This window comes from Oryctolagus cuniculus, chromosome 2 (genome assembly GCF_964237555.1).
Source record: "Oryctolagus cuniculus chromosome 2, mOryCun1.1, whole genome shotgun sequence".
NCBI lineage: Eukaryota > Metazoa > Chordata > Mammalia > Lagomorpha > Leporidae > Oryctolagus > Oryctolagus cuniculus.
Window position 1 is genome coordinate 48683315 of NC_091433.1, and position 576716 is coordinate 49260030.

Below are 576716 nucleotides of genomic sequence, written 5' to 3' on the forward strand. Positions count from 1 at the left end.
AACACTGATATATTGTTACCAAAATCTAATTCCCATTCCCTACCAAAGCATTTGAAATCCTGTTTGAAGAATGCTTTCATATGAGTTATTTCTAAATTATGCAGTAATTTATAGTGCCAGATTTCTAAAATTCTGGCTATTGAAAGATTTTCTGAAATTTCATGTTAAGAACTTGATTTTTTAACTATTAAAAATGTCATTGAGGCAGACAAAACAAGTTAACGTTTAACCCAGAGAAAGCAAATTTTGTAATTTCCATTTTTTCTCTTAAAATTTTTAACCAGTTTTTGGGCTACATTTCAAAATAAAAACCCATTTCACCCTTTAAACCATCAAACATGCATGAACTTCAGTTTTCATAAGCTTCCACTAATTATATGAATTTATCTTTTGTAAAAAAACCAAAAACGAAAAAAAAAAAAAAACCTTGTTATCCAGATATACCACTCACTTCTACAGTGAGGCTTCTGTGTAAGTAAGTACTTACATGAAATCAAACACCAGACATACATTGTGGGTTCTAAAAACAATCCTTTTAGCACAACACTAACAGAACATTTACCATTTCAGGGGAGAACGGATTCGATAGAATGTTTTTTGAATGATGAAAAAATTAATTTGTTTCTATTTAAAAACAGGTTCAACTCAAATGATTTTATTTATCTGGAACGTAAGTAACAGCGAAATTGAACAAAGGAAGAGAAGCAAAAGGAAAGACTTTCAAGCATGGATGGTTACTTTCTTTTGCCAAGGGTCCCGCAGGAAATGTCCATTATTGCTCCAGTTCTCCACTATGTCCAACCCGTTCCAGGTCAGTGAGAGAGCTCTTTCCCTTCCCCTGGAGGAAGGTGCTTCTTCTGCAGCGCTTAGACTGAGCAGGAGCTTTAGTATTTGCAAGGGAGGACGTACAGAAGCTCTTCCTCCTCTTCTCAGGTAGATCAGAATGAGCAGTAGGGCTCTTGCTGTTTTCTCTACCTGAGCGGGAGGGCACTTGGCACCGGTTTCGCCTGGAGGATACAGTTTCTCTTCTGGGAGACATATCTTCAAACCCTCTGCTGTCAGATGTGCAGATTGTTCTCCTTTTGGTTTTTTGGGAAGTGAAAGGAAATGGAAGGGAAATCCATACAAGCCCTTCATTATCTGCATCTTTTTGTAGCCTTGTGCTGCGCCGCACTTTGACTTCACCATTTGTTCTATGAAAGCTTTGCTCTATGGCATCAGATAAATCTTCATAAAGTTTGGAATTCTCTAAGCTGATTCCTACAGGGCTGCCCGTGCTGTGGAAAGGTTTGTGACTTCTGCTTCCTTCTAAACGTAAATTCCGATCTTCAGAACAATACATAGAGCGCCTTCTCTGTTTCTTTTCGCTGCAAAATTTAACACTGCTATGTTCTGCGATTTCTATCCCCACATCCTCTCTTGGGCTTTTATATCCTTTTATGTTTTCAATTAAGGCATCTCCCAAATAATTATATTCATTTTGTGAGTCAGACATGAAATGATTGCACTGCGGCTTTCCCTCTGTGGCTACCAGGATGTCATCCTGTTTTTCACACTTTATTTCTTCTGAAATTTTAAAGACTTCACAAAGGCTTTCTTCATTTTGACCAGGAGCAGAAAGCTCATGGCACTTCAGGATAATATCAGGTTTGAGATTATCTGACACAACATGTTCTTTGGTCACAGAGGAACAAGAATTATGACTGTTTTCATTCTCATTCCCAGTATTTGATTCCATTTCATTTTCCAAATTATTTTCTGCTTTTGGAACATTTTTAATTTCACTAACATCCATAGTACTTGTATCAAATGATGAAGAACCTTTTATGTAAGAGCAGAATTCAGGCACATTACATTTATTAAAGCTTTGATTCATATGCAAATCTTCCGGGTTCTGAGGCAAAAGTCTCTTTCTTTTAACTGGATTTTTAGGAGGCTTCACTTCTTCAAGTTTACCATTTGAGTGGAAATCATCTATGGGCATGTAAATAAGTTTAAATCTAATTAAAAAAGTAACAATGAAAATAAACTTTAAATTCATTTAACAGGCTACCCTATAATCTATGTTTTAAAAGCTTTAAAAAAATCATAAGACCTACAAATGTTACACTGTACTTGTCTCCATCTATCACTGTCCTCCTTTAGTTCTTCCCCATGCACAAGAAAACAGGTATTCAATGCATGATTTAATAAAGCACACAACCTCAGACCATGACAATGAGAAGGTATCCTAGTCCTTCCTCCAGTCCATGGTACTTCCCACTCACTACAAGGTGCATTAGTGTGAGGCAGTCACATTTCCCATTTCCCTGAGAATGAATTATTGAAAAGGGGCAACATCGAGCTTCTGAAACTTTTCTAGCCATGTATTCCCTGAAAGAAAGAGAAAATCTGGAATTCCAGGGGATTTGAGAACTTAGTAAGTCACAGGGCAGGCCTGGACACTCAGCTCCCATGCTGAGTTTTAACAGTTAAAAAATTCCTACGAAGTGTACTGCATTCTCAATAAAGTCAGCTTGCTTCAGTTTTCTAAAACCCTGCTCCTTACTCCACAGACTTCAACAACCCTTCATCTTTCAGGAAGCTATGTATCATGTAGCTTTTTTGTGTCTATTTGGCATACCGTACTTGGAAAAACCATCATCAACATTTCCAAGATTCGTAAGTAACACAGTCTACTTGAGTTCAGGACTTATGAGTTCTAAATCTCAGTACCATCAGATGCTATCTCGTTATCTCAGATCATAATATTTTTAATTGGCCAATTTGATACAAAATATTTTTAAACAAAACCGAATTGAAAGATAAAAGAAGCTGAGCCAAAAGTCTAAAAAACAGTGTTTCATTTTGAATATATATTCATGATTAGGGTGCTTCAAAAAAAAATCACATCCTATAAAGTTAAGAGATTAATATAGGTCAGGGTCCACTAAATGTCAATCAATGCAGTAGGGCTCCTTATGTAGCCTCAAAAATTGGTATTTATGTATTTTTCATAAAATTCAACATACTAGAGAAAGAATATATGGGAGAAGGGGGAGAGGGAGAAAGAAAAAAACATTGTTTATAGATAAAGCTACTTCAGGTATTTTTGGAAAGAAATTATCTTATAGGATACAAGATGGAAAAATTATATGAGCAGTCATTAAAGATCTTTTGAAAAACTCCAGGAACTAAGACCTAGGAGTATAATGGAAACAGGTCTTAGTTTCCACCGTCAAGGAAGCTACAGCATGGGTGGGGAGGGGGATAGACAGAAAATAGATGATTGCAAAACCAAGTGATAAAGGTGTAATGCAAACAAAGAGAAGCAGCATTAGGCCAGACTAAAAATAGGTGGGGTGGCAGACCTCCTGTCCCAAGATACCCCACATGAAAAGTCAGGCAGGAGAAGAGTGTGAGCGTGTGTGAGTGTGTGTGTGTGTGTGTGTGTGACCATGGGAGGTGGTCGTTTATTTAAATCCTTGTTCTATACTGAATTTAAGAAGTATGCAGAAACACAGTCTATAGTGGCATATATTTATTCATCCACAAAAGCCTACAGATAATAAATCATGCACAGTATACTGCGAACAGAAGGCAGGCTATGACTGACAAAGGTAGCTATTTTTAAAGTAACTTTACATAGAATCAGCATACCAAATGGACATATTAATCCTCATTATTTTCAGCATGATGTACTTCATTCCATTTAAAACTTGGACATTACAAACCAAGAGTAACTCTAATCCATTTTTTATCCCATTATGATATCAACTGACTTGATTTTTGCTTATAAACAAAACTTTCAAGGTAATCAAGCTCAATTTATGAATATTATTTCTAGAAGATTCTTCATAGCGCCAACTTTAATTAACATCATGGGACAAGTTTTTGTTTGCTTTAAGAATCTTTGTTTTTTGTCCTTAACTCATCCTGTAAATCTATTACCAAGACATCACCTTGTTCAGTTTTAATGGTGGACTATACCACCAAATGGGATTCATTTTTAATAAAACTTTTTAAAAAAGGAACAGAATAACATAAATTGTTTCCCCTGAAGTTACACATAAAATCTTATGTTTCAGTTTTTCTAGAGAGGAGATGCGGAGATTCCATAAGAAAAGTCTAAACTGCTGACAAGTTACAAACTACTGCTTCCTTTCCTTAAAATTCTCATGGTAACAGTCCTTGGGTGTCCCATATCTCAAATGCTTGGAACCAGAAATACTTCATGTTTCAGATATTTCAAACATGGGGATATTTGCATAAACACAGTAGATATCTTGGGGATGAGACCCAGTCTAAACATTAAATTCATCCGTTTTATATGTAGCTTATAACTGTATACAATATTTTACATAATTTTGTGCATGAAACAAAGTTTCATGGTGTGAAATTTTCTACTTGTGGCTCAATGCTTCAGGGGCAGGTGTTTGGATTGGTGGTTAAGATATCTGTGTCTTCTATTGAAGTACTTGGGTTTGATACCTGGCTCCAGTTTTCTGCTAATGCAAACCCTGAGGGGCAGCTGATCCCAAGAGGCAACAGTGACAGCTTAAGTGATGGGGTTCCTGCCACCCATATGGGAGACCTGGACTGAATTCCCGATTCCCAGCTTTGGCCCTAGCCAAGGGTCCCTGTAGGCATTTGGGAATAAAGCACCAGATGGGGAGGATGGGAGAGTGTGCTTATGCTCTTTCTCTTTCTGTGGGTGTGTCTGTCTCTCTGCCTCTCAAATAAATAAAACAAACAAGAAAACGTTGTTTAGATTCGAGCTCAATCTGTATTACGAAATGTTGCTATTTTTTGTATGTATTCTTCACAGTGAATAGGAAAAAGAGAAAAAAGGAGTGATACAGCAGCAGTCATGTGAAGACGACTTAAAAATCTAAGAGGAAAGGATAGGATACCTGAACACATGCGCCAAGTGCTTGGAACTGAGGGTGTCATCTCAGAGACTTCGGGCAGCTCAGGAATCGGACTTAGGAGGGGCTTCTTAGAAGCAATGTCTCTTTCTCCATATAAAGATTTCTGAACTCCTTTCTTTCCCCTTCCTTTCTTCTTTCTGCAACTTTTTAAAACCTGAGAAAATGCATTAAAGCATCATGAGAAAGATAAAGTACCTTTGCAACTATGGTCTTTAATTTTTATAATATCTTTATTACTTTTCATACAATAATCTCTTTTTCCAAATATAATTTTTATAGAAAAACTTAAGCTCAGGTATTCCATTTAAAAATCTGGGCATTTAAACAAGGGTGAGAGAGAATAGGTAATTTAGACAAAATTGAATAAAATATGAAGGAAAGTTGATTAGAAATTTTATGGTGGCTTCCCACAAAGCATTTACCAAAATAACTGCTGGGTAAGTAAAAAAAAAAAAAAAAAAAAAAAAACCAACCAAAAACAGAAGCCGGTGTTGTGGCATAGCCGGTAAAACCACTGCCTGCAGTGACAGTATCCCATATCCCATATGGGCACCGGTTTGAGACCCGGCTGCTCCACTTCTGATACAGCTCTCTGCTATGGCCTGAGAAAGCAGTAGATGATGGCCCAAGTGCTTGGGACCATGCACCCGCGTGGGAGACCCGAAGAAATTCTCGGCTCCTGACTTCAGATCCGCATAGCTCCAGCTGTTCTGGCCAATTGGGGAGTGAATCAGTGGATGGAGGACCTCTCTCTCTCTCTCTCTGCCTCTCCTTCTCTCTGTGTGTAACTCTTTCAAATAAATAAATCTTTAAAAAAAAAAAAAACCTACAGATTAGATGCTGGAGAGCTGGCCAGACTTAAGACATGAAATATTTGTAATCAGGATGTCGACACAGTGATTCAAGATTAATCTAACCTCATACTAGAACGCTATTGGTGGACTATTTTCTGCTCATACATCTGGTGAAAAAAAAATAGGTGTATACATAAAAGACAAAGACAACACAAGACTCACTGAATGGATTCAAACAACATGAATCAATCAAGATTAAAAGGAATAAATCAAAATAAGATTTTATCAAGTACAAGTAGAAATGGAGAACAATGATTTGGCCTTAATCAATGGATAGTAGTACAATCAGCCTATTATATCCAAGGGTTCTGTACCCATGGATCACCCAACCACAGATCACGTACTCTGTAGCTAGGGCCACATTGTTATTTCTGTACTGAACACACACAGCCTTTTTTCTAACCATTATTCCCTAACAACACAGTATAACACTACTTACACAGCATTTACATTGTATTAAGTATTATAAGTCATCATGAGATAATTTAATGTATATGAAAGGATGTGCACAAGTTATCTGAGAGGTCTTCTGAAAGTAATAAATAAAACTGCATAGATTTCAAAAATTTTATATATCAAAACAAGCTTATCTTTCAATTCAATGTACCCATAAATTTTCTGAAGTACTCTCATATGTAAATACTATGCCAATTTATAACAGGGACTTGAACATCTGTGGATTTTTTAATCTCTGTTGGGGGGTGGGCCTTGGGACCAATCCTCTGTGGATAAAAATGGACGACAGCATTACATTCAATTATGAGTGCTATGGCAGCAACTGAGACATAATGTTCTATTTTTTTTTTTTTTTAATTTCAGAAGGAAAAGACTTCAGGGAAACTCAAACACAATGTTGAAACACTAGAAGGAAAGGCTATAATGATCAAAAGGAATCAAAAATAATAACACCTCAAAGAAATGGAATTAATAGATACATTAATTTCGGTTCAAAAAAAATCTGAAGTCCACATATAAGAGAGGTCTTTAAAATGTTGATGAATAATGAGTATTATATCCTTTTCATTTCACTTTTCACAAACATTCTGAAGTACCCTGGAGTTGAGCAGTAGTAGTTCAGTAATCTAGGTGTAGAATCTGACACCAAGATGAGATCTTTAAGGAGCTCCTGGTCTGATGGCAAACACAGACATACCATGATGGTAGTAACACATACACACCATGATAATCTGTGCAGACTGAGAAGATGGGTACCTGGTTTAAGGAAGGTTCTCAAGATAGGTTTCACTGAAATCTTAATGTCCAACTCAAACCTCAAACCAGAGAGAACTGTTCTAGCTGATTACTGAGCTGGGGCAGAAGGGCTTTTCAAAGGGTAAGAAATGCCACATGCATGAGCTCAAAGTGGGGGCAGCACAGTGCAACCAGGTGCTATAACGCAGCAGTTAAAGCTGCATATAGGAATGGCAGAAGCTAAGACAGTTGAAGGACCCTTGTATGTGATTAATCAAATGAGTACAATAAGGGTTCACTACAATGTGAGTTTTGAAATAACCACATTGGAGCCTACATTGAAGAAAGAACATTTGGGTGTCAGCATACAAAATGTTGGTGAAACTAATGGTGTGAAAGAGTAAATGAGATTCAATAATACAGAAATGGCAGGGAACTGGGTGTTCTTTGAGATATCTATAGAAATTCTCTAAAAACAAGACATTCCATGGAAAAACAATTTTAGAACTGTACAAGAATAATGTTCTGTTGATTTATAATATACATTTAACATTAAATCCTCTGAGAAGTTCTCAGAATAAATAATCTCTATATACATTAGGAACATACTGGGTTAAATAGGTTTCCATTAAATATATTTTTTCATGGAACATCTGTTGAATTCCATGGAACAGTTGGGGAAACACTGCCTCAGGGAATTGATGTGGAAGCCAAGAGAAAGAAAAATCTTAACTTGGGGTTCACAGATGAGCAGCAAAAGAGAAACATTTGACCTCTGGTGCTACACCCCTGGGATCCAAATCTAGACTATTCCACTTAACTGCTTTATAATCTTATGCCAAGTCACCTCAATTCTTTGAACCTTAATCGCCTGCTTGCAAAATCACAACAGCACATTTCGCATAAAGCTGTGATGAGTATAAAATGAATTAACCAACTGACCCACAGTACGAACAGTATGTTATTCCTATTACTTTGAGAACTGGTAGGGAGAAAAAAAGAAACGTTGTTAGTAGAAAAAAAACGTGTATTTTTATGGAATACAAAATGGTGTTGTGATAAATATATATTATGAAATAGTTAAGTCCAGCTAATTAATATCTAGCTTTTAATACAATGTAGTGCTAATATTATTGTAGATGCTATAGTTTAAATGAGGTTTTTTCCTCCAACATTCATGTGTACTTATAGAGTAACAAAGCCACACAGCCCAGAAATGGTTACACTGCTTTATGACTTGGAGCAGACAAAGGACAATTTAAGGTACTGCCCTCAAAGTGATCCCATTTACTCCAGAATCACTGCTATTTCTCATAAAGTCATGACAAAATGGTCATCTTTTATTCAAATAATTCAGACTTACTTAAATTCCTTTGAGAGATAACAGCTTTAAAGTTACTTTAAAAATACTTCATGTGTATGCCAACAAATTCCATTTTTCAGGGAAGGTTATGACACTTTCCTACTTCCCTCCTTATATACTACCTAGTATATATTTACTGGTTAGCTCCATCTCAGTTAACAAGGGGCACACATAGCTCTATTTTTTTTTACTTTCTTGAAGGGAAGATTTTACACACTCAAAAAGTAGACAGAATACTATACTGAATTCCATGTACTCATCAACCAATTCAAACGATTATTAACATGTATAAATCACGAATCATCTATTTACCCCAAATTATTTTAAGGCAAATCCTAGACATTCCGTACGAAAATCCTACTCTCTAAAAGATAAGGCTTTTATTTTTCTGATTAAAACTGTACAATTATGAGTTAACAATAAAGAGAAACTAGTACACTTAACAAACTGGATAGATCTCGAAAGAATTACGCTGAGTGAAAACAGTCCCAAAAGTTATAGTATATGCCTCCACTTTTACAACATTCTCTAAATGACAAACTTAAGGAAATGGAAGAGATGTATGGTTGCCAGGAGGTGAGGAAGCATTAGGGGTGGGAAGTGTATGTAGCCTAAGAAAGGTAACAGGAGAGCTTTGTGGCAATGGAAATATTTTTTAAGTTGACTACAGTTTTGCAAGTCACCACTCGGGGAAACTGGGTGAAGGGCACATGGGATTCTCTATACTATTTCTTATAAGAACATATGATCTCAAAATACAAAAACATCATAATGACACCAATTTTCCCTCATATATCCAAATTTCTCCAACTGGCTGGCCACTAAATGCCTCTACAACACTTCAGCTTAGAATCCCAGTAAGATCTCCACATATTCCATTTGGTTGTTGTATCTTGTCTCTTATTCTATGGATCCTCCTCTTCTCCTCTTGAAATCCACTCGATGAATAAACTGAGGTATCTGTCTTGACTATCATCATTATCTCTGCGCTCCTCTATCTCCTGTACATCCTAAAAACTAAACTACAACTAGCAGTTTGATTAGATTCCACTTTGACAAATCAAAATAACTTGCAAAATTTGTATAAATGACAAAATTACATGTTTTATGGTATACAGTGTGATACTACAATAGATGTATAAATTGCAATGTTTCAATCGAGCTAATCAACACGTCTATCACTTCATATACTTAGCATTTTTTGTGGTGAGAATACATCCTTTTAGTCACATTTTGCTCCATAGAGTTCCAGAATTTACTCATACTAACTTAAACCTTGTTCTCTTAACCAACACCTCCCCAACAACCTGCCAGCCCCTGGCGCCACAAAATTCTACTCTCTGCATCTCTGACATTGACTTTTTTAGATTCCACATTGAGATCATGCAGTATTTATCTTTCTGTGCCAGGCCGATTTCAATTAGTAGAATATCTAGGTTCATCCACGCTGTCACAAAAAATAGTACTTCCTCCTTCTTTATGGCTGAATAGTATTTCACATTGTATATACACATTTTCTTTAACCATTCATCCATCAGTGGAAACCTAGGTAATCTAAGTACTGTGAATAGAGCTACAAAAAGCATCAAAATGTAGATGTCTCTTTGGCATATTGATTTCATTTTGTTTGGAGATTATATCTATCTATCTATATCTATATATATAATCTATATGGAAGCAGGATCACATGGTAGTTGTATTTTTAATTTTTTGAAGAAACTTCAACCCTTCCCATAATGGCTGCATTAATTTATATTCCCCCTTTTTGGTACAAGAGCTCTTTTTTCACTATATCCTTCCCAGTACTAGTTTTTGTCTGTTTATATGAACCATTCTAACAGTTGTGAGGTGATAGCTCATGGTGGTTTCTTGGGATATTTTTACATACATTCAATATCCATTTGTATGTCTTTTGAGAAATGTCTATTGAGGTCCTTTTTCTTTTTAAAACTGGGTTACCTGTTTCCTTGCTACTGATTTGTCTGAGTCCTTTACCTATTTTGAATATTAACCCTTTGTCAGATGTATGGTTTGCTGTCTCTTCACTCTGTTCTCTGTTGTGTTTGCTGTCCCATTAATCTTTTATCAAATGTTTTAGAAGCTTTGAAGGATATTTCTTTTTATTAGCTGATACTTCTCTAAAAAACTTTTCTCTTAGCAACTGTTTACCTTAAACAGAGCTCAAACTTTATTTTCCAGTTTTCAGAAAAATGAACCAATCCCAGCAAGCTTCTAATGTGGCCATTATTCTTAAAACCTTTGAGAGGTAGGGATAAAGAGACAAAGGCAGAGAGAGCTACCTCCCACTGATTCACTCCCCAGATGCCTGTAACAGTTGGGGCTGGGTTGGGGTGAAACTGAGAACTTAATCCAGGTCTCCTGTGTGAGTGGCAGGCACTCAATCACTGCAACTTAACAGCATCTGCAGGATGCTGGAGTCTGGAGCCAGAGTTAGGACCTGTATTCAGATGTGGGACACAGGCATCTTAACAATTAGGCTAAACACATGCTACAGTCTTTTTTACTTTTAAAAATTATTATGAACTTAGGTGTTACTTTCTATTTCATGTCTGTGTTTCAATGCATTGCAAACATTATTTCCCATAGTAAAACTGTCTCATCTTTGGTCAGTGGAAGCTCCATCAAAATGGCTTTGGGTCCTTAACCATGACCCCAGTAATTTAGCTTCCTTCCTAGTCCTGTGATACAGAACCAGGCTTCCTTTATACATCTGCTGTTCCAAATCTCAAAGCAGCCATTTCACCAAGGGGCCTTGATCCCTTTTAATGCAAAAACAGCAATGCCGATCTTATGCCCAAACATACTCATTAATTCTAGGTCTTATCAATAAACAGAGCAGAAAAATTCTCTTAAATATCAAATAACATGGGTTCATACAGCTATTTCCAATTTAAATTCAGTCTTACAAATTTTTTTAAATGTAGATTTAAAATTTAATATTTTGCCTGGCAGTGAAAAGTCTTAATTATTAATGGTAGTAAAAAACTGCTTTTGCTTTATTCTAAATGAAATTCTAATTTGAATGTTTCATACTGTTTATGATGTCTTTGCAGTTCTTTTTTGTCAAGATTCATCCCACTACAACATATTGATTTCTAGGTTTGAAACAACCCTAGTGATGTTAAGCTATCAAATACAGTAAGATTTGCTTCATTTTATTTTCAGTTTTTAGGTAATGTTTCCTTTTTCCTACTTTTGATTTAATTTTGTTTCAGTCATTCAAAACACTTACTTGATTCCAAAATGAAAACCAAAAAGCTGAGGCTGGCGCTGTGGCGTAGCAGGCTAAGCCTCCACCTAAAGTGCTGGAATCCCATATGGGCTCCCATTTAAATCCTGGCTGCTCCTCTTCAGATCCAGCTCTCTGCTATAGGAAAACAGTAGAAGATGGCCCAAGTGCTTGGGCCCCTGCACCGGCATGGAAGACCCAGAAGAAGCACCTGGCTCCTGGCTTTGGATGGGCTCAGCTCCGACCACTGTGGCCACTTGGGGGGTGAACCAGTGGATGGAAGACCTTTCTGTCTGTCTCTCCCTCTCTGTCTGTAATGCTACATCTCAAATAAATAAATAAAATCTTTTAAAAAAAAAAAAACCTAAAGAGCTGTACATATGTAAGAAAGTCTAGCTTTCATGGCTTCCTCTGCCTCTTCTTTCTACATATAACCAAGTTTTATTTGTCCTTGGCTTATTCCTTCACTTTAAAAACATTAAAATGCTTTAATATGTGTGTAATATACATTATTTTTTTTATGTTCCCTATTTTCTCAAGACAAATGATACTACATTTAATTTCTTAGCTTACCTTAATAAAACATCAGACTACATAGTTTAAATATTTATTTTTTAATTATTGGAAAGGTAGGGCAACAGAGACAGACCTTCTATCCACTGCTTCATTCCACCAATGCCTACAATGGCCAGGACAGGGACAAGTTAAAGATAGGAGCCTGACTCAATCTGGGCTTCCCAAATGGAAGGCAAGGACCCAGGCATTAGGCATCATTTGCAAGGTATGCCTTAGTCAGATGCCAGAATTGCAGTGGAGGCAGGACCTATATCCAGGCATTCAGATATGGATCCAAGTGTCCCAAATGCCCACCCCAACATCAATTAAATTAATATGTCAATTAAAAATACACTGGAAAGCCTTAACAACAGACTTGATGAGGCAGAAGAAAGAATAACTGAGCTAGAAGATGAATCTTTGGAAATTTCTCAAACCAAAAAAATGAAAAAATTAGAAAAATTAAAAACAGTGTTGGAGATTTATAGGATACTATCAAACGACTCAAAATACAGGTCTCAGGAGTTCCTGAACACATGGAAAGAGAATGGATTAGTAGGCCTATTCAGTGAAATAATTACTGAAAACTTCCCTCATTTGGAGAAAGACAGGGACATCCAAGTAAAGGAAGCACATACAACTCCTAATAGACTTGACCAGAAAGGACCTTTACCACAACACACTGTGGTCAAACTCTCCACAGTAAACATAAAGAAAAGATTCCAAAGTATGCATGAGAGAAATGCCAGAATACTTTCAGAGGATCTCCAATTAGACTCACAGCTGACTTCTCATCAAAAATCCTACAGGCTAGAAGAGAATGAAGAAGGATATTCCAAGTCTTAACAGAAAACAACTGTCATCCTAGAATACTGTACCCTGCAAGGCTCTCACTTATGAATGAAGCTGAAATAAAAACCCTCCATAACAGAAATTGAATTTTCCACCACTTGTATAACCTTGCAAATGTGCTAAACACAGAAACAAAGATAGTCATCATTATGAAAGGATGTGAATGGAGAAAATCTCCCAGTAAAAGTACAATGGAACCCAAAAGCAAACAACAAGAATATTTACAGGAAAATGGAAGGGCCAAGTTGTCACTTATCAATAGTAACCTTGAAAGTAAATGGCCTAGGGGCTGGCGCTGTGGCACAGAGGGTAAAGCTGCAGCTTCCAGCACCAGCATCCCATATGCTGGTTTGAGTCTGGCTGTTCCACCTCCCATCCAGCTTTCTGCTGTGGGCTGGGAAAGCAATAGAAGATGGCCCAAGTCCTTGGGCCCCTGTACCTGCGTGGGAGACCTGGAAGAAGCTCCTGGTTCCTGGCTTTGGATTGGCACAGCTCTGGCTGTTGCAGCCAATTGGGAGTGAACTACTGGATGGAAGACCTCTCTCAGGACCAGCGCTGTGGCGTAGCAGGTAAAGCTGCCACTTGCAGTGCCATCATCCCACATGGGCACCGGTTTGAGTCCCGGCTGCTCCAGCTCTCCGATCCAGCTCTCTGCTATGGCCTGGGAAAGCAGTGGAAGATGGTCCAAGTCCTCGGGCCCCTGCACACATGTGGGAGACCAAGGAGAAGTTCCTGGCTTTGGATTGGCGCAGCTCCAGCCACTGTGGCCAACTAGGGATGGAACACCTCTCTCTCTGCCTCTCCTTCTAGCTCTGTATAACTCTTGACTTCAAATAAATGAATAAATCTTAAAAAAAAAATGACCTCTCTCTCTGCCTCTCCTTCTCTGTGTAACTCTCTCAAATAAATAAATAAATCTTAAAAAAAAGTAAATGGCCCTAAATTCTTCAAATAAAAGATACAATCTGGTTGAATGGATTAAAAACAAGACCCATTTATTTGCTGCCTACAAAAAACGCACCTCACCAAAGATACCTGCAGATGGGAAGTCAAAAGATGGAGAAAGATATTCCATGCTAATGGAAAGCAAAAAAGAGCTAGTGTAGCCATCTTAATATCAGACAAAATAGGCTTTAACATAAAAACTGTTAAAAGAGACAAAGAAGACCACTACATAATAATTAAGGGACCAATTCAACAGGAAAATGTGACTACAATAAATGTATATGCACCCAATTAGAGGCTGCCTGCCTATTCCAAATAAATGTTAATGGATCTAAAGGGAGACATAGACTCCAATACAATAGTAATAGGGGACTTCAACACCCCACTTTCATAAGTGGACGGATAAACTAGAGAGGAAGTGCACAAAGAAACAACAGAGCTAATCTACACTATGAACCAAATGGACCTGACATCTACAGAACTTTTCGCCCCGCATTTCCAGAATACACATTCTTTTCACCATTATGTGGAACTTTCTCTATGATAGACTATGTGCTAGGCCAGAAAGCAAGTCTCAGCAAATTCAAAAATATCAAAATCATACCATGTATCTTCTCTGACCACAACGGAATGAAGCTGTAAATCAAACACTCAAGAACACATGCAAACACATGGAGACCAAACAACATGCTCCTGAATGAATAGTGGATCATAGAAGAAACATTAGAAATCAAAAGGAAAAATAAAAAGATTTCTGGAAACAAATGAAGATGACAATACGGCATGTCAAAACATATGGGATACAGCTAAAGCAGCATTCAGAGGGAAGTTTATAACAACTGGTGCCTACATTAAGAAATTTAGAAAGACATCAAATAAGTGAGCAATCAATGCATCTCAAGGACTAGTACAGCCATTGTGGAAGACAGTATGGATACCTCAGAAAGCTGAAAACAGATATCCATATGACCCAGAAGTCTCACTCCTGGGATTTACCCAAAGGAAATGAAATCAGCATATGAAACAGTATCTATACACCCGTGTTTATTGTAGCTCAAATCACAACAGCTAAGATATGGAATCAGCCCAGATGTCTATAGCTAAGATATAGAATCAGTCCAGATGTCTATCAACATGATTTGCTTCTTTCACGTAGAGATAAGTATATCCTGGCATCTCTCTACAGCAGAATGCAGAAGCTTCTTTGCTACATTCTACAGTTGCATCATACGCTGTAGACACATCATAGTTGAATCAACAAGCCTCACATTGATGGGCAGTTTTTAATATTTTGCATTATAATGAGTGCTGTAGTAAATAATTTTGTACATATTCATTTTCATATTTTTTGTAAGTTTTTGGTATCCCAAAGAGTAAGTCTGAATATTCTTTTCATGTATTCAAGGGTCATTTTCATTTATTTGTGAACTTGTTGGTCTCTCATAAAGACTGCTCTATAGTTCTTTATTGTTTCTCAGTAATTTAGAAGCTCTTTAAGTACTGAAGATATTAATCCCCTAGGTTTGACATGAGTTGTAAGTACTTTTTCCAACAAAATTTCCAAATTTTGTTAAGATTTTTTTTCCCTCAAGCATGATATATGTGATTTGGTAAATTAATTTATCAATCTTTATCCTCTCTGTTTAAGTCATATTTTGGAAATACTCTCTATATCTAAGTTACAAGGAATTCTCTCAAGGAATCTAATAATTTAGTAATTCTAGATATCCTTGCTACCAAAGATATTGCTCATTTAAACTAAACCTTCTTATTTCATATTCATGTTAGTTCTGATTATTCTACTAGTTAACTTTGAACTTATATTTTTATTTTTCAACAAATGTTAAAATATTTATTGAATACTTAATTTGTAAGATGATAATTATGATAAAAGTCAGAATGTGTATGATGGTCAAACTCTGTTAGAAGAGTTGTTCATACATGCTTTAATTCATATTCACAACAAGCTTCTAACCAAAGCCCTATTACCATTGTCATTTTACAAAGAAATGGAGAAGTCAAGAATCTTGCTCAACTTTCATTCCATTGCAAAAAGTGAAGTCAGGAGTTAGAACCCAGGTAGCCTGGCTTGAGCTTATACGCTACCCACCATATTGTTTGCAATAATAACCTTGCCTGCAACTTTTGTAGTCTAATTCTGCTATTAGCTAGTCTCCTTTATTAGATTACCGTTTACACTGTTATACAAAACCCAGGTTGTTAAAGCTTTGTCTTTAGTGGAAAACAAATCACATTTCACATTACAACTGTAAGCACTTTTCATAATTTCTTTCCTTTTCCTATAGGAGATGATTCCTAGTACTGTATAATATGCCTGTCTCATATTCTATTACTGCTGGGAATCATACTAACTAAAGTTTGCTTAGTATTCAAAAACTTCTAGAGACATTTACTTGACAGGATTCCTTTTTTCTCCATAGGTGACATACCTACCATCTTTCCTCTAGCACATTTTTTCCTCCTGCCCAAATGTGGACTGGTTGCTCTACTGGGCAGGCTGAACAATGATAACCAGTAAGTTTTCTTGACTTGTTCTCCTGTATTGTTAGATACAAACTTGAATTCTCAAGTTTGCTTCTTAATTTTGATAATCTCTGTATTACCCAGAGAGGGGAAAATAACTGAGTTCTTTCCTATTTTTTCTTTCATATTTACTTGAATGTTGGTAGGGTATAGACTATTGAGCCGGGACTAGAATCGGCACCCATATGGGATGCCTTTTAAGCTTTTATATCCTATTGAATGTCAGGTTACTGCTGAACTTGGTGCCTCTGCGATTCTTGTTTCATTAAAGGAAATCTCCACTTTTCTCATTATCCTTTCATTCAATGCTGACATATTTAATGGCCTTTTTTCATTGTACCAAGCCATTCAGAGGGCTCTTTTAACTTGATGATTCCTTTCTTCAGTTCTGGGAAAACTCTTTTATTTTGAATAATTTGTTGCACTCTGTTTTCTCTTTTCTGGACTCATATGAAGTCTGTTATTGTCAGTCAATCTTTTTCTCTACCTTCTTGAAGGTTTTTCTAAACTTTATTTTCTACTCCAACTACTGAATGCTCCATTTTTCAATTATTTCTTTCCTGTATCTTTTTTTGTAATATCCTCTTCTTAGTTGTTTTTTAAAGATTTGTTTACTTATTTGAAAGTCGAATTACACAGAGATAGACGGAGAGGCAGAGAGAGAGAAAGGGAGGGAGAGAGGGAAATGGAGGGAGAGAGTCTCTCATCCACTGGTTCATTCCCCAATTGGATGCACAGCCAGAGCTGCGCCGATCCAAAATCAGGAGCTTCTTCTGGGTCTCCCACGCAAGTGCAGGGGCCCAAGGACTTGGGCCATCTTCTACTGCTTTCCCAGGCCGTAGCAGAGAGCTGGATCACAAGAGTAGCAGCCGGGACTAGAACCGGCACCCATAAGGGATGTCGGCACTGCAGGCAGCGGCTCTACCCTCTATGCCACAGCACCAGCCCCTCTTAGTTTTTAAGTCATTAATACTTGAGTTTTTTATTTTTTAACTCAATATTGGTCTTTTCAGATTATTATGTAAGAAAAGACTGGATAAAGACCATGCTGCTTTCTATCTCAGTCTCTTTCCTGCATGGAAAGTCTGCCTAGAAACACTGTATGAGACAGGACAGGGCATGCTGTCAAGTTTGGGACTTTGTAAATACCAGAATTAAAGAATCTTAGATGACAACATCTATTCTGAATACCAGGGACAAGAAGAGGGCAGTATGCCAACTGTTGTAAACCGTTTCATACACAGGACTTCAACGATCTGCTTCTCAGTACCACTTCTCACTCTCACCACTCGTGGTAACTGTCAGTTCTGGGCCCAAAGCCTCCTGGTATTCCCACTGACCGGCTGGATGCAGGCTACCCTCTAGCTACCTCCTAGCACATTCTGAGTTGTAAACCTTTTCATCACTTTTATCTGTCAACATGCTACCACCTGCTTTGCCCTCTAGAAATTCCCTGAAGGCTGTCATCTGTTGCATAATACCCTTCCTCATCCCCTTCCTCTTCTCACTGCTATTCTGAGTCTATTGCTTAGAATAGATTGCATTATTTCATAATACATAAATTGTATTATTTCTACAAGATTCAGGGTGGGGTTGGAGCAACTTAATGTTCAATCCTTACTGACTTTCTGGCAACTGATTTTGTATAAATAGGTGTGCATTATTTACGACAGTGACTTTTCTATTAGATTTATTTCATTAGAAGGCAGAGCTATAGAGAACACACACACCCCTATAGAGACTGATTTTCCATCCACTTATTCACTCTCCAAACAGCCACAAGGGCAAAGGCTGGGACAAGATGAAGCCAAAGTCCTTGGGCCCCTGCACCCACATGGGAGACCCAGAAGAAGCTCCTGGCTCCTGATCAGCGCAGCTCCAGCCATTATGGCCAATCTGGGGAGTGAACCAGAGGTTGAAGACCTCTTTGTCTCTCTGCCTCTCTGTAACTCTGCCTATCAAATAAATAAATAAACCTTTAAAAAAAAAAAAAAAAGAAAAGTGGAGTCAAGATGATGGCAGGACAGAAGGCAAATAAATGGAGTGAAGGTGCTAGACTGGATAACCACATGGCTGCCAGAGGCTGCAGTGGTTATGAGTGTTGAGACTGAGAGCTAGTTCCTAGCTTTTCTTAAATATGGTGAATGATCCTGTGACTGGAAGAGAAGTCCAACGAGTAACAGATGAATGGATGGTACACTCATCTCTAACAAGCCAGTGCCCATGCAGGCAATGTGTAGCCCTCATGGGTGGTAGAAAAGGAGAGTTCAAGGAGATGGTAGGTTCAGGGTTTCCACTATAATGCAGGAGATAACGAAGCTGCACACTCTGGAGGAACTAAAAGTACAAGGGACAGAATAAGGCCTCACTCAATGTATAGTGCCTTTAACAGAATATATATTACTCTAACCTGCAGTTACTTGTATTCTGTCATTGTTGCTAAGAGCAGGCAAAATTTGACCAACATGTGTAGGACAAATTGCACTGGATTCAGCCTGACCTAGGAGAACTGTCAAATGCCACCAAACTGAGTAATAGATCAATCTTTACCAGAGTATCTCTTTTACTCAAGAACAAGACTGAAGCCTGCCAAACATGGACTATGTAAAAATGGGTTGATGTACCATACTCAGTCACATGCCCAAGGACTAATGAAAACATCTGGGCAAAAATTTGCATCAACCCATAGTGTGTTGTTTCCAGGATCACAAACTTTAACCAAAAGTTAACTTATGTGATTTGGTAATTATTCTACTTCATTTACTGCCCATTAAAAAAATTTTAAGGGCAAAAATAATCAGGATTCTCAATAGAGTGAGATGTTAAAATAAAAAATAAGGGCTGGCACCGCAGCTCAATAGGCTAATCCTCTGCCTGTGGCGCTGGCACACCGGGTTCTAGTTCTGGTCGGGGCGCCGGATTCTGTCCCGGTTGCCCCTCTTGCAGTCCAGCTCGCTGCTGTGGCCCGGGAGTGCAGTGGAGGATGGCCCAAGTCCTTGGGCCCTGAACCCGCATGGGAGACCAGGAGAAGCACCTGGCTCCTGGCTTCGGTCAGCGCGGTGCGCTGGCCGTAGCAGCCATTGGAGGATGAACCAACTGGTAAAGGAAGACCTTTCTCTCTCTCTCTCTCTCTCACTGTCCACTCTGCCTGCCAAAAAAAATAAACAAAAAATAAAAGATAAAAAAAAGTGAATGAATTTTATATTAGTGCCTAGTATCTATTTGTACAACAAAAAGATGAAGTAGAGGCAAAAATGTCCCTCAGCTATAGAGAGTATGCATACAAACTTTTATGGCCCATTGCATTTTAGGAAAAGATGATTTTAACAATCTTGGTCCAGTGTTCACCAGAAAAAGTTTTGGTCCTGTATTTTCCTAATCATATGACCAAGAAATGCAGCACTTCTACCCTTTATATATCTTTATATACACTTACCCGGCTCTTTTTAGGAAGGGCTCTGCTTGTACATTTGGTTTCCTGAGACTTCCTCCTATTAATTTTCTTTTCTTTACAAGGTTGAGCTTCTGTATTAAGTAAGTTGCAAACATTCTCTTCTGCAAAACTGATCAACTGCTATAAAAAAAGTTAATGTAAGGATACTATAGGGCACAAATAGCAATATTTGAATGTGTAACTCTCACTTTTGTTTTTCTTTCCACAATGCTTCCCCTGTTTTACATCCAATTGCTTTGTAATTCATGACTTCCATTAAAAGCATCTTAATCAAAATTCAAGTGGCAAAAATGGTAATTTATCAATTTTTGATGTATCAAACATAGATCCAGAAGCATGCATATATATACACACACACATACACACACACATATATATATATATATATCTCAATTCTACTGGGATTATTGGGGGGAAAACTGTAATGTTAGATGGTCTAAGTTTGAATTCTGAATTTTTCATCCAATTGTATCAGCTAAACACTACCTGTAATTACATCCTGATCTAATCTACTTTCACTTCAATGAACTTTATAAAATTATACATTTTCCAAACAAATTTTTCTGATTACCTTCCACATTAACATATCTTGTTTTACTAAATTTTTCTTCTAACAGAATTAAGATCAAGTCAAAAACTAAACAAATTAGTTTTTAATGACACTGATCAAACAAATTTTACCCATTATCATTTGGGCATAAAACTGGAAAAATGTTTTAAAAGATTTAAAATCAAATGTGTGTGTTAAATACAAACACTCACCTTTCTTCTATTAGAAGTCCGTGTTGGTCTAACTTTACAGGAGGATATTTTCTCATGGTTATTTGAAGAACTAAAGGTATCAGTGCCTGATAAGCAACACACAAGTAAATTCAGGGTGGCTAACACAAAATTACAACATGCATCACCTTTGGGAACCATTAGACAGTCTTTTGGATATTGAATTTTCTTTTAATAACATATCTAAACATAAATAATTACCAAGAGGACTAAGTTTTACATCCAGTTTTTTTTTGGAAACTTTTACCATTACTGAACTCCCAGAAACTTTCACCAATCTCCATTGTGATTGCTTAATGTAATATCATGCTAAGATAATAGACTAAATCATATTACAATAAATGCACATATTTTCACTGACATTTATTCCAAAATACATCACGTACAATGAAATTGCAGCAAGGGCATAAATATAAGCATGAAAACACTTTATATAATTTCACAGAGTTTAGGAAAAATTTTAACGTATTGCTTTTAACAGTATAAATGAAAGGCAGCATAACATGTTTAAGGGCACAGACTTTGGGATGTGACAGAATCTGGTTCAAACTTTGGTTCTATTTTAACACATGGCTTGGATTTTATGCTAGTATAATCTTGGTTAGTATCAACAAAAAGTCATTAAAAAATTTGACCACAGCCAGCGTTGTGGCCCAGTGGCCTGGGCCACCTGCAATGCTGGATCCCATTATCAGAGCCTGGTTCGAGTCCTGGCTGCTCCATTTCTGATCCAGCTCCCTGCTGGTGTGTCTAGAAAGGCAGCAGAGCATGGCCCAGGTGCCTGGATCCCTGCCACCCATGTGGGAGACCTGGATTGGGTCCCTGGTTCCTGGATTTGGCCTGGCCCAGCCCCAACCGTCACAGCCATTTGGGGAGTGAACCAACGGATGCAAGATCTCTTTCTCTCTGTCTCTCCCTCTCTGTCACTCTGCCTTTTAAATAAATAAAATAAATCTTTAAACAAATGAAACAAAAAATTTTTACCAGGGAAGACACACAAATAAAGATCCCCATCCTAAATGCTCTTCCCATGGTATTCTGGGAAATCTGTTATTTTTTTATGATCATAAAAAAATTCAGAAACTTTGGGAAGTATGCATAGATGTGTCAAAAATGCCATATTAATGCTGTTAAGAAATCTGGATATTTAAGAATGACCCTTTCAATCCAGATCATTTCCATTGTGCAAACCATGAATAGGAGTTTACTGTTGACACTGAAAGCATTGAAGAGGCCAGCTCTTACAGCTTACAGCAGATTGAAAAATGGGGGTACCTAAGGAAGTTAAATATGGGTGATTATAAAGTACTGCACTGAGGCCGGCGCTGTGGCGCAGTGGATTAAAGCCCTGGCCTGAATTGCCAGCATACCATATGGGCGCTGGTTCTAGTCCTGGCTATTCCACTTCCGATCCAGCTCTCTGTTATGGCCTGGAAAAGCAGAAGATGGCCCAAGTCCTTGAGCCCCTGCACCCCACATGGGAGACCTGGAAGAAGCTCCTGGCTCCTGGCTTCAGATCGGCACAGCTCCGACCGTTAAGGCCATCTGGGGAGTGAACCAGAGGATGAAAGACCCCTCTCTCTGTCTCTACCTCTCTCTCTAACTCTACGTTCAAATAAATAAAATAAATCTTAAAAAAAATAAATAAAGTACAGCATTTGGAATGGGAAAGAAGGGATAAGTGACTCCTTATAAATTTTCTATACCATTGGGTTTGCAAAACTGAGTAAATTGCTCTAACAAATATAAAATTGCAAAACACAAAATAAAGTGATTTTCATGTACTCAAATATTAAAAATGACATTTATTTATAATTAAACAAAAGTTATTACCTGGAAGAGTCTCAGTGATTGAAGACTTAATAGGACTCCCAACCGCAAATGTTAAGTGTAATGGTTCTATGTTTTCCTAAACAAAGGAAAGAAAGAGGAGAAATCAGATATCCTTAAATATAATATGCCCCAAAGAAATATGATTAGGGCTCATTTTGACAGAAAGAGCTGTAATAGTTATAAAGACACGTAAATAAAGGCTTTTTTAAAAAGTCAAAGCAAAAAAAAGCTATCAAATATGGAAACACATAATAATATTTACCAATCTTTATAATGAAAATGTGTTTACTAAAACCATAATCCACCAAAATAAAAGTAAATATGAAGTGAAATCAGCCATAATGGTAAAAAATTTATTAATAAACAATTTAACATTGTAATAGTATTAAGGGAACTTCAGGGTAAAATGGCACTATAAACACAAATATCAAATCTTTCTAATATCATCACCATTAAGATATTAACTGCTAGGTTGACTTTTAATAGGTGAAACTTTTGAAAGAAATTCCTTTTGGGATCAGCGCTGTGGAGTGGTGGGTAAAGCTGCCGCCTGCAGTGCCAGCATCCCATATGGCCGCTGGTTCGAGTCCTAGCTGCTCCACTTTTGATCCAGCTCACTGCTATGGCCTGGGAAGAAACAGTAGAAGATGGCCCAAGTCCTTGGGCCCCTGCACCTGCATGGGAGACCCAGAAGAAGCTCCTGGCTCCTGGCTTTGGATCTGCCCAGCTCCAGCCATTGCGGCCTACTGGGGAGTAAACCAGCAGATGGAAGGCCTCTCTCTCTCTCTCTCTACCTTTCCTTCTTTCTCTGTATAGCTCTGACTTTCAAATAAATAAATAAATATTAAAAAACAAGAAATTTCTTTTATCACCAATTTGCTCAAAGAAATTTTTTTAAAACCAGAAATGGAAGCTACATTTTGTCTAATGTTTTTCAGATGATTGCATGGCTTTTTCTCTTAGACTAATGGTGAATTACACAGATTATTTTTCCCACATGTAACCAACTTTGTATTCCTCAGTTAAATCTCAAGTACTTATGATGTATTATCTTTTCATTTATGGTTGTCCTCTGGAGTTCTCTCTGTACAGCTCTCTCTTCTCCAGTACTTGGTCCTGGGAACTCTAGCATTCCGTCTTTCCAACTCTCAGAGATTACCAGGCTCTGCTGAGTTGCCCCTCCCTGTTTTTTGGTCTGGAAACTCAATCGGATTCACGGTCAGTCAGTAGACACTATCATAAGGCTCATGCCACTTGCTACCCTTCTCTCACAAATTCTATGTTGTGCTTCCCAATGGTCAATGTCTGGACACTGAACTTTCTCTGTTTCCTTTTGTTATTTCACTTAGAAGGAGAAATTAAGTCCCTAGTATGTACCTTGGCCAGAAGCAGAATATTCTTATTTCATAGTGCAAAACCAAGAGAGAGAATGAATAATTGTCCTGATATAAAATCAGGTAAGAATGATTAATCATCAAGTTCAAAGGGAAGAAATTAAAGTGCCCGATGAACTTGTAAAAAGAGTGTTTAAACCACTCCAAGAAACTAAATTGGTTCAAGTCAACTTTTTCTATTAGACTACTAAATGTTTTTCATCTAGGGGCCAGTGCTGTGGCGCAGTGGGTTAAAGCGCTGGCCTGAAGTGCTGGCATCCCATTTGGGTGCCAGTTCTAGTCCTGGCTGCTTCTCTTCCGATCCAGCTCTCTGCTATGGCCTGGGAAAGCAGCAGAAGATGGCCTAAGTCCTTGGGCCCCTGCACCCACATCGGAGACCCAGAAGAATCTCTTGGCTCCTGGTTTCGGATTGGTGCAGCTCTGGCAGTTGTAGCCATCTGGGGAGTAAACCAGCATATGAAAGACCTTTCTCTCTGTCTCTACCTCTCTCTGTAACTCTTGTCTTTCAAATAAATAAAATAAATCTTTGAAAAAAATAAATAAAAAATAAATGTTTTTCATCCAATACTCAGAGTTCCTAAAGTGTGGTAAAGTAAAAACATATGGCTTTGAGTCCATAATTGTCACATACCTTCTGGATGGTAATTTAGCAATTATACGTCAAAAAGTTCAAAAGCATTCATATGCTTTAATCTAATAATTCTAGTTTTAGAAATGTATTTTAGAAGAAAATGCAGTTTATATCTTGCTATTTCAATTCTAAAATAGTTCTTCTTTCACAACTTAAAGCCTCAAAAACCTAAGTACATCACACAGTTCACTCTGTTTCAGAGTTTAATTTTTAGCATTTTTTTCTTAGTGATACATAAAACAATGGCCTTATAGTCAACAGCATTTAGGCTCAATGAAATATGCTAACTGCAAGGACTCATGGAAGTAATTATTGTTCATCATAACAAAAAATTGGCAAACAGCTACAAGGAAAATAGATTAAACCATGGTTTGGGGCCATCGCCATTGTGTACTAGGTTAATCCTCTGCCTGCGGCGCCGGAATCCCATATGGGCACCGGATTCTGTCCCAGTTGCCCCTCTTCCAGTCCAGCTTTCTGCTGTGGCCTGGGAGGGCAGTGGAGGATGGCCCAAGTCCTTGGGCCCTGCACCCGCATGGGAGACCAGGAAGAAGCACCTGGCTCCTGGTTTTGGATCGGTGCAGTGCCAGCCGTGGTGGCCATTTGGGGAGTGAACCAACGGAAGGAAGACCTTTCTCTCTGTCTCTTTCTTTCACTGTCTGTAACTCTACCTGTCAAAATCATCAAAAAACAAACAAACAAACAAACAAAAAAAAACAAAAAAAACAACACCATGGTTTATCATTTAGTCTGTCAAATGACTTCAAAACATAATTACTGCTCATGGCAAAACAAGTGAGGTCTGTTGAAAATATAAATGTTTGTTGCATACTTTTCACTTACAAGATTCTCCCCCTTATCATCAAAGTTTGGTTGAGGTAACTGCTCCAGAACTGGTGACTGCTCAAGTATCAAGGGACTGATACTGCTTATATCCTTTTTGCGGACAGGTGTTCCTCCTTTACGCAATGGAGTATTTGCTGGCAAAGATTCATCAAACACTTCAGGGCTCAGATCCTCTCCAAAAGTAACTCTCTTCCTCTTCCTCATATTCAGAAAGGCTGGTGGTGCTTTATAATTTTGATCTTCTACAGATAATAAACAGAAATATATTTTTAAAAATTAAGCTCTACCACTTGTCTAAAAGGCAGATACCAGAATCATTTAAAACAACTGTATTCAGCTATAATCTGTATAACAAAAAACAGTTTATAAAGCAAATTCAAAATGGGAAAAATGAGCAAATCACTAATTAAAAAATGGTACTATATTATAATGTAAGATTTTGCATAAACATCTTTAAAGTTTATAAAATCAGCAAATAAATGTTTAATAAATTCCACCATTAAGTAAAAATGGATAGGACATGTCTGATGCACTCTGAAGAGATTCTATCCCTCTCACTTGTGTTTCATTCTCATGCAATTTCAATAGCATTAAGGCATCTACAGATCATTCTTTAAAAACTTCATATACAAAGAAAAGAAAAAAAAAAAAAAAAACTTCATATACACAGCAACTTTTATTAACAAGAAAATGATATGCCCAGGCAAAAGCTAAACATGAATTTCTTACCTGCTTTTTGTTCTTTGCAACAGTTTGCAAGATTTGGGATCAAGTTTGGAGTCCCATCATCACAGAGGTTGTCATGGTGTTCCTAAGCAAAACAAACACCAATGAATAATTTTATGTACATAAATATATATATATATGTATACATAGTCACTAAGAGTGGCAATTTTGAATTTTTCTGCCAAGAACATAAACTCTAGAAATGAAGACTTATTTTCATAATTTTCTGGCTTAAAACACTATGAATCAGTCACAAAGAAAAACTGGGTTGCCTAGAAATTACTTTAGCAAAGGTATTTCAGGCCAAAATTAAAGAACGGAAATGTATAATAGTAACTTAAATTCATTCCATCTTTGATCTAGCTAGTGAAGGTAGGGAAAATGAGAGTGGCTAGAATTATGGGGTACTATATGTGATAACTGATGAGACACAGAATAGTCTAAGGTATATAAATTCTTTTAAAAAAACTAAAAAGAATTCTTAAGAAAAAAACAAACATAAAAAGTATAATAGGGTGTTTTGTCTTTTAAAGATGGGAATTATGTCTTGTATAAGTGTTTAAATCTCCTGTCTACATTATTACATTTTTGAGAAACAAATAAGAAGGTCACATTTTTATTTCTGTGTTTACCCAAATGAAAATTAAAGAGAGGCAAGTTAGAAAGGAAGGCGTATTGTAAACCCTATATATATAGAAGAGGAAAGCCTAACAACAGGATGCAGGACTTTGGCAGGAAAGAGTCAAGTCTATGAACCGGATCAAAGTCTCATCTTAATCATTACCTTCTTGTCCAGCCTCAAGCTAAATCCCTGGACAGCACTTCTTGAGAGCTATACATTTTCCTTTCTTTTCTTTTTTGTTAAAATAAAGACTGATTTATTTATTTGAAAGTCAGAGTTACACAGAGAGAACACACAGAGAGATTTTCTATCTGCTGGTACACTTCTTAGATGGCTGCAAAGGCCAGGGCTGGGCCAGAGAGAAACCAGGAGCCAGGAGCTTCTTTCAGGTCTCTTATGTGGGTAGCAGGAGCCCAAGCACTTGGGCCATCTTCTGCTGCTTTCTCAGGCCTTTACCAGGGAGCTGGATGAGAAGTGCAGCAGCCAGGACATGAACCAGCACCCATTTTGGATGCTAAAATCAAAGGTGGTGTCTTAACCTGCTATACCACAATGCTGACCCCTCATTTACTTCAATACATTCATTCCAGCAACTGCTGTTGCTCTAAGTAACAGTCTTATCCCAAACAATCCTTTCTTTCTCTCTCAAGTCAGTTCATTTTCCTGACTAGGAAAATGCATATACCAATATTTTGAAATAAACTAAACAACAAAGTTGTTTACCTTTGGATTCATTTTTAACTAAAACCACAAAAGTTAGCAATCAACTAAAATTTTATCTGCCTATCAACTCTGGCCAGCTTAGTAAAAGGATCACTGGTTATAAACCTGATGCTAGTGGCAGGACTTAATGGTTGCAATGTCATATTGTGTGTGTGTGTGTGTGTGTGTGTGTGTGAGAGATAGTTAATAAATAAAACTGACACAAATCATTAAGATGTTAAATCTCTTATACAAACACAAGATATGAAAAAGCAGTGATATATGTAACAGAGAACCAAATCAGCTCTTTAACTTAAAAAATCATTAAAACATTTAAAATAGAAATTGAGGGGCAGATGTTGTAGCACAGAGGGCTAAGCTGCCATCCGGGACACCTACATTACATATTGGAGTGCCTGGGATCAAGTCCATGCTCCTCTGTTTCTGATCTGGCTTCTTGCTAATGTTCCCAGAAGACAACAAAGGATGGTCAGGTACTTGGGTTCTTGCCTCATGGCTTTGGTCTGGCCTAGCCCCAGCTGCTGCAGGCATTTGGGGAGTAAACCAGCACATGGAAGATCTCTTAACCTCTGTCTCTCTCTCTCTCTGTCATTCTGACTTTCGAATAAACAAATTAAAAAAAAAAAAGCAACTCATTATTAATTATCTATGTAGGTAGGAAGTAATCCAGTTCACTTTAGCTTTGAAAACAAATGTATAGGCAAATTTATGTTAAAAAGCTTATGGTTTGGAAAAAATATTTGTAGTTGATGCACTGTTGAGAATTTCATATTATATCCCATTTAATGCTGAAATTAGGGGCTGATGTTTTGGCACAGTAATTTTAACCTGTCACCTGTGATGCCAGCATCCCATATCAAAATGCTACTTCAAGCCCCAAATGTCCTGCTTCCAATCTAGCTCCCTGACAACGTGCCTAGGAAGGCAGCAGAAGATGGCCAAAGGACTTGGGCCATTGCCACCTACAAGAGAGACCAGAAAAAAAAAAAAAAAAAAGAGAGACCAGAAGGAGCTTCAGCCTGGCTCAGCCCCAGCTGTTGTGGCCATTTGTAGAGTGAAACAGTGGATAGAAGAAACAGTGGATAGTGTCACTGCCTTTCAAATAAATAATTTTTTTAAGTTGAAATTATTCTATAAGATAGAACAAACACTATCTTTTTATAGAAAAGGAAACCAGGACTTAAAAGTACTTTGTCCAGCTAAGTTGAGTCAGGATTGGAATTGAATCCAGGCACCCTGACTTCATAGCTTGCACAATCTGTCATGATTTTAACATCACCCTTCTCTGCATTCATTTAACAGCCTCTAAGCCTAAGTGGGACTAATACCTTTCCAGGAATACTACGGCTTATGAATCGCAGAACTGCCAACGGAAACTACACAACAAATGCCAGCCAGTTCTCATCATCTTCCTCTTTCCTCATATTAACTGAGTTTCAATGAACAAGCATGGCTGTAAGAGGTATTTTTAAGGCCAAATATTTTAGGTGAGAAGATAGGTAAAGTAAAAGACTGACAGATTAACTAATATAACTGAATAAAATTAATTATGCTTATATAGTTGATAATTATAATTAAGATCATGAACCCTTTGTAAACTATGGTCTTATATTAAATTCTACATACTGTGTAACCACACTTAAAAAAAAAAAAAAAAAAAAAAGAGGGGCCAGCACTGTGGCACACAGTTGGTTAAAGCCCTGGCCTGAAGTGACAGCATCCCATATGGGTACCGGCTGCTCCTCTTCCCATCCAGCTCTCTGCTCTGGCCTGGGATAGCAGTGGAAGATGGCCCACGTCCATGGAATCCTGCACCTGTGTAGGAGACCCGGAAGAAGCTCCTGGCTCCTGGCTTCGGATTGGCCCACTCCAGCCATTGTGGCCATCTGGGGAGTAAACCAGCAGATGGAAGACCTCTCTTCTCTTCTCTACCTCTCTCCGTAGGTCTTTCAAATAAATAAAACAAATCTTAAAAAAAAAGAAAAAAGAAAGAAACAAACTCCACACATCCCACACAGTGCTATAAATGAGAAAAGGAAAAATTTAGAGTGAGATATTTCCTCTTAAACTAGTATGAAATAATGACATTTCAGAGAGGTATCGCTTTGAATCACAATAAATTTTCAATCATTTTAGGAAATCTAACTCTCCTTACCTGTAAGCTCTCTAGAAATGGCTTAACAGAAGGTTTCTTCAGAACAGAACGAAGCACAAAGGTCTCAGTGGATGGGAAGTCCCTCTTGTAGGCAGGACAGGCTGGTGACCTGATGTCAGGGACTGTGCCTGAGTTCATTTCTGTCGTCAGTGTATCAAGATAAACAGCATCCTTCCACCCTTTACCCTCTACACAGTCAGCAATTTTGAGTCCTTCAAGATAAACATGTAAATGTGAGAGGCAGAAGATGTCTAAATCTGTATGCTCTAGATCAAAAATATCCATAGTTTATCTATTTGCAGATAGTAACATGCTCTTAAGAAATTTAAACCAAGGGGTAAACACTGTAGTGCAGTTGGTTAATCTACTACTTGGGACATCACATCCCACATTAGAGTACTAGTACGAGTCTCAGCTCTTCTGCTTCCAATCCAGCTTCCATTAATGTCCCTGGGAAGGCAAGAGATGATGGCCCAAGTACTTGGGCTCCTGTCACCCATGTGGGAAACCTGAATCATGTTCCCAGCTTCTCCTTGCTTTGGCCTGGCTCAGTCCTGGCTATTGCAGGCATTTGGGGAAAGAACCAGCAAATGGAAGTGCTCTCTATTCCTCTCTATATCTTCACCTTTCAACTAACTAAATAAATAAATCTAAAAAGGAAAAAAACAAAAAAAAAAACAAAAAAAACCTCAATCTTGGTAGATCCTGCTCAGGGAGTAACATCTGGCATTTCATTTGGAAATATTAAACAGAGAACTGGCAGTGGTCAGTTTTAATTCAAACCTACTAAGGGTAAGTTAAGTATGGAGTTTTGGTTACCATGGAAATCTGCATCAAAGAAGAAGAAATTCTCATGAATCAGCTATTATCCATTAATCTGCCTGAACATCTCTTACTTGCACAATAAAATTCTGTTGAGCACTGCCACATGAGCAACTTTACTGCTGAAGTCAGAAGCATTACTACACATAAGGGTGGTAGAAATGGGAAGAGGAGATGGTGAGATTACCAAACTAGTTCAGCCATATATGCAGTTCCTGCACCCAATGATTCTAGTCACATGTGGTCAAAAGTATTAGAAAAAATGGCATTCATACTGAACATGTGAAGATTTTCTTCTTGTTATTAGTCCCTAAACAATACTATATAACAACTTTACATGGCAGGTGTAAGTAACCAAGAGATTATTTAAGTATCTAGGAGCATGTGCGTAGGTTACTTAAGAGATTTGAGCATCTGTAGATTTTGGCATCCACAAGGGTCCTGGAACCAATAACCCAAGGATACTGAGAGAGGACAGGATCGAGACACTGAATAAGCCCCCACAACGATGCCATGTTTTCTTCCCCAAACTCTTCCTCATAAGACAGCACTAACCTGTGCTTCAGCAATTCCTTTAGCAAATACGTATGGGGCACTTAGGACACAATAGGTGGTCCTCAAGCTCCCCTAACCTTCAGCACAGACAATACAAAATCTAACTGAGAGGACTGGAAGGAAGGAGCTGTGGCCATAAAGGGTAGTCTGAGGGATCCTGGGATAAAACTACTTTGTGTCTTGACTGTAGTACAGTCATATGAATATATACACACGATAAAATTCCATGGGACGAAATATATGCATAAATAAGCACAATGTAAAACTGATGAAATCTGAAGACAAGCTGGTAGGCTGTACCAGTGTCAATTTCCTGGTTGTGACACTGTCACAATTAATCCAGTGAAACTGGATCTCTTTAGAACACTTCTTTAGATCACTTCGTACAACTGCATATGAATCTATATCTCAAAATAAAACTAACCAAGTGAGCCGTGGGTCACTTGGTTATTAATACTCCGCCTGCGGCGCCGGCATCCCATATGAGTGCCGGGTTCTAGTCCCGGTTGCTCCTCTTCCAGTCCAGCTCTCTGCTGTGGCCCTGGAGGGCAGTGGAGGATGGCCCAAGTGCTTGGGCCTCTGCACCGACATGGGAGACCAGGAGGAGGCACCTGGCTCCTGGCTTCGGATCGGCACAGCGCCGACAGTAACAGCCATTTGGGGAGTGAACCAGCAGAGGGAAAACCTTTCTCTCTGTCTCTCTCTCTTACTGTCTGTAACTCTAGCTGTCAAATAAATAAAAAAATTAATTTAAAAAATAAAAATAAAAAATTATTTCTTAGGTTTCTGGTTTCCCTTCTTCCCATATTGTTAGATTTTAAAAATAGAATAAATAAAAAGTTAAAGAAACAAATATACACAAGAACTAATACATGATGTTAAGGGAAATAATACAGAGGTAGAGGACAGGGATTAGATGGGAGGAGGCTATAACTGTTTTTGAATATTCAAGGACACCTTCTGATGTGTGAAAAACATGAGGAAGTGAGGCCTACAGAGATCTAGGGAAGAACTTTTCACTCAGAAAGCCAAGTGAAAATACCTTAAGTAGGAAAGTACCTGGTATAGCAGAGGCACAGCAAGGCCAGTGTGGCTGGGAGAGTGAACAAGGGAAACAGAGCTAAAAAAGCAGCTTGAGGTCAGGTGAGACCTAATAGAAATGGTATGGACCTTGGGTACTACTCCAAGTACAACGGAAAGCCAATGACCATTTTGAGAAGGGAGAAGACATAGTGTGGCATACATTAAAAGCAGCAGTGATAGCTCAAGCAGTTGGGTCCCTGCCACTTATGTGGGAAACCTGGACTATGTTTCTGCCTCTTGGCTTCAGCCCAGCCCCAGGCCTGGCTGTTGTGGGCATCTGGAGAAGGAAGCAACAGATAGCAGGTTTCCATCTGTCTGTTAGCCTCTGTCTCTCAAATAAAGTCTTTTTAAAAGGCCGTATTCTGTCTCCTGTGTAAAAGAATGTAAGAGGGGAGCAGGACAAGGGGGTAGCGGGTAAATCACTGATGATACACAGAAAAACCCAGGTTAGCAATGGTAATAGCCAGGGCCTCAGTGCCAGTAGTATAGGAAGTGAAAATTGGATACATGTCTGATATATTTGCAAGGCAAAAAAGAACCTTTTAATGCAATTCAAAGTTTAATTTGAAAAATAAAGGTGTCAAGATAATTCCAAGGTTTCTGACACATCAATTAGGGGAATTTATTTCTTCATTTACTGAGATGAAGAAAACAAAAGTGATTTAGCTGGTGAAGGAAAAAATAACCTAGAACTATTTAACTGGGGTGTTTATTAGACATTCAAGTGGAGATCTAAAAAAGTAGGTAAGTACTCATACAGATTGGGGAAGAGGCCACAGAAACATTTAAATTTCAAGTCAAGAACCCACAATCCTAGGGACAGTCAAGACAGAAAAAGGATCCAAGTATTGAACTTAGGAGGATTCAAACATTTAAAGGTATGCACAGAAGAGGAGGCACAAAGACAATATACAAAGACATGCAAAGAATGATGTCTTTAAGCCCAGTGAACTAAAGGGTATGGCTGTTATTCTGCCTATATCTGTCTACAATGCTGCCATGACCCCAGGAGAGGAATATATTGAGACCAAATGTGCTGAGGAACGTATTCAGTAGGTATGCAAACTAATGGGATAGCAATGAGGAGATAGCTGATCACCATGCCTATTTGGAACACAATCAAGAAGGAATGGGAGGAAAAGTTCTGACTGGACAGGAATAGGGGGTCAACAAAAAGTTTAAGACGAGACATTACAGTATATTTTACTTTAACGGGAAAAGTTAACAACTCAAAGACAGAGGACAACTCAGACAAGGTGCTTGAAGAGGGAGGGTCAGTAGGAATTGGCCCATAATGAAGGGGAAGGGTCCTGGAAAAGAACATCTCCACTGGAATAACAGGAAATGCAGATACAATTTTATAGAAACACAGCAGAAGCCCAAGACCTCTGCTTCTGACCTCTTTCATTTTCTCAGTAACAGAAGCCAGGAAGGCTGGTGTCATGGCTTAGCAGGCTGAGGCACTGCTTGCGACACCAGAATTACATACCAGAGCACCAGTTAGTCCCGGCTGCTCCACTTTTGATCCAGTGCCTTGCTAATACTTCAGGGAAAGCCCAAGAACTTGGGCCCATGTAACCCATGTAGGCAGAGTTCCTGGCTCTTGGCTTTGGCTTGGCCTAGCCTGGGCAGTGGTAGCCATTTGGGCAGTGAACCAGCAAATGAAAGATGTCTCTTTCTCTGCCCCTCTCTGTATCACTCTTGCCTTTCAAATAAATGAATAAATCTTAAAAAACAAACAAGCAAAAAAACCAGAATGAGCCAGGGACTACAAAAGAGCATCAGGGAACTTCATCTTGCCTTATTCCCGAGTAGAGTTGCCAGATTTAGCAAATAAAGATGCAGGAAAAATCCCAGTAAAATCTGAATTCTATCTAATTACTTATACATATGTACTCTGAAATAAAAAATGTTGCATGAGACATGCACTATAAAAAATTGTTTATAAGAACTAAATTACAATCACCTAAATATTAAAAAAAGAAAAACCCAGAGGGGGCAAGGGAAAAACAAGGTATGAAAGGTGAATTGATTAAGGAAGGTGCCAAGGTACCAAGAGCCCACTAGAGAAAAAACTGTGATGAAGCCAGCAGCTCATCAAATATTTAGCAGCTGTGGGCAGGTGCAGTTTAGGCAGAGATTTACTGGATGTGATTTCTGGTTAGATGGATCAAACGGAGGAAGAGGAGGAGGGGAAGGAGGAACCACAGGCATCACACAGGCTTCCTTTCCAAGCTCACCCCTTCAAGGACTTTCTATCTCATTTCACAGGATTTTTTATTCTTCCTAAAGGTGCACTAAGATATAATAAAATTCTGAGGGGCTATCAAGTAACCAGTTAGAAATAAAGAAGTCAACTCTAGTTGAAACAATGAGGCCCATCACTATGAATCATCTTCCAATCTGTCTTTCCCTGTCTTATCTCTTTGGGAACGGCTTAGTGTGGTGCGCAGGTTTTATGGCCTCATAATACACCACTTCAGACAGATGGAAGGAAAATACCAGAAGTAAACTGAGATCCTCAGGAAAGAATAAAGAGCATCAGAGACGGTCAGTATCTGGGTAAATATAACCAGGAGCTTTTTCCCTTCTTCAAGTTGTTTAAAGTTCATATGAGGACACTTTGAAAAGTTTGTAGAAAATGGCATTCGAAGATATTTATTTTGGTGTAAAATTTTGAAATTCATGCACATGTGAGGTCTTCAAAAAGTTCAAGGAAATGTACATAATGAAAAAACTATGCATGAGTTTCAAATTTTTCTTGCACCAAAAGAAACTTCTTTTAATTCCAATTTTTTTCCACAAATGTTTTTGAAGTCCCTTTATATGACTGTTTAAAGGAAACACAATAGTATCTTGTGGGGTTTATAGTAACATGTATGATACCTATAGTTTGAACAGTCATAAAAGGATTGCTGGAAAAGTAAGGCATAGTTTTCTAAAACATTTCTATTAGGGCAAGGGCTCCTAAAAGGCAGAGAACCATTAAGGTTTCCTCAAATTTCAGCATACAGTACACGTACACTAATCACAAATGTCTACCAAATGTGTAAGAGGCACAGGTACCAGGAAAAAATTAAATACTTGCCATGTGACGCCTTTGTGAGCTCTGAAAGGGGAACAGACCCTTCAGCTAAATATCCAGGCTCTGTTAAGCCAAGTTCAGACGACTTCTGGGAAAACATTTAAAGAAAAAAGTAGTATTACATTTTTTTACTTACAATATTACTGATACCTTTATGAAGATTTAAGTAAGCTTTATGGATTACCTGGAAATTTGGGGTTCAGTCACCCTTGTCATCTAGCATACTCAAAATATGCAGAAATTTAACAATGGAATATTCACCCTTAATTGTATCCTTAACATCTCACAAAACAAATTCCATCCCCTAGAAAAAGTTTAAAGGACACATTTTTGTTCTCTTATTGAAACCTATTAAGTTATGCCATCTGTTAGACTTTTTTAAAGAAGAAATTCTAGGCCGGCAGCAAGGCTCATTAGGCTAATCCTCCGCCTGCAGCGCCGGCACTCCGGGTTCTAGTCCCAGTTGGGGCGCCGGATACTGTTCCTGTTGCTCCTCTTCCAGGCCAGCTCTCTGCTGTGGCCCGGGAAGGCAGTGGAGGATGGCCCAAGTCCTTGGGCCCTGAAACCATATGGGAGACCAGGAGGAGGCACCTGGCTCCTGGCTTCCGATCAGTGCAGCGCGCTAGCTGCAACAGCCACTTGGGGGGGTGAACCAACGGAAAAAGGAAGACCTTTTTCTCTGTCTCTCTCACTAACTCTGCCTGTCAAAAAGAAAAAAAAAAAAAAAAAGAAATTCTAAAAATAAAGTTTTACGGAATTATCAAACAATGGCTAAGGATACAAGAAAATATTACTGGCCAGGGAGAAAATATTCATATTAATTCAGAAATTATTTTTAAATAGCGATGTAGATGCAAATAATTAAGCAAAGTTCTTATAAGATTATAGGTGACTCAAATATAAATAGAACGCACTGGACCCTCAAGGCTGTCTCACAACTATCAAACACTTACTATGCCAGTCCAAGTAAGATGAACAGGCCACATACTGGATCTAAGTGACAGAGACTTAGAGAAAAAGTTCCAACTATAATGGCAGTAGGCAGCTCCTTTCAGGAAAGAAATGAGAACCTATCATCTCCCACCAGAATTATGAGCAGGAAGCAGGAGAAGTCAATCATTAGATCAGCTTCCCTGCTCACATTGTTAAGATAACAGATCCTCATGGGTCTTATTTGTCACTTTAGTTAGTAAAATTCACATTGGTTCTTGTCTTTGGATAATCTTGACAGGCTTTGGTATAGGTATTTTTTAAGCTACAGAAGTCTCAAAAGCTATGTGAAAGAAACAAGCAGAGCAAAGGAGGAAGTGCTAGATGGTTACTATACCAGCCAGGGACAGCAAAAGGAAACCAAAGACTCCCAGATCTGAGGAGCACATAGCATATATAACCTCCATCCTATTTATCAGCAGAGATGACATAATCTGTTCCCAACAGACCAAAAGCTGCTTGAGGGCAGGACTGTGATGTATTCCCTGTTAAATCATCATCTTCTAGAACAGCTATAGGCAGAAGACCTCAGGACTCAATCTTTTTATTGACTTAGTAATCAAAAACAAGTTATTTATGAAAACACTTTCTAATAAGCAATAAACCTACCTACAACAATAAAACTTGTAGGAAACATACACAAACAGACATAAGTGTGCAATTTAAAATGCCAGTTACTATAAGCTAGAAAAAGGAACCAAAATTCAAGAAAGGCCCTGGCAATCTAAAAATTGCCTATACAGAAAACCTAAGCTTCATGTTCCTCCCTGCAAAGTAAATAAATTACCTTGGAGAAACCTGTAGAAGTTTCAATTGTGCATACTCTGCCTGTATCAATGTTGAAAATATGGAGAGCCATTACTCTGCCTTCGGCATCAGTTAGGTCTTCATCAGAGATACTCTGAGAGGATATTCTCCGACGCTTGGATGGTATCTCTGCAAGAAGCCCAGGCTGCTGACGTTCAATAATGTCTTCATCTACGGCAACACACACAACACCAAAAAAAAAATGACATAACATAGGCAAAATTTTCTTTTAGAGGATCATTTTAAAATTTTGTTAAGTTTGGGAAATCAAGTGTTAGTGTCTATTCAATGGAAATTCTAGCACATTTTTATTCAAAAAAATAAATTTAGCTGAAAGGCAGGAGAACATTACAACTAAAAGATAATAAATTATTACAAATGAATTTGTATTAGTGATATGGTATCTTTTAAATCCATGATGAAACCTTCTGTTTTGAACACTGTAAGGAATTTTTTTTTTGAGAGTGAGAGTAAGAGTGAAAGTGAGAGTGAGAGTGAGAGAGAGAGAGAAAGAGATCTTCCATCTGCTGGGTTACTCTCAAGATGGACACAACAGCCAGAGCTGGGCCAAGCCAAAACCAGGAGCTTCTTCTGGGTTCCCCACATGGGTGACAGGGGCCCAAGCACTTAGGTCATCTTCTGCTGTATTCCCAGGCCATTATCAGGGAAGTGGAGCAACCAGGACATGAACAGGTGCCTATAAGGGATGCCAAAGTTGAAGGCCACAGCTTTACCCACTATAACACAATGTTGGCTCCACGAATGTTCATTTTCTAATACTGTTCTGTTTTGATTGTGTATAATTTTGTAAAAAAAAAAACAAAAAAACAAAAAAACACACACACACATAAAAAATTGGCCTCAGTTCTTTCTTCTTACAAAAAAGGAATCTGCAGAATTATAACAATGACATAAAATACATTTAAAAATCCATACAAAAACTTAAAAGAGGTAAGCTACAAATTACACTTACAGATCAGAATATCTGAATGGGTCATGTACAGTAGAAATAGAAGAATAACATTTGTTGAGTAAACAATGCACAGCACACAAGGTGCTGAAATGCACTTCAAGAAGTTTCAAGATGTTAAAACAAAAACAAAAAAAAGATGTCAAAACAAAATCATTTAGAACCATAAAGTGTAAAACACCTTAAGAATGATTATGATTACAGTAAGGTCAGGATTTTGTGGAATTCTGACTAGAATGCTTTGTGATCAAAAAAAAAATTAAATGTGACTGAAAAATAACCAATCTAAAGTAAAGAATACGGCAGACTATTAAAAGATATCAGGCTGGAGACATTTCTAAACATGAGTGTTGGGTGTTTGGAATTCAGATAAATGCTTGCCAAATTTAGTGATTCTGTAAAAATAAAGGTTTGTCAACCCAAATTTGCCATATGCCCTAAGCTGAAACAACTAATTAGTTGATCTTATCAGAACTGAAAACTTAATTATGACCAGCTGAAAATGAAGCCTTAACAATGCCTGGTATCGATCAGGGCTCATGCTGTGGGGCAGCAGGTTAAAACCCTGGCCTGAAGCACTAACATCCCATTTGGGCACCAGTTCTAGTCCCGGCTGCCCCTCTTCCTATCCAGCTCTCTGCTATGGCCTGGGAAAGCAGTGGAAGATGGCCCGAGTCCTTGGGCCCCTGCACACATATGAGATACCTGGAAGAAGCTCCTGGCTCCGTACTGGCGTAGCTCCGGTTGTTATAGCCCTCTGGGGAGTGAACCAGCGGAAGGAAGACCTCTCTCTCTCTCTCTCTCTGAAACTCTACTTTCAAATAAATAAAATAAATCTTTAAAAAAAAAATCCCTGGTATCAGGTTTTTTAAGAGACATCAGAAATCCAGACTTTCTGTATGAAGGTTCTAATCCTGGTTGGGGCACCGGATTCTGTCCCGGTTGCTCCTCTTCCAGGTCAGCTCTCTGCTATGGCCCGGGAGTGCAATGGAGGATGGCCCAAGTTCTTGGGCCCTGCACTCGCATAGGAGACCAGGAGGAGGCACCTGGCTCCTGGCTTCGGATCAGCGTGGCGCAGTGCAGCGGGCTGGCCATAGCTGCCATTTGGAGGGTAAGCCAATGGAAGGAAGACCTTTCTCTCTCTCTCTGTCTAACTCTGCCTGTCAAAAAAAAAAAAAAAAAAAAAAAAAAAAAGGTCAGGTTCTATGATAAAATAAAACTGTGTTCTAAAAAGATGATTACTTTTACACTGTGGATACATCTTCTTTATATTGTGGAATCAAGTCTTTAAAAGCATAGAAGTCAAAATTGATGAATGATTCCTACTCACTCAGATTTGCTGTCTCCATCTCTCTCTGTGCCTCTGAGAAGTCTGGACAGGCAGCCATTTGCTCGTATTCCTTTATGGAGTGAAAAGCTGACTGGAAGGCAGATATTCGCTCTCGCAAGGAATTAACATTTCCATACAGTCCAGGGCTGCCCTATTGAAGTATAAACCAGAGCGTGTCATAAAGTTTCTATATTCTAGGTCTATAACCACTGAATCCACAACTACATGCACAAGGGCCTTTTGAAGGTCAGAAGTCATCAATGGAGGCAGCAAGGCTCTACTCCCTGGAATGAAGCATCTTCCATGTGAATAGCGGGCATGCTGTAATCATTGCAGTCTCCCTTCCATTCCTCCCACAGTGTTCAGCAAAACCTAAGCTAAGAGTAGTAGCAGTGTGCAGCAGAGGGCTGCGTGGCGACATGCTTGTGAACACCAATACTTCCAGACCCATGCATCACACGCAGAAGTCTGGCACTGGTACTAAATGTTTTAAAAAGGCATCCAGACAAAATGCATCCCAAATACACGGTGTATAAACAACTCTTAGAAGGATTCTCAGAGATTTAAAGGCTTTCATTGTTACTTTAGTATTCATTACCTGAGATACTCTCAGCAAAATAAATCTGAAAGGGAAAGAGATTCAGCTCAAAGATGTTTGAGGGAGACCAACCTGAGAGACTATTTGATGATACAAAGAAAGCAGTGAATACCAGAGATGGGGCCAGGAAGAAGGGAGAGGAGAAATCTACTTATCTAGGAATTTTCCCATGGGTTATGATGATAGTGCCCAGTGGGAGTCAACTGAGGGGCACTACTGTTGCACGTCAGCCTTGGCATACCTCCTTCTGTCCAAGCTGGTGTCTTCACACACCTCCAGGCCACACATGCCCTCTAGTCCAGGAGGTCAGAAGGAGACACTGAGGCTCCACACTAGTGCTGAGACCCACTCTCGCATTACTCTCCCCTGCTAAAACTGTCATGATTTCATGGGACCTGGAGAAGGTTCATGTCCTGGGGGTTGAAAAAAGCTATTCACCTAGACACTAAGTTATATGGTGACCACTCACAAGCTTTCTGGAAACCCTGCTAATGTGTCCAAGTCAAAGAAAGAAAAAAGGCTGGCGCCACGGCTCACTAGGCTAATCCTCCGCCTTGCGGCGCCGGCACACCGGGTTCTAGTCCCGGTCGGGGTGCCGGATTCTGTCCCGGTTGCCCCTCTTCCAGGCCAGCTCTCTGCTGTGGCCAGGGAGGGCAGTGGAGGATGGCCCAAGTGCTTGGGCCCTGCACCCCATGGGAGACCAGGATGAGTACCTGGCTCCTGCCATCGGATCAGCGCGGTGCGCCGGCCGCAGCGCGCCAGCCGCGGCGGCCATTGGAGGGTGAACCAATGGCAAAGAAAGACCTTTCTCTCTCTCTCTCACTGTCCACTCTGCCTATCAAAAAAAAAAAAAAAAAAAAAAAATTATGGCAGTCAGAAGGAAGTAGTGATTATACATCAAATAAGTTTACTATTCAGATTTTTTTCCTCTTACACCAATGGGCAATAGTAAAGTAAAAGTTACCTTTGAAGATATTGCATGAAGAAAAAGCAGTTAACATCTCGTAGCCATGTTTGATGGTGAACTGTTCACACCTTTGAGTCTATTCCCAGTTAAATTCACTCATAAAGTAAACCCTCTGTGACATAAGACCAGAACACTTTAAATTCAAATATGCTGATGATGTAAACCTTTATGATGCAAACAACACATAATATGCATAAAAGGCTTTTGCACAACTCATCTGGTTGAGACAAGGTTATCTTAGAGTTATACACTTTACCTTGAATTTTTTTTAAACTTATATTTGAACATGTTAGACTGTAGTAGGGCTAAGTATAACTCAGAACTCTTTGAAAGCTGTTTAAAACAAATTCTAAGTTTCTCCAGCCAAATTTATTTTTATTTTCTGCTGGAGAAAGAGAACAGTGGCGACATGATACATGGATGAAAAGTCCAAACGTACTGCTTTCTGGATGCTTTTGTCTAATGAATGGTGTCGGGCAGTTGCCAACACCCCTTCTACACACCAGAAACTGTTCTAGCAGCTCAGGATCCAGGAAGAAAACTACATTCTAGAGTGAAATTCTGGGAATACAGAGTTTCAGGTACAAGAGGTGCTACAGAGAAGATCAAGCATTGTTGTGACTAAGTGACTAAAAGTTATGACTTTTCAGTCAGAACAAAACTCCATCTGAAGTAACATATGAGTTGAAAAGGTAGTTTAAGGGAAGTGATCAGTGAGGGAGGGGGAACAAGAGCCAAGCCCCCCCCCCCCCCCCCCCCCAAAAAAAAAACCAGGGTGGTTGCTGGAAGAAGCCAGGCTGCCCAGTGAATGGAAACAGACCAGGAGATGGTGCCAGCACCAGACAGGACTCAACTCAGGGAGTGAATGTGAAGGCTTCAGGAAACAGTCTAATTCAAGCATATCAAGAAAATACAGGATAGTTCCAAGCAGCTAGTGATTAGCCAGATTTATACAAAATCCATCTCTCTGACATCTATGTGAAATGCTGGATGGATTAGAGAAAGGGAGAAGAGACCAATGATGAAAAAGCAGCTGGGAGTCTTGGCAATAATCACATGAAGGTACATGTAGCATGTAGCAGTGGAGCTGTGAGAGGTGAGAAATTACAGATAGGTTTTTGAAATGCAACCTAAAGTTGGTTGTGATTTAGATGAGGGATACAAGAAAGAAAAGAAGCAAGGAAGACTAATAGATATCTGGCCAACTGGATGATGATGACTTGGACTGAGGTGCGGAGGTGCTCTGAAAGAGCTGGCAGAGTGGAAATCTAGTTTGGATTTGGTCATATTTATGCTTGAAATGCTTATCACACACCCTCATGAAGATACTGAACAGACAACTGGCAACTAGATCTGGAGCTCTCAGGAGCTCTGGGCTGAAGACAAACATTTTGGAGCCATCAGTCTACAAATGACTGAAGCAAAGATGTGGGAGCAGAGAGGAACCCTGGGGACTCCAGCATTTTTTGACAGCAAAACTGAAGAAGGGGAAGAATTAGCAAATGAAAGAAGGACCGACCTGTGTGACACAGGAAAAAAGATCAGGTCCATGTGGGAAAAAAACAGCTGACAGGGGAAGTCAACAAACAAAACCTGACTTGCTAGAGCAAGCTGGAACTAACAGGAAACAAACTGACCTGCTACAGACCCCACAGCATCAGATACTTCTGAAATAAGGGTACGGGTAGGACTACAAACAGAAGAAAGGTTGAAACTGTGCCAAAGATCTTGAACCCTCTCGATTGCTCCACAAATAGTTTTGGAGAGAATATGGAGACACAAGACTCAAGAACTCCAAGAGCACAGAGGACAGAGGTGTCACATCTCCTCAATGAACAGTGATATTTCCATCCATATTTTCCTACTAACTGTCAGAGTCCTAGGGCTCAGGTATGTACCACCAAGAATTTTTCTTAGGGAAAACAGATCAGCCAAAGGGAAAAGCCCCCTAGATGCTGACATTTCGGAGTCCTGTCACAGACAATGTGGCTGGCTCTTTTGCCCTACATAGCACTCTACTAGTCAACAAATTCTGTTTGTGCACATGGAGTTCCCAAGTAGTTTTCCACAGTGTCTCTCTCTTACCTATCAACAGTCAAAGATCAGCAGGTATCTGAACACAACACAGTTCAAAAAATGAAATAAGCAGTGAAAAAGAACCCAAGAGATCAAGAAAAACAATTTTAAAATTATTATATCCCCAATAATCCACAACAGAAGACATATTATATCACTAAATGTTGTAATGTCACAATAGAACTTCCAGAATGAAAAAAACAAGGAATTAGGAGTTAAAATATTTGTTGAATGAAAGAATTATCAGGACTCAAATTTTGCAAACTAAATTACATTGGAGAATTGCCTTCAAAATTTTGATGGAAAAAATTTCAACCTAGATTTCTATTCCAACACAAAAGATAATCAGATGTGCTGGCAGATCAAACTTCAACAGATAAGCAGACTTTTGGTGCTGGCGTCATGGTGCAAGTGCTTACTGAGCGCTGTCTGTGACACCAGCATCCTATATGGGTACTGGTTCATGTTCTGACTACTCTACTTCCAAACCAGCTCCTGCTAATATGCATGGGAAAGCAGAAGATGGCCCAAGTGCTTCGGCCCCTACCACCCACATCAGAGACACAGATGAAGCTCCTGGCTTCAGTGTGGCCCAGCCCAGGCCATTCGGGTCATTTGGGGTGCAGCAAATGGAAGATCTCTCTAACTCTGCCTTTCAAATAAAATAAATCCTTGGGGAAAAAAAAAAAAAAAAGCCTGCAGCATTTCCAGAAAAAAATGAGGAACTAAATGAACAAAGATACAAGAACAAGAAAACAGGTGATTCAAATGGGACAATCTAAGGGAATTATTGGGGCTGTCACTGTGGTGTAGCAGGTAAAGCTGACGTCTGCAGTGCCAGCATCCCATCTGGGCATTGGTTCAAGTCCTGGCTGCTCCACTTCCAATCCAGCTCTCTGCTATGGCCTGGGAAAGCACTAGAAGATGGCTCAAGTTCTTGGGCCCCTGCACCTACACGGGAGACCCAAAAGAAGCTCCTGGTTTCTAATCAGCCTAGCTACGGTCATTGCGGCCAATTGGGGAGTGACCAGTGGATGGAAGACCTCTCTCTCTGCCTCTCCTTCTCTCTCTGTGTAACTCTATCAAATAAATAAATAAATCTTAAAAAAAAAAAAAAAAGGAATTACTGAGGATGAATTAAAAGAAGTCACAAAAGACATCTGTCTAGCAAGCTTTAACAGTGATCACGCTACACAGAAGTCTCCAAGAAAATGAACTGATAGGTTTACTGTGACTTCAAATTTTCAGGATGGGATTATATAATAAAAGACTAAACAAACAGAAAGAAGTACTCATTTACTAGGAAAAACAAAAGCTGTGCCAAAAAGGAAATCACAGCACAGCAACTAGCAGTTTGTGAAAAATATAGCGTGCTGCTGGCGCCGTGGCTCACTAGGCTAATCCTCCGCCTTTCGGCGCCGGCACACAGGGTTCTAGTTACGGGTCGGGGCGCCGGATTCTGTCCCGGTTGCCCCTCTTCCAGGCCAGCTCTCTGCTGTGGCCAGGGAGTGCAGTGGAGGATGGCCCAAGTACTTGGGCCCTGCACCCAATGGGAGACCAGGAGAAGTACCTGGCTCCTGCCATCGGATCAGCGCAGTGCGCCGGCCGCGGCGGCCATTGGAGGGTGAACCAACGGCAAAGGAAGACCTTTCTCTCTGTCTCTCTCTCTCTCTCTCACTGTCCACTCTGCCTGTCAAAAAATAAAAAAATTTAAAAAAAAAGAAAAATATAGCGTGCTAAATAATGCATACTGAACTCCGATTTAAACAAAAATTATAACTGTATTAGAAGGACGGGGAGTGGGGAAAGTGTTGGGACATGTATGGGTAGGAAACGTGAGGAAAAAAATCTATTTTTCATAGAAATAACAATAGCAAATCCAAAGCATACCATTCATGTCACAGGCATTGCTGGAAGCACATCTTATCTCTTAATCATTCTCATTAAAATCCTTGCTATTATTATCACCAAATAACTTGACAAAGTTCACAATTAATTCATAACAAAGCCAAGAATCAAACCCAAGCAATATTGTTCCAGATTCCATGTTCTTTTCTACTACAACAGCAGTTCTCATTTCTTTTTTTTTTTTTTTTTTTGACAGGCAGAGTTAGACAGTGAGAGAGAATAACAGAAAGGTCTTCCTTCCGTTGGTTCACCCCCCAAATGGCCGCTATGGCCGGCGTGTAGCGCCAATCCAAAGCCAGGAGACAGGTGCTTCCTCCTGGTCCCCTATGCGAGTGCAGGGGCTCAAGGACTTGGGCCATTCTCCACTGCCTTCCTGGGCCACAGCAGAGAGCTGGAATGGAAGAGGAGCAACCGGGACAGAATCCGGTGCCCCAACCCGGACTAGAACCCAGGGTGCCAGTGCTGCAGGCAGAGGATTAGCCAAGTGAGCCGCGGTGCTGGCTTTTTTTTTTTTGAAAAGTAGAAAGAAACAGAGATCTTCCCTAAATGCCAGCAATACCTGGGGCTAAGCCAAGCCCATGCCAGGAGCCAAGAACCCAATCCAAGTCTCCCACATAGGTGGCAGGGATCCAACTAAAGCCATCACCTGCTCCATGCCAGGTTGCACATCAGTAAGAAGTTGAAATCAAGAGAGAAATCCAGACCTTAATACAGCCACTCACACTCAGATAGGGAATGTAGGTATTTCAAGTAGCCTATTAACAGCTTGGTCCTTTTCCAATTTTTAAAAAAATATTTATTGTTTGAGAGGCAGAGTTAGAGAGACAGAGAGAGACAGAGACAGAGAAAGGTCTTCCATCCACTGGTTCACTCCCCCAAAAGGCCAGAAGGGCTAGAGCTGGGCTGATCCAAAGCCAGGAAATGGAGTTTCTTCAGGGTCTCCCATGCGGGTGCAGAGGCCCAAACATTTGGGCAATCTTTCACTGCTTTCCCAAGACATAATAAGCAGAGAGCTATATTGGAAGAGGAGCAGCCAGGACACGAACCCATATGGGATGCCGGTGCCACAGGAGGAAGCTTAGCCTACTAGGCCACAGTGCCAGCCCTGCCCCTTTTCTATTCTTAAAAATTGTGGACTCTGGACTCTTTGTTTATATTGGTTATATAGATCAAAAGTTCCTTAACAGCCTTTTCAGAGTAGTGGAAATCTATTAATACACACAGCTCAATGGCATCATTGCACAGCTAGTTAAGCTGCCAGCTGGGACACCTACATCCCTTACAGTGCCATTTGAGTCCAGTTACTCTGCTTCCAATCCAGCTCCTTGCTGACATGCCTCAGAAGTAGCAGATGATGGCCAAGTTCCTGCCTTCCACCTGGGAGACTTGAAAGGAGTTCCTGGCCTGGCCTAGCTCGGCTGTTGCAGGCATCTGAGGAATGAACAAGCAGATGGAAGACATATGTCACTCTGCCTTTCAAATAAATAAATCTTAAAAATTTTTTTCTTGGGAGCCAGCATTGTGGTGGAACAGGTAAAGCTGCCACCTATGATCCCATATGGGTGCCAGTTTGAGTCCCGGATGTTCCACTTCTGATCCAGCTCCCTGCTAATGTGCCTGGGAAGGCAACAAATAATAGCCCAAATTCATTAGGCCCCTGCACTCACATAGGAGACCCAGAAGATGATCCTGGCTCCTGACTTTGGTCTGGCCCAGCCCCAGCAGTTGCAGTCATTTGGAGAGTAAACAAGCAGAAGGAAGCTCTCTGTCTCTCAAATAAATAAATCTCAGAAATAAAATATTCTTAAAGGTTAGTTGCAAATGCCAAGTATGAATCCATGTCAATGAACTTTCATACTTGTACCTATGCATGATTTTGTAACAGTATGTGCTACTCATTTGGAAAATATTAGTTCAATGAATCATGAGGATCTTCCAAATGTTAACACATTTTATTCAGCAGTTTCAACATATCACATTCATGAATACACTTATCAATCAATCATCAAGTCTAACTGTGGGGCAGTTGTCAAGCTTATGTTTCCAAAACTCTGATTTTCTCTTAAAAAATAAAATTTTCACTAGTAAATATTTTAATTTTTGTGGCCAGATTCATGGTTCATTTTTTATAAAACAACCACACTTCCAAGTCTAATTGTGGATCAATTGTCCTTTCAAGTAAAAATTATGTTCCAGGAAGAGTGGTTTGTTTGGCCCATAGCTCAATCACACAAATGTTTTCCTCAAACGCCCATCATACATCTGTAGGCACCTATGGAGTGACTGATGCATACTTCCCATTTCATCCCATGTGATACTTAAGGGATGAAATTTAATAAAACTAGTAATCTGGGGCTGGTGCCATGGCTCACTTGGTTAATCCTCTGCCTGCGGCACCAGCATCCCATATGAGTGCCGGGTTCTAGTCCCAGTTGCTTCTCTTCCAGTCCAGCTCTCTGCTGTGGCCCGGGAAAGCAGTGGACGATGGCCCAAGTGCTTGGGCCCTGCACCAACATGGGAGACCAGGAGGAAGCACCTGGCTCCTGGCTTCAGATCGGCGCAGTGCCGGCTGAAGCGGCCATTTAGGGGGGTGAACCAACGAAAGGAAGAACTTTGTCTCTCTAACTCTGCCTGTCAAATAAAAAAATAAAAAATAAAAATAAAAATAAAAAAACTAGTAACCTTTAATATTTCATCAAAGACATATACTGAAATTGGCATTTCTGCTTCCTGTGAATGCCTAGCAATGACAAATTCAATGACAGCTTGGGGCCCATGCCTTCATTAATGCTGAGGCATCATCATTGGTTTTGCACACATCAATAAAAAAAGCCCAAAATCATTTTAGTACCATTACAAATATAGTTTAGACTTCAATGATGTCCTGATAAGGGACTCAGCGACCTCATGGGTTTTTTTGTGCATGGCAAACTTTGAGAATAGCTGTTTCAAAGTGGTTCTCACTTGAAACACACAAAAATGAAGTAGCAATAAAAGTAAATTATTTTAAAATAGGAAGGCCAATACCAAGAGTCAAAAGGGACTGTCTTCAAGACAGAAGCTGGGGGCATGTGTCTTTCACATAATAAACCTTATATTACTATTTAACATTTTCAACATGAGCATTATGTTGATAAAAAAAAAAACCTGGAGGAAATAAAAAAAGCAGTTTGCTTCTTCCACAATAGTGTCCCAAATGAATTTTGTCCTGTGAGACCCTTGTCTCAACACACCAATAATAACAGCTCTGAAAAAAAATCAGAAACTATTTTTAAAAGAAAAAAATTGAACACTGCTTTACCTCATTATAGAAAACAGACATTAACAAAGGAAAAAACTTACAAAATAAATTACAAAGTTCCTGCAAAACCCATTTCTATCCTGGTCTCAGAACTTAGAATGCTCAACATCATCATTTATGCAAAACACATATTCTCTGTAAGACACAGAGAAAACGTTCTCTCCTCAGATCTAAAACAGGTTCAGAAGAGCCTTGCATGAAAGCTTCATCACAGAGCAAAACATCTCTTCTTTCTCTAGAAAAACTCTTAGCAGAAATCAGAAGAAAATCCAACCTGAAAAGGGGAATCCTGTGCCAAAGGAGATTTCGCAGCATTCTTTAAACTCCGCTGCTGAGCAATGAAGCGGATTAGATGGTTTGTTTCGGGAGAGCCTCGGGCACCAACTGCAGAACGCCGTCTGGATTTCTTCAGGCAGGATGCTGACTTTCCTATGAGGAAACTCTCTCGTCAATCAGAACAAAACAGGCAATCACTAGTAATCATGTCCAATGCCCAGGATGGGCCAGCCTGACAGGGAAAAGACGGTAACCACCTGGTACACAAGGCTATATGGAGAACTATCGGCAAGGTAGTTCCCACATGATCTACTGGACAGAAGTCTTTGTGTTTTCCACTGATTTAGTCCACACTCAGAGAACACTGACTAACACATACACAGCATTTACTCAATAGCTGCTGCAAGAATACATGCATGTATCTTAACAAATAGCTATCATTTGTGTTCTTTCTGCACATGGAGGTGGCTAATGGGTAGCTACTGACGAAAAACTTCTAATTTTGAATGAGCTTTATTCCGAAGGCCTGAAAGAAGTTCATCTAGGCAAATGTATCTCCTATTCTTAATTCTTCAAGACAACCTTGATTCTCTTAGATACCTTTCTGCCCTTTAGTTCACCACCTTGAATTTTTGCCTTATGTCTAAACACAAAAGATGAATCCAGGGCCGGCGCTGTGGCATAGCAGGTAAAGCCGCCTCCTGTGGTGCCGGCATCCCACATGGGTGCTAGATCAAGTCCCAGCTGCTCCACTTCCGATCCAGCTCTCTGCTGTGGCCTGGGAAAGCAGTAGAAGATGGCCCATGTCCTTGGGCCCCTGCACCTGCGTGGGACACCTGGAGGACGCTCCTGGCTTTGGAACAGCTCAGCTCTGGTCATTAAGGCCATCTGGGGAATAACCAGCAGATAGAAGACCTCTCTCTGTCTCTGCCTCTTTCTCTCTGTAACTCTGCCTTTCAAATAAACAAATAAATCTTTTAAAAAAAAAAATGAATCCAGCTTTTGAAAGGTCTGAGAGTGAACTCTTGAGAAAATACAGAAGAGTGTGCCACTCCAGCCTCGTCTCAGTCATGTATCAACTGTTCTGGTGCCCTTACTCTCACGTCCCCAGCTTTCCCCCATTTTTAAATGCTGTTCTCTAATCCAATTCCTTTGCCCTATTTCTTACTTCTTCATCTGAGTCAGACTTCACAGGTGGATTTCATTTCTAAGGCTTGAAACAGCCTGGCCCCTGAGGTGGTACTCTGAATATGGTTTGTGAAGGGGGGCACACTCCAATCTTTCAGTATTATAGAATCTTAAAGGCTCTTCAAGGTCCTCTTACTTGCTACACATAAACATAAAACGTATTATGACACACATTATGCACCCTTTTGAGTTCGAAGTGTTAGATGAAAAAGTGGTTCCCACACACATCCTTTTCCAGAATGGGCATGGAACACAAACTCTGACCTGACCTGGGACATGATCACCCTGGATATCCTGGAACTCTGTTACCCTTGCTAGGCGAGACGAGCTATGCATGTGCAGAGGCTCCCTGAACAAGCAAGTGTGCACAATTCACACCCCTAAAACAGACAGTGCAGACAAATAAAACTGACCTGTACTAAAGTTATCTTAAAAGAAAAGCCTGGCAAGGGAATAAGGTTTCTTACCTGAAGAGTTCCTCACAAAGCTGTCAGGTGTAATTCCCAGCTGCTCTACAGTTACGGTGGAAAAATCCAAAGGTGTCTTAGAAGCATCAGGGGTGCAAAAATGAGGACTCACTTCTGCCACATGCTTCTGGGGCGTCCCAAACTTCCCAGCTTCCCACACGAAGGCGGCATTTTCTGAAACGAACACCATGTTGCAGGAGCAAAGCATCTTTAGGAACAGAAATATCTGAACTTTTACCTTTCACAAAGAAGCAACAGCTCTCCACCTACCAGCATTAGCAGGAGCAGACTCCTTGGCTTCAAGGTGCTCCTTGGCTTTCGAATCAGTTTCCATCTAATGGAAACAAACAAACAAAAAAACCTCCATTACTAAGTTAAATGTGCGTCAATCAAGAATTTAATCCAGACTGAACTTTAATACGATCTACACCGCCTTACAAATACATTATCAAGAGAGTACTTCGGGGGCTCCAATTAAAAAGTGTTAAGAAACTGCTGTTCAGGAAGAACAAAGCAGGTCAGTGTTCCACGGGCCACGGCATTTTCCACCTCAGGGAACACCCGAATCACCTGGCACCCCACTAGGGAGGCAGTCTTGAACGTGTCCAGAAATTCTAATCCTGCACGTCCGGACCGGAGCCCCCTCCCCAGAACCTGCAATTTAAAGAGCACCGCAGGCGACTCACAGCAGGCCGGAGGAGAACCAGTACCTCCAGGGGCAGAGGTCCAGCACGCTTAGAACCAGATCCGCGGAGCCGCCAGCGAAACCGGAACCGGGACACCTCCGACCCCTCTCGTCCACCACCTCAGCGTCCCCGGCAGCAGACCAGTGTCGCGGTGGCCGTGACTTTCCGACCCCGGCGCCTCGACCCGGAAGTGTCCGCACTGGCCAGCAGCCCAAGAGCTACTCTGGCCCCCGCGCGTTCCGGGCCCCGAAGCCAGCGGCGACTGCTGCACCCCTCAGCCGGCCCCGCCACCCTTCTGCCCGCGGCCAGATTCAAATCGCCGGGCCCGCCCCCTCCGGCCGGCGTTATCGAGAATCTCTACGCCGCTGCCCCTCCCGCACGTGTCCGCGTGCTCCCCGACTCGCTAGCCTCTCTCGCCGTCCCCAAGAACCGGCTAGCCGGGCTCAGAGAGAAATCACTTAGAGCCTCGGGCGACGCACTCATAGACAGACACCTTCGGGCAACCTGTGTCCACGGGGACTACTTTCTGTGAGAGCCCCGCGGAGGGACCTTTCGGTTAGGCTGCAACTCCGCCTCCCACCTTGCTATTGGATACTGCAAACTTTAAAAAGAATCATTTGACCAATCCCCACAGGACGACGGGCCGGTTCTTACCCAATTAGCCAATCCCGATAACAGCCGTTTCCTCGCTAGCTTGAAATGTGGGAAGGGTAGTGGAAGGGGGCGGTGCTTACTGATGTTTGGGTCCCTTCTAGAGCGCCACTCTTTTTCCTCAAACCCCGCCTTCTTATGCAGATAAGCGCTACCTAGATTTGGGTGTGCGCCTGCTCAGTCATGCTTAGAGCCGCCGCTCGACTCTAGCTTCGTCTCTGATTGGCTGAGTCCCCTTCCCGTCTACTCGCCTTCAGCTTTTCTTCCCTCCCTCCGTCCGAGTTGGGTTGGTCAGAACCCACCCATCCAGGGCCGCTCATTGGTTGCGTTCTGGTCGGAGACGGCGTTTGATTGGTGAAGCTCACGGTCCGTCTCGGCGCTGTGGGGGAAGGGCCCCAGGCAGGCTGAGGCGCCTAGGGGCGGGGTGGGAAGGAGGACCGGCCAACCCCGGGGTGTGGGACCCGGAGTGCTTGTGTGTGTGGTGTGTCCGCAAGAGAAGGAAGGTGGCGAAGGGAGGAGAACCCGAGTGGGTGGAGGGAGGGGAAGGGCGGGAGGAGAGGAAGGTGGGAGGAGGACAAGGTGGGAGGGTGGCGGCTCACTCAGGACCCGGCGGGGGCAGCGCGATGAGGCGGGTGACCCTGTTCCTTAACGGCAGCCCCAAGAATGGAAAGGTAAGCGGGTCTGGAGGAGGCGCGGCGGGCCCGCTGTGGGGGCGAGGGCGGCCGAGCCCTGGCCGGGGGCAGGGCACGGGGCTGAAGTTGGGCAGAGGGGCTGGAAGGTGGGAGGTTGGCGTGCGCCGGGGCGGGGGGCGCCGAGGAGGGCAGCGCCGGGTCCCCACGGCCGCTTCCGAGTCCCCGGGGCTTCTCTGCCCGAGCCTGCCCTGCAGCTCCTCGGCTGCCCTGGGCACCCGAGCCCGGGGTGTGGGTCCGAGAGGGTCGGGAGGGCGGGGGAGGGCCGCTGTCCCCCGAGCGCTCGGGCTGAGGGTCCTCTTCCCACCCCAAGACCCCGCGCCCCTTCCCCTGGCCGCAGACGGCGCCTCCGGCCCCCTTGGTGCTGAGTAATGGTTTGCTCGGGAAAGTGGTCCTGGTAACTCAGCCGCGTACGGCTGAGCAGGTAAAAGCAGTAAACTACCAGTGGATAAGTCACAGAGTCGTCCATCTCAGGTCGGATGGAGACTCTTTCAACTGAGACGTTTTCTTGATGATTTTCCTCCCTCTCTTTTAGGTGCCCCAATCCCCCAAGCCCCGCCGCTGCCAAACTTCTGTGCTCCTTTTATTATTTCGCCTTATTTTGGTTCCTTAGAGGACTGTGACAACAGAGCAAAATGGATTGACTTGACAGTAGCCTTTGCTGTGTTAGGCCTTTATTGAGGGTGTGGTGCTGAATATTGTTCCAGCGCTGGAGCAAGCCAAAATGAATCCTGTGCCTTCTCAGCCTCTTGCCCCACCCATGAAAGTTGTTCGGCTGCTTTGGAAAATTTTCACTGTGAAAGGCAGACATTTATTGTGTGGCTAAATGATACTCAGAAGCGCCTAAGCCTTTAGAGTCTAGATTGGCCTCATTGTAATATTTGCCACGGTATTCTGCTTGCTGCACATTCTGGAAAAGTTGTGAGTTTTTTTAAATACCAAAATTATCCGAGGGCATAAAAATGGTTTTCCAGCTACTCTGCAGTTTTGAGTAAACATGCTCTGAAAATTTGAACCACAGTGTTGATTGTTGGCTGTAATTCTGTGTTCTGGTCTTAGAGATTTAATACACAAAAGCAGAATTTGCATAATTTCAAGTTGTTGCATTTTCATGAGTACTACCTTAAACATATGCTTCACAAAGTTTATATTATTTCTGACCATTATTAATTTTTAATCTTTTTGAATTATCTAATCTTCATAATCTAAAAGTTATGTTGTTACTGGAAGAAAGAGTTAGTATGTCCAAAGTTACAGCCATAAAATGTTCTCCAAAACCTCTGATTGACCTTTTTATCTAACATCTTTGCTGAGTTATTACGTGAAAGACAAAGTGTTTGGAACTAGTCGTCAATATTTAACTGTGTTCCAAATCCCTGAATCCACTGAATTTTGTCATTAGGAACTGGCTGAGTTGGTCTTTCCATATTATTGTGAATATATATTTTTTAAAAATCTGCCTTAAAAAATTTGTCTTTTAAAAAGCTATCCTAGTTTTAACTAGGATAGATTTTTGGTTTTAAATTTTATTTTAAAAATATTTTGCTATAGAGTCTCAGAAAATTGGGAAAAGATTTTAAATAATTAAAAATAGACATTTTGTTGCAGAGATCATAAAAATCCAACTGGAGAATAGTAGTGTGCTTTAATATTTAAAAGAAACAATGCCATAGTCCTTACTACTTGATTCAGGAACATATTCTAAATCAGATTTGTGTTTTCTCTCAGTTGATTAAGAAGCAGTATTACATTTACTCTTACTTGCCAAAATTAGAGTACAAGTAATACATATCAGCTCGCATTTTTATTTATAAAAAATAGCCATATTTAGTCACGGACAAGAATGTTCACGTTTAGAACATACTGAAACAGAGGGCTACTTCAAAATAATTTGATTTCGCATCCACTAATTGGAATATGTGGGGTACTTACATTGTCTCCTTATTTACCGTAGTTTCTGTTTTTGCTTCCTGGTCAAATAAATTTTCCTCTCGTAGTTTGCTTAATAGTTGCCACACTCTGGGAGCGGGGAATCAGAGTTCTTTAAATCATATGCTCACGATGAATAAAGTGTACTTGCTGAATGTTTTTGATGTTGAAGAGAGGGCCATGCATTCTCTAAAACACTAGTTTTCCAAGAGACAGCATACCACAGGAGTGCAAGATGATCCATTAGAGTTGAGAAAGAAACATTATACCTTTATCCATATTTTTTACTTGAAAATGTTAAATATGAAAACTTAGTTTTTCTAATCTGGAGACAGAAGGCTTCAGCCACTAAACATGTCAGCCACTGTTTGTGAGAGAAGGGAGGGCCTTCACTTGTGAAAAGGTTCATAGTGAGTGGCCTCTTCACTGATTGGTTCATTTTGACATATTGTATTTAGAAGCTTATCATTAAGATTTTTATCATCCAGCTTTAACTAACTTAACCTTCACAAAAGTTCTGAGTGACTTTAAAAGAGTCCTTCAAAGAGAGTGCTGATTGAAGACAACAGTAATTCTCCCATCAAAAGTAAACAACAGCAAAATGGCAGAGCTACAGCTTCTACTAGGATGAACTATGAGATTAAAAAAAATCTTCTTGGATCTCAGAAGTGTGAAAGTGCCAAGTTGTAAAGAAGACTATTTAAAGTTATATTTAATAATTTCTGTTAGCCATTGACCTTTCCTTAAGTGTACAATGTTCTTTGAAGCAGTATCCAGTGATAGGATGAAGTTGTCCTAATTAGCAAGACATTTCAAAATATGTTACAACTGATAAAGAAAAATGACTTCAAATTTCTTTTTCTTGTTTCAACTTTTAAAAATGTTTAAAGTCAAGCTTATAGGAGTATTTCACAGAATCTCACCAAATTTAATGTTAAATATTTAGGGGATTCTCACTGGCCCATTCATAGTCCAAGTCTGTAAAAGCCCTCAAAATCAGCTGGGAAAACTTGGTTCTTTCCAACAGTGGCATATAGTTTTTAAATAAATATAGAAGTATTTGAACACATGCCTAAAAGTATTTTACAGATGGGATGGGTAGTCAAAAACATTTGAAGACTATAGTTGTACATTGAAATATTTTAATTTAAATTGTGTGTGTGTATTCTAATTATTCCGAATGAGTCAGTTGTGTGTATACTTTTCATCCCTTCTGTATATGGTTCACAATTCCCATTGTTCTTTTTTAAATATTCCCTGTAAGGGTTGGAATTAAGGAAACCTAAATAAAGACTAGGACATCTGAATGTTAGCGCAACTTCTGAGCTACCTGATGTCATTGTAAACTTTCTGTACATCTTGCACACAAATTGCTTTTTTAAACTTCAGATTACTCAAAAAGGAGCTGTACAAGTCGTAGATCTTTTAGGTCTTGCTCATTTATTCAACTAATATTTATCAAGCACCTTCTGAGTGTCAGGCACTATGCCAAATGTTTCAGACAAAGGAGGATAGGAAACATACTTGTTCTGTACTAATGATTGTCTTCTTGATCCATGAAATAACTTTTTTTCTAGCTTTGATAATTAGGTCAGAAATTGGTTGTGGGTATGAGGTATCCAGATTTGAACCCATTGCATTAAAGCAGTGGAGATTAAAACTTTACCGTTATATGTAAGTAATATAGGTTGATTGTATCAAATTTGGAAAACAATAAATTGAAAATAGTAAGTCAACCAGAACTTCATTATTCAAAGATGGCCGTTTGGAATAGGTTTTCAACTTTATATTAGTGAGACTCAGATATAACCAACTCTCACAAAACTGGTGTGGTCTACTTCAGATTCTGAAAGAAATGTAAATGTCATTCATAATTCCAGAAATAGTTGTTAAGGCCCTACTAGAAGCTAGATATTGTAACACAGAACCAAGTGTATCCTCCCATTGAAACTGGTAGCAGTTACTGTCTTGATTCAAAGTTTAGGGTAGTGGTGGGCTATGTACTTGAGCCTCATTAATCAACTTTACCAAGGGATAGTTGGTTATCTGTATTCCCAGAATTAATAACTTTTTACAAGTTAGAACTTTTTCATTGAACTTTTGGAGTTCAGGTAGGAAATCAGAAAATAATTGGTGAAATGATAATTGTGGTTGATATGTGTTAGGACTGATTTAAGTGACAATAAAAGGAACTCAGTTTATCTTGGCTGTGCTCCTTTGAAGCAGCCTACAAGGACACACCTATCATACTTTGATTGCTTTAAAAATAGTCCTTGCCAAAAAGTATCTGTAGAGTTATTCTATCATATGGTAAAACCTGACTTCAATGGGGAAGAAATGGAAGATGGCAACAACCTAATTATATAAAACACTTGATGGTTTGAATTGGACTCTTATCACTTTGTTACTGTGTTATTTCACGCGAAAGCATAAAAGAATTAAAATGTGTCTGTTCTTTGTATTTTGCTCTTTAGAACAGTGTTGTCCAATAGAACTTCTGTAATGATGGAAATATTTCACATCTGTACTGCTTAATATGGTAACCACTAGCCAATGTGGGATTGAACATTTGAAATATGGCCAATATAACTAATAAGTGCATTTTAACTTTTAATAAAATTTAAGCAGCTTCATGTAGCTAATGACATTCATGTTGGACAGTACAGTTTTAGAACATTGTCGTGGCCAGCATTTTCATTAGAAAACCAACCCATAGGAAAAACAAAGTAAATCTTATGGAAGTAGACGACAGTTTAATTTGATATACTTAAAAAAAAAAAACATAAAATCTTAAGCCATAATGTTTAAATATGGGAGCATATGTACATCAGCCTTGCATCAATTACATGGTAAGACCAGTAGATTTGAAAGAAACGCTGAGGGAGAAAGTTGTTAGGGCAAGGAGGGGATTATGTCAGGCGAAAGAAAACCAGTTAGAGGTAAACCAGAAACAGAGGTAAGGAAAAGGAGAACAATTTAGAAAGTTTTCAGTGTAATAGCAACTATAACAAGAACATTGACATTGGATAGGAAGAACTTCTTACCTCCCTTCCTAGCACTTTTCCCACTAGAAGTTTTGCATCTGCTGTGGGAATGTCTTCCTCCTTTGCATTTGTGCAGCTTCTCTCTGTTTACTCTTCATGGCTTTTTCCGTAGCACAACCAGATTGGCTGTAATAACACCTTGTTGTATTCTCCGTACTCCCAGGAATGTATATTCACAGTAACGGAGTTCCAGGCTCTTTCACATACATGAAAAATGATGGGAGACACATGGGACGTTTTTATTCAGGTTTCATTTATTTCTGGCATGCCTGCTGTGTGCAAGACACTATGCCAATTGCTTTGCATTTTTTTCATGGTAAAATAATAAAATTTACCATTTTAATCATTTTAAGTGTATAATTTATTTTTTATTTTTTGAAAGATTTATTTATTTGAAAGAGTTACAGAGAGAGGTAGAGACAGAGAGGTCTTCCATCCACTGCTTCACTCCCCAAATGGCCACAATGGCAAGAGCTGGGCTGACCTAAAGCCAGGGGCCAGGAGCTGCTTCCGGGTCTCCCACATGGGTGCCGGGCCCCAAGGACTTGGGCCATCATCCGCTGTTTTCCCAGGCGCATTAGCAGGGAGCTGGATCGGAAGTGCAGCAGCTGGGATTCGAACCAGCACCCATATGGAATACTGGCTCTCTACTGCACCACAGTGCCAGCCCCACATAAAATTTATTCACAATTTGTGTAACCATCACCACTGTTTACTTCCGGAATTTGCCACCATCCCAAGCAGAAACTACTAATTAAGCAGTAATTATCCATTCCTATCTTCACCCTGATATTCTCCTTTCTGTCCTTATGTATTTATCTATTTTAGATACCTTCATGTAAGTGGAATTATTTGTGTCTGGTTTGTTTCACTTAGCATGTTTTCAGTATGCATCCATGTTGTGGCATGGGTCAGAATTTCTTTTGTATTTATTTTTATTTTATTTATTTGAAAGGTAGAGACATACAGAGATTTCTGAACCACTGGTTCACTCCCCCAGATGTCTGCAGTAGCTCAGCCTGGGCCAGGTTGAAGCTGGGAGCCAGGAACTCAATCTAGGTCTCCCACATGGGTAGCAAGAACCCAATAACTTGAACCATCACCTGCTGCCTCCCAGGGTGCACATTGGCAGGAAACTGGAATTGAGAACAGAGCTGAGACCTAAATCCAGACACTCTGATAAGGGATGCAGGTATCCCAAGTCATGTCTTAACTGCTAGGCAAATCCCCGTCCCTCATTTTCTTTATTGGCAAGTAATAAAGTAATATTTGATTGTGTGTATAGATCACATTTTATCTGGTTTTCTGTTTATGAACACTTCTGTTGTGCTTTATTTTTTATAGTCCACCTAGCTCCCTTTAAATTATATTTGCCTTCAACTCTCCTTCAAGATGCCCCAACTTGCAAAGAGAGTGGAACCAATCCCGTTAGGGTGCTTGGGGTGGGGCCTTTGGTAGGTGATTGGATTGGATTGGATCATTAAGTTGGAGTCCCATGATCAAAACCTGGTGGCTTTATAAATAGAGACCACATAAACAGAGTGGCACACACTCCTGTCTATTGCCACGTGGCACTCTGTGCCACCTTGCAACTCTGCCACCTGCAAAGCCATCATGAGATAAGGCATCTAGAACTGTGAGTTAAAATAAAGCTTTTTCCATTTAAAGTTGATCTGCCTCATGTATTTCATCATAGTCATGACAAACACATCCTGTCACTGATGGACAGAGGACTAGCTGTCCTCACTCGTATGGCATCTGTACATAATGTTCTTGGGAAGTCAGCTGTTCATGTGTGGTGTGCAGCTGCTTACCTACGTTTTGTTCATAACTTTCAGAGGTCCTACCTGATTATGGGACAAGAGTACACCTCAACCACTGGGAATGCTTGGTTAACAATGTCTCAAGCACAAAATTCACTTACATACAGATGTTCATGTCTTGCTTAAGCAGTTGCGTATACCTTTTACATAATCTAGATTGTGTCTGACTCAAGCAGGGCAGATCAATTCATTGTCACCCAGTTGTTTGCTGTATTCAGAATGTTAGATGCTAAATTCCGGCTTTTAGAAAACAATAGAAGTAGTATATTGTAAATAAATGAAGTGGAAAGTTGATATCTTTTTATGATAGTTGGTGTAGTAAATTATAATAACACTAAATCATTCCTATCCCCAAAACGAATGCTTTCTGTAACAAAGGAATGATATAAGCATGACATAAACGAGTTTGTATGGCCTTAGTCACAGACACAAAGGTCTCAGGTACTTTCCTAAGCTTTCTTCATGCTTTAACGCATTTCATCCTGTTAATAGCCTTCTGCGGTAGATGATGCTGTTCTCTTTTTCTAGTTAAAGCAAGAGAAGCATAAAGAGTTGTTTGTCTCAGGTTGACAGCTAAAAAATTCAGCTGTCAGAATTGAGATTCCTGGGCAGGCCTGTCTGTCTGCAGAACAGGAATACTATTTAGCCTATCTTAAGATTGTATATTGTCGTCAGATATGATTTCCTATTCTCTAGTTTTAGATTTTTGCAATATTAGTCACTAAGTAAACATGTAAATCCTAGAAGAAAAAGGAACACTGTTAAGACTCTTAAAATCCCGTTTATAGAATAAAGTAATTTTTAGCCCTGTTTATAGTGTGATGGTTTATACATTATACTAATACATTATATAAGTTCAAATTAATCTGATGTGTTTACAGGTGGTTGCTGTATATGGAACTTTGTCTGATTTGCTTTCTGTGGCCAGCAGTAAACTCGGCATAAAAGCCACCAGTGTGTATAATGGGAAAGGTGGACTGATCGATGATATTGCTTTGATCAGGTAACCTTCGCCTTTTTATAAGCTGTCCACAGTGTACCCTCAGCTCCTTGGTGTTATGTTGTTTCCTTTAAACAGTAGTTTAATCACTATTAAGAAAACTGGATCTTGGCAAGTTATTGTCTAAATTTTATCTGTGGAATCTAAATACTTTTAAGTTAGGGTATATGGATAAAATAGAAAACCCTTAGTAATTCCAGTATCCTAGTAGTTTTTCTGCTTAGTTCATACATGGCTAAGAAGAATTTCTTTTTTGTAGCACTAGAAGACAGATCTGAACTTTTTAACATTTAAAGTCTAATTGACCGCTTGTATTTTTAACTGTTTCTTGTTAAATGCATTTCCTAGGGGTGCTTTGAATTTTATAACCATTATAGAGACCTAATGCAATAGAATTACGAGATACCACCAGTGATTCACCACAATGGCAGTTTGTTTTTGTTTTTTAAATATCCCAGGTAGATTTATCTCTTTAACATAACGGTGTAGTTTTCCTCACTTCAGCCTCACAGGGTCAGAGAGTTTTGAAGCAGGGAGTGACTTAAAGAAGACAACAATGGAAACACAAATTAAGTGCTAACTGCATCATTTATGTTGTCATTGCTTTGCTGAGTTATTTAATTGGCAAAGCATGGGATTTTTAAATTGATGGTGTGAAGATAATGATGCTCTAAATTACAGTTGTATTCAAAATTTCATCTCCATTTGATTCCAGGTCAGAATGACCTTTCCATATAGTATACTGCACTTGAAGTTAATCAGTTCTACTTCCTGCGTTTTACAAACAAGGACACTAGCATTTGAGAAGTGATGCCCCAGTCATACAGCTTAGTAATTGATTTTTGTTAATAAAAAGAAAAAGTTTAGTAGTACTCTAAAACAACTGGCATAGTGAACAGGTAGAAAATATTGTAAGCTGCATTTCAAATCCAAATAAATTAGGAGAATTTCTTAGTTCACCAACATTTATCTTCCAGCTTCTTTCAGTTCCTGTGAGTAATTGCTAACATCATTGAATTGTCTACATCAACCTAATTTTCTACTAAGAAAGCAGATTTTGCTTTTAAGGAAAACTCAATGTGTTCCTATGATGTCATATAGGAAATAAAAACTCCTACAACATACAAAGTCATAACTGAAAACTTATGAGCTTTAAAATGTCTACCTGCTTGATAGTTTCTGGTTCACAGTAGCTTCCCACTAATGGTGGGAAGGATTGGGGTCGGGGAAAAGGATATACTAATAATCCAGAATTGATAAGTTATGTGCAGTTACTTAGATTTGGTATGCAGTGGGTGTGTAGTGAATGAGCAGATTTGTAACAGAGTTACTTCACATTTTTTTCCCCTGCATTTAATATGAAATTTTATTTTTACTTCCAAAGCACACAAAAGCTAATGATTTGGGAGAGAACCACAATAATTTATTTAGGGAAAAAATGTTTAAATATAATCTTTAAAGAAAAACAGGAAAGTTAGCTCTGGCTTTAGTTATATCCTTTGAATGTAATACTTGCACCACTCAAGTTCTTCAATAAATAAGAAGGACAAATTAGCATAATTTGTATAGTGGGGTTTTTTTATGTCAAAATACTTTGATATGCAAGATCTTATTTGAATTTTAATCAGAGTTAATCAAAGCACTGGAAACTTAGCTTCCTTGTAGTACAGATTGATAGCAAAGCCTATCTTCTTTATAATTTTAAGGAATAGTTCCTGAGGTCAACAAATAACTAATGTGATTTCTAGATTTTGATGGTGGCTTTTTAAATCTTGATCTCCCCAGGGATGATGATGTTTTGTTTGTGTGTGAAGGAGAGCCATTTATTGGTAAGTGACTTCCTGAAAAGCCAATGTTATCTGCCAAAGTAAAAAAGAAATGGCAAAGATTTACATGGACTTATGAAGCTTAACATTTAAAATGCTCTTGTGGCTGTATTCAGATCTTTATACTCGCTGATTCTACATTGGGTTTGTGTGTTACAGTGCATTTTAAATTTAAAATTTAAAATATCATATTTTACTGTGGATACTTCCTCTTGTACATGCTTTTAAGAAGCTCTGGTTGAGTATATATTCCATATCTATGACATGATAGGGTAATTTTGATTTTAGAAACTATAACTGTTTTGAAGTTTTCTCTTTCATAGTAATTTTCAAAACTTCTAAGAATGGTATCACATATTTGTAAGTATTTATTATTTACCCAAATAGTGTTTGATAATCCTTTATAGTGTTCAAAATAAATCAGATTACTCCAGAATAGACTTAGCATCAACCACACCAGCAGGCAAACACACATACTACTATTTGACTTGGGAAATATCTTTAACAGTTGTGTATCTCCAAAATAAAAGCCTAAAGCTTAAATAAGGCAATTTTTTAAAAATGAGGGCTTGGTTTATTTAGTTTCATACAATCACACCTTCAATACTTGCTTAGATTTTTTTAAAGCATCCCAGTAATTGAATTTAGTGAATAGAGGTAGTTTTCAGAATCTTTGTTCATGTACATGCCAACTTAGGCAAAGTGCATGTTATTTCTTTCTCTTACCTAAACTGTGAGCAAAACCTTTTTCTTACCTTTTTTTATGCATCTCCCTAATAGTAGACAGTGGTCATGTAATTGGTTCATTACACACATACAAACTACAAAATAAAAATTATTTATTAAAATAATAAGGGGTTTTTATTTGTGTTTATGAACTCCTAGATTTAGAGATTTTGGTATGGTTTAATCCTCTACATTTATGGATTCTCAGATTGTCTCTTTGTTTTAGCCAACAGAAACCAATTGCTTTAAGTCCTTTAAACACACCACCTTAGTGTTTTATAGTTTCTTTTTTTTTTTAAAGATTTATTTTATTTATTTGAAAGAGAGAGTTACAAGTTACAGAGAGAGGTAGAGAGAAAGAGAGAGCTCTTCCATCCGCTGGTTCACTCCCCAGATGGCCGCCACGGTTGGAGCTGTGCAATCCAAAGCCAGGAGCCAGGAGCCAGGAGCTCCCTCCTGGTCTCCCACATGGGTGCAGGGACCCAAGGACTTGGGCCATCCTCCACTGCTATCTCAGGCCATAGCAGAGAGCTGGACTGGAAGAGGAGCAGCCAGGAACAGAACCGGTGCTCATATGGGATGCCGGCTCTTCAGGCCAGGACATTAACCCACTATGCTGTAGCATAGCCGGCCCCATATAGTTTCTTTATTATCTGGAATAACAAGGTTTTCATCTTAGCATTTTCCTGTATCAGGTCTAGATCAATATTTTTTACTAAAAGACTTGATTTCTTTAGTGTGGTCACAATCATTGCAAGACACAGGTGGGTGCTGGGTAGGCTCTTTGCCATTGGGTTCATAATTGTTACAGGACCCATCTAGTGACAGAAGTGGAAATATATAGCTAGCTAGAGATAAAATTGATTTATAATATAGTGTAGGCTATATGTAACATAAAATCTAGTTAGATAAAATATCTCATAGACTCATACTAATGCTTTTAGTTTATATTCAGTATTATAGGGTTTTTATTTAACTTATATCTAGTATCTGTGTCTCCTTCCTGCCATATCAGTAATCCTGATTTTGTGAGGGCAGGGAGAATGATAGAATTATAAGTACTCATTTACTTCATCTCACACAAAATAAAAAATAAAAGTGTGAGAGTAACAATCCCAACATTTTCAATCGCAATATAATTAATAAATACAGTTAAATTTTTTTGCCTATGTTCATTTCTCTTAAAAAAATCATCATATTGTTTCTACTGTATCAGAATAATAAACATTACATACTATACTCTTACCCTTAAAATCCTCATATATTTTTACTTTTTTAAGTATACAAGGGGTCTTTACAAAGTTCATGAAAAATGCACATCTATATTTTAATTTCATGTTCCACAAACTTTTTGAAGTGTTATATTTAATGCTTATCTCTTGTTATCTGTCTAAAACGTTTTTGATAGATTACTGCACGGTATAGCAGTGAGTGGCTTCTGTGGGATCATATCCAAGTTTAGCAAATTATAAACTTTAAATGTGTGTACTTTATTGTCTGTTAGTTATCCTAAGTGAAATCACTGAAAAACTCATCCCATTTTCTGTTTTTTTGAGTATCTTAAATATGAGACTATTCCAAAAAGTTCATAGAGAAATAAAATTAAAAGATACTTATTTCAGTCCAGTTTTGAAATTTTTACATATTTTTTTCATTTTATGCATTTTCCATGATTTTTTTTAACAGGCAGAGTTAGACAGAGAGAGAGAGAGAGAGAGAAAGGTCTTCCTTTCTCCGTTGGTTTACCCCCCCAAGTGGCCACCACGGCCGGTGCGTTGCAGCCAGCACACTGCACCGATCCAAAGCCAGGAGCCAGGTGCTTCCTCCTGGTCTCCCATGTGAGTGCAGGGCTCAAGGACCTGGGCCATCCTCCACTGCACTCCCGGGCCACAGCAGAGAGCTGGACTGGAAGAGGAGCAACCGGGACAGAATCCAGTGCCCCAACCAGGACTAGAACCCCGGGGTGCCGGCGCCGCAGGCAGAGGACTAGCCCAGTGAGCTGTGGCGCCAGCCTCCATGAAGGTTTTAACGTCTCCTTGTATATTACTGTTTTTTTATTCTGGCATGAAGTGTAGGCATCAAAAAATACGATTTTTTTTTAATTTTACTTATTTGAGAGGTAGAGTTACAGACAGAGAAGAGAGAGAGAGAGAAAGGTCTTCCATCCGCTAGTTCATTCCCCAGATGGCCGCAATGGCCAGAGCTGAGCCGATCTGAAGCCAGGAGCCACAAGCATCTTCCAGGTCTCCCATGTGGGTGCAGGCCCAAGCACTTGGGCCATCTTCAACTGCTTTCCCAGGCCATAGCAGAGCTGGATTGGGAGAGGAGCAACTGGAACTAGAACCAGCGCCCATATGAGATTCTGGCACTGTAGGTGGAGGCCTAGCCCACTGCGCTACAGCGCTGGCTCCATGATCTTTCTTAAATGACTGTTTTGCTTGGATCACCTAACGTTTTATCTCTTTCTTCAAAGTATAATGGTTTTAATAGAATATTTCTTCTTTTGGGTTGATTTTCTCTGATATATGGTGGGTTCTTTAATATATGGTGTTTCAATATGTATTTTTTAATTTCAATAATGTTTTCTTGAACTTAACATATTTATTTTGTCTCATTATTTTGTTTTTCTTGTTTCAGGATGTCCATTGTGGGCATATTGGATCTTCTACATTTGAAACCTTCTATTTCATTCTTTTCATCCTTTCCTCATTTCTTTTAGATTTTTTAAAACTTTTCTCTTTTTTCATTTTGTTTTTCTTTGTTCCATTCTCTTTTTTCTTAATCACTAGTCTTCATTATTGAATGTCTTCTCTTTTGTTTCTAATTCTGTCCTGAGTTCTCTCGCCTCATTTCTGAATTTTATAATTCTGATTTATACTGGTCTTTCATATTTTGCATTATTTACTTTTTTAGCATATTTTAGGATTCTAAATTATAGGTATCTATTTTGTATTTGTTTCTAAGAAGATTTTCATTGTTTCTAGGGATATAATTCTTCTTAGTATTTCTTATGCTGTAAAACCTTTTATATGTGACTTGACCTCAGTGCCTTCCTGTTTTTCAGTTGTACATGAAATTAATTTTCCTTGGCTTGAGAAGGAAAGATTTATTTGGGGATATTTTTTGTTTTCTGTGAAGTATTTAAAAATATAGGACTTACTTTATGTTATATTTTGGCCTCGTAAACCTTCTTTCATCTGGACTCTTTGGACTTTATTCTATTCAACTTATATTCTTTTCCTAGCATCTTGTCATCAGAATGGAACTTTGTCTTTTGAAAGGAGTTTTGTGGTTGGTTTTGAAAATTCATTTCCATCTCCTTTAGATCTTATTTAAACTAGTTACATCATCCATTTTGGATATAGGCATGTACCTTCCACTTTCAGCCTGCTGTTCTCAAATAGACATGTTGAACTGTGAAGTTAGTATGTATGGATTGCTTTTGAGTTCTCAGATTCATCACATACTCTATTGTTTCTATGCTTTTTCCTTCACAAACACTGATAGTGTGCTGTTCTTAAAGCTGTCAGTATTGGTGGGAATACTATGGATTTGAGTTTTTGCTCTCCAGTAGCTCTGGTACACTTTGATGTGCGAATTTAGTTTCAACAATGATGCCATTGCCATCTTTGCAGAATTCCAAATCTTAATGTGTTTACTATTTTCTACATGTTGTCTCTAGATCCTCAGACCGATTGTAAACCAGCTGAAGGATGGTTAGGATCCCACACAGACTGGCTAACATTAAATGTTGGAGGGCGGTACTTTACAACTACACGGTAGGTGCATGTATGTGTGTGTGTGTGAGAAAGAGTGTGTGTGTGTCTTACAGAGTCAGTAAAAGGAGTACTGTGCGTGTCCATTTGTTCTGTCTTGCAATTTGCTGATTTCTTTAAAAGATACTCAGATGCAGCTTAAGTGTAACATGTTATCTGAAGCCATTTTTAGAAAGTTTTTTGAAGAAAAGAATAGGACCTAGTTTACAGATCATTCCTGAGAAAGCATGAAGACCTGAATTTTATGTTTCAGAACATGCTTTTCAGATAGTGAATAATATATATGTATATATACACACGCAATGTAAATAAAAACTAAGAATCCTGAAATTTGTAGAAATTACAACTGTTCACATTAAAGAAATTTTAAAAAGTAAGTTTAGACAATCTAGAATATTGTGATGTACTAGCATACTAGAAGAACAGATTAGTAGTTAAAATAAAAGAAACTAAAATAATATTTAAGTCAAAGGAAGTACCAGATTGGAAAGGATCTTGATAAATGGCCTCTTACTGCACGTTTTTGTTTCCTAGCATCACTCCTACCAGGTGATAGCATGCATCTTGTTGAGAGAGCAGCTGAATTCGAGTATGCTCTTGAGTTAAATGTGTTTGTTTATAAAGACAAATGGAGAAATCAATTTTTTTCCCTGAATTCTTAGGAGCACTTTAGTGAATAAAGAACCTGACAGTATGCTGGCCCACATGTTCAAGGATAAAGGTGAGTGTAAGTCACTGTTTTCACATTTTATGTGGTCTGTTTGTACCCGTATTCATGACCTTTTGTACTTTTCAGTGATATCAATAATCTTTACAAGAGTAAAACTTGTTGGTATGTCATATAATTTATCTTCTATAAATTTCTAACTATATTTTTTGTTTGTGGGGGGCTTTCTTCATTATAATGGAAACACAGGTGTCTGGGGAAATAAGCAAGATCATAGAGGAGCTTTCTTAATTGACCGAAGTCCTGAGTACTTTGAACCTATTTTGAACTACTTGCGTCATGGGCAGCTCATTGTAAATGATGGTATTAATTTATTGGGTGAGTTTTCAATATAATTCACATTTTTATAAGTTTAAGGTTTTTATTTTATCTTCACTTAGAAATGTTTATTTTCACAGAGTGAAAGTATATCCTTTCCATTTTTAAAATTAACTTTTTCACATATATATGAGTATATACAGGTTTAGAAAGATATTAGCACAAGTATATATTGTCTTTAGAGAATATATATATATGTGTGTGTGTGTATAGTATCTATCTATGCATGTATTTGTGTGAGTATATATCTAACTCACAAGTTTTAATTTTAGATTTTATCACAAGGGGCTTTAGAATTTTTTTTAAGACTTGAATTGTGAATATGGGGTAACTTCCAGTTATGGGCCTTTCTATTATGTTCAGAAGCATAGCAGTCAAGAGAGAAAGCCAAACTTTGGAATTAGAGTCTGGGTTCTACAACTTACTAGAATATTGACTTGGTGAAATTGTTTCTAAGTCTTTTTTGAAAAATTAGTGTTAAAAATTTTCTGCGGACCAGTATTGTGGTGCAGTTGGTTAAACCACTGCTTGAGACCCAGCACCCCACATTGGAGTGCCAGTTCAAGTCCTGGCTATTCTGTTTCCAATCCAGCTCTCTGCTAATGCATTTGGGAAGGCATTTTGGGCAAGGACTTGGGTCCCTGCCACCCATGTAGAAGGCCAGGATGGAGTTTTGGGCTTTTCTGCCCAGCCCAGACCTGGCTAATGTGATCATTTGGGGAGTGAACCAGCGTATAGAAGTTCTTTCTTTGTCACTATGCCTTTCAAATACATGAATCCTTAAAAAATAAATAAATAAATAAAAATTCTGTCTTCTCTGCCTATGTCACAGACTTTTATGAGGACTTATGGAAAGACGTAGGCAAAAGCCCTTATAAAACAGTAGTTGCATATTAAAACTTACAGGCCTCCAAGGGTCTGGACTTGGTCTTATGTTAGTACTTGCAGTAGGGTGGAGAATGTGGCAGTCTTTAGGTAATATGCCTACTCAGCCTCTGCAACTTGTTGGCACATGAAAATGTAGACTTAGAGTGCCAGAGTGTTGATTTTAAAATAAAAGCTGGTTATCTATATAAAGTTTTCTGATTTTCAAAATACTGTTGCATGTTTTTGTTGCACATGTTGAGTACATCAGAATCAGCTGACTGCTAGCTTACAGTTTCTGTAATGAAATTAAAATACCCAGTCAACCTTTACATGTTCGAATATTAAACTGTGGATTCTTTTTTAAATGTTTGATTGAAATAAATGATATTATTTGACCTTTTCAGGCAGCTCTATAACTTTTCCTAACCAAATTATTTTTTCTTTATTTTTAAAAATTTTATTTACTTATTTATTTAAAAGGCAGAGAGAGAAACAGAAGCAGAAAGAAATCTTCCATCTAGTGGTTCACACCCATAATGCCCCCAATAGGAGTTCTAGGAGCCTAAAACTCAATCCCAGTCTTTCATGGAGGTAGCAGGGACCCAAGTACTTGAACCATCACCTGATATCTCCCAGGATGAGCATTATCCAGAAGCTGGGTCCAAAGCAAGGTACCCAAGACTTAAACCAGGCACTCTGAAATGGGAAAGTGGGCATCTCAACAGTACCTTAACTGCTGTACAAACACCTACCCTTTTTTCTTTAAAAAAATTTTTGCTACTGTTGCTTGAAATCTTTTATAGCCTGTTTTGTTATTTCAGTTTTTCTTCAGATATTATTATAAAAATAGTCTGATCTACTCTTGTTGTAATCTTTTTCTTTTTAGCACCTCTATGGCTCTGAGCACTTCTTTCTTCCTTCCTTCCTTCCTTCCTTCCTTCCTTCCTTCCTTCCTTCCTTCCTTCCTTCCTTCCCTCCCTCCCTTCCTTCCTTCCTGTCTTCCTTTCTTTCTGTCTTTCTGTCTTGATTTTATTTATTTGAGAGTAAACTTAACAGACAGTGAGAGGGAGAGACAGACAGGTCTTGCATCTGCTGGTTCACTCCCCAAATGGTCGCAATGGCCAGAGGGGCGCTGATCTGAAGCCAGGAGCCAGGTGCTTCTTCCAAGTCTCCCATACGGGTGCAGGGACCCAAGGACTTGAGCCATCTTATACTGCTTTCTCAGGCCATAGCAGAGAGCTGGATCTGAAGAGGAGCAGCTGGGACTAGAACTGGTGCCCGTATGTGATGCCAGCACCACAGGCAGAGGATTAATCTGTGCCACAGTAGTGGCCCTGCACAACTTCACTTTTATATGTCTTATAGGCGGCTTTATTCCACTCATTTTAATTCTCCCTTGTATTATGGATAGCATTTGTGTCCTCCAGGTCTAGAAAATAGCATCAGAAATCAATATCTCTGCTGTCTTAAACTTCATAACCTAAGCTATTACCAAGATCTCTTATTTTCCCTTTTGTATGCTTCTCAGGCATTTATTTTATTTTATTTAAGATTTATTTATTTATTTGATAGCCAGAATACACAGAGAGGAAAGGAAGAGAGAGAGAGAGAGGTCTTCCATCTGCTGGCTGCAATGGCCGGAGCTGTGCCGATCTGAAGCCAGGAGCCAGGAGCTTCTTCCGGGTCTTCCACACGGGTGCAGGGGACCAAGGACTTGGGCCATCTTCTACTGCTTTCCCAGGCCATAGCAGAGATCTGGATTGGAAGAGGAGCAGCTGGATGTTGAACCAGTGCCCATATGGGATGCCAGCGCTTCAGGCCATGGTGTTAACCTACTGTGCCACAGCACCGGCCCTGCCATGTCTGTTATATATTCAGTTATTCAGCAAGCAGAGTGAGCTTTCCACAGGATTCAATATATAAAGTGTTATTTTTAATTAATAGAATTTTCATCCAAACTCTGCTTTGCCTACAGGTTATCCCAAGTAATTATGTGCTTTAAAATAATCTACAATAATTTCTCTAAGACCAAAAAGAATGGAAAATCTGAGATTTAGGTCTCATTAGTACAATAGGAAGTACACTAAATAATACTTCTTTTCGTGAACTATCCTCTGTGTATTTTTTGTTTTGTTTTTTGTTTTTGTACTTTAAAATTTTCTAGAAGGTTTTAAAAAGGCTTAATTCTACATCTAGGATTATAAAAACATTTTTACCACATTCCAAAGAGATTCCACTTTATTTAGAAGAACTTGGGAAATTGAGAACAAGGCCCCCTAGAACTTTTTTTTTTTTTAGTGTATGAGAGAAAGGGACGGAGATAGCACATGTGCTCTCATCTGTTGTTTCACTACCCAAACGTTGATCATGGGTGTGACTGAGCTGAAGCCAGGGATTCAGTCTAGATCTCCCACATGAGTGCTAGGAACCCAACTATTTGAGACATCACTGGCTGCCTCCAAGGGTCTGCATTGGCAGGAAGCTGGAGTTGGGGGCTAGAGCTGAGGATTGAACCCAGGCAGTCATGTGTGGTGTGGGTTTCTTAACTGATTGGCCAAATGCCTGCCTCTAGAACTTGTTTTACCAGATACAGATGTCTTAGTGTTGTTGCCACTTCAGGAGAAATCCAGAGACTGAACCGTCATCAGGTGAACTGGGAAATATGCCAGAGTAGTTCCCTGAGTAGTATGCTGTTCATTGGATGACTGTTTTGTATTTTTTTTTTTAAGATTTATTTATTTACTTGAGAGGCAGATTTACTGACAGACGAGAGAGAGAGAGGTCCATCTGCTGGTTCATTCCCCAAATGGCCACAATGGCCGGAGCTGAGCTATTCAGGAGCCAGGAGTCAAGAGCTTCTTCCGGGTCTCCTACAAGGGTGTGAGGACCCAAACACTTGGGCCATCTTCCACTGCTTTCCCAGGCCATCGGCAGGGAGCTAGATTGGAAGTGGAGCAGCCAGGACTCAACTGGCACCCATATGGGATGCTTAACCTACTACCCTGTATGCCGCAGCACTGGCCATAGATGACTGTTGTTTTGCAGTTGGGTTATTGGAAGTAGAGTTGGTTTTCATAGAAATGATCGTATTTTTCTCAAATAACTACTGTGGTTTTCTATGTATGTAGGGACCCTTAGTAACTTAAAACTCTTTGAAGAGAGGAATTATGTCTCTTTCCATCTTTGTAATTCTTGAGTCCCTAATATTTTATTACATAATAGCAAATTGAGTGAGTCACTGAGGTTTTCATTTGAAAGAGAATGGATCCCAAATTTATTCCTATATACTATTATGATATTTATTCACAGATAGGAAAAAGTAAACATACCATTTCACCTAAAGAATATATGGTGGTTCTTTTTTATCAAGTTAAAAAAAGCAAACTGGCCGGCGCCATGGCTCAATAGGGTAATCCTCCGCCTTGCGGCGCCGGCACACCGGGTTCTAGTCCTGGTCCGGGCGCCGGATTCTGTCCCGGTTGCCCCTCTTCCAGGCCAGCCCTCTGCTATGGCCCGGGAATGCAGTGGAGGATGGCCCAAGTGCTTGGGCCCTGCACCCCATGGGAGACCAGAAGAAGCACCTGGCTCCCGCCTTCGGATCAGCATGGTGCGCCGCTGCAGCGCGCTGGCTGCGGCGGCCATTGGAGGGTGAACCAACGGCAAAGGAAGACCTTTCTCTCTGTCTCTCTCTCACTGTCCACTCTGCCTGTCAAAAAAAAAAAAAAAAAAAAAAAAAAAAACAAGGAAACTATAGATGAAATTCCTTTTATCATTTAGAAACATTTTAAACATATTCATTCTCTGAGAGGAAAAGTTTCTGAATTATACTTTTGGCTTTTGTTGGGAAGCCAGGTTAAAGTTTTATTCATTTCTATCATTTTCTGATTCAGTTAGTAATGATATTTGTGGCAAACTTAATCAGATTCGTTCCATTAAAAAACTGAATGAAATGTAAGGTTAAGAGAGCTAATCTTTTTTTATGATTAGTTCATGAAATGATAACACTAAATCAGTTGTCTTAGAAATATGTGATATTAAGACTTCTTTCCTATGGCCTATTTAAGATAATTGTCAATAATAATTTTGAAATATGGAAGATATTCTAATTTATTTTATATTTTTTCTTGTGTAGAGAAACCTGTAATAAATATTTATCAATAGTGTGTGTGTAAGGTATAAACATTAGTTATTTTCTTTCATATTGACTGGTAGCCTACTTGTTAAATTTCAATTCCATCATGAGAATTTAACATAAAATCTTTAATAAATATCACAATGAATAGTTTTCTGCAAAAGTCAAATCACTTTTGTTTTGATAGGTGTGTTAGAAGAAGCCAGATTCTTTGGTATTGATTCATTGATTGAACACCTAGAAGTGGCAATAAAGGTAAGGCTCTTTTGAACCAATATTACATTTATTGAACCAGTATTACGTTTGTTAATGGCCCACTAATTTCTTATATCTTTTTCAAGAATTCTCAACCACCAGAGGATCATTCACCAATATCCCGAAAGGAATTTGTCCGGTTTCTGCTAGCAACTCCTACCAAGTCAGAATTGCGTTGCCAGGTAATTGAAGCAGACTTTTACTTAAGTTATCTGTATCAGCACATTCATAAATAAAGTTTTATATTCTTCTAGGGATTGTGTTTTCTTTTTGCCTTATTTTCTTTATTCATGCAAGATACAATTTAATTATGGGTCATAGCTTTGATTTAGTCCTGAAATGATTAACCAAAAAGAGATGCAGTTGCTTTTTTTATTGCTTAATTGTGCTTTATGTAGCAGTTTTTGAGCAATGCGCGGAAATTGTGGCAATAAAAAAAGGCCAGTATTTGCAGAGTTGCTAGGTATGACTAGTAAGTGGCAGATACTTTCACTTTTGTGTATTAAAGCATTAAAGATTTAAAAAACCACTGTACCTGTGTTTTCTTAATAAAACTGTCTTGAATTATTAATAAAATAATTTGAGTATATTCAAGTTTACTAAAAATAATTTGAGTATATTCAAGTTTACTAAAATAATAAATACTTATCAGCAGGTATATGATTAACAGGGACCTCTCTTTAGAAACTTATGCACATATATGAAGTATAGTCCTGCCATAGTCTAATGTAAATATGAATAGGTTTACTAGAGGAACCAATAAAGATGCTTCATGTATCTAAATTCCATTTGATCATGTTTTGTAATAAACTCCAAGTGACTGAACTGCCAATTGCTTCTAAAAACTTGGTGGTTAACTATAGTAATTAAATTCAGTACAAGCAGATGGTTTAAACGTTATGACACTTTGTGCTTTTTAATTTCAGGGTTTAAACTTCAGTGGTGCTGATCTTTCACGTTTGGACCTTCGATACATTAACTTCAAAATGGCCAATTTAAGCCGCTGCAACCTTGCTCATGCAAATCTCTGTTGTGCAAATCTTGAACGAGCTGATCTTTCTGGATCAGTGCTTGACGTAAGATCATATTTGGTTACAAGAAAAATAAAATTTTGAAGATATTAAACAGTCTAACAGCAGGAATTATATCAGTCTTTTGGAGCTTTTAATTGAAAATAGATAATTTACCATGTTGGTAATAAAACTAGAGGCTCTAAAAATGAAATGGGCTGGTTTGACAATTTTGATGTCTTTTATTAAACATAGACCTGCCAGGTTTAGCAACTAATAGGAGATTACATCTTGAAATTAGAGTCAATCTTCTGAATATTATATACTTTATCAGAACTTGTATATTCTGTGAGTTGTAACAATAAGCTGAAAAGAAACTTTGAAGTCTTCTATTCAACCTTATTTCTAGTTTGAGAAAATGTTATCACCTAGAAGTATTTGGAAAAGATATTTTGAAGTAAACATGGGATGCATCCATCTGTGGAAGATAGCTTTTCAGTGTTGCTCTTCCTTTTTCTACATGTTCATCTAAATGTATGCAAATATAAATGTATATGTGTGTATGTATATTTATGTAACTACTTGTGTTAATTTAGGGTTAGAGGATAAATGTAGAATTCATAGCGAAACTATGAATTCCTTTCTTAATCTGTAAATCCATATATGCACATCTTTTCAATTAAGTACATTTAATATAGCATCCTCTTTTGATAGTAATTTATTTAATTATTACAGTTTTGGTTGTATTCCTTAGTTGAAACCTATTTTTCCATGAAGTTTTATATCAGAGTTAGTAATCTACTAATATACATTTTGATTACTGTAACTCTCCCTGTTCCCATGTAATGATGGATGAAGTGTCAAGTAGCACAAGAGGCCAGAAAACACAATGAAAGAAAAGGTTTAAAGGACTTAGTTGGGTTTTTTTTTTTTAAGATTTATTTTATTTATTTGAAAGGCAGTGTTACAGAGAAAGAGAGGGAAAGATAGAGATCTTCCATCTTCTGGTTCACTCCCCAAATGGCTACAATGGCCAGCGCTGGGTGAGGCCAAAGCCAAGAGCCAGGAGCTTCATCTGGGTCTCCCACATGGGTGCAGAGGCCCATGCACTTGGGCCATCTTCCACTGCTTTCCCAGGCACATTAACAGGGAGCTGGATCAGAAGCCGAGCAGCTAGGACTTGAACCCATACCCATATGGGATGCTGCCACTGCAGGCAGAGGCTTAACCTATTATGCTACCGCACCAGCCCCAGGACTTACTTTTTAAATAGTGAAACATTGAGAAGCAGCTTGGATTTTGTTAAGGACAAAAAGATAGTTTGGATCATTCAATGCTGATTTTGAGTTGTGTTTAGGTACAATATTACTGTGAACCTATGCCATAATTTTCTCTGTAATCTTGTACTCAGTACTTCTTCTGTCCATATTATATAACCAGTATGAAAGCCAAAGTATATATGTGTGTATGTATATATAAGTATTTGATAAACTGAAGTGTTATTTTATTATTAATGATAAAATGGCTCATGTTGAAAGTCATTGTCCAGAGTGTATAAACTGTATTCAGGCAAAACTAATTTCTAATTGCCGTTGACATTTGAAGATAGCTGCTGATTGCTGTGGTCACAAAATAAGACGTGTACTGAGCCTTCTGCTGATTAGTGTGCACCCGTTGGTCATGCTGCCTTTCTTGAACTGCTCACCCAGTTTGTGGAGTTACTTATTTCCCTCATTTCCATCAGAACCCTCCACTCTGCTATAAATGAGATGATGTCAGTTGCTATCACTGTTGAGCAGTCTCTGCCTGCGCCACATCATCTATTCTATCAATGTCCTTTAGAGTATTTCTTTTTTTTTTTTTTTTTTTTGACAGGCAGAGTGGATAGTGAGAGAGAGAGAGACAGAGAGAAAGGTCTTCCTTTGCCATTGGTTAACCCTCCAATGGCCGCCGCGGCCGGCGTGCTGCGGCCGGCGCACCGCGCTGATCCGATGGCAGGAGCCAGGTGCTTCTCCTGGTCTCCCATGGGGTGCAGGGCCCAAGCACTTGGGCCATCCTCCACTGCACTCCCTGGCTACAGCAGAGAGCTGGCCTGGAAGAGGGGCAACCAGGACAGAATCCGGCGCCCCAACCGGGACTAGAACCCGGTGTGCCGGCGCCGCAAGGCGGAGGATCAGCCTAGTGAGCCGCGGCGCCGGCCTAGAGTATTTCTTATTATGTGGTATGCCCTCCCATGTTGACTTTTGCTTGCTGCATAGAAGCTGGGATAATAATTTAGCTCTCTACTAGGTATTCCCAGTCCAATACTTATGGAATAGTAGAAATTGGCAGGGACTTAGAGGATGGAAATAGCTTACAGTGTGTTGAGAACTAGAATGGTTATTTAGTATGACCTTGTTGTTTCACTGAGAAACAAACCTAGAAACTTCTCCAGTGCCAAAAGGCTGCTTTTTTACAGAGTTGGAACTAGATTTAAAAGTATGTGTTTTGTTTTTCTCAAGACTTTTTTCATCTGGAAAATGTCAAACATATACAGAAATAGGATAGTATGATAAGTACCTCATCGCTCAGCTTCTGTCAGCACATAATCAATTTATTTGGTCTGTACCTTATCACAGTTATTTTAAAGCAACTCATTATTTCATTTGTAAATATTTTTATTTGTGTTTTGCAGATGAGGACCACTTAAAAAGCATAACCCTAATGCTATTGTCATAGTTAAAAAATATGGCTGCTTTCATCAAAATAGATTTCCGCTGTTGATATTGTGAGATGCCACAGTTCTTACCATTGCAGTGCTGACTCTGTGAGCCGAGTTCTGAAATCTTAGCCTTGAGGACCTACTTTACTACTTGATGAATACAGTTTAAAATTCTTTATAAGCTTGAAGATAGAAGACTTCACTGTGGTTGCTTATATATTTTTTCTTTATGAGATTCTGTAGAATAGTCCTCCTGAGTATAGAATGGTACCTACATAATTACCTTGAGAACTTTTGATAACATTTGCCATCTGTTTTATAGTACATAGAGAAGCAGAGACATTTGTTTGCATATATCAACTGCCTGTTTTGTTGTATTTTCAAATACAAAAAACCCAGTCATCCTTTAGTTATTTTGATCCTTCCAGGTCTTTATTATCTTATCTGTCTAGCCAGAACTTCTACACTACCTTGTGTTAAGGAACAGGCAAAGAAATGAGGGAGTATGAATTATCTGTAATTGAAATATTTTTTTCTCATCTCCCTTTTACTACAATTGACTGTAAGGAGGATGAAATTATACTTGTAAAACAAACACATTTCTTGATAGGTATTACTGTAACATGCCTTGATCGGCATTAGGATTTTAGACAAATATAGCTAGTGCTCATGTTGTGCCTTACAGTTGTTAAAAATCTTTCACATTCAGTTTCTTTTTTATTTATTTATTTTTTATAGAAAGCTTTTATTTAATAAGTATAAATTTCATAGGTACAACTTTGGGATTAGAGCAGTTCTTCTCCCCATACCCTCCCTCCCACACCCAAACTGTCCCACCTCCTACTCCCTCTCCAAATCCCATTCTTCATTAATATTCATTTTAATTATCTTTATATATAGAAGATCAACTCTGTACTAAGTAAAGATTTCAACAGTTTGCATCCACACAGACACACAAAGATAAAGTACTGTTTGAAAACTAGTTTTACCATTAATTGTCATAGTACATCTCATTAAGGACAGAGGTCCTACATGAGGAGCAAGTGCACAGTGACTTCTGTTGTTGATTTAACAATTGATACTCTTATTTACAACGTCAGTGATCACCCGAGGCTCTTGTCATGAGCTGCCAAGGCCATGAAAGCCTCTTGAGTCCACAAACAAACATTATTTATCACATTCAGTTTCTACTTTGATCATTACAGTTTGTAGAGAAGGCCTGGTCTGATGTTAACATCAACTTACTGTCTTGGCTAGCAGTTTGTAGAGTTCAGACATGATGGCATTAAGGCTTTGAAATAAATTAACAAATAATATTTAAATAAAATAATTTGAAACAAATACATATTTTCTACCTGTTTACTTTCTGTTCTGCATTATGCATGGTGATTTGGGTGTTTAAGATTGACAGTGTTGTATATTAATGGTTGGTATAGACAGTCCAAGGAGCAACTTCTTAGTCTTTCATAGCTAAATGATGCCTTTAATTGCTGGCATTAGTATTCTGACCTTTGAAATGAAGATGGTTGTAGCTCTTGGAACATCAAGAATTTCAGCAAAGTCCATATACCTAACAAGTGTATGCCTTCCTTATCCATACATTTTGACTATATTGTTATGCCCAAGGTTGTTTATAAAAATAGAAACAGTGATGTCATGGTTCTGACTCCCCCAGCTTCTTTATGTAAACACTTTATGTTCCATGTGAACTGGGCATGCTGTTAATTTGGCATTTGCTTCTTCTTCGAATAGTTCTTTAAAAGAGCTATTTCTTTAAAATATTTACAGTTCTTATTGGATTCAATTGTAAAAGTCTTTTGTTGTAAACAGAAAATAATTAATTGCAAATATATCCAATTGAATCCCCCTCTATTTTTTTGTAACTGTTTGAGCCTATGGGAAGAAAATTATGACCCTTAAAACTGGGACTTTTTTCTTTGCAGTGTGCAAATCTCCAGGGAGTTAAGATGCTCTGTTCTAATGCAGAAGGTGCATCCCTGAAACTGTGTAATTTTGAGGATCCTTCTGGTCTTAAAGCCAATTTAGAAGGTGAGATCCCGTCTGTAAATGTTCTTTCGTGAAATCAGACCATAAAATTAAAAGTTCAGCAAAATAATTATTCAGGGTAAAACAGGATAAGCTGTGGGAAAATAGATTTATTCTTTTGTCATATTTGATAGCCTGCAACAGGGTAAGATGCCTCCATTTGCTCTCATACACATGCTAATCAAACTTGAGCATTCAAGAAATAAAGCTTTGAATATTTAATAAGGCTTGAGTTGAAGAATTCAATTTCAACATCTTAAACTTTCAAGAAGAACAAATATCCTTGTACTGACCAAAAGGAAAAATTTCAGTTTGTACAAAGCCAGGGAGGGTTTTTTTTGGGTCATTTTTAAATTTAATATTTTGTTTATTAACTCATTATTGTGTTGTTGTATCTGTGAATTGGTCACTTTGTTTATACTTTGTGTATTTTGGAGACATAGTGCTTATCATGAATTTAGAGGGGCATATTATAAAAGTGCTAACTATCATAAGACAGTTTATTCCTCTCCTGAAAAGTATTGATGAAAACGTTCCAATTTATTGCATAAGCAAAGCACTCCCTAACATTGAACTCTGTGTTTGTACGTTAGTTAAGAGACTCAGATTTCCAGGAGTTAAAGGAGTCTTTGATCATTTACCTCCCTTAAGTCATCTTGCAATTCTGTTGAGTGCAGTTAAATTTTTTAAGTTAAAATCCTAAAATATGTTTGCTGTAGGTGCTAATCTGAAAGGTGTGGATATGGAAGGAAGTCAAATGACAGGAATTAACCTGAGAGTTGCTACTTTAAAAAACGCCAAGTTGAAGAACTGCAACCTCAGAGGAGCAACTCTGGCAGGAACTGACTTAGAGGTGAGTTCAGCAACATTTAAAGTTTTTGTTCATCTAGAATTACTGAGTATCTCATGCAAAATTTATTGAAATCATAATGAAGTTGGCTGGTAAAACTGCCAGATAACATGCCAAACAGCTGGAGGGCTGTTTTCCTTTCAATTGCATGTTTAAACAAATTGGAATTCCAGAGCAGTGTTCAGTTACTCAGATCACAGATGCAGTTCCAGATTTGATTTCCTGTCTCCTTTTCCTTGGTTCTTCCCCAAGTAGAGAAGTTTGATATTTTATTACTCTGATTTACTATATTTTTCATAATTTTTAATTTGAAACAAAATTAAACAGGCCAGATTATTTCCTGAACTACTTGAAACCTTTATGTATTTTCTTAGAAAGTGAGAGAGAGGGCCCGCGCTGCGGCTCACTAGGCTAATCCTCTGCTTGCGGCGCCGGCACACCGGGTTCTAGTCCCGGTCGGGGCGCCGGATTCTGTCCCGGTTGCCCCCCTTCCAGGCCAGCTCTCTGCTGTGGCCTGGGACCAGGATAAGCACCTGGCTCCTGCCATCGGATCAGCGCGTTGCGCTGGCCGCGGCGGCCACTGGAGGGTGAACCAACGGCAAAGAAGACCTTTCTCTCTGTCTCTCTCTCTCACTGTCCACTCTGCCTGTCCAAAAAAAAAAAAAAAAAAAGAGAGCGATATCATGCTATCTGCTAGTTCATTCCTCAAATGCCTGCAGTAGCCCAGGCTGGGCTGGGCCGAACTGGAAGCCCAGAACTCCATTTGGGCGGCAGAGATCCAAGTACCAGGGCCATCACCACTGCCTCTCAGAATATGCATTAGCATTAGTAGGCAGCTGGACTTGGCACCCAAGGCTTCTATCTGCTGGTTCACTCCCCAAATTCCCACAGCAGCCGGGGCTGGGCCATTCCGAAGTCAGGAGCCATGAAATCAGTCTGGGTCTTCCACATGAGGGGCAGGGACTCAAGCACTTGAGCCATCACTTGCTGCCTTCCAGGGTGCGAATTACTAGGAATGCTGGAATAGGAAGTGGAGCCAGGACTCAAGCTGAGGTATTCTGGTATGGAATGTGGGTGTCCCAAGCAGTAGCTTAATCTGCTGAGCCTTTTTTTAAGTGCAGAACCAAACTCCCACCCCTGTCCAGTCATCTTTTTAATAAGAATTATATTCTATATGTCTTCTTGATGTGTGAATGTAGCTAGCAGACTTGAAAGATGTTGATAGATCTATATCAACAGTGTCCAATAGCACTTTCTGCCATAAGGGACATATTCTATTCCTCTCCTGGTTGGCATGTTGGTTACTACCACATATAGTTATTGAGCTGTATTTCATTTTAAATAAGGCAAAAAGAACTAGCCTAAGGCTGATAGTATACTGCTATTATGAATGTAATTGTTTAGTTGTTTATTACTTGTTATTATACCTAAGGTCGTATTTTTTCCCTTGATTTCAGCTACCATGTATTCAATATGGTTAAGAAGCAAAAGTCTCTGTTCAGCTGACTGCAAAGATTGATAAAGTTGCTTGTTAAGGGGTAGCTGTTGACATTTGTCCTCTTAAAAGATTATACATAATCACTCTTCTTCAGCCATTACCACCACCATCCCTGGGGACTTCACCAGATTCTTCATCTCATCTTAATGCTGTGATTTGGAAAAAAATTAACAAATACCTCCTGTTTGTGTATTAGACTGTTGTGTCCCTTTGTCAAAACTCATTGATTCGTACACATAAATTTGGGATTAAACAACAGCAACAAAAAAAGGCAGTCCCTTGCTATAAAAATGTTAGGGGTAGGGAATAGAAAACTCTATTGTACAATTTAATTACTAGGTACATTTCCTTTCAATAGCTTTCCCCCTTGTCATGCCTTTTGTTCTTGTTCTTGTTCTTGGATTGTGGTAAAATTATTTAGATAATACTTAATTGCACCAATATCCACTCTGCATTTTAAATGCCTGATTCTAAAATACATGAACAGAAGGGACACACTTCATCTTTAATCTTTGCATTTGTGGCCATCTGCCCGAGCACCACCTTGGTTGACAAATTCCTGTGCTAATAGAAGAAAATCTGACTTTAGGGTATATGTCAGAAATTTTCCAGAAATTAACTGAGTTTCATTCTATCAGAATGTTGTCTTAATATCTCACAGACATAATTTTGAGAAGAAACAGGTAAGAATATAAGTCTTCATGCTAGTTATGTGAATATGTTTCTGTCTTATAGAATTGTGATCTGTCTGGGTGTGATCTTCAAGAAGCCAACTTGAGAGGCTCCAATGTGAAGGGAGCTATATTTGAAGAGATGCTGACACCACTACATATGTCACAAAGCGTCAGATGAGGATTTCAGGGGCTGGAGGAAGATGTCCTAGATGAAAGATGTTTTCCTTATCACTTTTCTTTCTGTACCCACTCAGTTGTCTAGAAGAGATAGCACTGTAAGGGAATTTTAAAACCATTTAGACAGTTATGCTTGTTCTCAACGGTGCATAAGGGAAAAAAATTACTCTTTTTTCCACATTCTGATTTTAACAGAAAAGCACTCATTTAATAGATGTAGGGAAATTAGATTGCATTGCTGCCTTTTGAGTGGGATAGGGAGAGTTGCCTGGTTGTATGACCAGGAATAATATCTATTATATTTGCTTTTAAATAGGCATGATGTGGAAATGCCATCTTGGTTTGAGATGCATTTGAGGATTTTAATTTATGAAAAGCACAACATATGCAATTATATTTATTGAATACCTAGATGCAGTATGGATATTTAAATTGTTAAATTTTATGAAAACTTTGAAAAGGTTGTTCAGGTTTATAAATAGCTTTAGTGATGCCTCCCTCTTTAAATACCTGTCACATCATATGAATATGGTGAGATCAGATTCCCTAAGGCTCTCTTTTCAGGTTCATTTTTATGATGTTTACTTTTAGAACAAAATAGTAGCTAATTTAAAGGAATATTCCATTCTTACTGGTTAAGACAGAGTGGAAGGAAAGATACCATTGTACATCATTAACATTCTGAAAGTATATTGGAACACCCCAGATGAAGGAAGAATTTACCAATAGCCTCAGCTTTTAAATAAGCATTCCTTAGAATTTCATTCTAGACAAGTTCCACTCAACACCAGACCAGGCAATTCTATTTACACTACTAGTCTAGTTTTTTTTCATGTACAATCAACAGAATCATAGGAAGAAGATACTTCAAAAACCAAAAAACCAAGGTGCATCATTAATATTCATTTAATTCAAATACAAAATAGACAGGATCAGCTTAGAAATATACTGCAATCAAGAATACTGCAGCCAAAGCTATAAAATATGAGTGAGTATTGCAGGGACACGTTTTAGAAGGCAAAAGGCTTAAGCCAGCATGGGGAATGCAGTATTCTTAACTATCAGTTACATAATAGCTGCCCCCAAAATTTAATAAGTAAAAATAAAGGCATTTGGCTGGTCCATGATATAATTCTAGTCACTCCAGTGAGCATCTGTGGTTCTTTTACTTATATTTTCTTATTTTTTGTTTGTTTTTAACAAATTTTAGTCCATTTTTCTTGAATCGTTCTCTCTGCAGCAACAGAGATTGGGACAGTCCTTGCCCATCAATAACCCTGTGTCCATAGGTCTAGCCCAGGAATAGGAATATAAGCTGTATCCAAATGGATTCTGAATTCTACAGACTCATCACCTTGAGGCAATGAATCATTTAAAACCACTTTTGTCTCCTTTGGGAGAATGACATATCTTCAGTATTTGCGTAGCTTATTCTTCTATATCTACATATGCAAAGCTTTCCTGAACAGTAAGGGTACATATGCATAGTGGGAGGAAATCAGACCTTTACAGGCGAAGGAAAGCAACTTTTAGAAATGAAATATTTTCTTTGCTTTATTATTTTTATCAAGACAGAGAAGTATTGTATTGAGAGATATCTATTTTCATAATCAGTATGTGCCTAAATTATATTTAAATCATTTCACTCAGTACTATATTTTCAATAATTATAGAATGTGTTATCCATTCATTTAAGGGTACCTCTGTAGACAAACCTAAAATTGCACAAGGAACTGAAAGATCTAAACACAGTATGCTTAGAAACTGCAGATTTTGGATCTAATGTATACTACATTAATAAACAATATGAAATGTTGAAAAGGAGTCTCTTCTCTTGCTTTTGAAAATCCACACTATTTCTCTTTTGCATACATTTCTACAATACGTGTTGACAGCTAGCTCTCAGGGTCTAAATGACTAAGGAAGTACAGCATAATATGTGTTATGGACTAGCCTCTTGGAAAGTGCTATGAAAGTCAATTCGTATCTTCAGACAGTATCTATCTGCCATTCTAAAGACATGAAGAAACTATTAATTCTCACAAAAGGAAAGACTGTCTTCTAGTATTTCATTTAATTTGTTTTTGTTACTCTTAAGCCGATGAACATTGCTAGTAGGTGTTATTAAGCTGGATAAAAACATTCCCCCAAGACATGTTTCACCTGACAGTTAAGAGAGAATCCGAAGGAAGGAGAATGCTATAAAATAATAAAACTTGCCTTAACCCTAGTGATGAAACATGTCCCTTCAGTGGTGGTTGGAGGGTGAGCTATAAAATTGAGATTATTTACATTGACAAATGAGATAATTTACATTGATACAATTCAGTACTCAAATAACTTTCTAAAGCAATATGTATTATGCTCTAATACAATTTAGTTCTTTCAACTATGATTTCAAGGAAATTGTAGTAGGAAATGTTATAAATTCATTATCCTGTGAAGGTTTCCATTATGAATCAAGACTTGGAATATTTTCTCCAGTTCATTTTATAAATCTGTTGTTTATACTGAAATCCAACCCCGAGTCAACTTTAAATCATCTTTAATGCAGGACTATCCAAGAATTGTATTAACTACCCAAAGAAGTATATTTTAAGTTAAAAGGTTCACTACTACAAAGAAAAGTGCTTACATTATTTTAGTTTAAATCACCTTATCCTAGAACCAATTCTCTGAAACCTTTTTATAACCTGATTAGACACATCAGCAGGAGTTAACCTTGGTTCTACCTGCTGAGATTTTACATTAGAGAGAAAAAAAAGACTCATTTGTCATTCTGCAACATCACAAAATCATTATTGTAATAATTTTGAGCTGATTTAATGTTGAAAGTGAAGCAGTTTTTCCTTTAAAGTCATTCTTTCAAATCTTGAAAAAAATATACCAATACAAAATCCAATTATTTAAACCCACTTTATTAAATTCTGCTCCTTGGTAAATTGAACATGGAATCATGAAAAGGTTCAGACTTAGTCACTAAGCATCAAAAACTCATTAATTTTAAAATGAGATGGTAACCTTAGTTGGTGCTATAGAGAGTAAGACAAAACAAATTTGGCTTTTGCTCATGTGGCCTAAGACTTAAAGAACATACAACATAGTGAATGAATTCATACGCTATTTTGTTGTGTTCATCTTAAAACTTTCAAAGCATGTTTTCAAAAATGTAATAGCAACCCACAGAAATAACCTTTAGGAAATTCAGTGCTGCCTACCCAGAGGTAAGTATCCACCTAACAGTAGAGTCCTAACCAACGGCCATATTTTCTGCATTAGCAAACTTAGAAGCACGTCTCTCACCAAACCAGAAATCAATTGGACAGTGTAATAATGTGCAAACATAATAAACTCTTGATCAAAAATAGTTTCTCAAGACCTATATAGTGAGATAATACTTGTTCATGTTAGAATGTAATTTAATATCCATCAGTGTTTAAGTAAGTCAAATAAACAATCATGTTTTATTTTTAAATTTCCTTCTATTTGCAATTACACTTTAGCATTTAACCCTTTCTTTACATTATCATAAGAGCTGAACAGCTTCCACAGGAGATAGTTGGGAAAAGCCAAGGGAGTTTATTGGCAAGACACCATTTCTCTTTGCCCTGAAATCCTCAAAATTTAATTATTCCAGAGGCCACTGTGCAATGCCTGATGGGTTTCCTTCCTACCTGAAGGGAAATTGCTGATCTGACCTCTAAAATGAACAAAATCTAGTTATATTTAAACCATTTGTGGCTCAGCTAATGTAACAGGCCATATAGTCAATAGAACATGAAGATTTAATTCTGCCACAGATAAAACATCTTTGATGAAAAAATAGAGGAAGCATTAGGCCTAATCTGGTTAAAACATACTTGCTCTCTCTTATTCAGTCACTGACTCTCATTCATTCATTCATTCAAACCTATGCAGACTAAATGCCAGAGGGTTAACAACAAAGTAAATTAGGATGACATCTTTGACTATTATGGATTACAACCCAAGACAATCTTGAATCCAAATGAAAGTAATAAAGAATAATGGTTCTGTGTCTTTAGTAAATGCTAGTATAAATAACATGTCCAAGATCATGCCACTTGGTGGGACATTTGTAAAAGTTGGATGACAATAGCCAGTTGGCGTGTAGTTACATTGAATGGGGGTGTTCTTACATGCCATGAACTATCATTTCTCGTTTTTGCGCTCACTGCTCTTAGCACAGCAGCTTGCACACTTTAACTCAGTAAGTATCTATGGTAATATGTTGAATTGCTGACCTAAGTTTGCTCTGTGTGGTTTTGCTTTTAGTATATTCTAATGACTGTGTTTTTTCTTAACCTTTTTTTGATACGTAAATCACTAATGGTTTTCAAGAACTCAAGGAAAGAACCTGCTGGATAGGAGATAGGGGAATTTTCAAACTCATAACATCTAATTTAGGATCCTATATGGATTTTATGTAGTGTCAAAAATCACTTATTTTTATTTATATATCAAATTTTTAAAACCAGAAGCAATTCTCTGATCATCTAGTTTAAATCTCTCCTTTTACAAATGAGGAATCTAAAGGCTGAGACTAACTCCAAAGCATCCTGACTCAATTTTTTCTGAATATATTTATTGCAGACTCTCCAAGTTTTTATGTGTACATTTTACTTCATTTAATCTAAGACATTTATTTTCCTTGAACTCTTGATAGGTCTGCAAGTTTCCTCAAGAGAATCCAACCAAGCTAGATTTTAATCTTTTTGAATTGTGGTCTCAGCTATAAAAGTTTTAGCTGAGGTTTTAATGGCCAGGCTTAAGTAAATTTAACAGATACACCAGCGGGTGTTCCAATTACATACACCATTAAAGGGTTTTATGTGCGGATTACAAAAATTACTATGAAAAAAAAACACAGCCCATGTGCAGTATAATTTATCAGCGGGAAAGATTTCAGTGTCCTGGAAAAGTTTCATATAAAAAGGAAGCTAGAAAAATAGGAAAGTCACAATACTCAACACACACAAAAGGAAGCGTGGAATCCCTTTGGCTCTTTACATCTAAACAGGTAAAAAAAAAATCTTTAAATTTCTCGCAGTTTTGTTTAAGATTATGAGCTATTGTGTGTCTGGAGGGCATTTTGCACTTCAAAGGCTGGTGTAGTGGTACCTAAAGGAGCCTTGTCCTTCACTGTTCTTGCCACCAGCCAAGAGACCCATCCTGTGGGGAATCCAATAACTCATTGACCAGTATTTGACTTTGTCTTGTCTTTAGCCTCTTCCCATCGAGTGAAAATTAATATGGAGAAACATTTGATTAGATAATTAGAGGCCCTGTTGGCTAGGGAGGCATCTGGTCTAGGCCTCACTGCTTTGAACAGAGTTGAGTCCTCTGTCTCTCACAGATGGTGCAGCCAGCGGTAATGCTTGGAAGACAAAGGATTGATAATCAGCAAAATGTCATTAAAACTACTGTATAGTCACTTAATGTCAAGCAACTTTATATTAGCCAGAGACACCTAGTAGAAGCTACTTCTCAGTGTAAATGGGCCAGTTTTATCTCAGGACTAACGGGGTTGAAAACCAGTCCACAATGTGGACATGGTAAGCATAAAAGGGAATTTGATAAGGAATGGATCATGGTGTTTGGATGATCAAGCAAACAGAAAAAATTACTTTAGCACTTAAAAACTTCCTGAAATATGAATTTAGAGTACAGACTGAATATCCCTTATCCAAAATGCCTGGGACCAGAAGTGTTTCAGATTTTGTGTGTTTTTGATGATGATGATGATGATGATGATTTTGGAAGATTTGCTTTACAAAACGAGGTATCTTGGGGATGGGAATGAAAACGAAATTCATTTATGTTTCACATACACCTCATACACACAGCCTGAAGGTTATATATAGTATCTTTAAAAAAAAAAAAAGATTTATTTATTTGAAAGAGTTACACAGAGAGAAGAGAGGCAGAGAGGCACAGAGAGAGAGAGAAGAGAGGTCTTCCATCTGCTGATTCACTCCCCATTTGGCCGCAACAGCTGGAGCTGCTCCGATCTGAAGCCAGGAGCAGGAGGAGATTCTTCCAGGTATCCCACGCTGGTGCAGGGGCCCAAGCAAATGGGTCGTCTTCTACTGCTTTCTCAGGCCATAGCAGAGAGCTGGATCGGAAGTGGAGCAGCTGGGACTCCAACTGGTGCCCGTATTGGATGCCGGCACTGCATGCAGCGGCTTTACCCACTAAGCCACAGCGCCGGCCCCTATATATAGAATCTTAAGTAATGTACATGAAACAAAGTTTCTTGAAGTATAATTTTCCACTTGTGGTATCATGTCAGCACTCAGAGTTTCAGATTTTGGAGCATTCTGGACTTTGGATTTTGAGATTAGAAATGCTCAACTTTAACCAATTTTGTCCACAATGGCTAGAGAACTCAGTAAGCAAACAGATGTCATTTCAGCATCTGTGTGTGAAAACCGCATAATTCCAGCTTTTATCTTCTCCAAGGTTAATGATAAAAATACTGTTCTTTTCACTAAAGAGGGTTTTATTTTCTACTCAACCCAGTCTGAGTCTATTTTGATTGTGCATTGCTGTTCCTTAGAATGGAGCTAATTCCCAAACTGCTTGCTGGGCTCATGCTGCTGACTTTATGCGTGGAAGGCTGCTCCAGCCAACACTGGTCCTACGGGTTGCGCCCTGGCGGAAAGAGAAATGCTGAAAATTTGATTGATTCTTTCCAAGAGGTAAGTTTCTCTTAGTTACAAAACAAGATGTGGCTTTTTGATTAAGTTGAACTGTAAGAAACATTCAGCATGAGCCCTAATGATTCTATCATGCTCCATCCTGGATATTCTAGGTGAGAGAAGATACTTAGAAACTAGAAGCCCTTTTTTACTTTCAATTCAGACAGGGACTAATGAAGCAAAGAGCAGGACAAGGTCCAAGATAATAAAGCAACAAGGGCAAGGATATGTTGCACTCTCAGTAGATGGAATGCCAAACATAACTACCAAAAAAAATGAGATGGAGCCAATATCTCAAGCAGAAGATAATTCTTTTGGATTTGGAAAGAAAATCCTAGAACTTCTGTATTAAAAAAAAAATCCAAAAGTTCATCTTTTCAAGTACCCATGGGACAGGCAATTCATGCAGTGGTTGGTGCTACTTGGGATGCTTGCATCCCATGTCAGAGTGCCTAGGCTCAATTCCTGGCTCCACCTCCAAGTCCAGCTTCCTGCTAATGCATATTCTGGGAGCAGGTTTCAGCCCAAGTGGTTTGGTCCCTGCCACACACGGATTGAGTTCCTACCTCCTGGCTTCAGCCTGGCCCAGCCCTGTCATGGAAATTTGGGAAGTGAACCAGCAATGAAAATTCTTTATCTGTCTCTCTGCCTTTCAATTTAAAAAAAAAAAAAGTACTAAATAACATATGTATGATATTGGGTCAGTAGTGCATTTTTGTAGTTTATACGTGTGTATCTTTATCAAGGGTGCGAACTCTGCCATTTCTTCTCACTGATAGGGGCATTCAAGTAAAGAAGTTGGACACTGGTAGACTTCAAGAGTTAGCAAACATAAGAGAACAATATAGAATAATAGGATCCCTCAAAAATGCATGGAAATTGGAATTGAAACATAATTTTATTTTGGTGCAAAAATTTTTTGAAATCCATATATACAAAGAGTTTTCAGAAAGTTCACGAGGAATGCATATTATGAAAAAAATTATGTGTGGACTTCAATTTTTTTCAACCAACTAAACTTATCTTTTACTTCCATTTTACCACAAGTATCTTGAAGTACTCTCTTAGTGGGAAACATGCTAGATTAATTACAGTACTAGCACCAGCGTTAACAAGGGTGGGGGACTAGGGGACTTGGGTTTTTTAACTGTAAAATGTGACTTCGCAGGGTTGGGTGAGAATTACACAGAAGATGCCATTTATGTTATCTGATTAATCCAAAAAATAACATAAGGCTGAGAATGGGAGACTTAGCTAGACAAAGGTAAAAGCATTTAATTTTGACTGGAAATAAACATCTCCTTTTAGAGAAATAAAGATAATTTAGTATTAAACTAAGAAGCTCCAGAATTTGAAGTCTCCTCTCCACAGATTATATGTGAAGCAGATCCCATTGAACTCTGACATATTTAGTAAAAGCCAGAAGATGAACACCAACCCTATTCTGTTTGTTAAGATTTATTTTATTTACTGGGTAGGCAGAGTGATAGATGGAGAGACAGAGATTTTCCATTCACTGATTTTACTCCCCAATTGACTGCAACAGTCAGGGGCTGAGCCAGGTGGAAGCAAGAAGCAAAGAATTCCATCCAGACCTCCCCCTTGGGTGACAGGGCCACCAAGTACTTGGACCATCATTTGCTTCCTTCCTGTGTGTATTAGCAAGGAGCTAGATCAGAAGTGGAGCAGCCAGGATTTGAACTTCCAGCTGTGCCACAACACCAGTCCCTTGTGCTTGTATTTTCTATGTGTGCACTGTCTCCTTATGAGACTCAGAGCACCTCACTCTCATCATGCCCAAGGAGAAACCATGGGCTCTTCTTCCTGTCCCCAGCCCTCCCGCATCACTGTGGAAAATGCCCGATGGCAAACTTGTCCCTTTCCAATCCCCATCTCAGTCCTGCAGCTTTCCTAGTCCCCCACTCTATTCCACAACCCCCTTGACCTCCCTCCTCAGGAAAATCTTTGGTGGGAATGAAAAAGTCATTTCATTTCTTCATCTCCATCCCTGAGAATCACACATTCTGTTTCTTCAGAGAGCCAAAGAGGTTGATCAGCTTGTAGAGCCCCAGCGCTTCGAATGCACCATCCTCCAGCCACGCTCCCCCCTCAGGGGCCTGAAAGAAGCTCTGGTGAGTGCAGGTGACCATGATATAAGGAGCTTTAGTGGTGGAGAGGCCTTGGATGTCCGCCTCCACATCCCCACAGGCTGCCTGCTGCCTTCCTGACAGCTGCGTACCTCCTGTGACCAGGCAGTCACTGTTTCATGCCTTTTCCTTTCTTAGTTAGAGGTTGAAACCCTCTATTTTCTAATGCTGGCTCCAGTCTTTGGGGTGCTCAACCAAATTTCTTCTCACATATACTCATCAAGCCCCATCAGTATATTACTCCAGGCTTAGCCACAGCCCTCTACCTGGTTCTGCAATTGTTCTTGGTGTTACACACTTTTCCCAAAACCTGGAAAAGGTACATATCAGAAATGGTGATTTTTTTTCCTTTGAAATAAACAAATTTCAAACTAGTAAATTTGTAATTCCAGAGCCGCAGGTTTTGTTTTCCAGTTTTATGGTAGGACTATATGGTCTTCAATTCCCACCAAAAATGAAAACCTAATAATCTCAGTTTTTTATGATGAAAGCATGAACAGAGTTGAATATAGAAACCGAGTCTTGAATTCAGTGGATGTTTTCTGAGCTTCTTGGTCCACTTATGTGTTACAGTCACAAGGCATTAAAGGCTAATTAACCATTACATCCGGAAGAAAGAAAGCCTGAATAAGTCATATATGAAGACGTTATAATTTTAATTTCTTCCAGTGGCTTTTTCTTTCATACCCACAGGACAGAGAAAAAAGTGAACAAACATCTTTATTTCTTTTCATTTTCTAATCTTGCTTATTGTATGACAAAAATAATAGCAAGCAATGAAATTTCCCACATGACATGAGGGAATCGAAGCAAAGTCTGGTTTAATATAAACTGATGATCAGATTTTTCTTTCATCTTCATATCTTATCCTTAAATTGTTAGTGTAGAGTTTATTTTAAGGAACTTAAAAAAGAGACAATCCGTCATATTTCTCTAGCACTTTCTAATCTAAAAAAATGAATAGGTCTGTTTCTCTCAATTTATATTTTAGCAAAAATGCAATGAAATTCCACCAGTAAAGTTAACTTTGATATGTTTTTACTCACATATTTTTTAGGATAGTCTGATTGAAGAGGAGACTGGACAGAGGAAGATTTAAGTCTACTGGGCCAAAAGGACAGACACATAATCCTGATACTGAAATTTGTGACCCTTGAAAAAATTGTGAGAATTTCAGAAATCCTTATACCAAGTTGCAAGTATTCATAATAAAGTGCTGTGTCGTGAGTAACATGATATAAATATTAAGTATTTTACTCAGAACTTTGGGGGAAAGGACATTATAATAAGCCCATTAAAGGGAACCATGCGTGTGTGTCTACAGGTTGCAGATGGTATTACAGAACACTCCCAAATCTGGCTGGAGGAAATGCTATAGAATCCCAAAACAGGGTCTGCTCGCCCAGCGTGTAGCAAGCCAAAAATGACACCAGAAGAAAAGAAAGCTGTAGCTTATTTGCAATGTGCAGAGCAAGGGGTCGGGCAACTAATGCTCAATCCGCAGACTTCTGGATAGATGAAAGAGAATGAATCCTACAGATTAAAGTAGAGGTTGAGCAGTGCACAATCAGCTGATGTGAAAATCTCTGGTTGGTCCACAGTGCTCATGGCCTTCCTTGGATTGGTCAGTGACAAGAGGGCAGAATGTTCTGAAGATGCTGTGATGGCAAAGTGGGCTCCAGCCTATCTATGGGTAGATTAGTTATTGCTTTATTTAAGTGGGCTTGAAGTTCCTGCGAAACATCTCTAAATAGTGTCTAGTGGTAGGATGTTAGCCAGGGAGAGAACTGGATTCTGAGTCTTGCAAATCTGTAGTGCTGCAGGGCCAACTTGACCCCTTGTAACACTACCTTAATGAGTTAATCCTAGTTAGCAGTTGACTTGCAATCATCACAGTGAAGACAGGGGAACTGCAAGTTAAGGAAGACTAGGGTCTGAATAACTCTACATCAAAGGCATAAGGGATGGTGGCTCAGTTTCAATGGGAAGAGAGATGAGATAACATCAAGCATCTACTGTTAACTAAAGCAATCTCATGACTCTCATCCACCCCTGCGGTCCACCCCCAAGGTGCAGAATGGCCACCTATTACCCCAGGCTTTACAAGGATGACTCAGCCATGGTTTCCATGGGATTGTAATCTAATCTTTGACCACAAAATTAAAGTGGAGCCATGGCTCAAGTTTCCTCTCACTTGGATAGATCCTTCTTTAGATTGAAAATCTACTGGGATTCAAGTGAGGCACAGGGAAAATACAGCCTTGCAGGGCTCCTACTCCAATGCCCCTTCTGATTTCACATGACCTACCTAAGTGGTGCACACTGAGGTTTGGGACTAGCATAGTGTCTTGTGTTGCTCTAACACAATACCCAACTGGTACTTTATATGGGAAAAAAGAGGTTTATTTTGACTCACTGTTTTGGAGGCTACAAAGTCCAAGCTCAGGAAGCCACACTGAAGAGGGCCTTAGGCTGTGTCCATAACACGGCAGATGGTATCGGTGAGAATCCATGACTGGTACATGCTGATGAGGTCAACTTTATGAGGTGGCCTCATTTCATAACAACTTGCTTTCACAGTACCTAATCTAGTCCCACAGGAACCAACTCACTCATTAATCCCTTTTGAGAGGGTGCTGCCTTGATGACTTAATTACCTCCCACCTCTAACAGGTTCTACTACCTCCCAGTACCAATACACTGGGGACCAAGATTCCAGCACTTGAATCTTTGGGGACTAAACCATATGGAAACCACAGCAGGGATCAAAAGTAGAGCGTTCACCTGCCTGTTTTTCTAGTCTTTCACTCACTCTAGAAATACAATAGAAGGCAGACAGTTGGAGACAGGACTCTTGTGTTCCCATGTCTTCTCGTCAAATAGCATTGCTATTATAAACCATAAAGACTAGTATCAGGCTTTGTACTTGATAGTGCACAAATATTCTCACTAACCACTGTAACAACCTGGGAAGTAGAAAGTGTCGTCTTTGCCTTAAAATGAAGAGACTGGGGGCTCTGAGAGGTTAAGAAATCTGCTCAGCAGTGTCTAGTTCCATGTTCACTGCTTCTGTATCACATTGTGATAAGAAGTCAATGAAACTGGACTTTGGAAGTTGGGTTGTTAGTTGGAGCTGAAACCTGATATTGGAGTTCACAATCAATTTACTTTAGTTGGAGTTGAAAGCAGATATTCAGGTTCACAATCAATTTACTTTTGTCACCTCGGACAGTGCCTGCACCCTACCATTGTTTTCTCTTTGAGAACAAGAGGCCTTGCAGTCAACAGCAGAGATTCCACAGGCTTATTGTTTCCCCAAGCATCTGCTTTTTTTTTTTTCTTTTTGACAGCCAGAGTGGACAGTGAGAGAGAGAGAGAGAGACAGAGAGAAAGGTCTTCCTTTTCCATTGGTTCACCTTCCAATGGCCGCTGCAGGTGGCACACTGCGGTCAGCGCACCACGCTGATCCGAAGGCAGGAGCCAGGTGCTTCTCCTGGTCTCCCATGGGATGCAGGGCCCAAGGACTTGGGCCATCCTCCACTGCACTCCCTGGCCACAGCAGAGAGCTGGCTTGGAAGAGGGGCAACGGGGACAGAATCCGGCACCCCGACCGGGACTAGAACCCGGTGTGCTGGTGCCGAAAAGCGGAGGATTAGCCTATTGAGCGGCGGCTGCATCTGCATTTTTAACTTGCATCTTTGCAACCTTTATGCACACAGACAGTGGACCAGTGTTGCTTTTAAAAAGCAATAGGGCCGGTGCTGTGGCTCAATAGGCTAATCCTCCACCTTGCGGTGCCGGCACACCGGGTTCTAGTCCCAGTCAGGGCGCCAGATTCTGTCCCGGTTGCCCCTCTTCCAGGCCAGCTCTCTGCTGTGGCCAGGGAGTGCAGTGGAGGATGGCCCAAGTGCTTGGGCCCTGCACCCCATGGGAAACCAGGAAAAGCACTTGGCTCCTGCCTTCCGATCAGTGTGATGCACCGGCCGCAGCGTGCTGGCCACGGCAGCCATTGGCAAAAGGAAGACCTTTCTCTCTGTCTTTCTCTCACTATCTGCCTGTCCAAAAAAAAAAAAAAAGGCAGCAATAGACTGAAGAAGTTGTGAAGCATGGGGACAGCTTAAGAGAAAACATCTTAGGCATGGGCCAGGTTTAAACAAGAACTTAAAATCCTACCACAACTGTAGGATGGCTCCTTCCAACCTGACCAGCAGGGATTTTACAAAGCATGCTGTACATATTCATTTTCTAAAGTTGTATTTCTTTTAAGGAAGAGGTTTCTCAACCTTGGACCAACATGGAATAATATAGGCAAATCTGAAAGAAATATGGATGTTGGGTCCCACTTCCCATCCTCAGAAATTCTGATGTAACTAGACTGGGGTGTAGCCTTCCCCCAGGTGACAACTAAGGTTCAACCAGTTTAAGAATCACATGCGTGACCAGCATTGTGGTGTAGCAGGTTAAGCTTCTGCCTGTGATGCTGGCATCCCATATGGGTGCTGGCTGGAAACTGGCCCAAGTGCTTGGGCTTCTGCACCCACGTGGGAGACCCAGAAGCAGCTCCAGGCTCCTGGCTTCGGCCTGGCCCAGCCCCAGCCATTGAGGCCATTTTGGGAGTGAACCAGTGGATGGATGCATGCGGGTGCTCTCTCTGTAACTCTGCCTTTCAAATAAAAAAAAAAATTAAATAATTTTTTAAAAAAAGAATAGCATCCTACCCTTACCATATAAGTTACTTGATACTCTTTTTTAACTTTCTCCTGTTATTCTGGCCTAATTATGCATAGTGAATTGTCACTCCCCCTCTTCGTGGAGGAACGACACAGGACCCTGCGCTGTTCTTTTGTCTGCTCGGCCCTTCCCGGGTTTGCTGCTGGTTCTTCCCGGGTTGGCTGCCATCCCTCCACCTCCGTGGAAGGGCGGTTCCCCCTGCCACTTTCCCCACTTCCACGGGGGAGCGGCACACCGCCGGCCGGCTCTCTCGGGGGCTGCACAGGTGTTCCTTCAGATAGATGTTCCTGGCATGTTGTCTCTCTCCTCCTTTATAGTCCTCTTCCACCAATCCCAACTCTGCTACCCACACGCCGAGTACGCTGCTCTCCTCCAATCAGGAGCAGGTCCTGCTGTTTATTGGTTGAACTGGAGGCAGCTGTGTAGAAGCTGTTTCCTCCTCTCCCAACGCCATATTGTGGGAGAGCAGATGCATAGAATAAGTCTTAATTCCAGTAACTTAGTCTAGTCCCAGTTGCTCCCAGTTGCTCCCCACAGTGAATGAATGAAGAAATATAACTTTTACAGGGACATGGATATTAAGTGAACTGCTACCACAAAGCTGCGAGCTTAGATGCCAAAGGGATGGATGGAAGGGTGAGAAGAACCAAATGGTTTGCATTTTTATTACTTCAGAGAAAGATAACTACAGGACCCCACAAGTACACGTTTCAACTAGCAGGGTCTATCATGAGAAAAGCCACGAGGACTCTGGGGATGATATGTCTCAAAAGAAGTGTCAGCAGGGAAGAACTACGAAGTTCAGGAAAGGTCTGATTTCATAAGTATAAAGGTAATAACAAACTAAACACACGATAAACTTCAAAACACATTTCTGTTTTTAATTTAAAAAATAAATAACAGCAAATCTGACAAAATTCTACTTCAATGCACACATCCTAACTACTCATATTTGAAACTGAATTAGTTACAGAATTGTGGCAAAGGAATTTGTGACAAAATCTGTATGAGCAACTCACAAGATTCAACTCGTGGATGAGTGTGGGTATGTGTACTGAAGAGAAGCTTTGGTCGGATCTGAAATCAGTCAGCCTGGAACCATTAATTGGAGGAAAAAGTATTTTTCCCTTTTGTAGATTAGTATGGATGATTCAACTCAGCCTATCCCAACAGAAACTTGCCTTTTCCAATTTAATTTCAAAAACAGACTTACAGCTGAATTAAAGTTTCCAAGAAAGTGATATCTGCCAATTTCCCAAATGATATGAGGGGAAGAAAGGGTGATTATTAAAATAAAGTCTACAGTGGAGTGGACCAGGGTGTGAAAGCTGAAGACTACCATGAAAATGACATTGTCTATACATTAGTATGGAGGATTATGGGAATTCATGTCAAGTTTTCAGTGTCTGCTGCATTATCACAGGCACTCATGAGTTTCAATGTACACACCTCTTTTGATCTTAATAGCCTGGTATAGCAGGGTCAAAGCACCAAGTTGGGATGAAAAATGCAGAGTCTAGTATTTGGATCTAAAAAGCCTTTACACAGAAATTTAGTTTTCTTCGGACACTAGTTTTTTATTCACTTAGAATGAAAGAAGTTGGGGCCCAAAGAGTTCTAAAGATCATGTGGCCTCAAATATATATTTTTTAGCAGATGAGGAAATTGAGGCTGGGGGAGGGACTGTAAACACAATCTTTATAGTCTTATGTTGATAGTGAGTTTTTTTCTCCCTTTCATTACACCTGAGAAGTGTGAGAAAGCAGGCACAATTTTGAACAGCCTTGCAAACACCTTTCTGGGTTTCTGGAAATAGTTCTCATGTTGGTATCTGGGAGATGGTGACTCAGGTGTCGAACAATATAAAAATTCTTCCATTTGCACACCTAAGATTTGTGCATTTAGCTGTAGGTCAGTTCCATCTCATTTTTAAAGTAAGACATCACTCCCATGATCTGGGAGTGCTTGAGGGAACAAACCCATCCAGCTTGGAAAGAGTTAACAAAGGTAGATTATTATCACAAGTCCTTATTTTTATATGTTGTTTTATCTTATGGATTTCAATGTGGCTACAGCTTTTCCTGGGTTTCCTTGGCAGGAGACCATGGCTACAATGCTGGAGAAAAGGGATTAAGGCCCAGCAGCCTTATTTAGGGTTTTGTTATCTAATATCTAATATCACTTATTTTCCAATCCTACCACACGTAGAGTCAACAGTCTTTGCATACTGGGGCTGTTTCCACTGAACAGGTTGAATTGCTTCATTCTCAGGGGCTAGTAACATATCTGATGTTCAGTAAGAACTTAGTATATGTTGAGTGAAACAATTCTTTAAACAGAAAAAAAAAAAAAAAAAAAAAAAAAAAAACAAAAAAAAAACCCTGGAAGCAAGACAAGTCACCAGTCAAGGAAGATAAAAATGATTAAACAACAACACACCAACCACAAACTAGAAACCGATATTCATAAAGGTTGTGGCAACTTAACTTTGGGGCTAATTTTACTATGTTCCAACACTCTAGATTTTCAGCAAGGAAAATAAAAACCAGTTGTTTCTCTTTTTTCCCCTGCTCCTCACCTCTTCTATATTTAATTTAATCATAAAGCATTTCTTTGACTTCGAGACAGACATGACTTTATGTCAAATGTAACTCTTTCACACCCAATAGCTTCCCTAGGAAATGGACTTTCTGATGGCCTCTGTTGTCTACCCTACTACGCTACAGATCCTGCTCAGGTCCTTTGTGTACAGGCAGGAGAAGGCTAGTATTTTCGTTACGGTGGTAAGGAAAATATGCTCAATTGAACAAGAGACAGTATCTGACCACTGATGGATCATGTGGATACATGGTGATAGGTCCCAGCCTCTGCTCAAAGACTCACTTCTCCTGTGGAAGCACAGCCTTGAGGTTTGGGGTTTCTTTCTGACTCAGATTCCCATCTTCCTATTTTAATGGCATCCTGAAAAGCAGAGCAAGGCGTCCAAAGCCCTCACGCCAGTCTGCGAGGTGACTTCGCCAAAGTTGCTCCAAGCTCCACGCGAGCCCCACATAACCATTCTGTTGCCTGTGCCCTTCCTCTGCAGACCTTGAGCTCTTTCCACTTATAACCCTCTTCAGTTCTTATTAATGCTTTGACTCTGTCATAGGTAATTATCCAAAAGATGGCATCTTTTGGAGAAGGCCTTTGTGTGCAGAGCTAACCCGCACTCACATTGCAAATAGCCTTGAATCAACAAAGGAAAGAATATCACTAATGCTTGTGCAGAATTCCAGATCCTGCTCAGGCCTCGAGGAGAAGAAAGGACCATCACTCCTTCACATATTCCATCTCATTTACACTTTATAACAATCCGTGTGGGAGGTATCATCCCCACTTTTGGAAGGTGAGAAAATGAAAGCTCAATTTCAAATACTTTGCAGGAGCCTGGAAAGTGAACAGATGCCATGACTGGGATATGATGAAACCGAAAGTCTTCAGGTCCAAAGCTTAGGCCTTTTCTATGTTATCACAGTGAAGGCTCCCATGGGTGGGGTAAAGAACAACCTTCTCCACAGTGCTTCTAGAACATGCATATGGATTTCTTGACTAGCGCACTGCACGTGTCTCAGAGGCTCTGCTTCCTCGATCCCTGTGATGAACCTGCATGTCTCTCCTACAAAGGGTAGTGGTGAACAAGGCACACAATCAAAGAGGCAAATGCAAATTCTCACACTTGAACTCTCTTTCCCTGCTCTCTCCCTTCCTTGCAAGGTCGTGAAAAGGCCCCAGGTGAGCTTCCCTCTATGTTGACCTTCAGGAGTCACAGTCGAAAGCTTTCTGCTTTGCCACAAATACCTCAGTAGTGCATAGAAGTACCTGGGACATTTCAAATATTATTCCAATGAGGAGTAGATATTAGTCTGTCAGCGCTGTCCTGAGGATCTAAGTGTTATCTGGGTGTAGCCTGTAGCATGCTGGATTGTTAGTAAGCATCTGTAGTACATCTTTCTGTGGGTAGCCTGTTTCATCACAATGAGGGGGTGGTTTGGATGGCCTTTAAGGCTCTTCCAGCTCACAACACTTGCACCTTCGTGTGGTTATCTGTGTGTGTAGTATTTGGTCATCTAAGTCACCCCATTTTTTCTTCTGAAAGGAGCACTGACATTAGTGCCATCAGCAAGTAATCAAATCAATTCCACCATGAAGAGGAATAAGTAAGACAAGGGAAATATTGCACTGTATTCTCCAGGGTAAAATCGGGTAGCAGACGGGGACCACTGAGTCATCCACATTGGTGCTGGGAAAGAAGCTGTTGAATCCAGGCTCTCAAGTCCATTGCAGCCAGTGATTAGAGTGCAGAAGACGGAACAGGACAAAAACCGTGTGTGCAAAAGGCAGCGTGTCAAAGGATCTGCAGTCTGAGGAGAGAATGCCATGCAGTGAGGATCACTAGCTGGGAGAACGGTGGCACTGCAGTGAGGGCAGTGGACCAGGAGGGGTGCTCTCCTGTGCCTCAAGTGGGTGGCGGTGGAGGGTGCTAGCTAGAGCTCAGGGCTCACGCATGAATCCTCATTTCCCAATGAGGAGACCCAATCGCATCTGAAAGGAGCCAATCTGCGTTAAACATGTTGTGTTCTCTTCCTCACAGGAGACATGGTAGACATTAGAAAGACAGGATTATCGTGGCCACTAAAATGTACTTGGTATCCTCCTCTTTCAAGATGCTAGATGGGACAGGTGTGTCCCGGTGAGGAAAGCAGCTGTCTCAAGCACAGCTCTTCAGAAGCAAGGCAAGAAATCCCTCCAGGGAGTAGATGACTGGAGCTGCTCCACTGCTTCCGGAGAAAGGGGTCCAGGCTTATTCAGCCCTGGTGTCTCTGCAGTAGATGCCGAAACTCAATCACGGTGAAAGAGAACTCTCCTTTGAAATGCACGGGACACGGCCAGTTCCGGAATCCCGAGTGGACTGGAGGGGATGTGGCCTGGCCTCACACCTATCAGAGGGGAGCTTTCGAAAGAATAAAACCAGCTGGACCTCATCCCACATTGGGAAAGGCAGTCGGCATGGAGTTCATGAAATGAGGACACAGTCTCCCTGCGGCCCATTCCCAGGCAGCATCTGTCCAAAGGCACTCGGAGTCTCAGAGAGAGGGCAAGACGCTCACTGGGATCCAGGCTCAGAGGAAAGGATGCCAGATTTCCGAGCTTTCGGAGGGGGCGGGGGTGGCGCTTTGGCTTCTCTTCGGACAGGCAATGGGGGAGCGATCTGGAGGGCAGACACACAAAATTAGAAATGAGGCTTAGCTTTGTTCCCAATCCTGCCTTCTCCTCCCCATTGCCTGCATTGTGCTCTAATTCTGAAGTGATCTCAGTCTATCTTGGCAGCCTTTGCAAGGTGCAAAGACAAAGGCGTCTGGTTTATCCTTGCTTGTTCCTCTTGAGCTAATCAGACACACACACGAAGTCACTGCTGTATCCCTGGCACTTGTGTCCCTGGCATTTATATTCAGAAGGCACTCAATAAATATTTGCTAAGTGAATAAGGAAACCTACCTGAGGCTTTTTCCAGAATGATGGTTTCCTCACTTAGAAGAAGGAAACTCTTGAAATGTGAACAGAGACTTACTTTTAATGTCACCCACCTGTACCCAGGGTAAGGTGCAGACAATGGTTCTGCCTTCAATCTTATGAAAAGGTTTCAAGAATGAACCAAGGATCAAACTTCAGTGATAAACTACGTGAGTAAACTTGTGGCCATGAAGACTGGAAAAAATGCAGTCTTCCCCAGAGTGGTGCTTCCTGACCACAGCTGTCAGCTGTGGTTTGCCTACCTCTGCAGAATTCCTCTGGCTGCTCTCATAGGGCTTGCTTTTGGGGGGAGGTGGAGGCGGGACAGGAGCAGTCACTATTCCATCTGTCTGCAAAGACGGGGAGCCTGGGACACAAAGATGAGGGCAGAGAGAACAATTTGTTAAGGAATCTCATACAAATACTGCTTTGTATCAGCCTGAACCATCTAACATCTAATCCACACTGCTAACACCATATGCAGAAGACCTCTCATCCCACATGACAGAAGTCACACCTTTCATTTTCCACAAGGCTAAACAAGCTTCACAAGCAGTTCGGAGGGGAATGTTCTGGTTTTTGTTTGGGGATTTTTTTTAACCACTAAGCTAAAGATGAGAACAGATTTTAGAACTTATGATATTGCTCTATTCTCTGATATATTCCACCGTGCTTAGGTAAATATCCACTCCTCCAAGAAACCCTATCTGATACCCACATTTCCCCCATGGATGGCAGGAACCCAATTGCTTGAACCATCACCACTACCTCCCAGGGTCTGCACTGGCAGGAAGCTGCAAGCCAGGGATGAAAACCAAGCACTCTGATGTGGGACAAGGCATTCTGACCAGTGTCTTAACAGCAAGGCCAAATGCCTACCCTCAGAAAATTATAATAAGTAACAGCAGTCCCAGGTTCCTTGCCAAACTGCAGCTTAATTGCCTTACACTACCACTGAATTGAACCACCCTTCTAGTCTCATTTTACATGGCAACTCTGAATAGAAATTGCTCAGTTTCAAAAAAAAGAAATACTCCATTCTGTAGCCAAAAGAACACCAGGGATCCAGGAACACTTACTTAGGGTCCTGGCAGCTTTAGGAGTGAGTGGAGGTGGGCTCAAGGGTGTTGACTGAGGAGGGGAAGAACCATGGAACGGGGTTAGCCGACTGTCCGTCAGCTGCAGACTCTTTGGCCTTTGTGCTTTCCTGGCTGGGCTCTAGTTGCAGGGGGAAAACAAGAGAAAAAGATTTCATGGTGAGGAAGGATGAGTTCCAGAGGACTCTGAACAGTCCTGTTTGCATAGCAGAGATCTGTGAAAGAACATAAATCCAGGAGTCACAGGTAGGCTTACCTCACTGCCACGCGCTAGGCACCAGGGCAGGGACACTACCTGGGAATCTCTGAACCACAGATTATGTTCTAGCTGGCCAGAGACTTAATTCCAACCACTGTTGGACTGTGTCCTTTATTTGGCAGTGAACAACTGTGATTATCAGGGAGAGTTGGTTTTGCCATACATAACAACTTGATGTGCCTTAGGGAAGAAAAGGAGCTTTATTTCCAAGTTAAAAGGAACGACCGTGTTGGGACTGACTCATGGAACATGGTGGTGAGAACCACAACTCCCAGCGTCAACCCACATGTTACAAGCTCTCCTGCCAATATTGACTGGGGGACTCAGCATTCTCAGGATGTGTTTTTCTTACCACAGTCTGTGATCTGACAGGAGCACAGGCTGCTGTGTCCCGAGACAAGCCACAGCCAGGATGCTCACGGGTGACTCACTACTATGAAGTGGATGCGGATGGAGCTGTGCCTGCAGACAGCGGGGGCTGGGGGAGGGGCCGCAAACCCTTTCTTCTTACCAGCAGATCAGGTTCTGGAGCTTTCTCTGCGATGACCTGGGACTTGCTCAGACTCCAGTCTTTCCTCTTGAACTTGCTGATCCGGTTCTCACTGTCCTCTCTGAGGGACAAATCTTCAACTCTGGCACCTGATGAGGCCCTGCGCTCCAAAAGTGGCTCCAGGACTGACCTATTAGCCAGAAACAAGGGCAAAAAGTCACGAAACACTGATCCATCGATGTTCAAAATTCGTTCCAAAAGGACCAGGGATTGTGACCCTTTAGCCCAATTCTGACCCATGACATCAGTCTCAAGTTCCAAATCTGAATTTTCAGTTGCCAACCAAACCACATCTCAAAAATATACAGAAAATAAATCATCAAATGACTGGAAAAAAGTATCAGTGAATATTTATCTGATCCCAGGAAGAAAACATCTTATTAAATAAACAGGCAAAGGCAGACTCCACAAGTCAAAGAGTAATAGGCCGCTTTATACAGTGAATAACAGTACACACTCTAGTCAGACAGCTGGCATTCAAATCCTACTATATTTACTTGGTGGTTCATCTTGTGCAAATAACCTTCTCGTGCCTCAGTTTTTTAATATGTAAAATGGGGTTAACAATAATATCTAGTTCACTGGTTTGTTGCAAAATGCTTAGAACAGTGTTTCGTATCTGTAAGCATGTGTTAAAATCTGTTCATTACAATGACAGATTTCCAAGCACCATAGTGATCACTGACCCATTCAAGAATCACGATTAGATGCTGTACATAGAGTTTGGGGAAGAGTTTGATGAGAAGCCACATAGACACAAAATATCTCCCCATAAATTACTTAATTTTTTAATTTTTTTATTTTTTGACAGGCAGAGTGGACAGTGAGAGAGAGACAGAGAGAAAGGTCTCTTCCTTTGCCGTTGGTTCACCCTCCAATGGCCGCCGTGGCTGGTGCACTGCGCTGATCTGATGGCAGGAGCCAGGTGCTTCTCCTGGTCTCCCATGGGGTGCAGGGCCCAAGGACTTGGGCCATCCTCCACTGCACTCCCTGGCCACAGCAGAGAGCTGGCCTGGAAGAGGGACAACCGGGACAGAATCCGGAACCCCGACTGGGACTAGAACCCGGGGTGCTGGTGCCACAAGGCGGAGGATTAGCCTGTTGAGCCGCAGCGCCAGCCCCATAAATTACTTATTAATTCCAAATGGAAAAATAGAAGCAACACTGAGAAGAAAACGGGCAAACTCTTAACCAAGTAATCAACTCATGTGACAAACACAGAACCAATGGTCAAAATGTACTTATGAAGATGATGCCTAAAAAACAGAACCTCACACAAAAATGCACAACTGTGCTCCCTTGCAGCTTAAGGAAAGGGCAGAGAAACCCAACTCAAGGGAGATTCTGTGAAATAACTGGCCCAGGATTCTCAAAAAGGTACAGGGTACCCTTGGAGCTGCTACTTGGGATACCGTACCCCATACTGGAGTGCCTGGGTTCCAATCCCAGCTCCATTTCCGATTTCAGCTTCCTACTAATGCACACGTTGTGAGGCAGCAGGTGATGCCTCAAGTGCTTGGGCCCCTTCTACTCATCAGGGAGACCTGGATTGCATTCCCAGCTTTTGGCTTCAGTCTGGCTCAGTCCTGGCATTTGGAAAATGAACCAGAGGATGTGGGATATCTTTCTGTTTTTCTGTCTCTCAAATAACAATGAAATTTATAAAGATTATGAAAGATAGGGCCAGTGCTACAGCATAGTGGGTAAAACTGCCGCTGCAGTGCTGCCATCCCACATGGGTGCCAGTTCAAGTACTGGCCGCTCCTCTTCTGATCCAGCTCTCTGCTGTGGCCTGGGAAAGCAGTGGGAGATGGTCCAAGTGCTTGGGCCCCTGTACCCAAGTGGGAGACCCAGAGGAAGCTCTTGGCTCCTGGCTTCAGATCAGCCCAGCTCTGGCCATTGTGGCCATTTGGGGAGTGAAGATGGAAGACCTTTCTCTCTCCCTCTTCTGTCTGTGACTCTGCCTCTAAAATAAATAAATAAATAAATCTTTTAAAAAATATGAAAGACAAAGGCTAAAGAAACTGTTCAAGATTCAAGAAGACTAGAGACCCAGCTAGATATAATATTTGCTTCTGGTTGGATCCTGTACCAAACATTCCTATAAAAGACACTGGAAACGCTTTTTCACTTTTAAAAAAATATTTATTTATTTAGTTGAAAGGCAGAAAGAAAGAGGAAGGGAAGATGGGAGGGAGAGAAGGAGAAAGATCTGCTATCTGTTGATTCACTTCCAAATGACTGCAATGGCTGGGGCTGGGCAAAGCCAAACCCAGGACCTAGAACTCCATCTGGGTCTCTCATGTGGGTGGCAGAGGCCCAAGCACTCAGGCCATCTTCTGTTGCCTTCTCAGTTTAAACACACTGAGCCTCAACACTAGCCCCATTACAAACACTGGAATTAATTAGAATAGGCATTCCAGTTTAAAGTAGTTCATTAACATAATGATTCCTGAAATTTTAACTGTACTATAAGGGTACTTACATAAGATAAAATACTGTCTTTACAGCATGATGTGCATATCCTACCCTTAACTGGTAGAGTAAGGTGGAGCTGGGGGAGGTTGGGAAGTGGGGTACGGAGGGAGCAGTATTGCTTATATCTGCTAAATTAGCATCTAACCACCCAGGTCTGATTAAATCATATTTGGCTCTATGAGAACAAAAGCTTGGAGGGATGCGAATGGCATTATGGCTCAGCAGGTTAAGTTACTGTGTGGGATGCTGGCAACACACACTAGAGTTCCAGTTGGAGTCCTGGCTGCTCTGCTTTTAATTCGGCTCCCTGCTAATGTGCCTGGGAAAGCAGCAGAGGATGACCTGAGTGCTTGGACTCCTACCATCCATATGGGACACCTGGATGGAGCTCCCGGCTCCTAGCTTCAGCCTGGCCTAGCCCTGGCCATTGAGACCATTTGGGAAACGAACCAGAGGATGGAAAATATCTCTCTCCTTTTTTCTCTCTCCTTCCTCTCTTTCTGACCCTCTACTTTTCAAAAGAATAAATAAAATAAAAAAGCTTGGAGAGGTAAATAGATGAAGGACAGAGGAGTTTTAGGCAGAGAAACTATTCTATATAGTGCCATTGTATGATTAAAAAAACCTCACAGAATGTACATCAAGAGTGAACCTGAATGTCAGTTAGGGACCTTGGGTGATAATGATGTGTCGATGTAGGTTCACTGACTGCAGCAAATGAACCACTCTAGTGTGGGATGCTGAGTGGTGGGAGCTGGGTATGTGGGATAGAGAGCAAGGGACTATGTGAACTTTCTGTACATTGTGCTCAATTCTTCTCTGAATATAAAGTTGCTCTAAAAAATTAAGTCTAAAAACAAATAAAAAGCTGAAGTAACTAACAGTTCCCATTATTTAAGAATTACAATTTTCTGTTCATCAGAAAGCATGATTAGTAAAATTAAAATATTTGATGTACATATTTTAGATGCAGGCAAATACCATGAACATGGAAGGAATTATACAGGTTAATAAAAAGAGTAGTCCTGGCTGGCGCTGTGGCTCACTTGGCTAATCCTCAGCCTGCGGTGCCGGCACCCCGGGTTTTAGTTCCAGTTAGGGCGCCAGGTACTAGTCCTGGTTGCTCCTCTTCCAGTCCAGCTCTCTGCTGTGGCCTGGGAAGGCAGCAGAGGATGGCCCAAGTGCTTGAGTCCCTGCACCCGCATGGGAGACTGGGAGGAAGCACCCGGCTCCTGGCTTCGGATTGGTGCAGCACCGGCCGTGGCGGCCATTAGGGGAGTGAACCAATGGAAGGAAGACCTTTCTCTCTGTCTCTCTCTCACTGTCTATAACTCTACCTGTCAAATGAAAAAAAAAGAGTAGTCCAATTTAGAAATATTGGTGAATGATATAAACAGGTACTTCACAGAAAACAAAAGTTCACTGCTTAAAAATGCTTAGTTTCATTGGTTATTAAATACATAAAAATTGAAACAAGAGGCTTCAAGGGGAATATGTAGGCAAAGACAATTTTATAATTTATTATGGCAATTTTAAAGTATATAGAAATAGGAAGCTACATATACATCACTTAGCTGATTATCACAATTGCAACTCATGGCCAATCTTGTTCCTCCTGTATACTTTATTATATCCATAATTATCTATACTCAATTACACATAATTATCATTTTGTGTGTGTATGTGTGCTGAGAATACTTAAGCTCTCCTCTCAGTAAATTTCAAGTATGCATTATAGCATTTTCTAAGTTATCATTTTCATTTTATTTGAAACGGGTGGGGAGAGACAAAGCCAGAGTGAGACAGAGAGAGATCTTCTATCTACAGGTTCACTTCCCAAATGCCTGTAACACCCAGAGCTGGGCCAGCTTAAAGTGAGGAGCCAAAAGCTCCATCTGGGTCTCCTCCCTCGGTGGCAGGGACCCACTACTTGAGCCATCATCTTCATTCTCAGGGTGTGTATTGGCAGGAACCTGGATCAGAAATGGAGGAATCAAGACTGAAAGCACGCACTCGACATGGGATGCAGGCACCCAAATACAGTCTTGACTGCTGTGCCAAATGCCTGCCCGTACACCCCACTGTTATTAACAACAGTCGTTATGCTGTACATTAGATTCCCGGAAGTATTCATCATGTAACTGAAAGGCTGTACTTTTTTGACCAACATCATTTATTTTTGTCTAAAAAATGTTTTCAGGTCCCTACTTTGCTGGTGCTCTAAGCATGGACTGATTTGACTTGCTAAGTTTGGCAGAGCAGTTAAGACGCTGGATGGAAAGCCCACGTTCAAATCCAGAGTGCCTGGATTTATGTCCCAGCTCTGCTCCTGATTCCAGCTTCCAGTTCATGCATTCCTTGGGAGACAGCATCTGACAGCTCAAATACTTGGGTCCCTGCCACCCAGTATAGAAGATCTAGATTGAGTTCCTAAATCCTGGTTGTCGGCTTTGCCTCGCACTGTTGTTGTAAGCATTTGAGGAGTAAACCAGCAGACGGAGGCTTTGTTAGTCTTTCTGCCTCTTAAAAAAATTTAAAATGATTTGTTTTTAAGTAATACATATTTCATCCATTTTTTAATAAGATTTATTTATTCGAAAGGCAGAGTTTCAGAGAAAGAGGGAGAGACAGAGAAGGAGCTCTTTCATCCACTGGTTCATGCCCCAAATAGCCACAATGGCTGGGGAAAAGGCCAGGGTGAAGCCAGGAGTCAGGAACTTCATCTGGGTCTCCCACATACGTGGAAGGGGCCCAAACACTTGGGCCATCTTCTGTCGCCCTTCCAGGCCTACTAGCAGTGGTCCGGATTGGAAGAGGAGCTCCTATGGAATACCAGCACCACGGGCTGTGGCTTAACCTGCTGTGCCACAATGCTGGCCCTTATAATGAACTTGTTGATTAACAGTTTAGAAATGACTCAGCTTAAATATCTTCCAGTTAGGCGGAAGATTAATTATTGCACATTTATATGATATAAGTATATTTCCATTAAAAACAGTAAAAACTTATAATAAAAGAATATATAGCAATATGGAAAATACTTAAAATAAAAAGACAAGGAGAAAAAGTATAAAACTGTATCTATGATATAAGTGGAATAATGCAAGGATATCTACACTAATGGAAAAGGGTAAAAAAAAAGAGTATATAAGTAATTTAGGAAATAATAAACATTTGATATCCAGGTAATTTGGGCAGGTAATTTCTATCATATAATTATTAAAATAAGGGATTAACTAAACTATAATGTGTTTTTCTCTGAGTGATGTTATAAATTGTTTTTATTTCGTAAGTTACTAATACTTTACTTTCTACATGTATATATATTAATTTTATAATTATCAAATAATGATTTAAAAATAATAGCTTTAGGGGCCTGCACTGTGGCACAGTGAGTTAATGCCCTGGCCTGAAGCGCCGGCATCCCATATGGGCGCTGGTTCTAGTCTGGCTGCTCCTCTTCCAATCCAGCTCTCTGCTGTGGCATGGGAAAGCAGTAGAAGAAGATGGCCCAAGTCCTTGGGCCCCTGCACCTGCGTGGGAGACCCGGAAGAAGCTCCTGACTCCTGGCTTCAGATTGGTGCAGCTCCAGCAGTTGCGGCCATTTGGGGTGTGAACCATCGGATGCAAGACCTCTCTCTCTCTCTGCCTCTCTTCTCTCTGTGTAACACTGACTTTCAAATAAATAAATAAATAAATCTTAAAAAAGTTTAATAAAAATAAAAATAATAGCTTTAGGTAGAAAGAACACACTATAAATTAACTGCTCTCAAATATTTTAAATTTGAACACAAGGAAAATTCTTCTATGTTTTTGGCAAGGTCAACTGAACAATAAAAAGCAATTAATCTTCCCAAACTTGGTCTATAAATTTAGCATAAACTCAATAAAAACAGCAATGGAATTTTGGAAAAGTTAATCCAAAACTGAGCAATGAGTTAAACTAGCCAGATGAATTCTGAAATGTAATATGAGAATTTGAAAAGATTTTAAATCTATAGCAATTAAAGCTGCATAGCGCTTGTGTATGGACAGGTAGATCAAAAAAAAAAAAAGGAGAAAGAGTCCATAGACATAAAAAATACAAAAATTTGATTTTTGACAAAACTCATATTTTATCTTAGTATAGAAAAGATGATTTTCTCACTAAATATTACAAGGAGAATTGGATAGCCTTTTAAGAATAAGAAAAAAAGAGCTGGCTATATGTTTCTATTAGAATGAATTCTAAGAACAACAGATTTAATTATGAACAGTGAAATTCTGGAAGTCAAAGAATAAAAACTAGTACTCTGTGTTTGTAGCTTCAGAGTGGGAAAGGACTTTAAGTGTGACATCACATTTAGTGGGTATAAAATATTTATTTATATGATTACAAAAAAATCAGCACAACTCAATACAAAAAAGTAGAAGCCAAAAATTAGTAGTTGAAAGACAAAGAGGAAACTGGGGGGAAATATTGCAACTCATTTTACAAAGGCCTGACAGCTCTACAGGAAAATGTACACAATATATTTGACTGTAGCACATAGAAATTAAAAATGTGAACAGCTTCAAAACAAAGGAAAGAGATGCTCAACTTCACATAAAACAAAAAAGGAAAATAAAACAAAATAAAAAAATCTATACAAGAAAACACTTGCCACCTATCAGAATGGCAAAAATTAAAACTGGCTACATAGTTTGGTGGCAAGGCTGTGGGTAACTGGAGACTCTTCCATGTTGCTGCAAGCAATGTAAATGTGTCATCTCTGTATACTGGTCTAGGATTCATTTTTCAAAACTGCAAATAGATATCCTTCACAGGGAATTATCACTTACTGCATTTTCCTTACATTGACAGAGCTGTATATGCACAAAACTTAGTTTAAGGTCATTCACTGCCACTCTGCAGTGACAAAAAATACTGAAACCAATTAATTGTTCCTAAGTGAGCCCTGGTGTATCAAGACAGAGACATATGCTGAGCTTTCCATGGCTAAAGAAAGCATAAGAGGAAGCTCTTTATGTGCCAAAACAGAATGATTCTGAAGATACAGTAAGTTACCAATGCAAAGCTAAGAGACTGGTATCGTGCATACAAAAAGGCTTGGAGAAGAATGTGTATTTTGGTGTCACTTGTGTGCCTGCAGGAGCTGCCAGAGGGTACTGAGAACCAGAAGGTCCCACCAGTTGTCACTGGGGAGAGGTGCGGGTGGCTGGGAGATAGGGATTGAAGAGCGATTCTTCATGATATACCCTCTTCTATCTTAGGAATTCCCTAGCATGTGATGATATTGGTTATTAACAAGGTAAACAGAAACATTCATAAAAACTGAGATGATGAAAAAACTAGGCAGTGACCACAAAGTAGTAGTTTGTAATAAGAAGAAAGCGAATACTGTTTTTTTTTGTGTTTTCTTGTTTTTTATTTTTAGTAGTTGTTATTATCACTATGTCAATTAAGATATTCTGCATAAGGAAGAAAACATGACCCAAAAGTTAATAACCCACATAATCTGAATTGTTTCTCTCACAGGCACGATGCACGTATGCCGATCAAGTCTATCTTTGGGGATCAAAGGCAGGTATTAGTAAGGTGTTCTTCCACCCTTCCCAGAGAACAAAGATCTTACCCATCAGACCCTGGTCTGGAAGGAGCATTATCAGATGAGTTTGAAGAGGTTGAAATCACAGAGGAAGCCACTGAGGTGATGGACAACCTCCGCAGGGTGGAAGACATGATGTAGGGGAGCACAATGGAGCCCGTGCGGCTCTGCTTCCGCTCGGTCAAGTTAGGAGGCTGAAACACACACAAAGTCCCATGGTTAGCTGGTCTGGAATTCAGCCTACATGAATCAGCACAGCCACCCTGTCTGTGGCTAACTCCTGCCCATATGGAGTGGCTGGCACCTTGTTCTGACCGGTTGGCACCTGTGCTGCCCCAGTTGTTAAGTTCTTCAAATACACTCATGTGCCATACACTGACATTTAGGTCAGACAGTGGTACCATAAGATTTTAATACGGCTGAAAATTTCCAATTGCCTAGAGACAGGTGACACTGTGACGTCCTAGTACAGCATGCTGAGGTGAACAAATCTACTGTACTTGCCAGCTGTATAAAAGTGTGACACATACAGTATGTACAGTACACAGTGCTTAAACAAAGCCTGCTATAAAACAGCATGCCATGGTGTGTGAGAAGAACGCAGTGCGGCAGGTGTTCACCCCACAAACATGTTTACCCATCATGTGCTTGCCAGGTCTCCTGACTGCACTAGAGCTTATGCTGAGTGACTGATCTTACCACCTAGCTTTGTGTGAGTACCCACTGCGATATTTACACTTTGATGAAACTGCCTAAAAACGTATTTCTCAGAACATGTCCCCACTGTTAAATGACACATGTCTGTACTTACATTCTTAATTATAGACACAAGTCAAACCTTGTGGCTAAGGTTAGGAGAAATTCATAATTTTCTGCCAGATATAGGAGGAAAAACTAAGATTTTTATGCCTTATCCACCAATAAGAAAGCAAAGCCTTCTATCTGCTGTTCCAGTTGAGCTACCTCCACCGTTCTGAAAAATGGAATATTGCCCTAAGAGAAAATAGACCTGAGGTTCAACTGGTTGAGTCTTAAGAAGTATAGGAACACTGATCTACATTTACATGAACTGCCACCAGTAGGATTTCCCCTCATATGTCACCAGATTAAGTTTACTTGCTAATACTAGCCTGGTTCTAATAATGACCAAGCTCAGTAGGTCTAAGGCAAGAATTTGTATGCAAAAGCAAATGTTTCCAAAACAAAACTATCAGCTAGAAGCCCGTAAGGAGGTAAATTCTTAGGAAGAAGCCAAGACAACACTTTGATAGCTAAAAAAGGAGGTCACAAAGATACTCGGGGGCAAGCATTTGATCTGTCAGTTAAGATACCACATACTGGTATCAGAGTGCCTGGCTTCAATGCGTGGCTCCTGATCCTGATTCCAGCTTCCTGCTAACATGTACCCAGGGAGCAGCAGTGATGGCTCAAGATGCCACTCCTTTAGTAGACCTGAACTGAACCGCCAGCTCTCAGCTTCAGCTTCGTGGAGCCCCAGCCTTGCAGGCATTTGGAGAGTGAATCAGTGAATGGGAGCATTCTCTTTCTCTGCTTCTCAAATTAAAAAAAAAAAAAAATTAAAAAGGTACTCTGGAAAAAATGTATTGGAGGTAGATATATGTGAATAAGTGAACATGAAAAGAAATGCAAAGCTTTGATTTCAGGGAAGAATTTGAAAACAAGGAGTTCAAGAATAAGTGTTAGAGCAAGAAACAAAGTACAGATATATGAAGCTGGAAGTAATCACGCAATCAACTGTTGGAACAAAAACATTAGCACCTCTCAGAAGCAAAAAGAAATTGGGAGACATGAGGAATGTGTTACACTGTCAAAAAATAATGAAATCATCTACTTGCATTGTAACCTGTAATTCCCAATTCTTTCTCCCCTTCAAAGGTGTGAAGATTGTCAACTTTTCATCAAAATAGATAATAATGCTGTGGAAAACTGTTAATACTAAGGCTAGACAGAATAGGAACAGCCAGTGGTTGGCTTTATGAAAGCCTCCACTTTCTAGAACAGTGATTCTCAAATGTTGTATCCACACCATCACCTGATCTTTTGTTAGAAAAGTAAACCCCGGGGGCTGGCATTGTGGCATAGCAGGTTAAAGTCCCAGCCTGAAGCACTGGCATCCCATATGGATGCTGGTTTGAGTCTGCGCTGCTCCTCTTCTGATCTAGCTCTCTGCTATGGCCTGGGAAAGCAGCAGAAGATGGCCCAAGTCCTTGGGCCCCTGCACCCATGTGGGAGACCCAGAAGAAGCTCCTGGCTCCTGGCTTCGGATCAGCTTGGCTCTGGCCGTTGTGGCCATTTGGGGAATGAACCAGCGGATGGAATACCTCTTTCTCTAACTCATTCAAATAAGTAGAATAAATCTTAGAAAAGAAAAGTAATCCCTGGGCCCCAACCCAGTTCCCAGAATAAGAAATTATGGGTAGATGGCCCAGTAAGCTGTTCCCACAGTCCTCTAGGTGTTCTGAGGACTCAGGTTTGAGAACCTCTATCCATCTAGCGCAAGGGTGGTTCAAGGCCATCAAAGAGCAGAACATGCTCCTTCATACCTGCTCCCAATATTTTCACACCATACGTACCTATTATGAATCATTTGACCTCTGAAAAACTGACCAAAGTCGTAAATAGTGAATGAGGCTAGAAAAAGCTTGACAGTTAGGCAGACAAAGCCTACCAGCGTTATAACTCCATAGAGCTTTTCCACTTTCTCCTTGAGTTCCCGGAAACAAGAAGACAACCGATCATGCAGTGGTTTGAGTTGCTCGGTCAACTTCTCCCCATGGATGCGGATCCCTTCTGTCAGCAGAGGCATCTGGAGAGAAGACACACAGATTAGGAAGACAGAGGATTCAAACTGGAGACTGGGTAGGGGGGGCGATGGACAGGTAAACAGGTAGACACAGCACTGTTGAATGAGAATGCACTTCTCTGTGCAGGGCTCGTGAACTGGATTTACTTTTGTCAACGAAGCAGAGAAACCCACACACCAAAGACACAAGAAAGCCCTACAGTGGGAACAGGCTGGCGGACAAGGCAAATCCAGCTCATCCTAGGACTGTGTTCATGGATGTGCAACTAACACGCTTAAGCCTTTGACTGACTTCATGGCTGCATTTTCTGTCCTCTGGAGTAGTAAGAGGAAAAAATGAGGCTATCCTCTCTCAGCTGGAAGCACAGGACAGAAAACCAATTTATGGATGTTAATTTCATTTCTAAAAAAGCCCTTATCAACACAAAATTTAACTGAATGTCATTCCTAAGTTGTTTTGCTAAACAAACGCACAGAAAAGTTGTCATTCCATAAGGTTAATAAAAAGTAATGGTGAGGTGGGCATTGCGGTACAGCAGGTTAAGTTGTCACCTGGGAGGCCTACATCCCATACCGGGGTGCCAGCTGGAGTCCTGGCTACTCCAATTCTGATCAAGCTCCTTGCTAATTTGCCTGGAAAAGCAGCAGATATGGCCCAAGTACATGGGTCCCTAACACCCACGTATGAGAACTGGATAGAGTTCCTGGTCCTGGCTTCACTCTGGCCCAGCCTCTGCTGCTATGGTCATTTGGGGAGTGAACCAGCAGATGGAAGCCCTCTCTCTCTCTCCCTCTCTCCGTCACTCTACTTTTCAAATAAATAAATCTAAAAAAAATGGTAAACCTGCCGGGTGAAACTGTAACCTGGTGGTTAAAATGCCAAGTTGGAAACTCACATTCCCGTGTCAAGAGTGCCTGGGGTCCACACCTGGCTCTGCTCCTGACTCCGGTTTCCTGCCAATGCAGACTTCTGAATGCAGCAGCAATGGCACAAGGAATTGAGTTGCTGCCACCCCTGTGGGAGACCTGGACTGAGTTCCTGGTTCTAAGGTTTAGCCCCAGCTGGACGCTGTTTCAGGCATATGGGGAGTAACCAGTGGATGGGAAGAACCTGTCTGGCTGTCTCTCTCTCTTTCCCCACTACTCCCTTTGTCTCTACAAATAATTTTTAAGAAGTCGTTAATAATTACTTTTTTAAAAAAGAGCCACCCTGAAAGTGGGCCTGTAGACTTCAGCCCCCAGGAATCTCCTGTAGCACACACTGTGCAGTGGGAAGCTGTCCGGTCTCACACCCTGCTTGCTGCATACCTGTATTGCTATCAGCCGTTTCAGCAACTCAATCTTCTCTTGGTCTTCAGGATGCTCCTGAGAGTATTTTTCTGTGAAAAAAGCCTAAAAGAAGTGGACATGGAAATTAGCAGCTAGAGCACATTCTGACCTGTGCATGTGACTCTAAGGGAGGGCGAGAGCCTGGAGAGAGGAAAAATGTCTTCTCTTCGGATAAATCTGCAAGGCCTAACCCAGAATTCACTTCTTCCCTACGACAGTCCTATCCCATAGTGGACGACTTTAAAAAGTACGTGGCATTCTGTGTTCTTTCTAGGATCAGGCATGAAAATTTCTTGCAGAAGTACATTCTCAACAATTACCACACACACACACACACACACACACACATACACATACACACACACACGATAATCATTATCAGCAATGTAAAATGCCATTCATTACACTAATTTTCTCAAAAAGTGAAGAAAAGGCTAACTGACAGCAACTATATGTTAATAATTAAATCAGTGGCTTGTGTTTAGTTTCCTGGTTAAGATGCCTGTGTCCTATATAGGAGTACCTGGGTTCAATTCCCTACTGCCGTTGCCAGCTCCTGACTCCAGCTTCCTGCTGATAAGCTGTGATGGGTTCCTCAAGTAATGGGCTCCTGCCATGCACACAGGAGACCTGGACTGAGGATACAGATCTAGCTCCGGTCCAGTTTATCCCTGACCAATGTGGGCATCTGGAGAGAGAACCAGTGGATGGGGGTTCTGCCTCTCTCAAGTAAATAAAATTATAAAAAGAAAAGGCGCAAAGTTAACAGGCAAGAGATATGGCTGACAGTTTTTCTGCTGTTCCACATAATACACTTGTATCATATTTCATTCCTCATATGAGGTACAGGTTAGTATCTGCACATTCTTATTAATCACCTATCCAAAAGGCAATTTTGAAAATATTAAATGCTAGTTCCCTTTATTATATGTATCATATTCATCAACAAACATTAACATCCCCCAGCTAAGTCTCTGTAGTAATTAATAATTATGATTTAATAATTTATTATGAAATATTAATATTATTTAGGATAATAAATGGTAAATTTATTAATTAATAATAAATACAACACAAACTTAAATTCCAAACACAGGCTTCACATAGGAGATAATTTTTTAAGACAGAATTCATTAGGAAAAAAATGGAAATATTCAGCCAACATTTCCCAGAGTCCAAAGTAGGAGTTCATGTTATCTCCCTGGACTTTAACCTTCATTTATTTTTCGGAAATAACCTTGAGATTTTATTGTCTTCATAATAAAACAATAGATGACGTACAGGACTGGATCACTTGGTTCTTTATTATATCTCCTCCTAGTTGAAAATTCTTATATCTCTTGGGAGCCAACAGACTCTGAGCTCTGTAGCTTTGGCACAGCCTGCTTTGCAGTTTTAGCCACTTTCTGGAAAATCAGCATGGCCTGCCTGCTTCCTGTCCTAACGCTGTGTTCCCCGGGGCATAGAGAGGACCCTGTCCCTTCTACAGTGTCACTAGGTAGGCTTCACCATACTTCCTAGAGAAGGTCTGGAAGGTTCTAGGGTATTGGGGGCATCCGCCATATGTGGGAGAGCACAACTGGCCCAGAAAGCTACCTCAGTTCTGATAGGGCTTTCGCAGCCCAACCTTCACAGTTTCCTGTCACCTTTCTCCTCTATTGCTATGAAAGCCAAAACCCCAGCACACAAAACCCACGAACTCCTGCAACTACAGGAGTATAAAAGTGAACCAGCCCGTTGTATAAGGCAAACAGAATACACGTATAGTGATCTATGGATTAGGGGCATTCTGTAAAAACTAATACTTGGAGAAATTACAAGAAAATCATTACCAGAAAACACATATGAAAAAGCATTCACTGAAAGCATTATGGTATTATGAAAGTACTACATTTTGAATCGGATTTTTGTATTGACTTCCAGTTAATAACGTAAGTTATTACTGAACACTAATGTGAGAAAACAGCATTTATCTCTGGTGCCGCATCTTTCTCAGCTGCCACAGAGTAGGACAAAGAAGGCGGAAAGGTCTGAGGAGAAACAAGAGGGAAGAAGAGACTGACGATGCAGCTGTGACCAGAGCATGGGTGGCACTGCCCCTGAGTCAGGCTTGAGTCGTCTGCTCCTCTCCACGCAGGCAGAAGGAGGTAAGAAGAAAGACAACACGGATGAAGCCTTGACCACATGCCAACCACCACCTCACATACACGATGTTCCTCCTTAATCCTCAAGTTGATTCCAAGAGTTAGTAGGTATTTTCCTCACTTTACAGATAACTGGAGCTCAAGGAGGTAAAGGCATGGTGCCCAAGAGTACACAGGGCAAGTGGGAAGTCAGGACTGCAAAGCCCCTGCTCGTGATGGGGCAGGGTACACAGATGGAGATGACAGCACCAGCGGGCTGAACACCACTCTTCCCATCCAGCTCCTTTCTTTCCTCCCACTTTTCAGGCTATGCCACAGGGGTTTCCTTGCCAAATATTTATTCATAGTCAAGAAGAGGATTCTGAACATACTTGGCCATGAAAATATGCCCTAACAATGAAGAATCTAGCCTCTAATAATTTTTTTAATATATCCTGAACACATGGCCTCCATTCTAAATGGTGCTGCATTCAAACCCCAAGCAGTGTGGTGAGTAGCGTGAGTAGTTCTTTCCTGCTTTTTCACAGAATAAGATATAACAGTTAGTCTAACTGATTTAAACTCAAAGCCAGAGCCATATTTTGTTCATAGACCTAAGGCACACCAGGTCAGGGTGGGGTTCCCAGAAGCTAATTCTATAGAGTCTGCCTTTCGCACAGAAGCAGCTCCACTGCCGCAGCATGCTGGGTTCTGGCGTCCAGCCCAGGTGTGAGGCACAGCAGAGAGGACAACAGTGCAGGGATCACAAATATATGGGGCTGATGTCCTTTAGCCAGGCTTTACGAGGCAGTGGCCTACTCCTGGCCCAGTTGCTAATGGTCTCTAGGAGGCCTGAGGTCTTGGACAAACTTCATTCATTTCCTTTGCTCATTCACTAAGAGGGGAGAGTCAAAACCTCTCAGAGAGGTAGGAAGTGAATTCACCAGCTGTTCCGTGGCACAGAGAACTCTGGACTCCTGCGGGGTTCTGGGACCCAGCGTACCTTTTCATAGTTGGAGTATCCCCCCATGACAGCTGGGTCCACGATGCCACTGAGCAGCATGGAGAGGGGGTGCACAGACAGCGACCGGTCCCAGGCATGCTGCTGAACACAGTTGCTGATCCTCTCGTTGGTCAGCTCCATGGTTTCTATGGCGTTTTCCAGGGGGCTGATTTCTTCCTGAGTGACAGAGGACATGAGAGAAGGACATCGTGTGAGCTCTGCGATGAAGATGCAAGAATGTTTAACTACATCTCCCACAACAGCTATAAAATATCCACAAATAGAAGAGTGAAGTTTTGATTGTCAATGCTATGTTTACCAGGGCAACACATTTTTGGTGTTGATTTGATGCAAAATAAGCTATTGAAAATCTCCTTAATAGGGGTGGGGAACCTTTTTTCTACCAAGGGCCATTTAATGTTTAAAACATCATTTGTAAGCCGGCACCACATCTCACTAGGCTAATCCTCCGCCTATGGCGCCGGCACCCCGGTTTCTAGTCCCAGTCGGGTCGCCGGATTCTGTCCCAGTCACTCTTCTTCCTGTCCAGCTCTCTGCTGTGGCCTGGGAGTGCAGTGGAGGATGGCCCAAGTCCTTGGGCCCTGCACCCGCATGGGAGACCAGGAGAAGCACCTGGCTCCTGGCTTTGAATCATTGCAGTGTGCCGGCCGCAGTGGCCATTGGGGGGGTGAACCAACGGAAAAGGAAGACCTTTCTCTCTCTCTCTCTCACTGTCCACTCTGTCCAAAAAAAAAAAAAAAAAAAAAAAAATCATTTGCAGAATAAACACAATTTTCAACTTAAACATTAACCTGCTATAGATTTGTTAATTTTGAGTTTGGCCTATAGTTGCCTTGGCAAGGCCAAATCAAATGATTTAGCAGGCCTGATACAGCCTGTGGACTGGATGTTCCCCATGTCAAATGATGACTTAAAAATCAGAGCTATGTTCATGATTAATCCTGTGACAAGTGTCTACAGAAAATTTGAGAAAAAAAAAAATGGGAGTCGCAGCAAGGACTATTTCTGAGACAGAGCTTTCTCGGAGATCTTTGAAAAGATCAGTGATGATAGAATAGCAGGATATGGGATCTGAGACATATCTGTATCACCAAAAATGCCCACTGGCAAAGTGTCTGATGCCCCCTCTCTGAGCAAAAGGCAAGTGACCCAGGAAACCATATGTTTATGCCACATGTAAGAATTCTGGGTGAAAATGACGTAAGATGTGACATGAATTCAGAGGGAGTACCTCCTATGGAAATGTGTTTGAAATCAGGTTTCAAGAAAAACCAGCCCCTGCTGTGGTATATCAGGTAAAGCCACCGCCTTCAGTGCCGGCATCCCATATGGGCGCTGGTTTGAGTCCTGGCTGCTCCACTTCTGATCCAGCTCTCTGCTATGGCCTGGGAAAGCAGTTTAAGATGTCCCAAGTCCTTGAGCCCCTGCACCCACGTGGGAGACCTGGACGAAGCTCCTGGTTACCGGCTCTTGGCTTTGGATTGGCGCAGCTCCAGCCGTTGTGGCCAACTGGAGAGTGAAACAGTGGATGGAAGACCTCTCTTTCTCTCACTGTAACTCTGACTTTCAAGTAAATAAACAGATCTTTAAAAAAGAAACAAAAAAGGCCCCTTTTTCATTTTGCCCCTCATCAGCTGGAAGGACCTCCCATTCTAGTCTTGATTTCAAAGTTCTCTGCCCAGAAAGCACATCCATACATGATGAAAAATGATTTAGCACTAGTGATAAGGGATATAAAAAAAACTTCAGACTCATTCAAGAAGTAGATCATGAACACCTAATTCATACTAAGTACCATATTATGCATCACAGTTACAAAAGTGATTGAGTACACAATCATGCCTCAGCACCTGTGGGGGATTGGTTTTAGGACCCCCTGCAGATACCAAAATCTATGATGTTCAAATCCCTTCAATAAAATGGTAGAGTATTTGTGTGCAACCCACACACATCTTCCCACATACATCATCTCTGGATAATATATAATACCTGGCAATTTAAATGCTATGTAAATGCTATGCCATTTAGAGGATAATGACAAGGAAAAATGTCTGAATGTGTTCAGCACAGATGCAACCTTCTTAGGCTTGCCTAGAGAGCACTGATCAATCTTTGGATGGGGAACCTGTGGCTGCAGAGGGCAGACACTAATTCATGGCAGGGAGGAGCCTATGTTTTCAGTGGGGCCTCAAGAGCCATAAACATGGGAGATATAGTATGGTGGGGGCAAGTGAAGGGCACCAACAGCATCCAGTTATCCTGCATGACCCAGAAAAGGCTCTGGGGAGAAGGTGGTGCCTCAACAGGATCTTGACAGGATTGAAGTAGGTTCATGAGTCGGAAGAGGACATTTCAGGTGCGAAAATGACCCAATGGCACAGAGGACTGGGATGGCAAGGAACAAGCAGCTAGTTCCTGAAGATTCTCTAGGAGATGAAGTGGAAGAGCCAAGTCCCAAAGGCTGGTACGTGTGTGCAAAGAAGTCTTAAGCCCTGGAAGGCCTTTAGCATGGAGAGGGTGGGTTTACAGAATGGAATGCATACTCTGGGGAGTAAGGAAAAGGGGCCTGAGAAGGCCAAGGCCAGGAGGCCAGTCAGGAGGCTCTTTCGTGTACCTGTACCAGAGATGAATGAGTGACCAGAAATAGGGCAGCAGGAGAACTAAAAATGAAACAGACAGAATAAATACGAAAAAGGTAAATTGAAAGATTTTGGGAGAGATGAAGAAGGAGGAGGCTCAGGTGCCTGGTGATGTGATTAGCTGAGAATCAAGAGAGAAAATGCTCTGGGATAGGAGCTGTGGTTGACAGGAAACTGCAAAGAGGCATTCCAGAAATGTTTGAGGGCACTGGTAGGATCCTGGGGGAGACAACACTCCTCTGGCCATCAAAGAGTCCATTCACTGTGAGTAACCTTTAGGGTTGCTGTTGTGATACCAGTTTGACAAAGGGGCTCTATTCCACAAGCAGGCCTTTGATTTCTCTGTTGAAAAGTGAAGTTGGCCAGAGGAGGCTGGCCAAACTGGTGCTAACTGTAGGGGGAGATTAACAAAGACCGTTATTATATCTGGAGATGGCAAGTTGTTTTTTTTTTTTTTTTTCCTTCTGAGTTCCCATCTGAAATGACTCACTGTTGAAATCTGTTTGACTTCGAACCACTTGAGAATCCCAGGAAAGGTATATGCAGTTGTATAGGTGGTGCGTTCAATCCACATGGTCTGGTGGCAGGAAGGAAAACAACAAACATTGGTCAGTTCGCAGGCAAAACAGCAAAACTCCGTGGTTAAGTGAGATTCCATCTCAAATGCATCCTAGTGAATGTGCCCCCTCTTCTCACAAAATTGAAGGATTCTGGGATGTCTGAGGCTGAACAGGATCATCCACTTGGGCTCTCCTACCCCACCAACTGGAACTCGGGTCCAGAGAAGTGTGACTTGCTGAAGGTCAGGTCAACAGCAGGCCTGGGAACACAGCTGGCTTCTAGATGCTCAGAGTAAGGTTTTCCACTAATAGCTGCTGTCCAGCTAATTAGAGGCTGAGACCTCCTTCCTGGGGGGTGACATTACTTCTGCAGTGGATGCTGGCTAGGTGGAAGACCTTTGGTTTGGAATGGGGTGGACTTACAGCAAATTCATTGTCCGGGTCCTTTTCTCCTTTCCAGAATGGCCGGGAATATCTGAATTGCTGAACTTCATTGGCTCTGTAGTAGCTGGGAAATGGCATAGCAACAATGCTGTATTTTCTCTTAGAACATGTACTCCTTGGTCTTGCTTCAAATGGGACACAGTCTGAGCAGTATCCACTAAGCTCTCTCTCAACCAACAGGGTGTCCACACCAGACTTGAGGTTATGCACAGTCTAAGTTGTATTTCACATCTTACTTTGAATTTATTTCACAGCTCACAGACTATAAACACCCACGTATAAGGTCTCATTTGTACAGTTGTACAACAGTCTATCGGACACATTACTATTCCAGCTTCTCAAAACAAGGGATCTTGCCCTTCCCTGCTTTTCCCTGCTGGGAACCAGCCACTCCTCAGTAACTTTTCTGAGTGGAAATAAGAGTGAGGGGGTTGGACATGCAGGAGTGAAATTCCTGATTTTCCAAGCCTAAAAACAAGGCCACAGTGTTCCTTTGAATTGCCGTTCTCTTATGTTACACTCAAAATAGAGTGGACAATAGTAGGTCTTCCAAAGTATACATGAATTCAAGTCTTTGGTTTTGATATACTCCAAATGAAGTGTGTGAGACATTATTATTGTGACTGCTATTATTTTAAGGACCACTTACTTTAAGATCTGCTCTGGAACTGGTTTATCCTTGTAGTTGGGAGGCAGGCTCATCACTGGCTTCACAGTGAAGCATTGCATGTCTGAGGAACTCATTAAGGAATGGAAAGGGAAAGGCTGGTCTGGGAAGGCATTTGTCCTGCTTTACAGCCAGAAATGGCATTGGCACCAATCATGCCTGTCACTCAAATGCCAGAACTGCACTGAAAATAGGATTCCTTGATGTATCTCTCCCTGAATTGGCTTTCTAAGTGATTAGCCTCAAGGCACTTCCTGTGGTCAGACACCTGGCAAACAGCCTTGCCACAGGAAAACAGGCATCAATGAGATACCAGGAAATGGGTGGTTTGAAATGGTTTTCAATAGCTTCTTTTGGGCAAGCATCGTTCTGAAATAGCCAGACTCCAAAGCCCACGCAGTAAGAGCTGCTTTTATCTTGGAGACCATCTGTTTATCGAGTAGCATGGCTGGGTGCTGCCCCAGGTGTTGTGAACATGTCATCTCTAATTACACAACAGTTCCACTAAAGTGGGTATTATTATCCTCCTTTTACACATGAAGAATCTGAGGATGAGAGGTTAAAATCCAAGATCACACAACTGGGAAGTGAAGCAGCCTTCAGAACCAGCTCATGCATAAGAGCTGTTTCTCTGATCTTAGGATCTGGCCTTAGAAATAGCTGCTGTCAGAAGCAGTCCACACAGCAGATTCACAGAATGACAATCGCTTTAAGTAACACTGTGATCTCAGAATCAGCCCTTAAGGCTTCCTAGTCTGGCTGAAAAGCCCATGAGAAAATTTCAGGCATGGAAAGCCAAGACACTGTGGCAAAAATGTTCTACACGAAGGATCTCTGTGAGTGAGACCCCAGCAGAAAGAAGTGGCCATCAAAGAAGGATGTACTTTTCTCTAAAGGGAGGAGAGAATTCCCACTTTGCTTATGGTCTTGTCCATATACTGACCAAGTTTGTGAACTCGAAAGGCTTCCATAGCCTAGGCAGCTCATGTCAAGAGTCGGGTGGCATCCCATATGGGTGCCGGATTCTAGTGTCGGTTGTTCCTCTTCTAGTCTAGCTCTCTGTTGTCGCCCGGGAGGGCAGTGGAGGATGGCCCAAGTGCTTAGGCTCCTGCACCTGCATGGGAGACCAGGAAGAAGCACCTGGCTCCTGGCTTCGGATCAGCACAGTGCTGGCTGTGGCAGCCATTTGGGGGGTAAATCAACGGAAAGAAGACCTTTCTCTCTGTCTATAACTCTACCTGTCAAATAAAAAAAAAGAGTCTTGGGTGGTCACTGACGTCGTACTTAAGAGTGTTAATTGTTAAATTAACAATAGGAGTCACTATGTACTAACTCCCCATGCAGGACCTCTGTCCTCAATGAGGTGTATTATGAGAGTTAACTGTAAAACTAGTTCTCAAACAGTTTTGTGTGTGTGTGCAAATTGTTGAAATCCTTACTTAGTATAGAGTTGGTTGAAAGTTAATTGAGGGCAGATATGGTGGGAAGAATCGCTATATTCTGAAATTTGTATTCCTCAAAAAATAAATTAAAAAAAAAAAAAAAACAGAAATAAATAGCTGCCCTCAGGCCATAATGGATAAAGCTGCTGCCAGTAATGCTGGCTTCCCATATGAGTGCCAGTTCATGTCCTGGCTGCTCCACTTTCAATTCAGCTCCCTGCTAATGGCCTGGGAAAAGCCATGGAAGATGGTCCAAGTGCTTGGGCCTCTGCTACCCATATGGGAGACCTGGAAGAAGCTCCTGCCTCCTGGCTTCAGCCTGGCTTAATCCTGGCTGTTGTGGCCATCTGGGGAGTGAGCCAGCAGATGGAAGATCTCTCTTTCTTTATAACTCTGCCTTTCAAATAAATAAATACAATTAAAAAAAAAAAACTAGCACTGGGGGGCTGGTGCTGTGGCATAGCAGGTAAAGCCACTTGCCTGCAGTGCCAGTATCTCATATGGGCACCAGTTCGAATCCTGACTGCTCCACTTCTGATCCAGCTCTCTGCTGTGGCCTGGGAAAGCAGTAGAGGATAGCCCAAGTCCTTGGGCTCCTGTACCCTTGTGGGAGACCCAGAGGACACTCCTGGCTCCTGGCTTCAGATCGGCACAGTTCTGGCCATTGCAGCTAGCTGGAAAGTAAACCAGTGGATGGAAGATCTCCCTCCCTCTCTCTCTCTGCTTCTTCTTCTCTCTGTGTAACTCTGACTTTCAAATAAATAAATATTAAAAAAAAACAGGACTTCAAAAAAGAAAATAGTTGCCCTCCTGCACTCCCTACCAGTGCAGACACTATTTTAAAATCTGTAACAGAATTCATGATTCAGAACAGAAGTCTATGTTCTCAAGCTCCCTAGTTTGGTTATAAAGGATAAAAAAAGCAGATACTTGCTAAGTGGTTCATATGCCCCATCCTACCTCAGAGTACCTGGATTCAAATTTGCCTCTGGCTCCTGACTCCAGACTCCCACTAAATGGGTACACCCTGAGATGCAGCAGGCGATGGCTCAAGTACTTATGTCCTCGCCATCCATTTGGGAGGGAGATCTGGACTGAGTTCCTAGCTTCCGATGTGAGCCTCAGTCCAGTCCTGGCTGTTGCAGGCATTTGGAGAGTTAGCAATAGAAGAGAGCCCTGTCTCTCTATCAAATAAACAATAAAAACATAAAAATATTTATCCTTTCACGTTCGACTTATTAGCTTTCCCCTTTAATTACTAAGGATATTAGGGTCCCTGAGATATACAGAGAATGGGAAAGGGACTCAGAATCATCAAATGGCTGTTCTGCGGACACAGGACCTCCGAGTATCTGCCTGCAGAGGAGTTGCAGCCCTTCGCTTCTCTGGCCCAGCTGGGGCTGTGCCACATGAAAGAGCCTCTGGGACACCTCCCTCATGGCAAGGATGCACTGCTTTGGGGAGGACTTGATGTCTTCCCCAGGGGGCGTGGTACTTGTCATCTTCTCAGCATTGGGAAACTGGGTCAGCAGTCTCAGGCTGAAGTCTTCTCGCCTTTCATACTCCTTCCCCCGGTAGATGAAGATCTTATTCTGTAGGACAGAGACAGCAAGGAAAATCGGTAAACATGAAGAGTAAGGGGCCATGGGGTCTGGGTATTAGGGAGACCACAGTTCAACCCACCATCAAGTGGCCACTGACTACCTCCTATTATATGCTGCCTTGGTTTGGATTTGATTTGAGCATGTAGTTCATGTGTGGGCATGTCCTCAACTGAGGTGGCATTGGGAGCTGGTAGCACCTTTAAGAGGCAGTCTCAATGGGAGTAATTAGGTCACTGGCCTTCAGAAGGAATTGATGCAGCTCCCCTGGGTCCCTGAGCAGTTCTCAAGAGAGGGATGTTACAAAAGAGCAGCCTGGTCCCTTCCTCCCACCCTTCTGGCTTCCTGTTGCACCATGCCATCTCTCCCTCCTCCACACCTGTCAGTGTGATGCCATATACCATAAGATCCTCACCAGAGCTGAGCTGATACATGTGCATGTCCTTGAACCTCCAGAACTGGGAACTAAATAAATTTTCTTTAAAAAGTAGCTATAGGCCGGCGCCGCGGCTCACTAGGCTAATCCTCCGCCTTGCGGCGCCGGCACACCGGGTTCTAGTCCCGGTCGGGGCGCCGGATTCTGTCCCGGTTGCCCCTCTTCCAGGCCAGCCCTCTGCTGTGGCCAGGGAGTGCAGTGGAGGATGGCCCAGGTGCTTGGGCCCTGCACCCCATGGGAGACCAGGAAAAGCACCTGGCTCCTGGTTCCTGCCATCGGATCAGCGCGGTGCGCCGGCCGCAGCGCGCCGGCCGCGGCGGCCATTGGAGGGTGAACCAACGGCAAAGGAAGACCTTTCTCTCTGTCTCTCTCTCTCACTGTCCACTCTGCCTGTCAAAAAAAAAAAAAAAAAAGTAGCTATAGTTATAGTTGTATTTTCTGTTATAGTAACAGAAAACAGACTAACACACTTGTCCAACAGCCATCATATCTGACAAGAGCTTGGGGTTCACTTGAGGAAGTTACAGACATAAAACAATTCTTAGCACAATGCTTCTTACAGTGTGGCCCAAGGACCACAGTCAGTCTGTAAACAGTCTGCATGGATCTGTCAGCAAATAAGACGCTTTCGTCCTGATGTGAATCTACCACGGCACTAGGCATGTTGTTTAACGTAGCTGGCATTCTTCACAGCAACACATTCTCAATGGGGGAAGGAAGAGTACAGGAATTCATAATCAGGTAGAATCTCCTTAAGTAGCTCATTAGGATCCAGTAACAGTTTATGGAGCAGCACTTTACATGGCACTGCCTCAGAGAACACCATGGCAGTGATCACACACCGATACCACTTCTGAGCTGGCAGACAACAGAGAACAAGAAAAACTCACAGCAGGCCCCAGTCACTCCTGCGTCTCATGGAACAAACTGCATTAAATACTGTTTTCTCCCTTCTCAATGGCAGATTTGTTCTCTTTAATATAATTGGATATTTTCCCCAAAGAAATTCCCCAGGCCTCAGGCTCGGAAGTCATTTCTCTCAGGGTTGCTGCCCATGCAAGTGCATACATAACTGAGTTTTAAAGGTTTCTTCTTATCTGATTGTCACCTCAGATGAGTAATTTACAGTGGCGGCCCACAGATGATTCATTTTTTAACCAAAGCTTCGGCCCATGTTGTCTTGCAAAATGTCTTTGAAAGTCTCTTATCCATTCATACAACAAATATTTATTGAACAAACAGTAGACATGCTAGACATTAGGGACACAGTGGTGACCTTCCTCCCACAAAGCTTTTCTTCTAATGGAGGGAAGAAGAAATAGACAAGTAAACAAATCAGTATATATGGTAACTTCAGACAGTACAAGTAGTGCAGGCTGAACAATGAATGCTGGCAGTGAACACTGCTAGATAGTTTGGAATAGATGATAACATTTTTCCAGTCACGGCAAGGATCTCTTTGAGTGGCTCATACACTACAAAATTGTATCACCCGTGAATTCAGGACTGTGTAGAAAAAGGAGTCAGAGTATAATAAAGCACTAGTCATATGACACAGACAATAACCATAAAGGGAATAAGAGAAACTGAAGGTCACGAAGAATTAACTCTGCTGTAAAGATGAATTCAAGGAAGATACGGGCCTTGGCTGGACCTAGATGATGAACAGGGTAAAGTGGGGTGGTAAGGAGATGAGGAAAGGACAACCAGGCATGCAAGTGAAAAGAAGGGTGAGCCTAGGGACAGAAAGTGCAGCGTTCAGGAAGAAGCAGCGTGCCTGGGCTGGTGGAAGGAGCCAGAATATGGAGGGTCTTGAAAGGGAGGCAGAGGTTTCAAAGACTTGGATCATCTGCTGGAAGTTCTGGAAAGAGGAGGCAACAAAAGGAAAGTAGTTTATAGACAACCAAATCTGACAGAGGAGCACATGCACACCTGCAGGCGCCGAGGACTGAGAGGGAGAGAAAAGGGGTGAATATTTTACCTGTAAGTTAAGATTCATCCTGGGACACCCGCACTCCATTATCAGAATACTCAAATTTGAGTCATGGCTCTGCTCCTAATTCTATCTCCCTGGTAATGTGCACCCTGGGAGTCAGCAGGGGATGGTTCAAGTACTTGGTTCCCTGCCACCCCGTGGGAGATCTGGATTAACTTTCTGGCTCGTGGCTGTTGTAGGCACTTAGAGACTGAACCAGTGGACAGCAGCACTCTCAAAACATATAAAGAGGGAGAAGAAGTAACAGGACTGAGTATCTGATTCTTTGGTGTTTAGCAAAGAACAAAGGAGCCAGGGGAGCCAATGACAATTCAAAGATTACTGGTCTTGGAGCAGGAAGAACACTGGAGCTCTTGGCAGAGGAGGAGAGCTGGTTGGGCTGGGGCAAGGGCTTAATATAATTTTATATATTCTAGTTTGGTGAAATAGTCGATAATATGAAAGAGCTTACGTTTCATTATGCATAACGGTTTTATATTTTAAGTACACTCTGACAACACATTAACATCTATAATCTATAGCTTATAAAGCAATCTTATATGCCATTTTTTTAATTCTAAAAATATGGGTAGCCCTGTGATGTGAGCCTTAATTCTCTAGCTCATACATCAGAAAACTTGAGATTTGGTGTTTATGTGATTTGGGCAAAATCACAGAATCACTCAGCAGGCAATTCAGTCTCCAATGCTTTCAACTTGAAAGTCAGGGTCCACGTTTTGACTGAATCACTACTGTCTCCTAGTTCACTTTCATTATTTCATGTGACACAAGGGCATAGGCAACAAGTAGGGCAGGCATCATTCTCATCTTGACTTGTAGCAAAGCTAAGACTAGAACATGCTTTAAGACTACCTCATAGACCTTCTCTTTTTTTTTATTGCATTCTTTCTCCCTAGGCCACCTCATTCACAACCATTGGCCTAACTCTGTGCCTACCTAAAACTCTGCTGTGAGTTCCAGATCCAGAAATCAGATGGTTGTTTCACATCTTCAGGATGCTCCAAATTCACATTGCTTATATCTAAAACCAAACTCCAACAAGCAATGTTCAAAGACCTTTGCAGTCTGATAGCCACAGACATCTGACCCTGTTCTGCTAAACCCCTCACTCACGCTTCTCCAACCTCATGCTTTGAAGCCTGCTGTTCTCACTGTCCAGGACTCTTGCTCACCTTCCTGACAGCTACAAGGCGCATTCTTTCACTGCTCTCAGGTTTCTCTCAAATGCCACCTTCTTATGGAAGTTTTTCTTATTCACTCTCCTTAAAATGGCAAGTCCACCCCCAGCATCTGTCTCTCTTCACCCTCACTGAATCCATCTCTCCATGAAACTTTCTGCTTTGGACTCTGCCCCTACACCCATACTTCCTCAATGAAAGGATTAATTCTCTTTCCTGTGACCCAGTCTTTTCTCAATCCTGCTGTCTGAGTGAATGGCTCAGGTGCCCTTCCAAGTATGCGTGCTAGAAACCTCGGGAAGAATTCTTGACACCTTCTTCCTCATCCACATGGTATATCAATCACCAAATCCTGATACGCCATCTCCACAATGAGAATCCCTCTACTCTAAAGCCACTACTACTCACCACCACCCAAAGCTCTCTAGTCCACCCTGTCACCTCCTTCCTCAACGTCTGCAATGGTCTCTTAGTGGCTAATGATCACCTCCCACTCATTCTCCATACCAAAGCTAGATGATGCTTTCTACACACAAAAACGTGCAACGAATGGCTCTCTACTGCTTCCAGGATACAGAAAAGACACTCTTCAATACCCAAAGCCCTGCACACTCTTCCCATAATTCCTGCCTCAGGCCCCAGCTGGTCCAGCTCCTTCTGTGCCCACTGCACTGGTTGTCTGTCATTCCTTGGCACTGCTATTCTCTCACCTGCTGTTTCTGCTGGCTAGAATGCTGTTCCCATCCTATTACCTCCTCAACTCCAGCTCACCTTTCGGAGGGTGACTCAAGGAGAATTTCCCAGGAAGTCTTTCCTGACTAGTTTCCAGAAAATTAAGGCATACTTTATTTACAGGAAAACGGACTCCTTTTTAGTATAAAATTCTACGAGCTTTGATAAGTGTAATGACGACCTCAATCAAGTTGCAGAATAGTCTAATCACCACCAGAATCTTCCCATAGCCTTCTGTAGCCTGTCCTTCCCATCACCCCCAGACAGGCACTGGTACATTTTCTGTCCCAGTGGGACATATTGCCTTGGCAAGACCGTCATATAAAGAAAACTGCAGTCTTTTATGTCTAACTTCTTTCCCCTGCAATAGCATATCTGAGATTCATCCATGCTGCTGTGTGTATCAGGAGCTCATTCCTTTTCCTTACTGAGTAGTATTCTACTAGATGGTTACACTAGAGTTTCTTTATTCTTTTACCAGTTAAAGGAAATCCAGTCTTTGTGATTATAAACATTCCTGTAAAATATTTGTAAAAAGATAGGTTTTCATTTCACTTGAGTGATACTCTCCAGTTACAGGCTCACAGCAGAGGAGATCTTTATTGGTTACAGTTTCAATTTTACATTCAGGGTGGGAGTCTGGTCCAGCAGTTAAGACACTCACAACCCATACTGGAGTGCTTGAGTTTCACGTCCGCCTCCAGCTGTCACTGATGCAAACCCTGGGAGTGGTAACAGCTCAAAGTAATTGGGTCCTTGCCACCCACGTAGGAGACCTGGATTGAATTCTCAGTTCCTGGCTTTGGCCTCCGTCCAGCCCTGGCCACCTCAAGCATTTGGGGAGTGAACAAACAGATGGGAGCCCTCCCTCTCTTGTTCTCTACTTATCAAATCAATTAACGAAAATTAAAAATATTCTTCTTTGTGAAAATGTTCACATTCCTTGTATGCTTATCTAATATATTCCCCATTAGGCTGAACAATTCATGAGGTAGGGACCATGTACGATTGCAAAGCCTCATGTGTGTGCCTGGCACAGAGTGGCCACTCAGTAAATACTTATTGAATGAACCACAAACTACCTTCTCTGTTAGCACTGTTAGGAATGCTTCCTTTGATTACTTTCCCTTTTTCATTAGAGGAAGGGAGACAGATAACACACATGTTTAAACAAAGCTCAGCTCTAAAAGAGGCTTCCCTTTGTAGGAAGTATGAGCTTCCGTTTTTTAAACTGTAAAAATACCACATTATAGATCATTTTCAGAAGAAAGACAAATGCTGCCTTTGTCACTATTGCAACAAAACCAGTATTAGTTTTGGGAAAACTCTTGTATTCTTCTTGGGATCTTTGTTTTCAAACTAGCTCTGGCTAGAAAGAAAATAAGCGACTAAACACATCACTCTATACTCTCCCCCAGCCTGACCGGCAGCAGCGGACCAGTGGAGGGGATGGTTCTGTTTTCGCTCTCTCATTCCACCTGGGGAAAGTCAGAGTACAAAAGATCTGCCAGAATACCAGTGGCTTCCGGGGGCGTGGGGTGAAGAGGCCGCGCTCAGGAAGTGGTTTGCCTCCCGACCTCCCACAGTGTGAACATAGGTCGGCAGCTGCTTGCACACTGCTGCCCATCTGGAACAGAACAGAGTCTCTACCCCGCTTCAGAGGACACGGCCCGGTGCCCTGGGCCCACCCCAGGCTTCTTACCCGAAGGAAAGATGGAAAGCCCTGTCCGTAGTATCCCACAGCAAAGTATTCGGGCTGAGGTCTCATTGCCTTAATGATGTTCTCATAAAACGAGGCTCTTTTTTTCTGGAAAACAAAACAAGACATTCCACTGGGAGGTTAGAAGGACACGGCTAGGGAAGGAAAAGATCAGACTATTTGCTTTGTTGTTTCCCACGTCACAGAGAAATGAAAGGTCTTTGGAAAGCATCTTCTGGGCTGGAGGGTTCTCCTGTGCTGGCTTGGAAGTGTAGGATGGGAGGTCCGGGAACGGGCCTGAGGCTGCGTGCACTCCCCTGTGAGCAGTGTGTGCATTCCCCTGGATGGGAGGCCGGCAGGATGGCTTTCAGCAGTTTCTCAAAGGCAGTTCAGGAGGCCCGGAAGGTTAAGGAGCACTTTCTGGGACTCAGAGTGGAGGCACATAAGAAAGAAGATAAAGAACTTCCACACTGGAACAAATGGTTTGGATTCAAGTCCTTAGCTCAACTGCCAAGTGTCCAGAACGTGGTGATGATGTTCTGTTTTAATATTTGCTCCATCCTCATCTTTAACTCTTTGCCAGCTCAGGCTCAGAGAGTTGGCCTCAAAGAAGGCAAAACAGTTAGACAGACCTAGGGGGCTTCGAAGGATGCTGCCCCCCGTAAGGTTGCCTCCATCACTCCTCTGTGCAGGTAAAGGTGTCAGAACAATGTTCCTGTTGATGGGAAAACGTATTAGACATTGCTAACATCTCAGTGTAATTCATTTTAGGAGATGAATAATAGATTTTTCATGTGTGATGACAGAGGCTGGTACAGTGCATCGGTTCATTTTTAACAAAGTAATCATGAAAAACAGTTCTTCAAATAAATTATCGCTCCATAATGACAATGAGTAGCCTGACCTCTTGTGATTCCTCTACCAAAAACTATCAAATGCAAGACTGTGTTTGCCTACCATGGAGCATTCAGAAGGCTACCACTGTTTTGTTTTTACTGTTTTTTTTTTTTTTTTAAACAGCTGAACTACACTTACACCCAGGCTTAATACACACATGCTCAAGGAAACATAAAAGTTGAGCAATCCAACAACATGAGGGAGAAGAAAGGCAGCAAAGAGAATCAGGATCTGGCAGAAGCATTTTACAGCTTACTAAGATGTATGCAATGGAACTCTTGGAAAAATCAAATAAGCCTTAAAGATGAGTAATTCCTCCATTTAGCAGGGCCTTGAGCACCTTAGTACAAATAATTTCTGATGAGCAGATTTCTGGAATATTCGGCCTCTGGACTATGTTCAGAGTAAGAGGCAGAGTAAGTGAGATGAGCCAGGAATATGGAAGCTGCACAGAATACAAGTGGCACCAGGAGGGACACTGTGTTTGGAGATCAGGAGGGAAACGAAGGCAAGCTGCACCCGACACTGTTATCTAAGGCTCAGGATTCTGTCACGCCTCCACAGTGCTGAGCCATGCTAAGGAGGGTCAGTGATCAAAGCTTTTGCATCACATGCTCACCAGGAGATTGCCAAGGCCCTCGTAGTCAAACACTTTGCTCTCGTACGTCTCAGCCAGCTCTTTGCTCAGTTTGATGGCCTTCTCCCACATCTTTAAAAAAAAAAAAAAAAAGCAGGATTAAAAGTGGAGGACAGAGCGGTCACTGACCCAGCTGCACAGGCTTCGGAGAGGCACGAGCACTGAGGAGGCAGTCAGGTGGGCCGAATGCTTGAAGATCCCCTGAAGAAAGGCTTCGTCCCTTGGATCAACTAAACCTTTTTCCCATGACATCATACCGATACTGCAGGAGGAGTGCCCTTTCTCTGAAATGCTTGAGACCGGAAGTGTTGCAGGTTTTGGAGTTTGTTGGATTTGAAATATCTGCATAGACTCTACCTGTTAAGCATCCCTAATTCAAAATGTTCCAATCCAGAACTTTAGGGCACCACGTGAGTGCTCAACAGCTTTGAATTTTGGAACACTTTGGATATCTTGGCTGCTTTGCCAGGAGGCATCTTCTGTAATTCTGTTTGCAAGAACATGGAAAACACCATGTGTCTCTCCCCCAAACAAAGCAATACAAAGCAATATTGTGCTAAAAGGCAAAGCACTAATGACAATTGAAAGTAGAGAGCAAACATTTTCAAAGCGTAGGTTCTGAGAGTATGAGTGTCTTGTGGGGGCAAAAGGAAGTTGGTGGGAAACTGTTTCATGTGTGTTTGTGTGTGTGTGTGTGTGTGTGTGTAGGTGAGTTTTTTGAAAGATGGAAAAGAGGCTAATGGTACTGCTGTGTGGGATTCAGCAAAGTTTTTTCAAGAAGGATGCTGATTTGCTAGTTCTACCTAAACTCTCTACTTAATGAAAGAGTTTTAGGAAACATCTCAGAGCATTAATGACCATGGAAGTTACAGCACACAGCCAAGTGTCTGAAGTTAACATTCCACATAGAGACTACTCAGTATTTTAATATTTCATGCAATGTATCCTAGATGGATCTCATTCACAACATGGCATCTGGTCATTTCTTGCTTCATTCTTGTAAACAGCTATGTTCGGTTGTTTCTGGATGTACAAATTCTGTGCAGCCTACAAATAATTATAAAAATTAAATATTTTAAAACCATCCTTTGCTAGATTTGCTCTCTATGGAACTTCACAGCCCGGATCACCGAAAAGATTCTGAACTGTGTCAAATGGAAATTATTTCAGATCAGCTAAGGATGCTGCAGGAAACCAGTCACCGGCATCAATGGGGCTAACTGAAACACCCTACCACACTCCCTCCTTTCTTTGCGAATGCTAACTTACAGAACAAGTAGGCAGATTATTTTGTCCAGTGGCTCTTGAAGTTTGGTCTATGGTCCCTAAAAGTCCCCAAGATCCTTTCAGGGGATGCATGAGGTCAAAGCTCTCTAGTCTTTCACCCTCACTCTCTCATGAACACACAGTGGAGTTCTCCAGAGGCTACATGATGTGTACGTGTATACAATGGAACGGAAGTAGAAACAGATACGAGAATCCTGCTGTTTCCTATTAACCCAGATATGAAGGCGATTTGTTAAAATAAGGCCACACATAGCATTAATTCTTTGACAAATACAGTAATTTTTCATAAATACATGTGACTTATGTTAATAGGTTATTGTTATTAAAAGAACAAACATATAGCTATTTAAAACTATTCTTCTTTAATTTCTAAGAGTACCAATCTCGATTGATACAACCCGTATCAACAAAAGCACTTTAGGTTCTTCAATAATTTTTAAAAGGGTAAAAAAGTCTGTGCAATCCACCTTTTTCTGGACCTCAACTTCTTCATATCTAAGACAGAGAGATGATCTACCTTTAGGAAGATTAAATTAGGAAAAAAGTTGGAAAGCATCTAAAATAGTAACTGGTACTAAGTGGAGTGTGGCAGCTTTTTTTTTTTTTTATCACAATGACTATTTGTTTTATTTATTAGTAATTTAAGTAATAGGTTTTACTGACAAAACAAATATAGTGGCAGGAATTGGAGTGCATAGGAACTTTTCAGGCATCTGAAACTGGCTGAATCTGGATCTTTTTTTGTTTGGGTAACGTAACGCATTCTTGTTTTTCTTCCTTAATCTCCTTCCCTCTCCCTGTCCTGTCCTTCTCTCTCTTTCTCTTTCCATTTTTAGTTTAAAAGGCCTTTTAGCTGGACGTAGTTTCTCCAGTTGACCTCAAATGCTGTGAACTCTTGGTCCAGTTCATATGCTTATTTTATCTTTTTGCCCCTGAAGGAATTCAGGTGTGACTTACAGCCTTTGTAGGTGTGGCCTGAGTATGTGATGTATGCCCTGAGTTCACCACCAGAATGCACAGAAACCAACAGTGCCAACTCCTGGCTTCCAGGAAAAATTAGCAGGAGACATTATTATTAAGGAGAATGGGGCTCTGGGATGCTCATTCTGTTCTTCATTGGAGTAAGTGTCCAAAAAAAAAAAAATCTTTATTGTCTTTCATATCTGAATTTATTTATTCATTTTTCTCTAAAATGAATAAAAATATCAGAATCCAAAGACATACAAGGGAGAAGTAGAGAGATAAATCATGAGTCACTGTGGTCTAATAAAGAATCTTTCTGGTCTTTGTCCTGAATTCCAGGGAGGGAGCTTCTAAAATCCTTGGAATTACCCCAGTGATAAAAATGTCTTTGGTTACTACTGGTGACCACCCCCTAAGACCACTCCTAAATCTATGGTAATGAAATTGCCCACGGTGGGCCCCTAGAGAGTCTTAGGCTAGGTGCTGGCCATGTCAGAAAGACCAACTGTGTAATTAGAGGGTTAGAGCTTTGAGCCACATAACGTCAGCCCGAACTCCAGGGAACAGGGCAGGGCTGGAGACTGAGCACAGACCAAGCACAATAGTCAATGACTCAATCATGTGTACATAATGAGGCTCCAATAAAAACTGCACACTGAGGCTGAGGTGAGCTTCCTGGTTGGCAAACATACCCATCTACTGGGAAGGTGATGTGCCCTGAACCCACAGCAAAGGACAGAAAAACCCTGTGTTTGGGATTCTTTCTAGTCCTTTCCCCATATACCTCTCCAATTGGCTGGTCTTGATTTGTTGCCCTTATAATAAAACTGTAGACATTAAGTACAGTTTATTATTGAGTTATGTTAGTTGTTCTAGCAAGTTATGAACCTGAACTTCCAAATTTACAGCCAGCTGGTTAGAAGTAGCGAGGGTCCAATGAGTTGTATTATGAGAGTTAACTGTAAAACTTGTTCTCAGTTTTGTTTGTGTGTGTGTGTGTGTATGTGTGCAAAATCTTGAAATCTTTACTTAGTATCGAGTTGGTCTTCTGTGTATAAAGTTAACTGAAAATGAATCTTAATGGAGAAGGGGACTGGAAATGGGAGAGGGAGGAGGAGGAGGAGTAGAGTGTGGGTGGGAGGGTGGGTATGGTGTGAAGGATCACTCTATTCTTCAAGTTGTACTTATAAAATTTGTATTCCTTAAGTAAAAGGTTCCTTTTGGGGAAAAAGAAGAAGTAGAGAGGGTCTGGGGACCCCAAAACTTGTGGCTGGTGACTGAGGTAAGTAAGGACAGTTGCTGGGGATGGTATCCTTAACCTGCCTAGTCTGCACAAACTTCAGGAGGTGAGCCTCAGAACTGCATTGCAACATCGCAATCATTTTCCTAGTTCCCCCAGGCCACTAGCAAACAATCCAACACTCACCTTGCCTTTGTCAAAATATGATATGATTTCTTGATAGAGCTTCTCTTTAAGCTCTTGTTGGGTATAAACATAGTAACTGTCCCTCTGAAGCAAATGGGGTACACAGGGCTTGTCAGACCACTAAAAAGAAACATGAACAACAAAAAAGATTCATGCAACAAATATTCAGCAAATAAAAAATGCCTTGGAAAATATCTACATATATAGATAACTCATTAATATTGTATTTATAAAATTTTTATTTATTTATTTATTTGACAGGTAGAGTTATAGACAGTGAGAGAGAGAGACAGAGAGAAAGGTCTTCCTTCCGTTGGTTCACTCCCTAAATGGCCGCCACGGCTGGCGCACTGCACCGATCCAAAGCCAGGAGCCAGGTGTCTCCTCCTGGTCTCCCATGTGGGTGCAGAGGCCCAAGCACTTGGGCCATCCTCCACTGCCCTCCTGGACCACAGCAGAGAGCTGGACTGGAAGAGGGGCAACCGGGACAGAATCCGGTGCCCCGACCGGGACTAGAATCTGGGGTGCCGGCGCCGCAGGCAGAGGATTAGCCTAGTGAGCATGGCGCCGGCTGCACACAAGGTTTATATGCAGAAGACTTGAACACACTACGGAAGAGCACAAAAGCAGAGGTGAAAAAAAGGGAGCACCATGCATGCTTCTGGCTAAGAAAATGAATGAACTTGCAAATTCCTTCTAAATTAAGTTTTAAATGTTATGATTCCAAAATACATATGGAAAGAAAAACAAAAAGGAATAGGTAAGAAAATCTGAAAAGGAAGACCTTTCTGTCTCTCTCTCTCACTGTTCACTCTGCCTGTCAAAAAAAAAAAAAAAATCAATGAGAAGTAACCACCAGATAATAAAACATATCAAAAAGAATTAGTAATTAAAACAGTATGGTGCTGCAACATGAACAGAGACCTTTATAAAAGCACATAAAAGTAGAAAGAGACTCCTCCACCAACATGGGGATTTAGTGCATGGTGAAGTAGGGGTCTCACATCAACGGGGAAAATATGGACTATATGTAACACGTGCCATCTCTATTGAGCAGCTACCTGTGGTAAATGCCACATCCACACCTTATACCTTGTATCAGGATAGAAGAGTTCATGTTCTGATCAGCACAAATGAGAAACCTACAGATAACAGACACTGATGTTTCTTCCAGATCATCCTCTGGTGAAATCCACAGTCAGTGAGCCTAACCTATTAACTCGAAACATTAAGTTATTTAGTGCCTCAATCTTTTTTATTTTTATTTATTTATTTATTTTTTTTTTGACAGGCAGGGTGGACAGTGAGAGAGACAGAGAGGAAGGTCTTCCTTTTCTGTTGGTTCACCCCCTAATGGCCGCTGTGGTTGGCGCACCGCGCTGATCCGAAGGCAGGAGCCAGGTGCTTATCCTGGTCTCCCATGGGGTGCAGGGCCCAAGCACTTGGGCCATCCTCCACTGCACTCCCTGGCCACAGCAGAGAGCTGGCCTGGAAGAGGGGCAACCGGGACAGAATCCGGCACCCCGACCGGGACTAGGACCCGGTGTGCCAGCGCCGCACGTGGAGGATTAGCCTAGTGAGCCACAGCACCGGCTTAGTGCCTCAATCTTAACTGTGGACTGTGAATTTCCTTTGGGACATGGCCAAGCAGGGGAATTCTAGCTTTAACTGGTAACTTAGAAAAGTGTATGTATATTGCTTTGGTGTAAAACAAAAAAAATTATTAAAAAAACTAAGTGCTAGAGAAAAGAATGGAGGCCAAGAGATCTAATAGGAGGCATCTGTAGGGTTCAAGGTGAGAGGCACTTACGGCTTGCACAAGGGAGACAAAGAATAGTGAGTAGGTCAAAGGCAGAGGGTCCACAATTCCTGCTCATAGAGAACATCAAAGATGACTGCAAGTTAACTGTCTGATCAGCTGAGAAGATGTTGGAACAAGCTAGTGATAAGGTTAAGACAGTGGAGGTAGAGATGGAGTAGGAAGGGGCATAAGAATGGGAAATACAGGTTTCTGTTATTGACATGTTAAGCTTGAGTTGTCTATCATGTGGGAGAAAAGCTTTTCCATAGATTCCAAGATAGGGGAGATGGTGAGGGCAAGAACTAATTCTTTGAGATTCATGATGTATAGCTATATCTTTGTCACAATAAAATCTTTAGGAAGAGAGTGAAAATAAGTAAGTACTTTGATGGTACTCTATTCACTTGCAACCCATTTCTCTGTACTTTCACAAATCTTTTCATATACTAATCAATGCATTTTTATTTCTTTAAAGGAGTGTCAATTATCAGAAGACTGTTTTACTCTGCTTCCTAAGGATTTTTAAATAAATAACTTTTTCCCAACCTTGATCTAAAACTGTCATTTAGAAGTTATAAAAATATTCTTGGATAACAGGTTAGCCCTTGAATGAAGTTCTGCCTGTGATATTCATGTAGCAGACAGAATTTAATGTAAAAGGTTAAAAAAATGCCCCGATCCATTTACCTGCAGGAGCTCAGCATGTAAGAGAAGTGTGTAGGCAGCTTCTGTGTAGTTCTCACAGTCCCGGTGCAAATCACGGAGCTTGTACAAATACCTGGCAAGAAGGGGAGGAAGGAGGCATTACGTCACCCCAAAGTTGATCTAGCACTAAGCTCATTCCACCATCAGACCCCAGCCTGCTCCCCTGACTATGCCCTCTCATTTCTGGACAAGAACACTTCCTTTCTCTCAAGCAAAGTTGGTCGATTCTTCTGTTTAACCCATTGTGCTGTTTCTTGCCTCTGTGAGTCTCCTATTGCATCTGTTATGATTTTTACATTTTCTTTAAGGCAGCGCTTTAAATCTTTTTTTTTTTCCTCTAGGTCTTAGATCCCTCTGGGAAACTAGAAAAAGCCATGGAATCTCTCTCCCAAGAACACACATGCAGTTTATACATAAGTTTGTTCCACATGCAGGGACTCAGGGGCCATGGCTCCTGGATAGGTGAATTCTCATGCCTGTCCCTGGAGCAGCCTCTCCTGACTCCCCCGCACCTTGACACAGTTCTGCCCATGCAGCGCTACATGTTGTCTTTTTTTCTGCATCTGTCCAAAGAGTCTATACTTTTGCAGCAAACAGGATATTGTGCACTTTTAGGAGTCTCTCAAAGCAGCAAGCATGTTAATGGGATATAGTATTTGTTGAAGAAGTTAATCACAAAGCCATGACATAAATGCCAGAAAGCAGGAGGTTTCCATCAGCGTACCTTATGTAGATATCCTCTCTCTTCTTTTCTTTATAAAAGTTCTGGAGAAAAAGGGTCACAAAATACCAAGGTAAATCAAGGGCTGATGTTGAGCTTGCCATGGGAAATGGCCCAAACACTGTAACCTTGTTTCAACAGTGTCACTTTTCTAAAGAGTTCATTGTCTTCCTTTAACCAACACCGCCACAAGAAAAGGAAGTGACAGGCTATAAAGAAGGTAAGTTGGAAAATGTTTTTAAGGACTGATGTAGACCCCCAGCTCATATTCAAGTGGCTAGACACACTATCATCTCAGGGAATCAGGGAGGTTCTTAGTTTCTTCTAAGCAGAGGGATGTGTAGCAACCTGAACCTCTGAGCTCTGCAGTCCCATTTAACATAACGCCCAGGGAGAGCGAGCCCCTCGAGCTGTGCCATCACAAGGACTGCATGTCCCGACTCTGTGCTTGATAATGTGATGTCTATCTGTTCCAACAATAAAACAGTCATACGTAAGGAAGACAGAAACAGGCTGAGGACGGCCTGCAGCAAAAGCGATGAGTTGAGAGCTTATGTCACACTTTCCAAGCCTGTTTCCAAATTTATCCTCAAGGCCAGTGGCTGCTGTTATGTCAGTCCACAGCTGAGTCAGCCCTTCCCATTCATCTCAGCAGGAGACACACACCACAAAGGTGACCCAGAGTGCCTCTGTGTCAGGGAGATTTCTAGAGCTCAGCTCTAAGGGCCGGGGTGGCCTGGCAGTGCCCTCTGGCCACGCCAGGGGCTTAGCACATACCAGCACATTCACAGTACAGCTCATGCGGTTCTCCTTGCTCTCGTCATGCATGATGATGGTTCTGTAGTCCAACAGATTCTCCAAGAGACTGCTGACCAGGAGGGCAAAGACTTCCCCAGAGCCGGAGAGGTATTTGTGTTTCCGGCAATGTTCCAAGAGCCTGGAGGGGTGGAAGCAGAGACAAGTGCTCACGTTTCATGCTGTCATCGCAGCGCCACTGGTGAGCAGGGACCCAGGACCTGGCAGCAGGCGGTGAAGACCCAGATGGCACAGGGTGTCAGTTAAGCTGACACACACCCTTCGTGGAGCCCCATCCTATCCACCACCTTAGGCTGTATCTCTTTGTTCAAATTCTATATTCTCTCAGGGCTTTTTGTAACTCCTACCGTCACTTAGTGTCCTGGCTTATGATGCTTTCTGAAGGTCAATCTGTGCTTTGTTTTTTTCAATCAATAGCACGGAAACAAAAACAAGGTCTCTGCATGTTAGTTGATGACTCTAATCAAGCTGTGTGAGACCATCTTTCCAATGTCTGATTCTCTCTATGTCGTGGCACCCAGGGCATTCTGTGGGCACTCTGGGAAGATCTGGAGTGAAGCCAGCCTCCAGGACACTGGTACACATCCAGCCATGTGGCTCTTAGAGATAAAGGCGCTATTTTCTAATAACACAGAGTTCTGAATAAGTAATCCAATGCTAAGCTTTTGGTCTAAATCCTCTTGCCTTGGACACATATAAAGCAAAATTCTGGGGCTTCTCTGATTAGACAATCAAAAGTTAATGTACACAAAGGGAGGGATAAGAAGAAAATGGGCTCAAAGAATCAGTCTTGGGCACTGGAGATTTGTGTGGTCGTGATTTTTGGAGTTATGGATCCAGGAAGGATGAAGAAAATAGAGTAAGATATTTTCATGAGTAATCAACTATAGGATTTAAGAAAATGAGTAGTTTATCATGTATAATATTGTATTTGTAGGTATAAATAACTTCTTTTAATTCCATATGAAATCAGAATTATAAAAGTTATAAGCTGTGAGATTTGGAAACTCAAATGGACAGAGCAAGATAAACAGGAGAAAACAATCACTAGAAGTCACATCCTTCAAAAAATTGGAAAGACTTCTAGTTCTTTAAAATTTAGACTATTGTTCAATTAATGCCATTTCTAATATCTAGTGTGATGGTTCCTTAGGAAGTCTCAAAAAAAAAAAAAAAAGTTGAGAGTTTCTGTTCTCAAGCTCAATCTAGTTCCTCAATCTCCCACAAAAAAGGCAAACAATAAAATGACTTAGGCAAATACTCAAAGGTGACACAATGGTTGATATTATACAAGTTGAGAGAAGACAAGAGATCAGTAATCTAGAGTAGTTACAACCCCAAATGAAGGGAACATTAGTAGGCAGTAACAGTAACAACAAAGACTACAACCAGCTGACATGCAGGAAGCATGGACTCTCTAACAGACACTTTGTTCACGTATCATCTAATTCCCACAACGTACAAAAAGCAAATACTATTCTTGTACATGGGAAAAAATGAGGTGTTGGATAGGCTGATCCATTTGTCCAGAGTCAAACTTCTAGTATATGGCAAAAACAGCATTGGAGGCTAACGCAAATAGCCAAACGTTTTTAACCACATGTACTCTCTCTCTGTGTGTGTGCAAAGGAGAATGGGGAGGGCAGCAAGAGGGTGAGGGGTGAGTGTGAAGGGGGATAGTGGCAGCACTGTGGGCAGAGATGAAGGAATGGAAACGCTGAGCCCAGGGGCAGGGGGAGGGGGCTTGGCAGGGATAGGGCAATGAAAAGACTGACTTGCCTGGGGATAGAACTACTTTGTTCTTAGAGGTCCTTTACAGGACATGTGGTATTTTAAATATAAACTGGACCTTGAAATGTTTTTCCTTTAAACTGTTGCTTTGAAGCCATAATTAGAGGTGCTAACACTTTGGTTGAAGCTCAGACACTCAGATACTGGGCAAAGTGCCACTGCTTTGTACACCTCCTCCTCTCTTCCCTCTGCTCAGCTCTCCAGGGCTGGCTGGACAGGAACACATGAGCATTTGACTCATGTCAGATAAACAATGTCAGCAGTGGAGGGTGTCAACTCCTTTAATCCCCTCTGAGGACCACTGGGGTAGGGCGGGTGGGGACTCTGAGACTATGGGTTCCCTCTGTCTCTGCTGTAGAAGTCCCGTCTTCATTTCTCCAGGACACCACCAACTTGAGGATTTGTTTCTGAAATACTCACAGTTTTTCCAGAAGAACCTTGTATTGTTCATCTCCTCTGCCCCCTTCTACCTCTTGGTCCAGCTTTGTGATCAACTCATTTTCAAACTGAAAGAAGAGCCACAATTTCACAGGACATTCTATCCTTAGAAGAGGACACAACAGCCAGCCAGCCAATCTTTGCAGTTCTGGCCCAGCCCCTTACTGAATCATGAACTGCGTCTAACATAGCTCTGGGCATCGCGCTTCCTGTCACTCATGAATAGTGCACAAAAGACCTAATAAGATGTTTGCAAGCAGACTCGATTACTTTGTCCTGGTCCTTTACATTAAAAAAAAAAATCAAAAACATTTTCTGTTACAACTATAAAAATAAAAATAACCTATTTATTGCCATTTTCTAGTTTATTTTTGATACATGTCTAAGTCTTGGCAGTGGGACCACTTTTGCCGTTTCATAGGTATAAAAATCTTTCTTCCAATATTAATATACTTTATAGATAAATTGAGACATAGAGAAACATCAGGCGAATTGAGTTCTCAGAACTACAGACTAACGGATTAGACTGCAATGCATTGTATCATTCCTTCAGTTTTACTACACAGGATAGGTTGTTTCCTCCTCAATTTACTGCATTAGTCTCTCAATTGTACTGTAACAAACAGAATAAAGTGAATGAGATCAACTTTTAATTACCCAGAGACAAAGTGCTGCTTTAGGAAAGACATGTAGTGGAAAGAACTCTTCCAATTCTGGGCTGGAATATCAGACCATATCTCTAACTGCTTTACAAAAGAAACACAGTGGTTAAGCCACTGCTCGAGATACCTACAACCTATTTGGGAGTGTCTGGGTTCAAGTCCTGACTTCCTTTCAATTCAAGCTTCCTGCTAATGTGGAGGCAGCTGATGAAGGTTCAAGTATTTCGGTCTCTGCCACCCACACGGGAGATGTGGATTGAGTTCCTGGCTCCTGGCTTCAGTATGGCCCAGCTCTTGCTATTGTGGGCATTTGGGGAATAAACTATTAGATCTCACTTCTATCTCGCATTCTCTGTCCTTTCAAATAAACAAAATCAATGAACTAGTTAAAGAAACTTTAAGTGAAATTCTAACAAAAAGAAAACATGAAAACGAATTTTCAGATCAGCTTTGATTGGTATTATCAGGTGGCTGCTTCCCACATAAGTAAGTGCTGATTCTCTGTGCATTGGTAAGATCCAGGCTCTCCCACTCCTTACCATATGGAAATTGCCATTTCCACTGAAATTGAACTCACACTGCATCATATCAAAGAAAATGGGGATGGTGGCTTTCCGGAGCTCTACTTCAGGGGTCAGAGTGACCTCCAGGATAGGACCCACCATGGATGGGATGAATTTGATTTTGTGGGGACCTGAAATGAAAGTAAATGAAGAAATTAAAAAATCATTCCACAGTATGTAATGCGCTACAGTCTTACTCCACGGGGCCCATAAGAAAAGAAAAAGTTTGGGGCCGGCACTGCAGTGTAGTGGGTAAAGCTGCCGCCTGCAGTGCTGGCATCCCATATGGGTTCTGGTTCAGGTCCCGGCTGCTCTACTTCTGATCCAGCTCTCTGCTATGGCCTGGGAAAGCAGTGGAGAATGGCCCAATTCTTTGGGCCCCTGTACCCACATGGGAGGCCTGGAGGAAGCTTCTGGCTTGGGTTCAGCCCAGCTCCAGCTGTTGTGGCCATTTGGGGAGTGAACCAGCAGATGGAAGACCTCTCTTTCTCTCTCTGCCTCTGCCTCTCTGTGACTCTGTCTTTAAAATAAATAAATAAATGTTTTTTTTTTTTTTAAATAAGGAAAAGGTTTACATGGATCCATCAGCTCCATTCAGGAGTAGTGAAATACAGTATCCTGATAATGTGTGGATGCTACAATAACAGACAATTCACGGTCAATGTCCCAGTGCAGATGAGGGTGTGAAACCCAAAAATCAACTTCTACTTCCATACACACATATCAATAAATAAAGCTCAAGGCCTTATGGATTAAATAAAAAGAGAATTCTTATACACAGCAGTTGTGCTTGGGCCTGTTCAAGGTCACACACTCACCCAGGTTATACCACATGTCCCGGATTCTAAAGCCGATTTCCTTTCTCATGTCCCCATATCTAGGAAGAAGATCATAAACCAAGAAGAGCGTTTGCAGTAGAAATGTACTGAATATATACAAAGATATGGAAGATAAAAATAGCCCATGTCCTTCTGGGTCACATTAAGGCAGGCTGTCTGCAAGAGGTGAGACCCATACCAACACAAGCCCCGAAAGAGAACTGAGTCATATGGGGACGGGGGAACTGAATGGCAGGAGGGGCCCAGTGCTGAAAAATAACTGAGAATATGAGATTAACAAACTTACTGAAGGAAGGGAGAGTGAGAAACACTCTGGTTGCTGTGAAGCCAAGAAGGAAACGGGCAAAACAAGAAGCACAAATGAAGGTGAAGGGTATGACTTCACGGTAAGGGCACTGACAGCTGACTTCATCCACTCCTATTCAGGTAACACATACCCGACCACTGTGCTCTTCAGGGCACTCACACTGGGCAGCCCTAGACCCAGCATTCTCAACAGAGGCAATCCTATCTCCAAAGTGACGAGACTGGCTTTAAGGGGTGGGGGAAGCTTACTGTTTTTATGTATGCAGTATAGACAGAGTGCATCAATGAACAACTAATCTATCTGTAGCATTAAAATTTCATGGAAGGTATGATTTGAAAAATAATGTCTTAAAAAGGCTCCTTATCAGAGCTGATAATGAGTTCTGCTGGTTCTAGAATGAGATTCTTGGGTGGAGGTGAATCAGAAACACCTGCAACTCTGCTAAGGCACGCATACATCTGAGGCCATCCCCACAACACAGAACTGGAAGTGGGGAGGGTGAAATGATTTTGAGTACATGTTCCCAGGGAGCTCTAACACATGCCTATGGCCCATCCTACCACCACCAGTCTACCTTATTCTACTCATGCTGATTGCCCTGAACATATTTTCTCCCCAAACTTCTACTTTGGAAATGCCTACAGAAACCCATTCCATTCCAACAAAAATATCCCAATTTAGTAATAGTATTAGAAATATATGTTGTCCAACTCTTGTACATAAGGAACAATAAATGATAACTACTATTGTTATTGATACTTCTGTTGATACACTTCTATTAAAAATAAGGGAAAGCTTGAAATAAAAGTTCATTCACATTTCTATAACCTTAATATAATTGGTTTTATTTCCTAAGTTTTATCTTTGCCCATATGCATACTGATGTTTAAAAATGTCTTCACAGTCATACTTTGCTGCATGACCAAAACTAGAAGCATTAACCCTACCTAGCCACTGACAGACTTGGCATTGGCTAACTTCCCAGGTTATACTTCAGTCTTTCAAAACAAAGTCACTAAGTAAATCTCAGTCCCTCAGCCAGTAACTCAGGTGTTTAGGGAGGGGCCAGAGGTACGGGAGTATTGAGGAACTTGCTTAGAACCGAACACAAGCTAGCAAGGGAAATGGAATTCAAGTTCTGAAGTTCTCTAAATGATACATCTCTCAAGTTGCTTTTTAAACTGCACAGTCTTTGAGTTTCCCAGCTTTCAGTTGACTCTGAAGCTGACCTGAGAGGAAAGCACTAAAGTGTCCATAAATCTCTCAGGACTCTTGCACATAATTCCATCTTGAATGCCAACCCAGGAGTCTGGAGGACATTTTTAGGTTATGCTGGAGTCTTGCCTCCTCTGCCAAAGGAGTTGGCTTTTTGTGAAGCATGAGTGAGGCACTATGCCTGTAATTGGGAGGAGCCACCAGCAGATGGCATGTGTTCTTGGGGGACAGAGTGCTAGCCACTCCAGGAGCCTCTCTGCTTGTATAGATTCTACAGAAGGCATGGGAGGACTGAGGGCAGTCACACAGGGCCTTGAGGAAAGAGATGAGAATCCAGGGGAATTTGAACCTACTAAATGGTTGATTTAAGACCTACTTTGTTAACAACATCGAGTAGCCCCTAAATAGTAATTTCTGTGATAGCAACAATATTGCTCTGAATATGAACAGAAGAATCACCTTTCCAATCCTAAACAAGCTTAAAAGGACACTTACTTTTTTACAATTTTGCTGCGCTTGGCCTGTGAGAAGGTTTCAAGTTGAAGGGACTCATGGGTGAGAAATGCTACAGCCAAATGGAAGTAATTGTTCCAGAGCTATTCAAAATGAATTGCGTGGGCAAAAAGAAAAAGAAAACATGAATAAGGGCCATGATAAATCAACACCACATGGTAAAGTCATTATCAGGGATTAATGAAAGAACAAAAGAAAATCCAAAAGACATCTTTTTCTTTCTCGGGTTTCAATTACTCAGTTCTGAAGGTTTTGAGACTTAATATTGAGCTTATTTATTTATTTATTTATTTATTATAAAATCTACACTTTATACTTTACTTTTGGGATAAAGGAAAAGTGATGTGAAGAAGTCTACTTATAGTAGGTGGTTTGGCAACATGTATCAAAAGCCTAAAATTTTGCCAAACTTTTGAACTAGCAAATACTTACAGGACTTTATTCTGAAAATATAACTGAGTATTTAAAAATTTAAAACAAGGAAGGTCATCGCCATGCTATTTAATGTAACAGAAAATGGAAACAACCTAAATGCTCATAAAAAGAATTTGCTTAAATTGTGGAGCAACTATATAATAGAATGTTTTCAGCCAATAAAAACAGTGGAAATATGTAACATCATTGAAAAAAATCATAGATCATGAAAAAAGAAAAGAAAGTAGGTTAATAGGTTATCAAAGAACTGCACAGCTCAATTCCATTTTGGCATATATACAAATATGCACATAAATTTATAATATCTGTGCATGTACAAGTATAATTATTAAAGTTCATGGAAAAATGGAATTAAAAGATAAGTTGGGTAGCTGTTTGGTGTAGTGGATTAGACACTACTTGGGGGCCAATGTTGTGGTATAGTGGGTAAAACCACTGCCTGTGACGCCAGCATCAAATATGGGTTTCGGTTTGAGTCCCAGCTGCTCCACTATCAATCCAGCTCCCTGCTAACGCACCCGGGAAAACAGTGGAGGATGGACCAAGTAGGCCCCTGCACCCATGTGGGAGACCTAGAAGAAGATCTGGCTTCAGGCTTCGGCTTGGCCCAGCCCTGGCTGTTGTAGCCATTTGGGAAGTGAATCACCAGATGGAAGATTTCTCACTCTGCCTCTCCTCTTTCTATAACTCTGCCTTTCAAATAAATAAAATAAATATTTAAAAAAAGACTGCTTGGTGTGCCTACATCCCATAATAGAGTGCCAGTGTTTGAGTCCTGGTTCCCTGTGACTGTGCATCCTGGGGGCAGCTGGTGGTGGCTGGAGTACTTGGGTCCCTGCCACTCAACGTGGGAGACCTAGATTGAGTGTCTGGCTCCTGGCTTCATCCCTGCCCAGCCCCGGCAATTGCTGGCATTTGTCTGTGTATCTCTGTCTGCCTTTAAAAGAAATAAAATACACATTTTAACAAACTAAGTTTATTCTGATGTAAAAGAACTGGAATTTGTGCAGCTTTTTTTTATAATACATTTTTCATGAAGTATTTGAAGACCCTTCATATGCATGGATTTTAATTTTTTTGGGCAACAAAATAAAGATGTCTTTTAATTCCACTTTTCTGTGATTTTTTTTTTAAAGTACCACCTTATATGCTGCCCAGGTACCCTGGAGTCCTTTATACATGTGGATATGCACATACATGTATTGTACTAAAGTTCCACAGATACAAAGGTGGATGACACAGAACAAAGACATCAAAACAAAAGGTACTCTGGAACATCAGCTCCATTAAAGCAGGGGCCTCATGGGCTTTCACCAGGGCCTAGAATAGTGCCCGGGAGTTGGTGGGTGCCTGATTTGCAACCACTGCTGGACTTCCAAAACATCTGCAAATGCATCAAATCCATTTTTAAGTAGGGGAGTTAACTGTGCCTCTTTGTAAGCAAATGTGTTTATATGCATAGACATACCAAGTAGCAACACCAAAATGCCAGTGGTGAAGGGCAGCACTGTTTATCTTTTCAAGTCTCTCATTTTTTTTTAAGATTTATTAATTTATTCAAAAGTGAGAGTTAGAGACAGAAAGGAAGACCCAGAGAGATCTTCCATCTGCTGGTTCACTCTCCAGATGGCCTTACAGGCCAGGAGCTGGGTCAGCCCAAAGCCAGGAGCCAGGAGCTTCTTCCAGGTCTCCAATGTGGGTAGCAGGGGCCCAAGTACTTGGGTCAGCTTCAGCTGTTTTTCCAGGCCATCAGCAGGGAGCTGGATGAGAAGTAAAGCAGCCAGGACACAAACAGGTGCCCATATGAGATGCCAGCAGCCCAGATGGTGGCTTTACCTGCTATGCCCCAGTTTCTAAGTTTTGCTTAGCTATATTTTCTACTACAGTATTACATTTACTTTATACTACATGTATAACCTTTACAGAAAGAAGGGGAAAAAAACCATTTTATTTTGATTTGATAACAGAATAGCAAGATTATATGCTTTAAGAAATGGGAAAAAAAATCAGAAAGCGCTTTTCATTTGACAGTGGTGAAATGGGAGGTGGCCTTTCCCCAAAAGAGTAGAAATAGTTCTGTTGCTTTGGCTGAGAATTTCAGGAGCTCCAGGTGATGAGCCACGTGCTTACCTGAAGTTCAAAGCCTGCCTGATCCATGAAGGATTTCGTGAGCTCCTCAGCAAACTGATTTATGGCACGGAGGAAAACCCTGGAGAAGAAAAACAACAGATAAAGGAGGCTGTTTTATGTCCTTTGAAACGTTTTCCCACCATCCTGGAAAATGAAACCAAAGTGAACCTGGCCTTGGCAACAGAAGACCTTATGCTGGAGCACTTGGCGTCCTTGCAGACCAAGAACTGAGCACAGTGTACAGAAAAGGTACCCAGGGTCCACTTCCTAGAATGCCCCAGAACAGCTGCTCAGGGCCTTAGAGGGCAGAGCTCAGACTCCACACAAGGCCTCCTGACCTTTAGACCAGGGCAATTTACATTCTATTGTGATGCTTCTCTTTTAAAGTGTAGGGTAGCTGATGCAATTTTTTTCTCTAATATGTACACACTTTGGGAGGATTTTTCTACTCAGATATCAGGCCCATGGTGAATGAACAAAAATTCTTAAAGTAATAAACTGCTTTATTTAGTTATAAAAATTTAAAACTCCTTTAATATAATGTATATTTCATTCCCTTCCTTTCTATTCAACATGTATTTGTTGTAGGCCAGCAACTGCAAAGCACTGGCTTGGGTGCTGTGTTGTAAGACACAGGTTCTGGTCTTAAGAAATTTACAACTTGAAAATCTACCATGCACTGACCTAAGAGTATGAAAAAAATCTCCCAAGAAGGTTTCAAAAGTGTATGGGAAATCAAAGGAAGACAGATGACATCGAGGTCAGAAAGGCTTCCTTTGCAGGTGACATTTGAGAAGGACCCGACCAACACGTGGAACGTTGGCAGCCAGAGATTATGGGAAGTTACTGCAGATGGAAGCTGAGTGGGGGCACAGCAGATACCATGTGTGCAGGGATAGACTGGGAAGAGGCCTGTTGGATTGCAGCAAAGACTGTACACACAGGGAATTTGCAGCAAATACAGCTCAACAGGCAGCAATGGCCTTGGGGATCGGGATGAGGGAGGTCATTGGGAGCCAAAGATGCCAGGGAGAGGTGATGTTGAGGGCTGATAGGAGAGCAGCGAGAAAGCTGGACCACCGAGGAAGAGAGAAGCCCACTCTGGAGGAGAAGCCCACTCTGGAGCAGCTGCGTGGTCCAGGTACAGTCCAGATCACCAGCACATGAAGGAGCATCACAAAGTAAGAAGATCCTTACTTTGCAGGTGGTGGATTTGAGAACAGAGATTGAACAGTCCTTCCCAAAGTCCACACAGCAGACCCAAGTCTGGAGTCAGACGCCTACAGGGGGCCTTGGCTGTTCTCACCTGCTCTGCGTCATATTCATGACCATCCAATCTTTGGCATATACATTCTTTCCAATAAGATCCTTAAACATGATAAAAGTTTCCATGAGAAAGTCCTGCAGAGAACAAAGGAAGAAGGGTTGGGGGTGGGGGGACACATGGTTGTATTCAGAGCCTTCTTGCAGCCCAAGACCTAGAAGGAGAACTACAGCAGAACAAAGTGTTCCTAACAGCTCACTGCTCTCAAAGTGTCCTAACAGCTCACTGCTCACAAAGCTATTAAAGATAACGCAGCATCCTGGCAGTGAGCTGCCATTTGACTGTTACATCACATGGCCCTTTAAGAAAAGTCAGGACAGAAAAACTGCTCACATTTTACAAATGGCAAACCTGAGCCTGAGAAAAATGCAATGACTTGTGTAAGATCACAGCGACTAGAAAGCAAGATGGCTGGGGTGGGGACTCAGCACTCTGGACCCCAGGGGTTTACAGCTGGTCTCTCTTTAGTCCCACCAGGCGGCACCAGAATATGGCTGTCACACTCACAAACGATTGTGAGAACACAAAAGCTTCTAGTATCTGGGTCCAATTCTCCATTCTCAGGGTTAGAACAGAACAAAAATGCTACACATAAGAAGCAGATGTGCGATTCCTCCTGAGATAGAAACACTGTGATGTGTAGTTGGGAAGAAGGGTCCTAAGTGGACTCTAATAAAAGGAGATTACAGCAGTGGCTTATGGTGACTGTAATAACCAATAATGTGAGCATAAAGAGGAAAAAAACCCAAGGGGGTGTGTGTGAGAAAAAAGTAATTCAGAAACAGAATGATTATTCTAAAAATCAAAGCCAAGATGTTTGAAAGCATTCTTATTGGTTAGCTGAATTTGGACACCTTCCTTGGGATTCCTGAAATGCAGATCCAGACCAGCTTCTCTGGCACTAGGCTGCGCGGTTCTACCCCAGGAAGCACGTGGTACTGTAGGAGGCTCATGGTACCTGAGGGGAGGAAGCCCAGGCTCTAGTCCAGTGTACTTTGTGAGACACTGTCCAGGTATGTTTACTTCTTGCATTCATGTTTGCCTAACAGTGTAGGAATGGATAAGGCTCTGGCTGGGAAGTGTGTACCACCCTCAAGTCATCCCCCTGGGTCAATGGTGAGTCACACTTACCTACCTTTAATTCTGAAATCATGTATGTTCCATGAGTTTAAATTTTTTTCATCACATACTTTACATGTGTCCATCCATTTATTAATTATTCTATTAACTTTTCCATTCAGATCAACAAGAACTCATGGCTTGTCAAACAAGGCTTAAATTGGGATGCCAGTGACCTGTGTCTGATCCAACTCTACATTCAACTCTTGATTATTAGAGTAAGTAAAAGGGCAGCATAAAGGCAACTCACAGAGAAGCCAGGACCTTGCTTTATCCACCACTTCCCACCACCTGTCATGGGCCTCACTCAGAGGTGGCCGTAGATGGTGACACAGGACTGTCCACTGGAGGCTCTGACACTGAGGACTGCAGGCTTGGGCAAGTGGCTGGCCTCTTTCTCCAGGCCTTAATTCCTCATGGGAAGAATTCTTTAATTTTTCCTTAATTCCTCTTTTAATTAGATAATGTGGAGTTGAGTCTGCTTTTTCCCTTACTTAACTGTGGAGAAAAACTATCAGAATTTTACTTAAGAATGCCATATACTAATAGCTTTCTGAAGATATTTTTTTAAAAAGCTCATTGAAATATTTTTATTAATTTTATTTTATGCTATAATAATAATAATAGGGTTACTATTATAAAGAGTTAGTCTTCACAGTCATTAACTATATGCCAAGCACATAGCTAGGCATTTTCTTTTTTTCATTTTTTTTTTTTTTGACAGGCAGAGTGGACAGTGAGAGAGACAGACAGAGAGAAAGGTCTTCCTTTACCATTGGTTCACTCTCCAATGGCTGCTGCGGCCAGTGCACTGCGCTGATCTGAAGCCAGGGGCCAGGTGCTTCTCCTGGTCTCCCATGTGGGTGCAGGGCCCAAGCACTTGGGCCATCCTCTACTGCACTCCCGGGCCACAGCAGAGAGCTGGACTGGAGGAAGGGCAACCGGGACAGAATCCGGTGCCCCGACTGGGACTAGAACCCGGTGTGCCGGCGCCACAAGGCGGAGGATTAGCCTATTGAGCCGCGGCGCCAGCCGCTAGGCATTTTCTATGCATGGATTCAATCAAGACAAGATTGAATCTGCCCAGATCCACAGTAATATGTTCCAAGACCCCAAGGGAATGACTGAGAATGCAGATAGCACCGAATCTTATAAAAACCATGCTTTTTCTTATACACACCTATGATAGAGTTTAATTTATAATTATATACTGTCAAAAATTTATCTAAAACTTATGAATTATTTATTTCCATTTAATAGTTTTAGACCAATGTTGACTGTGGGTTACTGAAACCACAGAAAGCAAAATCACAGATAAGAGGGGACCTGGCACTGCTATTAGCCCTCAGAGTAAGGTGCTCTTACAGTAGTATGTCTGTTCATATTATGGATGGGCATCACCAAAAGGTGGGTGACTGGCAAGAGAGAAGCTGCAAGCCCTTGGGTGTACTGGTGGTATACGCTCAGTAGGAAACAGGCAGGAAGCAGCAGATCCACAGCATAAAGGAGACTGGAATATGAACAGATGATGGGAAGCTATCCAGAGTAAAGGCCAGTGCCATCAATTTGCTAATCCAGTTCCACATCCAGTGTACTGCTCTACAAGATGAGCTAACATCCCTATGGGTAACTTAACGGCCACTAGCAACTCGCTGACTGCAAAGCTCCTGGAGCAGATGTCCAAGGCCTAACCTTGCTGTATGCTTCCTAGCAACTCTGAGAATGATTTTCCTGTTTAAAACACCAGGGAATGGACTCCCTTTACCTAAAGCCAACTCACAAACAACACTGTAAGAGACAGGGTATTACCTCTTGTTTCCTTCTCCAAAATGGTGATATCAAGCACTTCTTAGAAACTCTGCACATCCCTGTCTTCCAAATCCTTGTCATGGTGCCAGCAACTACTGTCACCACAAATGAGATCCTAGACTCTCTTCAGAGAGTCTCCTAAATGAAGAGTGTGTCTCTGAAAACTCTCTCTAAATTCAAGAGACTAGACGAGTGTGATGATGTTTTGATATCTATCTACAGTGTTCCTCTTGAAATCACATCAAAGACAGAAGGAAAGCATCAACTCTTTCCCTTGCATAATCACTGAGGACAGCCACAGAGTACTGGAGGTGGGTGGGGAGGGAATCCTGGACTCATGATGTGCAGTTTCATTTCCTTTTTAACTGAATATAAGTCTGTAGGTTACCAGTATCCAGCAAGGATGACTTACAATGATGTCTTGTCTGGTTTTGAAAGTGCTGATATAGTGGCTGTAGTGGCTGTCTTCCATCTGCCGTAGGATTGCAATCATGCAAGCCACAAAACTCCCCTAGGAGAAAAAACAGAAATCCAGGGCTCAAACCACCATGAAACAAAGCAAGATTCGGGCACCTCAGACTTTGGTCTTACTGCCCAATGAGCTATGCAGGAGCCCTGCCAAACCAGAAACACACCACATTCTAAAAGTCTGAAGGGCAAATTTTGTGGTTTCTGCTACAAACTACCTCTTTCCAGGTTTGAGTCAGGGAATCTGGAAGGCATGTGGCACCTCATTAAAAGCTATGACTTGTAGAATCCAGAAGGTCAATGGATTCTAACTCCAGGATCTCAACTAGTTTGCAACTGAGATATAACAACTTGTGTCGTTTCGAGTTTCTTGTGGAGAGAGTGGGACCACAGAAGTCCACGGAAAGGGCCTGATATTGTGGGGCCGTGGGTTAAGCACCTATGAATTGGTACAGTTTATAGGTTAGTACGTCTCCTAATATTTAATTATTACAAATAAGCCATATGTATTAGGCCATGTATATTTCCTCTTGCATATTTCTCTTTGTGTCTGTGTCTCTTGGTTCGTCTTTTCCCAGCTGTTGTTCCATCTCATGCTCATTTCTCAAGCATTCTCACTGTACTTCTCTTGCATTTGTCTCTATTCAAAGATCCAGGCTGTGCCCACTCCTTTTCTCTACTTTTAACCGAAGTGTGGCTTCTGTCACCTTTATATTCAAGGTCTCATCTTGTCCTTCATTCAAGTTCTTGAGTTCATTTAAATAAAGAGGGAGATAACAGATGATGTCATGCTGAATAGGTAAATTTAAACTCAGATAAAGTATTACCTATATGCTAATATACAATTTCTTTAATAGCACAGTTAGCAATCTTTCTTTCTTTCTAAGTTCTTTAAAGGCATGGTAGAAAAAGCTTGGTAACAGTGATTAATGGTACATCTGGTGTCTTTTTCTTAAATTTCACAAAATTTATAAAATACTACAGATGCTATTCTAAGAGCTTTTCATCCCCTTCATTTTATCTTTTTTTCTTTTTTTTTATTTTTATTTGACAGGTAGAGTTACAGACAGTGAGAGAGAGAGACAGAGAGAAAGGTCTTCCTTCCGTTGGTTCACTCCCCTAATGGCCACCATAGCCGGTGCACTGCACCGATCCGAAGCCAGGAGCCAGTGCTTCTCCTGGTCTCCCATGCGGGTGCAGGGGCCAAGCACTTGGGCCATCCTCCACTGCCCTCCCAGGCCACAGCAGAGAGCTGGCCTGGAAGAGGAGCAACCGGGACTAGAACCCAATGCTTATATGGGATGCCAGCGACGCAGGCGGAGGATTAACAAAGTGAGCCACAGCGCCGGCCCCACATCCCCTTCATTTTCTTCTCAATCTGCTAAATTGGATTTAGTCTTTTCATAATTTTAATAAATTATGAAAAGATTAGTGAAACAATGCTAATTGATTAAAAATATCCTCAACTTCTATTTCTAAGCACATAAGCAATTTGACTCATTTTCTCTAAGTCATTTTACCCTCAAAAAGTCAGTAGTTGAAAAGCTAAATCAGTCAACCTACATATTTTATTTCTGCACAGTTAATAGCAATACTATCAGTGCCCGGAAATAACATGTGATTGATAGACTTTATGTTTTCCTCACTCTTGGTATTGAGGAACACTGTCAGAACAATTGCCAACAATTCTACTTCTCTGCAGGTGTCAACCTTGATTTTACATGAGGAATTCTGCAATTCCCACAGACCTTTCTATGTGAACCCTTTCTCCCTCAGATCTTTCCTTGAGAGTGAGAGATGCGGGAGCAGCCCAGTTAAACACTACTCCTTTAATACGAGGTCTGAATCCTCTTAGAAGACGCTTTAGGTCTGTGTGGGTTTAATCCAGCGAGAAGACAGCTTCGCTGGTAGTCATCTCTCCTGATTTTTATTTGGAACAGCTCTCCCCGCCTGATGTGGTTTTCACAGGTGCAGCATCCTAGGTTCTGCCCTGCTGTTATCTCCTCCTGAGGGGCTCTTCCCCAGGTATCCACACAGCTCACTCCCTCCCTGTCTTCACGTTTTTGCCCAATTTTTGCCTTCTCTGGGAAGCTATTAACACTTTACAGCCTCGAACTTACGCCTCTCTGAGCCTGACTTCCCTTATCCTGCTCATTTTTGTCTTCTGCAGCACCTGTCTCATTCTGACGACACTCTGCAGCTCATTTTGTTGTTGTCATTGTTCCTGGGAGAAGACTGCTCCCTCCAGGGCAGCACCTTTGACTGCGCTGTTCATGGGCTTATCTCCAGGGTCCAGAACAGCACCTGCCATACAGAAGTTTCCTAACACAGATCTGTTGAATGAACGCAGGGGTTCTCCTTACCAAAGCAATTTGACAGAGTTCTTTCCTAGGTCTTCTGATTAAAATCTAACATTAGCTTTTTTTTTGGCAGGCAGAGTGGACAGTGAGAGAGAGAGACAGAGACAGAGACAGAGAGAAAGGTCTTCCTTTGCTGTTGGTTCACCCTCCAATGGCTGCCGCGGCCAGCGCGCTGCGGCCAGCGCACTGCGCTGATCCGAAGGCAGGAGCCAGGTACTTATCCTGGCCTCCCATGGGGTGCAGGGCCCAAGGACTTGGGCCATCCTCCACTGCACTTCCCTGGCCATAGCAGAGAGCTGGCCTGGAAGAAGGGCAACCAGGACAGAATCTGGCGCCCTGACCAGAACTAGAACCTGGTGTGCCGGCGCCACAAGGCGGAGGATTAGCCTAGTGAGCCGCGGCGCCAGCCAAAATCTAACATTAGCTTTTAATACAGCAAACAGAAGAAGCCTCACTCTAATGACGACCACTATGCTTCTCAGTAGCTACCAGTGGCCTCAATCAGACTTTACTGACACCTGTTTACATGTAGTAGATGGAAAACAATAAGCTAGACAAACACTAGTCCTTCTAGAGCACACTAATCACAAGTTCTCTAAAATGTTTGCTTTTGTCCTTGGCTGGTTCTAGCCAGGGCAAATGATCTGACATGGAGTAAACAAAAATCCATGTCCAAACAAGATCAGCTCAGGGTTTTCATCAATAAACTGTGATGGAGGGGCAAGTGAATTTCATCCCCAACCATTGGCCCTGAAGATCTCCAACAGGCAGGTGGGACACAGAGCTCCAGTGGGGAGCGCGTCATCCCCCAAAGAGACACTCACGATGTGGGGAGACTGCCGGTTCATCCCAATCACCGTCCGGTTGATCCTTCTCAGCAGCCGCTCCATTATCATCTTTATGTGCGAGGCCGTGGGGCCCTGGGAACAAGAGAGACACAGGATGTGACACCGTGTCTTCTGACTTGGCTTCACTTTCATTAAAGGATACTTGGACACATGAGTTTTCCCTTTCCATCTCATTATGATACTTCCTGCAAAACAGTTTCTTATCCAGCAGGGAAAAACACTAAGTTGACAACATAAGTCAGATGAACATAACCAGTTCTACCGTTGAGAAGGTGTGTGTTATGCAGGGCCTGTACCCCCTAATAATTCTGGTTAGTCAGGCTCACCAAGAGCTTACCATGGACACCAACATAAAAAGTCCCCATCCATGTAAAGTGCTCAGTTCTAACACTGAGCAAATAAGAGTTGTCCAGGACAGTTTGGCAACACACATGTGGGACATGAAAGGCAGAAATGTAGAGTTCTTACCATCTTCTGTGCCCAGGGTGGGGAAAAAACAAACAGGAAATTCAACTCAAGGGGATTGGTATGGAGGGGATGGGTGCATCTCCTACAAAAAGGTGTGTTGTGTGATAGTATTAGGACATTGGGTTTTAGCTGTGGTCATAAGGGTGGACCTTGTTGTAATAAATTTAGTGCTCCTCTTAGAGGGCTTCTTCCCTCCTCCTTCTCTCATCACGTGAGCACATAGGGAGAAGGAAGCCACCTACAAGCTCTACATTTACAAGGAGAGAGCTCTCACCAGAACTCAGCCACGATCTTGAATTTCCAGCTTCCAGAATGATGAGAATACAAAATTTCTTGGGTGTAGGTTTGGCACAGGTGTCAAGCCACTGCTTGGTAAGCCTGCATCCTAAATGAGACGCTTGGGTTTGAGTCCTGGCTTCTTACCAGTTCACATCCAGGGAGGTAGCAGGTAATGGCTCAAGCACTTGGGTCCCTGCCACTCACATGGTAGATATGGATGGAGTTTCCTGCTCCTGGCTTCAGTGGGCATTTGGAAAGTGAACAGGTGTCTGTCTCTTTGAACAGCACGAGTGCTGATGAATATGTTAATTTGTTAACAGTCATCATGTGTATGTATACTAAATCATCACGTCCTACACACTGAATATATGCAGTCTTCATGACTTAAATATTTTTAAAATAAGGAAATAAAATGTTAACAAGTAAAATATGTAAACAGTGATTTTGTTATTTGAAGCAGTAAGCAGGATTTCCCACTAGCAAGTTAGCTCCACAAGGGCAAGGTGCTTGCTTGGGTTCACAGCCATTAACCTAGCCTTTCCCAGGACCGATACGAGGGGCCAGTTCAATAGGTATTTATGAGCTGAATGTGTAACTCAAGGTACAAAGTGGTAAGAGCCTTGAAGAGACAAAAGGAGAACAGGAAAGGAAGCAGCAGGGTGTGGAGTGTTTACAGGACGGCAACAGAAACAACCCCACGGAGCAGCTACTGCCGCTGACCTGGAAAAACGAAGATGACTGCAGGAATGCAGTGGGGAAGAAGAAGGACACCTGGACCTTACAAAAAGGCATGAAGAACGAATGTAGTGATTAGTGCCTCAAATTCATTGAGAGAAGAGGATAATGGAAGATACATTATTGAGTTAGTTCATGCACACAAAAATGTTTATGGTAGGAAAAAATACCATGACCATTAACAAAAGATTATTGGACTTACTACAGAAACACAATTGGACTCACTACAGAAACACAGCTGGAAAGACCAGTAAGTTTGAATGCTTCTGCTCATTACAGGAGACACTATTTGGAAGATACAAAGAACTCCCTCTCCAACCACCACCAGAAAAATCCACCCTAAATCAATTAAATCGCCACATACAGGATTTACATAGTCAAGTGATTTCTGAAGAATGTTTCTGTGTGATGAAAAGGTGCATAGAGATGGTATGGTGTATATTAGAAAGCAGGATCTAAAGGCCATCTAGAATGATTCCCACATACTACTAAATAGGAAAGTGAGGCACTGAGAGATTTGCCCAAGGACAAATTGCTGCAGAGTTGGGTTTTATTTCTTTTTCTTTTCTTTTCTTTTCTTTTCTTTTCTTTTCTTTTCTTTTCTTTCTTTCTTTTTTTTTTCTTTTTTTTTTTTTTTTTTTTTTTTGACAGGCAGAGTGGACAGTGAGAGAGAGAGACAGAGAGAAAGGTCTTCCTTTGCCGTTGGTTCACCCCCCCCCCCCAATGGCCGCTGATCCGAAGCCAGGAGCCAGGTGCTTCTCCTGGTCTCCCATGCGGGTGCAGGACCCAAGGACCTGGGCCATCCTCCACTGCCTTCCTGGGCCACAGCAGAGAGCTGGAATGGAAGAGCAGCAACCGGGACAGAATCCGGTGCCCCAACTGGGACTAGAACCCGGAATGCTGGCGCTGCAGGCAGAGGATTAGCCTAGTGAGCTGCAATGCTGCCGGGTTTTATTTTTTAAGATGTATGTATTTATCTATTTGAAGGTCAGAGTTAGAGAGAGAGGGGAGGAGACAAAGAAGAGAGAGATCTTCCAGAGATCTTCATTCCCTAGATGGCTGCAATAGCCAGCTCTGGGCCAGGCCAAAGCCAGGAGCCAGGAGCCAGGAGCTTCATCCAGGTCTCCAACACAGATGGCAGGGGCCCAAACATTTGGATCATCTTCCACTGCATTTCCCAGGCCATCAGCAGGGAGCTGGATGGGAAGTGGAGCAGCTAGGACATGAACTGGTGCCCATACGGAATATTAGTATTGCAGATGGTGGCTATGCCACAATGTTGGCCCCTGTAGAGTGATTTTATGGGGACTAGAAACCAAATATCCAGATTCCCACATTTCAGATTAATTTCAAATCACAGATCTGTGCTTTGTAAAACACTGGAATCCTGGCTAACCCAAAGCGTCTTCTACTTTGTTGCTAAACTGAGAGGGTTTAGAGCTTTTTTTACTATGTCAAATAATTACTGAGTCACAAGAGTTACGTTAAAAAATGCTGTGTTTATGACATGATTAGTCACAGTTGTTTATTTGCTGCAAAGTCCTTGGTTAGGAACCAAATCCCCAATCATAACACTCCTTGGGGATATTTATTCCATTTTAAAATGTAGTTTCTAGGAACACATCTAGGCAAAATAAAAATGGGGGAGGGAAAACGCCTTGTAATGAGTAAATATCACATCATGTAACAATACAAACAGTAAGTGGGCCACAGGGGCTCCAGAGGTGGAGGGACAAGGCAGGGGAGTAGCTGACAACAGCAATGTTGTCCTCCTTGCTTCTCTGGTTGAGACATGGGTGGATCAGCAGGAAAGCACCTGTGCCTCTGTGAATGACTGACGGGAGAAAAGTTAGGCCATGAACAAGCTACTGTGGACCCTGGCAGGTGAGCTAAGGATTTAACTATGAGAAAAGGTCCAGGGTTCTTCATGTTCTTTGGCAGAGCTGAACCTAAAGGTACTGGTAAGAGAAAGGGTTCCCTGTGCTGTGGGGCACCCCTGCCATGCACTGACCACAGGGCTGGTGAGCATAGTCTGGGCAAAGAGGCCTTTCTCCTGAGCCCTGAACTGCTCAACTTGAACAGTCTGTAAAGTTCTCCAGTCTCTCTCACTGGAGATCTGCAAAGGCCACAGGGCTGTGCTGTCTCTACATGGTAAATTTAGGCAGGTGCAGCTCCACGTGTCTTGAGGGGGAAAATGAGGGGACAGATCACAGAAAAAGGCAAGATAAGAAAACACAATTTCCTTGGTGCAGAGAGAGCATCAGTGTCAGAGACGCTATAAAATGAGAACAGATGCTGAGAAAGAATTCAAATCCTGGCTCTGCTTCCACTCTCAGCTTCTGCAAATGTGCACCCTTGGAGACAGCAGGTGATGATGGGTTCTGCCACCCATGTGGAAGCCCCAAATTGAGTTCCAGGCTCCTGGCTTTGGCCTGGCTCAGTCATGACTATTGCAGACATTTGGGAAGTGAACCAGCAGATGGGAGCTCTCTCTGTCTGCCTCTCTCTCTCTGCCTTTCAAATAAAATAAAGCTTAAAAAATGAAAATGAAAATTTAGAAGCTCAGGAATGTCTACAGTAGGGTTGTCCAGCACTACAGGATGAGGCTACAGGTTTCTGCATAAAAACTGAAGGTCTCCATAGTGGTGGGGATCTTAAGGGTAGTCACAGGGATCTCAATGGCAAGCAATTTTTACAAGCCAAGAAAGTCAGCCAACGGATGCCCCAATTAGTAAGGTGACTTCATGTGGACCTGGATTTGCCAAGGAGACTCTGGCCTCTCTAGTCACCTTTAAAATGGACACAGCTGGCTCTAATGCCCATGTGCATTAGAGATAAGGAAGGTCACAGTCTCGCCTGCAAGGGGCAAAGGGCTAGCGTGAGCCCCGGCTGGCTCGCTGACGACTTACCACATCCTTCCTGTCCAGCACCTCCAGGATGTTGCTCAGGAGCTGTGAGCTGGCCTCATGGTCAGGCTTGCTGGAGTTGTCGTCTAACTGGCCGCTCAGCTGGTCGGTCAGCAGTGGCAGCAGCACTTCTCTGCACTCTGAGAAAGAAGACGCAATGACTTGCATCGGCAGTGCCACCCCCTGCATTACCGTCTTCTCCCCACAGTCCTCTCTGACTGTTCCCTAGCTCCAAGCTCTGGGGTCAGCCTTGCAGGGCTGGGGTTCCCCTGGGCCACAGAGGAGCATGTGGTTTTAGGCCTGGAACTTCAGCCTTGTCACTGAATTAGAAAAACTGAGGAAATTCCTGCTAGCACAGGTAAATGCGGGGATGCAGTGAAAGGTTTAAAATCTGTAACCACTTCTCTACCTGCTAGGCTGATACAGGAAAGCTAAGCCATATGAAACTAATGAAAACTAAATAAATCACACGCTTTCTATTTTTTTTTTTTTTTATGTAGAAGAGCCAAGTATTGGACTTTGGAATGGGAGCACAATGATTTAGGCTTGTTGGCTACATGCTTAACTCTGCTTACAAAATGAAAAGTGTTTTATTGTTGTAAGCATTTTCTTCCCTCCCTGCCACCTTCTCCTCCCAGAGTAAGTTCTAGCACTCTGGCTCCCTTGCCTCCACCTCCTAAAAAGAGCCCTTATTTATAGTGTTGGCCAATTCTGTGGTGTAGACACTGCCACTATGATCAATTCTCAGCTACTAATGTCACGTCACTGACCATTGTTGAGACAGCACAACCAGCTCTCCTTGCCCGTCTCTGCACCGCCCAGTACCTGCCCTGTGGTTTGTACGGTTATGTGACACACATAGGTGAAAGAAGATGGATTTGTCCAAAAGGACCACCTTTCCCGTTTGCCCGGCACTTTCTGGGGTTCTCTTATGAGAACAAGTGCTCTAACTTTTGAACTACTTGCTAGTGGCTATAATTAAAGATTAAAGAGCACATGACTTTGCTCTTTTGGGGTCTAATGCAAAAAACCGTATAACTTTAGATTCTCCTTAAAACGAAGATGTCCTTAACGACACACAAACTAGCAAAGACATTATTGACATAAAATTTTAGAAACAGCAGGAATTGGCTGCAGACGAAGATGGACTGGAATTCCAAAAGGCAGTAATTTTGGTGACGACTCACCTGACTGCTGAAAAAGACTGCTCTCGACTATCTTGGTCATGCAGTTGAGTTTTTGCCGAACTAACTGGTTGTCGGGAATGCTCTGAATGAACTTGCAGAAGAGCACACTGGAAGAGAAACCCCAGGATCAGTGTTTTCTTTCAGATAACTTGAGCGCATTGTTAGAAACACGTCTCTTCCACTCTGAGATTTGGGGGTGGAGAGATTTACCTAGGAAACTCCCAGACGATCTGAGATCTCAGATTCCATCCCCAGGGCCTGTCTTCCTCACTCACTACAGGGTTCTGCCTAGAACTAACAGCTTAAACTACCAAAGCTCACACCCATCCAGGTTTCTGGCTAACTGGAGTCTGACTTTGCATTCCTGGGGCACCTAGCTGCAGGGCTGGAGGCCTATCATTATGTACTTTCTTTGGTAGTTAATTTTATGTCTGCATGTCTTATTTTCCCAGAGAGAGCACAAACCTCTCTCCGGGGCAGGCTTTGTGTGCGCTTTTCTACCTTCCACAAAATGAAAGACAAAAAGGTGTTCAGTCAATGCTTGTTAGAAGAACAAAGGCATGTGCAACAGCCCGGCTCCAGCCAAGCTGGGAGCTGCCTCTTTGTTAAAGTCAAGAAACACACTTCTTTCCTGTTACTTACCTGAGCTCTGTGGGATCAAACACCAGTTTGACGTCATTAATTATGCTGGGAAGGTACTTCAAAGCTGCCCCCTGGAAGAAAAATACCAAGGGCAAATTCAGTTCTCAAGCAAGACAAATAAGAATTTAACTGCTTGAGATCAGGAAGAAAGGGCTGGACTGGGATCTCACATTGGGAACTGGGCAGGGAGGCCCTCACCATGCAGAGCAGAGCCGACATCACTGGACATGGTCTCTAAGTACCTTTCTCCTGAAAACACAGAAGGTGCAGCTTCCTGTCTCCACTACCAGCAGGCACTGCCTATTTGGAACTCGTTTCTCAATCTAAGTAAGCAGTTAAATTCTTGCAGTCTGCCTCACAAAGTTGCCATAAGTAGCAAGGAATAAATCACAGCGTCCAATGGCTGATGTCATGAAGGTAATGGCGACTTTGCATTTCGGGGCAGTAAGGGGGAGGACTAAAAAAGGGTTGTCATTTGTAATAGAATCAGGATGAGTTTGCTCAAATCAGGAGTAAATGGGGGATATCTAAAAGGGTGGTTTGTCAGTCAACATGACATTTACAAATACAAATGTTCCCAAAAGTTAAAAATGAAGGTGTTTTCCCTTCTACTTTCTATGTGTCGCACTACAAATCACAAGTTATCTGTGAGCCATGATTCATTTGTATCTCTCCCCCTACAGCCAGTTCTACAGAACATCCTCAGAGCCAGCCTAAACAGCGTTATCCCTGATGACGTCACGCTCACCTTGATCTTGACAGCTTCCTCCAGAGGCCTGTCCATTAGCATATTGAAAGCAAGAAATAACTGGCGGATTGAATTATTAAATTCATCTCCATCTTCGCTCTGGCCATAAAATCTTAACAGGAAAAGCAGAAAAGCAGTCAGGCTTCCCATCTTGAAAAGACATTTTACGATAGATTTGTCGCTTCAGAAAACAATGCTGGAGGCTCAGTGCCTCGCCAGTCACCGTTCAGACTGTGCAGAGACACCGAGGGGTTGGTGCCCTCAGATGGTCTCAAGCTCTGTTGTCTGAGACACACTGCCGCCCGGACGAGAGCAGAGGAGTAATTTACAAGTGAAGTCCTGGCATAGGATCTGGCATAGGATCTGCCAGAGAGGGATTCTCCTGATGAAAGGTTCCGGTCTTAGTGATGCCTCTGTTCCAGGAGTTTGTGGGCATTTCCAGCAGGGGGTGGGGAGTGGGGAGAACAGCAGGAGGTCTTGGTGCTGGCCGCTGCAGATGAACCCACCTCCCTCCGCTGACTGGCAGCATGTGCAGTAAGCAGGGCGCTCCCCCGAGGAAGCCTCCCTGACAACACCCTTGCCCTGTTCTGTCCTCCAGCCTCTCTCCTTCCCTTCTCCTGCATTGCCGCACCCCATCAATCCCTGCCATCTGAGGTTAGGTGGAGAAGCTCCTCAACCCATGATGGTTCTGATCCCAGTCCAGCTCACAGACTCAGTTAGCGGCCCTTCTATTTCCTAAGCTGCCACTCTGACGCTGCGCTGTTCTGCCACGGGGGCCTTGGTCTTCACTGCCATGTTCTTGCTCTGATCAAACTCTTCTGATTGTCTTTACCAGACTCAAAGTGGGGTTCTTTCTCATAAGGAGAAATTGAGAGGTCTTTGACCAATTTCTCAGAAACACAAATGCCCCAAATGGCAATGCATATGTTGATACACTGGGGGAGGGGGAAATTTTTTCACCAACATATTGGTCCAGAATAGGGATAATGTGAATTCAGAATTTTAAGCACTCAAAGGTACATTTGAGGGCTCTTCAGAAAAAGTTCATAGAAAATGCTTATTATGGAAAAATTGCATAGATTTCACATTTTCTCACCAAAACAGATTTCTTTTCCCATAAATTTTAAAGTATCTTTGGGTATACATTTAAATTTGTCTCTTCTATTCCAATACACCTTGTAAGATACCAAGGGAGTATGAACTCAATTGAGAAAATTATTCAATCAGAGGATTAGTGGTAATTCTCAGTTCATCCATTTCGCAGAATTAGATCTTTATTTGCAGTTTAGTTCTCAAGGTATCACAAAATTATATACCCAATGCAGAACTCAGATTATCCTGCTCAGTTCTCAGTATTACAAATTTCAGCAAAGTAAAGCACAGTGTACCCTAAACTATTAGTTACCTATGATTCTTTCCTTCCTCTCATTGCCCCATCAACTCCAACAGCAGATGCTGTTAGCTCTTCTCTCCACATCAGTGAACTTTCCCTCTGCATCAGAGGTAAAGTCACCGTGCCTCACACTTGAACAATACCAGCCTATTAGGTGGTCATTGCTTCAACTCAGTCTTCTAGAATCTTCAGGAGATATACTGATCAGTTAAAATACAAGCCATGGAGCAGGTGTTGTGGCATAGCATGTTAAGTCACTACAATGCCAACATCCCTCATGGGTACCTGTTCATGTCCTGGCTGCTTCACTTCTGATGCAGCTCCCTGTTAACGGCTTGGGAAAAGCAGTGGAAGATGGCCAAGGTGTCTGGGATGCTGCCATTCACATTGGAAACCTGGATGAAGCTCCTGGCTCCTGGCTTCAGCCTGGCCCAGCACTGGCTGTTGTGGCCATCTGGGAAGTGAGCCCGCAGACGAAAAATCTCTCTCTCTCTGTAACTCTTTTAAGTGTACAAATAAATCTTTTTTTTTTTTAAAGATTTATTTATTTTACTTGAAAGTCAGAGTTACACAGAGAAAAATGGAGAGGCAGAGAGAGAGAGAGGGGTCTTCATCTGCTGGTTTACTCCCCAGATGGCCACAACGGCCAGAGCTGTGCTCATCCGAAGCCAGGAGCGAGGAGTTTCTTCCGGGTCTCCCACATGGGTGCAGGGTCCCAAGGACTTGGGCCATCTTCTACCACTTTCCCAGGCCATATCAGAGAGCTGGATAGGAAGTAGAGCAGCCGGGACCTGAACCGGTGCCTATATGTGATGATGGCACTGCAGGTGGCATCTTTACCCGCTACACCACAGTGCCAGTCCCGTAAATGTACAAATAAATCTTAAAAAAAAAAAAAAACAAGCCAGATGTTACTACTTCTGTAACCAATGGCTTCCTATCACACTTGGAATAAGATCTGAATGCCCAAAAGTTTTATATCATTTGTCATTTGCCTACTACTCTCATTCTCCTTCCATTCTTTTTGCCCCAGCAATATAGCTTCTTACATATCACATTTGGTGCCCCATAGGATACTTCCATTAATGAGCTCAAAAGGGGAATTTAAACACTGATGAAGACAACAGAGGCAGGCTGACCTGCTGACACCCTATTCAGAGCCCAAGACAGGACTCACACACAAATAGTAGATCAAATCTAAGTAATAAGAAAATGTGTAGCTCACCAGAGTCAATTTCTCAGTGTATGTTTCCTTTCATAAGAAAACATTACTTTTATGGGGAAAAAAAAACATGAGCAAGTCATCAGGGATGAGGTTCAACAAAGCAATTTTCTTAGTCTTATGGGAATCAAAGCTTTCATTTTGCACAGTTAGCATCGTACATCTAGAATGATAACCTTGATGTGATTCAGCACTGTTAAAGGGTGTCTGAACTACTGAATCATCAATGGGAAAATATATTTTAGTTTCAAACATTAAACTTCTTTCTGTGGTTTTGTGCTGATTTTGAACCTGGACATCAGGGTTTATTATAAACAGAGTTTATTTATAACAAAATTATAAACTAACTTTGGAATAAAGGGATGCTCCCTCGGTAAAACACTGTATGACTCAACTTTCCTGAATATGTGTAATTTTAACCCATGTAGGAAATAAAATAAATTAACTTGAAAAGAAGACTTTCTGAAGATAAAGAGAATACAGAGATTGTACATAAAGTATATTCTGGGAAAACACCGCTAGATTCTGATGATCGAAAAGGATTTCACATGGTGCTTCTTCAGTGGACTCCTAGTCCACCTCCGTCTTCAATGTTGAAGCTCTGAAATTTGGTGATTCCACACAAACTGCTCACAGAACTGAACACAAGCATGAGGAGCAAGGAAAACTACATGCAGAGAGCACAGATGGCCCAAGCATCTTACTACAGCTACCATTACCTCAGGTAGAGAACTCGCGATTGGATGATGAATCTAAACAAGTACTTCAAGGCTTTCAAAGCAGCAAAAAGTAGTTCTGTCTTGCTGGAGTCATCTGCATTAGCCACGTAAAAGTTCAGCACCTTGGAGAGTTTCCTTAAAAGGGCAAGAAAAATTAAGTCAATGGGCATGATGGTGCACTGAGATTTGGGGTAAGCTCTGTAGGATGGAAAGCTGGTATACTGGGAAATAGAAGTCATGACTCCAACGCCACCTCCATTAAAAGAGAATTAACTTTTTGCAATTTAGTGTCCTCATATGTAGTTTAGAAATACTGGAAGGTTTCTTCCCCTGTGTAGAGTTGAAGGGATTCAAATTATGAAAATGTAATTTCTGGTAAGTATTTCAGACATCTTCAGATGCTGCTGTAAAGGAGGGGCTATGCCTACCTAATGTAGTCACCCTAAACCAAGTCCAGTTCTCTCCATTCTGCCCACCCCTTTTGGAATCTATGAATATGGAGATGGAAACTTCATTTAGTATGGGAAGAGAACCCAATCTGACTCTCCAGAACACTCATGGTTCTGAGCATCTTTGCAAACAAACTCTTCTGGGATTTTAAGTTGCTCTTTGGTCTTTCCAAGGTCATTAGACTAGAGATGGTCTTGATCCCTAACTTAAGACTTTTTAAGGCACTGATATTTTGAATTTTCCTTCTGGGAGTATCTGATCTTTACTAGAATATAGCAAAACAATCCAAATGAAACATATAGGATGAATCAAATACTGCAAATAAATCGAGGTTACTACCATCTAGGGTGTTACTTTTGGCTTGGTGTGATTAAGGTTCACAGTGGCAGGATTTCCTCATTTGCAGTCGCTGTCTATGGGAACAGTGAGGCTGCTAGGTGGGAAGAACCTACCACTGGTATATCCACCACTTCCTAAACCCACAAGGCATCAAAGCTGACCTGTTGGCCAAATACCATGCTGCATGACACCTCTTGCATAGAGCTTGTGTTTCTGTACCTTTGTGCTTGTTTAGTTTAGAAAGGGACACCAGGAATCAATTATCAGACCTGACAGATCAGTTGGCAGCAGTTGACATTATCTGGCATAGGTCACGATATAGAAGATCATTTACCAATTCCAGCTGCACTCTTTTCACTATTCACCACATTGCTCTGCACAAAAACAGGAATGCAAGGGGATAAAATACAAGGGGTGACAGGGCCACACACAATGCCCTGGTGTGCTGGGAACTTCCAGGGAGAAGCACAGAGTGAACAAAACTACTTTGCTTAGTCAAGAGGTTATAAACCAACTGCAGAAAGAAGGCTGCACCCTGGAAAGTGTGGAGAGGACTCCCTCTTGCGCAGAGGAAAGAAAAAAAATAAAATCTTCTCATATCCTATAAACAACAAATTCTACAGAGCATATGTGGTATAGGGCGTGGCTTGTTCTTCCATCAGACTTGGTCTTGTTTAAATCACTGTTTAATCCCCTTGGTGACTTGGTGCCAAGCCTATCAACATCCAATTCCAAAGATCCCGAGTTTGGTCATCTGTCCTGCATTCTGCTCCTAACTGGCTTTGATTCCTCATTTACATACTCGTGACTCTTAAAGAGATGTAGCCTTCCTTACCAGAAAGGCATGAACTTGACAGCTCTTCTCCCGGTGGAACATTTAGATGGTTTCCTCTTTCCATCAAGATGCTTAGAACAAAGTTCTGTACCTACAGGCACATTTACTGAGCACAGATCCCTCTTGTTTCTCAATAATCCAATCCTCCAGAGTTCACACTTAAGAATCCCATCACTCATATGTCCATTGAGTCATACTTACACGTACGCCAAAGTGGCACTGAAATGCTTGTAAATGTAGGTTTCAAGTACAGGATTAAAATGCTGGAACTTGATGTCTCCTATCAGTGAAATTATAAACACCTGCAAAAGGTAAAAAACATAAATAGCAACACTATATAGCCTCAGACATTCTGTCAATACGGTGCATTTTGACATCTCGGTGACTTCTTGTCTTTCATGATAATTTTTGCAGCATTTTCATCCTGCTATTACAGAGGTGAAGTACAGTTTCAGAGTTTATATTTATTTAACATCAATAGGAAGATTTAGGTGGCAGGCATTGTGCTCACAGCTATGAGGAAATCAATACAAGCCATCAAGCCTGGCCTCAGGGAGCTTATAGTCTCAAAGCAGGGAAGTCAGGGCACAGGTCACAGGGGTCAGGGAGAAAAGGGAGGAGGATATGAGAAGGGGTTTCTGTGGGAACAACAGGCTGTCACCTAAGAATGCTGTTCAGGAAACATCCCATCAGTGCAGGCTGAGTGCCTCCAAAATGGACCTTCACCAGTTTCACCTTCCAATTTCCCCCTTGTATGCTACCTCTCACCTCTATCAAGGGTATAATCTACAAATCACCACGGTGCCCATAATTACTTGTGACGGAGGAATGCAAGGGAAGATACACTGGGGATTCCACATACGCCCACTCAAGTTGCTTGGCTCTGTCCCTCAGGAACCTGTCTCCAGGTGTATCCCGTGATATCCAAATCCATAACCTCCTTCCCATCAACCTGACCTGACCAGGATTCATCTTTACTTTGCATCCTTAACCTTATGCCCTGATCACTTCTTGAGCTTGACAATTTCTTCAAGTTGGTGAATCATTTAAAGCTGGAATTTACCTTCCTCCCTAATTGTGACATTCATGCCTGAAGTCTCCCAACAATGAGAAACTAAGGCTTGGTTTGAGAATTTGGCTTCCTCTCCACTACACTGCCAACTCCAGCCTTCTCAGATTCTGGTACCACTTATCCCTGTGCTGATTTCAGGTCTTGGAATATGTTGTATGTTTAAGTACTTCATGTGACAGTTAATCATCTGCATACTGTATTTAATGGAGGCTAAGATTCCTCAGGCCTGGGAATTCAGTCTCTCTTGTGTAAACAGACATGGGAACATAAATACAACATGCAACAACCTTCTCTGTTAAGGGTCTATTTCTGAATTTACAACCAGAGGATGGGAAAGCTAAATTAAAGTGGTTCCTCATTTCTAATGTAATTAAACACCTTGTTTCCCCTAATGAGAAAGAGAAAGCATTTCAAAAGTGAGAAGTAACAGAAAACCAAGGAACAAAGGCCTAGAATATGAGTCATTTGTCTCTAAGTTTACTTCTGGGAACTGAGGCTACAGAAATCATCAGACAGATGCATACAAATATTTATGTAGAAGAATATTCACAGCAATTATTTGTAATAGTGAACTATCGAAAGTTCCAAGAATAGACAGTTACCATGTTGAACAGCTTACCAGTGCATCAAACACAAGGAAGTCATATGTTTCATTGTCTGACATTTCCATCATTATGTTAAAAAGTGCATCTAGTGTATCTTGCAAAAACTGAAAGTAAGAAAAACAGAAAGATTATTTTGATGCTTTCATTCAGCTCCACACTGCAGAAATTTGGAAAAAGTTAGGTTTCAATAGAATAGGCACATTTGCTTAGCAACACGGATAATAAACTTTACATTTATATTTAAAATATTGAACTACTGATAGAGTAGGTATATTTCTAACTATGAATAAATAAATAGTAGGTATAATTCTGACTATGAATATATAAACTTACCTTTACAATCTCTCCTCCATCCACCTCCATTAACTTCTTTAGGTTGTGCTTAATGTTCTGGGAGTTGGAACGCCAATTCAACAAACCTAACAGGTCAACTGGGAAGAATGACCACAAACCATAAACATCAGACACCAAGTATAGGAAGCAACCCAGACCATTTCAGGACACAGCTACAGAATTTTCTAGCAAAGATGACTGCTCTTTAAAGTGGTGACTTCAGGAAGAGCCTGATATATACTTTTAACAGACAATTTCCTAACCAAGTCAGAGGAAACTTTGTGGTCCTTTGCATTCTTCAAAGAGAAAAAAACCTAACTGCTGTGTGTACCAGATCAAAAAAATATGTCTGGCTGGAGCTCACATTTCTCAACTAATGTCTTATTAGTTATAAAAAGTAACCCTAGAAAGCATTCTTATGCAACTTATGTATTTTTAATTAGCTACATGCTTAATGTGTCCATTATTACACATTCAGAGGGGAGGAGCAACTTACACATGCGCATGAATTCATTTCATCATCACAAATGTACTGTACAGTGAATCTCATTTTTTTTTCCAGTTTTTATATGAGGAAACTGAGGTTTTTGTGAAATTAAATTACTTTCATTAGGTCATACAACTGCTAAGCAGTGGGAGAAGTGAAATTGAATTACAGATTTATCTGATTCCAAACATCATGTCTCCACTACTTTATCATCCTGCGTCCCCAGAATTCATATAATAAATATATAGACAAGCAAATCAGGTTGCTATTTCATAGGAAAGTGAACAGATTCATAGCCCTTAGTGTAAGTCTGGGATAAAAATTCTAAGGTGTTTTCAGATTTAAAAGGCAGGATTCTGGATATTTCAGCACTTACAGATTTAATGAATATGCAGCCACTACAAGTCTCACAGGGAGGAAATTCCTCAGAAATCTGAAAATAGATCTACCGTATGATCCAGCCATTCCACTTCTGAGAATTTACCCAAAAGAAATCAAACCAGCATATGACTGAGTTATCTGTACCCCATGTTTATAGCAGCTCAACTTAAATAACTATGATAAGGGATCATATATCCATTAGCTGATGACTGGATAAAAAAATTGTGGTATATATACACGATGGACTACTATTCAACTGTAAAAAGGAATGAAATTCTGTTGTTTGCAACAAAATGGATGCAACTGGAGACCATTATGCTTCGTGAGATAAGCCAAGTCTCCAAAAGACAATTATCATGTTTTCCCTGATTTATGATAATCCACATACAGAGTCCAAGAAAAGTAATGTATATGAGCAAAATAAACATTTCAAGATTTGATTATTGTTTATAGCCCTTCTCTATACTCTTGAGGAACACTGGTTTTTATACTCACTACTTGTTGAATTCTTTATTTGGTGAAAGGCTAATTAAGCTTGTGATTATAAAATAAATTCAAAGTATGTCATTGTAAAAATTACAAGAAAAATAGGAAAAGAAGGGGGGGAGGCAGGGAGTGAGGAAGGATATAGTGAGAAGTACCATTATGTTCTTAAAACTGTATATATATAGGAAATACATGAAATTTGTTCCCTTTACATAGTTAAAAAAGTAAAAAAAAAAAAAAGGTCTCACAGAGAAACGCAGCAGGTATCCAGACTCTCAATATTTTATCATTTTATCTGGTAAATTAAGCTACTATTTACAATGTATAGAACATTCCCTAGAAAAAGGAGTAATGCCTACTTAAACAATAGATTTGTATAAATATACAAAGTAGTTGCAAATGTACACTATTCAGAATAATCAATGTGCTTCATGTGTGTGTTTATTTTACTGGGTTGTGCATTGTTTAGTTTCTGGGCTGCCTCCAAGACCTAGTGGCTCAGAACTTGCCACTGCTTCAGAATAAAGTCCCAATACCACTCATAAAATGCAGTAGGGTCCCAACCATGTTCCTCCCACAATCCTGTTGCCTACTCTTTTCTTTTACTAGCAGTCCAACAGATCAACCTGCTACTCCTCAAATTATGGTAAACTCTGATTATCTCTATGTCTTTGAATATATTCTCCCCTTTGTGTAAAATGACCAGAATCCTATGTGTTTGTTTGACACACTACCAAGTCTTGTTGGCTTGTCCCATGAATTTCAGCTAGCTGAGGGCAGGAACCATACAGCATTCATTCTTATGTCCTATTGTAGTGCTATCCTAGGTGTCAAATGGGTAAATGCATGTTTGATGAATAAATGAAAAGAAAGGAAAAAACAGGAATCACAAGGAAGTTGACAGTATACTGAATGCAAGTCATCAAATCAGCAAATAATCAACAATCAGCACTTGGCTAGGCTTATCCTCTGGGACACCATCCACTTCTACCTTCTCCACCTTTTTGTCATAGGCAAGTCAACACTTGTTCCTAGTCTCCACATGTTGCTGTCTGAGGTAAAGGATTTTGACACTTTGTCAGAGTGAATATGCAACCAGCATCTTCAGACCTTGAAAAGTACTCCTCTATCAGCTAGAGATTGATTTCCTGCATTTTGGCATCTGGTGAACCATAAAGTCTCAAGGCTGAGCTTGGTGGTGCTGTGTTATAGAATTAGCCTAGACTTGCTATGTTTCTGAGATTCACACAGGCTGCTACATGGAGCTCCAACAAATTTATTTTCTGGCTGTATGGCATATATCAATTATATGAGTGTACCATAATCTGTTTATCTTTTCTACTGTCAGTAAACATTTGAGTTGTTTTAGTTTATTGCTACCACAAGCAGTTCTGCTCTGAACATTCTCAAATGCCTCCTTGCACACAGGTACTCCCTTTGGGTATAAATCTAGAGTGGGATTTCTGGGTCATTGGGAATGACCAACTTCCACCTTTTCAGTAGACGTTATCCAAATTGTCCAATTTATACTTCCATCAAAAATGTTTAAGAAGTCAAGTACTCCAAATCCCCATGTAATGCCGACTGAAAGGGCAAGTTATGCAAGAATTCATGCAGGGGTTTTCACTGATACAAAGTAGAAACATAGTGAAAACTAAATAGTGTTTGTGGCAGGGTATCTACAATGTATTATAACTATAAAGAAAAGCAAGGAAGTGATAATCCCCAGATTTAGGGTAACGATTGCCTTTGGGAGATTTAGGAACACCTCACTCACCCAAAAATGACACAGAAAAATCATAAGCTTCAGAGCGATCAATACCTGTTTTCAAAACTTAAGTCCAGGGGGCCAGCGCCGTGGCTCACTTGGCTAATCCTCCACCTGCAGCGCCGGCATCCCATATAGGCACCAGGTTCTAGTCCCGGCTGCTCCTCTTCCAGTCCAGCTCTCTGCTGTGGCCCAGGAGGGCAGTGGAGGATGGCCCAGGTGATTGGGCGCCTGCACCCGCATGGGAGACCACCTGGCCCCTGGCTTCAGATCGGTGCAGTGCGCTAGCTGTGGCGGCCATTTGAGGGGGCAAATCAATGGAAGGAACACCTTTCTCTCTGTCTCTCTCTCTCACTGTCTAACTCTACCTGTCAAATAAGTAAACAAAACAAAACAAACTCAAGTCCAGTATGCATGAGTTGAGGCAAGATATGATCTTTTTAAAACTTGATTTTCTGATTAGTAACCTGGAGATTCTAAAGGCAGTAATGGGGCTCTCAAGTTCCAGGGTGTGGAGGGCAGAATGAGATGAGGAGGGTAATTCACCTACACGAGGCCCTGCAGGGACCTGAAACCCCTCCTCTTTTCCTGAACAACAACTCCATTGTCTTTCTTTCTACCTGGACTATAAATGATCCAATACAAACTGGTTTGTCTTACTCCCAAAAATAATCCAATCAACCATTAAAAAGTAGGCTACAAGATGTGCTTGTAACACAGGCCAGTGGTTTTAACCTTGAAGGCTGGACAGCCCTCCACATTTGAAAGAGAAATGCCCTGGTCTGGGTCTCAGGGTGAGAAGAGAACAGTGACCATCAGAGAGTTGACAGTGTATTAGTGTTCCTCAGCTTTTTCTTTCTCAGAGTAAATTAAACTGATTCTCTTTAATTTCTATCAGTCAGAAGGAAGCACACTCACCAACAGCTCACAGCCATCTGTGCCTGAGAAAGTCCTATTTTCTCTGGTGCTCATGATGCATTGGCCCTGTCTCCAGGAATCGGAATGACAACAAAGTACAGAGTCCATTGTTGTCCAGTGGAATGTTTTGTGATGATGGAAATGTTGAGTTTCTGTGCTGCCCAGTGAGAAAGTAGGTAGTCACATGAAACAAATGAGTGGCTGAGATGTGACTGTAATAACCAAAGGATTGGTTCATAGTTTTACTGAACTTTTTCCTTTTTATAATTTTTGCTTAGCAAATAAAACTTGCATATATTTATGCTGCACAACACATCATGTTTTGCTATCAATACACACTGTGGACTGACTGAATCAAGCTAACATAAAACACCTCACATCCTCATGTTTCTGTCATGAGAACACTGACAATCTACTCTTGGCAGTTTTCAAGTATACGGTAGATGATTAACTATAGGCTGCACAGATATCTTGAACTTATTCTTCCTGTTTAACTGGAATTTTGTATACTATGACCAACATCCCCCCCCACCCAATCCTTTCATCCCCTCATTTTAAATAAAAAATCTAAATTTTACAAGGTGCATGTGGCTAGTGGCTGCCATACTGGAACAGTATAGGTTTAGAACACCTAGAAATGGGGTGGATTAGATATTAGCAAATCAAGGATTTAAATCAAGGTCTGTGCCTCATCAATAAGCTTTTCTAAGTTTTTTACTTAGGAATGCAAAGCAATGTAATATAGCTATCCCCAACAGAAATTCAATTTGCTTTTCTTTACAAGTTAATTTCAGCAACTTTCATTTCTTGCTTTTTGTTGGTGCTACTGAACTTTAGTCTGGAAAAGATAACCAACCAGATGTTCAATAACAGCTGTCTTTTAGCTTATGATTTGACAGTCCTAAGAGTACACTAATGCTTTATACAGACACTGTTTTTGTTTTGTTTTTACTTATTTTAACTTCCATCATTCTTTGAAACAAATATAGGAAGAGCATCACTAATCAAAAACTTGAAATCTGAAATTCTCCAAAATCAAAACTTTTTGAGCACTGACATAAACATCAGAAGTAGAAAAGCCCACATCAGGAAACTCTGATGTACAAAATTGTTAAAAAATATTGTATGCATTACACTCAGGATATGTGTACAAGGTAGGTAGGATAAGAAACATAAATGAATTTTATATTTAGATTTGGGTCCTAGGTCTAAGATATCTTATTACATATATGAAAATCTTGCAAAAGTTTTTGAAAAAACTACAAATCCAAAAACTCTGGTCCCAAGAATTTTGGATAAAAGATAGCCAATCTGTACCATTATTATTTCCATTTTAAAGATGAGAAAACCAAGTCACAAAGAGGTCACTTGATCAAACAGCTAGTAAACAGCAAAGCTAGGATACAAACCCAGGTAATATGGCTACAAATTATCACCATACTTTAAAAAATATGCATTTATTTAGTGTTAAAATGTTCATAATACCCTTGACTTTTTTGAAATGTGATGTTTTGCAGCTGCATACATTCTGCCACTTTATCACATCATAGAACATAAGCTGACCCTGACTACTGGACATTTGGGTTGTTTCCAGTACTTCCCTATTATAAATCGTGGGAAACCTCCTCACACATAAATCTCTGTGAATTTCTCTCATTGTTTACTGAGGGTCAATTTTTTTTTTTTTTTTTGACAGGCAGAGTGGACAGTGAGAGAGAGAGACAGAGAGAAAGGTCTTCCTTTGCCGTTCGTTCACCCTCCAATGGCCGCCACAGCCGGTGCACTGCAGCTGGCGCACGGCGCTGATCCAAAGCCAGGAGCCAGGTACTTATCCTGTTCTCCCATGGGGTGCAGGGCCCAAGTACTTGGGCCATCCTCCACTGCACTCCCTGGCCACAGCAGAGAGCTGGCCTGGAAGAGGGGCAACCAGGACAGAATCCGGTACCCCGACTGGGACTAGAACCCGGTGTGCCGGCGCCACAAGGTGGAGGATTAGCCTAGTGAGCCGCGGAGCCGGCCAGGGTCAATTTCTAGTAGTCAAATTATTGGGTCAAAGGAGCTGCAGATATTTAAAATCTTTGATATGCCTTCTAAGTCATTCATAAATACTGCACCCCTCAACCTCTTATCAACAGTTTTATTATATTTACTTTTCCACCACAAGGATTATTACTGAAACAATTTTGTCATACCTTCTATAAAGCCCAGCATGTTTTCTGGCTTAATTTTTGGTGAATGTGCTTTTCCTGCCCTGAACAGATAGCTCTGAATTACACTTTGCTAGTGTGGTCTCTTGTCCCAAGCTGCAGGACAATCCTTACTCTCAGGCCAACTGTGATTCACCAAAACAAACCCAACACTCACCCCTTCTAAAGATCAACCAGGATCTGATCCTTAAAAGTGCACCTTATGGGCCAGTGCCGTGGCTCACTTGGCTAATCCTCCGCCTGTGGCGCCGGGATCCCATATAGGCACCAGGTTCTATTCCCGGCTGCCCCTCTTCCAGTCCAGCTCTCTGCTGTGGCCCAGGAAGGCAGTGGAGGATGGCCCAAATGGTTGGGCGCCTGCACCCACATGGTAGACCAGGAGGAGACACCTGGCTCCTGGCTTTGGATCGGCGCAGCGCGCCAGCTGTAGCAGCCATCTGGGGGATGAACCAACAGAGGGAAGACCTTTCTCTCTGTCTCTCTTTCTCACTGTCTAACTCTGCCTGTCCCCCGCCCCCCCAAAAAAAGTGTACCTTATATCTGAACTGTTTAGTGTGTCTTTGTGTTTAGGGCAGAGCTCCTGCCAGTTTACTCATCCAAATCACTCACAAGACCGAAGGGACACACTGAGGACATAGAATTTCCAAGGCAAGCCCACTGGACAACGAATTCTTGGCTCATTATACTCAGGAACTCTCTTTAGACTGACATAGGTCAAATAAAGAAGAAGCTGTTACAGACTATCAGATGTCATATTACAGTCAAGAGAGGTCACAATGGCTACTAGAGGTTTGAAGCAGAAATAACAACAATGTTCATTTGAGCTCTTTAGCTAATTTTATGGAACTCCATGATTGTTGGGAAAAAAACAGGAGGGAGGAGACTCTATGGGGGGAAAATGGAACTTGTACAGGGACCTGCCCTTTGCGTCTGTTTCTTTGCCAGCATCCTTTCTTTATTATTAACATCTCTTGGGGCAGATACCATAAAGAATACCCAGCTAGAGTTCCTTTCTGCCCTCAAGGAAGGTAACATAAGACTTTTAAATTTATGGCATCTGTTAATGGATACACTGGTAAGTTTTAAACCATATTAGAAAATACTGAAATACTTTTCATTCTCTTATAATGATGGACAACAAACCTTCACTAGGAGCTCTGCAACTGGATCAGTACCACCTACAATATCATTTCAAGAGCAGACAGCAGGAGCCAGTTGCTCAGCATTCTACCACAGAGGGCCTGTGGAGGAGGCAGAAAACTCATCTGCACCCCTGAGGTTACCACCTACCATTCTGGGTGAGCTTTGTGGAGCAAATGAGGGTGGCGATCTGAAAGCTATCTTTTGTGCTGTCCTTGCTTGGCGTAAAGGTGGTTTGGTTTTTGGATGCTTGGAGCTCTTTTTCTTCCATTTCCACTTTGGTTCCAGGCATTGTCAGATAGAATTTGGCATCTTCCATTTTCTTATTGTCACCCTGAAAAGGAAGTATGTTAGAAGCACTAAACAATGAGCAACATCTCCTACGTGCTAACAAAAATAGTTGCTGTCATGAGGCCGCACAAGGCCAGCATGAGAAGCAGGGCTTTATCAAATTAGGGCAAAGATCTCTTCCAGCTCTGCTACCCTTCCAAAGTTGAAGCCCAGAAATCATTTTATTACTAAATGAAAACAGAAACAGTTGGGAGTAGAAACCAGAATATCCTAGACTCTCCTAGAAGGAAATAAATATATCACAGAATGGTCACAATTACATGTCATTGGCTTGATGGGGGAAGAAACAGTTTCTGTGCTTTCCAAAATGATTTACAAACTAAGGAGATGTTAAGGAGAGTAGGCTTCAGGTAGACGTATCTCACACAGCTGCTAGCTTTGTGAAACCCCCACCAATACTGTTGGATAAATGGGAATTTCCAGCATCTACTTTGCAGTCTAAAATCTCAGTAGAAGCAATGGCTCAGCAACAGTGGGAGGGGAAGATGGGGAATACAACGGTCAGGGAAGGAGACAAGGCCCCTAGAGCAGAGAAATGGTATTTGGCTCACAGTGGTATGAAAGCCACATCCTAGCACACCCACCACATCCTAACCAAGCCCAATAGTGCAACTATATACCATGACAGATGATGCAAAGAGCAGATTAGGAGAGTCCCTTCATTATCCACTGCCCTGGAACACTGTTTGCAGGAGGAGGTGAGATGCTCTTTGAAGACTAAATAGTAATGCAACTCACTCTCCCCGGCAAGGTGATGTGAAACCCTGAAGCTGGTTTGATCACAGCCCTCAGGCTGTAAGGGGCAAGCATGTCTAGCTTTCAACAGGTTTCTGCCGTTTGTACAAGTAAGCCTGCAAGGTGCCTTAGAAGCCGCTGTCAGAGGGAATAAATATGTCCTCAGTCATTTTCTGAGGCTCATTCTGTTAGCACAACCTTATAAACCACCAGATCATGCCTCCCATCCTGCAGAGTGGTGCCGTCCGGGTTCATCAGCTTCACAAAGGCTACCCCAAAGGCTCGCTCTGATTTATCTCTGGCTGAAAAGACAGAAATACATGTCTGAGCAGTGTGGAAAGACACCAGGAAGTGATGACTATGACAGACATCAGTTAGCTCTGGGGCACAACTTTCAACTCTACTACAATAAACAGCAAGCTTCCATAATTCCCAGGTAGTGTGTGACACAGGCTTCCCAAGCTGGTCCCCCCTCCCCCAAGTATGCTCCTCTTCCTACATTCTCTAATAAATGAGACTAGCATCCATTCCTACACCCAATAAGAAATGTGAATGTGGACAGAAAATCCATTTCTCATCAACACCATGTTCTAAATACCTCTGGATGGAGCTGGCATTGTGGCACAGTGGGTTAAGCCACTGCCTATGATGCCTGCATCCCAGAGGATCGTTATTTCAACTCCAAGCTGCTCCACTTCTGATCCAGCTCCCCACTAATGTGTGGGAAAGCAGCAGCAGATAGAGCAGATAGCCCAAGTGCTTGGGCCCCTGACACCTGAAGTGGGGGACCTACATGGAGTTCCAGATTCTTGGTTTTAGCTTGGTCTAGTGCTGGACTTTTTGGCCACGTGGAGAGTAAATCAGCAGATGGAAGATCTCTCTCTCTCTCCTTCTCTAACTCTGCCTTTCAAATAAATAAATAAATCTTAAAAACAAAACAAAACAAAACAAAACACCTTTGGGGTTTGTCCCCTTTTTTTGTATCCCTCTGTTCTTACCCGAGTTCAGGTTACCCTCACCTCTGCCTATATTTCTTTCTTTTTTTTTTTTTTTTTTGAAAGATTTATTTATTTATTTGAAACAAAGAGTTACAGAGAGAGACAGAGACAGAGAGAGAGGTCTTCCATCTGCTGGTTCACTCCCCAGTTGGCCGCAACGGCCGGAGTTGCGCCAATCCAAAGCCAAGAGCCAGAAGCTTCTTCCGGGTCTCTCACGCAGGTGTAGGGTCCCAAGGACTTGGGCCATCTTCTACTGCTTTCCCAGGTCATAGTCCAGAGCTGCATCAGAAGAGGAGCAGCTGGGACTAGAACCAGAGATCATATGGGACGCTGGCGCTTCAGGCCAGGGCTTTAACCCGCTGTGCCACAGTGCCGGCCCTACCTCTGCCTTTATTTCTACAAGACCCTCCTAACTGGCCTCTGTCTCTAATCTTCTCCCACCCAGCATTTTCTTCATACTGCAGTCAAAGTGAGGTTTCCAAAATCAAATCTGATCATGGTAACCATCTTACATCAAAATCCTTACATCAGGTATCTCAATTTACTGCTCTAAAACAAATGCAGTGAGGTTTTGATCAAACTATGGGGTTTATATGCTTCCCCAGGTTTCTACTCATCCCTTCCTTTATAACAGTCCAGGTGCCAGGAGAAGCAGGTATGTGTGCCATACGGGATTCTCTGCTGCACAGATGTCTATGGCTGGGATAACTCATGGCCCAGTCTCATCACAGGCAGAGCTCTGAGATCTGCTCTGACTCATGTGACCCTACAATGTCTGAACAACAGTCCACAGTACGATTCTATCACAATTTGGTCACCTGTTCTCCTGGTGATGGCCACTTGAGCTATTCCAATGCTGGGGTATTGTGAATAAAGCTATTGGGAACATATACCAACCCCACCCACTCCCACCTAAAACCAGAAACCACTCTTTAATGGTTCCTCCATAACATGGTTCAAAATAATCTTCATCTGTCATGATCTGGCTCCATATCATCTAGAATCAGACAGCTTCCATGTCAATCCAGCTCCATCACATTCTATCCATGTGAATACAGGCAAGCGACAGCCTTTCTGTGCCTTAATGTCTTTACATATAAAGGTGGATAAAGGTCAGATATACCTTACTGGATTACTGTGGACACTGAACAAGGTAGCGTATGACTAGAGCTTCATCTAATGCCTGGTGCAAACTAAGACTCAACACGTGTTCATTTAGTAGAGTCAGCCCTCCGTGTCTGCAAGTTCTGCATCCTAAGATTCAACCAACTGCAGACAGAAACTGTCCTTTTGTTGTTGATGTGGACTATGTGGTGAGGCCAATAAGAGGACCTTTATACTGAACATGTATAGACTCTTTTCTTGCCCTAAATAAAATAGCATGACAATTATTTACATAGCATTTATATAAAGTGTTATGAGGGTACTTTCAAATGGAATTGAAAGGTAAGTTTATTTTGGTGCAAAATATTTTGAAATCCATGCCTATGAGGGGTCTTCAAAAATTCTTAGAAATTCATATTATAAAAAACTATGCATGGATTTCAAAATTCTTTTATTTAAATGATTTAAAGTATAAGGGAGTATATACATTGGTTATATGCAAACATTGTGCCTTTTTATATACAGGACTTGAGCATCCTCGGATTTTGGTAACTGTGGAGGGTCCTAGAATCATACCCTGAAGATACTGAGGGATATCTGCATTATGTAGAACCATATGAAAATTATTGATATTCGACTTTCTTAACCTGTAAAAATGGCAGTTCTATAAAGTTCAATCTGATATCACGGCTGCCCCCACTGTCTCCACTTTCGCCATCCTGAACTCATTTTGCTTCACCAAACACATTTCTGCTCTGGCATCCTTCACCAGGATCACTTACACTCATCTTTAAGTCCTAGCTGACAAGCAGGACACTGTATGTATACACAGTTGAGAGCTGTGCTATGTGCTCCCTGACCATTCTTGGGTTCCCCTTGTAGCACGTGTCACTTTCTTCACATAGTCACCCACTTCCTTGATCATCTTCCTACCAGAACACACAGCCTGCAGGCTGCTAGGAGGATGGTATTCAGTAGCTTCATTTTGGAAGTGAGGATTACATTTTCATATGGTGCGGAGTCAACAAGACATCTCTAGAAATTCTGTGGTTGATCTGAATCAATTGTCTTTTCATACTTTCTGATAGCTGCTTTTATGATCTAACACTTGAAGCAGCTTCTCTTAAACAAAATAACTTTGGAAGACAAGAGATTAAACAGTTTTCTTGTCACAGTTTCCCAGCAGAATGACAACACTGACAGTGAATGTGTAAGATGGAGAAACATTTTACAGCATTTCCTATACAAATATGAATGTGGAAACTCTTTCTTGCTATACAGTATCTATAAACATCTTACAGAACATAACATTCATAGAACACATTTTGGAAATTCTGATATTGAGTGATTAACATTGCCCTTGGGGGCCGGCGCTGTGATGTAGCTGGTAAAGCCGCCACCTGCAGTGCTGGCATCCCTTATGGGCACCAGTTTGAGTCCTAGCTGCTCTACTTCTGATCCAGCTCTCTGCTATGGTCTGGGAAAGCAGTAAAAGATGGCCCAAGTCCTTGGGTCTCTGCACCCAAGTGGGAGCTCCAGAAGAAGCTCCTGGCTCCTGGATTTGGATCGGCACAGCTCCAGCCTTTTGTGGCCAACTGGGGAGTAAACCAGTGGATGGCAGACTCTCTCTCTTTCTGCCTATCTTTTCTCTGTGTAACTCTTTCAAATAAATAAATAAATAGATAAATAAATAAATAAATCTTTTAAAAAAATTGCCCTTGGAAGCCCAGCTAAATTCATCTTAGTATCAATGCTTTCTTCAATAAAGTTGCAAGCATCCCTAGTTTCCAGGTATCTTTCCCCCAGATACACAAAGGCACTAAGGAATGAGAGAAAAAATGTCAATGGAAATATGTCATAGACCTCCCAATACTTACATTCTTGAGATGACCTATGCCGGAAGGTGAATCTTATATGACAGCGTGTGACCTCTTCTATCGCAATGGAGACCTGCGTAACAGTACAGAGTTAATCATTCATAAATACTCAGTGTTTCACACTTGTGACTCACTTACAAAACTACTTTCAACTTCAGTATCTTTTTTTTTAATGAGTACCAAAATAGATTCTTTTTTTAAAATTTTTTTAAACTTTTATTTAGTAAATATAATTTTCCAAAGTACAGTTTATGGATTACAATGGCTTTTTCCCCCCCATAACTTCCCTCCCACCCGTACCCCTCCCATCTCCCACTCCCTCTCCCATTCCATTCACATCAAGATTCATTTTCAATTATCTTTATATACAGAAGATCAGTTTAGCATATATTATGTAAAGATTTCATCAGTTTGCCCTCACACAGAACATAAAGTGTAAAATACTGTTTGAGTACTAGTTATAGCATTAATTCACATTGGACAACACATTAAGGACAGAGATCCCACATAAGGAGTAAGTACACAGTGACTCCTGTTGTTGACTTAACAATTTGACACTCTTGTTTATGGCGTCAGAAATCTCCCTAGGCTCTAGTCATGAGTTTCCAAGGCTATGGAAGCCTCTTGTCAACTTCAGTATCTTGCCACATTTCTAATTCCTACAGAGTGAGACTAGGTATACAGTTTCATTTGAAGGAGGCTGAACTATTTTCAAACCAAAAGACACTCAGGAGAAGATCATGTCACTGTTTATCATCTTATTGTTCTGGGTATAGAGATGCTACAAATAGCTAGTATTTTCTCAAGTATAAAATAACAAATATTCCAGAGGGTAAACACTTGGTACATTGAGGTCTGATATGGGACTTTCCAGACTGCAAGACATACAAGGGGACTTCAGAAAGTTCATGGAAAATGTAATTAAAAGATTTTTACTGTGGTGTAGAAATTATTTTGAAATCCATGCATGCATAGCTATTTAATAGTACGCATTATCCACTAGTTTCTGAAAATCACTATATGCATGGATTTTAAACATTTTGTACCACAACAAACTTCTTTTAATTTCATTTTCTGTGAACTTTTTGCAGCACCCTTACATCTTGCTATAGTAATAAAAAGGGCCTATAACAGAGAGGAAAATAAATTACTGGGGTAAGGAAGTTTTCTGTTGCTTACATACAACATAGGAAAACGGAAAACAGCACTGAGACAATGAAAAGAGCAGAGAATCTGTGATGAGTAGTTAAATCATGGCATCACTACATACTGGAACATTGTGCAAGCATCTAAAATATGTTTCTGAAGAACGTGTGATGTACTGAGATAAGCAGTTTTAAAAATTCACAACATAGATTTGTATAAATAGCATCATTCGAAACATATGCACTATATAAAACTTAAAAATGACTACTTCTGAGATAGAAGCAAGATTTCCTTTTGAGTTTTCTAAGAACAGCTCCTATGTCATAGATGATCAGAAAGAGTCGATGGAATCTGGAATTCAGAAGTGGGCTCTAGTTCAGTACTGATTCTAAGGAACTTAGAAATCACTTCACTTCTTTAAATCCCAGTACCTAGTCAGACACAGGCACAGAGCACCACAACACCAGTATGTTTTAATCTCAGAGCTATTGTGGAGCTCAGAGGAGATGAGTGATGGGAAAAGCACTTTGGAATCTGTAATACACACATGTCATTTGAAAAGAGGCCTGGAAAACTTGGATTAAGGCCATGAGGAAAAAAATGGTAGGAAGTCACTTGCAGAGTGTGAAAATTTCTGTTTGGTTTTAGATTATCTTGGCAGCCTATTGCATCACTATAAACATAAGATTCTCTATTCAAATTTCTCTATGTTTATAAATGAGACAGTTAGTTAAGAATACTGAATTTATTAAAGATAAAATTCTTGAGGCTAGCATTCTGGATCAGCAGGTTAAACTACCGCCTGTGATGCCGGCATCCCATATGGATGTCAATTCCAGTACCAGCTGCTTCACTTCCAATTCACCTCCCGGCTAATGTGCCTGGGAAAGCCTGGATGGAGTTTCTAGTTCCTGGTTTTGTCCTGGCCCTGCCCCAGCTGTTGTGGCCATTTGGGAAGTGAACCTGCAAATGGAAGATCTCTCTCTCTTTCTCTAACTCTGCCATTCAAATAAATATTTAAATGAATAAAAAATAAATGTTCTTTAACAGAATTACAATGACCAACTCATTTCTTATTGTACACCAGAGACAACTTACCTAAAACCTCAGGATAAAGTAGGAATGGTTTGGGAATAAAAAGAGGATAGAAATCTACTATGAGGTTTAAAGATGTCTGTGTTGCAGAGAGGAAATTCTCACCTTGACAGTCTCATACCAACAGGGCTGCTTCACTTGGTAATAGACCACTGATTTGTATTCTGAAACGCCTTCATAGCCAGCTCCAGGGTGAATTGCTTTCTTTGGATGATAAGAAAAAATTCGGAAATGACACTATTGTCCAGTAAAGGAAGAGTCCTCCACATACCACGCATGAGCCCCTTCCCAACATGTCTCACACATTCCTTGCACTGGTGTCTGTGAACTGATTCAGTCCCAGGCATGTAGATTAGAGGAAGCCAAAAACACTGCCCCATTATCAAAGGGCCTACATGTGTCAATCTGGTAGCATTTAAGGGACCCAGAACTAACTAAACACTGTTGTTTCCTGTAACTCTAACTCTCTCTCCCATCCCCAGGCTCCTTACTCTTTCCTTTCATTTTCTCTCTCAAGAAGCGGAGGTCTGGTGATGGTGACAAGGAATCTGGTCACACATGCAGATGTACCACCGTAGGAGGAAAATGGTTTCTCCTTCCTGGTCACATTCTGCCTTAGGGATTGGTGTATAGGTACAAACTGTTCCTTGAAACTCAGGGCTGTGAATTTTCTTAGCAACAAATCACCCAGTTCAGTAGAACCAGGCCTTGGTACAGCACCTACAAGCTCATCAGTAAAACCATGAAATGACCAACCAGGAGAAGACATCCCTTGAAATGAACTCATGGGGCTCAGGCCCTACCAATAGCACAACAGAATCCATTCTGCTGATCCCCCTGACATGGACTATGAGCTGACCCACTAATCTGTCTGGATGCCTGTTCCTTCAAAGACAGTAACACCCCTGGAGACTGACCGGTGCTACTTCCTTGTGCTCGCAAGCACCTCTGCAACAGACTCTCAGTGAGTTGAGTGAACCAAGAGGCAATTCTTGGATTCCAAAGCAGGTAACAATGGCTCATCCAAGAGGAGCCAGGTGTCACCTGATGTGGAGGTCTCCTGTGACCACCCCTCCCTACCTCAAGACCTGCACAGAAAGCTAACACAATAGAAGAACTCTGGACTGGAAGTCAGGAGACCTGGATCCCTTCACAACACTGCTGTAACTCCCGAGTCTTCCAGTCTCCTGATTATTGAAACTAAAGAACAGTGGCAGTTGACCTCCACTCCAGTGCCCTTGGTTTAAGTGTTCTCCGACGAGCACACCGCCTTTGGCTCTGCTCACCCAGGTGAAGGCCATGCACCTTTCAAAGGCTTAGGAGCACCTATGCCTCCTTAGTCAAGTGCCAGAGAAACTAACTCACCAAGCTTGTAGTTAAATAGCTTGAACATCATAAAGAACTTCTGTATCCAAAGCTTACACCTGCAATCATTAGTGATTGGAGACATTTCTTAGCACAGAGACATATGAAAGAAAGAGTCTAAATGGTATCATTAGTAAAACTAGAAATTGCTAGTCACATATTTAACCAGTTTCACACTTTTTTCCCTTATTTAAAACCAAACCCACCCTGATGTGGAAAAGAATTAATATTAGGCTAGGAATCAACTGTCATTGTACAGAAGGGCTCCTGAGAGCCGTCACTCACCTCTAAGAGGTTGCCCTCCTCATCATACACAGACATGGTCACCTCTACGTTCTTGGGTGTCTTCTTTTTCCCTTTGTCAAACTCTCCATGAATCAGGGTGATGTAAATATCATTACGAACATCTCCTGTTAACATGACAACCTATCCTGTGAGTATTGCTGACAGAAGTCATTTTTCAGTTTCAGGATGCAATAAGATGTTAAAGATAAATACAATATGAAATGGCCTGACATTTTAATGAACTGTTCATATATCAAAATATTTTATACAAAGAGGTTGAGTAACTCCTATCCAAAAGGCTTGGAACCCAAAATGTTTTGGACTTAAATTTTTTTTTTTGTATTTTGGAATATGAGCATATACTCATACATAATGAGATTTCTTATAGACGAGACCCAGGTCTAAACATGAAATCCATTTATGTTTCATATATACCTTATGCACATACTCAAAGCTAATTTGATACATTATTTTAAATAATTTTGTACATGAACCAAAAATTTATGATGTGGAATTTTCCACTTAGGGCATCATATCAGCATTCAAAAAGCTTTGGATTTGGGGGCAGTTAGGATGTTGGATTTTCTGGTTAGGGCTGCTATATTTCTCTCTTTAATTAACCTCATTGTGCCTTTCTGTATGTGCCAATATGTCTTTGAAGTACAGGGTTTTTAACAAAATTCCATGTTCAATAGAAATTCCTTGTTCAATAACTGTTGCCTAATAATAAGTACATATGATATTTTATTGGTTCACAGTGATTTTTTTTCAATAATGTCTTGGAAAGAGTGTAAAGTTTTAACACATCTCATAATGAAGGAAACTGTTTACTGAGAACTTAGTATGTAGGAGGCTCTGGAAAAAGTGTTTTGTAAGTACCAATTTTATATATTATGGATTAATTTATACATCCAGAGAACACTATTTCTGAACACCTAGAACGTACTTTATGTTTATTTAAATCAGCTTAACTATACTAATGCCAGAATAATTTCCACTTGTCTTTCTTTTATGGACAACTAGTAAAACATTTAAAAAATTAATTAATAACATATAGCTCTCACAAGAAAGAAAAAAACATAAATGCTATTGAGGTACATGTAAGAAAAGTGTGATAAATGAGAGGCATACCAATTTCCTAGAGGAGAATACACAGTATTGTAAAAGTGACTCTCAAATTTGTATGTTTAAAATTGCCTCCCAACATGAAAAATAAATCCTTCTAGCACTGTAAGAAAAATGGGGTGAATTTCAATGCACTTATCATTTTCATCATTTATCTGATCGGAAGAAAAGGTTCTGTCCACAGCTGCTGAGGCTAAGGAAAAATAGGCTTGTTCTTACCAGACAATTTGAAATCTTGACTTTCATACTGTTTCAATGGAGAAATTGACAATTTATGTCAAAAGCCTGAGCTGCCACAGCAATTCTGCTGTTAATAATCTGTCCCAAAGTATTAAAAAAAAATACAAGTAATGATTTACCTATAATGAGTCCAGTGTGGTGTGCTTATGAAAGTGAAAACTTAGAAACATGCTCAATTTCCAAGCCCAGGGAATGAATACATGATGGTATAATCAGATGTGGGGTGCAAAGGGTTTGCGTGTGTCCCTAAAAGGTTCACATGGTGGAAGCTTGAATGAAGAGTGTGGCAGTGAAAGGTGGTGAGCACTTTTAAGAAGTAGGGCATGGTTCAAGGTAATTAGTTGGAGAAGCACCATCCTCAGCGGTCCTAGTGCTGTTCTCGCAGAGTGAGTCAGTTCTCTCATGAGTGAGTTCTTACAAAGTGATACTACCCTATGTGCTTGGCCCCTTCTGCATGTGGTTAGCTCATTTCTGCTTTCTCTGTTGTGTTGTGATGCAACCAGAAATACTGTGCCAGGATGTTGGCATCTCACTGTCAAGACCCTGCAAACTCTTGAACTGTGAGTTAAATAAATCTCTTCTTAAGGCACCTAGCATCAAATATTTTGTTAAAGCAACACCAAATGGACTAATACTTGGGCTATCATTGCTTTGAAAGATTGAGCACTATTCTGTACCAAGCACAGTGCTAGGTGTTTGGGAGACGATGGCTGGTGAGCCATGCATCAGCCTTGCCCTCACACAGCACACAACCCAGCAGGGGAGAAAAGCATTAGTTAGATAATCACACAAATAAATGATCAACACAGATGAAGGAACAGACCAGGTTCTGTGAACATTTGACACAAAGCCCCAACCTGGTCTGTAGGATGTGGGACTCTCTTCTGAGCTAGTATCATAGTCAAGGAGAGTGGCATGTGCAAAGGTCAAGAGGAAGGAGACAACATGATTGAGATCTTCACAGTGAGGGGTATCTGGTGTGAGATACGCTGCAGAGACAGACAAAAGTCAAGCCCCCCATCCCCGAACCTGGCAGCTGGCAGGTCAATTAAACAATCCATGTGTTTATACTAAACATAAATAGAAGCCAATGACATGTTTTCAGCAAAGGGGTAGGATGAAATGAGGTGTGCTTAGGTCAAAGATTATTCATGTTACAGTATGGAGAAGAGAATATAAGGCAAGGAAGAGCTGAAACATCAAAGTTAGTTAGGAAGTTATGGTGGCTGTCCATGGAGAAGATAGCATCAACTCCGGAAGGAGCAGTGGGGATGGAGACGAGAGGATGGATTTGAGAGTCTTTCCCAGGCCAACACTGGCAGGTCTTATCCATTAGTATTATGTGAGGTGTAAAGGAAAGGGCAGTCAACGGTGAGTTTCAGGCTTCTTGTTTCTGCAGCTGATGGATAGGACTGTTACTGTCTTCACAATGAAGAATACCAGGTCTAGGTACACAGGGATAGGAGGTCCAAATGGGGACAGTGGGTAAGAATTAACCAATTAAAGAGAGGAGGAGAGTGACACAGTTGAGGGTGGGAATAGTATCCACTAGAGTCCTGACTTAAGAAGTAGTTGGCTACATGGCCAGAGATTCAAAGCAGGGGTGTTGGTGTTACAGACAACAGTCTGAACTCCACTGATAGATGGAAGTCAAATGAATATATGACATCACCTAGGGAGAGAACTGAGATGAGAAAGACAGAGGACCTGTTAGGGGCTGAATGGTGTTCCCCTCCAAATTCAATGTTGAAACCTTAACTCCCAGTCCATCAGAATGCAACTGTATTTGGAGCTGCCCTTTAAAAGGCTAATTAGAGTAAAAAGAGGGAACATAGCTATGCCCTAATCCAACACAATGGGCATCTGCATACCTACAGCAGATTAGGAAACAGACACAAACAGAGTGTGCATGAAGACACAGAGAGATGACCATTTACAAGCCAGACAAGCCTCAAGAGAAGTCAACCCTGCCACAGCTCGGTCTCAGACCTCCACATTCCAGAACTGTGAGCAACTACATTTCTGCTGCTTAAGCCGCTTAGCCTATGGTATACTGCTAGGGCAGCCTACTAGTAGCAAACTAACGTAGTGCCTAAGGATCCAATGTTGAAGAATTTTGCTTTTTAGAGGTGATGGAGAAGCTGATAAAGGGGTCTTAGCAGTGGCCCCAGAGAGCAGGGTGCCAGTGAGGAGGGAAGGAGATCGTTCAAGGAGGGGGAGATGGACAGTACTGAAAACTGCTGAGGGGCCAGATCTAGTCACCAGGCTCCAGCCCATTGGGCTCATTAGACACTGCAATCAAGGGGAAGCTAGAGAGCAGCCACTCTGCAGAAAAGAACCCTGCACAGAGTGAATATAACCACTCTGAGGACCTGCCTGAGCCCATGAGGGGCAGAAAGGAAGAACAGCTGGCCTAGAGGGGCAGGTGCATGGAGGGAACAGTGATGGGAAGCAGCCCCTAGCTGAGGGGCTTGGTTTGACCTGGTTCATCACCACAACACCTAGGGAGCCCTAGTCAGTCTCCAGAGGAATCTGGGAATCTCGAATTTAAAGTTTCCCAGGTGATTCTATTAGGTAATCTACAGACCGGCATTAGAAACCATTGTCCTTTAATGCCTACTATAGCTGGGGCTGTCCACGAGGCAGTCCTATTGATAAAAATAATTTAAATTTTCTTTCTGTAAAAAGATTTTATTTATTTATTTATTTGACAGGCAGAGTTACAGACAGTGAGAGAGAGAGAGAAAGAGACAGAGACAGAGAGAAAGGTCTTCCTTCCATTGGTTCACTCACCAAGTGGCCACAACGGCCGGAGCTGCGCCAATCCGAAGTCAGGGAGTAGGTGCTTCTTCCTGGTCTCCCATGCGGGAGCAGGGGCCCAAGCACTTGGGTCATCTTCTACTGCTATCCCAGGCCACAGCAGAGAGCTGGACTGGAAGAGGAGCAACCAGGACTAGAAATGGCACCCATATGGGATGCTGGCACCGCAAGTGGAGGATTAACCTAGTGTGCCACAGAGCTGGCCCCTTAAATTTTAATTTTCCAAGTCATATTTCAAAGGCAAACTTGCCTTGTTCAAGGAATAATTTCTCTGTTTCTTTACAGATTCCTGTCTTGCTGTATTGGTAAAGCTGCCTTCATTTAAGGACTACTACAATAGTAATTTTTTTCATAAGAATAAAACAAAAATTTCCCTATAATGTTTATAAATATGTATTAGGATAAAATAGCTCTGAAAAATGCAGATGAAGAGCTACTTGATTTTATGAGAAAATAAGAATATATCATCTTCATTTTATCAGCCTTTTTTCATTCATTCTACAAATATTCATTTAAAACACATTATGTACAGGCATCGTATACAGCAACAAATGGTTATTGACCCTTAAATTTCCAAAGGAAGGATAAGATCTTCTATTACTTTCAAAGAACCTGACTTTGGTGGCTGATGTTGTGGCACAGCAAGGTAAACAGCCACTTTGGATACTCACATCCCACATCAGAGTGCCTGGGATGCAGTCCTGTCTCCACCTACGATCCAGTTTCCTGCTAACGAACCGGGGAGGCAGCTGATGATGGCCCATGTACTTGGGTTCTTGCCACCCAAGTGCAAGACTCAGATGGAGCTTCTGGCTCCTTGCTTTGGCCAGGCCCAGGCTGGCTGTTGGGAGCATTTAAGGAATGAACCAGCAGACAGAAGACCTCCCATCCTGTTTGTCTGTCTGTCTCTCCCTCTGTCACTCTGCTTTTCAAATACATAAATGAATAAAAACTTAAAAAATCCTGAATTTTTATGTAGTAAGAAGCTGGTCTTTTAGGATTTCTCTAACATGGCATGGGCAGTTTTCTAGCATTTTCTTAATTTCAGTTAGTTTATGTTAATATGCGTAAAGTTTCTCAAGGGAATGATATCCTTTTACTACATGGATGGGTGAAGGCAGTGAATTCCAGAGGACACAAATGCAGATCACCAGCACATAGTGGCAAAAAGGATGAAATTAAGATAAGAAAGTACAAATAGCTGATGACTTCACTGTCACCACCACTGAAAGCCAGAGCAGAGGGGTTCCCTGGCACTGAACTGAGCATGGAGCCCACAGTGCTGGGGTCATCATTAGGATCACAAAGCAAATCCGTGTTTGGACTGGGAACCCAGTGCTGTCATTCACTCTCCTTAGCAGAAGCCAAGCCAGGGAAGCATTTAGGAAGGGTTTGTGCACAAGATAAAGGGAGATAAAGTAGAAAGTTGTCAGTTACATTACAAAAAATTATATTGGGGGGCTGGTGCTGTGGTGTAGAGGGTAAAGCCGCTGCCTGCAGTGGTGGTATCCCGTGTGGGCACTGGTTCAAGTCTCAGCTGCTTCATTTCCAATCCAGCTCTCTGCTATGGCCTGGGAAAGCAGAAGATGGCTTGAATGGGTGGGCCCCTGCACCCGCAGGGGAGCCCTGGAAGAAGCTCCTGGTTCCTGGCTTCAGACTGGCGCAGCTCCCACCACTGCAGCCATCTGGGGAGTGAACCTGCGGATGGAAGACCTCTCTCTCTGTCTCTGTCTCTCTCTCTCTCTCTCTCTGCCTCTCTGTAACTCTGCCTTTCAAATAAATAAATAAATAAATCTTTAAAAAAATTTTTTTTAAGAAATCCATCATATTGGGTTTGCACATTTGCTAGCTTTTTAGGATACAAACAGGTAACCCTGTTTGTATTTCCCATGGACTTGTTGCCACTGGACATAAACACAGTGGCCCATGACCTGCAGTTTTGCTGTCTGAGCTTTCTGTCTGAAAGTGTTAAGGTCAAAATTGTAGGAATAAAAAATCTGAACAGCGTGGTGAGATCTCATAACATTGTGCTCCTTCTCACCCCTTTGTCCAGCGTATCCACACAGTATACACTACCTGCCCGCCAGTCACTTCTCAGCTATCTGTTATCAGACTGCTGTGCTATCAGCAGTTGTGTCAAGCAATCCTTGGTAGTGATGCTGGCAATTTGGATACACCAAAGAGAACCTATACAGTGCTTCCTTTAAGTGAAAAAGGTGCAAGCTTACACAAGAGAAAAAACATAGTACACATATAGCTTGGTACTACCTGCTGTTTCAGGCTCTTGAATGTATCCCCATGGACAGGTAACCATGCTTAACAGATCCAAGCTCCCTCTGTTGTTTAGTGAGAAGTAATCATTGCATGGTGGAAGCAAAACAGGTGAGTCACACAAAGTGCTTACCTGGCAGTATTATTTCAGGAAAGCCCATTTTTCGAGCTATTGCTGTTGATCTATCAACCAAGTGTGAAAAATTCTTCTGAACCTGTGAGAGGTCACCCGGTAATAGCTTGAGGGACACCCAAAGTCCTTTAAAGAGAGAAGAAAAGCTTTTGGTTTTCTGTGTTAACTATACAATACACACACACCAATGTTGAGAAAAACATGAGTTGTATAACAACAAAGATACCTTAATATAAAGGTGTAAATTTGCCATCTGTTAACATAAAATTTTAATGAGATTCCCATCAAAATCACAACATGGATACTTTCAGAATTTGACAAAGTGAACAGATGATTATTTGGCTAGGAAAGGAACAGGCTGATATAGATCCTAACAAATATCAAAACATATTATAAAGCCATAATGTGTGATCTCAGTGGTAAAAAAGATATAGAAAGAAATACAAACAATGAGATAAACACTATAATATGTAGCAAATATATGGCAAAAGAGGTACAAATCTGAAAACAGCCATAATTTCAAATATGTGCTGGGACATTTTTCTTGCATTTTTATTGCTGGGACAATTTTCTTGCTAACTTCTATTTTCATTAAAATAAATCACTAATATAAGAAAGAAGCAAATAGGAAAAAAGGCAAAAAACTAGAAGAAAAAATAAGCGATGGTTATTAAACTGTGAGAATGAAAATTTTTTCTTTTCTCTTTTTAAGAAGAATTTTGTATAAATTTTTTTATTTTAACTGATAAATAAAAATTGTACATATTTATGGGGTACCATGTGATGTTTTAATATATGTACACATACACAGAACTTCAATGGTTATGTAGGGGATTTAACTTTCTTAAATCTAAACAATGGAATATTATGCAGCCAAAAAAATATTTGGAAAGTCCACAAAACATTTGAAAAGTGCCTGTTTTGTTGTTAAACAGCACTATTTTCAGTTTTGTTAAAAATTATCATATATAGTAACCTATCTAGTGTAAGGGTTTTCCTTTCCAACAAATTATATTTTTAGGCTAGATCTCCAAAGAAACAAAAATATATTAAGCAAACTGAATTTTTTCAGATTCTTTATGGGTTTTTCACATGTCTTTCCTGTTCAGAATCACTGTGAGTTAATAAGAACTACAAATACTGGAAAAGAAATGTTTACTAAATGTCTCTTGCAAAAAACAGCTAGAGAGTAGTGACAGAAAGTGGCCCAGTCTTCGAAATCATCCAAAGATGGTCAACATTCTGGCATCTGATTTTAAAAATCTTAACTATTGGCCAGCGCTATGGTGCAGTGGATTAAAGCCCCAGCCTGCAGTGTCGGCATCCCATATGGGTGCCAGTTCGAGTCCTGGCTGCTCCTCTTCCAATCCAGCTCTGGGCTATGGCCTGGGAAAGCAGTAGAAAATGGCCCAAGTCCTTGGGTCCTGGAGAAAGCTCCTGGCTCCTGGCTTCGGATCAGTTCAGCTCTGGCTATTGTGGTCATTTGGGAAGTGAACCAGTGATGAAAGACCTCTCTCTCTGTGGCTCTACCTCTCTCTGTAACTCTTTCAAATAAATAAAATAATTATTAAAAAATGTTAACTATTTTCTGTTTTATGATTTTAAAATGCACTTCCAACAAGCAGTACTTCTCAGTTAAAACAACCAAAAAAGGGTTTCCAATTATTTTATATTAATACATAGTTTGTTTCTTTGGTCTCCTTCCTGCCAATTTTAAGGAATGGAAAAAACTTATTCAGAGGGTAGAGCAACATAATTATTCCTGAATCTTTTCCTTTGTGCATTTACATAGAGTCTGCATTGGAAATACAGGGTAGACAAAATTAAGGAGGGACTCATGGGATAAAAATGTGTTCCAGGGAGGGTGTTGTGTCACAGTGGGTTTAGTCACCACTTGGGACGCCTCAATCATATCAGTGTCTGGAAGTCCCTGCTACTCAGCCTTGTGGAAGACTTGAATGGAATTCCTGGTTCCTGGTTTCAGCCTGACCTAGTCCAGGCTTTTGGGGACATCTAGAGAGTGAAGCAGAAGATGAAGATCGATCGATCAATCGATCTCTCTCTCTCTCCTTTTTCTTTCTTTCTTTTTTTTTTTTTTTTAAAGATTTATTTTATTTATTTGAAAAGCAGAGTTACAGAGAGAGGCAGAGACAAAGAGAGAGGTCTTCCATCCCAAATGGCCATGGTGGCCAGGCTGAAGCCAGGAGCCAGGAGCTTCATCATAGTCTTCCTGGGTGCAGGGGCCTAGGGACTTGGGGCATCCTCTGCTGCTTTCCCAGGCATTTTAGCAGGGAGCTGGATTAGAAGTGCAACAGCTGGGATTCAAACCGGTGCCCATGTAGGATGCCAGCATTGCGGGCCAGATTTACCCGCTACGCCACAACACGGGTCCCTTCTTTTTCTCTCCTCTTTCCTTCCTCCCTCTTTCCCTGTCATTCTGCCTTTCAAACAAATCTTTAAAAAATTCTTTTTGTTCCATACATTTTCAAATTCCACTGTGATCCAATTACTGTTGGGTGCATTCTCAAGGTTCTTGCATTAAATGTGTGAGATTGGCGGTTCCTAACAGAGGCCGTTTGGTATCAGAGAAAGATAATGACAGGGCAGGAGTCCAAGGACCTGGCTCTGGCTTTGTATACCTCCACCCTCACATAAGTACCCTCCCAACCCAGGACACAGGGCTGTGTACCTTGTCCTTTGTGATTCACTTCCTTTGCTGCTATCACTTTATTCAAGACTGAAGTGAGTGGCTCATTCTCTCCAATCACATTTGATGTTATCAAAGGTGACATGATGAGCTGCCTTTGTCGAATATAGGTCTCCATAGCAATTCTGAGAAAGACAGAGAAAACAGGTTTGGAGGGATTCTCAGGATCATCAGCACCAGCTGCTGATGGTAGTGTGTTGGTGGGAATAATCTGGAAACATAAACACTAAAGCCATCTAACAACAGGGCTCTTTCTATTGTAAAACAACAATTATAGGGCGCCATAATTCTGCATTGAGCCTTTGTAGTAGACCTCAACCAATCAGGCTAAAAATCAAAATAGAGTCATTCCCACTAAGTTCCAAGTTACCAAGCTGTAACTAAGCCATTTATCTGACTTCCCCAGAAATCAGGACTAGCCAGGTAACAGCTAAATTTCCCAAATAGGACAATTCCAACTGGCATGAAAATGAAGTTTCCTGTGCTGTAATCCTTTCCACAAAAATGGTAACCTGATACTACCAGTTATTTTTCTTTTGTTCTGCTTCCCTGTTCCTGTCCTACAAGAAAAGTAAGTTTGAAATGACCAACCCATTATTGTTTTTGGCCTAAACACCAACCTCCTCTGCTTGGCTCACTGGAATATTTATTCTATGTTATGGAATGATGCGTTGCCAAATTGTAGAATAATATATAAGGCCAATTAAGATCTTTAAATTAAATTGTTGTGTTTGTCCTTTGACACTTCCCTTTATTTTCTCATTGGTTGTCTACCTAAACATTAGATTCCTCTTGCAAATAACTTGAGGCAAGGAGGAAAGGAAATCTCAAGAACAAACAAAATTGACCGCCAAATGCTGACTCTAATCAAAGTCAAAGTTCAACGATCTTTCCCAGGTATAAGAGGCTGCTGCAATGATGGAACTGAGGAAGGACTGCCAAAGGGGCAGGAGACCTGGCGTCCAGCCTCTCCTGGGGCCTTGGTTTCCTCATCTGCACGGAGGTAGGCTTGGATCATGCACGTTTTCAGGCCCATCAAACACCAACACACGGTGAATCAGAGCAGTAAGTGTATAGGGCGTTTGGAAGGTGTTCCTGGATTTCTGAGTAATGACAAACTGCATTTGGGATCGCAAGGCATGGCTACCAGCATGCAAGCTGCACTTGCATGATTATGTCAGGCTGAGGCTCATGGAGGGTGATCAAAGAGGTCAGCACAGCCCCTGCTACTGACCACTGAGATGCTGTCCCTGACTCCTGTCAGCCCGGTGCACTATAACAGACTCTGTCTTTCCTGCTTACCACTGGCAGAATAGCTTTCTGCTGAAACAGCAATGTGAATGGAGATTGGGATTGCTATAATCTGAGCTGCCTACCCTAAGGGGACCAGCAGAATAGGTACACAGCCTCTCCAGTGTAAATAAAACACTACACAGTATTTGACGTAGGTTATGAAAACACTTCCCACAAACCTTAGGAGTTAGATGCCAGAGGTCGTGATTTTATTGCTAACATTTTAGAGTGGTTATTGGCTGTGCAGTGAGTGGTAATCAAATTAGGTCTGGGCTCCTTGGGGACCCCAAGCAAGTATTATTACACAGTGGAGATAATCTCAGGACTCACCGTTGTGACATGGCTGCAGGATAAGCATTAGTTCAGAAATTGAGCAGGAAAGCCCATAACCAAAGGAAGAGACCACAAAGGTGAAAACAAATACGTAGATGTCTACTTCAAGTAACTTTCATATCCATGAATGCTTCTTGCCTTCTGCACACACACATATAATACATACATAATAATATACATGCATCTATATAGTAGGGGCAGCATTTATGGACATAAAAGTTATATGTACTTATATTTTATAACATATATTCAGTATATTTTATTTAATAATTTCATTCAATTTATAAACCAAATTTAATGTCTTAACACTGGATTACATTCAATCTATGTATTCAATGTACTTTAAATATATTTATATGTTATATAATGTCTATATATATATGAGTGTATGTTCATATGTATAAGAGGAGCAGTATTCATGGACATAAAAGTTATCTCACAATTAATACTGGCACAAAGCACTAATATTTAGCTCACCACATTCTTGCAAAGTCAGCACATAGGTTGTAGGATAGCAGATAAGAGCATATTTAAAAAATAATTACATATATGGAAGAGGAAAGTACCACTTAACAGAAGCTATTTGTACTATTATATTTAGAAACTAGTCCAAGGGGGTCAAACTTAAAATGGAAAGATGAGGATTCTTATATTTTAAATAAAATTATATATTACATATTTATTATTAAAAACAGGAACCAGATAAGTGAAAAGAGGGGCAAAAACAACTAAGACTATACTAGTAGAAATTATCATTTTGAAATATCTAAATTTTTAGGCTTTTACTGCATTGCAATGACTGCCTATAAATAACATATATTTCTTTACATCTATAACACTGTATTTCTTAAATAATTTTAAAACTTAGTCAAGCCAAAACAAAAATCTCATGTTTTAATGTGAATTTCATTGGATTCTCAAATTTTAGCCTGTTTCTATGTGTGTACTTCCTTTTTATGTACCTAGTAATTTTTTATATACCAAGAATACTCACAGCAAATATTTTATTAAAGTTTTTTCTATAAGTTAGTTGTTTTAAGTTTTTTGGTGATTAAACCTTCAATTTTTGGAGTCTGACTTAAAAGCTGGCTTCTCCCATGTCACTACGAGATAAGACTTCTAGTTTCTGTATATTTCCGTATGTTAATTCTTTTAGTAATGTAGTTCATCATCTGGAACTTATACTGGTGTAAGTTTTGAGACTAGACTTTAAGTTGTTTCTTAAATTGGCAATTTTCTTGCATAATAGTTTATCTTTCTCCACTCATTTGAAAGAAATGGTAGATTGATTTCAATATCCTTGGGCTGGTTTTTGGAATTTTCTGTTCTACCCATGTTTGGTGGTGGCTGCCGGTTAGCTGAAACAATGACCTCCAACCAGCAGACGGCTCCTGATAGCAGTCAGTTTGGACAGTCCTGTCTCCCCTAGGCCACCCAACCTGTGCTGGAGGTGAGAGGAGCCCGAGTGCAGAGCAGTCACCAGGTTCACACCCATACATCCTCGGAGTAATCGCTAGAGACTTGCTGGCCTGTAGGCTCCTTAATGGCACACCTACAATGCCAGGCCCCAAAGCTCAGTATTGGGAGAGCACTTTTATATAAAAGGGATCCTTTTATGTACCCCTTTGCTGGATGCCTAACTCAATGGCTACTCAGCCCTTCACTCTATCCCTCCCAAACCTTGCTCTACAAAGGTCAATCCCTAGACCCGCAGCATCAGCATCATCTGGAAGCTTATTCCACGTGGATCTCAGACCTACTGGATAAAATTCTCCATTCCAACAAGATTCCCAGATGATTCACATGCATGATGCAATTTGATAATCCCTGTGCTATGCAATGTGTTTCCCTGTGTCCTTTGATACAAGGAATCTTGTGTATGACAGAGTACAGACCTACCTTGCCATGCTGACAATTAAAGGCACCAGTGCAGGTATACATTTGCCCTTTATATTATATTCCATTGCTCATTTCTATGGAATTTGGAATGTTCAGTTTACCCTGTTAAATTAGAGCCCCATATAAAGGACTTTGAATAAAGCCTCTGTCCAGCATCTATCTGATAATCTTCAAGCTGTAGATTTTTCTTTCCAGAAGTGGGAAAATGTGTCCTAGCACCTGTTTCTGCATTAACATACTATTTGAGTGGCAAATCCAGGTCTCAAGTCACCTGGGATAAATGCCAAAGTACTTACTGCTGAAAGGGAATAAAATGCTGCTTTTCTTCATCATCCACCTTCCCATGTATGATATCAGTAATATCCATCACTAGGAAAGAGATAAACTTAATTAAAGAAACTAATTGCTTCATGCTTCAGTAAGTTACTATGGCAGAGGACAGGATCAGGAAACACAGAGCCCTGGAGGAAGGAAGACACCAAGCCAGGATGGATCTTGTGTATCTTCGCCAATGATAATTTCCTAGCTGCCCCAACCCAGCAGAACAATTCCTGAGGCATTCGGGAGGAGGGCTGGATTTTCTCAGATCCGCACAGCAAAGCACCCTTTTAAAATTCCTGCAAGACTGAGTTGCTAAATTCTTGAGAAACTGGGGCTCAGATTACTTTTAGTAAGCCTGCATCCTGTGCCACAGAAAACCCATATTTTTGGCAGGAATGTCAGCAGAATTAAAGACTTGGACAGAAATTCAAGAGTTGACGTGGTCTACTATCTCTTTGATTAGGCAGGTTCTCACCTTGTTTCCACATAAACCTGGGCCAGCAGCACAAAACACATTAGGGAGTGATTTGTTCCTCTCCACATGAGAACATTTAGTAAGTATTGCCGTAAGCCTGTTGCAGGCATTATTTGGCACATACAGATATTATTTGTTCCACTTTTAGATATGATGAATTGAGACACAGAAAATTAAATATCTTGCTCTCAGCCATTTTAAGTGGTAAAGCCATGATCAGAACCCAACAGTGATGACAGAGCCAAATTTTGCAACCACTATATGCCCAAGTGTCTAGGTTATTAGTAATTGGTCCACTCAAAAGCTGTTGAAATTATGCAGAGCCCCAGAAAGAGATGGTCCATTTGTAATAAATAACAGTCTGACCATAAAACACACATTTTATAATCCAGTCTCCCTAGATGATCTGTTTGGAGATGAAAATGCTTTCTCTAAAGAAACTCAGAAAACACACTATGTAAGGGTTGGGAAATAATTGTTGGTGCTAAGAAGGCACAGAAAGCAAGGCATCACATTAAATTTGTTGTTAGCTTATAATGGAAGCCTGCAAAAATTATACCAAAAAATACGGCAAAATTTTTACTGTCCCTCCAGAACTGGCAGTTCATTTGTCAGTGTCATCATCTAGTTACTCCCGACCTCTGCTGACGCTTGGCATCAAGCCTCAGAGTAAGTTAGTATCCACTCTACTCCCACCACACTCAACATCCTTAACATATTCACACACTTATACACACACCCATGCACATGTGCACACACTTTTATGAACATGTACTTACACACACCTTCACATACACACCCACGTGAGCACACACACTCATACACATATGTATATGCACACACCTGAAATAGAAAACCAAGACCAAGCAAAAGCAGCAAGCTTGTACTCAAGTCTTTTCGGCCTATTCAGAAAGAAACAACCTTGAATATGCCTCAACTCCTTTTATGAAATATTAAATAAGTAAATTAATAAATAAGTAAATTAATATATAAGTAAAATAACATAACTAAACAGTCCTGGTCCAGGGCTCCTTTGCTGTTCCTGAGAGTATATTTTAATTCTCCATAAGAAAGTAACCTTTTGGTCACATCTTGAACAGCAGGTAGGGAATAGGGCAGTTCAAGGAGAACAAAGGATTAGAGGAGTCAGAGGCTGCCTCATTACCCACATAACCCACCACCTTGACTCTGAGAACATGGAGTATCTGGGCCTTTGTTCCAGGAGAATCAGGGCATTTATTGATGATTTTCAAACCACTGTTGACCAAAATGTCAATGTAAGACCAAAAATCAATTTCCTTAATTTAAATTTAACAAACTACAGAGGAAGGTGTAGGGCCTCCTGGAAGGTTCTGGGGTTTGATTTAAGCCAAGGACTCTCTTTGAAAGCACTTACAAAACCAATTCTGACTTTGAAGACTAAATTTCCTGGATAGGCAAACCACTTCCAGCAAATATTTTATTCCATTAAAATCAATATGCAGATGTAAGCAGGAAGCATTTCAGTAGGCACGACTGAAGTTCTGTGCATTAAGACACTGAGATGTGCACCGGGGGAAACAGAGAAGTGTGGGCTGAGTGAGGACACAGAACCCAAGCAAAGAGAACTGGCAGTCCCAGACAGTAACTGCTGTGTGCCTGACACAGTCATGACATGATCTGGGACTGCCTGTCGTCTTCTTCCTCCCTCCTTTCCTCTTTCTTTTTCATATTTTTAAAATTGTGGTAAAAAAACAAACAACATAATATTTACCATCTTAACAATCTTAAGTATGCAGTTCAGTGGCAGTAAATGCATTGACATTGTTATGCAGCCATCACCACCATCCATCTCCAGGACTTTTTTCATCTTCCAAAGCTGAAACTGTACCCAAGAAGTAGTAACTCCCCATCTTCCTTCTCCCCAGTGCTTGGCAATCGTCATTCTACTTTACGTCTCTATGAGACGTCTCTAAGAAGCTCAAGTAAGTGGAATCAGACGGTATTAGTCCTTTTTTGACTAGCTTATTTCACTCAGCACAACATACCCACGGTTCATTCATGTTACAGCATGTATCAGAATTTCCTTCTCTGCTAAAGCTAAGTAATAGTTCACTGTATGGATGGACCATATTTTGCTTACCCATCCTTCCACTGATGGATACTTGGGTTCCTTTCACCTTTTGGCTATTGTACACACCGCCGCTATGAATGCGGGCATACAGCTATCTCCCTGAGACCTTGCTTTCAATTCTTTTGAGTATATGCCCTGTAATGGGATTGCTGGAATATATGGTAGTTCTATGCTGAGGAACTGCCATCCTGCGTTCCACGGCAGCTGTAGACTCACATCTGTCTCTGCATCTTTCTTGTACCTGCCACTCCAAAGGGTCTTCGCAGCCCACAGGTGTGCTTCTTGCCCTCCTTCAGCTCCATGTGGCCCACCCGGACAATCTGGCACACGAGGCTGATGCGGGGCCGGATGAGGTCCGTGCTGCTGAGGTCCTGAAGCGGCAGACAGAGGCTGTGTGAGAAAGGTCAGGTTGGGTCCCCCTGTCACTTTCATTTCCCTTTGCTTTGAATGCTACAACACAATGTTCAGAGTACAATGCTGAAATGGGACTCCTCTCCTCCCCATATCCATCTCCAAACTGTGATGGGCATCCGAGAAAATGATCTTGTTTCCTAAAAAAGCACTTTGGATCCTCAGCTCCTATTTCAATTTTCTGAACCTGACCAGAGTCTAGATCTCTAGTTAATCAAGTTAACAAGGTAATTAAAAGCAGGGCCCTCACTGTGGCTACTTTATATTCCTCCAGGATATATCTCAGGACAGGATGCATTTCAGTGTCAAATTAAATAAAAACTTGCACGACACTGACATTACTTGCATATCCATGCAAGCCTGTGACATTTCAATTCTTCTGCAGAACAATCCTGGGAAGAACTACATAGCACAGACATGGCTTTCTGTAATTATTCACCTTGTTTACGAAGGGGTTTATAGAAACCTCCACAGAAGGTCTCTCAGTGTGTACTAAATAACAGAGGACGTGCAGATGGGGCATCTGTGGCTTTTGTGGCTGATGTTCTACACTTGGTTGTATTAAGGATGGGTGAATGAACCTAGGAATGAGCTCACAAATCTCACTGACTGAGCATCAGAGGTAATTTAATTATATCTCAAATTCTTTGCTCAAAGTCTCTCTACTGAATCAAGAATTCGTTTTCAGATAATCATTCTAAATTCATACCCCCTAGAATTGAGTTAGTTCAGGTCTCCAAAAAAGGAATATTTACCAATGGAAACAACCATCTCAATTTCAACTCTAGGTTCTGCAAGGCTTCAGTTAATAAAAAAAAATATATATATATGGATGCCAATGGTCGGTTACATAAATTCCAGCACGTTGATGTTATAAAATAGTATGATCATTTAAAAATGAAATGTTTGAAGAATGACCAAGGAAACGTTCACCAGATTTTATTGAATGGAAAAAGTAGTGTTAAATTTGTATAAAAGAGGCCAGCGCCATGGCTCACGAGGCTAATCCTCCACCTAGCGGCGCCGGCACACCGGGTTCTAGTTCCGGTCGGGGCGCCGGATTCTGTCCTGGTTGCCCCTCTTCCAGGCCAGCTCTCTGCTGTGGCCAGGGAGTGCAGTGGAGGATGGCCCAAGTGCTTGGGCCCTGCACCCCATGGGAGACCAGGAGAAGCACCTGGCTCCTGGCTTCGGATCAGCGCGGTGCGCTGGCCGCAGAGCGCTAGCCGTGGCGGCCATTGGAGGGTGAACCAACGGCAAAAGGAAGACCTTTCTCTCTGTCTCTCTCTCTCTGTCCACTCGGCCTGTCAAAAAAAAAAAAAAAAAGATATAAAAAAAATTTGTATAAAAGATAACTGAGGGAAAGGTAGGGGAGAGGGACAAATTATAACCGTTCGAAAATCATATTCATTAGAAGACGGAGCAAAGATTCAATCATACTTTTCAAAAACAAAGTTTAACTAACTAATTAATTTGAATGACTGACAGAGAGAGAGAGAGAGAGATAAGGTATCTTCCATCCATTGACTCACTTCCCAAATGCCTGTAATGGCCAGGCTGGGCCAGCTTATAGCCAGGAGACAGGAACTCTATCAAGGTCTCCCATGTAAGTGGGAGGATCACAAGTACTTGAATCATCACCTGCTGCCTCCTTCCAGGGTGTGTATTAGCAAGAAGCTGGGCTGGAAGTGGAGGTGGAAAACTCAAGTTCCAGCAGTCCAGTGTGGGATATGGGCCTCACAAGTAGCAGCTTATCCTGCTGCATCACAACACCCGGCCAGTAATACTTTTTAACGAATTTTAACTTTTTTCTCGGGCTGTTATAGTTCATTGTTATTATCAGTTTGACCTTCAGTGTGTGTTAAGTCAGGTTATCATCAGGTTATGATGGGTTATGCACATGGGGGCTGGCATTATGCCGTAGCGGGTGAAGCTGCCACTGGCAGTGCTAGAATCCTATATGGGCACTGGCTTAGGTCCCAGCTGCTCCACTTCCGATTCCAGATCTCTGCTATAGCCTGGGAAAGCAACAGAAAATGGCCCAAGTCCTTAAGCCCCTGCACCTGCATAGGAGGCCCAGAGGAGGCTCTGGGCTCCTGGCTTTGGATCGGCGCAGCTCTAGCCCTTGCAGCCATTTGGGGAGTGAACTGGCAGGTGGAAGACCTCTCTCTCTCTCTTTGCCTCTGCCTCTCTGTGACTCTGCCTTTCAAATATAAAAAAAATCTTAAAAAACTAAGAATATACAAATAGACTGATAAATGACTCTTGATTTTAGAAGAAATCCCTGACTATCTTAGTGTTGAGGAAATACTTTGTGTGTTGGGGAACAGGGAGGCACCACAAAGGGTTCTTGGTCTTTTGTGCTTGCATTTCCCAGGTGGTAAAGCCACGGGTGGGGCAGTGTGGGGACAGCAATCAGCCCATGCCCATCCTAGGGGTGGATATTAACAGCAGGAACAGAAACAGCCTAAACCAGGACTACAACTCCTTCCTGTTGCTTTCTTTTCATTCACTGTCTCTTAGACTCTGTTTTCCTTGCTCTAAGTTGGTAAGAGAAGAAGGAGATAAAGTACACATGTGGACTTAAGGAGCGAAGGAGAAAAGGGAGGGTCTCTCCTTCAGACCTAACGGGAGCTGGGGATCCCTTCCCACCAAGGCTTCCCACAGCAAAGGGGGCAGCAGTAGAAGGTTTTCAAGTGGTGAATTTATAAAAAGGTGAGAGAACCCTAGTAAGCTCCCAGCCAGAGGGAGAGAGAGAGCATGTCCCCAGATCTAGCCCTATCCATTCTGTGCACTTGAGAAGGAAAGCCCATTCTAATTTACACTTGAGAAAATGTTGAGATCCTGCCTTGCTGGCTGTGACCTTGGTTGGGAATGCTCTTCTCCACAGCTATCTTCATAGCTCCCTCTCTCGTCAACTTCAAGTTCTCACTTCAATGGTTCCTTCCCACAGAGGCCTCCCTGACCTCCCCCAGCCAGATGATCCTGACACCCTCAGAGCGGGGGGATTTCCAACCCTCTGAACACTCTGTGTACTCCACACACTCATGTGATTAGTGCTTATTACCTGTCTAATGCATCACAACAAAAGCTGATTGAGCAGAGATTTCTCCCCCCAGATTGTCATGGATGTGAACATCTGATAGGCGCTCAATAAATATTTGTTGAAAAAATAAGTGGGGTCGGATCTGGCATTGTGGCGCAGCAGGTTAAGTCACAGCTTATAATGTTGGCATCCGGCATTAGAGCCCCAGTTCAAGTCCTGGCTGCTTTGCTTCTGATCCAGCTCCCTGGTAATGCACCTGGGAAGGCAGCAGAGGATGTTCCAAGCAGTTGAGTTCCTGCCACCCATGTGGGAGACACAAATGGAGTTCTTGGCTCCTGGCTTCAGCCTGGCCCAGCCCTAGCCATTGTGGCCATTTGGGGAGTGAAGTGGCAGATGGAAGATTCCTCTCTCTCTCTTTATCTCTGCCTTTTAAATAAATAAATAAATAATTTATTTTTTTTTAAGATTTATTTATTTATTTGAAAGTCAGAGTTACACAGAGAGAGAAGGAGAGGCAGAGAGAGAGGTCTTCCATCTGCTGGTTCATTCCCCAATTGGCTGCAATGGCTGGAGCTATGCTGATCTGAAGCCAGGAGCTTCTTCTGGGTCTCCCATGTGGGTGCAGGGGCCCAAGGACTTGGGCCATCTTCTACTGCTTTCCCAGGCCACAGCAGAGAGCTGGATGGGAAGTGGAGTAGCCAGATCTCGAACCAGCGCCCATATGGAATGCCGGCACGTCAGGCCAGGGCTTTAACCTGCTGTGCCACAGCGCCAGCCCCAATAAATAAATAATTTCTAAACAAGAGAAAAAAATCTTTAATAAGATAAGTGGTGTTTCTCCTTCAAGGGGAATTATAATATTTTTCCTCTTTTCTTTTTTATGTCTTCCATGACTTATCATTGTATCTGCTAATAGCATAAAGAATTACACAGAAGGTGAGACTTACAGTAAACACTGCTTGAAGGTTATTAAGCTTCTCTATTTCCTTGGGCATCCCGTTACTGCCCCAGCGAATTAGATAGTTCTCACTGGCAAAGAAAAAAAAAAAAAAACAACAAATTATTCTTATTGAGAAGCTCCCTGGGAAGAGAGGCTCTCCTTAGGACGGACTTGCAAGGGTCAAGGGAAGGACCAGAGACGCTCAGCGACACCCGCTGGCAGGCAGTAGAAGCGGGAACCAGGAGTGCATACTTGGCTGTGCCACCACGGACCTCCAGGCTCTGGAGAGGTGTCCATGCCGTAGCTCCATGGGTACCACCCCCACAGACTGCCCCAGACACAGCAGATTCTATGCGACTCGACTCTCAGGGGTCTTCCTTCCATCTCAAATTCTCTGTACAAAAGCGCTGGCTTTGTTCAATCAAGAACTTGATTTTATAATATTCATTCCCAACCACTCCCCCTTAATCCACATTACTATACTCAAAAACATTATCTTTAGAAACAAACAATTAGTCAGTAATTTTAGCCACTTTCTCAAAATTAAAATCTTCGCTTTCTTAGCTGCTCAGCAGCAGAGCTACTCTAGGGCTATACAACAGCCATTATCCTTCCCCATGGTCTTGCTTTTTATAAAAACTATATACATATATATATATTTTTTTTTCAGAGCAGCTTTGGGTTCGGAGCACAGTTGAGCTGAAAGCGCAGAAAATACCCATGTATCTCGCCCCACACAGGCACAACATCCCCCACCATTTTCATAAAATCAATGCACCTACACTGGCGCATCTTCTTCACCCAGAGGCCACAGCCTGCACCCAGGGCGTTGTGCATTCCTAATGCAGTCCCCACCACTAGAGTATGACACACAGTGGTTTCCCTGCCCCCACAACCCCCTGTTCTCCGTGTATTCCTCTCTCTTTCAGCTCTTCCCCTCAGTGCTCTAAATTCTTGACTCCCACATCCACATCCTGATGAGTTTTACTTATCTTTAAATCCCAGACAGTACTCAAACTGTGGCCCCACTGTTCCAGCAGTGATAGGCAAAGGATTTTACTTTCTACTGCCCAGAGGCTCTCCCCTCTTCTCTGTCTTCCCTTCTCAACTTTAGCAAAGAGCCCCTGGGGGTGAGGGAAAGTGGGGGTGGGGTTAAGGCTGAGTTTTTGTACAAGGTCAGCCGCAGGTGAGCTGGGTCTCGCTACCTGATGAAAGTGGACTGGTCTGGGTCGTAGAGGGCCATGAACAGCTCGGCGTCTTCCCCAATGTTGCAGACAAAGTTCTTGAAGTTCACGTAGAGGCCGTAAGTGTGCACAGCACTGAAGATGACCTGGCCCCTCAAGTCCAGGTTCTGCAGAATGGACTGAACACAGAGGAAAAGAGACAAAAGCTTCTTGGTTCCAGCAAATAGGACATTCCGGCAAAGAGATCAGCCTGCTAATGGGAGACAAATCTAATCATCACCCAGATGGAGAAGCCCTGGCTGAGAAAAGGGTGTACTGAGGAGACGAATGGTACATCCAGTGAGCAAAATACAATAAATCCAACCGTTACTGTTTAGATGGTCCAGGCCGCCTCATTCAGGGCCTCGGGCCCACGTAACTCACTAAATGCTGTCTGAAGGTGGTAACTTGTGGTTTTAGTACTTTCAAGAACTCTCATCTCTCACAATGGCTTCTGGAAGAAGCTCAAAAGCATCAAACACCATGATGCATTAACCTTCTTTATGGGATAACCCTACCAGAAATAAAAGGTTGGTTTGGAAAAGCTTCGCATTTAGGCACAGTTTGTGACTGATTCAGAAATACAAGTATTACTACGACTATACTAAAACAATCAAAACTACAATAAAATGAACACATATCTTTATTCATTAGAACAGAAAAATAAGAACACATACCCAAATATTAGTGCTGTTGGGTCTCGGCAGTCATAACATGCGTGACTTTTCCCTTTTTCTTTCTAATATTTCTTTAACATCCACCCACTGCTTTCAAAATCGTTCAAGTAATTTATTTTTAAATGTTATTTTAAGGGACTGACACTATAGCACAGTGGGTTAAGCTTTCGTATGAGCATCCCATTTGAGCACCAGTTCAAGTCCTAGCAGCTCTACTTCCAATCCAGCTTCCTGCTAACATGCCTAGGAAAGCAGCATATGATGGCCCAAATATTTGGGCCTCCTCTACGCACGTGGGAGACCTGAATGGAATTCCAGGTTCCAGGCTTCTGGCTTCAGTCTGGCCCAGCCCCATTCACTGTGGCCATTTGGGGAGTTGGAAGATATACTATGCCCATTTAGGCAGATGGAAGACATACTTCTCTTTTCTCTCTCTGTAACTCTGCCTCTCAAATAAAATAAATCTTTTAAAAATGGGATTTATTTTATGAAGCATAATATATGTACCAAATATAGAAGAGCACATAATAGAAAGCTTCTCTCACACCCAGTTCTTTCTTGGAAACATTCGTTAATTATCAATTTCTTGTCTATCATTTCAGAGTCAGTCTGTGCAAACACAAGCATCAATGTATGTGGATTGTTTTTTGAAACACAGATAAGAGCTTTGTGTAATACTCTTCTGCAGCTTGATCGTTTCACTTGGGTATCTTTGCATTCTTTCCACATCAGGACACAAAGCTCCCTCATCTTTTTCACTGTGTTCCACTTCTAAAATGAGGATACAATGACTTCTATTGTCAACGAATCACTTTCTTTAATTAAAAAAAAAAAAAAAAAAAAGGAATTGGAGTGCCAGCATCAGCACACTGAGGTCATGTACCTTTTCTTCTTGGATCTTTTCCTCAATCCTTTTGGAGGCCACTTCATGGGCCTTGAAGAGAGCAATGGTGCTGGTTTCATCTGGGTCCAAAATGTTCCCGTTGTCATCTCGCACCACCAGATCTAACCCCAGCATTCTAGAGAGAAAGGAGTGATCAGCTGACTCTCCCCTCAGGGACAGGCTCACAGAAGGGCCCTCACCAGGGAACCCAGAGGATTCAGTTAGCAATGTTGGGTGGTGGCCCAGTCAAGTTAAGAAAGCTCATTTACTTTTCTCCATTTACCTCCTCTTCCTTTCCATGCAATAACCATGTGTAAAAACTCATGAGATACTGTTAGCCAAACTCTATGAAGATATGCAAATTAAATGGTCCACAGAAACTCAACAGGAAAGGCAAAACCAGCACTGATGCTGATCAAAGTCCACTAGCTCTTCCTGCTCGCCTTCCATGATTCAGCATATGAACTATGAGAGACCAATGCACAATTCATTTAAGGCTTGTCCTGATTTCCATATTTAATTAAAGACTGATTCAAAGTATATCAAGAAAGAAGTTCTGGTTGCTGCTATCCCATAACCCATCTCAGAGCACAAGCTCTGGTATCATTTAGACCAGGATTTGAACCTTAGCTTTAAGACTTGCTAGCATTGTGATCCTGGATAATTTACTTAATTCTTTAAAGCCCAAGTTTCCTCACTTAAATATATTTCCTAACTTTCATGTTGGCTGTAGAAAATTTAATGAGATAATGCATGCAATGCTCCTAACACACTATCTAGCATATAGTACGCTCTCAATAAATGTTAGCTTGGGGTCGGCACTGTGGTGCAGAGGGTTAAATCCCCAGCCTGCAGCGCCAGCATCCCATATAGGTGATGGTTCAAATTCCAGCTGCTCCTCTTCCAATACAGCTCTCTGCTATGGCCTGGGAAAGCAGTAGAAGATGGCCCAAGTCCTTGGGAGACCTGGAAGAAGCTCCTGGCTCCTGGCTTCAGATCAGCTCAGCTCTGGCCATTGTGGTCATATGCAGAGTGAACCAGTGGAATGGAAGACCTCTTTCTCTGTCTTTCAAATAAAGTAAAATTAAAATGATTCTTTAAATAAATAAATGTTAGCTCTTCTTGTAGCAACTGGAGCTGTGTCAAGTCATAGCTCTAAGACTTGCATGGAACAGCAGGGCTGTATGGTGAGCACAATCCCTCCCCACTAAGTTTCTGGTGTCCAGAGGGCACACAGCAGTAGAAAAAAACTGCTTAGCTGCAAGAATCTGGGGCCTACAGTAGCAACAGGACACTGCTATCTGAATGCCAGTGTGCATTCCAGGCACCACTAATTTGGGAGTGGGGATGTCCAAACAGCAACAGTGCTCCAGGATTAACAGTGAAATGTGCCAATTCCAAACATGGCTGATTTCCCGCCTCGTGTTTCACGGCATCTCCATCAGCTGATTGGATCTGGCAGGTTCCTTTCTACAGCAGCCAGACCCACAGGCCACCCAGACTCGTGAGGCATGGCCTGCTGGCTGCTCAGACACTGGTTCAGACACAGCGGCTTCATTTCCTGAACTGCTTCCAAGAGCTGGGACAGGCAAACAGGCATGGTCTGCCATCTGTGGGATGTTTGCATCCCATGTTGGAAATCAGGAGGACCCCAGGAGGACCCCCAGGCCAGTGTATTGTGGCAAGACCTCAAAAAACAGAAGCTGCTTTTGGGGATCTGCCTTCGTCCACTTAGCTGGCTTTTTAAAACGTGCTCTAACGCCATGGAACTGCTACCACTATGGTTATGAACAAGTATCAGAGAGGAAACTGCTAATTCTTAACCCCCACAAAGGAGTATTACGCATGGAGTGAAAGTCTTGCTTCCAAATTTAAGCTTTCCTATTTATTATCTATTGACTTGGAAATCAATCACTTAAGCTCACTTGGTCTGTTTCTTACCCATAAAATGAGAATAATAACAGCTACTTCATAGGGTTATAATCAAGTTGTGTACGAGAACAATACAAAATGGGTGTTTCATAAATATCAGTTGAATCTAAATTTTGCACGCCCTATTTACTCAGCTATTTCTGAATATAGTTGTCAGAGTCTAAGACATTTAAACAAGTAGAATAATGAGCTGTATTATCTCTGAGAGATGTCCGAGAGTAATGAGTTTGGAAAAGCAAGGAAAAGGGAGAAGAAAAAAAATACATGTACACAAGTGGAATAAATTTGGAAAATAAAATTGAAGAAAAAAATCAACACCAAACACCAGGGAACCACCTCAGTCTTTTGAAAACAACCAGTCAAGAAGCATGAATCTCAGGCCACCATAAATTTGCATAAATTGAATTTCTCATTTTGAAAAAGGGGCCGGCGCCGCGGCTCACTAGGCTAACCCTCCGCCTAGCGGCGCCGGCACACCGGGTTCTAGTCCCAGTCGGGGCACCGGATTCTGTCCCGGTTGCCCCTCTTCCAGGCCAGCTCTCTGCTGTGGCCAGGGAGTGCAGTGGAGGATGGCCCAGGTGCTTGGGCCCTGCACCCCATGGGAGACCAGGAAAAGCACCTGGCTCCTGGTTCCTGCCATCGGATCAGCGCGGTGCGCCGGCCGCAGCGCGCCGGCCGCAGCGGCCATTGGAGGGTGAACCAACGGCAAAAGGAAGACCTTTCTCTCTGTCTCTCTCTCTCACTGTCCACTCTGCCTGTCAAAAAAAAAAAAAAAAAAAAAAAGGCAGAAATATCTGGAATCAAAAAGAGTAATCAATTGATTAACTTTTTAAAGTTACATTATAAAAAGTATACATTAAAAAGTATACAATATTGGGGCTGGTGTTGAGGCGAGCAGGTTAAGCCTCTGCCTGTGATGCCTGCATTCCATATGGGTACCAGTTCATGATCCAGCTGCTCCACATGCAATCCAGCTCCCTGCTAATGCACCTGGAGAAGCAACAGAAGACAGCCCAAACACTTGGGCCCCTGCACCCACATGAGTGACCCAGAAAAAGCTCCAGGCTCCTAGTTTTGGCCTGCTCTAGCTCCGGCTATTGTGGCTGTTTGGGGAATAAATCAGCAGATGGAAGATATCTTTCTCTCTTTCTTTCTCTCTCTAATCTTCCTCCTCCTCCTCCTTCTCCTCCTCCTCTTCCTCTACCTGTAACTCTGCCTTTCACATAAATAAAAAATAGGCCTGCACCACAGCTCACTTGGCTAATCCGCCTATGGCTCCGGCACCCCGGGGTTCTAGTCCCAGTTGGGGTGCCGGATTCTGTCCCAGTTGCTCCTCTTCCAGTCCAGCTCTCTGTTGTGGCCCGGGAGGGCAGTGGAGGATGGCCCAAGTCCTTAGGTCCCTGCACCCGCATGGGAGACCAGGAGGAAGCACCTGGCTCCTGGCTTTGGATTGGTGCAGCGTGCCAGCAGCAGTGGCCATTTAGGGAGTGAACCAACAAAAGGAAGACCTTTCGCTCTGTCTCTCTCTCTTTCACTGTCTAACTGCATGTCACAAAATAAATAAATAAAATAAATAAAAAAAAAATAACAAAAATTTTTAAAAAAATAATTGGGTCAGTGCTATGGCAGTGCCAGCATTCCACATAGGCTCTGGTTTGAGACCTGGTTGTTCCACTTCCTATCCAGTTTCTTCTAACACACCTGGGAAAGCAGAGGAAGATGGCCCAAGTCTTTGGACCCCTATACCCATGTGGGAGACCCAGATGAAGCTCCTGGCTCCTGGTTTTGGCCTGGCCCAGCCCCTGCTGTTGCTACCATTTGGGTAGTGAACCAGCAGATGAAAGATCTTTCTCTCTCTCTCTCCCTCTCTCTGTAACACTGCCTTTCAAATAAACAAATAAATATTTAAAAAAAAAAGTAGACATAATCATCAGGCTATAAACATGCTTTACTACTATTCTGGCAACTATGATTTTCACAAGTTGTAAATAATGGTCCCAGTTAGAGGAAGATAGAGAGAAAGAAAGAGAAAGAGTCTGATATTGATATTGATATAAAATCCACCATTAGAATTACATAGATATGGTCTCAGGTGTCTGAATATGTCCACTTTGGATGTGTAAGTCACTTAGAATTTCTTTGGGAGTAGAACAGCTCCAGTTCAACCCTATATTTCCCACCCAGCTGCTACCTCCTGGAGATGAGACAGCCAGCACAGGGTCTGGTCCATAGAGGCACTGGGAAATTTTATTCCACAAAATTAAATGGCTTGTAAGACAAAAAGTGGGCAGTAAACAATACCTGGCAACTCCAAGATCAAAAGTTCACAGTGATTGGTGTCCTTGGCATGAACGTGGCTCCTGTTCCCCAAGTTTTTAGGGAAAAGTCAACACTGGTTTACCTGTTCCCATGATCAATTTTGGCAGTGACCTTCTTCTTGAGCTCTGCCAGTTCGTCCTTGGGGAGCGTCCCAGACAGGATCTGGGACCGCCACTCGATCAGACTGTACGTCATCTGCTGCAGCTGCCGGAATAGTGTGACCTTGTTGTTCTAAGATAGGGGTAGAAGAAATGAATAAAAACATGTAATTCGCGGGTGGGAATGCTTTAATCAACGGGGTCATACATTACGTTGCACACTCTGATTCATTGTTAAATGTCAATAGGCATGACTGTCCTGAGCCATTCTCACGCCCTCCTCTACTGCAACTTTAGAAACTGATAAGCAACTGTAAGATGAACAACTGGACTATAATTATGAATATCAAAAGAGCCACGTACGCTAAAATTATGACAATGTTCATTTCCATTGTTCTCCAAATGGAGAAACTCTCATTGAAGTCCCTTCATGGCCTGGCTCTTTCCCACATTCCCAGTTATATTTCACCTTCCATGCAAAGCTATCTGTATATCTCCCAAATGTTCCAGACCCTCGCAATATGTTCTCTTTGCTACCTGGAACCACTTTGCTCCTCTTCCCTCAAAGCTATCCCCAATGCCATCCCTCCCTTACTCACCTCCTCTATCACCTGGCTAATCCCAACTTAATCCGTCTAAGCTTAGAAGTCCTCCTTGACATCCTAACTCTGGGATGGTTGTGTGTGGAATTTACTCCCATCGCAGCACTTACAACCCTGAGCTACCCTGGCTTGTCTGATTCTTGCCTTAGACAGGAAGCTCATTTTTGTGTCCTTCATAGCTAGTACAGAGTAGGTACTTCACTGCATGTACTGAATGAGTCAATTAGGAATGGAGAAAACTGTAGTGTCAGAGACAGGGGCAAGCTGGAAAACACAATTTAAAATATTATTTGAAAATTCCCATTTCCCCAGAAGGTCGTTAGACTATTCAGACACTAAACTATTATTCTGGCTTCACTCGTAAATTACTGTGAATGAAGTAAATTAACTTATAACCATCTAATCATTAGTGTTTCAATCATTTTAAGAATCAAATACTTGAATTTAAGCCATCAAACCTGGGTTCTAGCTAATTGACTGATTGTTCTATTATTTTTATTAAAAAAGAAAAAGTCAATGAACATCTATCATGTGCCTTCAACATTCTAGAAGGTGAACATTCTAGACAGTGAAGCAGCAACAGATAAAGTGAGTGGGTATATATACACGGAAATACATATAGCTTCCCATCCAATACACACACATACAAGTAACTTAAGATTATAGAAAAAGCAAGGAGAAAATAAGCAAGATAATGGGACAGTGCACATGGGAGAACAAGGTCTTCTTGACAGAGCAGTCAAGGAAAACTGTTGAGTATTATTTATTTATTTATTTGACAGAGTTAGACAGTGAGAGACAGAGAGACAGGTCTTCCTTCCGTTGGTTCACCCCCCAAATGGCTGCCATGGCCGGAACCACGCCGATCCGAAGCCAGGAGCCAGGTACTTCTTTTTAGTCTCCCATGCGGGTGCAGGGCCCAAGGACCTGGGCCATCCTCCACTGCCTTCCCGGGTCACAGCAGAGAGCTGGACTGGAAGAGGAGCAACTGGGACTAGAACCCAGTGCCCACATGGGATGACGGCGCCACAGGTGGAGGATTAACCAAGTGAGCCACGGCGCCGGCCCCAAGTATTATTTTTGAGATACGGGGGTTAAATCAAAACCTGTACAGCTCCACTCTTTCCATGTACACCATGAAATCCTTTTTTCTTACAGGTGAAAGTCATGATATAGGTACATAACCGTACACCTCTGAAATCACAGGAACACACTGTCATCCCTGGCTGTAACAACAGTGCACAGGCACCAGAGGCCTGTTTGACAGCTGATCAGTGGCAGGGCTGAAACGTCTGAGCTACTCCTGAACAAAGAGGAAATGTGGATGGAGAGCCCTGGGCCTGGAACTGAGGAAGGGGAGGCAGTGATGGGATTAACAGAGTGTGATCAAAACCCCAAAGTAGTTCAAAGTTCTGTAAGAACACACAGGAAAAGGACAAACAGCCCCTTTTCTGTGGCTGCAATATGCTCTGTAAGCATTGTGGATCTTACAAATAATGGAAGCAAAGTCGATTTGAAACTGTGAAACTGCTAGCATGTTCTGAACTGCTTCCCCCCCAGTCAGTCCTTAGCAAAGCATAAAAATGAGGCTTTCAAAGATGCTAATTTTATAAGCAAAGGTAAAGATCTTGCTTTTGTCATTCAATCCTACATAAAATGTTTCTATTTCACTGTTTCTAACATTAGAAAAAGGAGTAAGAAGTAAAGGTTTTCAAATTTTGCCTTTCCTAACTGCTAGGAAGAAAGATTTTTCTTTCTTCCAGTCCATTTGTCTACTCCTAGTTAGATGTCTTCTAATTTTAATTAAGATATTACTTCTCAGAATATGGGAAAGAAAGGACTCAAAGGCTGCAGGGACCCACCACGGGAGACAGTGCTTTGTTTGGGGCACATGTTCACAAGCCGTTGGTCTCAATTGTATTAGACACTATCCATGGCAATGTAATTATTGCCTGTCTATATCAGCCTCATGTGCCAAGTCCTCCCCCCAAAGAGGGATGGAGACAGCTATTCTGTTCTGATTCACTGTGCCAAGTTAATTCTGAACAGACAAGCTGGAGCGAGCACACCAAAGGAAGCAATTTCCCACTGACATCAAGGAAATGGACCTTGTTGCCACATTCCTAAGATTCTCCGAAGCGAGATGTTCTCTTTAATAGCTGGTCCCTGACATTTATTGCATGTGCTTTGGGGAAGCAAGCGAGGACAGGTGAGGAGAAAACCCAGCACTCCCCAGAACACCAAGGCTGGCTCCTCTGAGTCTTTTTCCTCTGCTGTTCTTCCTGCCCTCCCTTTTCTAAATCTTACACACACAATTCTGAGGGCTGCAGAGTACCTTCCCCACCATCTCCAGTCTTTGCTAATTTCAGCTTTCTCTGCATTATCAGCCACTGCCACATTCTCTAACAATTTCCCTGACCATTTCCACCAAAGTTAACACAATCCTGAGATCCCACAGGGGTGAAAAATCAAATTTTGTTGACTTCAAATAACACTTTGGGTTTGAGGAATAGCTACACAAAATAAGATAATATAAGTATATTTATACCTGACAGTCAAGATATTTCTGAATTTGCTTAGGATTTCTCTTTTCTAATTCTTGTTATTTTTTAAATTTTTAAAGATTATTTATTTATTTGAAAGGCAGAGTTACAGAGATAGAAGGAGAGACAGGGAGAGATAGATCTTCTGTCTGCTGGTTCACTCCCCAAATGGCTGCAACAGCTAGGGTTGGGCCAGGCCACAAGCTGGGTGAGGGGCCCAAGCATTTGGGTCATTCTCCACTGCTTTCCCAGGCATATTAACAAGGAGCTGGATTGGAAGTAGAGCAGCCAGGACTTGAACTGATGAGCATGCTTCAGGCAGTGGCTTAACCCACTACACCACAGCACCAGCCCCTTCAATTTTTAAATTGACACCTAAGAATACATATTTATTTTTATTTATTTATTTAATTATTTTTTGACAGGCAGAGTGGACAGTGAGAGAGAGAGAGAGAGAGACAGAGAGAAAGGTCTTCCTTTTTCCGTTGGTTCACCCCCCCAGTGGCCACTGCGGCCAGCATGTGGCGGCCAGCGTACCGCGCTGATCCAAAGCCAGGAGCCAGGTGCCTCTCCTGGTCTCCCATGCGGGTGCAGGGTCCAAGGACTTGTGCCATCCTCCACTGCACCCCTGGCCAGAGGTGAACTGGAGAAGCTGAACTGGAAAAGGAGCAACCGGGACAGAACCGGCGCCCCAACCGGGACTAGAACCTGGGGTGCCAGTGCCGCAGGCGGAGGATTAGCCAAGTGAGCCGTGGCGCCGACACACCCTCTACTTCTTTGAGATCAACTTCTTATATGGCATGTAGTATTTGTCTTTCTACAACTGGCTTACTTCACTTAGCAGAATGTTTTCAAGACTGGTCTGTGTTGTTGCAAATCACAGCATTTTGATTGCTTTTATGGCTGAATAATATTCCATTATGTATATGTACCACATTTCCTTTATCCATTCATTTTACAAACATCTCCCTCTTTTTCACTTGGAGATATCTAAGGTCTCACCATTTAATACTGCTAGTTCAGATGTTTATCTTTTCTCTTTATTCTTTTTAAAGAAGTTCTAGAACAGAGTCACAAGAAAAAAATGGCTTTGCCTTTGCTACTGACAGGAAGGAAGAAGTCATTTATTGACTATTTTGGAAATTCTGGAGGCCAGACAATGACATCACTCTACTGGGTGTCAGAAAACTTGGAGTCTATTTTTTTTTTGTTTTTAAGCATTTATTTATTTACATATTTATTTATTTATTTGAAATACAGAGTGACAGAGAAAGAGAAAGAGGGAGAGAGAGAGAGATCTTCCATCTGCTGGTTTGCTCTCCAAATGGCTGTTAACAGCCACATCATTCTTGGCCAGGCCAAAGCAAGGAGCCAAGAATTCCATCAGAGTCTTGCCCATGGGTAGCAATGGCCCAATTGTTTGGGCCATCTTTCACTGCCTCCTCAGGTTCATTAGTAGGAAGCTGGAATGGAAGCAGAGGAGCCAGTACTTGAACCAGCACTCAGCTAAGGGATGCTGGTATCACAAGTGGTGACATCAAAGCTTGCCTCTCTCTTCCGGGCCACGCGGAAGCAAGGCCTGCAACTCAGATAAAACACCCTGCCAAGAGGACAAAGTTTGCTATGGGAGTTTTCCAGCCTTGGTAATAAGTGATCAGATGCTGGTTGCAAACCATGAGAGCAGCTTAATTACCTTTCAGAGCCTGTGCTCCAGCAGCCAGGAATTACCACCAGTTCAAAAAGATTAGACTGGAGCAGCCTTAATCTGCTGGGATATGCAGTGATGGGAAGAAAGGGCGATTCAGAGTGTTCTGTGAGCCTCCCCCATCCCCCTCCGCTCAGTCTCAGGCGCCTCCCTGCTTTAGAGCTTGACAAACTATGGACTGGCATAAGACTCTATTCTGCTGCACACTTAAATGACAGGGGATCAGCCCTCTCCATGAACTACATGTTAGCAATTCAAGTCACCTGATTCCATACTAGCATTCACCACCTGCTGTCACCCTGCTCTTTTCCTATCCCCCTTTCCAGCAGGAGATAGAATGAGCTGTGCAGACCCAAACTCATGAACCCTTTCTCCACCTGGAAGGGGAGAAATGGTGCTAAGATAACTCTCAGAGTGAGGGCAGGTGTTGGCCTAGTGGTTAAGACACTATCATCCCATGTTGGAGTCCTTGGCTTTGATATCTGGCTCTGGTTCTGGCTCTTGACTTCAGATTCCTGCTAATGCAGACTGGGGGCAGCAGCAATGGCTGAAGTAATTGGGTCCCTGCCATCCATGGTGGGAAACCTGGATTGAGCTCCTTGTTCCTGGCTTTGGCCTGATCCATGTGGACATTTAGGGAGTGAGCCAGTGCTCCTTCTCTGTTTTCTCTCAAAAAAAAAAAAAAAAAAAAAAAAAATCTCTGAATGAGATTGTACCCGGCACCCATATAGCAACATATCCTGTTTTTGTTTTTGTTTTTTTTTTTTTAAAGATTTATTTATTTATTTGAAAGGCAGAGTTACAGAGAGTAGAGGCAGAGAGAGAGAGGGCTTCCATTCGCTGGTTTACTTCTCAGATGGCTGCAACAGCTGGAGCTGCGCCGATCAGAAGCCAGGAACCAGGAGCCAGGAGCTTCTTCCGGGTCTCCCATGTGGTTGCAGGGGCCCAAGGACTTGGGCCATCTTCTACTGTTTTCCCAGGCCATAGCAGAGTGCTGGATCGGAAGTGGAGCAGCCGGGACTCAAACTGGCACCCATATGGGATGCTGGCACTGCAGGTGGCAGTTTTACCTGCTACGCCGCAGCGCTGGCCCCAACATATCCTGTTTTCAAAGACACTTGTCTCAGTGTCTCCACAAATACTTTTTAACTTGTAAGTTTTCTAGACTAAATTTTTTTATTGAGAAAATATGATATTACCTGGATAGAAATGGTCCCATTTAAAAGTATAACTGGGTCGTCGTTAAATAGACAAAGGTCAACATGAAATGAATCCAACCATGTCCAAGTCGATGCTCGAGTGTCCTCCCATCTAGCAAGGGGCTCCAGTGTGGAAGAAAGGAGAGCTGATGCTGGAAAGGGATGGGGGCGAGATCAGCTCCCCGAGGACCAAAGCGATCCTGAGAGGCAGCAGAGGAATGGACAGAAAACTTCAACACCACTGAGCTACAGTAGAGAAGTAACCACAGGGCCAACACAGTGTCAGACATTATCTGTCCACCTGTTCAGCCCCAGATGGGAGGAGGGGTGCCCCTGGGGGGAGGGCAAGGGCATCTTCCAAATCCCAATTCTTTTGTTTTCTTCATCTGTTTTCAGTAACTGTTACTGGGTTTGTTACTTTTTCCTGAATATAGAAGTCCATACCCAGCAGGGAAGTCAAGTCAGAATTTAGGAACTGGCCAACCTGTCAGACCCCCAATGTCTGTGTCATGAGGTGACCTCCTTGAACACAGTGTTTCCTCCTTTCCTGATCAGCCACTGAAAACACCGAGTGACGAGCCTCACTGAGGAACAGCAGCCTAGGCAAAGCGGGACAGAAACTGCTGTGAGTAGAGTGGGTGCAGTGGCTGCAGTTGCAGCCTGGATGTCTGCACCCCATATCGGAGCACCTGGTTCTAGTGCCAACTACCCTACTTTGGATGCTAAAGCTTATCCTTCTGGGAGGCAGCAGGTGATACTCACATACTAGGGTCCCGGGCACCCATGTGTGAGAGACCCAGATGGAGTCTGGGCTCCTGGCTTTGGCCTGGTCCAAGCCAGGCTGTCACAGGCATTTGGGAAGTGAACCAGTGGACAGAATCTCTCTCTGGCTCTCTACCTTTCAAATAAAATGAAAATAAGTAAGTAAAAAACATAAAAAGAAACTGCTGTGAATTCGCACTCTGCATTCTAGAAGGAGCATGCCTCCCGCTTGTGAACCCAAACCAAAGAGGCTTATTCTACAGGTTGTGAAACAGTTTGCCTGCTGATTGCTCAAGGCCGTTCTGTCTAAGGAGATTACAGTGGACAAAGGAAGTGGCCTTGGCAAAGGGGCTACACACACAGGAGGGAGCTTCAGAGTCTCCATAGTGAGTGGTGAGAGGGAGGCTAAGCCAGGGCTCTCCAGAGGGAGGACGTCCAGAGTGGCTACTGTTTCCAGCTGGACACAGCAAGAATCACATGCTCCCACTGGCACGGTAGCTGACAGCCTGTCTGAACAAGGTGTTCATGGCCAACAGCTCTTCTCACACTCGCAGCTCTGTGACGTCAATAAAGCAGCTTCTACATCACTTTACACAGATGCAAACACGAGCAGAGGCCTGGCAACTTCAAGGCTGTTGCCCAAAGCCACACAGCCAGTTAGAAGAGAGCCTGTACAAGAAACCAGCTTCCTAATACCCAGGGCAGTGTCCGTCTCCCACGGCCTGCTTCCTCCCCAGCCAACACTCACCCTGAAAGATAATCTAATGGAAAACGATACTCATAATAGTAATCCAACAAAGAGGAGAAGAGGCACAGCGGTGGGGAGAGAGGGTCATCATTTATCACTTTTTTAAATTAAAAAAGTTTAAAGACTCACAAAAATTTTATATATTTATGAGCTACCACATCATGTTTTGATACAAGTACACATTGCATAATATCCATTGTATGATGCCAATCAGGTTAACATTTTTAATATTTATATATTTAATGAATAACATATAAACACATTTATATAAGTATATAATACTTAATATATGTTTAATAGAAAATATAAACAAATTATATTTAATTATAGTTATATAAATTAATTTTGTGTGTAATTATATAAATTAAATATAAATATATAATATATAAATATGTGTAATATTTAATTCAAACATTTAGTATTTCTTTATAGTGAAAACATCCAAAATCACTCTGACATGGGATGGGACATGGGATGCGGGTCTCCCAAATTGCATCTTAATCCTTGCATCAGATGGTTGTCCCCTGGGGAACTTCCTGCTCCTGTCTGGGTATAACTTAGTATCTGTTACTCTACCTTTGCCCATCCACCCATCCTGCCCTCCTTTCTACTCTGGTTGAGCAGATTACCTCCTCTTTGGAGTATTTCACATGGTTCCTGCTTGACCGCTGAAAATAAATCCCAGCTGGACAAACAGTTTTCCTTTCTAGAGTAATAACCAGTGCCAACATGGCTGGGCTTAATCTTGTGAATAGATGGCATTTTCCTCTCACATAGAACTCTGAATTCATGATACAAATTTCTGGTAAAATGGCAAAGAATCACAAAATGCATTTTAGAGAAAAACATGGTCTCTGAGAAGTCACAGGTGCCTTTGAAGACATAAAACAGAACATCTGGTCTAATAATCTGTGAGAAAATAGGAGAGAAACAATCCCTATATTGATACATAGTAGTAAAATTTGTATTTGTCTTTATAAGGACTAAAGGAACTTACACACCAGATCAGAAAACAAAAGCACCAATAAAAATATATGGAGACAGGGCATGAAAAGCAGACCAATAGGTTCTTACTTTTTTCCCCAGTAAAACTTAATATTTGAGGTTTGTTACTTTGACATGCAACTTTTAGATAAATTCAGAAATTCTACCTGAAATGCATTGTCAATGCCTTAGAAAGGGACAGGGAGAGAGAAAGTGAGAGAGAGACAGAGAGGGACACGGAGAGAAAAGAGAGAGGGAGGGAGAGCGAGTGCTCCATGATTAATAACAAACCCACTGTAAGTGGGTCATTCCTTAATGGATGAGCACGTATCACAGGTAGAAGCAGACTGGTTCCAGAAATATTTCAGCCCTATTACTAATTAAAAATTCCCACTGTGGATGTCTTTTAGTCAATACTAACAGCTATACAGGCATTTTGAAATATTCACAAAAATAAGTATCTTATTAGAGACCTAAATTACAATGAGAAATTTGCTGTTCTCTGAGAGGGATTGGGTGTTTTTACTGTTGCTTCCCCCCATGTAAAACCCAATTCTGTTATCAAATAGTGAAACTTTCCCACACAGGAAATTCTCAACAAACACATATCAGCATTTAACTACTAACAGACTGCAGCAGCCCAGACATATGAGTCCTTTTCTTCATCCCCATTCACTCACCTCAGTTCTAGTCGAAGGTGGACCTAGTACAATTACTTGTGGATGTTTAAAAACACAGGTAGTAAACTGAGCACAACAATAATGCTTCAGAAAAAAAAGAAAAACTGTCCTGTTCTTACTCTGCATTCTTATATATCACCTTTTGAAAAAAAATCTCCTTTTTCAGGGTAGGTTGTGCATTCCTCATGTGAAGTGTGGTTTGGGATCAGAAATGTTTAGGATTTCATAGTTTTTTGAATCTTGGAATATTTGCACATATTTAACATGATATTTCAGGGATGAGACTAAAATCTAATCAGGGAATTCATTTGTGTTCCCTACACTACTTACACACATAGCTTGAAGGTAACTTTAGATACTATTTTACATAATTTTGTGCTTGAAACAGAGTTTCACAAGAAGTCAGGGATGGAATTTTCCACATGTGGCTTCTTGTGGGCACTTGAAAAATTTCAGTTTTGGAATATGTCTGATTTTGGATTAGGGATGCTCAATCTGTACATTATTTATACATTTCACTGCTCACCAATGTCCAGAAGGAGTATATTAAAGAAGAGACCCATGTACGTGTAATTCCTCATCCATCAGCCTGGTGCTATCTGTCACTAAGCAATCAATGCACCAGAACTGCAAGAGTGCTTTTGGTTTAAGTGCCAGAGGATCAATGCCGACCACAGGGCTGACAGCTCCATCCTCCTGCAGCTTGTGATTTAGGCACTGAGAGTGGGCTTGCTCCTCAACTAAACATAAAAAGATCAAAGATCACCTTCATTACAAGACAGTACACCCAACAGTCAATGACTGGTTCAGCAGTAAGTGCCCCCATGGTCCGGAAGGAGACATTATGGATCGGTGAGTTCAGAAGATGCATTATGAAGAAGAAAGGACTTAAACAGGGCCTGAGTGATAGGCAGGCAGGGAAGGAGCACGTGCTGTTCCACCACAAGGACTAGTGATTTCTACTGCTGTGATGCATCATGGGAAACAACAGCCCTGACTGGAAATGAAATATCCTGCATGAACTTTTCGCTATAATGCTAGAACGATCTTCCAACAACTGCTTTCAGTACCTAGGATCTAGAGTGGGTGTTCCGGTAACTTACTAAGATGGGCTTTTCACAGTTGATTGACACATGACTACATAAAAACCTAGATTAACTAAACCTCATAAAGAGAATGGGCACCAGACCACTGAGTCTAGTCTATAACCTCACCGAACATCCACACATCTAACAAGAGAACAGGCATTCATCACAGGAATTCATGTCAGCTATGGAAGCCTGGAAGCTGCTTACAGGGTGAGATCCAGTGATGCTCACCAAGAGGTCTCCAGGAAACAGGAAACTTTGGAAAACAATCTTAGTGGATTCCAAAGTCAAGATGAGGTAGGTTTTCTGGCAATGGACTTTGAGTATTCTTGGCTACTTGCACAAGACAGCCATTTTAGGTCTGATACTATTTTTTTTTTTTATCTGACAGATAGAAAGGTCTTCCTTCCCTTGGCTCACCCCCCAAATGGCTGCCACGGCCGGAACTACACCGATCCGAAGCCAGGGAGCCAGGTGCTTCCTCCTGGTCTCCCATGCGGGTACAGGGGCTCAAGCACTTGGGCCATCCTCCACTGCCCTCCCGGGCCACAGCAGAGAGCTGGACTGGAAGAGGAGCAACCGGGACTAGAACCCGGTGCCCATATGGGATGCCAGTGCCGCAGGTGGAGGATTAACCAAGTGAGCCACGGCGCCGGCCCTCGGTCTGATACTATTAAATACTGTATTTACTGGGTCCTAATTGCAAACATACACACAATCTATGATCATGGTTTATCATGGAGAGGATGTTCTGGTTTTGTGTAGCATCCCAATGAACTGACATTGGAGCAGCATTCTGAGGTCAAGTCAATGTAGTGACTAAAATCACTCAGAGATTGCCCCAAAGAGAAGACTCTGGACCACAGCTTAGCTCCAGTCAAGTTCCTGCATCCATGAGGCACACTGGCTGAGGTACAACAAGAGTACTAAATTCAGGCAGCTGACCACTGAAACAGTCACAGACCTCTATTCACAGGAATGCACAGAGGGGTGAGCCCATGGCGTATCCCTCCAGTTCCCTTTTAATAACACCAGAAAAACTGCACCTACTTTACAGGAATATTGTGAGGACTACCTAAGTGTTTGCAGTTATTACTGTCATTACCTTCACAGCCAGCACATTCATCAGTTGCAAAAAGACTGACCTAATGATTAGGCTCACTTCTTTCATGCTCTCATATCAATGACCCAATGCTGACAAGTGAGTATATGCTTGTTATCAGCCATTGTGTGGTCACGGGAAAGATGTGTCCCAATCTGGGCAGAGGATGGCCCTGCAGCAGAACAGTGGAGCTGCTGGCTCCAGACCAGGGAGGAAACTCACCACATAGAGCTTGCGCCAGATGACCGCCCATTCTCGCAGAGTGGTTGTGAGCTCCTGTACCAGTGGGAGCTCGCCAGGAATCACGGTCTCATGCTGCCTGTGGAGAACCAAGCAGACACTCAGTTCGCTGTAGGGTGATTCGAGCTACGTTCTTCATGGGGATCATATGCCACGGTGCTCAAGGACAGGAATGGGGCTGCTTAGGTTTAAAACAAAGCAAAACTTGTACATTGTGGGGAGGGGGGGCCTGAGTAGGGGACTTTATGACATCCAAGCATCTGAGAAAAGGGCTGAACAGTGCAGTCCCCAAAATGAACTGAGTTTCTGCAATGGATGGGCCCATACCCAGCCTTGACCTCCCTATTTTAATTTTTATTCTCTTAATTTATTTGAAAGGGAGAGGGAGGGAGGGAGAGGAGGGGAGAGAAAAGACTCCATTCATAGACTCATTGTCCCCAAATACCTACAACTGCCAGGGCTGAAAGTCAGAACTTAACCAAAGTCTCCCATGAGCAGGCCCCGACCACTTGAGCCTTCACTTGCTGCCTCCCAGGGCACACACTGGCAAGCAGCTGGAACTGTGAGTAGAGCTCACTAGGCACTCTGATTTGGGATGTGTGTACTCCCAAGTGGTGTCTTAATTGCTGGGCCAAACACCCCAGATCTCCAGTTTGGTTCTCTCCGGCTGCCTCAATTATCAAAACAGGTTGGCTTTGGGGATTTTTGCAGTTGGAAGCCAAAAATTCTCTTATTTTCCATGTTTCTACCTGTCAAGCAACTGTTTTAATCGGGGGTGGGGTGGGGTGGGGTAGGGTGAAGAGGTGAGGTCCCAGGACTTGCTGGTGGGTCCAGAAGTAGTGCTCTCCTCTATAATGGTCCTGGGTTTCCATCTCATCTGCTGCTTCATAGCACCGTGAATGTACACATACCCAAATCCTCACTTACTGACTACACACTTCAAAAAGGTAGGCACTACATTTATTCATGTAAATCCTCTCCAGTATTATTATAATTAACAACAGGAGGACAGAGCAAGAACAAGCAAACACATGGGGACTCATGGTGGGACTGCCAGATTTAACACAGAAAAATACATGTTTATATTTCAGTCAGATTAAAAGGATTGTCAAGAACATGCATGACTCATGAGATATCTGGGACATACTATGAAAAGTTACCATCTCCAACTTACAACAGCTTGACTTATGATTTTTTCAGCTTTAGAATTGTCTGAAAGTACAGCCATATAACCATTTTAGTACAGTGTTCAATAAATCACACTTTAGTATAAAATAGGCTTTGTGTTAGATGATTTTTTTTTCCAAGCTAGTCTAATCCAAGTGTTCTGAGCATATTTAAAGTAGGTTGACTCCTTGGGACATTCAGATCTGGCTAAAAGGTCCATGAGAGTCTCACGGACATGGGAAGCCATGACACGACGGCAAAAAACGATCTAAATGAAAGATCCTGGTGAACAAGACCCCAGCAGAAGGAACAGGCCATCAAGGAGGAAGGCGCCTTTCTCTGAAGGGAGGAAGGAAACTCCACTGTGATATGGCCTTGACTAAACAAATTCAGAGTTGGTGAACTCAAGGGGCTTCCATAGCCTAGACAGCTCATAGCAAGAGTCTCGGGTGATTGCTGACATCATAAATAAGAGTGCCAATTGTTAAATCAACAACGGGAGTCACTGGGTACATGCTCCCCATGCAGGATCTCTGTCCTTAATGTGTTCTACTATGAAACTTATAAACAACACTACTAGTCAAACAATGCTCTATACCTTGTGCGGTTGTGTGAGTGCAGCCTGTTGAAATCCTTGCTTAGTATATACTAAGTTGATCTTCTGTATATGAAGGTAATTGAAAAATGAAACTCGATGAAGGGCGGGATGGGAGAGGGAGTAGGAAAGGGGAGGGCCGCGGGAGGGAGGGAGGTTGGGTGGGGGAGCCACGACAATATAAAAGTTGCACTTTGTAAATTCACATTTATTAAATAAAAATAAATAAATAATAATAAAAAATAAAGTAGGTTGACTAAGCTATTGTTTGGGAGGTTAGATGTATAAAATGTATTTTCAACTTAAAGTATTTTCTACTTCTGATGGGTTTATTATGATGAACCCCACTAGAAGTTGAGGAGCATCTCTACATGTTATTATCTGAATTGCAAATTTAACTGGGCATTCTGCACTTTATCTGACAACCCTAACTGGTAGGATGATGCCTCCTCTCTCACCTGTATACCAGTGTGGTAGGAGATGCAGTTTTTGGTCCTGGTTCTGCCACTGAAGAGTTGTATGAGTTTAAGTACATCTCCATCTCTCACACAGGGGCTAGGGCTGAAGATGTTCTTTCTAGCTTCCAGGCTGCATGACTCTGGGATCCAGTTGATTTTTCCACAGCCCTATCCACCTGTCAGTCAATCCTGGGATGATAATTCTACTCTAGGCTCTCCTTGTCACCTCCTTAACTCACTTGCCCATAGACTTCATCAACACAGCGGCCTCTCCCTCCCAATTTGGCAGAGTATTTCATTTTTCTTAACTGCCCCAAAGAAAGGACTTTCCAGAACAAATAAGATGGGGGCAAGAAATAAGAACACCCCCCCCCAAACTTACAGATTTTATATGTGGAGCACATTCACATGCATTGGGTCAGTGGACTCATGTCAAGCTCATGACCAGTGTAGGGCCAGAGACGGAAAATCCTAATATGAAACACCAAGGTGCCCTTGAGGTTAAGTGACTCATCCATGGCTCAGGAGTGATAAATTTAAGCTGTCATCTACACATCTACCCCTCAGGACTTAACCACAGGAACTCAAAACGTTCACGTGTTCCCCACCCCCCTCCACACATACACACATTGAGGAGGTTGTAAATGCAAGAGGGAGGCCAAGGCCCTTAGGTCATTACTTCTGTCATTACCATTCTGGGGAAGGATGCCAGAGAGGAACAATTATAGAAAGAGAAGACAGAGGAAGTAATTATATCAGGGAAAGGTTTTTATTAATTCATCTCTCATAGGAGGAGAATTGCAACTGATGATATGAGAGCACTATGAATGGATATATGGCATTCTTTAATGACAATCTTATAGCTTCATCTTTTTCCAGGAGTCTGCCTACGTGGGACCTTACCCTCTGTCTTCCACAGTTGCTTCTTTCAAATGGATATACGTTTCAGGGAAGATACCCTGTGGAGAAAAAACTGTGGTTATTTGAATATAAAAAAACCTAAGCCAGGAAAGTGAAGAGCATGAATGACAGAAAGAATGAATGGGAACACTTGTGCTACCAGGACTGGTGCTTCAAGGAAGGCATGGCTGAAACACTGGAAAGACAGAAATTAGGATTTGGACTCAGAGAGCTAGGGAAGCGCTGGCTGCAACAACGGTTAAGTGAGCTCCTAAAACCTCCAGCAGCTCTTATCTACCATGAGATAGTCCTGGTTTTGGGTCTCATTTAATGAGGTGGAGGGCGGTATAGGACTCAGCAGCCCATAAAATGATACAGATTTTCTCAAGTAATTCTCTTCAGCACTTTCACTTACATCAAATCTACCCCAAATCTCTGAGTATTAGTTACTTGGTTATTTTTAATACATGATAGTCTAGAATATCTCTCCCCTCTATATCCCTAAGAGGCAACTCCACATTAGTATCGTGAAGCTGCCCATAGGAAAAATTAAGGCCCAGAAAGATGTAAGGAAAAGACAGGAGACCGGTAGGTACAAACTACTGAGTTTTCACTGAGAGACATGCTTATTGCCCAACAGAGAAGAGGACACCCAGGGCAGGCACTGTTGGTCTCTGCTGTATGTTATCTTCAATGGCGGCACCATGGGTTCAACAGCTTTCTGCCCTGCCCCTGGAGGAATCAGTGTGAACCACGTGGGCATTACTTGTCAGGGTGACCACAAAGGCATGTGGGGGTGTGTCCTACTACCTGGAAGACAGTGGTACACGATGCATATGCCCCTGGTGATCCTTAGTTCACTCAGAGATGGGACACAAATGAATGTCAACAGAGGTGGGTCCAAGTCCAGGTTCATGCAATGTATTTGACCATACGATACTCTCTCTTTTTTCATCTTTCGCCAATAAAAGAGGAAACATTGAGAACAGTTGAGATTAAGTTGCTCCCAGCAAGGGTGAGGACAGGGTGGATCCTGCAACTGCTTTAGTCAGAAATAAAAGGGGCCATCCATTCCCACCACGCAGAATAAACGAAAGAGCCACATACCTTTTTCTCACGTGGAGAAAGGGTCAGGCATGGGGTGCATGAGTGAGAAAACACTAGCAGGATTCCAAACCTGTGGCTGATAGAGCCAAGAGTACACGCACAGACAAGGGACCCTGACCTCTTTCATGATGGGGACAGGATTCAAAGTGATTTCAGAAAACTAATCAAAGAGTGAAACAAAAAGTCAACACATAAGTAAATTAAACTGGGCCTGATTTCTGAAGCTCCACATTTGTTCCTGGCATGCCAAAAACTGTGCCCTCGGTCTGCTGAGCTCGGGTCAATGCTTTGTTAACTGTCATCTGCACGAAGAACCAAGTCATGGAGCTCACCCTGAAGACATCCTGCTGAATGGAGTATGTCAATTACAGAAGACAAGTACTGTTTGATTCTCTGACTCTACTTATATGAAATGTCTGGAAGCATCAAGTTCATAAAGACAGAAAGTAGAACAGAGGTTGCCAAGGGCTGAGGGCAGAGGACAATGAGGAGTTACTGCTTAAGAGTACAGAATTTCAGCTTGGAGATATGAAGAAGTTCTGGAGACGGATGTGAATATACTTAATGCCACTGAACTGTGCACGTAAAAGGGTTAAGAGAGTAGATTTTATGTGATACATTTCCTACCACAATTAAAAAGGGAGACATTGGGTAGGAATCAAAAAGTCATAGTCATAGGGCCTATATTTGGGAATTAAATAAGATGTACCATTGCTGGGCCAAAGGAACATTCTTGGAGAAGATATTTTCAATCAAGAAGATGAAGAAGCTAAAATTCTCATGTAGTCAAAATCTAGGGATATCCCACCTAAAAACCTAGTAACTACTAATCTCCAAGACAGAAATAGTCAGACATATAAATAAAGTGATAAATTTTGCAACATCCAAGCAGATCATAAACATGAAGTATATGTTGGGTGTTCAGCCATGATGATTTTCATATTAAGGGAATACTTATTTTATTGTATTACCACTTGGGCACTCGAATCTTCTTCCCACGCTAGCACTTGGGCCTTTTATAGTCATTTAATTGTACTTCCTGTACCACTATGATACACAGAAAGCCACAGTAAACTGGGGTAAGATGCTCTGATTTACAGCTTCCCTCTCAATCCTGCTTTTTCTTTCTCAATGCAAATTACTCACTCGAGTAAAAAAAGAAAAAAATTAATGATTTTCTAGATGCTATCCTTATCTACACTCCCACAATCCTGCCAGGATCAATAATTAGTTTCTGAAAAGCTCTTGGCTTCTTCAGTTTGTAAAGCCACCAGCTCCTTTCATTACCACTCTAAATGGCTAGGTTGGCTTATAAATGACACCAAGAATTTCCATTAAAATAATAGACCTTTCAAGGAGCTCTTTCCCTAAAGACTGGGAAACACGGGATAGAGCATTAGGAGAGCATTTCTAATGGGCTGGATCTCTTAATGAAGGGGTGTCAGAAGTTGAGCACAATTCAGAACAAATGTCTTTGAATTCCCTCCATCTGCCCCCCCATCTCTCCATAAGAAAGATATTTCAATTTAAAAAAAAATCAACAAATAAAGGTCTGGCTCTTTTTTGTATCATCATTTCATTGATTATAATATTTTTCTTAATTATAAACACTAAGGAGAAGCTCTTACTGAAATAATTCATTTAAAGGCAAGGTTCTATGCTTTAAAAGGATTTTAAGAATGCTTTAATGGGTACAAAAAAATTAAAAATGCATCCTGAACTTATCATTTAGATCTCAGCAGGGCACCCTATTCATTGACTTTTCAACGCAGATAACAAGAACACTACTAGCAAGATGGATTTTGATATATTAGGAAATCACAGGGTGCATTAGTGACTGAGGTTTTCCATGTTCGAGAGGATTGCTATTCACTGTAGTCTTGCTGAAAAAGAAGACTCATGCTTCACGACCTCCTTTCAATATGACTGACATTGCCAGTTAAAAATCAAGCATTTTATTTGCTCCTTACATTCGTATGATTTGGCTTTGGCTTTTAGTGTGTTTTTTTTTTTTTTAAATTAACTTTAAAAAAAGGATTGCAAACTAAGTGACAGAAGTATTCTTACTCTTTAACAAACAGAGCAACAAAGCCCTTAACTCTAAGTGTACTCTGAAATAACGGCCACTTCCATAACTATGAGTAAAATAAACAGTGATGTAGTTAAGGGCCCCAAGTGGCCGCACTCCAGGTAGGATCTCACTAAAGGTGCAGAAGGAGAGTGCTTTGCTTGAGGTCAGGTTCTCCTTCACCCCACCAGGTTGGCTGTCTTAGATCGTTATCTGAAGGCCCAGAGAAACTGAAGTCAGCAGGAGTTGAAACAAAACTAATTGAGTTGAAAATGACATGCGGCCAAAAAAAAATCTAACTGTGGGTATAAAAAATTAAATTCAACATCGGGGTTTGTGGAGGCAAAAAAAAAAAAAAAAAAAAAAAAAAAGACCAAAATTCTGGGAGTTGCTATTTGCATGAAATGTAAACTCTGATTTGTTTTGCTGGTTTATTAAACTGTCACGGTTGAAAAACCCTATGTGTATACATATGTATGTGCAAATACTGAGTGTGACTGAATTTGCAACAACACAGAAAACAGTGCTGGTTTTCAAGGTTTTATCCCTTGTAGAAAGGTGTTTTCTGGGCCCTGTGCTCTTCTGAGAGTTGACCGCCCAAAATTAGCCCATCTACATAGGGTTGCTTGTAGTTCCCACTGAGTTTGAAGAATAAAATCTGTGGGCTTTTTTTGCCCCCCATTTCCTTCTTGATAAACTCTAAAACGTTTCTCCTTCTTCCTCCTCTAATGTACTATTTGGCATGTGAACTAATTGCAAAATAATAAGGTCCTATCAACTTTGCTCTTTGAAAAGGAAAGTGCTGACATGCCATGCTGCCCTAGTGAGTACCATCAAAGGAAAAGCGCTGACGTGAACTAAAATAAACTGAGGGGGGTATTAACATAACTAATAGATTTTCTTTAGCTTGATGATCAGTAGCTTTGACAAGGGAAAGGCTGTCTAGGTCAGTGTTTTTCAAACTCTGCCCACAATGAATAGTAAGGGATATATTTTCAAGACAACTCAGTACTACATACAAATACATAAAATGTAATAGAAATTATAAAAATATGTTCCTAAAAGTTTCATAAAAAGACACTTACCACTGCTTCCAGCTTTCTTCTTTATTGTTCAGTTCTGATGCAGGGAACATGTTGGTTATATGCCCACTGCACTGATTTCATGATGTATTACTGGGGTAGTCACTTTGTAATAAAGGAAAGAATCAAGTGGAAACAGGAGGCCCTTTAGCTCTGGGATTTTAGAATTGCTGGTAAAGGATAAAGGGAGAAGTAAGGGTCCCTCCCTTGCTGACACAGAGTCCCACTACCACAGCCTGACTGTGTTACCACCTCGTTTAGCTTGCTGGACAGGGAGCAAAAAGTCCTCTGGTACATTCTCCTTGAATTGGCTGGTAGCATGCAGCTGATGGAATTTACATTATTATACTGAAGCACTTTGGTCAAAGAATTTGTTTTCAGATCAAAAGAGAAGCATCAAAGACAGCACAAACCAGGTCCAGAGAGAGGGTACAGCCTATCAGAGAATAGCATAGCATAATACAGAAGCAGTAACCAGCTTTCCAATGAAATAAAAGAATGATAAGCCATACCTTTTTGGACTTATTGTGCAGGGTATATCCTCTGTACCAACCTGTCGGGGCATAAGAGAACACAAAATGTTTTGTGTTTTCCGGGTTATTAAAAAGATATTAGCAGTAAAAACTTCCATGTTATGTTAGCACACTGTGATGGAGCCCAAGAGAAAATCAGCACACAATGCAGTGGAGAAAGTTTATTATGTACAAAAAAAAAACCGAGACCTACTTTAGAGTTGAGTTCTTTTAATAACTACAGAATTTAACATTCACTTAGATCAACCTTCACTTCTAATCTTTAGGAGAAAGAACAGAATCCCCCCTCATCTCCCAAAAGAAAGCAGGATACAGTCCAACATTTTAACATTAACCTTACATGTTTTTACATGAATGAATATCAACTTTTACCACAAATACACATTTTACAAGTTACTTTATCCTATTGAAAGGTATTTTTAGGCCAGTGCCGCGCCTCACTAGGCTAATCCTCTGCCTTTGGCACCGGCACCCCGGGTTCTAATCCCCGTAGGGGCACCGGATTCTGTCCCAGTTGCTCCTCTTCCAGTCCAGCTCTCTGCTGTGGCCCGGGAGTGCAGTGGAGGATGGCCCAGGTCCTTGCACCCTGCACCCGCTTGGGAGACCAGGAGGAAGCACCTGGCTCTTGGCTTTGGATCGGCGCAGCGCACCGGCCGTAACACGCCGGCTGTAGCGGCCACTTGGGGGGTGAACCAACAGAAAAAGGAAGACCTTTCTCTCTGTCTCTCTCTCTCACTGTCTAACTCTGGCTGTCAAAAAAAAAAAAAAAAAGATATTTTTAAATAATTTATATTTTTGCTCTCTCATTCTTCCATATTCCCAGGTTAAGGACAACTATTTCTGAAATAAATTTAATTTGTAGTAGCAAACTTTACATGCAAAAATATTTGCAACTGGAAACAAAATAAAAAAAAAACAGTATGACATTTTGTGCACTTCTTAGTAATGCTATAAGAGCCCCCCTCAGTAAAGATTTTATTGCTTGGTTGCTGAGTATTTAGAAGGCTTTACCTTCATTTAAAAAGTTTCAATAATGATATATACACCTGAGGCTTTTTTTTCCCATCTTTTGTCTTGTAAAGGGAATGTACAATTTAATCTGTCCATAAACAGGCATTTGTACTGAATGTTTATTAAACACCAGTTATAGGTAGTTACTGTGATAATTCTCCTCACTCCCCATGCCCATGAACTTAGGCAGCAAGGTGGTAATTTCATTCAAGAAAACCCTGTCATAAATGACACACACATTTCAGGTGACCACATACACCCAGGAGATGGATTTGATCATTAAACACTGTATATATGCAGTAAATTACACTGTGCCCCATAAATATGCACAATTAATATGGGCATACTTTAAAAATTTTAAAAATCAGTAAGTAAATAAATAAAATTTAAAACTTTAGGCATCCCAAACAGGGTTCTAGCACTCTCTTGTAATTTGTTCTATATGAGCTCACAAATAGATCATCTACTTTGTACAGGTTACAAGTAAAAAACTGAATTTAACTTCTGTGGACACAGACTCAATAATGTTTTCACACTGCCATTGGTATCCAAGAGTCTTAAGACCCCTGCCGTGCTTTACAGGAAGGAGTGGCGCATTATATTACAGAATCGCACCACGGCACAAGGTCGAGAAGAAGACATTTGAACAAGAAACACTGCTCCTAGTTCAGGACGCAGGTGTGTAAGAGACCCAGGTGCAAGAACACCAAGCTAAACATTTCTCCCGAAGCCTCAAGAGTCCACAGTCATCTGTACATATTTGCTCAGTTCTGCTAAAACATGAAAACAGTTTTTGGTGAACACAGGGCTTCTACTTTATCTGCGACTAAGGGTGGAGCTGGGGTGGGGACAAGCTGGGGAATAAGACTTCAGTCTTTTCCCAGCAGCTCTCACCTCTCAGAGCCCTATAAAGCCAAGATGTCACAACAGAGCATTTGCTCCACTTTCAGAGAACACATGTGTACTTCTGTAAACAGTATTTTGCACAGCCATTCATCACAGAAGTATGCTTTCCAAACCAGTCATTTTTGAAAAAAACATTTTTTCTTTTCTTTACCTCCTAAGTCTTCTCTAGCAGTGTGAGTAGAACCCCCATCCAAAGGCACAAAATTCTCATCCTTAATTTGTAAGAATGAGTGCTTCTTGGGATTAGATAGTAAGAAAACATAGTCTCTGAGTTTAACTCATATGCTGCCAGAACTCCACAAATTTGGCTGCTAATCACTGCAAAGGCTATGGTAACAGCATACAAGTATGCTTGCTCCCTTCCACATTATAAACCTGGGCAAGAATACAATGTTCCAATTAATCCCAAACATTTAAAGCAAGCTGACCACAATTAAATACAGGATGCTATTAGACCTTGCAACACAGCATGGTGCAAAGAGTGTATCAACAAGCAGTCATATAATGAATGGGTAGTGTGCATGGGTCAGCTAAACTTCAGAGGTTTTCTCTAGTTATTACACGATTGAATTGAAGGGACTGGTGTGGGGAATGATGAGTCCAGAGAGCTACTCCTACACTAAAGTGAAATGACCATCTCAAAAAGTAAGATTATAGTAGCCATGGTGAACACCAAAAGCCATTCTATAGTAAGGGTTGCTCTTTCATTAGGACAAAAAATGCATTTCTGTTTTCCTGGGACCACCAGATTCTAGGATAACAAATCCGTCCTTTCTGATTTGAAAATATCAGAGTTCCCAATGTCAAAGTTATTTACCTTAGCTGGCTTCCTATTTTTGTTTTTTAATTTAAGATGTATTTACTTATTTGAAGGCAGAGTTATAGAGAGGGAAGGAGAGAGGGGCAGAGAGAGAGAGAGAGAGAGAGAGAGATCTTCCATCTGCTGATTCACTGTCCAAATGGTCACAGCGGTCAGGGCTGGGACAGGGCGAAGCCAGGAGCCAGGGGTTTCCTCTGGTCTTCCACCTGGGTGCAGGAGCCCAAGCACTTGGACCATCTTCCTCTGTTTTCCCAAGCACCTTAGAGGGAGACAGATTGGAAGTGGAGGAGGCAGAACATGAACCAGCACCCAGATGTCACAGGTGGCTGTTTAACCTGCTGCACCACAGTACTGGCCTCCAGCAGGTTTCTTATAATCCCTGTCAGTCAAGACTTTCACTGCCCCATAAATAAATAAATCTTTTTAAAAATGGGAAAGGGGCTGGCTCTGTGGTGTAATAGGCTAGGCTTCCGCCTGGGGCACTGGCATCCTACATGGGTGCCGGTTCCTGTCCCAGCTGCTCCTCTCCTGATCCAGCTCTCTGCTTATGGCCTGGGAGAGCAGTGGAAGATGGCCCAAGTGCTTGGGCCCCTGCACCCACGTGGGAGACCTGGAGAAGTTCCTGGCTTCAGATCAGCTCAGCTCCAGCTGCTGCAGCCATTTGGGGGAGTGAACCAGGAGATGGAAGACCTCTCTCTCTCTCTCTGTCTCTGCCTCTCTGTAACTCTGCCTTTTAAATAAATAAATAAGATCTTTTTTTAAAATAAAAAGGAAGAAGTAACTGCCAGAATGCAACATGAGAGAGGGAACTGGGAAGGAGGCAAAAAAGAAGGCGGTAAAAAGGAGGCATGATTCTCATCCTTAGATGCCCATTAGACTCACCTTATAGTGTCACTGAGGCCTCAACAGCCCCAGATATTCTGATTTAATTGAACTTAGGTTGGAACCAGGCTTTGTGCTTTTCAAAAGTTTCCCTGGTGATGCTTATGTGCAGCCAGGGTTCATTACTACAGATACTGGCTTTAAAGGTCATGGAAGAATCTGGGTTTTATTCTAAATACAATGGGCAGCACTGGAGGGTTTAACCATCCTCATGCCCTGGGCTTTGAAAGGAGAATGCTGGCTGCTATATGAGAATGACCAATGGAAGGAGAGATGCACCTGAAAGAGGAAACCCTGAGTGGAGACTGGCTGGTGCAGAGCTAATGGGGAGACATGAAAAGGCACAGGGCATATTTGGAATCAACTGGAGTTGCTCCTGGTTTCACTGGAAATAGCCATCAATGAGGAAGGAAAGGTGACTACTCAGGGCATTGAGCTCCTGGGCTTAAGCAAATGAGTGTGAACAGTGTTACTCTTTGATGTAGAAGACTGAAATAAAAGCAAGCCCTGGGGAATGGGCAAAGGGATAGGGAGGTATATCCTGGCCTTTGGGTTTCCCTCCCTCAACAACTGAGTCCTGGAGCCACGAGGTAGAGCAGAACTGTTTGCATGTTTGAAACAAGGGGTTGTGGGGAGGACAACGGCAGGGGGAGCCAGATTGGCATGGCAGGGGGTAGTGGACTGGCATGGCAGGTCACAGCTCAAGCAGAATGAGGGGCACCCCTTAGAGACAGGGATAAGGGGTGTGAGCTCCCAAGTGGAGTGAGGAGCCTTCCACACAGAGGACTTGCAGATACGGGTAGTGGACTGGCATGGGAGAGCAGAGCAAGAACTGGGGAGGGGCTTTCCTTGGGGACACAGTGTGGTAATGCAGATGGGAAACTTGGTATGCACTGGGCAGCTGGTCAACTACGTAAATGTATCAAAAATACAGGAAGTGAAGGGAAAAACTGGAAATGAATCTTGGGGTGCTGAAATGAAACAAAGGTGTCCATGTGAATGCATGGCTTTTAACATAAATAAGTCAGTCAAAAATAACAGAGGTACTAATTTACACATGCCTATTATCTCTAGCTCTGTCAAATACTCTGTTCATTCCATTTCCTGACCCTCAGGCAGATGATGAAGGAGGCCTTAGAGAAAAGACATAAATGGCTTGAGTGCCCCATTCAAAGCGAAGCAGGATGACAGAAGGCTCCATGAGGAATGAATCCAAGCAACAAATGGAACTGAGAAATTATCTCATTTGTTTAAACATACTAAGGGGTGGTAAACACTGCTGTCAGCAACCGTGAGTACGTAATAGAGGTAGGTTCACAGAGAACCAAGGAAAAAGGAATTACCTACCACAGGAAGAACATATTTTTCAAGAAAGGAAATGTCATCAAGAAGCATCCTACAGTCCATTCTGCATTTACTACATAGACTTAATAAATCAGGGGCCAGCGCTGTGGCTTGGTGGGTAGAGCTGCTGCCTGCAGTGCTGGCATCCCAAATGGGCACTGGTTCAAGTCCCAGCTGTTCCACTTCTGATCCAGCTCCCTGCTAATGGGCCTGGGAAAGCAGCAGAAGATGGTTCAAGTCTTTGGGGCCCTGCTCCCACCTGGGAGACCCAGAAGAAGCTCCTGGCTCCTGGCTTTGGATTGCTGCAGCTTCAGCAATTGCAGCCATCTGGGGAGTAAACCAGTGGATAGAAGACCCCTCTCTCTCTGCCTCTGCCTCTCTGTAACTATGCCTTTCAAATAAATAAATACATCTCTTATAAAAATAATTCAAACAATGACTGTTACAAAAACAAAATTTTATCCAGGATAAAATCTATAATGTCAGGGAAATGGCTATATGTACAGTTGATGGGGAGTACAAGGCAGTTAAATCCTTATCTTCCAAAAGAAGTTAATAAGTAAAATTGAAAATGCAAGTATCAAGTCATAGCAGTAATTATTTAGAAATGAAAAGGTTTCTATCCCAAGCATTCGCTATAAGAGTTGAAAGACTTCTGAAAGAGTTGAAACTCCTTCAGATCGAGAGGAACTAGGAAGGTACTGCTGTTTTTCAACTTTCAGAAATAATTTGACTATTATAAAAATTATGCTTGATAAAATTAAAAACAAAAACAATAAGCCTCTACAAATAAATGCTGGTAAACCAGAACTAGGCAAAGATAAAATCATGGTCATAGAAAACAGATCAGTAGTTGCCAAGTGCTGAGAGTGTCAAGCTGTTGGCTAAGAAGGAGCAAGAGAGTTTGAGGGGCAGCAAGAAGGGCTTAAAATCTTGACTGCTTTTGAGTTTCATGAATGTCTGTATTTGTCAAAACCTGCACAATTATAAATTAAATAGGACAAATGTCTCTCCAGATAAATTGTACCTTTTAAAAATGAGATACTGTGGGGCTGGCACTGTGGCACAGCAGGTAAAGTCGCCACCTGCAGCGCCGGCATCCCATATGGGCACCTGTTCAAGTCCCAGATGCTCCACTTGCGATCCAGTTTTCTGCTATGACCTAAGTCCCTGGGCCCCTGCACTCATGTGGGAGACCTAGAAGAAGCACCTGGCCTTTGGCTTCAGATCTGCACAGCTCTGGCCATTGTGGCCAACTGGGGAGTGAACCAGTGAATGGGAAGATCTTTCCCTCTCTCTCTCTCTGCCTTGCCTTCTCTCTGTGTGTAACTCTGACTTTCAAATAAATAAATAAATGTCTTTTTAAAAAATGAGATACTGCTATACCCACTTGAATGACTCAAGTCAAAAACTGAAACTCATAAAAACGTATACAATATGAGTAGTGATAAATAAACTGTAGCAATCCATATACTGGATACAACTTGACAATACAAAAAAACGAACTGATATGTGGAACAGCATGGGTGAACTTTGGATTAATCAGCTTTTCATCGGTATAACAAAATACCTGAGGCAGGCTAACTTTATAAACCACAGAGGTCCATCTTGGCTCAGGTTTCTGGTGCCTCAAAGTCCAAGATCAGGTGGATCCGGGTGTTTTGGCCTCTGGCAATAGCTTTTTTGCTGCATTGTCCCAAGGCAGCACAGCACATCACATGACAAAAGAGGAGTGTAGTGTCTGTTTAGGCATGTGCAGTCTGTCTTTCCCCTTATCAGGTCACTAGCATTCAATCAGGGCAGCCCCAGGCTAACAACCCTAATCTAATCTGATATGAGCAAATCTAATCACTTTCTATAGTCCAATGAAGTGTCCACCCTTTTACTACCATCAACTAGACACTGGGGATTCAATTCCTGCAGGAATTTGGGGGACAATCCTAGTCATACCAGAGCATACCTACAAACCGCCATGATGAATAAGGTAAACCAAACACGACAGGCGTTCATAATTCCACTTATATAAAATTAACAAGTAGGTAAAACTAATCCACAGTGAGATGAACCAGATCGGTGGCTGTTTGTCGAGGGTGGGAATTGTGTGAAGGAAAGCACCAGGGAATTTTCTGGGATGAGGAAACTGTTCTTCTCTACCTTGACTGGAGTATGAGGTACATGGATGCCTTCATTTGATAAAACCCACTGAACTGTGCATCCAAGATGTGTACATTTTGCTGCATATAAATTCTGTAATTTTTTAACAACAAAGTGAAAGTATACACTATAAAATACTGTTAGTCTACAACATAACTACCTCAGAGTAACACAGAATTGCACCACTTAAATATGAGTGTGGCTGAATATTTTTATTTGAAATTGCCTCTGAAATGAGTTTGAGTCACCTGTGAAAAATCATGGGACTATTTCTTCACTATTTTACTGTGTATTGTGTCTCCCTATGAACATTATTCACCTTCATTACTCATGTCACGCTTCAAAACTGACTCTCAAAGAGTTAACTATTTCCAAAGCTCGATCAGACTGGAGATTTGTCTACTGAGTCAACAGTAGCTATAGGTGCTAGGAGAGTAAGATACACACTCTCTTCCCGTCCTATATCGTCTTTATAATGGAAAGAAAGAAACCTACAGAGTCATCACTTGCTACCTGTTTGGGATTGGTTCCAGAAACCCCCTTAGATATCAACATCTGTGAGTGTTCAAGTTCCTTACATAAAATGGTGTAGTAATTGCATATAACATATAAACATCCTCCCATACACTGTAAGTCATTTCCAGATGACTGATAATACCTAATACCATGTAAATGTTATGTAAATAGGTGCTACACTGTACTGTTTAGGGATAGCTATCAGGAAAAAAAAAGCTTATACATATTTGGCATAGTATTGCAACATTTTGACTTTTTAAAAAAGATTTATTTTTTTTTATTTGAAAGATAGTGACAAAGAGACAGAGAAAAATTTTCCATGAGCTGGTTCACTCCCCAAATGACCCCAACAGCTGCGGCTGAGCCAGGCTAAAGCCAGGAGCCAGGAACTGCATCCAGGTTTCCTTCTTTTTTTTTTTTTTTTTTTTTTTTTTGACAGGCAGAGTGGACAGTGAGAGAGAGAGACAGAGAGAGAAAGGTCTTCCTTTGCCGTTGGTTCACCCTCCAATGGCCGCCGCTGCAGCCGGCGCACCGCGCTGATCCAATGGCAGGAGCCAGGATCCAGGTGCTTTTCCTGGTCTCCCATGGGGTGCAGGGCCCAAGCACCTGGGCCATCCTCCACTGCACTCCCTGGCCATAGCAGAGAGCTGGCCTGGAAGAGGGCCAACCGGGACAGAATCCGGTGCCCCGACCGGGACTAGAACCCGGTGTGCCGGCGCCGCAAGGTGGAGGATTAGCCTATTGAGCCACGGCGCCGGCCCTGCATCCAGGTTTCCTATGTGGATGGCAGGGGCCCAAATAATTGGGCCATCTTTCACTGCTTTCCCAGGTGCATTAGCAGAGAGCTGGATCAGAAGTGGAGCAGAAGGGACTCAAACTGGCAATCCAATATGCAAAGCTGGCATCACAAGCAGCAGCTTAAACCACTGCACTGTAAACAACACCTGCCCCAGTATTGTTCTATTTGTGTTTTGGTATTTTCACCTGCCCTTGGTTGAATCTGCAGATGGGGAACACATGAATGTGGATATGGAGCGCTGAATGTGTGTGAGCACACAACCTTATAAACAAAAAAAATGTAACTTCACATAGGGCCAAAAGTTATTAAGGAATGAAAGACAATAATGTGGCAAAGGCTGACTCATTGGGATGGAGCTACTTCAGAAAGTGTGGTCAGGAAGCCGTCTCTGACGAGGTACCCTGGGGCTGAAGAGGCACATGACAAGTGTGGCATTCATTCATCAGACACAAAAACTCAGAATGCTGGTGTGCCAGACCCTGTCTTTGAGGAGGAAGGAAACAGCTTCGTAAACACATAATGAAATACAAAAGGGCCTTCAGTAGAGAATGCTTGGAGACACTGGTACACCAAGAACAAGCTATGAATACACTAACGGCGTAGAAGCAATGGCTAAGGGGACGCTAAAGACCTTCTGAATAATGAAAGCATCATTCAGATGTGTAAGATATGGAGTGTTCTGTAAAATCTCTATTTTATGATCACAAGATAAATTAGTTTTCCCTCACATACATATACAAAAGATCAATAAATTATTTTATTAAAGGCAAGAAACAGATTAGGGAGGGGCGGGTGTCTGGTGTGGTGGTTAAGGGATGGCTTCCGATGCCTGCATCCCATGTTCCAGTGCCTGGGTTTGAGTCCTGGTTCTGCTTCGGATTCCAGCTTCCTGCTAATATGCACCCTGGGAGGCAGTGGTGATGGTTCAGGTACTTGGGTTTCTGCCACCCATATGGCAGACCTGGATTGAGTTCCTGGTTCCTGGCTTTAACCTGGCCCAGCCCTGGTACTGATGGCCTTTGGGGAGTGAACCAGAGGAAGAAAGATCTCTCTATCTCTGTCTCTATTTGTTTGCCTTTCAAATAAAATGAAAATAATGTTAAAAGAGAAATAGGGAGTAATTGCTTAAATGCACATGCGTGTTGGGGGAGAGGGTTCCCAAAGTGGGGAGCAGGTGCTAATCTTGTTGTTCTTCCTGTGTCACTGACAGCTTGCTGGATAAAACACAGTTAATTAGGCCAAAGTCAAAGGTTTCATCCGCTGTGGGCCAGGTACACCTGTCAGGTTTCCATGGCCATAGCAGCCCTGGCATCCCCAGTGAGTTGTCGTCCCTTAGAGGAAAACAATGAGCAGACACGTCTGGGTGCAACCAGCTCAGGCTGAATCCCTCCTTATAGGCAGTCAGTGCTTCAACTCCACGTCTGCTGAGCCTCGAGCCCCTTACTACTCACAGTGAGCTTCAGAAACCAAGTTCAAAGGCAGAAAGTCACAGGATGGGAGGAAAGTAAAAGCTGCTTCTATTCTTTCATATCTTTTTCTGTGAAACAAATCAGTCTCCCAGGTAAATTAGCTTAGTTCAATTTTGTGCCTTTGAGCTAGGCAGATATGTTAGATGTTGCAAGTCTGAGGTCCAAAGGAACTCAGAACTCACTGAAATCCAACACTTTCACTTAAAAGAAAGGAAACAGAGACAAGGAATTGAGAAGGGCTTGTCCAATGTCAACTAGTGACTGGGGAAACAATTGCCGGTCTCCTGCCTGCTGGCTCAGATCTCTTTCCCTGAACCAAGCTGCCTCTGCAGTCTGGCACGGGATAATAAATGGGCCACTCCCTCAGTGCACCACCTCTCAGGTAAGGTGAGCTTAGCCACGGAATCCTATCAGTACAAGGCACATAACTTTCACAAGCTTATAATCCAAATGGATAAGAACTTGTATTTTTCTAACAAACACAGAAAAGGACCTCTGCAGTACTCAGCACACAGCAAGCACCCAATACCCTTTTCTGAGACTATATTAATGAGGAAGAGAAGGTCTCCCGGAGCTGGTGGCTAAGCGTAGACTGCACGCCTGTAAGGAGTGCGCCATGGCATATGCACCTGTGAGACATTGGCAGGGACTCCAGGGGCCCCTAGCAAGGAAAGGAAAGAAAAACACATGATGTAACTCTCCAGGAGCATGCAGGAGCAGGAGATGGGAGAAACACACAGGGTGTAATCTTCAGAGGTAGGGGAGTCTGCCAGATGGGCCTGGCTGAGCACTCTGCAAACTGCACCAAACAGTGTACTCCAGGGTCAATTCCCTGACTGGCTCCTGTAGGACACCTCAATAGCATACACTCTGACAGATCGGAACTCCCTGCTTTAGAAACATAAAACTCCTCCCAGCTGCCAGGAAGCTTTCTTCAGCAAGTCCCCTTCGCTTTGCTCACTCATGGCTGTGAGACACAGAGCCCGGCAGGGAAGAGAGGCTGCAATGCGGAAGGCAGCGGCACTCGTCCATGGGGCCAGCAGAGGAGAGATGCTATTACACAGAAGACGGCAATGCTCTACACAGCTGGCAGGTCGGTCAGAGCTGCAACATGGGAGCTGTGCTGCTCCTGAACAGCCCGGGGAGAGGAAGAATCTGCCATGGCTCTTCGGACGAGATGCAGACCCGAAGACTCCTGCCACTGCTCCTGTGGCACCGACCCCAGAGCGTCTACAACGACATAATCTGACTGTACGGTCTGAGTGGCCCTCCTTTCCCTTGGGCAGAGCTGGGCAGGGCCACAGAAGAGGAGACACTGTTATGAAGAGAACACGTCTGAAATCCAAAGGCCAGTTTCTCTGTCCTGGGTCCTCCTTAACCAGCCCTATGGAAGTCCATTTCCTCTGTAGTTTATTTGAACTAATTAAGGCTTCAATGTCTTAAATTTCTTTCCATAAAAACATTTCATTAAAAAAAAAATTCATTACCTCATAAAACCTAACTCTGCAGCTAAAAATGCAAAGATGGTATCTTCTGGTTGCCTGCAACACATGGTGTTGTCAGACTTATTAAAAAAAAAAAGATCTTACTTATTTATATGAGAAATGGAGTTGCACATAGAGGGAGGGAGACAGAGAGAAACGTCTTCCACCACTGGTTCACTCCCTAAATGGCCGCATCCAAAGCCAGGAGCCAGGAGCTTCTTCTGGGTCTCCCACGTGGGTGCAGGGGCCCAAGGACTTGGGCCATCTTCTACTGCTTTCCCAGGCCACAGCAGAGAGCTGGATGGGAAGAGGAGCAGCCAGGACTCTAACTGGTGCCCACATGGGATGCTGGCACTGCAGGCTAAGCCTACCACACCATGCCCGGCCCTCAGACTTCTATTTTCAACCCACAAGTACATTCTTGGACAAGCCTAGGGACTGGGCCCAGGCAGTGTTGGTGGTGGCAGAGTGGGGAGAGGAGGCTGGGCTGGCCCAAACCCCAGTAGATACAACAAAGCAATGATGCACCCAAATTTCCACTACAAAACTAAGAAACCTTTCTCTGTGCCTTCACACACACTTTACAGTTCACTAGGCAGAAAAAAAAAATCACATTTCCTCTGGTCTTCTTCACATCATCTCTCTGGTTGCCAATTTTCTTTATATTTTTTGGATGTGGCTTTTTCTTTTCTTTCGTTTTAAAAATGAAGTAAACTGGGGCTGGCTCTGTTGCACAGCAAGCTAAGCCTCTGCCTGTAGCACCAGCATCCCACATGGGTGCCAAATCGTGTCCCAGCTGCTCCTCTTCCTATCCAGCTCTCTGCTATGGCCTGGGAAAGCAGTAGAAGATGGCCCAAGTCCTTGGGCTCTGCACCCGCGTGGGAAACCTGGAAGAAGCTCCTCCTGGCTCCTGGCTTCAGATCGGCGCAGCTCTGGCAGTTGTGGCCACTGGGGAGTGAACCAGCAGATGGAAGACCTCTCTCCCTCTCTCTCTCTCTGTAACTCTGCCTCTCAAATAAATAAATAAATATTTTTAAAAAATAAAAACGAAGGGTCCGGTGCCATGGTTCACTTTGTTAATACTCTGCCTGTGGCGCCGGCATCCCATATGGGTGCCGGTTCTAGTGCCGGTTGCTCCTCTTCCAGTCCAGCTCTCTGCTGTGGCCCAGGAAGGCAGTGGAGGATGGCCCAAGTCCTTGGGCCCCTGTACCCACATGGGAGATCAGGAAGAAGCACCTGGCTCCTGGCTTTGGATCGGCGTAGCTCCAGCCGTGGCGGCCATTTAGGGGGTGAGAGAATGGAAGGAAGACCTTTCTCTCTGTCTCTTTCTCTCACTGTCTAACTCTATCTGTCAAATAAAAAATAAATAAATAAAATAAAAATGAAGTAAACCTGCTGAGAGTTAGCCCTTCTTACTAAAATTCTGACTCTTCTCTTCTGTGGTGCATTTCTCTAGCTAACCCAACCACTTCAAGAAGGCTGGACATGATAGCATGGGGCATATACTTTTATCAGTGGTAGCAATGAATTTGCAGCAACTCATTCTTAAGTTGGTTATCATCAGCATGAGTTTGTAAGAATTTGTTAAGACAGCAGACAGGAACAGGTATGTGAGTGAGGAATCAAGCAAGATAAATCCAGTAAGGGCCACTTTTTATAAAGAACTATACTAAGCCGGCGCCGCGGCTCACTAGGCTAATCCTCTGCCTTGCGGCGCCAGCACAGGGGGTTCTAGTCCCGGTCGGGGTGCCGCATTCTGTCCCGGTTGCCCCTCTTCCAGGCCAGCTCTCTGCTATGGCCAGGGAGTGCAGTGGAGGATGGCCCAAGTGCTTGGGCCCTGCACCCCATGGGAGACCAGGATAAGTACCTGGCTCCTGCCATCGGATCAGCACGGTGCGCCAGCCGTGGCGGCCATTGGAGGGTGAACCAACGGCAAAAGGAAGACCTTTCTCTCTGTCTCACTCTCTCTCTCACTCTCCACTCTGCCTGTCAAAAAAATAAAAAATTAAAAAAATTTAAAAAAAAGGAACTATGCTAGACTCTGAGGAGCCTCAAGGAGTAGGAGGATAAGCCCCAACTCCCCCTCTATCACAAGGGCAGAAAGGAGACCACTTCCTGCCTCGGCAGAGCAGCAGGTTTGTGTGGAAGAGCTGTGGGGGTGGGGGTAGGTTCAGAAAGCTCTACCCATAACAGACACATCTGGGTGCCGACAAACTTGTTTGACAGCTATTAAAAAACAAAAGAGGGGCTGGCATTGTGGGTTAGGTCTTCACCTGTGGCACCAGCATCTCATATGGGCACTGGTTCATATCCAGGGTTCTCCTCTTCAGATCCAGCTCTCTCCTATGGCCTGGGAAGTTAGTAGAGGAGGGCCCAATTGCTTGGGCCCCTGCACTGGTGTGGGAGACCTGGAAGAAGCTCCTGGCTTTGTATCCACCTAGCTCCAGCTGTTGTGGCCATTTGGGGAGTGAACCAGCAGACGGAAGGCCTTTCTCTCTGTCTCTCCCTCTCTCTGCTTATGACTGCCTCTCAAATAAATAAATTAAATCTTTAAAAAATAAAAAAGCAAAAGAACTGGAACTGGTGCTGTGGTATAGTAGATTAAGCCTCTGCCTGTGGCTCCAGCATCCCTTATAGGAGCCAGTTCAAGTCCCGGCTGCTCCACTTATGATCCAGCTTTCTACCAATGGCCTGGGAAAGCAGTTGAGGATGGCCCAAGTGCATGGGCCTCTGCACCCACATGGGAGAGCTAGAAGAAGCTCCTCGCTCCTCGTTTCTGATAGGCCCAGTTCCACTGTGGCTATCTGGGGAGGGAACCAGCAAATGGAAGGCCTCTCTCTTTCTGTCTCTCCTCCCTCTCTCTGTAACTCTGCCTCTCAAATAAATAAATAAATAAATATTAAAAAAAAAAGGCAAAAGAACTTTACCTGCATTGGAAAACTGTATTGCATGTCCAAAATCAGAAGAACTGACCTCTTGAGTCTCCCTATCCATGAACATGGGACATCTTCCGTTTATTTAGTCCTTTGAGTTCTTTCATGATGAACATTATTTGACACTGTAAATTACTCTTATGTTACTATGAGCAAGCCAGAGGCACACATGTAACCCTTCTTTGCAGATTTCAGCAGGAAGTGATACAGCATATGCCCATTTACCCTCAATTTTGAAATTTCCTCTAGGACTTTCTCCTTACACCAATCCTTAACTGACTCTTACCAAGGCCACAGGGTTTGATGTGCAATGTTTCACAATGGAGATAATATATCTTAGAAATTGATCAGAAAGCTTGAGCATTAAATAACTGAATGACCTAGCAATCAGAGGTGTGAAGAGAGCCTTGAGGGGGTTTGTGCAAGTGATGCAATGAGCCTGCTCCATCACTTTGCACCTTCCCTAACCTCTTGATCCAATCAAGATTCCCTGAATACTAAAACCTGTGGATCACCAAGTCTCCCATGTGAGTGACAGGGGTCCAAATATTTGGGCCATATTCTGCTACTTATCCAGTCCTATTAGCAGGGAGCCAGGACTTGCTCTGATAAGGGATGCTAATGCCAGTCCTAGCATCTTCCTTTTTATAAGATTAAATCTGATGCAGCTCAATGCACAATAGTTAAGACATAGACTCAACCCAAATGCCCATCAATTGAAGATCAGATAAAGAAATTATGGGATATGTACACCATGAAATACTACAAAGAAGTAAAAAAGAAAAAAAAGAAATCCAGTCATTTGCAACAAAATGGATGAAACTGGAAAACATCATACTTAGTGAAATAAGGCAGTCCCAAAGGACAAATACCGTATGTTCTCCCTGACCTGTGATAACTAATAGAACACCTAAAAGGAAATCTGTAGAGGTGAAATTGACATTTTGAGAAGCAACGACTTTGAACAGCCGTTGTCTCGACTCATGAAGAACAGTTTTTTTTTTTTTCATACTATTTTTTCAACTTTTTACTTAATATAGCTAATCATATGTGTATAAAGTTAATTGAAAATAGATCTTGGTAAAAAAAAAATGAGTGAGAATAGGAGAGGGAGGAGGGAGAGGGGTGGCAGAGTGGGTGAAAGGGTGAGTAAAGTGGGAAGAATGACCATGTTCCTAAAATTGTCACTAAGAAATATATGAAAATTGTATTCCTTAAATAAAATGTTTCTGGAGAAAAATGAATAAATAAATAAATACAAGTACAAACTTTTCCCTAAAAAAAAGAGAGAGAGAGATTAAATCTCAGATCATACTTTTCATTAGCTCTTCTTTTAAATTAGTTTTTCTCAAAAACACACTCCTACAGCCATGCATGTGTTTTGTAAACCACATCGCAGGGACATATGCCCCTAGCAATAGAAGCTGACAAGCTGTACTCAAGGTAAAGGTCAAACAGATGTGGGAAGTGACCAAGCACACTCAACAAAATGCCACATGGCCTAATCTGCTTTCCAAGCTAATGCCAAAATACGTGCATGTGGCACTTGTCATAAAGTCCAAGCTGCTGGGCTCACTGCCACTTATGTGTGTCAAAGATAGCTGCTTCTTTAACTAGATCATGATGACAGCGAGGATTCTGAACTACAATAAGCTTTCAATTACTAGTGGGGAAATAAAAGTAAATGGAAGTTGCAAGTAACTGAAGGTTCTATTACAGTTTATACTCCATAAACTTTTACAGCTGCTAGTAAGAACTATTTTTACAAAAGATTTATTTTAGGGGCTGGCGCTGTGGCATAGTAGGTTAAGCAGAGATCTTCCTTCTGCTTTTCACTCCTGAAATGTCCTCAGTGGCCTGAGCTGGGCCTCCAGCACCCCATATGGGCACTGGTTTGAGTCCCAGGTACTCCACTTCCAATCCGGCTCCCTGTTGATGACCTGGGAAAGCAGTGGAAGATGGCCCAAGTACTTGGGTCTCTGCAAGCCATCTGGGAGACCTGGAAGAAGCTCTTGGCTCCAGCTTCGGCCTGCCCCTGCCCTGGCCATTGCAGCCATATGGGAAATGAACCAACAGATGGAAGACTATCTGTCTCTGTTTCTTCCTCTTTCTCTGTAACTCTGCCTCTCAAATAAATAAATCTTTAAAAAAAGAGAGAGAGAGAATATACGGATATTTGCTTTCTTAAAAAAAAGGATTTATTTTATTTATTTGAAAGGCAGAGCTACAAGGGGCAGTGATGAGAGATAGAGACAGAGATCTTCCATCTGCTGGTTCACTTCCCAGATGGCCACAATGGCTAGGGCAGGGCCAGATGAAGCCAGCAGTCTGCAACTCTATCTGGATCTCCCATGGGTGCTGGGGTCCAAACATTTGGACCATTTTCCACTGCTTTCCCAGACACATCAGCAGGAAGCTGGATCAGAAGTAGAGCAGCTGGGACTCGAACTGGTGCCCACATGGGATGACAGTGTTGCAGGTAGTGACCTAACCTATTATGCTACAATGCCAGCCTCAAGAACTAATTATTAAAATCGATCTTGATATTTTTGTCTTTTACTTGACTTATGACTACTAGGCATGGCTGACTGCAGTAACAAATGAGTAGAATTGAAGAACAAGAGATTACAAAGCCACTAGGTGGATGAACTGTTGTACTTGAATGACCGTATAATGTGACAATCCTTCTTCTTGAATCACAGGTTCTCAAAAAGTTAGACACCTTACTATATACCATATGGTCAAAGCAGGGCTTCTATTATCACATCTCAGAAAGATCATTATTAAGTCTCTGCTTGAGGGGTCAGCGCTGTGCTGTGGTAGGACAGCCTACACCTGTGGCACCAGAATCCCATGTGGGTACTGGTTCATGGTGGGGCTGCTCCTCTTCTGATCCAGCTCTCTGCTATGGCCTGGGAAAGCAGTAGAAGATGGTCCAAGGCCTCGGGTCCCTGCGCCCACTTGGGGGACCCAAAGGAAGCTCCTGGCTCCTGGCTTCCGATGAGCCCAGGTCCAGCCTTTTTGGCTATTTGTGTTATGAACCAGCAGATGGAAGACCTCTCTCTCTCCCTCTCTCTCTCTCTCTGCTTCTCTGTCTGTAATTCTCTCAAATAAACAAATAAAATCTTAAAAAAAAGAAAGTCTCTGCTTGAAAAAAATCTTCAAATTTCCTTTTTAAAAAATACTTCTGCTAGAAATCTTTCCTACCCTCAAAGGCCTACTTTACAAAGATGAAAATCAAAACACATACAGCTTAAGTCATGATCCGTTTTTAATCCTTTTCATTTTATAAGTTAAGCAAACCCATTCTGATAATTCCTAATCCAAAATGCTCCAAACTTTGAAACTTTTTCACCAACGTGATGCCACAAATGGAAATTTCCACACCTGATCTCACGTGCCATGTCAAAACACAGGTGCACTAAAAATATTACATAAAAGTACCTTTAGGCAATGTTTATAAGGAGTATATGAAAAAGGCCACATATGGTATGATTGCATTTACTTGAAATGTCTGCAAAAGGCAAATCTACAGAGGCAGAAAGCAGAACCGTGGCTGCCTGGAGTTGGGGGAATGGCTGCTAACAGGTATGGAGCTTCTTCTGGGGCAAGGAAAATGTTCTGCAAGTAGACAGTGCTAATGGTTGCCCACTTCTGTGTATACCGTACTTAGTAAACAGCTATTGAATTGTAGAATTTAAGTGGGTAAACTGTTTGGTATCTGAGTTTATCTCAGTAAAGCTGCTATTTAAAAACAAAAGCCACAGCCTAATCCTCCTGCGGTCTGCAGACAGCAGAGGGATGTTGGTGCTCCCTGTTTCCCTCATGAGACGGGAAGCGCAGTCTAGCCTTGTAACACCCAGGGTTTTATGGAGGGCCCCTGACCCCGCCACTCTGGCCCATCTGATGGCAGGAGCCAGGAGCCAGGTGCTTTTCCTGGTCTCCCATGGGGTGCAGGGCCCAAGCACCTGGGCCATCCTCCACTGCACTCCCGGGCCACAGCAGAGGGCTGGCCTGGAAGAGGGGCAACCGGGACAGAATCCGGCGCCCCAACCGGGACTAGAACCCGGTGTGCCGGCGCCGCTAGGCGGAGGATTAGCCTAGTGAGCCGCGGCGCCGGCCGGCCTTGACCTCTTATTTCACTCAGTGAACTGAGTCGTGCTGAGTGTCTGCTGTCCGTCAGCAGCTGTGGTAGGTGCTCAGGGATAAGGAAGGGCAGGCATTGCCTCCTGAGGGCTACCACTCTCAGCACACTCATCCAAGCAACAGGGCAGGGGGCTGCAAATGGAGTGTCCTAAGTCATCGTCTGTTGTGGGCTGAAGCCAAAAAAGAAGTTTTCATATCTAGGGGTACTGCTGTCCATGCCAGAAAGGCAACACACAGATCCGGGAATTACATATCTCAAAGGCAGGGCGGGGCAGAGTGTGCAGAGGGAGAGCCTGGGAGTCAGCTCGACAGGAAGCTGAAAGACACTAAACCCCCACGGCTATGAACCCAGCCAGCATTACCCTACAGCTCAGTCTGCAGGACTGTGGGTGTTTCCATTCTGTTTTTTTTTTTTTTTAAAGGAAGTGGGGATGGGGAGGAGGGATAGGACACAAATTATTACTCAGCATTTCCATTGCGCTTCATGTTTGCAAAGCTCTCCTGCCCTCGCTTAGTCCTAAGTTGCCTGAAATAATAAAAGAATTCAAGAATCCAGCCAAGAACTCTAAGTCCTAAGCAGATACAAGAAACTGGGCATTTGGCAAAGCAAGCACTATGTAAAAATTAATACCATAAAATAATCACTATTGCAAAATATAATTCAACATAATAATCTCTGTGTAAAGTTGACATATTCTTTGGTGTCAATGAACTGGGTAAGCTCCTGATATGAGCTCATGTCCTAAATCCCCTCCATTCAAACAGTGACATGTGGCCACTTCTAAAGAACAGCCACCGAAATCCTTACTGAGATGAAAGAGTTCTATAGCTGACACAGCAAATACTTTATGGTAACAATTAACAAGAAAGTTGTCCTCTTGCTGGTAGGACCTATGCACTGTCTCTTCATATTGAAGATGTAACATTGATAAATTTAAGTTTTGGTATGGTTGTCCCCTGGGTCAGAACTTCCTGCAATCACGCTGTGTGTCAAATGCAGCTTACTAGAAATACCAAGGTATTGGACATTTTGAACAGTGTATGGTAACTGAAACGAACATGCTTGTGTGTCTATGTTTATATCTAATACAGGATGAGCATCTCTAATCTAAAAATCCAAAATCTGAAATGCTCCAAACTCTTGACACTTTCTGAGTGCTAACATGATACACAAGAGAAAAATTACACACCAAAATTAAAAATGTTGTATAAAATTATCTCCAGGCTATTGTATAAGGTACACACAAAACATAAATGTGTTCAGACTTGGGTCTCATCCCCAAGGTATCTCTTTATGTATTTGTAAATTTTCTGAAACGGGAAGAGAAATCAGTCTCTAACAACACTTATGGTCTCAAGCGTTTCAGATAAGGGATACTCCAACTGTATATTCAGCTACTCTTAGTGACCACCACAGCATGCTCTGTAAGAGTGCTGCCTTCAGGACCATCCATTGGCTAAGTGGGAGACAAGCAAAGTACAGCAAGCACACTTAAAATTACTATTAACATGAGTCCTATGGGGACAAAACACTTTAATTAACTATTTCAAAAAATATGCTAGAGTCATGGGAAAGAGGAAAATGAATTTTAAGAATGTATTTTAAAGACACACCTACTTTGTTTCCAATCAAATCTCCATTCTTCCCTGCCCCACTCTGTAGGACAATTAGAAGAGCCTGACAAGCAACCACTCCTGTTCCCCACCTGGACACACACAGAGCCAACACAGCAGTGAATTACCAGGTCAAGCTCTGAAAAGATCAAAATCCATAAGACCAGGACTGCTTCTCTCTTGGGGGATCTACTGATTTAAGAAAATATTCCTGAGAGGCTGAGAAGCTGAGCAATATTTCTGATGGCCTTGAGGGGCCAGAAAGACAAAAATCAGAACACTGGGATTATAATTTCAGACAAAATAAAGTATGTTATAAAGCATTACTATGGATGAAAATGATTAAATATTTAATAAGCAGGATTTAAGAGTTGGTATTGTTTAACACAGTTCTAAACTGGTAGGCACCTAAAACCAGGCTCAGAATATATAAATCAAACAACTGACATCATGGTAAAGAAACTAAACAATGATAATGGTGTAAAATTTAGCACAGTTCTATCAGTAACCAACAAAGCTGAAAAATGTTAGCACATAGCAGGTTTGGAACAATAGCTAAGAAATTAGAATTGAATGGTCACATACATAATTTTACACCCAGTGATTCTTTTTTTTGGACAGGCAGAGTTAGACAGTGAGAGAGAGAGAGACAGAGAGAAAGGTCTTCCTTCCATTGGTTCACCACCCAAATGGCTGCTATGGCCAGCGCGCTGTGCTGATCTGAAGCCAGGAGCCAGGTGCTTCCTCCTGGTCTCCCATGCGGGTGCAGGGCCCAAGCACTTGGGCCATCCTCCACTGCACTCCTGGAAGAGAACTGGAAGAGGAGCAACCGGGACAGAATCTGGCGCCCCAACCAGGACTAGAACCCGGGGTGCCGGTGCCGCAGGCGGAGGATTAGCCTAGTGAGCCACAGTGCTGGCCCAATGATTCTTAAACACACAAGTGTTTTTCCACTTAGACTTTCCAAGTCTAAGTGGAATAATAATTAAAATTGAACAGACAGACTGGAAAGAGTGTATTATCATCACCCCTGACAAACTGGTATGGCCTAGTGAAGCTTGAGGGGGCTATGGTAACCACAAGCAAAGGAGTCCTGAAAAGATAAGCTGAGTGGCCCTAGTAGCCTGAGACACAGGATGAAACCAGAATGGGAGTGCAAGAGTCCATACAGCCTTCTCTGTTTCTCCTCGCCTCGGGAACTATGCGATTACACTGAATTGCACGTAAGGAAAACGATAATGCAAAACCCTAGCCCTCGGCCAAAAACTAAAGGGAAGAAGCAGCAACAGCAGAGACTTTTGTGTGACCAGGCAGATGATTTGGCTTTTCTACGGCCCATGCTGCTGCCTTTCTTCCTGGCTTCCCATGCCTTCATCCTGCATCATCCTGACCTTGCCTGGGAACCTGCCTGGGATTCTGGGTGACCCCCTTGGCCATTCCACCATCACAAGCTGAGGGAGGGCGGGCACCAAAGGGTCCCTGTTCTTTTTGTTTTGTTTTGTTTTAAGATTTATTTATTTATTTCAAATAAAGAGGGAGAGGCAGAGGCAGAGGCAGAGAGAGAAGTCTTCCATCCACTGGTTCACTCTTCAATGGCCTCAATGTTCAGGGCTGGGCCAGACAGAAGCCAGGAGCCAGGAGCTTTATCCCTTTATCCCTTTATCCCACATGGGATAAGGCACATGGGCCATCTTCCACTGCTTTCCCAGGCACATTAGCAGGAAGCTGGATCAGAAGTTGAGCATCCAGGACTCGAACCAGAGCCCATATTGGATGCCAGTGCTGCAGGAGGCAGCTTAACCCACTAGGCCATAGTGCCAGCCCGAGTCCCTGTCCCAACAAGACTTATCCTAGGAAAAAAATCTGCTTGGCTTCCCACTTCACTCCCCAATCTTCAGGGGAACAACTGGACCCAAAAAGTTGTTTCTCAGCTTTGATCCTCAACTTCAGTGGTTGCATGGAAGACACAAAGAACCGAGTTGAAGCTACAAGCCTGGGCTGTGCTCACACGCAAAGACACGAGCCCAGTAACAGGGTAACAGGAACCACTACCCTAGCCTGACCTAGTTGGAATGAGCTCGCTTTTTGGACCTGCTGCCGTCTTGACTTACTTCTCTGACAGATTCTCAGTAACTCCAAAAGTCTCTCCCTCATTTCTCCGTCAACCTGGCAGCATTTATTGCTGAGCAGAAAGAGACCCTGAATGCCATTGTTTCTTCCTTCAAGCCACCCGAGTGAATGCTCCAGGTGTCTCCACGCAAGCCGGGGCTGCAGCTGACCCTGCTGCATCCTGTGGCAGGGGCACAGCTACAGCTTCCTCAGGCTTCGCCGCACCCCCGCAGACCCCCAACCTTGACTCTGGTGTCTGGGCATGTTTGCATGCATAGAGTCACCCGGCTGCTGTGAAATCATCCTGAGTACAAAACTGTGCCACTTAAGTACTTCCTGGATTTTTACTACCACTGCTTCAGGAAGCAAACATGTGCATGTTGACTCTGAGCCTTATTAATAAGTAACTTCCGCTGTTCTCATCTACCTTGGTCTGGCACAAGGCCATCCAGACTTACCCTCATACATCTCCAGGATGTGGACAGTGTCACCAATTTGCAAGGAGAGTTCCACATCTTGAGAAGCATTGTAGTTGTAGATGGCTGGAAACGAAGAGAAGGGGGGAAATTAGAACACACACCACTACTGTCGCTCCCCCTCTTCGTGGAGGAACGACACTAAACCCTGCCTAGGCTTCATATCCGAGTCACGGCACCATTATGTCGCTCCCCCTCTTCGTGGAGGAACGACACAGGACCCTGCGCTGTTCTTTCGTCTGCTCGGCCCTCCCCGGGATTGCTGCTGGTCCTTCCCGGGTTGGCTACCGTCCCTTCCACCTCCGTGGAAGGGCAGTTCCCCCTGCCACATTCCCCACTTCCGCGGGGGAGCGGCACACCGCCGGCCGGCTTTCTCGGGGGCTGCACAGGTGTTCCTTCAGCTACATGTTCCCCTTAGATGTTCCTGGTGCATGCCGTCTCTCTCCTCCTTTACAGTCCTCCTCCGCCAATCCTAACTCGGCTGCCCACACGCCGAGTACGCTGCTCTCCAATCAGGAGCAAGTCCTACAGTTTATTGGTTGAACTGGAGGCAGCTGTGCAAAAGCTGTTTTCTTCTCTCCCAGCGCCATATTGTGGGAGAGCAGATGCATAGAATAAGTCTTAATTCCAGTAACTCAGTCCAGTCCGGGCTGCTCCCCACACACTACATGGCACATTCAGGGCTGGGTGAACTCTTCACACAACACATACCCCTCTGTTTAATGACTTCATGTGAGCCACCCATTGTAAAACAGAGAACAAAGGCTTATTTCCCCAGTGCAATAAACGCTGCTCAGCTCCCTACTATGTATCACTGCATTGGAGAATGGTGATATAGTGACAGACGCAGAGACACAGCTCCTGTCCCAGAGGAACTTAACAATCATGTGTGTGGGTGTCTGTGTGTGTAAGACATTGAATATACAATCACAGAAATAACCACTCAATTAACAGTAGGACAACTGCTGAGTTTATGACATCTTAGCTTTCCTGACACAGTATTTGTGGCCAAAAGGCCACATGTGGATCCTGTCTATCCTCCAGTGACAGAGTGGCACAGGGCACTAAACAGCTCCAGCCCTGGACAGCCTGGGGAATCACGCAGTGACAGACTGACACAGGACACTAAACAGCTCCAGCCCTGGACAGCCTGGGGAACCACGCTGTCCTAGCATTTCCTGATCAAGGTGACCTCAGTCACCACAGACTTTAGGACTGGCAATGGCTGCGTCAGGTTGTAGAAAACAGTAAACTAACTCCAAACCCAAAAAGAAAAAGACAATCCACTGTTAAGATGGGCAAGAGGGGTTGGTGCTGTGGCGCAGCGGGTTAAAGCCCTGGCCTGAAGTGAGGCAACACATATGGGCGCCAGTTCTAGTCCTCCTGGCTGCTCCTCTTCCGATCCAGCTCTCTGCTATGGCCTGGGAAAGCAGTGGAAGATGGCACAAGTCCTTGGGCCCCTGCATCCATGTGGGAGACCCAGAAGAAGCTCCTGGCTCCTGGCTTTGGATCGGCACAGTTCTGGCCATTGCGGCCATCTGGGGAGTGAACCAATAGATAGAAGACCTCTCTCTCTGTCTCTACCTCTCTCTGTAACTCTGTCTTTAAAAAAAAAAAAATCTTAAAAAAAGAAAAAGATGGGCAAGAACAGTGAACAGTTTACTAAGAATTATATATGAATGACTAACAATCGCATGAAAAGAGACTCAACATTATTAGTCACTGGGGAAACCACTGATTAATTAAAACCACAAGAGACACCACTTCACACCCGAGGGCAGCTAATATAAAACAAAAAGGACAGACAATTAGCAAGGATGTGAAGAAGCTGGAATTCCCATATCCTGCTGGTTAAATGGGCAATGATACAGCCCCTCTGGGAGACAATTTGGCAGTTTTCTATAAAGTTAAACATAAATTTACCATACAACCCAGTAAGGCTACTCCTTGATATCTATAAAGAGAAAGGAAACCAATTGTCTACACAAAAATCTTCTGTGAATGCCTACAGCTGCTGTGGAGGGCTAAAGAATGGCCCCACAAAACACAACCACAGTCAAACCCCTGAACACCACTATGCTGCCTTAGACAGCCAGTGAAAGGTCTTGAGATGAGCCACTTTCCCTACACCGTCAGACTGTGCCCTTCCTGTAACCATAGGTATCTTAGTACGATACAGAGCACAAAGGGCAGTTAAGATAGAGATAGACGTTGGAGTGATGTGACCACAGGACAAGGACTGCTGGAAACCACCAGAAGTTTGAAGAAGGAAGAACAGAATCTCCACAAGGGCTTCCAGAGGGAGCACAGTCCAGTGTACACTTTGAGTTCAGGATTCTGGTCCGCAGAACCGTGAGAGGATCAATTCCTGTGGTTTTAATCTGTCAGATTTGTGGGAATTTCTTATAACAGCCCCAGCAAACCAACAGAGCTGCGTTATTCACAAACATCAAAAAATAGGAACAATTCATCAACTGCCAAATGGAAATACAATATATGGTACTGTTGTCCCTTGGGATTCATGGGGGATTGTATCCAGGACTCCCACAGATATCAGAATCTGTGAGGGTATTTGTTGGGGGGAGGGGCAGGTGTTTGGTATAGTGCTTAAGACACTGTTTGGGACACCTGCATCTGATACTGGAGTACTTGGGTCCAAGTCCTGGCTCCACTCCAGACTCCAGCTTCCTGTTGATGCACACATGGAAGCAGCAGATGATAGCTCAATTAGTTGGGTCTCTACCACCCATGTAGGAGACCCACATTCTCCTAGGTGCCTGGCTGCTACAGGCATGTGGGGAGTGAACAAAGAGATGAAAGATCTCTGTCAGTCTGCTTGTGTGCATGTGTGCGTGTGTGTGTGTGTGTGTCTGTGTCTGAATTTCAAATAAATTTTAAAAGGAAATAAAACATTTTAAAAATCTGTGGATGTTCAGACCCTTATATAAAACAGTATAGAATTTGCAGAATACTTGCGCACATTTTGCAATATATTTTAAATCATCTTTAGATTATTTAAATTACCTAATACAATGTAAATGGTTATTACACTGCATGTTTAGAAAACAATGACAGGAGCTGGTGCTGTGATGCAGTAGATTAAGCTGCCATTTACGATGCCGGCATCCCACACAGGCACCAGTTAAGAGTCCCAGCTGCTCCACTTCAGATTCAGAGCCCTGCTAATGTATGTGGGAAAGCAGCAGAAGATGGCCCAAATGCTTGGGCCCCTGTACCCACATGGTCGACTTAGATAAAGCTCCTGCCTCCTGGCTTCAGCCTGGCCCAGCTCTGGCCATTGCAGCCATCTGGGGAGTGAATCAGAGGATAGAAGATTTTTCTCTTTCCTTCTGTCTCTGTAACTTTGACTTTCAAATAAATAAATAAATAAATCTTTAAAAAAATGACAAAACTGTACATTTTGGTACACATGCTATTTATTATTGAACAACTTTAAGTGTTTATTTTTTATTTGTTTGAAAGGCAGAATGACAGAGAGACAGCTATCTTCCATGAGTTCGTTCATTCCCCCAAATGCCTGCTACAGCCAGGACTGGACCAGGCCAAAGCCAGGACCTAGAACTCAATTTGGGTCTCCAACATGGAGGGCACAGATCGGGCCATGATGTGCTGTCTCCCAGGATGCATCAGCAGGGAGGTGAATGGGAAGCAGAGTAGCTGGACTTAAACTGGCACTCTGATCTGGGATGCGGCCATCCAAAGTGGCAGCTCAACCCACTGCAGTCAACATCTGTCCCTTGAGTATTTCTGACCCATGGTTGGCTGAATTCCTGGATGCAGAACCCATGGATACAGATGGGCAACTCAACTCAGTTATCTACTCAATGGAATACTACTCAGCAATAGAAGAGGGGAAATACAAACACATGCTATAGCATGAATGAAGCTCAAAAACATTATGCTAAATGCAAGGAGCCAATATTATATGCTTGAATTGATGTGAAATGTTCAGAACAGGCAAATCTATCAGACATGGTACGGTAGATTATCAGTTGCCTGCGGCCGGGAATGGGAATGATGATTCTGACAACAGGCATGTGGGAGATGAAATGACCCCAAACTGGATTGTGATGGTTACATGATGCTGCAAATTTGTTAAAAGTCATTTAATTATATCATTACAATAAGCAGGTATGACATAAGATATACTTCCATGAAGCCATTTAATTTTGTTAAAGTAGATCTAATATTGCCTCCACTCTCCTCATGAGTAATCAGCATCATTTCAGGGAAAAGAACCATGTGGAGACCCAGCTGTAGCCATTTACCTGATCTGTGGTAGTCCCTGCTCTTCCCTGAGCCTGCAGCGCCTCTTGTACCTGCAGCCTGGGATACATCCCAGTCAAGCTGTACATGAATGAGAAGGAGCACAACTCCAGTCAACTCTTCAAGAGGCCCCTCTTTTATGAAAGAAGCCACCAAAACAGTATTGTTCTGTAGTCTTGGTACAGAAGCCTGGATAGATTACGTTGGAATTTATTTGTTATTGAGCTTTTGCATTAGGCCACGAATTCAGAACAAGGACTGGCTGGTGAAATAAGCTAGGAGAATCTGCACAGAACTCAGGAGGAGCTCATTCCTGACTCCCAGACCTGGTCCTGGGTTGCTGGGCTGCAGCTGCTATTCCACAGAAATTCACCTCCCATCTGACCACCAGTTTACTCAGTAAGTGCATGGCTGGTTTTCTTAATGTCCCCTACTGCCTACTCATTGCTTCCCACTGAAATGGTTCCTTCCACCAGCCCCACTCTGAGATGGAAACAGGAAGTAGTGAAGTCACTTTGTCACAGTGTATTGTGTAATAACCAAACCTTCCTCTCTTCCTGGTTCTTAGTCATTAGGAGAGTAAGCAGAATTTCCCAAAGGCAACACCTTGCTCTGGTAGCTCCAAGCAAATGACACCTACCCAACGACCATGAGAAACACATGCACACAAGGACCAAATACCAATGCTTCCTTAAAACCTAAATTCCTAAGCCTGACAAAGTGCTCCAAAAATTGCCCCAGCCTCAATTATCTATGTAGGCCTCTAGCATCTGCCAGATTCCACCCTCTTCTCCAGTCAAGTCTCATATTCTCCCTTAAATTCTATACTCACTCGTGGCTTATCGACAGCCTGTCTTTTTCTTTACAGCAATCCAAATCTCACATCCACAACTCAATCCAACAAATGGCTACTTGCTCTCCATTACCGAGTATGAACTCTTTCTTCTCTGAGGTCTCATAACAATTTTTGCTTCCCGCACAGTTGGGTTTTTAATCACAGGTAATCTTGTGTAATTGTCTCCCACCAATTAGAAGGCAACCCCTCATGAATGGAAACCTGGTAACATATTATCTTTACCTCTTTCTCATTACAAGGCACATGCATCTTTAGACTCACAGAAAGTACTCAAGGATAGTAATGACTTGGCAAAAGAATTATTTAAAAACAATACTGCTTTTACTCCTATAAAATCCTCCAAACAGTTCCATGTTTTCCCAATTCTTTCCCAGACTCAAACATACTTCCCTTTTCCTCCAAAGACACAGCTGTAGTTTCCCATCACTCAAGAGAGGAACACCAAATCACCGCGGTAGCCGCCTTCTGTTTATGATGCTAAGAAGTCTATGCCTTTTCAACCTCAGCTTTCAAAAAGACTCACATAGGAAGCCCATCCATTCACAAGGCCTTTCAGTGGCTAAACGTTGCTGCTTAGAGGATGTCTGTATAGTTCTTTTCACATCTTGGAGCAGGAGTACAAACAAGATTTCCAGTTACTTACAGAGATCATCTACCCACTCCAGCTCCTCTCTTTAGAGCCATATCCTCTACATCCCTTGCCTTAATACTCCTCCTATTTCCATTGTATCTTATAGTTTCACTTTCATACACCATACCACAGTGACTGTGTGGGGGTAGATGCTATGCACACATTCTTTAACAAGGAAGCTGAGCCCCAGAAGGGTTAAATCCAGCTTGCAAGCTACTACACTGTTGGTAAAGCTGGTCAATCCATGCATTTTGTCAGGCTGGCACACAGTGGTGAGGTCTGTCCTGGAACACCTCAGAAATAGAGAACCTGAATTCTCTACTTAAAATCCTGGGGCCCGCATTGTGGCCCAACAAGTTAAGCCACCACCTGCAATGCAGTCATCCCATATGAGGGCCAGTTCAAGTCCTGGCTGTTCCGCTTCCAGTTCTCTGCTAATGTGCCTTGGAAAGAGCAGAAGATGGCCCAAGGGCTTGGGAGACATGGATGGAGTTCCAGGAGCCTGGCTTTGACCTGGTCCAGCCCTGAAAGTTGAAGCCATTTGGGGAGTGAACCAACAGATGGAAGTACTCTCTCTCTCTCCTTCCACTTATCCTATTATGTGCTAAGAATTACAGCGTTAAAGAGCTTTGCATAGATCCTCTCACTTTTTAAAAGATTTACTAGAAATCTTATCTATTTGAAAGGAAGAATTACAGAGAAAGAGTCAGGAGGTAGGGAGAGACAGCTCTGCCTCCCAAATAAATAAATAACTTTTTAAAAATGAGAATTGTAGTTCCAAAAACAAGCTTTACCAAACAAATCAGTAACTGATGATCACTTGTCTGCTAGCCTGGGCTATTTAAGAAAACATCTAATACACACAGCGAACAATATTTCCTCCCTAGAATGTAAATGACTGCTACAGAGAAAGTTAGAGAGAGGGGAAACCATGGAAAGAACCTCAAAAGAAGCAAAACTCAATTCAAGACTGTTTTATGATTTACACATTATAGACCTCAGATGAGTTACGGACTGGACCAGATGACGCTAAAAGCCCCTTCGGCCCTAAGATCCTCTGATTCATGAGGTGACAATAAGAAGCCAGAGAAACGAGCTGTGCTGTTTTGAACCAGTGGCACCACCACAATCTCTTGTTTTGTCTGAGGAAATTAAACAAGAACAGGGAGTCGCTGTATAAAAATTGCCTCTCTGGCTGCTATGTGCAAGGTTGGGAAAGACAAATTGTTGGAATTCTTCCCTAAGCAGCTTACTGTTTATATCAGGAAAGTGTAATTTTGTAGAGCCAAGTAGACAAGACAGTATGTCTACAAAAGTAAAATAGCTTGCATTTTACTGAATCCTTGATTTGGCTTTTTCTTTTAAATTAGGCTTATACAAGCGAAGTAAAAGAAAAGAAAATTGAAGTCTTGGGATTCTGCAATAGGAAACCAACAAAACAGACTTATCAGCTACCAGCTGTAGATCAGTTTTGACCATGAAAAGTCTGTGGGTTACTAGTAATGAAATAGCTTCTTTCATGAATCCTCAAATTACAACCTCTTGAAGAATAACTCAAACATTACATTTTTCATTAGTCATCTGATAATTTACAAAACAAAGATCCAGAAAATACGTAATGAGGTCTTATTTGAGTTGTATACTATTTGGAATATTAAAAAGATAAACTTATTCTTTATCATTACTATACTGATCAGCCTAGTTACAGCCATTCATTCTATAAAAACTAGAGAGACCATTCATCTTTGATCTTCGCCCTTGCTTTTTTAAAAAAAAAATATTTAAGGTATACAAAGTTCATGTATTTCATACAGACAGATTCAGGAACACAGTAATACTTTCCACCCTACCCTCCATCCTGCCCACGTTTCCACCCTTCTTCCTTCTCCCTCTCCTATTCTCATTCTTATTTTTTACTTTATACTCCTAAGATTAACCCTACACTAAGAAAGAATTCAACAAAAGTATGAAGAAAAAAAAACTGTTCCTCAACAGTCCTCAAAGTGTCAATTTCACTCCTCTTATTACTTTTTAGGTGCTCTATTAGTTACCATAGAGAAGGGGGAACATGTGGTATTTGTCTTTTTAGCACTGGCTTATTTCACTAAGTATAATGGTTTCCAGTTGCATCTATTTTGCTGCAAATGACAGGATTTCATTTTTTTTTTACCTTCACCCTGGCTTTAATTCAATAATATCTTAGAAGGCCAGATAGATTTTGATTTTCTTCTTGCTCTTTCTTTATACTATAAATATAAGGATCTGAGAACTGTATCCAACAATAAGTATGACATCAAGAAGTAAAAAGTAAAGACTTTTGGCTGCTAATTATACAGTTGGGTTTCCAACCAGTCTTTCTGCAATAAGATAACCATCATGGCTGCTTCTGCTTAGATCAATCCAGGCCAGCAGCTATCAGACTGGAACATCGACTCTTACTTCTCACCAACAGAACTCCACACCAACAGGCTCTTTTTTTTTTTTTTTTTTTTTTTGACAGGCAGAGTGGACAGTGAGAGAGAGAGACAGAGAGAAAGGTCTTCCTTTGCCGTTGGTTCACCCTCCAATGGCTGCCACGGCCGGCGCCCTGCGGCCGGAGCACCACGCTGATCCGATGGCAGGAGCAAGGTACTTATCCTGGTCTCCCATGCGGGTGCAGGGCCCAAGGACTTGGGCCATCCTCCACTGCCCTCCCTGGCCACAGCAGACAGCTGGCCTGGAAGAGGGGCAACAGGGACAGAATCCGGCGCCCTGACCAGGACTAGAACCGGGTGTGCCGGCGCCGCAAGGCGGAGGATTAGCCTAGTGAGCCGCAGCACCGGCCCAACAACAGGCTCTTACCTTTCAGGAGAGTGGAGGGTTTCATGACTAATGCCTTGGTTATTATTTAGAAATTACTATCTTAAGGAATATAATATATATTTGTGGATAAAATAGGTAAACATCTTGAACTGCAGAAGCATTTCTCAGATATAAACTCAACTACAGCTTATTATTTACTTCCCTGTTGTCAAATGATTACTTTCAAGCTATTATGCTGGAATGAAGTTAAATTTATATAAAAAAAAAGTTTGAGACAAAAACTGTCTCTCTCTCTCTGTCTAACTCTGCGTGTCCAAAAAAAAAAAAAAAATTAATAAAAAAGGCCAGCACTTCGGCTCACTAGGCTAATCCTCTGCCTTTGGCACCAGCACCCCAGGTTCTAGTCCTGGGTGGGGTGCCAGATTCTGTCCCGGTCGCTCCTCTTCCAGTCCAGCCCTCTGCTGTGGCCAGGGAGTGCAGTGGAGGATGGCCCAGGTCCTTGGGCTCTGCACCCACATGGGAGACCAGGAGGAAGCACCTGGCCCCTGGCTTCGGATCGGCGCAGCTGGCCGTAGCGGCCACTTGGGGGGTGAACCAACGGCAAAAGGAAGACCTTTCTCTCTCTCTCTCTCTCTCACTGTCTAACTCTGCCTGTCCAAACAAACAAACAAACAAAACCTGAAACAAGGTAATTCAAAATTACAGAACAAAAAAAAAATCTATGCTCTACAAACATAAGTTTTTTTTTTCTTTTTCCCACAGCTTCCCTAACTAAGAAATGGAGGTCACAGTGCATTCTTCATATGGTGTTGTAGAGCCCAAAAGGGAGCATTTGTGCAGCACCCCTAGGACTAGAACTAACCAGTAGGGATAGAATAAAAGGCATCACCTTCCTCACTACCCCTTCCCTTTTTGTGCTCTGCCCAGCTTCCCCCTTTGAGCATAATAGACCTACATAGTGCACCTCAAAGACAGATGCTTCACTCTCATCAACAGACAATAAGCCAGTGGGAGTAACTCGCTGAAAACTGTGAATTAGGAAAGACTGCAGAGATCAGAGGACAAGGGAGCCTCAAGGGTCCTTCCAAGGTAAAGATTGTTTGACAATGAAATGCAGGAGTCCTTGAGGACAACAAAGTCATTTCATTGCATCAGCTGATCAAAGTTCCCCTAAGAAGCAACACCTCAGTCAGGGGATACTTTAAGATTTTAACCATTTTGTGACAACCATTCCAAGCATTTCTGTAGTGATTCAATGGATGTACTAGGGTAATGATCAGAATCTCACAAGATGGTTGCAACTGGAAACCATTATGCTGAGTAAAGTGTCAGTCCCAAAAAGGTATAGATATCATATGCTTTCAATGATCAGAAGTAATGAATAGAATACCTGAAATATAATGTATTGAAGTGAAATAGACATTCTGACAATCGATGACGGTTTGTAGCCCTTGTCTCACTGAGGAATAGTGTTTTGTTTTCTCTACAGACTATTTGTTAAACTCTTTCACTTAGGGTAGTGTTAACTATACGAGCGTTAGGTGTACTGAAAAAAAAAAGATTGCTGTGGAAATTGAGAGTGGGACTATGAGGGGAAGGGGGAAGGAGAGTTTGGAGTGTGGGAGGGAGGGAGAGTGGGGGAGGAAATGCCACTATGTTCTTGTAATGGTATGAAGGAAAATATAAAACTTGCATGACTTAAATTATATATATATATAATATATATACATAAAAATATTACTGATGCCCTCAGTCATGAATTCACTGCAATACTCTCAATCTATGTAGCACATTAAAAGTACACATTAAGGGCCTGGCATTCATGCCTATGCTTCTATTAGCCTCTATTCCTTTCCACTTATCTTTTTTTAGTGAAGTAAGCTTGGAAAAGTAAAAGAATTTTTTAAATCTTATAATGACTATGGTACAGTTTTAATGATAAGGAATACACTAACTTATTAACTAGCCCAGAACACCTTTTTTTTTTTTTTGACAGGCAGAGTGGAGAGAGAGACAGAGAGAAAGGTCTTCCTTTGCATTGGTTCACCCTCCAATGGCCGCCACAGCCAGCGTGCTGCGGCCGGCGCACCGTGCTGATCCAAAGGCAGGAGTCAGGTGCTTCCTCCTGGTCTCCCATGGGGTGCAGGGCCCAAGGACTTGGGCCATCCTCCACTGCACTCCCAGGCCACAGCAGAGAGCTGGACTGGAAGAGGGGCAACCGGGACAGAATCCGGTGTGCCAGCGCCGCAGGCGGAGGATTAACCTATTGAGCTGCAGCGCCGGCCCCCAGAACACCTTATACCTTCCTCTAGTCAAATAAGATATCATCAGAATCAAGGTATCTGTTCTCGTTCATTAAGAGCCAAATAGAACTGGTCAGATCTAAGATTCTGTTGGTTTACCAAATCCAGTTTCGATGCAGAAATCACAATTGAGGAACAGAGAATCTGAAGATAGAAGTCAGAAACTACTATAGAATCTAGACATACATTTTGAAATGATAAACTGACAGTGACAATTTTCTCCATATAGATGTGAATCAGAGATAAAACCCATTTCAATGAGAAAAAAAAAAATGATCCACAACCAGGCTGTAAAATTCATTAGTTTGAAAACATCGACCTGAAAATGCCAATTAAACAACAGCAGCTTTTGACCCTGGGCTTACTTCCCAGCCAGGGCTCACAGCTCAGGGCCTGCTGTAGGACAAGCTCTGGCCAGACTCCCTTAACCCCATGTATCCCACTTAGGAAGCTCTTAAAACACGATTCCAGAACCATCAGCATTCTATACATCAGAGTCACAGCCTATTAAAACTGCAGTGAGAACACAGAAAGCCTGTGGATGTGGCCAGGCAGGAAGGTAGAACAAGAACAGGAAACAGTTGAGGAGAAAGCCAGAAACAGAAGAGATCTGGAAAAATCATCTGGTCAAACCTCCTTGTTTCATAAACCCTGAAATGGAAGCTCAGAGTCTGTGTGTGAATGTCAAGTTCAAAAGTGACAGAACAAGGTGAAATAAAATCATAGTCACACCACTCACTAAAGGTACTTTCTGCAACTCGCCCAAAATACTATCACCCGACTGGCAGGCAAGTGAGTTAGTCTTTTCAGCCTCCAGCTTCCTCATCAACAAAGCAAACTGGTGTTTGCCCTACTTCCTACAGTTATTATAAGAACAAAATAAGGATAAACATAAAATTGAGCCATTTTTGGGAATGTTATTGAAACCAATTTTTTTAAAAAGATTTATTTATTTATTTGAAAGTCAGAGTTACGTGGAGAGAAAAAAAGAGAGGCAGAGAGAGAGAGCAAGAGAGGTCTTCCATCTGCTGATTCACTCCCCAAATGGCCACAACGGCCGGAGCTGCGGCAAACTGAAGCCAGGAGCTAGGAGCTTCTTCCAGGTCTCCCACGTGGGTGCAGGGACCCAAGGACTTGGGCCATCTTCCACTGCTTTCCCAGGCCACAGCAGAGAGCTGGATCGGAAGTGGAGCAGCTGGGACTTGAACTGGCACCCATATGGAATGCTGGCACTGTAGGTGGCAGCTTTACCCGCTACGCCACAGCGCCAGCCCCGAAACCAATATTTTTCAGCATAGAAGACAAACACAATCAAAAAGGTTGACTAACTTTGGGATAATCTATTTGAATTAGAAATATCAGTATGACTAGAATATTTTTCTTTCTAAATGATAATACATTTCAACTCTACTTGTGGCCCCAGTGGACCAGAGAACCCATTAGCAAACATATGAATTATCTTGGTGTAAGCAATTGAAAAGTGGGCAAGATAAGTTGCACAACACAGTTGCTTTAAGACACTGAACAACAGACAGTATATGTGAAGAATGCCCAAGAAAAGAGACACAAATAAGGTAAGTCCATGCCTGACTTCACTCATTTCGGGAAGAGACTCCAGGCTACAGTGCAGGGACCCAGTAGTCAGCCGAGAAGAGGACAGCGAGCTGAAAAATCAGGAAGTCGTGGTAGCCAGAATATGCAGCGCAGAGAATCAGAGAGGAGAGGGCTGCACAGAGAGTATGCTGCCTGGAATGCTGGAAGGTTCCCCTTGAGTCTCTAGCATGTGCATGTGGTGAAATGCCTAAGGCCAAGGAAAGAATCATGGAGAAGAGCAGAAGGAACAGTTCTCAACCTTCATACAGGGCTGAGAACAGCTCACATTCCCCACACCCAGTCAAGAAACGGATGCATAAGTGTTAGGCTGAGAACAGTCAGTCGACAGAAACATACTGAGTACTCTGTAGTGCAGTGCTGTGCCCTGCATGTTGGGCTTCTTCTCCCGAAATTCTGTCATGAGAGTGGCGCCCTTGTGAATGGGATCAGTGCTGCTATAAAGGGACCCCAGAGAGCTTTCTTGCCTTCCCTCCATGTAAGGACACAGTAACAAGCAGGCAGCCTGCAACCCAGAAGAGAGACAGAACAGAAGTTGACCATGCTGGCATTCCTGATCTTAAGACTTTCTGCCTCCAGACTTGTGAGAAATAATTTCAATGGCTTACCAGCTATCCAGTCTATCGCCTTTTGTTAGAGAATCCCCAGTGGATTTAGATGTACAGCTGACCTGTCCCTAAACACTGTGCTGATCCCTCCCAACAAATCTGAAAGACAGGGGCCGGTGCTTGTGACATAACAGGTAAAGCTGCCACCTGCAACCTTGGCATTCCATTTGGGCAGTGGTTTGAGACCCAGCTGCTCCACTTCTGATCCAGCTCCATGCTGATGAACCTAGGAATGCAGTGGAGAATGGCTCAAGTGCTTGGGACCCCTGAATCTACGTAGGGGATCCAGAGGAGGCTCCTGATTCCTGGCTTCAGCCTGTCCCAGCCTCAGACATTGTGGCCATTTGGGAAGTGAACCAGAGGATGAAGATCTCTCTCTCTCTCTCTGCCTTTTCCTCTTTCTGTTTAACTCTTTCAAATGAAATAAATAATTCGTTAAAAAAAATCTGAAAGGCAAACTTTAATAGGACAATAATGAGACAGAATTCATAATGTCTGACCTCTGGTTCAAGATTACCAGGCATGCAAAGCAGGAAAATATTATTCACAGTTAGAAGAAAAACGAGTTTTAGAAAAAGACCTGGCCGGCGCCGCAGCTCAATAGGCTAATGCTCCCCCTGCAGTGCCAGCACCCTGGGTTCTAGTCCCGGTCGGGGCGCCGGATTCTGTCCCGGTCGCTCTTCTTCCTGTCCAGCTCTCTGCTGTGGCCCGGGAGTGCAGTTGAGGATGGCCCAGGTCCTTGGGCCCTGCACCCCATGGGAGACCAGGGGAAGCACCTGGCTCCTAGCTTCGGATCAACGCGGTGCACCGGCTGCAGCACACCAGCCGCAGCGGCCATTGGGGGGAGAACCAACGGAAAAGGAGGACCTTTCTTTCTGTCTCTCTAACTCTGCCTGTCAAAAAAAAAAAAAAAAAAAAGAATAGAAAAAGACTCAGAAATGATGTAGATCAGGCAACAGAAACAAAACCTCAATTAATTAAAAAGAACTAAAATCATACAAAGCATGTTCTTTGACTACAGTGGAATTTGATTAAAAACCAGTAACAGAAAGATACTTAGAAAATCCCAAAATATTTGGAATCTAACAAACCTCAAACTAAACAACACTTCTAAATAACCCAAGGACCATCAAGAAATGTAAACAAACATATTAAGACAAAAACCAAAACACCTCAATAGTTGTGGGAAAGGTGTTTGGTAAAATCTGGCATTGATTAATATCTTCAATCTAACAGAATATCCATGACACATAGTTCACATAATATTGAACTGTTAAATATTAAATGTTTTCCATGGATGTCTGGTCAAATCACTTCTATTCCACATTTTTTAAGATTTCATTTATTTATTTGAGAGGTAGAGTTAGAGAGAGAGAGAAAAGAAGAGAGAGAGAGACTTCCATCTATCCACTGGTTCACTCCCCAAATGCCAACAACAGCTAGAGCTGTGCTGATACAAAACCAGGAGCTTTTTCCAGGTTTCCCATATTGGTGCAGAGGCCCAAGCACTTGGCCACCTTCCACTGCTTTCCCAGGCCATAAGCAGAGAGCTGGATCAGAAATGGAGTATCTAGGACACGAACTGGCGCCCATGTGAGATGCTGGCACTGCAGATGGGGGCTTAGCCTACAGTGCCGGCCCTGTTCCACATTTTAATTGTAGGTCTAGCAAGTGAAATAAGGCAAGAAAAATGAATAAAATCCTTTTTTTGAATGAATAATATAAAACTGTGTATATGCGTATGATCATCTCTAAATAGAAAAATTTTATGGCATTTACAAAAATTTATTACAACTTGTAAGTTTAAGGAGGTTTCATATCCTTTTTTTGTTAATACACAAAAATCCACTGTATTTCTCTATAGTACAATAAACTACCTGAAACTATGTATAATGGAATGTGGATTTTGCAGGGGGCAGGGTTTGCAGGTGAAATAGAAAATCAGTGCCCAAGAGAAACTTCTACGCAAGTGTCCAGGAAATACATACACACATGTTCACAGCACCAGTGTCCGTCAGTCAGTCAATATCCACTGAAGGGAAAAGGGAGAAATAAATTACGGAATATTCATACATAGAGTGCTATATGGCAGAAAAAATGAATCTATACATAATGCTAATAAAAACATTGAGAAAATGGGGGGAAAATCACAGGAAAGACATGAACTCAATGACACCTTTAGATAAAATTCAAAATTTGCAAACTAACTGAACTCGGTTTTTAAGAGACATAACCATTATCAACACAAATGACTTTTGGTGCCAAAACACAATTTTGGTGAATGACACAAATCTTTTTTAGAAAAAAAATTAGAGACCTTAAAAATGGGAAGACTTTAATATTCACTGTAGATCCAATTGCTCTGTATACTCATAAAAAAATAAGACCCAGAATGAAGTGGTTCACTTAAGATCATCGGGCTAGCTGGAGGCAGCCTAGGATGAGCAGACAATTTTTTTTCAAGGGCTAAATTAAGTGATCATTATAATAAATTTCACCTTCTATTAAATTATATTTCTAAACTGAACACTAAGATCAGTGGAGGAATAAAAACAAATGACCAATCGCCATTTAGCCAAGGAATGGATTAAAGAAACCAGTAAACAAGCAATCAAGCAAACAGCAAGTCTCTTATATGAAGAGCTAAATTTCTGATATATCCATCTTCCTCATATATAGTCATAAGATACATTCTGAGAAATAGGTCATTAGGCAATTCTGATCATTGTGTGAATCCCATGGAGAGTTATCTACACAGACTAAGATGGCTACGCTATCAGCAGGCAGTATCATCTCGGGGGACCACCATTGTACATGCAGCCCATTACTGAATAATACCTTACTCTATGCAACATAACTGTATATATTTTTAACAACCAAATAAAATTTTCTCTTTGATTAGTGATAACTTTATTCAATTAGTTGGAGTCAATTCAATGCAAAGATATGAAAAATCCTTTTCAATTTCATTTCTTTCTTCAATGTGAAGCAAAGGAAACAGTTATTTCTGTAACTTAATTTCAGAAGTGAAAAATCTAAATTTCACAGATTTTCATTTCACTATAATCACTGTATATTTTTAACATTCACCTGAACTCCATTTTCTTAATACATTTGAAAATAGCAAAGAGTAGACTGAAAAGGTTTTTGCAGTTTCAACAAGCCTCTCAAGTTATCACCAAAGCAATAAAGTATTTTAGGCACAAATGCTCATAAAAAGAAAATACGGTCTGTAAAATATAGCCCCCTAATTTACAACACAATCTAAATGTTAACAGGGAACAACATTTTCCCATCCAGAAATCTAGGGTGGCTTGCTTTCTGGCATTTAAAAATAAAAACCACTCTAAAAACAGTAAAAATGTATTTTGGTCTTCCACATGGGCATGCTATATTTTATTTCAACAAAATGAATTAGTTGATAACCAGTGACCTACAGTGATTGCTTTGGCTCCAAATGAAAAGTACAATAGTTCCAACTTCTGCTTCTACTCTGTGAACCACAAGAAGACTCTGTACCAACAAAAGGCCACAGACTTGATGAGGAAGTCATGCACAACACATCTATACAGCCCAGTCCCTACTCACACCCACAACCCACCCTCCCCCAGAGGAAATTTTTCACAATGTCTGTGCACAGTATAGGTAAGGAGAGCAGTACTAAAGACGGGTCTGTTTTCTACCAGAGGGAAGGGAGCTTTCTTCATTTAGGCATTCAAGCTTGACTTAGTCTTCATCTACTCTCCTCCCACCTTATACTTTCCTTTCCATCTTCGATCTTAACTAGTGACCCTGCCACTGGGAATGTGACCCTCAGAAGGGATTAATGTTGATCTTAAGGGGTGAGCGAGGTCCTACAAGACTGGGCAATTATGTGAAAAGAGCAAGCCTGTCCCAGGAACCCTCTGTCCATCTCACCACGTAAACTTTCCCTCTCACTGCACCCCAGCTATGATGTCATCCAGCACGTTGCAAATCAGCCAAGGGGGTCCCACCAGAGGCCAAACAGTTGAGGACTCAATCTTGGACTGTCAGCCTCCAAACCGCAAAGAAAATAAATGCCTTTTCTTGATATGTACCCAGATTTAGGTATTTCTTTAGATCAAAAGAAAAAGGACTAAGACAATTACATAGAGGGTCTTATTCCCCAATTCAAAATCTTCCAATCATCCCCTATTTCTTACCAATCGAGATGACTCAAGAATTTTCAAGCCTCATTCCTGCTTGAGTGTTGATAACACCCTAGCTTGAACAGCTCTTTATTTAACTCCATTTGACCAAATCCTGTTCATAAATTAAACCTACAAAGAGACTGAACCCCACGCTTTCCCTGGTTCTCCCAGCTTTGGAGAACTCAGCTGAGTTCACGTAACTTAGAGCTCAGTCAACACAGTTTACGGCGGGAGGTGATCAGTGATCAACCTCAGTCCCTCCTGGGGCTCCACGCCCAGGGGAGCTCTCCACAACCATAAGCCGTGTCTGTCAAGACCCTGAGAGCCCGTGTGCTTCCCGATACAGGGCCTCCTGCCCCGGGATGCTCACCAGTCATCAAACACAGGACTTCATCCCCTCACTGAATCTTCTCCAAAGGGAGCCGAGAGCGTTCCAGGTGCTGGCTGTACCTCACAGGCAGAAATGTGCAGAAGGTAGGAAAGATGCCTGCTGTAGCTCCCTACAAACAGCACTGAGGCCAGATTCTCACTTGATGGCTTTTAGAGGAAAGTTAATCAAAGTTAGTTGTCTAAGTTAAAAGCCAATTCTCCACTTTCAATTCTCTGTCATTTAATGGAAAGTTGAGCAACATTCTTATTGTTGCAAATGTTCAATCTCATTTTTGCCATCTGACTCTATGCTTTCTATTTTCTGTGATTTCTTATTTATCTTTTGTTTTTCATTTCTTGCTCAATGAATTCTGGTTTTCTCTGTTTTCCCTCTTCTAGTACCAGAATAAGGTCATTTTCTGTACAGATTGGCTTTATTTGTGTTTGTCAAAATTGGAAACAATCTAAATGTTCCTCCATGAGAAAGTAGAAAAACAAGCTATGGCATATCCATACATTAGAATTCTACTCAGCAATAAAAAGCACAAATACGGATATACACATGACTGAATTACAAATGTGCTGTATATATGAATGAAGTCAGACACAAAAGGATACACACACTTGATTTCATTTACATAACATTCTGGAAAAGGCAGAACTATAGGGGAGGGAAGAAGGCAGGTTAGTTATTGCCAAGGGCTGGAGCTGAAGGCGATTACAAAGGGGTATGAGGCAGTTTTGGGGGGTGATAAAAGAATTCTATATTTTGACTGTGATACCAGTTACATGACTGAATGAGCTTGCAAAATTCACAGAAATATGCATAATGGCATATGATAAAATTAGCAACTCAAATGGAGTTATACAGTTTTTTCAACAGATGTTGCTTTAGTGAATAGAGAAAAGTTACGTTTCATGCGACCTACATCAAATATGAAAAAAATTTTGGATAGTTTAGGTATTTAATGTAAAAAATTGTAAAAGTACTAATATTAAAAATTTAGGACTATGGCTGGCACCCTGGCATAGTGGACTAAGCTTTCGCCTACAGAGCCAGAATCCCATATGGGCGCCAGTTCATGTCCCGGATGCTCCTCTTTCAATCCAGCTCTCTGCTATGGCCTAGGAAGGCAGCGGAAGATGGCCCAAGTGCTCAGGCTCCTGCACCTGCATGGGAGACCTGAAAGAAGCTCCTGGCTCCTGGCTTCAGATGGGCCCAGCTATGGACATTGTGGCCATTTGGGGAGTGAATTAGAGAGTGAATGAAGACCTTTCTCTCTGTCTCTCCCTCTCTATGTAACTCTGCCTCTCAAGTAAATAAATAAATCTTTTAAAAATATACAGGACAATATTTGTACCACTTTGGAAAAAGGTAGGGCTTTCTTAGTTGATGATCAAGTCATCAAAAAGACTGCAGCTTTCATCAGATAAAAATTAAAACTTGCATAGCATCAAAGACTATAATATATGACATAGAAAATGAATCACAAACAGGAAAGAAATTATAATATATATGGATAAGGGTTTTGTTTTTTTTTTTTTTTTTTACTTGAGAGCAAAGAAATACAAATAGGCCAGTCATAGAGGAAATGTAAGTGTCTCATTATCATACAAGAAAAGGTGATCCTGGCTGGTGCCGCGGCTCACTAGGCTAATCCTCTGCCTTGCAGCGCCGGCACACCGGGTTCTAGTCCCGGTCGGGGTGCCGGATTCTGTCCCGGTTGCCCCTCTTCCAGGCCAGCTCTCTGCTGTGGCCCGGGAGTGCAGTGGAGGATGGCCCAAGTGCTTGGGCCCTGCACCCCATAGGAGACCAGGAGAAGCACCTGGCTCCTGCCTTCGGATCAGCGCAATGAGCCGGCTGCAGCGCGCCAGCCGCGGTGGCCATTGGAGGGTGAACCAACGGCAAAGGAAGACCTTTCTCTCTGTCTCTCTCTCTCTCACTGTCCACTCTGCCTGTCAAAAAAAAAAAAAAAAAAAAAAAAGAAAAAGAAAAAGAAAGAAAAGAAGAGAAAAGGTGATCCTGAGCTATATAAAAACATAGTTTAAAGTGATGATCAATATTTTTTCTATCAGTTTATGAAATAATTTAAAATATGGCAATGCCCTAATATGCCAGGTGGAAAAACTGATGAGGCCTCTGTTAGCAAGTATGCAGTATATCCTACAATAAATATTTTATTCATGTCACTTGGGTACAATGGCTAAGATGCCACTTGGGATGCCGGCATCCCATACTGGTGCGGCTGGGATTGCGTCCTGGATCTGCTTCTGATTCGTTTCCTCCTAATGCACACCCTGGGAGGCAGCAGGTAATGGCTCATGTAGTTGGGCTCCTGACATCCATGAGAGAGACCTGGATGGAATTCCTGCCCACTGACGTTGTCATGACCCAGCCCAAACTACTGTGGGCATATGGAAAATAAACCAGTGGATGGGAAATCTCTCTCTCTCTTTCAAATAAATGATGTAAATATTAAACATTTTTTAAAGGCATGCATATATGCATGTAACTGCTAGCCACATCAATAGGGTATTAGTAGCCCCGTTCATGGTCCTTTTTCTAATTTCTTCCTCAAATGTATCTACTTTCCTGACTCTACAGATGGTGTCTATTTTAAACCTTTGCTTGCTTAAAACTCTATATAAACTGAATTACAGTTATTGATGTTTACAATTTTTCCCAAGTAGAAAAAAAATACTGTACTATGTATAAGACATCCCATTTTTGTTAAATAAATGTGTTTCAAAAGCACAGAAAAATGTCTGCATGTCCAAGCAAAAAAATTATCACTGTATATTCAGAATATTAAAGAAATTATTATGTTACTTTATAGTTTAATAGAAAATGATGAGCACATATTGTTTCTTTAATCATAAAATAACTTTAAGGATACAAATACATAAGCAATCAGATTATACATATTATAACAGAATCTCAACTGGGTTTTTAAAAAATAACTGGACAAATGTTCTAAAAGTTCGTAAGGAAGAAAACCTATCTGGAAATTCACAAGATTTAGGCTTTCCTTTTGAGACAGTAAAAACTTCTAGAAAGTTCCCATTTACTCAAAACTTCAAATGCCCTCACACAGAAACAGAACATCAGTGGAATCAAGCAGTCTAGAAAAATATCAAATGCAAATGATTATAGCATTTTAATTTAGTGAGAAAAATGATTTCATAAACAGTGCTGACATAACTGGCCATTCACCTGAAAATAAAGAAAATCTGGCTGTCTTAGGTATAAAAAATACTACTAAGTAACACATTTGTAAAGGACAAGCAAGCTCACAATGACAACACCTTTGGCAAATCCCAGTGGCCCTTCCGACAGGCAGACTGCAACACTGGTCCAGCCAGAGGTCAATAAGAGGCCCCTTACGAAGGATGTGTGGATGTTAGCTGCTTCCAGCTCTACAGATAACAATCTGACAATCCTCTTGACTTAGCAATTATTTTTGGAATTCAACAGGAATCAGATGATCTGGATGTAAGGAATTAGGAGTAAATCTGTTTATTGTATAGTGGTAACAACACTGGAAGTAACCTGAAGACTCAGAAAAAAGGAAATGTGAAGGAAGTCATGGGCCACATACCCCATGGGGAACCAGTCACCTGTGAAAGCAGAATGAGTCAGAGCTACATCCGCTGATCTGGAAAGATGCTGAGTAATTATGCAATATGATCCATTTATTTATTTGTTTGTTTGTTTGTTTATTGGCACTTAAAAAGCAAGCAGGAAGCAAAAAAAAAGCCTATACACACGTCTGGTTCATATGAACAGTGAGACAGGTGTGGATGATAATACTACCCCTTTTGAAGCTTTACTTTTCCTTTAATTTCCAATTGTGGTAAATACATGCAAAATTTCCCATCTTAGCCATTTGTAAGTATACAGTGCAGTTATGTGAAGCACGGCCACGTGGTTGTGCATCCAGTCTCCAGAACTTTTCCGTCTTGCAGAACTAACTCGGCCAGTCCTTAAAAACCAACATTCTGCATCTTGCAGAACTAATCTGGCCAGTCCTTGACAACCAACATCTGCTTTTTTTTTTTTTAATTTAATATTTATTTATTTATTATCTAAAGGCAGGGTGATAGAAAGAGATGGGGAGAGACAGAGACAGAATCCCATCTGTTGGTTCATTCCTCAAATGTTCACAACAGCCAAGTCTGGGCTAGTTGAAGCCAATAGCCAGGAAATCCATCAGGGTCTCCCATATGGGTGACAGAGGTGCCATCCTCTGCCTTCCCAGGCACATTGGCAGGAAGTTGTATTGCAAGCAGAGCAGCTAGGATTCAAATGGGTATTCTAACATGGGATTCCAGTTTCCCACATGGTGGCTTAACCAGCTGTGCCACACAGGAATCCAATATTTTATTTTCTGTCTCTATGAATTTGAGTATTCTGGAGACCTCCCCAAAGTAGAATATTACAGTGGTTTTCCTTTCATAACTGGCTTATTAACTTAGCATAATATTCTTAAAGCTCACGTATATTGTAGCTTGTGGCAGAAATTCTTTCCTTTTTGAGGCTGAATAATATTCATTTGTATGGAAAAAACCATATTCTGTTTATTCATTTATCTGTTGATGGGCACTTGGGTTGCTTTCACCTTTTGGTTATTATGAATAATGCTGCTATGAATACAGATGTCCAAATACTTCCTCAAGTCTTCCTTGCAAATCTTTTCCAGATTATGTATCTATGCTGACTCACATAGTAATTCTATTTCTAAATTTTTTAGTAAGTACTACACTGTTTTTCACAAGGACTGTACCATTCTGCATTTCTACCTGGGCTCCAATTTCTCCACATCCTTGTCAACAACTATTTTCTGGTTTTTGATAGTGGCCATTCCAGTAAGTATGCAGGGCACTTTACTGTGTTTTTGATGGAAATTTCCTTATCAATTAGTGATATTAAGAATATTTTCATGTTTCTCGGCCATTTGTATGCCTTCTTTGGGAGAAATGTCAACTCAAGATCTCTGCCCTTTTGTTACCTGGGTTACTTAGGGTTTTGGTTGTGCTGTAGGAGGGATGGCTTTCTTAACATCTATAGAGATGTTGCATAAGTGCCTCTCAGAGGGGCACACCCCCCTGAAATTAGAGGCATGGCCACAGTTTCTGTTCATTCCAAAAGAGGCAGGGGATGGGTACACCGGCCCTAAAGGAATGTGGCAGCGGGAGCAACAGGGGGCTACTCTACAAACATCAGTCAGCTGAGAAGAAAGCAGAGGTGGCTCAGGGTCTGGCTCTGGCTGGTGAAGACTTTTTCTTTATATATCTGTATTATTTGTTATGTTATAAAACACAAACTGACTCAAGCCTGCCCCCACAGGCTCATGCCTATCTTTCAACTCACCTATTTTAAATGAAAGTTTCTCTTCCCTAATTGAAGGTAGGTTTGTTCTTCTTCATTTGTACCTTTTCCAACTGCAAGGGGATGAGATTCAGGGTGACAAACTTTGCCCTTTTTCTTACAGATTTAAAAACAATTGTAAGATGGACCACAGGGTAAAATGAGATGTTCAAATACAGGTATGACCAAGAATGTTAAAAATTCAAGGATATTATGTAAATGAAGGAAGCATGAAAATGCTAAAGCAAAAATTTTTTATTTATTTATTTATTTTTGACAGGCAGAGTGGACATTGAGAGAGAGACAGAGAGAAAGGTCTTCCTTTGCCATTGGTTCACCCTCCAATGGCCGCTGCGGCCAGCGCGCTGCGGCCGGCACACCGCGCTGATCTGATGGCAGGAGCCAGGTACTTCTCCTGGTCTCCCATGGGGTGCAGGGCCCAAGCACTTGGGCCAACCTGCACTGCACTCCCTGGCCACAGCAGAGAGCTGGCCTGGAAGAGGGGCAACCAGGACAGAATCCGGCACCCCGACCGGGACTAGAACCCGGTGTGCCGGCGCCACAAGGCAGAGGATTAGCCTAGTGAGCTGTGGCGCTGGCCACAAAAATTCTTCATTTATTCATTCAACAAATATTAACTGACTGCAGCTGGGCCTTGTTCTTGTTGATGCAGAAAAGAAGGAAAAAGTTGGAAGGTGGTAAATGTGTACAAAGACTGCTGGGAGGGGTTGGCGTCGTGGCATGGTAGGTTAGGCTGTCGCTGCTGATGCTGCAATCCCATTTAGAGAGTTCTGTTCTGCATCTGATTCTGATTCCCACCAACGTGCCTGGGAAGCAGATGAAGGCTCGAGTTCCTGCCACCTACATGGGAGACCTGAATGGAGTTCCTGGCTTCTGGCTTCAGCCTGGCCCAGCCCTGGTTGTTACAGGCAGTTGGGGAGTGAAGCAGTAGATAGAAGATCTCTATTTCTCTCACTGTCTGCCACTCTGCCTTTAAAAAAATAAATAAAAATTTTTTAAAAAATTACTTCAGTAGGGGCCGATGTTGTGACATAGAGGGTAAAGCTGCTGCCTGTAATGCCGGCATCCTATATGGGCACCAGTTCATATTCTGTCTGCTCCACTTCTGATCCAGCTCCCTGCTAATGGCCTAGGAAAGCAGCAAAAGACAGCCCAAGTACTTGGGCCCCTGCTACTCACATGGGAGACCAGGATGAAGTCCCTGGCTCTTGGCTTCGGTCTGGCCCAGCCCTGGCTGTTGTAGTCATCTGGGGAAAACCAGCAAATAGAAGATTTCTCTTTCTGTGTGTGTGTGTGTGTCCCTCTCTCTGTAACTCTTTCAAAACAAATAGACAAATCTTATCTTTAAAAGTTACTTTTCTTGACAATAGCAAGCCATTCTTGCCATTCATTCTTATTTCACTGTTTGTGGCTCAGAATTGGATATTCTAAAACATCCTCACTCATTCATTTTCTCAATCATAAAACAATCCAGCATGTGGATTTCGTTTAGGGACTAAGCCCCGGATATGTATTCTAAATCTTGTCTGATGGGTAAGTCATTAGGCTTGAGCAAGGACGAATGAATTATACTCCTCAGGTCCACCAGGGATTTCAATAGAAACACCTGGAAACAGAGTGGGGCTTAAGGAGGAAGCACTCCAGGTGGGATGAGAACCCATCCATGAATGGGGTTACAGAGGGTGCTGTTTGCTGGGCTGGCAGCTGTCAAGACCACCACATGCGGAAGATCCCTTTTGGCAAGTTCACTCACACACTTCATTTGTACTGCTGATGGGAAGCCTGCTTCCAGCCAGGGGAATCCAGAGGGCCTGCAGCCTTTATAAAAGCCTCTTTAGCTGATGTGGCCTCTGTGCTTGCTCCAGATAAGCAGGGGCACGATTCCAGGGCTGCCAGGAAGCTCTGCTGCAAGCCAGGCACAGATGGAAGAAAGGGAGCTTAGAAAGAATGGAATGACTTCTAATGAGCTCCACCTCAGTGTTAATGTGGCAGCAATTAAGATCGATGGCCTCCAGCCTATCTGATTAAAGGATAAAAGATGAACGTAGAGACCTTACTTATTCTCATGGAACTACAGTGAAAAGCTAGAGATGGGCACATCAAACTTTTATTTATCTTTGAGAATATAAAGGACGTCTGGGTCAAGCACATTAGGGCATCTGCCTCCTAGGAGCGCAATCATGACCCCAACCCCATCCCCAGAGTCAACACAAGGTGTTTGGGAACTGTTGATAAGTGATAAGGACTGCCTTTCCTCTTTTTGAATAATATTGAATTATTCAAAATATTGAATATTGAAACTATTCAAAGAAAAATCCACATCACTTTAGAAATCAGACCAAAGCACCATCCACATGCCAAAGCCAGGGAGAGTTTTCCTACATGATAATGGCACAGAATACACCTGCATAAAGAAAGCCTGTCGTTTTTTCTTTGAAGAAAATGCAGTATACTCAGAAATAGCAAAGACCCCAGAGGAAGCCCATGCTCCCCGCTAATCTAGGAGGAGCAGGACAGGAGCAGGGATGTGATTCAGAGCGCACTGCCTCACTCCCAAAGGCCATGCAGAGGAGCCCGGGTAAGCAAGAGCAGGGACAGCCCTGGGGTGGGGAGCTGATAGGGTCAGTGTAACTATGCTGTTTGGGTGGGGCTGGATAGGAATCCTAGCTCCACCACCTGCTAGCCCTGCCTGGGACCCTGGACAGGTTCTTAAATTCCTCTAAGCCTCCACTTCTCCTCTGCCAAACTGCGGAGCTTCTGTTCATTATGCGCCTGACTGTTGTGAGTATTGAACAACACGAGACTACAAAGTGCTTAAACTGAGCCCCCGTAAGTGCTCGGCTAACAATGATGAAGATGAGGGTGACAAGTAGTGGAACTTGGATTTAAGGTTTGACAAAATGCAGTTAATGTTCTGCGAACTTCAAATATTTAAAGTATTCTAACTCCCTGATCCAGTAACTTCAACTACGAAATATTCCTTTGAAAACAGAAAGATAAGAGGATTTAAACATGAAGTTTGGTCACAATTAGGAAACACAGTAAATAAGCTCAATATCTAACAACAGCAGGGGTTTTGAAAAACAAATGGTAGAAGCAGAGTGATTGAGGCAGGCGGACCCTGATTATACAGAGACCAGAGAGGCAGGATATGGAGAAGTAGGGAAATTTGGGAAAGGGGACAAGTGAGTGTCATCCTTAACTACCTCTTTTACTAGTCCAGATAACAATCTCTTCTCCACCTGCAAGGAGACACCCTCTGTAAAAGCTATAGGAGAGGATCCACCTCATGGACACCAGGCACACATGAGGTGCTGGGGTCAATCAGGACCGAAGGATTCAAACATCAAATTGTGCTGATGATACCAGATTGTTTCTCCCACTGAAGGCCACAATCCCTTGCAGGAGGCTTGTTCTGCCTGGGTATGCGATTAGAAAAACTTTTTCCAGAGGATCTGAATTGCCCCAGACAAAATTCTATGAACAAAGGCACTTAGAAGTCTTGAAACAAAAAACATATCCAGCTTAAATCCCACCAATCAATGCCCTAGAATGAAACAGTACATATCTTTCAGTTTCTCATTCTTTTTTAAAGCTTTTTCTATTTATTTGATAGGCAGAGAAAGATGGAGGGAAAGAGATCTTCCATCTGTTAGTTCACTCCCCAAATACCCACAACAGGTCACATTTGAAGGGGATAAACAGTCAAGAGTGGTTGTGAACATCTCAAGAGAGCACAGAAGCCAGAAGACAACGAACCACTACATACACAATTATGTATTAAAATAATTTCAACCTAGAGTTCTATATCCAAATTATCAATCATATATAAAATCAAGAAATGTCCAGACATGTAATATCTCAAAAAGGTTACCATGAATCTTAGCTCAAGGATTTATTGCAAGATACTATCCAGAAAAACAAGGAAACCAAGAAAGAGAAAGACACTATCTAGCACTGGAAGGAGGCATAACAAGGTCACAAAATGACAGGGACAGGAGGTCTCAGTTGACAGCTGTAGCCAGGGCAAGACTTAAGAAACAGGAAAAGTGCTCCACAAGTAAGGTCTCTAAAAAGACACGAGATTGACAGATTATCTGTCAGACATGGCAATGAATCCATTATTAACTCTAGCAAAAAATAAATAGCACAAGGAAAACCTCATGGTCATAATGTTACATTTTATTCAGCCAAGAACATCTACATAGTCACAGCAATGTAAGCACTGAATATGAATTTAATGGAAAAACACTGTGCAAGAGGAGAAGAGATGGCCATATGGGAGAGCTAACCATCTAACAACAGATAATGGAAGGCAGTAAGCAATGCTGCCTATGGTTTGAATGTATCAGCACAGCAGTGTTGAGACACAGGCCTCATAACAAGTGATTAGGTCATGAATGATGAATGGATGAATGGATGAATGGCATAGTCAAGTAAGTAGGTTGTCATTAACGTGAGCTTGCTCTCTTCTTGTGCTCTCACTCTTGCCCTTGCTTCCCTGCCTCCTTCTGCCACGAGATGATGTAGCATAAAGGCCCTCCAGATGCCAGCATCATAACTCTAAGAAATGAATCTCTGTTCTTTATAAATTACCCAATCAGGTACTGTTATCGCCACAGCAAACAGACCAAGGCAATGTGTAAAATGATGAATCAAGAGGTAGCAAGTTAAGTACATTTTAGAACTATCAATATCAATAACAAAATAACCCTCTTTAGAACAAGGGGTACAGAGGTATCAAGCAAGATTTGGGTGACAAAGAGGGCAAGACAAGTGTTTACTTGATCCATGACAAGTCTTTTAGTTTTTTTTTTATTTTTAAAACAGTATGCATATGTTATACTCATCAAAATATTATTTCAGTTACTTAGACTTCAAGGCCTAGCCACCCACAAATACCCTTTTTTTCTTTTTATTTAGAAAGCTTTTATTTGATAAATATAAATTTCATAGGTACAGCTTTTGGATGATAGCAGTTCTTCCTCCCATACCCGCCCTTCCACCCCTACTCCCGTCCCACCTCCTACTCCCTCTCCCATCCCATTCTTCATTAAGATTCATTTTTAATTATCTTTATGTACAGAAGATCAACTCTATACTAAGTAAAGATTTCAACAATTTGCACCCACACAGACATACAAAGTGTACTGTTTGATGAGTAGTTTTACCATTAATTCACATAGTACAACACATTAAAGATACAGGTCCTACAGGGGAGTGAGTGCACAGAGACTCCTGTCATTGATTTAACCATTGATACTCTTACTTATGATGTCAGTGATCACCCAAGGCTCTTGTCGTGAGCTGCCCAGGCTATCGAAGCCTCTTGAGTCCACAAACTCTGACATTATTTAGACAAGGCCATAATAAAAGTAGAAGTTATCTCCTCCCTTCAGAGAAAGGTACCTCCACACACACACTCCCTTGATGGGAACTTCTCTGGCTCCCCCAGTCGTCAAGCATCTCCCCAGAAGAGCGACAACACTGTCACAGGGACCCCACATAGACAGTCCTGAAATGATGATTAAGTAGTGTTTCCTTCTATAGTAGTTTATGTTCAGAACTGAGAAGTAAATGCTGCTATCATCTACTCCTGAATTTCCCACTGTCCCCAGCCCAGAGCTTAATGACTAATAAATTCCACTAGATAGATTTTCAAAATTCCTACTAGTCAGAGACATCAAATGTCTCCATGGCCACCACTAAGGCTCTTCCACCGAGTCCCCTTGTACCAACCCAGCTACTGTGGTTTGGATACGGTTTAAGTCTGTCCCCTAAGGGTTCATATGTTGGAAGGCTGGCCCCGATTCTGGCAGTGGGAGGTGGTAGAATGGAAAAGATGTGGGGCCTAGTGGAAATGATTCAGTCTCTGGGTGTGCCAGCCCCAGAAGGTCTCTTGGAGTGAGTTTTCACGAGTTGCTATAGAACAAAGCCACCCCATGCACTTGGCCTCCTCTGCACGCGGCTCATTCCTTCCCTGTTTCTCTGCTGTGTTGTGATGCAGTCAGGGGGCCCTCATTAGTGGCCAGATAGGCTCACATGATCTTTGACCTATATCCCTCAAAACCATGGGCTAAATAAACCTCTTCCTTGTAAAGTCCCCATCTCTAGGTACCCTGTTAACAGAAAATGACTTAAGAATCAATTTTGGAGCTGGTGCTGTGGTGTAAAGCTGCTGTTTGCAATGCCAGCATCCCATATGGGTGCCAGTTCAAGGCCTGGCTGCTCCACTTCTGATCCAGCTCCCTGCTATGGCCTAAGAAAGCAGTAGAAGATGGCTCAAATGCTTGGGCCCCTGCACCCACGTGAGAAGACCCCGAGGAAGCTCCTGGCTCCTGGCTTCTGATTGGCACAGCTCTGGCTGTTGCGGCCAATTGGGGACTGAGCCAGAGGATGGAAGACCTCTCTCTCTCTCTCTCTGCCTCTGTAATTCCTTCTTTCAAATAAATAAATAAATCTGAAAGAAAGAAAGAAAGACAGACAGACAGACATGAAGTCCAAGATGCTGAGCCAGTTGCAAAGGCTCTGCCTGGAGAGAACAATTCCTCTCTCTCTCTTCCTTTCCAAAAGAAACCGCACCTCCCTCACAATTTATGGCACCACCACACACCATACGAATCCACAGAGACCTTATTCTGCACCTGATAAAGAATGGGCTCAGTGTTGGGGTTCAGGGGCAAGAAAGACACAATTTCTGTACCTGAAGGCCTGAAAAGTTCTGTTGTCTCTCTTTCTAAGCTCTACGGATCCAAGCCATGGGGAGGAACGGATCCAGGCCATGGGAGGAATACATCCCACACCCAGCCCTAGAGAGCAATGCTGTCTTGTTCAAAGGTGCTCTGTTCCTGCAGAGTATGTGCATTGCATTGTCACTCTAGCTTATCCATACTTTAAAGCTGAAATCAAACTGGTCACCTAATTCCTCCATGCTTTTCAAACAGACACAAAGAGCCTGGGCAAATCATTGTAAGGCCATTCCCTGGTGTGGAGAACCATATCGTGATGGTGCACAGGACGACTCGCTCTCTGAAACAGAGTACCAGATGCCCCCACCTCAATGCCCAGCCTGTTTTTCCACAGCTTTAGTCACAGGTCACGCCACATCCTTCAAAAGGCTCTTCTGCTGATGCATGGGGGAAACACAATCCTACCTCAGCATCCACAAGGAACTGGTTCCAGGATCCCCACAGACATCAAAAGCCAGGCTTGCAAAAGTCCCTTATGTAAACTGGGGCAGTATTTGCACATAACCCAGCACACCTTCCCATCTACTTGAAGAGCTCTAAATTACTTCCATGTAAATGCTACATAAAGAGCTGTTACACTGTAGTGTTTGGGGAGTAATGACAAGGAAAAAAAAAAAAAACTACACAAGTTCAGGACAGAAGCATGCATCAGAGCATCTGACATTTCAGTCTGTTGGCTGAGCCACAGAGGCAAAACCTGCAGATACAGAGGTTCCTACTGGATGTCTGGGCAGACTCATGTGAAACTGTTCATTCTAGTCCTTAGCTGGTTATTGGCAAGAGGAACTTTGCAGCTGGCCACTAGAGGATACAAACAAAGCGAGGGCAGGAACACTGATTCTCATCCAGGGCTCGGTGCAGTGCCATGAGCTTGGCAGAGGAGATCTGTGACAGAAAGCACCCCTCCTGTAAGTCACAGCCCAATGTCCAGTTCCACCAATCCCCTTCTGCATTCACACAATGCACAGGGGTGAGTGGCATGGTGGGTGGGTGGGTGGGTGAACAACAAAGCCATCCTTTCTGTACACAGCCTGAAAGTGAGATTCACAGTGCTTAACTAGATATTGACAATGTATGCCATCCATAGGGATGCTGAAGAGATAAACATGAGACTGAAATTACCCTCGTGGGCTAGGTCCCAGGACCCCCAGTGGGTGCCTCACCCAGAGACAGTCTTGGACCCCATATACACAGATGATTTTCATCCTTTCACTTAAAATAAGCACTCTGCAGAATCTCTTTGGCACACTCAGATGGCCAGCATCTCCACTTCTGTGCTTTGCGGCCACTACTGATTCAAATTCGAGCTACCCGAACACAAGCACTGCTGATCTGATGACAGTCCAGCTAAGTGACTGATGGGCAGGCAGCACACGCAGTGTAGATGGAGATGCTGGGTAAAAGGATTTATGCCCCATGTAGGATGGTGCTAGATGTCATCCTGCTACTCATTTAAACCCTAAGCATTGTTTACTTTTGGAATTTACCATGTAATCATTTCAGACCATGTCTGCAAGAAACCATAAAATTGCAGAAAGCAAAACCCGGATACAGAGATTAATGTAGTGGAATAGACATCATCTACATGCAGGTGTCAAAATGTCACTTCCCACTCATACACCAGACATGGTGTCCAAGCCCATCTTTCTTCACCTTCTTGTGTACCAAACACACGGGCAGAGAAGCCAGAACTCCCAATGTTAACATCAGAGGAGGAACCAGCTAAGTGTTAAGAGTTAAGTTCTCTAAAAGCAGAGGCTAATCAAGGCGTCAACTCTTTGTAAATGTGACTGCCCTGGGCACAAAGAGAAGCATAAACTTTGCAGCTCCACTGCAGTCCTTCCAAGCATAAACGCATTTACGATGTCAGGATCAGAGTGACTGCAAATCTGGATATGCGTTTAATTTGCTTGATTGCTGCTCTTTGGGGGTGGGGATGTATTCACAAGGAAAGTTTATTCCTCCCAGAAGGCGACTTGAAAGTCCTTGCTAATTAAGCCCTGATGTAGCATGAGGAAAACTGAGACCAGAGACCCAAACTCCAGCAAACGCCTGTAAAAACCTCTGGTCTCCAGTTTCTCTTGTCTTGAAACCCTTGAGAAAAGAGGCACCAACAGAGGCACAACACAAAGGAAAAGTTATAAACTGCTTTCACCAGCCAGAAGGGGGTTGAGACCTAGAGATTACCAGCTTTATTTTGCTACATTCAAGCCTGTTTTTCCCTTGGCTCCTGACTTTTGTGTGAAACAAAACCGTCCAGGCCAGGAGAGCTCTGAACAGCAGAGAGACCCCAGGGAAGCGACTGGAACCCATCCTGGCCATCCACACTGCCAAGTCATTTCAGGCCGGAAACACAAAGGCCTCCCCCGCCTCATGGGTCTGGGCCTGATCCACAGAAAAGTTCTCCCTTGATTAGACTCCCACTGAGTCCAGGGTTTAACTTTCCATCTTTCATTCCAACCCACACACCCTGCACTCCACCAAGAGCCCAGGCAGGGGGCCTCTGCAAACAAACTCGCCCACCCACAACCATTGTGAGCAGTCTCCAAGGCTCTCGCTCACCATCCACGGTGCCTTTTTCTGGCAATCAAGAAATTTTCCTTGGAACCACCTGGGAACACTCTCTAAACAGCAGGTTCATCCCTGTTCAGGGTTTGGCAGTCAACATTCAGGGGTCAACCAAAGAAAGCCAAGCCCTAAAGCCTTCGCCTCTTTGCTCAGAGTTTGCATGCAGTGTTTAGAGAGGACATAGGATGGTATCAGCCCCGTTGGGAATCCCACTGGCCATGTGCAGACCTGCTTTTCTGAAGCTTTCCTATAGTCCAGCAGAAAGGAGTTCTCAACCCTCAGCATTCACAGGCATTGCTGTAAACAAAATTATTCAGACACTCCCACTTCCAATGAATTGGTCACAGTCACATGAGACATCTGGATATTTCCTTTCAGAACACTTTCCAACTGAAACGGACCCCAGATGTTGTAGGCAGGAGCACATCCAGTCCCCTCACAGGTGATACCCGTGGAATGTAGACTCCACTTGATTTGACTTTCATGTGTATCTTAGGTCCCCTACTAGAACATAAGCTCCTCTAGGTCATGGCCCAATGTCGGCCTACTGCCCTTAGAGTGATGCTTGGCCCACAGATGGTCCTTAAAAGCTAACCCAAGAAATGAAATAAATTAATTGTTGAAGAGTTTGAATGAATTGGATTAAACATCAACCAGTGGTGGTGAGTATTTGGAACAACAGGTAAGCCACTGTTCCTGGGCTTCCCATTTCATAGTGCCTAGGTTTGAGTCTTGGCTCCACTTCGGATTCCTGTTTCCTACTAATGCACACTGGGAAGGCTGCAGATGATGGCTCAAGTGGTTGGATTCCTGCCGTCCATATGGCAGACCAGGATTGGGTTTTGGACTCCTGGCTTCAGGCCCAGTCCTGACTTCCACTAACATTTCAGAACTGAACCAGTAGATGGAAAATCGCTCCAACTCCCTTCCTTTCAAATCAATAATAAAATAAGTATAATTTAAAAACTAAAGCAAATCACCAACCAATGTCAGGAACAAAGTGTTTCCTGGACAAGGTCACACAGATGTATTGATCCTCTTCTTAATTACGACTATTCACAATGGTAACAGTTTTTAAATTATTATTGTTAAATAACTGGCTATTTCTATTTGAATGGTTCTTTACAATGAAGCATTATCTTTGAAAAAGATCTTTACTAGATAATTATGTAATAGTATTTTATATTTCAGAAATTCTAAACATTCTTTAAGGCCTTCACTCAAATGACTGGATCTGTTTTATTGTATACTTAGCACAAGGGTGCGAGGCCCTGCCTAAAAAGCTCTCCAGGCGCTCAGTCTCTCTGTCCTTACAACTATTTATGGTAGGGTTTGGTATCATTTCCATTTCTTGGGTGATGAAACTGGTCTAGTTGTTTTTTGGGGCCTGCCATGACCCCTTCAATGGAAAATACTTCCTCTTCTGAAACCCAATTTAGCACTTTTTGTGCATCTCCTATGAAATAGTATATTCTCCTACATACATTAACCAAATCTGGCATCCACCTATCCCCTCCTGCTCCACTGGTAGCTCCCTGAAGTTAGGGGTATCTTATTCCCATGGTACTCCCAAAAATGAGATCCCAAAACTGCGTATCTGAGTCTCCTGAGGAGTTTTTGGAACAAAACCCATACAGGCCTGGTCCTCATTCCCTGGAGATTCTGGTTTTGGCTGGGGCTTTGCACCTTTCTCTTTAGAGGGCTGTCCAGGTGCTACTGATGCACAACCAGCTTTAAGGACCACAGTCTTATTTAATTAACTCCTTGCCTTGTATCAAGCTTAACAAATAAAGGTATCATGTGATCAACAACCACTATTATGAGATATCATTCAAGTTTAGACGATTGATTGTTTTCTAGCAAAGAGCTACCCCCCCAACTGTGCTAATCTCTTGACGTATCTCTGACCACTCCTCCCTCCTCACTCCCAATCTCCCTCATTCAGCTCCAGTCACACTGCTCCTTAAAAGGCCAAGGCCTCTGCCTAGAGCCTTCTAAGTCTGGATACTCATGGCTCAGTCTCTCTTTTATTTAGATCTCTTCCCAAAGGTTACCTCCTCATAGCACAAACCTCTTGACTACCACTCCATCCTTCTCTATAGGGCTACCATGCATAGCTCTTACCAATGACATTATGTTATATATACTGTTAATTGCTGTCCATGTCTTCTCACTTAGAATGTATACTTCAAAGGGCTGGTGTCGTGGTGTAGTGTACACTTCAAGAGGTTCTGGAATCTTTTTTTTTTTTTAAGGTTTTATTTATTTGAAAGTCAGAGTTACACAGAGAGAGAAGAGGCAGAGAGAGGAGAGGCAGAGAGAGAGAGAGAGGTCTTCCATCCGTTGGTTCACTCCCCAATTGGCCGCAACAGCTGGAGCTGCGCCGATCCAAAGCCAGGAGCCGGGAGCCTCCTCCAAGTCTCTCACGTGGGTGCAGGGGCCCAGGGATTTGGGCCATCTTCTACTGCTTTCCCAGGCCATAGCAGAGAGCTGGATCAGAAATGGAGCAGCCGGGGTTTGAATCAGCACCCATATGCGATGCAAGCACTGCAGGCAGCGGCTTTACCCACTATGCCACAGCGCCGGCCCCAAGGTTCTGGATTCTTTGAGGAAAACAGGCCTCCCACACTGGTCTTGCCTTTAAGGCACACGGAGAGCAGATCTGTCTCTTGGTGAGACAGAAATGAGGTCTCGCTAATTCTCCAACTTCCTTCCAGGACCCAAAAATCTTAAAAAAAAAAAAAAATACACAATTACACAGAAACGCCAAAGCTCAGATTTCACTGAATGTAAGACTTTCTCTTATGCTGGTGCCCATGAGTCCCCAGAGGCTTGTAAATGTCCTAAATTTATATAAGAAATGTCACCTGCACACATACAAAATTTGCTGTGGTAGGAATCCATAGTTTGTGTTCAATTCTCAAAGAAACTTTGTTTCTTAAAGAGAAGGCTGAAATCCTTCCAGCAAAACTATCATTACATGTGAAGAAGCTATAGTTTCCTGAAGAAGCAACTTACAAAAGGTCACATGTCGCTCCTCCACGAGCTCGCGGGAGAACGACACCAGACCGGACACTGTTGTTTAAGCGAATGACTCTGCGTTGTGCGCTCAAGTTTGCTCCTGTGCTAACCGCATTCTAACCGCACTCCACTTGGTGTGTGTCCGCATTCTTGTTATTCTTTCGGCACGTGGTGTGAGATGTCTGTGGCGCATAAGCGAATCCCCCCGCGCCGCTTCTATCTCGCCTTTATAGTCCTCTCCCACCAATCCATGCTCTGCTGCCCACGTGCTGAGCAAGCTGTTCTCCTCCAATCAGAGGTTGGATCAGGAATCAGCTAATTAACGAAGCAGCTGTGTAAGATTTGTTTACTCCCTCTCAATGCCATATGGCGGGAGATCAGGTGCATAGAGTTAGTCTCAATAGTCTCAGTAGTCTAGTCTAGTCTCGATAGTCTCAGTACTTATTTCGCCATGTTGTGAGAGACAGGCCCTGCTCCCCACAGTCACACAGCAGGTATGTGACAGAATCCCAAGCAGAATCCACATTTGCTGATTCCAATGTGATCTCTTGCCTCCTCCCCACTCCCTCACAGTGTTCTCTTACTGGAAGCCAAGGATCCTTCCTGGATCTTGCCAGACTGCCATCCTGGACCACTGGACTCCCAGAGTGGCTTTTTCATTGTATGCATGATTCAGCCTCAGGCCAAACAGCCAAGCTCGACTTTCCCGTGCCTAACAATTTAATTATTCACAAATTTGCGTGTGGTGAGCACATCAGATGAGGATAAAGGCACAAATTTGCCCTAAGCCTCTTTCCAATGGCGGTTCATACCAGTGGCGGTTCATACCAGGCATCATCACAGACCCTCACTCACCAGATGCCCTCAGCAAATAAAGAACTCATTTTCCTTCCCTGCTGCTGCTGTCTCTCATTTTCTTGTGATTTCCTCTCAGGGCAAGTGCCAACAAAATATCACCCACCACATGTCCTACTGGCTGTTCTTTCTACATCATGGATTCCAAACCAGCCATGCTGGGAAGAAAAAGAAAGACAAAACAATATTCATAAGCCATTTGGGATGGAGGCCAGAGAAACCACGGACAGGGGGCATATTTTAACCTTGTTTAGAAGCATACAGCTTGTCTGCCATGCTTAAGAAACGTGTAATATTCACAGAAAGCAAGGCAGGTCCGCTGAGAGCCACTGTTTAGCCATCCTATTGTAAGGAACAGAGACCTGTCCAAGTTATATCAGGACACTTTGGACACTTTGGAGCTGCTGCTAAGAACAGGGACGGCTCAGGGCTGGAGGCCCCCTCCCATAGGCTGCAGGGTCTCTCTCCACACATGGTCCCTCCCCTCCATTCATTGGCTCCCTCAGGCCCTTAGGGTTTTTCATTCATAACTTTGATGGCCACTTGACTGGAGTTTGCCATGGCCTCAGTTCTCTCAAATGGCATTGTTTCAGCCTTGGCCTCCGTAGAAAACATACCTTGGTTATTTCCTCATTCAAACACCCAAGAGAGGGAATCTGATTGTTACTTCTTTCTTGTGCCAAACCTTATGTCACTGTCGACTATAAAGTGGCCTCCCGTGGGCTGTGTGCTCATCCACGGACCAATCAGGGATGGCTGTGGGAGGCTTCCCTGGTACAAAACAAGGCTGCCTGGGGCTCCCCTCAGTCTTCTGTGGAGGATGCGAGCAGACAGGTACAGTAACTGTCAGAGGAACTAACTCAGGCTGGTCATGAGTAGTGGGGTTGTACCGGTTTATGAGAGCCAACTGCCACGCTTCCAGGAATTTGCCAGCTATTTGTTAATCAACTGCTAGTCTGAAATTGGCCATGGTGGGAGTACATGTGCCACAAACATTGGGAAATGCTACAAATTTGGAGCTTTTGTGGGGGAAGGGCAGGAGTCTGGAGAACTAGTTGCCAGCTTCTTACCACTGCAACATCTATGCTTAAAGAGGAAGAAAAAAATTAAGGTAAACAAGTCTCCCCACAATCTGACACAATCTAGATCACTTCCCTCTTCCCCCATTCACTCACCCTTAGTCCCTGCCAGAATGAACAACTTTGTGTCATTTTCCGCTTGCCACAAGCACCTGCTATGGGGTCAAATGCTCCTGCTGAGCTTGCCATACTTGAATGTTCATCTCTGTAAAGTTCCAGGTCTTCCTGAAGCCTCCCCAACTCTTCCAGATAGAATTAGCTCTGCTTTCTTAAACTTCCATAACCTCAGCGGTACTTCTCGGTTATCACTTCCATGTTCAGCCTTTCACAATAGTTACGTGTGGCTTTTTTTTTTTTTTTTTTTTTTGACAGGCAGAGTGGACAGTGAGAGAGAGAGACAGAGAGAAAGGTCTTCCTTTTCCGTTGGTTCACCCTCCAATGGCCGCCACGGCCGGCACACTGCGCTGATCCGATGGCAGGAGGCAGGTGCTTCTCCTGGTCTCCCATGCGGGTGCAGGGCCCAAGGACTTGGGCCATCCTCCACTGCACTCCCTGGCCACAGCAGAGAGCTGGCCTGGAAGAGGGGCAACCGGGACAGAATCCGGCGCCCCGACCGGGACTAGAACCCGGTGTGCCGGCGCTGCAAGGCGGAGGATTAGCCTAGTGAGCCATGGCGCCAGCCCCTTTTTTTTTTTTCTTTAAAGATGTATTTATTTGTTTGAAAGGTAGAATTAGAGAGACAATCAGAAAGAAAGAGAGATCTTCCATTCACTGGTTCACTTCCCAAATGGCTGCAATGGCTAGAGCTGGGCCAATCCGAAGCTAGGAGCTTCTTCCAGATCTCCTATGTGGGTGCAGGGACCCAAGTACTTGGGCCATCTTCTGCTGCCTTCCCAGGCACATTAGCAGGGAGCTGGATTGGAAATAGAGCAGCTGAGACTCAAATCAGCGCCCATTTGTGAATTAGGCACTGCAGGCGGCAGCTTAACCCACTATACCACAGCACAGGCCCCTATATGTAGCTTTATACTTTGAGGTTCTTACATTCACATTACATTACTTCCCATGAACAGACTCTATGTCCACTTCTTTGCATTTTCTAACCTCTGAGTGCATAACCTGGTCCTCAGTTAGTTACCTGGTAGGTGGAAGAGAACAAACAGAACACTTACTTCTATAAGTCTCCAGTAATACACCTCTCCCTCGCTTTCTTTCACCTACAATTCTAGATATACTAACTCATGAGTTCCCCAACTGACTTGAGCCCTGACAACTGAAGTAGCAACACAGGATTCAAGTCCAGAAGGCTGCTAAAGGCATGTTTCTGATGTATGTGTGTGAATTACTTTCACTAGATCCAAATGCCTGTGAGAGCGGAGAAAGTCAAGGATTAAACCACAGAGATTAAACTTTGATCTGCCAACAGCAGATTTATACATCAAATCATACTCAACCTGGGGCCGGCACCCTAGCGCAGTAAATTAATCCTTCGCCTGCAGCGCTGGCATCCCATATGGGCGCCGGTTCTAGTCCCGGCTGCTCCTCCAATCCAGCTCTCTGCTATGGCCTGGGGAAGCAGTAGAATATGGCCCAAATGCTTGGGCCCCTGCACCTGCGTGGGAGACCCGGAAGAAGCTCCTGGCTCCTGGCTCCTGGCTCCTGGCTTCGGATCGGCGCAGCTCCAGCCATTGCAGCCATCTGGGCAATGAACCAACGGAAGGAAGACCTTTCTCTCTGTCTCTTCCTCTCACTGTCTGTAACTCTCTCAAATAAATAAATAAAAATCTTTAAAAAAAAATCATACTCAGCCCCTTGTGTCTCAGTCGGCTCAGACTTTCCTAACAAAATACCATAAATAGGTGTTGCAGAAAACAGAAATTAATTTGCTCATAGCTCTGGAGGTTAAAAGGCAAATATCAAGGTGTCAGCATGGTCAGTTTCTGGTGAGGGCTCTCTTCCTGGCTTGCAGGTGGCTGCTTTCTTCTTGCTGTATCCTCACTTGGCAAAGAGATAACGCAAACTTTCTGTCTCTTCCTACAAGAGCACCAGTCTCCTCACAGGGTCCACATGGGGTCTCCTCATGGGGCTTCATCTAAATATAATTATCTCCCAAAGGCTCCACCTCCAAATATCATCACATTGGAGGCTTCAACTTAAGAATGTTAGAGGAGACCTAATTCAGTCCATAGCAAGCTGTTAACACCAGTCTCCACTTAAATACTTTGGGAAAGATGATTGGCGGGTTTGGGGATGTCTCAAAACTGGAAACTAGAACAAAACCACACGGTCAGTCTCAAGTGGAGAAAAGTATTTATTCATGTCCTAGATCAGACTGAACAGTGTGTGAAAGCTTGCCAAGAAATTAGAAGGAAAACTATTGGATTATGACTGGCATGAGAAGATCAGCTATGAAGTAACACAGTTCTTTGCACCATAGGTTTTTGCAGACAAAGTCCCTGAGTAAGTCTTCAGGTGGAGAGGTCAGGGCCTGACAACTTCAGATCTTTGTATTTTTTTGGGATCAATGAACATGGCCTTAAGTTCACTGCTTCATTAAATTGAAATTTTTTCACACTCTGAGAATCTAGAAGGTAACAGGAAATACTGCCTATGTTTTACAGATGGAAAGGTCAAGCTTAGAAGAATCAAATTACCCCAAATTACCCCTGCTTCCTAATTCTGACATCAATACTTGTGTTAACTTTACTCCTCCCATCATGTCCCCAAACCCTAAAGCCAAAGAATATTTAAAAAAACAAACAAACAAACAAACAAAAAAACAAGTGACCTTCATGAAATGGATAGTTTCTGAAGTCTACTTAATTCACACACTTGCTATTAAGAAACTAGCAAAGAATTCTCAAGAAGGAAAGCAGACAAGAATATGGTATGATGTCTATTTCAGCAAGAAAAAAAATCTTCCAATCTTCAGAAGTACACAAACCTGTCGCTCAAGGTTGCTGATAAATGTCAGAAGACAAAGACATATATGAATGGAGGAATACATGTTTCATTTTAGGTACTTCTATTTCCTCCCTGTGCCACTTCCCGATAAGAGCAGTTTTAGAAAGACAGGACCACAGAGATGATGGGCTGTCCCTAAGGTTTTCTAATTGTTAGCTACTGCCTCCTCAGCATGATATTCTGTTTGCAGGATCTAAAAGAAACCAAACCAAAAGTAAAGAGGGCAGTGGGGATGAAGAGAAAGAAAAAAACGGAAGCAGAAATCCACGTGTCCGTATGCCTTCCCTAACACACTCCTACCTGATTTTTCAAAAATTTAGTCTTTTGGAACAAATAGGGAGTGCTCCATTTTCTTGGTCTAAAATCTGTCCTTATGTTACTGCATTAAGTCAGAATCAAAATGCCACCAAAGAAGACAGTGACGGATTATGGTGTGTTTCAGAGTGAGCCATTTGGTTGAAGTAAGCTGTACTGTCAGAATTTGAATGGAGCAAGCAGACCCATATCTAATTCTGGGAAGAAAATATAAGACAGATTCAAAATTTCCTAGGCTGTTGGCTTAAATCAGAGCTCAAACATGAAAAGAATTCTTCTACAGACTCAAACCATTCTGAATTTCTGAGCTTATGAGTAGACCTCCCTGAAGCTATCAAACAATTTGGAAACAATCAAGCAGCAATCCTAAAACTGCCAAAGATGAACTGGATACCAAACTCTCGCAAGCTTCTAAGTGTCTTCTGAAAAATGATCCTGGGGCATTCTACAGATAGATGGCTCTTGGAATCAAGTAGGCATCCAAGTTCTTCTTCTTCTTTTAAAGACTTATTTATCTATTTGAGAGGCAGAGTTACAGACAAAAGAAGAGACAGTTCTCCCACCCATTGGTCCATTCTCTAAATGGCTGCAACAGTGGAGGTAGGTCAAGCTGAAGCCAAGATCCAGGAGCTTCCTCTAGGTTCCCCACACAGTGATAGGGGCCCAAGCATTCAGGCCATCTTCCACCACTTTCCCAGGCTACCAGCAGAGAGCTGGATCAGAAGTAGAACAGCCAGGACTCAAAACAGTGCCCACATGGGATGCCAGTGCGGCAGGAGGAGGTCCAACCTAGCACCCACACCATGGCGCCAGCCCTGGCATTCAACTTCTTCAAGGCAGGCTTACCAGCACATAATTGTTCAGGATTCTGTCCTCAATGGATTCTGATCTTTAGATTCTTTGATACTCTGGGGCAAGAGCCAAAGATGGCTTATGCAATGAGTCACAAATGTGTATGAGTTCATGAGGCTGGATATGTTATTTTGTGGCACATTATCAAGCCAAAGACAAGGAAACCAGCCTTTACCAAGTCCTGCCTACTTTTTCTTTGTGCTTTCTGCATACTCTTTGCCTTATATAATCCTCATGACAACCCATTAGCCACTGACAGAGTGGGTGCTCAGTGACCGTGCACCTCCTCATAGCAAGAAGTAAATAGGCTGAGCCACACTCAAGCTGGCATGACTCCAAATTTACATGTTATTTAATTCACTGTATGTTCATTCATTCATACCTCCTAGAACCTTAGATTGTTTCTGAGTACGAGTGAGTGAGTACTACCCCAAAAACATAGGACCAGACAGCAAAAGTCCCATCACTCAGAGACCCCTGAGAGTTAAGGCATTGTCCAGGAAGATTCTTAGAAGATCAGATTTCTGGCCATGGGTCTTTAAGATCAGAAATACACTAGAATCTAGTCTGAATTCATAAGAACGTGTTTGGAGTCAACTAGCATTAACTACTTAGTAACTGACTCAGCTTTGCAAACAAAGCCATCTGATTGTTGGGCTGTGTACTGTCAGGCAGCTGCTGCCTAGCAAACTTTCAGATAATGATCACACATTGACCCAGCGTACCAGGAAGTATGCAAGTCTTATTCCTATCTTCTCATTTGGCTTACAGAGAATAATAAAAGTAATAAAGATGGGCTTTAAAGAATCTCAGTCACAAGAAGTCACTCTCCAAAACTTGGCTCTGTAGCAACTGCTCTTGCATCTCCTTTCACAATTCTGGTTTCAAGCATAGCTTGGCTATACGGTACCACAGTCTGCAGGACTAAAAGTAGTAACCACAGTTCTAATGTTAGCTTTACATGTGCACTCAGCAAATCAACATCTGTGTCTCAATCTTCCTCAGTAACTCATTTTTAAAGGCATATATTAGTGATACTGTTAGACGGTAGAAATATATATTAAATGTTAACTTGTTATTGATATGATTTATTTTATGTACTATAAGATAAAGTGTTGTGGCCTTATCAAAATAAGACAATTATATCAGACGTTATTGTCTTCAGAAAGTGGAGTCAAAGCCTGAGACATAAGTCAAAGCTTATCCACCATGAAACAGCCATTCAGATCCTTAAAACAACCAACAAATTAAAATTAATAATAAAGTATGATTCTACAGGTTTCAAAATTTAGGATTATAATGAGATGGGACCAGCATAAACATGAAAATTCCATTTTGCTCTTAATGGAGGCAAAATCTTGGACTTGGTTTTTGATTAGACACAAAGAGATGCACTGTGTCATAAGTAATTAACTTCATGGTAGAAGGCAAAGTGCATTAAATTATAGATGGCCGTCAAGAATCTGAAGTCAGACTTTTGCTGGAATGTGCAAGAGTCAGCACAGCATTGAAGACCTACTTGCCAAACACAACCAAGACATCCTGTGTGACCTGGGACAAACCACCACCATCGTGTGCTTCAACCAGTGGGTCTCTAGGGCAGGAGTGGCAACAGCTGCCTCCTCTGGGTTCCAAATTTATTACTAAGATTGTTAAGTTCAATTTATTTATTTGTTTAAATTGGTAATCCTTTCAAATTGTTCAAACTTTAATTGGTATAAAAATGGTCAATAGAAACTCTCTACTTGTAACACCTTATAACCCATTCCCTTCAAATAAACAATCAGTGGGCAATTTCTTATATATCCCTTCAGAAACTGTCTAGAATATCCAAGAACACACAAATACACACTTTTTTTCTGTTATATACAATGCCTGAATTAATGCCTGATACTAGTGGGCAGTGCAAAACTATTTGTCTAATGAGTAAAATGAGTACTATAGTACTACTTTTTTTTTTCATCTTTCTCTTTGAGTCAAATAAAATTTAGAAAGTGAGCATAGAAGTGTATATTGAAGGCCGGCGCCGCGGCTCACTAGGCTAATCCTCCGCCTAGCGGCGCCGGCACACCGGGTTCTAGTCCCGGTCGGGGCGCCGGATTCTGTCCCGGTTGCCCCTCTTCCAGGCCAGCCCTCTGCTGTGGCCCGGGAGTGCAGTGGAGGATGGCCCAGGTGCTTGGGCCCTGCACCCCATGGGAGACCAGGAAAAGCACCTGGCTCCTGGCTCCTGCCATCGGATCAGCGCGGTGCGCCGGCCACATCGCGCTGGCCGCGGCGGCCATTGGAGGGTGAACCAACGGCAAAGGAAGACCTTTCTCTCTGTCTCTCTCTCTCTCACTGTCCACTCTGCCTGTCAAAAAATAAAATAAAATAAAATAAAATAAAAAAAAAAAAAAAAAAAGAAGTGTATATTGAGCCACCTCATTCTTTTTCTAAAAATTTTTTTGTTTAATACACATACCATACACATATATTTTATTAACTGCTCAACTCCATATCATGACCCAGATGGAGAAACAGGACAAACATTACCCATAACCCAGATGGCCTCCGGCTTCCTTTCCAGCACACCCACCACCTCCTGCCCTGCAGACATCCACAGTAACCAGTATGCTGACTTCTAAAAACATGGGTTAGCTTGGCCTGTGTTGGCATTTAAATGGAATAACACAGTATGTTCTCTTTTGTATCTGCCTTCCTTAGCTTTGTGTTTGTGAGATTTATGATATTTTTGCATGCACATGTTGATCATTCATTCTCACTGCCTCCTGATATTGCCTGGTGTGAGAATACAACAATGTCTATATCCATTCAACTGTTGGTGAGTACATGAGTGGTTTCTAATTTGTTGATATTCTGAATACTTATATAACTTTTTCAGCAAGCAAACAAACCTAGTCTTCCAAAAGTATACAAGTCTGTCCTTCAAGACTGCTGATAAATGCAAGAAGATAAAGGCATAAATGAATGTCAGAGTATACTGTTCATTTTATATATTTCTATTTCCTCCCTGTGTCATTTCCTGATAAGACTAGTTTCCAGAAATCAGGACCACAGAGATGATGGACTTTTATTAAAGTTCCCCAACTGTTAGCCAATGTCTCCCCAACATGGTATTCTTGTGCAACTATTTTCATTTCCAAAAGAATGGAACTGCTAGATAAGCATACCTTGAACATTACTAGGAACTGCCAAACAGGTTTTCAAAGTTGTTGTCCCAATTTATACTCCCACCAGTGCATGAGACTTGCCATTGCCATACATCTTCACAAACAGCTGGTACTTTTGTTTTCATTTTGCTTAAGAGCCTGGATTGGGGCCGGCACTGTGGAGTAGCAAGTAAAGCCACCATCTGCAGTGCCAGCATCCCATATGGGCCCTGGTTCTAGTCAGCTGCTCCACTTCCAATCCAGCTCTTTGCTATAGCCTGGGAAAGAAGTAGAAGACAGCCCAAATCCTTGGGCCCTTGCACCCACGTGGAAGACCCAGAAGAAGCTCCAGGCTCCTGGTTTCAGATCAACCCAGCTCCAGCCATTCTGGCCATTTGGGGAGTGAACCAGCAGATGGAAGACCTCTCTCTCTCTCTCTCTCTCTCTCTCTCTTTCTGCCTCTGCTTCTCTGTAACTCTGCCTTTCAAATAAATAAATGAATCTTAAAAAAAAAAAAGTGTCTTGGTTTGTGTTAACATCTCTCTAGTGACAAGTGGAGATAAGTACCCTGCTACATGCTTATTGGATATCTAGATGTCTTTTGTGAAGTGTATATTAGAAACATTTGGCCATTTTCCCACTGGGTTATCAGTTTTTTCTTACTGATTTATAGATTTTTACTTATTCTCAATAAAGGTGCATTAGACATGTATATTAGGGATATATTCCTCCACTCTGAAGATTGCCTTTTGAATTTTATAATGGAGACTTTTAGTGAATAGAAATTCTTAATTTTAAAATTACTCAGTATATATTTTTCCTTTTAAAATTAGTGGGTTTTGTGTATGTTTGTGTGTCCATTTAAGAAATCTCTGCCTACTTCAAGCTAGTGAGTCTGCTGTTTTATACAATCGATTTTTAAAATATTAAGTAGGGGTCCTCCTTTTTTTTAATTTTAGCAAGGATACATTTTTTTTTTTCAAATAAGCAATTGACTCAGTACTACTTTTTGAAAAGATCATTCTGTTACTACTGCATGCCAGTCATGTTTCTCAGGTTCTTTGTCTATCTCTGAACCTGATTTCTTTTAATGGCCATATGCTATCAAGCTATATGTGTATACCATGAATCGCTAAGACCATCTTCAACTGATAGACTCTTAAGTTTTCATGGTTCTACTGTAAACAATGCTGCAATGGATAACATTGTTCAAAACTCACAGAAATGGAATCACTGGGCTAGCGCTGTATTGTAAGGGGCTCTATTGCCTATAACACCAGTATCCCATATGAGAGCACTGGTTCAAGTCCCAGCTGCTCCACTTCTAATCCAACTCCCTGCTAATGCACCTAGGAAAGCAGCAGAGGATGGCTTGAGTACTTGGACTTCTGCCCATCTACATAGAAGACCCAGATGGAGTTCTAGGCTCCTGGCCTTGGCTGGGCCTAGCGCTGGCTGTTTTGGTCATTTGAGGAGTAACTGCCTATAACTGTCTTTCAAGTAAATAAGTAAATCTTTTTTAAAAAAATGGAATCACTAAATCAAAGGCTATGGTCATTTAAAAAAAAAATTTTTTTTTGACAGGCAGAGTGGATAATGAGAAAGAGAGACAGAGAGAAAGGTCTTCCTTTTGCCGTTGGTTCACCCTCCAATGGCCGCTGCGGCTGGCGCACCGCGCTGATCCGATGGCAGGAGCCAGGTGCTTCTCCTGGTCTCCCATGGGGTGCAGGGCCCAAGCACTTGGGCCATCCTCCACTGCCTTCCCGGGCCACAGCAGAGAGCTGGCCTGGAAGAGGGGCAACCGGGAAAGAATCCGGCACCCTGACTGGGACTAGAACCCAGTGTGCCGGTGCCGCGAGGTGGAGGATTAGCCTATTGAGCCACGGCGCCGGCCGGTCATTTTAAATTTTAACATAGAGACTGTATTATTACCAATTAAAGTATATTATCATTTCAATTATTCTAATGTTCCCAGAATTTTTTAACCTTAAACTTTTTTAAGATTTTATTTATTTATTTGAGAGGTAGAGTTACAGACAGTGAGAGAGACAGAGAGAAAAGTCTTCCATCCACTGGTTCACTCCCAAATTGGACACAATAACCAGAAATGGGCTGATCCAAAGCCAGGATCTTCTTCTGGGTCTCCCATGTGGACGCAGGGGCCCAGGTGCTTGGGTCATCTTTTACTGCTTTCCCAGGCCATAGCAGAGAGCTGGATTGGAAGAGGAGCAGCTGGGACTAGAACCGGGGCCCATAAGGGATGCCGGCACTGCAGGCAGAGGCTTAACTCACTATGCAACAGAGCCAGCCCTTCAAAAATTAGACAACAAATGTGCAATTATGCTTCTAGTATCCATTGATTGAGCAAAAAAAAACATGGAAGCATGAAAGTTCACAGAAACTGCAGCTCAGACTCCTGCAAGATGAAAACAAGCATGATTTGTCACTCTTTCTCTGCTTAACACCAGGAGCAGCAAGAGCGACTTTCCGTTCACTTCTGTTCTGCAGGAAGTTCAAAGCCCAGAAGGCGTCCCTGGTGGTAGGTAAATGTTCACTAACCCTGAGTCAGGAGTCATTTGCCTTGGAAAAGCAGGGCTGTCTCTGCATGTGACGAGGCTACATCTCCTCCTTTAGGGTGAAGCTATATATTCTCAGCAGAAAGAACCGGGCAGGAGAAGCTGAATCGCAGGGAGAATGAAGAGTCTTAATCAAACATTTCCTCAGTTAAGTCTTCAGAATATGGCATCATCACTGCGTCTGAAATTCAGGTCTAGGGGCCAGCGTTATGACACAGCAGACGCTGTGATGCTGGCATCTGATGTGAGCACCAGATCAAATCCCCATTGTTCCACTTCCGATCCAGCTCCCTGCTAATGCACCAGGAAAAGCAGTTGAAGATGGCTCAGGTGCTTGGATCCCTGCACCCACATGGGAGACCCAGAAGGAGCTCCTGGCTTCTGGTTTCCGCCTGGTTCAGCCCCAGTTTGCAGCCATTTAGGGAACAAACCAGTGGATGGAAGATACCTCCCCCCTTTCAAATAAATAAATAAATCTGAAGAAAAAAAAAGAAATTCAGGACTGAAGAAACACAAATGTTCTCTCATTTCTATGCCCTATTAGAATCCTAGGATATCAATACCTGTCCATTCCTTCAGCCCTCAATTTTGCAAACCATAGTAACATTCATTCACAGACATGCCGGTGATGTGGTGAGAAGGTCACAGTTCTTACTGATTCTGCAGTCAATATTATGCCCATAGCACTGCTACTGAGGACCAAAGACCCCAGGGCCCCACGGCAGGCCTGCACCCACGTGAGATGTCAGTGGCCAACCTGTGGGACCCACAGGGTAACTTCCACTTCGCAGGCTCAAACCTCTCAAAACACACTTACTTCCCAGAACTTGAAAAAGGGGAAGATGTTTTCACGGCTGAATCTTATTGATAATAAAATCTCTACCTGCAAAAATATCCAGGGAGACACAGTCATTTTCCCTTGCGGATAGAGAGAACCAAACTTCCCCTTCAGAACTTGTAAGGAGTTCTAACAAAGAAATGTGCTCTCTCCTTAGATATAAAAAAATAAATAAATAAATAAGAGCGAGAGAGCAGTGCAAAAAGAGCAAGTAGAAACAAAACTTTGCTCTGTGATTTTAGTTGTATCACCTTATGCCTCTGGGGATTTTTTACTTCTATAAAATGAGAATGCTCATCAAGAAGTGATGCTTACAGATGCCAGCTCATAACATTTCATGATCCTGTACAAAGAAGGGCAAAGCGGTAAGACTTTTGTAACTGAGTCTGACAACTGGTCTCTAGCAGGAAAGGAGAAGTGAGAGTCCTAGGGTTCCAGGCTCTCAGCAAGTACAAACCAAGTACAGCTCATCCTGCTGCAGGTACACAGTCAGCAGGGTGCATTCCTATCTTGGCTGAGTCAGTCAAAAGCTATTGTCAACAAGGAATTCATTTTGCCTACATTTTCCTTCCCCCAAGCTGTTTAAAAGAACAAGAACTTAACACCCAGGTTCCCAAGTAGTGTGGCTTGGGGGTGCAGTGATCATCGGATGTGGACAGTCACAGATGTCATTGCATGTGGAAATGAGAGGGAAAACAGCACAATCGAGAAACAGTGGATAATGATTCTGAACCCATTTGAACAACAGAGGCTATGCAATGGCACAGAGACAGACAAGGTCCACTATTGTCCCTGGCTGGGAAGTGGCTGCCAGCAACTCAGACAATCACTCGAGTGAGCGCTAACAACCGGCCCAGGCTCCGAGAGGACAAGGCCTGGACATCACAGGAAAAATACAATCAACACGCTCATCCGCTGCCTTCCCTCACCCACTCCGGCTCAAACTAATTTCTCAAAAGCACTTTTTAAAAGCTTAAAAACAAAAATCCCTAATATTCCTGCCGTATGCTGGAGACTACTTATAAATCAGTGTCAAAGGCCACCCAAAGGAGTTATTATGTCCTGTAATGCCCATGAAGAGTAGGCATATCACAGGTGATTTTACCTATTTGATGAAGGAGAAAGTTGAAATACTTAGTAAAGAACAAACTATGTGACCTTAGGCAAGGTCTAGGACCTAAGAGATACAGGTCAAGTCCCTGACAACTTATTTCAGTTGGATCATTTCTTTTTAATTCTTTTGAAAGTAGTAAGATCCCTTATATGCATGGGGATTCATATTTTGCTATATTGAATATTGATGGAAATAAGCTAGAAGTTGAAAACAATTTTACTTTATGAGAACCCTCATTGCCATGAGATTCAATTCCTTTTCCTCACATCCTACTATGTTGTCTCTTAAGGTTTGGATGAGGAGGACCACAAATTAAATTTTCAGCTGATCTGACAGCAATATCGCAGTTATGACCACCACAGAAATTTACACAAACTAGTTGCTGAGTAACTACGACCTTCGCTTCAAAGCCATACACAAGTACCCTAAATTATCTTTTCTTCTTCTCTTCATTACTTATGATCTCTTAACTGGCTACTTTCATTCCCCTGTGCAGAGTATGTAGGCACACCTCTACCTTCTCACTGTAAGGTATCTCAACTCCATGCTGGGCAGTGGGAAGTACCAACTAAATCCAATGTCCCGTCTCCTCCATTAGACAGCACCTTCTTTCCATTCCAACTCATGTGCTTAACACAGCACCAACCCAATGACTCAGAGCCTCTTAAGTCCTACTCACCACTGTGGTTAAGCCTTTTCTTTCCATTTAGCCAACCCTACAATGCCCCTTCCCCATGAAGCCTGCACAAAGGATGAAAAAAGCAAATCCCTGTTTTCCCATCTAATAATCAACATTTATGACTTTAATTCCTCTACTATCCCATTGTGTTCACACAATCCTTTGCTTACACAGTTTATTAAACCTGCCTTCTTCATTACTCAAATGTTCTTTCTCTTACAACTTTTGATTTTGTTTCACAGCAAGCATGTAGTAGGACTGTCCAAAGTGTGGGCAACTCCCTCTCAGGGTGGGCAAGATAAGATTATGCAAATGTTGTACATGGTCTCCATGTATTCAGCATGCATTTGGTTTTTTTTAAAATTTTATTTGTGAGGCTCAGAGATAGTGAGAGCCAGAGTGCTTCCATCTGTTGGTTTACTTCCTCAAAAGCCTGTAATAGCCACAGATGCACAAGGCAGAAGTTGGGAGCCAGGACCGCAATCCAGGTCTCCCTGGTGGATAGTAGGAACCCAGTCACTTGATGCATCACTGCTGTCTCCCAGGGTCTCTGCATTAGCAGAGCCAGTATTGGGAATCAAACCCAGATACCACAAGGCCCAATGCCCACCATGTATTTCTTGAGTGTTAACTCCCGGCCAGGGACTATTCCCAGAGCTACAGTATAAGATTTAAAAAAAAAAAAAAAAAAGAGTTCCTGTCCTCAGAACTTTAAATCCCAGTGTAGCACACAGAAGAAGGTCGACATCAACAAATAAATAAAGAGAAAGGGCTGGATATCCAGAGGTGTGGGCAAGGATGTTCTCAGAGAAGGATCTTGCTAGGGAAGGGTTGTCTGAAGGAAGACCTGACTAACACCAGAGAAATGGATACTAAAAGACACGGGGAAGCTCATTCCACGAGAGGGAGGAGCACGTGCCACGGCCCTGAGTCAAACTGAGCTGGGTGAGTTTGAAAAACAGAAATAAAGCCAGTGGGGCTGGAATGCAGGGAGGCAGAAGGAGATAAAGAGGTGGACAGCAGATTTGAGCATGCATGCTTGTAGGCCATGGCCAAGAGTTTCAAAATCATCCTAACTGCAGTGGGAGGGTTTAAGTATTTAAACAGTTCCTTTGGTTGTTTGGAAAATGATCTAAAAAACAGAGAGAAAAAGGAGACCGGCTAGAAGGTGAGAACAGTACTAATGGGGAAGGCGATGCAGGCTTGTACTGAAATGGAAACATCAGAAGGTAAAACTGGTAGGGGGCCGGTGCTGTCGCATAGAGGGTAAAGCCACCGCCTGTGGTGCTGGCATCCCATATGGTTGCTAGTTCAAGTCCCAGCTGTTTCACTTCCAATCCATTTCCTTGCTAATGTATCTGGGAAAGTGGTGGAAGAAGGTCCAAGTAGTTGGGCCCCTGCACCCACATGGAGACTTAGAAGAAGCTCCCGACTCCTGGCTCCAGCTCTGGCCATTGCAGCTATTGGGAAAGTTAACCAGCGGATGGAAGATCACTGTGTCCCCCTCCCTCCCTCCCTCTCTCTCTAATTCTGCATTTCAAATAAATAAATCTTTAAAGAAAGAAAGAAAGAAGTGGTGGTTTGGAGATATATGTGAGGGATAGGACACATAGAACTTGAAGACAGACTGATGGTGGGGTGACTCCTAGTTTTTGGACTGCCTCCCTAGAAATGTAAGACAGAAATGGGGAACAGGCAGGTCTGGGGTAAGAGATGATCAAGTATTCTGGATCTGTTAAGAAAGGAATGTGTCAGGGCCTGCGCTGTGGTGCAGCAGGTTAATGCCCTGGCCTGAAGCACCAGCATCCCATATGGGCATTGGTTCGAGACCCGGCTGCTCCACTTCTGATCCAGTTTTCTGCTATAGCCTGGGAAAGTCTTTGGGCCCCTGCACTCACTGGGAGACCAGGAAGAGGCTCCTTGCTCCTGGCTTCAGATCTGTGTAGCTCTGGCCATTGCGGCCAATTGGGGAGTGAACCATCAGATAGAAGACTTCTCTCTCTCTCTCTCCTCTCTCTGTGTAACTCTTTCAAATAAATAAATAAATAAATCTTAAAAAAAAAAAAAAAAAGAAGAAGAAGAAAGGAACGTGTCAAGATAGGCAGTTAGTGCAGTGGTCGAGATGCTCCTTGGAATGTCGGTATCCCACATGGGGCGCACAGTTCAAGTCCTGGCTCCTCCACTATTGATCCAGCTTCCTGCGAACGTACAACCTGGGAGGCAGCAGAATATGACTCAAGTACTTGGGTGCTGCCATCCGTGGCAAGATACAGATTGAGTTCTTGGCTTCAGCCTGGCTCAGTGCTTGCTGTTCCAGGCATTTGGTCAGTCAACCAGAAAATGAAAAATCACTGTTTCTTTCTTTCTCTTTCTCTCTTTGCCTTTCTTTTTTTTTTTTAAGATTTATTTATTTATTTGAAACGCAGAGTTACACACACATACACCCATGCACACACACACACACACAGAAAGAGAGAGAGAGAGAAAGAGAGAGAGAGAGAGAAAGGTCTTCCATCCGCTGCTTCACTCCCCAAATAACCACAACAGTAGGAGCTGGACCAATCTGAAGTCAGGAGCCAGGAGCTTCTTCTGGGTCTCCTACACAGGTGCAGGGGCCCAAGGACTTCATCCATCTTCCACTGCTGTCCCAAGCCATAGCAGAGAGCTGGATCAGAAATGGAACAGCTGGGACTCAAACCAGCACCCATATAAGATGCTGGCACCACAAGCGATGGCTTTACTCACTAGATCACAGTGCCAGCCCCTCTCTGCCTGTCTGTCAACTGAAGTGAAGATAAATCAATAAAAAGCACAAAGAAGGGACTGCATATCACGGAGCCAAAGAAACAAGTCTGGTACACAGCTGCATGAGGTTCTGAAGCATAGGAAAGAGGGCTGGGTTGGGACTGAGGCCTGGAAGTCAACAACTAGCAGATGGGCACTAAGGTCAGGGTACTGGGTGAGATCACTGGCGGCAGGTAGATAAGGAGGGCACAGAGGCAGCCTGGAGCATGCGCACACTAAGACACCTGACTTGACACACGGAAGGCAGGGAGAGGGAGGGTGAGGACGGGGAGGAAAACCATGGGGAGACAGCATTAGAAGTCTAGGGAAGAAAGTGTTTCAAGGAGGAAAGAGTCAATGGCATCAAATCTGTCAAAAGCAAATACACGTGGAAAGGAAGTGATTCAATTTTCAATTCTCTTTTTGTCTAACTTCAGCTGATTCTCCTTGTTTGTGGGTTCCACCTTTATGACTCTAGTCACTAAAATGTACTTGTGCCCTCAAAACCAACCCTCCTGATGCTTTGTAGTCATTCACTGACACGTGCAGAGCAGTGGAGAAGATGCACACCTTCCGAGCTGAGGTTGAACAAGGTGGTACTTTGCCATGGTTCAGCTCTCATACTGTAAACAGCTGTCCATTTGGGGGGCCTACTGCAAGCTTTTACTCACTTACATGCTTTTTGTTCATGACTTTGCCATTTACAGTTTCCCCCAAGTGCAGTGCTTAAGTATTGTTTTGTGATCCTATGCACAAGAAGGCTGTGACGCATCTGACTGAGAAATCACATGGGTGACACAAGCTATTTTCAGGCATGAGTTGTAGTGCTGTTGCCCATGAGTTCAGTGTTACAAATAAGCTATATATATATATATATATACACATATACATATATATATATATAAACTGTCTTTAAAAAGAAACACACATAAGTTATATATTGATCCCCAGATGAAAAGGTTGTGAACAGAAGCATGCAGGAATCAACCCTGTATTTCAAAACCCTGGCAGCACCAGTGCAGTATTCACTAACTCCGTGTTTGCTACAACTTGATGCATCACAACTGCAGGCCAGGTAGCCCTTATCCAAAATGCCTGAGACAGAGTTTGGGGGATATCTTGGAGATGAGACTCTTGTCTAGACACAAATTCATTTATGCTTCGTATATACGCTTTACATAGCCTGAAGGTAGTTTCACACCACTGTTTTAGTGCACCTGGGTTTTGATGGTGACCTTTTACCTGGTGTAGTTTCCTACTTGTGCTGTCAATCAAGACCCTCAAAAAGTTTTTGGTTTTGGAGCATTTCAGGTTTTCAGATTAGGGATGAATCACAAATAAGGAGGCATGGCAGCATATATCAGAGAGAGAGATTTAGCTGGGCACCAGCTTCCCCCCTCTCAAATCAAGGAAAAGTCTTGGGCTCCAGCCTTGACAGGCAACAGTATGTAGCCAGATTCCAATTCTCTACTCTTTTTTGTTGTCTTTATTTTTATAGTTGCTCCTTTCTATGGCAAGTGATATGAGGCTTTCTTTCCCAATAACTGTTTAACATAAAGAAAATACCATCTAGAAATAAAGCAAATGGCACTAGCCATGGAACAGCTACACAATGATACCTCCTAGACACGGCTAAGATCAAGGTGACAGATGAATAACCAGAATTTGGGAGACACAACATAAAGACATTTGGTGTAGGAGTTCTTGCCCATGGCTGCAAAAAAGATTATCTTCTATAAACCTGGCTTTCTTTATCTCTGTGAACTCCTTTCCTTAAATGTGGACAACAGCATGTCACAGCACAACATGAAGATTTCATGCAATAACATGCAAATCAGCATGCTGAAACCTTCTGGTCTCAGAATCCCTTTGTGTGCTTGAAAGTTATCCAGAACCTGCAGAGAGTTTCTGAGTATGTGAGCTATACCTATCCCAATTTACCCTATCAGAAATGCAGACTTTCAAAAATGTATGTATTTTAAAATAACTATAATGAACCCAATACATGTTAAGAAAGATACATATTTTTAGGCAACTATCTTTCCAAACAAAAAACACTTAGATGAGTGGCAATGTTTTTCCTAGTTGTAAACCTCATTAAAGTCTGGGGTCATAAGAGGCAGCTGGATTCTCATCTCTGCCTCCACACTTGATCTGCTGTCATTTATCTCTCCTAGAGCCTCTGGAAAATGCTATTGTATACTCAAGAAACAGGCCAATTATTATTATAACTTTTCTCACTGTATCGTTGTGAATGCTCTGAGATTGTCTCCAACACCATTCCCACTCCCTCATCCCCAGAATACACTCAAACAAGAGTTCAGAACAGTACTTGTTTATTTTTTATTTATTTTTTTTTTGACAGGCAGAGTGGACAGTGAGAGAGAGAGACAGAGAGAAAGGTCTTCCTTTGCTGTTGGTTCACCCTCCAATGGCCGCCGCGGCCGGCGCGCTGCAGCCGGCGCACCGCGCTGATCCGATGGCAGGAGCCAGGAGCCAGGTGCTTTTCCTGGTCTCCCATGGGGTGCAGGGCCCAAGCACCTGGGCCATCCTCCACTGCACTCCCGGGCCACAGCAGAGGGCTGGCCTGGAAGAGGGGCAACCAGGACAGAATCCAGCGCCCCGACCGGGACTAGAACCCGGTGTGCCGGCGCCGCTAGGCGGAGGATTAGCCTAGTGAGCCGCGGCGCCGGTTCAGAACAGTACTTGTTCAGAAAAGGTGTAGAATAGCCCCTCACAAGCTAAATCCTTACAATTAAACCTCTTTGCCTTTTATTCTGACCCTCAAAATTTTCAGGATATGAACACATTAGGGCAAGGACTTCTTCAAGTCATTGTAATCCAATAGATATGCAGCAATGTCACAAGGGCTACCGTTGTCCTCACTGAGATGGCTTTGTAACTAGCTGTGTGAGACTCAGGAAAAGAGCTTAATTCAAATTCAAAGGATCCATGGACTTGAATAGGAAAAAAATTACATCTCTACTTTCTGACGCTCACCATGTACTTCAACTACGACTGTAGGCAATGGACCACAGTTGAATTAGTAGTGCCTATTATGTTGTTAACAAAGGAAGTCACAGGTATTTTCATATCATATGATGGTTATGCAGATAACTTGAAAAACCATACATGTTCCTCACAAACTTAAAATTGTGATCGTTAGTAGATCTGTCACTAGATCTTGTTATTGATTGTATCAGTAAAGAAGCACATGTATCACAATATGAAAACATTTTAAAGGCTGTCAACTGTATTTCAATACAAAGCATTCCATTTTCAGCCTTTGCCTTTTATTTTATGCATTTAAAAACATTCTGAGGAAGGGTTCATTGACACAAATAGGTTATCAAAGTTGTTCATGCAAAAACCAAAAAGAAAAGAACTCCTAGTGTTAAAGCAATTCATTCTGCCTCTGCAGACACCAAGTCCCTCTGTTTAAAAGGAAACAGGACTAGTTACTCTCTATGACCCTCCCACTGTAACACTGCAGCTACAGCACACAGAATATGGTGCCCACTGTGAGGAAGCCGAGGTGGAGCAATGACACTACACCTGAGCACATTAACAAAGAGCCACGGAGTCTGGTTTCAGTCTAAATCAGCACTCAAGGCTCTACTCAACAAAGTTAAATCTTTTGGATTAAGTCAGCCTAGCACCACTAACCAAAGATCTAACGATGGAATAAATCCCAAAACCATCTGTTATCACATCATAAAAATATATAACACAAATCCCAACCTGCAGTAATAAATTATTCTGCAAAGAATACATCATCAACATAATCTGGAACCACTCTTGAATGAATGACTGGTGTGAACGCATATTTAAAAATGAATATATCAAGGACTGGCACTGTGGCATAGCAGGTCAAGCCACCGCCTGCAGTGCCGGCATCACATATGGGCACCAGTTGGAGTCCCGGCTGCTCCACTCCCGATCCAGCTCTCTGCTATGGCCTGGGAAAGCAGTAGAATATGGCCCGAGTGCTTGGGCCCCTGCACCCATGTGGTAGATGCAGAAGAAACTCCTGGCTCCTGGCTTTGGATTGGCACAGCTCCAGCCGTTGCGGCCATCTGGGGAGTGAACCAGCGGATGGAGGACCTCTCTCTCTTTCTCTCTCTCTCTCTTTCTCTCTGTGTGTAACTCTGACTTTCAAAATAAATAAATAAATCTTAAAAAAGTGAATATATCAATAATCAGAAGAGTTTCTAGACATTCATCTCTAACATTTGCCTGAATTCTAAACAAAAGTATTTCACACATTCATATCCTCAATGATCTGAACAAAAGACAAAGGGGGTGATAAGGAAGAAGAAAGAATGGAAAAAGAAAACAAGAAAGAAAAAGGAAGGAAGGAAAAAAAGAAAGTTCTCCATGGCTCCAGGGAACAGCACTTGTTCCTAAGCACCTCACACTAGATCTCCTGAGTCAGTACCATCGGTCCTCTCACTTGATAACACACTTAGGCCTTTCAAGCCCACTCAACTCCAGAGATTGGGTCAACAGTGCTATGTTTAAGAACTAAGAAAGCTCGAAGAGACTGCATTTCAGTCCTCCTAGAAAAATCTGGACTATGTCAGGAACAGCCAATAGGGGCACCCAGAGAACAGAGTAAAATCTGCTGGCTTCACCAGGCACAAATCAGAGACCAAAGCTCCACCCTCACACAGCATGGCTCTGCAGGGCCAACTCCCCTCAGCACAACAGGCAGAACTGCTGCTGGCTCTGAGTCACCACAATGCACACAACAGTCATCCTCCAGGCTTCCTCCCCCCAGCAGCCAAATCTGACCAGCAGACACACAGACATGATCACCATCCCAAAAAGTCCAACAAAACCAGTTTTCCTCATTAAACCAGTCTGTCTAGTCCATGGATCCACTCACTGTGGGGGAACAGGGGTTCAGACTAGAGGTTAAGACACCCATGTCCCATATTGGAGTGCCAGGGTTCAATATCTGGCTCTGGATCCTACTTCAGCTTCCTGCTAATGCAAACCCAGGAGGCAGCAGTGATGCCTCAGGTAGCTGGGATTTCTGCCACCAGTGTGGGAGACCTGGACTGAGTTCCTGGCTCCAACCTTCAGTCTGGCCCAGCTCCAGCTGTTGCAGGCATTTGGGGAGTGAACCAGCAGATGAGGAGGCATATGCTCTCTCCAAAAATAAATAAAAAATTTTGACAAGAATATCTCATTTTTGAATTGCACAGGTAAAGACAGAGTGGGACTTGCATTTTCTCTCTCTGAGCAAAATAAAATTCATATTAGAGAATGAGATGCTAAAGTCTAACAAGTGAACTGCATTAAATCACCAGAGAAATTAGGTTTGTCTGCTTTAGAAGGACACCCCAATGTCAAGGACAAGAAGTTACTGAATGTAATAATAGCTTCATCCCCCCCATCCATGGGCAATATGTGCCAACATCCACAGTAGGTGCCTAAAGCCATGAAGAGTACTGAACCCCATGTGAGCATACACCATGCTTTTTCCTATTCATACAACGATAAAAGTTTAATTTATAAATTAGGCACAGCAATGGATTAACAACAATAATAAGATACAGCAATCATAATGATACACTGAAATAAAAGTTATGTGAATGTGGTATCCCTCTCTCTCTTTCCCATTTCATATGTTCAGACTATGGGGGCCCGAGGGAAGCGAAACCACAGAACGCACAACCGGACTACTGCATAGACTTGTATCCTTCTTGAGGGATGGGAATACAAAACCATACACAACCTTCTAATTCATTGAACCCAGGGATAAGAGACTAAGTAGCAAAACAAGGGAAGGTACAGTGCAGGAAAGGCGAGGAAGTGGGGGAAGGTTTGGGAAGAGCTGGCAAATAGGGAATCTGAAGGAGCAGTGGGAGGGGATTTGAACCCTGAGGGAAAGGCCACATTGTCCACTGCAGGGTTGGAGGGCACTCTGGATAGGGGACAAACACAATGGGGGCAAAGTCCCAAAGGAGGGACTCTCCGTAGTTTATTGCACAAGAGCCAGATGGGCGGGATGTTCATACTGGACAGTTAAAGACAGAAGACCTGGGAGATAGTGTTGGTGAAGATAGGGGGAACCAGTCTGTAGGAGCACCGTAAGCTGGCTTGCATCTGACTTTTTCCTGTGGGCCCCCAGGAAGGTGACAGGAACAACAGTGCATTTTCAAACAATGGACCTTCCCTTCAGTTAATGTGTGCTAACTGTGTCAAATCCATCCCCAAAAGAATCTATCATGTCTAGTGAAGTAAGTGTCCCAAATTATATCCTGGGGGACAATTCTGCTAGCACCTGAGCTCTAGAAATGCAAGGTGAATATTTTCTTGACTGGTGACAAGCAGCACAGTAAACTGATTCCAGAACAGGAAAAAAATTAAAAAGAAGACATATCATACTTGCTCCAGTGACTATGCACATAAAAGGCACATTCTTAGAGCATGTTTGTATTAATCACCCAAGTGACAGTATCTTTGGAAACAGCTTTTAATTCTGTTAAAATGAGAATCGATAACTTTTTTATAGTTAGCAGTTAGTGAGTAGGCATTGCTAAATATGCTTTCATTTAGTGGTGAGTAGTCAGTAATACTCAAAAATAAACCAACGATTGCATCTATTTTAGAGCTTTTCACTTTCATGACTACTGGTTCCTTCCTAGCTGGTACCTCTTTATGGGTCTGAGTCTGAAGCCTCATAACTAGATCATGACCTGGTGATCTGGAGGAAGGCAGGAGACATCACCCCCCATTCTGAGTTGTGCCTGCAAAGCAGCAAAAATTCTAAAAGTAACTTCAGCGCAAAAAAAAAAGTTTTCGGAGACAGAAAACAAAGAATACTATATAACAAAAACCTATACTAATAATACATACGGACCACAATCTAAGAAAAATGCAGCAAATAAGAGAGGGTTAAAAAATCAACATCGGGCTCCTGGCTACAAAGTTGAAAAGCACCTACGGGTGTTAAGGGTCCCTGAAACTGACCGACAGGTGCAGGGACCCAGCCCCAGGAACCAGGAGGTGCAGAACAACAGGGGTGCGGAAGGGAGTAAAGATGAAATGACGCGCACGCCAAATGAATGAGCCTGAGCGGAAGCGATAAAACAGCACGCACGGCTGTTTATAACGGGAGACTCCCCCGAAGTCCTAACCGCCTTTGCAAAAGCTCTGGCTCACGGCAGAGGTCTTCCCACGAGACTTCCCCAGGCCCCTGCGGGATATACAAAGTGAAAGAGCGCGGCTCCTCACCTGGTCCAACCCCCGCCCATCCCTTGCGTCGGGTCCAGAGCTACACCAGCAACCCCTCGGCAATCACCCGAGCGCTCCCGCACCGCTGTTGGGCATGCAAGTGCCCAGCACGCGACCTGCCACGGACTACTTGGTCAAATGTCCTCATGTTAACCCAGATAGCACTCAGCGTTGGCAAGGAAGACCCGCACCCTCTCCAGAAACGCTCCGTTAGTGGACCGACCGGCTCCGCACCCACAGCCCCAGGGGCCGGCCACCGCAGCGCGCGCCACACACTTCCTGTCTCTCCATCACCTCCACACCGCGTTAGCTCCCCATTTACAACTGACATCAAGACACCCTCCCCAGGCCCTAGGAGAAGGCGGGAGGGCGGCTTTCTACCCGCAGCCCTTCACTTTGGGACTTCAGAAAACCTCGGAAGACGGGAGCCAGAAAGCACCGGGGCAATGGGCAAAGTTCCCAGCTGCAGATCTGAACTGGCTCCACGAATGGGGGCGCAGGGGCCAAGAAACACAGTCGGGGACCCCAGTGAGCAACAAGCGCCCCCCCTCCTTTGGACGCCCCTGCTCTGCGCTCCGGCTTTGGGGTTCGGGAGCCGGAGTAAAGTCCCGAAGCCCAGCTACACTTTTAGCCACTCGGATTCCCCAAACTCCGGGTGACTTCCCCCGCGGCACTCCCGGGAGAGGGCTCCGACCTCCTCCGGCTCCCAGAGCCTAGGCAGCTGGAGCTAAGCCCTGGCTGCACAGCGAGGGCAGCAGGAGGCGAGACCCGCGCCCCGGAGCAGCGCGCGCACCGGTAGCCGGGCGTCCGCCGCCCCACTCTGCGCAAGCTTGGCAGGGCCGCTGCCCGCGAACTTCGCAGCGGCTGGGTCGGGGCGGGGTGGGGCGAGCACTCACCAACCCCGTACTTCTGCCTCTTGGTCGGGATCCAGCGGGCCATGGCGGCGACCTCGCCCTGCGGCGGCGGCGACTGCTGCTGCTGCTGCTGAGGCGTGGGCTACAGCTCCTCGGACGCCGTTGGCCGCCGCGTCGCTCTCCTGCGCGCCCCGGGCTCTTCCGCCATGTTCTGGCAAACTTCGCCCCGACTCCTCCGGCCGCTCTCCGCGCCGCGCAGCTAGAGCAGGCACCCGCCTCACCCCGGCCCGGGCCGCGCCGGCGGTCACCTGCTGGGCCGGTGGCCGCGCCGCCGTGCGCGCCCCTCCTGGCACCGCCCCGGCCCCTCCCGCCGGCCGCGCCCTCCGCCCGCCGCCGGGGCCGCCTCAGAGCCGGGAGCGCCGGCAGCCCGGCCTCTCTCTCTCTCTCTCTGCCGGGGCGGGCTGCGGCTCCGCCTTGCGCGCTTCCCGGGAGCAGCTTCCCAGGGCAGACTGAGGTCTGGCTCTTCCCTTTCTGCGGTTTGCTTCTCTCCCCGCCTTTCCCACCGGTATTAAACCCTGGAGGCTGGATCCCGCGGGGCCAGTGTCCCGCCGCCAGTGCCCCGAGGGCTGCGCTGGAGGCGCCGGGCACAGCGGGGCGGCGGTGAGTGCAGAGTGCGGGCTGCGCTCCCACTACGCGCGGCGCGGTGGGGAGAAGGAATTGGTAAGGGTGGCTTCTCTTCTCCCGGGCACCACCAGTGCCTGGCACCCAGCGGACGCTCCGTAAATATTTGTAGAATGAATGAGCAGTCGACTAGTGTGTTCACCCCCTGGAGTTTCAGCCCGCACTGCGAAAGCCGGAAGGCGCGCTCCAGAGCAAACGAGACCTCCTGGGGCCACGGCTTTTTCGCCAGAAAAGCAGAACGTGCACCTCTGCTAAATAGGGAACTGGAGCGAGGGCGACTGGCTCCTCAGGAGTATCAGATCGCTTCCTGGGGGCGCCTCTGCGGGCAGATGGCTGAGCAAGCTCTAATTGGAAGTCCTGTGTCCAAGGGGACCCCGAAGAAATCCAGGCTCTGAAGTTCAAAGTGGCAAAGTCCACTCCAGGACCTTCCTTTCCGAGAGCATCCCAGCGGAGAAGGGGACCCGGCAGAGGCCTGACTTTGCTCCTGCTAAGCGGGGCGCCCGTGAGATGCCCTGGGTCCCTCCTGGGGCCTCGTGTCCCATGGGAGAGACCTGGGCAGGGAAGTGGGAGGTGAGGCGTAGGCGTGCGGGGACCCTGGCTGCCTCACGCTTGGAGGAAAATCGCTCAGGGTAAATGACCAGCTTAATTGCGCACACCGTCTGAGCAAATGCCTCTCTGAGGAAGTTTCATGCCTATTTGGGACCCGAAAAGAAGGGAAGCTAAACATGCGGTAATGATAGTACAGCTTGGTTGGAGCATTAATGCATTTTAATGTCAGTGACTTTTGTGCAAAGCCAGGCCAAAAATGTAATTAATCAATTAACAATTAATTAAAAGTCCTGTTCATGAGTACATCCTTTCCTCCCACCGACTAATAGGTGTTTATTCACATGTGATGACGATTTAAGAAATTCCTCTGTCACAGTAGATTTGATACCAGGAGCAATGCCACTTCCTACTTGAGAATAATTGCTCTTTCTCTATCAATAAATAATGAGATCCTGATTTTCTAGGGTAGGTAGTTGCTTTTCGACAAATACACATTAACTGCCTGCTACGTGTCAGACCTGCTCTGAGAAGGGGCACTGCACTAAGGAGCTTGCAGTGGAGAGGGGCCAGCAAAGGCAGTGAACTGGAGTGCCTGCAGAGACAAATCCAAAGCAGGGAGGGTGAGGTGTGTGGAGTGCTGCTGGGCAGGAGAGACAGGATCCCAGGGCAGGTTATCGGGGCGGCAGGAACAGCCAGTGCAAAGGCCAGCAAGCATGCTGGGCAGGTTTCCAAACCAGCCAGGAATCCCTGGCAGTGAGGGGTGAGATGAAAGTTGACCCAAGAGGCTCAGGGTGGCCAGCTGATTAGGCCATGACAGGCTTAAGGACTTCATTTACTACTGGGGTGAGGGGTGTTTGGAGGGTTGTAACTAGCCAGGATCAGAGCTTAACTTGCTGGCACGGGAAGACCAGACGGCCACTTGAGTGGTTCAGGCCAGAAATGCAGGCAGCTGGGTGCGGGGTAGCAGGGGTCGAAGAGAGGTTGATTCTTACCACAGACTGAAAGCAGAGCTGACAGTAGGGCTCTGGGCGCAGAAGGGGATTTTCCACAAGGCTCTGGCCCCTCAGAGTGCTTTATCAGCCCGCACTTTTGCAGTTTGCCCCCCAAAGAACTGCTTGCATTCTTTTAAGAGCCCTACTTCCCTCATTGTATAACTTTCCCTCACTGTATGACTTTCAGGCTCCTCCAGTCTTGGCTGTTACCCTAAAGTGAGAGACATGTGGGTCACAAATGGCTCCCAGGGTTGGGGCTTGAACAGCTGGTAAGGAGAGTTGCCTTTTTCCTGTTCTGCTCTGGTATCTAGTCTAGCTGCACCCTTTCTACTCAAGTTGTTGTTTAAGGTTTTCTTTCAAGACTGTACTTCTTTAGGACTTACCTCACCCCTTCCTCAGCAACTACTTTGATTGGCTCTTAGGAGCTGAAACTCCCTGCCCTGGATTGGACCACCCAAGTGTGGAGGAGCAGAGTCCACACAAAGTTACCAGGGTCCTCTTTGTTCAGGGGGAATGAAATGACCTCTGTTCTAGAACCACCCATGTACATTTGAAACTTCATACACAGCATAGTGTTAATACCCTCTCCAGCAGAACCAGGTTTCTTCCCCAACATGATTCCAATTGCCTCACCTGCACTTTTTTTTTTTTTTAAATACTTGTTTTAATTATTTGAAAGGCAGAGATACACAGAAAGGGAGAGACAGAGAGAGGTTTTCCATCCACTAAGTCACTTCCCAAATGGCTGCAACAGCTGGGGCTGGGCCAGACTGAAGCCAGGAGCCAGGAACCTCTTCTGGGTCTCCCACATGAGTGCAGGGACCCAACCTCTTGGCTCATCCTCTGCTGCTTTCCCACGCTCATTAGCAGAGCTGGATCAGAAGTGGAGCAGCCGGGACTGGAACCAGCTCCCATATATAGGTTGCTACTGTCAGCTGCTTTTCCCTCTCCACCACAAAGCCAACCCCATCACACACACTTTCGCGTGGTAAGCTTTTTCCCAAATTTGAGGATTGGATTTGGGCTCTGGAGATTCGAAATTTGACAATACTTGCTTTAAGAGAGTAGGAGGAAGAACGGGAAGTTTGAACGGGAAGTTTTAATTACAGCTTTCAGTTTGTTTATTCATTTTCCTCTGAAGACTAATGTCCACCTACTTTGTTTTATCAGAAGGTTCAATCCCAGTTTGAAAGTCCATTTAAATGATAAAAGCGGAGCTATTCAAAGTCTTTTGTTAAAATGAGGCTTAAAATTAGAGAATCAACCTGATGGGTAGATGGGCTGACCACATTTTCCCCAGAAATAGCTTGTTCTTTCTCCTCTGATATCTTCTCCAAAGAAGCATTAAGCATATTCCACAACCAGTGATACTAAGACTGCAGAGCCCACACAGACACAGATATGTGCAAGCAAGTACCGGCACGCTCTTCTTGCAGGAGCCTTGGGGAGAAAAACGAGGATAATTCAGTCAGGAGGCTGGGTGGGAAGCCGACTGGCCAGGACTTCAATGTCTCCGTTGATTTTCAGGCTCATCTTGCCAAATCAGAGTGACTGGTGGCTCCTCAGGGACAAACTATGGATTCTGTTAAACAATGCCCTTTTTTCTTCTTCTAGATTGAGGAGGATCATTCTTCAATCCTATACGTGAGTGAGTGGCTGCTGGAACCTTACACACACACACACACAGATAATAAAAATAAGTAAAATGTAATGGGTATTATGCAGTGTTTTTCAGGCTCCTAAGAGAAAGTGCTTCGGGATGGGATGGTTATGTGTTAGCCAGGGCCCATGAGCTGAATAGAACCAAGAAACCCAACCCACCTCTCCAAGGCCAGAAACACCTTTGCATGTACCCTGCGGGCTCTTGTATCGCTATCCACTCTCTACCCTCAGATGACAAGAGGGACCATCTTTAGGTCTGTCCTTGACTCTAGTGTGTGGCTTGGGGGTCCATTTCCTCTGATGGATGGGGAGAAGGTGTCAGAGCCCCAGTGTTCTTCATTTCTTCTCCTCATCACCAGGAATTTATGCTTGATGAGCACTCTCACTTTTTTCATAAACATAGTAAAATGCTTTTCATTTTTTTTCTAAGAATGTTCTTTGCTGCCAACATGTAAATAATCTGAGACCACCTTTGAGAGAGGTTAATGACTGGAGCAATGAGAGGTCATCAGTTCATTGGAAACTGGATTTGTATTCAGGTAAGATGAAATCAAAGCTATTTATCTTTTAAAAATTATACCAGGGGACTTCAAGAAGTCTATGGGAAAAAAAATGAATTAAAAAGTTTATTTGGGTACAAATTTTTCTGAAATCCATGCAAAGTTTTTGTAATATGCATATTTAAATATATCCATAAAGGGTCCTATAAACATTGAGAAATTATCTTCCTAAAGCTGCTTACAAAGGACTTGAATAGGCATTTTTCAAAAGAGGAAATTAAAATGACCAACAGACACATGAGAAAATGCTCAGGATCACTAACCATCAGGGAAATGCAAATCAAAACCACAATGAGGTTTCATCTCACCCCAGTGAGAATGGCTCTCATACAGAAATCAAAAAACAACAAATGCTGGTGAGGATGTGGGGAAAAAGGCACCCTAATCCTGTGTTGGTGGGAATGTAAGCTAGTTTGGCCATTGTGGAAGACAGAATGGAGATTGCTCAGAAAGCTGAAAATAGATATACTATACAATTCAGCCATCCCACTCCTGGGAATTTACCCAAAGGAAATGAAATCAGCATATGAGAGAGTTATCACAATAGCTAACATGGAATCAACCCAGATGTCCATCACCTGATGACTGGATAAAGAAATTATGGTATATATACACTATGGAATACTACTCAGTGATAAAAAAAGAAAAGAAATCCTGTCTTTGGCAACAAAATCGATGCAACTGGAAACCATTACACTTAGTGAAATAAGCCACTTCCAAAAAGACAGATATCATGTGTTTTCCTTCATCTGTGGTAACTAACAGAGTACCAAAAATGTAATGTATAGGAGTGAAATTGACATTTGAGCTTCAGTGATTGTTTACAGCCCTTGTCTTTACTGTTGAAGAAAAATGCTTTTTCTTACTATTTGTTGAACTCTATTTATTGTAGGGCTAATCTTTTGAGTATAAAGTCAACTGAAAGTAGATCATCATAAAAATTAAGAGGAGTAAGAGAGGTAGAAAGAGGAAGGGTGGAAGTGTGGGCGGGAGGGAGAGTAGGGTAAGAAGTATCACCATGTTCCTAAATCTGTGTACATGAAATTTGTATATCTTACACAAATTTTTTTATAAAAGCTGCTTAAAACAAGGAATGGCCGGCACCACGGCTTACTAGGCTAATCCTCTGCCTGCGGCGCCAGCACCCCAGGTTCTAGTCCTGATTGGGGCGCTGGTTCTGTCCCAGTTGCTCCTCTTCCAGTCCAGCTCTCTGCTGTGGCCCAGGAAGGCAGTGGAGGATGGCCCAAGTGCTTGGGCCCTGCACCCACATGGGAGACCAGGAGGAAGCACCTGTCTCCTGGCTTCGGATCGGTGCAGTGCACTGGCCATAGCGGCCATCTGGGGAGTGAACCAACAGAAGGAAGACCTTTCTCTCTGTCTCTCTCCCTCACTGTCTAACTCTGCCTGTCAAAAAGAAAAAAAAAAAAACAAGGAATAATAATGAAGATTAAAACAATATGGAAAAATATTGTGTAATAAAAATAACTAAATTGTACTCATTCATGCCACAATATCATTATAACTATAGAAAATCTTGTACCTACATGAAAAGTAGCCATAGAAGAGCATAAAAAATTGGAGAACTTTACTTGGCATTCTTTAAAATAAACAAAAGAAAACAACTTGACTGCTGAGGTGCCTGGGCTATACATCAAGAAGCAGGAGTTATTTGCCTAAATATGACCCTTGTTTGTGACAAGAGTGAAGTTTCATTCTGCATTTCCATGGTCAGTGACATTATAACTATATTGATTAAATGACTGTCATGTTTATCAGATTTTTCTTTCTATCACTTTGTGATCAGTCCAGGAAGCAAACATTTTATCTAGAATTTCAATTAAATGCCAAAACAGTTTCATTCTTCATGACCACCAGGTGCAGAGTGACAACAGCAACTAAGTGCATAGTCTAAAATGTATCTGTACTAGATTTACTTAAATCAACTTGCTACTCCCTATACAACCTAATGAAGTAAATAGAACTCTTGTCATCCAGCCTTACGAATGTGGAAGTTGTGGCTTAGAAGATATTAAGAAATTGCCCACAGGAGCTCTAACGCCAGGGCAGCAGGCCCAAAAGAGAGGACAGTGCATTTTTTCTACAGAGGGCCTTGCTATGGTTTAAATAAGTTTTGGCTTCAACAGTGTGCGAGTACTTGGAACTCCAGAGTCATAACTTACTAGTACTAAGAGACTGGGAAATCAATCCAGTTATGGTGTTTAGTAGGTGGAGTCTAGTGAGAGGCCCTTAGGTCTTTGGGGGTGTGACCCAAGGAGGGGTCCTCTTCAGAGGGTTGTTACAAAAGCCGGAGTTGGACCCAACTTCTCTCTCTGGCTTCCTGGCTTGCCATGTGCTCCTTCTCCTGCTTGTGCTCTGTTTGCCATCCACTGATCTCATCAAATGCAGAATCAATGTCACCCACCTGGAACTGAACCACCCAAACTCTGAGCTAAATAACCCTCTCTTTTCTTTATAAGTAGCTTATCTCAATTCTTTTGTTATATTGACCCAAAGCTGATTATTACAGGCTGTGTTTAGATATGGTCTTGGCAGGAACCCCTCAATGCTGCCGTTGTAGCAAGAAAGCATTCATAGATGATATGTAAATGAACAAGTGTGGTTTAATAAAACTTCATTTGTAGACATGACTTTTTAAAAAAGATTTATTTATTTGAAAGAGTTATAGAGAGAGGTAGAGACAAAGAAAGAGGTCTTCCATCTACTGGTTCACTCCCTAAAGCTGCAACGGCCGGAGCTGAGTGGATCTGAAGCCAGGAGCCAGGAGCTTCTTCTGGGTCTCCCATGTGGGTGCAGGGACCCAAGAACTTGGGCCATCCTCCACTGCTTTCCCAGGTGGATTAGCAGGGAGCTGGATCTGAAGTGGAGCAGCTAGGACTTGAACCAGCACTTATATGGGATGCTGGCACTGAAGGCTGGGGCTTTAACCCACTGTGCCATAGTGCTGGCCCTATAAATATGACATTTGAATTTCATGTCATTTTCATATGCATGAAATAGTCTTTTGACCCCCCCCCCATCATTTAAAAGTGTGAAAGGCACTCTTAATCTTCAGGCTGTGCAAAAACAGGCGGCGGACCTGATTTAGCCTTTGGACCTTCATTTTTCAATTCCTGCCTCTACACTAGGATTGTCACCTCTTTAAGTGGTGGGAAGGCTGAGGACTGTAAAAGAAGGACAGGACAGCAAAGGAACCACCATGATGGACCAACTTTCCACTGAAAGTCTAAACAGGGCCATAGGAAAGGCTCTTAGGGAAGTCACTGGGAAAGAAGGACTGCACGTAGTCAAACTTGCCTTAGAGGTCAGGGCAGGGGCCGCTTCTGACAGCAGCATCTGTTTGTGGGATCTGGCTACTGCCCTTGTCCCTCTCACATCTATTCCAAATGATAGGAACTACAAATAAGAAGCAAAACCTCTGGAAGACAGTAGCACACAAACAACTGCTTTGCATCCATTGAACAAGGAGAAGACAGGAAGATGGCATTCTGAAGGGTCTCCTAGTGGAAGTGACAGTGGGGCCTGGCTGACATCGTGGTGCGAGAAGGAGATGTGACACTATCTGCAAAAAAGTACACCAGGCCAGTAGATGTGAGTGAAGATCTGGTGAAGGGCAGGGCAAAAGAAAACAGACTAACTGCATTCGTGTGAGTGCTGGGATACATACCCTCTGTGGGGAGCAATCCGGACTAGACTAAGTTACTCGAATTAGGACTTATTCTATGCATCTGCTCTCCCACAATATGGCGCTGGGAGAGAAGTAAACAGCTTTCGCACAGCTGCCTCCAGTTCAACCAATTAACTGTAGGACTTGTTCCTGATTGGAGAGCGGCGTGCTCGGCGTGTGGGCAGCCAAGTTGGGATTGGCGGAGGAGGACTATAAAGGAGGAGAGAGACGGCATGCACCAGGAACATCTATGGGGAACATCTAAGGGAACCCGTGCAGCCCCCGAGAGAACCGGCCGGCGGTGTGCCGCTCCCCTGCGGAAGTGGGGAATGCGGCCAGGGGGAACTGCCCTTCCACGGAGGTGGAAGGGATAGTAGCCAACCCGGGAAGAACCAGCAGCAAACCCGGGGAGGGCCGAGCAGACGAAAGAACAGCGCAGGGTCCTGTGTCGTTCCTCCACGAAGAGGGGGAGCGACATAATGGTGCCGTGACTCGGATAGGAAACCTAGGACGGATATGAAACTTAGGAGGGAAGAAACGGGAAGAACTGGGAAAATATCGGAGAGAGAAACTAGCAAACAGCCTAGGGAAATTACCGGAGAGAGAGACTAGCAAACAGCCTAGGGAAAAGCCGGACGAAAAGGGTGCCGGAAGAAGCTATTGAAAGCCTAGGCATAGACTTGGATACGGACTACGGGGGGAAGCTGGGAGGAATCTCTAAGGTCGAAAGCGAAAGTGAAAGCTAGAACAAACAGACTCGGACGCAGACTGTGGGGAGAGGCCAGGAGAAATGAGGGAGGAATATCGTTGGAGGAAAGCTTGGGGAAACATACCGGGTAGAGAAAAATGTTAGGGAAATTGAAGCCGCGGGGGGCAGGCCAAGGCGGAAACGAAAGCCACTTTGGGGTTCTCAAGTTAGCCCGGGAATAGGGGGCGAAAAGTTGAAACCAGAAGCTGAAACGTGAGCCAGGTTGGGATCCGTCTGATTAGCCCGGGGAGCAAAGGACGGGAAGCCAAACCGTGGGGCGGAGACGTACGCTGGGTTGAATTCGCCAGGCTAGCCCGGGGAACTTAGATTGAATGCTAGTGGCGGACACGTGAGCTACGCTGTGTTACTCGCGGAAGCCGCCGCGTGCAGAGAGCACGGGGCGTGAATAGATAGGGAACGGGCTGGCGTAGGCCGTGGTTCAGACGCGAAAGGGTTAAGCGTGGAGACCGCGGAGCGCGCGAAGCCGAGCCTCGCAAAGCCGGGAAGCTGCGCAGATGAGAGAGGCGCGCGGGCTGAAGCGGCGAGGTGCCGGGAAGCTGCGGGGATAAGAGAAACAGAAGTTTGGAAGTGAAGTAAAAGAGAAATGGGAATGCTGGAAGATAGAAGTGAAATGGGAGAGGTAGGAATGCCCGGAGATAGAGAAATAGAGAAAAATAAGGCCTCCCCTCAACATGCCAATTAGAAGGCTTGGATTCGGTCTGCCCGATTAGTGAGGCGATGAGCACCTGGGCGGCTAGCCGCAGGTCACCGAAGACAGGCACGAATTAACATCAGTAAAGCTTCCCCACAATGCAACAATTAGGAGGCTTGGATTCGGTCTGCCTGATTTAAGGCGGTAAGCGCCAGCAAAGCTCGACCAGAGTATGAGCTGCAGGTCACCGAAGATAGGCACAAACCAACACTAATAAGTCTCCCCCACAATACGGCAATGAGAAGGCTTGGATTCGGTTTGCCTGATAGGTTTTGTAAACACCTGCAGGCAGTTCTAGCAGAGCAGAGCATGCGCTGCAGGGCACCGAACACAGGCACGCATCAGCGCCTAAAAACCTCCTCACAATGGCGAAGAGAGGACCCGGATTCGGTTTGCCTGATAGGACTTGTAAGAGCCTGTGGCAACTCTAGCAAGTAGAGCAGAGTGTGTGCTGCGGGACACCGAAGACAGGCGCGTATCAACGCCAAAAAATAAAAAGAAAGGGGGATCTGTGGGGAGCAATCCGGACTAGACTAAGTTACTCGAATTAGGACTTATTCTATGCATCTGCTCTCCCACAATATGGCGCTGGGAGAGAAGTAAACAGCTTTCGCACAGCTGCCTCCAGTTCAACCAATTAACTGTAGGACTTGTTCCTGATTGGAGAGCGGCGTGCTCGGCATGTGGGCAGCCGAGTTGGGATTGGCGGAGGAGGACTATAAAGGAGGAGAGAGACGGCATGCACCAGGAACATCTATGGGGAACATCTAAGGGAACCCGTGCAGCCCCCGAGAGAACCGGCCGGCGGTGTGCCGCTCCCCTGCGGAAGTGGGGAATGCGGCCAGGGGGAACTGCCCTTCCACGGAGGTGGAAGGGATAGTAGCCAACCCGGGAAGAACCAGCAGCAAACCCGGGGAGGGCCGAGCAGACGAAAGAACAGCGCAGGGTCCTGTGTCGTTCCTCCACGAAGAGGGGGAGCGACACCCTCTAATTGCCCAGAAACGCATGAAGGGGGCGTTCTGAGGTAAGGGTGTTGAAATTGCAGAACCAGCTAATATTCTTCAGTGCTTTCATTTTCATAGTGAGATTCAGGAAGCTATTTCTAATCTTTAATTGGACCTTGTCAGCACAGAATTTGTTTGTACATGTCACTCTTTTACCCTCTTGGCAGAAACTACATTTAGTGTGTAAAATTGTGATGGCCACAATAAAAGTGGCTCAAAGTCTAATGTGTGCTTGATTTGGATGGCAAGCTTTTGCATTTGGATGTTTAGAAAAATACTCTTAAAGAAGAAGCCATGTGGTTACAAAATTCATTAATAATATCTCAACAATAAATCTTTAATATTAAAATTTGGACAATCTTAATGAAGTAACTTTTTTTTTCTTATAATCTTCCATCTCAAGGTTGCTTTGCATCACATTTGGACAACCTTCCTGAACTCATTCCCTTAGAGATAACAAGGAATCTCTAAGCACTTTGCTGTGTTTACCTGGCTCAACTGAATCAGGTGGCAGGGCCCTGCAGTTCATTACTGACATAGCTTCTTAGTCATGTTACTGTGGCATAATGTTCTTATTTAAACAAACCCTTCCCTACATAAAATTATGCCTCAGGGTTTGTTCTCCAGGACAACTCATAGCACATACATAAACATCTCTTAAGAGGAGAAATAAATTCACTTAGCTTCTTTCTGGATGCACACTACAGTTAGAAATGATTTGACTGTTGATATCTGGCCTTGTTAACTTTGAGCTTGGTCCACAAAAGTGCCAAGCAAGCATTAGCCCAGGGAGAGAATCCCATGACATGCTGAAAAAGTTTCCTCTTGAACTTAGTCTTCTTATTTGTAAAATCACTATTGTGATTTGTTGTCTGGGTACAAATGTTAGGAATCTTTAGGATAAATACTGTTTGAAGATAGGAAACTCTACCTGTTTGCCTAAAATGTGAACAACAGCAAAATTCAAATGGCTATATATTTTACTTTATATTCTATAAATTATTTTAAGGAGACATATACTAATAGAATGAATGCAATTCTAGTGAATCTGATCAAGAATAAAACAAAAATACAAATGTATTTTGGAATAAGAAAAGAAACTCAGTAATAACAAACCAAATGATCCAGTTAAGAAATGGGCAAAGGACATGAATAGGCATTTTTCAAAAGATGAAATTCAAATAGCCAACAGACATAAGAAAAAATGCTCAGGATCACTAGCTATTATGAAAATGTAAATGAAAACCACAATGAGGTGTCACCTCACCCCAGTTAGAATGGCTCTCATACAGAAATCAAAAAATAATAAATGCTGGTGAGGCTATGGGGGAAAAGATACCCTAATCCTGTTAGTGGGGATGTAAACTAGTATAGCCATCATGGAGACAGTATGGAGATTGCTCAGAAATCTAAAAATAGATCTGCCATGCAACTCAGCCATCCCACTCCTGGGAATTTACTCAAAGGAAATGAAATCAGTGTATGAGTTATCTGTACCCCCATGTTTATTGCAGCTCAATTCACAATAGCTAAGATATCAACTCAACCCAGCTGTCCATCAACTGATGACTGGATAAAGATAATGTGGTGTATATATGTATATATAAATATAAAATAGAATACTATTCACCCATAAGAAAGATGTGATATATATATATATATAAATAATGTGGTATGTGTGTATATACATATATATGTATGCAATATGTATGTAATAGAATACTATTCACCCATAAGAAAGAATAAAATCCTGTCTTTTGCAACAAAATGGATGCAACTGGAAACCATTATGCTTCGTGAAATAAGCCAGCCCCCAAAAGACAACTATAATGTTTTCCCTGATCTGTGGTAAGTAATAGATTATAAAAAATGTAATATATATGAGCAAAATTGGCATTTTGAGATTTTATTATTGTTTACATCCCTAATCTGTATTGTTGAGGAATAGTGGTTTTTTCCTATTATTATTTGTTGAATTCTTTAGTTAGTGGAGAATCAAGCTTATGATTATAAAATAAACTGAAAGTAGATCATTGTAAAAATTAAAATAAGAAAAGAAGGATGATGGAGGGTGAGAGGTTACATGGGAGAGAGGGTAGGGTGATAAGTATCACTATGCTCCTTAATCTGTATATATGAATTGCATAACTTTTTTTTACCTTATATAAATACAAAAATAAAAATTAAAAAAAAGTATAGGATCCTAGAAACAGAGAAGCAAATTTCGGGGCTGGTGCAATAGAGTAGTGGGATAAGTTTCTGCCTGTAGCACCAGCATCTCATAAGGGCACCAGTTCTGGTTTGATTCCCAGCTGCTCCATTTCTGATCCAGCTCCCTGCAAAATGGTAACTTGGTCCAAGTGCTTGGGCCCCTGCATTCATGTGAGAGACCCAGAAGAAGCTCCTGGGTCCTGGCTAACCTCTAGCTATTGCAGCCATTTGGAGAGTGAAACAGTGGATGGAAAATCTCTCTCTCTATTTCTCCCTCTGTCTCTGTAATTCTGACTTTCAAATAAAATAAATAAATCTTTTTAAAAAGAAGAAGCAAATTTACTTAAGTCTATGATATGCAGTCCTTATATAATAACCTGTAAAAATCACAGTAGAAGATAATTCACCAGGAAAATGTAAGTGAACAAATTGAGCCAAGAAGTAGAAAACCTGAGCTTACCGAGCAGTATAAAAGAAACTGAAAGCATAGTAAAAATATTACATCCTCCAGGCCAAAGTATGAAGACAAATATTTTTGTATCTTCAAGAAATAGGTTAATTGAATGTAATATATACTATTTCATAGAACAGAATGTATTGTTTCCTAATTTACTCTATGCAATTAGCATTACCCTGGAAGAAACTCAGTGAAAACGTAGAACAAAATATATGTATAGAAACTTGCATACGTACAAATAGAAAATGAATGCAGCTAATAAATAGAGATGCAAAAATAAATTATTAGTCTCATGGATCACTATAGGAAAACAATAGTACAGAATAAGTTTTTTTTTTTTTTTAAGATTTATTTATTTATTTGAAAGTCAGAGTTACGCACAGAGAGAAAGAGAGGCAGAGAGAGAGAGAGAGGTCTTCCATCCGCTGGTTCACTCTCCATTGGCCACAACGGCTGGAGCTGGGCTGATCCAAAGCCAGGATCCAGGAACTTCTTCCGGGTCTCCCACATGGATGCAGGGGCCCAAGGACTTGGGCCATCTATACTGCTTTCCCAGGCCATTGCAGAAAGCTGGATGGAAGTGGAGCATCCAGGACTCTAACTGGCACCCATATGGGATGTCAGCCCTGCAGGCAGCGGCCTTACCCGCTACACCTCAGCGCCGGCCCCCCAGAATAAGTTTTATTCTAAAATATAAGGGCAGCTCAACAATAAGAAATTTATTAGAATTCATGTCATCAAAAGGTCTGTAATGAACATCTGGATAGATATGCAAAAGGTGTTTGCCAAAACTAACACTTATTTTTTAAAAAAAGACATTTATTTTGAAAGAATTACAGAGAGAAAGAGAGAGAGAGGTAGAGATGGAGAGGTCTTCCATCCACTAGTTCATTCCCCAAATGGCTGCAATGGCCAGTGCTAGGCCAGGCCAAAGCCAGGAGCTTCATCCGGGTCTCACATGTGGGTGGCAGGGGCCCGAGCACTTGGGCCATCTGCTGCTGCTTTTCCCAGGCCAGTAGCAGGGAGCTGGATTGGAAGAGGAGCAGCCAGGACACAAACTGGTGCTCACATGGGATGCCGACATTGCAAGTAGCAACTTTACCCACTACACCACAACACCGGTCCAATAGTTGTTCTTGACCGGACTTTTAGTAAAGTAAGAACGGGGCGTAACCCTCAGATAGGGAGTATATATGAGAAACCAGCAGCTATCATTCACATTTGTGTGAATTGCCATGTTTTCCCATTAGTCAGAAATAAGAAATGAATGAATGTCCTCCCACTCCACACCAGAGCAGTGTTCAGAGCTGCTGTATTCAGTGGAGTGAGTTGGAGGAGCTTACTTTGTCATTTGTTGATGCTATAACTGGCTAACAGAATCAACAATGAAATGTCTCAATGAATCAGAATTTTAGCATATAATATATTTAACTCTTCTCTTGCTTTGAAGTACATGTAAGGGAACTCATTGGCTAAAAGATTTATATGCATATGTATGTGCATGTATATAAATGTATAGAGATCCGTTCACCAAATTTACTTCTCTGCTCTAATGTATGTGCCATGATTTGAATGTGCCCCCCAATTTCATGTATTGGAAGCTTGTTCCCAGCACAACAGTGTTGAGAGGTGGAAACGCTGGGAAGTGATTGGTTCCTGAGTGCATGGATTTAATTATTCACTAATTAATGGGTCAGTGGGAGTGGCTTCGTTGTAAAAGCAAGCTTTGTCCAGCATGCCTGCTCTGTCTTATCACACCATGTCCTCTGCCATGTGAAGACCCAGGAGGAAGGCCCTTCCCAGATGTTAAACAGATGCCAGCTTCATGCTCTTGCACGTCGCAGGCCCCAGAACTGTGTGGTTGGGAAACTGCATTCTTCATACATTATCCAGGGGCCGGTGCCGTGGCTCACTTGGTTAATCCTCTGCCTGCGGCGCCGGCATCCCATAAGAGTGCCGGGTTCTAGTCCCGGTTGCTCCTCTTCCAGTCCAGCTCTCTGCTGTGGCCCAGGAGTGCAGTGGAGGATGACCCAAGTGCTTGGGTCCCTGCACCCGCATGGGAGACCAAGAGGAAGCACCTGGCTCCTGGCTTCGGATCGGCGCAGTGTCGGCCATAGCGGCCATTTGGGGAGTGAACCAATGGAGGGAAGACCTTTCTGTCTCGTCTTAGACTCTACCTGTCAAAAAAAAAAAAAAAAAAAAAAAAAGACATACATTATCCAGTCTGTGATTGGTGGTCAGAGCAACAGTGTGACTTTCACTTTCTGCAGATTCTGTCCCTGCTCCCCCATGTATCCATCTTGAAACAGAGAAGAATCTAGCTTCCAACCTATTTACTTCGTTAGAAAAAGTTTAAATGGGTCCTGCAGTTGTTCTTCGGCATCAGTGGGGGAGGCACCCAGGTGGAATGAGCCTTTGCAGTGGGCTCCCTGATGTCACTCAGGATCCTTCCAGCAAGGCTGGTGCTACGAGCTCTAGAAAAGGCGTTTGCAAGACCTCACGGGGCACCCTGTCCAGGGGGAGCACACAGCCCTGGCCTGTGGTCGGGAGGTGTTTCTATCTCCGTCAGCACCACCCTTTTTTGTACTAACCACAGAGGTCTTGGTTGCAAGCAACACTTGGGGGCCGTGGTTGCATGGACACATTTTGCTCAGGGCTTGTGTTTGCCTAAAGTTGACTTCAAGCTAGTGTATTGCCGTTAGCAACTGAGCTCACTCACTTCTCTAGAGAGTCTCCAAATCTGTAATACAGGGAGCCCGAGCTGTCTGATGGTCAGGCACATCATTAGAATAAAATCTGTGTCCAAGCTGGGCTAGAGAGTGAACTGTCATTAGTTACAAAGGCAGCAGCATAGGAAATTAAATATATGAAGGTGCTTGTGAGAGCAACAGATCTATAATTGGAAAATATAATTACGATTGCTGCTAAATTAACCATGAGCAAATTCATCAAGCAATTTAGGAATGATTTTAGAACCACTGTCAGTTTTCCTCTTGCAGTGCTCATCGGCTTTCCTTTGCGTGTTGCTTCTAATACATGTGTGTTCTGTGGTGTCCCAGGAATGCGGCTTGGCCTTCCTTAGGATTCAAGAACACCACAGACATGGACTATTTGTCTTTCAAGGACCCATGGTAGAAGAACACCATTGAATTTAGAAAATGAATTAGAGAGAGAGGGCAAAACCTCAAAGTAAATTTTCTGAATTTCATGAAACCAGTCCCTAGCAAATTTGGTCTGCATTTAAAAATAGCAGTAATTTCCCATGTACTACTGAAAATAACTTTTGACACTATGAAGGAATAACAAAAATTAAAAGATCAAGGAGGAAATGCTATTGTTTCTGGAAAAGCAAGTTAAAAAGGAGCAATTAAAAGCAAAGCAAAAAAAAACCCAAAAAAACAAACAAAAAAACAACCAAACCCCAGGGTCATGTAGTACCAGATAGCTATGGTGCTAGTGCCACCTGCTGTTGAATGTAGGCATTGCATCTATCTCATAGCTGAGTCGTTTTGAATATCCAATATTCTTTTCAAATCTACCTTTTGTGGCAGGAACTATGAATTTTATGTTGACAGTATGTCTATCATACTATCATATTTATGTTGATAGTATGTCTATTTTATGTAGATAGTATGTCTACTATCTTCACTTATCCTCCTATGTGCAAAGCATTTTAGTGCCAAGAGCTTTGTGTAGGCCCTCTGATTTTATTGTCACAATTCTACCAGGTAGGTAGGCTTTTTCCCCCATTATAGAGATGAACAGAAGGTAGCTTGTGAATCACTAAATAACTTATCAAGGGCATGCATGTGGTGAGTGGCAGAGCCAGAATTAGGACTTGGGCTGCCTGATGAAAGTCCAACCGCAAGGTCTTTGTAATATTGCTCTGTGTTGGGATGTCCCTTTTTGGAGATCTTTAGGAATACATGTTTCTGTTGCTTTGGACTCAGTTTGCTGTCTTCAAAAGGATTCATCTAGCAGTGAAATGAATTATTAGGAAACACTTTTAGTACCAAGAGAGGGTCTGCTGGTTATTTTAGGTCATTCATATTTTAATAAAAATGGTTCTTATCAGGTTTAGGCCTTAATGTGCCTCTGAGCTAATTTGCATGGCTGATAGTAATCACTTTGACTTAAATATTTTCAAAGAATCAGATTTTATATGAAAGGCATTACCTTAAACTGATTATATAACCATTATATTTCTATACAGGAATGGTTTATTGTTTCTTATTTTATTTTATTTTATTTTTTGACAGTCAGAGTGGATAGTGAGAGAGAGAGACAGAGAGAAAGGTCTTCCTTTTTGCCATTGGTTCACCCTCCAATAGCCGCTGTGGCCGGCACGCTGCGGTAAATTTTCTGAATTTCATGAAACCAGTCCCTAGCAAATTTGGTTTGCATTTAAAAATAGCAATAATTTCCCATATACTACTGAAAATAACTTATGACACTATGAAGGAATAACACACAGATCAGCACATCGTGCTGATCTGAAGCCAGGAGCCAGGTGCTTCTCCTGGTCTCCCATGTGGGTGCAGGGCCCAAGCACTTGGGCCATCCTCCACTGCCCTCCCGGCCATAGCAGAGAGCTGGCCTAGAAGAGGGGCAACCGGGACAGAATCCGGTGCCCCGACCGGGACTAGAACCCGGTGTGCCGGCGCCGCAAGGCAGAGGATTAGCCTATTGAGCCGTGGCGCCGGCCGGTTCTTATTTTCTAGAAATGGCTTGCTCTAACTTTTATTGATTATTACATGCAGGCACTAAGAATTCTTACCACTGTGTTCTCATGAATCTAAAGATTTGTTGTTAAATGTAATGGTATTTTGTGTCCAGGATTTGAAAATACAAAACAGGCAGAAGATGAAGCTCTTGGAAAGTACAGCATTAGCAGGAATCCAGCAGGGCAGAGAGGACAAATGTGGGAAACAGAGGCAAATCCACCTAGGGAGGAGCAGCAAAACCAAGAGAGCAGAGCCAGGATTGAGTTATGGGGAGACTGGGAGCTGGAGGCAGAATCCTAGCATGCACCTGTAAGCCGGGCAAGCTGCTGGAGGCATCTGGGGTTGAGGCCAACTAGTGCAGATGATCAGGGGCCCATGACAGTGTGTGTTATTGAAGAGAATTTCTCTGAAAGCAAGTGAGTCAACACCAGATACTGTTAGGATCCAGGTAACTCAGATTGAGTAAAGATTTATCCAGTGAATCTGAGATAAGAAGCCCTGCCCAGTTGCCTGCTGTGAGCACTCAATGATGTGTCCCCCAGCTCATCTCAGTCTCTTGCCTTCTCCTCCACAGATTTGGCACTGATGGCACTTGATTCAATCCAGCTCCAAAGAGCTGACAAGCTCAGTTGCTGAATTCCAACCTGATTAAGTGTGGCATACCCAACAGTGATGGCTTTGTTACCTGGTTGCAGCTTAGATTGGCGTCCCAAACCATGTAACTGATTCCTGAGCCAGCATCCTCTTTCTTGCCTAGAAAACCCTAATTCATATTGTGTGTATAGTAATCATTGTTTTTTTTTTTTTCCTTTTTAAAACTTGTGGCAAAAAAAAAAAAAAACACATTGGATGTAGCAGCTTAACCAAGTTTAACTGTACAGTTCAGTAGTGTTCAGTATATTCACATTGTAGAATAAATGATCTCTGGAACTTTTCATTTTGTAAAACTGAAACTCTAAACCCATTCAAATGATTTCCCTTCCTCTTCCTCTTTCCCCCAGCCTTTGGTAACCGTCTTTTTTGCTTTCTGGTTCTCTGATTTTGACTACTTTAGATACTTCATGTCCATGAAATCATACAGGATTTGTCCTTGTTTGACAGTTTATTTTGTTTAGCATAATGTCCTGGAGGTTCACCCAGGTCATAGTATGTGACAGGATTTCCTTTTTAAGGCTGTATAAATGCCACTGAATGGATGCACCTCATTGGATTTATCCATTTACCTATTGATGGCCATTTGAGTTGCTTCCATTTCCTGGCTAGTGTGAGGAAAATGAGTGTCCTGTTTTTTACTTTGTAAAAAGTGATTAATGATGAGAGGTCTGGCAGTCTAGGAAATGTTGATAAAAATGGAGATGGGAAGGCAGCTTTGGCCAGTGGCAGGCTGGATGTCTCGGAAGCAGGTGGAATGGCAGAATTACTGGCTTACCTGCCTGGACAATTGTACATCCAACTCTCTTAGAGAAAGGTTCAGATTCCAGCATGACCTCTGGTTTATAGGAAGACCATGTCTTAGTCAGGTCTGGCTGCTTTAACAAAATACATTTGACTGGGTCGTTTATAAACATGGAACTTTACTGTTCATAGGTCTGGAGTCTGGGAAGTCCAAAATCAAGACTGATCAAGACACCAGGAGAAGATTTGGTGTCTGGTGAACGCTTACTCTCTTCTGTCTGTCCTCTTGTGGTAGAAGGGGAAGGGATGGGGCATGCCTTTTAACCTCACTTAGAAGGCTACTAATCCCAGGCTCGAGACTAGTGCCCTCATGACATCATCACTTCCCCAAAGGCCCCACCTCTTCACACTGTCATGTTGGGAATTAGGTTCCAGCACATAAATTTTGGAGGATACATCCACCATTGGACCATAGCAGCTCATCTTGCATCAAAGGGTTTGATCTTTACTGATTGACACATGTCAAGGACATCAGTTATCCAAGGTCCTCAGAGATCACACAGAGATTTTATAGGGATCATTGATATCTACTTTTAAATTATGGAGAAATGCGTACACTTTCAAATTCATTGAAGGGAAAGATACTGGTGGTGAGCAAGGAGCATAGATTCTAAACTCTGGACTCCAGGACTTTAGTTTCAGACCCAACACTTCCATTGTTTTTAAACTTGGGTTAATCATTTACATTCTTTACATTTAAGCTTTCTCATTTGTCAAATGAGGGTGCTAACACACATTACAAATGTTTGGTGAGGATTTAATGAGAGTGAGTATAAGTTGTTTTATTAGAGTGTTACATAACTTCTTCTCGCTTCTTCGCCCTGGCCTCTTGCCTTGAGGTGGCTTGCTGCAGCCCTGCGCCCCCAGGGCACGTGGCCACACAGCCTACGCTTCCTGGCCTAGATGCTCCTCCACGTGGCTGGTTCCTGGTGCTCAGTACGAACCCAGATTTATTTCTCTTAAATAACTCTCCTATGCATCTTTCGCACTAAATAAAAGCCTAAAATGTAAAAAAAAAAAAAAAAAAAAGTGTTACGTAAATATTGACTGCAACAGATTTCATGAGGATCACTGAATATTGTTTCCAGCAAATTTCTGTTTCAACTTGTTTTTTAGCTTCTTCCTTTCTCTTGATGACTCTGGGGAGATCGAGTTCCTTTATCAGATCTCCTTAAGGGTTCTGAAGACTAAATTCTCCTCTCTCAATCATAAGAATAGGAAAAAATGACTGTCTTTACCCTGAGGCGTATAGCTACCATGAATGCAGAAATGGTTACTCAAGACTCGTGAACTATTAAGAGCATTTGGGGATGTGTCAGAGGTTGTGAGCTTTTCCTGGATATCCATCCTCCCATCGCCTTCCTTAACAACAGAACTCCTGATTTTTAGCTGGATACACAGCTCCTGGAACACAGACTAGTATTTTAGTATTTCTTAGTCTGTCCCTTATGGTCAGACATGGTTAGGTGCCATGCTGTAGCCAACTGAAACAGTATCCATCTACATCCTTTTAAAATAAAACATAAAAAATTTAAAAGTCAATACAGGCAGTTAATTCAAAATAATTGGGGAGTAGATGCAAGAGACAGTTATTTGAGCTACTGAATTCCAGAACACATAGTTACTGCTGCATGCATCTTAGAGCAGGAAGTGGAAGCCAAGGGAAAGTCCCTAGGTTCCCGACGATTACAGAGTGGGGTCAGATCAGCCCTCTGGGTCCCTTATTTCTAGTCATGACCAAGTGCCAGAAAAATAAAGTTCTTTTTTTGTTTATACCCCTGTTGGTTTTAGCTTTTCTGTCGTTCAGAATGGTACCAAATCCCAGCTCATACAAAGTGATTATTATTATTATTCGCCTCAGATGTTTACATTTACTACTTAAAAACCTACAGCACACGGTATTTTCTGTGCCCAGCTCATCCCAAGCACAGAAAGTTTTCAAATGTTCATGAGGCAGAGGCTGTTGGCTTAACTAAGAAGCAGAAAGCACTACGGTATTTCAACAGAGAAACGCCAGCACAGGAGATTGGTTACCCAGTGGATGGACAAGCCAGACAGAGGACAGTGGGTGCACTTAGAGAGTATCAACAGCTGCTGCCATTGCTGGACCCAGGGAAGAGGCGGTATAGGTTCTGTTTCTGTTTCCAACTAGTCACTGCCCTCCCAGCAAGAGGATTGCTCTGGCTTATAAGATGAGACCAGAAGTCATGTGTGCTGCTTCCAAGTTGAATCATGATACATGGGTAAGATGACTGGTGTGCACCCAACAGATAGGCAGCTTGGCCAGGAAGGACGCTCTGAGCTTGGAGTCCGGAAATCTGATTCAATTCCTGGCTCTGCCACTTAGTACCTGACAGGCCTTGGGCCAGGTGTTGAGATTCACCTGGTATCACTTTCTTCATTAGAGAATGGGATGTATACTGCTTTCTCAGCATCCTTTCCTCCCACTGGATGGATGGGATGGATCAACTATACAATAATAAGAGAAAATGCTATTCTTAGATTGAGTTGTTTCCTTACCTATCTGTGTCCCTTTGATGGAAAATTGTCTTTGTCCTGCTATGTATTTACTAAATTACTCCCCCAACTCCCACCCAAGAATGAGTATTTCTTCCCTGAACCAAAGCAGTGCCAAGCCTGCTCATTTCAGTTTTTCACAGAAGAGTTCCATTGTCTGAAAAAAAAAGTATCATTTCATGAGTGACTTGGCAGGTTCAGGGGAAGCATTAGCACTTGGGGTCTGCGTGCATAGTGATCCTTTGAGTGGAACTGCGCGTTTTGATGGAGGAGCTTTGAAAAAGAAACTACAGTGCACTCTTTTTGTAACCCCACTCCACCCACAGCCACACCTCATTTCAGAGCTCCCAGCTGGCCTCCTTACCTTCCCTGGCTGCCTTCTTTTCCTCTCTTTCCATGGGAGAAAGGTTGCAGTTTCTTTGAGTTACATCAAGCAGATTTCCTGAGCTGAGACTACCAAGAATGTAGTTGCAATAACAAGTGAGAGGCTGGAGGTGAACAGTGCCGACAGGAAGACCAAGAGCTGTGGTGCTTTCTAGATCGCAGTATCTGGACACTGGGATGTGCTCAGAAGTCACCCTGCTGGGTGTGATGTCAGGGCATTGGGGGCACAGAGATGACATCCACTCCCCCTGGGGAATGTGGAACAGAGCTGTAAGGAAAGAAGGGCGCCCCCTACTCTGCTGGGCTGAAATACTGCTGTGCGCATGCCTCCTGAGACCACCTTCCAATCCTCTGACTGATCTTGACAGCGAATTCCACGTGAATGGCCTGCCAGGTGGTGGGGCCACCCTCTGCCGCCTGCAGTAGGACTTGGATTTCTCAGATATCCTTACGCACAGATGTCACTTTGTTGCCTGGGTCAGCTGTAGGTGACAGCAGGTTAGGACACAGGAAACTCTGCCGCATTGCAAGTGTTTCAGTACAGATCCATGCATGATCATCTACTGTTGGCGCTTCCTTGATGAGAGTTGTCCTGAAGTCTTGCTGAGCTTGTTAACGTTTCATAAGCCAACGGACACAAAATGAAAACATAGCCTTTCCTATCTTCACCAAGGAAAAAGGATGAGATTGCATCCACTGGCAGGCTTCTTTCTGGTTGTTTCTGTTTCTTTTCATTTAAAAAAAAAAAAAAAAGTGCAGTGCAAGTCAGTGCGTCGTATTTTATTTTCTTCTTGATGTTGTAAAAATTACCATAAATTGGCCGGCGCCGCGGCTCACTAGGCTAATCCTCCGCTTGCGGCGCCGGCACACCGGGTTCTAGTCCCGGTTGGGGCGCCGGATTCTGTCCTGGTTGCCCCTCTTCCAGGCCAGCTCTCTGCTGTGGCCCGGGAGTGCAGTGGAGGATGGCCCAGGTGCTTGGGCCCTGCACCCCATGGGAGACCAGGAGAAGCACCTGGCTCCTGGCTCCTGCCATCGGATCAGCGCGGTGCGCTGGCCGCAGCGCGCCGGCCGCGGCGGCCATTGGAGGGTGAACCAACGGCAAAGGAAGACCTTTCTCTCTGTCTCTCTCTCTCTCTCACTGTCCACTCTGCCTGTCAAAAAAAAAAAAAAAAAAAAAAAAATTACCATAAATTTAGTGGCTTGGAATGCATTTAGTGTCTTAAAGTTCTTAAGATCAGGCGTTCAAAATGAGTCTTAAGGGAGAAAATTAAGGTGTGGGCAAAGCCGTGTCCTTCTGCAGGCTCTAGGGTAGAATCCTTCTCCCGGCCCTCCCCAGATTCTAGAGCCTCCCCCGCCTCCCGTATCCTTGGATTGTGGTCTCATCCGCCACCTTCAAAGTGCATCACTCCAGTGTCTGTGTCTGTGGTCACCTCTCCACTCCTGCTGTCACCTCTGCCTCTCTCTTGGAAGCACTCCTGTGATTACATGAAACCCACCCAGATACGCTAGAACACTCCCTCCCTCTCTCTCAAAAATCTCCCCACCTGCAGAAATCACCTCTGCTTGTGAAGTAACATATTCACAGTTTTGAGGATTAGGACGTGGACATCTTTGGGGACCATAATCTGTCTACCACACTTAGTAATATAATAATTGTACAGAGAGCATAAAATAAAAAGTAAAATTATCCCCCATTAATTTTTAACAGATTTTAGTGTTAGTTTTTCTCCTTGCTTGTAAACAATTTCTAAAAAACTTGCTTCTTTATATTTTCCTGATTTATCAACTGAAAAAAATTCATGTACTGATTCACTAGATTTAACACATCTCCCTTCTGTCGACCTTTTCTGCTGCAGCCTCACTCTTCTCATTTTATTATAGATTAAGTAAATTTCAACATCAACTTTGGCACTATTTGCTGATTGCCCAAATGTAAGATGCAAAATGTACTGTCTTTACACCTTCTCTCCATTTTCCCTCCTATTCCTCTATTGGCTTCTTCAGTGGTATTATTAGTTTTCCAATGTTGAAGATCATTTTTCTGTAATTATAATTAAGTCTTGCATGTGTTTGTTTATAGGTTCATTCCAAAATTGAACATATTGAAGTTTCAATATGCTGGTTATGAAGCTATTAATTACTGAAGAATCAAGCAGGATGATTCAACTTACATCGCTGAAGGAGCAAGAGAAGGGAGGTGAGTGTATTAAATTCAGGGAGTCCATAGATAAATATTTTAAAATTGATAACACCTCTTGAAGGAAAAATTCCAAGCCATCAACAACTGTTTAAACTCGGTCCACATTTTATTTGCCTCATAGAGGCCCATGGCTTTTTTGGACAACTTTTGTTTCTGTTTTTTATTATTCTCATATTCAAAAAGAGAGAGGAGTTTATGTATGTGGTAAGGATACTTATTGTGAGATCCGCTTTCTTAAATTTTGAAGTACACAATGCCATATTGTTAGCAATAGGCACAGAGTTGTAGAGAGACCTCAGGAAGATACTCATTTATTTTGAAAGTAAGGAATACAGAGAGAGAGAGAGAGAGAGAGAGAGAGCAAGAGGGAGAGACAGAGAGAGATCTTCCATCCACTGGTTCATTCTCCAAATGGCTGCAACAGCCAAGGCTGGATCATGCTGAAGCCAGCAGCCAGGAACTCCCTCAAGGGTTCCTGGAAGGGTGAAAGGAGACCAAGCACTTGAGCAGTCGTTGGCTGCTTCCCAGGCACATTAACAGGGAGCTAGATCAGAAGCATAGTAGCTGGGGTTTAAACCAGCACTCCAAAAGTGGGATGTGGGAGTCTCAAGTGGACGCTTAACCCACTGCACCGCAACACTTGCCCCATCACTTTGTTTCGTAACCTCCTCTCTATATTTGTCTCAGTGTTGCCTGCTCTGTGCTTCAAGATTACTGTTCATTTCCATTGCTGGATGCTTTAACTTTATGTATCCTTGACTATTATTAATGCATGACAGTTTCACTTGCTACCCAAGTGATATTATTAATGCTAAAGGGAGACAGTTCTCTAATAGGAATTCAAAGAACAAATGTTAAAATTATGATTTTCTTTTACCTTGCTCCAAGTTTGTGCATGGTAGAGAAGGGATTGGAAAGAAAAATATAAAATATGTAAAATGTGTATAGTTGCATACAGAGATGTGACATTTGATTTTTTCTGCTTTTCAAATTTATTATTACAGAAATGCACTTCTACTAAATCTGAAAAATATAAAGAACCAATGCTTTTTTTCCCTGAAAATTTATGAATGTGATGCATAAATTCAGTCAGCCCAGTTTCCTACCTGCATTTCTGTAGGTAAGAATAGAGATCAAATAATAAAAGTCAACAGATAATGTACACAAATTACCTAATTCAATGCTTATAACAACCCTAAAAATATGTACTGTTCATGCTGCTGTTTCCTTTTTTCTATAGATAAGGGTACTAAAGCACAGGGTGTTTAAGTGACTTGTACAGGCCCACATAGCAAATAAGAATAATCACCATGGGCCAGACATTTGGTAAGATGCTGCTTGGGACACTGCATCCCACGTTAGAGTGCCTGGGTTTGAGTCTGGCTCTGCTTCTGATTCCAGCCTCTTGCTGATGTGCACTTTGGGAGGCAGCAGGTGATGGCTCAAGTGCCTGGCTCCCTGCCGGGCATCTGGGAGACCCAGGTAGAGTTCTGGGCTTCTGACATCAGCCTGGCCCAGCCCTGATTGTTGCAAGCATTCAAGGATTGAACCAGCAGATGGGAGTTCTCTGTCTCTATCTGTGTGCCTTTCAAATAAATAAATAAAGGCAAAAAATATAAGAATAATAATCAGAAGCAAATGCTTAGAGTGCTTACTATATGCATCCTCTAAGGACATTATATATAATAACACTGTTTGATTGTATCAGCATAATTTTTTTTTTTTTTGACAGGCAGAGTGGACAGTGAGAGAGACAGACAGAGAGAAAGGTCTTCATTTTTGGCCATTGGTTCACCCTCCAATGGCCGCCACGGCTGGCACGCCGTGGCCGGCGCACCATGCTGATCCGAAGGCAGGAGCCAGGTGCTTCTCATGGGGTGCAGGGTCCAAGCATTTGGGCCATCCTCCACTGCACTCCCTGGCCACAGCAGAGAGCTGGCCTGGAAGAAGGGCAACCGGGACAGAATCCAGCGCCCTGACCGGGACTAGAACCCGGGGTGCCGGTGCCGCAAGGCAGAGGACTAGCCTACTGAACCGTGGTGCCGGCCCCAGCATCATAATTTATAAGGAGTAACTGAGGCTCAGAAAGCTTTAGTGACTTGCCCAAGGTTACACAACTGTGCAGTGGCAAGGCTGGGATCTGAATCGGGACAGACTGCATCAAGGTTCATTTTCCTAAGCTGTTCTCTTAAATATTAACAGCCACTGCACGAACGAACTTTGAATTGTAAAGCTAACAAGTTTATCCTATCATATGAGGGGGTCTTTGCAGAGGTTGCCTTTGAGCATCTGGTCAGCAGTGAAGCAAGGCCTGGTGAACATTCGGCTTCTTCTTGGTTATTCTGTGCATGAGGTTGGGAGAGCTGAGTTTCGATGGAGCCTCGTTGGTTGCGTCCATTCACAGCAGGGTGGGAGCACTCCGAGGAGGGAAGGGTTTGAATTACAGCAACGTGAAAATGAAGTGAGACCCTTGCCTGGAAAGTAAACACGGGAATGCTTATTCAAAAAGCAAAGCCTGGATTTGTTAGGCTCTCTCGAGAGATGCCATCATTATGAAAGGCCTGATCCCAGCTGGCTTCCTGTGCACAGCAGAGCCTAATGATGCTGACAGGTCACATAAGCTTGCACTAATGGGCTCATGTTTTATTTATTCAGGTGCTGATTTGACATTGCCCAGCCCCAGTGAATCTATGGATTTGGAAATAACTGGGTCCCCTCTCTATATACTGTGATGTTATCTCCAAAAATGGAGGAAATGAGAAACAGGAAAGGCCTGGATTCCCTGCAGATAGCTCTCATAGTTTACAGTAAAAATTCAAATACTACAAAAACCATTAGGCAACATTTAAAACACAAATCAACAGTGTTTAGCATGATATATTGCAAGGAAATTTCTGGCAGCAAAGGTCTCTCTTTAAGCAACACTTCCAACACAGCACCAACTAAATAATGTAACAGCATCTGGACTCTTTCTAAATCGAGTATGAAATTATGTATTTCTCCCATGACACAGATGATACCAAAAGGCAACACTTCCTAAAATAAAAAATGAAGGGTAAATTAAGCAGTGGCTAAGAAAGACTCTCTTACGCTTGCTTTCTTTTATTTTTTAAATAACTTTTGTTATTGAAGTTAAACACATATGGAAGAGTCAATAATCATAGATATATATTGGGCACAATTTAACACAAACCCTTGTAACCACTACTTAGATAAAAAATCAGAATGCAGTCATGTTCCCAAAAAACTTTCAAGCCCTCTTTAAACCTCTTTCCTCAGAAGTAATCATTTCCTAACTTTGCAATTTTTTATTTTAATGTATAGCACAGATCCATAAACCATATAAAACATCTGTATATAATAAAGAATTATTACAAAGTGAACACTTTTAACTCCCCTAGCTCAAGAAATAAAACTTGACCAGCCACAGTGTGGATTGATATGGGTCTCCTCCCAGTTCACATGGTGAAGCCCTCACCTCCAATGTGACTGTATTTGGTGACAGAACCTTTGAAGACATAATCCATGTTAAATGAGGTCATAAGGATGGGGCTCTGACCCAGTGTGACTGGTGTCCCTATAGGGAGAGGAAGAGATAACGGAGAACCTGATGCACAGAAGAAAGCCCACGTGAAGAGGCAGAAGGAGGCCAGCCGTCTGCAAGCCAAGGAGAGAGACCTCAGGAGAAATCAACTCTGCTCAGCCTTGGTCTTGGACCTCCTGTCTCCAGAGGCATGAGAAAATGAACATCTGTTGTTGAAGCCGCCCAGCCTGTGGGGTTTTGCAATGGCTGCTCTGGCAGGCTGATCCAGCCTGTAGAAACCTACCGCACAGCCAACCCAAGCATAAGCCTTCACCTGCCCACTAGAAGTGACCTGTATTTAGGTTACATAAAAAGAAGTTCTCTGCTTTGTTTTATAGTTTTGCCACTCACTTGTGTATCCCTGAACAATCAAGTGCATTGCATTTGTATTACTTGAAGAAACCGGGTCTTTGTCCTGATGGTGTTACCACCAGAAAGTTATCTGGCCCCAAATTTCAAACCTGAATGTGATCAAGTCCATGGACTCAAATACTAATCTGTAGGAAACACATAGAACAGAGACATTTGTTCATTCCGCATGTAGGCAATCAGCAAATTCCATTACAGCTTCTGTAAGATGGGAGAAATGCTTGGCTCTTCTGTCTTTCAAATGAATGAATGAATCAATAAATAAGTATTTTTTCCAGTTTTAGAAAAACTAGGTTTAAAAAATAATGAGTTGATCCTCTGTTATCCTTCAAAGATAGCAAAATTGTTAAAAGCATCATTATGAATGCACATATTTAACAAATACTTCAGATTAGCATGCAGATAATTATCTTATATTCCAGAAACCATGCTGACATACTTAAGAATACAAACAATATTTTTCAGCCTTTCCTAAATTAGTGTATTCTTTTTACAGAGACATAAGCTTTCTTATTTAAAGTATATTTAATGTATTTTAGCCTTTTCTTATTTCTTATCAATGTTCACCCTGTCAAGCTTTGACTATTGGAAACTTCTTTGAGTTACTATTGAGTCCATTTTAAAATAAAATATATAATTATTTTCATTTTGTTTGAAAGGCAGAGAGACAGAGATTGATTGTCTATTCCCCAACTTCCAGCAACAGCTAGGGATGCAGTAGGCCAAAGTCAGGAGCTCAGAATCAATCCTGTCTCTCATGTGGGTGGTAGGAAGTCAAGTGCTTGAGCCATCACCTGCTTCCTGCTGGGGTATACATTAGCAGAAAGCTAGGAGCAGTGCCAGGAACTGAACCCAATGATTTCTTTTTTTCACTTTTTTTAAATGATTTTTCCCCAAAGAAAGCTTTTATTTAAGGAGTACAAAATTCATGCATTTCGTAAATACAATTTTAGGAACATAGTGATTCTTCTCACCATACCTGCCCTTCCACCCATACTCCCACCCCTCTTCCTCCTTTCTCTCTTATTCCCAGTCTCAGTTTTTTTTTTAAAGATTTATTTTATTTATTTCAAAGACAGAGTTACAGAGAGAGCTAGAGACAGAGAGAGAGGTCTTCTATCCGCTAGTTCACTCCCCAGATGGCCGCAATGGCCGGAGCTATGCCAATCCGAAGCCAGCAGCTAGGAGCTTCTTCCAGTCTCCCACATAGGTGCAGGGGCCCAAGGACTTGTGGCATCTTCTACTGCTTTCCCAGGCTGGATTGGAAGAGGAGCAACCGGACTAGAACCGGCACCCATATGGGATGCCAACGCTTCAGTTTTTACTAAGATCTTTTTTTTTTTTTTTTTTTTTTTTTTTTAATTTTGACAGGCAGAGTTAGACAGTGAGAAAGAGAGACAGAGAGAAAGGTCTTCCTTCCATTGGTTCATCCCCCAAATGGCTGCTACGGCCGAAGCTACGCCAATCCAAAGCCAGGAGCCAGGTGCTTCCTCTTGGTCTCCCATGCAGGTGCAGGGCCCAAGCACTTGGGCCATCCTCCACTGCACTCCTGGGCCACAGCAGAGAGCTGGACTGGAAGAGGAGCAACTGGGAATACAACCCGGCACCCATATGGGACGCCGGTGCCACAGGCGGAGGATTTACCAAGTGAGCCATGGCACTGGCCTCAACTAAGATCTTTTTTCAGTGAACTTTATGCACAGAAGATTAACTCTATACTAAAGTAAAGAGTTCAGCAAGTTGTATGAAAAAAACACCTTGAACCCACTCATTTTAATGTGGGATTCAGGTGTCCAGCTGGTGTCTTAACTCCTGCTCCGAATGCCTACCCTTCTTGAATCCTTTTGAAAAGCTTGTGAATCTATATCAGCTTTGATGTATTTCAGGATTTTATCTTTCATTTAGTAATGCCATAAGCTTGTTTCCTGTGGCTTTATAAATCCAGCAATATTTAGTTCTCCAGTGTTGTTATTCTTCAAGAGTCTAAATTTTCTTGATTGTTTTCATTTACATTTTATCTTAGAATCAACTTTTCAACTTCCTCCAAAGTTGGAATTGTATTAAACTGATAGATGAACTTCCGGAAGAAGAGGTATGTTTATGGTGTCAAGTCCTTCAATTTGTGAACAGGATAAAGCCACCATTTGTTTAGTTTTACTTAATTCCTTTTGATAATATTTTTTTTTCAAAGTAGTAATTTTACATGACGGTCTATAGGATTTAGCTACAGACATTTTTTTTTTGACAGAGTTAAACAGTGAGAGAGAGAGACAGAGAGAAAGGTCCTCTCTCCGTTGGTTTATCCCCCAAATGGCTGCCATGGCCAGAGCTACGCCAATCCGAAGCCAGGAGCCAGGTGCTTCCTCCTGGTCTCCCATGTGGATGCAGGGGCCCAAGCACTTGAGTCATCCTTCACTGCCCTCCCAGGCCACAGCAGAGAGCTAGACTGGAAGAGGAGCAACTGGGACTAGAACCCGGCACCCATATGGGATTCTGGCATCGCAGGTGGAGGATCAACCAAGTGAGCCACGGTGCTGGCCCCCAGGCATCTTTTTTTTTTTTTTTTACATTGTTATAAATTACATTTATACTCTTAAAGAACTTAGTTTTCTAAATGTTGGTTCTTGATATATAAAATTCAATAATTTTCATATATTGATTTTATATCCTATACCAGTGATTAGAAGATAAATTAATCAATGAATATGCTAATTTCACTTATTAACTGCAAAAGCCTATATTCAATCCTTGGGGGCATATTTTTTTTTAACTTTTATTTAGTAAATATAATTTCCAAAGTACAGTTTATGGATTACAATGGCTTTCCCCCCATTAACTTCCCTCCCACCCGCAACCCTCCCATCTCCTGCTCCCTCTCCCATTCCATTCACATCAAGATTCCTTCTCAATTATCTTTATATACAAAAGATCGATTTAGTATATATTAAGTAAAGATTTCATCAGTTTGCACCCACACAGAACATAAAGTGTAAAATACTGTTTGAGTACTAGTTATAGCATTAAATCTCAATGTACAGCACACTAAGGACAAAGATCCTACATGAGGAGTAAGTGCACAGTGACTCCTGTTGTTGACTTAACAAATTGACACTCTTGTTTATGGCATCAGTAATCATCCTAGGCTCTTGTCATGAGCTGCCAAGGCTATGGAAGCCCCCTGAGTTCACTGACTCTGATCATATTTAGACAAGGCCATGGTCAAAGTGGAAGTTCTCTCCTCCCTTCAGAGAAAGGTACCTCCTTCTTTGATGACCCATTTTTTCCACTGGGATCTCACTCGTGGAGATCTTTCATTTAGGTGTTTCCCCCCCCCTCCCCCAGAGTGTCTTGGCTTTCCATGCCTGAAATACTCTCATGGGCATTTCAGTCAGATCTGAATGCCTTAAGGGCTGATTCTGAGGCCAGAGTGCTAAAATGAGTACAGTCATGTCATTTGACAAAAATGAGACTTTGATATTTTTCACTTCTTATATTTTAAGACTATTTCTTTTTCTTGATGATAGTAGACAATGATGGGTCATTTTCTTATTTTGTTTCCAAACTCAAAGGAAAGCTCTAAATATTTCAGTATTAAAGAAAATATTTGCTGTTTTTGTTTGTTTTAAATACTCTTAATTCAGCTTATGGAAGTTACTTTACTTTCCTAGTTTGCTAAGAATATGTTTTTTAAAGAATTGTGACCTGACGGATACCCTATCCCCAATAGAATGCAAGTTTATATTATCAATCATCATATAATATCATTTTTTATTCTTTTAATATGTTAAATTTCATAGTTTTATTTTCAAATATTAAATAAATCATTCATTCCAAGAATAGACCCAGCTTGATTGTGATATGCTGTTCTTTTAATCCATCACCGGTTCTGGTTGGCTCATATTTTACTGTGGCTATTTACTTCTTTATGAGGGAGTTAATCTGTTGCTTGTTTATTGTAATATCATTATCAAGTTTTGGTATGAAGATTATGCTTGTTTATAGTTGGGAATTATGTGTCTTTTTCTGTTCTCTGAAAGAATTAGTATAAGGTTATTTTTATAAAAAAGACTAATTGAAGTTTTCTGACAAAACTATCTGGAATGAACGTTCTTTGTGGATTTTATAAATTATCAATTAATCAATTATTTATTTCAAAGAAAGAGCAAGAGCAAGAGAGAAAGAGAGATCTTCCATCTTTTGATTCATTCTGCAAATGCCCCCAATAGCTAGGGCTGGGCCAGTCTGAAGCCAGGAGCCCAGAACTCAATCTGGGTCTCCTATATGGGTGGCAGGAACCCAAACACTTGGGCCATAGCTTGCTGCTTCCCCCACTGTACTTGGGCAGGAAGCTGGAATTGGAAGCAGAACTGGGACTCAAACCCAGGCACTCTGATACTGGGTGCAAGCATCCCAAATAGCATCTTAACCACTGTACCAAATGCCTGCCCCTTTGTGGGTTTTTAACCTTGATTTTATGGTTGATATGGAATAATTCAGATTTTTCTGTTTCTTCTTGTGTCAGTTTTGATCTGTTCATTTCATCTAAAATTTAAAATTTTTTGGCATAAAGTTGTTCAAAATAGTTTCTTACATCCTTTTAAATAATAGCGTCTCCTTTAATTCCTGATTAGTAATTTATGCCTTAATTCTTTAAAAATTTTTAAAATTTTAATTAGATTTTAACAGATTCAATATGCTTTGTAGATACAATTCTTTTTTTTTTTAAGATTTATTTTATTTATTTGAAAGACAGAGTTACAGAGAGAGATAGAGACAGAGAGAGAGAGATCTTCCATCCGATGGTTCATTCCCCAATTAGCTGCAATGGCCAGAGCTTCGCCAATCCGAAGCCAGGAGCCAGGAGCTTCTTCCAGGTCTCACACGCAGGTGCAGGAGCCCAAGGACTTGGGCCGTCTTCCACTGCTTTCCCAAGCCATAGCAGAGGGCTGGATCGAAAGAGGAACAACCGGGACTAGAACCAGTGCCCATATGGGATGCCAAAGCTTCAGGCCAGGGCTTTAACCGTCTGCGCCACAGCGCTGGCACCTGTGGATGTAATTCTAAGAATGTAATGATATTCCCTTTCTCCCTTCCCCTCTCTTCCTCCTATTTTCCGTCCTTTGTTTTTTTTTTTTTTTAGTTTTTTAGCTTTTGAGATAACATCTTCTAAATTTACATTACAGTAAAGAGGCTTAATACTCCACCAAATAAGAAGTTTAACAAGTAAAAAGCAAAAAGACCCTAGTTTAGTGGAAATATAGACAATGGCTATAAACAATGTCTTAATTCTTTTCTTAATAAATCTTACTAGGTGTTTATTAAATTGATTACTCTTTTCAAAGAACTAACTCTTGTCTTTATTGATTTTTCTCTTGAGTTGGTTTCTTTTCTAAGACCTCACACACGAAAGGTCTTCAGTGAGTTCATGGAAAATGTGCATTATCTATTAATCCCATTTCCATGAAACTTTTGAAGTTCTCTCATATATCTTATTGATTTTCTCTCTCTAGAGAACTCTGATTAAGTGGGTATATTGCTGAGGGTATGGATCTCTGTTCTCTGCTGTGTTCTATCGATCTAAGAGTATATCCCTTCTGCCATACCTTACAGTCTAGATTACCACATCTGTGGAAGTCTTTAAATTGGGTGAACAGATTCCTGTCACTTTCTTTTTCTTAGAAATGATTTCAGCTTCTAATTCTATTGTGTCACTATATAGATTTTAGGATAATCTTGTTATATCTGCATAAATAAAAGGATTTGAAAAGAATTGTGTTAAACCTATATATCAGAAAAGGATTAACATATTTGCTATGCGATGTTCCAGTGCTCAAGCACAGTATGTCTCTTCATTTATTTAGGGATTTTTGTATTTCCTTCATCAGCATTTTGTAGTTTTCAGAACACACATCTGGGATGTATTTTTTAGAGTTACACCTGAGCATTTTTTAGTGATTGCAGGTAGTATTGTATTTTTAATTTCAATGTCCATGTGTTCATTTTATATTATTGTGCTTTGACTTGTGTATTCCATGAGCTGATTGAACTCACTTGTTAGTTCTTGTATAATTTGTTTCAATTCTTTGAATTCTCTGCATAGACAAACATGTCTTCTGAAAATAGGGATCGTTTATTTACTTATTTATTTATTTTATGGTCTCATGCTTTTTATTTCCTCCTCTTGCCAATTGCAATGACCAGAACTTTAAGCATTATGTTGAGGAGGAATAGTGACAATGGACATCCCTTCCTTGTTCTCAGCCTTAGGGAGAAATCACTTTGTCTTTCAGCATCAAGGATTTTTATAGGTGCTTTTTCTTAAAAAGATTTATTTGTTTTTATTACAAAAGCAAAATTACACACATACAGAGGAGAGACATAGAGAGAAAGAACGGTGCTCGTATAGGAAGCAGCATTCATTGCAGGCAACAAACCTGTTGTGCCACAGCACCAGGTCCCTATAGGTGCTTTTTGAAAAATCAGTATGAGTAAGTTTCTAGTTCTATATTTTGGGGAGTCTTCTTTATTACAAATGTGTGTTGAATTTGTCAAATGTTTTTCCTACATTAATTGATGTGATCATATGATTTTTTAAAACCTGTTAATATGGTAGATTACATAGATTGGTTTTTTAAAAATTTATTTGCAAGGTAGAGTTACAGACTGAGAGGGAGAGGCAAAGAGAGAGAGAGAATCTTCCATCCACTGGTTCACTCCCCAAATGGCTGCAACAGCTGAAGCTACACTGATCTGAAGCCAGGAGTCAGGAGCTTCTGGTTCTCCCATGTGGATGCAGGGGCCCAAGCACTTGGGCCATCTTCTACTGCTTTCCCAGGCCATAGCAGAGAGCTGGATTGGAAGGGGAACAGCTGGGACAAGAACTGGCACCCTTGGGACTGGAGCTGTGGCATAGCTGGTAAAGTCGCCGTCTGTAGTGTCGGCATCTGATATGAGTGCTGATTTGAATCCTGGCTGCTCTGCTTCCTATCCAGCTCTCTGCTATGGCCTGGGAAAGCAGCAGAAGATGGCCCAATTATTTGGGCCTCTGTACCCGCATGGGAGACCTGGAAGAAGCTGCTGGCTCCTGGCTTGGGATTGGCACATCTCTCGCCGTTGAGGCCATCTGGGGAGTGAAGCAGCGGATTGAAGACCTCTCCTTCTCTCTCTGTGTAACTCTGACTTTCAAGTAAAAATAAATAAATCTTTTTTTTTTTTTTTTAAAGAACTGGCACCCATATGGGATGCCAGTACCATGGGCCAAGGCTTAGCCTACTATGCCACAGAGCCCCATAGATTGATTTTTTTAAAGATGTGTTTATTTATTTCAAAGGTATAGTTACAGAGAGGCAGAATGCCCATTATGCCACAATGCCAGGCCCAAATAGATTGATTTTTTTTAAATGTATGTATGTGTTTATTTATTGGACCTTCAGAGTCATACTCACATACAGAGGAAGAAAAAGAGGTAGAGAGAGATCTTCCATTTGCTGGTTCACTCCTCAAACAGTTGCAATGCCTGGGGCTGGGGCAGGCTGAAGCCAGGCCCAGAACACCATCTGGGTCTCCCACATGGATGGCAGGGGCCCAAGCATTTGGGCCATCTTCTTCTACCTTCCCAGGCACACTAGCAGGGAGCTGGATCAGAAGCGGGGCAGCTGGGTCTCAGATTGGTGATCCCATAGGGGATGCAAGCATCCCAGGCAGTAGCTTCACCAGCTACTGTACAATGTTGGCATTGACTTTTGAATACTGGGCTTGTTTTACATTCCCGAAATAGAGCTCACTTTGTCATGGTGTGTAATTCTTCTAATATATTGCTGAATTCCATTTTAAAAAGAATTTTGGTGTCTATATTCATGAAGGATATAGGTCTGCAGTTTATTTTGTGTGGTATGCTATTTTTGGTGGAGTAATGCTAGCTTTATAAGATGAATAGGTAAGCATTCCTCCCTCTTCTACTAGGTAAAAGAGATTTGTAGAAGTTTTCTTTTCAATTTTGTTAGAGTTCTCCTGTGAAACTACCCAAGACTGGAGATTTCATTTTTGGAAGTTTTAAAAATTACACACTTAGGTACCAAAGTTGTGGCACAGAGGGTTAAGCTACTGCTTTTGATGCCAGTATTCATACTGGAGTGCCAGTTTAAGTCCTGACTGCTCTGGAGACCTGGATGGAGCTTCTGGCCCTTGGCTTTGGCCTGGCCCAACCCTGGTTATTGTGGCCATGTGGGGAGTGAACCAGCAAATGGAAGAGATTTCTCTCTCTCTCTCTCTCTCTCACCTCTGTCTCCCCCACCATTGCGCTGCCTTTCAAATAATAAGTAAATAAGTCTCTTAAAAACTTACAAATTTAATTTCCTTAATTATTGCCAGCCTATTCATGTTATCTGATTCATATCGAATGAGTTGTGATACTTGTTCCTTTTAGGGCATTGGTCCATTTCTTTTAAGCCGTCAGATTTTTGTGTGTAAAAATACTTGTAGTCTGCTCTTATTTTCTTTTTGATATCTTCAAGTATTAAATATGTGTTCCAACTTTCAATCCTGATGTTGGCAATTTATGACTTTTATTTTGTTAGAAGTTTGTTAATTTTATTGATATTTTCTAAGAAATAGTTCTTTGTTTCACTTATTTTCATTTTCATTACGTTCATTATATGTTTTTATTACCTTTAAAGCTTTTTATTTGATGAAGGAGTATAGAGAAATGTATTGTTTATCTTCCAAGTGGTTGGGAATTTTTTTTTTTATCACTCTTACTGATTTCTAGTTAGATTCAATTGCAATTGGAAGACATGCACTATATTACCTCATTTCTTCTAAATTTTTGAGTTTTTTATGGCAAAGGATTTGAAATATCTTGGAATATGTTTTATGGTACTTGAAAAAAATTCTGCTGTTTTTGAATGAAGTATCCTACACATGTCAATTAGATCCTGTTGGTTGATGGTGTTGTTGAATTTTTCTATGTAATTGATTTTTTTTTAAAGATTTATTTATTTTACTTGGAAGTCAGAGTTACAAAAAGAGAGAATGAGAGGCAGAGAGAGAGAGAGAGATCCTCCATCCACTGGTTCACTCCCCAATTGGTCACAATGGCCAGAGCTGTGCCGATCCGAAGCTAGGAGCCAGAATCTTCCTCCAGGTCGGAGCCAGAATCTTCCTCCAGGTCCCCTACACAGGTACAGGGGCCCAAGGACCTGGGCCAGCTTCCACTGCCTTTCTAGGCCATAGCAGAGAGTTGGATCAGAAGTGGAGTAGCCAGGACTCAAACTGGTGCCCATATGGGATGCCAGCATGGCAGGTGGCAGCCTCACCAACTATGCCACAGCACTGGTCCTTTGATGGTTTTCTATCTAGTTTTTCAAACAATGTTGAGATAGATGTTGAAATATTAAACTCTATTATAGATTTATCTATTTCTCCTTTCAATTGTATCTATTTTTGTGTCATATATTTTACAGTTTTACTGTTTGGTGCATAAACAATTAGGATTGGTGTCTTATGAAAACTGACATTTTTATTATTATATAATTTTCCTCTCTGTTTCTAGTAACATTCTTTGCTCTGAAGTCTACTTTATATGATGTAGATATTGGCACTCCTGATTTCCTTTGATCAATGTTTGCATAATATATTTTTCTGTTCTTATTTTAATTACGCTTTTATTTTGAAGCTCTTTGTAGGTAGTACATTATTGGGTCATTTTTTAAACACAATTTGCCCATCTGCCTTTTAATTGGTAAAGACTTTTTACATTTAAGTCTTTTTTAAAATTTTTTTGACAGGCAGAGTGGACAGTGAGAGAGACAGAGAGAAAGGTCTTCCTTTGCCGTTGGTTCACCCGCGCATCGTGCTGATCCGATGGCAGGAGCCAGGTACTTCTCCTGGTCTCCCATGGGGTGCAGGGCCCAAGCACTTGGGCCATCCTCCACTGCACTCCCTGGCTACAGCAGAGAGCTGGCCTGGAAGAGGGGCAACCGGGACAGAATCCGGCGCCCCGACTGGGACTAGAACTCAGTGTGCCGGCGCCGCAAGGCGGAGGATTAGCCTAGTGAGCCCCAGCGCCGGCCCAGACTTTTTACATTAAATATAAGTTTTGAAGGGCTGGTGCTGTGGCACAGTAGGTTAATCCTCTACCTGTGGTGCTGGCATCCCAAATGGGTGCTGGTTCTAGTCCTAGCTGCTCCTTTTCTGATCCAGCTCTCTGTTATGGCCTTGGAAAGTGGTAGGAGATGGCCCAAGCCCTTGGGCCCCTGAACCCACGTGGAAGACCTGGAGGAAGTTTCTGGCTCCTGGCTTTGGATCAGGACAGCTCCAGCTGTTGCTGCCATTTGGGAAATGAACCAACAGACAAAAGACCTTTCTCTCTGTCACACCCTCCCACTGTCTGTAATTCTACCTTTCAAATAAATAAATAAAATTTTTGTTAGGACTTACATTTGTCATTAAATTTTTTAAAATATATATCTTGTGTCTCTGTTCTACTATCTGACTTCTTTGGGTTACTTGAATTTGTTTTAAAATTACTTTTAAATTTAATTATATTATTTTTGATATATCTCTTTGTTTAATTTTATTTTTCTTTAAAGATGTATTTATTTATTTGAAAGGCAGAGTTACAGAGAGGCAGAGGCAGAGAGAGAGGGAGAGAGAGAGAGAGAAAAAGAGAGAGAGAGAAAAAGAGGTCTTCCATCTGCTGTTCACTCCCCAAGTGGCCACAAGGGCTGGAGCTGTGCTCATCTGAAGATAGGAGATAGGTGCTTCTTCTAGGTCTCCCACGTGGTAACAGAGGTCCAAGGACTTGGGACATCTTCTGCTTTCCTAGGTCATAGCAGAGAGCTGGATTGGAAGTGGAGCAGCTGGGACTTGAACTGGTGCCCATATGGGATGCTGGCACTGCAGGTGGTGGCTTTCTCCACTATGCCACAGCACTGGTCCCTCTTTGTTTACTTTTATAGTGGTGACTCTGGGTGTTCCATTATATATACATAATTAATCACAGTCTATTGGTTAGGTCATTTTACCAGTTCAGGTCATAGGCAAAAGTTTTACTTCATTTATGTCTCTCTATCCTTCCCCCTTACTATATAATGATGCTACTTTTATAAAACCACATAAAATAATGTCATAACATTTGCTGGAATTAAGAAATATAATTTTTTTTTTGACAGGCAGAGTGGACAGTGAGAGAGAGAGACAGAGAGAAAGGTCTTCCTTTTGCCATTGGTTCACCCTCTAATGGCTGCCGCGGCCGGCGCACCGCGCTGATCCGATGGCAGGAGCCAGGAGCTAGGTGCTTTTCCTGGTCTCCCATGGGGTGCAGGGCCCAAGCACCTGGGCCATCCTCCACTGCACTCCCTGGCCACAGCAGAGAGCTGGCCTGGAAGAGGGGCAACCGGGACAGAATCCGGCGCCCCGACCGGGACTAGAACCCGGTGTGCCGGCGCCGCTAGGCGGAGGATTAGCCTAGTGAGCCACGGTGCCGGCCAAGAAATATAATTTTAAAAGCTCAAAAAGAGAAGGAAAGTCTATTGTATTAACTCACATTTTCTCTTACTATATTTTTTTCTTCCTTCCTAATTATATTAGTTTTCTATGGCTCCCATAATAAGACAATGCAGGCCGATGGAGTAAGAACTCTCTCCTTGACCTGCAAATGGTCACTCCTTACAGTCTTCTCTCTTCATGCATGAGGCAAGTGTCTTTCAGTGTGTACTCATTTCCCTCATTGTAAGGATGGCAGTTAGATTGGCTTGGGACCTGCCTAAATGGCCTCATTTTAGCTGAGTCATCTCTTTAAAGTCCCTATCTGCAAGTACAGTCACATCCTGAGGTAGTAGAGATTAGGACTTCCACATGAGTTTTGAGGTAACACAATTCTACCCATAACATTTGCCTCTGGGCCTCCAAATTCTTCTATTTTGTCATGTGTAGAACATATTACTCCCATCCCAATAGCCCAAAAGTCTTATAAAATATATTTTGCAAAGCTTATTTACTTGAGAGGTAGTTGTAAATATATACCCAATATCAAGTTTATGTCCCAAATATCTTACAAATATCATCTAAATCAAGATTGGGTTGATGAGGCTCAATATATGATTCCTCCTGAGATAAGATTCCTTTCCAGCTATAAAACTGTGAAATGAGAAAAGTTACCTGCTTTGAAAATACAATTGTGGGGCAGTCATGAGATAGACATTTCCATTCTAAGTGGAAGAAATCAGAAATTACACGGGTATTAATGGTCCCAAGAAAATCCCACATAGAGCAGAGGGAATTTTCTAAGATAATCCTTTCTGGCTGGAGGCTCTGCCCTCTGGGCCCCTGGCTGTGGGGAGCAACCCGGACTGGACTGTTACTGGAATTAAGACTTATTCTATGCATCTGCTCTCCCACAATATGGCGCTGGGAGAGGAGAAAACAGCTTCTACGCAGCTGCCTCTTGCCAACTTGAGTGATGACTTCCAGGAGCTGATCCTGCTCCTGATTGGAGGAGAGCAGCGTACTCGGCGTGTGGGCAGCCGAGTTGGGATTGGCGGAGGAGGACTATAAAGGAGGAGAGAGACAACATGCACCAGGAACATCTAAGAGGAACATCTAAGGGGAACACCTGTGCAGCCCCCGAGAGAGCCAGCCGGCGGTGTGCCGCTCCCCCGCGGAAGTGGGGAATGTGGCAGGGGGAACCTCCGTGGAAGGGTCGGTAGCCAACCCGGGAAGAACCAGCAGCAAACCCGGGAAGGGCCGAGCAGACAAAAGAACAGCGCAGGGTCCTGTGTCGTTCCTCCACGAAGAGGGGGAGCGACATAATGGTGCCGTGACTCGGATAGGAAACCTAGGCAGGATTTAGTGTTGTTCCTCCATGAAGAGGGGGAGCTACACCTGGCGGTTTGGCTGTATTGCCTCCTTGGCCTTAGGCACCAGTCCCGTTTCCTTGGCCCTGGGTGCTAGCCCTTCTCCCGAGGCCTTGGAGGCTGTGTTACTCCTGAGGTCCCGGGCAGCAGCCCCATACTTGAGGAGCAAGAGTGCAGCAGCTGTGCAGAGCTGGCTCTGCCCTCTGGAATGAAGGAGGAGATAGTCCTGTCTTTGAGATCATGCTCCCACTTTTGGAAAGATAACACACAGATGCTTCTATTATTCCCTCTGTGGAATCCCAGAATGTTGACAGCCTTGCTCATTTTATGCTGTCTCTGGCCCTGTTAGTCAAAGCTGCCAGTGCTTCTGTTGATGTCATCCCTGGCTGGTTTCTGCTTACAAGGTTGAGTACATCCATGAGTCACAACCATAACCTTTTTATCAAATGATTGTCCAGCCACACCCTAGCTGTTCTCTCCAGAACATAGTTTCTTAATTTTTTTGTGATATGCTTAGGTCAAGACTTTTCCAAGTCTTCTGCTGACTTTCTAGGCACCTTAGCAGGGAGCTAGATCAGAGGTGGGGTAGCCAGGACTTGAATTGGTGCGCTGAGAGAGGATGCAGGAGTTAGAAGTTGTAACTTAACCCTCTGTACCACAATGACAGCCTTTACATTGACTGATTTTTAAATATTAAACTAACTTTACATTCTTGGGATAAATCCCACTTAATGATAATAACATTTTTCTCATGGTTTTCAATTTGATCTGCTAAAATTTTGTTAGGAGATACTGGTTTATAGGGTTTTGTGTCTATATTTAAATAATGTCGTTGTTTGGTTTCGGTTAATGCTAGTCTTACAGTATGAGTTAGGATGCAGTCCCTCTACTTCTATTTTTGGAGAGTATTTTCATGGAATTAATGTTATTTCTTCTTTAAATGTTTGGTAGATTTTACTACAATGTCATCTGGACCTGAATTTTCTCCATGAGAATATTTTTTAATGTAAAATTCAATTTCTCTAATAGATATATGGTGACCTGAGTAATACATTTCTTCTTCAGTGAACTTTTTTGTCATTTGTGGTTTTCAGTACATTTTTCAACTTCATCTAAAATGTCAAACTTATTGGCTTATAGTTATTCATTATTTTGGTTTGTGGTACTTTTAATATATGTGTATACTCTACAATGATATCCGATATTAATAACCTGTGTCCTGGCCGGTGCCACGACTCACTTGGCTAATCCTCCACCTGCAGCGCCAGCACACCGGGTTATAGTCCTGGCTGGGGCGCCGGATTCTGTCCCGGTTGCTCTTCTTCCAGTCCAGCTCTCAGCTGTGGCCCGGGAGTACAGTGGAGGATGGCTCAAGTGCTTGGGCCCTGCACCTGCATGGGAGACCAGAAGGAAGCACCTGGCTCCTGCCTTCGGATTGGCACAGCGCACTGGCCATAGCAGCCATTTGAGGGGTGAACCAACGGAAGGAAGACCTTTCTCTCTATCTCTCTCTCTGTCTACCTCTGCCTGTCAAAATAAATAAATAAATAAATAACCTGTGTCCTGTCTCTTTTCTTCCTGATCAGCCTGGTTAGAGCTCAACAGACAGCATTACTGACATTTTAAACCAGTTAAATCTCTGTGGTACAGACCCCATGGTACACTGGGACATGTTTAACAGCATTCCTAGCCTCTGTCCATGACATACCAGCAACACTCTGAGTCGTGACCATCGGCAACATCTCCAAACATTGCCAAATGTCTCCAGGAGGGCAAAATGGCCTCCAGATGTGAAGCATTGGGTTAGAGGTCTGTTACCCTTGTTGGTCTTTGCAAAATATTCACATTTTGGGCTGGCACCATGGCTCACTTGGTTAATCCTCTGCCTGCAGCACTGGCATCCGATATGGGTGCCAGGTCTAGTCCCAGTTGCTCCTCTTCCAGTCCAGCTCTCTGCTGTGGCCCGGGAGGGCAGTGGAGGATGGCCCAAGTGCTTGGGTCCTACACCTGCATGGGAGACCAGGAGGAAGCACCTGGCTCCTGGCTTCAGATCAGCGCAGCGCCGGCCATGGCGGCCTTTTGGGGAGTGAACCAACAGAAGGAAGACCTTTCTCTCTGTCTCTTTCTCTCACTGTTTATAACTCTACCTGTCAAATAAAAAAAATTCACATTTTATCTCATATAAAATTATTTTAAGAGATTTGTTTATTTGAAAGGCAGAATGAGAGAGTGAGGTAGGGACATGGACAGAGACATTTTCCATCAGTTGGTTTACTCCCTAAATGTCTGCCATATCCAGGCAAGCTTCAATAGCTGAAGCCAGGAGCCTTGAACTCCATCTGGATCGTCCATGTGGGTGGAAAGGGCCTAAGTACTTGTGCCATCTTCTGCTGTTCTCCAAGTGAATTAGTAGGAAACTGGATCAGAAGTGGAGCAGCTGGGACTCGAAGTGGCACTCTGAAATAGGATGCTGGTGTTGTAAGGGACAGCCTGCCATTTGACTTTATTGTTTGGATACTTTTTTGTCTTTTGCATCTCTGCTTAGCATGTTTGTTCTTTTATCTAACTCTGAACATGTGGGCCATAGTTACTGTTCTCATGTCCTTATCTGCTAAATTTGTGCCAGTTCTGTGTTGGTTTTGGTTGATTTATTTTCCACCTTGTTATAGTTCATATTTTTCCATTTCTTAACTGATGTAGTACATTTTGACTGGATACCAAATATGGTGAATTTTGTCTGGTTTCATGCTGTATAGATATACATTTTTATAAAAATCGTTGAGCTTTATCCTGGTATACAATTAATTTCCATGGAAGTAGTCTGATCCTTTTAGTTCTTGCATTTTAAATTTATGAGATAGGATCAGAAGTTTTTAACCTGGAGAATAAATTTCCACTATGGAAGCAAGACTCTCCTGAATGCTCTACCTAAAGCTCCATGAATTACCATATGACTGGGTGGTAGGGCAGGCACTTTTGCAGCCCTGTGTGAGCTATGCCTAGTTTCCTGTGTCCTTTCCCTGGCCTGGGGTAGTTTTCTCATCTATTTATGTGGGTCTGTATTCTGCTACCCAATCCTTTGCTGATTTCTAAATTTCTTTCTTTTTGTGTGCCTGCTCTGTCCTCTCAGGTACTCTGACCATGAACTCTGGCAACCTTTGTCTCCCTGGAATTAGCTCTGCCTCTTAAATTCTGGGAGCTCTCCATCCCTCATATGGGTTTCTCCACTCTCTGTTGCAGAGTGGAAGTTCTCACAAGGCCATAAACTTGTCAATCATATTGATTATCTTGCTGGCTTTCCATGTCTCAGGGGTCACTTTTCCCTGTTGCCTGATGTTCAGAGTGTTACAACCTTTGTTTCATAGAGTTTGCCCAAATGGAAGAGTTGTTTCAGGTGCTCTTTTATTCCACGTTGGTCAGAAGTGTAAGGTTATGTAAACACATTTGAAAAAATCTGAAAAATTGGGTATGTTTTTTAGAAAAATATAACTTGCCAAATCCAACTAATCAACTAGAAAATATGAAAAGACATATAGCCACTAAATAAGCTGAAGCAGATATCCCTGCATAAATTAACATCAGGATCAGCCAGATTTACAGGCAATAGCTATAAATTATTTAAGGAGTAGCTAATTTTAGTCTTATACAAAATGTTCTAGAGAACAAAAGATGAAGAAATTATCTCTACTTCATTTTATGGTACTAATACAACTTTGACAATAAAACCATTCAAGGACAATACGAGAAAAGAAACGTTTAGGCCAACCTTGCTATGAACACAGTTGTACAAAAATCTAAATGTAGCAGAGTGTGTTCTTTTTTTAAACTAAATCTACTAATGCCATTCTCCAACTTCAGATTTTTCACTGGTGTGCCATCATATTTAGAGTGAAATGTGAACCCCTTTCCTTGGCTCAGAGGGCCCCACATGATCTGTTCCCTTCTTGCCCCTTTGATGTCTCCTACCACCCTCCCCTCTGTTGCCACTTTTCAGTTATCCTGTTCTTCCTACACACCAGTTCTTTCACAACTCAGGGTTTTAATACTTGTTCTCTGGCCAGCGCCATGGCTCACTTGGCTAATCCTTTGCCTGCGGCGCCAGCACCCCGGGTTCTAGTCCCAGTTGGGGCACTGGTTCCGTCCCGGTTGCTCCTCTTCCAGTCCAGCTCTCTGCTGTGGCCTGGGAGTGCAGTGGAGGATGGCCCAGGTCCTTGGGCCCTGTACCCGTATGGGAGACCAGGAGAAGCACCTGGCTCCTGGCTTCAGATCATCACGGTATGCCAGCCGCACCGCGCTGGCTGCAGTGGCCATTGAGGGGGTGAACCAACGGAAAAGGAAGACCTTTCTCTCTGTCTCTCTCTCACTGTCCACTCTGTCAAAAAAAAAAAAATACTTGTTCTCCCCATACCCATGCTACTCCACCACTCAGATCTTCATAAAGTGTGCACCTGCCATCATTTAGATTTAAACACAATTGTCAGCTCTTTGGGAATTCCTTACCCATCTGCCTTATCTCAAATAGCCTCTATTGCCCTTGTCCCTCTATCCTTCTAACTTGCTTTCTTTGCTTCATGATACCTGTAACTATGTGAGTATTTATTAACATGTGATTTCTATTATGATTTGTCTCCTTACTAGTATACAAACTCCATGAGGAAAGGGACTTGATCTTGTTCACCACTGTATTCTTAATATCTAGAGCTATTCTTGACTCATAATAAGGGTTTAATAAATATTGGTGGAATTAATGGATATTAAGTCTCCCAAATATCAGTTTTAAGGTTAAATATCCTAATTTCATTAAATATAAAATGCTTGGATCTCTTCTTTTTTTAAAAAAATGACTTATTGTTTGAAAGTCAGATTACATTGAGAAAGGGAGCATTAGAAAGAGATCTTCTATCTGTTGGCTCACTCCCCAAATGGCAACAACGGCCAGAACCTCATCAGGCTGAAGCCAGTAGCCAGGAGGTTCTTCCTGATCTCCCACATGGGTGCAGGGGCACAAGTACTTGGGCCGTCTTCTGCTGCTTTCCCACGTGCATTAGGATTGGAGCAGAGCAGCCGGGGTTCAAACCAGTGCTGAAATGGGATGCCAGCATTGTAGGTGGAGGCTTAACCTGCTGCACCAGAATATCAGACCAGGGCCTTTCCTCCTATTAGTAGAGAGAGCACAGATAGTTCATGGCATGAACTGTTTTTAGAGATATGTAAGATACATACATTTGATTTCCCTGATTCACTGTTCCTGTGAAACAAGGAATTTAATGACTGTATACACCGTACTTTGAATACTTGTGGAGAAACAAGGACTATGATAATACTCATCGGATATTTCTATTCCCATTGGACAAAATGATGAAAGAAAAAGATGAGCCCAGGGATAAGGTTTCTGGGCTTCACATCTGCATAAATGACCAGAGAGCTTCTAAGAGTATCTTGGGTCAGAGCCTTCTCTTCAGTAGCCACAGAGCTCAGATTGCCAAAAAAATCAAATACAAGCCCTCATCATTCAAATGGATGAATTACGTTGAAAGTTGAACTCTTGATTTTGCATGGTGTCTGCTGTTAAAGTGAGAGCACTGGTTGACAAAGAACAGGATTAACATGGCATGCGTTGGGGCTGGCACTGTGGCCTAGCGGGTAAAGCCATCGCCTGCAGTGCCGTCATCCCATATGGGTGCCAGTTCAAGTCCTGGCTCCTCCTCTTCCAATCCAGCTCTCTGCTATGGTCTGGGAAAGCAGCAGAAGATGGCACAAGTCCCTGGGCCCCTGAATCCATGTGGGAGACCTGGAAGAAGCTGTTGGCTCCTGGCTTCAGATTGGCGCAGCTCTGGCAGTTGTGGCCATCTGGGGAGTGAACCAGCAGATGGAAGACCTCTCTCTCTCTCTCTCTCTTTCTCTCTCTCTCTCCTCTCTCTGCCTCTGCCTCTCTGTAACTCTGCCTTTCAAATAAATAAGTAAATCTTAAAAAATAAAAAAAAGAGGGGACGGGAACATGAAGGAGGAACTTGATGAGGCTAAGGCCACTGAACTTCTCAATGTGGAAGAGATCTCTTTGCCTGTAGAAATGGCCCCCTAGTCCTCAAAACGGTCTCCCCATCCCTAAGGTAGCAAAAATAATCTCCATATCCCACAGAGCAATGGCATCCCCCTTAACTTCCCCACCCACATTGGCATCAGCTTTTTTTCACCTCTGTCTTAGGGCATTAGTCCTTCATGACCCGAGGAAAAGGTAATGGCTTCCCCAGAGACAGTTGCCGGGCAAATCAATGCTGATTCCCTTCAGGACTCACTACTTAATAAAAACGGAAGGCTTGATCATGGGCCACTAAGTTAGCATGTGATCGGAGCCACTCCTCATGAACTGGGTGTTATCTGACCCACCAAGCCGTAAAGCTGGGCGAGCACAGCAGCACTCCACCATCAAATGGAAGAGGTATGAATGTGCTACATCAAGAGATAGCCCAAATATCCATGTTTTCCACTCCTGCTTCATTGTCTTCTCACTCTTGGATGGCACCTATGACCCTGTGGGGAGTTCCTCACATCATTTGACAGGGGAAGAGAAGACAAGGGCTGGGACTGGCATTGTGATGTAGTGAGTTAAGCCATTGCTGCAACGCCAGAATCCTATATCGGATTGCTGTTTTGAGCCCCAGCTGTTCCCTCTCTGATCCAGCTCCCTGCTAATATGCCTGGGAAGGCAGTGGAAGGTGGCTCAATTGCTTTGGCCCCTGTCACCTATGGGGAGATGGAGTTCCTGGATTCTGGCCTCTGTCTGGTCCAGACATGGCTATTGTGGCCATTTGGGGAGTGGACCAGTGAATGAAAGATATCTCTCTCTCTCCCTTCTCTGTCACTCTGTCTTTCCAATCAACCAATCAATCTTTAAAAAGAAAAGAGAGAGAGAAGATGACCAGGGCTGCTTTATAGATGGTTTGCCCAAAAGTAGGCAACTGCTGCACTATTGCCCCTTTCTGGAACATCCCAGGAGGACAATGGTGAAGACAAATGTCAATGGGAAAAACTCTGAGCTGTGTACCTGGTTGTACACTTAATTTGGAATTGGCCAAACATGTGACTGTATACACATTCATGAGTTGCAGGCAATGATTTGGTCAGGGCCTTGGAAAGAACAGGATTGGAAAACCGGTGACAAAGAAATCTGGACAAATGTATGTGAAACAATCCCCTCTGAGAAGGCAAAGGATGTAAAAATATTTGTGTCCCATGTGAGTGCCCACCAAAGAGTGACCTCCACAGAGGAGGACTTAATAATCAGGTGGGTAGGATGACCATTCTCAGGGATACTGGATAACTTCTTTCTCCAGGCACTCCTGACATCATTCACTTTGAACAGTGACACTAGGAGTAGCCATCCAATCTTATTATATTTATTACTTTCCAAAAAACGTTTGAAGGTATTATATACACAGTCACCAGATTGTTGCTTTTTCTAAGGGCTTGTTGAGGAATATCCAATGGTGAGATTTTGTGTACTTCTGTTGCCAGATGACGCCATGGACTATCCACTCATCAATGTTGTCTTTACCAATGGAAATGGAGTCCCAAGTTTCTTTACATACACTCAGCTTAGACAGCCACTTTTAGAAACCCAAGAACCAATTCAGAGAACTCATACCTAAAATTATGCTTCTCTAGAGTGACTCTTGGTAACAAAATACAGATTAGTCAGGGTTCTTCAGAGAAACAGACCCATCATACGTCATTTATATCAAGTGATTAGGAAGGCAGACAACTCCCCAGATCTGCAGTTGGCAGGATGGAGACCCAGGAGAGCCAATGGTATAGTTCTAGTCTGGAAGCTGACAATTGCCAGACTCAGGAAGAGCCAGTGTTTCAGTCTGAGTCCAACGTCAGGCAGGGAAAATCTGATGTGGTTGATCAAAGGCAATCAGGCAGGGGGAGATTCCCTTATTCAGCCTTTTGCAGTTCTAATTAGGCCTTTAACTGACTGGATGTTGCTCATCCAAATTAGAGAGCTGTAATCCAGGGATTCAAATGTTAATTTCAGCCAGAAACATCCTCACAGACACTCCTAGAATAATGTTTTCCCATATGTATATATGGCCATAAATATGTATATTCTGAATGTGTATATGGTTTAGTTAATGTAAGCATTACCTGAACTACTTTTATACTTGTTTTGACAAAAAAGAGCTTCCAATATGAGGCAGATTCACACGGTCAAATGTTTGGGGATATAGAGAAGTACTGAATACAGTGAAGTCTAGCACTCCAGAGTTAACCTCTCACTTAACTGTTCTGTATATGGTAATCTGATTCATCACAGAATGTAGATTTCTAAACAACCTAAATCTCACTTTAAACATATTTGCATACAGTAACTTTTCTCTAATATAGATTTTGGCAACAGTGATGTTCACATGAAGAGGTATAAGAAAGAAATGGTAGCCAACAGGGGTGCTGGGTGCAAGCCCCACTATCTATATGTTGAAGTTAGATTATAATTTAGGTCAGTGGTGGTCATGTGAAAAACTTTGGTGGACCTGTATTATAGAGAGCAGTCTCTCCATTTATATATGAGAAATTACATTGTGTGATTTCATCTAAGGGTATTCAATGACAGAGGTAAGGCTATAGCTTAGCAGGCTGGACAAACATTCAATTGCAGTTCCTACATTTTTGTGGCTCTGCTTTAATGAATTTGACCTAAAAATCTTGGCTTAGTAAATAATCCCTACAGAGACCATTTCATGATGCCAATTAAAAAAATTTTCCTGGTCACTGTTTCGTTCTCTTTCCTATCTTAATGAAACTTTCTACATCAATTGCCTTGAAGGAATTCATTCAAGTTGTGAGCTCCAGGTGTTACCTAGCTGTCAAGACTTACTAGCTGCAGGCACTCAGAGAGCATATGCAGCTCTCCCTCTGCTGAGAAACTGCTAGAATCAATGTCTATATTCAAAGTTTTGTTAACATTCTTTCATTACAGCAAATCGTGAAAATATAAAGAAGATAATAAAAATTACTTGTAGTCTCCCAGATATCATTGCTAAACTGTTCTGTTCTCTTTGTCTGTTCTTAATATAAATTGACAAGATGAGTCTACAGACACATTTACACACACATGCAAAAACACAAGCAAGAATATATATACTACACTGTACAAGGGGTCTTTAAAAAGGTTATGGAAATAGTTTTATAAAAAAATGTGGATTTTGAAAATTTTTGCACCAAAAAATTTCTTTAATTCTATTTTCCATAAACTTTTGAAGTAATTTAATATGAATTATTGAATAACAAACTCCATGCTAGAATGTAAGTCTCCTGGGGACACAGACATTTCTTTTATTCACTACTATTCTCTGTATTCTAGGATAATGTCTCACATCTAATAGATAGATGCCCAATAGTGGTTGGTGAATGAGCAAATTAATGAATTAAATTTTTTAAAATTTATCTATTTGAAAGTAAGCATTAGAGAGGAGAGAAAAAGAAAGCAGTCTTCCATCTACTGGTTCACTCCCAAGATGGCTACAATAGCCAGGGCTAGGCTGGGCTGAAGCCAGGAGCCAGGAGCTTCTTCCATGTGGGTACAAAGGCCTAAGCACTTGGGCCATTCTCTGCTGATTTCCCAGGAAATGGAGCAGCTGGGAATTGAACAGTGCCCATATAGGATGCTGGCATCACAGGTGAAGATCTAACCCACTATGACATAGTGCCAGTCCCTGGAATTAAAAATTTTAAACATTTACTATAATGTTATCTTTTCCCCCACATTTTTGTTTTTACAGCATCTCTCTCTTTTTTTTTTTTATTTTTTTATTTTTATGTTTTGACAGGCAGAGGAAGTGAAGAGGAGTGACCAGGACAGAATCCGGCGCCCCAACCGGGACTAGAACCTGGGGTGCTGCCGCTGCAGGCGGAGGATTAGCCAAGTGAGCCACGGTGCCAACCTTTATAGCATCTCTTAAAAGACTTTAAGGTACAATTAAGGTATAGAAAGTTATACATATATCAGATGTACATCTCAGTACTTTTTTTTTTTTTTGACAGCAGAGTTAGTGAGAGAGAGAGACAGAGAGAAAGGTCTTCCTTTCGTTGGTTCACCCCTCAAATGGCTGCTACGGCCGGCATGCTGCGCTGATCCAAAGCCAGGAGCCAGGTGCCTCCTCCTGGTCTCCCATGCAGGTGCAGGGCCCAAGCACTTGGGCCATCCTCCACTGCCCTCCCGGGCCACAGCAGAGAGCTAGACTGGAAGAGGAGCAACCGGGACTAGAATCGGCACCCAACCGGGACTAGAACCCAGAGTGCTGGTGCCGCAGGCGGAGGATTAGCCTAGTGAGCTGCGGCGCCAGCCAATGTATATGTATTTCTAATAAAATCATCTTAATCACCCCACATATTCTTTTGGGCCCATTCTCATACCCAAAAGGGATCTCTATTCTGACTTTTATCACCATAGATTAGTTTTATCAGTTCTTGGGCTTTGTACAAAAGGAATCCTCTTTACAAGAAGTCCTCCATGGATTTGCCTTTCTTCACAGAACATATTTTTTACAAAGATTCACCCATGTCCCATTAGTTGCATGTTTCATTAGTTCATTGTTTGTTGTTGCTGTGTAGCATGCGACTGCATAAATATATCACAAATTATCTATTTTTCTGTTGGTAGATGCTTGAGCTGTTTCCATTTTGTAAATGTAAGTACAGCTATTGTGAACATACTTTTTCATGGATACATGTTTTCATTAATTTTGGGGCACCTAGAAACACATCAAAGGTAGGTGTTTAGTTTTAGTAGCTAAATAATTTTCCAAGTTGCTTGAAACAGTCAACTATTCTCACCAGTGATGTATGACACTTTCAGTTTTTCTACATCCTTGTCAACATTTGGCATTCTCAGCCTTTTTAACTGTAGTGGTACTGGAGGGTATGTGGCGGTGCTGTGTGGTTTTAAAGTGTTTGTGCCTCATGAGTAATGATGCCGAACATCTTTCATGCTTACTGGTGGTTTGATTCTCTTTTGTGAAGTGATGCCTTTTGAGGAACAGACATTTTTAACTTTAGTAAAGGCCACTTTGTCAATTATTCTTCTATGATTAAAGCTTTTAATATCCTCCTGAAGAAAAGTTTTACTGACCACAAAGTCACAAAGCCTTTTGTCTATATTTTCTTGTAGAGGCTTGATAGTTTTGCCTTTTATATATAGATCTATGATCCACATCAAATTAATTGCTGTGTGCAGTGTGAGCTAGAGGTCAAAGTTCATTTTCCCATATAATATCCAGTTGCTTCCACACCATTAGTTGAGAAGATCCTTTTCTCGTTGAATTGCTGCCTTTGATGTAAATCAGGTGGCTGGCACATGTGGATCTATTTCTGGACTCTTTTCTGTTGGCTTATTTGTCTTTGTGCCATTTCAGCACCATGGGTAATGCTTGCAAAACTCATTTGTTTCATTTTCCCCATTGTTAGATGACTTGTATTCAGCTTGTTATAAAACTCTCTTTTATATGTGTGACTATCCCTAGAAACAAGATTTTATGCAAGCCCATGGCTTTTTTTATAGAGTAAATTATAGAACTGGAATGGCTGAATCTAAGGAATGTACATATTTTCACTGTTTCCTGTGCATTTTTAAATTGCCATGCAGAATTATGTCAAGTTAAGTTCCTGCCAACAGTACATGAGAGTGCATTTTTATACTAGCGCTATATTGTTTTTTTTTTTTAATCATTTGTCAATTCATGTTTGAGCAGGGATCAAAATGTTTATCACTTTTTGTTTTCATTTTTGCTTTTTTGATTACTAGTACGCCAGGGTTCAATTTAAAATACGTATGATTTGGGGAATGAACCAGTGGATGAGAGATCCTTCTTCCTCTCTCCCTGTCACTCTGCCTTTCAGAAAAATTAAATAAAACACACACACACACATGTTCAATGGCTATTTGGTTTCTATCTTTTTGAATTATGTATTAAAGGACTTTTCTCAGCATCTTTAACTTAATAACATCTTCTGCCAAATGAATTGACACTCTTTGGAGATTAAAATGTAGGTATAACTTTTTGGGGATACAACTCAGCTCACTCCACTACCTAACATATTGCCAGCCCATTTTATTGTCTGTCAAAATAATCAGGAATTGAATTGAATTTTTAAAAATTTTAAATTAAGGATTAAAATATCATTATCTATTTGTTCAGAATACTTGTAGTATTTCAGAGATAGTTTGGTGAGATACATGTAGTTCTTAGTCCTGCCCCTTCTCCCCTCCCACTGCTCTTGCCTTTCCATACAACTTTTGCTTGCAGACAGGGATTATTACCTTTAATTTTCATCCTAATCCCGAATAATGAAATTACCACAGGTACGTAGCAAGTGCCTCTTCATATTTCTCAGCACACTGATGTCCCACATGTTATAGAAATGTTTGTCTTTTTTCTTTGTCATACAAAATAATTGCATATGATTTACAGGCATTGCTAAGGATATTTTGTTTGCTTTCTTTTATTTTATTCCCAACATTCACATGCCAGTCAGGGCTAGACACCGCAGAAAAGGAACATAGCTCTCCATAGAGTGTAGACAGTATGAAGCAGGAAGGGAGTGGTTGAAGGCAGCTCAGTATTCATCATCTCCAGTGTCTTCCACTGGGAAATGCAGAAACTGAGGTCCAGAGACAGGGACTAACCTGGACAGCATCATGGGAACTACTTCCACTACTGTGCTACAGAGCTGCACTTCATTCCTGCTATCTAAATTTTGGTTCCTCTTATCTAACTTCCCCTTACATCTTCTTTCCCTTCCCAGTTTCTAGTGACCATGATTCCACTCGACGCTTCCATGAGATCTACTTTTTCAGCTTCCAGAAATGTCGATCTGTGCATGATATCTTTCACCCAACACAGCGGCATCCAATTCCATCCATATTCCTGCAAATGATGGGATTTCATTATTTTTTTAGAGTAAATGATACGCCATTGTGTACCCTAACTTCCTTAAATTCCCAAATATTGTGCTCAGAGGCTGTGAGGCAGCAGTATGCAAAGTTTCACACATGAGGAAACAGACTCAGAAATCCAAGTTCACAGTGCAGAGTTCTCTCTTGCAATTGGAGTGGTTGAAGATGACTTCTGTATAAAGTCTCTGCAGACATTTGATCAGCTGTTTCTGACCAGAGATCACATATCTCTTCTGTCCTGGGTTCATTCCACAGTCCTGTTTTCTGGGAATCCAATTCTTTGTTTCCCTCTGGGACTCTTCAGAATGGTATTCTGTTGAATTGGGTATCGGATATTGCATTTGATCCTTGCTAAAAGAACATGGCCATTATTGCTGCTGTGTCTATTTTGCCTTCTGAATGATAACATGCTTCTGGATTATTACTCAGCATTTTGCTGTGCAAATGGGCTTTTCAAACATTCTTGAGTGCTCTCTTTTAACTACATGATGAGGTGTGTCATTTACATTTTCACAGCATCTCATGGTTGAAGAAATTTAGCACAGGGCTGCTAAGCCTCTGCCTGTGTACATGACTAATAAGGGGCTGCACCAGGGAACACAGGATCTCACTGCAGATGTGCTGATGTGATCACTTTTTCTCCCTTCAAACTTTTTGTCAGATTTATGGCAATTATTGCGAAAGTACCCTCAAGAGGCAAGTATTTTAAAGTAATATTTTAACCTAGCTATTGAAAATTCAGGTATGCTCCAGAGGGATGGTTGGCTCAGGAGACTGTTACTGCAACTCAGCAAAAATATGTCTTAAATGGCGCAGTATATCTAGCTTAACATAATCCATCAAGACACAAGGTTTGGCAGGGATCACTTATACTATGGCGCTATCCATGGGGACTCAATTACCTACAGGGTCTTGCTATGATGTGATTTCACAGAGCTGTGATCCTAAGTACAGCAGAACACTTTATCATTCACGACTGCATAGTCATCATTCAGAAATGGTGTCAGAATATTTTGCAGGAGGAGGACCAGCAGGCAGTGTGGGAGGCCAGAATCTAAGTTGCATATTTTGAGCAACCAGAAAAACAATCTGAAGCTGGATTCTAGAGGACGAAGCGAGTGATAGGTTGGGAACTGGGTAACTGGCAGGTGAGCACAAGGAGGAGAGGGACACTGAGAAGCCTCCATAGGCAGATGGGCACAGGGATAAACAAGAAACCTGAGGAGCAAGGCAAGTTGAACCAGAGGTGAAGGCTCCCAGCATGGTTGGCCCCTCCTGGGGTCTTGCTCCATTCTAACTGCTATAGACGTAATTGATGTCTGTAGTAGATATCAGTCATTTACTTTTTTTTCCCAATTCAACCCCATTCCAATGGTTCCAGTGTGCACAACTTTGTCCCTGTGAGAGTCAGAGTCTACCTGTCATTACAGAAGCTCAAATTGCTAGATACAGATATCTCTAACTTAACAATAGTTTATTTCAATGGTTATTTTAACTTCATGATGGTGTAAAAGCATACCCATACAACTATTTTGTTTTTCCACTGTCAGTACAGTATTCAGTAGATTACATGAGATAATCAACAGTTCATCATAAAATATGATCTGTGTTGGATCTTTTTGCCTAATAAGGTTTGTGTTAGATCTTTTTTGTAGGCTAATGTAAGAGTGTTAGGCATTGCACAAAGTTCTGGTTCACTTCACAAATAACAGCAATAGCTATGGCTGGGCCAGACTAAAAATGGGAACCAGGAGCTCAAGCCATATCCCCCACATAGGTAGCAGCAACCTAAGTACTTTAGTAATCACCCCTTGCCTCCCAGAGTGTGCTTTAGCAGGAAGCTGGAATCAGAAGTGGAGCCAGGGGTCAAATCCAAGTATTCCAATATAGGATGCAGGTGTCCTGAGAAGCATTTAACTGCTGTGCCAAATACGCATGCCTTCAATGTGTTTTTTACTAATACTATTTTCAACTTGTTCTCAGTTTATTGGGACATAACCCTATTGTAAGTTGAGGAACATCTACACTTACATTGCCACTCTCCCTTGCAGTGAGGCCATGATCATATAACCCAGGCTTCAGCTATCTCACACACTGCCCTTGACTTTGAATCAGGAGCTAGGACACACAGAAGGAAGCACTACAGGGAATTCTCTGGTAATGAAAGTTGCTACAGCACTATGTACCCACACATCAGGGCTGCAAGACTGGTGGTGCTGCATGATGTAACCAGATTAAGATTCTGTGGCAGCAGTGATAAGAGTGCAGCATGTAGTATGTGCTGCTGGGGAAGGCAGGTGAAGATAGGAGGGAGCTAGTCCTGTTAGGGGATTTGGGACACTCGTTCTGGTCTGGTTCTCCAATCTCCTCGTGATTCTATGAACTATCTAATGTCCTTTCAGTCAATTTTTATTTCCTGCCTAAGTCAGTCAGATTTTATTTTTATTGCTTGCTACCAAGAAATCTACCTATTTATTATTATGTCTTAGGTCGCAAAAAGACAAAATAATGAACAAGCAAAGAGGCAAGGAAACAAACCCCCAAACCTAGTACCTGGAAAAGCAGTGTATTACAATTATTCCTGCTTGGTGAACATATTTTCTTCCTGCTGTGCTGAGCTGTCAAGTCAAGTCTTCAGAAAGCTATCATATGTCAGGCCATCCTTTTCCTCTCACTACAGCCTCGTTGAGGCCAAACCCTCACCAGGCCTTCTAGGGCTGTGTGCCCATATTGGTTCTGGGGATGAACTGGCTTGAGAGTGGAATTCTGCCTTGCACTGTGCTCAAGAACAGGGATCTTTTTTGACCTTTCCAGGACCACTTTCAGGATTTTGTTTTGTTTTCCCCTTGACTTGGAGACAGAATTCTTGCAATAACCTGGACTCGACTAGATGTTCTCATAATTTCTGCTTTTCACTTCCAAGACTGTGATCTCCCAAGTCTTCCGAACCCCCGGACCCAGGAGCCCTTGGCTGGTCAGCTCTCCTCTTGGTGCTGACCTGGAGCCAGGGCAGACTGTTACAGCTCTGTCTTTGCTTGGTCAGTTGTTCTCTCTCCCTCCTCAAGATACCACTTCTGCCACCCTGGTTCCCCTCCCCTCACTAGTGTACCTCACTGTGTGCACAGTGATGCTGCCACCCAGCAATGTGCCCACCCACTAGTGAAGGCCAAATCTGACCAGCACCAAGGTGGTCCTGATTCTGGTCAGAATCTCTTTAGGGGCTTCCTAGCCACCAGGTAAGCCAGAACAAAGTCAGAATCGAGGGCAGAGCCTGAAGGAGACTGAGGTTTCCTCTATTATCTAATGGAAAATTTTGTTTGTAGGCATTAGAAGAAAGAGAAACAGAAAATGGAGGAGAAATGCTGAAGAAAAATTGGGTATGTCAGACACCCCAAAATCAACCCCCCCAAGTCACCATGAAGCTTATTAATTTTAGTTATTGCCCAAAATAAATGAAAATTAAAACCAAGACTAAAAGGAAGCAGTGAAAGCCTGGATAGTTGGAAACAGAACTTTGACTTAATCATTTACGTTGATAATCAAAGGGATCAGCATCAGTTTATCCTCTGTGATCAGCTCATTGCCTGCAATGCAAATTTTTTTTTTATTTTTAAACTTTTTAAAAAAAATTTTATTTGACAGGTAGAGTTATAGACAGTGAGAGAGAGAGACAGAGAGAAAGGTCTTCCTTCTGTTGGTTCACTCCCCAAATGGCTGCTACGGCTGGAGCTACACAAATCTGAAGCCAGGAGCCAGGTGCTTCCTCCTGGTCTCCCACATGGGTGCAGGGGCCCAAGCACTTGGGCCATCCTCCACTGCCTTCCCAGGCCACAGCAGAGAGCTGGACTGGAAGAGGAGCAACCCGGGAATAGAACCTGGCGCCCGTATGGGATGCCGGCGCTGCAGGTGGAGGATTAACTAAGTGAGCCATGGCACCGGCCCAATGCAAATCTTCTTATCCTTACCTTTGGGTCTATCTCCTTAAGGTGACCAGTGGTGAAGTTTGGCAGGGAATGCAGTATTTGTCAGTCTTTACTAGACAAAGAGAGGCTCATCTAAGTTGGCAACAGCTCTAGACTCATATCCTGTATTATTTTAATCATGTTGACTGTAGGAGTCTCTGCATATGTTTAGCTCAGATGAAATGTCTAATGAAGTAAGGCCCAAGAAGTTTTAATTAGTTTGTGTGAGAATGTAGACATCTCATGCTGTTTTGCGTGGGCTTCTCTCCGAGAGAAAGCAATATATCTTTGTTTCCTTGAGTTTTCTGATTACTCAGCTCTTGGTACCACATTCTGTCTCACCTACTTATCAATTCAGTAAGAGAAAGTTGGATGGCTTCACCAGCAGGTGTTGTAAAACTCTCCAAATTAGGATCGCTGAAATTGGATATAGTAGCAAATTAGGCCCTGTGGTACTAGAAAGTTCTGAATGTTTCCCTAAAATTGTTCCCAAAATGTCTTTGTTTTTTGGAATCCACCAAAGCCCATTTGTCCCTGACACTGAAAGAGACCCTTGGGCTCCTACTTGATGGAACACATCAGGCTGTGAATAAATTATTTCTGCAAACTTGGCTAACTTTTGCACTCCAGAAGCAATCTGTAACAGTTTTTAAAGTTACTTAGCCTTTGTGAGGCACTGCAGAGAATTGGCTTAAAGAAATAGCCAAGTAAATAAAAAGATTATTTTTCTAACCAAGAAGATTCAGATTCAGGGAGTGCCATTGAAAACCTGTTGAAAAGTCTGCTTGACCTTCACAAAGCCTCAGGGACAAAAGAAGAATGACTTATGGGTTATTTTGCATTTATATTTTAATTGGTTCCAAATCAAGTTTGTGTCTAGTTTTATTACTCAGTGATTGTTATTACGCTCAATTCTCAATTATTCTTCTGGCTGAAAATTTTACTTTCATTCCATCTCTCAGAGCTGGGGTGCTACGCCATTCAAGATGCTTAGTTATAGACAGAGGTCCTATCTTACTAGTGTAGGCAGAAATGGAATTTGTTAGAAGGCTGCCTGACACAGCTTGCAGGAAGAATACTGGGCTGGAGAAAACTGTAGTCATGCAATAGCCCAAGAAGACAAGGTTCAGAGCCTCAGAGCAGCTCTTCCATCGCTGCTGAGACTTAGCCTGGCCCAACAGTCTTGTAGCCAGGGGAAGAAAATGCCATGTTCAGGCTGCTGTTGGCCCCACCACAAAAGGCCCCCAGTTTCTTGCATCACTTTCTCCTGAGCAGAATCCTGGTGGGAGCATTTAATTGGCTAAGCCTAGTCCATGCCCAAGCTACAACTACCAGTATTCAAGAAAACAAATGTCCAAATTGGGGCTTCCATGGTAAGATGGCATCTTAGCAGTCACCCAGAGCCATACATAGGCGACTCTTCAACCACAGGAAGGGGGTTAGATGATAAACAGTCAAATAGAACAAAACAAAACAAACACCCAAAAACCAAACAATAACAAAATGTCTTTGGGAGATTGGGGAGGGAGAATGGCAGAAAGGGCATGGTCTTCAATTCTTTCCAAAATGGACTTGACTTTTGTATCATATCAGAAGGTGCCTTAGGGGGATATGAAGTTGGCATGAGATGGAAACTCGGCCGGCACCGCAGCTCAATAGGCTAATCCTCCGCCTGCAGTGCCGGCACCCCAGGTTCTAGTCCCGGTCGGGGCGCCAATTCTGTCCTGGTTGCTCCTCTTCCAGTCCAGCTCTCTGCTGTGGCCCGGGAGGGCAGTGGAGGATGGCCCAAGTGCTTGGGCCCTGCACCCACATGGGAGACCAGGAGAAGCACCTGGCTCCGGGTTTAGGATCAACACCGTGCGCCGGCCTCAGCGTGCCAACTGCAGCAGCCATTATGAGGTGAACCAACAGAAAAAGGAAGACCTTTCTCTCTGTCTCTCTCTCACTGTCCACTCTGCCTGTCAAAAAAAAAAAAAAAAAAAAAAAAGAGAGATGGAGACTCATTCATTGTGGTGAGGGTTATGGAAACTAAATCATCTGCCACACAGAAAACCACCCAAAATTTGAGGGCACAGAAACCTGCAGTTATGGTGAGAAGTTGCTGGGTCCTCCAGGCAGCAGCAGGGGTTAGTGGTGGTGGATCTTTGAGTCTCACTCTGCTCACTCTTTGCGGATTTTCAGTCTAACTGAAGTGCTTGGGCCCTGCACCCGCATGGGAGACCAGGAGGAGACACCTGGCTCTTGGCTTTGGATCAGCACAGCATGCCAGCTGTAGTGGCCATTTGGTGGGGGGTGAACCAACGGAAAAAGGAAGACCACCTTTCTCTCTGTCTCTGTCTCTCTCTCTCACTGTCTAACTCTGCCTGTCAAAAAATAAAAATAAAAAAATAAAAAAAGGAGATCAGAGGGCTAGTGTCCTTATAAGAAGAGAAAGAGATAGGAGCATTTGGCCTAATGGTTAAGCTTCTGGTTAAGACATACTCATCTGTTACCAGGGTACCTGAATTTGAGTTCTAGCTCCACTCCCAATTCCAGTTTCCTGCTCATGTGCACCCTGTGAGGCAACTTGTGATGGTTTAAGTAACAGGATCCTTTCCACCCACGTGGAATGTCTGAATTGAGTTCCAAGATCCTAGCTTCGGTCCCAGTAGTGGGATGTTGTGGGCATTTAAGGAGTGAACTAGAGGATGGGAGCTCTCTCCCTATCTACTCTCTCTCTGTCTCTAAAATAAAAAACAAAAACATTAAAACAAAAGGAAGACAAGAGTCAGGGCTTTGTTGCTTTCTCCATAAACTCTCAGAGGAAAGGCCATCTGAGCACACAGTGGCCATCTGCTGGCCAGGAGGAAAGCCAGAAACTTACCTATGCCTGAACCTATATATTGGACTGCCCAACCTCCAGAGTTGTGAGAAAATAATTTCCTGTTGGTTAAGCCATGTAGTTGGTGGTATTTTGCTATGGCAGTCCAAACCAACTGATAACTGATATAGAGGTGTGGAATATATGTTGTCACTAGTCAGTATCTTTTTAAAAAATATTGTGTTGAGTGAAATAAGCCAATCCCAAAGGGACAAATACCACTTGTTCTCCTTGATAGGTGACAACTAACTGAGCACCAAAAAGGAAACCTGTTAAAGTGAAATGAACACTATGAGAAACGGTGACTTGATCAGCCCTCACCCTGACTGTTGATGAGCAGCTTAATATGTTATCCCTCTTAGAATATTTTTTGTTTGTTCTACTTAATACTTTTGGTTGAATACTGTAATCAATACACAACTCTTCTTAAGTGCTGAAACTTAACTGAAAAGTGATCGCTGTTAAATATAAGAGTGGGAATAAGAGAGGGAAGAGATGTGCAATTCGGGACATGCTCAAGCTGACTTGCCTCAAACGGTGGAGTTAGAAACATACCAGGGGATTCAAATTCAATCCCATTGAGGTGGCATGTACCAATGCCATCTCACTAGTCCCAGTGATCAATTTCTGTTCACAATTGATCATAATGATAGGACTAAGAACCAAAGGGATCACAGAAACAAGAATAGTGTCTGCAAATACTAGCTGATAGAATCAAAAAGGGAGAGAGTGATCCAACATGGGAAGTGAGATACACAGCAGACCCATAGAATGGCAAATGTCCTAAAGCACTCTGGCCTCATAATCAGCCCTTGAGGCATGCGGATCCGGCTTAAATGCCCATGAGAGTATTTCAGGCATGGAAAGCCAAGACACTCTGGGGAAAAAAAAAAAAACTAAATGAAAGAACTCCACGAGTGAGATCCCAGTGGAAAGAATGGGTCATCAAAGAAGGAGGTACCTTTCTCTGAAGGGAGGAGAGAACTTCCACTTTGACCATGGCCTTGTCTAAATATGATCAGAGTCAGTGAACTCAGGGGGCTTCCATAGCCTTGGCAGCTCATGACAAGAGCCTAGGATGATTACTGATGCCATAAACAAGAGTGTCAATTTGTTAAGTCAACAATAGGAGTCACTGTGCACTTACTCCTCATGTAGGATCTTTGTCCTTAGTGTGCTGTACATCGAGATTTAATGCTACAACTAGTACTCAAACAGTATTTTTCACTTTATGTTTCTGTGTGTGAGCAAACTGTTGAAATCTTTACTTAATGCATGCTAAACTGATCTTCTGTATATAAAGAGAATCGAAAATGAATCTTGATGTGAATGGAAGGGGAGAGGGAGTGGGAAAGGGGAGGGTTGCGGGTGGGAGGGATGTTATGGGGGGAAGCCATTGTAATCCATATTCTGTACTTTGGAAATTTATATTCATTAAATAAAAGTTAAAAAAAATAAAAAATAAAAAATATTTATATATTTATTTCAAAGGCAGAGTTACAGAGAGAGAGGGGAGACACACACACACATACACAGAGAGAGAGAGAGAGAGAGAGAGAGAGAGAGAGAGAGGTCTTCCATCTGCTGGTTCATTCCCCAGATGCTGCAATGGCTAGTGCTAGACCAGATGAAGCCAGGAACCAGGAGCTTCATCTGGTCTCCCATGTGAGTGGTAGGGGTGGCCCAAACACTTAAGCCATATTCTGCCACCTCTCCCAGGCCATTAGCAGGGAGCTGGATTGGAAGTGGAACAGCCAGGACTCGAACTAGCACCCTTATGGGATGCTGGCACCACAGGCGGCAGCCTTACCTGCTACACCACGATGCAGTCTGCAATGTATTTTTTTTTTAAGATGTGTTTTTCATCTCCTGGGCCACTGGTTTCCCTGTACACTTGATCTGTTGAGCAATTATTCCATTGCTTTCTTGGATTATATTTCAGTTTTCACTTAATAATAGCAAAAGTTGTTCTAAATCTGTGAGCCATTACTCATTATGAATCTTCTGAAGTATAACTGGATGTAATAAAATCACTGAAAAACTCATCTTGGAGGAACATATCATTTAAATGAAAACTGTAATTAAGTAATGAAAGCAAAATTCTGGGGGAGGCTGTTAGAGTATTTTGGCCCTTAAAATTCAGCTAAATTATGTGCTGTGTAAAATGCTGTAACCAACTTTTAAACGAAAGACCAGAATCTGAACATTCCCATGGCGTTTCTCTTACAATGTAGAAACATTTGGTGCCAGCACTTGTATTATACCCAAAAAGCAAAATATTTTGGAGCTTTTCTTTTGGTATTATTGTCAGTAAAAAGACCCAGTATTAGGAGTATTCTCAATAAATACCCCTAATACAATAAATAAATGTCTCCTAAGACAGCTGTTAAAAATTGGAAATAATCAAAAGTCACTTAGGACCAAATCTGGTAACGCACTGTATTTTTTGATCCAAAGAAATAAGATTGAGAAGAAAGTGATTAAATCGTGTGTGTGTGCACGCACGCGTTTGTGCATGCACATGTGTGTGTGCGTGTGCATCTTAAAGTGGCTCAAAAAAAAATTTGGAACGGTCTTCTAAGTACTTGCATAATGAGGGCATCACCATTGAGTGTGTGCTCTCCCAGGACGACTATCTTGAAGGACAATATGTATTTACATTGTCATTTTACTGTCATTGCTTCTGAGCTATCTATGACCATTTTAGGGGCGGTCTTCCTTTCACAGACTCATTTTCCTGAGTTCCTAACATTAGCAAGAAGGCTTTCAAAATGCCTCCCCATCAGGATGGCTGCTAATGCTGGTTTTGGAAAAACAGATTCTATGATTTATAAGGCTCTTATGCTGTGCAAAATTTATGAACTTTTCTCTCTTCTGTGAGCTCTCTGTCTCCAGGAACTGACTGTGAAGACTGGCTGTAGAAGGGAAGGACTAAGAGTGGCCAGGTGGATCTGTGCCCAGAGACATCACATTTCTCACTAAATCCAGAGAATCCTGGAGCCATAAGACCTGACATGCTAAGGTTAAGTAACTTTCTGTCTGTGGAATTAAGGCGCTGAAATAAGACCAGTTTTGAGAGGCACTGTCTGGTGAATCAAAGCAAATGTGACCAGACTTAGGATTCTTGGACTCAGGGTCTTTCTACTTTGAGCAAATATTTAGCATCTGTTTTTCATTTTTTAGTCACAGAAATGAGTTCTTTTGAAAGAATGAATGTGGATTTATTATGAGTTTTTACATGCTTCAAAGTCTTTGCATCAGCATGGTCTTTGAGATGAAAGTTCACTGTAGAGAGGTTTGCACATAAAAAAGCAAAGGGGTGGGCCCGAAGTAGCATTATGTCTGATATTCTAATACAGCAACTGAATTACATATTTTCCCTGAAATATATTCAGCCTCAAATAATTTTCCATTACCCTCACTTGCAAGGACATAAGAAACTGTAAGACTAAACATGTTTATATACAAATTGGCTTATATTCTAGGTTGAAAGAAATCATAATAAGAAAACTAAATGCAGGGGCTGGGAGGCCTAATTGTAATATTAAACAATATGGTGGCTGTTATCCTCTATGATTCTTCCTGCCCAATGTTTACAACTTCGAGTCACTTACCTTCAGTTGAGCTTCAATGTATGTGATGATGACATCAGGAGTTCGTGTGTCATGATGTGTTTGTGTTGGTTGTTCACTTGTGGTCTCTTGGCCCCACACCTGCCCTGTGGTGCTTCTTCACTCTCTGACGTTGGGGCTGGAACTTTGCAAACTAAAAGTTCTGGGTTCCTTTATGTTCTGCTGTCTTCTTGCCTGGTAACATGTCATTAAGTGAACCTCTGGTAGGAGGTAGAAAAATGGGAGGAGAGGAGACTTCCTGCTTGTAGCTCCTGTTAGCATCTTGCCAAGAGCACCTGCCAGCCCTCAGCTTCTTTCAGTGCTTGCAGAACCTGCTGCATGGTGCCCACCATTCATAGGTCTTTGTCTCCTTCTGAAATCTAAGCACCAGCCAAGTGCACCAGAAACCCAACCAATAACCCTCACTGCTCCTAACGTTGGTTTCCTTAGCCCTGGAAGTGGGACTTTCTGAAGTTACTAATGCCTGAAATACTTCAACCTTCCAACACCTCAATAACCAGTTCCCTGTATTAAATCCCTTCTATCTGAAAAACCTAATGTGGCTTCTGATTTCCCAACTGTACTTTGTCTAATGCAATACTATTATATCCAGGAATAAGTTTTGTTAATATCACTACAGTTGTGATCTCAGTTTATATTTTTCTTTTTTTAACTTTTATTTAATAAATATAAATTTCCAAAGTACATATTTTGCATTACAGTGGCTTTTCCCCCCCCATAACTTCCCTCCCACCCGCAACCCTCCCATCTCCCGCTCCCTCTCCCATTCCATTCACATCAAGATTCATTTTCAATTATCTTTATATACAGAAGATCGATTTAGTATATATTAAGTAAAGATTTCAACAGTTCGCACCCACACAGAAACACAAAGTGTAAAGTACTGTTTGAGTTAAGTTTACTTTTATAAACAATTAAAGAGAGACAATTTTCCTGTACTAATTGAAATATTAGAGAGTAAGTATGAAAAATACGTATTTGGTTTCAGTTCCCAGATCCTGGCACATACTGCTAGAATCACTTGGAGTTTCCTAGATTACAGGAACATCACGTTTTGCTTTAGTGAGGCTACTCTTGGTGGGCCCCTGGATAGCTTCAGGATGGGGACTGTCACCAGAGAGATCAAAGCATGATTAGACAGTTGGAACAATCAGCTGCACCCTCAGACCTCCAGGGAGAGGAAAGGGGCTGGAAACTGAGCTAATCACCAATGCCCAATGATTGAATCAACCATGTGCATGTAATGAAACCTTCAAATCCCCCCTAAGTTATGGAGTCTGGTAGGCTTCCAGGGTGGATTATGCATCCATCCATGTGCTAAGAGGGATGGCCCACCCCAACTGCATGGGGACAGGATGTAGATGGACCCCAACCAGGGCATGGGAAGCACAGTTCATTTCAAAAGTCTGGGTGAGAGAGACGGAAATAGAATGAGTCCAGTCTTGGACAAGGGATGGACTATGTGTGGCCTCACTGGGAAGTACTGTGTAATGACTCAATAAAACAATCTGGCTTTAATTTTTTAAAATCAAAGATAAGCAGTCAGAAAACTAGAAAGAAAAGAGTAGAAATGATATCCATCTGGGATTGTGAGGCTGGCAAAGATGCAGCAAGCAAGTAGGTTCTCAATGCCATGCCAGAGCAAGTATAAAATCCTCTGGTAGATGCCAGTGCCCTGGGGTGTGCATGTGTGTGTGAAAACATGTACCAATCTGTGGTGTGTGTGTGTGCTTCTTTATGTGTGCTCTTGTTCATGCATGTGTACTTGCTCATGCATATATATATCTCTGCGCATGGGTGCCTCTGCTCATATGAGTATGTATATATACATAGGAGGGTGAAACAGTATAAAATATCCTAGATATTTCCCTCAAATAACAGGCAGAATAAGCAGGTTTTTGCCTTCACAGTGATAATTGAGGGATCATTATACGGAGGATCCTGGCATTGGAGCCCTCAGACACATAATAAAATAATAAATACCACCATACTGCAATAGCAATTACAGTTATAAACTTTGATAATGAGAAGCAAGTAACAAGGTCAGGTCTGGTCTGGTTTGCTGGCATTATTTACCTTCTCTTAATAACTGTAATGACTAATTAGTTGTAGCCTCCCTGCTGCTTTAACAATGTGGCATCACTCATTTACAGAGATCATTTAATCCTTGCTAGTCCTTTCTCTCTCTTCATATCATCCTAAATTAGCTGCTGTCAGAATCATCTTTCTAAACAGAGCCCTGATCCTATTACTTGCCTGCTCAAAAAGTCTGTGATGATCACTCGTCTCCCTTTTAATGAATAAAATCCAAACTTCAAGATAAGGTATTTGAAGACACCAGTGAACTGGCTTCAACCATCCCTTCAAATCCTGTCGTGCCTCTCTTAAACCAGTGTTCAGAGATGATGTATATAATATATAACAGTCAGTCAAATCTGGGTACCGGTAAATCAAAACCAATGAGACCATGGTGCTGAGGCACCAGGAGCTGCCCTGTGGACAGTCGGGAAGCCCAAGAAGCCCAGCTGGCAGCTGCAGTGCAATGTGGACACTCAAGGACTGAGATTGCTGGCTTTTGCAGAGATGTTTCATTCTTTGAGCACCTTGCAGAACCCTCCTGTAGATGCAGCTGGGCTATGGTCCAGTCTATGTGTGCTCCGCTCTTCCATCTGTCATCTCTGCTCCTTGTGTGGGCTCTATATTCTCTACACTCCAGCCTCTGTACCTAGTTCTTATCCTACCCCCAATTAAATTTATCTCTGCATTTCTAAATCCTGCATGTCTTTTAAATTTTTCCCAAGCCCTTTAGCCAAAAGCAAATATTTCTTCCCTCGGACCAGCCATAGCATTTCATTTGCCTTCTCATACTATCAACGACAGTTCTGGCTACATGCTCAGCAAACACTTTTCCTGTTATTCCTGTGCAAAGAACTAAAACCATGCTTCCCAGCTTCCACTGAGAGTGGCCATGGGGCAGGTTCTAGAAAATAAACTGTGGGCAGAAATGATGTATAACAGTCTAACTCTAGCTTATAAGAAAACCTTCCATTGCAATTTTCCAGTCTGTTTCTAGAATGCAAGTGAGATGCTAAGGAAGCAGGGAGAGACCAAGAGGCTGTAAGGAATGACAGACCCATGAGATGATGGAAACTGGATCCCTAGACGACCATGTAGAAGGTGCCCACTCAACACCTGATATTGTTGTTATATCATGAAAAATACATTACTTTCATGTACCACCTATTACCCTCAAACTTTCATTGTTATTTATATGGCTTTCTTATTTTATCTCTTTGATTACAGAGTTCTTTAAGAGTCCATGTTTGACTTTTCTTAAATGAAACTTTTTTTTTTTTTTTTTGACAGGCAGAGTGGACAGTGAGAGAGAGAGACAGAGAGAAAGAGAGAAAGAGAGAAAGGTCTTCCTTTTCCGTTGGTTCACCCCACAGTGGCCGCTCTGGTGGTGTGCTGCGGCCAGCACACCGCGCTGATCCGAAGCCAGGAGCCAGGTGCTTCTCCTGGTCTCCCATGCGGGTGCAGGGCCCAAGCACTTGGGCCATCCTCCACTGCACTCCCAGGCCACAGTAGAGAGCTGGCCTGGAAGAGGGGCAACCGGGACAGAATCTGGCACCCCAACCGGGACTAGAACCTGGTGTCCCAGTGCTGCAGGCAGAGGATTAGCCTACTGAGCTGCGTCGCCAGCCGAAACTTTTTTTTTTTTTTTGACAGACAGAGTTAGACAGTGAGAGACAGAGAGAGACAGAGAGAAAGGTCTTCCTTTTGTTGGTTCACCCCCCAAATGGCCGCTATGGCTGGCAAGCTGCACCAATCCGAAGCCAGGAGCCAGGTGCTTCCTCCTGGTCTCCCATGTGGGTGCAGGGCCCAAGGACCTGGGCCATCCTCCACTGCACTCCCGGGTAACAGCAGAGAACTGGACTGGAAGAGGAGCAACCGGGACAGAACAGCACCCCAAGTGGAGGATTAGCCTAGTTAGCCGCTTAAATGAAACTTTTTTTTGTCTTTTTTTTTTTTTATTTAATGAGCATAAATTTCCAAAGCACAGCTATGGATTACAATAGCTTCCTCCCCCCCGTAACTTCCCTCCCACCCACAACGCTCCCCTCTCCCACTCCCTCTCCCCTTCCCCTTCACATCACGATTAGTTTTCAATTATCTTTATATACAGAAGATCAATTTAGCGTATGTTAAGTAAAGATTTCCACATTTTGCTCCCACACAGAAACACAAAGTGTAAAATACTATTTGAGTACTAGTTATAGCATTAATTAAACACCTAAGAGTAATTGTGTATTAATTACAGAGTTCAACCAATAGTTTTAAGTAGAATATAAAATGCATCTTCTGTATTGTTGTGGCTTCCCCCCCCAACCTCCCTCCCTCCCGTGGCCCTCCCCTCACCCACTCCCTCTCCCATCCCACCCTTCATCACGTTTCATTTTCAATTACCTTCATATACTGAAGATCAACTTAGTATATACTAAGCAGGGATTTCAACAGGTTGCACTCACACAACTGAACCAGGTATAGGGTATTGTTCGACTAGTAGTGTTGTTTTTGAGTTTCATAGTTAAACACATTAAGGACAGAGATCCTGCGTGGGGAGCATGAATCCAGTGACTCCCGTTGTTGATTTAACAATTGGCACTCTTATTTATGATGTCAGCAATCACCCGAGACTCTTGCTATGAGCTGTCTAGGCTATGGAAGCCCCTTGAGTTCACCAACTCTGAATTTGTTTAGTCAAGGCCATATCACAGTGGAGGTTCCTTCCTCCCTTCAGAGAAAGGCACCTCTCTCCTTGATGGCCTGATCCTTCTGCTGGGGTGTTGTTCACCAGGATCCTTCATTTAGATTGTTTTTTGCCACCGTGTCATGGCTTTCCATGCCTGTGAGACTCTCATGGACCTTTTAGTCAGATCTGAATGTCCCAAGGGTTGATTCTGAGGCAAGAGTGCTGTTTTGGGCATTTGCCATTCTGTGAGTCTGCTGTGTGTCCTGCTTCCCCCGCAGGATCATTCTCTCCCTTTTGATTCTATCTTTCATTATTTGCTTACACTGGTCTTATTTGTGTAATCTCTTCGACACTTACCCTATCTTTTTGATCAGTTGTGTATTTATATTTATCACTTTACCAAGTGTGCTGGCATTGGTACCTGCCTCCTTGGTAAGGTTGAATTGAAATCCCCTGGCACATTTCTAGTTCCACCATTGGAGGTAGGTCTGAGTGAGTATGTGCCGTCCTATATATCTCCTCCCTCTTTATTCCCACTCCTATGTTTCACAGAGATCAATTTTCTGTTAATTTTTAAACGCTTAAGAATGGTTGTGTATTGACTGCAGAGTTCAACCAGTGGTCTTGTGTAGAGCATACCGAGCAACAACAACAACAACAAAAATACTAAAGGAACAAAATAGTAAGTTGTTCCTCAACAGTCTAGACAAGGGCTGCTCATGTCATTGTCTCTCATAGTGTCCATTTCACTTCAATGGGTATCATTTTAGGTGCTCGTTTAGTTGCCATCGATCAGGGAGAACATGTGATATTTGTCCCTTTTGGACTGGCTTATTTCACTCAGCATGATGTTTTCCAGCTTCCTCCATTTTGTTGTAAATGCCCGGATTTCATTGTTTTTTATTGCTGTATAGCGTTCCATAGAGTACATATCCCATAGTTTCTTTATCCAGTCATCCGTTGATGGACATTTAGGTTGATTCCATGTCTTAGCTATTGTGAATTGAGCTGCAACAAATATTGAAGTGCAAATGGCTTTTTTCACCCCTTTAATTTCATTTGGGTATATTCCAAGGAGTGGGATGGCTGGGTCCTGTCGTAGTGCCATATTCAGGTTTCTGAGGATTCTCCAGACTGTCTTCCATAGTGGCTTTACCAGTTTGCATTCCCACCAACAGTGGATTAGTGTCCCTTTTTCTGCACATTCTCACCAGCATCTGTTGTTGGTTGATTTCTGTATGTAAGCCAATCTAACCGGAGTGAGGTGGTATCTCATTGTGGTTTTGATCTGCATTTCCCTGATGGCTAGGGATCCTGAGCATTTTTTCATGTGTCTGTTGGCCCTTTGGATTTCCTCTTTTGAAAAATGTCTGTTAAGGTCCTTGGCCCATTTTTTTATTGGGTTGCTTGTTTTGATTCTGTGGTGTTTTTTGATCATTGTGTAGATTCTAGTTGTTAATCCTTTATCTGTTGTGTGGTTTGCGAATAACGTCTCCCATTCTGTTGGTTGCCTCTTCGCTTTCCTGTTTCCTTTGCTGTTAAGAAACTCTTCAATTTGAGGTAATCCCATTTGTTTATTTTATCTTTGATTACCCGTGCCTGTGGGGTCTTCTCCAGGAATTCTTCGCCTATTCCAATATCTTGAAGGGTTTCCCCTATGCTCTCAATTAGTTTCATGGTGTCATGACGCATCTCTAGTTCTTTGATCCATGTTGAGTGGATTTTTGTATAAGGTGTAAGGTAGGGGTCTTGCTTCATACTGTGACATGTGGACATCCAGTTTTCCCAGCACCATTTGTTGAAGAGGCTGTCCTTGTTCCAGGGGTTGGTTTTAGGTCCTTTGTCGAATATGAGTTCGTTATAGATGTTTGGATTGATCTCCGGTGTTTCTATTCTGTTCCATTGGTCTACCCATCTGTTTTTGTACCAGTACCAGGCTGTTTTGATTATAACTGCCCTGCAGTATGCCTTGAAGTCTGAAATTGTGATGCCTCCGGCCTTGTTTTTATTGTTAAGGATTGCTTTAGCTATTCTGTTTCTCCATATGAATTTCAGCATCGTTTTTTCTAGGTCTTTGAAGAATGACTTTGGTATTTTGATTGGTATTGCATTGAACTGTAAATTGCTTTTGGGAGAATGGACATTTTGATGATATTGATTCTTCCAATCCATGAGCATGGCAGGTTTTTCCATTTTTTTGTGTCGTCTTCTATTTCTTTCTTTAGTGTTTTGTAATTTTCATCATAGAGGTCTTTGACCTCCTTGGTTAAATTTATTCCAAGGTACTTTATTGGTTTTGTGGCTATCATGAATGGGATTGATCTTAGTAGTTCTTCCTCGGCCCTGGCATTGTCTGTGTATACAAAGGCTGTTGATTTATGAGCATTGAATTTGTATCCTGCTACTTTACCAAACTCTTCTATGAGTTCCAGTAGTCTCTTATAGGAGTTTATCGAGTCCCCTATATATAGTATCATGTCATCTGCAAATAGGGATAGTTTAACTTCCTCCTTTCCCATTTGTATCCCTTTAATTTCTTTTTCTTGCCTGATGGCTCTGGCTAACACTTCTAGGACTATATTGAATAGCAATGGTGAGAGTGGGCATCCTTGTCTGGTGCCAGTTCTCAATGGAAATACCTCCAACTTTTCCCCATTCAATATGATACTGGCCTTTGGTTTATCATAGACTGCCTTAATTGTGTTGAGGAATGTTCCTTCTAGCCCCAATTTGCTTAGGGTTTTCATCATGAAAGGGTGTTGTATTTTGTCAAATGCTTTCTCTGCATCTATTGAGATAACCATATGATTTTTGTTTCTCAATTTATTAATGTGATGTATTACATTGATTGACTTTCGAATATTGAACCATCCCTGCATATCAGGGATAAATCCCACTTGGTCTGGGTGAATCTTTCTGATGTGTAGTTGGATTCGGTTTGCCAGAATTTTGTTGAGTATTTTTGCATCTATGTTCATCAGGGAGATAGGTCTGTAGTTTTTTTTCTCTGTTGTGTCTTTTCCGGGCTTAGGAATTAAGGTGATATTGGCTTCGTAGAAGGAATTTGGAAGGATTCCCTCTCTTTCAATCGTTTTGAATAATTCGAGAAGAACTGGGGTTAGTTGTTCTCTAAATGTCTGGTAAAATTCGGCAGTGAAGCCATCCGGTCCTGGGCTCTTCTTTTTCGGTAGTGCGTTTATTACTGATTCAATTTCTTCCCTGGTTATGGGTCTGTTTAGATTTTCTATATCTTCACGGCTCAGTTTAGGAAGGTTGTATTTGTCCAGGAATCTATCCATTTCTTCCAGGTTCCCCAAATTGTTAGCATACATCTCTTTGTAGTAGTTTCTGATGATTCTTTTTATTTCTGTTGTGTCTGTTGTTACATTTCCATTACTATCTTGGATTTTACAGATTTGGGTCTTCTCTCTCCTTTTTTTGGTTAGTTGGGCCAATGGTGTGTCCATTTTGTTTATTTTTCAGAGAACCAGCTCCTGGTTTTGTTGATCTTTTGTATTGTTTTTTTTGTTTGTTTGTTTCACTTCTGTTTATTTCTTCTCTGATCTTTAGTATTTCTTTCCTCCTTTTGGATTTGGGCTTGATTTGCTGCTGTTTTTCTAATTCCTTGAGGTGCATGGAGAGTTCATTTGTTTGGTTCCTTTCCAGCTTCTTGATGTAGGCACTAATTGCTATAAACTTTCCTCTTAGCACTGCTTTTGCTGTGTCCCACAGGTTTTGATAGGTTGTGTTATCATTTTAATTTGTTTCTAGAAATCTTTTGATTTCTCTTTTAATTTCTTCGATGACCCACTGTTTAAATGAAACATTTTAATATGTAACGTACAGTGGCTAACAGACATAAAGTATTCATCAACCATCCTGAACAAATGGTCTGATTGATATTTGTTTCAGATCCTCAGATCCTTTTTAAGTAATAAAACTTTACAGAAATAGTTGAAATCCTCATATCCTCATGCTTCCATTTTAACAAAGTTCATCACTGCTTTGCAAATAGTAAGTGTTTGAGATATACTTTATAAAAGTATATATGAATATATAAAGTGAGCTGTTTTCTCAGGTGGGAACTGGTTAAAATTTCTGAGCTCATTTGCTAACATCTATGTAATAGTTTGACACCATTCAATGCAATGAAACTAAATAATCCAGATATAATGAAAACCAAATCTATTATCTCAACTAATATTTACTATTACTAGTATTTACTATTCAGTAAATGCTCTATTTTTAGTCTTTTCCTATATATTTTTTAAAAAGTTAAGATAATTATTTTATTTGAGAGGCAAAGAGACTGAGAGAGAGAGCTCCCATCCACTGGTTCACACCAAAAATGTTCATGATGGCAGGGATTATGCTGTACTGAAGCCAGGAACTGGGAACACAATCCAGATCTCCCACAAGGGTTGTAGGAATCCAATTACTTGAGACATCACTGGTGTCTCCCAAGGTCTACATTAGTGGGAAGTTGGAGTCAGGATCTGGAGCCAGAAGATAGGACATGGGACATGGGATGTAGGACTTTACAGGACGTGGATGTCTTAACCACTAGGCTAAACAACCCTTCCTATTTCGGTATTTCTGTTTCTTCACTTGTCTTTAGACACACTAATACAATTACTTCCAAAACAAAGTGCTCATTGACATGAAGTCGTAAGCCTGTGATAAAAAAAGAAACTCAACTGTCACTCTAGTCTTTGGATGAAGGAACGTGTCACCATCCAGAGTAAGTGTCTGCAACTTGCAGAACACTGGAAGCACCTTGCAGAGCTTTAAGAATCCCAGTTCCCAAACTGCACTCCCCCAATCACACCAGGGCCCCTGGAGAAAGGACTTGGATTTCACTACATTTTAAAACTTTTGACATGACATTAACTTGCACATTTGGGAAAGAGTGACTTCGAAGTTTTAGATTTTTACCTACTCATTTCAGTATTTTTCCAGAGAGCTCGCAGACTATATCAGATAATCATTGCTTTGATAAATTTCACATGAGCCAGAACATTACCCTGTTTTGACCAGTCATTCACCATGGAAACACATTTGGTCATTTGTGTGTAAATGAAATTTTATAATTCTCAGCCCACTTTCTGGTAAATTGCTTGGTAACAGTCTCAATAACAAAACTGCAAATAAAATCTTTATTATTACTCTTATCAGAAACTATACATGTAAAGGTGGTTATTTTCTTTCCAGTTGGTGCTAAGAAATTAAAGTCATTTAAAACCTAATAAGAAGACTACTTGGTATTCATTTAATTCCCTTCTAGAAGAAAAAGTACTCATTAATAATTTATTTTCTGAAGATGATCTTGCCCGTCTCATTAAATGACACTTTGTTAAATGTTTAAAAAAAAATCATCCTTCTAAGCCTAGACAGAAATGGCTAAATTGGAGAAAGTGAGACCTTCTCTTTGCCACCTAAAGAATTTTTTAAAGCAAGTAACCCCTAAGCTTAGAGGTTTACTAATGGAGGCCTGAGTTTGGGGATGATTTAGGACTGAGCAAACTGGACAGGACTCTGGACGGTGCCTCTCCTGCCCAGAGACAGTGCTACAGAGATGCATGCTCTGATTCTAGTTCTTCTCTAGATAGGAGGGATTTTTGCTAAACTAGACATGTCACCATCATGGCTGCAGGCTGCATAGGTCCCACAAGGCAGGTGACTCACACCTGCTGTGTACTGCACAATGAGAGCCATCTTGCACTGAGGCCCCAGATCTGTCCCCCCTGAGCAACCGTGTGCATCTGCAAGCCCATTTAATGTGACTGGCCCATCTGGGCTTTTCACCGTAGCTCTTTGTGATTGGGTGAATTATGATCTTTTTGGAGAAATATGTTTTAGGATTAAGGAGAGCTATAAGTGGGTGCATTGGAAATAAAATGTCCAGCCTTTTCTTTGAACTAGTCTGGTTTGCTGGGAATATTCAATCCAGGCCCATACATCACATTCTAGAAGACTGTAAAAAGCAAGCCATGTTTTTGAACCATTGCCTTCCCATTTCAATACTTTGCCTCTATTTCCAGCTGGCTCCCTAGAGATGCCCTTCCTGTCACATACTTGGCCCCAAATGCTTAGGTTTGTAGTGCTCTCTCTACTTTTATGCATTTGGAAAATTAAGTGAGGAAAGTGCAATTAAACCATGTCAATTCTTTCTGTACCTTCTATGAAATGAAAGAATGAATTCAATGACTAATTAGCAAAAGTGATTTTAAGAATTTTCTATAAAATGTCTGATACCCCCTACCAAAAATCTCCCAACTTGAAGAACTGAGCCATGTGCTATGGTCTGGGTACAGTTTGAGTGTTTCCTCAAAGGTTAATGGCCTGGAAGTTTAGGCTCCCAGGTGGTAGTGTTGGTGGTGGGTGGAACTTTCAAGAGGGGAGGTCTCATGGGAGATAATTAGGTCATTGAGGGCACTGTCCTTAGAAGATACTAATGCTAGTCTTAAGGAACAGGTTAGTTCTTAGGAGAATGAGTTGATACAAAAGTGAAAGTCTGGCCCATGAATCCCTCTCTAGCTTCCCATCAGGACCTGTGGTTGCTTCCTTTTGTAAGTGCTCCCACCATGATGCCATCTGTCATTTGACACAAACAAGAGGGGCTTGATGGAGGCCAAACCAAGGGTCCCCCTGATCTTGGACTTTCAGCCTTCAAAAATGTGAACTAAATAAACCTCTTTTCTTTATACATTACTCAGTCTCAGATATTTTGTTATAGCAATGGAAAATACCATGGAAACATTCTAGTAATAGGACACTAGAATTTAATTTGTGGGTTCATTAACTGACAGCTCTTCTAACTTGCCATTCTCCTTCCCAGAGGGAAGTTGTTAAAGGGACAGGATGTAGTTTTCTTGATCTTTGCATGCTTGGGGCTCAGAATTTACATCTTATTTATACAACATTTTGTTCAAACTTAGAGATCAACAACAAGTGCTTGTGATATCTTCCTCATGAACTCATCTAAAATGATAGATAAGGAATGAAAAGATAAAATATTGCTAAGGGAAAAGAAGCAGTAGGAAGCAAAAGACTGTAACAGGTTTTTGGAGAAAGAAAAATGGGTGACTGAATGGCAATTGATTTAGCTTAGCAAAATAAGATGCACCCGAAGGGGCTTCCCAAATTCAATTGCTCCAGCGGATGGCTGAGAAGTTTGTGGAAGAAGGCAGGGATAAGGAGTGAGAGGAGAGGCTCAACACAGGTGACTTGGCTGAAGGTCCAAAGACAGAGTCAGTAATCTCCAGGCTCGCCATCATCTGATCACACCATCATCTGATGGCACCACTGGGCAAGAAGGAGAGGAATTGGGCAATAGAGAGCTGGAAATTTGGAGACTTGAGGTAGCAGAATGAGGGATGAAAAGCAGACGGATTAAGTGAGGCTGATAATGTTTGGTGAGAAGTGCTCCTCAGATTGCTTCTCTTGCCTCACTTCAAGACGCAAGAAGATGGGGATGTATGGATCCTTCTGCAAGGAAAAATGAACATTCCCAGATAGAAGACTTAACTTTTGTTTGAAATCTTTCAATGACAGTACCGATTTCTCTCCCAGTCATCCTGAAACAGACCCCATGAGTCAGGTGTCCCATTCTGAATACAAAGCTGAGGATTAACTTCAAAGTGAAAACAGCAGAGACCACAGTAAGTAGAGAAAAGGACCCTAAAAGATGAAACTTGGTACAGAGACCAGGAAAAGCATCAAAAACTTCTAACTAACATTTTCAAGGGAAACATACCCCTCCCCCCAGAAAACATGAATGAAACATTGTTGCAATTTTAGATCACAAAGTTAAACAGAGATGGAACTTGAAAATAATAAAGAAGCATAAGCTTAGAAGATGTGTCCAGGAAATCTAATATCTGACTATTAGGAATTCAGAAAGAGAAACTGAGGAAAAGATAGGAGAGGCAATTATCAAAGGACAATTCCAGAGATGTTCATCCATCCACCCATCCATCCACTCATCTGACAGATATCTGTTGAGGAGCTGACATTTTTTAAAATACAGGAGATACAGTAGTGAACAAAACAGATGAGAAGTCCCCATCCTTTGGAGTTTACATTCTGGTGGAGGAAATGCTTGTAGATTAAAGGTTCAATAAGTGGATGGAATATGAATTATATTAGTGATAAACGCTTAGAAAAAAAATCTAGTGTGTGAAGAAGAAAGAAGTGTCAGAAGAGTTTGCACTTCTGAGCTGCATATCATATTGAAAATATGATAGTGGCGCAAATCCTAAAGGAAATAAAGGAGAAGCCATCTGGGAAAGAACATCATATGTAAATGGCCACAGGCCGGTTTGCACCCTTCTTTGACTGGCACTACTACTTGCAGCTGAAATGGAATAAGCCAGAGAGGAAGCAGTAGGAAATAAGGTCAGAGGGCTGTGCACAGGGATAAGGATGCCCACGCTGAGTCATTCCCTATCAGTTTAAAATGATTCTTTTTTTATGGCTGCAGTTTACTCCACCCTATGCTTGCACCATGCTTTCTTCAGCTTGTTTCCTATTTGAGTATTTGCATGGTTTCCAATATCTTGCACAAATTACAAATAGTACAAAGTGATTAATAGTGTATATGCTGTTTAGAACTTGTGAAGGTGTATTGACAGGGTGAGTTCTTAAAAGTTGGAGTCAAAGGATAAATGTATGTGTAGTTTCATTATTTCTAACCCCCCTTCCTTACTACCATGCATACTAAGGACTTGCCATCATGCACTCCTAATTAGTATTGTATGAGAATGTCTATTTCCCCATAGTCTCACCAATAGTGTGTTGCAAGCTTTTGAAAATTTTCCATTTTTCCAGATGTGAAATTGTAGACTTACATAGTCTGAGTTTTCATTTATTTTAATACGAGTGAAGTTGAGCCTCTGCTCATGGGCTCAAGGACTGTTTGAGGGTCTTTTTCTGTGATTTGTTGGTGTCTTTTACCCATTTTTCTCTCAGGGTCTCCCCCCCTCCTTTTTATTTATTTTTTTTAAAAACTCTTTGTTGAAAATGAAAATATTTTGTTCCAACTTGTCATTTTTTTCACTTTGTTTATAGGATTTTGTCAGTGAAAAAAGGTAGATTTCATTATTAAATGGCCAAATTTATTATTCTATTCTAGATTTTTGAGTCATAGATAGAAAGGCTTTCCTTACACCCTACATGCAGAAACTCATTCATTTTTTCTCATAGTTCCTGTACTTTGAAAAACATTTTTATCTCTGACTCATGTGGAATTGATTCTGATTTATGGCATAAAATGTAGTTCAATTTGTCATGTACTAGTCATCATTAATCATCACATACTAAGCTTTCACATGTACTTTGGACTATTTCTAGATTTTCTATCCTGTTCCATGAGATTGTCTATTTCTGTACTAGCAGCATACAGTTTTAATTATAGAGGCTTAATACTATAATTTACTATTCTGCAGTGTGAATGCCCTCATTGATTTCTTTTTCAAGTAGTTCCTGGTTTTCTTGCTGGCTTATATATTCATACATACTTTAGAATCAACTTGTCTAGCTCTAGAAAAAATTAGTTATATTAGTAGGATTATTTTAAATTCACATATTAACAACTGAAGGATCGACATCTTTCTGATGTTGTTAACTAACTGCAAGGAGAATCCTTTTATTTGTTCAGATCTATTTTTTGTGTGTACTTTAGGCATGCTTTGAAAGTTTTCCTTGCATAGCCTTTGCAAATATTTTTGTTCAGTTTACTTCTCCTTCTCCTCTCCCTCTCCCTCTCCCTCTCCCTCTTCTTCTTCTTGACAGGCAGAGTGGACAGTGAGAGAGAGAGACAAAGAGAAAGGTCTTCCTTTTCTGTTGGTTCACCCCCCAGTGGTTGCTGCAGCGGGCACGCTGCGGCCGGCGCACCTCACTGATCCGAAGCCAGGAGCCAGGTGCCTCTCCTGGTCTCCCATGCAGGTGCAGGGCCCAAGGACTTGGGCCATCCTCCACTGCATTCCCGGGCCACAGCAGAGAGCTGGACTGGAAGAGGAGCGACTGGGAAAGAATCTGGCTCCAGTTTACTTCTTTCTAAATCTACGACCCGACACCATCAAATTATTAGAGAGCATTGGAGAAACCCTGCAAGATATAGGTACTGGCAAAGACTTCTTGGAAAAGACCCCAGAAGCACAGGCAATCAAAGCCAAAATTAACATTTGGGATTGCATCAAATTGAGAAGTTTCTGTACTTCAAAAGATACAGTCAGGAAAGTGAAGAGGCAACCGACAGAATGGGAAAAATATTTGCAAACTATGCAACAGATAAAGGGTTGATAACCAGAATCTACAAAGAAATCAAGAAACTCCATAACATCAAAACAAACAACCCACTTAAGAGATGGGCCAAGGACCTCAATAGACTTTTTTCAAAAGAGGAAATCCAAATGGCCAACAGGCACATGAAAAAATGTTCAAGATCACTAGCAATCAGGGAAATGCAAATCAAAACCACAATGAGGTTTCACCTCACCCCGGTTAGAATGGCTCACATACAGAAATCTACCAACAATAGATGCTGGAGAGGATGTAGGGGAAAAGGGACACTAACCCACTGTTGGTGGGAATGCAAACTAGTTAAGGCACTGTGGAAGTCAGTCTGGAGATTCCTCAGAAACCTGAATATAACCCTACCATTCAACCCAGCCATCCTACTCCTTGGCATTTACCCAAAGGAAATTAAATTGGCAAACAAAAAAGCTGTCTGCACCTTAATGTTTATTGCAGCTCAATTCACAATAGCCAAGACCTGGAACCAACCAAATGCCCATCAACAGTAGATTGGATAAAGAAATTATGGGACATGTACTCTATAGAATACTATCCAGCCGTCAAAAACAATGAAACCCGGTCATTTGCAACAAGATGGAGGAATCTGGAAAACATTATGCTGAGAGAATTAAGCCAGTCCCAAAGGGACAAATATCATATATTCTCCCTGAGTGGTAACAACTAACTGAACACCAAAGGGGAAACCTGTTGAGGTGAAATGGACACTATGAGAAACAGTGACTTGATCAGCTCTTGTCCTGACTGTTGATGTACAAAGTAATACTTTATCCATTTTAGTATCTTTTTTGTTCTAATACAATTGGTTGAACTCTGTAATTAACACACAATTATTCTTAGGTGTTTAAATTTTAACTGAAAAGTGATCCCCCCCCAAAAAAATATAAGAGTGGCAATAAGAGAGGGAGGAGATGTACAATTTGGGACATGCTCAATCAGACTTTCCCCAAATGGTGGAGTTAGAAACATGCCAGGGAATTCCAATACAATCCCATCAAGGTGGCATGTGCCAATGCCATCTCACTAGTCCAAGTGATCAATTTCAGTTCACAATTGATCACACTGATAGGACTTAGAGTCAAAGGGATCACACAAACAAGACTAGTGTCTGCTAATACTAACTGATAGAATCAAAAAGGGAGAGAACGATCCAACATGGGAAGCGGGATACACAGCAGACTCATAGAATGGCAGATATCCTAAATAGCACTCTGGCCTCAGAATCAGCCCTTAAGACATTCAGATCTGGCTGAAGAGTCCATGAGAGTATTTTAGGCATGGAAAGCCAAGACACTCTGGGAAAAAAAAAAAGAAGCCCTAAATGAAAGATCTCTGCGAGTGAGATCCCAGTGGAAAGAACGGGGCCATCAAAGAAGGAGGTACCTTTCTCTGAAGGGAGGAGAGAACTTCCACTTTGACTATGACCCTGTCAGAATAAGATTGAAGTCGGTGAACTCAAAAGGCTTCCACAGCCTTGGCAACTCATGACTAGAGCCTAGGGAGATTACTGATGCCATATACAAGAGCATCAAATTGTTAAGTCAACAACAAGAGTCACTGTGTACTTACTTCTCATGTGGGATCTGTCCTTAATGTGTTGTCCAATGTGAAGTAATGCTGTAACTAGTACAGAAACAGTATTTTTACACTTTGTGTTTCTGTGTGGGTGCAAACTGATGAAATCTTTACTTAATATATACTGAATCAATCTTCTGTATATAAAGATAATTGAAAATGAATCTTGATGTGAATGGAATGGGAGAGATGGGAGGGTTGCGAGTGGGAGGGAAATTATGGGGGGAAGCCAATGTAATCCATAAACTGTACTTTGGAAATTTATATTTACTAAATAAAATAAAAAGTTATTTATTTATTTTTATTTTAAAATCAGGCCAAAGCCAGAAGCCAGGAACCCAACCAAGGTCTCCCACTTAGGTGGCAGGGTCTCAAACACTTTAGCATTCAGGACTTGAACCCAGGTAAGGAGCATTTTAACTGCTATATCAAACATCTGTCCCCTGTGAAGTTTATTTCTTTTTTATTTATTTTTTAAAGATTATTTTTTTGAAAGGCAGAGTTACACAGAGAGAGGAGAGGCAGAAAAAGAGAGAGAGGTCTTCCACCCGCTGGTTCACTCCCCAGATGGCTGCAACAGCTGGATCTGTGCCAATCTGAAGCCAGGAGCCAGGAGCTTCTTCTGGGCCTCCCACGCAGGTGCAGGGGCCCAAGGTCTTGGGCCATCTTCTACTGCTTTCCCAGGCTCTATCAGAGAGCTGAGTTGGAAGAGGAGCAGCTGGGGCTAGAATCGGCGCCCATATGGGATGCCAGCACTTCAGGCCAGGGCGTTAACCCGCTGCGCCACAGTGCTGGCCCCAAGTTTATTTCTCATAATTTTATTGCTTCTGAAAATGTTTTCTTTTGCCTCATATCTTCTAACTGGTTATTGATTGTATATATGAAAGTTACTGAATTTGCAATGTTTATTTTTTACCTTCTCCCTTATTGATTTCTTTAGGACTAGCTGAGTCATCTGTCTTCTTGGTTTCCCAGGTGGATATCATTTCATCTGCATCCTCTTTTTCACGAACTCCCCACCAGACTCTTCCTTCACACAAGGGCTCTGCAGCAGTCCTAATGGTTTGGGATATTTATGAGACTTGCTATATTCTTTCTCTCTTAATTTTGCTGTGAGCAATGATTATGAGCACTTTCATATGAGATGCCAGTGTTGCAGGTGGTGACTTACACTGCTTCTCCATAATGCTGGTCCCTATTGCTTTTCTTTCAATAGAAAACATTACTGTATGATACAGGTGGCTCCCTCTGTGGCCCTCACCAACCACATCCCCCTACTCTTTCCCTGCAGTGCCAACCAGCCTGCCCTCAATATTTATGATGATCACATGTTTGACCACTGCAACCAAATATTTTTTTCTCAACAGTATGTTAAGTAATATAAGTTAAGTATATTTAAATAGCGTTTAGCTGGGCATATCCTCCTGTAACCTGTTTTTCTTGTGGCTTACTCTTTTTAACTTCTGAATTTTGTTGTTTGTCTGCGACTGGACTCCTGTATTCATTCTTCCACTAGTTGGCATAATCTGTTTCTTTCCAGAGGTTGGTTCCACCTCATTTTCTGTTAGAAAGGGCTGCAGTAAGGATTGATCCTCACAAACATCTCCCTGTTCCCTGGATGACTTCCTAGAAGAGCTTTTTCTTGAGGTGGAAATGCTGGGCACGTTGCTGAGTTGCTTACTGCCTTGATTCTTCCTTGTTTCATTGCCAAAACCAGAGTTTGGAAGGTGACACAAAGTTATACAACCACCAATTCTTGGCACTTCAGATTTTTATGATTTTGGGACTCTGATGAGTTTCAAAATGTTCTTTTTCCCAAGACTTCACCAAGACAACAGAGTACTATTTTTAAATAAGTCATGCACAGCTGAACCAGGGGAATGCATTCTGGGAACTGAAGTTCCCTCATTGTGCACACTTCATGGAGTGCACAATACAAAACGAGACGTTATAGCCTGCTACACCCCTCCGCTATCTGCTACAGCCTATTGCTCATAGGCTACAAACCTGTATGGCACTGTAGGCAATTGTAACACAATGAATGGTGTTTGTACAGTAAAAACACTATATAAAAGATACACAATGGTCCGCCTGTATAGGCCATTACCATGAGTGGGGTTTGCATCACTGGAAGTTGCTCTGTGTGAGTCAGTGAGCAAGTGATGAGTGAGCGTTATAGTCTGGGGCATAAGCGAGGACGACCGCAGACTTTACACACACTGTACACATAGACTAAACTACATTTATAATCAAATATTTTATCAGTAATAATTTAACCTTAACTCGCTGTAACTTTTTTCTTTTATAAACTTTTTTTTAAGATTTATTTTATTCATTTGAGAGGTATAGTTACAGGGAAGGGGGTAGAGAGAGAGAGAGAGAGAGAGAGATCTTCCATCAGCTGGTTCACTCCCCAAATGGCCACAGTGGCCAAGGCTGGGCAAGGCCAAAGCCAGAATCCAGGAGCTTCATCTGGGTCTCCCACGTGGGTGTAGGGGCCCAGGTACTACTGCTGCTGCTTTCCCAGGAGCTGGACCAGAAGTAGAGCAGCTGGAACTTGAACCAGTGACCATATGGGATACTGGCATCGCAGGAAACTGCTTAACGTGCTAGCAACAAAGTGGGCCTCACCCCTCCTTTTCACTTTCCCTACAAACTGTGGGCTGTCTGCTCATCAATAAATAGGACAGGCTCTCCTGCGGCTACTTAATGCTCACTCGCGCTTGCAGCATTTTCTTTCCTGCTCATAGTTGCTGTTTTTACAGATTCAGTGCCCTCCCCAAAGAATTTAACAAGACTTTGTGAAAGGAGAGCTTACGGGAATGACTACACTGAAAAAGATTAAGCCAAACAGAACCAAATGAAGTCAAGACAAAAGCACACTAAAAATGGACATTGCTGGCAGAGTTCTTGGGCCATTCCTCTTTTTGGGGGCCTTTCCCGGCCAGCACATGGTCAAAGCAATTCTACGGCACAGGGGCAGCCTAGCAGGTGCCACGTTGCTCTGGCTGACCCACCCTCCACCGTAGATTGCCTTGATCATGTTCTCTCTGCAAGCTCATTTTCTTTCTGCAGCATAAAGGGCCTCCCGACAGCTGACTGGAAGATAATCTGTGAGGTACAATTCTGCACGCAATGAAAACAGAGCGGGTGAGCTCTCAGGGCTTTCCCCAACTGTTCATCCTTGAGCAAGAATTTTTTTTTTTACAATTTCACTGAGATACAGTTGGCAAATAAAAATGGTATGTATTTAAGGTGTACTGTGTGAAAACATGCAAGCAAAGAAAAGTAAGGTGTGCTGTGATATCCTGATACACACACACATAGCACAATGATTACCACACTCCAGCTAACGAGCATATGCATCACCTCCCAGTTACCTTTTTGTTCTGTTTTACAAGTATTAGGGAGTAAAACGTCCCTGAACTGATGTGAGGTATTTCGGATCTCCTTTTAACTTACTTCATGTGAAGATTCATAAATTGTGGGGCCGGTGCTGTGGTGTAGTGGGTAAAGCTGCTGCCTGTGACACCAGCATACCATATATGCACTGGTTCAAAACCTAGCTGTTCCACTTCCAATCCAGCTCCCTGCTAATGCACCTGGGAAAGCAATGGAGGATTACCCAAGTGCTTGGGACCTGCACCCACATGGGAGACCCGGATGCAGCTCCTGGCTCCTGGCTTCAGCCAAACCCAGTCCCAGTTTTTGAGGAAATCTGGGGAATGAGCCATCAGATGGAAAAATCTCTCTCTCTGTCTCTGTCTCTGCCTCTTTCTGTGTAACTCTGACTTTCAAATAAATAAATCTTTAAAAATAAAAAAAAATTCATAAATTGTACTGCAGAAATATCTGCTTAGCTTCATGGCCTTACTCCAGAGTTTCCTGAGGGTACATAATTCATACACTGAATATATATATTATATATACACTCATATCTATATTAAATCTTTACATGGTACACACACATACACACACACAATACACAATATGTACTATGTGATAGAACAAGGACATAGGCCTCAGCCATTTTAGCTCCTTGTCTGAAAGTAAGTCAAATTCCCTAATGGACTTCTTCACCCCTGCATTCTTTCAAGAGACCAGTCCTACACCTTTAATGCTTCCTCACTCTACCCTCTGTATTCTTTTCCAATTTTGAAAGCTGGTGAAAATCCCGAAAAACCCCTAAGAAGGAACTCACCTCCACCTTCCACACTCCCTTCCTCCCCCTCCACTGCCCCTCTCCAGACCCTCAGCCCACCCTAAGATATATAAAACCTACCTCTCTGGAGGACTGGGCCCTGTGCCACGTGTTCAGTCTAAGTGCCTGCTGGCAGTTGGCCACCTCTGTGCATTTATTTCCCTTGAATAAATTTGTTTTGGCTGTGAGGTTGTATTCTGTCTCCTCTGTTCTGCCCTTCTTTCCTTACACTATGTTTCCTTTACAAGGTTCAAAAATATCTGTGCTCTTTAGCATGCGGAGCTCCCTAAGGGCTTGGGCGGAAGACATTAAGCACTGAGTAACTGCCCTGGTTGGTTCTGAAGTCCCCAGGAAAGTCAGGGCTCAGAAGTCAGCATCCAACAGACAAACCTGAGGAACCAGCAAGAATTCTCCTTGTGTGTAATAGAAGAGCCCACTCTGCAACCAGACCATTCAGTCTGCCATTCCAGTTGTTCCCATACAAGGATGTGGATTCTTCCTAAAACTGTCTTGCCATCGAATTATTGTATGTCCTTATTATCTACCAATGACCCATCACTTCTATCATTAGAAGAGTGCCCCAAAGTAAACATTATTTTGCAGCATAATTTACAAGAATCTCTGTTTTTCTCTGTCAGCCTCATCTCTCTTTAAAATGCTTACTGAAAAATGAACACATGGTGGAAAGAACATAGATCATATGTGTACAGTTCCACGTTTTTCTGCCAGCTGAACAGACTCACGCACCACATAACTCATCTCAGTTGGTGAAGGACTGTATATATGATGGTAGTCTCCTGTTGCCTGGTGATGTTGTAGCCATGGAAACACAACATCACCATGTTCGCAGAGGCTCCCCTCATTCCCTCTTCCAGTTGATCCCTATGATAGGAGGGTGCTTCAAAAAGTTCATGGAAAAATGGAATTAGGAAATGTTTATTTTGGTGTGAAAAGTTGAAATCCACGCATAGTTTGTCCTTAGTACAAATTTTACTTAAGCTTTTGAGTCCTCTCATATTCATAATCTTATCAGTGTCTTCTTGACAAGATTTGGGGTATTTTGAAGATAGGTGGAAGACACAATAATCTCCCTAGCCACTTATGCAAAATATCACATAGTGAGGTTGACATATTGGAAATATTTACACAAATGGCTAATTTAATTTCTTTGTATAAATTCCTAATTGTATTTCCACAAGACTGACCTTTTCTGGCTTTATAATCCAATTATCAGGAGGCTTCTTATTTGTGGCTTGCAGTTGTCATGCACCAAATATGACAATTTACCAAAGATTCTGGGAATGTCAAGAGCTCCTAAGCAGTGTATGTGACTTTGGAGGGAAAAATATCATTTCAGGAAAAATCTAAAATATAACAACAAGATGTTTAGGGTTTAGCTAGTAACTGCTGTTTTGATCACCCAGACCTACATTACTGTTAGCATATCAGTTCAGCTCGTTCTTGTATCACAATCTTAGAGATATTTGGGAATTCTCCCATTTTTGGTCCATAAACTTGGCATGTCTTCCCACTCTAGCAAAAAAGTGGTGGAGCACAAGACCATGCTTAGGTCAACCAGTTACTGGGCCAGAGGTGCATGCATAAAGAGGGGTCTGATTGTCAGCCTGCCACATGATAGTGTGTCACCCCCAAATTCATATGTTGAAGTCCCAATTCCTCAGCCCCTCAGAATGTAATCATATTTGGAGATAAGATCTTGAAAGAGGAGACTAAGTTAAAAAGAGGCCATTAGAGTGGGGCTCTACTCCAATGTGACTGGTGTCCATGAGGAATAGACAGCAGGGACACACATGCACAGAGAAAAGACCATGTGGGGACACAGTGAGAAGGTACCCATCTACAAGCCATAGAGAGAGGACTCAGGAAAAATCAAATATACTTATCCCTTGCTCTGGGACTTGCAGCCTCCAGAACTATCAGGAAATAAATTTCTGTTGTTGTAGATCACTTAGTCGGTGGTAGTTTGTGCTTCCATCTTGAGTAGATTAATACACATGGCAAAAGGCACTCTGAAGAAGTTGATTACATTGAGGATGTTGAGACAATGGGATGTACTGGTTTATATGGGTGGACACCAGAGAATCTCAAGGGTCCTTACAAGGAAAAGGAAGAGGCAGAGAGTTAGAGATGGAGATGTGATGCCAGAAGCAAAGTTACAGGGATGCAGCATGAGAAAGACTGCTTGTTCCTGGCTTTGAAGATGGAGAAAGGGGCCACAAGCCAAAGCATGCAGCTGCCTCTAGTGAAGTAACATCTTGGCAGTAGGGGTTCCATTTTAGAGCACCTGACACTCCATCTTGAAAAGCAGCCCCCATCATGAGACTATGGTCTGAAACTATTGTCTAAAACTTAGACAATAACAGTACACTGCATTCCACTTGGCAGAACAAAGAAACTCCTTAGCATGAGCTCGATAGATTGTACCTGAATTAATGTTAAGGTTGTAATTTGTAGGAGCTGGCGCTGTGGTGCAGCGGGTTAATGCCCTTGCTTGAAGCGCCGGCATCCCATATAGGTGCTGGTTCTAGTCCTGGCTGCTCCTCTTCCGATCCAGCTCTCTGCTGTGACCTTGGAAAGCAGTAAGAAGATGGCTCAAGTCCTTGAGCCCCTGCACCCACCTGGGAGACCAGGAAGAAGCTCCTGGCTCCTGGCTTCGGATTGGCGCAGCTCTGGCTATTGTGGCCAATTGGGGAGTGAACCATTGGATGGAAGACCCCCTCCCTCCGCCTCTCCTCTCTCTGTACAAATCAGACTTTCAAATAAATAAAAATTTTTTTAAAAGATTGTAATTTATATATGTCCCACATATGATCTAAGTTGATAATTGGACTAATGTCAAGATTGTAATTGGTGTTATTAAGATTATAAGAGATGTGCAATTCGGGACATGCTCAAGCTGACTTGCCTCAAACGGTGGAGTTAGAAACATACCAGGGGATTCCAATTCAATCCCATTGAGGTGGCATGTACCAATGCCATCTCACTAGTCCCAGTGATCAATTTCAGTTCACAATTGATCGTAATGATAGGACTAAGAACCAAAGGGATCACAGAAACAAGAATAGTGTCTGCAAATACTAGCTGATAGAATCAAAAAGGGAGAGAATGATCCAACATGGGAAGTGAGATACACAGCAGACCCATAGAATGGCAAATGTCCTAAAGCACTCTGGCCTCATAATCAGCCCTTAAGGCATGCGGATCCGGCTAAAATGCCCATGAGAGTATTTCAGGCATGGAAAGCCAAGACACTCTGGGGGGAAAAAAAACCTAAATGAAAGATCTCCACGAGTGAGATCCCAGTGGAAAGAATGGGTCATCAAAGAAGGAGGTACCTTTCTCTGAAGGGAGGAGAGAACTTCCACTTTGACCATGGCCTTGTCTAAATATGATCAGAGTCAGTGAACTCAGGGGGCTTCCATAGCCTTGGCAGCTCATGACAAGAGCCTAGGATGATTACTGATGCCATAAACAAGAGTGTCAATTTGTTAAGTCAACAACAGGAGTCACTGTGCACTTACTCCTCATGTAGGATCTTTGTCCTTAGTGTGCTGTACATTGAGATTTAATGCTATAACTAGTACTCAAACAGTATTTTTCACTTTATGTTTCTGTGTGGGAGCAAACTGTTGAAATCTTTACTTAATGCATGCTAAACTGATCTTCTGTATATAAAGAGAATCGAAAATGAATCTTGATGTGAATGGAAGGGGAGAGGGAGTGGGAAAGGGGAGGGTTGCGGGTGGGAGGGATGTTATGGGGGGGAAGCCATTGTAATCCATATTCTGTACTTTGGAAATTTATATTCATTAAATAAAAGTTAAAAAAAGATTATAATTGGTATTGTGAAGATTGTAATTAATATTAGTTTCACATAGACCTTAAGTCAGCTTGACCCTAATAACCATGTATTCCCCCTCCCCTCCTTGTGGTTTTTGCCTTATAAACCCTATTGCTTTGAGCTTCAGGGTCAAGAGTTCTTTAGGGCATTAGCCCACTCTCCACCACTGGCAATAAAGTACTATCAAATTTTATCAATGTGTAGTGGTCCACTATTTGCACTCACTCAGGCACAACACTAGAAACTGGAAAAGGGTTGTTTGTTTGTTTGTTTTTTAAAGAGTTCTCCTCTAGACTCTCCAGAAGGAATGAAGCCCTGTTGGCATCTTGACTTCAGCCACTGAAACCCAGTATCAGAATCTGACCTCAAGAATTATAAGATTACATATTTGTGTTGTCTTAAGCCACTAAGATTATATTAATGTTACAGCAACAATAGGAAATGAAGGTGCTATTTATTAAACTTGACACTTCCTACTATAGGAGATCAACAGTTGCTAAAAATACTCTGTATAGGAGAAATTTAGAGATACCTGTTAGGGTGATTTGGATTGGAAGATAAATTAGAGAAGGGGTAGCCTACATACAGAGTGATGAAAAGAGAGGCAATTGTAGGAGTTCAAGCAAAAAAGGATGAGTGTCTGTACAGGTAACCACAGGTTGAGCTGCAGGGAAAGGAGTGTGTTTGGGAAGTTTAGTAGAAATAATTAACAGTGTTTGTTAAGAAATAGGATGGGGGTTCTAGTTCATGGCTGGGGGAACTGGGTAGATGATGATACCATTCTTGTTTGGTGTCTGAGTTGAGAAAAGACTGGAACTGAGGTGGTAGATTTGAGCTGTAACTGTAGACTTACATTATTACTACAGATAAGTGGTTAAGCCATGGGCATGTGTGAGATGCAAAAATAAAAAATGTAAAAGGAGAAAATGGGTAGGGTGGAAATTGAGGTTGTCCACCTCCTAATCATTAGGTTACCTCCTAAATTGTTATGTACAAACAGAAAATTTTCACCCAAATTAACTGTTTTATAGTGACAGACCCATTTAATGGGAACTGTTTCTAACAGATCTCCAAAATCTTGGGTGGGCCAGGTCCATATGATTGAAAATATTATTATTTCTGGCACATTGGGAAGGGAAGAAAGGAGTCCATACCCTAGTGCATGAAGTGTGCAAGTTCATAGAATTTTTTCCCCAACAAAACCTTTTATTTAAGAAATACAAACTTCATGTATTTCATAAGTACAACTTTAGGAATACAGTGATTCTTCCCACCATACCCACACTCCCACTCATCCTCCTCCTCCTCCCTCTCCCATTCCCAGTCTCATTCTCCCTTAAGATCCATTTTCTACTAACTTTATACACAGAAGACCAACTCTATACTATGTAGAATTCAACATTTTGCATGCAAAAAAAAAAAAAAAAAGGAAAAGAAAAACAGTTCCTCAACAGTTGAGACAAGGGTTATTCAAAGTCATTGCATTTTGAAGTTAATTTCACTTCTTTTTTTTTAAGCACCCAAGAATGATACATCTTTTTGGGAGCACTTAGACATAATTATAATACAACTCCTTGAGGACAGAGGTCCTGCATGGGGAGTTAGTGCACAGTGACTCCTGTTATTAATTTAACAATCAAGATTCTTATTTATGATGTCAGTGACCACCCGAGGCTCTTGACATGAGCTGCCTAGGCTATGGAAGGCTTTTGAATCCACAAACTGTCAGTATTTAGACAAGGCCATAAGCAAAGTGGAAGTTCTCTTCTCCCTTCAGAGAAAAGTATATCCTTCTTTGATGACCACTTCTTTCCATTGGGGTCTTACCTACTGAGGTCCTTCATGTAGGAAATATGTTTTTTGCCACAGTGTCTTGCTTTCCATGTCTGAAATGATCTCGTGAGCTTTTCAGCCAGACCAGAATGCCTTAAGGGCTGATTTTGAGGTCAGAGTGCTACTTAAAGTGATTGTCAATCTATGAGTCTGCTGTGTGGGCTACTTCCCAGGTTGTAGCATTCACTCCTTTTTAATTCTATTATTATTATTACCAGACACTTAATCCTACCCATATGATCACTTTAACACTTAAGATGGTATTTTTACCACCCAGTTTAAAGGGATATGGGTTCCCATGGCAAGTTTTTAAACTGTACCTTTATAAGTAAGTTTGTAGGAATATTTGCAGAACTATACAGCTTTATAGTTACAAACTTCATACACTTCATAATTACAATTTTAGGAACATAGTGATTCTTTCTATGATGGCTGCCCTCCCACCCATACTCCCACTCTTCTTCCTCCTCCCTCTCTTATTTTTTACTGAGATCTATTTTCAATTGACTTTATATACATATGTTTAACTCTATGTTAAGTAAAGAGTTCAACACATAGTATGAAAAAGAACCTTTCCATTAGAGTTCTTAGTGGGGTACTGGGGCAGCCTATGCATTACTATTTGGCCCCAATTCAATGGATCAACAAAATGGACTGTGATTTATTACACAAAAATCCACTCAAAATGGATCAGAAACCCAAATGTATGACCTGATACCATCAAATTTCTAGAGAACATTGGGAAACTGCAATACATTGGCATAGGCAAAGACTTTTTGGAAAAAAACACAGAAGCATAGGTAATCAAACCCAAAGTTGACAAATGGGATTACATTAAGCTGAGAAGCTTCTGTATGGCAAAAGAAACACTCAGCAAAGTGAAGAGGCAACCAGTAGAATGGGAGAAACATTTGTAAACTATACAACTAGTAAAGGATTAATATCCAGAATCTATAAAGAGCTCAAGAAAACAACAACAAAACAAACAATTCAGTTAAGAAATGAGCAAAAGACTTGAACATTTTTAAAAGAGGAAATTCAAATGGCCAACAGAAACATGAAAAAATGCTCAGGATCACTAGCCTCCAGGGAAATGTAAACCAAAACCAAAATGAGGGTTCACCTTACCCCAATTAGAATGGCTCTCATACAGAAACCATCAAACAACAAATGCTGGCAAGGATGTTGGGAAAAAAGGTACCTTAATCCATTGTTGGTGGGTATGTAAGCTAGTACAGCCATTGTGGAAGACAAAATGACAATACCTCAGAAACCTGAGAATAGATATATACAATTCAGCCATCCCACTCCTGGGAATTTACCCAAAGGAAATGAAATCATCTGTATTCCCATGTTCATTACAGCTCATTTCACAATAGCTAAGATATATAATCAACCCAGATTTCCATCAACTGATGACTGGATAAAGAAATTATGTCATATATACACTATGGAATACTACTCAGCAGTTAAAAAAATGAAATCTTGTCTTTTTTTTTTTTTTTTTTTTTTTTTGGACAGGCAGAGTGGACAGTGAGAGAGAGACAGAGAGAAAGGTCTTCCTTTGCCGTTGGTTCACCCTCCAATGGCCGCCGCGGCCAGCGCACCGCACTGATCCGATGGCAGGAGCCAGGAGCCAGGTGCTTTTCCTGGTCTCCCATGGGGTGCAGGGCCCAAGCACCTGGGCCATCCTCCACTGCACTCCCTGGTCACAACAGAGAGCTGGCCTGGAAGAGGAGCAACCGGGACAGAGTCCGGCGCCCCAACCGGGACTAGAACCCGGTGTGCCTGCGCCGCAAGGCGGAGGATTAGCCTAGTGAGCCGCGGCGCCGGCCGAAATCTTGTCTTTTGCAACAAAATGGCTACAATTGGAAACCATTATACTTAGTGAAATAAGCCAGTCAAAAAGTCAGAAACAAATACTTATGTTTTCCCTCATCTGTGGTAACTAATAGAGTACCTAATACTAATACTAATATTAATACTAATAGAGTATCTAAAATGTAATGTATAGCAGTGAAATTAAAATTTTTAGATTTGATGATTGTTTACAGCACTTGCCTCTGCTTTTGAGGGACAGTTTCTTTTTCCCTCATACTATTTCTTAAGCTCTTTACTTACTGTATAGTTAATCTTATGTGTATAAAGTTAACTGAAAATATATCTTTATAAAAATTAAGAGTAAGAATAGGAGAGAGAGGAGGAAGAAGGGTGAAAGCATAGGCTAGAGGTAGGGTATGGTGGGAGGAATCATTATGTTCCTAAATCTGTATATATGAAATACATGAAATTTGTATGCCTTAAATAAAATTTTTAAAAAGCCTATTTTTGAGGGGTAAGAGTAAGTAATATTTGGAAATCAGTACCAGCCCAACAAAGGAAAACAAACATCAAATTTCTGTATATTGTGGGTTAGTCATGGTTCCCTACAAAAAAATTGCATGTGTTTGAGAAGTTTTTGCATGTGTTTGAAAAGTTTGTGCCTTAAAAGTTTGTTATTTTTTAGTTATTCTCTCATAGAATATTTTTGTGACAAAGGGTCAGTTATGCTTTTTGAACAATATTTATTTGAGAAGCATAAAGAGAGAGGGAGAGAAGGAAAGAGAAGGGAGAGAGAGTTAGTGTTCCCATCTGCTGGATCACCCCCCTAAATGCCTGCAATGGCCAGGACCAGAGTCAGAAGCCAGGAATTCAATCCAAGTTTCCCATATGGGTGTCAGGAATTCAATTATTTAAGCCATCTCTCTATGGTCTCATGAGGTCTACATCAGCAGGAAGTTGGAGTCAGGATCAAACATGAGCTGGAGATAAAACCTAATCATTCAGATACAGGATGCTGGCATCTCAGAGAGTAGGTCAAATGCTTTATATATACCCTGGCTCAAATGTTTTATACATTTGTACATTCATACAATTTATACAATACATTTACACAATTAGTAGTTACGTTAGTAGAATTTAACTGATAGAGTTTTCCAAGTTTTTCTCCTGTTTGGTTGTTAACTCCTTTTGTATCTGCTATTGTTGTGGATAAAACAAATGGAAAAGTAACACACACACACACACACACACACGAGACTCAGACACTCAGAAATATCTTGCTATTCTTAGTCTGAAGTCTTGTCTTATTTAAAAACATAAGCTTTTAAGGCTGTGATTTTCTTGTTATTACAGCTAACAGTCCTATTTTCTGCTAATTAAGTTGCTCCTAGTCTGCAGAATGAAATTAAATCTGTTTTCCAGTGTGTATGTTGCAGTGCCTTGATTCTGTGTGATTTTTCACTTACAGAAAAAAAACAAGTCTTCCATTGAACAAGTTTAGGAGACACAGAATTAAACAAAGTTAAGCAGCTTTCTCAGAGTCTGTAGAATGAGGATATACTTAGATATCTGTCCAGGCAAGATTTGAGTTACCTCTCCCACATTTATCTGATCCCAGCCCCAAGTGCTTTCTTCAATGCATCTTGTGGAACTAGTGCTCCATGGAAGACATTTTTTGAAACACTGATTCTGAGCATGTCATGTTCATGTCTGTCCCATGGTTCTCAGGTATTTTGTCTTTAAGATTATTTATGTGAAAGGCAGAGATACAGAGAGGGGAGGGAGGGGAGGGAGAGGGGGGAGAGGAGGGTAAGGAGGGAGAGGAGGGAGAGAGAGAACATCTTCCATCTGCTTCACTCCCCAAGTGGCTGCAATGGCTGGAGCTGGGTCAATCTGAAGTCAGGAGTCAGGAGCTTCCTCCGGGTGCAGGGCCCAAGCACTTGCACCATCCTCTGCTGATTTCCCAGGCATATTAGCAAGGATCTGGATTGGAAGTGGAGCAGCCAGGATTTGAACCAGTGCCCAAACGGTGTGCAAATACTGGAGGTGGAGGCTCAACCTTCTATGACACAGCACTGGCCCTGCTACTTTGTCTCTTAAACAAGTCTGAGGATCTATATTACTGGAAAAAGTTGGGAGATTAAAGAGCAATTGATATAATATGGCAAAAACTCATCCTCTTCCCTTGATAACAGAACTCCTGAATTTTAACTGTGCACAGAGCTGTTAAGAATAAAGGATGCCGGGGCAGAGCCAAGATGGCAGAATAGTGAGGGCACGCACCGATAGTCCGGGAAAATTTAGTTTAATAAAAGCGGAGTTACGGTAGCCTCAGAAAAAGGATCAGGAAAAAATTGCAGAGGAAACTCTTCCGGAGCTATTCGCTGTGACTCAAAGGACCTACTGGGAGAGCAGGGTCGCCCACCACGCGGAAGCCGAACCGCGGGAGCCGCAGAGTCTGAGCGCCAGTGTGGGAAGGGGAGTCTATGTGACAAAGACACCAGTGGGGAGAGGAGAGACGCCCAGGGCTCCGAGTCCACACATCGGTGCTGGAAGCGGAGGTGAGCTCAGTAACCGGAGACATTGGCGGGGAAACGGCGGACAGAATTTTAGAGGGACACGGGTTTTGAAGCGGGAAAGTCCAACAGACTACAGAAGAGAAGGAAAAATAAATAAATAAATAAATAAATAAATAAAAAGGTGGGGGCATACTGGTACAGACAAGTTCCACTCTCCGCCAACCTTGCAAAGGCAAGCAAGAGACAAAGAGCTGGGATATACATAATAAAAGGGGAGACTTAAGGCTACAATCCAGTAGCCTAGGCAACCCAGTGGGAGTCCACAGGAGAAACCCAGCCTGCACAGACTCTTTGGGTAGAAGCCAGCTGAAGCTAAATACCATCCATTCTGCTCAGCCTTGCAGTATTACTTACCTCCTGAACAAAAAATTAAATAAAATAAAATTAAATAAATAAATGAATAAATAAATAAATAAAGAGAGATTTACCATGCATAACCTGAGGGTGTCACCTTTGCACACCCTTAACCAGGAAGAACCAGGCAGAGCTCTCAGGCCGCACCCATCTCAAGCCTCCAAGGCTCCTTCAACAGCAGGCAGTCCACTTAACACGGACATAGTATAATAATAATAATAAAAAAAACCTCACGGTGAGGGAAACAGAATTAACAATGCCAAGCAATAAACACAGAAATCGAGGGAACAAGATCAACGATGACATTATGATGCCTCCAAATAAACAAAACACCCCAAGCCAAGATTATGAAGATGATGAGATAGAAGAAATGCAAGATACAGATTTCAAAAAATTAATGATAAGAACATTTAGAAGTTTTCAAAAGCAAATCCTTGAACTACAGAAATCCTTATTGGACAGGATTGAAAATCTCTCTCGTGAAAATGAAATTTTAAGGAAGAATCAAAATGAAACGCAGAAACTAGTAGATCAGGAAAGTGTGATAGTGAAGAGAAATCAAAATGAAATGAAGAGCTCAATAGATCAAATGACAAACACATTAGAGAGCCTTAAAAACAGAATGGGTGAAGCAGAAGAGAGAATATCAGACTTAGAAGACAGAGAACAGGAAAGGATACAGTCAAACCAAAGAAAAGAAGAGGAAATTAGAAATCTAAAAAATATTGTTGGGAATCTTCAGGATACTATTAAAAAAACCAACATTCGGGTTCTAGGAGTTCCTGAAGGCATGGAGAGGGAGAAAGGATTAGAAGGCCTTTTTAGTGAGATACTAGCAGAGAACTTTCTGGGTCTGGAGAAGGACAGAGACATCCTAGTACAGGAAGCTCATAGAACCCCCAGTAAACATGACCAAAAGAGATCCTCACCACGACACGTGGTAATTAAACTTACCACAGTGAAACATAAAGAAAAGATCCTAAAATGTGCAAGAGAGAAATGTCAGATTACTCTCAGAGGATCTCCAATCAGACTCACAGCAGACTTTTCATCAGAAACTCTACAAGCTAGGAGGGAATGGCGAGACATAGCACAGGTGCTAAGAGAGAAAAATTGCCAGCCCAGAATATTATATCCTGCTAAGCTCTCATTTGTGAATGAAGGTGAAATAAAGACCTTTCATAGCAAACAGAAATTGAAAGACTTTGTGGCCACTTGTCCGGCCCTGCAAAGGATACTTAAAGATGTGCTACACTCAGAAACACAGAAACACGGTCATCAATATGAAAGAAGGGAAAGGAAGAACACCTACCAGTAAAAGAGCATGGGAAGCTCAAAGCATATACTAGAAAATATTTCCGGGAAAATGGCAGGGCAAAGTCACTATGTATCAATAGTCGCATTAAACGTGAGTGGCCTGAACTGTCCAGTTAAAAGACACAGACTGGCTGACTGGCTTAAGGAACAACACCCAACTATTTGTTGCCTACAAGAAACACATCTCTCTAACAAAGATGCATGCAGACTGAAAGTGAAAGGTTGGAAAAAGATATTCCATGCCAACAGAAACCAAAAAAAAGCAGGTGTAGCCATATTAATATCAGACAAAATAAACTTTAATACAAAAACTGTTAAGAGAGACAAAGAGGGGCACTATGTAATGATTAAGGGTTCAATTCAACAGGAAGATGTAACTATTATAAATGTATATGCACCTAATTACAGGGCACCGGTCTATTTAAAAGATATGTTAAGGGACTTAAAGGGAGACTTAGATTCCAATACAATAGTACTGGGGGACTTCAATACCCCACTCTCAGAAATAGATAGATCATCCAGACAGAAGATCAACAAGGAAACAGCAGATTTAATCAACACTATTGCCCAAATGGATCTAACAGATACCTACAGAACTTTCAATCCTACATCTAAAGACTTCACATTCTTCTCAGCAGTGCATGGAACCTTCTCTAGGATTGATCACATACTAGGTCATAAAGCAAGTGTCAGCAAATTTAAAAGAATTAGAATCATACCATGCAGCTTCTCAGACCACAATGGAATGAAGCTGGAAATGAGCAACTCAGGAAACCCCAGAAAGTATGCAAACACATGGAGACTGAACAACATGCTCCTGAATGAACACTGGGTCATTCAAGAAATCAAAAGAGAAATCAGAAACTTTCTGGAAGTAAATGAGGATAACAACACAACATATAAACTTATGGGATATGGCAAAAGCAGTATTGAGAGGCAAGTTTATAGCAATAGGGGGCTATATTAAGAAATTGGAAAGGCACCAAATAAATGAGCTTTCAGCGCATCTCAAGGACCTAGAAAATTTGCAGCAAACCAGACCCAAAGCTAGTAGGAGAAGAGAAATAATTAAAATCAGAGAATAAATTAACAGGATTGAATCCAAAAAAAAATTACAAAAAATCAGCCAAGCGAAGAGCTGGTTTTTTGAAAAAATAAACAAAATTGACACCCCATTGGCCCAACTAACTAAAAAAAGAAGAGAAAAGACCCAAATCAATAAAATCAGAGATGAAAGAGGTAACATAACAACAGACACCACAGAAATAAAAAGAATCATCAGAAATTACTACAAGGACTTGTATGCCAGCAAGCAGGGAAACCTATCAGAAATGGATAGATTCCTGGACACATGCAATCTACCTAAATTGAACCATGAAGAAATAGAAAACCTAAATAGACCCATAACTGAGACAGAAATTGAAACAGTAATAAAGGCCCTCCCAACAAAGAAAAGCCCAGGACCAGATGGATTCACTGCTGAATTCTACCAGACATTTAAAGAAGAACTGATTCCATTTCTTCTCAAACTATTCAGAACAATCGAAAAAGATGGAATCCTCCCAAATTCTTTCTATGAAGCCAGCATCACCTTAATCCCTAAGCCAGAGAAAGATGCAGCACTGAAAGAAAATTATAGACCAATATCCCTGATGAACATAGACGCAAAAATCCTCAATAAAATTCTTGCCAATAGAATACAACAACACATCAGGAAAATCATCCACCCAGACCAAGTGGGATTTATCCCTGGTATGCAGGGATGGTTCAACATTCGCAAATCAATCAATGTGATTCACCACATTAACAGACTGCAAAAGAAAAACCATATGATTATCTCAATAGATGCAGAGAAAGCATTTGATAAGATTCAACACCCTTTCATAATGAAAACTCTAAGCAAATTGGGTATAGAAGGAACATTCCTCAATATAATCAAAACAATTTATGAAAAGCCCACAGCCAGCATCCTATTGAATGGGGAAAAGTTGGAGGCATTTCCACTGAGATCTGGCACCAGACAGGGATGCCCACTCTCACCACTTCTATTTAACATAGTTCTGGAAGTTTTAGCCAGAGCCATCAGACAAGAAAAAGAAATTAAAGGAATACAAATTGAGAAGGAAGAAGTCAAACTATCCCTCTTTGCAGACGGTATGATTCTTTACTTAGGGGATCCAAAGAACTCTACTAAGAGACTATTGGAACTCATAGAGGAGTTTGGCAAAGTGGCAGGATATAAAATCAATGCACAAAAATCAACAGCCTTTGTATACACAAGCAATGCCATGGCTGAGAAAGAACTGCTAAGATCAATCCCATTCACAATAGCTACAAAAACAGTCAAATACCTTGGAATAAACTTAACCAAGGACGTTAAAGATCTCTACGATGAGAATTACAAAATCTTAAAGAAAGAAATAGAAGAGGATACCAAGAAATGGAAAAATCTTCCATGCTCATGGATTGGAAGAATCAACATCATGAAAATGTGCATTCTCCCAAAAGCAATTTATAGATTCAATGCAATCCCAATCAAGATACCAAAGACATTCTTCTCAGATCTAGAAAAAATGATGCTGAAATTCATATGGAGGCACAAGAGACCTCGAATAGCTAAAGCAATCTTGTATAACAAAAACAAAGCCGGAGGCATCACAATACCAGATTTCAGGACATACTACAGGGCAGTTGTAATCAAAACAGCATGGTATTGGTACACAAACAGATGGATAGACCAATGGAACAGAATTGAAACACCAGAAATCAACCCAAATATCTACAGCCAACTTATATTTGATCAAGGATCTAAAACCAATTCCTGGAGCAAGGACAGTCTATTCAATAAATGGTGCTGGGAAAACTGGATTTCCACGTGCAGAAGCATGAAGCAAGACCCCTACCTTACACCTTACACAAAAATCCACTCAACATGGATTAAAGACCTAAATCTACGACCTGACACCATCAAGCTATTAGAGAACATTGGAGAAACCCTTCAAGATATTGGCACAGGCAAAGAATTTCTGGAAAAGACCTGGGAGGCACAGGCAGTCAAAGCCAAAATCAACTATTGGGATTGCATCAAATTGAGAGGTTTCTGTACTGCAAAAGAAACAGTCAGGAGAGTGAAGAGACAACCGACAGAATGGGAAAAAATATTTGCAAACTATGCAACAGATAAAGGGTTAATAACCAGAATCTACAAAGAGATCAAGAAACTCCACAAAAACAAAACCAACAACCCACTTAAGAGATGGGCCAAGGACCTCGATAGACATTTTTCAAAAGAGGAAATCCAAATGGCCAACAGGCACATGAAAAAATGTTCAAGGTCACTAGCAATCAGGGAAATGCAAATCAAAAGCACAATGAGGTTTCACCTCACCCCGGTTAGAATGGCTCACATGCAGAAATCTACCAACAACAGATGCTGGCGAGGATGTGGGGAAAAAGGGACACTAACCCACTGTTGGTGGGAATGCAAACTGGTCAAGCCACTATGGAAGTCAGTCTGGAGATTCCTCAGAAACCTGAATGTAACCCTACCGTTCGACCCAGCCATCCCACTCCTTGGAATTTACCCAAAGGAATTTAAATTGGCAAACAAAAAAGCGGTCTGCACCCTAATGTTTATTGCAGCACAATTCACAATAGCCAAGACCTGGAACCAACCTAAATGCCCATCAACGGTAGACTGGATAAAGAAATTATGGGATATGTATTCTTTAGAATATTATACCGCAGTAAGAAACAACGAAATCAAGTCATTTGCAACAAAATGGAGGAATCTGGAACACATCATGCTGAGTGAAATAAGCCAGTCCCAAAAGGACAAATACCATATGTTCTCCCTGATTGGTGACAACTGACTGAACACCAAAAAGGAAACCTGTTGAAGTGAAATGGACACTATGAGAAACGGTGACTTGATCAGCATAGCCCTGACTGTTAATAAACAACTTAATACATTATCCCTCTTAGTAGTTTTTTTTTGTCTGCTCTACTTAATATGACTGGTTTAATTCTGTAATTATCACACAGTTATTCTTAAGTGTTGAAATTTAACTGAAATGTGATCCCTGTTAAACATAAGAGTGGGAATAAGAGAGGGAAGAGATGTATAATTTGGGACATGCTCAGGCTGACTTGCCCCAAATGGTAGAGTTAGAAACATACCAGGGGACTCCAATTCAATCCCATCAAGGTGGCATGTACCAATGCCATCTCACTAGTCCAAGTGATCAATTTCAGTTCACAATTGATCATAATGAAAGGACTAAGAGTCAAAGGGAGCACATAAACCAGTCTAGTACCTGCTAATACTAACCAATAGAATAAATAAAGGGGAGAGTGATCCAACATGGGAAGCGAGATACTCAGCAGACTCAGAATGGCGGATGTCCTAAATAGCACTCTGGCCTCAGAATCAGCCCTAAAGGCATTCCGATCTGGCTGAAAAGCCCATGAGAGTATTTCAGGCATGGAAAGCCAAGACACTCAGGCAAAAAAAAAAAAAAAAAAAAAAAAAAAAAAAAAAAAAAAAAAAAAAAAAAAAAAAAAAAACAAAACCTAAATGAAAGATCTCTGTGAGTGAGAGCCCAGTGGAAAGAACAGGTCTTCAAAGAAGGAGGTACCTTTCTCTGAAGGGAGGAGAGAACCTCCACTTTGACTATGACCTTGTCTAAACAAGATAAGAGTTGGAGAACTCAAGGGGCTTCCATAGCCTTGGAAACTCATGACTGGAGCATGGGGAGATTACCGAGGCCATAAACAAGAGTGTCAATTTGTTAAGTCAACAACAGGAGTCACTGTGCACTTACTCCTCATGTAGGATCTCTGTCCTTAGCGTGCTGTACATTGAGACTTAATGCTATAATGAGTACTCAAACAGTATATTTCACTTTGTGTTTCTATGGGGGTGCAAACTGTTGAAAGCTTTACTTAATGTATACTAAACTGATCTTCTGTAAAAAAAAAAAAAGAAGAAGAAGAAATTATCAATTCCCAACTTGACTCTCACTGGGATTAAACATGACAATAGGTCTGATCTGATTTCATCATCATTTAAAAAATCATCTATTATTTTTCACTTTATGTTTCTGTGTGGGAGCAAACTGTTGAAATCTTTACTTAATGTATGCTAAACTGATCTTCTGTAGATAAAGAGAATCGAAAATGAATCTTGATGTGAATGGAAGGGGAGAGGGAGTGGGAGAGGGGAGGGTTGCGGGTGGGAGGGACGTTATAGGGGGGAAGCCATTGTAATCCATAAGCTGTACTTTGGAAATTTATATTCATTAAATAAAAGTTTAAAAAAAAGAATAAAGGATGCCTTTCACAATTGCTTTGTAACCAGGTAAAAGCATTGACTGCATTCTGGAGGAATTCCATGTCATGTCCTCAAATAAAAAGGGTGTATTTTAACTTCCTTTCACCTGTTTCCTCTGTTGGGAATGCTGTTGTGATGGCAGGAGTCAGAGTTGTCATATTGGGACAGGGGATGAGAGGCTCAAGTTAAGTATGGCAGAGAAACCTTATGGCAGTAGCCAGGATGCTCATGACTGTGGGGCCAGCACAGCTGCTGTGGAGTTTGAATCTGGTGTTTCACAAAAAGGAGAAATAAGCCTTCAGGTGGCTGAAACCATCTTTTATTGTAACTAAATTTTTGACCTAACTGATCATGTTGTACGCACCAGGGACACGTTGATCATGCCACAACCCTGAGTACTGAGCATTTGTGAAGCAGTTCTAATCTGCTGGCTAAGAAGCTGAAACGGATGTCTTTGTTTTCTGATGATTTCCGCTGCTTTCTTCTTGACACGCTTCTTGCAAATGACATGCGTATTAGCCATGACTTATCTTCCTCCTGAGGCTGTTATTAAGCCTTTTGAAAAATTCACTTACATCATTTTCCCTAACAGCTTGTTTCTTTAGAATTTAAAAATCTGATACGCAATCTGTTGTAGCAACTGAAGTCCCTGCTTTCTTAGGCCAGTTTTCAGGAGAAATAAGGAAAGCCCAGGACAGGTGACAAACCTGAATGGTCATTCTTGTCTCCATGTCACTTGTGGCAGAAGAAGCATTTATTGAAAACCCACTGTCTGCCCAGGGATGCTGTGGCACCCATACAACACAGAGCTCCCCTCTCCAGATCTTGTAGGACTTTCTTCGGCTCACATAAGCTATGTATGGCTCCCTTTTCATTTAACTGTTATTAACACAGGACTTAACAAAGTATGTGCTGAACACCTACTGTTACCTGGAGTTGCTCTAGGAATTATGAGCTTCATAGAAGCAAAAAACATGATCCTTTAAGCCTAATTAAAAAAATCCCATGTAACCTAACAGTATAATATAGTATATGACGAAATGATACTGACAATAGCTAAAGGCACCCAGGGTTCAGTTTTAGTTCAATGCTTGACAAACTCTAATAATCACTCAGGTCAAAATTTCTGTAGCTCTGTCAAAAAAAATCAATTTCCCTCCAGAGAACCAGGAAGAGCTGTGAAGTGAAATGGAAAGCGTTTCCTTCCCTCCTCCGCAGGCCCCCAACCCGCACAGCTTCTGTCTTGATTCATCCCATTTGTCATTTTCATTGTTTCCCAGGTTTACAAAATGACCTGGCCTCATCAAAGAACATTCCTGGAAACAAGGAAACAAGGCACCAGCTTTGATGGAGACAAATAAGCCTTGTTTTTTTTTTTTTTTTCTCTTCTCAGTAACTTGCCTGTGCCTGCTGGTGGTGCCTCAGTGACTGACTGCAGGGCTGCCCCCAGCGGGAGAGGCACGTTTTCTAGATGCGGGAAGCCCAGTGTGACAGTGATGAAGGCAGAAGCAGGCAGATTCTTCTCTGAAAGTCCTTTATCCCCCACACACGCTTCTCTGCACCGCAGGCACCCACGCTTTCCCGCCAGGTGTTCTCTGACCCTCATTGTTCACCGACCCTTGCAGATGCTCGGAGTCCCCGTGTTCTGAGAACACGGGAGCCAACGTGGTTCAGCAGAAGTCCGTGAGTGCAAACTTGAGCCTTGATGACCGTCTTCTGTCCTAAGACATTGTGAGTCCCTCAGGAGAGTGTGTGGTGACTTTCCTGTCTTGTGTACCACAGCGGAGAGGGTGCAGGCACCAAGTAGGTAACGTAAGTGCAACATGGAGGGAAGCATAGAAAAGACGGCGCCTGAGCACCTAACTCCATACCAGGCATGTGCTTCCTTTTCCTCACCTCGTGTCATGTGCAAAACAGACACTACTGAGCGGAAAAGGAAACTGAGACTGGGGGCGGGGGTGAGTAATTCACCCAACTGGCAGGAGGGGTTCAGTCCCTCATCTGTCCATGTGGCAAAGCAGAGCTGACTTGTGCGAGCTGGGAAGTGCAGGATATCATCCTAAATTTCTGTCTGTACTGTCTAAGGTCTCTTGGGATCTACTCAAACAATGGGTTTGAAGGTTGCACAGAGGGAATCTGTATAATGACTGAGAATTTTCTGACACTGTAAAGGGATGGCAGATCACACCAGATTGTTTTTTGATTTAGGGGGAAAATGTGACATTGGCCATACACTGATGTTAGGGACTACAGTGCACTCGTGGACCCAGTGAGTTGCAGCAATGCTGAATCTGAACACAACATGGGCACCATGGTCAGGGACTAGCTGGTCTCTACCTTGTCAACTGTAGGTGTCACTGTGGGATCATGTGTTAGACGCACCCAGCCCCACTGCAGAGGCGCTGGCTTCTCTGTATTCTTTTCTGCTGACTCACCAAGCAATTCTAAGCTGTTCTTTCAGGCAGGAACTGATGCAGAGAATGAAATCTTTTAATGCAGACATTCAGGACATCCCTAAGATTAGGATCAGGAACTTGAGAGCTTTAATGGAGATTGCCTGAGTTATTGCTTTGACCTCCACTGTGAAAGGTGAGCACTACAGACAGCATGACGGACTTTAGGTCACGCCAGTAGCTGTAGCAAGGCAGGAGTTTTGTGGCAGAGACAAAAATTCTCAAAGAAAAAGATTCCTCTGAGAACAAAGTAGTCCTGCAGTTACAAATGGTGCAGCATAGTTGTTCAACCTCAGGGAGGATGCATTTTGTGTACATCTGGGAGGGGATACAAATACTGATAATGATAGAGATGAAAATTTTGGATTCGGGGTAGAGTCCTTTATGTCTCTTTTTATTGGGAAATTGTCTGGGAGCAGGCTACAACCACAGTAGCAAATAATGGGGTGCTGGACAGAGAATAAAAGACAAAAGGTAGGGGACTGGACTCCCTCCTCTCTCACCCTATTCTTCAGAGCCATACAAATATTCTGAAAACAGGAAGCAAAAGGTTTCTCTTCCTTACCCTTGTGGCAATTTAAAATCTTTTCTTCTACTTTTTGCATTGAATGTTTGGCCTGCAAAGAACTGCAGCAGACCGAAAAAAAAATTTTTGTTCTTTTAATTCTCAAATGGGGTGTATTCAAGTCAGCACTGCAAATGTGTTCAAACAGTATGCAAATTAGGACCTCAGTGATGGAATAATTGTAAACAATCTGGTAGCACCATTCTGCTTGGGATGTAGCTTAGATGGTAGAGCACACTGATGGGTACAGGACTGGACTGGATTATACCCAGGCAGCCCTGAAAAGCAAGGGAGTGGGGTGTGGCAGCTGTGCAAGAAGACATGGAATTTGAGTGGATTATTGAGCAATTCAAACTCTAATTGCTTCAAAGATCACCAACAATTTACTACTTACTGGTTTTGCTGGGAATTCATTACTTCTGAGATTCAAAACCATCTATGCCACATGACTTGTCTATCTGAACATGACTGTGTTTTTTAGCTGTTTTCATTACCATGAATTTATTTTCTTCCTGTCTTCGTTGATGTGCTTTACTAGTCCAGTGAAAGGGGAGTCAAATACAACATCCCCAGTTAAGCAACTTTGGTCCAGGGATTGTTCTGAGCCGAAGTCAAGGTTAAGCTCATGATTATAAAGTAAATTGAGAGTATGTCATTGCAAAAATTAAGAGAAAAATAAGAAAGAAGAAAGGAGGAGGGAAAGTAGGAGTAAGGAGGAAGGGTAATGTGGGAAGTATTATGTTCTTAAAATTGTATATATGAAATTTGTTCTTTTTATATAAATAAAAAATTAAAATAAATAAAATTAGAAAAAGAAGTGGCAAGCACAGAAAGAAGTGTCTGTCTTCCCCATTTCTGCCTAAAAGCAAGATACAAATTTCCCTTTGCAAAGGCCTTCCCTCCTCCTCTCCTATGCCAAGAGAGAGGAAAAACAGCCATTATCACTGGATAAAGAAATATGACACGAAGAGGAATCTGCACAAACAAACCCTATTCCTACTTTCCATTTAATCCAACCCTCCCCCCCCAAATATGTACCTTTCCCTGATTTACCATCCCTTGAGGCTCAAGTATCTTTTCCTTTGTCTTGTTACTTCTCTATAATTTATGGTCCTTTGGTAAAGTGGTATATAACCCCCAAGATCTAATGACTTTTTTGGGTCTTCACTTCTTTTCTGTGAAGGCCTCTGCACATAGCAGGATTAAAATATTAACATCAAATAAAAGTTGTATGCTTTTTCTCCTGTTAATCTTTTTTTTTTTCAGTTTAATTAGCAGGCCTCAGGCCCTGAATTTAAGAAGATAGAGGAAAACTATGTTTCTTCCTCCATACCAGAAACTCGTACCCAATAAGAAGAAAAGTACAGATAGCTTTATTATTCATTTCAGAGATTTTTTGAGAATTCTACTTAAATGAACATTAGACTGCTTCATTTTTAATATATACAACAAATATTATTTTTCTATAAATTTCTTCAAAACCCTCTCCTGAAAACCCTCATCTTGTGCACTGTCTACGAATCCTAACTATATATATCCTAACTATATATATCTAATCATACTGTTTTCCCAAAAATATCCTGCCTTGAAGGATCCACTTTAAACCAACCCCACAGATCTCATATCTATTCTGATTTTGCCCCCTCCCTCTCAGATACTGCTTACACTCCAACAAAGTGGTGTTCTCCCTCACCAGTGGGCTCAACTTTGTCTCCCCAAACACAGTTGTAGTGTTTTCATGAAGCCAGCAATCCTCTCGATGTCTCAACAGCATCTACATATTGCTCACTTCTTTCATTTCAAAAATTCTCTTGACTCTCTGCATCCTATATCTTCCTGTCCTCTTTCTACCCACTTTTAATTTTCGAAACTCCAAACGAGCATCTTCTACATTAATGACTATGAAATTGTGTTTTCAGCAGGATTTGTTTCTACTTTCCTCTTTGCTGTGGTTTGGATAGATTGTCTCCTCTTAAAACTCACCTTGAAATTTGGTCCTCAATGTAATGATACCGAGAAGTGGTGGACCTTTAAGGAGTGATTAGGTAGTCAAAAAGATTAATGCCTTTTTCTCTGTATTAATTCTTGCCATAATGAGTTCTTATTCACACAGGACTGGATTAGTTATTCCATGAACCGGCTGTGGTAAATGAGGCCATGTCTTGTATTTTTGTCTCTCATACATGCCTACTTTACTCTCCTCTTTCCACTATGAATTGCAGCAGCGTAAGTTCCTCACCAGAAGCTGAACTGATGCTTATACCATGTTCTTGGATGTTTCAAGCTCTAGAACGATGAGCCAAATTAAGCCTCTTTCCTTTATAGGTTCCCCATTCTCATAGCTGGTGTTTTTGAATTAAGCCACTGCTTGCAATATCAGTGTCCCATATGAGTGCCAATTTGAGTAAAATGTAGTAGAAGATGTCTCGATACCTGGGCCCCTGCCACCCACAGGGAAGACCTGGATGGATTCCAGCCCTGGGCATTGTGGCCATTTGGGGAGTGATCAGTGAATGGAATCTTTCTTTCTATTTTTCTTTCTTTCTTTCTTTCTTTCTTTCTTTCTTTCTTTCTTTCTTTCTTTCTTTCTTTCTTTCTTTCTCTCTCTCTCTCTCTCTCTCTCTTTCTTTCTTTTTCTTCCTCTCTCTCTCTCTCTCTCTCCTCCCTCTCTCTTCCTTTCCATCTGTAACTTTGCCTTTCACATAAGTAAATAAATCTTTAAAAAAAAATTCCCAGTCTCAGGTGTTTTGTGGTAATAGAAAATTGACCGAGATACTTGTATGATGGAAGATTTCCACTTCACTATTGCCTTGCCATCACAAGCTAAGCAGTTCCCTGCCTCTTTTTCCCTTTCCCCCATTTAGGACAATAGCAGCTTGAGACAGACTTGAAATATTTTCATTATCTTTGGCTCACTCCTTTCCTATACTGCCTATGAATAATCAACCCCTACATTCTATTAATTTATCTGAAAACATTTTTATTGATCCCCTACCTTTTATTTCTACCACTGTCAACCCTGTCTCGGATTTTATCTTGTGGTCCTTAAACTTTATTGTGCATGTAGCCTCCTTTGAAATTTTATTGGAATTTATGAATTCCCTTTTCTCCAGAAAAATAAAATTGTACACATACACAGAAAATTTTGAGTATAATATCAGGAGATTCACAGAAGCCCTGAAGTCAAAATTCTTACCTTGATAGTTCTCTCTGTTTGTAATATGATTCTTCTCATCCATTCATATACCACTCATGCTAATCTTTTAACTGTCAACTCCTATAAAATACTGGAGATGGCTTCTTATAAAATTCAGAATAAAATTTGAGGCCCAGTGTAGGTTCTTGGTCTAGTGATTATAACCCCTACTACTTATATAAGAGTGGGTGGGTTTGAGTCATGGCTCCGCTCCCAATACCAGTGTTCTGCTAATGTGCACCTGAGAGGCAGCAGGTGATGGGTCAAGTAGTTGGGTCTCTGCTACCCACATGGGAGACCTAGATTGAGTTTCTGGCTCCTGGGTTTGACCTGGTCCAGCCACAACCATTGTAGGCATCTGAGAAGTGAACCAGTGGAGGAAAGCTGTGTCTATCCTTCTGTCTCTTAAAAAATCTGAGGTTCAGTTGAGCATTCCAAAATCCTTTCTCAATTTTCTGAAAAGGACTTAAACCATCCTTTCAATTTTACCTCCTCAAACATGGACATAAAAAAAACCCAGTAATAATCATAATTACAGGCACATTTTAATTGAGTGCTTACCTTATGCAAGGATGCCCTGTGTTGGGTACAGAGGTTTCAAGGATCCCCTCATTTTAAGTTCCCTCCAATCTCCTGTTCTGCACAAGCTCATATCCTTGTCTGTCGAACATGGGGGAACTGGTGTAGACTTTGGAATTAGTTTGAAGCATCTGTCCATCTTCTCACAGTTTGATCTCTGATCCTGGAAAATGGAGATAACAGTAACATTCACAGGACTGTGATGAAGATGATCTAAGATAGCACAAAATGTTCAGGGGGAAAGTCCGGCATTGAGAAGAAGCTGCCCTAAATGCCAGGTTTTTCCCAAACTCAACATAAAACTTTGGTGTCTTCTCTTTCAAAAAATTGCTGAGGTTTTCCACCAGACGAGCACCTCAGGAAAAGATATTGCTCTCATTATTGGTTGATCCAAGCCAGCAAATCCCTGAATGCGTTGCAGAGAACAACTAATATCAACGTGCTTGTCAGTGGGCCCACCCTGCACCATCTGCCAGGGTGAGAGGTATACAGCAAATCCACTGGTGAGCCTCCCGCCCAGTAGTCACATGATGCTTCCACTGCTGAACAGAGAATAACTTCAGATCATTCTACAGATGGGCTCAGGACAAAGCCCATGAGCTCAGAAAGCGCTGGCCAAAAACATCCTAACATGGACCTAGGAGTAAACTCATTGCTTTCTGCAGATTCCTCAGTGATAAAAGCATGCTGATTTTTTTAAAAAAAATTTCACTTATTGATTTGAAAGTCAGAGTTAAGGGGAGGGTGGAGAGAGAGAGAGAGTGAGGGGGTGAGGAGAAAGAGAGAGAGAGAGGTCTTCCATCTGCTTGTTCCTTCCCCAGATGGCCGCAACAGCCAGCACAGGGCCAGGCTGAAGCCAGGAGCCAAGAGCTTAATCCAGGTCCCCCACGTAGCTGGCAGGGGCTCAAACACTGGGCCACTTTCTGCTGATTTTCCCAGGTAATTAGCAGAGAGCTGGATTGGAAATGGAGCAGCTAGGGCATATGATGACACCCACATGGGATGCTGGTGTCACAGGCGGCAGCTTTATCTGCTACGCCATAATGCTGGCCCTCATGTTGATGTTTTTATTCACACTCACTGAATTAATTAGAGGGGTGGAATTTTATTTTCTATCTGTAAAATATGAATAATGAGAAAATGAGGTGTATTTTAAGTTACACTTTTAAGTCTATGAATTTATAACTCATTAAACAGAAGCACATCTTTAATGAACCCAGAAACTATGCTAAGCACTATACTTGGAAGCCAGATCTGAGGTGTTTGGAAAGGGGAGTTTTAGGGGAAAAAATGGGAGGAGGGATTTCAGTTGACTGAAAAGTCATCTTCCTAGACAGAATTTATTTCTGAAATAATTAGCCCACAAATGAATTTCCTAGAAGTGATTTTCAATATAATCAGCTCCCTATTATTTTTTTTTATGGATTTTAAAATGTTATCTTGAGACAGGGTTCATAGTTTTCCCTAGATTGTCAAAAAAAAGAGACAACTAATAAAGACGACTAATAAAGTTAGGTCATGACTTTAGGGCATCCACTTTGGTTTGGGTTCAAGGTGAGCTAGGGTTCTGGAGAATTCTTTCCAACATTCCAGGAGAGGGGTGGGGATACTGCAGGTGTGGGTCTCACTGTCCTGTCCTTTTGAAGTCAGGACTCCTGAGCTTACCAGGCTGACCTAACACAGTGGCGTGGAGATTCCTGCCAGCAGTAGCAACACTTACTGAGGGGGATGCAGTCTGAACACCGCGTGATTCAATCTTAGCCTCTTTCAACCTTGACTCTAAGGATGCAGTGAAGGGGCACTGCAGGCTGCCCTTGGTTGGAGCAGCAGCTGAGTCATGCTGTCCCTGGCAGTGGAAGACAGAATGAATTCCCCCTTCCTCACTCCTTCCTCCTGCTCCCTGCTCCAACCCCCACCATGGCTGAGAGGAGGCAGGGAAAGAGGAAGGAGAGACAATGAATCTGACAACCACCAAGGATCCTGAGTTTGAAGGCCTGCCTCCTGCTTCTGCTCCATTTCCTCCCGAATGCCCAGAACAAAAGGGAGCTAGCTCTGGCTGGCTGTAATCCCTGCAGGACTGGCAGGAGTTTTCTCTAATATCAGCAGGAGAGCGCCTCTCCTTACCTAGCACGGCCTTCACTTTACCTGATTCATGCCCTACAACAGTGTCATCCTGACCAGTGACAAATAGATTTTAATTGTCTTTGACTTGAGCTACCTTTTAAAATGAAATTCAACTGATTGTGGAAGCAGACGGCCCCTCTCCCTCCCTCCAGACAGAACCACTTACTTATATTACCCTTGCCGGAGGTTTTGTATATTTTAGTTCATGTTGGCTCTCCTTCCTGTGGACTGGGTTGTCTACTTTGATCAGGATGAAGTGAGCTGTGTTTGTGAATTTGCGATGCTGCCCATGGAGTTTGAGGGCCAGGGCACAGGCTCCAGCCGGGCTCCTCTGATTGCCTACTGCTAATGGCATTTCACCAAGGACATGCCTCAGGGCGTTCTACAAAGTGTTCCCACCCAGTGTGACCGTCCTGGGTGCAATGGTGTCTTCAAGGGTTGCTGAAGCACAAGTCTCCTTTTAACTTCTTCTTTAAAAAAAAAAAAAAAAAGATTTATTTATTTGAAAGAGTTACACAGAGAGAGGAGAGGCAGAGAGAGAGAGAGAGAGAAAGAGAAAGAGAGAGAGAGGTCTTCTATCTGATGGTTCACTCCCCAGATGGCTGCAACAGCTGGAGCTGTGCCAATCCGAAGCCAGGAGCCAGAAGCCTCTTCCTGGTCTCCCACATGGGTGCAGGGGCCCAAGGACTTGGGCCATCTTCTACTGCTTTCCCATGCCATAGCAGAGAGCTGGACAGGAAGTGGAGCAGCCGGGTCTCGAACCGGCACCCATATGGGATACCGGTGCTTCAGGCCAGGGATTTAACCCACTGTGCCACAGTGCCGGCCCCATCCTTTTAACTTCTAAAAGGTTCATCATCCCAAAGTCACAGCTAGGCTCAATTCTTAGCAGGTTCAGTAGAGGACTTCAGCCAACCCCTGCTAGCCACTCTCAGCACATGGGAACACCTCTGACTGGCAGGGGACATTCTTACTCATAGACCTTGGGGAGTTGCATTTTGTGAGGATTTATGAGTCAGGATCTCTGTAGTTTCTTATACTGAATGGGTCTCTCCCTATTGTATCTGACCACGAAACAGTTAACATCCCATAAATAAATTTAACCCCATCCTAGTCTGTGGTTCACATCTCAGCTCTTTCACTCATTACCTGTATCACCTGCCCAGAGTCTCCATTTTCTTTCTGAGAAAACAAAGGCAATGGTCCCTCTCTTATCAGGGCACTGGTATGCAAAAGGCAATGATATATCTGAACACTCACACACGCATATAATCTCTCTGATGTCAAGCCCTTCCCTAACCACTTGCCTGGAGTCACACCATAAATCCACAGTAATTTGTTGGGTATGGGGTTGAAAAAAACTTCAGTTCAGAAAAGAAGGTCTCCCAAATCAGGAGACACTATTAGAAATCCAATACAAACAAACAAAACCATCTTAGCTCCAAACACAACTGACAACAAACTGGGGGTGATTAGGTATTTGTTACCTTTTCTGCAACAATTTCATTATAATTGCTATGAATATGTTTTTTGTTACATGTTTTAATAATCATTATTGATCTTGTGAGGTTTTATATATGTATATATATATACACACACACACACATAAAATCACATATGTAGTAGTCTAAATTGTCTCCAAGTTTAAAAAGTTCACTACTTCAGTAAGCTATTTAACTGGTGTGTCTAGGATATCATGTGCCCACCAAGAAAGATACTCACGTCTTTGTTTCCGTTCTTGCATATTTCTCCATTTTCGCCCAGCAGGCTACATGAATCCACCAATATTTTGTTTTCAACTTGATTAGAAGGCCCTAAGACTTTATCTTGATTTTCTCAACATGTCTACTACATGAACATAGAATGGTTAAATGTCCTTTTTTTTTAAGATTATTTACTTATTTATTTATTTGACAGGTAGAATTACAGACAGTGAGAGAGAGACAGAGAGAAAGGTCTTCCTTCCGTTAGTTCACTCCTCAAATGGCTGCAACGGATGGAGTTGCACCAATCCAAAGCCAGGAGCCAGGTGCTTATTCTGGGTCTCCCACGCGGGTGCAGGGACCCAAGCACCTGGGCCATCCTCCACTGCTTTCCCAGGCCACAGAAGAGAGCTGGACTAGAAGAGGAGCAACTTGGACTAGAACCAGTGCCCATATGGCATGCCGGCGCCACAGGCGGAGGATTAACCTAGTGTGCCACAGCGCCGGACCCTAAATTTCTTAATACCTGGTTAACTACAATGATGAAAATCCAATCCAGTTTTCCTGATGACAGGAGTCCAATAGTTGTTCCTCAACAGACTTGGACAAACACTCAGTCATATCGTAATTCTATATGAGCACGTGCACTTGCTGAGGGAGAGATCAACGTCCTTTTGAAAAGTTTTTTTTTTTTCCCAAGGAGACCTTTTATTTAAGGAATACAAATTTTATATGTACATATTTAGTAATATAGTGATTCTTCCCACCAAACCTGTCCTCCCACCCACTCTCATCCCTCCTCCTCCCTCTCTCCTCCCAGTCCCATTCTCCATTAAGATTCATTTTCGGCTGGCGCCGTGGCTCAATAGGCTAATCCTCTGCTTGTGGCGCCAGCACACTGGGTTTTAGTCCCGGTCAGGGTGCCGGATTCTGTCCCGGTCCCTCCTCTTCCTGTCCAGCTCTCTGCTGTGGTCCAGGAAGGCAATGGAGGATGGCTCAAGTCCTTGGGCCCTGCACCCACATGGGAGACCAGGAGAAGCACCTGGCCCCTGGCTTCAGATCAGCGCGGTGTGCCGGCCACAACGTGCCGGCCACAGCACGCCGGCCGCAGCGGCCATTGGGGGGTGAACCAACGGAAGGAAGACCTTTCTCTCTGTCTCTCTCTCTCACTGTCCCCTCTGCCTGTCAAAAAAATAAAAAAAGATTCATTTTCAATTAACTTTGTACACAGAAGACCAACTCAATACTAAGTAAAGATTTCAATGATTTGCACACACATACACACACAAAAAAATTGTTTGAGAACTAGATTTACAGTTAACTCTCAGAATAAAACTCATTGAGAACAGAGTCCTGCATGGGGAGTTAGTGCATAGTGACTTCTGATGTTAATTTAACAATTAATACTCTTATGTATGACGTCAGTGACCACCCGAGGCTCTTGACATGAAGTGCCTAAGCAGTGGAAGCCTTTTGAATCCACAAACTCCATCAGTATTTAGACAAGGCCTTAAGAAAAGTGGAAGTTCTCTACTCCCTTCAGAGAAAAGTACATCATTCTTTGATGGCCACTCTCTGCTGGGATCTCACTCACGGGTATCCTTTATGCAGAATAATTTTTGCCATAGTGTCTTGGCTTTCTGTACCTGAAATGCTCTAACAGGCTTTTCAACCAGACCAGGTTGCCTTAAGGGCTGATTCTGAGGTCAGAGTGCTGCTTAAAGTAATTGTCATTCTATGAATCTGCTGAGTGGACTACTTCCCATGTTGGAACATTTTCTCCTTTATAATTCTATTATTATTATCAGACACTTGATCTTATTCATATGATCACTTTAACACTTAACTCTATCAATATGTTCAATTTAACACTTAATATGATCACTTTAACACCTAAGATGGGATTTGGGGTCCCGTGACAAGTTTATAAACTATACCCTTAGAAATAAGTCCATAGGAATGTATGCAGAACTATACAGCTTTACAGTTAAAAACTTCCTTCTCCCTCTCTTATTCCCACTCTTATTTTTTACTGAGATCTATTTTCAATTGACTTTATACATATATGATTAACTCTATGTTAAGAGTTCAACAAATAGTATGAACAATAAAACCGTTCCTTGACAGTCAAGACAAGGGCTATACAAGTCATTGCTTCTTGAAGTGTCATTTTACTTCTACAGATTTCCTTAGGTGCTCTATTAGTTATCACAGATCAAGGAGAACATATGGCATTTGTCCCTTTGGGACTGGCTTATTTAATTAAGTATGATGCTTTCTAGATTCATCCATTTTGTTGCAAATGACCAGATTTCATTTTTTAACTGCTGTATAGTGCATATTGTGTACATATCTCATAATTTCTTTATCCAGTCTTCAGTTGATGGGCATTTAGGTTGATTCCATGTCTTAGCTATTGTGAACTGAGCTGCAATAAACATAGGAGTGCAGATAACTCTTTTATTTGCTGATTTTATTTCCCTTGTGTAAATTCCTAGGAGTGTGATGGCTGGGTCATATGGTAGGTCTATATCCAGATTTCTGAGGTATCTATAAACTGTCTTTCATTGTGGCTTTACCAGTTTACTTTCCCACCAACAGGGGACTAGGGTACCTTGTCCCCCACATCCTCATTAATATTTGTTGTTTGTTGATTTCTGTAAAAGCCATTCCAATGACAGTGAGGTGAAACCTCATTGTGGTTTTGATTTTTATTTCCCTGACAATGATTCTGAACATTTTTCATGTGTCTGTTGGCCATTTGAATTTCCTCTTTAGAAAAATGTCTGTTTAAATCCTTTGCCCATTTCTTCACTGGGTTGTTTGCTTTGTTGTTGTTGAGTTTCTTGATCTCTTTATATATTCTGGTTATTAATCTTTTATCAGTTGCATAGTTTGCAATTACTTTTTCCCAATCTGTCAGTTGCCTCTTCATTTTCCCGAGTGTTTCTTTTGTAGTACAGACGCTTCTCAGTTTGATGTAATCCCATGTGTTAATTTTGGCTTTGTTTGACTGTGACTCTGGGGTCTTTTCCAAGAACTCTTTTCTTATTCCAATGTCTTGCAGGGTTTCCCCAATGTTCTCTAATAATTTGATGGTGTCTGTAATAGATTCAGGTCTTTAATCCAATTTGAATGGATTTTTGTGTAAAGTGTAAGGTCGGGGTCTTGTTTCATACTTTTGCATGTGAAAATCCAGTTTTCTCAGCATCATTTATTGAAGAGACTGTCCTTGCTCTCGGGACTGGTTTTAGCTTCTTGGTCAAATATAAGTTGGTTGTAGATACTTTGATTGATTTCTGGCATTTCTATTCGGTTTCATTGGTCTATCCATCTGTTTTTTTACTGGTAGCAGGCTGTTTTGATTATAACTGCCTTGTAGTATGTCTTGAAATCTGGTATTGTGATGCTTCCATCTTTGTTTATGTTGTATAAGATAAGATTGCTTTAGCTATTCAATGTCCATATGAATTTCAGCATCATTTTTTATATATCTGAGAAGAATGTCTTTGGTATTTTTATTGGTATAGCATTGAATCTGTAAATTTCTTTAAGAATAATGGACATTTTGATGATATTGATTCTTCCAATCCATGAAATGGAAGATTTTTCCATTTTTTTGTATCTTCCTCTATTGCTTTCTTTATTATTTTGTAATTCTCATCATAGAGATCTTTGACATCCTTGGTTAAATTTATTCCAAGGTATTTGCTTTTTTTGTAGCTATGTGAATGGGAATGATCTTAGAAGTTCATTCTCAGCATTGTGATTGTCATTGTCTGTGCATACAAAGGCTGTTGATTTTTGTGTATTGATTTTATATCCTGCTACTTTACCAAACTCTTCTATGAGTTCCAATAGTTTCTTGGTGGAGTCTTTTGGGCCTCCTTTATATAGAATCATGTCATCTGCAAATAGGGATACTTTGACTTCCTCCTTCACAATTTGTATCCCTTTGATTTCTTTTTCTTGCCTAATGGCTCTGGCTAAAACTTCCAGTACTATATTGAATAGCAATGGTGAGAATGGGCATCTTTGTCTGGTACTGGATCTCAGTGGGAATGCTTCCAACTTTTTCCCATTCATTAGGACACTGTTTGTGGGTTTGTCATAAACTGCCTTGATTGTGTTGAGGAATATTCCTTCTATATCCAATTTGTTTAGAGTTTTCATCATGAAAGGGTGTTGTATTTTATCAAATGCTTTCTCTGCATCTATTGAGATAATCATATGATTTTTGTTCAACAGTTTGTTAGTGTGATGCATCACATTGATTGATTTGTGAATGTTGAATATCCCTGCATACCAGGGATAAATCACATTTGGTCTGGTTGGATGATCTTTCTGATGTGTTGTTGGATTCAATTGGCTAGAATTCTGTTGAGGATTTTTGTGTCTATGTTCATCAGGGAAATTGGTCTGTAGTTCTCTTTCTCTGTTGCATCTTTCTCAGGTTTAGAAATTAAGGTGATGCTGGCTTCATAGAACGAATTTGGAAGGATGCCTTCCCTTTCAATTGTTTTGAATAACTTGAGAAGAATGGAGTTAGTTCTTCTTTAAATGTCTGGTAGAATTCAGCAGTGAATGCATCCGGCCCTGGACTTTTCTTTGTTGGGAGGGCCTTTATTACTGATTCAATTTCCATCTTGATAATGGCTCTGTTTTGCTTTTCCGTGTCCTCATGGCTCAATTTAAGTAGGTTATATGTGTCCAGGAATCTATCCATTTCTTCTAGGTTTCTCAGTGTTGGCATACAGCTCTTTGTATTAATTTATGATGATTCTTTTTTATTTCTGAAGAGTCTGTTGTTACACTTCCTTTTTCAGCTCTGATTTTATTGATTTGTGTCTTCTCCCTCTTTTTTGGTTAGTTGGACCAATGTTGTGTCAATTTTGTTTATTTTTTCAAAAAACCAGCTCTTCATTTCACTGATCTTTTGTATTTTTTTGTTTCAATTTTGTTAATAGCTTCTCTAATTTTGTTTCTTTTCTCCTACTAGTTTTGGGTTTGGATTGTTGCTGCTTTTCTAGATCCTTGAGATGCATTGATAGCTTATTTATTTGGTGCCTTTCCAATTTCTTAATGTTGGCAACAATTGCTATAAATTTTCCTCTTAACACTGCTTTTGCTATTTCCCATAATTTTTGATATGCTGTACTGTCATCTTTATTTGTTTCCAGAAATTTGATTTCTTTTTTGATATCTTCTATGACTCACTGTTCATTCAGGAGCATGTTGTTCAATCTCCATGTGTTGGATATGTTCGAGAGATTCCTGAGTTATAGATTTCCATCTGCATTGCATTGTGGTCCAAGAAGATGTATGGTATGATTTTGATTTTTTTGAATTTGCTGAGACTTGCCTTATGGCCTAGTATGTGGTCAATCCTAGAGAAAGTTCCATGCACTGCTGAGAAGAATGTGTATTCTGCAACTGTAGGATAAAAAGTTCTGTAGATACATGTTAGGTTCATTGGGTCTATAGTTTCAATTAACTCTGCTGTTTCCTTGCTGATTTGTAGTCTGGTTGATCTGTCCACTGCTAAAATTTGGGTATTGAAGTCCCCCATTACTGTTGCTTTTGAGTCTATGTCTCCCTTTAAATCCTTTAACATTTCTTTTAAATAGCCAGATGCCCTGTAATTAGGTGCATATACATTTATAATAGTTACATCGGGGCTGGCGCTGTGGGTGTAGTGAGTAAAACCGCTGCCTGCAGTGCTGGCATCCCATATGGGCACTGGTTTGAGTCCCGGCTTCTCCACTTCTGATCCAGCTCTCTGCTATGGCCTGGGAAAGCAGTAGAAGATGGCCCAAGTCCTTGGGCTCCTGCACCTGTGTGGGAGACCCAGTAGAAGCTCCTGGCTCTTGGCTTCAGATTGGCACATCTCCAGCCATTACGGCCAACTGGGGAGTGAACCAGCGGATGAAAGACTTTCTCTCTCTCTCTCTCTTCTCTCTCTCTCTCTCTGCCTCTCCTTCTCTCTATGTGTAACTCTGACTTTCAAGTAAATAAATAAATCTTTAAAAAAAATTAAAAAAAAATAGTTTCATCTTCCTGTTGAGTTGAATCCCTTAATCACTACATAGTGCCCTTCTTTGTCTCAACAGTTTTTGTGTTAAACTCTATTTTGTCTATATTAGTATGGCTATACCTACTGGTTTCTGTTAGCATGAAATAAATATCTTTTTCCATTCTTTCACTTTCATTCTTCATGCATCTTTGTTGGTGAGGAGCAGCTAGGACTAGAACCAGTGCCCATATGGGATGCTGTCACCCCTTTGCCAGGCCGTTATGCTGCTGTGCCATAGTGCCAACTCCTCTCATGCACATTTTAGTATCTTTTCTTTATGTTTTACTGTGGTGAGTTTGATTACAAGGTGTCATGGTTAAGATCTTTTTTTAAACTTTTATTTAATAAATATAAATTTTGAAAGTATATCTTTTGGATTATAGCAGTCCCCCCCCCCATAACCACCTTCCCACCTGCAAACCATCCCATCTCCTACTCCCTCTCCTGTCCCATTCTTCATTAAGATTCATTTTTAATTACCTTTATATACAAAGACCAACTTAGTATATACTAAGTAAAGATTTCAACAGTTTGCACACAGACACAAAGTATAAAGTACTGTTTGAATACTAGTTTTACCATTAATTCACATAGTACAACATAGTAAGGACAGAGATCCTACATGGGTAGTAAGTGCACAGTGACTCCTGTTATTGATTTAACAATTGACATTCTTATTTATGATGTCAGTAATCACCCGAGGCTCTTGTCATGAGCTGCCAATGCTATGGAAGCCTCTTGAGTTTACAAACTCCGACCTTATTTAGAAAAGGCCATAATCAAAGTGGAAGTTCTCTCCTCCCTTCAGAGAAAGGTATGGTGAAGATCTTTTCTGGTCATGTCTATTAGGAATTCTACGTGCTTTATGTACTTGGATGTCCCTTACTTTCTCCAAATTAGGGAAGTTTTCTGTTATTATTTCACTAAAAAGGCCTTCTAATCCTTTCTTTCTATGCCTTCAGGAACTCCTAGAATCCATATCTTGGGTCATTTGATAGTATCCTGTAGATTACCAACAGTGATTTTTAGCTTTCTAATTTCTTCTTTTTATTTTTGTCTGACTGTATAATTTCCTGTGCTTTATCTTCTAAGTTGGATATTCTTTTTTTCTGCTTCATCTATACTGTTGTTAAGGGTATCCTCTGCATTGTTAATTTGTTCTATTGAATTCTTCATTTAATCTTAATTTCCCTTTAAGATTTCAATTTTGTGAGAGAAATTTTCTTTCATGTCCTGTACAGATTTCAGTAGTTCATGCACTTGCTTCTGATTACTTCTATGTAATCTCATGATCAATTTTTCTGAATTCCATTTTTGGCATTTCTTCAATCTCCTCTTCTTCACAATCTAATATTGAAGTGTTGTGTTCTTTTGGGGGCATCATGTTGTCTTCTTTATTCTTGTTTCCTGAATTGGTGCACTTGTTATCTGGCATTTGTGGAGACACTGTTTGGTTCCTTCTTTGTTTTTTTTTTTTCACTGTGGTGGCTTTTATCTTTGTACTATTCCTCTGTATATTAGTGGATTAGTGGAGTGTGTATTTTCAGTGAATACCTAGAGCCATGTGGGTTGTGTGGCCAGGGAGCTCTGTTCAGTTCTCCAGGGTGAAAGGCATGTCTAAGGTGACACACCCAGGTTTGACATGGTAAACATGGTAAATCTTTTTTTTTTTTTTTAATCAGGGGGGAGGTTTATTCTGCTCAGCTGAGCTCCTCTCCTCAAAGGAAACCAATGCCTGAGTGCTATCCCCAGAGGGCATAATATTTGTCTGCTCTGCCTCAAGGACCACACAAAGGATCTGTGCAAGGATCTCAGTGTAAGCTCAGATCCCCCAGCAATGTCCCTCACCAGGTAACCAGGGAGCCCTGAGAGTGTGGAGCCTTCCAGTGACTGCCCAAAATCCCAGCAACACCGTGAGCCTCCCACACAGCCTCAGTTTTTTCACAGTCCTGGCACACAAGCCTCCCACAGTCATGAATGTCCAGCCCTCTGTCAGTTCTCCCCACCAGAGTCAGAAGTCTCCACTCAGCTGGTTGCTGCGCATAGACACAGGCTGGTGCAGCTGTTATGTATGTCCAAAATGGCGACCAGTCTCTGCTGGCTTGTTAAAGGACGCCTTTGCATGGTGATCAGGAGAGAGAAATGTGTCCCTCATTTTTTTTCTCCTTTAGTTTGGCAGGTACACTATCCCCCATGGGACTCCAAGGCAGATTCCCTCTAGGCTCTTCCTGCAGCTTTATCACCAGTGGCTGGATCTGCTCTCACCTCACTCTCCACCATTAGTGGGGAGGCTCTCAGCTGCTGGAGTCCTGAGTTGTGGGTATCCACACCCTCCAAGTAGGTCCACTGTGTCCCTCTAATTTGCATAAAGTTTCCTCTTATGTTTTCTCCCTAACTCTCCCCTGAGACTGCATCCACTTTTTTTAAGCTATCTTCTCCTAGACTAGAGTAGTCAGCTCCCTCCCTACTCGGCTATCTTAATCTCTAATTCTTTTGATCCAAGGGAGGCATCTCCATTGTAGCAGGGCCCAGCTTGGAGCATTGCAGTGCTGCAATCTGACCACAAGATGGCAGGAGCATCCGGAGAGTAAATCTAAGTTGAAAATGAGGCATTCGTGAAGCTTGTGCAAGTGTTGTGTCGGAGCAGCCATATCAAATCTTGCTTTTCTGGCTCTCGTTCCAAGGGAATGGTAACAAACTACATGTAGGATGAGTTATTTGCAGAAGACTGCTCCAGTAAAGGGAAAGTTGGTGGGACCCTGACTTTCCTTTCTGCTTAGCACATTGCTTCCCTCATACAGAAGTAAGTGGGAGGTAAATACATGTCAGAACATCCAGGAATGGGCTAGAACATTCAGCTCTTCACTGATGATTTAGCTCGACAAGCTAAATTATGATCCAACAGGAACAGGGACATATTAATATCTGTGTCTCCTTTTTTGGACATTTCTCTGGGTATAAAACGCAGTAATGTAATATATAGTAGGCTACATGGGGCTATCATAGAGACTTGCTATTTTAAACTGCCTAATTGGATTTATCATTTTTGTTAGTGGATCTGGAAGGTGTGGGAAAGGCATTTAATTGGTGCTGTGTTCTCTATCTCTTTATGTAACAACAGGTTCTTGAAAAGGGAGAAATGTTAGATTAAAGAGCAAGGTGAAGACTGATCAAATGAGAACACAGGCACAGCATGAGCATGCACACTTGCTGTGCTAGGACTGTAGCTAACATGGCAGTGACCACAAACAAAAACAGGGTTCTACAAGGCTTCTATGTCTTGATAAGAGTCACCTTGCTTAAACTTGCCGAGTGTTTGCTATGGCAACGTTAAGTAAACCCTCGCAAAACAGCAAAATCAGAGCAGAAAATCTTTCCAAAGTGTGAAAAAAGAGCATAATTTAGAAAGCAACCCATTTGCATTCAGGGCGGGAGCCTGAACATTCTGTAAAAGTGTAACGCTGGGCTTATCTGAAAGCACCTCTGACCTAAGCTTTAGAAATTACTTGTTCCCCATTAAGCACTCTGCCTCGGATGAATTATTTAAGGCCCAGAGCCTTGTTTAAGGAAAGCGGTCTGTACTGTTCCTCTCCCATGGATTAATCTGTAGATACTGAAGCTCATGGCATAACCAAAGCTAAGGGGCTCCCAAGTGGCCCTGCCGACTGCTCCCTGGCAGGGGCGGGGGCACCTCTGGGCACTGAGTTCAGCTGAGGTTCTGGCACAGCCTTGGTCCAGCCAGGGGCTGCTGCACTGCGCTGAGCTGACTGCAGTAGATTCTGCAGCAAGAGGCTGGCACGCCCTGTTAAAGTCACAGCACTGAAATCCTCCAGCTAAGCTCCAGGTTTCACTGCACCTTGGAAGACTGGCATGCTAGTAACTAAGAGTTCATTTTCAGTAGGGAAGGGGGGGGGCTTCATCACATCTCAGGAGGAGCCTGACCTCCAGGGACAGAATCTGTGTAGGGTGACAAGGTGGTGTTTTTATGTTACTTAAAAAAATTTTTTAGAGCTGGTCTGACTGCTAAGAACTCAGTCTTATTTTAAGGGGGAAATGCTTTTCACGTATCCACTTACATATTAAGCTCCTTTTAACCTTCCTGGGAGCTGGTGAAAAGGGCTGTGCACACGCCTTGCACCAGTGGCCACAGGGTCCATGATGAGTGTAACAGATGCTGGTCCTGGCTCACCTGCCTCCCAGGAGAGGCCTGGGCCATCCTCTCCATCATCTCGAGAGTCCCTTTCTGAGCACCCTGCAGCTGCAGTCTCATGCTGCAGACGCATTCCCAGCAACCTTTCAGGTTCAGATATATCTGGGGTCAAATTCCACCTCAGTCTCTTACTGGCTCCATGACCTTGGATGATTTCCTTTGCTGCTCTGCGCATGCAAAAAGTGAGACTCTTCCCAAATTCAGCATTCACAGGATTTTTTAAAGAGGATAAAGTCAAATAATCTGTGTCTAAGTTACTGTGACAGGTGCTACAGTGCTTGGCATGCTGTAGGCGCCCAAAGAATGGGCATCCAGTATAAATGGCTGTGTTCTTACTGTTGCACATGTAGTACTGGAGTACTTCTATGCAGTATGATTATCTGCTTCTCTCAGGATATGAACCCTCACAGGATAAGAATATATACACAGACATAAAATATGTGCTATGAATAAGAGGAAAAATTCGATTCATACAATGAATAGAAATGATAGGGAGCATACATTTTTGGAAGCATACAGTAACTGAGAGTCAAATTCCTATCCACGCCATGGTAGCAAGTGGCTTAGCTTTTTCCTGTAGGTGGCCCATAACTTGGCTGAGGCTGACACAATCTTCACATATGAGTCAAGAAGAGCTATACATGTTATGCAATGTTTTCATTAATTAATAAGTCGAATATATATGTAAGTGGACAAAAGATACACTTCTAAATATATTGACCAAGGTACACCACAAAAAATACGAGTGTGTGTGTGTGTGTGTGCATTACGGGTGTATATGAGGGCTTTTGGACAAAGTTTGGGCAGAGTTAGCTGTGAAGGCTTATAAGTAAGCTGGGAGAGTGAAGAAAGCTTGGAGAGGAAAAGATCTGATCAGTAGATGAAGGTCAAGGGCAGGAAGCTAGCAATGGGCAAGGTAAGGTCACAGAAGACCCAGAAGGACACAATGATGATTCTCATACTCTTCCTCTATGTATCCTTAAGCCAAGAAGGTGACACAATAAAAATGATGCTTTTAGATTATTAAACTGGCACCATAGTACAGGACCGATTAGAGAAGACTGAATCCATTAGGAAATTATTGCAGCTGTCTAGACATAAGATACGTGAGTCCTAAAATACCAACAATCATGCTTGTGTCCGATGTCAGCTCACTTTCTATTCACCTATTGGAGAACCAGGAGAAGGTAACAGGGACTTGACATCCAGACTGCACTGGGAGAGGCAAAGATCTTCACTGTTGAACACAGGAAAGAAAGTGAAGTTAGGTTGCATTTTAAATCAGATACAAGTGACCTGGTAAGTTGGATGTAAAAAGATCTTTTGCTTTGAAAGACCTATGAGGAGATAACCTGAGAACAAACATTTGAAAAAGAATTAGAAACTCTGTTAAGGTAACCCATGGAATTAGATGTTTAAAGAAAACAAAGAGAGAAGAAATAATCTCAAATGCATTGGAATAAGAGTATCGTAAGAATGGAAGGTTAAACATTTAAAGAAATGTAAACTGCATTGATACGCTTTTGTAGAAAAATGTTCCTAATAGTGATCCCATGGGAGGAAATGAGAGGTTGTGTAAGAAGCTGTGGGGGAGATGCGAGACAGAACTCTAGGACGGGTGGGCACTGTGGTGCAGGGGCAAAGATGCTGCTTGGGACACCTGCATTCCTATCTGAATGCCTGAGTTTGAACCCTGCTCCAGTGCTGACTGCAGTATCCCACTCATGTGCACCCTGGGAGGCATTAAGTCCTTGGTCTCTGACACCCATCTGGGAGATCTGGCCTGCATTCCAGGCTGTTGGTTTCAGCTTGGCCCAGCCCTGACTGTTAAAGGCATTTGGATACTGAACCAATGGTTGGGAGATGTCTCTCTGTCTGTTTCTCTGCCTTTCAAATTAAATGAAATTACTTTTTTTAAAAAGACTTCAGGATATTGTTGGTATATTGACTCATCTTTTCCTCAGAAAAATTTCAAACATAAATAATTATTTACCACTTAAAGCCTCCAGCTGAAATTTTCATTCTGTGGTATAAAATATGAGTAACTTTCAAATCCTGTTTCTTTAGAATATAAATTGTGCCAGGACTTAAATAATTCCTTGGGATTTAAATAAACTCTTTGGAATTTAAATGAACTCTCATTTTAGGCTTATAACACTAACAGTGCAGAGACTGATGCTGGCAGAGTAATTGAAATGTTGTGCTGTTTCTTCACAGTATAGGGTTTTGTGTCACATGAGGGTGATGCATAATATGGTCAGTATGATCTGGAAGCCATGGCTCTAATTTACAGTGCTCTCTAAATCCCTGAGATTTTTGGAGTCAGATAAAGACCCTTCACTTTATCCCCCAAATGTAATTGATAGGATAAATTAGGATTTCTTGAGCTGCTCTTGAGTGTGTTATGTTTAGATGGAATGTGTGAGGTTCACACCAATCTTCCAAGATTGACAATTGGTGACAAAGCCCCCAAGGGCCAACATGTCTCAGGTGACACAGGGAGGGGTCCTGAAATCTAAGTCCTCCCCCCCACATAAAGTTCTTCTGCAATTATAATAATGGAGGATCAGGATTTGGTTATTACTAAGGAAGCTGGAAGGTAGCAAGGGTGAGAATGCAACACCAATAAACATGATCATTGTATTTTAAAAAGCCAAAACTGAACAAGCCTCCCCCAGTGCCCCGCCCCACCCACCTACCAGGTATTTTCCCTGCAGCCCAGACTTGCTGCAACCCCTGATGTGACTATACTAAACTAAATGGCTTTCCTAGCTTTCCATAGAGTCTCCCTATCATGCAAACCATAATAACTTGAGCGGCATAACACTGTAGAGGTTGCCTAGAATAGTCAGAGAGCAGAGGCAGCCCCTGCCAGAGGCCGGCTGTTCTCCTTGACAGCATGATAGGAGGCAAGATAAAGTCAAGGGAGAAGAGGAGAAAGGGAGAGGGATGACCTGAGAGCTCCCTCCACTGGGCAGATTGCACCCGGTGGATTTCTGTCAGGCGTGAAGCATGTGCTGGGCACTGGCGGTGAGCCTCTGGTTTGATTTAGTCCTTGCAATATCCCTAACTGATGAGTGCAAAAGGGATGTAGCCTTCTCTCTCTTGTTGGCACCCCAAGTACCTGCCACACAGAGATGATTCTTAATATTTAATGAAAGGTGAATATGAATAACAGAAATTGTTTCTTATTCCAGAAGTTATAGACAATAAAACCAAGTTTTAGACAAGTTTAAGTAACTTGCTAGAAGTGGCCCACATGGGATTCAAGCTAATCATCTGACTCCAAGGGCAGCACTTTTCCATGCGATGCATTTTCATGTCACCAGGGAAACTTCTGCAGGGTATTATGCCATTGCATTAACTTCTGATAATTGGGTCAGCCTTTCAGTGCACAAAGAGCTTTAGTTCAAAGGAAACAGGCAAGTGAAATACAGGAATGATAAAGTAGAATTTCTGAAACCTGGGTGAACTTAGGGGAAAACAACCATGACCATTTACAAAGAACCTACCATATTTAAGACACTTGAATGTGAGTATTTTGGATGGATACTTACTGAATCCCAAAAACTACCCTAAATGATAGGAATTTGTATTCCTATCCACAAGTGAGGAACTCGAGGCACACTGAAGGTGAGTACCTCACCCAAGGTCTCACAGCTGGAAAGTGAAAAGAGTTGAGATCCGAACTCTGTTCAAGACATGTGCTTCTTTTTTTTCTTAAAAAGATTTATTTATTTATTTGAAAGGTAGAGTTACAGAGAGTGAAGAGAGTAAAGAGAGAGAGAGAGAGAGAGAGAGAGAGATTTTGATCTTCCATCTGCTGGTTCATTCCCCAAATGGCTGCAACGGCCAGGGCTGGGCAGATCTGAAGCCAGAAGCTTCTTCCAGGTCTCCCACATGGCTTCAGGGGCCCAAGCACTTGAGTCATCTTCTGTGTCTTTCCTAGGTGCATTAGCAGGGAGCTTGATCAGAAGTGGAGCCTCCTGGGACTTGAACTGGTGCCTATATGGGATGCCGGAGCTGAGGCTGTGTCTTTACCTGCTATGCTATAGTGCTGGTCCCAAGATGTGGACTTTTTCTAAGACATCAAGGACTGAAGAAGAGCATCTAAGCTTGGTCTTTGGCTGAAGGACATGACACCTTTCCACACAACTTAATGCATAGTTACTGAGCATCCAGTGATGGGGGATTAAACAGAAAAAATATGAAGGTGGAAGGGCATGTGGTGTTATGGTTAGATGCTGCTTGGGATATCCACATTTTATATCAGAGTGCCTGAGTCCCAGTCCTGTCTCCACTTCCAATTCTGGCATTCCTGCTAATGCTCACTCTGGAGTCAGCAGGTGGAGCCGAAATACTTGAGTCCCAGCCATCTTGGCTGATGTGGGTGTTTGGATGTGAACCAAGATCTCACTGTCTGTCATAACTCTGCCTTTCAAATAAATAAATAACAAAAGAAAGTATGAAGATGAACCTGCTTTCAGGGATTTCAGTATGGTGATAATGCAAGGTATAACATCAGATACCTGTTTAATGGATATTTATTTGATGAAAGAACAAATGACACATGAATGATATGGCTGATTATAATTTTGAAGAAATTATATTAGAAATTTGCAGATAAAAATTTATAAGAGGAAGTGCATTGTAGTTCTAAATTAGTGCATCTAGAGGGATAGTAAAGATCCTGTAGACTAATCTTTTACTTGTCATTTGAGGAAACTGAGGCCCCCAAGAGTGAAACATTTGCTGACAGTCACAGAGCCTGCTAACAGCAGCAGGTGCACTGACAAAAATCTTCCGACTAATCTAGTGCTCTCTGACTTGTGTTTCGCCTTTGACTACCATTTGCCTGGCTGAATTCCTGTTTCTTTATTCCCTCTGCATGTAATCATGAAAGAGCTGTTGTTATGTTCTTTCTCAGACAGAACCTCTTTATCTTTTCAGACCACAGGGAATGCACACATTAACTGACAGGAATTGACAACCTATCAATCATAAAGAGAAGTTTCTTTTGGAAGAAGTAAGTCATTTCTGAGAGTTGAGCTTCTGATACACAAGGCTTGTTGATTTACTATTATGATTCTCCTGATACCTCTGAATACCTGTGCATACTCATGGGAACACACACATAAATATGCCCACATACCCACAATACCTAACTCTGCATCTGTACCGGAAACTAGGGGTATTGCAGATATAGTATTCTACTGTAGCTGCATTGCTGAGAATGTTCAAGCAAATAGCTGACTCATTCAAGAAATCATTACAAATATCTATCACCCAGCCTTTTCTCTTTTTCTTCTCTTTTCACTCCCTGTTTTGCACCCCCTCGTAGGTGATTCCCTCTTCTTATGTATGGCTTCATATCTACCCCAACTAAGATTCTATTATTGCAAGTGGCCAGGAGTAGCATTTCAATAACATCACAAGCTGCAGTAAGTCTTTAGTTCCACAATATGATAGCACAAAGATACAGCAATGTTTTCTTCAAGGAAATTACTGGTGCTTTTAGCAATTTCCTTCCCTATTTAACATATGCCTATAAAACCACTTCCTATGATGAGAAGTCTCAAGATCAAGTGGTCACATTTATTGAAATTGGAGAGACAGTCCACGTGAAACAGCTGTAATCACCAAGTAAAATAGCCACAGCTTTGTAAAAAGGACTCTTATTCCAATTCTCTAGCAATCACCACATTTTAAAAATGTTGTTTCTACATTATATTGTATATGCTCTTTAGCAAATATTTACTGGTTGCCTGTGCTGTTGGCTATAATGTATCCTTGCCTAAACTCATGTTGCAGTTTGATCCCCTTCATGAGGTAATGAGAGGCAGAATCATTAGGATGTGACTAGGTCATGAGGGCTGTGCTCTTATGAATGGGTTCATGGAGTAATGGGTTCATTTGAGAGTGGGTCTGTCCTAAAAACCAGTTTGGCTCTGATTCTTGCATTGCACAACTTCCACCATGCGATATCCTGTGCTATAGGGTTACATGTAACCAAGAAGGACCTCACCAGATATCACCCTTCAACTTGGACTTCCTAGCCTCAAGAACGAAAAGACAAGGTATCCAACATCAGATGAATGGGTAAAGAAAATGTGTTATATATACACAATGGGATATTATTCGGCTATAAAAAAGAATGACATTCTACCATTTGTAGCAAAATGAACATACCTGGAGGACATCATGTTGAGTGAAAGAAGCTGGGCCCAGAAAGACAAATATTGCATATTATCCCTTACATGTGGGAGCTAAAATTTTAAAACAAACAAGAAAAAGAAATATATCAGTATTACTATAAATGTAGTTTTGCAAAACATTGTTTTATATCTTTGTCAAACCAATGGTTAAGAATATTACACTACTATAGTTTTAATGATTTGTGATTACTTTAAAATCTACCAAATATGGGTGAAATGGTCATTTTTACATTCAATTATTGTTTATAAGCCATTGTCTGTATTCCCATTAGTCTGCTTTTTATTTGTTAAACTTTATTCAGTGAAGCATTAAGCCTTTTTCCTGTAATGCAAGTTTAAAATATGTTATCTCAAAAACTAAAAAAAAAAAAAAAAAGATAAAAGGAAATGGCAAGAGGAAAGGAATATCACTATATTCTTAGAATTGTATCTACAAAGTACAAAAAATCTGCTAAAAGCTAATTAAAAATTAAAATAAAAAATCAAAAAAGATAAAAGAAGTTTATTCTTTAAAATGACTCAGACTGTGGTATTTAACTACAGGAACAGAAAATGGACTGAGATAACCTGTTTCATGTTTTACATCTGATAGTCTGCTTAAGAGAAGACCCGTAAACAAATCATGTCAGCATTCTGGGATGCCAACAAGTACTTTATGTTTCTCCAGTTAGCCAGGCAGACTGCAGAAGGTAGGGGCCTTGCAGAACTGTGCTTCCTCCAGGAAACATGCAGACAGCACAGTGTAGCTCCCTGGAGTACAAAAAGTAGGGTTCTCCTTTCCAGTTACAGCACACAGAAGTCTGGCTCTGGATCTACTGGGTCACTTTCAGTTTCCTCATGGAGAAGTTGCGCACTTGCTCTCTATCCTATACACCCTCAAAGGAATGGGATACTACAGTGGCATTCAAGAAAAATGTAACCAAAAAATTCCCTCCATCAGCTAAGATCCTCTAGATCTCCTAGATGCTCCTTCCCACTTCCTGGATCACATATAGACCACCCATGTAGGTGACTTTAGACTATTTAAAGACTTCTTGCCAAGAAGACTGCAACCCCCTTCATAAAGGGTGGGAGGCAGCATAGTGTGGGGAAATTAGCTCTGGCACTCGTCAGAGGCCTGGACTCCTGCCATGTCCTCTTGGGCCAATTACTCTTTTTTTTTTTTTTGACAGGCAGAGTGGACAGCGAGAGAGAGACAGGGAGAAAGGTCTTCCTTTACCGTTGGTTCACCCTCCAATGGATGCTGCGGCTGGTGTGCTGTGGCTGGCGCACCACACTGATCTGAAGGCAGGAGCCAGGTGCTTTTCCTGGTCTCCCATGCAGGTGCAGGGCCCAAGGACCTGGGCCATCCTCCACTGCACTCCCAGGCCACAACAGAGAGCTGGACTAGAAGAGGGGCAACTGGGACAGAATCTGGTGCCCTGATGGGGACTAAAACCCAGTGTGCTGGCGCCACAGGGGAGGATTAGCCTAGTGAGCCGCGGCGCTGGGCCAATTACTCTTTATGGGCTGTTTTTCATTTTTGTAAAATGTAGGATCTAGCATGGATGACCAAAAGTTTTCTTTTAACCCTTGACATCTATTGATTGTAAGATGTCATCTACTCAAGAGGAGGAGAATTCTAAGTCATGGAATTCCACAAGGAAGTCACAGAAGAGGAAATCCAAATCACTGTTAGAAGAGATCTCAACTGAAAGCTGCTCAAAGGAGGCTCACAAAGGAATGAAAAGCACAGGTCTGCATCAAAGCTTGCCCAAGGGTATTTACAGTAGCTTGAATTATAATTGTTAAAACTTGGAAGCAGTCAAGTGTCCTTTAGCAGGTGAATGGATAAATAAACAGGCAAGGGAATATGATTCAGTGCTAAAAAGAAATGAGATATCAAGCCAAGAAAAGTCATGGAGAGAACTGAAAAGAACAACATTAAGTGAAAGAAGCCAATATGAAAAGGTTTTGTACTGTGTAATTCAAACTATATGCCATTCTAGAAAAGGCAAAACTCTGGAGACAGTAAAACAGATGAGTGGTTGCCAGAGGATAGTGGGAAGAGAGGCATGAACAGGTGGACACAGAGGAGTGTTAGGACAGTAAAACTGCTCTGTCTCACACTGCAAAGGTGGGTGCTTGATATTAAGCAGTGTCCAGACCTGCAAAATGTACAACATCAAGAGCAAGCCCTGACATAAATTTCACGTTTTGATGATAATGATGTGTCAATGTAGATTCATCAGTTGTAACAAAGGCACCACACTAGATGAGATGCTGTGTGTGTGTGGAGGCAGAGGGTTTATGGGGATCCTCTGTACCATCTACTCAATTTTGCTGGGAATGTAAAACTGCTCTAAAAATAAAGTTGATTACAAAACATTGAATATAGCTTCTAGTCCTTGATTCTGCCACCAGTCCTTGATTTACTGGTTGACCTAAAAGCCCAGCCAGCTGGTTCTCCAAGCTTCTGTGTCTCATCTCTGTCCATGCCCCAGCCTACTACCCTCTCCAGGCTTATTGAGAATGTCTACTCTGACAAAGGACAACATAGCCAGGATAGCCCCTCAAACCCATTTAGGCTCCATGTTATTAGGCTATGCAGGATTACCTCATAATCTAAGAGATGCAAGAAATTTCTGATGCTGCTTCAGTGTATTTTCTATTGTGTACATGTTTTTTGTGGGCTTGGGAGTTCAATTCTCATCTTATGCCTTCCAGAAGCAGCCGTCAAGATACTGCCTGATGCAGCAGATGGAGGTGAGTTTGTGGCTGCAAGCCATTAGGCTTCCTGAAGTCCCTGGATGTCTTCCTTATGGAATAGCTTCAAAGCCAATGCTGAAGCCGCATGACTCAACCTGAGAAGTCACTCAATTCTGCCTGCTGATAAAGTCTCCAGGGGGACAGCTTCACGAGCAAGCTGAGCAATGCTGTGTTTCAGAGTGCTGGAGATCACTGATGCGTTCAAGTCTTTCAGCCTAATTCTGCCCAGAGATGTTGGTTGCTTGAGAACTGCACCCTGTCACTGGAGATGCTACATTACCTTCAGTTAGGATTAGAATATCAAACAAAAACATGAGCTCCATAGTAAAGAAGCTCAGAGGGTGACCTGTCTTTAAAGTGGAACTGGCCAGTGAGAGCTAAGCATTGGTTCATCCCATTAGGAACTGCAATTTAATTTACCATGCTCAGAACAAGACAACTCGAGGGGCTTTTGCGGAAGGCCACCTAACTGCATGGCCTCTGAGTGCTTTCAGGCCACAGCGTGTCTGCTTGGGAGAGCGCCACAAATCCATCAGGCTCGTCTCCTTCCCTTTCTCCTTTACAAAGAACTAATCTAATAACTGACCTGCCATTAGGCCTACGCACTATTAATCAAATGTGAGGAGTTAGCCAATTGGCCTGGATTAATACAGTTAATCTTCAAATCATACATATTCAAAAGGCTCTTAAAAGCATCTGGGTACCTTTTGAAAAATTGTTGGTGAGATGATCAAATTGTTACCAGCATAATAAATTAGACCTACAGCTGCTGACTTTAAGGGGGCACGATCCTCCTTCAAAGCAAAGTTTGTAAATGACAGTAAATCCCATCAGATCTAAGGGGGAAAAAAATCCTACTTTCTTTGGTGGAATTAAATGTCAAAAATGAATATTTACTGGAGATAGAATCCCCTGCTGGGGTTCCCAGGCTCCGAGTGAAACCATCTGCAATGGTAACTGGCAAACCTGCTCAGACCTTCCCTGCAGCACCACTGTGGCAGATGAAGGAGCCCTAGGCAGCCGTATCCCAGCACTCAGTTTTCCAAGAAACTCGGGGGTGGGCACTGCGTTGTTTAGGCTGCCACATGGATACCTATCAAGTTACCCAGATCCGCTTGGCTTCGTGCTGTTTATACCCAGGCTTACTGTTATCAAAGTCTCTTTCATCAACTCTGCTTTTTAAGTCCTGGAAATAAAGGAGGGCTTACTGATGATCAAACTTAAGCTTGTAGGAACCCAAAGCAAAAGGCCAGACGGAGGCCTGGAACGCCAATCCTGTGTCTTATGAACATAGAGCCTTTTATCTGGCCACTTTGAAGCGTGTCCCTGAACTCTCACCCTTGTTCTCACTACTCATTATCTGCTACGAACAAGACACTGGGTGGTGTATGCTATTAGCTCAGAGCTCCCGTGAGCCACCAGATTCTCCAAGCCAGAGTCAAGTCCTTTTAACAAATTGAAATTTCAAAGTGGCCTCGGCTGTTGGTGAGACCCTGTCTGCAGGAGATTGGATACTGAACGCGAATGGCAGGCAGCAAACACTGCAGCAGGGCTTGTCAGGAAGGAGGAGGGAGAGGCAAGGCGCAACCACGGCTTTTGTTCTGCATGCGATTCAGAGGAGCCTGCCTTAGGAGTTAACTCATCTATACATCAATGTAATTCATTTCTATATTAAGCAGCACTTTCCCCACGTTGCCATTTACAGAGGACTCTCAACGCTATGAGGAACTGTTAAATACAGCACGGTCTCAGTCATCTTTTATACACCATGCCCGAGCACTTTAAGTATGTCATGGATGGATATTGAATTACAAAGTCCCATTTTACCTGGGCCAATGTGACTTTCAAATGGATGCGGCTTTTTTTGGAGTCCCCTAAAGATCCCTTTAGAGATTGGATCTGAACTCCAAGGGCTGGAAGGGGCCTCAGAGAGGTTGTCTACCAACCTGGATAAATGTGATGAGGGCACTGAGGCCAAATTGGATAAATGACTGGCAGAGCAGCTTGTCCTGAATGGCCCGGCCTCCCGTGTCTCCCCACAGGACTCCGCATGCTGTGTGGAGAGTGAAAGCAGGTGTCCCTTGATCTCTCCAGCCTTAAGGCTTGGTCTGCACATGGAGTACGATACATGTGCAAACACATGAGAATAAAAGGATTCATAGCAAATGAGGTGCTGTCTCTGGGTAGATGTGATATGTTTTTTGACTTTTCATTGTACCCTTCTGTGCTTGTCAAAGTTTTAGTGCTGAAAGTATTATTTAGAGAAATCAAAAGAAAATCATAAATCGAATAAATCAAAACTTGTCTCAGGCTGTCCTCAGCCCCTGGGCTGGGCTGGATGCCCACACACAGGGTTTCCATGGCCCCCGACGTGGAACACGGCCACTCACGACAAGTTTTAAAGTGCCCTTTCTAAGCATCTGTGTCAATCAGCTGCATGGGGGCAGGAAACCGTAGCTCCTCAAGTCCATTTCCACCCTCACAGGCTCTCTGTCGCACAGGGGGTCCAGGAAGGCTGTCAGGTGAATGACTCAGGAAAAGAATTCCTGAATGAGTGTCACCAAACCAGCCAGGAATGCCGCAGCAGCCCTGTGTTCATCATATGAGAAGGGGCTGTAGACAATAGTCCACTGAGACAACGCTGAGCTTCACTTGTATGAAGTAAGCTTAAAGTACGGTTTAAGGTTCCATATACAAGTAAGTCAGATGCCGACCATGCATGACAACCATTTCTTTTGCCTGGAACACTGCTGGACATTTTTAGTCCCACTGCATTCCTTCACCCTTATCTGGCCTGGTGGAAGACATGCAGGTAGGAGACAGGATCCTCTACATGGGAGTTATCTGCAGAAGGGACAGGGTCACATGAGAGATACAGGCAGCACCAGTCAGGGAGAAGCTGCATTTGGGGGAACATCCTGCCTGGCATCTGAACAGGAGCAGCAACAGTTAAACTGCCTCATATACACTGCTAGCTATAAATAGGACACCTCTTCCTAGACAGTGGTCTGGTCATTTTAAAAGGAAATGCCAGAAATGGGCAGGCCAATTTGTGGTTTCAAAGTAGGTGCTGTAGTAAAGAATGCATAGCTTTCTCTCAGTCCTGCCATACTGATGCTTTTTATTCTCTGCATAGACTTGCAAAGCAAACTGCTGATTCATTGTATTCTCCTTTTCACTGTCACCAGGATGAAAGGGTATGAATAATTTACATTCAGATATCAAGACAAGCAGTGGTTTTAAATTTGCTGCATTCCTGACCTGCATTGCTTTTGTGACACTGAATTAAACGAAAAAGGCCACTAATGACTGCTGTAAGCTTTTAGTAAGGTCAAAACTGGTCCATTTGCCGCAAAGCCCAAGCCTTGAAGGTTAAATAATCATTTCACAGTGCTTCCAGTTGTACATGTACAGCACAGGTATTTTCAAGAAGCAGAACTGGGGAAGCTGGCGCTGTGTCTAGTGGGTTAAGCCTCATCCTGTAGTGCCGGCATCCGTATGGACGTCAGTCCATGTCCCGGCTGCTCCTCTTCTGATCCAGCTCCCTGCCTATGGCCTAGGAAAGCAGTGGAAGATGACCCAAGTACTTGGGCCCCTGCCCTCCCTCAGAGTCCCAGAAATAGCTCCTGGCTCCTGGCTTCTGATCACCACTGTGGCCATTTGGGGAGTGAACCAACAGATGGAAGACCTCACTCTCTATCTCTCCATCTCTGTCTATAACTCTGCCTCTCAAATAATTTAGCAAATCTTTAAAGGAAAATAATCAGAATTAGAATTTCAGTGGAGATTCTAGAAGGCTTTCAATAAAAAAAAAGAAAGTAAAGAAAAAGAAAAAAACCTAGGTCAGCAGAAGAAACCACACTTATCAACTGCTGGCTTCTCCAGTACCTATGGAAGGTACAAGTTTTAAATGTTTAAGATGCAAGCAGACTTAAATACTAGCTGATAGAATAAAAAAGGGAGAGAACAATCCAATATCCAACATGGGAAGTGAGATACACAGCAGACCCATAGAATGGCAGATGTCCTAAACAGCACTCTAGCCTCAGAATCAGCCCTTAAGGCACGCGGATCTAGCTGAAAAGCCCATGAGAGTATTTTAGGCATGAAAAGCCAAAACACTCTGGAAAAAAAAAAAGCCTAAATGGAAGATCTCTGCGAGTGAGATCCCAGTGAAAAGAACAGGTCATCAAAGAAGGAGGTACCTTTCTCTGAAGGGAGGAGAGAACTTCCACTTTGACTATGACCTTGTCTAAATATGATCAGAGTTGGTGGACTCAAAAGGCTTCCATAGCCTTGGCAACTCATGACAAGGGCCTAGGGTGATTATGATGCCATAAACAAGAGTGGCAATTTGTTAAGTCAACAACAGGAGTCACTGTGCACTTACTCCTCATGTAGGATCTCTGTTCTTAATGTGCTGTACATTGAGATTTAATGCTATAACTCAAACAGTATTTTTCACTTTGTGTTTCTATGTGGGTGCAAACTGTTGAAATCTTTACTTAATATATGCTAAACTGATCTTCTGTACATAAAGAGAATTGAAAATGAATCTTGATGTGAATGGAAGGGGGGAGGGAGAGGGAAAGGGGAGGGTTGCAGGTGGGAGGGAAGTTATGGGGGGGGGGAAGCCATTGTAATCCATAAGCTATACTTTGGAAATTTATATTCATTAAATAAAAGTTAAAAAAAAAGATGCAAGCAGACTTTAGTAACTGACTGGAGGAATTCTCACTTCTGTTGTCTTGAGACCCAAGAAGTTCTCATGAATCACCGAGTCACTGGGAGATGATTTTGCAAGTGTCTTGCAGATCCCAGACAGCCAAATCCAGTGTGGGAACAAAAGAGAAGAACATAAGAGAAGGCTTCGTGGGGAAGAAAAGAGTGGGAGGGGTTAGAAACTCTCCTCCCTGTTTCCCTTTGTATTCCAGTCCCTGTTTCTCTGTCCCTCTCTCTGTGTCATTCTCTACCTGTATATTACTTCCCCATATGAGGGTATTTCAAACAGTTTGTAGAAAAGGGAATTAAAAGGTACATTTATTTTGGCATAAAACATTTTAAACCCAAGCATATTTTGTTCTAATATGTATTTTCCTAAACTTTTTGAAGACCCTGCATATATTCTCAACTTCACTTATGAACTCTTTCCTATTTATTAACTGCTCTCTATCATTAGATGGTTTTTGCAAATGGAATGTAAGTTGCTGCTCAACTAAACCTAGGGTTTAAGAAGGACCAAGAGAAAATTTTAAAAGTGTTATGGTTTTAAAGGGTCACTTACTGAGAGAGACAATCATGGCACAGGAAGAGCCAAGATGGGAAGCACTGATGCTGCCACCTCCCTCTATGATGCCCAGGACAAAAATTGCTCATCCAAAGGTCTCCTTTCCTGAAATGCTTCAGTCTTTCTTAGCCCTGCATACTCAGCAGGCAAGACTGACTTAACAGAGGTAGCACATGAGATGAAGCCACTTGTTAATCTTATTTAAATAATTTTGATAGGGCTGGTGCTGTGGCATGGTAGACTATGCCTTCGTCACTTACATTCCATATGGGTGTTGGTTCGTGCCTGGGCCACTCCTCTTCTGATCCAGCTCTTTGCTATGGCCTGGGAAAGGAGCAGAAGGTGGCTCAAGTGCTTGGCCCCTGCACCCATGTGGGAGACCCTTAATAGGCTCCTGGCTTCAGATTGGCCCAGCTTTGGCCCTTGTGGCCATTTGGGGAGTGAACCAGCAGATGGAAGACCTTTCTCTCTTCAACTCTGCCTTTCAAATAAATAAATGATAAATCTTCAAAAAATAATTTTGATGTTAGTGCGAGGGTTGATGTCAGGTGTCAACTTTCAAACCACTCAGGAACATCACTGATGGCTGTTCTCCAGCTTTCAGAAGCACACAAAACAAACAATTGACTGCATGAACTAAGCATGGACTCGTGTTGTGGTTTGCTAATTGTGCTGAGTGCTGTCCATCTATTGGATTTAGTTCATAGAGGTACTTATTTTCTTGAGCCTTCAAACTACTTTGTAAATCACTGAGCAATACTTGTTCAGTTTTTGCAATTCAGGTTACAGCCTTCAATTTGCTTCCTTCAGAGCCCAAATGTCACATGTGCAGACCCCTGGGACTGTCAGTCTCGATTATATCTTCATCTACAGCCCAGATGGGGATTTCTCCTCTCAGGGGGCATAGTCAGTGGTATGTGCCATTCCCCACAAAACCTAAATAACAAATAAATAAAAGAAATAATAAATAAAATGTATTAATTGGATAATTAATAAACAACACAAATGTATTGCTCACAGTGCTAGGGGCTAGTACATCCAAGGTCAGGACACCAGAAAATGCATTGCTTGATGAGGAACTGTCTCTTGTTCCTTTTTTTTTAAATATATAGATTTACTTATTTGAGAGGTAGGGGGAGGGAGGAGAGGGAGAGGGAGAGAAAGTGCTTCCATTGCTGGTTCACTCCCCAAATGTCCTCACAGTTGATGCTTAGCCAAGGCTAAAGCAGGGAGCTGCAAATACAATTAAGGTCTCAAAAATGGTGGCAGGAACCCAATCACGTGTGTCCTCTCTGCTGCCTTCCAGATTCTTCATTAACAGGAAGCTGGAGTCAGGAGCAGGCAAACCCAGGCACTGCCATGTGGGGCATGTGTGTCCTAACTGGCATCTTAACTGCTAGGCAAATGCCTGCCATGGAGGTGCCTTCCACTGTGTCCTCAGGTAGTGGGAGAGGTGAGCGATCTCCAAAAACTCCCATTCACAAAGGCTCCGTCCTCCTGACCTAATCATCTCCTGAAGACCCTGCCTTTGTAAATTATTTTTCCCCCCAAAGAAACCTTTTATTTAAGGAATACAAACTTCATGCATTTCATAAGGACAACTTTAGGAAATAGTGATTCTCCCCACCATTCCCATGCTCCCACCCCTGTACTTCCTCCCTCTCCCATTCCTAGTCCCATTCTACACTAAGATCCATTTTAGATTAACTTCATACACAGAAGACCAACTCTAAACTAAATAGAGTTCAACAATTTGCACAGTAAAAAAATACAACCAAACAAAAAATTGTTCCTCAACAATTGAGACAAGGGTTATTCAAAGTCATTGCATCCTGAATTTAATTTCATTTTTTTAGAAACTTAATTAACTTTAATGAAAATATCCAAGAATGCTGCATCTTTCACAAGCACTTAGATGTAGTTTTTTTTGTTGTTTGTTTGTTTGTTTTGACAAGCAGAGTGGACAGTGAGAGACAGAGACAGAGAGAAAGGTCTTCCTTTTCCATTGGTTCACCCCCCAATGGCTGCTGCGGCCAGCATGCTGCGACCGGCGCATCGCGCTGATCCAAAGCCAGGAGCCAGGTGCTTCTCCTGTTCTCTCATGCGGGTGCAGGGCCCAATTACTTGGGCCATCTTCCACTGTACTCCCGGGCCACAGTAGAGAGCTGGACAGGAAGAGGAGCGACTGGGACAGAATCCGGTGCCCCAGCTGGGACTAGAACCCAGTGTGCTGGCGCCGCAGGCAGAGGATTAGCCTATTGAGCTATGGCGCTGGCCTAGATGTAGTTATAATACAACTCTTTGAGGAGAGAGGTCCTACATGGGGAGTTAGTGCACAGTGACTCCTGTTATTCATTTAACATTAAACACTCTTATGTATGACATCAGTGATCACCCGAGGCTCTTGACACGAGCTGCCTAGGCTATGGGAGCCTTTTGAATCCACAAACTCTGTCAGTTTTAGACAAGGTCATAAGCAGAGTGGAAGTTCTCTCCTCCCTTCAGAGAAAAGTACCACCTTTTTTGATGGCCACTTTTTCCCACTGGGATCTCACCCAACGAGATCTTTCATGTAGCACATTTTTTGCCTCAGTATTTTGGCTTTCCATGCCTGAAATGCTCTTGTGGGCTTTTCAGGAAGGCCCTACCTTTTAATACTCTGGTACTGGGGTTTAGGTTTCAACATACGGATTTGAGGGGAACACAAACAGAACATGCCAAGGGTCCTTTGGGCTCTCTACACTGTGCCAAGAGCATTTCTCTTTTCCTGTCTCTTTTCAGCCCTTAACCTTCGGTATATGGGTTCTGTTTTTGATTCTCCTGTTTTAAAAAAGATTTATTGATTTATTTGAAAGAGCTACAGAGAGAGCAAGATAACACACACACACACACAGAGAGAGAGAGAGAGAGAGAGAGATCTTCCATTCACTCGTTCACTCACCAGATGGCTGCAATGGCTGGGGCTGGACCAGGCCAAAGCCAGGAGCCAGGAGCTCCTTCTGGGCCTCCCATTTGAGTACAGTGGCCCAAACACTTGGGCCATCTCCTGCTGCTGTCCCAGGCCATTAGTAGGGAGCTGGATTGGAAGTGGAGCAGCTGGAACATGAACAAGCACCCATACCCGCTACGCCACAACAGCAGCCTCTCTGATACTCTCTTAAAGAAGTTCTTTTGGAGGACAGCAGTGGTGCTTCGTAAGTTTAACTCTTCTTAGCCTGCAGTTATCTCAGACTCTAGACTGCCTCTGACACCACTGATGCATTCTTCTCTCACATCCCTCCCACACCTCTTGTCACTCCCTGTCTCTGTGAAACTCTATCCTTGCTGGGGTCTCATTACATTTCACTGTTCCAGTTTGCCTCCTAATATTCTGATGGTTCCCTCACACTCTCCAGCTGATTTTCTGCTTTTCTTTCTCCTGCTGAGGATACGCATTCCATTCTCATGGCTTCAGCTGTCATCACTACTCCACTGATTCTAAAATACACACATTATATTTTCAACCAAAAGGTAACATCTCCAGTGCAGAAGATTCTATGTGGAATGCTTATGTTTCCAGGTCAGCGTATGTTACTAAGTCCTCAGTTTTATGGCTAGCAACCAATGGGTTGTTCTGCCTGGGATATCAGTTGGCCCAACCTCATCAGAATATACTCACTGCCTTCTTCCCCCAAATTAGAGATGACATCCAATCTTTTCCTCCCCCTCTCTGCCTGTTGGTGACATCATTATTTTTTAGGTTACTCACACTTAAACATGTAAAATTTCCTAATGACATAATCCTAATTTTCCTTTAATATTTTGTTTCTATTTTGTATCTATACAATATTTTGTATCTATTTCCTCCATTCTTATTGATCCCACCCTCAACCTCACGCTTCCTTCCCACTTCACCAGGTTGCTCTAACTTCCTTATACTGCCCTGGCAGATTCTTGCCTCTTTTTCTCTTTCTTACCAAAATACATTGCTATGGTTTAAATATGTGCTCCATCATTCATGTGTTAGAAACTAAATCCCCAGTGTGACAGTGTGGGAAGGTGGGGCCTAATGGGAGGTGTTTGTGTCATGAGAGCTTCACTCTCATGGATAGATTAATGCCATTATAAAAAGGGCTCATGAGGGGCTGGTGCTGTGGTGTAGCAGATAAAGCCACCACCTACAGTGCTGGCAAGCCATATGGACATTGGTTTGAGTCCCAACTGTTCCACTTCCATTCCAGCTCTCTGATATAATCTGGGAAAGCAGTGGAAGATGCCCCAAGTCCTTGGGCCCAAGCACCCGCATGGAAGACCTGGCTCCTAGCTTTGGATAGGCCCAGCTCCAACCATTGAGGCCATTTGGGGGGTGAACCAGTGGATGGAAGATCTGTTTGTCTCTCTATCTCCTTCTCTGTCTCTGCCTCTCAGGAACTTTGCCTTTGAAATAAAAAAAATGCATCTTTTTAAAAAAGGGCTCACGAGAGGGGGTTGCTCCCTTACGCTCTTGCTCTTCTGCCTTCATTATGGATAGTGTAGCAGCCAGGCCCTCACGAGGTGCTGGTGCTTGATCTTGGATCTCCCAGCTTCTAGGTCTATGAGGCTGCTCACTATAAACAGTTCTGTTATTGAGCACAAAACAGACTGAAATGCATGTTTTTCATCATGTCACTTTGCTGAAAAGGGATGTTTTGGAGCTCTGTATACAGTGTTTCTTCATTGTGTCACATCACAGCTTCTCACCCTGACACATAGGCCATCCATCAACATTTTCACCATTATTTACCCATCTTCCTCAGTTTGCATCATCTGACAGGTCAGTGGTCTTGCTGTTCTGCTTGCTGCCCACACTCAGCTCGCTCTAACCCCCAGTGTGTGATGACATCACCATCACCTGCTGTCATGCTTCTACTCAAACTGTACCATCACGTGAAATTCTATTCACACACTTCTTTTATACAACTGTTACTGATTATCCCCATTCAATTTTGCATTGGTATCAGGTAATCAATCATTAATTGTTACCTAGCTTATGCTTGATAGTTTTCTCTCCTACTTAAATTATAAACTTTTCACTGGAAGAATTCTCTCATCTACTTACTGTATTCCCCATGGTGCTCAGCATAGTCTTGGCAAAAATATATGTTCAATAAGTCCCTTATTGATTTACTATTCCCTAATTTAATAAACACTTATTTGGCAGAATAAATTGTTGGGTGAATAAATCAAAGACTGATGGATTGAGTCTTTCTATTGATTCCATTCAATACCATGCCCATTCTCTGTACTCTAATTTGAGAGATGAGGGATACCTTATATTTTATTCCCTTTCCCTCCAAACAATTCCTGGAATGGACTCCCATAAATAAAGTGCTGGGGTCAAAATATGTCTTCAATAATTTTCAGGCACAATTATGGTGAGAACTTATGTACCTGAATGTTAATAACAGAGTGAACTATTGCCAAATGACTTTTGCATGGAAACACCAAAAAGACAGTATAAACCTCAGTTAAAAGGTATATCAAACTCTGACTCTTCCTAAAAGTGACACATTAAACACCAGATCATTTTTGTCTTTAGATTAAGAGAATAATATTTTCCAAACCAGAAAAGCAGTATTATCGATCTGAGTTCTACTTAGAACAAAATGATTTTGGGAGATTAAATGGAGAAAAAAATGCAGTATCACTGTGTTTATTACTTGTCTTGAAGAGCTTAGTAGTTTCCAAAATCATACTGTCTTTTGCTCAGTAAAGCCTATGCTTTACTAAAACTTCTCATTTTACTATTTAACCACTCATACTGTAACATAAGATTGTCATAATCTGAATTTTGTTTCCTAAGTTCATATGCTAAGGTTCCTTCCAGTATCTCAGAATGTGACAGCATTTGGAAAGAGTATATAAGGAGGCAGTTGAGTAAAAATGACACTGAATTCAATCAGATTTTTGTCCTTATAAGAGGAAAAATCATTGATTGATTTGAAAGGTAGAGTTAGAGAGAGAAAGAGAGAGAGAGAGAAAGAGAATATCTTCCATCTACTTGCTCACTCCCCAAATGGCCACAACAGCTAGGGCTGAGCCAGGTTGAAGCCAGGAGCCTGTAACTCCATCTGGGTCTCCCATGTGGATGGCAGGGGTCCAAGTACTTGGGTCATCTGCTGTTGCCTTCTCAGAAGCATTAGCAGGAAACTGGATTGGAAATAGAGCAGCCAGGACTTGAGCTAGCACTGAGATGGGATGCTAGTGGCAGCTTAATCTGCTATGCCACAATGATGGTCCCAAGATGAGGAAATTTGGGAGATGAGTATTTGGTAGTTATTGTTAAGTTCCCCCATCCCATGTTGGAACATCTTGTTCAAGTCTTGGATCCTCTGATTCTGACCCAGCTTCCTATTAACACACGTCCTTGGAAGTAACAGGTGATGATTCAAGTCCTTGGATCTCTGCCACTCACATGAGAGATCCAGTTTGAGTTCCAGGTTTTTGGTTTTGGCCTGGGTCAACCCTGGCTGTTCTGAGCATTTGGAGAATAAACCAGCAGAAGGACATCTTTCTGTTTGTCTCTCTGCCTTTCATAGAAAAATAAAAATAAAGAAAAATTTTAAAAAGAGGAGGAAATTTGTACACATGGAGAGACACCAGGTATGGGTGTACACAGAGAAAAGACCATGTTAAGGCAGAGAAGTTATCTTGATTATGGACTTCCAGCCTCTAGAAGTGTGAGAAAATGAATTATTGCTGTTTAAGGCACCTCATCTGTGGTGTTTGCTATGGTAGTCCTTGAAGACTAATTTAAGCATGTATACATCTGTGTCTCTATGAGACCATGAACAGCTTGAAAGCAGGGTTCAGAGTTCACTTAGATTTGTAATGCTTCACACAAAATTGCTAATAATTGAATTTACATCATGTTATGGAAATGAACTGGTAGCTTGTTTGACTGATTAGAAGAATCATTCTCAGAGTACATGTTGCCTGAACATCTCCCATGCACTCAGTATTATTCTGGACACTATGGTTAGCATTAAGATGAGTAAAATACAAAATACAGTCTGTCTCCAAGGAAAGCACTTTGTACTGACTATGATGGAAATCTGGTAATCTCCTAAACATATGCTATATATTAGTACTATGTAAACAAACAAGATACACACACATACACACACACACAAGATGTGGCCTATGAGATGGAAATACTGACATGTAAATTATGAAAGAATATTTTCATCTTTCAAATAAAAACTTAAAGATTTTCTTATTCCAAATTTGTAGATTTAACTACCATGCTATGTTGCCTCAAACAGAAAGAGGTTAATTTCCAGCACATTGATTGATGGTTCCTGCACATTGATTGATCCACACCATGCATGTTGTTAAGCACTTTGAGTCCCTACATGTACTTATATGAAGAATTTTCAAGGCATATTTTTTAGTGAAAAAAAATACAAAATAGGCCAGGACTATTGGTGCTAAATCAAGGCCAGGTGATGACTACAAAGCTGATGGTTGGTTGGGATGAAGCAGTACTGTGAGGCTGAAGCCAACAGGGAGAAAGGTGCAGACTGATATGGCAGTTGGCAAAGGATGTAAAGAGAAACTGAGAAAGCATCTCCCAGAAGATCTCAACCCTAAGGATCAGGGAATAGGAAGTGAGTTCTGGGATGCAATCAAGACCGCTTAGCAGTACAGTCAGATGCCAAGGACCCAAAGAGTAAACCGAGCAGAAGAATGACCCTGAGGAGAAGACCACTGAAAGCCAGTCTCATGGTCCATGGACTGCTGCTCTGATTAGGTGAGGGTTATTATTTCTTGCCACACCTGCATTCTCACCCCCAAAATGCGGAGAAACTCGGTCTCAAGTGCAACACACAGCAACACCTTCCTCTCAGGGTCAGGCAGCTTCCTGGAGGAGGTTCTCCAACGTGACTCATGCATCAGCAGTGCCCGATCCCTGCTATACTGGCCTTGTGGCCTTAGTCCTGTTCTTGAGGACCTTGAATTACTACAGTCCTAAACCAGAATGTTCTGTATCAGAATGCTCTACTCTAAGCCATCCTCTCTTGTACATGTGTCAGACCCATTTTCATTTTCCACAAATTATAATCTTATTCCAGGGTCTTGCTTGGCCTCTTTAATTTTCCCTTTTTCTCTTTCTTCAAATTCAAAATCATATGACAAGACCCTCCATGAATCTATTATTTACTCACCTTCTGATCTCTCCAGAAAATTATTCCCAAAAGAAACAGAAATGTCAAGGTTACTTCACAAAGAAAACTGACTTGGAAAGCCAAATAAAAGAAAACAAACATTCTTTTCAGCCAGGACTAGGAACTAAAAGGCATGCTTTTATTTGTTTAGGCTCTCATGCATGCATACTAGATGCTTTCCAAATATTGAAAACCCAGTGATTGAGATACTAATGAATAATGTATTTCATATAGATAGCACTCAAGTCAATGATGTAGCATAATGGTTCTGGGATTCCCCAGTTCCAGAAAGTGCCCATGACTGAAATACAATCAACAGTCCCATGTGATGTGCCAGAGAGTCCTTCTCTAATGCAAATAGGAGCAGTGGCTCAAAGCCCTGTGACATGAGAGATATACCAAGTCCACAATAATCTTACTGAAAACAGGAAGAAGGTCCCAGGAGTATGGCTTAGATAGTGGGAGTATTTAGACTGTGATTAGACCTGTGCAGTGAGTCATAATCAGTGTAAGTTAGGGTGGCATTCGATGTGGGAAAAGTGCATTGAGGCCAGAGTGTCAAGAAATATACTTTAGTGCTGCCAGGAAAATGCTGGAGCAACAGTGAAATCAGAGAAGACCTCCTAAAATTTACACTGAAATGTGGCCCCTTAAAGTTCCCCAGAAATGCTATCTGGGATGCCACATGTGCTACTGGAATTTGGGGTGCCATATGATTTCACCACGGGCTGATTACTAAATCCCCAATATTAATAAACCCAAGAGGGTTCTCGCCTAATATTTAGAGACGAATTCTAAATACTGGCACAGATAAACGAGGCAGCAGGGTACGTTTTAAGCTTTTATTTAGTGATAAAGATGCGTAGGAGAGTGAGAGCTTTATTTGAGAGAGAGAGGTGAATAGGGGTTCATACCAAGCACCAGGAACCAGCCACACGGAAGAGCATCTAGGCCAGGAAGCCTAGAGCACATTGCCCGAAGGCCATGTGCCCTGGAGGCGCAGGGCTACAGCAAGCCCCCTTCTGACAAGAGGCCAGGGAAGAAGAGCCCCCAGGTCACACCATGTCCTGGCTTTTAACCCACTTTCAAAGGGGAGTGGTTAATTAACCTGATTGGCTGGTGGGCACCCAGGTGTGGCCAGGTAGGGGGATGAGGCCACTCAGGGGCATGGCAAAGACATCAGGTAGGGGCATGAGGTCACACAGGGGCGTGGCAAAGGCGTGGTCTTCCAGTTCACAAATCTAACAATTTTAACCTGTATGTCTGCCTACTTCAACAGCAAACCATTCTGTGAGCCCCAAAGATCTCCAGGGTAGGAAGTTTAATGCTTTCCCTCTAGGATCTGGATAAAAGAAACGATGTCCACTCCCACCACTTCTATTCAACATTGTACTAGAAGAACTAGTCAGTGGAAAATCTCCCTAGATGAAATATGAGAGTCAGGCTGGGCTTTGTGCACAGCAAGTTAAGCTGCATCTTACTATGCCGGTATCCCATATCAAGAGCACCTGTTTGACTCAAGAAGCTTCCATAGCCTTGGCAGCTCATGACAAGAGCCTTGGGTTATTACTGATGTCATAGATAAGAGTATAAATGGTTAAATCAACAACAGGAGTCATGGTTCACTTGCTCCCCATGTAGGACTTCTGTCCTTAATGTGCTGTAATATGAGAATTGACGGTAAAACCAATCTTCAAACAGTACTGTATACTTTGTGTGTTTGTGTGGGTGCAAACTGTTGAAATCTTTACTTAGTATAGAGTTGATCTTCTGTATATAAAGCTAATTTAAAAAGAATCTTAATGAAGAATGGGATGGGAGAGGGAGTAGGTGATGAGATGGTTTGCGGGTAGGAGGGTGGTTATGGGGGGAAGAACTGCTATAATCCAAAAGTTGTACTTTTGAAATTCATATTTATTAAATAAAAGTTTTCTATTTTTTTTAAAGAGCACCTGTTTGAGTCTCAGTTGCTCTGCTTCCTATTCAGATCCCTGTGAATGCTCCTGGGAAGGCAGTGGACTATGGCCCAAGTGTTAGGGCCCTTGCCATTCATGTGGGAGATGTGGAAGGAATTATGGAGTCCCAGGCTTCTGGCTTCAGTCTGGCCCATCCTTGACTATTGCAGCCACTGGGGAGTGAACCAGCAGATGGAAGATCTCTCTCTTTTTCTCCCTCTCTTTCCCTCTTTGTTGCTCTACCTTTCAAATAAATGAGTAAATAAATCTTAAAGAGTCAAAACTTGAAAATGAAGAATTAAAATGATCTTAGCTCAGAGTTGACATGATTATATGCTAGGAAATCCCAATAAACCTATAAAATATTTGAACTAATAAGTAAATTTATCAAGGTTGAGAGATATACATCAATATTTAAAATCTATTATTATTTCTACAAACTAGCAATAAAAATTTAAAAAATGAAACTTAGAAAACCTACAAAGCAATAGCATTGGAGCTGGCATTGTTGCACAGTAGGTTAAGCTACTGCTTGTGACACCAGCATCCCATACCTCAGCATTGGTTTGAGATCTGACTGCTCTACTTCCAATACAGTTCCCTGCAAATGTGTTTTGGAAGGCATAAGATATTGGCCCAAGTACTTGTACACCCACTACTCCCATGGAAGACTCAGATGGAGTTCTTGGCTCCTGGCTTTGACCTGGCCCAGCCTCTACTGTTGCTGCCATTTGGGGAGGGAACTCAATGATGGATCTCTCTCTTTACCTGTCTGTCTGTCACTCAGAGAGTGGCTAAAATTAAAGAGGCTGACAACATAAAGGTGGAAAATCTGATAAATACAATACCTAATTTTCCCAGAGGTAGGACATATATAGATACATTTGCTTTGTAAAACTGTCAGTTCCTAGCAGAGTTTTTCTTTAAGAGATTTATTAATTTATTTGAATGGCAGACTTATATAGAGAGAAATCTTCCATTCACTGGCTCACTTCTCAATTGGTTGCAATGGCAGGGGCTGGGCCAGGCTGAAGCCAGCAGCCAGAAGCTTCATCCCTGCTTCCCTTGTGGGTATGCCAGGGCCCAACTACTTGGGCCATCCTCTTCTGCTCTCCCAGGTGCATTAACAGGGAGACGGATCAGAAGTGGAGCAGCCGGCTCTCAATCTGGTGCCCATATGGGATGCCATCATTATAGGCTGCAGGTTTACCTGCTACGTGACAATGCCGGCCCCAGTAGTAGAGTTAAATATGTAGCTATACGTACATATCTATGACCCAGCAATTGTATACCATGGAATTTATTCAAGGGAAATGATGCATATATCCACAAATGACTTGCAAATGATATTCAGACTGAAAACTAGCAGCAACCAAATGTCCACTAATAGGAAAAAATGTCTTATTTCTATGGCAAGGGGCAGGGTAAGGAACTTACTAGGGTGGTAGAAATGTTGATAAGAAGGATGACTGCAGATTTGTCAAACTTATCAAGTTATACACTCAAGATTTGTGAATATTACTATATAGAAAGTAATCCTTAAGTACAAATCACGACGAGCATATAGTGAGTACAACAAAGACTGCTACAGACAATCGATGCTGCAGAGAATCAGAGAGCAGAGTGACTCAACAGGAAGAATGAGTAAGGCTTCAGCGAGTAGGTAGGAAAGGAACTGAACCCTAGAGGATCACGAGTATTCACAGAAGGGATGAAATGGTTGTGGTGGGTGGTTTTGCTTAGCCCAACCAATGCAAAACACTTCTAGTAATTCCAGATCTCAGGAGCTCACATTAGCACTGTGACTCATCCTGAATCTACGTGTCACTAGAGTCTACTTCAAAGGAACATCATTTTTTGTGCAACCAATTTAAGATGAAAAATTGATAAAGCATATTAAAAACAGTAAGTCAACCAAATAACTTTTGTCCTCACAGCAGCAATATTCAACATTTCATGAAGTTTGGGACTTATTTTGAAATTATCTTTCTGCCTGGTTGCATAGCACCCAAAGTGATGAGTTGAGAAAACTAGAAATTAACTCGAAAGCCTTTTGGAAGTAGATGAAATATAATTATAGATAGATAAAGCCTTGACTAAAGCATCCTCTTTGGTTTTAGCTTCCTCATTTTAAAAAGTGAGAGCAAACTACATCATTTCTAAGGCCTCTTCCACTCCTAACAAAACTGCAGTGAAGACTATGGTTTGTTAATTAGTCTAATCATATACTGATATGGAAGTACTTCTGTATTCTGGCTTCAAGAACATTTATATCCTATTTGTTCCCTTAATAACTACATCCCCAATGAAACCTCACTGTTTCTCTGATCCCTCCAGGCACACCATCATTAGAAAGCTGTTTTCATCTGGCATGACCCAGCCACCTTCTCCACCCGCTGGATTGTATCACTCCACCCCCAATCCACAGATGCAACAAAATCCCCTTTACTGTATTGCTCACCCTCTCCCCTGCACTCCTGCAGTGCAGTCAGCCTCTGTGTCTGCCGGTTCTGCAGCCTCAGATTCAAACAACCCAGGGCTGAAAATATTTGGAAAAAAATTGCCTATGTTCTGAACAAAAACAGAATTTTTTTGGTCATTATTCCCTGAACAATAAACAATTATCTACATAGCACTGACATTGTGTTAGGTATTGTAAATAATCTCAAAATGATTTTAAGTTTGCAGTAGGATGTGCATGGGTTACATGAAAATACTATCATTTTATATAAGATATTTGAGAATCTATGGAATTGATATCTGTGGGGATCCTGGGACCAATCACCCATAAACACAGAGGGATAATTAAGGATTACTATACTATATTTGGCAAAAATCATCTCCTGCCTCTGTTATCATACTTTAACATATCTGTGTTTTTCTCCCCAGCTAGAAGATAATAGAATTAAGGCAAAACTTACAAGGTATACCTTCCCCCTCCCCCCAAAAAATTTCCCAGTAGCATCTGGTTGTGCTATCTCTAATAGATATTGAACAAATAAATATTAGATGATTAACTGGTTGGTTCCTCTAGGTTAGGCAGGATCCCTCAGGGACTACTCATATGTTGGAATTATATGCCTTGCAGTTCCTGAAAGCAGCAAAAATTTGCTGGAAGAAAATGTTTCCCCATGAAGTCAAGAAAGCAGTAGTAGCAATGGGCTGAGACCCAGAGAGCTCAGGTTTACAGTGATGTTGATGGATTGGAACATGTTATTAGCAAAGGCAGAATGGCTAAATCACAGACTGAGAGGCCTAATCAGCTTTGGCATCGAGTATACTTTGCTAAATTAAAGTTTAAAAAGGAAGACATAAATAAATAAAAGAGCTACTTGGAGGCCAGCCTATTAAATGAAAATGAATCCATGCAAGTTCCAGAACACACTTGAAGCCACTTTGGATACCACTCAGTCATGAGACTAAAAATAGCCTCCAAGCACTCAGCACACTTGTGAGTTTGCTGAAAATGGATTAGACAGCACGAGAAGGGTTAGTACCTGGTTGCAAAGAAAATGTGAGGTCTTTTGAAAAGTCTAATATGGGAATAGCGTTAATCAGAACCGTGCAGGTGGAGGCTGTGTGATCTTGGGCACCATGATGATGTCAGTTCTCGGCTTAGGACATCTTAATGATTTTACATGGCCCTTAACATGAAATTTAAAGTCCTTCGCCTTCTACAAGACCCTGTACGATGCTGCCTTGTCTGTCTCTGCAGCGTCTTCTGACACTTTCTCTCTTTCCTTGTGTTCCATCCAATCCATTGGTGTTTTGTTTCCCAGGCACTACACGTTACTTGCTGCCTCAGGGCCTTAGCATTCCCCCCCTTCTACTGGGAGTTCTCTCCTGCTTTTGCTCAGATACTTCCATTTCATTCATGTTAGGTCCTTGGGGAGTCTAAGGAAGTTTTATTATACACTCTTATCATGTCCAATACTTCTGTTTCCCAGAGCCAATCAAAATCAGAATAAATTAAGTACATATCACATTATTTTGTCGTTCAGTGTCTGTCTTCCTTACTAGATTTTGCTGGAAGGACACCTATCCTTTCTTCTGACCTCTGTTTTCACATAAAGTTGCTTCTACTGGAGCAATCAATTCTCCAGCCTTCTCTACACCCTTCTCTAACGCCATTTGTCAGCTTGGAGAGTCTGGGGAAGGCATTGGGCATCTGTGGCTTAGTCTTTGTAGAGCTTCGTTTTTTCTGGTGCTGGTTTGCTGGGAGGAACATCATCCAGAACTGCTTCGGACCCCTGGTAAAAGGCATATCCCTGAAAGAAAGCAAGCCTACACTATTCCAGTGGGGTCAGTAATTAGGTGGTAGGAAATCCAATAGGATTTTTGTAGCACTACTGCTTACATTTTGATCTTTGCTTCAAAGCTTGCTATTTTATTTCTTATTTAGTGCAAAGCTCAAAAGGGTTAAAAATTGTTAAAAATCCATTATATTATAAACTTGTCCTATTCTTCCAGAACATAGAGCAAGCATCCAGACTGGTTCCTGCAAATAGGAAATGTTCTATAAATATTTATGGAGTGCATGAATTATTTAACCTCTCTGAGCTACTTTCCTCAAGTACAAACTGGTGATGAAAACTTACCAATCTTGAAATATTTTATGGGTATCCAAGCTATAGTATTAAAGCAATCAGTACAGTACCTTGCATGTGGTTAAATGGATCACAATACTGTAGCTATTATTATCTGGTTGTGCCAACTGAGAGTAATTCCTGTTTAGAGCTGTTTGCTTCAACCAGATGTCAAGATAATAACCACATGCTGTCTGTATCTACCGGATTGGTTCTGGAATTTTCTTAAAAAATGGCATAAAAGGTTTTTAAAAACAAATGCTATATGCACCAGAAAGATTATCTACTTTATGGAATAAAATATAACTAATCTGTTCAAAGCACCCAGATAGACTAAAAGGAAGCTACAAAATTATGTACGAATGGCTAGTTACACTGATTGCATTGTTCTTTATCAATATCTCCATACTAAATGACTGCAAAACATGCCTGAAAGCATAGTTAGGGTAATGAATCTTCTGGACTTAGTTGAAAGCCACTTTTTGTATGATTCTGCATCATCCACAGCACCTGTCACCTGCCTTGACCGCAGAAAGTTTCCTAGTGCAAGAGGTCACTCTCTCAGCCAGTCACTTCCCAGAACCCAGTCCTTGTGCTCAAAATTTCTGCTTCAGTTTTGCTTCTCAGCAATAAATGCAGTCAGGTAATGGTAGTGCCTCAGAATATAGATCATAAAAGAAAAAATACACTATTATGGAGGACTGGTGAGTAAGGTAAAAAGTCTTTTTATAACTGGGTACCTGTTGGAAGTTTCATTTGAACAAATGTGGAATGTTTCTGATTTCTTTTGTGACATGTTGATTATTTTATTTCTTTAGATTAAAGAAAGTCAGCTGCCAGTTATGATGATAAAGAGTGGGAAAAACTTCTACTCCTGAGACAATAACAAGAAGAAAACTTTAAAAATTGCAGTTTTCTATGGGTTCAGTGAAGAGCTGTGGGTATAAAGAAGCCTAGATGAGCCGATGTCCAGAAAAAATGGACCTCACCTCAGTAAGCAGAGAATTGCAGGAATTTCTATCATCGAGGATGGTTGTCTTTTTTTGATGGAGATGAGAACATGGACAAAGATAAATAAACCCTAACTTTTCATGGTAGTGAGGACTCACTGAATGGCTTAGACTTCGAAAGAGCTCCAAATGTAAAAATCAAATCGTTTGGTCCAACAATACCTCCCTCCACCCCCCACACACCCACACACATACTTCCACATTGAGTCTCACAGGAAAAGTAGTGCAGCTTCCTCTAATACCCCTTATGCTCCTGCTTTTTTGTCAAAGTGGGAATCTCAAATTGAAGACTTCACCACATGAGATAGACATGCTTCCTGTTCCTCTAGGAACACAGTTACAATAATACCATATGGCATTTCCACAGCAGAGAGGTTTGTTCAAAGGAATGTGGAACACAGAGGAAGGGAATAAACAACAGGAAATATATCCAGTCTTTTGCCTGGGGGTGTGGTTTATATATTTGTATCTAGCCCAACACTCATGTTGAAACAATCTCTAATGTAGCAGTACTAACAGGTGAGGCCTTTCAGGAGGGGATTAAGTCATGAGAGCTGTATCCTCAATGATGGAATTTGTACTTTTGTAAAAGGATTGGAGGGGACCAGCTGGGCCATTTTGCCCTTCTTTCCCTTCTGGATATGGAAGACACAGCATCTCCCCCTTCCTAAGAACACATTAACAAGATACCACTTTGAGAGCAGAGAGCAGCCTTTACCAAATGGTCATGTGTGCTGGTGGGTTGATCTTGGAATTCTCAGCCACCAAAACCATAAGAAATAAGTTTCTGCTCTTTACAAATTTCCCAGTGCCAGGTATATCACTATAGAATCACAAGTGGACTAAGAAACAGTATGAGAGATTTTTTAAATGATTTTATTTATTTGAAAGTTACAGAGAGGTAGAGACAGAGAGGTCTTCCATCTGCTGGTTCACTCTCCAGATGGCTGCAATGGCCAGAGCTGCACTAATCCGAAGCCAGGAGCCAGGAGCTTCTTCCGGGTCTCCCACAGGTGTGCAGAGGCCCAAGGGCTTGGGCCATCTTCTACTGCTTTCCCAGGCCAAAGCAGAGAGCTGGATCGGAAGAGGAGCAGCTGGGACTAGAACTGGCACCCACAAGGGATGCCAGCGCTTCAGGCCAGGGCTTTAACCCACTGCACCACAACACTGGCCCGAGAGACATTTTTTAAAAAGACTATTTTACTACTGTGGCATGGCAAGTAAAGCTGAGTGCCAGTTCATGTCCCAGCTGCTCCACTTCCCATCTACCTCCCTGCTAACAGCCTGGGAAAAGTAGAGGAATATGGCTCAAATGTTTGGGTCCCTGCTACCCATGTGGGAGACCAGGCTCTTGGCCTTGGCCTGGCTCAGCCCTGGCCATTGTGGCCATCTGGGGGAGTGAACCAGCGGATGGAAGATCTCTCTCTCTCTCATTCTGTGTGTGTGTGTGTGTGTGTGTGTGTGTGAATGTCCCCCTCTCTAACTCTGATTTTCAAATAAATAAATCTTTAAAAACAAGACTATCACTTTTGTACAGTATACCAGAATTTTCAAGGGTGAATAGAATTGTCTTCCACGTATTCTAAATTCCCCATTGTTCTTAGAACTGTGCTGGTCTGGAGTAGCTGCTGCTTCCATATTTATTGCTTGATCATCTTCAAACATTCTTTTTCACATTCATATAGCAATGGTCTGAGACAGCAATGAATACTGAGTATCCATCCTTTTGTTTAGTGAACCATTTTATTCTGTGAAAAGATGGTAGGTGTGTCAGTGCATAACTGGTCATCACAGTTCCAGTCACTGGAGTATCAGTTACAAGAAGGATATTCATATGCACACAGTGCACTATAGAAGACTGATCCATGAGTATGTAAATGCCCTCGGTGGGTTTCTAAGCTTTCATTCCTCAGCAGTAATGTGAGGAGGCAGCAGAGTCCAGGGACCATGTCTGGAATATTTTGGGCAAAATGATCTAATATTTATCTGTATGGCTCTCTGTTCACATCCACCCACCTGCAGTTAGGATTTTAAGAAATGCTTCTTTATGACAATAACTGTATGTATGATATTGATAATTTCACGTAATAGACACCATACAGTACTCCAGGTGGGGCTTGATAAATACTTCATGATAATAGTAAACATTTATATTCATTTGAGCTTCCTAATTTAATAGGTAGCAGTGCAACATTTTGGCGTAGAAAGTGTCTTGGTTGAAGCAGACTTTTTTTTTTTTTTGACAGGCAGAGTGGACAGTGAGAGAGAGAGACAGAGAGAAAGGTCTTCCTTTTGCCGTTGGTTCACCCTCCAATGGCCGCCGCAGCCGGCGCACCGCGCTGATCCGATGGCAGGAGCCAGGTGCTTCTCCTGGTCTCCCATGGGGTGCAGGGCCCAAGTACTTGGGCCATCCTCCACTGCACTCCCTGGCCACAGCAGAGAGCTGGCCTGGAAGAGGGGCAACTGGGACAGAATCCGGCACCCCGACCGGGACTAGAACCCGGTGTGCCAGCACCGCAGGCGGAGGATTAGCCTAGTGAGCCAAGGCGCTGGCCTGAAGCCGACTTCTATGACAGCTCACTGCAGACTTGGTGGCTTACAATGCAGCAGACACTTATGTCTCACAGTTCTGGAGGCTGCACGTCTGAGAGGAGGGTGACAGCAGGGCTAGGTTCTGGTGCGGGCTCTCCTCTGAGGTGCTGATGACTGCCTCCCCCTTCTATCCTGGTACGACAGATAGAGGGAAAGAGAGCTCTCTTGGGGTCTCTTTCACAAGGTCACTAATCCCATTTATGATCACTGCATCCTTGTGACCCAAGTCACCTCCCAAAGGTCCACCTTCTAGTGCCATCACATTGAGGATTAGGATTTTAACTAGTGAATTTACAGAGACACAAACGTTCAGTCTAAAAAAGATCTTTGCTGAATATTAGGAGTGGTTTGGGAAACCCCAAACCAGATCTAGGATACATATCCACGCAAATGTTTCTTTTTCACTGTAGGAAAAATATATAAGTAGCATTCCCTCATGCTTCTAAAAAGTGAGAAAGAGAAGTAACAAAGAAAGGGAAAGAAATATTTATCAACTCTGTGTCAGATATCTTAAAACTATCTTTTAAAACTTTTTCACTAATTTTGGCCGGCGCCATGGCTCAATAGGCTAATCCTCCACCTTGCGGCGCCGGCACACCGGGTTCTAGTCCCGGTTGGGGCGCCGGATTCTGTCCCAGTTGCCCCTCTTCCAGGCCAGCTCTCTGCTATGGCCAGGGAGTGCAGTGGAGGATGGCCCAGGTGCTTGGGCCCTGCACCTCATGGGAGACCAGGAAAAGCACCTGGATCCTGGCTCCTGCCATCGGATCAGCGCGGTGCGCCGGCTGCAGCGGCAGCCATTGGAGGGTGAACCAACGGCAAAAGGAAGACCTTTCTCTCTCTGTCTCTCTCACTGTCCACTCTGCCTGTCAAAAAAAAAAAAAAAAAAAAAAAAAAAAAAAAAAAAAAAAACAAAACAAAACAAAAAAAAAACAAAAAACTTTTTCACTAATTTTGTGTTTGAGGAAATTCTAGACGTGTGGAAACTGAAACTCCAACATTAATGGACCAATCCTAAGTCAGGCCAAGGCAGGGCTTAGCTTTGCTGTCTCCCCAGGACTGCACACTTTGCAATGCTTCCTTGGCGCAGCATCGGCTGCCCCCCAAGAGCAGTGCACTTTTACAGCAGCCTGCTGCACAGAGCCTCACTCAGGCTCGGTAACAGCATCGTCCCCTCCCTCAGCCTTCTGTCCTGTGCTGGAGTCATCTTCTCGAACACAAGATGCATTTATGTTGCTGGCACCCCAGCATATTGGAAGGAGCCATGGCCAAGGTGAGAATCAGAAGAGGGAGTTTGGAATGTTCTCACTGTCACTGGCTGTGACTGGCTTCCTTGTTTCCTTTTCACTGAAGGAATAATGAATTATACTTCAGAGAGATGAAAGTAGGCATAATAAAGCAAACATTTATTACAATATGTTCCAAGGGAGGAATAGGCCAGTCGTGATGTGGCGAGACGCTCATAATTGACATTTGTGATTGACAGTTGGGAGCTACCGACCTTGGGCTCTCTGTGCATGCAGCTATAAACTAGGCTTTTCTGGTTTGGCTGAGCTCCCATTTTATCAGGATACTTTAAGCATAAGCTAAATTCCAAAGTGGGCATCTTGGGTGCAGTCTGGTCCCTCCCCTGGCTGGAATGTTATGGCCCCTCTCCAGTTGGACATGCCTTACTATCTACCTGACATCACCACAATAGAAATGATAGGAGCATGAAGTAATGCATGTGCCGAGTACCCTGATTTGATAAATATGCAAAAGATATGCTGAAACATCAAAGTGTGCCCCATAAATATGTACAATTATAAAGGCCACATAATAATAAAAGGGAATCTGGCTGCCTTGGTGTCTGCCCAGGCTCTGCTAGGAGCCTCTCAGGAGGAGAACTGGAGGGATTAAGCCATATTGTTTCTCTGGGACTCTGTTTTCACTTCAGCAACGTGAATAAGTTGGGATTGGCTTCTAAGGTTTCAACCACCTCTAACACTTGGATTAAAAATATCTGGTTATTTCAGTTCCTTGTAGAGTAAATCACCCTAAGAGGCCATTTGCATAACCAAGGAGGTGGCCCCTTCTGCAGAATTAATGCTTTGCTTGATGACTCATGTACCTTACAACCAGTGACAGGCTTGAAACTTTATTGCTCCCAAGGACTGCAGCAGCAGGGCTGCAAAAAAGAATGAAGTGCCCAGAAATGTTAGTGTCACTCTCACTGGAGTCAGGGCTCCAGACTCAGAGGCCCAGCAGACACCAAGCAGCCTACAAATCCCAACAGCACAGAAAGACCCCAAACCCCCTGTGGTTCTGATCCCCAAATGAGTTGGATACTCTTTGTCATATTCATAGAAAGTCAGCCAGGGGACAATTTTTTTGGTGTAGAGTGAAAAAAAAAATACACAATGGCAGCATAAGAGAGAAAGTTTAACTCTTACGGAATCACAGAATGCCAGGATGGAAAGAGACTTTCAACTAGCTCCCTCCCCTAGAGCTGTGAGGTTGGGGAGCAGAGTGCAGAAAGTGGTCCCATCCAGTGTCCTAGCAGAGACCAGAGCCTGGCACATCTCCTTTCAGAGCCCCAGGGAACAGCAATGGTAACTCTGGCTGTGCCTTCATTGCTTCCCCAGCTTCACTAGCTGCCACGTCTGCTCACCCCCAACCGACCAAAGGAAAGTTACCTACAGTGAGCAGGTGAAGTGGGAAGAGAAAAATCAGAGATAACCAAGTCTTTGGGCACCCCCCCCCACATCTTTTTAAATACTAGGAAAGTAAGATTTTAACAGTTTTTCTTTTTAAAGCAATATCTAATCTTTATGATCAATGAAAAGACAAACAGAAAATGAACTGCCCTGTCGCACTTCCTATATAGTCCAAGAAAAAGAATCCCTGGCCTCTTCTCTAAATTCTCCTTCAGGTTTGGGTATTTGGTACAGTGGTTAAGACTCTGCATCTCATTAGACAGCCTGAGTTCTCGTCTCCTTCCCTCAGCTTCTGATTCCAACTTCCCAACTAAAACACATCCCAGGAGTTAGTAAAATGGTCTTATCTGAGGCACCATCTTAAGCCCCAGGTGACATCTCAGGCTCTTAGGCTCTGGCCTCATCACTGTCTTGTACAATAAGCTTTGATCCTAAACGCAGCCTAGCTTACTAGAAGTCAGGTGACCAAATGGCCCAACCACAAGCATCAGCTCCACCCCCACTTTAACGCGATTTGCTGTTCCCACTTCTTTACCTCTGCAAAGCTATATAAGACCTGTTCTGCCAGTACAGGCTGCTGTTCTCTTGTGTACAGGGAGGAGGTCTGCTCTCCCCACCCCCCAAACCTTCTCCCGTACTTCAGTGTTTGGTGTGTTTTGTAGTGGCCTTCCACCAGGTGGCAGCAGATAATGGCCAAGTACTGGGCTCCCTGCCACCCACTTGGATTGAGACCCAGGAGCCTGTCTTTGGCCTGGCTTAGCCCCAGAGTTGCAGGCATTTAGAAAATACTCAAGGGGCCGGCTCTGTGGCACAGCGGGTTAATGCCCTGACCTCAAGCGCCGGCATCCCATATGGGTATTGGTTCTAGTCCCAGCTGTTCCTCTTCCGATCCAGCTCTTTGCTATGCCCTGGGATAGCAGTAGAATATGATCCAAGTCCTTGGGTCCCTGCACCCATGTGGGAGACCCGGAAGAAGCTCCTGGCTCCTGGCTTTGTATCAGCGCAGCTCCAGCAGTTGTGGCCATCTGGGGAGTGAACTAGCGGATGGAAGACCTCTCCCTCTGTCTCTACCTCTCTCTGTAACTCTATTTTTCAAATAAATAAAATAAATCTTAAAAAAAGAAAGTACCTGAGGGGATGGGAGATCTGGTTTTCACACAAATAACAATAAACAAAAATTAGGAAAAAAATCCCCTTTAATCAGTTTGTAAGCCAAAATGGATCATGGAACTCTGAAGTGTTTTCTATCCAAGCATGATCACACTCCGCCTAACTTCAGAAACAGGAGACTATCAGTTCTGTGAAGAGAGTGTGCATAGTCTGGGCTATCTACCTATTAACACTTAATTATGTGCTCCTCAGAAACACGATTAGCCTTTTCTTCTCCATTTTGCACCCACATTCTGGCAGATGTATATTATAAAATGTTTCTAAAGAGGCATTGGGAATTATTAAAGGATTTTCTTCCTTGCCATAAAACACTGACACTGACATAAATGCACAGTCATTGCCCAAAGGAGCAAGGGAAGAACTTTTGTGTTCTGTTTTTCTTATTCACTGTGTGGGTTTCGATAAAAGACCAGGAGGCAGGGATTAACTCACTGGTGTCTGGACACAGTAACTCAGTTCTTCTGAGAAATGTGGAGTGGCAATCAACTACAGGCAGCAGTCACGTGTGCCACAGTAAGTGGGCTCCTTGCAGCTACTGTGGGAAATGCCTTTTCATTTCCATGTTGCTCCTGAAGAACCCTTTAATTAGAAACACTTTTCAAGGCTGGCGCCGTGGCTCACTAGGCTAATCCTCCGCCTAGCGGCGCTGGCATACCGGGTTCTAGTCCCGGTCGGGGCGCTGGATTCTGTCCCAGTTGCCCCTCTTTCAGGCCAGCTCTCTGCTGTGGCCTGGGAGGGCAGTAGAGGATGGCCCAAGTACTTGGGCCCTGCACCCCATGGGAGACCAGGAGGAAGCACCTGGCTCCTGCTGTCGGATCAGCACGGTGCGCTGGCCGCGTCAGCCATTGGAGGGTGAACCAATGGCAAAGGAAGACCTTTCTCTCTCTCTCTCTCTCTCACTGTCCACCCTGTCAAAACAAACAAACAAAAAAAACACTTTTCATTAGAAACACTTTTTGGTAAGTACTCAAAAGGTAACCGAGAGGTTATTAACCTTCATCTGTTCTGCACCTTTCCTTCTTCCTTATCGAGGAAGTATTTGTCCAGCCCTCCCCTTCAAGTTTTCAGTTCTTGGTCCTGGGTAAGGAATGGTGTTTAGGAATTGCAATGCAAAAGACTCAGATTCATATAACTCTGCTTGGGTGGTCTGGAGGATATAGGAAAAGTGGGAACTTACAGGCAAATGGTGCTTAAAGATTGTGAAGAAGCAAACATTCTTTTGTAGAAGACTTCTGTTGAATGTTGAGAAAGAACAGGGGCTATGTGGCCACAGAAAAGAAAAAACGTATTTCTATATACATAGTAAAAATGTCCACAAAACAGAAGTCTTGAGATCATTGGATAATCATCTCGAGTCTCTGGACATGATATACTATTCGGTTATTCCAGATGCTTGCAGTCAAAGGGTGAAGGTGACTAGAAGTTCATGTTCTCAGGCAGCAGTTTGATGTGTCTAAGTCCTGCTGCCTGAATGGCCTCTGAATTCTGTCTTGCAAAGTTCTTTCAAGAATGCTTTCATCATAATTTCTCCTTTTCTTTTCACAACAGTGGTTGGCCTCTGTACATGGGCTGCTGACCTTGATTTCAACCTGGCATCATAGTTTTCCCTTCAGTAAGGTTCTTGGGGATATCATCCCTGTAGCTTTTCCTGAAGTTTAACACCTCGGGACATTGCCTTAGAGTCCACACTTAAGGAAGAATGTAGTCTCTCATCAGCGGGACAGTGAAGGTGTTTAGAACAGACCATCCCAAAATATGCCACTTTAATATAAAGATACTCTTCAACTTATAAAGGGGTTACAATCCCATAAATATGCTTTAAGGTGGAAATATCACAAGTTGAAAATCCATTTAATGCATCCAATCTACTTAACATCATAGCTTAGCTTAGCCTACCTTACGTGTGCTCAAGACATTACGTTAGCTCATAGGTGGTAAAAATCACCTAAAATAAAACCTATTTATAATATTGTATATTTTATCTCACGTAGTTTACTGAAAACTATACTGAAAGTGGCAAAAATGGTTGTATGGGTACACATTTGCGTAGTTGTAGAGCTGAAAAGTCCCAGATTGAAACAATTTAGGTTGGGAATTATTTTTACTGATTATTTGGATTAGAAACCAATTGAGAAAAAGCATATGCAGGAAGGGATCTCTAATCTTTCCCTTTCTACCTGAAAACAGACCATAAAGTCTTTCATGACAAAGATGCTTTCTCTGGTCCCTGGAGAGAGGAACATCCTTATCACTGGGAATCAACATGGAAATAGGCCTGTACAATGGTACCCAACTAACCTTTATCTTTCACTAATTCCTCCCATCCCCTTTTTCACCTCCTAGCTACTCTCCCACTGTCCTTACCAAAGCCTCCTTTGTCTTGTCACTTGTGCATAAATTTATCTTTATCTAAATGTTAAACTACATTTGGCCTGAGGTTGTCTGTACCTCGAATTTTGTATAACGAGAGAAAAACTAAATTAGTATGTAAATAAATTGAAAACCCATTTGAGGAGTATAACAAACAGTGGAGTCTCAGGTAATTATAGGAGAAGGCCATAAGAAGATGAAGGCAATGATGTTTCCACCAACTAAGGAATGCCACTGCCAGCAAATAACCAGGAATTAGGAGAGAGGCATGGAGTAGACACAGCCCTTCCAGGAAGGAAGCATCTGGCTGTTGACACTTCTGATTCCCAGCTTCTAGGATGATAAGACAGTAATTTTATGTTGTTTATGCTACTCAGTGTGCGCTACTTTCTTACGGTATCCTTAGCTAATTAATGCAATAGCCATCTAAGGTTATTTATTTATTTACTGTGATAATTTATAGCTTAAGGACTTTCCTACCCTCTACAGGATATGTTTCTTGAGTATATTATCTTAGTTTGATGAATAAAAGTTCCATAAATGTGACTCCACAAAAGATTACAGTTGTGAAATGTACCTTACAAATAATCCTATTAGAGAAAAAGGAAATGGGGCTAAGGGAAATGAAGTGACTTGCTCAGGGTCACACGGGAAATCAGTTGTTTGTGTTTTCATGTTACTTGCCAGTAGGCGATCTACCAGGCTGTACCTTCACTTTTCTCTTTTTTGGCTTGTTTGGAGAAGAATCTATCAATAGTACAGCCATAGCTCCAGGGAGCAGTGTGTCCTGGCTTTGGTGTGAGGATAAACACCTGTTCTGCTCCTTGGCAATGCTTTTTTTTTTTTTTTTTTTTTTTTTTTTTTTTTTTTTTTGACAGGCGGAGTGGACAGTGAGAGAGAGAGAGAGAGAAAGAAAGGTCTTCCTTTGCTGTTGGTTCACCCTTCAATGGCTGCTGCGGCCGGCACACCGCGCTGATCCGAAGGCAGGAGCCAGGTGCTTCTCCCGGTCTCCCATGGGGTGCAGGGTCCAAGTACTTGGGCCATGCTCCACTGCACTCCCGGGCCACAGCAGAGAGCTGGCCTGGAAGAGGGGCAACTGGGACAGAATCCGGTGCCCCGACTGGGACTAGAACCCGGTGTGCCGGCGCCGCAAGGTGGAGGATTAGCCTAGTGAGCCGCGGCGCCGGCCGGCAATGCTCTTTGAACTCCTTGAGACCTTCAGAAAATCCAAATCTCATTGTTCCAGCACCTGCTCCAGCAGACCTTTGAAAATCAGCAGGTTTCTACATACTTTCCTCCTCGAGTGTCCTAGGACAAAATTGTCTTAATTCCCACGTCCTAGACCTTGAGAGCTGAAGGACTTCTCCCATCATGTGGTATTAGACATGCCCTGCTTTACCTGCAATATGGTAATTAGTCTGTTGGGGAATTACATAGACTTTTTTCAAGTTCCTGATCTTTGCCTGCCTTTCTCTTGTTGAAAATCTCTGAAACAGACTGTGGCTATCCCTAACCCTCAGTACTAACATCCCTGTTGTGCTCTTCCTGTAGAATGTATCCTGGAACCAAGAGTGGCTACTCTGTGGTCCTGGGCTGAGGAAGTCAGCCAGTGGTGGTCCTGGGGGCACTGCTAAACTACACTTGTAAACAAGACAGCTAGCTTCTTCCTCAGTCATCTAGGAGGGCTTGTTGATGGATTCCACACAACCCCATGTGGCTATCTAACATAGTTAATCCCATTACCAACAGGTCAGTTATCCTGGAGGAAGAAGAGGTGGTTTGCTCCCAAGAGTTTGCAATGCTTTTGCTCCACCTTTACACCCCATGGGATAGCCCTGGAGACTTCAAATTTGAAGCCAAATACTTCACCCTTATTGAATGAACTATGAGATGACTGTAAGGTTTTAGACATTTTAAATAGGGTAGGTTAAGCTAAAAAGCTGGTCTTGGAATAAAAAATCCCGAGTTTCAGTTTATTTCTGAGACTCAAGGAAAAACAAATATGCAAAAGCAAACATTGAGGCTGCCCAGGAATGAATGGAAGAGTCCTGCTCCCAACTGTTGTCTGACTGTTGAAATGTCACCATTGTAGTTTCATCTGGGAATCACAAATCCACATGTCCTTACTTACGAGAAAATCTCAATACCAGTAACTTGTATCTTAAAGTCTCCTTGCCCCTGAAACATAGCCAAGTTGGGCTGTAGCTAAGTCCATATCTATTCTTCAATTGCTCCTATATTTATCACTTATTTGATGGTAAGAGGAAGTAGAGATTGAGGGTGGATGATACATATTTCTGATGCTACAACTTCACCATGGTCTGATTCAAAGGGAGAGGACTAGTATTGGCTAAGCTTCATCTCCCAATTGCCATTCAAGCTTGGGGGACATGTAGAAATGAGGGCCAGAAAGCAGGCCCAAGGACTACCTTCAATTAGTCATTAACTATGCATTAAGTATCCACATGGTGCATAGAACTTTACAACGTGACATGAAAAATGTCCAATATGTGGTTTCTTCTCCTGAGGAACTTATACTTTAGTTGGAAAGATAAGATTTCTGTAGAATTTCTCGTTCAGGAAGGCTTCACAAAATTGAGTGGTTCTTAGCTGCTTGAGAATAAACTCCAGGGAAGTATAGGAATGGTCTTCATAGTATCTCAAGATTCCTTCTACACTTAGGAAACCATGAAATCTGTTTTACATTTTTGTCATTGTCTTGAGGATTGGCTTGATCCCGAGACCTGGGCACTTGGTTGGGTTATTTGACTCCAGGGGGCTCTAAAGGGTTGTTTTTATCCTAAACTGAACAAATGTCTTCACTGGTCCAGGTACAAAACCTAAAATGACCATGTAACTCTTTCTATATCTCTGTTTTTTCTTTTGAGATTATGAAAGCTTGAAAATTAAGCCAATCTTTTATTTTAATTTTGTAAAATGTATTTATTTAATTTATTTGATAGGTGGCGGTGGGGGCAGGGGGAGACAGGGGGAAAAGGGGAGAGAGAGAGAGAGAATCTCCTATCCTCTGATTCACTCCACAAATGCCCAATCAGGACTAGGCCATGCCAAAGTCAAGAGCCACTAACTTAATCCATTTTTTGTTCTATTTGTGTGGTTGGGAGCCAAGTACTTGAGCCATCACCTGCTGTCTCCCAGGGTGCAGATTAGCAGGCAGGGAGCTGAAGGTGGGAACAGAACTCAGGCACTGTGATATGGGATTCAGGCATCCCAAATGCTGTCTTAACCTTTGTGCCACCTGCCCCTGCTATTTTTAGATTTGAGAAATATTCTACCCTTTTAAGAATTCAGATTCCATCAAAAGAGAAGAGACTCAATTCCTCTCCCCACTGACAGAATGCAGTGTAGACACAGGTATGAAAATTCAGAGACAGGAACAAACTTTTCTAAGAGTGGAGATGACGTGGGCATGAGCTTATATTTTCACTCAATGTTATTATCTCACACAGAGATAAGAATTCTAAGCAAAGACATCATAGCAGACACATAAAGGAGCAGGATTTATTTAACAGTAAGAGAGAAAATATATATTCTTGTGTGAATATGGGCTGCTCCACAAAGAAAAATACTTATTACGCCCAAAGTGAAGGAGAGAGACAGAGAAAACCTGGGTAGCACCATCGACCAACTATGGTCCATGGTAAAAGAGAGAGGGCTCTTCTCCATTTCAAGCCCTTTTATAAGGTGGGGGATGGTGCTTTTACATGCATGAAGCATTTGGGAAGTTCATGACACCTCCATAAACTTCACATGGAGATTAATATCCATATATCCTCCTGACTTATCCCCCTTCTTGGTCCAAGATGAGACAAAATGGTATCTTGGGAAGGTGGGCATCACTGATTGACAGGTAAAGAGATAACCTGCAGGATTCCAGCTCACTCAGACCTATCTAGCTGCCTGTCTATCCACACTACATCAGAGTCAATGAGATTTCACCATGGCAAGAATAGTGGATGGAAGAGGAAAGCTAAAGTTTTACTGCTTCATCACTGGGTTCAAGTTCAGATGAAGACACTGTAAAAAAATCATTGAAAGTCACATGACACAGCAGACCAAGGCACCCCTAAAGCTTGACTCCAGCCATGCACATCAGAGTGCTTTTCCCACCAGGCCCCATCGTGTTAGTTTTGTGTTGAGAATGATGGTTTTCATTAAAGTGGAATATTCCCACCCTATAGACAGTTATCCCTTTGCTCCTTCTTTGCCCAGGGATTTTTTTGTTTATGTCTGTTTTCCCTTCCCTCACAGGAGAGCTGAATGATCCATATTCCTTAGTTATGCAATCCCTTACTTCCTACTGCCACCCTGCAGGCACCTGTCTAAACCCTTGGGGGTTGCTGATGTTATCCTCCTCACTTAAGGTCTTTGCCTTCAAAGCATGTTTGAAATCTGTGAGATCTCAGATGACTATTTGAATTTGAGTTCCCTGGGTGGCAGCTTTAAACAAGGACAGATAATCTCATTTGTCTTTTAATAGGCTCATGCCTCAGTTTCTCTTAAGGGTCAACATCACATTCCTCTTAGGCAGGTTGTCCATTCTTCATTCCCTTGGCATAATTTTCGCCCCAGGAACAAACTTTAATTATAACAGGCTCATCACTCAGCAATTAAGAATAATAGATGTCCTTTTCCCAAGGGAGAATTGATCAACTATGCCAGGCAGGATCCCTTCATCACTCTGTTAACTACCCTAGCTGCCTTCAATAGGGGGGGCTCCTGCTCAACAGCCTTAGGCAGTAAGCAGCTGCCATTCTGCACCACACACATTCTGAGTTTTTTGCTCTCTCATTTAAAAACAAAAGAAAAACAAAAAGAAACTTAAAAGTAGCAGGCACAGACTGTGCTGCCCTTGCTTGTCATCATATTATTCCTTTTGTCTTGGCATTAAACAGTAGCTGGCAATAAAGGAAACCCCAGGAGCACAATATTCTTGTGATTGCATCAGGCTGCAAGATTAAACTCCTAAAGCCTTCAGGAAGGCTCAGCTGTGCCCCTCAGCCTGCAAGTGCTTATGACCGGCCTCACTATTTCACAGCGAAGTAGGTTTCCGCAGTGCGGGAGAATTTAGGAGGAGCTCAAGGCTTCCTGCCTGAAGACGCTTTGTCTCAGAAAGCAGCAATGGAGAGGCAGAAAAAAGCCAACCCTAAAAATAAAAATAGACATTCTTTGTTTGGTTTCATTTAAGAAGATTTTATACCTGTGCAAAGCCCAAATTGCCTGTGTTGGACTCAAAAGTAGTCAGGAACCCTTCTAGAAAATTCCTAGGGCAGCAAAACTTCCATAGAATCTCCAATTAGTCTTCCCCTCTGAGGTGATGACTCATTGTAATTGGGCATCATGGTTCATTCCTCAGGGTAACCAGAAAATTGGAACAATATTAATTACTGCAGTCATATTTTCACCACAAAAGTCATTCCAATCAGCCAGTTCCCAGCTCAAAAGAACATATCAAGCTTGGTAAAGACACTTGCAAATTGGTTTCTTCCTGCTTTCATTTAAATGTAAAGAAAAGGTCTATGGCTTCAGGGGATAAATAATGCTTTTTAAGAAATGGGATATAGATGCAGGGATCCCACAGTGCTCCTAGGAACAGAAGAAATTCAGAATTGGACTGGAAGCTGAATTTCTGTGGGCAGAGGGAGGCAGGCAGTGTGCTAGCATTAAACAACCTGTTTTGATGTTATTATGCACCACTGCGATGTTCCTGGAACTGGCCCTGGGTGGAAGAAGTGCAAGGTGAAAACCATTTTATTTCTAAATAGAAGCTTAATGTGTTCATACACACCAGGAAAATACCATAGCTAAGATTTCCCATCAGAAGACGTGGGTCCTGATGGTACATCCCAGGTGCCCCAAGACCAGTATGTATGTATGAAGCATCCAAGGAGATAACCATCTTCCTGGTATGCCTCAAGTGCCAAAAGACCTTTTCGTCCCCAATTGTTCTCTTTCTCTCCCTCTGCTGATCTTGGCACTCTCCTCAGGATCTTTTAATTATTTGCATTTATTTATTTATGGGTAATGAAAGAAAAAAAGAAGAACCTGAGGCAAGTGGTGTCTGCTTTCTCTAAGATTAATGAGAAAAATGGTTCTAACTTACGTTGTTAAAGATACTGTTTTACAATCCATGGTCTTTCTTTCCAGAAAAATTCAGAAATACCAAGAAGTTTGTATGCAAGTTTAGTTGGTTCACAGATCTCGTGAAATTTCCCATAACAACCTGTCCATCTCTGTGCCCCTCAGCTCTCAATGTCCTTGTCTCTGTGCATTCTCTACCACGCTCACGCCTCATCTCGTCCATGAAATCTTCCATGGTTTCCCCAACTGAACACCTATGGCTCCTCTGAACACCATTAGGGCTGCTCATTTGTGCTATCACAGAAAGTGAATTTTCTTTTTATTCACCTGTGTCTTGCCTTCTTGAATGATTATTTGCTCCTTGAGAGCAGACAGGTGGTAGTGTTCAACTTCCCACAGCACTGGGTGAAAAGGAGGACTCTTCTGTGTCTTATAGTCAACACACACTTCCTCCCTAATTCACATTTCCGGTACAATCATCTTCCTTTAACATTAGAAAGCAGCAACTGATACAAGGGGAACCTGGAGAGTCCTGGGAGGACTCAGCCAGTGGAAGCCTAACCGTTCCCAGTGAAACAGCAAAACATGCATCGTGGAGAGTCTGCATTGCTGACTGTGGTGCTATGCTGAAGCCTCAGCTGATTCAAACAGCAGGCATTAAAAATGATCAGTGCTTCAGCCAAGGAAATACCCCCCATTTCAGCCTCCCTAGTGTCTCTCCAATGGGGGTAGTTTCAGGCTGATGATGCTTCTCCCCATCTTCTCACAGGTCGAGGGAGGCTAACCCACACTTCTCTCATTTTTAGAGCTACTCTCACATATTTATTAGGGTTCATCTCCCTCAAGCCAAGGATGGACTAAAATGATACCCTTACCTCCTTATCATCCATTAGCAGTAAAATTTTATTATTAATCATGAAAGATAGTGTGGATTGGACAGCGATAGCAAAAATAATGCAAATAACTGTCAGAAATCTTAAAGTTTCATTTGCTTTTTATAATCCAGGAATGATTTTACAACTTAGTGGTTATGAGCTTTGAATCAGAACATGATTGCACCAGCTGTAGGACCGAGAGACTGTCACTTAACTTTCAAAACCATGGTTTTCTTATCTGTCAAATGGGAACAGTTGTGGCAACTTCATAGGTTTGTTGTGGGGTTTAATGTGAAAGCAGGTATACAAAGTGTATATTAAGATAACATCACGTACACCACAATGTCCAGTATGTGGAAGCGCTCAAGGAACGAATATTTCATCACGGATACTAAATACGGTGCTAATGGATATCTACATGACACTAGAAGGCTTTAATTTGTGCTAAAAATGTTTAGTCTTAAGTAAATATGAAGTTGACTTGGATTGAGACCAAAAGACTCAAGCCATATCTTTCCAGGGTCTGCTTCCAAATCTCTCAACTATGGATCATATGGAAAGAATGGTAATTTCAACCATGATATTGATATATAAATTAAACCAGATTTTAGATAGAAAGTGTCTAGCCTGCTACTTAGCACACAGGAGGCACTCAACAAAAGCAAGAGACGTTACCAATGTTACTGGAACAGTACTATGAGCAATAATTACCTCTAGGGAGGCTTCTGTAGCTATCTGTCCAGATCTAGGCTCCCTTTCCTATTTGTTACTTATTTACCATTTCCGGGTTCTTTGTTCCTTCCTGTAGACCTTCCATTTGGTACCATTTCCCCTTGGCCCTCGGTTCTCCACCACATTTTATAGTATAGATTTGCTGGCAACAAATTCTCTCAGATTTCATTTATCAGAATGTTTTTATTTTACCTCTTCTTTTCAAGGGTCTTTTCATGAGACACAGAATTATCAATTGATCTTTTTTTTTTTTCTACATTGAAAAGATGTCTTTCTATTATCTTTTGGCCACTGCTTTTAATAACAAATCAGTGATCACTATTCTTATTTCAACATATATAATTTGTCTCCTTTAGCTGACTTAAGACTTTGTTTTCATCTTTGATTTTCAGATATTTCGTTCTAGTATACCTGTCTGTAGTTTTAAAGACACATTTATCTCACTTAGGATCTGTCAAACTTTCTGGATTGGTAATATCTTTCATAAGTTTGGGAAAGCTTTTGCTTTTCCAATTTTTTTCATTTTTTTCTGTCCAATTTTACCTCCCCCCTTTCTGAAGCTCAAATAATATGTATGTTAGAGTGATACTATCCTGTAGCTCCTCGAGTTTTTGTTCATTTTTCAATCCTTTTTTTCTTGTTTCTCTAGATTGAACAGTATCAGCTAATCTGTTTCCAAGGTCAACTGATTCTTTTTTTTCTTGCCAGCTATTAAGCACATCAGAGAAATTTTTGTTTCAGCCTTACTCCCTATTTTTGAAAATAAAAATTTTTGGAACACAGATGCATTATTCATTTACACATTGTCTCCAAATGACAATGGCAGAGTCAAATAGTTATAATACAAACCATATGGCTTGCACAGCCAGAAATATTTACTACAATGCTCTCATAGAAAACATCTGCAGACCTCTGTTCTGGAGGTTAGTCCCTGTTGCTAAAGCAAAACCTTTCTGGTGTCTCAGCTGGATTCCAGGGATATTAGTGAGATCTCTTCAGTCTTTCAAGATCAGAATTAGTTTTGGGGCACTGCTTTTTCTCCAGCATCCTAGCAATCCGTAGTGTCAGTTCATTTTCTCCCCCACAGCAGCTGCTAGCTGGCGAGCCCCAGGTGGTCACCTCCTGCTCCAGTGCCACCCAGCCATTGGTCATGGTATCACAGGAGACACCCACATAGACTTTTGGTAGCCCTGGCTACAGAGACACCTCCTTGTCAATGTCCTATCCAGCAGATTAAGCTAGTTTGGCTTTGCTAAACTACATTCTCGGTCTTTTCAGCTCAACTTCCAAGCCTTGCTTAGACTTTAGCTCTCAGTGCTGTGGTTAAGAACTTTGCTCTTGGAAGAGAGCTGGAGGATTGTGGGGGTCACCTTTTAAATATTCCCTTTTTTTTTTTTTTTTTTGAATGACAGCCTTGGGCTGCCTGTTGTTCACTACTTGGGAACAGTTAAATCAAATATTTTTGCCCACATTTATAGTTTTTACACAGAAGAGTAGCCCGATACCAATGACTCCACCTTAACTCTAAGTACAAATCCCTGCAGTTCTTATTAAGGCCTTATCACCCTCCTGGCGGGTGACATCTTTCAGACACTGTGGCTCAAGCTCCAATTTCTCCTCCAATTCTCAGCTCAATGTGTCTTCTTCACAGAGTCCAGGTTCGCTTAGGAATCTGCTAGTAACTTTCTATTTTCTCTTCCAGAGACATCTGCAGCTCACAGCGCATTTATAATCTGAACCAACTAACACCCCCTGAATGCAAGGACTGATGCAGTCCTTGCAGGCTCTGGCAACCAGCTCCACCCACAGCCTTTTGTTCTCTAGGATGACTCAGGCCCATGTCCACACATCCGTGGTAGGTTATAAGATTATACTTCACAACAGCTGAAAATGGTGTTAATGTTATTATGAGAGCACACTTCCATCTATGGAAGAATGAAGGGTTGCAGAATCTTGTACAAAACAATCAATCGATAAACCAGTCAAGTCTCATCAGGAGAAAGAACAGCGGGAAAGTCAACCTTCATTTGTCAAGGGACAATCACGTGTCGGGCATTCTGCTAAGCACATTCACATATAAAAGATCATTTCATTCTTAATGTAACCTTCAAGAGATGGTATTATTAACCTTCCATTTTGAATAAAGGGGAAACCTGAGCTGTGAGAGATTAAATAATGTATGCCAGTTCACAGACGTCTACCCATGAGGCCCCCAGGCCAGGCAGGCGCTTACAACTCCAAAATTCTTTTCTAGGGATCAGCTTGAGCTCCCAAAGACAGCTTCCCTTAGGCACAACTGACAAGGCTACACAGTTTGTGGCTTCTTAAGTCTGTCCTTGGTGTAATTGATTTTGCTGGTATAGAAATGTTGAAGATAGTAAATATAGCACATGGTATGATTTTCCCTAGGCTGAAATGAACCTGTCTGCACAGAAGAGGGAAAGCCAAGAGTGGAAACAGGAGTATTGTTAAAGAAGCCAGATGTCCACTCCCCCTTATTTCATGTTGACTTTTGTAAAACCAACACCAATCCAGCACTTTTGTCTGCCCCTACTGGCAAGGTGAACACATCTGATTTTATCCCCTCAGCAGATGTGTGAGGAGTGTTAAAACGGTAATGTTTGGGGAGAGTCTAGTCTATGCTGTCTGAAACCCTAATGCTGAACTGCTGAGTCAGGGTCGGCCCAGAAGACATTGCAATCCGTGCTTTCAACCAGGATGCTATTCTCATGTCCAAGTGCATCTACCTCCCCACCAACACACAGACAGACACCATAATCCTGCAAGTCTAAACAAATTCAAACAGCCTTGATTTCTCTAGCCTCCATTCCCATAACTCTTTTCCCTGCCAGTGGAAAAAGCTTGTAAATACCCTTGCATTCAGATCCAGGCGTCACCCTACGAAAATGAGGAAAAGTGTTCAGGAAAAGTGTTCAAATATTCGTTATTTGTGTGATTACATGCTAAGGGCGTGCCCTGGAGATCCAAGTATGGCCCTCTGTTGAATTTTATCTGGTTGTGCCTGGCAGGGGCAAGACACTGCCCTGAGCTCAAACCTCATGTATTAGGCAAAGAAGCCCTCAACAACAAAGACAAGACAATCAACCGGCGAGTACCTTCCCCACCACTGTTCTGAGAAATACCTTCGCAGAAGCCGTCAGAGGCCACGAAAGTCCACGTGAAAATCTAAAGTCCGTTGTCAACATCTGACAAGAAAAGCTGTGTTTCCTGCACAGAAGGCAGAGTTTTAAACAGCTAGAGAGTGGTCCTTATTGCAGCGGGCTGCGAGGACACGTGGTTCACAGGGAGCCCTGTTCAATCAACAACCGGCCCAAACCGCTGCGAAGGGAGCCCGTGGGAGCAGACCAATTACAGGTGAAAAAGCGCAGCAGTGGGGCCGCGGACTGAGGTGCGTGGGCTGCACGTTCTCTCCCGTCCCGCGAGCGGCCCACGCTCCTCCTCCCGGGATCCGGGCAGGCGTGGCCGTGTGGGAAACAGAGCGGCGCCCCTCGCCTGTGGCTCCCCAGAGACGCCTCTCAGAAAGCGCGGAGGCGCGCGGGTCCTCCGGCCTGGCGCCCGGCAGGCGGAGTCCTCGGCGAGGAGAACCGCGATCCGCACCGCACAGGATCCTTGGCGCCGGCGGCTCCCCGCGCCTCACCCCCGGGCCGCAGGGCCCCGTTCTGCCTTGAGAGCAGAAACTGCAGTTTCCCTAAGAGCCATAACACGAAGGGGACGGGGTTGACGAGAGGCGGCGTGGATGGGAAACTGGGCAGCAGACTGCGGGGCTGGCTACCGCAGCCATGCTCACAGAGCAGCGCGCCTCTTGCAGAGCGCGGCCGGTACCCGCGTGGGGGACAGGGGGGTTCAGAGAGAAGAACTGGTAGCAACAGATGGAGCCAGCGCAGAAATAATCTGGAAAACCGACAAGCTGCTTCGGGCCGACAGCGGAGGGGGTACTTGGGAGGGTCGGAAGCCCAGGGAGAAAGTCCCCGTTAAAATGCAAGAGCTAGGGCAGTGGGGTTAGGCCACGACGTGCGGCCTGGGGGAGGGGTCCCGCCGTTCCGCCCACTGGAAAGCAAAGGAAATGCTCCCGGGCAGGCCTGGGCCCCGAGTTGTGTTCATTCCACACCTTTAGAATACGGTGGAAGTTGCGCATTCATTCCCCAGGACACACGCGTCCCTGCACCAAGGCATAGCCAATGGTGTTTGTTTTCGGGGTGTTGGGGGGGGGGGGCTGCACAGCCCCCTTCCCGCCCACTGGTCCCTGGCAGGGGCCGCCGCCTTCTCGCTGCGGGAAGACGCGGGGGCGCGGGTAGCCTGCGGACCGGAGGCGCTCGCAGCTCCGGGACCGGATGAGTCAGCGTCCTCCGCTGAAGGGGGGCCTCCCGGAGCCCCAGCTCCCCCGCGCTGGGAGTCTGCGGGTGGCGCCCCCAGTCCTGTTTTTTTTTTTTTTTTTTTTTTTTTTTTTTTTTTTTTTTACCGAGGAGCGTCCCTGCCGCTCTGAAGCCCGAGATGCCGCCGTCTCTGCCGCCCCTCTGCGTGACAGTGCCGGGGTCCTCTGGGCCGCGCCCGTGGGTCTGGGTAGGTCCGGGACGTCCGCGCCAGCCCGCACCTCGCGGGCACTAGGGGGCAGAAAGCACAGTTGCCCCGTCCCGTCCGAGGCTTGCGCGCCAGCCTTCTGCAGTGCCCTCTGCCTCGCCGCCCCTCACACCTGCTTGGGCTCCCGGTACTTTGCTCTCAAAGTTGTGGCGATATTGAACTTGGATGCCAGCGCGGGCCTCCTGCCACGGGAGTGGGAGCGAGAGCATGAAACAACAACACAGGTTGTCCGTCAAACAGTGCAGTGTTTGACCCCTACCCCCCGCCCCAAATGTCTGAGCACAAACTGAAGACCGCGGCCTGGAAGGGCGCTCGCAGCTGAGCAAGCGCTCCGCGCTCCTGAGCGCGGTGCCCCATCTCACCGGCAGGGGCGCTGTCGGAGCGGACAAAGCGCTGCCCCAGAGCAGCCGAGGCCGCAATCGCGGGGAGTTCTTGCACAGAACAGAGGCTGCTGGGCGTGGCACAATTTTCCTTGCATACCAGCACCACTTCAGGGACAAGGGCACCCAAAAGGTTTTCTAGAAGAAAGGCCGTGGACGTATGTAGTTAACAGTCTTTGTTTCCCAAATCGCGGTGTTAGGTGGAAAGTTTTATCAGCCCTGATAGCAAAAAATGTCACATAAATGTAAGAGCCACTTCTCTCTGCTAAATTATGCAGCTTGCTTAAGCTAGCCCAGCTGGCTTAAACGTTTATCCCCAGGGCACGCCCTTGGCGCATCCTAGCTTTGAAAGGCAAGGTCTGTTAAATCCTTTCCTGTCCACATTCCACCTTCCCACTAATTCTTCCTTCCTCTTTAGTGTGGGGCCCGAGACTTGTGATTCCCCCTCTCTAGTATTGCCTCCTTCATCCTCTGCCCCGCTGAGAAATGGTCATTCATTCATTCATTCATTCTCACATTCACCAGACATTCCCTTCGCAATCCATCACCCAAGACCATTTTTAGAATAGAAGTTTGCCTCTTTGCTTTTCTGTCAGTGATTCTTCTATTCCTTGTTTTCAGGAATGGGTTAATCTCAGCCTCTTCCTCCCTGTGTCCCTACGAAAAGGTTGCCTAATGACATAATGAAACTATAAACCAAATGCATGTCAGTGACAGTGCAGAATCTCAAGGCTTGGGAGACTTTTAATGAGACATAACTTCTGCCTCTGGCGAGACTTGCAATGAGATAATGTCTCTGCTGGGAGGAAATAGACTTGAGTTTGTAACCTGTTCATGGCCAGACCAACTTCAGATCTCTTTGTCCCAACCGTAGGGGCATGATAGTGTCCATTGCCTCTTGCTGCAGTTCTGTGAATCTGACCCCACGGTGTATACACAGCTGAAAACAGTCTAGCTCACAGTGTCAGAGGTGTGCAAGTCATTTGCCTTGTGTCATTTGTCAATGCTATGCAGTAATGATGAAAGCATTGCAGAGGGGACTCCGTGCTTCTATGACTCATCCCGTTAGCTTGAAATGCACCTGAAGACCCCATCCTGGGTCACTTGTCTTCTTTTGGGATTGGGAAACTGAGAGCCACAGAGTTATAGGAGTTGCTCAATTTTAGAACCCAAGACTGATACTCTGAGCTGAGTCTTGGCCACCATTCACCCATTCGTTCAGTCCTTCCTTTTCTGATTATAACCTAGGATGTCTCTCTCTCTCTCTCCTTCCCTCCATCCCTCTCTCTCTCTCCCTCCCTTTCTCTCTCTCATTCTCTCTCTCTCCCTTTCTCACTCGCTCTCTCCCTCTCTCTCTCTCTCTCCCTTTCTCTTTTTCTCTCTCTCCCTTTCTCTCTCTCTCTCTCTCTTTCTCTCTCTCTCTCTCTCTCTCTCACACACCCACACACACCCTTTGGGAGGATGCATGTGCTAATGCATTGGTATTGCAGTGTGAATCCTCTTAGTATCGCGGGTTAGTGAGGTAATGAACTGGAAATGCCTTGAAGGAAGGAGAGAGTTGCTCAGAGAGGTGAGTGGTGACAAAGATCCCTGCAGTGGAGTCTCATGATGCAGTCATACATCACTGTGTGTGCATCGGCAGGGGCTGGGGAGAGGCCAGCAGGAAGGCCCAGGACATGGGAGACAGCATCCTGCCTGCCGTGAAGTCTGGCTGGAAGGCAGAGAGAGAGCAGCCCCCCTGCGGATCCGTGTGCCTCTCAGACAGTTGCCTTACACCCGCTGAGATGGATTGTTTATGGTCCTTCAGCCACTTCATCTCCTTTCTTCCTGCTGCCTTTTGGAGTAGGGGGAAATTATGCAGCAGGGAGCTAGGCATTCAGGAAGACACCCCTAGCTCTCAATTTAAACTGTCTGAGTTTCTGACATTTTAATCCATCTAAAAGCTCTGTTGGTAAATGAGTCAGCTGCAGCCAGTCACTTGTCAGCTTTGAGGAGGTGAGCTAAGCTCCGAGGCGCTGCGGAATGAATACAGTCACACGCTGCAACTCTGGCAAGTGGTGCTTTGCAGGGCAGCTGTGTGGGCCGGCGAACCAAACGGCGTTGCATTTCTCCATCCACATTTTAATACTGACTTTTTCCTCAACATTTTGCCTAGTCCTTTGTGTGTCCTAACATTTTTCAGTGAGTGGAAGTTTTATGTACAGTAGTGCTAAGTCCTGTCAGCCATGCAGCTTTATGGAATTAAAAAAAGGAGCAGGGGTGACATGCCAACTGTTTGGTTTTCCTTTTGTTTTAAAAATTATACACATAAAGACATCATGCCAATAATTCATAGATGTTTATTTCATATTCAACTCTCCTTTTTGCCACCTTGGGTCTTGTAATGTCACCCTGTGGCTAAAAGAATATCTTTACCCCTGAAGAAAGACTTCAATTTTACCATAATTCTGTGCTTTATAATGCACAGGTTACACTATGGGCAGGGGAAGCATAGACCAAATGTAATGCATAATACAGTCATTTAGATGGATCAGATTAGGTTTGGCTAGAGATGTGGTTAAAGAGAAAGCCCACTTGATGGTTTTATGTTTTCAAATATAGGACAGGGGTCTTCAATACATTCAATCATGAAAGTTTCCAGAAAGAACAGTGAGAAGGTTTCCAGAAAGAGCAATGAAAATTCTGTGGTACAAGGAGGAACACAAAGAAAAAGAGGGAGTATTCAAATAACAGGATCTGTTTTCTGTATACTTCCAGTTTTAATAGAAATGTCATTTTTATGAAACAAAAAATTTTAATTAAAGTGTTTAAGAATTTTATCCTTTTAATTAAGTGAAAAATAAAGGCAATTTGGGTAAGCTAAAAAATAGGCTTGTTGGGGCCGGCGCTGTGACACAGTAGGTTAATCCTCTGACTGCGGTGCCGGCCTCCCATATGGGCACCGGTTCTAGTCTCGGCTGCTCCTCTTCCAATCCAGCTCTCTGCTGTGGCCTGAGAAAGCACTAGAAGATGGTCCAAGTCCCTGGGCCCCTGCACCCACGTGAGAGACCTGGAAGAAGCACCCAGCTCCTGGCTTCGGATTGACGCAGCTCCAACAGTTGCGGCGATTGGGGAGTGAACCAACGGACAGGGACAGAAGACCTTTCTTTCTGTTTCTCCCTCTCACTGTCTATAACTCTACCTCTCAAATAAATAAATAAAATCTTATTAAAAAATAGGCTTGTCTCTTCCCTATTCTTTTTTTTTTTTAAAGATTTATTTACTTCTTGAAAGGCTGGGGCTGGACCAGGCCACATAGCCATGAGCCAGGAACTTCTTCTTTGTCTCCCACATGGGTACAGGGGCCCAAGAACTTGGGCCATCCTCCCCTGCTTTCCCAGGCCATTAGCAGGGAGGTGGATCAGAAGTGGAGCTGCTGGGACTTGAACCGGCATCCATATGGAATGTTGGCGCCACAGGCGGTGGCTGGACCTGCTGTGGCACAGTGTTGGTCCCATCCTATTAATGTTTATAGAGCCAATTGCCAGTTTGGTTCTGGTGCAGTCTAAAAAGTGGCATATTTATCCAGGGCGGTTCTGAGCAAGTGTGTGAAGTCCTCAAAATTTTATTTTTGAAGTTTCTTGGCCTCTCTGATCTGTCTTCCTCTTGCTCCCTTCAGATTCTTCCTCCCAACTGAGTAAACCTTTTTTAAAAATTATATATTCTTTTTTTTATTTGAGAGGGAGAAAAGAAAGAGAGAGAGGGAGCGAGCACTGAGCTCACTCAGTGCTCAACTTGTTGGTTTCCTCCTCAAATGCCTGCAGCAGCTGCAACTTGGCAGAGGCTAAAGTCAGCGCTGGAACTCAATCCAGGTCTCCAAAATGGGTGGCAAGGACCAAACTGCTGGAGCTGTCACGTGCCACCTCCCAGGGTGCACCTGAGCAGGAAAGTGGACTCAGGAGAAAAGCTAGGACGCACAGGCACTCCCATATGGCATGCAGGCTTCCCAGCTGGCATCTTAACAGACAGATGCCTGCCTCTTTCTCCCCAAATCTTTTTTTTTTTAATTTATTTGACAGATAGAGTTAGTGAGAGAGAGAGAGAGAGGGGTAGAGAGAAAGGTCTTCCTTCCATTGATTCACCCCCAAAATGGCCGCTATGGCTGGTGCTCTGTGCTGATCCGAAGCCAGGAGCCAGGTGCTTCCTTCTGGGCCATCCTCCACTGCCCTCCCGGGCCACAGCAGAGAGCTGGACTGGAAGAGGAGCAGCCAGAACTAGAACCCGGTGCCCATATGGGATGCCGGCACCGCAGGCGGAGGATTAGCCAAGTGAGCCACAGCGCTGGCCCCTCCCCAAATCTATCTTCCTTCCTTCCTTTCCCTCCCTTCCTTCCTTTCCCTCCCTCCCTCCCTCCCTCCCTCCCTCCCTCCCTCCCTTCCTTCCCTCCCTCCCTCCCTCTCCCTCTCTCTCTTTCTTTCTCTCTTTCTTTCTCTCTTTCTTTCCCTCCTCTCTTTCTTTCTCTCTTTCTCTCTTTCTTTCTCTCTCTCTTTCTCTCTCTCTTTCTCTCTTTCTTTCTCTCTTTCTTTCTCTCTCTTTCTTTCTCACTTTCTTTCTCTTTCTCTCTTTTTCTCTCTCTCTTTCCTTCCTTCCCCTCTCTCTCTCTTTCTTTCTTTCTTTCTTTCTTTCTTTCTTTCTTTCTTTCTTTCTTTCTTTCTTTCTTTCTTTCTTTCTTTCTTTCTTTCTTTCACAGGCTGAGTTAGACAGAGAGAAAGGTCTTCCTTCCGTTGGCTCACCCCCCAAATGACAGCCACAGCCCAGCACTGCGCCGATCCAAAGCCAGGAGCCAGGTGCTTCCTCCTGGTCTCCCATATGGGTGCAGGGTCCAAGCACTTGGGCCATCCTCCACTGCCTTCCTGGGCCACAGCAGAGAGCTGGACTGGAAGAGGAGCAACCAGGACAGAACCCTGCGCCCCAACCAATACTAGAACCTGGGGTGCCGGCGCCACAGGCAGAGGATTAGCCTGGTGAGCTGTGGCTCCGGCCACCCAAATCTTTTTCTAAATAAGAGAATTGGTGGGGCTGGTGCTGTGGTGTAGTGGGTAAGGCTGCTGCCTGCAGTGCCAGTATCCCATATGGGTGCCGGTTCTAGTTCTGGCCGCTCCACTTTTGATTCAGCTCTCTGCCTGGGAAAGCAGTAGAAGATGGACCATGTCCTTGGGCCTCTGCACCCACATGGGAGACCTGGAAGAAGATCCTGGCTCCTGGCTTTGGGTCAGTGCAGCTCCGGCTATTGTGGCCAACAGGGGAATGAACCAGTGGATGGAAGACCTCCCCCTCTCTGTCTCTCTGTCTCTCTCTTTCTGCCTCTCCTTCTCTCTCTGTGTAAGTCTGACTTTCAAATAAATAAATCTTAAAAAATAAAAAGAGAGAATTGGTTGTTTATCACTTATATCTTCATGGGACATTCACTGAAATATAAACTCTGCCAAGGTGCTGGTGACATGTTAAGACCTCTGTGAGTTTGAAATGAAAAGGTCTGGATTCTAGAATATAAAGCATTGTGAAGCATAGGAAGAAATAGAAAAGGTATTTGGAAAGCAGAAATTCCTCTGGAACACCTTGGAGATAATTCCACTGAGGAGCAGTGCCAGGCAAGCTGTGTGCTCGCTTGTTGGAGAACATCTTTTTTAAAAAAATATTTTATTTCTTTATTTGAAAGGTAGAGTTACAGACAGAGAGAGGGAGAGACAGAGAGAAAGGACTTCCATCCACTGGTTCACGTCCCAAATGGCTGCAATAATAAGAGCTGGGCCAATCCAAAGCCAGGAGCCAGGAGCTTCCTCCAGATATCCCACATGGGTGCAGGGACCCAAGCAGTTGGGCCATCCTCCACTGCTTTCCCAGGCCGTTTCAGAGAGCTGGATTGGAAGAGGAGCAGCTGGGATTTGAACTGGTGCCCATACAGGATGCTGGCTCTGCAGGTGGAGGCTTTAGCCAACTACGCCACAGCACCTGCCCCTGGAGAACATGTTATTACAGGTTAAGTAACCCTAATTAAAAAATCTGAAATTCAAAACATTCCAAAATTTAAAACTTTGAGTGCCAATATATGATATGACTAGTGGAAAATTTCATACCATGAGACTTTGTTTCATGCACAGAATTATTTAAAATATTCTATAAACTTAGGTTCAGGCTATGTATAAAACGTATACGTGAAACATAAATGAATGTCATGTTTAGATTTGTTTTCCATCCTCAAGATACTTCATTATATCTATGCAAATATTCCAAAATCCCCCCCAAAATTTGAAGTTTGAAATATTTGAGGACCCAAGGATTTTCGTTAAGGGATGTGTGCATGTAAATGCCTCCCATGTTCTTTCAGGAAGCTCGACTGTTTGTGCATGGGGACCAGCATGAATTTGGGCAAGATTCCATCTTCTTGACTGTGGCAGAATGTTGCCAACATCCTTGAACTTGAACAGGTTGATGGGAGCATGAAAAACTAGCCAACATGGTCAGCACAGGGTCCAGGACAGGGTAAACATTTAATAAATCTTAATCTTTATTGTTTTTTAAGTGACAAGTGAACACAGACCCAGGAGGTAGGAGATCAGCCTTCCTGTTTATATTTTGATTTGTGTCTAGACTTCATGCCTCTAAAAATTTTCTTTTTCAAAAGTTTTCAAATCATTTGACAAGCATACTAATCCAGTCTCCCAGCTCTTGTGCCAGTTACTGGCAGCAAACGAGACTCTGGGGAAGGACCATAAAATGTGCTGAGAACACACAGTCGCGTCTCTCCGGTATGGGATTTAGAGCTTTGTAGCTCCCATGACTTTTACTCAACCTCCCTTAAATTCAAATTGCACACACATTTATTGGGTAAAAATGGATGGAGGGTTCTGTGTTGGGACCATTATCTGGTTTAGCCATCACAGCAGTGATATAAATTAGGGATTGCAGTCTGAGCTTTAGAAATGAGGAAACCAAAGATTAAACAAGTGAGGTCACTTGTTTAGGAGCATACGAGAGTGTGCTAGTTAAGACAGAAGACTTCAACATATAGATATGCTTAAACTTTAAATCTGTGTATTTCTTTTTCTAGGGTTCTCTTGGAAGGCCAATTCTAAGCTTATAGTAATTGAGGTTTCCTTAATCTCTTAATTCTCAAAAAGAACCAAAAAAAAAATTTCTCCTTCTATCACATCCAATCAAGCACATGAGAAAAGAGATCATGACTTCTGCCTTGTATTGCATTAACCCCATATGGTTTATACAATTTATGTATCTGCTGACCATAGGGAGTTACCAGCAAGGAGGAATTCAGTGGAGCTTCTGCACATGTGGGAATGGGTAGCTTGTGAAGAACTGCACTAAGCTACAGACCTAAGAGACAGGAGGGTGTTTTTGAAGCTTTCTTCAGGGTGGGAAATCTGAAACTTAGCTCGTTTGAAAAGAACAACTTCTAGATGTTTAAGAGGAAAGCCAGAGTAATATAAAAGGACATGCTAGACTCAGGCGCTCTCTCTCTCTCTCTCTCTGTGTGTGTGTGTGTGTGTGAGAGAGAGAGAGAGAGAGAGAGAGAGATTCTTTTAATAAGTAACCACAGCAATGTATCTCATCCAAGTAGGAGGCAAGAATTCTGCATGTAAGAGCAATAAAATCAACTTCAAAGGGAAAATGCTAGTTTAAAGCTACCTATTTGTTACAAACATGATAGATAAATATTTGATTAAAAATTGATAAGAGATTAACTCAGGGCCAGTGCTGTGGCTTAGTGTATAAAGCCGCCGCCTGCAGTGCCAGCATCCCATATGGGCACCTGTTCGAGACCCTGCTGTTCCACTTCTGATCCAGCTCTCTCCTATGGCCTGGGAAAGCAGTAGAAGATGGCCCAAGGCCTTGGGCCTCTGCATCCATGGGGGAGACCCTGGAGAAGTTCCTGGCTCCTGGCTTCAGATCAGTGCAGCTCCAGCCATTGCGGCCATTTAGGGGAGTGAACCAACGGATGTAAGACCTCTCTGTCTCTCTCTTTCCTTTTCTCTGTGTAACTCTGACTTTCAAATAAATGAATAAATCTTAAAAAAGAGAGAGAGATTAACTATCAATCCAAAAGAAAAGAGAAAGGACATTAAAAGCCCACTTTCCAGAAAAAAAAGTACAATGGCCAAGAGTTTTTTTTTAAAGAAACTGTTTTGCTCACTAGTGATCAATTGTAAGTTAAAGTAGAGATAATATATACTTTGCCTATCACATAATAATGATTATGATTAATTATAGCAAAGATATGGGGGAATTGGGTGCTTTCTTACTCTGCTGGAGCAAATGTGAGCTGAAAATTGTTTGTGTAGCTGAGCAAAATGAGACCCTGACATGGATCCTGGAATTAGTTCTATACAGGACAATTATTTCTATCTAAAGATATTTGTCACAATATTATTTGCATTAATAAGAACCTGGAATCGATTTACATGTCCAAGAAGATGAGATAAATTAAATATATGATGATTCACACATATGAAAAAATATTAATAAGTCTTTTAGATGAGTTGTGAAATATTTAATGACTTGAAAATATGCTTTCAAGCCAAGACACTCTGGAAAAAAAAAAAAGAAGACCTAAATGAAAGATCTCTGCGAGTAGATCCCAATGGAAAGAACGGGGCCATCAAAGAAGGAGGTACCTTTCTCTGAAGGGAGGAGAGAACTTCTACTTTGACTATGACCCTGTCAGAATAAGATCCAAGTTGGCGAACCCAAAAGGCTTCCATAGCCTTGGCAACTCATGACTAGAGCCTAGGGAGATTACTGACACCATAAACAAGAGTGTCAAATTGTTAAGTCAACAACAGGAGTCACTGTGTACTTACTTCTCATGTGGGATCTGTCCTTAATGTGTTGTCCAATGTGAAGTAATGCTATAACTAGTACTGAAACAGTATTTTACACTTTGTGTTTCTGTGTGGGTGCAAACTGATGAAATCTTTACTTAATATATAATGAACTGATCTTCTGTATATAAAGAGAATTGAAAATGAATCTTGATGTGAAAGGAATGGGAGAGGGAGCGGGAGATGGGAGGGGTGCGAGTGTGAGGGAAGTTATGGGGGGGAGGAAGCCATTATAATCCATAAACTGTACTTTGGAAATTTATATTTACTAAATAAAAAAAAAAGTAATGAAAAAAAAAGAAAATATGCTTTCAAAATAGATAACATTAAGCTTTTTCTATAAGCATGTACACATGCATTGAAAAGTCTGGAAGAGAATATGCTAAGATACTGACAGTGATTGTTTTATGGACAGTTGGATTTTTACTTTTAGAAGGCTTTGAATTTTCTACACCAAGCCTGTGACTTTTAAACCAGCCCCCAGCCAACTCCTTACTCACCACCTCCAATCTCTACCAATTGTAAATTTAAGAGACCAAATGAGTTTATCATAATCATTTACTTAAATTCTGTTAGGCATTTTTTCTTTTCTTTTCTGTCCCTTTTATTTTAAAGATTTATTTAGGGCTGGTGCTGTGGCGCAGCGGGTTAACACCCTGGTCTAAAGAGCCGGCATCCCAAATGGGCACTGGTTTGAGACCTGGCTGCTCTACTTTCTATCCAGCTCTCTGCTATGGCCTGGGAAAGCAGTAGAAGATGGCCCAAGTCCTTGGGCCCCTGCATCCGCGTGGGAAACCCGGAAGAAGCTCCTCGCTTTGGATCGACGCAGCGCTGGCCGTTATGGCCAATTGGGGAGTGAACCATCGGATGGAAGACCTCTCTCTCTCTCTGTGCCCCTCCTCTCTCTGTGTAACTCTGACTTTCAAATATTATCTGAAAGCAGGGCAACAGAGAGATCTTCAGTCTACTGGTTCACTCCTCAAATGGCCACAACAGCTAGGTCTGGGCCAGGCCAGAGCCATGGACCAGGTAATCCATTGTGGTCTCCCACATGGGTGGCAGGTGCCCAAGTACTTGAGTCATCTTCTGCTGCCTTCCCCGGAGCCTTAGGAGAAAGCTGGATCGGAAACAGAGCAGCCAGGATTCCAAATGATACTCCAATATGGGCCACGGACACTGTACCGGCTGGCAACTTATGGCTTAGCCTGCTGTGCCATAGTGCCAACCCTGACATTTGTATTTTGACATCAAAAACCAAGTTCTGGCTCCAGGGTTTTTTTTCTGGAGGAGAGCAAGCTGACTGCCTGAGCTTTTATTTGTTTGTGCGTTAGTGGGGGTATTTGCATTCCGAATTTTTAATATTAGGCTTTCTAGATGAGAGGTGTCACGCCCCCTCTCGTGGAGGAACAACACTGGACCCTGTGCTATTCTCTTTGCCCAGCCCTTCCTGGATTAGCTGCCATTCCCTCACTCGCGGAGGAACGACGCCGTCCCGGGTTAGCTGCCGGCCCCCCCGCCTCCGCGGAGGGGCGGCACCCCCACCATTTTCCCCGCTTCTGCAGAGGAGCGGCACACCGCCGGCCGGCTCTCTCAGGGGTTGCTCAGATGTTCCCGGTGCATGTTGTCTCTCTCCTCCTTTATAGTCCTCTTCCACCAATCCATGCTCTGCTACCCACACGCCGAGTACGCTGCTCTCCTCCAATCAGGAGCAGGATCAGCTCCTGCAGCTTATCAGTCAAATTGGCGAGGCAGCTGTGTAGAAGTTGTTTGCTGTCACTCAGCGCCATATTGTGGGAGATCAGATGCATAGAATTAGTCTTAGCAGTTCCAGTAATTTAGTCTAGTCTCAGTTGCTCCCCACAAGAGGTCCGACAAAGTCTTTTTTTTTTTTTTAAGATTTATTTATTTATTTGAAAGTTAGAGTTACACAGAGAGAGGAATTGAAAATGGTCAGGGCTAGGTGAAGCCAAAGCCAGGAACAAGGAGCTTCTTCCATGTCTCCCACATGAGTGCAGGAGATTAAGCCCTTGGGCCATCCTCCACAGCTTTCCCACGTGCAATAGCAGGGAGCTGGATTGAAAGTGGAGCAGCCAGTACCCATATGGGGTACTGGTGTCACAGGCAGTGGCTAAACCTACTATGCCACAGTGTTTGCCCCAATGAAGTCTTGTTATGGTGGGCTGGTCTGTGGTTGTGTGTTTCTTTTGTCCAGAGTCACTTCTGAGAGCTGCTGCACACACTACTGGCTACCTGCCGTCAGGGAACTCAACGAGGTCCTAGGATTAGATGCATTGTGTTCTTGGCTTTTGACCAATTTGCCTGTTGCCTGTGTATACCATGCCCATGGGCTGAGGATTGAAAGGGCATGAGACATCACAGAATGTCAGAATATGTAGCAAAATGTGTGCAACGGAACATCATCAATCATCACAAAATACTTCTCTATAAATATTTGAAAACCCTGGTTTGTGTCCTTTGTGGAGATCCACTGTCCGTATTTTCAGCCTAGGAAAACACTGACTGTGATGGAAAGTGGAAATGTAGTATCTGTCCCTTTCTTTTTCTCTTGTCCCTGGTTTCAAGTTCATGAAGATGGATGGAAACAGCAGGGGCTCAAATATAATTACTTTATAAATAATTGATAAGGTACTATTATTATTACTTAAAAAATCCATTTTGGAATGAGTCTCTTGATGGTAGCAGAGCTTAATTTAGCCAAATAACTATACTAGACTAACATGGCCTATTATTTTTAGGCTCAGAAGATATTTCCAGATGATCTGAGACAGTGGTGATCTATCACTCTTTGGGGGAAACTTTCTCAGCATACCAGTTACAGACCTGGGTTTATCACCACTTTCCATGGCAATGGTAAAATTACTTTAGTACTGTATTTTCCTACTAACCATAGGTGAGCTTAAGAAATTCCATTCAATGCTATTTGCTCTTTGCAGAGTTCAAATTATAAATAACCCCATTTTTTATACAGATAGAATAAATTCAGCTTGTAAGATGTCTCCACTAGAATATGATGTGCATACATTTAAAGAAAATTTGACAAAACTGATTGTGATTATTTAAGTGAAGAAGAATGATTAAAACTGAATATTTAGTTTCTTCTATATACCTTTCCATATCTGCTACAATAGGCATGTGCAATTTTGATAATCAGAAAAGAGGTGTTGATCGAAAAAAGTCCCAAAGTGTATCTTTTTGAGGCCTTTGCTCTGATCTCACAGAAAGCATTAATGAGATGTTTCCATGGTGTGCAGAGGGATTTCAGTGTGATGACCTGGCCCCTAACATAGCATCAAAAATAATTGACTGGAAATGCAGTCCTTGGAGCTTTATTACCTCTACCCTGGCATCTGTGGCTCACAGCAGGGAAAATGATGCTTGGGTAATTACAGTGTATCTAATATTCTGATCCCAGGCACTCCATAAGACTCATAACAATGTGAGCAAGTCAAAATGTCCAAGGTTTACTGGAGTCAGAAGAAATGTGCTAGACAAAAGTTTTACATTTTTCTCAGAGGCTATCTTTGGTATTTATTCTGCAGAATGTAGATCCTTATGCTGAAAATGCCTAATTCTTTGCTTCAGTATGGTCCATGAATTTCAAGACAGGGACCAAACAGCAGCTTCCCAGCATCCACTAATGTGACTTGCAGCTGTGGGGACAGTCACTTGGTTTAAGTTCGAATGTGACACACCCCTTTGACCAGTTGTTCCTAGACACTCACAGTGTAAGCACTTCTGGGTTCATTAGGTCTTAAGATCGGACCATATCAGGCCGGCGCCGTGGCTCAATAGGCTAATCCTCTGCCTGCAGCGCCCACACACCGGGTTCTAGTCCTGGTCGGGGCGCCGGATTCTGTCCTGGTTGCCCCTCTTCCAGTCCAGCTCTCTGCTGGCCAGGGAGTACAGTGGAGGATGGCCCAAGTCCTTGGGCCCTGCACCCACATGGGAGACCAGGAGAAGCACCTGGCTCCTGGCTTCGGATCAGCGCGGTGTGCCGGCCGCAGCGTGCCGGCCCCAGCAGCCATTGTGGGGGTGAACCAACGGCAAAAGGAAGACCTTTCTCTCTGTCTCTCTCTCTCTCATTGTCCACTCTGCCAGTCAAAAAAAAAAAAAAAAAAAGAAAAAAAGATCGGACCATGTCTCTTGGAAGAGGTCTTATGGATACCTGAATTTTTTTCCTTTCCTAGCTGCACCCTATCCCTGGGTCCTGGCCTGGCCCCACTTGTGAAGATCGGCCCTGTTCCTCTTGTCTCATTGTAGACACATGGAATTCCAGTAAGGCTCTTTACTCCCAGTGTATTTTTACTCTGACTTTCCAAAAACAACACCACCAATCCCCTAGAGAGTCCTCTCAGTACTTGAAAGCCTTCTAGAACTGGATTGGATTCACTGTGCTTTGCTTCTATGTGGCCTTGATCTCGTGCTTTCCTTTAAATGCATAACCTTATTATGAGTGTTCTCTTTCTTTCCAGTCTTAGAGGCTTTTTCTGACACATCTTCCTAAAAATGGCATCTAGCCAGCAACCCCCAGTACCACCTTTTCCATCTTTCCTCTGAAATATTTATTCACTTAAAAGGTGAAACTATGTCACCTCCCAAAGTAGCACAAAAGTTCAGCACAATGCAGGACCAGAGAGAATAAGGAAACTGAAGTCTAGATGGGTCAAGTACTTGTGTTGATCTTGTTCTTTCCTTGTGCCATGCTGTGTGGAGCCCCTCCCTGACAGTGTTTCAATATGATATTTGTGGGGAGCAACCCGGACTAGACTAAGTTACTGGAATTAAGACTTATTCTATGCATCTGCTCTCCCACAATATGGCGTTGGGAGAGGAGAAAACAGCTTCTACGCAGCTGCCTCTTGCCAACTTGAGTGATGACCTCCAGGAGCTGATCCTGCTCCTGATTGGAGGAGAGCAGCGTACTCGGCGTGTGGGCAGCCGAGTTGGGATTGGCGGAAGAGGACTATAAAGGAGGAGAGAGACAACATGCACCAGGAACATCTAAGGGGAACATCTATCTGAAGGAACACCTGTGCAGCCCCCGAGAGAGCCGGCCGGCGGTGTGCCACTCCCCCGCGGAAGTGGGGAATGTGGCAGGGGGAACCACCCTTCCACGGAGGTGGAAGTGTCGGTAGCCAACCCGGGAAGAACCAGCAGCAAACCCGGGGAGGGCCGAGCAGACAGAAGAACAGTGCAGGGTCCTGTGTCGTTCCTCCACGAAGAGGGGGAGTGACATAATGGTGCCGTGACTCGGATATGAAGCCTAGGCAGGGCTTAGTGTTGTTCCTCCATGAAGAGGGGGAGCAACAATATTCATAATGCAATATGTTTACTCCTCCAGAACTAATAAGTGTGATACAATACAACATACCAACTAAAATGTTTTTAACTTGACAAAATATTTCTGAGTTCATCTAGAAGAATAAACACTGGATGTGACAAAATATTCTAAGAAGGAAAATAGTGATGGGGATTTACTCTATAAGATACTAGAGTCAGAGAGATGAAAGATGATAACAGCACAAATACAGATTCTACTGGGTGTAATAGTTTGATACAGGATGACAAAGGCAATCCGAATCAGTTTGGGCAAGAATGGATTATTTAGTGAATGATATCAGGATAACTAGCTAACCATATGCTGCTCCACATGCTAAAATCCATTTCTGATATATTATGTTCAAAAAATTAGATAAAACCAATATATTCTTTTTTGATTATTAATTTTTTGAGGAATACAAACTTCACGTCTATAACATATACATATTTGGGAACATGGTGATTCTTCCTGCCACCTCCCTCCCACCCATACTTCCACCTATCTCTTTCTTTCCCATTCTTATTTTTTACAAAGTTCAGTTTTCAGTTAATTTTTTCCTCATAAGATTAACCCTACACTAGGTAGGAAGTTCACCTAATAGTATGAAAAAAAAGAGCAGAAACAAACAAAAAAAACATTGTTCCTCAACATTAAAGACAAAATCTGTTCAAAATCATCACATCTCAAGGTGTCACTTTTGCTCCTATAAATGACATTTTACGAATTCTATTAGTCACCACAGATCAGAGATACCATATGGTATTTGTCTTTTTGTGACTGGCTTATTTCACTAAGTATAATGGTTTCCAGTTTCATCCATTTTATTGCAAATTACAGGATATAATTTTTTATTTACTGCTGTGTAGTATTTCATAGCATATATATGCTATAATTTCTTTGTCCCATCATCGGTTGATGGACATCTGTGTTGATTCCATATTTTAGATGGTAAATTGAGCTGAAATGAACGTGGGGGTATAGATTACTCTTTCATGTGCTGATTTCATTTCCTTTGTATAAATTCCCAGGAGTGGGATGGCTGGGTCATATGGTAGGTCTATATTCAGCTTTCTGAGATATCTCTAAACTGTCTTCCACAGTGGCTGTACCAGTTTATATTCTCATCAACAGTAGATTAGGGTATCCTTCTTCTCACATCCACGCCAGCATTTGTTGTTTGTTGATTTGTGTATGAGAGCCATTCTAACAGGAGTGAAGTGAAACCTCTTTGTGGTTTTGATTTGCATTTCCCTGATAGCTAGCAATCCTGAGCATTTGTTCATGTGTCTGTTGGCCATTTGAATTTCCTCACTTGAAAAATGTCTATTCAGGTCCTTTGCCCATTTCTTAACCAGGTTGTTTGTTTTGTGGTTGTTGATTTCTTGAGCTCTTTATAGATTCTGGAAATGAATACATTATCAGTTGCATAGTTTGCAAATATTTTCTCCCATTCTGTTGGTTGCCTCTTCAGTTTGCTGAGTGTTTCTTTTGCAGAGCAGAAGCTTCTCAGTTTGATGTAATCCCATTTGCCAATTTTGGCTTTTATTGCCTGTGCTTCCGGGGTCTTTTCCAAGAAGTCTTTCCCTATGCCAATGTCTTGCCGAGTTTCTCCAATGTTTTCCTCTAGTAATTTGATGGTATCAGGTCATAAATTTAGGTCTCTGATACATTTTGAGTAGATTTTTGTGAAAGGTGTAAGATAGGGATCTTATTTCATACTTCTGCATGTGGAGATCTAGTGTTTCCAGGCAGCACCATTTGTTGAAGAAACTCTCTTGGCTCCAGGGATTGATTTTTGCTCCATTGTCGAAGATAAGTTGTTTGTAGATGCATGAATTAATTTCTGAAGTTTCTATTCTGATCTTTTGGTCTACATGTCTGTTTTTGTGCCAGTACCAGGCTGTTTTGCTTATAATTGCCCTGCTTTGGGATCTGGCATTGTGATGCCTCCAGTTTTGTTTATGTTGTTTAAAATTTCTTTAGCTATTTGAGATCTCCTGTGTTTCCATATGAATTTTAGCATAATTTTTTCTAGATCTGAGGAGAATGTTGTTGGTATTTGGATTGAGATTGCATTGAATCTATAAATTGCTTTCAGTAGTATGGACATTTTGATGATGTTTATTCTTCTGGTCCAGGAACATGGAAGATTTTTTTCCACTTTTTTGTGTCTTCTATTTCTTTCTTTAATATTTTATAATTTTCATCACAGAGATCTTTGATTTCTTTGGTTAAATTTATTCTAAGGTATTTAAATTTTTTGTAGCTATTATGAATGGGATTGATCTTGGAGTTCTTCTCAGCTATGGCATTGTCTGTGTATACAAAAGTTGTTTTTGTGTGTTGATTTTATACCCTGCTACTTGACCAAACTCTTTCATGAGTTCCAATAGCCTCTTTGAGGAATGTTTTTGGTCCTCTATATAGAGAATCATGTCTTCAGCAAATAGAGGTTGTTAAACTTCTTCCTTCCCAACTTGTGTCTCTTTGATTTCTCTTTATTGCCTGATGGCTGTGGCTAAAATTTTCAGGATTATATTAAACACCAAAACATTCTTGAAGAAAATTTAGGAAAACATTTCTGGGCCTTTGGAATACAGAAGGATGTTTCCCAGTAAAGATAAAATGAAGGAGAAAGTTGAGGTTTAATCTAGATATTTCAAACTTAAAGTAAAATTGAATGACAAACAATAGCTGGACAATGATTTGCAACACCTATAATGGGCAAAGTAGTTTTTTGAAAAATAAATGTGAAAAGAACTCTAACTTATCAATAACAGAAAATAAAAACCTAAATAGAAAATAACAAAAGATGTTCTGTAAGTTAGGATTAAGTTCTGCATGTAGCAGAGATTCAGATAACACTGATTGATAAGAGTAAGATTTACTTTGTAATAAGAAGTCTGACCTTAGGTAGTTGTTAACACTATTTTAGTAGCTGAAATGATCAAAGTTGAGTTTTCTGTAATTGCCTTGGCCTTTCCCTCATGGTCACAAGATGGCTGTTTTCTCTCCAGGGATGTGCAGGTATCTCAAGCTGGGAGAGGAGGAGGGCGCAGAAGCTAGCTCAGCCACCTCCCACTCTTAAAGGAGCTTCACTTGAAACGCTGACAAATTCCAGGTGTGTCTCTTTCTCAGACTGTGCCACATAAGTATTCCTGTGTACAAGGAAGGCTACATTGTGAGTCATTTTTATCCTGGCACATACTACCTCTAACAGAACTAAGAGTTTCTAGGAAAGAAGGGGAGAATGGAGAGAAGCCAAGTAGCCCTATTTACTGCAGTCAAAAATAGACAACTTGTAAAAAAGAAATAGAGGTGCTAGTAAATAAATAAACACACACACATATAAATTCAATAATAACCAAAACATTATTTAAAATGCAATTGGCCCAAATTGAGAAGAATATAGAAGCTTGATAAAGATATGATGAACTGGTACTTCATTCCTGATTATGGTAGCATAAATTAGTCTACTTTTCTAGAAAGCAGTTTGGCAATGGATATCTAAAGTATGAAATATTTCCTACCTTTCATTCTTTAAATATGCAACCTCTATTAATATATTTGAAGTGAATAATTATGGAAGTGTGCAAAGATTATTATTCATTTATTTATTTATTCACTATAATGCTTATAAAGCTATGACTGCACCAGTCTAAGAATGGCATCCTAATTTGAGAGCCCAATCTGTAGTTGCCGAGACTCGATACTCTTAAATACTCCTTAGCCTCTGTCTACTTTTCTTCCTTTGTAATAGAATTCCAAAAGATGAATCTGATTAGGGCAAGGGAAATCACTGCAAAACATTGATTCAACTATAATAATAACATAATAATTAATGGAAATTTGCTTAGTGCACAGCACGTTGTAAACAAGAAATGGTAGTTTCTGAAATGTATATTAATTTATGTTATGGTCATAACAACTCCATGAGGTAAGTACTATCTTAGCCCCCTTTTACAGATGAAGAAACTAAGGCAAAAGTTTGTTAGATCATTTGCCCAAGGTCTCATGCTAATAAGTGTCAGAATCAGCAATTGAACCAAGGCATTATACTCCTAACCACTATGCTACGCAGGGCAGGCCACCCAATTCTGGCAAATGAGTTATGGAGAGAAGTCTGCGGGGGGACATTTGAGACAATTTTCATTCTCCTAAGAAAGAGTGCAGGAAGAGATGGTCCTATTATTTTTTTAGCATGCTGTTTCTACTCTCATGTCAGCCAAAGGAGAAAGCCAACAGAAAAATAGACTGATTTTTTCCATCTTTAAGACGTTGTTAAGCTGCTAAAATCAAAAACAGAAAGAATGAAAATTCAAAATAAGCTGCTTGTGGAGATTGTACCATCTGTGTGATGCCTGTTTTGTGAAATAATCCCTTTATTGTCTGTCAGGTTTGGTTGGGGATTTTAAAAAAGAAAATTATTAAAAAGCCTGAAGTGGTGCGGTATTATTAGGGGATTTCACAAAGTTTGTGGAAAATGGAATTAAAAGGTAAATTTTTTTTGTTGCAAAAATTCTAAAAACCCATGTGTGTTTCTCGTGACAAGCATTTTCCATGACATTTTTTGAGGACCCTTCCCCTCTCATTCATTGTGTCTCTTTTAAAAACATTGAAGGTCTAAGTTCACACAATCCATATAAATAAACATAAAAAGACCTTGCCCTCTGCACTTGTCTAACTCTCACAAGCTGCTGGGAACCGATTACACCCCTCTACTTTTATTTTGGACTCCAGGGCCTCCTTCCTCCATACCATGCACAGCCATCCAAGGAATATCATTTCTCATGCTCTGACTCTGGTTTTGTATTTTAATCCTCACAGATTAAGAACATATGAGAAAGCTAAGCAGGAGGTGTCTTTTTTTTTTTTTTTTTTTTTGACAGGCAGAGTTAGACAGTGAGAGAGAGAGAGAGAGAGACAGAAATGTCTTCCTTCCATTGATTTACCCCCAAATGGCCACTATGGCTGGAGTGCTGCACCAATCCGAAGCCAGGAGCCAGGTGCTTCCTTCTGGTCTCCCATGCGGGTGCAGGGCCCAAGCACTTGGGCCATCCTCCACTGCCCTCCCGGGCCACAGCAGAGAGCTGGACTGGGAGAGGAGCAACAGGGACAGAATCTGGCACCACAACTAGGACTAGAACCTGAAGTACTGGTGCCACAGGTGGAGGATTAACCAAGTGAGCCACAGTGCCGACCTCATCTGTTTTTATTATGGTTAATATGTCTGCTGGCTCATGGTCTGTCTCTGTGAATTTTAGTAAGGCAGCTTGATGAAGATAGGAGTTTTATTCCCCCCCCCCCCCAGTAACTGAACAGTATCTACTCCTGGCAGGTATTTAAAATACTGTTTTTTTGATAAATGTACTCATGTAATACAAGGTAGTATCTAAAATTGAGGGAAAATGGGTAGAATATGAGTGTAGAGTTTGAAGATTAAAACAAAATTATGAAATTTTAGTCAATGGGAAATGTGAGATCAAGTTTGCTGTATTATGCTTTCTGTTGTGTGCCCATTTGAGAAAGATAACTGGGAATGATAGTATACTTTTTTTTTTAAGGAATTATAGTATAGTTGTCATTAGTAACATTCAGATATCTGGTTGGTTAGACTGTTTTCTGTTGCTGTAACAAACCACCTGAAATGGGGCACTTATATAAAGAAGGTGTTCATTTAGCTCACAGTTTTGGAGACCCAAGAGCATGGTGCTATATTCCTCTTGACTATGGTGAGAGCTCTCTGGCTCCATCCCACCATTGTGGAAGATATGATGGGAGGATGTGTGAGAGGGAGAGATCTCACTGTGAGACAGGAAGGTGGATGGGGATTCCAGGGTAATGATTGCTCTTTTATAACAACTTTCTCTCCTGAGAACCAATTCACTCCATGAGATCAGAATTAATCCTTCCAGAGGGTAAAGCACTTAATGATCTAACCACCTTCCCCTAAGCCACTTCTTAAAAGTTTGATCACTGTTCAACATTGCCACACTGGGGATCAAGTCTCCCACATGTGAACCTCAGGTGCACTTGACTCATATCCAAACCACAGCATCTGGATTCATCAGGGCTGAAGTTTTGCCACATTCCTGCAGCAGCAGAAGAGTTGGGCAAAGAGTTGAATGTGACAGGTGGTGGACTCTATTCTGAAGTGGACAATCAGGACAGGAAAGAGGGCAGTGGGGAGAGAGAAAATGGTGGAGAGAATGGATTCCTAGTGTGGATGAGATTAAAGAATTGTAGTACCTGTATAGCAAGTGAGTTTAAGTGAGAGGACCCTGTGTCCTAAATAGGTGATAAAATATAATAATTTGTATTCAGAAATAAACCTCATGTTTTTAAGGATGACTGGTCTTCAGAGTCCCTTTTTAAAATGCAGATTTTCTACAAAATAGAAAAGATGTGATAATTAGTAACTGATGTCTCACAGCTCATTAGACTCATTAGAGATTCTTTACAAATTAATGAGGTCATTCCCTGCATTTTCATGTGGGGGGTCTCTCTAAGGACAGAAAGCAGTGGTGGCCTCTCCAAGCCCTAGGGCTGCCCTCCCCATACTGTTTATCTCAAGTGCTGCCTCTTAACACTAAACAGCCACTTGAGAGCCAGCAGGATCTTTCTCACACCCTGCATCACACTTTGTAAGTAATTGCCCTGAGGCATTTGTAAGTCCACAAGTAAACATATCTTTAGGGGCATGGGAAGTGGATTCTAGAGGAATTTTTAAGGCCGGGTCTATTCCTTGGATAAGGTCTTCTCCTCTTGAATAGACAGTGCCAACTCACTTTGAAATCAAGATTCCACTTCATACCCATGAAGGTGGTTATTGTCAAAAACCCTAAATAGCCTGTGTTGGTGTACATGTAGAAAAATTGGGGCTTATGTGCTCTGTGGATGGCAAATGTAAAAGACAGTGTGTAAATTCCTCAAAAGATTAAATGCAGAATCATGGTAAATCTAGGACCTCTACTTCTGGCTATATACAAACAAGAATGGAAATCAGGAACCCCAATAGATATTTGTCCACCAGTGTTCACAGCAGCATTATTCCTGATTACTAAAAGGTAGAAACCATCAAAATGCCCAATGATGGGTGAATGGACAAACAAAACATGGTCTGTACATGCAATGGGCCACTACTCAGCCTTACAAAAAGGACTTTGCCTGTTCTACTTAATACTATTGGTTTAATTCTGTAATTAATGCACAGTTATTCTTAAGTGTTGAAACTTAACTGAAAAGTTATCCCTGTTAAATATAAGAGTGGGAATAAGAGAGGGTACAATTTGGGACATGCTCAAGCTGACTTGCCCCAAACGGTAGAGTTAGAAACATACCAGGGGATTCAAATTCAATCCCATCAAGGTTGCATGTACCAATGCCATCCCACTAGTCCAAGTGATCAATTTCAGTTCACAATTGATCATATTGATAGGACTTAGAGTCAAAGGGATCACACAAACAAGACTAGTGTCTGAAAATATTAACCGATAGAACAAAAAAGGGAGAGAATGATCCAACATGGGAAGCGGGATACACAGCAGACTCATAGAGTGGCGGATGTCCTAAACAGCACTCTGGCCCCAGAATCAGCCCTTAAGGCATGCGGATCTGGCTGAAAAGCCCATGAGAGTATTTCAGGCATGGAAAGCCAAGACACTCTGGCAAAAAAAAAAAAAAAAAAAAAAAAAACCTAAATGAAAGATCTCTGTGAGTGAAATCCCAGTGAAAAGAACAGGTCATCAAAGAAGGAGGTACCTTTCTCTGAAGGGAGGAGAGAACTTCCACTTTGACTATGACCTTGTCTACATATGATAAGAGTTGGTGAACTCAAAAAGCTTCCATAGCTATGGCAACTCGTGACAAGAGCCTAGGGTGATTACTGATGCCATAAACAAGAGTGGCAATTTGTTAAGTCAACAACAGGAGTCACTGTGCACTTCCTCCTCATGTGGGATCTCTGTCCTTAATGTGCTGTACATTGTGATTTAATGCTATAACTAGTACTCGAACAGTATTTTTCACTTTGTGTTTCTATGTGGGTACAAACTGTTGAAACCTTTACTTAATATATAATAAACTGATCTTATGTATATAAAGAGAATTGAAAATGAATCTCGATGTGAATGGAAGGGGAGAGGGAGCGGGAAAGGGGAGGGTTGCGGGTGGGAGGGAAGTTAAGGGGGGGAAGCCATTGTAATCCATAAGCTGTACTTTGGAAATTTATATTCATTAAATAAAAGTTTAAAATAAAGGACTTTGCTATACAAACAGTAATACTGATGAACTTGGAAGACATTGTGCTGAGTGAAATAAGCCAGCCACAAAAAGACAAATATCGTATGACTTTATTTATATGAACTATTCCAACTAGGCAAATTCATAGACACAGGAAGTATAATAGTGGATTCTAGGGCTGGATGGAGTGGGTAATAAGGAGTTACTGTTTAATGGGTACTAAGTTTTAGTTTGGGAGGATAAAAAATTTCTGGAAATAAAAGATATTGATGGTTTCACTTAATGGACTTATTGTCACTGAGCTGTACACAAACCAATGATTCAAACTGGAGTCCGGCATTGTGGTGTAGGCATTGCCTACGAGGATAACATCTCATATGGGCACTGGTTCATGTCCCATCTGCTCCATTTACAATCCAGCACTCTGCCTGGGAAGGTGGTGGAGGGTGGCCTGAGTACTTGAGCCCCTGCCACCTCTGTGGAAGACCTGGAAGGAACTCTTTTTTAAATAACTTTTATTTAATAAATATAAATTATCAAAGTGCAGCTTTTGGATTACAGTGGCTTTTTCCTCCCCATAACTTCCCTCCCACCCGCAATCCTCTCATCTCTGCTCCCTCTCCCATTCCATTCACATCAAGATTCATTTTCAATTATCATTATATACAGATCAATTTAGTATATATTAAGTAAAGATTTCAACAGTTTGCACCCACACAGAGACACAAAGTGTGAAGTAATGTTTGAGTACTAGTTATAGCATTAATTTACATTGTACAACACATTAAGGACAGAGGTCCTACATGGGGAGTAAGTGCATAGTGACTCCTGTTGTTGACTTAACAATTGACACTCTTGTTTATGGCGTCGGTAATCACCCTAAGCTCTTGTCATGTGTTGCCAAGGCTATGGAAGCCTTTTGAGTTCGTCAACTCCAATCTTAATTAGACAAGGTCATAGTCAAAGTGGAAGTTCTCTCCTCCCTTCAGAGAAAGGTACCTCTGGAAGGAACTCTTGACTCCTGGCTTCAGCTTGACCGGGCCAGGTGTTGTGGCCATTTGGGAAGTAAACCAACAAATGGAAGATTTCTCTCTCTGTCTTGTCTCTTTCTTTGTCACTCTTTTAAATATATAAATATTTTTTAAAAAATTCAAATTGTAAAGTTTATTATACATATTTTATAACAATTTATAAGAGAGAGAATTAAGAAATCATGTTTAAATACTGTCCATGAAATTTCTACATAATGATAAATATACATGCTCCATACATTTTTGCAGTTTGCCATCACCTCAGGTATGTGGCATGTTTCTAAGTCCTTAAACGATGGTGTGAAATAACATTAAGGGTAGTTGTTTAGTAATGTCTTTTCAGTCTTTAAGATATACCAACATAGTGAACCCTTCTTCAAAAAGAAAACAAATGGCAATTTAAATAAATGGCCACTTTCACCATGTTTTGTGCCATTTAACTGGCTGAGATATGCTTTCTTTAATCTTTGAAAGGCAGAGGCTGATGACCTCGGCTCTTCAATTTCTCCTTCTATTATGTTACTTTATTTCAATTTTAGTGTCCTTTTTACACAAGAGTTTGGATGATACATCAAAAAAACTAATGGCAGTAGGTGGAAATCCAATTATCCATGAGTGATTCCTCTTATAGCCACACTGGGGATCAAGTCTCCCACATGTGAACCTCGGGTGCACTTGACTCATATCCAAACCACAGCATCTGGATTTATCAGGGCTGAAGTTTTGCCACATTCCTGCAGCAGCAGAAGAGTTGGGCAAAGAGTTGAATGTGACAGGTGGTGGACTCTATTCTGAAGTGGACAATCAGGACAGGAAAGAGGGCAGTGGGGAGAGAGAAAATGGTGGAGAGAATGGATTCCTAGTGTGGATGAGATTAAAGAATTGTAGTACCTGTATAGCAAGTGAGTTGGAGTTGAGTTATATAGTCCTGGAACCCACAGTTCCCTGACTCTTGAGGCGGTATACTCGCCCAGTGATTGCTATGCCTTGATCTCCTCCTCCCACCATTCCAGGTTGGCACATTCATTGTTGCCAAAGAGTCCCCTTGGACTTCCTCTCAGACATTGCTACAGTTTGGGGATGGTTCATGAACGAGGAGCATGGTCTTCACAGTGGCAGTGTGAGAGATGGTAGGAGTTGTAAGTGGTGGGGTGTTGTGGAGGGGGATTAGGTCATTGTGGGTGCTGCCCTCAGAAGAGATTAATGTGTTACCACATGAGCTTTGCTACTTCTTACAGGAGAGAATTGTTATTAAAAAAGAAAAAATAAGACCAACTCTCCCTGGGTCTCTGACTTCCTTTCTTGCACGTGATCTCTCGCTTTCACGTGCACTTCTACCATGATGCCAGGCACCTATGCTGTGAGGAAGCCAGGTCCTCACCAGAGGCCAAAGCCAGGGGCCACCTGATCTTAGATTTCAGCCTCCAAAGCTGTGAGCTAACTAAATTTCTTTTCTTTATAAGTACCCAGCCTCAGGGTTTTTGCTATAGCAAGAGAAAATAGGCTAATTCAGGCATCTACTCAAAAGTAGCCCTTGGCTCTTTGTTAAACCTCTAGGAAGTTACCCCAATCCTTTAATGTGCCTCAAACAAACTGAACTGGACTCCTACACTTCCCAGCATTCCCTTTTCCTGTACCGCCCTTCTTCCTTCCATCAAAGCACGACACAAATGTGGCAGCTGTGTGACATGTTATTATGTTCCCCAAACAGAAGTAATCTTTTTCTCAATCCTGTGAACTCCTTTAAATTGCTGGTTCTAGGTCTGCTTTCCACTTTCACTTAAGATAGTTTACTAACTCTCCATAAGTCCTCTGTAGATAAAGGTTTTGGATGGCCATGTGAGTATGTCATTAATTTTTGTGTTTCCCAGAAATTGAGTACATGATCAATGCTGAAGGGTGCAAAATGAATGGTGACTAGAATGTGCAGAGATCCAGTGATTCGCCTCTGGAGTCCCTTGTAGAATGTGCACAATTTAAAACCTTTACTGCAAGTTTGTTAAAGCAAAGAAATTGCTTCGTACTTCTTTGTGTCCTTGATGAATGATTCTCTCTTCTTTCCCCACTGTTGGCTCAGTAAAAGAAAACTCAAGATATGGTAAAGAAACTATGGCCATGACCAGCATCAATAGAATTACTGTAGTCTTGGAAAGTAGCTACAATATAGATTGATAGTACATACTTGAGCCACTGAATGTGGAATATAATACATGGTTACAGGAATGAGGGGAGTGTGACAATAATACAGACTTGTTCTCATTCACAGAGAAGTGTCTTGGGATGCAAGTTTGGGAAAAGGATGGTTTTTGCAACACTTTTTCTGTATGGGGCTGATTTGGCATGGTCATATTATGTTCTGCAGTGATTGGGAATCTGAATTGCAGCTGAGGCCATATATATTCAAGATCATAACAATGTTTATCATTGAGCAGGTCCTTACAATATGCCCGGTACTGTATGAGGCATTGCATGCACTATTCCTTTTCCAGCCACCTCTGAAATAGGCATTACAGTTTGCCCAATTTATGGATCTGGAAACAAAGGTGACTTAACCTGGTCTAGGTTAAGTGGGGAAGGACAGCACTGAGTCAGCCTGGCTGGTTCCAGATCCCAGGCTCTTCCTCATCAGCATGCTGCATGCCTTGCCACAAATTGCCCTAGACTGAGGTCAGGACTTTGGCATCTCCCAGCTTGGCAGAGGAGTGGAAAAGTGCATTAGCAGAGAAATTTGTCAAAATTCTCTTTCCAAAACGAAAGCTTCAGTGTTCCAATATTTTATTTTATCCATATATCTTCAATTTCAGAAATTGTGTGCTTGGCTCCAGTTTCTCTTTTGCATCATGATTAGTTCAAGAAACTGCTTCAGTGTTATAAGCCACTCAAAGAGAGAAATAGACCAGCAGTCTTGTTAATTCTCTTTTGTTCAGGGATCCTAGAACCATTTTCCAACAGCAAAATCTGTTGACTTCTTTACTGAAAATCTTGAAGTCTTTTGATCTCGTTTCTTCCTGAAAACCAGGACACCATAAAGGGTCTGTTGCAGGGGCCAAGGTTCATAGTTTTCAAGTGTACTCCATGAAGGCTTCCACAGGGGTCTGCATAATCTCCATCTCCTGTCTGTATGAGGCCATTTTCTGTTGCTATAGCAAAATACCCAAGAATGGGTATCCCATAAAGAAAAGAGGACTGTGTATCTCACAGTTTTGGAGGCTGACAGTGCAAATTAGATGAACCTACCTATTTAACCTCTAGTGAGGGTTGCATGGTGGATGGCATCACAACAAAGGAGGTAGGTGCAGATAAGATCACATGACAAGACAGGAGTCAGGCTGTCTCTTATGACAACTCTCTTGGGAGCTAACTGGGATCACATGAGAACTACATTAATCCCTTCTGAAGCTGGCACCCACCAATGTCCTAACTACCTTTCACTAAGCCCCTTTTATTTATTTTTTCTTTCTTTTTTTATTTAGTAAATATAAATTTCCAAAGTACGGTTTATGGATTATAATGGCTTTCCCCTCCCATATTTTCCCTCCCACCCACAACCCTCCCATCTCCCACTCCCTCTCCCATTCCATTCACATCAAGATTCATTTTCAATTCTCTTTATATACATAAGATCAGTTTATTATATATTAAGTAAAGATTTCATCAGTTTGCACCCACACAGAAACACAAAGTGTAAAATACTGTTTCAGTACTAGTTATGGCATTACTTCACATTGGAGAACACATTAAGGACAGAGATCCCACATGAGGAGTAAGTACACAGTGACTCCTGTTGTTGACTTAACAATTTGACACTCTTGTTTATGGTGTCAGAAATCTCCCTAGGCTCTAGTCATGAGTTTCCAAGGCTATGGAAGCCTTTTGAGTTCACCGACTTCGATCTTATTCTGACAGGGTCATAGTCAAAGTGGAAGTTCTCTCCTCCCTTCAGAGAAAGGTACCTCCTTCTTTGATGGCCCCGTTCTTTCCACTGGGATCTCACTCACAGAGATCTTTCATTTAGGTTTTTTTTTTTTTTTTCCAGAGTGTCTTGGCTTTTCATGCCTTAAATACTCTCAGGGCTCTTCAGCCAGATCTGAATGTCTTAAGGGCTGATTCTGAGGCCAGAGTGCTATTTAGGACAACTGCCATTCTATGAGTCTGCTGTGTATCCCGCTTCCCATGATGGATCGTTCTCTCCCTTTTTGATTCTATCAGTTAGTATTAGCAGACACTAGTCTTGTTTGTGTGATCCCTTTGACTCTAAGTCCTATCAGTGTGATCAATTGTGAACTGAAATTGATCACTTGGACTAGTGAGATGGCATTGATACATGCCATCTTGATGAGCCCCCAGTTTTTAAAGGACCCACCACACTGAGGACCAAACTTCTAGCACACAAACCTCTAGGGGACAACTCAAACCATACTCAATCCATAGCCCTAACTCTGGTGTCTCTCAGTTCTCTTCCAGGCCCATCCAGTGCTCCCACCCATCCAAGTCTCAAACACATCCTAAGTTTACCTCTCTGCCTTTGAACACACAGTTCTTCCTATCTGGAGTATCTTTTCACACCATCCTGACTGCCAGATTTGTGTGCATTAGGACTGTGTCTGTTCCTGGCTCCTGGAGATGGGCAGAACCGTGATCATGTTGTGACTAAGTGCACCTACTTCAATATCTCAGGTTTAGCTCCTATTGCCACATTTTAACCTGGAGCGTGGAAGGTGGGAATCAATTTGTCAAGAGTGAAGAGATGGGGTCTCATGCACTCACCGTGGAGAGGATGAAGTGCACTGTTTTGTTTTCACACTGCAGTCGAGGCTTCAAAATGGACAGATATCCTGTAAGAGGCTCCAAAAATAAAAATTCCTGGACTTCTGCCCTTGTTTTTAAAAGATGTTTTGCCATTTATTGAATGTTTGCTCAACTGTTGGTAAGAACAGTTAATCCTCTGTATCCATGGATTCCGCATTTGTGGATTCAACCATCTCTGAATAAAAAAAAAATTAGAAAAATATGTCTGTATTAACATGCATAGGCTTTTTTTCTTGCCCTTATTCCCTAAACAAATAACAACTATTTACATAACATTACATTGAATTTGATATTGTAAGCATATGGGAGGATTGCATATTCAGCACTACATCATTTTATAGAGGAGATTTGAACATTCATAGATTTTGGGGTCCTCTGGGGGTCCTGGAACAAATCCACCTGGGAAACTCAGGGATGCTTGCACCAGTCTTTATGGAGAATCCCAAAATGAAAAAGAACTATATAACATCAAGCAAATAGGTATGTAAAGATGAATTATTGTAAGACTTGATAAAGGCTGTGGGAGATGAGATATGGCAGTTCAGAGGAGAAAAAGGAGCAGGCTTTTGAATCCAGCCGTGAAGGACAGCACAGGAAAAGTGGACAGTACTTGTGACGGCATGAAACAGAAAAGGCCAGGAGCTCAGGGGAGTTCAGTTCAGGTGAGGCACAGAAGGTTTGGCAGCTCATGGCAGGGGCTGAGAGCAGGCAGTGCGGAGTTCAGAGCTATTCTGAGCAGAGGTTGATGCAATGACAGATCTGGGCCTCCACATAGAGTCCTTCAGTAGTGGTGGTTGGGGCTGGGCTGAGGTCCGGGGGGAAATGAGGTGGACAGACTCTTGGGTGACGGTTCTGCATTGAGTCAAGGAGTTCTGAGTATCCACTCCTTCTAAGTGGTTAGTCCTCAGCTATGGAAGCAGGTTCATGGTTTCTCTCGTGGCCTCTTCTGTTGGACTGTCCTGAATTCTGGTGCTAATTTTAACATCAAAATGCAAACAAAAAAAATGAGCAGAGAAGTTGTGTAAATGCCCTGTGATGGTTAAGTCATAGCTCCTTTGCCCTTGAGTAATTGAAGGAAGAGGTACCAAGAATATGAAGAACACAACCCAATAAAAAGGGCAATTTGTTTGAAATCCACCCCATTTCCTTCTCCAAGTATAGGCTGAACTAAGCATGGGTAATGAAGACTCAGGAGGCCTTGCTAAACAACAACCTTTAAACACTACCCAGCATTATTGACTAAGGAGTTTCACATTCTCATTCCTGCGGGGTTGAGGGGGAAATTCGAGACAAGGCAACTGAGGGAAGCCAACTTCTACCACCTGTTCAGGTTAGAGCCAACACTGGGATGGAAGCTCGATGAATGGGCACAAGGTGGTGGACTCGCGTAGTCTCATTTCCTGGGATGGATAGACAGAGCAGTACATGTGGATGAAGTCATGTTTTATTCACTGGGAACCAGCTAGATAGGGCTAACCATCTTAAATATGAGGTTTGCATTTCTGTGCTGGAATCCAAGAAGAGTTGTCATACCACATCATTGCTGCTCGAACTGCCTTGGGATCATGTGCTGTTCTATCTCTGAGAGAGTTTAAGTCCATATTTATAGACAAGAGAAAATGGGACCTGGAAATTGGGCTACGGTGGCATAAAGAAGAGAAGGATTCTGAAGATCCAAGGCGAAGGAGAATGGGAGGGCAGGCAGGGATCACTGGGAGAATGCTGGCATGACTGGGGCCCCTCAAATGGCCTCTGAATTATTATCTGGCCCCAAGAAATAATTTTATGCACCAGAATAATAGATGCTGAGATGTAAATTATGAAGAGTGCATTTTATAAGTGCTCCAAATGAGTTTTATGGATTCATGTTAAATGAATTTATTTACTAAGGCAGTTTATTCTAAAAATATATAAATTAACTCCCAAATTAGAAGATTTTTTATATTAGACATTATTTAAAACAGCAGCAATGATGCTGCATGATAGTAGCATGAGTGAAAGACAAAAATTAAATTGAATATGTAATTTTTTCATAGATCGAAAATTCCTCTAAAGCTTGGTATACTAACTTTCACCTAAGAGCGTTCAAAAACAGGCTGCATAATCATTTGCTTTTATTATATCAATGAAGTAGCACTGAGAAGTCACCCTTGTCTTTTCCTCAAAGATCTCGCCTATATACCAGTGAAGTATATGGAATTTCTGCCACTAACAATTTACTCTTTTGGGCATGATGCTTCAAGAATCTGTTTTTTTTTTTTTTTTTGAATGCAGATACCTCTCTTTGGAAGAGGTAGACAGATTGTTAACATTTATAGGCTGAATTCATCCTGCAGTGTATGGAGTTCACCACTAGATGTTGGTCTTGTCATTTTAATACTTAGAAACAAGTTGTCTCAGAAATCAATGTTAAAGGTATTTTTAAGGTGTAAGAAACTTTGTAAAAAGATCCAACTAATCACCTATTTCTTGTAACTAGTACTTTATATAGATAATTAAACAGCTTTATAAAAATTAATCCCACAGATTCAAGCCAAGGCATTTCTGTCTATTGCTAAAGTTCTCAGATTTTCATTCAGGGTCCTATACATGAGTTACTAGGATAATCTATTCTGGATTTAACAGAATCTGGGCCTCTGATTCCCAGATCCTACTGAGTCTCACCGGTTTCCTAGCAGCCAAGCGCTTCTGACTTAGCACAGGGTTTGGCAATTAACTAATTGGTATCTAATTGTTTGAATCAGCTTGCTCTCAGTTCATTTAATGAGCCTGGCTTTGAATTTTTTTTTCTGCTTCCTTTCAGCAACTAACTCAAAGTAAAAAAAAAAAAAAGTCAACTGTAAAATGGACCGTCCTTTGATTCTTTGTTGGTTTGACTGGTCAGTCCATCAGGGTACTTCCTCAGCCGTTACATCTCTCTAGCTCCAGGAAAACTCAGCAAGCTGGGGGAAAGCTGGGGGACATTTTAACAGTGCAGTTTGGAAAAAGAGAACATCAATTAATCGTAACTCTAGTTTCCTTTGTAAGATGATAGGAGAATTGATAACCTGAAACTAGTGCTGATTTGTCATAGCTAAAACAGACTAATGACTAGTACACAGGATAAGCAACAATATACTCTTGCCTGCAAAATAATCAAAGCATGTTTCTACTTAATGAATCGTTCGTGACTTAAGATAGAGACTTTGAAAATAAGTCAATAGAGATAAGAAATTTTATTTTAGAGATAAGAAATTTTAGATAAGAAAATCAGGATTCAGGAAATTTGTCTAACACCCTCCGGTTGGTATGTTGTAGGATGGTAATGATCCTACAAAAATTTTGTCTTGAGATTCAAGGTCATTCTGAACACCACGACCAACTCTATGGGAAACTCTCGTGGAAATAATGTAACTGGGAAAACAAAGCCATTTGTTGCTGGCTGTGGGATGACGGGACGGCATCAGCTGGCAATACTGACTTTAGACTTCAGTAACTCTAATTTCCTGTTTAATTTTAGCCACAAAAATAACAGAAACATATTTTAATTTTCAAAGCAGAAGACAGAGAAAAAGGAATAAAGAAAATTTGACTAATCCAAATGAAAGAAGAGAGAAAAAAGCATAGAAAAAAAGCAGAATAAACATATAGCATAAAACATGATGGTAGGGCTAAATTTAGGTATACTAGCACATTTAATAAAGATTTATTTAATTTATTATTATATTTACTTTTATTATTTTACTTGGCAATTAAAACCCAAAGAAAAAGGAACATTGGCCTAGAGGTAAATGTGGGGAGCAACTCGGACTATACTGTTACTGGAATTAAGACTTATTCTTTTTTTTTTTTTTTTTTTTTGACAGGCAGAGTGGACAGTGAGAGAGAGAGACAGAGAGAAAGGTCTTCCTTTGCCGTTGGTTCACCCTCCAATGGCCGCCGCTGCAGCCGGCGCACCGCGCTGATCCGATGGCAGGAGCCAGGATCCAGGTGCTTTTCCTGGTCTCCCATGGGGTGCAGGGCCCAAGCACCTGGGCCATCCTCCACTGCACTCCCTGGCCATAGCAGAGAGCTGGCCTGGAAGAGGGGCAACCGGGACAGAATCCGGCGCCCCAACCGGGACTAGAACCCGGTGTGCCGGCGCCGCAAGGTGGAGGATTAGCCTATTGAGCCACGGCGCCGGCCGAGGAATTAAGACTTATTCTATACATCTGCTCTCCCACAATATGGCACTGGGAGAGGAGAAAACAGCTTCTACCCAGCTGCCTCTCACCAACTTGACAAGCTGCAGGACCTGCTCCTGATTGGAGGAGAGCAGCGTACTCGGCGTGTGGGTAGCAGAGTTGGGATTGGTGGAAGAGGACTATAAAGGAGCAGAGAGACAACATGCACCAGGAACATCTAAGGGGAACATCTATCTGAAGGAACACCTGTGCAGCCCCCAAGAAGAGCCGGCCCGCGGTGTGCCGCTCCCCCGCGGAAGTGGGGAATGTGGCAGGGGGAACCGCCCTTCCACGGAGGTGGAAGGGACGGTAGCCAACCCTGGAAGAACCAGCAGCAAACCCGGGGAGGGCCGAGCAGACAAAAGAACAGCGCAGGGTCCTGTGTCGTTCCTCCACGAAGAGGGGGAGCGACAGTAAAGATGTCCCCATCCCAAACCAGAGTGCTTGGGTTCAAGGGCCAGTTCTGCTCCCAATTCCAGCATCCTGCTGATTGCTCCCTGGGAGACTGCAGGTGATGACTCAAGTAGTTGGGTTCCTGCCACCTATATGGGGGTCTTGAATTGGCTTCCTGGCTCCTGACTTTGGTCTGGCCCAGGCCTGGTTATTGCGGGAATTTGAGAGTGAATCAATGGATTGTTCTCTCTCTCTCTCTCTCTCTCTCTCTCTCTCTCTCTTCCTCCCTTCCCCTCTACCCCAACTAAATAAATGAATAAATAAATTGAAACTAGATAAAAATCCAGTTATATATTCTTCATGATAAATTACTAAGGTGTATACTATAGATGCATAATGAAAGAAGTCACTTTTTATCAAAAAGATGTCATAGTTTTATACTCACAGGCACTTACTAACATGGGTTGAAATACATACAAGCAAACTTGAAAAGCTGTAAAAAAGTTGACAATCACAATCTTTAACACCAGTTTCCTAGTTACTGATTTTGTTTGAAAGTCCAATTATGTTTTCTTTAATAGATGTATACAGAATACAACACTCACCAACAGAGGATATGATCTTTTCAAGGACCCTTGGAACATCTATACAATTGACCAAACATCAGATCATAAGGCAATTCTTTTTTTTTAAAGAAACACAGAGTTTTTATTTGAAACACAGAGTTAACACAGAGAGAGAGATAGAGAGATGGAGAGAGACACACAGAGAGAGAGACAGAAAGAGGGAGAGCTTACATCTACATCCCAAATGGCCACAATGGCCAGAGCTGGGCCAGACTAAAGCCAGGAGTCAAGAGCATCTTCCTGGTCTTCCAAATGGGCCCAGGAGCCCAAGCACTTGGGCCCTCTTCCACTGCTTTCTCAGGTGCATTAACAGGGAGCTGAATTGAAAGTGGAGCAGCTGGGATTCTAACCAGCATGCCCATATGGGATGCTGGTGCTGCAGTGGTGGCTTAATCTGCTGTGCCACAGTGCTGCCCTATATAAGGTAATTCTTAACAAATAAAGCCACCAACAGCAAAATAAATAAATAAATAAATAATAAAAAACCATAGACCACATTCTCTGATCCCAAGATGAATAAGATACAAATCAATAGCCAAAAATAAATTAAAACTACTCTATATTCAGAAATTAAATAAATACTTCTAAAGCAATATTCAGGTCAAAGAATAAATGAAGATGGCACATAGAACATATTTGAACAGATTGCCTTGAAGCGTGCAGCTGACAGTATACTTAAAAGGAAATTTATAGTTATATATTTTTATAAACTTTCTGATATGTTAGAGAAGATAAAATAGGATAAAATCAATAAGCTTAAAACCAATTTCAAGAAGTTAGAAAAATAATCCAAATAAAACTTCCCAAAATAGCGAAAAAGAAATAACAAACCAAAATAGAGAAAAAGAAATAATGAACTCCCACTCCTAGCTGCTGCCACCTCCCTACTCAGGCTGATGCTGGGTCCTTCATAGGGGACGGGGGCAGCCCTGGCTGCAGGCAGCCTTCCGGGCAACATGAAGACAGGAGGTCCAGCAACAGGCCTGGCAGTGAGAGGCAGGGCCTGACACTGATTTATGATATTAAAATCTCAGCTCCTCCCCCCAAAAAAAGAAATAATAAAAACCAGAAATTCCTGAAATAAAAATTCCTAGAAAAAATAGAAAGGATCACATATTGAAAATTCAGTCCATTGAAAAGATGAAAATTGTAGGAAACCCTCTGATAGTATTAATCCAGAGAGTAGATAAAGCTACACTGCTAATGGTCATAAGAAAAGAGGCTAAGGGGGCCTGCAGTGCTGGCTTCACATATGGGCGCCAGTTCGAGACCTGGCTGCTCCACTTCTGATCCTGCTCACTGCCTTGGCCTGGGAAAGCAGTGGAAGATGGCCCAAGTTCTTGGGCCCCTGCACCCGCGTGGGAGACCTGGAAGAAGCCCCTGGCTTCGGATCAGCGTAGCTCTGGCCCTTGCATCCAACTGGGGAATGAACCAGCAGATGGGAGACCTCTCTCTCTCTCTCTCTCTCCCTCTCTCTCTCTCTCTCTGCCTCTCCTCTCTCTCTCTCTCTGTGTAACTCTTTCTAATAAATAAATAAATCTTAAAAAAAAAAAAGAAAAGAGGCTGAGGAAGGGGAATTGGTGAGTGCTTAGTGGATGCAGAGTCTCAGTTTTGCAAGGTAAAAAAGTCCTAGAGATCTGTTGTGTAACAGTGTGAATAGACTTAACATTACTGAATTGTACTCCTAAAAATTGTTAAGATGGCAAATTTAATGGTATTTATTATATTTAATGGTCTTTTTGTTAAACTATAATTTAACAATTTTTGAAAAGAGAAAACAATACAAACAATGAAAAAGAAGACAGAGCTATTAATAAAGCAAAAGCTTGAAATTAATAAAGAAGTATCATCATCATATGTATAGAATAATGGAAAAGAGTATATGTTATCACATTAGATAAAGAAAAAGTATTGCATCGAATTTCATTTATTTATAGCAGCTCTTGGACAACTAAGAATAGAAGACAATTTTCTTAACCTAACAGAGGATCTTCCCCTAAACCTAAAGCATACATCTCTAAATGTGGAAACATTAAGAGAATTTTATTTCAAGTCAGTTCAACAACCAAGGAGCAAGGTATTACTAATCCTGTTCAACTGAGTGGGAAATTGTGGATTAGATGAGAAGAATCACATGCCTTGGGGATTTTAAAGGAAGCAACACACTTGTATTTATTCATGATGAGTATGTCTGTATTATATATATTCATATTATGTATGGACATGAATTTCAAAAACATGAAAGGGGCTGAGCAAAAAGTCTGCAGGTTACCTCTGGGAAAGAAAGGTGAGGAAAGGCATTGAGGAGAGCTATGGACTTGTCTTTGATTATGTCTATGAATTTTTGTTTGAAGATCTTAAGTAAGCCTGACAAAATGGTAGGATTTGACAGCTGAGAAAAGGATATATGGTATTTATTATACTATTCTTTATACTTTTCTGCAAGCTGTAATAAAAATATTATGCCACGAGCAGGTCATGCCTGCCTAGTGTGTTTTTTTGTTTGTTTTCAATAAAAAAAGTCTTTCATTTTTTAAAAAGTGCCTTATCATTGTGTGATAAGGAAATAGACTGTGAACAGTGTGGCTTTAAAATATAGACACAAAATATGACCAGCAAAAAGAATGATATATAATATAACTGTATATATGTATCTCTCACAGATATATGTCTGTGCATTTAGCATTTTAAAAGTTATTTATTTTCAAGCCAGAGAGAGAAAGGGAGAGAGACAGAGATGGAGAGACAGAGAGAGATCTTCCAACTGTTGGTTCATTCACCAAAAACCCACAAAAGACAGGGCTGGGCCAGGCCAAAGCTAGGAACTTGGAACTAAATCTAGGTCACCCATTTGGGTGCCAGGGACCCAAGTCCCGGAGCCATCATCTGCTGCCTCCTAGGTATACATTAGCAGGAAGCTGGTATGAGAGTGGAGGAGTCAGGACTTGAACCAATATGGGATGGTTCCAATATGGGATGGGAGCACCCCAAGTGTCATCCCAACCCCTGCACCAAACTCCTGCCCCTATTTACTAATTTTTAAGGCTTTGATGTGTACTACGTTTGGTTACCAATTCATCTGACACTGCACTGGGGAAAATATGAGTAGCTGATCTAGATGCTTCTTATGTAATTTTTTCCTCTATGAGGAAAAATAGAAGCAATAGAATGAAGCAGTAGAATAAAGCTATCTGATTCAAGATAACCTGGAGACAATCATTCTCTCCACTGATATAATTAAGAAAAAATACACTGGGGCCGGCATTGTGGTACAGCTTGTCAAGCCAGCACTTGCGACATCAGCATTCTGTAGCAGAGTGCTAGTTTGACTCTGCTTCTGATCCAGCTTCCGGCTAATGTGCCTGGGAAGGCAGTGGAATGTGGCCTAAGTACTTAGATTCCTGCCACCCACATGGGAGACTTGCATGGAGTTCCTGGCTCCCGCCTTCAGCCTGTGCAGCCCTGGCTATTGTGGTCATTTGGGGAGTGAACCAGGAGATGGAAGATTCTCTCTCTCTCTCCCTCTGTCACTCTGCCTTTCAGATAAATCAAAGAAATCTTTTAAAAAAGAAAAAAATACATAATCTTAAAACAGTTTACAGGACAGGACAGTAAATAAGAGAGTTCAACAAATTTCTGAAGTCAGTTGTAGAGGAAAGGGTTTGCTCGATGTGTATGGAGGGCCCGACCAGGCCAGGAAGCACATGGGGGTTCCCAGTGCAGAGACTGCAGGGAACCCACAGGGGCAGGCACAGAACACTGGGATTAATGGTGGCCCTGGAGCATTTCATCCCTGTTCTCTTTCCCTCCCTCCCCCTTCCAGTCGTCAGGCAAGACAGCTGGAACTCTGGTACTTCTCCCCCAGCCCCGTCCTATGACGTAAGTACTAGGGGGAAAAGGAAAGAGTTTCTCTAAGAAACTGACCGAAGCCTGTAGGGAGAGCCAAGGGAATGTGGGTGACAGTGCTTAGAAGCAAGTTGGCCTGATTCATCTTCTGCTGGTAGTGATGGGAGCTGGTGTAGACAGCCCAGTTGGCCTCTTCTCATACAAAAGTCACTCAGCAAACTCCACCCAGATCCACAGGGCTCCTAGCAGTGGTTCCCAGCTTCTTAGTCTTAAATATGAATAAACTACTAAGGATCAGCTGTGAGAGAGGAAAGGAAACCAAGGAAATGGAAAATCTGACTCTAAAGGAAATAGTCATTCCATAGCAGAAGTCAACTTCTTTCTTAGTCTAATTACTGTATTAAGAGACACCTGATACTACTCATGGAGTCTCCCTGGCAAAATCTATACACGAAAACCCTGGTCCCACAGGACAGCACCAGGAGGCAACCCTGTGGGAGGTGAGTAGGAAGGAGCCATCTTAGATGAAATCAGTCTCCTTAAAGAGAGAGACACTCCCCCCCACCCCAACACCAAGAGACGGCTCTCATCCTTCCAACCTGAAGAGGGCCCCAGACACCAAATCTGCCTGATCGTGCATTCTCATCCTCCTCCTGGCCTGGGAGACCATTTCTGTTGTTTTTAAACTACTTGGTTTGTGTTATTTTGTTCTGGCAGCCTGAATAGGCTACAACATATCCCTTTAAAACAAGAATCAGATACTAAAACAGAGAAAGAAAGGGCTCTTAGGAATTATCTACATAGGTGTATGTGGTAGATAGATAGATAGATAGATAGATAGATAGATGGTGAAAATACGAATAAAACTAGTGGAAGTGTTGGAAGATGTATTGTGTTATGAAATCTAAGCCGAAGCAAGGAATCAGTGCAGTAGGAGACAAATAAAGGTGTTTTGAGACATGCAAGGATTCAAAAAGTTTACCTCCTACAGATTCTTACAGAATAATTTGAGATTACATTTTAGGAAAACAAGGCTGCAAAAATTGAAAAGGGAAAATGTGTGACCTAGGGATGGATGCAAACCAAGACCTAAAGCCAAGAGAATGCCAGGGTTCTGATGTGCACCTGCCGTGGAACACTGCCATTCTCACTGCAGCAGCAGGACAGAAGGTTGCGGGCTCTGAGGCTGTGGGCGGCTCCTCCTCTCAGGAGTAGATCAGAGACTGGACAACTGAGCGTATGATAAAGGCTATGACTGAAGCACAACAAAGAAAAAAGGTTAGAAACTCCAAAGAAAACAAACAAAATATTATTTTTTATGGTTTAAAGATTTTATTTATTTGAGAGGTAGAGTTACAGACAGAGAGAGAGAGAGAGAAAGAGAGAGAGAGAGAGAGAGAGAGAGAGAGAGAGAGGAAGGGCTTCCATGCACTGGTTCACTTCTCAAATGGCCGCAATGGCCAGAGATGGGCTGATCTGAAGCCAGGATCCAGGAGCTTCTTCCAGGTATACCAAGTAGGTGCAGGGGCCCAAGGACTTGGGCCATCCTCCGCTTCTTTCCCAGGAGCATTAGCAGGGAGCTGGATCAGAAGTGGAACAGCCAGGACTCAAACCGGTGCCCACATGGGATGTCGGCGCTGTAGGCCAGGGCTATAATCTGCTACACCACAGCGCTGGCCCCAAACAAAAAATTCTTAAGAAAAGAAATGGAATTACGACACTGTTCTTGCCTCTTCAAAGAACAGCGTTTATATAATTATAATGACACAAGTGCCACAGACTGGGTTTTGGCATTTGGAATCAATGTAGATAAAGCACAGAAGACTGATTGTATCTCAGGTAGAACGTAATGTAAAATGTAATCAACAAGAAGGAGAGATAATCAGCGCAGAACTGAAAGTGTAGTATACTGTGAGAGTGGTAAGTATGGTGGTGGTGAAGAGACATATGTCATTTATAATAGCAACCCCAAATAGGAAAATCAACAAAGAGGGGCAAAAATGTGCTACTCACAGATACCAAGATAAGTACTTCTCTAGGAAGTAGAAATGTTCCAAATATTGATGAAAAATTTTTTGTGAAACGTCTTTAGAACATGTGATAAATCCCATTTTTCCTGAAAATATGGGTGACACATTTTTACTTTTTATTGTTTAGAAATTATCAAAAGTCACTGGGAATACCAATTAGGAAGTAAAGTAAAAGATAAAATTGGTTAACACTGTAGAAAAAGCATAATGTGGTATCAAATAAAGGAAACTATTTCCTTTTGTGTGCCTTATAAACTGGCTATAAAACAAGAATGTTTCTAACAACTATAGGTTCCTAGAGTCTGTATACAACCCTCCAAAAGTTGCGTGTCTACTCAATAGCACTCCTTTTTTTTTTTTCTTTTTTTTTTTTTTTTTTTGGACAGGCAGAGTGGACAGTGAGAGAGAGAGACAGAGAGAAAGGTCTTCCTTTGCCGTTGGTTCACCCTCCAATGGCTGCCGCGGCCAGCGTGCTGCGTCCGGCGCACCGCGCTGATCCGATGGCAGGAGCCAGGTGCTTCTCCTGGTCTCCCATGGGGTGCAGGGCCCAAGCACTTGGGCCATCCTCCACTGCCCTCCCGGGCCACAGCAGAGAGCTGGCCTGGAAGAGGGGCAACCGGGACAGAATCCGGCACCCCGACTTGGACTAGAACCTGGTGTGCTGGCGCTGCAAGGCGGAGGATTAGCCTAATGAGCCATGGCGCCGGCTCAATAGCACTCTAATAATCTTATTGTTCCTTGTTTTATTTCATTGTGCTGTTCAAATATGGAGACACATATCTGGAAGGAGAGTGTTCAATACTTTCTAAATCTAAATTGGAAATTACTACTTTAGTTCTTTTCAACTGCAATATGTGTAGAACCAGCCATCTTTGTAGTTAGGCTGAGCCTAAGTTGTTGGTCCCTCCCACATGCCTCAGTGTGTAGCAGCAAGGTAGCTCTGCTTCTCTCATTGATAATGTGGTGGTAGAAACTTCAACCCATTCTACTTTTGGAGGTTAACAGGAAGAAATCATGTCAAACGGGATGATGTTGTACTTTCACTAGCTACTTTCAACTCTTGCTGGAGAACAGCTAACTAACTGGTTCTGGGGGAGAAAATTCACGACTCTGCCTTAAAACATAAATGGACAGTAGGGGAATGTGTGCATCCCTGCACCAGGCTGCTTGGGCTGAGCTTCTTGCAGAGTCAGCTGGCTCTTCTGGCTGCTTTGCCAGTGCTGAGGGAGAGAGAAATACTGTCGTTCTTCCCTTGCTCACCTACAGATTTTCATCTTCTTGCTCCATCCAAGGGAGCAAAAGTAATAAAAAAAATCTATTTATTCTTTTCAACCAGTAAGAATGCATGCATGTATGTAATGATTGCATCTATGACATCTTAAAAGATATATAGCAATATGAATTGTAGACAATAAAATCCACCCACTTAAAGTATCCAGTAGTTTTGAGTATTTTAATGGAACTGTGCACCCACCAACACAATCTTATTTTAGAACTTGATGTGAATGGAAGGGGAGAGGGAGTGGATAAGGGGAGGGTTGCGGGTTGGAGGGACGTTATGGGGGGGAAGCCATTGTAATCCATATTCTGTACTTTGGAAATTTATATTCATTAAATAAAAGTTAAAAAAAAAAGAACTTGTCATCACCCCCGAAAGTACCCTCACACCCATTAGCAGTCACTCACCCATCCCCTGTTCACCCCCCAGCCCTGGGCAACAACTTATCTACTTTCTGCCTTTATAGATTTGCCTGCTTTGCATATTTTATAGAAATAGATCACACAATCTGTGACTTTTTGTGACTAGCTTATATCACTCAGCATAATGTTTTCAAAAGTTTATCCATGTAATATGTAGCAGTACTTCCCCTCTTTTCAACACTGACTAATGTTCCATTGTTCTGCCACACTCTATATTTCCATCACCAGGTGTCCCACATTTTTTTAACTTGTTTCTACATTTTGTTTGTTAAGAACGTTCATGTACAAGTCTTTATGTGGACACATTTCCTTTTTAGGGGTAGACACTTAGGAGTGAGATTGCTGAACCATTCAGTTAACTGTATGTTTAGCATTTTGAGAATTTGCCAAACTGTTTTCCAAAGTAGTTGTTCTATTTTACATCCCCATCAGCAGTGCTTGAAGGTTCTAATTTCACTGCATCCTTGCTAACACTTGCTACTGTCTTTTTAGCTACATTCATCTTAGGGGTGTGAAGTGGTATCCCATTATGGTCTTGAAGTGCATTTTGCTAGTAACTAATGATGTTAAGCATATTTTCATGTGTTTATTGGCTATTCATATATCCTTTTTGGAGAATTTTTATTCAAATCTTTTGTCCAAGTCAATATTCTTCAAACTCTTTTGTTCACATATCCCTTAGAACAATGTTGGAAATCCATCTAATCCTTCTTTTGATTTTAAATTAATATATAAACTTTCATTGCAAATTTAAATAGTTGCAAGAGATGTAATTTTAAATGTGAATTTTAAATGTGACACTTTAATGTGAAATTACTCATTTCAGTACATCAAGTGGAACCTAAATCCAATGTCAACATGTTACCTATCATCATCCAATTAAACTATACACAAACAAGCTCTTCTTTAGCCATTACCAATTTTATAGCTTGCTTTTCTCTTTTAACTCTTATTTCCATTAATCTTTTCTACATTATTTTATCTCTAGTATGATATATTTTAGTCTTGAAAATTAGAATTCAAATTAAATCATTTATTTCATGTAACCATAAAAATCTAAGCACTGGGGTGGGCATTGTGGTGCAGTGGATTAAACTGTCACCTGAGATGCCTGCCTCTCATATCAGAGTGCAATTTGGAGTCATGGTTACTCAATTGCCTGCAGATGTGCTTGGAAGGTAGCAGATGGTGGTCCAAATACTTGGGCCCCTGCCACCCATGTGGGAAATCGTGATTGAGTTTCTGGCTCCTGTCTTTGGCATTGACTATCCCTGGCTATTGTGAGTATTTAGGGGAGTGAACCATTCAAAGGCAGATAGCTATCTCTCTCTATCACTCTGTCTTTCAAATAAGTAAACTTTAAAAAAAAACTAAATTCTATAAATCTTTCTGTAGTGAATTATGACAAGTGCTATTTAGCATACAACTGTTCAGAGAGTCAAAAATTTTAATGAGCAGTTATTAAAATGAGCAATAAATTTTTATTTGCATTGTATTTCCTAATTAACCCATGCATCCGTGAATGAATATTATATACTGTAAAGCCATTCTATTTCTTCTTTTCAAAACACACACACACAAACATATATAGCATAAAATCCCTGATGAATCTTATTTACTTAAATAAATATGTATATATCTGTATCAGGCAGCTTTTTTCAATCATAAAAAAATACCTGAGGAAGTTAAGTTATAAAGAGATGAAGTTTATTTAGCTCACAACCATTGGGTTGACCTCTGATGAAAGCTGCAGTTGGCAATGGCAGAGCCCATGTGGAGGAAGGATAACATGGTCAGCCCAGAGACAGGCTGGGCCACACCCAGGCTTCATAACTAACCTTCTCGTGTCAGCTACTTTCCAAGGGCACAGATCCCATGGCCTGAAGACCTCCCCCTAGAACACTTCCTAAATACAATCATTGGCGTAAGTTTCTACCCTTTTAACACCATTAACTAGGGTTTGAATATCTGCCTGAGTCTGGGAGCAAAATCATACTCAAACTATAGCAGACCCTCAGCCCCCAGTCCAGTTTCATTTCTAGTTTTCACAAGGAGTCCCTAAACTATATTGACTTTCAAAATTATCTTCAGATCAACATCACATCCACAAAATTTCAGGAAAAATGCTACTGCATTTAGATAGTGTTGATGACAGTTTTCTTTTTCTATTTTTGAGTTAAGGACAGAAAGATGCCACTCATCCTTTAAGAGGCCTCTACAGTGATACCTTGTGTGTGTATCCTTCTGTTAGGTCTACACTCCATAGCCTACTATTCTCTGGGAACTGAGTTCACATTCCTAACTTCATTTCTTGAAAGGGAAATCAGCAATAGCCAAATTTCAAGAAGAGATAAGGAACTGAAGACTTAGAGAAGGTGAGAGGAGAGATTCTTCAGCAGCTCATGCAGGACTTTGGGTCCTGCTGAAGTGGCCTTGTGTTACAACACTTCATCCTGCAGCCACAGGAGTTCTGCTTTTCTCCCCTTTTTTCATAATCAATCCAAAAAATAAAAGGAGGCAAGTGGACTTTGTTGTGTTATATGATGGGAATCAATTCAATTGATAAAATATTGATAGTTGCTTAGCTATTTTTACTTTATTCTGTAAGAAGCACAAGTTTAATGCAAATAAGTTATGACATATTCAATCAAAGTATTGAGTTAGTACCTCTCCTTTCAAAAATCTTATTGTGCTGGCTCCTGTTCATATTCTGTCTTTGACTTATATCTGAACTATTAAGAAGTCTGGTTTTGGAATAAAAATGCTATCTTTTTGAGCTCTTATTCATGATCACAGTAAAGAGTGAGTGCTTCTGTGCTCAGCTTGTTCAGCAGCCTTTACCTTCTCAGTGCCTGTCATCTGAGACTCCCAGGTTGACAGAATACTGGAGAGGCCATTGAGAGCCAAGGCCATCTCAGAGACAAGTGGTTCCTTTCTGAAGTGCTATTGCCTTGAACCTTTGGACAGCTCTGAATTTTATTTGCAGCTAAGCCTTCTCTCTATATAGCTTCTACCCCTTTATACAGAATAAGGCTATGTGCCTTACTTATGTAATTTTGTAAAATTTAATTTTCAGAACTATTTTGGAAGACAATTTTAATTTGGATAACTTTTGGAGTAAGTATCAATCAGTATAATAGGCAAAAAAATTTCTTTTTGGCACTAGAAAAAAGCACTTCGCAAATTGAAATATCTAAGGCCAATTTAAAAGCACATCTGTTATTTTAATGTGATTTGGTAGTGCAGCTTATTAAATTTGTGGGATAAAGTGATACTGGAAGGTGCAGGGAATCATTTTTAGTGTGTTTTTATCTCATCCAGATAATACAATGATAAAAGGAATTGCTGGTTAGCAATATAACATTAAGCCTGTATCTAGAGAGAGATGCTCTAATGCAATTTGGTTCTTATAAATCATGTCAGTGATGGATGTCTATTTTTGGAGGCTGCTAATAAAGCAAAGTGTCTCCTTATTTGGTTTGCATCTGTGGTGCTCTGCCTAAATAACTATTATACGAATATCTTTATTTGAATATTATTTCAGCATTTACACTGATTATTTTAGTATTTTTTGCATCAGTATTCAAATTTAAACTTTTCAGACAAAAAAAGTGAGAGATTTTACTTGCATACCACCTCTCAAGAACATTTTTGCACTGTGATCATAACAAGAAGTGTGAAAATTCACATAGTTCTTGACCCAGCTGTGTGACCTTGACCAATATTCTCAAACTCTCTCTTAATCTCATTTCCCTCACTGTAGAATGAAAATGATACATACCTCATTCAGATTCTGTGAGGATTAAATGACAAGATATCTAAGTTCCCTAGGCATACTATTTACACTAGCATATAAACCTCACATCTTTAAAAGGAGAATGCCTTTAACATCCAACTCATCAGGATTTTGTGATGATTAAGTGAAATTATGCAAGTAAATGACTTCACACATGGCTTGACACAAAGCTATTATTGATATTATTGAACATAATTATGTTTAATAAATGCAAATACCCCTCTCCCTTATTTTTTTTTATTTGACAGATAGATAGTGAGAGAGAGAGAGGCAGAGAGAAAGATCTTCCTTCTGTTGGTTCCCCCCCAAAATGGCCACTACGGCTGGAGCTATGCTGGTCCACAGCCAGGAGCCAGGTGCTTCCTCCTGGTCTCCCATACGGGTGCAGGCCTCAAGCACTTGGGCCATCCTCCACTGCCTTCCTGGGCCACAGCAGAGAGCTGGACTAGAAGAGGAGCAGCCGGGACTAGAACCCGGCGCCCATATGGGATGCCGGCACCGCAGGCGGAGGATTAACCAAGTGAGCCACAGCGCCAGCCCATATTTAAGTTATAGGATTATGAATGGATTTGTCATCAATCCTTCTCAGGTTTGATTACCTAGTATGTGGGCTATTTTGCTATTTTGCTTCTCTTCTTTGTATTTTCTATTCCTTGTGGACTTTCTTTCCCAGTTAATCAGCACCTTCCTGGAGTATGTGAGTGTTGAGAAGGAACACAGCTTAATGCCTGTCTATGCACATAATTTCTTTGGCCAAAAGTCAGGCATGGAAAGACATTCCCAAAATAAAGCTTTAGACACATGTTAGGTGTCTCCAAATTCCTTGTAATTAATATGGATTATATCCCAGTCAAGTCATACCATGGAAACAAAGGCCTTTGCTTCAGGCTTAGTGAACTCGAAGTTTACTGGGAATATGGTTGGCCCTCTACTTAAATGGTTTCCACATCTACTTAAATGGTTTCACCCAACATGGTTCAAAAATATTGAAAAAAAATTGTGTCTCTACTGAACATTTACAGATATTTTTTGTCATTATTCATTAAGCAATATAGCATAGCAATTATTGATACAACACTTATATTGTAAGAGGATACTTCAAAAGTTAATGGAACAATGAAATTAAAAATATGAGTTTTTTTAGTTTAAAAAAAGTTTTTGAGACCCATGTATAGTTTTTGGATAATATGTATGGTAAAAAAAATTTTGCATACAAATACACTCATATTTTTCATTCCATTTTGTACTAACTTTTTGAAGTGCCTTCATATTAGGTGTTATGTCACCTAGAGATGATATAATAGACTCAAGAGGATGTGCATTGCAATGTTTTACATGAATACTACAATATTTTTATATAAGGGACTTGAGCAGATTTTGGGAGTCCTGGAACCAATCTTTGTGGATATTGCAGAATGATTGTATTTTGTTTCCTGCTCTGCTGTCATTCCATTTTATTCTTTGACTGTCCACTTCATTCCAGGGGCATTAATTCTTTCTCCCTTCTTATCCTGTGCTCATTGGTTGAACTTTCTCTATATATTTCCTTAGAAGTTATTATCAGTGTCGTATTCAACTTTAGACATAGAGCTTAGGTAAATCAGCTTTACTCCTCTCCTCTTCCATTGATATTGGCATTTTAACAGTGATGGATGCTGTAATTTAAGTAGATATCCATCAGGTATCTCAACAGAAAGTGAGAGGCACCTGGGACTCCCCTGTTTTTCTAAAATTGCACCATAAGGGGACTGAAAAGATTAAATCTTGTACATACACAAGAGGTACCCAGAAAGGTCATGGTCATGGAAAATGTATATATATAAAAAACTACACATATATTTCAAAATTTTAGTATCAAAATAACTTATTTTGTGATTCTACTTTTCCACAAAGTTTTTGACATACCCTCATACTTAATGAAGTTGTGATTTAGAGTTAAGATTCTTAGTGAATTTGATAACTGGAAACTTGGGGTATAGCTCTGGCTCCCAAGTTCAGAAAAGAACATCTCTTTGGTTTTCCTGTTATCCCAACATCTTCATTTACACAGAGATTACTGCAGGAAGCCAGTGCTATAAACCCAGAAGGCTTGGGAAAGTTCAGCTCTCTGTTTATATGCTACTACTACAGGCCCAGTTAGGCAAGGATGCTGTAGGAATCACTTGGAAAAGAAATGTCAGTGCAGTAAGAATTGAAAGTGAAAAACTAAAGCTCATTTCTGGGGACCAGTGTCTCTTCCTCCCTAAAAAGTTCTACTCTACTGAGAAGTAATGCCCTATGGCTGTTGTGTGAAGGGTTAACCCACTCTGCAGAAGGGATGATCAAAGCACAGTTTAAGACCTGCCAAAGAAGCAGGAAGAGGACTTGTCTGGAAAACAGGTTACTTTCAATCCCAAGGGTCAATGAAGCATAGCACATAAAGCACATTTCTAATAGAGTTAAGTTAAAAAAAAAAAAAAGGCACATTCATTCATTATGAATTTGACCTAAACCTATTTCAGCAGGTTTGAACAAGGGGCAAAAAGTATTTATATCAAAGACCAGACATAATAGTTTTTTTTAAAAAAGGCTTTCAATATTTTTAAAAGTCAATATAAATTCAATATGAGACTGCCAAAGTAATTTAATGCACTATGAAAATGGTCTAACAGAAATGCAATATCTACTCATCTTTAGAACAAGAATAAGAACATCACTTCAGAGAGCAGCTGTGAGAATTAAGTATGATACCTTTGAAAAGCATCTGGTATATAACTGGCCAGAGAAATGTTGATTCAAGTCCATAAAGGCCTCTCCCTTTTCTGAAATCATAGCAATTATGGCTTGTACCATTCTTCTCTTACTGTGACATCTCCTAGGAATATTTACATTGTTACATTTATTTTTATACATACAAATGTGTACACATATTTGGTTTAGTTTTTTCTTTCACTGTAAAATTTAGATTCAATGAAATGCATGAATCCTAATACAGTCTCTGCATCCTGATAAATTCATACACCTGCACAGTCTGTTCTGAAAACACAGAATCCTGGCAGCCGAGAAAGTTCCATTGTGCCTTATTCCACCCCACATTCCCTGAGCCAGTCACTGTTCTGATCTTTTCCCATCATAGATTGGTCTGTCTATTCTAGAATTTCCTACCAGTGGAATTATACAGTATGTACCTTCCCCTGACTTCTTTCATTCACTACCTGTTTGTCATTTTTGAGACCCAGCTGTATTGTATGCATCAGCAGCTTAGTAGCTGTTTTTTTATTCCCCTCCCCCTCCTTTTTTTTGTCATTTTGAGGTATTTTCCAAACCTTTTCAAGAATTTGACTCTGCTCTAAATTCCTATACCCCTCATGGCACCTAAACAGAATTCTGTACATTATAAATTTTCCATTCATATTTGGTGATTCAATGGATGAATGAATGAACATGAGTTATTTAATCGATCGGTAAGGTATTTAGACCCAACAAGTTTTATATACATTCAACTTACCAACCACCAACGTTACAAATCCTGCAGGAGCTTGACAGCTCTACTGAAGGAATCCAGGGATCCGCCCATTTGCAATTCTGCAGCATTTGCTGCATTCCTGCAGCAGTGAAGTAGTGGCGAGGAAAGGAATTGCTGTCCTGGATGGGCTCCAGCATGGCTGAGAAAGAGCCAACCTCCGGGCTTTGTTTCCTGCAGACGGAAATGCTTATCTTTTATCCTCACAATCCTCTGATTGATTTATCAAACCCCAGCAAAGGTCAGCAAAGAAATCCAGGTGCTGCAGGGAATATTTCTGTGGCTGGTTAGTACCCAGATTGTGGAAGCAGCATGCATTTCCTTGCTGTCAAGAAGGCGGGAGTGAAAAACAAGGCTATCTTTGTAGGCTCTCGCTGATTCCTCTGTGTCCTGCCTGAGATGATTGCCCACCTCCCTCACCTCCCCACCCCCGCACCCTTTTACCTTTGAGTCTGGTGACTGTGATTAAGGGCAAGCCACCGGGGAGTAGGCCTCTGAGGAGAAAATACATTACCTCGGCTAGTTCTGTGGAGCAAGCATTTAGGGGTTTGAACCTATCACCATCATTTCTGCTTGGACAGCAGTAAATCCCTGTCACTTCTAGCACTGCACGTGTCCTGAATGGGAATGCGTGGTTCATCTTTAATCTATTCAAATGACATTCTCATTCCTGCAGCAATCTAAATTTTATATAGCTGCATAACATACTTTATGGTGCATCACTTCAAAATGTCGTGCTATAAAATTAGGCATATTTTATATTAAAATGGGGAAAGTTTTTTCCCATATATTTCCCAAGAGATCGTGGGAGATTCATGGATGGTTCTCATAGTGAGCATAATATATAAAGAAACCGGTTACAAGAAATGGAGAGGAAAGAAATTTGTGGCTTGGACAAACTATTCATCCTTGTTGATTTTATTCATGCTTCTTTTGAAAAAGTTAAAAGATTTGTGGAGCTGTGTGTGCCAGCATTTTTCCTTTTATTTTTTATAGTAATTTTTAAGGTCACTTTCAAAGAAAACACACTTATAGGGTGGAAAATGAAGACATTTTAATTAGAAAAAAATGGAAGTCATGTTGTGGTTTTTTTTCAAGAGTTTAGATCAACTAAGTAGCATATTAATTCCTGAAACAGTGTTTTGTAAACTGATGTGTATATTTGGTCTATAAAGTTGCAATACAACGTATGTGACACATTCCACTAGTAGCATCCATTTTGTCTTATACTGGGATGTTTGAGAAACCTACAATGACCACATAACATATTGCTACTAAAGTGGTCCAACTGCAAATGGTCAATGACAGTCTCTTCATGGTGCATATTAGTCATATTGATGTCCTCAAATAGGAGAAATATGTTACAAATACACTACATTCTACAGACTGTGGTATGCGATCATTACATTCCACAGAGACATGGAAAAACAGCAGTGCTATTGGTTGCTGTGTGTATCATAAGTAGAGCACCACTCTAGAAGCAGATAGGGCTTGGGTTTGAAGTAGCAGCGTTACTTGGCAAATTATTTAACCTCTCTGGGCCTCAGTTGCTTGTTCTGAAAAAGAAATTTAAATATGTCATTATTGAATGATGGCAAATGCCTGTCATATGGTGGGTAACCTGTATGTATTTATATCCTTCAGTCCTCCTTGCTTTGACAAGCTGATGCCAATTTTGATAACACTGATATATATGAGGTGGATGCAAGACTCATGTGTTGTGCTGATTGATCCAGGGCTATTCCCACAGCTCACTGGTGGCAGAACTTGGCTCTCCTGCACTAAGACAAGGCTTTTCATGGGCCTGATCTGTAAAATTTTCAGCCTAAAGCTGACTTTTCAAAATAAAATGCCAAAACAGAACTTTCTGCTGTGCCTAAGGGCTTTAGAATACAGAAATGACAAGTCACCAGACACCAGGTCCTCGCCAACTGAAGCTTATGGACTTTATTGGCACTGGAGCAGAAGTCAAGTATTTTCTGTGATTAAAAGAGGTATACATTATGCATTTTATGTTAATGTGAATATATTTTAGTTTTTAGCTAAGTGACCTGAAATACTCCTTTCACAGTTTATAGAACTATTAAGGATAACCAGAGTGGTAAAAATTCTATTAATGAATTTCACCAACAGAATTCTCTGTCGTTTTTAAGATAATTCTTACCTTCTGGAGTGTGTTGGGTTGGCAGCTTGCAACTAATTTCACGTTTGTGGAGAATACATGGGAATAAATGTGCAAGTATGTCTAACAGTCAAATGTCTCTTTCTAAAGATAAAGACCCTGCTGCAAATAACCCTAATGCAGAAACATTATGGTGAGGAAAAGGAAAAGTTTTTTCTTTTTCTTTTTCTTTGTACACAGATTTTTCTGAAGTTGCTCCCTTTATCTTTGGTTTGACATACAGCAAATGCCACATGGGCTTTCAAACAAAATGCTGGGAGGAAGATTGAAAAAGAAGGATGACAGGGTAGAATATTCAAAAGGAGGCAGGCGCTTAGCAGAGAAAGTCAATGTAAGGCATCCAGAACCCTGATCCTGCTGGGGTTTAGAAGCCCCCCTTCAGCAGGGCTGTTGTGGGGAATCAGATGGCTGTGTCAGGAGCTATTTTATTATCTTTTATTAAAAAGATCCAAGATCTACATTCACAAGCAGGCTGACCTGCTCCTCCTCCCCACTCTACTGGCCAGCTGCAGCAAAAGAAAGGGCCCCTCTGACCTTCTTTTCTCACCGTTCACCACTTGCGTGTGCCTCTCTTTTCAGCTCCCCCAAAAGACGGCAGCAGGTGCCCGGCTGGTTTCTTCTCTCTGCAGCATCTCGCTGCCCCGCAGCCCCACTCCTTCCCAGCCAGTCTCCTCTGCAGTCAAAGCTTCTGTGAAGAGCCAAAGAGCTGTTAGCAAAAAATAAAAACAAAAGCAAACTGCTGATGGACTTAAGATCTGAGGGTGACCTAAAACTCTGGGGGAAGGCAGCTGGCAGAAAGACAATAGCTATATGAATACCTAGGAGTGTGGTATGCATGCACACACCGAGTGTGACAATTTGATTTCCATCAAGCAGCTTAAATAAAACTATTTTGTCATGTATGAGTAACTGGGAGCAGACAGATATTTAGCTTAACCAGGTCTCTCTTCCACCAACCCCTCCCCAAGAAGCCTGTCTCACAGTGGAGTTATTGATGAATGGAAAGATCAAGGCTAAGCCAGCTACAAAAGGTCATCAGAAGTACCCTACCATGTCTAGCAGGGCCACACAACACTCAGGGCAGCTTAATTACCGTCTGTTTGAAATCCTAGAATGTTTGAGCTTGGGTAAGCACAATATTAACACTTCTGAAACTGCATTATTGGAGACAACACAAATTGCTTAGAAACCCCATCAGAGTTCTCGGCTGCAGTCCTGCCCTCTGCCCTGCAGATGGTGGGGTTGGAAAGGACCTCACAGGATAAGCTTGACTCCATGCTGTTCTCCGGAGAGGTGTGCAGTGCCTCTGGAAGCAACTGTGGTACCACTCAGGGAAAGCATATCACAGGCAAAGAGATTCTGATTTCTCCATTTGGAAAGTTTGCTTCTGTAAAAAAAAAAAAAATCAAGTTGATGTCAAATGCTGTCATGCAAATAAAACAAAAGCTAAGAGCATGCTTAGAAAAACCTTAGGGATTTTATGTAAATCTCTGCAATTCTCCCCATGAACCCGTAGAACTCCAAACAACCCCTGTGGAAAGGCGTATCCACGTGCTGTAAGGCGTGCACATTGTTTCAGGTATCCGGGTGCTTTCCATAAGAAACCCATAGATTTCTGACTGCCTTTCTAATCTACCTAACATAGCGACCCGACGGAGGAATCACGCGGCTGCTTTGGCTGCAAGCTCCAGGAGTTCTCTCCGGAGACCACACCCGACGCCTGAGGCTGGCCGCCGCAGCTTCCCTATGAAAATCAGCCACCTGCATGGCCTTTCGAAATCATCAGGTTGGGTGTTACACAGGTGTACAAAGCGGGCAAGGGGGCTTTTAATAGGAGGGAGTCGGTAGTGTCAAGTCCACGAAGCAGGGATTTAGCTCGGGGAAGTTCCAGCCAGGCAGCCTGAAGTCAGTTGCCCGCCGTAGAGCGAGCCGCCGCCTAGCAAGCGGGTCTTCTCCTTGGTAGCGTCACTCTTCCTCTGCTTCCCTCCGTCTACCCGCGTCGTCAACACACCGAAAGCCTCCAAGGCTTTCTTCCCCACAAAGAAGAAAATTTAGGAAGCCAGAGGCAGTGCCCTACAGCTTTAGAAATGATAAAAGGTAACACCTGCAATGCACGCCGCAATCGCGCACGTGTGTAGGTAGGGGGGCAGAACCCTGTGGGCTGAGAAGCAGCCCACCAACTCCGGGGGTCAGGGGGCCCAGGAGAAAGGTAGATTAATTAAAGAAAGTGCCAGAAAAACTGCAAAGAAACGCGAAACTTTCCTCGCTAAATGCCGCATACGTGCAACCACAGCCTATTCTCCTCTCAAACCACTAGCGACACTGCACCGTCGCCATAAACACTAAGTGGGGAAGAGGGGTGATCAAAGAGGTCCCTGGTGGGAAGCGGTGGGCTGCGGGCCAGGGTCTCCGAGAGGTACCGGGTTATGGAAAACTAAGTTGTCAGTGGGCGGCGAGAACCAATGGCTGGGGATACTTGAGCATCTGAGTGATACGTGGGTCCCGGGGTAAGCAGGCTGCGGCTGGCTGGGTGGGAAAGGACAGGACACAGGTGCGGGGATATAGGGTCTCAGAGAACAGAAAGGGCCTCAGAGAAAAGTGCAAAGGAGAAGAGCCGCAGCTCAGCGGCCCCGCGCCGCCGCCCCCGCCCTCCGTTTTGCGCAGAATCCTCCCCTTGGCTGCAGCAGCGCGCTGCCCCCACTGGCCGGCGCGCCGGGATCGATCGCAGGCTGCGTCAGAAGCCTCGCGGCGTATAAATAGGGGTGGCAGGACGGCGCCGAGCCGCACACAGCCATCCATCCTCTCCTTTCCCTCTCTCCCCCGTCCTTCTTTCTCTCTCCAGGCCCCATCTCCGGCCGCGGGCCAGAGGGGCACCGGCCGCCACCATGAGTTCGTTCAGCTACGAGCCGTACTACTCGACCTCCTACAAGCGGCGCTACGTGGAGACGCCCCGGGTGCACATCTCCAGCGTGCGCAGCGGCTACAGCACCGCGCGCTCCGCTTACTCCAGCTACTCGGCACCGGTCTCCTCCTCGCTGTCCGTGCGCCGCAGCTACTCCTCCAGCTCCGGCTCCTTGATGCCCAGCCTGGAAAACCTCGACCTGAGCCAGGTAGCCGCCATCAGCAACGACCTCAAGTCGATCCGCACGCAGGAGAAGGCGCAGCTGCAGGACCTGAACGACCGCTTCGCTAGCTTCATCGAGCGCGTGCACGAGCTGGAGCAGCAGAACAAGGTCCTGGAAGCCGAGCTGCTGGTGCTGCGCCAGAAGCACTCGGAGCCGTCCCGCTTCCGGGCGCTGTACGAGCAGGAGATCCGCGACCTGCGCCTGGCTGCCGAAGACGCCACCAACGAGAAGCAGGCGCTCCAGGGCGAGCGCGAAGGGCTGGAGGAGACCCTTCGCAACCTGCAGGCGCGCTATGAGGAAGAGGTGCTGAGCCGGGAGGACGCCGAAGGCAGGCTGATGGAGGCGCGCAAAGGCGCTGACGAGGCGGCACTCGCTCGCGCTGAGCTGGAGAAGCGCATCGACAGCCTGATGGACGAAATCGCCTTTCTGAAGAAAGTGCACGAAGAGGAGATCGCCGAGCTGCAGGCGCAGATCCAGTACGCTCAGATCTCCGTGGAGATGGACGTGTCCTCCAAGCCCGACCTCTCCGCCGCCCTCAAGGACATCCGTGCACAGTACGAGAAGCTGGCCGCCAAGAACATGCAGAACGCCGAAGAGTGGTTCAAGAGCCGCTTCACCGTGCTGACCGAGAGCGCCGCCAAGAACACCGACGCCGTGCGCGCAGCCAAGGACGAGGTGTCCGAGAGCCGCCGCCTGCTCAAGGCCAAGACCCTGGAGATCGAAGCATGCCGGGGCATGAACGAAGCGCTGGAGAAGCAGCTGCAGGAGCTGGAAGACAAGCAGAACGCCGACATCAGTGCTATGCAGGTGCGGCCTGGTGCGAAACACGGCGGGGGCGGGGACCTGCAGAATGCGGGGGTCGGGGCAGGGGGAGAGTTGAAGCTGCGCCCAAAAAGTGGAGACCAGGGCTGGTAGGGGTCGCACTGTGCTCCCAGGGGACGGTGTGGGAGGGGCGGGGCCCTTGGGTGGGGCGGGGCCGCTACTGCAGTCTGGGTGTGTGAGTGGTGCAGTGGAGTCTGAGTTCCGCATTGAAGCTGCCCAGCGTGGGAGGGGTCAGGCGGGGGCGGGGGAGAGGTGGGAGTAGGGCGTTGCCCTGGCCTGCAGGGATGTCGGGCCATCTACCTACCTGCATTCACCTGAAGTTACTTTGCAACACCAGTGGGATCACCTGGTTAATAACCATAGCGAGTAAGTCTTAATTAGTCCCGAAAGGTTACTGTGGCCAGTATATTTTATGACTGGTTAAGTACCAGCTACTCCTCCCCTTAGCAGGTGGACAGGAACCCAGACAGATTTGTCTTGGGTAACTAGCTGGGGAGCAGAAATATAGGAAATATTTTAGAGAAAGTATAAGCAATTTAGCTACTTCCTTCTCTTATGAAGAAATGGATGAATTTTCTGGATTGTGACCTGGCTAAAGTGGAGTTAACCCATAAATGAGAATCCAGCCTTTTCTGTCAAGTTAGTTTCCATGCAGGCATATTCTGATGCTCCTTAGATTGTACTAGTTGAGGATATTGTCTTAAAGGAATGTTCTTTCTTTAGTTTTTTTTTTTTCTTCTCATGCTTCATGAAGCTGGATATTTTAGGCGAGAAATATTTTCAAAAAAGAGTGAGCAGCTGTTTTAGGGGAGATTTTTATTAAAGGTGTGCCCCTCGACTCTAACTGAAACTGAGTGTTTGTAACTGAGCTACAGTAAAATGATAGCAGTAGGAATTGATGCTTAGATTTTCTTCTTTTTCTGTCTTCCAACAGGACACGATCAACAAACTAGAAAATGAATTGAGAACCACAAAGAGTGAAATGGCACGATACCTAAAAGAATACCAAGACCTCCTCAATGTGAAGATGGCTTTGGATATTGAGATTGCAGCTTACAGGTAACAACAGAAGGGCAAAGGTAGTAGCCAGAAAGCCTTGGAAGAAAATCAGATGCCATTTAGATCATGTTGAACCAGAAGCCTTCTGCAATAGCCCTCTGAAATGAGATATTATTATGATTAGTTTGCTTCTTCGAAGGAGCAAGTGTTTAGACAAATATCAAAGAACTTTACCCTGTAATATTAAGTCCTGTTTTTAGCTTCTCATTACACTTAAAATCTAATAGAACTATTTAACGTACTTTATTCTGTATCCCCCCACCCCCAGTCTCATTCATAAAATTCCTAGCCATTGGATATTGGTAATTCCCAGCCCTCTCTTGTTTGCATTTGCCTGTAGGATGGCATTGGGAGAACAGATGAGAGGTGGGCTTAGAGCAAGTCATTAAATACACTTCCTAGGTTGTTTTAATTTTAACCCTACCCTCTGTTGGTCTCCCCAGAAAACTCTTGGAAGGTGAGGAGACCCGACTGAGTTTCACCAGTGTGGGCAGCATAACAAGTGGCTACTCCCAGAGCTCCCAGGTCTTCGGCCGGTCTGCCTATGGCGGTTTACAGACCAGCTCCTACTTGATGTCCGCCCGCTCCTTCCCGACCTACTACACCAGCCACGTGCAGGAAGAGCAGATCGAGGTGGAGGAGACCATTGAGGCTGCTAAGGCCGAGGAGGCCAAGGACGAGCCTCCCTCTGAAGGGGAAGCTGAGGAGGAGGAGGAGAAGAAGGAAGAGGGTGAGGAAGAGGAGGGAGCCGAGGAAGAAGAAGGTATGATGAAAAACAAGCCCATGCACCTTCACGTGCAGACTGGGCATGGCTGTTTCTTAGGAGAGGTACAAGGTAAATGAAGTCCTGCTTGTGCTTAGGGGTGCTTTATTCAAACATGATCTCAGAATCTTAAATAATACATTTATCTGTTTATTCAATACACCTTTACCAAGCACCTATTGTGAGTGAGATGATTGATCAAAAATTTCTTTTTTGCTTTTTTTTAAAATTGTCACATACTTGTAAAAATCCATCTTTTCATATATTTAACATAGCAACCTGGTGCCCTAAAGAGCAAAAATAATCCCAAACATACATAAAAGACTCAGAATAGGTTTTGCAGAGGAGCAGAGCTCCCAGGTGTGAATCTCATTCTGTGTACATTTGTGGCCTCTGGCAAATCACTCCTTGCAAGCCTTGTGTGTTCCCTGTGCTTTTTGGAGAATGGAGCTGGGGAATTTGGGTAAGTGCTTTGATAGCTGTGTTTTCACAGCAAACCTTTGCAGAAATGTTTTCACTAGACTTACCATGGATTTGGATTTTTCTTTGTGTTCAAGCTGCCAAGGAAGAATCTGAAGAGGTAAAGGAGGAGGAAGAAGAAGGAGGTGAAGGTGAAGAGGGAGAAGAAACCAAAGAAGCAGAAGAGGATGAGAAGAAAGATGAAGGTGCTGGGGAGGAACAGGCAACCAAGAAGAAAGATTGAAGCCCCTTTCCCTTAACTATTCCAGGAATAATTCTCCCGAAATCAGGTCAACCTCATCACCAACCAACCAGTTGAGTTCCAGATCTTCTATGAATTAAGAAGTCAATATATGTATAATTCTGAGATGACTTAGGTTGGACATTCAATGTTGTGCTATGAATTTGCTCCTTAATGCAGAGTATCTGTTTGCTTGCAGAGTGGCTTTCTGGCTTGCTGCCAGCCTGTGCATGGTCCACGCTTATGAGTTCAGGATCTATGGCAATGTGAACCATTCAGATGTTTACAATAAAAACACAACATGAATAAATGAATTACTTATGTTAATGTTAACCTTCATGGAAAAATAGTCCTTTGAACTTTTGGTGGTTAGAAATTAAAGACCTCGAGTTATGTGCAATAAATAGTAAATAAAGTTACACTGAATGATGTATTCCTTGCTGTGGTTGTTGACTCAATTAAAATATCTTAAAATGGCATCAATATAAATCATATACAAGTGCACTGTTGACCTTTTTTTTTAAGTCAAAATTTTTAGCAATGACAATACTTTTAAATTCTTAATTGGAAATCCTGTGAGATAAAGTTAGAGCCTCATGAAATCTCTCCCCGCAAGACATATAATGATAACAAAAATTATTAAATGAGACAGCCTAAATAACAACTTAGTTTGCCCCACAAAATGTACTGTTAGGTTGAGGCATGGCTTTTTAGGAGTTTATTCTGAAACTGTGTGATAAATATATCCTTTATGGTTAGCAGGTGCTAATACAATCTGTGCAGAACATGAATCCCACACATTCATGACTATAACTACATTTAAAAATACAATCTAAATATCACATGTAGAAGTTGGAACCTGAGCAAATGATGCCATTAGGATAAATACTTTTTTTAGTAATATATAATTTTGGGAGGAGGATATGAATATCAAAAGTTATTTGCAAACATATTGTCTGCAGGCCTGAGCTCATAATTCCATGTGCTGATAGCTTAAATTTGTTGCCTCAAGGAAATAGCATATAATGCCACACATTTTTCAACCTTTTATAAATTACAGATATAGATAGTGAGATAATTATCAGTCACTTTGGGGGTGGGGGAGATAATGTACATTATATTGGCATTACTCTGTGCGTCTATTGGGAAATATCTGAATTTCAATGATAGCTCAACTGGTTGGACATTGCATCAAACACATGTCCCTTCTGTCCTCCCTGTCCACTGTAAAGTTATGAAAGCTCTTGCACTTGCATTTGATGTGGAATATAGATGAAGCCGCTAACTGCTGCTCTGCTTCTGTCCTTGAATGCTTTGTCAGCTAATTTCATTCAGTATTTGTTTTCTGGATAACTTTAAAAGTTATGAATTTCACCTGAAGCCAAAGTGGTGTCCATTGAAAGTTTTTGTCCTATAGCATTACTTGTTTCTAGTTAAATATATGTTATTCTACAATAGTTAAAATATTTATTTGTTTACCATTATGATATGGATTTGAACTTTGAAGGCTGTCAGAACATCAGCTTCTGTAAAGATGTGTAGTGTCCTCCAAAGCCAAGATTTCCACATTTATGCCCATTAGACACAGGCTAACACACACGGTAAAAGACAGATGCAAACTGTGTGTTGAAAGTAACTTTAGCCAAATGGAAATGGCAGGCTGGTTGAAGAAAGATCATTGTACCATACTCTATCCTGTGTGCCATAATAAAATACTAAAAAACCTAAATTAAGTGAATTTGAAGTCTTTTGTAAAGTTTTCCTAAATTTGATACTGTGGTAAGTACCCCCTTTCCCTCTTGCCACTCCAAAAACTGCAGTTCTCATTCAATATTTTCTCTTGCAATTGATGATCCTACTTTGCTGTCATCTAATTGTACAAACCAGAACCTCTATATGACTTCATACATACCTCCCATTTCCTCTCCTCAATCAGTCTAATCTAATGTATCATCAAGTCCTATTGAGTTTACTGTTTACTACCTTGAACCCATCTACATTTCTCCAATTATACTGTCACTGGCCTAATGGTGTCTATTCTTACCTGTCGTCGATCAGCACACCACAGTGTGCTAATCCTGTGAAAAGCAAGTCAATCAGCAAAAGTCTGATTAAACTCCTCCAATAGCTTCCTATTTCTCTTATAAAACACCAAATCTTCAAGGCCTACATAGACCTGACCCCTACCTCTTTCTCCAACTACATTGTGTATGCATCCCCTGCTCCTCTCTACCAGCACGCCAGCCTCTCTGCACAGTTCTCCACTTGCCCCCTGCCGATTCCTCTGTCTGGAATACTAATCTTTCTGTCCTTCCCTCATCCTCGCCCAGCCCATTCCTACTCAACCCTTGGGATTAAGGTTTAGTTCTTCCCAAAGAGAAGCCTTTCTTGACCTCTTCTGATGGGTCTATTATGTCCTTATTAAAATCTACCACCTGAAGGGAGTTGCTATATTTCATGTAATGTTTCATTTCTAAGATTGACTTGGTAAGATGTTAGCTTACTTTTTTGTTCCACATGGAGATTCCAGTACTGTCAGTGTGGCTGATGTATCCTGGGTCCTGTTCTAGATGCATTGTCTGTATTAACTCATTGAATTCTCACTCACTATACAATATCAGGAGTCCTGCATGATCGCCGACCTCATTTTACAGATGAGAAACTAAAGTGAAGCAACTAGAGCAGATCACATGGGTGGTTGGGCAGGGCTGGGCTTCAGACTGCATGGTTCAGCTGTGTAGTTCATGCTCTTAACTAGCCCGTCACACTGCCACTTCTTTGCAGTCACTTTGTAAGGTACACTTGGAATCAGACTACGTCTTCATAAGCATGTTTCGTGGCAGTGGTCAGGGATTTTTTTTCACAATAATCAAAACTCTTACGATGCAGTCTTTGTAGCATTCAAGGGCTGCACAGGTACTCAGAACATCCCATTGTACGGTCATGAGCCCATAGGATGCTGCTGCAATCAGTGATGACCCCTGTATATTACAGTGGTCCCTTAAGATTGCTTTGCCTATTGATATGGCAGCCATCTTACACAAAGTAGGCTCTATGATGTTTGAACAAAGAAAATTGCTTATGACATATTTCTCAGACTATCTATGTCACTAAGCAACATATAACTGCAGTTAGGAGGTTCAGGCTTATCTTTCAACCCTTTAATGATGAATATCAGTATCTAAATCCTTCTGCCTCGTGACAAGGGTTTAGAAGGCAGAAGCCAGATCCATAAAAAGACATGCCCTTGAAATTTATCTTCTAGAATCATCAGTTTTTTTTTTTTACAAAAAGATTTACTTATTTATTTGAAAAGTTGAGTAACACACACACAAACACAAGCACACAGATCTTCTATCTGTTGGTTCACTGTCCAAATGGCTACGATAGCCAGGACTGGACCAGGCTGAAGCAGGAGGCAGAAACTCCATCTGAGTCTCCCATTATGGGTGGCTGGGGTCCAAGCACTTGGGCCCTTTCCTGCTGCTTTCCCAGGCACAGTAGCAGAGAGCTGGAACAGAAGAGGAGCATCCAGGATTCTCTACTGCTCAGATATGGGATGTTAGCATCTCGGACAATGGCTTACCTCACTGTGCCATAATTCCAGTGTTATTGTTACACAGATCTCTTGAACTTTTAGTGCTCCTCATTGTTTCTCCTTTTACCTCTTTTACTCTTTTCCCCTTCTTTCTTTTTCTTCTCCTTCCTCATCCTCTTCTTCCTTCTTGCAGGACTACTTGTTAGCTATTTTAAACAATTTGGGGAGGAGAGGTAAAGACTGACTGAATAAATAAATGTCTTTGTTTCCTTCCAGAACATCCAACCAAGCACCATTTAATGTTTAACAAATTTAAATAATTTTTAGCATTTCAACAAATGTTTCTGGGATGGCAGAGTTTAATATTTGGGAGAACGTTCCATAAATGTAGAGAGATTCTAGAATTTCTTCTTTGTCCCTTGGGGACAGTGTGTGAGGTGTCAGAACTGGTCCAGGCAAGATTCATTTGTAAAAGCTCCCAGTGGAGAATTTGGGAGATTTTCTCCTCAGGAAAATGTCCAACAGAATGGAGTGCAGTGAATTATACAAGCTATACCCAGGGAGCTGTTTTCAATTGAAAGTCCTCTTGAAAATTTGCAGTGACGAGTCTTACATGAGGACTAGAATGGCAAAAGGTAACACATCATGGAAAGGAAGAAATCTTCAGCAGCCCCAGAAGATAACTCTTGGTAATTTCTTTTATACCAGCCTTTGTAAATTACTTCAACATAGACAATTATTTTTATATGGAGAGTTTTTAAAAAGATAATATATATAACAGCATTAACAAATTTAAAAGGAAGAAATCACATTTCCTACATTCAACTCCAATTATTTTCATTTTTATGTTTTCCTTCAGTCCTAGATCCTGTATATGTATATTTTGACATAGATCCTCCATCCATTCCACAAAATTAATTACACAGGTGGTGCTCAAGGTGAAGTACTGAAGCAGAAAGTGTGCCTGCTTTGAGGGACTTAGCAGTAGGATGTATGTATCAACAGATATGAACAAGTAAAAGGTTAATAAATAGATGCTCTTTGATCAGAGTCAGGTAATGTTCTGAGGAATGATGGTTTTGGGTAGAGGGAACAGCAAATAAAATGACCACTTTGAATCTAGAAAAATGCCTTATGCTCCTATAAGTAATATAAATAAACAGAGGGCTAGGGAAACTAGGCAAAGGTCAGATTATGCGTGGGTGCATAGATCAAGGAGTTCAGATTTTATTTTTCTGCAGTTGGGTACTTTTGAAGAAGTTGAGCAAGTATGGTGATAGAATCTCATTTCTGTTTTGTAAAGGCTACTGTGGCTCAATTGTATGAAATGGACGTGAGGGAAGCAAGAGTCCATGTAAAGTGACTAAAAGGCACTTTTAGTCCAGGTAAGAAAAGAAGGAATGGTGACTTGGAATAGGTAGTGGCAGTAGAGACTGTATGACGTGGTATGACTCAGAAAATTTTTGAGGCAATTTCTTGCCAACAGAATGAATGCATGGAGAGGAAAAGTTATATACAGTATCTTATTTTTGAAAACTATGTAGTACAAGAGTCCTCAAAACATTCATTTAAAATGCATATTATGAAAAAACTATGCAAAGATTTTAAAATGTTTGAACCAAATAAACTTGTCTTTTGGCTCTGTGTTATAGGAACTTTTTATAGTCCCCTCATATTTCATCTTTGTAATATGCAGTTATATTAGTTATCTTGACTGCATAATAAATCACTTCAGAGCCTGCAGCTTTAAACATTCCAATCATTTGTTATTTCTCAGTTGGTGTAGTCTATTATTTGGGAGTGACTCTGTTGGGATTTTTAAAATTTTATTTATTTATTTTTGACAGGCAGAGTTAGACAGTGAGAGAGAGAGAGAGAGAGAGAGAGAGAGAGAAAGGTCTTCCTTCTGTTGGTTCACCCCCCAAATGGCTGCCACAGCCGGTGCGTGGAACTGATCCGAAGCCAGGAGCCAGGTGCTTTCTCTTGGCCTCCCAGGTGGGTGCAGGGCCCAAACACTTGGGCCATCCTCCACTGCCTTCCCAGGCCACAGCAGAGAGCTGGACTGGAAGAGGAGCAACTGGGACTAGAACCCTGCGTCCATATGGGATGCTGGCGCCGTAGGCAGAGGATTAGCCTAGTGAGCCATGGGCACCGGCCTCTGTTGGGATATTTTGGCTTTTGTTTTCTCAGGGGATTACAGACAGATGTTGCCTAAAGTTGCTTAACCAAGGCTGCAAGATCCATTTCAAGGTGTCTCATCCTTTTGGCTAGAAGTTTCCTCTCCATGTAGGCCTTTCCATGGAGCTGCTTGAGTATCCTTAGAACATGGCAGCTGACTTAAGCAGATGGTGCAATGTCTTTTATGACCTCCCTTTGGAAATCACACACCCTCACTAGCGTTTTATTCTCTCAGTCATGAAGACCAACTTGTCTGACTGAATGTGGGAGACTCTACACAATGGTAATGCTAAGATGTGAAGATCCTCAGAGGCTACCACAAGACTGGTGGGCACATGGCTATTTCTTTTAAGAACAAAAGTCATCCATTCCAGAGTTTTGAAACAAACCCAATTTCAAATATGCTTTCAATCTGTTATCACCTTATCTGATCTTGTATACCAATTTAAGTTTAAAAACAGCTTTGTGAGAATTACAAATAGATTGGCAATAGATTTCTTTATCCAATGGATAGATTCATGTTTGCCCGCCTATTGAAATAGTTCTTTAGTAATTCCCCAGTGGAATTATGTGATCAAAGGGTGTTATATATATATATATATATATATATATATATATTTGACAGACAGAGTAGACAGTGAGAGAGAGACAGAGAGAAAGGTCTTCCTTTTGCCGTTGGTTCATCCTCCAATGGCCGCCGTGGCTGGTGCACTACGGCCAGTGCACCGCGCTGATCCAATGGCAGGAGCCAGGTACTTCTCCTGGTCTCCCATGGGGTGCAGGGCCCAAGTACTTGGGCCATCCTCCACTGCACTCCCTGGCCACAGCAGAGAGCTGGCCTGGAAGAGGGGCAACCGGGACAGAATCCAGCGCCCCGACTGGGACTAGAACCCGGTGTGCCAGCGCCGCAAGGTGGAGGATTAGCCTAGTGAGCCGCGGCGCCGGCCAGTGTTATATATATTTTAATAGTTCCTTATATGCTGCATCCTCATATTTCTTTTCTCTATAGAGGTTGATAGCTATACTTCAAGGTCTTACCTTTCTTCTGTTAATCCATTTAAAATGAAATTCATGTCACTCTAGTTAATGGGATAAATATGATGGCAGCTAATGTATGACTTCGGGTAAGTTGTGTTAAAGTCTAGTGAAAGTTGTCAGATACAAAATGGAGTTGCCCGAGTCAACCCTAACTAACACAAAGAAATAAAGCTGGGAGGTCATAGTTTCCTATGCATAATTCCCTGATGGTAACTGTCACAGAAGGCTCTTCCACAACCACAACATTACACAGAGGCCACCACAACCTTACAGAAAAAGTACCATGTCAAGGACATCTGCCCAGCAACGGTATGTTCAACCTCAGATTCATTTCACTCTGGTTATTAAACACTGTGGCTAAAGAGTATTTCAAAATCCTCCTCATTTTTTACTTTAAGAATTTCCTTTGTCTCAGCCTCTTTAAATAGTCCCGTATTTTACCATGGCGTGCCTATTTCCATTGCAATGCTGTGCTAGTCCCAATTACATATCATTATTCTTTGGAGGTACACACTCACTCTCTGATTGTTATTTGTTTTATTATTTGTGTTGACAGTTGTGACAGAACAACGTGTTTATTGTTTCGTTGGATGTTCAAACCCATCTCAGTTATCTTAGCTTTCCACATAATTTTAAATAGGTGTCTTCTACTAAATAAAAAGCAATGCTGATTGCAAGTCATCTTAATATGAAGTCACTTAAGACAAAAAACAGATACTATGGATGAGTCTCAGGCTTCTTGTCATTGTCAAAATACTTCCATTTGTGTATTGCTGTCCATTAGCCCCTTTTCTCTTAGCTAAATGTCATTTTTTCAATAACCAGCCCACAACCTTCTATCATATAGCATATAGGCCCTTACCTGATATGACCACCCCCCCCAAAAAAAAAAAAACACCAAATAGAAGAATTCTTTTATATAGGAAAACTAATATTCCTTGTTTACTCTGTATCTATATAAAGATGCTAATCCAGATAGAAATCCTACATTAGAAACTCTGTATTTTACCTGACGATCTCTGGTTAAGAGGAAGGAATGGTCTGCTTACTCTAACTTGCGATTTTGTTTTGAATTGTTTATTCACTGGAGAACTCTTCTTTGTTAAACACATACGCACACTCTCACACCCCCAAGGGAATCCCTGGCCACCTCTGTTTATCCTCTTCTCCCACCTAGATATAAACACAGAGAAGATATGTGAGAGAGCCACACCTGTTAAGTCCCACATTCACACAGCTAGGGTAGGAAAATTGGTGTCAGACATGTGAAACCCGAGGGTGATTCTGAGGTGCGAGTGAAAGATTCTACCTTTGCCAGGTGCAAACAGTGTTTGTCACTGGCCCCCACGGTCAGCTGATTCCAGGGACTCACCTACTGCTCTGGAAATGTTGTACCTAACGGGAGTGTGCTTTCCCCTAGAGCGATCTGTGGACACGAATTCAGTGTGAAACAAATTCTTACCAAAGGGCACACTTGGGAGAGCCAGGAGCTTCGGACCCAGCTTGTTCTCTCTGTCCCGGCTGTACACTTGGCATCTGCCCCTGACACATCTCAGTCTCACTTGAACAGTGGAAATTCGAAAATGGCAAGTGAGAAGCCAGCTGGAGCATCCAGACAGCTGGGACTGGAGGTTGCTGTAAGCTTCTACAATGCCCCTGCGGTGACCCCCAACCCTGAAGCAAATGGCCTTTCTCAGGCAGAGTAATTGAGCAGGGCCAAGCTTGTGTGTGTGTGTGTGTGTGTGCACGCCTGTGTGCTACCATGTCTGCAGCTGAAGGTTCTGTAACAGGGGCCATACAGGCAACTTACTGTTCAGACGGTGGAAGGCCGTGGGCCTTTGGCCTGGCAGTGACTTGTATCAGTGCACTTGGGTTCAGCTTTCAGCTCTGTCCTGCTTCCTGCTCAACTGGTGATGCCTCAAGTGGTTGGGATCCTGCCATCCACAGAGAAGATCTGGATTGAGTTCCGGCTCCATCCAGGTCTTGGCCCTGCCACTGGGGGCATTTGGGGAGGGAATGAATCAGGGAACGGGAGCTCTCTTTGTGTCTCTGCCTCTCGAATAATAATAACAATAATAATAATATTAAACAAATTAAAATAAAAATAAGTGGGGCAGACGGCCAGGAGCCTTTGCAGCCCCACAGCCCCTGCAGCCTGCTAAGGAATCAGCACTTGGCTCCAGCTCAGGGATAACTGAAGCGCAATGAGTAGCAAAGTCCCTTCTTTCATCCACTGGCAGCGTTCTTCCTGGAGGGGAAGGCTTATTAAGAAATCTTCCCTTCACTGGCAGAATGGCCTTCTACCACGCGCTCCATTCCCACCCGGGGGAGCGCTGTATGGTGGGAAGCGGAGAGGTAGGAGTACTGGGGCTTCCATCTCCTTCTTCCCCAGGACTCCTGCCGCCGGCCGGCCGCACACTCCAGGGAGCTGGGCTTGTTCCTAGACAGGATGGTTTCCCTTTCAGTGGCGTTTGAGGATTGCATTGGAAATATGTATCATTCGAATGTATTTTAAGCAATAACCACACGTCGTTCCTCTGTGAGAATCTAATGAACGAACAAGAAGAAAGTCTTTGAAAATAAAAAACCTCCCGATGTCACTTTTTAATTTTACACCGCTGGGATTCGGTTGTCGCCGGAGCAGCCCTGGGTCTCTGCCGGCGCGGTCTGCCTCGGCTCCGCCCACCGCCCCGTCCCTCTGGGTCCCCGTGCTTTTCTTTGTTTCTGTGCCTGATATGAGGACAGACAGAAAGGGGGCTGTGTGGAGGCTGGGTTAGGGGGACAGACACCACCAGGCTGCACACGAGGGCTTCAAAAGCTTTCCCGGTCACCAAAATGAATGCACCAAGTCCCAGGATGCTTTCTGGGGGAAAACCCGGTGCTGTGTGCAGCCCACTTCCTCCTGCAAAGGCGCGGAGCGCCGCAGCTATAACCTCAACTTTCTTACCCCGAAAACTAGGCAGTCCCCACACTTCTGAAATGTTCTAAGGCTGGTTGCGCCACACACATTTTTCACTGCGAAACTCAGCCACGTGGGGTGGAGCGCAGAGTCGCGGGAGGCGCCGGGGAACCTCAGTTTGCCAGATCTTTTCTCCCGGTCGCCGCTCAAGCACTGCAGGCGGTGAAATCGAACTGCCAGCGGTGAAGCCGTAGCAGCGCCGGGACCGCGGGAGAAGCGCGGTGGTGGCGCGGAGAGGAGCGCGGGGAGAAGCTCCTCTCGGAACATCCGTCGCCCGCCCAGCTCAGGGAGGCAGAGGGAGACCTACCGAGGGAGGGCTGGGGCGGTTGTGGGCCCCCGGCTCCAAAGGGGAAGAATGCGTGTGTGTGGGGGGAGGGGTGGGTGGCTGCAATGAGATGCGGAGAGGTTGGGGAGGAGAGCAGGCTGCAGGGGACCAGTCAGCCGGCACCTCGCCGGAATTCTTGGTGAAGGGCGGACCAGCTGCGTTGGCATCGCTAGGGCGCTGGCTGCAAAAGCACTCCTGTCCATATCCCAGGACTGCTGCGTCTTAACCAGATACCTGGTGATTCCTGTGTACGCTGAGTATCAGGTCCCCAGTAAAGAAATAAGGGATTCTGGTCTGTGGCCCACTCGCTCAAGAGGCAGCTAAAGGAGAGGTGCGCCAGAGGAGGTGGGAGGCTGCCTCTCACAGCAGAAGGGAGGCAGGAAGAGGCTCGACATCTGTCTCTTCGCTTGATCAGCTGAGGACCAGGGCAAGGGCAAGAGCCAGCTCATGACATTGTCGTCTTCCTCTTCCTCTTCCTCTTCCTCCTCCTCTTCTTCTTCTTCCTCTTCCTCTTCCTCTTCTTCTTCTTAAAAGAGGGTGGATGTTTTGATGGAGTGGGTTAAGCAACCACTTTTTTTTTTTTAAGATTTATTTATTTTACTTGAAAGTCAGTTACACACAGAGAAGAGAGAGAGAGAGAGAGAGAGAGAGAGAGAGGTCTTCCATCTGCTGGTTCACTCCCTAGATGGCCACAAGGGCCGGAGCCATGCCAATCTGAAGCCAGGAGCCAGGAGCTTCTAATGGGTTTCCCACGTGGGTGCAGGACCCCCAAGGACTCGGACCATCTTCTACTGCTTTTCCAGGCCATAGCAGAGAGCTGGATCAGAAGTGGAGCAGCCAGGTCTTGAACTGGCACCCATATGGGATGCCAGCTCTGTAGGCAGCGGCTTTACCTGCTATGCCACAGCTTGGGCCCCAGCATTGTGTTCCAACCATGCACTCCCCCCCACTCCTACCCCAGAGCCACAGCTTGGCAAAGTAGCTTTGAGAGAATCCCAAGGGCTGGAATCCCAAGCCTGCTGGAGGACAGCCATTTGTGATGCTCTGGAACTTTCAGACCCTTGATCTCCCACGACTGTCTCCACCCTGTCGAGGTGGGGAGGGGGAGGGAGAGGAGAGGTGTAAACTCAGAAGTGGAAATGGTGTCAGGAGAGAACCCAAATGACAATTAAGTTTCCTTAGGCAAGATGATTGGCGCTTCTGACCGCAACATCCCGTCTGACTTCAAGTTCATGTTTGCAATCTGCCAAAGTGCCTGACCCCATGCAGTGCTTCCCAAGTTCACCTGTGTAGTAGTCTCCCTCTCCGCAGGCTGAGGTGGTGGTGATTAGCAAGCATGTACTACAAATTTCTCTGGACTCTGTCTACCCCAGGGAGAGCTGAAGCCTGGCCCTGGGCCCTGCGGAGTCAGCAGCCCTGGTGCCTGGCATGCCCAAGCCAAGGAAGAAGGCGAGGTGCTTACGAAGGCTCAGGATCTCTGAGGCAAGGTGGGTTTTTGTTGGCTTTGGCGTGAACACTTTCCCTGGAGTTGAATGCTGGTTTTGGGGACTCACTGTTGTCTATATCTGCTAGTAAGGAGTCCAGGAAACTTTCTGAGTACCTGCTATGAACTAGATACTGTCCTCAGGCCCTGGGACACAATATAAATACAGCCATCCCCCAGTATCTATGAGAATTGATTCTAGGACCTCACACAGGTATCAAACACCTCAGGTGCTCAAGTCTCTTAGATAAGTACAAAAGGTCACATAATTAGCATATAATCTATGCATCCTCCTCTATACTTCAAACTATCTCCAGATTACTTAAAAAACCCAATACAATGTAAATGGTTGTAACATTGTTTGGTTTAGGGAATGGTCACAAGGAAAAGTCTGTACATACTTAGTACAAATATAACTTTTTATATTGTTTTCAACTTGACATTGACTTTGGCAATTTTTGAAGTTTTATTTATCAGAGAGAGAGAGAGAGAGAGAGAGAACTTCCATCCACAGGTTCACTCCCAAAACTTGCCTAAACAGCAAGCCAGGAGATCCATCTGGGTCTCCCATTTGAATCGCAAGAACCCAAGTACCTGGGCCATCACCTGCTGCCTCCCAGACACAAGCTGGATTGGAAGCAGAGGCAGAACTCAATCCCAAGCACTGTAATATGTGATGTAGGAATCCCAAACAACAGTTTAACTCACTGCAGCACAACAAGTTGCATACAATTGTTTTTGACTACTTTTGACCAGTGGTTGGTTGGATTTGTGGATGTAGAACTGAAATTGTGATTGACCCCCTAAAATATCATATCAGAATGTGGCCCCCTTAACGTTCCCCAAAAGTCCCATTTGGGGTGCCATATGAAATCGTGATTTGGGGTGCCATACAATATCACCTGTGCTTATTAATAAGTTCCCCGTATTAATACGCCCATGTGGGTTCTTGTCTAATATTCAGAGAAGAATTCTGAATACTGGCATAAATGAACGAGGCAGCGTGGTACATTTTAAGCTTTTATTCAGTGTAAAAGTTGCATAGGAGAGTGAGGGCCCTGTCTAAAGGAGAGAGGTAGATCTGGGCTCATACCGAGTACCAGGAACCAGCCACATGGAAGAGCATCCAGGCCAAGAAGCATGGGGTGGGTGGCCCAAAGGCCATGCACCTGGGAGGTACAGGGCTGCATAGGTCCAATACTGGCAAGAGGCCAAGGAAAGGAAGTGGCAGGCACACTGTGCCTCAGGTTTTTAATCCACTTTCAAAGGAGAGTGGTTAATTAACCTGATTGGCCAGTGAGTGTGCAGGTGTGGCCAGGTAGGGGTGTGAGGTCACACAGAGGCATGGTGAAGGTGTGGTCTTCCAACTCACAAACCTACTCATTTTTAACCTGTATGCCTGCCTACCTCAGAACCTGTGGATATGAAGGACTGACTGTACCTTGTTTTCATAGAAGCAGAGGACTTTTTTTTTTTTAATTGATGTTGTATCAGGTGATATGGATTCTAATGAAAAGTTAGGGGTGGGAATTTGGCTCAGCAGTTAAAATGCTGCTTGGGGTACCTGCATTCCATATCAGAGCACCTCGGTTCAAGTTCCAGCTCTGTTCCTGATTCTAGTAATCCTGCTAATGGGAAGCAGCAGGTGAAGGCTCCCTGCTTCGTTCCCTGCCATTCTATGTGGGAGACCTGGATTGAGTTCTGGGCTCCTGGCTTAAGCCTGGCCCAGCCCCAGCCCCAGCCCCAGCTGTTGTGGGCATTTGGTGAGTGAGCCTGCAATGGAAGATCTCTGTCTGTCTCTGTGCTTATTCTCTGTCTCTCTGCTTTTGCAATGAAAACAAATAAATTAATGAAAGCGAAGTAGGTAACTGGGACGGAGTTAGCAGGGAGGTGCAATCACATGGTCAGAGAGGTTTTCCTATTAAGATGGCATTTAGGCAGGGACTTAACATTAGGGAGGGAGGAAGGCCATGCAGATAATTGGTAAAGTTTAGTCCCTGGGGCCTGAGGTGGGAGCACAAGCAGTGTGTTGGAATAAGAACAAAGAGGTTGGTGGAGGGTGGTGAGAGATGAGATCAGATAGGCTATGAGTCAATGAAGTAGGGCCCTGGGAGATGGGAAGTCATAGGAAAGCTTTGGAGGATTTCCAGCCACCCAGTGACATGATGTAGTTTCTGTTTTACAAGGATCACTCTGACTGCTGTGTGGAGGATGTGACATGGGGGCAAGTGTGGGGGCTGGAAGACCAAGTAAGAGGCTACTGATATAATGTAGGTCAGAAATGATGATGATTTGTTTTTAGGTGGTTATGGTGGGGGGTAATAGTTGGTATAGAAATGTGTATGTATTTTGAAGGCAGAGCCTATGGAACTGCTGTAAGATGGAAAGTGGGACAGGCCGGCGCTACGGCTCACTAGGCCAATCCTCCGCCTTGCGGCGCCGGCACACTGGGTTCTAGTCCTGGTCGGGGCGCCGGATTCTGTCCCAGTTGCCCCTCTTCCAGGCCAGCTCTCTGCTGTGGCTAGGGAGTGCAGTGGAGGATGGCCCAGGTGCTTGGGCCCTGCACCCCATGGGAGACCAGGAAAAGCACCTGGCTCCTGGCTCCTGCCATCGGATCAGCGCGGTGCGCCGGCCGCAGCGCGCCGGCCGCGGCGGCCATTGGAGGGTGAACCAACGGCAAAGGAAGACCTTTCTTTCTGTCTCTCTCTCTCACTGTCTACTCTGCCTGTCCAAAAAATAAATAAATAAATAAAATAAAAATAAAAATAAAAAAAGAAAGTGGGACAATCAGCAGAGTCAAGGGTGACTCCAGACTTTTTGATCTGAGAAACTGAGAGAACAGAATTTCTGTTTGATGAAATGGGATAAGACTGAAGATGTGACAGGCTGTAGAGCAGGGGCAACACCAAGCCTGAGGTTTTGTCCATGTTAACTTTGCAGTAGCAGATAGAAATGCATGGTGCTAATTCAGTGCTAGATAGACAAATCTTGCTAGTGTTTTGAAGCTCTCCTCTTCAATACTCTAAGCCCTTTTAAGAAAGATCCCCTTGAATGTAAAATACCACAAAATTAAGTAATTCCAAAATTATAGAAGCTGCTTTAGAAACAGTTCTAATTTTATGTATGAGGAAACCGAGATTCAGTGGCAGGAAGGGACATAAAATGACTTACAAATATGATGTCACTGAATAGAGCACCACTGGGACTCCAAGACTCCAGTGTATCTCTCCTGAGTGGTCCAGCATTGCCACCTGTGAAATAACATTAGTACATGTTATTCCTGTTCTCTTCTGATGGTAAAAATTTTGGAGGACTGAATAGATTAGTGAACAACTAGTCTTGTTTGGTTACAACAATGTTAGTACAACAATGGGCAGGTCTGTATCATTTAACATGGACTTCTCTCTATCCTTTTTACCTCTCTCTTTCTGGGATTTTAGTCTTATTGCTGACTGTTTGGTAGCTAATAAATAAAATAATTCCATCAAGGGTCAGTTATTGACTCAGAAATAAGGGTATAAATCAGGAAAACTCTTGAGGGTTGTAAATCTCATTTGTTCCTTTAGTTCTTAAGATCAACTATGAATAAAAGAAATGCACACTGTTCAAGAAATGACTTGAACTTTTTTCTTGATGAATGCTTGCCTTTGAAATAATCAAGCTGAACTGAATGGGCAAGTTCTCAATTCAATTAACTAGCTGGCTGAATCAGACTGGACATGTTGGAGTTCACTTTAGGTTTTTACTCCTGGCAGAGGAGAAGCTGGAGAACGGTAGGTTGAGAGTCCATGCCCTGGGTGGTATTAGGAAGAATGGGGTGGCTACTGCAGCAACATGGAATGTGGACCTCTGCCCACTGTGAGAGACCCATGCCATCAAAAGGTCTGTGGTTGAAGCAAGGGGACTGACGGGTACAACATACTAGAAGCCAGCCATTTATTCTTTGGGCAATCAATAACCCATCCTAATTCCCAAGGAGTAAAGGCAGATCTAAGCAAAGTACTTTAAAAGACATAAATAAGCACATGGTAATTACAAGCAGTCCAATGTGTCATTATCTCTATTCTTTGTTAAAGCCAACAAATTCATTTTACATCTCTGTGATGAGGCTTGTTTTCTCCTCTGTCCCCGTCCTACCATCCATATGGGGACCAATTCCCCATCTGTCCATTCCTTTCATTCCTTACAGTTGAGATTTTAATTTCAATGATAATAAAATTTATCACCATCATCAAGTCTTGGTTTGATAGTATGTTTTACTTTTGAAAGCACCTTCACCATTTCTCACAAGACTGAGAGGTAGGAGGACTCTTCTCTACACAGCTTACATATTAAATAAGAAACACAGTGGTAACGGTAATTGGTTTCTCTTGAGATACTGCTGCTACTTGAATATCTCATGGACACTTTCCATGACAAAGACTATGTCCCTGTTTCTCCTCTTCCCTAACCCCACTCTCTTCTAAATTCTTCCCTAGTGGATTCCATACCAATAGTTGAAAACTCCATCCTTTTGGGTTCCCAGACCAGTCACTCTTGAGTCACCTTTGATTTTTCTGTTCTACTCTATTCAGTTCTCCATCAGCAAATCTCATGGAAGTCAGTTTCAAAATAAGCCAGAGAGGCCCAGCACTTCTCACCATCAGGTATGTTACCATTTTGATTTTAGGCACTAAAATCTCTTATCTAGATTATTGTAATATCTTTGTAACTCCTTTGCTTCAACTCTTCCTGTCCCCCTATCTATACTCAATACCTTTGTAAGAGTGACTCTTTCAAAATGTACCTGTGTCACTCGTTTATTCAAGGCCCTCCAAGGCCTTGTACTTGTGATCTAACAGTCTCCTTTTTTTTTTTTTTGACAGGCAGAGTGGACAGTGAGAGAGAGAGAGACAGAGAGAAAGGTCTTCCTTTTGCTGTTGGTTCACCCTCCAATGGCCGCCGCGGCCAGCGTGCTGTGGCTGGCACACTGCGCTAATCCGATGGCAGGAGCCAGGTGCTTCCTCCTGGTCTCCCATGGGGTACAGGGCCCAAGCACTTGGGCCATCCTCCACTGCACTCCGTGGCCATAGCAGAGAGCTGGCCTAGAAGAGGGGCAACTGGGACAGAATCCGGCGCCCCGACCGGGACTAGAACCCAGTGTGCCGGCGCCGCAAGGTGCAGGATTAGCCTAGTGAGCCGCGGCGCCGGCCGATCTAGCAGTCTCCTGAATCAGGCCCCACCTGTACCATACCTCTGCTTCGTCTTGCCTAGTCTTTATTCTTGTTAAAAATTTATTTATCTATTTTGATGGGCAGACACACACACACACACAGTGGGAGAGAGAGAGAGAGAGAGAGAGAGAGAGGAAGAGACACAGAAAGAGGAGACAAACTGGCAAATGAAATCTTTCAACTGTTGGGTCTCTCCTCAAATGCCTACAATAGTGGGAGCTGGGCCAAGCCAAAGACAGGACTCCCTGATCTCAATCCAGGTGTCCCTCACAAGTGACAGGGACCCAAGTACTCGAGTCATCACCTGCTGCCTCCTAGGGTGTGCATCGGCAAGGAACTGGAATCAGAGTAAAGGCAGGACTCAAACCCAGACACTCTCATGTGGGATGTGGGCTGCAGCAAACACCCATCTCCTCTCTTGTCCATTATATTCCTACCAACCTGCCCCTCTCGTTATTTTCTAAATGTGCTAAAAAAGATTTTGCCACAGACCCTTTGCTCTTGCGAATGTATTCTCTCATGCATGAGTCTATCTATGTATCTTTCATAGCCATTGGCATGTATGAACATACTTCAAAACATTCATGGAAAAATGGAATTGAAAGATAATGAGTATTTTCCATTAACTTTTTAAAAAGATTTTTTAAAATTTATTTGAAAGGCTGAGTTAGAGAGAGAGAGAGAGAGAGAGAGAGAGAGAGAGAGAGAGAATCTCCCATACACTGGTTTAGGAAGTGAACCATTCCCACATGGCCACAATGTCTGGATCAGGCTGAAGGTAGGAACCTGGAGCTTCTTCCAGGTCTCCTACAAGGGAGCAGGGATTCAAGCCGCTGGTACAACTTCTGGTGCTTTCCCAGGTGCATTATAAGGGATCTAATCAGAAGTGAGGCAGAAGTGGAGCAGCCAGATCTTGAACTGGCACCCATATGGGACGCCAGTGTCACAGGTGGAGGCTTAACTTGATATGCCACAAAGCCGGCCCTTCCATGAACTTTTTAAAAATCTCTCATTTATCTTTTATGTATTAAAGTGACCTTCCATAACTATCCTGTGTGAAATAGACATGCCTTTTCTTGCATTTAGTGCTTTCTAAACTCCTTAGCCTATCTTATTTTTTTTCCTCAAGGCAATGATCATGTTCTGAAGCCGTTATCTTTTCCTAGTGCTTTTCCCCTATGTCTTCCTACAGCAATATAAATTCCATGAAGGCAGGAACTTGCCTTATTCGCTGCTATACTTCCAGACTGGGGAGCTATGCCTGTCTCACAAAGTATTTGTACTTATTAATATAGGTTGAATAAATGGCTTAATGAATTCACAGCTGTTCAACATGGTATGGGATGCCTTGGTTAACAGTAGGCTCCTTCACCAGAAGGTTGCCAGTATTGGTAGAATGTTATAAAATTGATTTAAGAATTTCAAGATTTATGCTCAACTAGATAGTATTTAAATAAAAGTGGTGCAACAGTATAATACAGGGTCAAGATCATGTGTCAGAGAGAACTGACTTGAGTGTATTCTCTAGTGATCATTTTCTGATGTTGGATAAGCAATTAAACTCTTAATCTCAGTTTTCTGGAATTTTATACTCTATCTCACAGGGAGGTTGTTAAATTGAAATAATATAAGGTAATAAAAAGTGCTATTATTTAGTAGCTGTGATGCTTCACACTTACTAAACAAATATTAACTATGATGATAAAGTCCCTTATAGCCTTGAGATTCTGAGAAGCTATGAAGGGACACGCTCAAGATCACCCAAGACATGAGTATATCTTTTGACTCTTGGTTGGGTCATGCTTTTCCCTCCAAACTACATTGTCAGTTCTTTTCCTTCTGGCTTCCTGCTTTAGTTCTGTTAACATTCCTTTCTCTATTGATTCTTTGATCTCTCAAATTCCTCTCTATTTTGGAATTTTTTCTCAACCCCTATCTCGCCTACATCTTGACCTTTGCTGCTGATACTCACTTTACCTAATGCCAATTTTTCAACCAAAAACATTGCTACCACAGATTTCTCACGTTGACTCAGATTTAAGTGGGATGAATCAAATATCAATTCACTCACTCCTATAGTTGGCATGACTCCTGCATAAACTAGATATTCAATAAACATCTGCTTACTGTGCATCAGGAGCATTGTCTTTAAGCAAAGGCCGAGGTGTAATCATCATCATCACAGTAGAGATTGTTATTATCAACTGAATGTGCCTATTTTCTTAATGGAGATAGTTTGGGTTACAGTGACCACAGAGACAGGAGACTATTTATAGAAGGATCATTGGATATGATAAATGATAAATGCTATGTAATATCTAGCCATGGTGATGAATGACATAAAGTGGGGGAACATTTATAATGATATACTTAAAAGTGAGTTTCTAACTTATATCTTCAGAATGATCACAGCCATATTAAGTTTGTTCATTAAAAAAGTCAGAAGGAAATACACTAAAACACAACACTTATTTAACCTGGCAAGAATATGATTATTACCCAATGCCAATAGTGTGCAATGAATAGTTATTACATTTACAATTTAAAAAGTAATATAGCTTTTCTTATAAAAAGCAGCCTTGTAATGTGTATGGTAGGGCCTACATGTAATTTTCTTCTAATACAGATAAAATAATCTCTTTCAGCTTCTATTTCTGCAAGGTGAAAGGGAAGATCACAATATAAATCCTGAATACTGTGAGGCTTAAGCAGGACACAGTATCTGAAGCTAGTTCTTCAACTGCAGAGAAATGTATGAATTTCAGGTGTTTTTAAGCATTGCTCCAGAGGTAGCTGTGAACATCGTGCAAAGCCTCACGTTCCCAGCTCTCTGTGGGATGGCTCTTTCCCAGCATATTTTCTGACCTGCTGTCTGTCTGGGGGGTACAAACGCTCATCAGGACTCTGTGTGAGCAAGCTTGATGCGCTCAGGTCCAACCTTAAAGGAGAGAGCCCTGGGATCAGGAAGCATTGCTGGTTCCCTAAAGATTCTGGTTGTCCTGGCACATTAATTCTGAAATGATTCCTCAATTAGTATTGATTTAGCATAAATAAAAACTGGACATTGAATTGTTAATTCTGAGCTTCCTATCCCTGATCACTCAGCTGTGTCCTGATTATTGCATTCACATCCAATTCCTCTTATTGTTTTCTTCCACAAGCTGATCAAATGCCTTCATTTTGTTTCAGAAGGAGAAAAACACCAGTGTTCTCCTGGGGGTCTTCCTTTGCTGGTGGTACTCTGCCTTGGGGCTCTGTGCTCTGCAATGTGTCATTTTTCAGGAACGTGAGAGGGGCAGAGTAGTTGAGATCCATTGCATTCCCATATTTGCTGCACTGTTTCCTCTTTCTAGAAAAGGATTTGACCCTGCAGAATGGCATGAACTTCCTCTCAATGACCAGTTCATGTTGAAGGGATTGAAGCTGTAGGACTCCAGCTGTGCATTTGTCCTCCATCACCAAAGGGCACCTTCTAGGGCTCTTATTCATGAGCAAGGTGATGGAGTCCATAGGAGGATTATCTATGCAGAATCACTGGGCTTTCCTTTGATCTGACTCCTGAAGTATGAGAAATAGCTGCATGGATGAATAGTCTATGGTTCTCAATCTATTGATTAATGATCTGTATTGTCACACACAAAAACACATGTACACAATTTTGGAACTTTTGTACAAGCAGAGACTTTTGGACAAGTGGAAGAGTGGAATTTCACATCAAAAGAAGGGAAAAAGAATTAAAGAGTAGAAATGAAGCTGGGATGGAAACTCGCAAATTGTTTTAACCTTTCTAGAAGTTTCATTTTACAAACGGTTAGGGTCAAACCAACATTTGGGTTTTTGTGGCTTATTGGTCCCCAGACTAGATAAAGTGAAGGTCTCCTAACCAATTACAGGTAGCACTTACTGAACTCTTACAATATACTAGGATTTTTACATGGCCCAATGAACTTCACAAGAGCTAATTCCATAATGCTCAAAAAAGCTCTTCTATTGGCCATGTTTTGCAAATGAAGAAATTGTTGTTCAGAAAAGTGGAATGAATTGCTCAAGGATACATGCTGGGCCAGCGCTGGCTGTGGCTCACTAGGCTAATCCTCCACCTTGTGGCGCCGGCACACCAGGTTCTAGTCCTGGTAGGGGCGCCGGATTCTCTTCTGGTTGCCCCTCTTCCAGGCCAGCTCTCTGCTGTGGCCAGGAAGTGCAGTGGAGGATGGCCCAAGTGCTTGGGCCCTGAACTCCATGGGAGACCAGGATAAGTACCTGGCTCCTGCCATTGGATCTGCACGGTGCAGCCGGCCGCGGCGGCCATTGGAGGGTGAACCAACTGCAAAAAGGAAGACCTTTCTCTCTGTCTCTCTCTCTCTCTCACTGTCCACTCTGCCTGTAAAAAAAAAAAAAAAAAAAAAGAGATACATGCTGAAATGTCAGTCATCTGCCACCTTGCTCTGAGCTCCATTTCTCATCCTGTCACTGTGCTGCTCTTGTCACAGGAACTACATATCCCAGACTCCCTTGCTAAGCAGCTTCCAGTTTAGAATCATCCATGGGTTGTACTGGAAAAAGAGTCAAAAAGGGAGGAGGGAAATTCTGGTCATCTACCCACTTCTCAGTCCTGTTTCTGGGCAGCCTGTGCAGCAGGAACATCTCCTTCTTGAATTCTTAATCTGGCCTCTGTAAGCCACCGCTACTCCAAGGTCTCAATGCTTGCCAGCCTGCCTCTGCTGTCAAGATTCTAGCTGTCCTGGGATGATCCTGGCTTCTGGGCTCTAATTCCTATGGCAAAGGCTTCTTTGCTAACTTCTGAATTGTCCCATTGTCCCTGCTATCGACTCAATTATCTCTCCCCAAAATTTATATGTGGAAGACTTAAGCCCCACGATGTGACTGTGTTTGAAGACAGGGCTTTTACAAGAGTAATCTGATAGGATTAGTATCTTTGTAAGAAGAGACACTAGAGAACTCTGCCCTGTGAAGATACAGTGAGAAGGTGGGCATCCACAAATCAGGAAGAATGCCCTCCTCAAAATGATAATTCTGGCCCCCAGAACTGTAAAACATAAATTTGTCTTGTTTAAGCCAATCAGTGTGTGGTAATTGCATGGTAGTCTACACTGATGAATACATCCCCTTTGGAATTGTAAGCTATTCCTCTACATTTCTGCCTTGTCTGGAATTCCTAGAATGATTTTTTTTCCTGTCTCCCAGTTGGTCCCTGACTTACTGAGTCAACTAACAAGTTTGGAACTGGATTTGAAGTCATTATTTAATCAGTTAGTAAAATCTGTGTTCTTGAAAGTTACATTGTTCTTCTCAACCTCCTATTGGCTGTCTGTGGAGATTCATGGGGGAAAATCAGGTAAAGAGGCTCTGTCCAGGGGCACCAAAAGGGATTGGAATGAAGAAAATGTCCATGGGGCTGGTGCCGTGGCTCATTGGTTAATCCTCCGCCTACGGCACCAGCATCCCATATGGGCTCCAGGTTCTAGTCCCGGTTGCTCCTCTTCCAGTCCAGCTCTCTGCTGTGGCCCGGGAAGGTAGTGGAGGATGGCCCCAAGGGCTTGGGCCCCTGCATCTGCATGAGAGACCAGGAGGAAATACCTGGCTCCTGGCTTCAGATCCATGTAGCTCCGGCCGTGGCGGCCATTTGGGGGGTGAACCAATGGAAGGAAGACCTTCTCTGTCTCTGTCTCTCACTGTCTATCTGTCAAGTAAGTTAAAAAAAAAAAAAGAAAAGGTCCAAGTTTTCAGAGGTTTTTAATGTGATATTTTAGATACAGCCTTGGTAATGACACACTGAAAGCTGATGGTGTATGTGGAGAGAGTGCACTCCAGTTAGTGACTCTGATGTTGTAGAGCAGCAAGAGGGAGAAGGATTTGTCCTGATGGAAAGACCTCTAGCCTTCCTTATCAAGGTTGTAAAATGTATCATGCAATGGCATCCAAACCCTGAACTGGATTATGTTTTTTTTTTCTTTTCTGATAGGACGTGTTGTTGTAAGATATTAATGTGGCAAGGTACCAGATTTTTTTATTCCTTAATAAGTATTTCTTTTCTCTCCAGGAAGATCTTGCTCACATTTTCCCACCAAATTTGAAGTGGGGGGCAGATACTTTAGATGACACATTCATTCATTCATTTTCCTCCCTCGACTTTGTTTTTGTTGTCTCTTGTTGGAGATATTGAGATCCATGTCTTCCTGAGCAATCCTTTACGTACGTTCCAGGCAGAAAATTGGCAAAGCAGTTTGCTGATTGCCAAGGAGAAAGATATCACTGTAGAAACATTGGTGGCATATTTCATAGGTGGCAGATGAAGAACGGAGATGGGCATCAGCTCTTCAAATGTCACTGACACATGATATGCTTCTAATTATAATGCTCTTTCTAGTGTGCCAAGGGAATGAACTCTGTGGGTGGACATGCTTTCACAAGGACACAATGATTATTAGCCTTCATAATCAATGATGCCCAGTAAAGGAAATTCAATCTCAAGCTATGATAATGACAGATGACAGTGGGTGGGATGTGGAAGTGACATATCAAAATTTGTTCAACTTTCTAGCATGCTACATTCAAATCGTGCTTTGTTAGAACTGTCTGGACCTATCTAATCACTGATGCACAGAAATAAATTCACTTGACACTCAGTCATTTTAATCAAACCTAAAATCCTTTCCTTGTGCTATCACTGAGGACTGAAGTGTTGGTAAAAAATATTAGACAGATGTGTGTTGTTGTATCCTGAGTTGTATGTAAAAAGTGACTAATGGGCTGGCACCATGGCTCAATAGGCTAATCCTCCACCTGCGGCGCCGGCACACCAGGTTCTAGTCCTGGTCGGGGTGCCGGATTCTGTCCCGGTCACTCTTCTTCCTGTCCAGCTCTCTGCTGTGGCCTGGGAATGCAGTGGAGGATGGCCCAAGTGCTTGGACCATGCACCCGCATGGAAGACCAGGAGAAGCACCTGGCTCCTGGCTTTGGATCAGCGCAATGTGCCGGCCGCAGCGGCCATTGTGGGGTGAACCAAAGGGAAAAAGGAAGACCTTTCTCTCTCTCTATCTCTCTCTCACTGTCCACTCTGCCTGTCAAAAAAAAAAAAAAAATGAAAAAAAATAAAAAAGGTGACTAATGGATAAAAGGGACACTAACTAGTTAGCTCATTGTTCCTTAAGAGTCTGAGACATGGGAAAACAGGTATGCAACATTTCAGGCACCAATCAGAATTTCAGTATGTTTTAGTTGATAAAGAAAAGCCCACAAAATAATGTTACATGTCCACATATGGGATGGAACCTAGACCATAATCCAGGGGGATACATAATTGAATATACTATTTCTGCCTCCTACATAGCAATAACTTCTAAAGGAACACATCCCAAGGGTCAGCTAATTTCTTCATAATCTAAAAAATGCAAAATGGAGAACTATTTGGGACAACCTAAGCACAACAGGTAGAAAGTTTATTTCAAGAGTAAACAAATGTATATATTTTTTGTCTATAAAAAAGGCATGGACTTAATATTAAAAAACACCAAGGACTGGGTTCCTAATGTCTCAAATATATAAAAAATGATGATCAAAATAATGTCACACATATGTTTGTTGGGACAATTCAATGATTTGTTACAGGGAAAGTGCAAAGAACACATAATAAGCAGTCAACTCAACAGCTGTTAATGTTGCAAGTTGTTTAGATTTTAGCAAAGCCCTTCACTGCTCTGATGGTCCACTCTGCAGAAAAGGGAAGAGGGTTGAACTCCAGAGGGAGTTAACATTATAGGGTATCCCAAATTGGAACAATGTAAAGAAGCCTTCCTAAACAATCAAAGGTAACTGTTGGCATGGTGTAAAGCAAGTAACTTCTCTGTCACTGTGGATAATCAGTTGCAGATTAGGTAATAACTTTTTAGGCATGAGAGAGATAGATTAAATACTAGAAGATAATCCAGTCTTCAAGTGTCTATGTTTCTAAGTAACAGGCAGTAAATATAGTGCAAAGATTTATATTCATCTACTTTTTGAAGTTTTGTATTTCCTATGTTTAAGACAGTTTAATATGCATGACTGCTTTGACTATTACTTTTTCTACTACTACTACTACTACTACTACTACTGGTGACAGTGAAAGTTTATCATTTACCAGACACCTACTCTTTGTCAGATGCTCTTGAGTCTTGCATTGTAATTTTATTTAGCACAATTCAGTAGAAATTAGATAGCCTTGATTAGAAAGAAATCAGGCCGGCGCTGTGGCTCACTAGGCTAATCCTCCGCCTTGCGGCACCAGCACAGCAGGTTCTAGTCCCGGTCGGGGCGCCGGATTCTGTCCCGGTTGCCCCTCTTCCAGGCCAGCTCTCTGCTGTGGCCAGGGAGTGCAGTGGAGGGTGGCCCAAGTCCTTGGGCCCTGAACTCCATGGGAGACCAGGATAAGTACCTGGCTCCTGCCATTGGATCAGCGCAGTGCGCGGGCCACGGCGGCCATTGGAGGGTGAACCAACTGCAAAAAGGAAGACCTTTCTCTCAGTCTCTCTCTCTCACTGTCCACTCTGCCTGTCAAACAAACAAACAAACAAACAAAAAAACAAAACAAAAAAAGAAAAGAAAGAAAGAAATCAGGAGAAAGAGGAGACAGCTTCCTTTTTATTTCAGATATCCATATATTCTATACTTACATAGGTGGAAATTAATAACTTCTAAACTTCCAAATATTACCATACTGTCTTTTAAGGGCTAATTTCCCTTAGCTGAAATATTCTTTCTGTGTAAGAGTAAATTTTGACATATAAGTTGAAGAAGAAAAATGCACCATATATTATGAAATCACTATATCAGGATTCAACATATACTTACTTGTGTTTTTCCAAGTGCTGTGGTTTGAAGGTATCCCCTAAAAGTTAATGCAATGGAAACTTAACACCCAAATTCATATGTTAAAGGTACTTGGAGGTGGTGTCTTTGGGAAGAAATTAGGACGAAGGGAGGTAGTGAGGGTTGGGGACCTCATGCTGGCGTCATTGGCTAGCACACTTGTTCTGTGCTCTCTGCTGTGTTTGACGCAGCAAGAAGGTCCTCTCCAGATGCTGAGCAGACACTGGCACCCTGCTCTTGCACTTCCCAGCCTCCACAATTATGAGCCAAATAAACTGTCCTTTGTTAAGTTTTTTTTTTTTTTTTTGGATAGGCAGAGTTAGACAGTGAGAGAGAGACAGAGAGAAAGGTCTTCCTTCTGTTGGTTCACCCCCCAAATGGCCACCACGGCCAGAGCTACACGGATTCGAAGCCAGGAGCCAGGTATTTCCTCCTGGTCTCCCATGGCGTTCAGGGCCCAAGGACCTGGGCCATCCTCCACTGCCTTCCCGGGCCACAACAGAGAACTGGACTGGAAGAGGGGCAACCGGGACAGAATCTGGTGCCCCGACCTAGACTAGAACCTGGCGTGCTGGCACCTCAGGCAGAGGATTAGCCAAGTGAGTCACGGCGCCAGCCTTTGTTAAGTTTTAAAAATTATTTATTTATCTATCATCTTTTTGTTTTACTTGAGAAGCAGGGGGAGAGAGAGAGAGAGAGAGAGAGAGAGAGAGAGAATCTCATTTGTTGGCTTACTTGCTTTTGCTAGATTAGGCTGGGCCAGGCTAAACTGGGCACTGGGATCTCAATCCAGACAGCCTATGTGGGTATCAGACACCCAGATACTTGAGCCAGTACCTGTTGTCTCCCAGAGTATACCATTCGCAGGTAGCTGGAAACAGAACTTGAACACAGGCACTCCAGTTTGGAATGTGGGTGTCCAAGCAGCATCTTAATGACTAAGTCAATTGCCCACCTGGACCCTTGATTTTGTGCTCTTCCCCCACATCACCCAACCACAGATACAAGCAAGAGGATGGGCCTAGGGGCTTTGTGACGGGTCTGACTTCTCGATTAGGTCTTTAGAATGATTACTCCCACTGTGAACATTAAAAATATATAACTTTGTTTTGTTTTGTGTTTTTATTTTATTTATTTAAAAGACAGAGTTACAGAGAGAGGAAGTCACACACACACACACACACAAACACACACCCAG

General features: G+C 42.3%; 5 protein-coding genes and 2 long non-coding RNA genes across 16 annotated transcripts; 5 read left to right on the forward strand and 2 right to left on the reverse strand.

Moving 5' to 3' along the window:
* Positions 1-639: 639 nt before the first annotated feature.
* On the reverse strand, positions 640-51558 carry CDCA2 (cell division cycle associated 2). 7 transcript variants are annotated; one of them, XM_008249409.4, is made up of 15 exons: positions 51392-51558; positions 50322-50385; positions 50052-50225; positions 48395-48549; positions 39271-39421; positions 36951-37141; positions 35177-35261; positions 29629-29840; positions 26132-26213; positions 25400-25644; positions 22532-22607; positions 20681-20766; positions 19901-20038; positions 4893-5064; positions 640-1974 (listed from the first exon to the last, which is right to left on the reverse strand). In XM_008249409.4, exons 2-15 carry the CDS (start codon positions 50383-50385, stop codon positions 773-775), a joined length of 3033 nt encoding a protein of 1010 aa, XP_008247631.2. In that variant the 5' UTR covers positions 51392-51558; the 3' UTR covers positions 640-772. The 7 variants fall into 7 exon arrangements, with proteins under 7 accessions (XP_008247631.2, XP_069924373.1, XP_017193495.2 ...); XM_070068272.1 differs by lacking the exon at positions 51392-51558 and adding an exon at positions 51231-51315 and having other exon boundaries at positions 35177-35258; XM_017338006.3 differs by lacking the exon at positions 51392-51558 and adding an exon at positions 50762-50901 and having other exon boundaries at positions 35177-35258.
* Positions 51559-51775: 217 nt separating this feature from the next.
* KCTD9 (potassium channel tetramerization domain containing 9) lies at positions 51776-83277 on the forward strand. Its single transcript, XM_002709462.5, has 12 exons — positions 51776-52059; positions 59755-59876; positions 61659-61702; positions 66108-66204; positions 66864-66922; positions 67118-67246; positions 72433-72500; positions 72587-72682; positions 73427-73576; positions 78155-78260; positions 78977-79110; positions 81341-83277. Exons 1-12 carry the CDS (start codon positions 52012-52014, stop codon positions 81455-81457), a joined length of 1170 nt encoding a protein of 389 aa, XP_002709508.1. The 5' UTR covers positions 51776-52011; the 3' UTR covers positions 81458-83277.
* A 3113-nt stretch (positions 83278-86390) lies between these two features.
* Positions 86391-91564, forward strand: GNRH1 (gonadotropin releasing hormone 1). The gene is made up of 4 exons (XM_008249443.4): positions 86391-86494; positions 88034-88175; positions 90212-90307; positions 91380-91564. The coding sequence occupies exons 2-4, from the start codon at positions 88035-88037 to the stop codon at positions 91419-91421; spliced, it is 279 nt and encodes a 92-aa protein (XP_008247665.2). The 5' UTR covers positions 86391-86494; position 88034; the 3' UTR covers positions 91422-91564.
* A 4349-nt stretch (positions 91565-95913) lies between these two features.
* Positions 95914-318089, reverse strand: DOCK5 (dedicator of cytokinesis 5). Of its 3 annotated transcripts, XM_017338016.3 has the most exons (52): positions 317814-318089; positions 257084-257167; positions 234418-234458; positions 229652-229707; positions 226511-226607; positions 214860-215008; positions 210527-210662; positions 208949-209106; positions 207751-207832; positions 203591-203720; positions 200737-200809; positions 196898-197040; positions 194209-194334; positions 187620-187744; positions 186075-186173; positions 183729-183801; positions 179948-180051; positions 178814-178997; positions 171277-171374; positions 170958-171047; positions 169468-169568; positions 167643-167777; positions 164309-164420; positions 163561-163631; positions 162919-163025; positions 161735-161871; positions 157320-157415; positions 154080-154178; positions 150722-150816; positions 149416-149494; positions 146833-146933; positions 144795-144853; positions 143953-144107; positions 142734-142819; positions 140484-140643; positions 139710-139750; positions 138968-139058; positions 136480-136599; positions 132786-132875; positions 131273-131377; positions 125078-125219; positions 122168-122249; positions 121498-121582; positions 121005-121091; positions 117855-118031; positions 114708-114791; positions 113265-113402; positions 110603-110769; positions 102471-102639; positions 101683-101821; positions 100867-100970; positions 95914-100301 (listed from the first exon to the last, which is right to left on the reverse strand). In XM_017338016.3, exons 1-52 carry the CDS (start codon positions 317854-317856, stop codon positions 100197-100199), a joined length of 5610 nt encoding a protein of 1869 aa, XP_017193505.2. In that variant the 5' UTR covers positions 317857-318089; the 3' UTR covers positions 95914-100196. The 3 variants fall into 3 exon arrangements, 2 of the variants coding, with proteins under 2 accessions (XP_017193505.2, XP_051688014.1); XM_051832054.2 differs by lacking the exons at positions 95914-100301; positions 100867-100970; positions 101683-101821; ... (12 more) ...; positions 138968-139058; positions 139710-139750 and adding an exon at positions 139763-139915; XR_007913841.2 differs by lacking the exons at positions 95914-100301; positions 100867-100970; positions 101683-101821; ... (12 more) ...; positions 138968-139058; positions 139710-139750 and having other exon boundaries at positions 140629-140643; positions 143991-144107.
* Positions 252236-254842, forward strand: LOC103345404 (uncharacterized). Its single transcript, XR_515320.4, has 2 exons — positions 252236-252344; positions 254566-254842. It is a non-coding gene; the product is annotated as an uncharacterized lncRNA (long non-coding RNA).
* Positions 318090-321520: 3431 nt separating the features above from the next.
* Positions 321521-346556, forward strand: LOC108175703 (uncharacterized). Of its 2 annotated transcripts, XR_011386256.1 has the most exons (6): positions 321521-321637; positions 322086-322194; positions 337344-337407; positions 338051-338147; positions 342193-342309; positions 345896-346556. It is a non-coding gene; the product is annotated as an uncharacterized lncRNA (long non-coding RNA). The 2 variants fall into 2 exon arrangements; XR_011386255.1 differs by lacking the exon at positions 321521-321637 and having other exon boundaries at positions 322058-322194.
* A 199640-nt stretch (positions 346557-546196) lies between these two features.
* NEFL (neurofilament light chain) lies at positions 546197-550349 on the forward strand. The gene is made up of 4 exons (XM_008249462.4): positions 546197-547379; positions 548329-548453; positions 548897-549216; positions 549774-550349. Exons 1-4 carry the CDS (start codon positions 546333-546335, stop codon positions 549917-549919), a joined length of 1638 nt encoding a protein of 545 aa, XP_008247684.3. The 5' UTR covers positions 546197-546332; the 3' UTR covers positions 549920-550349.
* Positions 550350-576716: the final 26367 nt, after the last annotated feature.

What these genes read in the sequence shown, in the direction of transcription:
- CDCA2 (XM_008249409.4), bottom strand. Translation starts at nt 50,385, where the DNA reads ATGGAAACTGATTCGAAAGCCAAGGAGCACCTTGAAGCCAAGGAGTCT. An exon ending in CTTCTACAGGTTTCTCCAAG is followed by an intron (nt 35,262 to 36,950) that starts GTAATTTATTTA and finishes ATGTTTTCCCAG; the next exon opens with AAGTCGTCTGAACTTGGCTT. An exon ending in TTGCAAAGAACAAAAAGCAG is followed by an intron (nt 25,645 to 26,131) that starts GTAAGAAATTCA and finishes TATTATCTGTAG; the next exon opens with AAGATCAAAATTATAAAGCA.
- KCTD9 (XM_002709462.5), top strand. Translation starts at nt 52,012, where the DNA reads ATGAGGCGGGTGACCCTGTTCCTTAACGGCAGCCCCAAGAATGGAAAG. An exon ending in GCAGCCCCAAGAATGGAAAG is followed by an intron (nt 52,060 to 59,754) that starts GTAAGCGGGTCT and finishes ATGTGTTTACAG; the next exon opens with GTGGTTGCTGTATATGGAAC. An exon ending in TCTTAAAGCCAATTTAGAAG is followed by an intron (nt 78,261 to 78,976) that starts GTGAGATCCCGT and finishes TGTTTGCTGTAG; the next exon opens with GTGCTAATCTGAAAGGTGTG.
- GNRH1 (XM_008249443.4), top strand. Translation starts at nt 88,035, where the DNA reads ATGGAGCTAATTCCCAAACTGCTTGCTGGGCTCATGCTGCTGACTTTA. An exon ending in TGATTGATTCTTTCCAAGAG is followed by an intron (nt 88,176 to 90,211) that starts GTAAGTTTCTCT and finishes CTGTTTCTTCAG; the next exon opens with AGAGCCAAAGAGGTTGATCA. An exon ending in GGGGCCTGAAAGAAGCTCTG is followed by an intron (nt 90,308 to 91,379) that starts GTGAGTGCAGGT and finishes CATATTTTTTAG; the next exon opens with GATAGTCTGATTGAAGAGGA.
- DOCK5 (XM_017338016.3), bottom strand. Translation starts at nt 317,856, where the DNA reads ATGGCCCGCTGGATCCCGACCAAGAGGCAGAAGTACGGGGTTG. An exon ending in AACGGCTGATAGCAATACAG is followed by an intron (nt 113,403 to 114,707) that starts GTATGCAGCAAG and finishes TCTTCTCTCCAG; the next exon opens with ATGCCTCTGCTGACAGAAGG. An exon ending in TCCAGACCAGGGTCTGATGG is followed by an intron (nt 102,640 to 110,602) that starts GTAAGATCTTTG and finishes TCTGGCTAATAG; the next exon opens with GTCAGTCCTGGAGCCACTTT.
- NEFL (XM_008249462.4), top strand. Translation starts at nt 546,333, where the DNA reads ATGAGTTCGTTCAGCTACGAGCCGTACTACTCGACCTCCTACAAGCGG. An exon ending in ATTGAGATTGCAGCTTACAG is followed by an intron (nt 548,454 to 548,896) that starts GTAACAACAGAA and finishes TGGTCTCCCCAG; the next exon opens with AAAACTCTTGGAAGGTGAGG. An exon ending in GGGAGCCGAGGAAGAAGAAG is followed by an intron (nt 549,217 to 549,773) that starts GTATGATGAAAA and finishes TTTGTGTTCAAG; the next exon opens with CTGCCAAGGAAGAATCTGAA.